Source organism: Microtus oregoni, unplaced genomic scaffold, assembly GCF_018167655.1.
Source record: "Microtus oregoni isolate MIOR12 unplaced genomic scaffold, Mior012 000011F_ref0000422, whole genome shotgun sequence".
Lineage (NCBI taxonomy): Eukaryota > Metazoa > Chordata > Mammalia > Rodentia > Cricetidae > Microtus > Microtus oregoni.
In genome coordinates, this window is record NW_024543070.1 from 54,789,266 (window position 1) to 55,291,377 (window position 502,112).

The 502,112-nt window shown below is 44.1% G+C and overlaps 5 protein-coding genes, 1 long non-coding RNA gene and 1 other non-coding gene across 13 annotated transcripts; 3 read left to right on the forward strand and 4 right to left on the reverse strand.

Moving 5' to 3' along the window:
- Positions 1 to 13,102: 13,102 nt before the first annotated feature.
- On the reverse strand, positions 13,103 to 62,268 carry LOC121453173 (spindlin-1). Of its 3 annotated transcripts, none has more exons than XM_041659701.1 (6): positions 62,116 to 62,268; positions 40,066 to 40,272; positions 35,145 to 35,193; positions 23,221 to 23,474; positions 18,877 to 19,110; positions 13,103 to 14,602 (listed from the first exon to the last, which is right to left on the reverse strand). In XM_041659701.1, the coding sequence occupies exons 2-6, from the start codon at positions 40,115 to 40,117 to the stop codon at positions 14,403 to 14,405; spliced, it is 789 nt and encodes a 262-aa protein (XP_041515635.1). In that variant the 5' UTR covers positions 40,118 to 40,272; positions 62,116 to 62,268; the 3' UTR covers positions 13,103 to 14,402. The 3 variants fall into 3 exon arrangements, with proteins under 3 accessions (XP_041515635.1, XP_041515636.1, XP_041515637.1); XM_041659702.1 differs by lacking the exon at positions 62,116 to 62,268 and adding an exon at positions 61,594 to 61,917; XM_041659703.1 differs by lacking the exon at positions 62,116 to 62,268 and adding an exon at positions 61,363 to 61,503.
- On the forward strand, positions 42,533 to 42,837 carry LOC121453174 (40S ribosomal protein S27-like). The gene has a single exon (XM_041659704.1). The coding sequence runs from the start codon at positions 42,538 to 42,540 to the stop codon at positions 42,790 to 42,792; it is 255 nt and encodes an 84-aa protein (XP_041515638.1). The 5' UTR covers positions 42,533 to 42,537; the 3' UTR covers positions 42,793 to 42,837.
- A 154,105-nt stretch (positions 62,269 to 216,373) lies between the features above and the next one.
- On the reverse strand, positions 216,374 to 248,647 carry LOC121453525. The gene is made up of 3 exons (XR_005975023.1): positions 248,562 to 248,647; positions 246,286 to 246,466; positions 216,374 to 217,255 (listed from the first exon to the last, which is right to left on the reverse strand). It is a non-coding gene; the product is annotated as an uncharacterized LOC121453525 (long non-coding RNA).
- Positions 248,648 to 248,995: 348 nt separating this feature from the next.
- On the forward strand, positions 248,996 to 290,936 carry LOC121453708 (lysine-specific histone demethylase 1B). Its single transcript, XM_041660643.1, has 21 exons — positions 248,996 to 249,107; positions 254,044 to 254,141; positions 255,174 to 255,301; positions 256,680 to 256,769; positions 257,812 to 257,923; positions 259,721 to 259,837; positions 264,517 to 264,555; positions 265,405 to 265,621; positions 267,260 to 267,444; positions 268,962 to 269,138; positions 269,455 to 269,529; positions 273,567 to 273,704; positions 274,577 to 274,748; positions 278,242 to 278,369; positions 280,538 to 280,669; positions 281,017 to 281,091; positions 283,573 to 283,689; positions 284,741 to 284,866; positions 285,758 to 285,874; positions 287,151 to 287,303; positions 289,116 to 290,936. The coding sequence occupies exons 2-21, from the start codon at positions 254,058 to 254,060 to the stop codon at positions 289,197 to 289,199; spliced, it is 2,466 nt and encodes an 821-aa protein (XP_041516577.1). The 5' UTR covers positions 248,996 to 249,107; positions 254,044 to 254,057; the 3' UTR covers positions 289,200 to 290,936.
- A 152-nt stretch (positions 290,937 to 291,088) lies between these two features.
- LOC121453617 (protein DEK) lies at positions 291,089 to 319,261 on the reverse strand. Of its 2 annotated transcripts, XM_041660500.1 has the most exons (11): positions 319,134 to 319,261; positions 318,588 to 318,750; positions 314,019 to 314,120; positions 313,674 to 313,783; positions 309,284 to 309,378; positions 308,434 to 308,554; positions 306,972 to 307,160; positions 296,246 to 296,384; positions 295,812 to 295,960; positions 292,903 to 292,971; positions 291,089 to 292,482 (listed from the first exon to the last, which is right to left on the reverse strand). In XM_041660500.1, the coding sequence occupies exons 2-11, from the start codon at positions 318,736 to 318,738 to the stop codon at positions 292,471 to 292,473; spliced, it is 1,137 nt and encodes a 378-aa protein (XP_041516434.1). In that variant the 5' UTR covers positions 318,739 to 318,750; positions 319,134 to 319,261; the 3' UTR covers positions 291,089 to 292,470. The 2 variants fall into 2 exon arrangements, with proteins under 2 accessions (XP_041516434.1, XP_041516432.1); XM_041660498.1 differs by lacking the exon at positions 319,134 to 319,261 and having other exon boundaries at positions 318,588 to 318,928.
- A 16,229-nt stretch (positions 319,262 to 335,490) lies between these two features.
- On the forward strand, positions 335,491 to 467,760 carry LOC121453111 (E3 ubiquitin-protein ligase RNF144B). Of its 4 annotated transcripts, none has more exons than XM_041659613.1 (8): positions 335,491 to 335,650; positions 421,627 to 421,817; positions 439,169 to 439,273; positions 448,961 to 449,021; positions 458,122 to 458,317; positions 459,929 to 460,073; positions 462,748 to 462,837; positions 464,194 to 467,760. In XM_041659613.1, the coding sequence occupies exons 2-8, from the start codon at positions 421,653 to 421,655 to the stop codon at positions 464,332 to 464,334; spliced, it is 903 nt and encodes a 300-aa protein (XP_041515547.1). In that variant the 5' UTR covers positions 335,491 to 335,650; positions 421,627 to 421,652; the 3' UTR covers positions 464,335 to 467,760. The 4 variants fall into 4 exon arrangements, with proteins under 4 accessions (XP_041515547.1, XP_041515548.1, XP_041515546.1 ...); XM_041659614.1 differs by lacking the exon at positions 335,491 to 335,650 and adding an exon at positions 399,020 to 399,084; XM_041659612.1 differs by lacking the exon at positions 335,491 to 335,650 and adding an exon at positions 408,086 to 408,326.
- LOC121453747 lies at positions 455,869 to 455,988 on the reverse strand. Its single transcript, XR_005975065.1, has one exon. It is a non-coding gene; the product is annotated as a small nucleolar RNA SNORA26 (small nucleolar RNA).
- Positions 467,761 to 502,112: the final 34,352 nt, after the last annotated feature.

Genomic DNA, 502,112 nt, shown 5'->3' on the forward strand with positions numbered 1-502,112 from the left:
TAAAATAAAAGCTTATGAACATATAGCTAGACATTACCCAGATGTGGAGCGGGTTCGTCAAGACCCCAGTATTCTTCCGTCCAGGGCATATAGTTAGACATCACCCAGATGTGGAGGGGTCGGCAGGACCCCAGGATTCTCCCATCCAGGGAATAGAGCTAGACAGCACCGACCCATTTGTTTCTGGTTCTAGTTGGAAAGGTTTTGTTTCCCATGGAAAGTTTTGCTTGTCTTCTTGGGAAGTTTTGTCTGTCTATTTTTCTCAAAAGTTGTATCTCCCTGTTTTGTTGGAAAGTTTTGTCTTTGTTTTCTGGTATGTTTGTAAGTTTTGTTGCAAGCATGGAGCTGAGACAGAAATACGTCAGATATTTTTGCTGCTTTTGAGTGGCAGCTGCCAGTGACCACGGGGCTGCATGTATGGTCGGAGCTCAGAATTTCTCTCTGAGCTCTCTGATCACTGGATTCAGATTAGCAGGAAGGAGTTTGGGTGTCTTTCTGGTGTAGATAATATTAAACTTGTTTCATACTATTCTATTTCATGTGAAGGCTGGATCTAGAGTTGATTTGTGGCTCTTCCTTCACTAAAGCCAAACATATTTATTAATTTTCTTTCTTAAGCCTTTGCCGTCCTTGATTCTGGGCCATTTCCAGGGAACCTGGGTATGGACCTGGCCAGTATTTGATTAAAGCCTGGTTTTACACATTGCAGTGGTCTTATTCTCAATCAGTGGGGTACACGGCGGTGAAGGAAACCAACAGATAGGATCCAAGAATATGCCATTTTGGTACTCTGTTTAATTTTGCATTGGAAGCACTTGGAAAACAGCAAACATAGGAGATTTCCTCTGCACTTCCCCGTAGCTGCCTGGAGGCGGGCTTGCCGAGGGACTGGACTGCCATTAACAGAGACTCATCAACCAGAGAAGATGGACTTTCACAGGCCCCAGACAAACTGGCAGAGCCTCCTCAATCTCCTGTGTATTCCTCCAAGGACCTGCTGGTCTCCAGCAAGTGAACTGCACCCGTCTTTCCCCCACGGGGGCAGCTCTCATCACACCCACGGGTAGTCACTTTCCTGATCCCACACCAACAGTTAATAACGTGGTTTTTCTCCCAGGCACCTGCCAAGTGTCAGCTGATTCAGGAGCCACCATGGAATGTCTGTCCAGCCTGAGTCTGGAAGCCTTCAGCTTCTCTCCCCCACCATCGGCCAAGTCATCTACATGAAGGATAGTACTCTACACTGCCTGGGTGCACACCCCGAGGAGTCCCCCGAGGAGCTTCAGTGGCCTGTGTTGAGACACGTAGGGGTCTTGCCTTTCTATGTAGAAACAAACTTCAAGCCACCAAGATGGCTCCGTGGCTTAAGCTGTTTGTGGTTAAGATCTAAGCCTGACCACCTGAGTTCAACCTCCTGATCTTAATAGAAGGAGCAATCTTACTCCCAAGTTGTCTTCTGGCCCCAGTATGCAAATCATGGCATGCACGCGTGCGCGCGCACACACACACAAATAACAATAAATAAAATAAAAATTAAAGTTCAGGACTTAAAGTTAGAGCCCCAAGCAAAGCTTCAAGTCTACTGATTAGGCAGAAGGACAAACACTTAAGCAAAGTCAAATGCAGGCATGAGGACAAGAACCAACAGCTGTAGACAGGGACTAGGAGCTGTCAGTTACACTGTTGAAAGGTTCTCTATCAACCAAGGCTGAGGGAGAATTTTAAAGTGTTGGTTTTATTTCCTTACAGTAAGATGCTGGGCTTTTGTTGTTGTTTTAGGTTTATTTCCATCTTATTTGTGTCTCTCTGTTGTACAGGTACCACGAGAAGTCAGAAGAGAGCACTGGCTGTCCCAGAGCCGGAGTTACACAGGCAGCTGTGAGCCATGCGGTGCGGGTGTTTGAAAAGGAACTCTAGTCCTCTGCCAGAGCGGGGAGGCCTCTTATCGGCTGAGCCATTTCTCTAAGCCCACAATTTTTTTTTCTTTAGGTGAAATTATAAGGTGATTCACGAACAGGGAGGTATCAAGGGGAAAATGTGGTTACTATAAACCTTGAACCAAAACAACTTTTAAAAATCAAATTTTGCTATTCAAGGTCCCAGAAAGAGACCCGAGCATGTTCACTGGATGGCTTAATCATCCTGCGATATTTTCAGGGAGTGTTCTTTGTGTGTGTAGTTTCTGTGTGGGTGAGTCTCCAGCGAGCTGTGTCAAAACTGGTGACTCAGCCAGACATAGGTGGTGAGGGTATGGAACTCTTCCCTTCCCACATTTGCCTGTTTCTAGTCTTTCTGTCTGAACTAATCTCCAGATTGCCTTCCAGGCCAGAGAATCAAAAATGAAGCAAGCCGAGGACATTGCTCAGTCGGCAGAGGGCTTGCTTGTCCTACATGCACAGGGCCCCGAGTTTCATCCCATTCTCTTTATAAGCCAGGTATGGTGGCATGTTCCTGTAATCCCAGCACTTGGGAGGTGGAGGCAGCAGGATCAGTTCAAAGTGAGTGAGGCCAGCCTGGGCTTTGTGAGACCTTACTGAGGAAAAAAGTGAAGAGGGGGGAGGTATTTTGAACACTGTATGAAAGAAAAGAGCCAGAGGGAAGAATGTGACTTAATATTCAGTGGCCAGAGGGGTCCAGGCAACAAACTTGAAAGGCTCCCTCTCATCTCAGCACTGAATAAAACAGAAATAGCCGAAGGTCTTTTACTGTTGGCACAGCCTGTCTGGTGTTGGTTACATGGGCTTAGCCAGGGATCTTTGATGCTGTTCCATGATGGTTCGCGGTCCTTCTGGAAATAGGAAGGACACAGACAACTGCAAGGGATTGAGAGGAGCTGTAAGCAATTTACATTTTGCATGCAGAGTCCTGACTTAAGCTAAAGTTCCTGAAGGAGAGGCTGGATGGCAGGGAGGGGACTAGACGAGGGCTGAAGTGGGAGCATCCTTCCTAAGGGACAGTATAGCTCGGCTCAGAGATCTCATGCACTGTGGAGAGCCAGGTACTCCAAGCAAAGGAGTTCTTTGGAATGGCAGGATTCTAAAGGAACAGACTCATCCCTCCCCCACTCCCAGGATATCTGCCTTGCCCTGGGCTGGTGTGAGCCCAGAAAGAGTTCGGTCAAGGGTGCCCAGAGAGCTGGACAATTTAGATAAAGTCCCATTTCTTAAGGTCACAGCTGACTAGACTACTCCAAGGCAGCCAGTCTTGAAGGGGACCTTCCTGAGACTGGCCCAGAGACACACTGCTGTGATCTGCTCCAATCCCATCTTCCCTCTCCGCTAACGTGGGAGTAGGAGTCAGGATAGGTCAGTTCACAAACTTCTGCCAGGCTTTGCCTACCCTGCAGGATGGCAGGGAACGGGTTTGACGCCGGCATGACTCTCACCTCACCCTGCCACTGAGCTCTCATTGTTTCTAAGCAATTTTATGGTCAAGACTGAAAAGTATACAAAGAGAAAATAGTTAATTTATTCTGATATTTCCAATTTCAAAACCTAAGGTATTTAAAATTCAGACCTAAAATTACAGGTTTATCAAAATTTTTTGGTCTTCTGAATGACTTCTGTATTTTGTTTTCTTCCCCACCAAAGGTTCTGACTACGCTTTTCTCCAGGTATGTTTCCAGGCAAATCTAATAAAACTAAGTAGGGCCAGGCGATGGTGGCGCATGCCTTTAATCCCAGCACTCGGGAGGCAGAGGTAGGCGGATCTCTGTGAGTTCGAGACCAGCCTGGTCTACAGAGCTAGTTCCAGGACAGGCTCCAAAGCCACAGAGAAACCCTGTCTCGAAAAACCAAAAAAAAAAAAAAAAAAAAAAACTAAGTAGGAACTGAGATTTGTGATTTTGTCATTAGGATCCATTTGGCTGATGATCAAAACAGTGTTTATGAGAAAGCTTGGTAGTCTATATCCTCAAAGTCATCTCTCTTGGCCTCTTATTGACTCCTGTCTCTATGGGTAGGCTTTGCTATTTAGCTTAACAGCTGCAAGTAAGTATATATGAGGATTTTTAAATTATGTTTTCTGCACTGAGTTTTGATGACTATTTTTTCTAAAGAGCATAAAATTGTTGATAATAATCTCCTATTAAAATACTTTAGCCATGATTGGACCCCCTTCTTAAATTGTTTCTGTATTCCTTTAGAATTATGGCTGAGAGAGGATGACTGCAGGTGCCAGGAGCGGCCAGGGTCCTATGAGACACCTGGTGACGGTGCTGGGAAACCAAACTCGATTCTTGTACAACACCACGAGCTGTTACCCACTAGCCATTTCTCCAGCCCCACCCTCTTTCCCCACTGCAGCAGCTGGGGATTGAACCCAGATCCCACAGGTGAGGAAGCCGCCTACCCTGAGGTCCTTGGTATGCCGAGCAGACTGTTCAGCCTCCACAGTCCTTGGGTGCCGTGTCTGCCTATGGCCTCTTGTTATCAACCTAGCCTGGCTTTCATTAAGACCTGTGCCAGTCCAAAGTGTCTTTCTGCTCTTTTGGGCTTAAGGTCTTGTGTTCCTATTGAAAGTTATAGACCATAAATCTTGATGAAAATATTTGCTAAAATCAAGGTATATTGCAGCTTTTGTGACTGATTTTTCTTTTAGCAGGGTATCAAAGAACACATTTTCAAAAGGCTGAACTTTAAAGGTTGGGTAGCTTTTATGACCAATTCCTGTAACAGACACAGAGGACTTGAGAAGCATTCTACCTCATGGTGGCTGACTCTTCTGGGTTGGCTGCTTTGAACTTGTGTCTTGAAATATGACCTTGGTTCCATCAGTTTGATGACAGGCCACAGCTTCCACAGGGATAAAAACTGTTGACCTGCTGTCAGGCTTGTATAGCAAGAGCCTCTCCTGTTCAGTCACCAGTCAGCTGGAGACCCCCTTCTAACTTTTCCAGGGCTCATCACAGATGCTCGTTCTCACCAAACGTGCTCCCCTTTCCAGCTCAGCCAGGCCTTCTGCTCCTTCACATATTTAACATAGATTAGCTGATTTTCTAAATAGTTTTCAAATGTTAAATATATCTCACTTGATTGTATACCTTAGCCTTTCTCCAAGCCATTGCTCATGGTTTTACCTCCACTATTCCTAGGGATATTGGCCTACAGTTTTCTTTTTTTTTTTTAAATAATGTTTTGTTTGGATTTGGTATAACTGGCTTCATAGAATCAAGAAATGTATTCAGTTCTCATTAATGAACCATCTGAGGTAAATTTGTAATTCTTTATTCTTCCTGTCAGTTCTAGACAGGCCAGACCAAAAGGATCTAGACAGAGTCGTCCTGTCAATAGACCTGAAGCCTTTTCTTTCCAGTCCTCTTCATCTTCCAGAAACTCATCAAGAAGGAGTTCTGCAAACACTGTTTCCCTGGGATGTCTAACCTGGGTATCTGACAGGACAAATGCATCAAGACCTGAGAGGACAACCCCCAACCATCAGGTCTGGAGCTGATCCTGACTCAGGTCAGGTCTAAGCCACCACACTTCTTTCTCCAGTGTAAAGAAAATATGAAAACAGCCTTGGTTCTCTGAAGTCCCTATAACGTCTTTTCCCCTCAGGATGTATTAGCCTTTTTGCAGTGAGTTTCAGATCAAGCTGGCATCTCTACAAGTGGGAGTGCTAAGAAGGACGAGGATAAGCAGGGTAGTGCATCAGAATCCCTGTACAAAGGAGAGGCCGAGGCAGGGTGGGATAGAGTGAGAACCTACATCCAAAAGCAGGTAGTGGTGTTCAGTCACCTTGAATATGGCACCCAGCCAAACACACACCCCGGCACTTCATTCTTCTGACCCACTTGGATACAGTAAAACCAGAGTGGTTTTAAAGGATAAGGAAACACGCGCCAGCAAGCTGGCTTGGTGGATGAAACTGCTTGCCACACACGCATGAAGACCTGAGTGAGGAACCCTAGAACCTATGAAAGCTGGGTGCCGCTGGGTGTGGTAGTGGGCGGCACATCTGTAATCCATGCTGGGGGAATGCAGATGGGTGGGTCCCAGAAGCTTGCTGCCAACCAGCCTAAGAAAACAGTAAATTCTACATTTAGTGAGATGATGTATCAAAAAACAAAGATGGACAGTAAAGTGGGTTAAGTGAGAATGTCCCCCATAGACTCTAACATATGAATACTTACTCTAGTCAGTGACACTGTGTGGGTAAGTTTAAGAGGTGTGGCCTTGCTGAATGAAGTATGTCAATTGGGGGGAAGGGGGCTTTGAGGTTTAAAACACACGCCCAATTCCAACTTACCCCTCTTTGCTTGTGGTTCAAGATATAAACCTTGTTAGTTCAGTTGCCATGCCTACCTGCTGCCGCCCCACCATGATGTGATGGACTCTTAAGTCTTGAACCCTAAGCCCAAATAAAGCCCCTCCTTCTACAGGCTGCCTTCACTTTATCACAGCAACAGGAACAGAGCACTGTCGGGAATGCCTGAGCATGCTGGTGTGGAGGGCTCTGCTACTCTGCATCAGGAAGTGGTTGACTGCTGCCAGCACAGCTCAACGGGCCATCTATCCAGCTTGAAAGGCAGCAGTGTTGAGAGCTATGTGGGCTCTGGAGGCCTGGCTCAAGAGGTTTCAGATGGGGGGGGGGGGGGGGGGGGAGACACGGACAACATTAGCAACAGGTTGAGACCACTCGTGATATTTTGGCAAAGAAAGTGGCTTCTTTGTGCCTTTGTCCTGAGAACATGCCCAAGGCTAAATTTAAAAATAACGGAGTAACCTTTTCAGTGGAGAAGAGCTCAAGATAGCCTCATATTGACCGTCACGTGGTTATTGGTAATCATTCTTATGCAAATCTATAATGAAAAATAGCAAACAGGACAGAAAAAGAAAATGTAAAATGAACAGACCAAGGAGAAAAAGATCACCAGAAATTTAATGCTGCACCGAGGCTTGTGCTGAAGGAAGTAAGGGATTAAGATGCCCAACATGTGACAGCAGCTGTGGCTCAGTGGGCAGAGTGCTTGTCATCACATCCCTGGTTTGAGTATCAACACCATAGAAACCTGGCATACTGGTGCACATTTGGGATCCCAGCACTAACGAGGTGAAGGCAAGAGGATCAAGGTTGTCCTTAGCAATATATATGTGTTCAAAGCCAGACTAGAATATATCAAGCATTGACTGTCTCAAAAGAACAAACAAAGTCCCCTCAAATGGTGCAAGAAACAATCTCAGAAGCCATTTCTGCTCACTGCCTCTGAGGGAAAATGGTCCTACACTTTGTCAGTTCACATTTATCTGTGGGACAAAAAGTAATCTTCAACATTCAAGTTGAAAATTCACAATGGAGACCTAGCAAGAATAGCCGTATTTATTTTGTTCCATTAAAGTTTTTTTAATTTCTAATAATTTATTTTAGTGCACTGGTGTAAGATGTCAGAGTTCCTGGAACTGGAGGTACAGACAGTTCTGAGTTTCTATGTCAGTCCTGAGAACTGAATCCAGGTCTTCTAGAAAAGCCCATTAAGATTTTAAGTGAATAAAACTATTTGCATATGCCTGACCTTTGGGAGAGAGCACTAGTAAGGGATGTAGCTCAGTTGGCAGGGCACCTGAATGTGATGGCAACACTCGTATTCTACCACAGGAGGTAGTTTGAGGTCGTCTGAGAATTGGAGGTGAGGGATAGGGATATACAAAGTGAAAAGGAGAGAATGAATAAACCAAAGCAGCAAACAAAACAGTTTTAGCATCTGAAGAGCACTGAAGTCACACAGGGAGACCATCAAGACGGCTCAGTGGGAAGGTCCTGGCTGACAAATCTGACACCTGACTTCAGTGTGAGGTCAGGACTAACTCCCACAAACTGTCCTCTGACATGCACATGGCTGCTGAAGACTTGGAGGACATTAACATCTGAAACTCTACCCTAAGCAAGTCTCAACAGTTCCAGCTGTGCTTTCTAAACCATGAAACTGTTAATCCTCCTGAGAGGCAATCTACTGTCTTCTCTTGCAAAAGGACCAAACATTTGCTGTTGCTGCTGCTGCTGCTACCTGCATACATGGTTCACATGACCAAGCCCCAGGGGAAGAATATGGCATTTTACAATTACACCTCAGAATTTTAAAATTAAAAAAAAAAATTAAGCACTTGAGGTATCCATTAAATTAGAAAGAGACTGCAACAAAGCGGCTAGTTTTCCAGTTGGGAAGAGGAGAAGAGCCACAACAAATGCATACCATTGATTTTCAGCCATCAACATCCAATCTAAGGTAAATGTTGACTCAGGGAATTTTCTTCTAGGAGCTTCTAGGAGCACAAACTTTCAAACCTCTGCGAGGATGAGCTATTTGGAATCTACCAGAGGGCTGACACAATGGATCAAGGGGGATGCCGTGCTCTTGTGCCACACCTGGAGGAAAGCGGCTCTCCTCTAGAGGTCAGAATGCCACTCTGAAAGGCTTCGGCCTCTAGCCAGGTGCCCCCACTGTCAGCTTCCACAACTACCTGTGGCACAAGAGTACCTCCCCTTCCCCCACTAAAAACAAAACTAAAGGACAGGTTCCTGGTAAAGAGCACACACCCAGAGTTAACACAGCACCAAGACAAACTGCAAGAACAAGCTGCAGGTGCTGTCCCTCTTCCCGGCTGTCCCAGTGAATGCCAAACCTTACAAAGTCCAAATTCAGGGCAAGAAATTTCAATGCTATTTTGCAGGTTTGAATCTGTATATAAAGACAATTCAGAAGGCTGCACCCCAATCCTGAGTCATCAGCAAAGTTGTCTATGTGAATTTCGAGGTTTAATAATAGCCCCCAACCCTTTCTCATCAGTTCCAATGCATAAACAGAACTCTAAAGTCATGTATACAATGGGCCACTCTTACTCTAATGGACTTTGGGTAGTTCATGCAGTACCTAAAACCTAGTTCTCTGAGGAAGTACAAAGTGAAAGGAGCTATGACATTTCAACACTCAGCTGAGCAAGCCTACTCAACTATTCTGACAGCCAACGGATGTCAGGACATGCAGGTAGAGGATTGTTCATGCTGGGCTGGCAGGGACAATGATATCTCACTCGACTAAGTAGAAAACACATCATTTTAAGGCAATCTTAGGTGTCGAGAAAATATCAGACCCACCTGCTACATGGTTTACTAAATCCAGTCTTCAAAGGCAGCTGTCAATCTGGAATGGCTGCTTCTCTGAAACACTGCAGGCTGGAAACTGGTGTAGGACATAGGACAAACCACTCAGCATAAAAATTAGTACGAGAAGGCAAAGCCTGGGCCTAAGAAATTCACTTCTAATTATATGATATAAAAACAACACTGGACTAGGTATGGCGGTACATGCCTGCAATCACAGAACTCAGGAGGTGGAAGCAGGGGGATTAGGAGTTTGGGACCAACCTGGGCTACATGAGAGAGTCAAAAAAAGGGGGGGGGGGAGCTGGAGAGATAATTTGGTCTGGAAAGTGTCTGGCGCAGGACTTCAATCTGGATTTCCAGAACACATGGCCGGCTAGCCTAGCTGAACTGGTGACTGCAAAGCTCTTCTGTTTCAAACAGAACATGAAATCAAGATACACCCACCTGATTCCTACCTCCAGGTGCACCCCCACTAACAAGTACACACAGAACACACACAAACCCAACTGAAGAACACACACAAACCCACCCGGAGAGCAAACGGATAAAAAGCAACTTTGGAACAAGTTCTTAATAATATAGAGAAACAAAGGCCTGGATTCTAGAGACCAAGACAACTTTAAATTAAGTTCAAAATACTTTTTTTGCCAGGGTGGTGGTGACTCATACCTTTAAGCTCCGCATCTAGGAAGACAGTCATGAATTTAAGGCCAGCCTGGGCTAAAGCGAATCTTTGCCTCAAAATACAGACATACACATATGCATCAATTCATGTGTCTACAAAAAGGAGCTTTAGAGGATATCATAATACTGATGACTGAAGTGGTTGGCATTGAGAGAGAGAGCTAGACAAAACAGGCTAAGTCTGCACGCCCCTAAAATCCTGACACAGCCCCCATGCCTGTCCTGCCTTCCTCTGCAAAGGAGGAAGGAAAGGACTACTGGTAACGAAATGACAAAACAAGCTATCAGCGAGGCCCTTTCTAAGGATCCATTCAAGTCTTAGTGTCAAATGATTTCACCACCAGGTTTTAGCTGCACCAAGAGAAGAAGGGAGAACAAGACTCCAAGTTTCCCACAGGGTCACAGTTTACTCAAACACAGACGTGATTTTCACTGCCCTTCGGTACCCAACCTGCAGACTAAACTGTTCCTTTTTCCAGAAAACATTTACTGAGTTGCACCTTCAGTACCCATCAGTGAGCCATGTGCCTTCAGCAAAGAAAGTTATGAAAGCCAGACTGAATCCCAAAGCCCATTCCTTTCTCTCACTGCAGTTCCCCCACCCAAGAGCCTGGCAGGCCTGACCCTCAGCCACGCAGTAAGCACTGTGGCTATGGCAGCATCAAGTCCTGAAGCCACCAAGTACCAACTATTCTAACAGCAGAGGAATGCATGGATTTCCCCAACCAAGCCTTAAACACGAGTTCCGTTTGTCAGAATTAGTAAGAGACATTTTTTTTTAAAAAAAAAAAAAACCTATTTAAGAACATTATTAATTCTCTACTTAGTATGAATTAAAATTACCAAGAGACAGACACAGGTAATAAAGGCATCTTGTACTACCAAGTCTCAATGACTGGTATTTAAATATAAATGAAAGCACTATAGTCAGTAATCAAAGGATGGGGAGGTTAGAAAATATTCAAGACACATTACTGAGTTCTATGTATAGTAAATTTTTAAGTTTAAAGTCACAATTAACTAACATTTCTCATTAATATCACTTAGGTGCACGGAATGCTGACAACTTCCTTCCACTGACTGGACTACTGTCACTGTTTAAGCAAACGTACATTTCCTTCTGTTGCTGTCAAGCCTGACATTGCCATGTGTGGAAACGCCATCTGACTTCAGAAAGAGATTCAACACAGCAGCACAAAGTTCAGTCAGAAGTTGCACATAAAGGGTTTATTTTGAATGTTTTAAGGAAGGATAGAGTTACATCATAATTATAAAAATTACTTACAGAATTAACAGTTGTACTGTGTATACTTCTAAATGCAGAGAACAGGGAACTGTCTACACGTTGTATAAAATAAAGTTAAAATTAAAAATGAATTCAAGCTCAAAAAAATGAGGTCATTTATCTAGTTTTAAACGTGAACACGAAGACCTCTGAACTCTACTCATTCATCCGAACTGCACCAATGAAGGAGAATACACAGAGTGCAGCATTCCCAAGGAACACAGAAATTTCAACCATGATTATTTTGAGTAATTTTTCCTGTGTCATCTTTGGAGGACTCTCATCTCTTGGACAATCAGCGTAAGTGTTTTCAGGCACTACAATCTGTGACAATCAGCGCAGTCTTCTTTCTAATGGGTCAACAGTGTTCAGAGATTCAGGCCCAATGCACTTCGGGGTTTGGCACATAAAACAAGAAAAGAAATGAAATCTGGCTTAGAAGCAACTGTGATTTTTAGAGCGTGCACAGTCCCTTCGAGTGCTGTGTGACATATACAACTGGAATCACCTTCTGTCAGCGCTACGACTGCTTCACCAGTGCGTCTTTACCCTACAACCACTAGAACAGCACAGTAAGCAAATATACAGGAAACCAAAAGCAAATCCAAAGAAAGAAAGAAAGAAAGAACCTAAGTCTCTTTAACATGCAATTTTACTTAGTTACACTGAACATTCTACTTAGAAGAGAGCATGCAAAAAAGGATGGTCTGCTTTAAGGTTCTTCTCTGAAGTTTACGTGGCAGCCTGACGTCACATACGCACGCACACACGATACGATACTAGAGCAGGTAAGTGAGGAAGGCCAATAAATTTTATACACAGATTCACGCCTTGTGTTGCCACAAGCCCCATAATTTTGGAAATTAATGTTGAACTCCTAAATGAGGAATCAACATTCAGATACCAGAACAATGCAAGCAATGCATGCAGATCTGAACTGTGAGCCTAAGGGAAGCCCGAGGTGGCAGGCTCAGGAGGAGAGTGGTGGAAGCCACCAAAAGAAAAGAGTGGGGGAGGATGGAAAAACAATAAAAATACAAACAAACAAACAAAAACCTTCCCCTTCCCTCAGCCTCACGTAAAGGCAATAAAAAGAATAGTGATCAAAGTTATCAACATCATCATGTTGTATTCCTCTGGACCAGGAGTTCACGGGTAACCAAACTAATGTGGGCTGCTTGCAGAAAACCACAATGCAATCATCAGATAACGGCAGACACATCTAAACAGATCCAGCCCTAGGGACATTTCGAAATGAACACTCCTTTCCAGTCACCACACTATGTTCTGCACTCACCCACTTGTGGCACAGATGTCAGTATACGCCCTAGGAGTCAGACTCAGCTCAGATTTACATGCACGACGACACCCGGTCACATACGCTAGAAGCACTGAAGACTAGGGTATATCACACTGCATTGAGAAGCTTGTCCCTGGGTCCCTTTGGGAAAACACTGAGCACAGGGTGATTGCAGCCAGGGACAGAACTGAGGTACTGTGTTAACATGGTGAGCAGTTGTGACCATCCAGAAGCATGAGGTTGTTAGCCTCTGTGAAGACTACATACATGGGTATCCAGTAACCATGCTCCTTGAATCATGGAATGATTTCTTACATCAGGAAGAGCCCCAACAAGGTAGCAGACCTACACTAGGCCAAAGCTCTGGTGTGTGCTTGACAGTATCCACATCTGTCCAGGCACAGAAAGGATTTTCAAACTCTACAAAGAGACTGGTTTTACAAATCATCTTTCTCCCAGCTGACAGGTCACTGGGGATCTTCCAAAACAAGCAAGACCAAGCAGATGTTAGGTGAGCCAATCAACCACATTTTCAGTTCCATCTCAGCTTCAAACAACCTTACAGAACAAATCACAAATGCACCCAGTGGCCAAGAGCTGCTATTCACCCACAAGCCAGCTAGCATGACAGCCTTCCACCATAACATATAATGCACATGCAAAGCCCAGGGCCACAGAGGGAATAAACCCGCATGAACAGCACACCTGGAGCAAGAACAGACACCGCCACAACAGGGTCAAGGCAAGAAGCCATATTTGTCCAACATTCACTGGAGAGGGAAGGGCCAGGAGGAAGAAGAGCAGGAAGGGAAGGGGAGAAGAAGAGGCCTTCTGACCACAATCATATATCAACAGTAACAGTAATAAAAACTAAAAAGCCCCAGAGAACTTAGCAGAAGGCAACAGTGCCATACTTTAAAACTCACATTTCTAATACCAATGTACTGTTTTTGCAGGAATTTACCACATATACAAACCACTGTTATATTGTTGCCTTCTAAATCCATGTACTAAAATCCTGATGACTGGAAGCATACAAATAGACCAATGTGCCGTCCACAAGCACATTGACATTGTTCCATGTGAACCAAGGACCTGGGCTTTATTTTAAAAGTACTTATGATTAAAGAGTAACAACAGCAACAACAACAACAACAACAACAATAATAATAAAGGAAACAAGAAACAAACGAAACATAGAAAACAAAGCTTCGAATTGAAGGCAGCCTTTTACCCAGATTTCTTAACAGTTTACTAAATTCTACTGTGGGTTGTTGACGGTTTATGGCTAATTTATACCTGGACTCATAGCTAAAAGCCTCCAGATTAAAATGGTACTCTGAATTCTGACCTTTGAAACAACCTAATGTCCCTGTGTGCTTTCCGTGCCCAAATTTAATTTTAAACAAAGCCATATTATAAATACGACTGACTTGGGTCAAGCACTCCTGTTGAACTGGAGAAAACATTATCACCCCCCCCCACACACACTCCACAAGGAAAGGAGTGCCAGCGGTGAGTGCCTGTGTGTGTGTATAATATATACATAGGCACACAGATGCAGATCTAGACAGGTAGCTATAGATACATAATCTCTCAAAAAAGGCAGTAACAAAAATAACAAACTATGCTTGCATTGTGGCAGCAGAATAAGACAGTGTGTCAAAGTGATGGGGAAAATGGTTACAACTTATCCAGATTTAAATGACTATAATACTAGCTTAACTTTTACCACCTTGCTTGTAACCCCCAACAGACAGCCTTCTTGTAAGGGGGAGGACCCCCCTCACACAGATGCCTTGAAGAGGGAGGACTCCCCTCACAGATGCTCTGAAGAGGGAGTACTCCCCTCATAGATGCCTTGTGTTCGAATCAGTCTGCACTATTCAGAACAACACCAGCTCTGCTGGTGGAGATTGTGGGTTCGCAGGGACATCTAAGCTTTCATTAAACTGGAAAGCAATCAAGTCTTTATGTCTACAAATTATACATTTAATAGTTCCACAAATTTGGCAAAGCTTGTGATGACATCTAGGACGTTTTCACCAAATCGTAGACGTAAATATGGAAGTCATCATCAAACTTGATGAAATAGACAGAGGGTTTGGCCTCTACTTGGTGGATGACCATGCCAGTCCTTTTCGAGCCATCTTCTTTGGCATATTCCACTTGCTTGCCTACCAGGCTGTCCACAACTTCTCCTGGCTCCCTTTCTGCTGGAGGCGAATCATCTGTATTTAAAAGAAAAAAAAAGTCAATATTTAGATATATCACTACTGCATTTAGCAACAAATATAAAGACTTAAGATATCCTGAGTTCATCACGATCTGGTCAACACTTTCTTAAAGGGTCACTCTCTAAATATTTCAGGCACATGGTCAACGTCCCAATTAGTCATCTATGAGAACGCACCAAAATGGCCAAGGCAGTCCAGAAATTAATAGCTGAGATGTACTTTAGCAAAACACCACTCACATGGTTTACTGTGAACCTCATCCAGACAGATATATGAATGATTTTAAAATTATAACCCAAACTCCTTGGGATCAAATTAAATTATAACTGCAATTTTCTAAAATTAACCTTAAATGGCTTTGAAATAGACTTTCCTGCAGGGCTTCCTGAGAACATGCTGCTCGCTTAAAATGTTGAGGCATCACTGGGGTTTACCTGTGAGTCTGAAAGCTCCTTCTCCTCAACTTCAATGCATTCTAACCATCTTCCACGCAGTTTCAGAATAATTTTAATAAAATCTCCACACTTTACAAGCAAGCACTAGGTGAACTCCACCCAGACCAGGAAAACAGAACAACAGATCTCTGAGGACGGCCCAGGTACCTGTACCATCCATCCACAAGAGCCTCAGGTTGCAGTTACCTCTGGGAAAACACAGAATGACAACAAGCCACCACTAACCAAAACAAAACAAAGTGCGGTGGGGACACAAAGCAGTCACTAGACATTTTAAAGCACTCCTTAGAGGTTCAGAGAAGAGCCACGCTTTTAGAGAAGCAGATGGGCTTCAGGCTGGCCAGATCTCAGGTGAGCAAACAGTCTCTGTGACCTCGGCATGACTGAGGTACAGAAGTCTACTAACACAGCTTCCTAGTGTGGTGTATGTAGCATGTCTACATTAACATCTCCCCTCCAACTACAGCAAGCCACTAACTCAATGACTATCTGAGACCCACCACAGTGATTCTGGTACAAATACACAATATAAACTAAACCCTGCACATGATCAGTTCTTTTAAAGCAGAGTGAAAAAAGTACCTTCTCCTCAAAACTTCCTTTCCTGCAGGCGGCACTGCTCTATATCACCTCACATTTCCACAGAAACTTCCAAGTTTACCAAGGGATTCCAAAAGCATGATGCCAGCTGATTTGACAGGAGCTCCGAGGGTCTACACTTCTACTGAAGCTTACTTAGCCAGCAAAGGGACCGGATTCAAACCGCAGGGACATGGCTGCTTCAGAGTTTACCAGAACATCAGTACTATTCTAACAGGAGATAACCTCCACACAACTGACAAGAAACGAAGAAGTTTGGGAAGGCACGAGAAGATTAAGAAGTGGCTGGAAAAGTTGTAGCATTATGTGTGGAGGCCTTGCACGTCTATTCTTAGCACAACAGCACTTGTTTTGATGGATCTTCCTCTACAGTTGGAGAATGCTTTTAAAGAACACTCTTCAGAACATAAATCCTAGAGTATACAAATAATTTTCTTTGTAAAAATGAACAAACTTTAATAAAAAATTAAGTAGTCATTCCAGACCAGATAAGCGTTATCAGTAAGTTCCTTAATGGACTTCTTCATAGAAAAACGTCTTTTAAAAAGAAATTGAAATGACCATCATAACACTAACAGTGTTTGCTAACCACAATGTCTCAGGCCACGCACGGGTCCACATGTCTGAGGAAACAGTCCTTTCAGAAAAGGTTCAGCCTGATGTAGATGGAGGTTTATGCCTACAATCCTAGCTCTCAGGAGGCTGGGATAGAGAATCTTGAGTTTGAGGTCTTGGTTAAATAGCAAGACACTGTTTCGAAACAAAACAAAAACTAATTAATAAATAAACAGGATTATCCAAAAATCACATTAAGAAAACAATTCCACTTATAGTAACTTAAAAAAATTTCTTAGTGGCAAAAGAAAGGAAATGTTTAGACTCTGAAAATTATAAAACTTGGTTGAAAACCATCACAAAGCTCAAAGTTTTAAAAAGCATCCTCACTTGCAGACTGAAAGACTTGCTACTATTTATGAACATGAGAGGGCAGTATATTCTGCAGACAGACAACACCGATGTCATCAGCACCCCAACAGAATTCTTTATGAAAATTAGCAAACTAATTTTAAAATTCATATGCAACTGCAAGATACCGAGAACAGCCAGGACAGTCCTAAGAAGCAGTAGAGAGGGGTCTCGTACTTCTGATGTCAATACTTACTACAAAGCAATGCAATGAAGACAGTATGGGATCTGCAAGGACAGACATAGAAACGGGAGAACAGAACTGGGGTCCAGACACATTCACGTATCCACAGCCAAATGATTTTCAACAAGGTGCCAAAACCATTCTATGGAGGAAAGAATAGTCTTTTCAACAAGCAGAGCTAAGTCCAAGGGAAGCTACATGAAAAAGAATGAATTGAACTCTTACATCCTCACTTCACGCTATACCACATTTTAATAATAATAAAAATCCAGTTACAAAATTTGCAATGTTTAAGACACCAAAAGCAAAATTAACAAAAGAAACAGATGAACTGGGCCTGAAAGTTAAAAACTTGGGTATCAAAGATCAATCAAAGAAGTGAAAAGAGAGATGAAATGGCAATGCACACCTGTAATCCTAGCACCCCAGGGGCTAATGTAGGAAGATGGGAGAGTTTGAGGCCTGTCTGGACTGTATGGCAAAGTGCAGGCCAGCCTAAGAGACATAGCATGACTCTGTTGCAACTCTGGGGGACATTGCCAAGTGAAAAGAGAGCCCACAGAAGAACATAATAAACCTGATTTCTAATAAAAGACTAGTATCTAGAATGCTGACTCTGAACAATCATATCACCAGAGATACACAAATGTACAGTAAGCACACAAAAATCCCTGTGATATCAGTAGTCACCAGGGAAACAAAGCAAACCACCCAGGAGACTACTTCATCCTCACTAGAGGAACTATTAGGATGAATTTTAAAGACAAGAGAGTGCTGGTGAGAACATGAGGAGAGCAGATCCTCACCCACTGTTGAAGGCAATGTGAAGGACACAATAAACAATGAAACCTGGAGTTGCCACTAAGACCCAGCAATTCCACTTCAAAATTCCACAGAGAATCTCAGATGCAAATGTTTATAAAACACCAATATCCATAGAAACCAAAACATAGTAACAACCCAAATATGAATCAACAGCTAAACAAATGAAATAGGGTATACTCCATATAATAATTTATACTTGAACACTATTTATAAAGGATGAAATCCTAAAGCATGGTCCAACACGAGGAAACCCTGGAATCATGTGAAACAAAAAAACTAAGTCACAAAAGGTCCCATAAAATCCATTCCCGTGGGGTCCACAACAAGAAAATGTATCCAGAAAGTCAACGTATTCACAGCTGCTTAGGCTGTGAGTAAAGATAGGGAGATGAGAAATAAAAAAGCTGGGCACAGTGGAAAACAGGGCGATCAGGAATTCAACTAAGCAGAAAAATCAAGATGTGCCTCTCAAAAGGTGGGGGGTGGTGACGGGCGGTTTCTGATGGGACAGTGTTCTGAAGCAAAACCTGCCTGGGCACAGGGATGCATTCCTGTTAGTCCCAGCATTCTGGAGCCTGAGGCAGGAGGACTGAGTTTAAGGCCAGTTTGAGTTATAAAGTAAATTCTGGGTCAACTTCTGCTACATGAGACTTTCTCAAAGAACAAAAACCAAGCTTCCAAAACCAGGTCACCCCACATTAGCTCCACCATTCTCACTTTGTCTGTGATCTAGCTGCTACAGAAAGTTCCCTCCCCGGTTCAGTTTTGTTTTGTTGTGTGCTAGGAATTCAACTCAGAGCCTCATTCATGCTTGGCAAGCCCCATCTGCAGCACTGAGTTAAGCCTCCAATTAAGTTTTCTGAAACTACTATTCTCTGAAGTCTAATATTCAGATTAAATTATCACTGTAGATGACCAGCTGCAAAATAAATCAGGAAGAAGTAGGAAAAGCCAGACTGACGGTGAGAAAACAGCTGCTATCTATAAACAATGGAATGGATTTACCTGATCCGCTACATGGTCACATACTTTCCACTAATAAAAAATCCCATTGTAGTATTTCTAAAAATTTAAATAACCTTTCCAAAAGACTTAACATTTTTATCATCTAAAACTCACAAGAAAAAGTTTGTACACACAAAAAACACACCTGCAAATCCATTACTCAAATACTTTAGCTAAAATATTAATTCCTTTCAAATCACCAAACCCAAAAGTTGCTGATGTGGCCAACTTACTAGAATCAGGCATGATGCGGAGATCGCCTTCTTTGTAATCATCTAGGAGCTGGTACATGTACAAGACAGGGTCTTTCTCATAGGTGATGTAAAACCATGTGTTCATGACAGGTGCCCGTGCCAAGACCATCCCCCTCCACTCATCTTTAGAGCCATCCTCTGTTTCAAACATGTGCTCCACTGCTTTGCCAATCATTGTGTCCGCTAAGTGTGCGTCGCTGATCCGAGATGTGGCTGGAATTAAAAGAGCAAAACACTTGAGCAAGTGTTTACTAACAGAGACAAGCTTTCCCCATGCAAATCATTAGTGAACATGAGCGTGGCCAAGAGATCTAAGCAGCTATCAAACAAAAAGGCAGGGCTGGCACACATGTGGACTAAACAGGAAGAAATCTGGCCTAAGGTGAACAACAATCTGTTTTGTTCTTATTTTTAGATTTAGTTCCTCAGTATTACACCTAAACCACAGGTCTTAAGTAGTTTTTGTTACTGCTTATTTTGCAGTTACCTAAAGCTATGAGTTAGTATCTGATTCACAGATAGAAAGAGCAGAGTTCCCACACAGCAAATGGTGCTGACCCTTTCTTAGTAACATTTGATGAAGTCCTCTGAACTCTCCATGAGTCCACCCACCTTCACATAAATAGCAAAAATTAATAACACTTTGTTATTGTCTTTAAAGAAACTGGGAGTTCGCTTATCACTTTATTTTCATGTTCTGTAGTTATTTACTCTTATGCCTACAATCTAATCTCCATAGTAACCAGAGTGAACACTGCACTATCTAGAGAAAACTGTCATTTATCATTTAAAATTTTCTCACTTTGTTGCCATCCTTCAGCCCCCAAGTCCATCCTCTCTTCGAAGCATACCCCATCTACCCAGACAAATTTTCTTCCTTCTTCAGGGGACAGGCTATTTCCACAAGGTCTCTAGAACTCAACAGGACAACCAGGGACAAATGGCACCACCAGCCTCATCATGTGTTGTTCTGTTCTTATTTAACAGTCCTCATTACCTAAAGCTGTCTTACTTTATGGATTTGCTGACATTGTAGGTATCTGGACACTGCGATGAAGCAGAGGCTTGCTCCCTGTTTCTAGCTCTTAGCAGTTTCAGACTGCCTGTGTGGTATTATGAGATAGCCCGTGTGTGTGTGTGTGTGTGTGTGTGTGTGTGTGTGTAAAAAATTGCCAGGCTTTCTGTTTGCATGCTGTTTTTAATACTAGACAGGTTATAAGGGGTCCTATTGACATTAAGGTCTCACCAGTCCTCACATTCTAGACAACTGTCTTTCAAAATAATCAGATCTCTCTAGTCACTTATCTAGTTTCTCTATTAAAATCAAAAGGAAAAGAAATTCAGATTTTCTAGCTAGGCAAATATACTGCTACTCAATTTAATTAGGACACACACACAACCTGTTCATGGTGTTACATATGTAAGAGTAATCAGAAACAGCACAAAATCACCCCCCCCCCCAGGACACTTAAAACATACAGGAGCACATACACATCAATGGCTTCTTCAAGCCAGCAATCAATAAAATCTATTAAAAATAAAAAAAAACGTATTTTTGCAAACCTTAATACCTAGTTAAAATGTCTTTTTTAAAAGTATTTTTTCTTTGTGTATAGATGAACACAAGTATGTTTTGGGGTATATGTAGAGGCGAAAGAAGGATGTTGGAGCCCTTAGAACTGTTGTGATAGGCACTTGCTGGATGTCTGTCCTCTTCAGTGGATATGGTCCTCTTAATTCTCAACAAGCATTCTTAAGTTACTAAGCCATCACTCTAGTTCCCTTAATGTGTATTTTTTTTAAAACAACTTCATTCAAACTATTGTTTCCAGTTATGTGAGATCCAGCCTCACAATGATGTGAGTTTCCCCCAGGTAATTCTAGATGCTCACCTAATACTACAAAGTATGCAAGCAGTAACTCCCTAGGTCAGCAGCAAGAGCCTGAACCAATTACCATTAAACTCTTCAAACTGTTTAAGCTGTTACACTACAACTCAACAACAACAACCACACAAAATTCTTCTGATTAAAAATATGAAACTTGAAGAAACATTTCTCCAAAGATGATATACAAATAGCAACAAGCATGCAGGGACAACACAGCCTTAACTGTTATCCTTACACCTACAGATGGTTACTATCAAAACAGAAATCACTAGGTGATGGGGGCAGAGTTGGAGAGTTGAAGCCGCTGTGCATTGCTGCTGGAGCTGTAAGCCTCAACAACACAGGGAACACTGTGGCAATTCCATTAAGAAAACATGAATTATAAAACCCTATAATCAGACAAAACCACTTCTGGGGGAAACCACCCAAAGGAATAGGAAAGTTTCAGAGAAGTCACAGATAGCCACATCCACAGCAGCTTCCAACATGGAAAGGGTCATGGATAAACAAAATGAGGTACACAGGTTTATACCAGAGTATGACTGCCAGTGTTCAAAGGGAAAGCATTCCTGCCATGTGCTACTTTGTGGAAGGATGGAGTAAGTCACAGAAAAAAAAAAAATATCCAGAGTGGTCAAATCCCTAAAGACAAGAATGGAGAGCACATGTACAAAATGATGCAGACAATAAATTCTGCAATTTTCTTTATCAAGCTTGGTTCGTGTGTGTGTGTGTGTGTTGTGTGTGTGTGTGTGTCTGTCTGTCTGTCTGTCTATGTGTGTATGCATGAGTTATGCAGACTTTTCCTGTAGAAGAAGGAACTCCACATTGCAACTGTGAATAACTGAGGGTAAGGAGAACAAATTCTTATCTTAATGTTGGGGAAATAATAGGGTTAGGGACCTTGAGGGTCCACAGACCTTGCCTTGGGAACCACTGACACCATCACATGCTCTTCAGTCTCTTTACCTGGCTTTTTCACCATCTCTAGTATCACTATAATTAAAATTCAATGTACACACTGAAGTGGGCTAGAAGACTGTTTCCTCCTACACAGAACACAAAAGGCAAGTAACTTTCTAGATTCTACTCTCATAGTAAACACAAAAGTTAAGAGTGCATGTCTAGTCAAGTATGGTTGTTTGCATCTATAATCCTAGCCCTCCAGAGTCTGAGGCAGTGGACTACTTACTAACTGTATTGGACACAGTATCTTGCTAATCTGAACCACCATTTGGACTCCTCTCTTCAAAGTGCTTTAATTTACAACTATAATCCATGTCCTCTGGCAAACGAGACAACCCAGATCTATAAAGAATACACACCACCCTTGATGACATACAGCCCGGGTGCTCACAAGATTTGCTCCTGTCCTATGAGTATTCACGAGAGAAGCTTTGCCCTAGAAAGCAGATAGACTGAAATCCTGGGTCAGAAGATGCCTACCACCACGCAACACCACCAAAGCATGCAGTTACAGTTTTCTAAGGAGCCAGTAAGGCATTTAACATCCACATTTCCGGGAGGAAGTCTGACCTCAGTTACACCAGGAGAAGTTGACAGCCAGGTGTGTGGCACATGCCCACCATCCCAGCTAGTCAGTCAGGAGGCCGAGACAAGAGGACCGACCATATGAGCTCATACATTAGAGACCATGGGGCTCAAGTGAGCTGCCCTATAAAGTGTTGTAGCCTTAGATCCTATCTCAAAAAAATGCTGAAAAAATAGGATGAAAATGTAAAACTCTGTGAAAATGTAACTTCACAGAGAATGAGAAGACTTTTCAGAACTGTGGGGCCTAATTTTCAAATGGCACAAAGACTTAAAGGCAACTTTCAAAGAATATACATCAGTATTTTAAGAAGCAGCAGCTAGCAGCAGCAAAACATTTTGAAACATATACTTTTAAGTAATACTAACTTGAGAATGTTCTACTTAAAATTGCCATCAATAATCATTACCTTTAACTTAAACTTTGTGCCTTAAGGAACATTTATAAGGTAACCCTGAGACCACAGGACAGAATAAGTTTTCCCCTTGCAAAGCTTACTGAAAAATGGACTCTCATCCTGGATGCTTCCAAGGACATTTAGTGTTTACAATAGACAACAAGCCAAAATAACCTACTATTTCCTGAGCTGTCAAGTCAAGGGGCCATGTCAGTGAGCCAATGAACATCACAGACAAAACGAGCAACTGGAAAACTGGAAATCTCTAGGTCAAAGATGCATCTTTATATCTGTCATAAGGCCCTTAACTGTGGTTTCAAATCATCTTCTCCGGGTCAGTTTCTGTGTGTGTAAGTGGTACATGTTTATCAGAGGTGTTTGAGGTCTGACAGAAGTAACAAACACTAATAATGAGAATCAAAAAGCATTCAATTGCCACTTTTTAAAATGATAAGGTTTTTAAAAGAATAACTTTAAAGACTTACCAACTCTATCAGGGAGGACTTCAAGTGCAGAAACTCTTTCATCTTTATTAAGTTCTAGTCCATAAACACAGTCAAATCCATCATACTTTATAAGATACAGGGAAGGATTCACGGGCACCTGGTCCAGGACAGTCCCCTTCCACTGGGTGATAGGGCCGTTGCCCTCTCTCCACCCATGCTGAATCCTGCAGCCTACGATGTTCCGCCGGGGCTGGGACACAGGTTTGCTTGGTCCCACACTGGTCCGATGTTTTCTGTATTCACACATATAATGTATTATTCTCACAAATATGCACATCTGGACTCAATACAGTAACTAGCTTGCATGTTCATCATTACACATAACCCTAAGGCACGGGCAAACTCCTTCTGGTGAGCCAGAATGACCACAAGTTTCAGGCCAGTCTGGACTGCAGAGCCAAATGTGCTGCAAAAACGAAGAGCTAAAGAGATGCCTCAGTTGGTAAGAGCATCGGCTAATCTTGCAGATGACCCAAGTTTGTTATCCAGCCATCTATATGGTGAATGTCCTCTCCTGGCCTTCTCAGGAATCAGGCACACATGGAGTGCACAAACATACCTGATGGAGGCACTCCCAAACACAAAATTAAAACAAAACAAAAAACCCCACCACTTAACATTTTATTCCTTTTTATGCCCTGGTAACCCTGAAATAAACTAATCAACACACAGTTGGACTACAGAATTCGCTCAGAAGCACAATTTCCTCACATACTAGAATAATTCACAAGCACCTTATAACAGTTTATGACAAATAATAATGTAATATTAGAAATACTGCAGCAACATCAAACCAGTGATTTAAATATTTACACAAAATGCTAATACTTTGGTTGTTTGTGTGTGTACACACATGTACATATAAAAACATGTGTATCCATGTAGAGGCTAGAAGTTGCTACCAAGTGTCTTCCTCTGCTGCTTTCCACATTATTTTCCAAAACAGTCTCTCACTGAATCTAGAATTTGCCATTTAGGCTAGACTGGCTTATCAATGAGTTCCCAGGATCCATCTATCTTAGCCCTGCCCCTAAACTACGGGGATTACAGACACATGCCCCATCCGAGGACCCAAGCTTAGCTCCTTATGCTTATTCAGAAAGCACTTTACACAGTCATCTTCCCAATGCCCATCCTGGCTCTTGATAGGGGGTGGGAGGGTTAATTACACTCTGAAATACAAATACAAAGGATAAGACTTGGCTTGGATATAACTTGGGCCAAACCAACTTGACAGATGTTGCTGTGTGCCAAGAGCTGAAGAGGATCACATGGCATTTCATAATTTCTTACAAATTTACTGTCATTACAATATATTATATATATACATATAATAAAAAGGCATTTACTGTTTACAAGCACTTAGCCCTGACAGAGGTCCCGGAAACAGTGGGTCTGTTGCAAACATAAAGAAGGACATCTGAGGCAATTAAGCACTGAGCCGAGAGGGAATGAGAGCTGAGGCAAAGTGGACCAGGAAAGGGATTGAGGCCATGTGTAGAACCTCTAAACCAGACACTCCCACACTCTCCTCACCATCTTCTGCCCTCAGAACCTTCTGAGAAAGCAGCACACCTTCCTCCAAGGGAGGGAGAGTCATGTCCCCAGGCCATATGAGTACAAAAGCCTAACTAAGCAGGGAGTGACTAGAGTCAGGTAAGAAAGTCCAGAGACAGGAACACAGTAGACACAGGTGGTTAAAGGGAATCCTGTTTTAAAGAGGACACCCAAGCAGAGCTAAGGAAGCATAGGAACTTCTAAGGTCACCTCCTCTACAGCCCAGGAATCCTGATGTACAATATACAAAAGTAGCTTAAAGAAGAAAGAAAAGAACATTCTTGATTGAGTTTTGATAGGTAGTAGAGGTTAGCCAGGAAAATATATCCATGTAGTAGATAAAGCTATTACCAGCACTAAGCAAATAACAGAAGCCAGGTAAGAGAAGCAGTCCAGATGATTGTGCCAACAGGTGCCTGTTTCTGGGGTTGTCTGAGAATGTTCTGGAAAGAGATCAGTATTTGAACTGCTGGGCTGAGGAAAAAGGATGTGTCCTCAGCAGTGCAAACAGGCTTCATTCAATCTGCTGAGGGGCTGCACACAACAACAAACAGGAGCACACCATCTTTTTATTTCTGCTAGTGGACCCAAGCAGGAACATAGTTTTCTTCTGCTCCTGGACTAGATCTTCCACCAGTGGCTCCTGGTTCTGATTCTGCATCAGAACTTTACCATCAGCTCCATAGTATCTCTAGCTCACGGACTGCAAGGGAAGGAACTTCCTTGCCTCAATATTACATGACTCAACTTTTCATAATCTTTATTTCTATCTCTTATTGGTTCTCTTGCTCCAGAGGATCCTGACAGAGGAATATGTATCACAGAATGGAAAAGTTGAGAATGAGACAATGTGAATACAGCTAGGCAAGGTAAGGTAACAGACAACCTGAAGGTTTTGGTGATGAGACAAACAGAGAAGAATCTGGAGAAATGACAATGTGGGGGCTAATACAGAAATGAGTAGAGAAAGGCAGCAGGAGGCAGAGACTGAGGAATAAACACATGGCAGTGGGGAAGGACTTCAACAGAAGTTGTCCACAGAGTACAATCAAATGCCAAGGACCAAAACTGCTCCAAGTTAAACATCTCAAAGACTATATCCCTGGGAAGTCAGAAAAAGAATGGCTCATGCTGAGACATGCCACATAAAACACATTCTTTGTACATCCAGGCAAAGACACCAAATCACATGTACAGTAAAACAATGAAATCTGGACAGCAGCATGTTATGCCAGAAGAATGAACTTGGGGCTCCTCTGGGAAAGAAACAAAGAACCAGAAGGGCAAGCTGACTTCCAAGCAGAAAGACCACAAGTAGAAAATTGTAAGCATGTCCAAAAGCAGGGAACACTCTTTTCATCTCTATGTGTCCCTTAAATGTAGCACTAAAGGCTGACACACAGCTCAACTCAGGACTGACAGGGAGTAACAGATACAGTCATTGTAGAACAATACAGAGGAAGAGAGGAAACAGTGATCCTTGAACAATGAAGGGGTGCTTAGGGAGGCACATGTCAACCACAGTTGACAACCCCCAAAGTTTCAGACAGTGTAGCACCATCCTTTAATTCTAGCACTCAGACTCTGAGACAGGAGAGTCAGGAGTTCTAGGATAGCCTAAACTATACAGTAAGACCCAGATGCCCCCCCCCCCAAAAAAAAAACCTTAGCCAGGAATGAAGACACCCTCTGTAATCCTAGCATCGAGGAGGCCGAGACAGAGGAAGCCAAGTCTGAGGCTAGTCTGGAGTACACAGGGAGCTCCAGGCTTATCCTACGAACTAGGCAAAGAAACTCCCACTAACTACCTTTCTAATAATTCCAACATTAACAGCATATATGCACACAAGCATGAGCACACCACAATACATTTGTGGGGGTCAGAGTTGGTTCTGTCCTTACACATTACATAGGCTTTGGGAATTAAACTCAGGCCACCAGGCTTGCTTAGCAAGCATTTGTTCCTTCTGAGCTACCTTACTAGTTCCCACATGATCACTTTTTATATTGCTAATTCAGGGAAGACGACTACACCCTCAAGAATGAGCAGCAATGGAGGGTATGATCCTGGCAGAACTCATAGGATTTGAGCTCCCCCAGCAGCAAGAGGAAGTGGCTGAGACGGCTACAGTAGCACAGCAGCTGGCTCTGATGGGATTACAGTGTGCTGTTGCATGTGCTTACATGTATCTGAAAATAGTAATCTTTAAAGTCCTTTTGTGGCCAGGTGGAGGTGGCACACGCCTTTAATCCCAGCACTCAGGAGGCAGAGGCAGGTGGATCTCTTTTGAGTCCGAGGCCAGCCTAGTCTATAAGAGTAGTTCCAGGCTACAAAGAAAGCCTGTCTCAAAAAATCCAAAGGGGGTGGGGGCTGTGAAATTTTAGTAGCGTGACTCACAGGTCAGTCTCATAGTATCTGAGAAGACAAAAAATATGCAACTGCCACCTATTCTGACACTGATTTAGCACAATTCCCGACCTCTCTCTCACAGAACCTAGATGATAAAAAGAGAAGAAAAGCTTCAATAAAGCTGTCAAAAGTTTTTTAACTACTAAACAACACTCAGACCCTCAGACCCAAGAGGACTACTAAATACGTGCAGTTTCTAGGGACAAATATCTGCCCTTCTAAGGGATTACACTTGTCTTAGAACACCAGAATCTTCTCATCGACACTTTTTACCTTTGTCTTCATGCAACCCACTCACAAGCCTTCATTCAATTTTTATAACCATGTCCCAGAGAACTCCCCTGTACAGGAACAGGCTCACAACAGAGGCTGTGGGAGGTACTTCGCCGAGGAAAGGATGTGAAGGATTCCACCAGCACACATACCACTTCCTAAACCCTAAGTAACAGACATTGTTATTTCCGCTTACAATTGCTTTGTCTATTCAGGATTTTTGGTACTTCCACATGAATCTTGAGGGTGTTTTTCCAGTTCTGCAAGGAATATCACTGAGATTTTAATGGGGATTGCACTGAATCCAGTTTTTTACAGGAGGAATTCTGTCAGTCCAAGTAAATCATTAAATAAAACAGGAAGTCAGTATCTAAAGGTAGGTAGGCCTTTTCCACCTTATTCTATTTCACTCCAAATGTTTATTCTAATGCAAACCATAGTTGGGCACCATTTTGTTTTATTTTTGATTTATGTGCACATGTGTGGGTGTATATAAGCCATGTTTGTGTGTAGAGACCAGAGGATGGCTGGCAGGAATTAGTTCTTTCCTTCCACCATGTGGATACTGGGGACAGAACTCAAATCATCAATCAGGTTTAGCAACAAGTGTCTCTTTTGGCTATGCCATCTCACCAGCCCTTTTCAATTTTTAGAGACAGAGGGTCACTCAATAGCCCAGGCTGGCCTTGAACTCACATTGATTCTCATGCTTTAGAGTCCTGAGTGCTAGGAGCACAGGTATACAGTACAATGCTGTGGACGTCTGAATCAAAATGGCCCCATAAGCTCATATATTTGATTGAATGTCTGGTTCCCAGTGGATTACTTAGGAAGGATTAGGAGGTGTGACCTGGTTGGAGGAGAGGTGTTACTGAGGTTGAGCTTTAACTTTCAAAAGCCCATGTCTCACTCTTTCTGTTTTAGGTATGTAGATAAGATGATGCAAGCTCTCAGCTACTTCTGGTGCACCTGCCTGCCACTGCTCTAGCATGCTTGCCTAACCTGCCACAACACTCCCCACTATGAGAACCAGGACTAACTTCTGAAACTTCAAGTAATTTCTCAAATAAATGCTTTTGTACAATAACTAAGACATATGCTCAGTTCAGGGTACCATTTTTTATCTGTTTACAGAGGGAATCCTTCTCCTGGATCAGTAAGGCACAACATACCAAAGCCTCACCATAAAGAACAGCAATACCTCAAGGAGTGTGACTAGGGCTTTACTGAAAGATAATGTTCAGCAGTACATCTTACTGACCAAGTAATTAAGGTCTATCCCTACACTGAAATAACTATACAACTATTAAAATTATAGGAAAAGAGACCCGGGATGGAGCTCATTGGTGGAGTGCTTACCAAACATACACAAGCCACAGGTTTAATCACCAACTTTATGAAAGAAATCTAAAATTATAAAAATTAAAAGATATTGTCCCCATTTGCTTGAAACATTTTTTTTTAATTTAAAGATGTTTTAAAAACACAAATGTAAGCCAGAGTCTGCTGCTAACTCCAGGGTCTTTCTAAGGAGGGTGGAGATGTATTCAGAGTCTGCTGCTAACTCCAGGGTCTTTCTAAGGAGGGTGGAGATGTATCCAGAGTCTGCTGCTAACTCCAGGGTCTTTCTAAGGAGGGTGGAGATGTATCCAGAGTCTGCTGCTAACTCCAGGGTCTTTCTAAGAAGGGGAGAGATGTATTCAGAGTCTGCTGCTAACTCCAGGGTCTTTCTAAGGAGGGTAGAGATGTATGCAGGTTGCTTGCAGGCCTTGTTTGAGGGTCACTACCCTGTTCAAGCAATTTTTTGCATCTCTGTGCTTTGTCTACTATATAATGAACTCCAGACAAAGAAGAAACAGAAGCGATCCAAGAGAATGTAACATCTTGTCCCAAGAACTAAGCACAATTTAGTAATCAGATTTGTTCAAAAGCAAAATGGATAAGAGGCTATCAATCTGAGAGGGCTCAGGGGTAATGGGATAGAGGATATGGATGGAGAGGGCTGGAAGAAGAAAAAAAAGGGGGGGGGAGTGATGTAACTATATTTTAATTATAACTACATTGCATAAAATCATCAAGTAATTAATAAAAATATTGTTTAAAAAAGAGAAAGACAGCTGGGGGAGGGGTACACATCTTTTAACCCCAGCACTTGGGAAGTGGAGGCAGATGGATCTCTGAGTTCAAGGTCAGTCTGATCTACAGAGTAAGTTCCAGGACAGCCAGGGCTGTTACACAACAAACAAAACCCAAAGAGTCAGAAAAAAAAAAAAGGAAAGACAAAAGAACTCAAAGTTGGAGTGTAGGGAAATGAGGGTAGAGAAGATGGATCTCTGGGAGGGGAGAATATGATCACAATACATTTATGAAATTCTCAAAGAATTAATAAAAACTAATAATTTAAAAATAAGCATTGAAATAGCAAATTAACACTGAGATCTGTTCTAGAATCTAGTGGCTAAGAGACGACCCGGTGGGTAAGGAGCCTCCTGAACTAGCAGGGGGGAAACAAGCCAGCACTCACATCCCTGGAGCAAGATGGCTAGACTAACTGAACTGGCAAGCTCTGGGTTCAATGAAGAACTCTGTCGCAATATATAACAGAAAACACTAGCACCTACATGCACACACATGCCCCTCCCCAAGCATGTTGCCTATACATACACAATGCTGAAGGACTGATGCAAGAATATTTGCTCTTATGATGAAAGAAAACTCATTTCTCTCAATATTGGAAACAAGTGACAAATGAACAGAAAGCTCAGTATGAAGCTCTCAAAGGAGAAACCTTTGGGGAGAGAGTATCTTTCAAGTGAGACAATGTAATACATAAAGGGGAAGGAAATAATGGAACAAGAAGGATTAAATGGGTCAGGGATGAGAGGGCAAGGTAGAGAAAGGAATGTGAAAAGGAATGATGAACATTAAAGGCCTTTAAAAAACCATTTATCTTACATGTCTGTGTATGTGCATGAACCCTCGGGGATCAAAGAAGGTAGTCAGACTCCCCAGGAACTGCAATTAGAAGCATTGGTCCTAATCCATGTGGCTGCTGGGAGCTAAACCCCATTTTCTAGCAAGAGCATTTAGTGCTCTTAATTGCTGAGCCATCTTTCCAGCTCCAAAACCAACTAAGAAAAATAACCCAGCAGGTGGAAGACTTATACAGTGGAAGCTTTATAAGACCAAAGACATTAGAGAGTAGAAAGATCTTCCGTGCTCACAAACTGACAAAAATCACACTGTGAAAACAAAAGCTGCTTACAGACTCTGTGCATTCCCCATCAAAATCCCAGTGAATTCCTTACAGAATTAGAAAAAGCAATCCCCAAACTGATATGGAAGCAAACAAAGGTCCCAAATACCAAAGCAGTACCACCTAAGCAAAATAGTAAAAGGTCCCCAGACCACACTCTTTCATATGTGGTCCCTAGATTTTAAGTTTTCCATCTCTGAGGGAGTACAGCTAATACTAGAAAGTAGACAGTGAGAGAGGCAAAAAAGAAATTTTAAGAGTAGATTGGGGACAAGAAAAAAATACGGCATAAAAGCTGAAGAAAGGGGTCTGAGGGAAACATGGTAGGGGAGGACAAGAATCAAACAAAATGAAGTACATATGAAAATCCCAAAATAAAATCCATTACTAACTCTAAAAAGAAAATAAAAAAGGAAGCCAATATTTAATATACCATGTGTATACAATAAGTTCTATTAGTCAGTCTGCCATATACTGAACTTGGCTGCATGGATGAATTACTGGTGATTCTTTCCAGTCTAGTTGGTACTGTTATGCCAAAGCAATTTTTTCTTTGGATTCTACAAAATTTAGAAGAAAATAGTTAAATAAAAATTGTGGTCTTTTTGACAGATACAATTAGAAACTTGTTTCTCTGGCGGCTGTTGTTTTATGTAATTTCTAGGTGTAAAATAACAGCACAATAGCAAGATGAAATAGAACAGTTATCTTCATGAAAGTGACTATCAGTTCATCTACACACTGAGGAACACCACTGTACATGGAGTTAACTCAAGGTGACAGAACGGTTACATGTTGTGACAGATTGAAGACCATTAACATTGTTGTCCTCCCAGATACCTTGGATACCTCATGGTTGCCTGTCTAACCTTAGTATTTATGACACAAATAACCCATTTTCAAGATGAGGAAGAAAGCAGAAAGCTCAATGAATACGGTGTGGTAGTTAACCCACTTCTAGACATAGCTCAATTATTGATTAGTTGTCATGCTTCAGACAGGTTTCTTAATCTCTTTGGGCATCAGTTTTCACATCTGTAATAAGAGCTCATGACTCCAGCTCGACAAGGGTACCATGAAAATGACATGAGACCACACCAGAGATCAACAAGGAGGGGTAGTGAGTGATGCTCTCCATTAATGACTGGTGCTTCCATCTTATTTACAATTTGCTCCTTGAGTATGTATATTCCTGTAGGTGATACATATGCCTGAGCATGTGCGTGCACATGTGTTAGAAGCTGACACCTGGTGTCTTCTCTGTTTTGAGACAAGATCTCTCACTGAACCTCCCCTCCCCAGCACTGGGCTTACAGATGTGCACTGCTGCAGCTGACTTTTTACAAGGGTGCTGAAGTTAAACTAGGGTCCTTCCTATGCTTGCTTGCAAGGCAAACTTTATAAGCAAATTAGTGGATTGGGTATGGTAGTGCACGCCTTTAACCCCAGCACTTGGGAGGCAGAAGCAGAAGGATCTTTGTAATTTAGGCCAGCCTGTTCTATATAAATTGCAGGTTAGCTAGCGATTCATACTAGAGGGACTTTGTATTGGGGAGGGGGGATTAAACAAATTAGTAAAACACATGACACCCCTTTTCAAAGACAGTTCCTTGAAATGGAGATCTATCCCCCATTCAAATGGAGGAGGGAGAGTTAACTTAATATATAAGAATAAAAACAAGCCACTGCAACTAAGTTCATTCAGATGCTTTCCCAACTGTATTTTCACTCAAGAAAACTTTAACAGCAGCCCAAACAACTTTATGGAACAAATTCCAGAAAGGTTTGCTTGATGTTAGCCTCTTAAACCCAGCAGGTATTCAGCACACAACTACTACACAGATGATTTCCACTAACATCAAAATGAAGAACACAGCTATAGCAATTGCCTAGCCTGTTAAGGCCCTGGATTAGATCCCCAACAGGGACAATGATCAAAAGACACACATGCCATTTCCTCTGTGGAGATAACTCCTGAATTTTCCTAGCATGGCCTGGGTGAATGTGTGTGTGTGTGTGTGTGTGTGTGTGTGTGTGTGTGTGTGTGCGCGCGTGTGCGTGCGTGCTGGCTGCAGCTCTCCTGATTTTACCTCAGCATCTAACTGTAAGGGTCGCCCTGAGTCTCCCCACACTGTGGAGAAGGAACAACAGGACAGGGACTGTTGAGGATGGAGGAGCGAGAGCTGAGGAACTCAGGTTCTGTTTTGTATTTGGTTTTTATTAAAAAAAAAAAAAAAACCTGTTGTAGGAAGAAGCCTATGTTGAAAAGCGAACCACTCACTGATCTGCTTCAACCCTTGATTTCAGATATGGGCAAGCTGTAGCCATAACACAAAGGAATCTGCAAAGCTCTGTGTCCCTGCTGACTCCATCCAAGATCACTCAAGACATTAATAGCCAGCACCCAACAAGGTAACTTTGGATTTGCAGTGAAAATTTCATTTCACCTTCTGGAGTACAACAATGCACTCAAGGCTTCAAAGCTTCGGATCTTAGCCTATGAAGGCAACAGATGACGTTCCCTACAATGTGGAACAACCAACATGAGTTTTTTTGTTGGTATGCCTATGGACCCTAAGCTGTGCGCTGGGGGAGGAGGGGGGATAATTTATTTTTTGACAATTTCATACATGTCTACCATGTATCTCAACCAATTACATTGATAGTTTTAAGCAGTTGGTATTTATTTCTTGTGCCTGAAGGGGTCAAACCCATGAGACAATAAGTGCTCAGCATTACTTAGGAAAGGCAACAAGAAATCCCTTCCATGAAATGCATCCAGAACACAACTATGGAACCAAACAAACGTAGTCCGACTTTCATTTGGGCTGCCAGCTCACAAATAACAGGTAGACTTATTATGAAAGTTTGGCCTTTAGTTTAGGTCTGTCTCACCAGCTCTTATAATGTAAATTAACCCATTTATATTAATCTATGTCCGGCCACATGGTGTTACCTCTCTTTCCAGCTTACACCTGGTGTTTTCTCTCCTACTGGCTGGCAACTCTGCCTTCTACCAGTGTTCTCTCAATCTCCAGAAGTTCTGCCTAACCTCTTTCCAACTATTGGCCATTTGGCTCTTTACTAAACCAATCACAGCAATGTATCTTCACACAGTATACAAATATCCCACAATAAACAAAAGTCTAAGGTAAGTCAGTGAAAGTTTAGCCAATGGTAATTACTTAAAATAAACACTGTACCTTAATATTCTTAACTTCTTTTAGGTTATTCTATTCTGAACGAACTACTTTGGTCTTACAATGGTGGTATTTTACTTGTCCCTCACCTACTCACTGTCTAATATTTGTGGTTTGTATTTCTGCCTTACTGTTATTCTCTATTTGAGGCAAGATACTGCTTACCATTTATACCACACTAATGTGTAGAGACACCAAATAAATGATCACATCACTGGGTACAGCAAAAGCAGGAAGATGATGAGACAAGGTAAGGTCAATTCTGTCCTCAGGGAATGGCACACTTACCTAACTTCCAAATTTTTGTTTTCTAGGTCATTTCCTAAGATGACCATTATATTTATATTATGCACTCATCTGAATGAGAGACAAGTCTGGTTCAATCATCAATCATTACTGAGGGAACTCTTGTTTTACGAGACCTCCCATGGCCAAGAGACCTCCTATTCTCTTCAGCTCCACTGAGGCAATGAGGACTCAAATATCCACTGTGAATCACTTGGGAGCAACTGCTGCAGGCTGCTTATGCAATGGGAGGAGGAGGAGGAGGGCCTTCCTCAGTAACTTACATCCCTTACACTCAAGTCAGTTAGAGTGGCACATCCGTGACACAGGCGTACAGTCACCACTTCATGGCGACTACAGAACTAGAACACACTTGTCTAAACACACGTCTACTGCTGGGCCTGAGGACATATGCTAGCACATATGTAACCACAGCAGTTTGGAGTCTGAGTCAAGAAAATTACAAGTTTTAGGCCAGCTCAGACTATACATTGAGAAGATCATTAAAAGAAAAAAAGAATAGTAAAAAGATGTTTAATTCTATTTTAAATGAATATGCTTTCTATAAATTACAAGTACAAAGAGGAACATGGTAGCTGGTTAGGTGGACCCTAGTATCATATATGTCTGCTCAGCTTCTTGGCTAACAGCTATCAAGACCTGTAGAGGTCTTAACATGTGCGTATCCGTGTGTATGTCGCCCCCTCTCCGTCCACCCATGCAGCTGGCTCGCATTAAGATAGAGGACAGCCATGACTCAAAGGCTTTTAACAGCTGAAGTGCATAGCTGACACACTTCATCCAAACCAAAGACAGGAAGTGGACAGGGGTGATCACACACAATTACAAGACTTTAAGAGGAGGTGAGCTAAGAGGTAGTCCTGGTGCTAGTGATCCAAACACAGATGTGAGCGTGGCTTACTTGTGAGATGTCCTCTTCTTCATCATGTTTACAGATACTCCAGCATGACCTGCAAGAGAGGCAAATGACAGTCAGCAAAAAGTGGATTAAAAACAAAAGCCTACTGCATAAATCCTAGAACAGGTCATTAACCCCCAACATATTAGAGCCACATGTTTATTTGACTTCTGAAAAGGAGATACTGAGTAGACACAATGACAGTCCCAATGGTTCTTTGCTTCCAGATCAGACATAAAAATAAAGCCAGTTACACATACAAAATTAATAAGTGACAAGCCTGACCACAGGGAGAGCTACTTAGAAGAGAACTCCAAACCTCAGTGAGCTGGGGGGTTAGCAAGGGTCCACACTCTGGCTAAACAGGAATCTGGATGTAAGCAAATCCTGAGAAATCACAAATCGATAAAGCTATTCAAATTCCATCTAGGCACTTCTTGGACTAATGAGGCAATCAGAAACAAAACAAAATAAAAAGACTGAAGAAATTCACAGCAGCCTACACAAACAGAATATCAAAAATCCATCCTCAACACTTGCTTGATAAACTTAATGCTTTTTAAAATGTAAAATAGCCAACTACTTCTCTTAAAAGTTATAAAACAAAAAAGGTCTAAGTATCTAACTCAAGACTGTCAGTTTGCTCTCCAACACACAGATACACACACAGTAACCCAGCTTGGTGCCACAAGCCAGCAAGGAGGTTATGACCAAAACAACATCTTTAGTTGTTTTTGTTTTACATTTTAAGGATATTAAAAGGTAAACACATCCAACTGATCCCTAGACTCAGGAAGTATCAAGAAAACAAGTGAAACCAGGATACAGTAAGTCACCCCCACTGAAGACCCACTGGGGTGACTAGCAGGCTATGTAGATCAGTAAGGTCAGTCCACAGTGACGCAAACCCCCCAAACTTACAAAAAGAAATAACTGAGAAATGAAACCAGCCCTAGAGATCCAGATACCTAGCACATGGGAAACTAGACCGCAATAAAGAGGAGCACGGGAAGCAATGGCAGATGGGGCTGTGATGAAGCACATGCGTGCAGGCTGATAGACAAGCACAAAGGCAGCTGTGCACAGTACCCCTAAACTAACTTCTGAAAACCACTGGTGATATTTTCACAAGTGCAAAACAAACAAAAAACACTTCTAAACAAACACATAGGTACAGGGAAATTAAAATTTGCTGTAAAAAAAAAAAAACCAACTTAAACCAGACAACAGTGATTCAATCTTCAACCCACCTATTGAGAGCCAAAGTATCTTTCTGTCCAGCAGCACCAAACAAGGACTGAGATAGATTTAAACTTCAGGACAAATAATGTCACCATGGATCACAAAAGACACTTCAAAAGTGGTATGGTTAATTAGTCAAAAAGCCACAATAACCTTAAATACACACAAGCCTAATTACAGAATACTAAAATCCATGAAAACAGGAAAAAAAAAATCACATCTACATAATGTACACTTAGTTATGTAAACTCTCTTCTCTTGCCAGTTGGTGTTAACAGGTGGGGAGAAAACCAGAAAGAACAAACACCTGAGCACCACAACAGACAGCTTGAAACCCATGTCAAAACGTATTTCCTCTGGATCCCAGAGCAACATTCACCCAGATACACTAGCCATATGCTGAGTCAGATGAGTCTAATAATATACGTAGGTATCCTGAAATCATACAGAATGTATTTGCTTACCAGGTCACAGTAAACTACATAGAAACAAAACAGTCCTGACAGTGGAACGCGTGTTTCGAGCAGAATAAACACACAGACTGAGCTTAGGGGCCACAAAGCGCAGCACTTTCACTCGTCGAATGCCTACGTAAGTGGGGCCAAATATGAAGAAGGTGTCAACACAAGGCAGAAGAATGTTTTCTGGGAGGCTTCTTCACTCTGTGCAAACTCCCTTCTCCCTTCCTTAAGTGGAGCCTCTACAGCTTTTCAACACTAAAGCAGACACTGCAGCTCGCAGAGACAAAGTGGCATGTTGGGACCTGGTGCCAGGAGGGCCACCTGGACTCACTGAGGCAAGAACAAGATAACAAGAAAAGGAAGTGTGTGAGAGCGACAAAGTCAGCCAGAGTCAGCCAGAAGTGGGAGCAAACATCCCTGGCATGTCCCTAGACACCTGTGACAAGGTGCAAAGGAAGGATTCCTCAAGGTATGCTAGAACTATATGTAATGTACCAAACATTCCCACCCCTCTCCCATCCCATAGTATCCCAAGCCTCATAACCCATCCCCACCGCTCATGACCCTACTCGCAGCATGCTGGCTTCTAGAAATGGGTACCTCAAATGCCACACAGCCAGGCCACTGTCTCTGACCCTTGAAGAAAAACTTCACTGAAGCAGGCTTTCTTGGACGGCCAGACCCCAAATGGTAACACGGAGACTTTTTAATCTATGTGCTACCCTGGGGCTCATGTACCTATCTAAGTACTTTCCATCCCGCTTTCTCCATGTCTGTCCCCTTTCCTCTCTGCCCACCAGCCCTGACCTAATCAATCAGGTATCTCAGGCAGGCAAGGAGGAACAGCAACACATCTTTACATAATAAACAAATATAGCATAAACAAAAGCAACACATAGTTGAACAATTATTCTGCAACACAAACAAATGTAGCAAATTTTTACTTATTAAACAAATACTCTATTCCAGAACAGTTCCCTGTACACCATGTATGATGTCAGTGTTGACTTTCTCACTGAGACCCTGCTTTTTCACTGGGTAAGAAAAGGTAACTAAGCATATGCCAAAATAACTGTCTAATCCTAGATATAAAGAAATGGTTGAAGCCACACAGTGAGACTGAGGCGTTGGAGAAGAGCAACATGGCTGCCTGGGATCATCTGAAAAATCAGAGGTGACTGGGAACAGTGCAGTCAAGGGACTGATGACGAGTGAGAGACCATGCAAGGAGTCCCTAAGCTCCTTAAAATTAAATTGCAACCAAGACAATCGGGTCATGCTCATAAAGAGTTTAAGTTGCTCCTCTGTCCTTATCACAAGCAAAACACTAAAAATCTCAACAGTACTTCTTAGACTGAGCAGAGTTACAAGACAGCAACTGTCCATAAATTAGAAAGAAGGAGAGAAACAGAAGATGGCACCTAGGCAGTAAGACCCCATCCCCCATCCGGGAAACCGTGCAGGAGGAACCTCACAACTGATGCTGCTGGAGTTACTAGAGCCCGGTCAGACAGTGGGACTGAGGCTTACTTGCTCTTAAAAAGGGCCTAGACTTTAGTTTACCTCTAAAGGCTGATAATCTGGACAAGCTGCCTTGTGCTCCGCTCCTAAGGCAGGGTGGCTGAGATCACACACGGCATTCATGCCCAAGAGGTTGAGCAAATCATATGACCAGGGAATGAACTAATGGAAAGAATGAGCAACATACAAAACCAGATAGGTAGGAGATGAGATGAAATCATTTTTTAATAAAAGAAGCCAGGCATGGATGCACATCTACAGTCCAGAAGTTGGCAGCAGGGGCAGGAAGACCACATGTCAAATCAAGATCAGCATAGTCTACATGGTAAGTTCAAGGCTACCCATGGTGACATCTGTAAAAGCTGGGCTTCTTTAAACTGAAAACACTCTGCAAGTTGGTCACAGGCCTGAGCAACAAGTTCTGGAACATAACCTCATTTAAACTTTATCATGCACTTCTTTCAATGGTCAAATGCCTAGAAGGTTACTACTCAAGAATTTTATTTATCAGCACAGCAGGTTGGTAAATGCCTTTGATCCTAACCCTAGGGGCCATGGACAGGAGGATCAGGATGTTGGCTGGCTCATTTACTAATTTGTAAAACATTCTGTAAGGTTATTTTGTTGTTGTTGTTTGGGGAAGAGAGGGTTTTAAAAATCAACATATTTAAGCTGGACAGTGGTGGCACATGCCTTGAATTCCAGCACTTGGAAAGCAGAGACAGGCAGACCCCCAAGTTCTCCAGGCCATCCTGATCTACAGAGCAAGTTCCAGAACTGCCATGGATACAGAGAGAAACCATGTCTCGAAAGTCCACCCCCCCCCCAAAAAGAAACCCTACACTTTTATTCTTGTTACTTTCTTTCAGCCATGTGCCAAGCAGCCCCCCCCCCCCCCCCCCCCCCCCCGCAAAACCAGAACAGATTCCTGTTTCAGGGCAAGGGTGCAGGCTTAGTTTTTGGTTTAGTTTTGTTTCTGAGACAAGATTTCATGTAGCCCAGGCTGGTCTGGAAATTGCTATGGAATGGAGAATGGCCTAGAATCCCTGGTCTTCCTGACTCCACTTCAGAGTGCTGGAATTACAGAACTCTTTCAGTTTAGATTCACACCAGTGCACTTGTTCCAAATAAACATTCGAAAAAGTGAGTTAAGATCCCCCTTTCATCCCAAAGCTACTCAATGTCCTAAATCTCACTAAATCCAACATCCTAACATTTCAGTTTCTTCGAGTAAAAATAAAACCTTGATTTTATTCTATTCTTAAACAGAATCTTGAAATTCACTTGTTAATTTTGCCAGTTACCTATAAATTGCTAGGTTATGCAGAAAACCGTATTTAGCATGGTGGTTCCCTTTTTAGGAAATCAAAGCTCTTCCTTCACATGCAGCAAGGTATAAAACACCAGGAATGGAGAAGAACACACTGCCAGGTACTATGTGAAATCGCTGTTCTATGTTCTAAAATGTACACCAGGCCGGGCGGTGGTGGTGCACGCCTTTAATCCCAGCACTCGGGAGGCAGAGGCAGGCGGATCTCTGGGAGTTCGAGGCCAGCCTGGTCTACAAAAGCTAGTTCCCGGACAGGCACCAAAGCTACAGAGAAACCCTGTCTCGAAAAACAAAAAAATAAAAAAATAAAAATAAAAAATAAAATAAAATGTACACCACACTGAAATACATACAGAGCTCCACTACTTACCTGCATCAGCTCTAGACCGCTGGCCAGGTGTCTTCCCGAATGGGGTCTTCATTCATCTGTATTTATGTGAGCAGCAGAGCTGCTGGACTAGGGTGAAAATCCAGTATTTTCAGATATGAAGCTTCCCACAGGTCAGTATTCTTGTTAACCCACCATCCAGGTGTCTCTTTTACAAGTTCAGCAAAAACATGTGGATTCCCAAGCACTCTGTAAAATAAGCATCAAGACAAGAAAACGCCAGTGAGCCTCTAAATATGACAGAAAATTAAAGCACAGTTCTCAGGTAAAGGGCACTAATCCTTGAAGCAATGATGTGGTTCCCAGCAAAGGCAACGAGTGTGAAGGGGAAACCTGGGCCGAGTGCAGACCCAGTGGGGAGAAGAGTCTACACAGAGATGAGAGCTCTTTCCTGTTATAGCCAAAAACACCTTGCTGCTAAGCACCAGGGCAATGAACACCAGGATGTACTAGAGCATAGCCTTTTTCCTGGGGGCAGGGGCAATAGAAATAGTGCAGGTACTCAGAAAGGGCAGATGCAGCTGGGAAAAGGGGGATATAATTTGGCTTCTCCCTTCCTGCTCCCAACCTCTCAGAAAAAGATTCCACAAACCCAAGAGAACTCCCGAAGAAACTTTCCCACCCACACAGATGCTAAATCACTTCACTAAAGTAGTACCATTTATATCAAATTTGGTTCCAGGAACACTACAGTCCAGGTAGTAAAATATTACCATAGACATCACAATCAGACACTTTTTTATGATGTTACTGGCTTAGATCACTGCCCCTGTGGCCAGTCTTTTATTTTAGAAGGCTTCTTGTACTGCTAAATAAACAATTCCAGAGATCTGTGCACCATCACCCCTCTCCCCACTGTTTTACCATCGTTCCCTATTCAGTCTCTAGCGGAGATTACAAGGAGGGTTCATCACAACCCAATGGTCGTCAGCCTTCCCTTGCCCGGCACCCTTTCTGCTGAGCTTACAGATAAAGCACTAAACGTCAAGGTAAAACATGTAAGTTTTTATGTCAAATTCTCTTGTAACCTGAGCAGCATTCAGCACTGCTAGTCAGCTTACCACATGCACTGCAAAGAACTTCCCACCACCCCAAGTGACAGCTGCCCAGAGCCCCTTGTTACTATAACACAGATGCAATGTCATGAGCCCTCCAAGCTCAGTCCTGTCATTGGGTCAACCAATTCCAACGTACCTCTGCATGAATTTTACCACTAGAGTATTGGTGGCATACAATAAACAAGATATAGTGGCTCCCAACTCTGAAAGCTAACCCCTGGGGCTGGAGAGATGGCTAGGCCCCTAAGAGATCTCGCTTGTGCCACATTTAGTTTCCAGCAACCACACAGAACCCACATTTCCAAGGGATCTGACACTTCTTCTGACCGTGGGCCTCAAGTGCACAGGACAGGAAGGCAAAACACTCACACAAAGCAATTTTTTTTTGCTTATTTGAGACAGTCTTATCTTAAGACAGCCCTGGCTAGATTCAAACTCAGAGACCCAGATGCCTCTGCCTCCCAAGGGCTGGGATTAAAGGCGGGTGCTACCACATCTGGCTAAAACTAAATCTTAAAATTAAAATAATAATTAAAAAAAGCTACCCAGACCCCACCCATCTTCTCTGTTTTTATTTACAAAACTTCAAAAACTATGAAAAAATGTAACATATACATATTAACACGCTCATTCCTGATATGAAATTTAAGGTTACTAATGTTCTGAAGTGTATGTGTGTCCTCACTAGGAGGTTATGTCTATCTTAGCAACATTTTCTGTTGCTATTTCAAGATGAATTTAACAGATCTTTAAGAGAGACTGAGGAGTTCAAGCATGGAGTCTTCTGCTTTCCCCTGCATGCAGCACAGGTGGGCAGAGGTCTGAGGACAGCCTGGGCGAGAAGCTTCCCCCGCCCTCTTTCAGTCTGTCTCTGTTGTTCTTCACCTACACCTGACCAGTGCTTCCAGGGTTTCTCCTTCCCCTTCTCTCCATAGGACAGCTGGGATTAGACACCCATGCTGTATCTGCCTTACATGGCCAGCACTCTTCACCACTGAGTCATTTCCCCCAGTTCTACAGGGGACTTTTGGAGCAAAATAATGTGCATAAAGTTCCTAGAAGAAAGTCACACCCACTGCTGACTAGACTGAACTTCATGGATTGTGGAATGAGCTGGAATGCTACAGATCCAATCTTAGCCTATCTTTACAAACCATTGACCATTCGCCTAAGTGTCTGTTCGAACATCCTTATGACTATCAGATAAACCTTTCTTGTAATGTATAGAATGTCTTCATATAGCACCTGAAACCTTTAACAGACTCCTCCACTTTGCTGCAGCCTGCCTACCTGATGTTTCCACTAAAATGTCTTGGTTTATAACTTCATTTTGTTCCTAAACTATAAAAATTCCATGAAACCGCCTTTCCGGCGGTGACAACCTCCCTACGAGAACATGCCTCTCGCAAAGGATCTCCTTCATCCCTCTCCAGAGGAGGAAAAGAGGAAACACAAGAAAAAGCGCCTGGTGCAGAGCCCCAATTCCTACTTTATGGATGTGAAGTGCCCAGGAGGCTATAAAATCACCACGGTCTTTAGCCGTGCGCAGACGGTAGTCCTGTGTGTCGGCTGCTCCCCTGTCCTCTGTCAGCCTACATGCGGGAAAGCAAGACTGACAGAAGGATGCTCCTTCAGGAGGAAGCAGCACTGAAAAGCACCGGATTCGAGATGAGTGGGAACCATCCCAATAAACACATTTTGGATTAAAAAAAAAAATTCCATGAAACCAATTCCATACTGACTTGGAACAGTGTTTGGAATAGCCTTAATCTCTATACGTAGGCCAGCTGTAGGAATTAACTCATATTCCCTTTGAAGTAAGAGTTGTGTTTAATGTTAATAACAAGGCAGCACGTCTACATTCTTGAGTTACAAACAGTGAATACAGTCTAATCTCATTTGAACTTGTTTAAAACAATCCAAAAACGCAGCTGGCTCCCCAAGATACTGAGTATAGCTGCTGGGCCCTGTTCTTATCTGAAGAGAGCCACCGGGGGCTTTGAAAAGCCAGTTAAAGAAGGGCATTCTGAAAAAGAACTGTTCTTTTGGCTGGAACTCATTTAATTCATTCACATTTTCTAAAGATACAGATCATCTTTAAGTTATTGTATTATGTGGTTAGTTTAGTAAATAAAAACTGAAGGAAGAAGTAAACAAATCTAGTCCTTTCTAGGACAGCAGACACTATATTGGTCCCCTCTCCTACCCCAGTGCTGTAAGAAACAGTCAACTAGTGGAACTTACTTATAAGCCACTGAAAAAGATGAGGAGGCTGGAGAGATGGCTCAGTGGTTAAAAGAACTGTTTGCTCTTCCTGGGTTAAATTCACAGTACCCATATCAAATACAGCTCACAGCCATCTGTAACTCCAGTTCCTGGTAACCTGACTTCCTCTTCTAGCATCTTCTAGCATGTGGTACAAAGACAAGCAAAACACCCATAAATATATTTAAACACACACACAGAGACACAAAAGAGGAATGGGGAACAATCCTGACACAAACAAGGGAAAGGTTACCTGCTAACTCTCCCAACACACACACAAACACACACAGTGGGGTAGGGGTGAGGGGGGGCAGAGAGAGGTTTTACAGTGGAAACAGGGTCTTCATTTCTGGGAAATAAAACAAATGATTATCCTTTAGTAATGATCCCAAAGTCCACTGTAAGATGATGAAGCGATTCACAAACCCTGTACTGACTGGTCACAATATGGCAAACACTACTGCATGAGCTTTCCGTGGACTCTGTCTTGCCTTTCATACAACATGCTGCACAGACCACACACCACTATGGCATTGTTCTGCAAACGGAGAGGCCGCTGGAGTACAATAACCTTGTCAAGGTCACACACTACTGCAGCACTGCTGAAATAAATGCTCTGCTGTAAAGAAATAAATAAGCAAGCACATAATCAGGCATGGTAGAACCTACCTGTGACCCCAGCACTGCAGGTGCTAAGGCAGGACACAGTGCCCTCAAGAGTCCGGACTGCAGAGTGATAACGTGGGTTCAGTGGGCACACCACACACCAAATGACATGTATTCTACCTTGAAGTTAAGAAATGAGTATTTTGCCAGGCGGTGGTGGCGCACACCTTTAATCTCAATCCCAGCACTCGGGAGGCAGAGGCAGGCAGATCTCTGTGAGTTCGAGGCCAGCCTAGTCTACAAGAGCTAGTTCTAGGACAGGCAGCAAAAACTAGAGAAACCCTGTCTTGAAAATTAAAAAAAAGAAATGAGTATTTCAAGACACCAAGCATGATGGCTTGTGCACCTATAATATGAGCACAAGAGGCCGAGGCAGGAAGATTTCAAGTAGTAGGCCAATTTGGGTCCAAATTAACAAGCAGTGACAGTCATGTGTGAAGAAGGGGCATAAAAAGGCTTCTGCCAACTGCTATCAAAAAGCTATTTTATTTATAAAAAGAAATCTGGTAATTGCTGACGCACAATCTTAACTCCAGGTCCCCTGGTGAAGAAGCATATAGAAGTACTAACAGGTCCCCTGGTGAAGAAGCATATATAAGTACTAACAGGCAGAAACATATGTCGACTCAAGTCTGAGCTGTTAACGAGCTGTGTTAAAACACGGCGTGGTGAAAGCCCTTTCACTTCATGAGATAACTGAAGCACTAACAGGTCCCCTGGTGAAGAAGCATATAGAAGTACTAACAGGTCTCCTGGTGAAGAAGCATATAGAAGTACTAACAGGTCTCCTGGTGAAGAAGCATATAGAAGTACTAACCAGGTCCCCTGGTGAAGAAGCATATAGAAGTACTAACAGGTCTCCTGGTGAAGAAGCATATAGAAGCACTAACAGGTCCCCTGGTGAAGAAACATATAGAAGTACTAAGAGGTCCCCTTGGGTGGCCTTGGGATGGGAGCTGGTTCCCAGAATGGCAACTACCAAGATGAGAGGTTAAAAACTTCCAACTTCTAACGTAAACCTCCAGAGAGGGGAAAAGGCTAAAGACTAAGTCAGTTACCAATGCCCAACAATGTACCAATCTTGCCCAGGGAATGAGGGTTCACTAAAATCCAATACTCAGTTCAGTTTCCATGTAGGTGAGAACATACAGGTATCTGAAGTAGGTATCCCAGGGCATTTGTAATAAACCAGAAACCTAGCAAATTCACGCCTTTCCTGTGGCCCAAGCTATTCTAGCAAATTCACAAACTTCGTAAGGTACAGCCTATGGGTTAGAAACAAAGACAACCTAGACAACACAACTTAGCATAGAGTGTGTGGTCTAGGGGATCTCATACTGCATCTCCATGTAAACAGTGTCATAACTGAGTAAAACTGTAAAACCAACCACCAATCCTTGTCCACAGAGAACTTGCAGCTATGAAAAAAAAAGCACACACACACTGGGTGACAGAAGCATTCTATGCTGAGTAACAGAGGGGAAAAAAACTTTTCTTTCTAGCATGGTGGGAGGAACATACATTATCAAAAACATTTACACGACAAAGGGCAACTGGTTAAAAAATCTAAATACAAGATCTACCAGGAAAAGAAGGAAGAGTTATTTTCTTAGGTTATGGCACTCATTTACAAAGAGTAACATATTTGTCTTAAAAATGCCATGATGTCTGCAATCTAAGATAACTCTCAAAATCTTTGGTAAGGTAGGTAAAGTTGCATAGCAGCAAATGTAATCTTGATGAAGAGTTCACAGCTTGGATCACAAAGAATAATCTCAACCCTTCCTGGGCAGGAAATCTCCCTTTGACAGACAGTTCCAAGCCAGTAAGGGATACATAGGCCCTACCTTAAAAACAAAATCAACACAGGCACTAGTAGGGAAGCACATGCTGTTGGTTCCACAATTGCAAAAGCCTGATGATAACGTGATGACCTGCTAATAGTGCTGGTGTTGGCTTTGGTCAGAAGGTGCTTTCTGCAGTGGACCAGTTACCACAGTGATCCCCGCGTGGTCAAAGTGCTGGTATTAAAAGAGTACCGAATGCTGAACCCTAAACAGGACATCTTTATCATTCTCTCTGCTACTATAAGAATGTAAACATTAGAAGGGAGGAGTATTATAGAACACTTCTGGGCACAACGTGAGTGTTTCACTCTTGAATTTTAGCAGCTGTCTGCCTCAGATCTGCACAAGACTGAGCCAACCAGTTATGTCCTAGAGGGGGAAAAGCCGTGAGGTGTGAGGCCTAAGAATTCTAAGAATCTACAGGCCATTAATGTTAGAGAGGAGAAAATATTCTTTAGTGATGATATAGCCATTGATAAGTTGCCCATGCTCCTGTAAATGACCCTTTACCTCCTTGAGGTAACCTAAGCCTAAATAAACTCGGTGAGTTGTATAAAAGACATGAAAAGTAGAAAGAAAACTAGTTGGGAAGAGGAAGGCAATGAGCAGAGTGGGAGACAGACAGGAGAGGGTGATAGGAATGAGTAAGATACCTCATAGACAGGTATACAAATGTCATAATAAAGCCCCATAGTGTACATTTAACATATGCTAATAAACTTAAAATACGGAAAATTCAGTAAAGGGGTCCAGCAAGATGGTTCAGTGTGTTAAAGTCCTTGCCTCTCAAGCCCGATGAAGAAGAAACTCAGTGGTAGAAGACTGAGGACCCAGCCAACTTTAGAACTGGCTTCAGCAACACAGGGGACTATGTTTTAAAGAATGTAACTTACTCTTAAGATTTTTTTTTTTTTTGAGACAGGGTCTCATGTAGGCCAGGATGCTTCTGAAATTCTGATTCTCTTGCCTCTCCCTCCAGTGCTGAGGTCACAGATGTACACCATACCTGGTCTTATAATGAGAAGGAAGGAAGCCAGGGCCACATGCATGCTATGTGTGCGCACTCTACTAAGTGAGCTACATCTCCATTCCATTACTCCTAATATAGTTATTTTTAAAAAACTGGAGCTAGCAAAATGGTTCAGTGAGTAGAGACATGGGCTGCACAAGCCTGGCAATCGGATTCTAGCCCCACAACCAACATAAGATGCAAAGATTGCCCTCTCACTTCCAAATGTGCACTGTGACATGTGCCCAAATGGAATCTGGAAGGAGCATGTACATGTATTTACCTGTTCACTTCAGTTTTGAAATTTCCCACCATAAAGACAAGCACACTGGAGATGGAGTTAAGAGGTCACCTAAGTCCAGGCGCCAGCTTGGATGAGAGACCATCACTTTGGAGAATACAAAAGTCAAGAGTAAAACGGGTCAATGGGTTTTAGATTCTGTAATTCTGAGAATGCAATTCAGAACCTTCTTAGGAACTAAATAACATTTACTAGAAAATCCAAGTAAAACTGTTTTGACAGATGCTGCCGAAGGCTAAATAACTGCACAACCACTTCAGTGTTAACGTGAACAGTCAAGGGAGAATACAGTACCTCAATGCCAGGTCACTCCCATGTGCAAAACCCTGGCTTTGATTCCCAGCACCACCAATAAACAAACAACTAAGTAAATAAATATACAAAAGGGAGAAAGTGGTTAAATTATTCCAAGTTGCGAGAAAAAAATGGCCATCAGTGGATTAGGGCTGCCAAGACGGCTCAAAGATTAAGAGCACTGACTGCTCTTCCAGAGGTCCTGAGTTCAATTCCCAGCAACCACATGGTGGCTCACAACCATCTATGAGATCTGATGCCCTCTACTGGTGGGTGGGCATACATGCAGGCAGAACACTGAATACCCAATCTTTAAAAAAAAAAAAACCATACATTTGTAAGTAGTTATCTAAGTTCTTCAAAGACTAAAATACTACTACCAATTTAAACAAATTCATCATTCAGTGTAAAACCAGAGACACAGGCACCAAATTTTAACAATGAAGCTCTTAAGCATGAACAAAAATCACAAGGGCCAGAAACTGAAACAGGAAAAACTGCTACACTTTTTTTTTTTTAAATCCCTTCTGAACTGAAGGGAGGTTGGCCACACCAGGAAGATGAACCAATGGACCAGAGGCTGGAGCTTTGAACTCTAGACAACAGCCAAGTATCTAGTGAAAGGAGGCACTAAGTATTAAACCAATCAAGATGACATGCGAACCATCAATAGTCTGGACACACAGGCTCATATGAGCTTGGTTGACTGACAGCTCTGCACGCTGTTATATATATATAATAGCTGTGCCAGGAGTCATCTGACCTGACTCCACAGGAGGATACCCTCAGCACCTTACCCTGAAGACCTCCTCTGGCTGGTCCTTTGTATCCTTTCTGACACAAAGCTATAATCACGAATTACTGTACTTTCTCTGTGGCTCCTTTGCGAATTATCGAACCACAATGACGCAAGGAGTACAGAGCAACGGTGAGGTTTATTTCAGGGCTTCCTCAACTTTTGCGGGAGAAATTTTCACGTGACCCTGGGTACAAGGGTATAAAGTACTCAAATCACATATGCTGATTAAGTCATAAAGAAATTTACTTTGGAGCAACTATTTAATATACTCTAATTTTATTAAAAATTAGAAGCCGGGCGGTGGTGGTGCACGCCTTTAATCCTAGCACTCGGGAGGCAGAGACAGGCGGATCTCTGTGAGTTCGAGGCCAGCCTGGTCTACAAGAGCTAGTTCCAGGACCGGAAACAAAACACCTACAGAGAAACCCTGTCTTGAAAATAAAAAAAAAAAAATTAGAACAAACTTTCATACTAATAAGAAGAATGTTTTACTCAGAATGGAATCTTAGCGGACATGTTTGAGACTGCGGGATGAGGAACATCACCATGTTTTCACCACAGACCAGGTTTCCTAACTCTATAATCACTGCTGAGAGCACAGCAACACAGAAGGGCACAGTACAAAGAATGGTGCCACTTCCCTTTGAAGTTCAGTCCTAACCCTAAACCAAAATCTGCTTAGTGATTTTTTATAAAATAAAACAATCCAAACAGCAATTTAAAAAATCAAATGCTAACAAAATATAAACCAAAACTATATATTGATTTGATGTTTATAAGCTAAGAAATGACAACAGGAAAATAGCACCTGTCTTCTGCAAGAGCAGAAAACCTTTGCGTGTACAGTGAAAACACCGTGATTCCTAACCTACAGTGTCTCTTACCTGTGTGGGGTGACTCAACCAAGAGCAAAGGTGCAATGTTTGGAGCCGAGGACACAATGAAGCTGCAACACCAACAGGTGAGCACTGTCCAATGCCCCGATTCATTCACTGCTTCACTCTGAATATTTCTGGCCTTAACACACTCGGAAACCTTTTACTGCTACTAGATTTTCCCACCCCCATGCTGTTATATGACCCTGCATGAATAGTCAAACTTCCGGAACAGATGGTCTTCAAAACTAATTAAGTATCTACTAGCTACTTTTCTCACATCTTGGGGGGGGGGGCAGCTAAGATGAATGAAAGATTCCATACCTTTTACTTCCTGCTTTAAGTAGGGCTCTGCCCCTGGTTATGGAAGCTGACACCAAGGTTTGTTACATTAAATTTCCAACAACCAGGAAACAGTTATAACTTCCCAGATCTGCCCTCTAGCAACAAACCCACTTCCCTCTAGCAAAGCCCTGCACCCTTAAAGATTCCATAGCTCCCTAACAGTGCCAGCTGTGGACACAGTTCAAATGCATGAGCCTCTGGAGACACTTTATAGTCACACAATCACAGATTCAGTAAAAACAAAGAAATATAAGCAAGGAAGTTTGATGCAGTGGCATATGCCTATTATCTGAGTAATGAGGGTGGAGATGGGAGCAGCTGTTCAAGGACAGCCTAGACTAATGTGAGACCTTACCTTCTCTCTCTTTGTCTCTCTGTCTCTCACCACATCATGAAAATCAGAGACAGAGCCCACAAAAGCACAGTAAAAGAGAAGGCTACAGAAAAACTCACCGGTTAAGGGTGCATACTTCACTCACAGAGAACTCTGATTCAGTTCCCTGCATATATGTTGGGTGACAACTAGTAACTCCTGCTTCAGAGGATCCGAGTCATGTTCTGGCCTCAGAGGGCAAATGCACACATGGACTCACAGAGATATACATAATTAAAAAGAAAAATCTGAAAATAAACAAGAGTTCCCGTTCACGGCTCAACTATCAACTGACAGTACACTCACAGAACAGCAGAAACTGGAGATGCAGTTCCAGTGTCTTCTGACACTGCAGATTAACAATCAACGCACAATTCTATACACATCAAAAAAGACTCTTCAAACAGAGTGTGATGTCGTATGCTTAAAACCCCAGCACTAGTGAGACTAAGGCAGGAGGAGGGAAAGTTTCAGGCTAGCCTGGGATACACGGCAAGACTTTCTCAAAAAACTCAGAAGGTCACATGAATGTAGCATGGAGAACAGACAGTTCCGCAACTTGCTTTTGTTCTACAAGTGTTAAGCTTCTCGCCCAATACACTGTGTTCCTTATCAACCTCAGGTACTTAATGTATTTTAGACATGGTCCCCTATATTCCAAGATGGCCTTGAACTCTAAATTCTTCTTACTTCCCCTCCTGAGTGCACCACCAGGCTCACTGTATTCAGTGTTGGGGAATCAAGCCCAGAGAACCCCACATGCTAGGCCAACACACTACCTTCTGAGCTACACTCCAATCCCAATCTCTCATTTTTGATAAAGGCAGGAACATAAAGGATATAATGACCTTTTATATTACATTAACTCCACCACTGAACAACTGTCCAAGATTCTTCCCTATCACAAACATGGCCACGATGAAGAACCTTACACATACTCATCTGTGCACATGCCTAGGAGTGTGCTACTGGGAAACAACATATATGCACATCAAACTCTGTGAAGCCATCCTCTAAAAAGATTCTACACCAAATTAAGATCCCACCAACCAAAAAGACTTTAATCTTTTGCTGAAAGATTAAAGAAAACTTTAATTGAAAAAAAAAAAACCACAGGACTGAACAGTAACACCTGAGTAAACAAATGAAATGACCTGTAGCTTTCAACCATATTAATTCAAAAATAAAGAAAATCTAATAGGCTTCTACCCTTATTTAACCAAGTGGATTTAGGTGTTTAAACAATGTTTAACTTTTTAAACTTGAGAACATTAGGAAAGAGAATACTGGAAATACTGAACAAGATTTCTGCTCAGAATCCCTTTCATTGAACACCAGTGGCATCTGCATGCAGATCACTGTTACATAAAAGAGGCCATCAGGATGGCTCAGGAAGCCTGAGTGAGTTGAATCCTTGGAACCCATGGTGAGAACTAACTCCCAAAAGTTGTCCTCTAATCTCACAGGTGCCCAATTCACAGACCTCTGCACTCTAAGAATAAATAAAATAAATGCTTAAAGTACCAATGATTATCAAAAGGGAATAAAGAACTTAAAAACTCAACCTAAGAACTAGTTTGAGAGACTGATATTCAAAGGGACACACCACCTTGAAGGCAGAGACAGTAGAATCAGGGGTTCAAGGTTATTCCTGTCAAAAGAAACTGATACTGAGGTTCACCAGTAGGGCAAGAATGGACAACTATACACTAAAGATACCAGAGTCTGAAAATCTCAGTTCATTTGGAGTTTGAGACTAATTTCTGCACATGCTGGTCAAAAATACTTTAGATTTAACTAATTTCATCACCACTACAATTAAGAATTTTTAAGAAGGGCTGGAGAGATGGCTCAGTGGTTAAGAGCATTGCCTGCTCTTCTAAAGGTCCTGAGTTCAATTCCTAGCAACCACATGGTGGCTCACAACCATCTGGAATGAGGTCTGGTGCCCTCTTCTGGCCTGCAGACATACACACAGACAGAATATTGTATACGTAATAAATATAAATAAATATAAAAAAAATCCTTGATTAACAAAAAAAAAAGAATTTTTAAAAAGAAAAGCCAGATAAATTCAAAGTCAATATTTACATACGGAGAAGAGAAAATGAGACTAAGGAAAATTAAGGTGCCTTCCAGGCCAGGCATGGCCATGCTGGAACACAAGAAAGCAGTTTGACCTCCTGGTTTCCAGCCTGTCTGGTACCTCTTGCCTCACACAATGGGCAATCTCCCTCAACAGGACAGAGCAAGGGCAAGATCCTTTCTACCATAAGCAACAGTGACCTGTTAGGACGGAAAGGCATTTAGGCAACTCCTGTTTAAGCACACGAAGAGAAGGTACTTTCGCTTAATAACTGCTTTCCTACTCTGCCCTGAAACTGAGCTCCAAGTCCCATTCCCCTCAGACAGAGGAACCCTTTCTGCACTAGTCCACCAAAATCTGACTTGGAATGCCTTGACAAAGCTATTCCTGCTAGAGACCTGGGCCTTCACCAGCCACCACTGAGTTTACTCTTGCACATTAGATGCTGTTTTTAACTATTTTTCAGTTCCCCTAGCCAGTAACATTCACTCCTGGAGAGCTGGTCACAGGACTCAGGAGACAACCTTCCCTCCCAACAACCAGGAAAGAGGAAAGAAAATAGTTGACCAGGGTGGGAATTCTTAGTGGTGGAGCTGCAGAAGTGACCCAAGCTCTTGTAAAGAAACCCAAATAAACTCAGGTTCACAGGGGGCTGGAGAGATGGCTCAGTGGTTAAGAGCATTGCCTGCTCTTCCAAAGGTCCTGAGTTCAATTCCCAGCAACCACATGGTGGCTCACAACCATCTGGAATGAGGTCTGGTGCCCTCTTCTGGCCTGCAGACATACACACAGACAGAATATTGTATACATAATAAATAAATAAATATTTAAAAAAAAAAAACTCAGGTTCACAAAATCCTTTCCTTTGGTCTGTTGGCGCCCTCTTAGCTGGGAGGAATGCATCTTTACATCTAGGAAAAGCTGTGCAATACCATCAACATTCCATTTGCACCATCACATCAGCTAGAACGTCTACCTCGGTTACAAAAAGTTCTGTTTTTGCAGGCCACATAGGAGCAAGGTCAGAGACAAAAGGAAATGGCATGAACACTGTCAGCAGCTCCCAACAGGCTCCTGCTCTCCCACTTCCCACACATCTATCTTCTTTTCCAAATGCGCCTGTGGGCTTCCAACTCCAACAGAGGACACAGAGACACCTGTCTCCCAGTGGCTTCTCTACTGTCTCCTACACTGCCAACTCAACTTGCTGTAACAAACCCCTGGGAGCATACCCCTCACCCACCTACCTATCCTAGTGATTCTGAAGTACTGCAGACCAGAAGCAGGCTCAGAGGCAGGCAGAGTGTTAGGCATATAGGAAGACAACATAGTCAAACTCCAATTTTGCAAAAAATAATAGAAGAAGCTGTAACTGTTTACTTAACCATCACCACACGGTGAATACCTGTACGGTAGACTCCAGCCTTTAAAGTCACAGCCTTGACTTCCTTTACTTTAACCCTAGCTACTGCACTCAAAGTCCAGTGAACTACTAGAAAAGTAATTATGGGGAAACTAAATCTCTGCTTTCATAGAGCACAACCGTTTTGAGAAATTTTATCAAGCAAACACTAATTTTGAAAAGAACCAGGAGCATTTACTTCAGAGAGGCCAAGAACTGCAGAAAACTGTTGGGAGCTGTAATGGGCAAATTAATAGCTCCACCTTAATTCATACACAACAAAGTGAGGCTTGAGCAGAACACCCAAGGGAAGATGAAGAATTTAAAGAAGGGCATTCCAAAATACCAAGATCCCTGAACTTCTCCTAAGTAAAGAAGATAGCAGGAAAGACACCCAGGCTCCCCGCAGCTTCAACCACCGGAGCAACTGAGGGCTGAAAACATACAGTATAAACTCTACACTACTAAACAGCAAGATAAAATCGTGCCCTATGCTGCTCAGAACAGTCATTACCCTCCTTCTCACTACCCATGCTGCACACTAACTACCCACACATGAATCACTCGGTAGGTACCGGGCCCTCAGATCTCTTATTGCACCACCCGAGAACTCATGTTCACATCTTAGAGTACAAATACAGTGATGTTTCCAGTTTGAATATGCTAAAGAAGTCACAAGTACTTCCTTTATCAAAAAGGTAGAAGTTCTAGGCTTAAAGGAGAAGAAAAAAAACAGAACAGTATGCCAAAACTGGCAGGTAAGAGTGAATCTTCTGGGGCTGGAGAGATGTGAGCCACCTAAAAGCCAGGACTGCTCTACAGAGGGCCCAAGTTTGGTTCCCAGCACCAACACAGGGTAGCTCACAACTGATTCTAACTTTACCTTCAAGAGATCTGATGCCCTCTCTCTGGCCTACATCAGGAACCACACACAATATACTGTCATATCACAAACACATTTCTATGGAAATGAAAATAAAAATAAATCTTTTTTTTTAAATCTTCAGTAGCCAGGCAATAGTGGTTCACACCTTTTATCCCAGCACTTGAGGCAGAGGCAGGTGGATCTCTGTGAGTTTGAGGTCAGTCTGGTCTACAGAGCGAGTTCCAGGACAGCCTGGACTACATACACACAGAAATTCTGTCTCAAAAAAACAAGCATAAGATCTTCAGTGCAATTTTAACAGATTCATGCTAATTTTGCTGCTGAATCTCAAACTGCAAACGTTTGTCACAGTGCAGGGACATGCGCAGTGAGCGCAGTGCAGAGTGAAGCACTAACCCTGTCGATGGAGAAACAAAAACAGCACTTCCAACCTGGCAACACCTCAACTGCTCCAGAAGACTCACCATGGGTCCCTGAATTGCTGACATCAAGCAACCATCTACCATACTGAAAAAAAGAAATAAGAATGCATGTATTTCTATTTTCAAAACTCCAACACCCAAGAAGCAACAAAAACATATTACTGGGGAAGGTGGGACTGATAAAGAGACAATGGAAATGACACTATGACTTCTGAAAATTTTTCTGATTCCTGAATTACATAAATGTTCACAGGGATATGTGACACAGACCCTACCTCCAAAAAGGCAAACAAAAAGACAGCAAGAAAATTAAAGCAAGCAGCAGCAGTGGCCCAGTCTGCAATCCCAGAACTGGAGGAGCTGAGCCAAAAGGGTTACAAGACCCTCTCTCAAAAGACTGACAGTTAAAAACATTACATTAACCATTAAAGCTAAGAAAGTTTAAGCATTTAATGCAAATAAACTATCAAGCTGGTAGCACAACTGAAATTTTCTTTTCAAGGCAGTATTGGTGTGTGTGTGGGGGGGTTGATTTCTCCTACTGTGAGACGTAGAGATGGAACTCAGGTCGTCAAGTTTGACTGAAGAAATAGTGCTTTTCAGTACTTCTTCTTACCAGCCAGCTAATATTTTTAAATGGTTTTAAGATTCAGAATATCAACAAATACATCCTATGCAGTTAGGTTTGTAAAGGCATAAAGAACTGTCAAACATAACCTACTGTTGCTCTACTTAATAATTTTTTTCAAATGTCTATTATCTGTGTTGTAGAATAATGCAATTGCACTGATGTTGCTAAGACTACACATTTCAATATTAGAGAAAAAAGGATGCATTCAGTGTGAAACCTTAAAAAACTAACCTTGAACTAAAGGATTTCACATAGCATCAAAATGTATACATGTCCCAAGTCAGCCCAATGGAAGTGGGACAGTAGCAGTAGCACTAAGGACATAACAGGCCTAAACTCCACTCCCAACCACAGGAGCTAAAACAACATTCACATTTTGAGTAAAAGTATCAGGAAGCAAAAGCCAAAACAGGTTTTTGTCATGGCATGTCAAAGAAAGGCCCAATATAGCCACGTTGGGATAAACTGTAGAAAAAGAGTAACTATACGATTAAAATACTGGATACATACATACATACATAACAAAAGAAAAAAAACTCCATCAGTCTACAATAACCTAGAGGTAAGCAAGTAACTACCCCATAACAGCTATTGCATAGCATCATAGTTTCTTCTGTTCCTGTGATAAAATACCCTGACAGAAGCAACTTGAGGGAGAAAGATTTGTTCTAGGTCAGAGTTCAAAGGTACAAATGCAAATTAAGGTAGCAGGAGCTTGAAGCTGCTGGTTACATGGCAACTACAATCAGGAAATAAAAAGATGAATTCATCGGCTCTCTGCTCCCTTTCTCCAGTCCAGAATCTCAGTCAGGGGTGGGTCTCTCCCACATCAATTAACTTAATTAAGATAATCTTGCACAAAACACAGGCAACTCAGAAGCCTGTCTCCCAGGTGACAGTAGCTCTGTCGTGGTGACAATTCACAGGAACCATCACAAACAGGAAAAAGAATATTCTCTATCACCTACGTTAGGACCCAACTCAAGCTACATGTAGTAATTTCAGCATACAATCTTAACATAAAAACATAAAGTCTGGATCTTGCAAGGATGTAACTACAGGCAAAATGCCAGGTGTGGCAGTGCAAACCTGGGATCAGCACTTGGGAAGTGGTGGTAGGAGGGAAAGAAGCTTGAGACCAACCTGGGCTACATGGGAGCCTGTCAAAAAGAGAAAAGAAAAAAAGGAAAGAAAAAAAAAAGACAATTACAATCTTAAAAAAAAAAATCTCAAAGAGTATTTTTTTAAATAGTTACTAGTCCAACACAAAACCTGATCTTCAGCACTTAGAAAAAATAACCTTTGGTTTTTCCACTTAATCTGCCAAAATGTGGCTAAGGCCTACATGGAATGACATGAGTATGATGAACCCTGACTTCAGTAGGCTTCACCACTTGCCTAAGAGGTCAACCCACTTCCCACACTGCTCTAGAACTCAAGTCTAGTACTGGTCCTACATTAAGATGGCTTCCTGACATAATGAACACCTGGCAATGCATAGAGGCTTGTTTCTTTAATTCCCACACTCACAAGGCAGAGGCAGGCAGATCTTTGAGTTAGCCAGCACTATAGTGAGACAGTATCTCAAATAATACCAACTACTGTCTACTACAAATATGTAACCACATTCATGTGAAATATGGTATTCAACATCTTTTTTGAAATTTATTCTCATACAAATCAGCCACAGGAAACCCAAGGTGATGATGCAGTTCAGTGTCCACAAAACTGTTGCAGGATATTTGATGGCACTGTGAACCGGAGACTATGTTAATAAAATTAAACTCTGGGGGCAAAGTCAGCAACTAGTTGACAGGAATCAGCCAGAGCGGATAGAAGGATGGAGGAACCAGGAATAGGAATATGGACAGAGAGAACACAGGAAGGAGGAGGGAGAAACTTTAGGGATTTGCTTAAATCTTTCTGGTTTGGAGGAGTGGAGAGAAGTTTCTCTTGCTGGGTCTCTGGCAAAAAGGAAGGCCAATTAACTGCTTCTCAGCCTCTCAGATCTAGTAGGTTTTCACTCCAACATGTGACTCCTGAGTATTGGTAAACAAATGATACAGACTTAATTAAAACCTACATTTGGTGTCTGGTGCTGAGCCAGTGCTAGCGGGACAGGAAATCTCACCAGGCCATGGTCTGAGCAGCCAGGTGCTGACTGCAGACAGTAGTTAAAATATAAGTAGATTAAGGTGCAGCCACTAAACTGACAGGAAAACAAGGAATAAACTGTTATGAACTTTAGCCTATTCCTGATAAGGTACTTATGCCTCCTAAGAGTAAAAGGTAACATCTAACTTTTAGCTGAATATTCAAAGCCTGAACAGATGGAAAAATTTCTCCCACTGCAAACTATTAACTCCTACCAATGTCAACTCTCTTTCTGTCCCCACCCACTATTTGGACTTCTTTTCTTTCCTATTTAAATACTCTTAGTCCTGTGTAGGAAATCTTTCTCTTCTCAGGTATTTTTGAACGTGTAAGTCCATCACACACACTAAGCATATACACCTTCCTAATAAACTATTAGATTGGGAGCTAGAGAGATTAAGAGCATAGGCTACTGTTCCAGAGAATCTGGGTTCAATTCCCAGCACCCACATGGCAACTCAGAACTGTCTGTAACTCTAATCTAGGGGATCTGACACTCTCACAGACATGTAGGTAAAACACCAATGTACATAAAATTAATTATTTTTTTAAAAATGTTATACTGCAGACACATTTCTTATCATGTACGTAAGTCCTAAAGGACTCGTGGAAAGAACCTAATACAATCTATCATTTTTTTAAAAAAGATTTACTTCTATCTTATATTCGTGGGTGTTTTGCCTGTATGTACATATATGTGCAAGCAGTGTCTATGGTGGCCAGAAGAGGGCAGTGGAGTCCCTGAAACTGGAACTACAAACCTCATTGAGCTGCCACATGGGTGCTAGGTACCAAACAGGAGTCCTTTGCAAGAGTAGCAGGTGCTTTTAACAGTGAGCCACCTCTCCAGGTCTGACTTAGGAAAATTTTAAGTTAGGCACCCAATAAGGACTTAACTTAAACTAGATTCAATATTACAAGAGTGTGAAACAAGCTGTTTACTTCCTCATAAAGACAAGGCACTAGTAACTGTGGCAGAGCAGAGAAGGAAGGGAAAAGGATCAACACTGACTTGTCCAGCTGTGTTTCTGGAACTACACTGGGACAGGCTTCCTCCCAGTCTGCAGCTCAGGAATAGAAGGCTTTAAAGTCTCCACTCCACATGTTTGACCAGTACTGCAGAGGTGAGTTCAACACAAGAGGGGGAAATCCTGACTTCCAGCCACACCACTCCAAAACATGCTTTTCATGACACCAGGCTTCCAAACTGAAAAAAAGCAGCTAGTTAAAACAGCATCTTGCAGCTTCTCATTTAGAAAGAGGAAAAGAATATACATTTAGCTGAAAATTTGTATTTAAATGTTCCTCAGCAAACTGAGATTCTACTAATGGGCATGCAGACATTTCCAACCTCTAAATACCCCACAATAGGTCTATGTTGCCTGAGACTTTAGTGTTCCTGTCTCTTCCATCCCTTAATGTTGGGATTAGAGGTGTGTGCCACACCTGACTCCCTTCATGTATTTCTAACATACTAGAAAAAAAATAGTGCAAATAATTAATACTGCAGTTAGCTCAGGTATAACTGTGTTAGCTACCCCAAGGGTCAGACTCTACAAACGAAAACTCTTCCCAGGAGACTGACTTATCAGCCGGTAAGGGTAAATTTTGGGATCACCCACAAAACAAGAGAGGCACACACACAACCATATCAATCCCAACACCACCATTCCCAAGTAATGGGAGGCACTACTGCCTAAGATACAGCATAAAGACAGTTAAAAACAAATAAAAAATAATTTTAACAAAGAGACAATGTAGCACGATTAATAAAAACCCAAAGACAGAAATTGGGGTTCAACCTGAAGGGCAGAAAAGCAAAACAGCTAGCCATTGGCTCTTACCTCTACCTCAGTCTGAAATGGTGATCCTGCCTCCAGGAACCTCCAGGAACTCTGCCTGAGTTGTCTCCTCCCATCTTATACTCCTCTCTAGTGCTGAGATTAAAGGCAAGCACCACTATCGCCCAGTTTCTATGGCAAACTAGTGTGGCTTCTGGGACTAAAGGTGTGTGTCACCACTGCCTGGTCTGTAAAGATGATCAGTGCAGGCTGTTTTACTCTCTGAACTTCAGGCAAGCTTTATTTATTAAAATACAAATGAAATGTCACTACACCATGGTCTTCAAGCTCAATCTTGCACTAGACTTCAACAGACCAGATTACAAATCAAAATGGAGTCACTCCTACTGAAGTTAGCCAAACTGAAACTAAGTTATATGTCCTTCAGAAAAATCAGAAAAAAAAAAAAAAACAAAACCAATTTCCCCTAGCAGGCCCCTGCACAATGAGGTACCCTCAGTTTTAAAGCTTGGTAAGCCCTGCCCTGAAGCGATCTGATGTAGTACTAGTAGGTTCTCTATTGACTTCTCCCGTTTTCCACTTAGCAGAGGAAGTAACTTTAAAAATCCACCAATCCCCTTGTCTTTTGTTTTCAGCCCTTCTGTGTCCCGTAAAAGTAAGTTCCAAGCCCACAACGGCAGTATTTTTCAGAGTTCCCCAAATGAAAATGAGAACTGTGACCCTAAGAAAGACAGAGAATGGCAGGCACCTTGAGCATACACTTCCCCAAGTGTGACTGGCATTCTGTACTGTGGTCTGCTTGGAGCCTGTAATTAAGGGCACTACTGAGTCAGTCCCTCTCGATCCCAGCACCGGTGGCAACGGGGAGGAGGCAGGAGGCAGGTCAACAACATGAAAGAAACGACTTCATTCCCTAAACAATCTGCACTACTCCCAGAGAGCTACAGGGTAGTCACTTTGTTCTCCCAGAGGCAGAACCAGGAGTCCACCACGCAGGTAGGAATTGCTCTACCACTGAGCTCTCCCCTCCAGCCTCCTTCCGACTTTTACCCAAAATGGCCTTGAAGTTCCCATCCCTGCCAACCAGTCCTTGGAGTTACTCGCCTGTTGTTGCTAGGTCTGGTGATGGCACAACCGAGTGTAAAGTCTAGATGTGGAGCACAGGACAACAACCTCACACTACCGTCTTGAGCTATCCCCCATCTCCTTTGAACACTAAAAGTGGAATCAGACAAGGTCTACAAATCAGTTAAAGTATTTTTTAACAATCTTAAGCAGGCCTCAGCGGTTAAGCGCACTCACTGGCTGCTCTTCCAAAGGACCCAGGTTTGATTCCCAGCACCCAGATGGCACTCAAACTGTTAACTTCAGTCCCAGGGGATCAGAGCCCTCTACTGGCCTCCCTGGGCACCAGGTATACATGCAGTATACATAAAACAAATATGCAGACAAAGCACCCATTCACATACATTTCAAAATCCCTAAGTATAAAAATATGGTCCCTCATGACAGCGCGGCTTGTACTCCCAGCCAAAACAGGATATTGAGTTTAAGTCTTCAGTCTAGAGTACAAGAGACTTCATACAAATTAATTTAGACTGAAATCCCTTTTGCTCGATCCATTTCATAGGCATTTTAGTAAGATTTTAAGCTAATTTCATTTTACTTATTGTAAAAAACACCACACATTTTTATAACTATATTAGGTAACGTTAACTGTTATCAAACCTGTTAATGAACATCCTATAAATCAGACATCGATTTTTTTTTCCCGGTGAATGCTGAAGGGGTGAAAAAGAAGGCTAAAGACGAGCCTTCTCGCCTCTATCCAAAATTTCACCACCTCAAAAGTATGCTCAGAATATGTAGGTAAAAACGACTAAGATCGGGTTTCATTTTCACAGCCTAACAAAAGCTACGCAGAAGGCAATTACTCTCCATCAATCCTCTCAGGCTGCAGTTTCTTCCAGAAAATTCCAAGCAAAGTTACTGAGGCATTCGCATTTCGGTACGGATCCCATCTTCCGCACTAGACACATTGAAATCCTTTACACTTAAACGTACCTTGTACGGCTTGTGGATGCACACGATGATAAATAAACCTTTAAGCCAGGAGTAAGACTTCAAGCAGAATAACCCTTACAAAACCCGAAACCCAATTCGCTGATTATAAAAACCAAATCAATATAAAAACAATTGCGTAAACAAACTTTGTGATGCGCAGGCAACGACGTGGTTGACTGAAGCCATTTCTCAACCCCACACCCCCTCCTCCCGGAAAGGCCCAGAACGCACCAGCCGTGCAGGAAGCCACCAGGGACCGCGACCCCCAGCGCTGCGCAGCACCCGCACCGCGTCGCGCTTCACCCCGGCGCGGACGGGAGGCAAACCCAAGGTCACACGGGCCCCAGCCCCAAGCCCCCTAGGCAGGGCGTCACCAGGGTGACCCGCCGCGGGGGTCCCGCCACGCCCCTCCCCCGCCCGGTTACGCAATGCCGCCGCCCCCGCCCCCCCGCACGGCGCGGAACAAAGCGCGCGGGAAGCGGTCGCCGGGCAGGGGCAGGGACCCCACCAGCGCCATGTTGGCGGGGGCGGCAGGGACCGGGCGGGGGCGACAAACAAAGGAACTCGCGCACGCCCCGGCCCTAGCCCGCCGCGCCCCGGCCCCGCCGAGCCCGGCCGGCAGGGGGCGCTGAGGGGCGCCGCCCGCGGACAATGCGCCCGGGGCCCGCGGGCTACGCTCACCTGGGTCCGCGCGCCGCGAGGCCCACCCGCTCTCCCCTCACAGCCCTGCGCCAGGCCCCACGCCCGTCTCACCTGCGGGCCGCAGAGGCTGCCCACGGGGCCGCCGAGGCTCGCTCGTGCTCCCCGCCAGCCCAGCCCGAGCCAGACGGCGCCTCCCCACCCCCGCTCCTCGCCGCGGACGCCGCCCGCCCCCCGGCCGCCACGGCGCACGCGCACTGCGCCCGCCGAACTGCGACGGCCGCGCCGCCCCGGCGCCCGGCGCCGCCGGAGGTACTGCGCAGGCGCGGGTAAGAGGCGGAGCTTTGCGGTGAGGGCGGGGCCTGGCGCTGCTCACCTGGAGGGTGGGGCGCGCACCCGTGGCCGCCAGGTGCGCGCCGGGAAACCGCAGGCCGCGCGCAGACCCGGTCTCCCTTAGGAGCGCAGCAGGATCAGTGAGGCGGACGGCGAGCCGCCGGTGTCCGGACGCCGGCATTTGCACTTGCACAGCCGAACGGGTTTCTGGAACTATCCTTGCTCTTTGTCCTGGGACGTTACATTCGCTGTCTCCCGGTCTGGCTAGCTGCGGAGATGCGGGGGGGGGGGGGGGGGGGGGGTGAGTCACGTGACCGTGCACAGCGCAGGTGCACCCTCGACCCTGCCGAGCAGCAGCCTTGGATTGCAGGACGCGAGCCCTTTAAAAAATATGGATGGGCTCGCCAAACTCCCTCGAAGACACCGCCTCACTGCACGCCGCACTGCGCCGAGGCCTGGAAGCTTGGCTCAGCTGCAAAGCCCAGGGCCTCCTTGCGAACACCTGCTGAGAGCACCTGCTCCAAACATCTGGCCTGGCCTCGCTGCAGCCACTGGCCTAGAAGTCACCCCGAGCTCCTCACGAGGCAGCAAGCCAAGACTTCGCCCGATCGCACGTGAATCCGTGCGACTTTGGTTCGAGTTAAGACGCCTTTTGAAGATCTGCTTGGCTGTGTGCAGAAAGGGAGAGAGAGGAAACATCCAGAATGGTTTGGTTTGGAGCGGGTGGGGACCTGGTGGTTCATCTGGATCTCACCCAGCCTGGCGTGCTCCTGTCTCCTAACCCCTAGCCGAGTCCGGAGCCAGGCGGTCACCGACCTGGTTCCTCGAGTGCTCCTGCACTGCCGCATTGTCATAAGCCAGAGTGTTGTCAGGTCGAATTACAAGACGTTATTGGAAAGCCCTTAGCGCACTACAAACCTGCAGCACGGTTGTTAGTTCGCAGTGCTCTTTTGGGCACCTTTTTTTTTCTTTAAGATTGATACGTGCCTGCTCAAATTAAAGTATTTGTCTCAGATGACACTCTTGTCAGAAGCAACCTTGTCAACCGACCAACGGGAGGGCTAATTTCAGTCGAGACACAGCCAGCCTCGTGAGCATTGAGAGATGATTACCTTTTGTTGTTGTGTTGAATGTTTGATAGTGAAGGCTGACAGGAGCAAGGAAGAGTGTGATGGGAAGGAGGCTCAAGTGGTTAGTCTGGAACACTTTGTTTCGTTGGTGAAGCTCCTGCGTTTCTGTTGTGTTAGGGTTCTCTAGAGGAACGTGTGTGTGTGTGTGTGTGTGTGTGTACACGTGTGTGTACATATATATGATTTATGAGAATAGCTTGCAGATTGTGGTCCAGCTAGTCCTGCAATCCAATAGTTGTTCAGTCCACAAGGCTGATGGTCGTCAGTATACACTGATAGCCCAAAGAAGTGGGATCTAATGTCAGTGAAGCAATGGACTTGCTAATGAGAGCAAGAACAAGCATACAAAGACAACACGCTTTCTTCTTCCGTGTCCTTTAAATAGACAGCTGGCAGGTGTGCCCCCAGATTAAAGGTTTATCTCCCTACCTCAAAAGATCCAGATTGTATCTTCTCGCCTCAAAGATCTCAATCAAATGATGTAAGCAAGAATCCCTCGTGGGTGTGCCCAGACATGTGGTGCTTTTAGTTTTAGATGTAGTCAAATTGACATCCAAGAATAGACATCACATCTGCCTAGCAGTATTGATTATTTGGGACCTGGTTATTGGGAAGAATAGAGTTTTTGCGTTGTTTTGCTTGAAACAGGGTCTCGCTGTCTAGCTGACCTAGGATGTGTTAGGTAAAGCCCAGGTAGGCCTTAACTTAAGGTCTTCCTGTGTAAGCCTCCCCAGTGCCTGACTGGATGACAGGGTTTAAGGATGATTGCCCTGTGCTCTGTAGGATGGCATCATCCCTGGCTTCTACCCATCTGAGGCCACTAGCAGACACTCCCCTCAATACTGGCCAACCAAACTTCTCCCCTGTTTTCCCAACCCCTGATTTAAATTTGCCTCTACTGATGATCTCCAGCAAACTGTCAAAAATATATAAGCCACACCCTAGAGCTGTGGGTGCCTAAATTGGATCTGGGGACAATGTTAGTTTGTTGTTTTTGTTGCTGTTGTTGTTGTTAGTTGATTGGTTGTTTTTGACGTTTGGTTGTTTGGGACAAGATCTCATATAGCCCAGGCTGGCCTGACCAAAGACCATCTTGAACTCCTTCCTCATCCACTTGCTTCCTCCTCCTAAGAGCTTGGATAACAAGCATATGCCACCACATCCAACTCAACTTGAACTTTCCTGGGTGGTGGTGGCACATGCCTTTAACAGCAGCACTCAGGAGGTGGAGGCAGCCTGAGTTTGATCTGGAACCCACATGCTGAAAAGAGAAAAACAGCTTCTGGGGGTTGTCACCTGACCGCCTCACCTGCACTCCGCCACTCACACCAACCCAAATAAAACAGAATCTAAAATGTTTTATTAAAAATCTAATGAACTCTAGCTTTGCTTCCTACTGACTCTTCTTAAAATTGTCTTCTACAATGAAGTCAAGGATCCTGCTTTATATTCCTGAGGGCCTCTTGAGGATTAGTGAACTCCTCGGGCTGCTGGCAGCCATTCTGGGCTGTTTTGCCTGCTGACAAGGATTCTCACAGTTAAATGGTGACCTACAGTAAAGTTCCTGCTAACTCCACGACTGGCACCAGCAGCTATAGGTGTACTGATCTGGTCAGGCCCCTCTCACTAGAGGATCTTGGTATAGCTGGTCTCACAAGGACAGAGACAATTCTGTTGGGCCTGCACAGATACTAGGGACAGAATTCTTAGAGCCCACAACCAGTACACTTTTGTTGAATTGGACTTGGCCTAAAACTACCTCTATACTAAGGATAAATAAAGCTTGGCCTAAAACAGCCTCCAAAATAGTGAACTGCACCCTTGCTGTGTGAATAAGGTCTAACCTAACATGAGCGCGCTCCTGTTTGCAATCGAATCTCAGCTGCATCCCAGCTGAGCCTCTGCTGGTTGCAGATTACTGAGTGCACCAAGCTCTATAAAGCAAATGTGGACTCTGAGTTACTAAGGTATTTTCTGTCTGTCATTGCCTTTTCTCTAGCCACAGGCATAACGTGGATATATGGTAGGGCCAGGCATACTAAAGCAAGTTTGGTTCAGAGTGGTGCTTGGTTTTAGAACTTCTGCCTTGCTCATTGACCACTTGCTTGATTGCTTGACTATAATGTCATAGTCTAAGGCTATGCTTCCAACTCATTATGTAACCAAGGAGGAACTTGAATTTCTATTGCAAATGCTTCTACCCTCAAGACTGTTGGGATTACAGATATACAATACCACAGCAAGTGTGTTCACTAGTGGGGATGGATCCCAGGACTGTCAGCTTAGCTGTTGACTTTTAGCAACTCAAGTTTTCTCTAACACTCATTACAAGGGCACCATGGGAGGTGGGAGTCTGTGAAAGTCATTAGATCTCAGATCAGAAGGCTGCAGTGTAAGAAAATGAGGTCAAACATAGTTGGGCATAGCCACCCCTAGCAGTATCTCTCCAGGTGCCTATCACTCTTGGTATCATAGGAAGCTGGAAGAGGTTAGGATGTGTACCCAAGGCTAAAGTTATGTTTCATGTTTCAGTTACTGCACTTAAGAGAAATATAAAACAGAAATGCCTCTAGCCTGGATGCGCCACTTGCCCAAGAAAGATAACATCCTGGAATGTGGGGGCTGTTTACATAAGGTAACAAAAAGTCACCTGTTTTTCCTTTTGTAAAGAGCTCGGTTGCCACAACTACACAGAATGTTCTTGATCATATGTGGTGGGAGGTATGTCAGGATGTATGTTTGCCCCTGATTGGACAAAGGCAGGAATTGCATAGCCTTGTGAGCTTTGCCTTTATAAGCCTAATGTAAGTTAGTGCCATTCTCTGGGAATCCCTGGTGTGGACCTGGCCAGTGTCCATCATCATGGCCAGTATTTAATAAAGCTTGCTTCAAATTCGGTTCAAAAAATTGTGGTAGTGGTTTTATTCTCACCCAGTGGGATTAATAGCCTCTGTCTCCCAGGTCTTTTCCTGTAAGCACCCTTGTTTCTGTCTTCTGCGATATCTCCAGTGTCCAGACCAAAGCTGTGCTGAGAGCAGGTGCTAACCCTGAATCCCCCCACCAGCAGTTGTCTTACTCTTCTGTTGCTATAATAAAACATCCCAGCAAAAGCAATTGAAGAAAGTGAGGGTTTGTTTTGTTCACAGTTTGAGGTGCAGTTCCACCGTGATGGGGAAGTCAGAGTGGAGGGAACTTGAAGCTGGTGGTCACAGTCAGGAATAGAGAGAGCAGTGACCCACAGAGGGCAAATCTTCCCAGACTCCAAAGCCTTTCAGTTGACAGTAACACTATCCAGCCCTGATCTTACACATCCTTGAGAACAGGATGCCTGTGAGCCCAAGTTCCTCTTCAAGTAGGCTGACTGAAACTAGTTTCAGCCTAAGATGGCTGCCAGGGTGACGTCATGAAAACTTCTAACTTCATTATAACCCCGTCTGCATGCAGACGACTTACCTCCAAAGCCCCAGTAGTCGACAATTGCCATGACAACAAGGAAGGAACTACAAGGAGAGAAAAAAAGAACAGGGTCTGAATGCTAGGAAAATGTCCCCCCATTTCCAGAAAGATAGCTGTTCCTCCCCTTACTAGCCTATCACCCCAAGGGTTGAGAACTTGATGTGTGAGACAGTCTCTCTGCTACTCAGTTGATCTTGGTCCACATTTCCAATCAAAGGGGACAAAACTGGGTAACAAAAGGGTTCACTGACGACTACTGAAGGCCAGCTAGAATCTGTAGATGGTTCCTCAGGTATATCCCACAGAGGCAGAGGCAAGTTAGAAAATAAGGAACCATAGGGAAGGACATGGGAAGGAAATGGAGCCTCTTTCCCCTGCCTGCTGAGAACATGGCGAATATTCCATAAATCTCTCCCATTTTGTAAAGCTTGTTTTAGGCCTGCCATACCCCTGGAATTTAATGGTCTCCCCAGTTTCCTTCTTATCCTTTCTGCTGCTTCTTTTAAAGCATTAAAGATTGGGAGACCAGACCCCAGTCTATAGGAAACAGATACAACCTTCACCTGCATTAGAATAAAAGCCAGGCTAGCTTTCTGCCCCAGTTTGCCTGCTAGCATGGTTTGGGCTATGGAGGGAGTTGGATCACAGGCTTGTTCCACCATACCTGGTGCATGCAGTGCAGAAGTGAACTCAGGGTTTTATGCATGCGGTTCACACCAGAACTATATCCCCAGCCCAAAACAGTCATTTTCTATCAAAGCTCAAATGTCTGGCTATTAGACATTGTGCAGACACAGATACAATTCCCAACCCCTCCAGGATTCCCTTTTGCGGTGGTTTGGATAGGAATGGCCCCATAGACTTGTGTTTGAATGCTTGGTCACTCAGGAGAGGCACTCTTAAGAGGTGTGGCCTTATTGGAGGAAGTGTGTCACTGGGAGTGGGCTCTGAGGTCTCAGAAGCTCAAGCCAGGCCTAGTGACTCAATTCTCTTCCTGCTGCCTACGGATCAAGATGCAGAATTTTCAGCTCCTTCTCCAGCACCACATCTGCCTGCATGCTACCAGGCTTCCTGCCATAACAATGAACTAAACCTCTAAACCAGCCCCAGTTAGATGTTTTCCTTTCTAAGAGTCGCCATTGTTTTGGTGTCCCTTTACAACAACAGAAACCCTAACTAAGATGTCCCAGCATCACTGCTAAATAAAGAAAGCCACAGCCCTTCCACATCCTGGCCAAACATATGTCAATGAACCACAAGAGATCTGGAGGCACCATCCCTGGTAGGGGACACTAAGTGTGCATGTTCAGGCATGTTTCTGCTGTGTTCAGGGACTATCACATGGTGGTGGGGATGTTTACTGAGTGGAGGAGAACTCTAAGTTGTACACAACAATAGCATGGTCCAGCCCTTCCCACAGCAAGCTGACTTCCTTACATGTCCCCTGATACACTGCCACCACCCGGGCTACGTCTACACAGCACACACACAGATGCTTTTAAGTGCTCTCCTTAGAGAAGCTTCCCCTGACAGCACGCGATTGGCTCACCCTCCCCACTTCTCTTACCTATATTGAATGGCACTGATCCCATCTGTTATGCCAGCGTTGGGTTTTTTGCTTTTCTATTTCCTGGGCCTTCACCCCATTATAAAGGTCAAAGGACAGGCATGAAATCTGGTTTTATTGCCAGTCCACTCCCTAGACAGCAGTTGGGAATTAACCCTTTTGTCATAGATGGCTGGGAATACCCAGTCACATGGGTGTGTTAGGCCATAGAGCCTAAGAAAATAGTGCACATTGGGTTAAGCTTTTCTTATTCACTCTTAAGGAGTTACATCAAATATCAAAAGTTCAGATGGTTAGTGAGACGGTTCAGTGGCTGAAGCACTTGCACCCAAGTGCAAGCTGGTGGGCATGGTCATTGTCACCACTGTTTGTGCTCACTGAGAAGTTCACCGTTCCAGAATTTTAAGCGGGTTGGACTGAAAGCATTCTCAAGGCCACTTGTCTAGGGATAGGCTGGCCAACCTGAGAAAGAAGAGCAAAACAGTCCAAAACTAAAAACATTATGTCCTTGAGAAGAGATAGAAAGTGAACCATCCAACAGAGGTTACTATTGTTTAACACAGGTTACAAACGCACTTGCAGGGAGGACGGGGCAGAAATTTGCCCCTGGAAAGCCCAACCACGGAGGGGAAAACTCAATTAGAAACTCAGGTGACTGCCTCAGCTTCCCCAGTCAGCTTCTACTGTGAGAGGGGAGCACAGGGTTTGAGATTATCTCTGTCTAGTGCTGGTTGTTCTTTTCCTTGGAAGCTTCCCTGCAGGGACACTGCTCTGCCTGGGGATTCTCAGTTGTGAACTCCAGCTGGCAGTCTCCATGAGGCTTCCTCTGTTGATGTCTGTGGGATGTTCTTAATGCCCAATGTGTCTGTCTACCTAGCTATCTCCCCAGCTCTTTTATTTACTCTCTTGCTTCCGCTTATTGTACACCTAATAAACTCATTCGAAAAAACAAAGTATGGCTGGTGTAGGTCATTCTCCACACCCTACAGAACACCCTTTGTGTTTCTGTTCACAGTGCCTGTTTTATGTGTGGGCATACGCTTCAGGCCCAAAGGAAACTCCTTTTCCCCAAATTCCAAAAGGCCGAAGGGACAAATGGCTAGCGGTGGTGCCTATTAGCACAGCAAAGCCCATGCTGGCCCCCAGACTCCCTCAGTATCACAAGTACTATTCCAGGGTTCGGCCCCTACCCTAAACTTGTCCAGATCAAGGGTTCCCCTTCCTCACAACTACTCAACCTCTTTTTACTGCTATTATAGGCACGTTCTCTTGGCTGACTTTGCCTCTCTCCTATCTGATCATATCAATTGAGATAAAGGGGACTGAGGAGCTGGCTCAGATGATAACACGTGTGTCCCACGTGTATGAGGACCCAAGTACAATCCCTAACATCCATGTAAACAAATCTGGGCATGGCACAGGCTTGTAGTTCTAGGGCTTGGAAGGTGGAGACAGGAGGGTCCTGGAGTTTCCTGGCCAGCCAGCCTGGCCTAATCAGCAAGCTCCAGGTCCCGGTGAGAAACTATGTCTCAAACAATGAGGTGGGTGGCTTTCCAGAAGAATGACACCCAAGGTTGACCTTTGACACCCCTGCCTTCCCAGGTGCATGCGCGCGCGCACACATACACACACACACACACACACACACACACACACACACACAAGAAATCCAAGATCAGGTTTGTCTGTCAACAATTTTCCTTTGAGCTCTGTAATATCTGCAGTTAGCCTGGATTTGAAAACTGCTAAAAAGTTAGGCAAGAGAGCCAAGACAGGCTCTGATATGCTAATGAATTAACCTAAGGTGGCTATGACATGCTTGTTAGTCAGCCAACCCAACGCTGTGAACCCTTACAGCACAAAGCTACTGCCCAATGAAAGGATACCAACATTAGGGGCTGGAGAGATGGCTCAGAGGTTAAGAGCATTGCCTGCTCTTCCAAAGGTCCTGAGTTCAATTCCCAGCAACCACATGGTGGCTCACAACCATCTGTAATGAGGTCCGGTGCCCTCTTCTGGCCTTCAGGCATAGACACAGACAGAATGTTGTATACATAATAAATAAATAAATATTTAAAAAAAAAAAAGGATACCAACATTAAAACTTTGGAAATGGTCTCTAGGATCACACTACCACACTCCCAAGACAAGGTTCCTCTAATCTCTGTGGTCATACCCATTGGCAAGAGGACTTGCGATTGGCCTCTTTATGTGGTCATGGCAGTGACCACTGACGTTCCAGCATCTTCACTGGCCTTACATATGCTGCCCTGTCAGCACTAGCAACTTTTGGATCACCATCAGTATGCCGTCTTCCCATCCTGCCACAGCTCACAGATGTCACAGCAGACATAGGCCAAGCCTGCAAGCTTCTGAAGGTTCTCACCAAAAACTTGTTAATCCCACCGGGCGAGACTAAGACCAGTACCACAAGTTTTGAGCCAAATTTGAAGCAAGCTTTATTAAATACTAGCCAGGTCCCCCGATACTGGTTAGCGCCATACCCAGGATTCCCAGAGTATGGCACCAACTTTCATTAGACAGAGCTTCTAAAGGCAAGACCCACAAGGCTATGTACTTCCCTCCATTGTCCAGTAAGGGTAAACATACATCCTGACGTACTTCCCGCCTGTGTGTGATCCAGCACATCCTGTGCAGTTCGGATGATCAACCTTGTTTACAGAAGGGGAAAGGTGACTTTATTTTACGTGAACAAAAGCCCCCAGTATTCCAGGAAGTTACCTGTCCTTCGGTTAGTGGGGCTTACAGGTTAGAGGCATTTTTGTTTTATAGATCTCTTAAGTGAAGCATGATTAATAAAAATTTAGAGACAGATACTGGGGTTCAACCTGAAAACCAGAGAAGCAAACCAGCCGGCCACTGGCTTTTACCTCAAAGTCAGTTCAGAAATGATGATCCTGGCCGGGCGGTGGTGGCGCACGCCTTTAATCCCAGCACTCGGGAGGCAGAGGCAGGAGGATCTCTGTGAGTTCGAGACCAGCCTGGTCTACAAGAGCTAGTTCCAGGACAGACTCCAAAGCCACAGAGAAACCCTGTCTCGAAAAACAAAAAAAAAAAAAAAAACAAACAAACAAAAAAAAAAAAGAAATGATGATCCTGCCTCCGGGAAACCTCAGAATGAGACTGGGATTGAGAGCTGTCTCCTCCTTTTTTATAACGCTCTCTAGCTCTGAGGTTAAGAGGTGCACTACTCCTGCCTGGTTTCTATGGCAAGTTAGTGTGGCTACTGGGATTAAAGGTGTGTGTCATTGCTGTCTTGTCTGTAAGGAGGGCCAGTGTGACTGGTTTTCTTTTCTGATCCTCAGATAAGCTTTATTTATTAAAATACAGATGAAATGTCACCAGAGGTAAGCACAGTAATTTAAACCTGATACATACTTTTAGCCCACCCCCTCCCCTTAAGTTGTATTCTGAGTCAAATCCTTGATTGTGTGGTAGGACCCTGTTTACAGTGGGATCTAATAATCATCAGCTCAGTGCGCCTAGACAGGATTTATCTATCCAGTTAAGGCATCAATGACGCAACGGCCAACAGTAATTAGCAGAAACAGAAGGGTCAAAGTCCCTGCCATGGCTGATGTTAGACTTACCCTCCAGGAGGAGCCTGAAAATGAGAATGGAGAACAGTCATTTATTTTATATCAGATCCTGTTTTAGCAATTTTATTTTTTTTTTAACTACAGCCAAATTATCACTAATGATTCCCAGGTGGTTTACATAGAAATGGCAATTTTTTCTTAAAACCACATAACCTTCTTGTTCTGCAAAGAGCAAGTCACGTTCTCTATCATATTATAGAACTACTTCAGCTAATGAATCTACCTGTTGATAGGCCTGGGTTCTATTCATTTTTAACAGGTACCTTTCTGATAATCAGCCTAGAGGCCAACATGAGTCCTGCTATGCCAATAGGCACTATAGGTAGGTATTTTCTCCCCTTTGCCAGGGAGTTTCCTTTGGACCTATAATTCAAGCTTTTAGTTGAGGATACGGGGCAATGTACTCTCTTCTGTAACTACTTCCTGCTGAAATTAGGACATCACTGTCAGGGCCCAGAAAGTCTGGAATGCTAGTCAAAAGTCAGGAGGGGATTCAGGCAGTGAGGCATTCATCAGCAGCATCTGGTTCACTGACCCAGATGAAGAGACAGGGAGCATTCGCATCAGCTGTACTGGTTCGCATCAGCTTTCAGCAAGTCCAGGGGTCACAGCGATCTGGAGCAGTTTGTAGTCTGCATCTGTCTCCTGGATGGTGTCTGTCATGTTCCAGGTAGAATCTGCTGGACCAGATATAGACTAGGGACAGAAGTTAAAGTTTAGGAACTTAAAGGAAATCTTACATTTGGCGCTTCCAGGCCCATACTCCTGGTAATTGGGGGAGGGAAGGAGTCCCAAGACCAGGAGAGAGAGATCCTACACTTAGGAATAGGAATATGGGGAAACTTAGGCTGTTCACCTGTGAAAGGTAGTACCAGGTTTTACAACTCCCCTGACTTCTTAAAACTTACATGAATTTTTTTAGTTTACAAAAAGAGATAGAAGTTTTAGGTATATTATCATTACCACTTTTTATAATCTGTACTGAAATCCACATTATAGAAAAGACAGCTAACTGTCTTTTAAACAGTTGGAGGAGACTCAAGTACGAACATTCTTTCCTCTGTCCAGAGGACTGGATATATAAACAGGACAGAGATTTTTTAGCCCAGTGAGAAGCACCTTTAAGTTTATACTTAGAAAACAACTAAAGGAAATTTGAACTTTTGAGCATTTGACTATCATATAGTCAGTGATCTACCAGGGTTAGATTAATAGCTTATCATAACTCCACTGATTAATGTTAAAACTGAACTTTTGAAGTCTTAGTATAGCAATATCATGGGGGCGGGATCTGAAACATTTTTTTATTACCTTAAATCACTTTCTTATACCTTTACAGCTTACATTTATATACCTTAAAAGGCTTTCATAGAACCTCAGAACTTATATAAACTTAAAACCTGTTTCATACAATATTTACTGTGAGACACGGGTGGTTGATTATTGAGAGCAATAATTGCAAAGCAAGTTTCTTTAAATAAAGTACTAAAAAAGTTAAAGTCGAAACCTATTTATTCTTTAATATGAAGCCTATTAGCAAGGCAAACTTGTCTGTCTTTCTCAGCAGGAGACCTAGTCCCTTTAGAAAAAGCAAGCCCTGATTTTTTTTTTTTTACTTTTTTTGCATTTTATTTATTTGGTTTTTTTTTCGAGACAGGGATTCTCTGTAGCTTTGGGGCCTGTCCTGGAACTAACTCTGTAGACCAGGCTGGCTTTGAATTCAGAGGTCCGCCTGCCTCTGCCTCCCAGGTACTGGGATTAAAGGCATGTACCACCACCGCCTGGCTTGCAAGCCCTCATTATTACATATGACATGAACTAACAAGGTAGCTCCAGTCTTGGGGAAGGAGCTAGGTGCCTTCCACTGCCAAACTGACAAAACTACAGTTAGCCATCAACACCATCAGAGATCTGAGAAGGATAGCTCATAGCAGGAAAAACCCAACCAACCAATTAAACAAATGAACAACAAAAACAAACAAAAACAAATGGTCTCTGTATCAATTGAAATGATAGAGACTTATCTACCTGGATGATTACCCGATGAGGATCAAGTATTAAGTATGCATGATTTTAAACAACCTACCTTCACTTGTTTTTTATTGTTGTTGATGTTGCTGCTGTTTACTTCAGCTGTAACCTGGAAAACGTACAGGAGGTTAAATAAAGCTTACTCCCGTAATTAATTTCATTTGTACTTCACATGACTATAAATATAATTCCAAGAACATCAAAGAATTTGATCCTACTGGGCGGTGGTGGTGCACACCTTTGATCCCAGCACTTGGGAGGCAAAGGCAGGTGGATCACTATGAGTTCAAGTCCAGCCTGGTTTGCAAAGTGAGTTTCCAGGAGAGGCCCCAAAGCTATAGAGAAACCCTGTCTTGGAAAGAATGTGGTCCTGTATGAATTGACTGATCATGAGCTTGCATGTCTTTATCATCTTTAGCAGTTTATAAGTTAGTATCTTTAAGAAAATTAACCATTTTTGAATTGAAGCTCTTTTAGTATCAAAATAAAACTGTAAATTGTGAACACGGTCTGTGGGGAAACAGGCAACTTCACTTTCCTTAACGTTTCATAGTGTGCCATTACAGAATATTCCAGTTTCTGGTCTTTAATGTTTGGTGCTTATAGTTGTGGACCTAACTCTCCAGCCTTTTGTTTATTTTTTAAGATTACGGATTAATAAAGACATCATAATATAAAACATTTTATAAACTTTAAAATGTTCCATAGCCTTGTAAATTTAAATATTTAAAGAAAATATACAGTTTATTAATTTAAATTTTTATAAAACCCTAAAATTCTTTTTAAAAATGTTTCAAGTCAGCCAGGCAGTGGTGGTGCATGCCTTTAATTCCAGCATTTGTAAGGCAGAGACAGGTGGATCTTTGTGAGTTCAAGGTCAGTCTGATCTACAGAGCAAGTTCCAGGACAAGCACCAAAGCTTCAGAGAAACCCTGTCTCAAAAAACAAAAAGACAAACAAACAAAAAAAACAAATTTTAGAGTCTCTCAACTGTGGGCTCCTACAGTATCAAAAAATGAATGAAGTACCTCATTTACTACAAGAGGGAAGAAACAGGGCACATCTATAGTCCGGACAAGGCAAAACAAAAATCCAGCAGTGCAAACAACTCAGTGCTCGACACCTGAGATTCACTCAGGATGCACTGCGTTGCCCCAGGGGGCTCAGGTCACCTCTCAGACCCCACCCTCAGCAGCACATACCACCTGACTTCCAGACCCCAACCTGCTCCATTTCACAATGGCTGTTGTTCCTGGTGGCCATCACGGGGCACCAGCATCCCCGAAATGGATGGGGTCCCTCTTCTGGGCTCTCTTTAGGAACGTCAGCCCTTCTGTACAGTGTCGAGCCTCAGCTGCTCTCCATGACCCTTCATGCCTTTGAAACCAATACTACCCAGGTGACTCTTGTAGCAGGTCTTTTTTTGAACTGCCAGCTCCAAAACAATGACACAGAGACTTCTTTTTTTTTTTTTTTTTTTGAGACAGGGTTTCTCTGTAGCTTTGGAGCCTGTCCTGGAACTCCCTTTGTAGACCAGGCTGGGTGACTTCTTATTAATTATGAAAGCTTGGTCTTAGCTTATGGTTGCTCCCAACTAGCTCTTAAAACTTGAATTCACCCATTTATATTAATCTACATTCTGCTATGTGGCTTGTTACTTCTCAGTTGCATACATCTGACTTCCTTCACATCTTGCTGGCAAATTTCCTGCTTCTCAAATTCTTCCCAAAGTGTAGGCATAGAGTGCTCATTCGTTTCCTGATTGCCCAGATTCAAATAATCACACAGATATTATATTAATTACAACATTTTTTGGCCAATAGCTTAGGTTTCTTATTAACTAACTCTTACATCTTAAATTAACCCATTTCTATTAATCTGTGTAAGAGCATGAGGCTGTGGCTTACTGGTAAGGACTCGGCGTCTGTCTCCTTCGGCATCTCTCTGACTGAGCTTACTCTATCTATATATCTCTGTCCAGATTTCCCACCTGGATTTCCTCTGTTAAGCCTTTAGCCAAAAAAGCTTTATTCACCAACCAATAAAAGCAATACATATACAGAAGGGCATCCAACATCATCTTTCCTTTTCTGTCTAAATAAAAAGGAAGGTCTATGTCACCACTAAACAATTAGTAGCAAGCAGTTCACAAACCCCATTTAAGTGCAGGACTTCCTAAAATGCCAGAGTATTGTGCTACCAGCACAAATCAGGAAGCCGGATCTTAAAGAAGCCATGCATTTTTTTTTACCACTAACACTGAGTCAGGAAAATTTCTCTTAAAGTAGCTGTGCCTCTGCTTGCCTCTAGCAAAAAGTCTACCTAAAAAAAAAAAAAAAAATGCAGCTACCAAGAAGCTGTGCTTAACTCTATTCTTTTGTGTCTAGCCTACTTCGTAAGGATGATGGGCATTGAAGAGGCTCCTTATGGAGTTAGTTAGCCTTTTGGGCAAGAAACTGCTCTTGCCTGGACTGCTTCACTGGACATGCAGGACCCACAGAGAGATGACTGCTGAACTTGCCTAAAGGTAACATGATCCTTCAGGGTTCCTGCTTCATGAAAGAGTCTGCAAGACATTCTGCAGAATACAGAAGAAAATGACTGGCTAACTGCCAATATAGGCGGAACTGTCTTTGAAATTTCCTATTTCATGGAAAAGTCTGCTGGATACTATGGGCCTGTAGGCTGAAGATGGATGCCCCAACGCTACAGAAAAACTTTGGGTGACTGTCCAGGCGCAAGATGTCTCTGTCAATTCTAGAATTTTGGAAGTTGCTTGCAATACACTTCTTGTTTACTTAGGTAATATTATATCCTTCTGGGGTCTTTGATGGAGTTGAAGAATAGTTATTATTCTATTTTTCCTCAGTTATGATAAAAGATAAAATAGATATAAATATTGTAACTGTAGTTTTTGCTTTATACCTATTTTGTTATATGTAATTTTACTATGTTAAAGTTAAAGCCTTCCTTTTTGTTTAAACAGGAAAGGGGAAATGGTGTAGGAGTTCTTTCTGTTTGTGTGTTGCTTTTGTTGGTTAATGAATAAAGAAACTGCTTTGGGCCGTTGGGAAAAAAAAAACAAAAACTCTATTCTTTTGTGTCTAGGATTCCTTCCCACACTCTCTCAGTTTGTATGTGGATGTAGTGGCCCCACACTGGGTGCCATTTCATAAGAGCGTAGACTGCTCATTTGTTTCCTGTTCGCCCAAGCCCAAATAATCACACAGAAATTATATTAATTACAGCATTTCTCGGCCCATAGCTTAGGCCTCTTATTAACTAACTCTTACATCTTAAATTAACCCATTTCCACTAATCTGTATATTGGCATGAGGCTGTGGCTTACTGGTAAGAATTCAGAGTCTGTCTCCTTTGTCAGCTGTGTGGCATCTCTCTGACTCTGCCTACTTGAGCTACATATCTCTGTTCAGATTTTCCACCTGGCTTTGCTCTGCTAAGCCATTGGTTAGCCCTCACAGATTCTCCAGTGGAAACGCCGAACAGCATTTTTCCTGCTCAATCAGCTGTCACTGGCTTGGTGAGATGTTTGCATAGCTTCTATGGTAGCACAGCATGGTAAGGAATGTTTGTATGAATAACCTGAACATATTTGAAGGACAAATCTTGTGTGGACATCCTAATTGCCCACGGCCCATGCTCTCTTTACTGACACTGGAAGTGGAGTTTCTCAGGTAGTATTTGCTTTAATAGGTGCCTGTACAATGCTAGCAAAATGTCAGTTCTCCGTCAGTGGCTAGGTGAGTTTTTTGTGGAGTGTGATGGTGCATATCTATAATTCCAGGACTTAAGATATGGAAACAGGAAGATCAAAAGGTCAGGGTCATCCTGGGCTACAGAGCTTACTAGAGAGCAGCAGGGGATATATCAGATCCTGTCTAACCCATCACCAAAGAGGTGAGGGTGAGGAATTGGGCTGGGGACCAGCTGGTGGCAAAGCCTGGTACGTGTACATGTAAAGCTTCCATCCTTCCCACACAACACCACCAACCACAAAATCTGTTGAGGTTAGTGCTACATCGCTGTAATCCTAGCCCTTGGGAGGCGGAAGTGGGAGGATCAGGAATTCATGGCACAGTGAGTTTGAGGTTAGTCTGGACTACATGAGTAGCTGTCCTAAAAAAAAAAAATCTACAATAAAAAGCCACATTCTTTTCACGCTTAAAAGTGAAAGTTGACCAACATGGTGGTGCTCAACTTTAACCCAGGACTCAGAAGTCAGAGGCAAAGGAATTTCTGTGAGCTTGAGGTCGACCTGGACTATGAAGGAAGTTCCTGGATAGCCGGAACTACATAGTGAGACCTTGTCTCAAACAAGCAAACAAAAAATAAAAGCGGAAGTCATTTGATCCTAAGGAATCCAATAAAAGCCATTAGAACTATTAAATGAGTTCAGCAAAGTTGAGCTGTGTAAGATCGATATACAACAATCAATTTCAGAACACCCCTTGCCCCCAAAAAGCAGGCTGTGAGCCTATAATCCTAGCACTCAAGAGGCAGAGGCAGAGGCAGTAGGATTAACCACAAACTTGAGGCCAACTTGGACTTCACAGTTAGTTCCCGTGTTTTTTTTTAAAAGACAAAACAGACACACACACACATACACACAGAAAAAAAAATCAATTCTACACAGTAGCAATGAGCAAGTTGAAAATTAAATTATAAGATAGCTCCATTCACTAATAAATTCCAAAGTAATAAAATTATGCAACAATAAATTAAACAGATGAAAGATAAGCATGACAACGCATGTCTGTAATCCCACACTTAAGGAATGAAGGCAGGAGACTTGCTTTTGTGTCGAAACACACCCACACCCACACACATCAACATCAAAGAAAGCACAAAATTCTTGAAAACTCTGAAACATTACAAGGAGTTAAAAACCTGAATAAGCTTGGAAATCATCCAGGTAGCTGGGGAAGTCAGGGTAGGACACTTGTCTATTGCCTGCAAACCTAAGATTCTGTTCACAAAACCACAAAAAAGAAAAGGAGAGAAAAAGTGCACATTCCTGAATCAGAAGAGAATCGCACAGGGGCTGAAAACAGACTCATAGATGATGATTGATTGTGGAGCAGGATGGGGAGAGGTAGAGACGCTTTTTGCATAGGATGGGACTCTTGGAGTCACGGTTTTGTGCTGTTACAACTAGTTTTTAATTCAGCTGTGACCTTGGCCAATAAGGAATCTGTAACAGAGAGATTTCTAAAGTTTCTTGCAGTAGTAGACTTGAACTGGGTATAACTGGACCTGGTGGTGCAGTCCTGGGATTCTTTTTTTTTTTTTTTTTTTTTTTGGTTTTTTGAGACAGGGTTTCTCTGTGGCTTTGGAGCCTGTCCTGGAACTAGCTCTGTAGACCAGGCTGGTCTCGAACTCACAGAGATCTGCCTGCCTCTGCCTCCCGAGTGCTGGGATTAATGGCGTGCGCCACCATCACCCGGCCAGTCCTGGGAGTCTACCTACATAGAAGGCTGAATCAGGAAGGTCAAGAGCTCAAGGCCAGCCTAAGCAACATAGTTATTTTTGTCTCAACATTTTAAAAAATAAAAAATTAAAAAAAAACCGTTTTAAAAAGTAAAAAGACTAGCTAGACCTCACTGGTAATTGGCACTCTTGAGGCCCTAGGTTCAATACCCGCACTGCCAAAGCCATTATACAGATATGTCAACAACCACTGCATAGTGTACTATAAGTGGGTGCGGTGTACAGTACAGAAATATCCTTTAATAGAAAACAAAGGATCAGAAGTTCAAAGTCATCCTCAGCTACATAATGAGTTTGGGGCCAGTTTGGGGCTACCTGAGACTCTGTCCTTTCTTCTTCTTCAAAAAAATTATTTGTTGGGTGTTGGTGATGCACTCCTTTAATCCCAGCACTTGGGAGGCAGAAGCAGGCAGATCTCTGTGAGTTCGAGGCCAGCTTTGTCTACAAGAGCTAGTTCCAGGACAGGCTCCAAAGCTACAGAGAAACCCTGTGTTGCAAAACCAAAAGGAAAAAAAAAAATATTGGGAAAAGGACCAAAGGGTATGGATCAGTGAGTAAAGTGCTTGCCAAATATGCAGGATGACTGAGTTTGGATCCCCAGTACCACAGACAAAGTGAGTGCATCCTTACCTATAGCCCTGGTGTTGGGACAGAGATGGGGGCTCCCTAAGGCTCACACACACTCCACATAAGCTACAGTACAGCATTTTTCTCCTGCAACACTGACCAATCCTCGCTTCCCCGAGGCGATGCTCCTCTGCACATGCCTATGAGAGTGCTTCCACAGATTAACTGAGATGGGAAAGCCCGACCCTGCATGTGAGTGGCACCATGGACTGGAGGCCCAGGAGGAGCAAGGGCACCAGCACTCACCTCTCTGCTTCCTGACTCTGGATAAAGGGTGACAGCTGCCTCAGCTCCTGCTGCCATGCCTTCCCCACTACCGTGAACTAGACCATGAACTGGGAGCCAAATAAACCCTTTCTAGAGTTGCTTTAATCTGGAATTTTGTCACAGCGAGGAGAAAAGGAACTAATAAGGCACCTCTAGTTTCTCGCACATTTTTCTGTAAGGCTAAGGAAAGAGAACCTTGTAAAGTAATTTTCAATGTAAAAACAGTCAGTGTTTCCAACAAAAGACTATTTGTTCTTCACTAAAAGAAAGCAAGCTATGGAGTGGTGAGACACCGAGGAGCCCCCTGCCCTACTGTGGAGGTTTGACTAGGAATAGCCTCCATAGGCTCTTATATTTGAATAGTTGGTCATTAGGGAGTGGAGATCCTTGACAGGGACTAGGAGGTACGGACTTGATGAAAGAAGTGTGTCATTGGTGATATGGAAAAATTAAAAATGCTGCAGGATCCCCAGCAGCAGTAGGCAGCAGAAATGCTATAGGTCCCCAAGCGCTGGTAGCGGGCCATGTGGCAGCAGGCAGCGGGCCCTGAGAGCAGCCAGTCCCAGGCAGAGATGGCTGCTGGTCTCCGAGCGGTAGCTGGTCCTAGGCAGGGAGACATGTGGCAGGCAAGCAAGAGACAGAAACATGGATAGACACAACATGCAGAGTGAGGTTGAATATTTATTCAGGGGGTTATGGAGGGGGAAGGGAGAAGGGAAGAAAAGCAGAGAGAGAGAAGAGGAGAGAGAGACAGAAAAGGGGGGAAGCAGAGAAGTGGGGAGAGAGGCAGAAGCTGCCTCTCCAAGAGGAAGATGGAAAAGAAAGCAAGCTCGGGCTGGAAGCTGAAAATCAGCCTGTCTCAGTGGATAGGGAGGGAGTGGGCGTGGCTTGTCTCTTAAAGAGATAGAGTAATCATTACAATTGGGCTTTGGGATTTAAAAAGCCCAAGCCAAGCTCAGTGTTCCTCTCTTGCTGCTTGCCTTTCCAGAGACAGAACTGTCAGCCCCTCCTCTAGCACCATGTCTATCTGCATGCAGCCATGCTTCCCACCATGATGATAATGGACTAAACCTCTGAACCTATAATCCAACTCCAATTAAATGGTTTCCTTTATAAGAGTTGTTGTGGTCATGGTGTCTCTTCACAGCAATAGAGACCCAAACTAAGACACCAGCTATGCTGTTTTGAAAACGACCTATTCCAAAATCCATGAAAAGCATAAACAGGGTCACTACTTGCTAAGCATAGACATCTCTGTTTAAATTTCTAGTGAAACTGTTTCTCTAAAGTTAGATATCCAGAGGGCTAGATCAAAAGTCAAAGAGTTGGAACTTACCTCTAGTCCTTCAAGGTTATTGTGTTTCAAAGGTCCCACCTAGATTTACAACAGAGATTTAGCTCTCTCGAGGTTGTTGTCAACAGGTGTGGCTAATAGCCAGACCTTGTGATCTAGGAATAGAGAAGGAGATTGTTCCTACCTCAAATAAAAGTCTATGGATCCAACTAAGTTCTAGTTTCCTTAAGGAGATAACAATGGATTCCATCCAGGGAGTGGTTACCCTGCAGAATGTTTTGGTCTAGGGTGTAAGTGTGACTTGTTTTGTTCTAGCAACAGAATGTTTAGCTATGGATGGGTGCAGCCTGCAACATTCAATTGGTCTCTTTATTTTTTTGTATCATGTTAATGCAGTTTTTATCTTACTCCTACCGTTTGTGACCAGGAGTATTTTAAGCCATTGGAAATTAAACATGGGTCAATTTCAGTACTCCCTGGAATTTCCTCCTGATACTATTCTGTGTTTCCCCATTTTATTATTTCCATTCCTGTCTTCTGATACTTTGCTATATTTCTAAATTGTCATGTCTCTACCCTGGCAAGCGGTATCTTTTTGGAGGCCGGTCCCCGACACATCCCTCCCTCCTCTATGCTAGAAGCTTGGCTGGCTTGATCTTGCACATGTCTTGTATATACTATCACAGCCACTGTGAATTTGTGATGTGCAATGGTCCTAGTAGGTCCAGAAAATCCTGTTTTGTAGAAGTCCTCCCTAACCTCTGGCCCTTACAATCATTTTGAAAAAATATCTTAAGAGTTATTTGAGAATGCTATTATGTGTGTTTAGGTTTGGGATTTTTCACTCTTGAAACAAAGTCTCTATGTAGTCCTAGCTGTCTTGGACCTCATTATAGAGATCAAACTCATAGAGATTCACCTGCCTCTGTCTCCTGAGTACTGGGATTAAAAGCGTCCTAGCATGTCAGATACATACAATTTATTTTCTTCATACTCACCCTCCTCTAGTTCATTTACTCCTCCCAGGCCCATCCCTATCTCCTTACTCTTCTCAATTTTATGTCCTCTGTTTAAATTACTATTTAATAACTCATCAACTCTAGTTTTTACTGTCCATATGCTTTGGGTGTGGGACTGTCCTCTGGGGCATGACTGACCTATCAGGACCTTAAAGAAAACCAACTCTAGCAGGGCAGTGGTGGCGCACGCCTTTAATTCCAGCACTTGGGAGGCAGAGGCAGGTGGATCTCTGTGAGTTTGAGGTCAGCCTGGTCTACAAGGGCTAGTTCCAGGACTCCAAAGCTACAGGGAAGCCTTATCTCAGAGGAAAATAAGAAAGGAAGGAAGGAAGGAAGGAAGGAAGGAAGGAAGGAAGGAAGGAAGCCAACTCTGCTTCCTCCAGAAGCCATAAATTGTTCAAAGCCCCTCAGTTAGAGGTGGGACCCATGAATTCCTTTGTGATCCCATGTGGGTCCTGTGCAGGCATTCACAGCACTCTGAGTTCATGGGTGCTGCAGTTGTTGCATGTCTAGAAGACACTGTCCTGCTGTTCCCTGGACCTCCCTAATCTCCGGTTCTTAGTCTTTCCACCTACTCTTCTGCAATGGTCCCTGAGCTTGGGCAGTGATGTCATGTAGATGTCCCACTTGTGACCGAGCACTCTACAGTCACTCGTTTTTGCACTTTAACCAGTTAACCACCATTCGCTACACAAAGCAACCTTTCTGATGAGGTCTAAGAGCTGCGCTAATCTGTGGTGTAGAGATATGAAGTTAAAGGGTAGTGGTACTATGTCTGTTAGGCATAGTACCACATATAACAAAAGTATATTCACCCCAGGGGACCATGAGCTCCCTAGCCATATGCTTTTTGCCTGATTTTCCACACATATAATGAAATACCTGAAGCTGGATAACTTATATAAAAGATAAATTTTCTTAGACCATAGTTCTGGAGGCTCAAGGACGTGACATAGACATTGGTTCAGCTCTATTGGGAATCTCAATGGTGGATGAAGTCACAGGAGTACATCAGAAAGGGAGAGAGCACATAGTGAGACAGAGGCCAGGGAGGGCCAGGGAGGGCCAGGGAGGGCCAGGGAGAGCCAGGGAGGCCAACAAGGTCAGGGAGGCCAACAAGGCCAGGGAGGCCAGGGAGGGCCAGGGAGGCCAACGAGGTCAGGGAGGTCAAGGAGGCCAGGGAGGGCCAGGAAGAGCCAGGGAGGGAGGCCAACAAGGTCAGGGAGGTCAAGAAGGCCAGGGAGAGCCAGGGAGGTCAGGGAGGGCCAGGGAGGGCCAGGGAGAACCAGGGAGGCCAACGAGGTCAGGGAGGTCAAGAAGGTCAGGGAGGCCAGGGAGGCCAGGAAGGGCCAGTGAGGCAGGGAGGCCAGGGAGAGCCAGGAAGGCCAGGGAGGGCCAGGAAGAGCCAGGGAGGGAGGCCAACAAGGTCAGGGAGGTCAAGAAGGCCAGGGAGAGCCAGGGAGGGCCAGTGAGGCAGGGAGGCCAGGGAGAGCCAGGAAGGCCAGGGAGGGCCAGGAAGAGCCAGGGAGGGAGGCCAACAAGGTCAGGGAGGTCAAGAAGGCCAGGGAGAGCCAGGGAGGGCCAGGGAGAGCCAGGTAGGCCAACAAGGTCAGGGAGGTCAAGGAGGTCAGGGAGGTCAGGGAGGCCAGGGAGGGCCAGTGAGGCAGGGAGGCCAGGGAGGGCCAGGGAGGGCCAATGAGGCAGGGAGGCCAGGGAGATCCAGGGAGGCAGGGAGGCCAGGGAGGCAGGGGGGGCCAGGGAGGGCCAGTGAGGCAGGGAGGCCAGGGAGGGCCAGGGAGGGCCGGTCTTGATCTTCTAAGCCTACAGCCTTTTCCAGGACTGAGCAGGTGCCTATCAGAGCCACACCAGTTCCTTCCATTGTCTGATTACTTTTAACAAGGACTCGTCTCTTAACAAGCTCAGGCTACCTGCATACTTCACACAAATCTTTGTTCAACACACACCAACGTCCTGATGAAATGGACCCATGGTGCAGGGATTGTGGGTACACATTCTCGAAAAGTTGGCCAATCACTGGAACCTGGGGGTTTTAGGCCAGCCTGGCCAATAGAGAGAGATCTTGTTTTGAAAATGAGAGAGAGGGCTGGAGAGATGCCTGATCTTCCAAAGATTCCGAGTTCAATTTCCAGCAACCACGTGGTGGCTCACAACCATCTGTAATGAGATCTGGTGCCCTCTTCTGGCCGGCAGGCATACATGCAGGCAGAGTACTGAGAATACTGTATACATAATAAATAAATAAATCTTTTTAAAAAAATGAGAGAGAGCCAAGAACATCGCTTTAGCAAGAATCCTTCCACTCCGACAGCTAGCTGATCAAGCCTCCAAGTCCCACCTTGGGCGAAGTGGTATTTCTAGGTCTAAGTTCTTGGCCTGACTTTGGCAAGATTCCTTTTGGACCAGTGTGTTATGTCAGTTTTGAAAAAACACCCAAAATAGCTAGATATGGTAGTATATGCCTGTGATCGCGATAGTCAGAAGCAGGGGGATTGTAAATTCAAGGCCAACCTGAGGTTTGTGCCAGATCCTGTATTAAAAACCAGAGTGGGACCCATGAGATGGCTTAGTTGATAAAGGGGCTTGCTGTGTGCGCAAGCCTGGTAAACTGAGTCCAGACTACAGAATCCACATTAAGGTAGAAAGGGAGAACCGAATCCACAACGTTGTCTTCACACACTAACAACAAGCTACAATTATTGTTGTCATTATTATTAAAATAAAAAGGGCCTAAAGAGGTGACTCAGTGGTTAGAAACACTAGCCGTTCTTCCAGAGGACTCAGGATTGACTCCCAACATCCATATGAAGACTAACAGCCATCTGTAACTCCAGTTCTGGGGCATTTGATGCCCTCCTCTGATCTCCACGAGCACCAGGCATATGTGTGTTACACGTACAAACGCGCAGGCTCTAAGTGCCGGCACAGTGAAACCACTGAGCTAGACCACTCTGGGCAGAAAGACAGGTTTGTTAGGGACCAAACTGCCAAGGCTATCTCTGGTGTGTGATGTTAGGAATAATCATAAGACGAGCCTCTCCGCCAACGCAAATAATTCCTATCAGACCAAATTAGACCTAATAAAAGATGCCCACATTTACTGCAGTGCTCCCGGTTGGCCGGGAGAGCATGGAGGGGCGGGGGAACACTAAAACCCAAAGACTACGGGTTCCTTTTTTGGGCAGCAACCTAAATAGCCTGTGGGAGTGGTTCTGACCCTCCCTGGGAGGGGTCAATTCTTGGCGGGCTTTTTGGAGGTGGAGTCCGGACCAAGGCAACTCCCGGGGGAGGGGGCTTCCAAAAATGGACGCTGGGTATTACAAGGAGGAGAAAATTTTGGGGAATCCACTTTGGAGCTAACGCAGGCAAAACACGAACATACATAAAATAAAAATAAATATAAAAACACATAAGCAAAAAAAAAATATTAAAAGTTGGTTTGGGCAGGCAAAGTGTCTCAGTGGGTCGAGGTATTTACTACACAATCCCGAGGACCTGGATTGCATCCCTGGGATCCACAGGTAGAAGGAGAGAAGCAATCTCTGTAAGTTGTCTTTTGATCTCCATGTTTTCTCTGTGGAATGTGACACACACACACACACGATAAATAAAATGCAATAAATATATTTTAAATTAAGTCCTTATTAAAAAATAATGAAAAATACATATGCAAGAGCTGACAGTGTAGAATCCTTGCCAGAGATTCAGAAAGACCCAGATTAGTCCATAAAACCACCACGAACAAGCAAACAACCGCCTCCAATAAAAGCAATGTAATCAACTTGCAGAGAGAAAGGCTTGTTTTGACTCATGGGGTCAGAGGTGCAGTTCGCGGTCTCTTGGCTCCTTGTCTTCGGACCGGTGGCATGGCAGCACACGGAGGAGGGCCCGGTGGAGGAGGCTGCTCTCCTCAGGGCAGCTGAGAGGAAGCAAAGGGAGGAAGAGTCACCGGTTCCCAAGTTCCTCTCAGGGCTCAGCTCCAACGACCTAGTTTTTTTTTTCTCTGACTAGGCCAGGTATCCTAAGGGGTCCCTCGCTCCCAGCAGCCCCACCGCCTAAAGAACAAACTTGTAACTCGCCGGTCTTCGGAGCACCCAAGTCGTAGCAGCGCAGCTGAGCAGAAGCCTCCCACACTTGAGGGCTCTTCTTAGGAATTTTCCATTCTCCTCCCCCTACCCTGAGCTTTGGCTATAAATCCCCAGAGCTCTCTGTTTCACTGGGAATTGAGCCCATTCTCTCTTCCTTATTGCAATACTCCTAAATAACGATTCCATATTTGGGACCGGGGAGATGGCTCATCAGTTAAAGCGCTTGCAGCAGTATAAGAACTGGAGTTCTGACCCCACCCCCACTCCATCCCAAAAATCCATGTAATTGCCAGGTGGGCTTGGCTGTCTGCCTGTCATTCCAGTCTTGGAAGGCAGAGAAGGGGATCCCCGGAGCAAGCTGGCAAGCCAGAACTCTGCGTTTGGTTGAGAGCGCCTACCTCGATTACCTCAATAAATAATGTGAAGGCTATAAGGATTCCAGACATTGCCCATGCTCACCCACATGCTTATACACATACACCCATGAAAACACACACACAAACTGTAAAAAAGAAAAGTAAATTTTCCTTATTCACATGAAATCCAAAAATACCTAAGAGGGCTGAGGCAGGATTCTTGAGTGTGAATCCAGTTTGGGTTGATAGAGAGACTCTGGCGTGCCCATGTGCACAGGCACACACGTGCACACACACATTCTCTCTCCCTCTCACAACCCACACAAACACAATTTTCTCTCCCCCTCTCTCTTTCATATGTGTGTGTGTACCATATATGTGTATATGTATACCTCTTACATACCGGAATAATGTTCCTTTCACATGGCTGAGAAGGAAGTGGGCAATGGCTGCTTGTGTTCCTGGTTCTGTCCCTTCCCTTGACTGACCACCAGGATTGTGGCTTTGGGGAGAAAGCTGCCTGTTTCTTTACTCAGTAACTGAGCATGGATCTCGGATTCTTATGTTTTTCTATGCCCTGTCCCAGGAGTGAGTGGGCAAAGAATGCATTTAGGAGGGCAGATGTGGTTATCCCCAAAGGGGTTGGTAGGAGAGCAGGAAGTTCAAATTGAAGTGTTTACTTCTTCATTCTGAGTCAGAGGTGAAGCCTGGGGTGCTGGAGAGAGAGGAGGTGGGGGAGACTCGAGGCTGGGGAAAGCGGTGTGTGTGTGCACGTGTGTGTGCATGTGTGTGTGTGCATGTGCACTGCACAGCAAGTCCCCGGGTTTATGCTGGGGAAAGCACTGTGTGTGCATGTGTGTGTGCACGTGTGTGTGCATGCGTGTGTGTGCATGTGCACTGCACAGCAAGTCCCCGGGTTTATGCTGGGGAAAGCACTGTGTGTGCATGTGTGTGTGCACATGTGTGTGCATGCGTGTGTGTGCATGTGCACTGCACAGCAAGTCCCCGGGTTTATGCTGCCAGCATGTGGACATGGAGAGATTTATTCCCTCTGACTCAGCTGCTCTCCATGTTTGAGATTTATTACATGGGGAAGAGTTTTCCAACTGCTCTCCCTTGGAAAAAAAATTCAACAACTCTTTTGCAAAGAAAAAGACAAGAAAGAAATAAAAAAAAATGGATTCATTACTGTACAGACACAAGTCAGGTATAGATATGTCAATGTTACCTTCATAATCCACCATCCAAATGGTGCTCAGTAATGCAGATCAGTCAATTAAGCGAAGCTGTGTGTATCAGATGCAAATATTGACACTGACTTAAGTGTCTATGAAGTCCGGGCACTCAGTGCTCACAGCTAAGGAAGATTGATCCTCTGTGCAAGCAAATTATACTGTGCACTGCTCATGAACATTCTTCTCTGGGTGGCTTCTCAGCCTGTCTTCAACTTGCACAATCTCCATTACCAGAGTATAAATGTCTGAACTGAAACTTAATGTATGCATGTGCAGATGGATGAACATATGTATGGATAGATGGATTTCATGTGATGCTAAGATGGAACCCAGGGGCTCGTGCATGCTAGGCCAGTGTTCTTTTACATTTTGGTGAGTGTCACTTCATCTTGACCCAGAGACTGGGAGAGAGATCCTAACTGTCAAGGAAAAGCAAGAAAAAGGGAAGTAGAGGCAGCTACAGAAGAGGCACAGCTTTCATTTTAAAACCACAGTCTTTGACGGGGAAAAGGCAAAGCTATAAATATCAGATTGGTTGAAAGAAAACAAAGTACAGTCAAGCATCCAGATGTTTCTCTCCTGGACAAAGACCCTCTTGCAGTTACTCAGAAAAGATTTCTAGGCAACTGGGTTTTCTAGCCAAGCATGGATGTAAACTCTTGAAACCTTGATAAATGTTTAGTTTTTATAGGTCCAAGTTGTTTAGGATATTGGGACTCAAACCCAGGACTTTCTGTATGCTAGACCCATCTTCTGCCACTGAGCTATACCCAACTTCTCTCCATCTCCCAAATCCTGGTCTCAGAAATGTGGAGGATAGCTAATAGAATAGAAGGCTCACACTTTTACAGCTGGTACAGTGTATGGCTATTAAATCTCTCTCTCTCTCTCTCTCTCTCTCTCTCTCGTGTGTGTGTGTGTGTGTGTGTGTGTGTGTGTGTGTGTGTATGTGGCCATGCATGTGGAACAGTATGTGTGCAGAGGTCAGAGAAGCATGAAGCAGCTGGTTACGCTGGGTCAGCATTCAGAAAGCAGAGAACAGAAGGAAACAGGCCTAGGCTAACAAATCTCAAAGCACAAATCACTAACCCACTTCCTCCAGTGAAACTCCCCCTTCGGAAGGTTCCACAATCTTCCCAAACCCTGGTGACTAAGTATTCAAACATATGAACCTGTGGGGGACATTTTAAATCCAAACCACAATAGAAGGGTCCAGAAGGGTTGGCTCTTAGACATCTGAAATCCTCCTTGGGCCTGTTTTTTTTTTTTTTGCTGGTCTTTAAAGAGCAATCATGTCTTGGAGATGTTGTTCTAGTTGGGTATAAATTTTAATCAACCCAAGACTGGAGAGACAGTTCATTGGTTAAGAGAGTTACTGCTCTGCGCTTCTAGCGAGGATCCCAGTTCTGTTCCCAGCAGCCATGGTGGGCATTTCACAGTGGCCTTTAACTCCAGCTCCAGGTATCTTACACCTCTTCTGGCCTCAGAGGGCACCTGAACTCACGTGTACACACACAGAAAGAAACACACACTTAAATGTAACCAGCTAACTAAATAAATAAACAAAGAACCTTGAGAATAGTTTGAGCATTTTCCAAGTGATTGACAACAGTGTTCTGCTAAGGTGTTTTTGAAGTGCTGCTGGGAAAATCCAAAGTGCAGGGGTGGGCTAACAGGCATGCATCTAGATACCGATACCAGCATGCTCAAAGGTGACAGAGACACCCAAAAGAAGTTAGGAAAAGCTGGGCAAGGTGTTACACACCTTTATTCCTAAATCTTGGGAGGCAAAGGCAAGCAGATCTCTATGGATTTGAGGCCTTCCTGGTTTACACAGAAAGTTGCAGGAAAGCCAGGACTACATAGTAAGACTCTGTCTGAAAAAAACAAAAGTTAGGATAACGTGTTTGGTAGAGGTTCTCAGCTCAGCACCATGGTTATGGCGTCTGCCTTACTATTGCTTCCTCAGGTCCCCCATAGCTGTGAAACCACCTGCAGAAGACACAGGGAGGAGCTGATTTTTTGGTTGGTTGGTTGGTTGGTTGGCTTTTGTTTTGTTTTGAGATAGGTTCTTATACGACCTTAGCTAGCTTCAGACTTGCAGTATAGTCAAATGATCTTGAACTTCTTGCTCCTGTCTCCACCTATAGAATTGCAGAATGCACCAAACCTTGTTTCTGCTACAAGCACCCTACTGAGTTACATCCCCACTGTACCGTTTTAAAGTATATATTTATCTGTCTTTTTGTAATGTTGGAGACTTTTGTACACTAAGCAAGCTCTCTATTACTGAGCTATAATTCCCAGGGCCATAACCTGTTTTGTTTCAAATTAATTTAATATAAAACACATGTAATATAAATGGAACCACTGTCACCATTGTTGACAGGTAGTTCAGTGACCTCTCCATTTGCAGTGTGAAGGAGGAGAAAGGCCTTTTCCTTCAGCTTTTGCTGTGGGACAATGGTCTTGTACCCTGTCACTTATATTGTATTGTTTTAATAAAATGCTGATTGGCCAGTAGCCAGATTGGAAGTATAGGCAGGGCAATCAAGCAGGAAGTATAGGCAGGGCAACCAGAACAGGAGATTTCTGGGAAGAAGAAAGGCTCAGTTTGCAGTCATCACAGAAGAAGCCAGACACAGAGGAAGCAAGATGGGAACACCTCACTGATAAAAGGTACCAAGCCATGTGGCTAACACAGACAAGAATTATGGGCTAATTTAAGATGTAAGAATTAGTTAATAAGAAGCCTGAGCTAAATAAGCCAACCTGTTTAGGATTAATGCAGACCTCTGTATGTTTCTTTGGAACTGAACAGCTGCAGGACCAGGTGGGACAGAAACTTCAGTCAACAAGGTTGACTCTTTGGTTTTTCACTTGGGGCCTTGCAAATTAACCTGACAAAATACTGATTAGCAGTAGAAAAACAAGGACATTAACACATGTAATGCGCATGCCCATTGGGAGTGTGCAAAAACTGTGATTAGAAATCAGGTCTATATGTTATCTTATCAAAGATAGATGCGCGAGAAGAAGGGGGACAGGGAGAATTTCTGCTGTCACCCGTGTTCTGGGAGGGCAGATACAAAGCAGAAATTGACAGCACAGAAGGGTTGTTTCCATGAGGTCCCACATCCTCTGCAGTTCTGTCTCCATGCTGAGGTCTCAGAAGAGAGGTTTCAGGCAAATAAAGATATTTGGCATATGCTGTCACCTGTGTCTTCTGGAGATGTCGTAGTCTTATCCCCCCCCCCAAATAAAATATTACCCTTATTAAATAGAAACTGCTCATTTACCCTGGCTTTATCTTATGATGAAAAATCTGATAAGCATTCAGAGAGTCTTAAACCCACCAGTTTCCCAAGTTCGCCTGTGTTCTCTTCTCCTCCCTGCCCCCATTTCTTGGTACACACTCTCCACGCCTCTCCATCTTTTGTGTGTGGTGATCTTTGGTTGCTTGTTAAAAGTTGGCTCAGGAGTTTATGGAATTGTTTTGTAAGAAGGTCATGCTCCATCTTTGCAGAGGGGGCTCAGGGAGCCACACACTAACTGGTGGGAGACATCACCAAAGGGTATGTGACAGGGCCCATAGGACTGAGTCCATTCTACCTTGAGGTCAGAGAGTTGGAACTTCAGTTCCTTCAAGGTTGTTGTCAACAGTTCAGACAACAGGTGTGGCTAATATCCAGACCTGGTATTTCCGGCATGAAAAGGTAGATCCGTTTCTACCCCAAACAAAAATCCAAGGATCCAACTAGGTTCCTACCCCCTTACTGAGATAACAATCAACTCCACCCAGGGAGCCCTTTGCCTACAAACTATTTTGGTCTAAGGTGAGAGGTTACTTGTCTTGTTTTGGCAACAGATTGTTTAACTAAGAATATAGCCCATAATCCTTCAACTGGTCCGTTTATTTCCTTGTATCATGGTAATGCAGTTTTTTATCTTACTCCTATCTTTTGGGGTGGGGGTGTTTAAGCAAAGGGAAGTTAACTGCCAGCGTTGTTTTCAGTATTCACTGGATCTCCCTCCTGATATTATCCTATGCTTGTTTTATTATTTTCACTTGTGTTTTCGTCCTCTTTACTTGTTTTTCTAATCCCCATGCACCTACCCTGGTAAGTGGTATCCTTGTTAAAGTTGGTCTCCGACAGGCGTGTTCCTAGGGGGTCACAAATTAAGTGGTATTTTCCTGACCAACACCACCTGAATTTGTAGCCCTAATTTTGCCTGTTACTAAATGTCTGTTTTTAAAAACTGTGTTGTGTGTGTGAGCACGTGTGTGTGACTGTGGGCACACATGTGTGAAGGTCAGAGGTCAATGTATTGGAGTTGGTTCTCTCCTTTTACTCTTGGGTTCCAGGGATGGAAATCAGGTCATCAGGCTTGGGGACAAGCATCTTGCCAGCCCATATTCAAAGGTTCCAGAGGACTGTCTGGCCAGGAATGATGGCAAACTCCTGTTATCCAGCATGCAGGAGGCTGAGGCAGGGGAACAGTGAGTCCAAAGCCCGTGCAAATTAAAGAGCAAGTCCCAGGTAACCCAAGTGCCATGCTAAAACCCCAATGCCAACTTCTTTCCTGCTCCTGAAGAGACAACATCCATCATGCGTCATATGTTTCTTACCGTGGTAGGAAGAGAAGCAACTGAGAGACTCAGCCAGAGCAGCTGACTCTCCTATCTAGTCCCAGTTCGTGTTTCCTGCACCCTGCATCCTGTCTCTCACTCTGAGATCACCTCACTAAAACTTGAGTCATGGACCCCATAGTGGCTTAGTCAACCGCAGACCCACGAAGGTGGTCCTGTGAGATTACTAAAATAGAGCTGGAAATTCCCACTATGCAGAAATCAGGATCCACCTGAGTCTGTGGAAGCACACAGTAGGTTCATAGAATAATGAATCAACCAATGATGTTCCTCAGCCATACCCCATCACCAAGTCGTACCCAGCTGTCAGTCACAGCATCTTTGTATCCAGTTGCAAATCCTTGCAGTTCCTCAGTTTCCCATTTTTGCTCATCCTTCCTCTGTGTCCTGACACCTCATTCTTGCTTCAATATCGTAGAGACAAAGAGGCGAGAACAAAAGGATCTAAAAGCAAAATTCCTTACTGCCTAGTGCCAACCCCTCACACTCAGAGCCTGACCCCGTGACTTGTAAAGCCTGACTCCTAATGGCCCCTAATGCCTCACCCCAAATGGCCGCAGTGAAGGAGGACAAGTGGCCATTAGAAAGATTTACTTCCTCGAGATATTGAGTGCCCCTCCTGAACTCTTCTCACCGTGCAGCCTCTCTCAAATGGTCCAGAGGTGGGGCTGGGCCACTTTGCTTAACCGCTGTGAAAGGACCCATCCCCCCATCCCTATTTTTCTCAAAAGTCATCCACTGTGTTTTTATCTGTGGTGTATATTCAATATTAAGTAAAGCTTTTATATCAATTCTGGTTTGGTAAGCACCTTTACCCCCATGCCTTGGGCTTGTTGCTCCTGTTGTGACTTAGAACCCTTAGTTTTGTGTTTGAAGCCTCAGGAAGACGAAAGACGAGGACACGGTATTTTCTTTCCTCAATTAGAATTCTTTCTTTTTAAACCTATGTGTGTGTGCGTGCATATGTGCGTGCATGTGTGTGTGTGTTTAAGACAGTATCGCCTTATTACTTGCTGCTGTGAATGAAATTGGTCTATTAGAGTCTTGGGATTCTCCTGTCTCTCCTCACCCAGGAGCCTGGGGCACAGATATGTACTACTGTGCCTGGCTTTGAGTTGGTTCCCATCCTTGAACTTGGGTCCTTATCCTTGTGTGGCAGGTGCTTTATCCACTGAGCCATTGCCCCAGCCCACAAGTCAGAACTCGACATATCCTTTTAAACCACCCCACAGTTTGCCATACTCTGAAGATGCCATAGCTTATTTAAAGGTTCAGTGTGTGTTCTCGAATGTATGTACATGCGTGTGCCTGTGTGTATGTGAATGTGTAGGCACATGCAAGTGTAGCCAGAGATTGACACGAGATGATGTCCTCAGTGGCTTTCTACCTGTTCTTTACGACAGGGTCTCTCAGTGAATCTCCGCTCCTTGGCTGGATAGCACACTCCAGGGACTCACCTGCCTCTGCCCAAGATTATAGCCACTCTGCCTGGCTTTTTACATAGGCACTGTGAATCTGAACTCAGGTCCCCACGCTTGTGCAGCAAACAGTTTGGCATCTGAGCCAGCTTACCAGTCCTTGGGCATCCTTTTTGATAAGTGGTATTCTTTTTTAAACATATAAGGTGGAAAGGCTGGTCCCACGAGGGGTGGCAGTCCCACGGGCGGGTGACCCCAGGCCTTGGTGGGTTCTCCAGGCCTCGGCGAGTCCCCTGAGGCCTTGCAGGTGGGAGATCGCAGTGGGTGACAGATACATCATGCAGAGAGAGTTTGAGTATAGAGTTTAGTCAGTGGGTTATGGAAAGGAAAGGGAAGAGGGAGGGAGGGAGGGAGGGAGGAGGAGGAGGAGGAGGAGGAGGAGGAGGAGAAGAGAGGGGGGGGGCACAAAAGTTACCTCTCCAGGAGAGAGACTGAAAAAGAGAGAGCACAGGCTGGAGGAGGCTGGATATCTGCTTCCCTTTGTGGAAGGGGAGGGGATGGGAGAGGGCGGGGCTTGTCTCTTAAAGGGACAGGGTACCCAGGTGACAGACCAGAGCAGCAGGTTATAACAATAAGTATTAAGGTTTCATTCACATGGATATGTGCTGGGGCTGTAATTCAGGGTCCTGCTAATGCTATGCATGCCATCAGCTGAAACAGGCCTTACAAGCTGCATTTGCTAAAAACCATCGACTCCTCACTTGAGTCCACGAGGTGCCTAACAGCAGATGAAAGCTTGCGTAGACAATTCATTGATGGTTCATTTCATGTCTGTTTTTTGATGGAGGACGCAGAGACAAACAATGTACCCTCAGCAATTAATACAATAACAACTTAACTCCTCTGGCCACGTGGCAGGATAGAGCAGAGCCGAGGTCAACCATGGGCTGCACCATCACCTGGCCAGGGCTGGATGCTTGTGTGGACCGCATGCTCTCTGTTTAAACCCAAGCTTCCTCTGGGCTTGTGGCTCCGAACTAGAGTGCTAACCTGGTACACAAGCCTGGGTATGATCCTCGGCACCACAAAAGTATTCAACCAAATCTGTCAGTGCCTCGAATATGATCTTGGGGTCCCTCTTTTCAGTGTGGCCACACTGGGTAATTTTCCTCTCAGCTTTCCCCTGTTATTGGTTTCTTTAATTGGTGTCCTAGAGACTAGTCGCTGATTGCTTCTCTCGTCCTGTGTCATGAACACTATTTCTATAGTCACCTGTGATACGCAAATGGATGTTTCTATGTGACACCTCTGCAGAATTAGAATTGCTTTCATCAAATATATTCATATAAAGCTAATACCTCCAAATAATTTTGCTAACGAATCTATATTCATTCCTATCAAAATTGTGTGAGCATATGGTCTTTTCCCCCATGCAAGACTGTGAACTGAAGTTCCTTGAAGAAAGCCACTGAGGTGGAGTCTAGAAGATTGACCAATAAGAAAGTAAGTGATTGTGCAGAGTTGGGACGTTACAGAGCCAGTCTGGGGCTATTTTAAATCTCCTTAACAGCTATTCGTTGTCTACTTCTGTGTCTGGTCTAGTACCTTTGTGACTGTCAGGTAAGATCTTTCCGACCGGAGGTGTCCTAACGGACAACCAGCCCTAAAGCTATGCTGTCCTAAAGGAACTTCCTGGGATAGCCTCTAAGGCCCCCAAGCCAGAGATTTCCCAGTTTGCTCTGGAACTTGCTGGCGTGTTATCTCCACCAATACACTTGGATCCTGTTACACACCGAACTTCACATAGCTTTGGGCTGTCACTGTAAAGTTCTCCCTAACCAGCTTCCTCATTGCAACACGTATTTGGGTCAGCTTGAATCTGTGCTCCCTGGCTGTGATCACTTGTAGCAACTCAGGAATAAACTCTGTCTTGTTCTCTTTGAGGTGAGACCTGTGCTTGGAAGGGATAAGTTAGATACATATGCCCATGCCGACACTGCATTTGCGATCATTTTCAGTGTTTAGCCCTTTTAATTAGTTGAAACAATGCTCACTGTTTTAATGCATATTTCACCCGTGGCGATTAAGGCGCGCCCACCCTTGGGCCTTTTGTAGCGTTCGTTATCTGAGCTGTTTCCTCACTTCCTAGGGTGTCAATTCCTACCGGGCTGTGTTTTTCCGTTGTTGCTAAGCTTTATTTTATTTTTAATTATGCGAGTGTAGTGCAATATGTGGATGTAGGTACGGGTCCCGGTGGAGGACCCAAGAGGGCATCAGATTCCCCAAGAGGGTTGTGAGCAGCCATGTGGGTGTTGAGAATCAAACCCTGGTCCTCTCAGTGTCTTAAAACCTGAGCTATCTCTCCAGCCCCTGTAATTTACTTTTAAATTAATATATTTTAGGGCTTTGATCAACACAATTTTTAAAAGATTTATTTTTATTTTTTACGTACATATGCGTTTGTGTGAGTGAGCGCCATGTTCGTGGGTGCCCAAGAGGCCGGAAGACAGTGTCAGTGGGATCCCTTGAGTATGGAATAATAGGCGGTTGTGAGCTGTCCAATATGGGTGTAGGAATTGAACTCAGGTTCTCTAGATGAGCAGCAGTCTGCGCTCTTAACCACTGAGCTATCTCTTCAGGTCCTCAATGAAAACTTTAAGGGCACTAGGTGTAGAGCTCAGTGGTGGCACGGGTCCTGGTTTTAATGCCCAGCCACCAAACAAAAACAAACAAACAAAATGCTGTAAGTTTTGTTTTGTTTCCAAATGGACAGACCGTTGTCTCAATACAGTTTTGGCTCTGATTCTGTTTTTTGTCTCCTTTTTAATATTTTTTTATTAGAATTCTATTGGTTCTGTTTTTTGTAGAGAACCCTGGAAAACAGATGCAAACACAGACAGTTGCCAGCTTCTGGTGGTTTAAGGTGCAATGCTTCAGCTTTAAGATGGTGGAAGTGGCGTGCTCTAAATAGAAACTGGACTTCTGATTTTAGGGTTTGTTTTCAGCACATAGGTCCTTGAGCCCATAGATCACTAGGGCAACCAGGAATGTTAAACACACAGGGGCCTCTTCTCAATGGAGGAGATAAAATACCCACTTTCCCGACCTGAAGACTGAAGGCTGAGAGTGAATTTTGTTACCGACCTGGTCACCTTTTGGCTGTCTGTGAGGGCAGACCTCGCCCGCCTTTTGATTATAGAGGCAGACCTCACCCAAATTCCCCAGAACGACTGTCCCAGACTCTTCCCTCTCTAAACCATTACCCCTCCTTAGGGGAGATGTCACGTGTGCTCTATGCCCCGCTGACCTCTATGCTATCGGTCAGAGACCACACTAGATTCTAGGCCTTTTAGCTACAGAGCCCATCCTCGTGGTCACTTGTACGGTGCAGAGAGTCTTGATGTAGTCAGGCCTCAAGCTTTATTGTGAACCTAGAATTGGACGGTTGGACTGATTGTTGCCTGGAAACCTTTCCTTCCCCAAATTGTACTGTTTAAAATATGGCAATAAGGAGCCACCTGGCACTAAACTCCTCGAAGTCTGATCCAGGCTGATGAAGTCGATCTGCCTGGGATTTCATTCTCCTCTCTTCAGAGGTTAGATTCCTGTGTGACATCTGCAGGGACCCCCTCAGGATTTTGATTTGTCTAGGTTTATGATAGACTTATGACGCTCTTCATGTGCTCTGAAGCAGCCGCGTGGTCACAGAGGTTAACAGTGACCAATATTCCACCCCTACTCCCTGTTGCTACGCTAGGATACGTGTTAGGCCAGGTAGACTCAATGCATTTCCAAAGAATGGTGTTTCCAACTCAGTAAAGATTTACTGGGACAAGATTTTTTCATAAAGAAAGACTAAGTTCTGGGGCTGGAGCGATGGCTCAGAGGTTAAGAGCACAGGCTGCTCTTCCAGAGGTCCCGAGTTCAATTTCCAGCATCCACATGGTGGCTCACAACCATCTGTACTGAGATCTGGCGCCCTCCTCTGGCGTGCAGGTATACATCGAGGCAGAATGTTGTATACATAATAAATAAATAAATCTTAAAAAATAAAAGACTAAGTTCTTGTGGGGAAACTAAAAGACAATAAGGTTGGTGCTCGGTGATGAGCCAGAGAGTGGGCTGGTGTTAGTCGTGTTTTTAGTTTTGAATGGGTTTATTAAATATATAGCAAGCCAAAGTAAAAGAATAGATAACAAATAAGTAAACAGATAGATGGATGATAGTGATAAATAGGTAGATGGATGGATGGATGAACAGGTGATGATAGATAGATAGATAGATAGATGAATAGACAGACGGATGGATGAATAGATGATAGGTGATAAATAGGTAGATAGATGAATAGACAGACAGATAGATGGATGAATAGATGAAGTTGGGCCGGGCGGTGGTGGCGCACGCCTTTAATCCCAGCACTCGGGAGGCAGAGGCAGGTGGATCTCTGTGAGTTCGAGACCAGCCTGGTCTACAAGAGCTAGTTCCAGGACAGGCTCCAAAACCACAGAGAAACCCTGTCTCGAAAAAACAAAACAAAAAAAAAATAGATGAAGTTGGGGAATGCGGACTACCAGACCCTGAATTTCCTGTAAACAACTTGTTTTCCTCAGCTGCTCTGAGCACGAGACCCTGATGGCAGAGGGCTGGGTTCTGATGAGTCTGCAGCTGAAAGATCCAAAGAGCTGGGGTGTGGCCAGAGTCCTATATAAGCTGCCCCTGAGCACAATAAAGGGGGCATTCTTGTATCAAGGATGACCCATGTCCCCATCTGTCTGTCTGTATGTGTGTGTATGATTTTAAGTCTCCAGCCTAATTCCCGTAGCGCTAGCGAGTAGAGCGTGAAATGGAACTGGTGTAGTTTTACAAGATGATAGATAGATAGACAGACAGATGGATGAATAGATGATTGATAGATAGATGGATAGACAGACAGACAGACAGACAGGTAGGTCTACAAAATATCATCAAATCAGATGTTCAAACATTGAGCAGAAATGGACTACGGGAGCCCCTTTCAGTCAACCATCTTGAGTTCTCTACTTAGAGTCCCTGGCAGAGCAGAGTGTCCCACTTAGGTGAGGTTTCCAAGTAAAGCAAATTACAGTAGAAAAAAATTCCAAGAAAACAAATTACGTCATCCATTTACGCTAGCAGATACTAACTGGGGAAGTTGAGGCAGTCAGACAGAGTGCACATTTGAGCTTTCTCCTGATGGCTGAGTCTCCCATGGCTGAGCTTCAGGTTCATCTCTCTCACTGTAGGTGCGTTCACACCGCAAGATCAACGAGAGCGACCTGTTGGGAACAGATCATTTCCCAGCTGTTCTCAAGGGTGCACTGTCACAGAACTAGGGGGACCAACTCATCTCCAGATAATCTTGAGGACACTTTGAGACAAACATGCTTAGTGTAAAGTGTCAGCAGGAGAAGGGGCCCCCTGCTTCCAGAGCCAGCTTCTCAGTGAACTCAGACAACACAGGACAATTTACAGCTAAGAAGATTCGCTGTGTACATCTCTCTAATGCTGTCTACAGCTGTCTGGGATGAGCTTGTCCTTCTTAGAGAAGGGAAAGAACAAGTTTATGTCCTACTTACAGTTGACAAGGAGGAGGCAGAGAGCCTCTCTTCTCTCTCTCTCTCTCTCTCTCTCTCTCTCTCTCTCCGTCTCTCTCTCTCTCTTCTCTCAGTTGTGTTCAGCTCAAAACATTCTTCACATCAAAGCAGCATATTCTAGGGCAACACTTTTATTTATTTATTTTTTGGTTTTTCAAGACAGGGTTTCTCTGGGTAACAGTCCTAGCTGTCCTGAAACTAGCTCTTGTAGACCAGGCTGGCCTCGAACTCACAGAGATCCTCCTGCCTCTGCCTCCTGAGTGCTGGGATTAAAGGTGTGCGCCACCACCGCCCGGCTAGGTCAGTATTTTTTGAGCTTCTCCTGCAGAATGGTCTGCATATATCCATCATGGATCATGCCCATCTTGTAGTCCAAGTCTACCCTCAGCAGTTCAATAATGGTGCCAGGTCACGGGACCTCCTGCAAGGCTTTCAGTTCAAACAGTACATAACTGTTTACCAACATAAAAATACTGCCACACAAAATAAATAGATAAACATAAGAAAAATAAAAAAAAAAGATGTGTCACTTAATACAGGAGAGAAGGTGTAGGATAGAAGATTCAAGAACAATACAGAAAACAAGAGAGGCTAAAGTAGGGGAGCCCAGTGTAGGAGGGTTCCTCTCAAGAAATGACAAAGAAGAAGGGAGAAAGGGGAGAGAAGGAGAAGGAAGGCAAAACCCTAAGCCTCCATCATGCGCGGGGACATTGGGATGGTGTGGACACTCAGATCTCAGTAGTGCAATGTTAAACTCACCCACATGACCATCCTGAGGCCACACCACTGTTTCAGACTATGTAATGACGCCACATGTTCTGGGGTATAAGTGTGAAATAGGAGGATGAAATAGGAGGATTCTAAGTTTGAGGCCTACCTGGGAAACAGTGAGACCATGTGTCAAAAATAAAACAAAATTTAGAACAGTGAAGTAAAGTGGACAGTGACGAAATTGACGAAACTGAGCAGTGCCATGGGACTGCAATCCCAGCTCTTCCGGAGGTCCTGAGTTCAATTCCCAGCAACCACATGGTGGCTCACAACCATCTGTAATAAGGTCTGGTGCCCTCTTCTGGCCTGCAGGCACACACTCAGGCAGAACATTGTATGCATAATAAATAAATAAATATTTTTTAAAAAATCAGGGTGGAGCCGGGCGGTGGTGGCGCATGCCTTTAATCCCAGCACTCGGGAGGCAGAGGCAGGCGGATCTCTGTGAGTTCGAGACCAGCCTGGTCTACAAGAGCTAGTTCCAGGACAGGCTCCAAAACCACAGAGAAACCCTGTCTCGAAAAACCAAAAAAAAAAAAAAAAAAAAATCAGGGTGGGACAGGGCAGAGGAAGGGATGGGGGAGGGAACTGAAGCAGCAAGCTGGTTGGTGTTTTACAGACACAGTCACCCAGTTCTTCCTAAATGCTAAGGCTTCCTAGAACCAATCAATAGCTGCTATTTACCGATGATGCTCCCCACCTTATCGGATGTAGAAATACTGCTGAGCTGGCAGGTTCTGCTCCCCTGAGAGCCAGAGCTGTCTCTGGAAGTTATTTAATTCAGGCTAAACATAAGCCATCAATCAGGGGAGGCTGGTTCAGAAACACTTTGAACCAAGAGAGTCCTTCCAGGTCTCAGTGGAATCTCTGAGATGGCCTCACATGGGTTCTTTCTTAGCCAGGGGTCCCTCACACATTCTCCTGAATGTTTGAAACACCACCCCCGAGAGATGCCTTAAAAAAGAGAGAAAGAAAAAAGAAAGAGAGTTGAGTATAAAAATATAGTCAGGTCAGGAACTGAAGAGGCAATTCAGAGGTTAAGAGCAAGTACTGTTTTGCAGAGGACCCGAGTTCAGTTCCCAACACCCAGTTTAGACACCTCACAAATCTACAAACTGATGACATGACTGCCCTCTGGTATGGCTAGGGGTAAGGTTTTTGATTATAGATATGAGAGCGAGAACAGCCGGAGGCATCAGAATGAGACGGCTCAGCCATTAAAGGTTCACAACCAGAAATATATAAGAGAACTCAGCACTGTCAGACAGGCAGGCTTTTCTAGTCATTGGAAGGGAAGAGCAGGCCTGTTTTCCTTCTGGAAAGCTGCGAATGGAAATGCTAATACCTGGTGATCTTTGCTCTCCTGTAAAGTCAGCCTTCATCGAATCCCCCAGAATCCTGAGCATTGTCTGTCAGTCAATCGACCCCATCTTATGCTTATTACAAATGCTTCCCCTTTAGGCCCAGACTCTTGAGCTCCGTTTCTTGGTCAATAGAATCAACCCAGCCTCACAAGGGCTTTGCTAAAGAAATATAAGGCGGGAAGGGATTGCAGGGGAGTTTTGATGTAGCCACACCTAAAGCTTTGTTGTGATAATTGTCACATGGCTACTCTTTCCCAAAGTTTTACTGTGTTTAAATGTGTGTGTGTGTATCTCTCTCTCTCTCTCTCTCTCTCTCTCTCTCTCTCTCTATATATATATATATATATATATATATATAGATATAGATATAGATATAGATATAGATATATGTATGTCTATATATATATGCCTCTTGATCAGCTTTTTGGCCCATTACCAGCAATGGCAGTTTGAAGGTAATTGGCTCCCATACTCTCATAGAGAGTGTCACTATTAGGAGATATGACTTTGTTGGAGTAGGTATGGCCTTGTTGGGGGGCAGGCTTTGAAGTTTCCTATGCTCAGGATAGCACACAGGGTCTTAGTCAACTTTCTGTTGCCTGCAGACACAGGACTTTCAGCTCCAGTACCACGTCTGCCTTCATGCTGCCATGCTCCCTGCCATGATGATAATGGACTGAACCTCTGAACTGTAAACAAGCCTCAATTAAATGTTTTCTTTATAATAGTTGCCATGGTCATGGTGTCTCTCCATAGCAATAAAAACCTTAATTAAGACACCAGCTAAAGATTTGCTGGGTCTAGTTTCATTCTTAACCTCAGCCAGATTTTTTTTAGCTACAGGCTATGATGTTTGCAGGGACCCCCCCCCCCCCCGCAGGAACCCAAGTCATTTAAGTTTCACGTGCCCCTCACATATGTACCTGAAGGTGTTTCTTCTTATGATTTTGTTCATGAAAAAAAAATTATGTGTGTTGAATCACAGGATCTGTGGTTTTGTGTCTGTACTGAAAACATGTCAGAGTTAGAACATTCTGGATATTTGGTTTGGGGGCTGGGAATGTTTCAGCTGTGGGGGAAGGAACAGGAGTGGACTCTGCTGGAGCTGCTGAGACCCCTCCTTGTCCTAGAGACACAAGGAAAGAAACTGGCTTGGCTGCTAGCCCCCAAACAAAGCTATTCCAGGGATCTAGGATCCCTGGCCTTTTTGATTTCTGTGCTTTATCTATATATAAAAGCTGATTAAAAGATGCAGTTCAAAGGCACTGGGTGCTGTGACTTCACATAGGTACTATGGGGGAGTATCTGGAATGCTGGGAAAGGGTTGGGATGTCATTCATTTAGTAGAGTACTTGCCTAGCTCTTACTCCCCAGTGCCAGGGGTTTGATGATTTGATCTACAGTCCCAGCATTTGGGAGGTAGAAGCAGGAAAATCAGAAGTTCAGGTCAACTACTTATGGAGATCAAGGCCAGCCTAGGCTACACCGAGACCCTATCTCCAAATAACTAACTAACTAACTAACTAACTAACTAACTAAATAAATAAATAAGACAGAATGCTGGGAGGGAAGAGGTGTGTCTGTCTCTGTCAGTCCCTGTGGAGATTTCTCCTGGACATCTACTCTGGGTGCTTGTCCTCCCACCAACCTCACTTCTCCTGTGAGATGGAGGCTGCAGAGAATGCCTTTTTCACCCCTGAGATCATCATCAGTGTGGAACAGCTCACCAGCAGCCTTCAGAAGGATGACCCCGAGCTTCAGGAAGGACCAGAAATGTCTAATGGAACCAGTTGCCCCTTTTTAAGTGTTTCTCTGCCCAACACCAGACCTCTCCATCTTCTCTGTCTCTGCTTAGAAAAGAGACTGTCAACAAGAAGTCATTGTTCATTTCTCTGACAGCTGTATCCTATGATGTGAATGTATTCCCCCAATTTCATGTGTGGGATGCCAAATGTTGGTGGTATTTGTTGAGACTGTGCCCTTGGGAGGTAACTAGAATTAGAATGGGCCCTTTGTGATTGCATTATGGCTTCAGAAGAAAAGGAAGGGACTTGGGGTGGTGATCCCTCCCTTTCTCCCCTTGGGATGCCCATCCCATATTAGGATACAGTGAGAATACCCTCTCTACATGCCAGTATCTCAGACTTCTCAGCCACTGGGAACATGAGCACACAAACCTTTCTTCTCTGTAAAACAATAGGTCCCAAACATTTGGGTATACCAACTGAAAACAGACAGTGACAGCGTGCTTCATGCTGTCCCGTGGCTCTGAATAATTTAATAGTTTTGAGTTCTTAAGCATCCATTGTGTTGATGGAAATGTCAGCTTTATTAGTGTGTGATGTCTTACTTCAATAAAGTCTCATCACTGTGTATCCCAGGGATGTTTTTTTCATGTGTGGGAATCTATTGTAGTTAGGCCTCCTCTTATTTGGGAAAGATAATGTATAACGAGGATAATTAAATTAGATTCTGAATGCTATGACTTTCACTGTGAATATTCTAGCAGGATTTTTTTTTTTGGTTTTAGCTTAATGCTAAAATCGCTTAGACATGGTAATGAAATTGGTCCCCAAAATGGGAAAGCGTGGAAACCATGGAAATGAAAGGTGTGACGGGAAACACAGGTATATTGCTTGGAGACCACCTGGCACACTTCAGCTGGCAACCTGCAGGACTAAATTTAGATTGCAGGAGCAAAGCCTAAATGTTACTGGCTGCTGTTTCTTCTCTGGATCTCTGGGATCGGACAATTTGAGTGTGAAATAACCAGAACTGCAGATGGGAGTCTGCAGGGAGAAGAAAAAGCCTGCTTACTATTTGACACTGGGCTTGTCCCAAGCCCAGAGCCTCCCTGCAGTCAGTCTCAGCATCCATAAATTGAGGCATGCTCAAGACTATGTTACATCCAAGAATTCCCAGAAACCAGAGAATCAGAATGTTTGACAAGCTACTGAAACGGGCAGAAGCTCCGTTAATATGTTTTGAGGGTGGTAGAGCCGGCATCCACCCTTGACCTCCAGTCCCCATCCTATGTGGTCCCAGGAGCAGTATAGATTCCAATAGAATTCCTATATCACAATATGCAAACAGCCCTAGGTGGAGGACGGAGACTGGGCTTTTCTAGATCCTCTGGGTTGTGTGTTCCAAAGCTTAATGTTCATGCTGACAACCCCAGACATGGCTGACTTGCCAAACTCAGAGGAAGTTCCCCCTTCTATAGTCCTTCTTTGAAGCTTGCGGTCCCTCTCCCATGAGTTCTGATGGTCAATGTGTCCTCAACTCACATGCTCTGGCGCCCAACCATAATGGTTTACCTATAGGTCAGTTGCATGGCAGCTCTTACCTTGTAGCTGGGAGTGTTCTGTGCAAATCTGGACACCCAGGAAAACAGATGTCCTCCCTCCCCCGTTTCATTGAGATAGTCTCATGTAGGCCAGTCTGGCATCGAGTTTTCTATGTAGCCCAGGGAGGCCTTGAGTTTCTGCTTCTACTGTCTCTTCCTCCCGTGTACTGATACTGCAGCTATGTACATACCCAGTGTAAGCAGGGCTGGAGGTGCATGCTAGGCAAGTGTGCTAACAATGGACCTGCATATCCAGACCCAGACAGGAGTGACCAGTGGGGGGATTTCTGTAGCTGTCCTTGGAAAGCACAGCCCACCCCTTACCTCATGAGTGGAAAGAGTTAACATAGGAAGGTGTGAAGGCCTGGGTTCTTGCCAGGCTCCCAAAAGGGTTCCGGTTACTCCCAGAGGTACAGGTAGAAGTCATGCTTGTTCCGGACAGCTATACTAAAAAACATTCTGAGCCGGGCGGTGGTGGCGCACACTTTCAATCCCATCCCTCAGGAAGCAGAGGCAGGCGGATCTCTGTGAGTTTGAGACCAGCCTGGTCTACAGAGCTAGTTCTAGGACAAGCTCCAAAGTTACAGAGGAACCCTGTCTCAAAAAAAAAAATCTAGTTGGGAGTGGTTATGATCTACACCTGTTATCCCAGGATCTGAGAGGCTGAGGCAGGAGGATCCTTGAAAATTTAAGGCTGGCCTAGGCTATATAGTGAGTTCTAATTCACTCAGAGCTAAGAGTAAAGCCTGATCTCAAAACCAAAAACTCCAACCTAAACAAAGGGCTGTTTTAAACCAAGTATGGTAGAACATGTCTACAATTCGGACACTTGGAGGCAAAAGGGTTAGCAAGTTTGGTACCAACCTGGGCTATAGAGGACCTGAGCCAAAATAAACAGGCAAACAAACCAAACCATCCTCCAGTGAAACTGTAAATTTCTTGTCTATACTATCATAAACACAATTGAATATCTTTTGACACCTACACAATGCCAGAGAGGTTTCCTAGGTGCCTAAGTCAACTGTACGGTTTACCTCAGTGGTACAGCTGCTCCAGGTCACACAGCTCCTTCAGCTAATCCTTAACAGCATCTCTGTAAGGGGGAGAAAGCAGGTGATCCAAACCTGTAATTTCAGTACTTAAGATGCCGAGGCAGGAGGAGTGTTTGGAGTTTGACACCAGCCTTGGCTACATACTGAGTTCCAGGACAGCCTGGTCTCTAACCATGTAAAACTCTGTCTTGAAGAAAAGAAGAAAGGAGAAAAGAGTGCAAGGGTAGAGGAAAAGGGAATAAGGGGAGAGAAGAAGGAATTGATGGGAGGGAGGGGTTTCACAAACCCTTAAAACCCAAACAGACCTGCCGTCCATTTCTGGGTGTAGACAAAAGGGAGTGAAGTCTATAAAGGAAAGACGACTGTGGCTTGGAGTTTACTGGGAGACTGTTCATAATATCTGACAAACGGAGTCAACCTTGGTGCCCATCAGTGGATGAACAGATTAAGAAAAGATGCTATACTTATACAATAAAATATTATTTGCCCGTAAAAAGAATGAAACTCAGGGACAGAGAGATGGCTCAGCTGTTAAGAGCACTGGCTGCTCTTGAAGAGGACCCCAGGGTTGATTCCCAATATCCATAAGGCAGCCCATAACTGTAAGCCTAGTTCCAGGGACTCTGACGCCTTCCTTGGGCCCGGATGGGTACCAGACACATACGTGGTATGCATATATAATACAGGCTACCCACTGATACACATAAAATAGGAATACATAAATCTTAGAAGAAGAAGAAGAATTAAACTGACATTACAGCGGAATATGTGGGACTGGAATGTTAAGTAAAACAAGCCAGTCACAAAGAGACAAATACCATACATTCCTTCTTATGCAGAAACTAAAAAGAAGCCTACCCAAGTGTGGGAGACTAGTTAGTAGAGGCTGGGAGGGGTAGGGGCGAAGGAAAAGCATATACCATCACAGCATGTTACCAGAGTTTTAGGGTGAAATCTCTCACTACTGAACTTCCTGTCCCAACACACTGGTTAAAGCAACTAGACATGAGAAAAGGCAGAGAAAGGAAATTGAATCAGTGAGACTGGACAAAAAGCAGATCAGGTGTTCCGTGGCCCCAGACCCATCTTCAAACTACTGCCACGAGCTTCAGTTTGGCCAACTCTTGCTTTCTCATGGAGCTGGGGCTCTGAGCCTGGGCCTTGTATATACCAGGCAAGTGCTCTGCCCCTGGGCTATGTCCTCAGCCCTGCTCCAGGTTAGCTAGAGGAGGGATGAAGCAGAGGCAAGAGGTATGCAGAATTCAGCAGGCTTGGGCAAGCTCTAGTCTGCTTGAACCTTGTAGCGCGAATTCCAATTGGTTTTAATAATAAAAATTCAGAGTCAGCTATTAGGGGGTGAAAGCTGAGAGATCAGAGAGGCAGAGGTTAGCCACTGGAGAGTTTTCACCTCTACCAATGCCCGACTGAAAGGGCTATCCTGTCCTCAGATTGCATCTGTCTCCATCAAACTGCAGACTGCCCTGAGCTGCTGTCTCCTCCCACCTTACAATTCTCTCTCTGCCCAGCCATATCCCTCCTGTCTCCACCTCCCTAGTACCGGGGTTAAATGTGTGATCCCAAGTGTTGGGATCACCCTTGTGTGAGCACTGTTTCTCTTTTAGACAGATTCAATCTTGTGTAGCCCAGGGTGGTCTTGAACTAACAGAGGTCTGCCTCTGTCTCCTGAGTCCTGGAATTAAAGGTGTGTGCCACCCCTCCCAGCCTCTACTGGCTTAGCTCTGTACTCTGATCTTCAGGCAAGCTTTCCTTCTTAGATCACAAACAAAATATCACTACAGATCCTTGTCTTGGTTCTGATTCTGGTGGGTCCAAGAAGTCCTTATAAACTGAGCGCTATGAGACAATTGTCCTGCTGGAGCAGTCTCATCAGAGAGTAATCTGTCTGCAAGACTCTGGGATCCAAGGGGACCATAGGCTTAAGACTATAGACTCTCAAGTGCCTTTTGGGGTGTGGAAAGGGGTGTTGCAAAAACCAATGTAACAAGCCTCCAGGCCTTAGCAGGTCCCTAGACATTAGCATAGCTGATGCCCCGATGGAGGTTCCATTCAGGCTGTAACACTCAGCACGTAGACAGCACCACCTGCCAAAATGAAAACAAAGACCTCATCCATCAATGTCCATGGTTCTGGGAAAGTCTCTACGTGTACTAACCTTGCTTTTTGGCATCTGCAGTTCTGCTTTTGTCTAACTGCTCTTGTTAACTGAAGTGTGTCAACCCAGGATGTGGTTTTGTGCTTAAAAGTTCACCCTGAGAAGGGCTTGGAGGTTATGCTGGGATCTTAAATACCCAGTGTAGTTGCCGGCTGGTTAATAAAGACTTTCTATTGGCTCAAACCTGTGCCCGAGTGGTCCTGTCTGATGGGTTTTCCCACAACATCAATATTGAGATATCTCAGCTGCTCTTCCCTTAATGTCTTGTGGCTTGAAAGACAATGCAACAGGTATCACACAAATGTACGTACACACAAATAGCACACATATGAATGCACACACACTATACACACACGCATGCACACACCTGACACAATACTACACACATACACACATGCACGCACATGCATGCGCACACTACACACATAACATACTCATTGCCCATACACACAAAACCAGGAGGAGAACTCCACGCTGCTTCCCAGGTCCCACTGGCAGGATGATGGAGCCCCGTGCTCTAAGCCTCACGGAAAGCAGCCCAGCATTCCCTAACTGGCTGTTTTTCTCTTGTTCTCTCTGTCTCTGTCATGGAAGGAGAGTCGTTTTGGAACTTTAAAGTGACCAGCCTCCTTTTTTGCCCTTGCCTAGTTACACAGCCGGTGGAAGCTTGGTTGTATTTTATGAGTTAGAATGTTGCTTAATTTTATAATCAAAAGCCAGTGACCATCTTTGAACTTGTCCATTTTGATCTTTGACATACGAAAATGTAAGTAAAACGTTCTTCATGGCAGCAAGTTATCCAAACCGAGGAGGTGGTTGTGAGAAGCACAAAGTTGCCGTCTGGTTGGAAGTGTCTGTGCTCCGTGGGACCTGCAACTGGTGTCTGTGATGATGTAGTCTCGTGAGCTGGACACTTAGCCTGTGGTCCTGGGCGTCAGAACACTAGCTACAATCAGAAAGTGCCTTTGCTGGTGGTAAGAGGCAGAGATAGTGGTCCCCAAAAGGAGATTGGAAGTATGCAGGGCGTAGGACCTCCACCATGGAGGGAGGCATGAGCCAGGGCAGGCTTGGGTGTTCACCATCTCTTCTCTGACCTGTGGGCTAGAAGCGTTTCACTAATGTGTAGCTTTCAGATTTCAGGAACACAGTGAGTAGCGGGTCTCATTAAATTAAATACTTGCACAGGGTCTGAGTCAAATGGAATATTTGTCTTCTGAGAAACACAAGGATTTCATATCAATTGAGATAAAGAAAAAAAGGGGCTGGTGTAGATTGCCTTGGCGGGTTACTTAGTCTAGGGGTTTGTAACCCGCCTGGCAGTTCAGTTATTCCAGGGTCCCGGAGAGACACTATCTGGAAGATATGAGCTGAGAGAGAGGAATGAGGCTATGCTAAGTTTGTCAGAGCCTCCGTTTATTAGAGATGGGATACAGCTTATATAGGGTAAGGAGTTGGGGGGTGGGCACAGGGGTTTGGGCGCTTGCCGCGTGGTTCACGTTGGTCACATGGTTCTCGTTGGTCACGTAGGCCAGGAAGTCACGAGTTGACACACCTAGTTCTCTAGATAGTTTGGAATGTGGGGCGGGTTCTGCTAACAGATAGCTCTCCATTAACAGCCAATTTGGGTGTGGGGTAGGCTCTGTGAATAGAATGATTCCTAACACAATTATGGGTGTGGGATTCTCTGCAGACTCCCCAGCGTGATGGTTTCTGCAATAATCCTAGGAGGAAATTGGCTCCTGACAGGCTGAGGAGCTGGCTCAGATGATAACACGTGTGTCCCACGTGTATGAGGACCCAAGTACAATCCCTAACATCCATGTAAACAAATCTGGGCCCAGCACAGGCTTGTAGTTCTAGGGCTTGGGAGGTGGAGACAGGAGGATCCTGGAGTTTCCTGGCCAGCCAGCCTGGCCTAATTGGCAAGTCCCAGATCCCAATGAGAAACTATGTCTCAAACATGACACCCAAGGTTGGCCTTTGACCCCTCCCTCCCACGAACAATCGAATGTAAGAAATCCTAGATCAGGCTTAGCTGTGAACAAGATGTTACTTAGCTCAGTAACATCTAGGGTAGCCTGAATTGGAGAATTGCTAAGAAGTCAGCAAAGGGAGCCCTCCTGAAGGGAGGCTTGGGTCCCCTTGGCTACCAGGAGGCCAGTCCAGCAGAGACAGAGCAAAGAGGAGCAGCAGGCAGAGTGAGCATCACAGCGTGTCCGGGCTGGTTGGAAGTCCAGGGCAGCAGCGGCCTCCACACTTCTGTGGCTGGAAGACATCCAGCAATTTTACTTTGCATTCCTGTGGTCTTTTCTGGTCTATCTTGTTGTAGTTTTATCCACTCCACAAAGCACGCTGGCTTTGAGCAACCGGAGAACTCATGCTTTGCGCTAGGCTCTTCAGCTAAGAGCTCTCTCTCTCTCTCTCTCTCTCTCTTTCTCTCTCTCTCTCTCGTTCTCTCTCTCTTTCCCCCCCTCCCCCACTCCGCCCCACTGTGTGTGAGTGTGTTCTCTGTTGTAGCCCTGGCTGTCTTTCCTGGAACTCTCTCTGTAGACCAGGCTGGCCTTGAACTCAGAGATCCCTCTGCCTCTGCCTCCCAAGTGCCGGTATGAAAGGCGAGCACCACCACCACCTGGACCGAGAGGCTTCTCCTTGAAGTAAGGTTTCAGAGCCAAACTGACTCTTGACTATTCCCGCTCTCCAGGTTTGTTGTCTACCACTCCATAAATTCTGGCAATAGCCCAGAAGTGTAACATCATGTGATCACAGAGTTTTGTACTGGAGTAGTGCATGTCCAACTTGGAAAGGAAAAATGAAAAGTTCTGTATTTCTGGCTGCTGTGTATTAGCGGTTTCACTTTACTGAAGTGAAGTCTGAGAATAAAGTGTTGCTTTCAAAAGGACAGGACCGAATGAGCTACTGTATGCACTCTGAAGCTCTTCTTAGGGGCACTTCCTTTATGAAACAAAAGGTTTGTTAGTCATACAAGTCCACAGGGAAATGGGCTATGCATTGGCAGGCAGTAGGGGCCAGCCAGCCAGTCTTGAATTTCCTCATCGCTTTTGGTTCCGCTTAGCTTGTGAACTGCAGCCAAGGCAAGAGTTCCTGCCACCGAAACATGGAGTGACATTCACCAGGACAGTGACAAGGCTTGAACAAGCTGCAGAGCTCTTTTCAAGCTAATGCTAACCGCCTGTTGTAAGCTGCAAAGGTTCTTTAGAGCTTGGAAGGTCCCCCAGCACAGTCTTCATTGCCAGCGACCATGTGGTGCATGAACTGCAAGCACTCTGGAGACGCCTGCACAGGAGGCTGCCCACGCAGGCGCTCCTGAGCACCCTGAGAGGTGGAAGGTGAGCCAGATGAGAAGTGAAGCGAGGGAAGCGGCATAGCTGGGGTAGAGGCACACACTAGACAAAGGCGAGTCTCTTGGTTTGGCTGAGGTGAGAATATTCACCTCTGTACTGTGTTGGCTGACAGGTGAGGCGCAGATCCCAGAAAGCACGGTGGTTTCAGTGGAATGGCTGAGTTGGGACCCTAACCAAGGGGTTAGAGAGAGTTACTAGAAAACTCTGGGGCAATAGAAGGCACTCTTGCAGGCCAATTTAGTCTAAGAATCATTTTGAGTTGAAGACAATTAGAATACAGATGCATAAGAGCTCTGCCCATGCTTGTGTGCCTAAACTCAGATGGCCACGGGCAGAGTTGGCCTTCTTTCTTTACCAGCAGGTGCAGAGGAAACTGTCAATCATCGAGACACTGCAGGGCTTTACCACCCTCGGGAGTCACCAAAGGGACCCACCCACCCCGCTAACTCACCTGGATTTCTGGTTACCCCTTCTGTCTACCTATAATTTGCAGTCCCTGAAGCTCAAGATGCCTTCCCTTTGTCATGTTATTCCTTGACAAATTTATGCTCTTTGTTGTAATGTTCAATAAACACTAATTCTAAGTATGCGCTTCCTCTGAACACTCCTGTGTGTGTGCCCAGTGCACCTGTTAATAAACTTGTGCTTGCCTTTCTCTAGTTAATCTGTCTTTCGCTAGTCTAATTTACAGTCACAGTCAGTGTATGTAGGAGGGTGAGGGGGAAAGTATTCATTCCCCTCCTACAACCCATGAAGACCTGAACGTAGACAGATGCTGAAAATAACACTGGTGTAGAGTCACAGACAGTTGTTAGAAGCCAAGAGAGTAATCAGGCTAGTCTGTCAGCAGGGCTCTGACCCCAGGCGAGGGAACTAGTGGGTCAGGGGAGGGGGTACCTTGGACAGGAGGGGTGGATTCTGTTTTTTTCTTGGAACATGAAGAAAATCTAGAACATAACACTTAACACTTCCTTCACTGGGGAGCTGAGGTTTAGCCTCAGTTCCAAACCCTTGCTGTCCACATTCCTAGTGGACTGGGGAGAATGTTTCATCCTGTGCTCCCAGCAAACACAGCCGAATTGTAATGATGTCATTCTTTATTGCAGAGTGGAGGTATGCAATGTACCTGTCAACTTTCCGGCAGGGTAACAAGAGACTGAACATAATCACTTTATGAAAAGAAAAAGTTTACACTTTTTCATCTAATGGTTTTGGAGATTTCCATCCATCCATGACCCAGCGCTGCTCTGAGCCTTTGGCAGGGCAGCGCACTACAGTAGAAGTGCCTAAAAACTGCACCCCAGCCGGGCAATGGTGGCTCACGCCTTTAATCCCAGCACTTGGGAGGCAGAAACAGGCGGATCTCTGTGAGTTCGAGACCAGCCTGGTCTACAGAGCGAGTTCCAGGACAGGCTCCAAAGCCACAGAGAAACCCTGTCTCGAAAAACCAAAAAAAAAAAAAAAAAAAAAAAAAAACCCCAAACCAAACCAAAACAAACAAACAAACAAACAAACAAAAACTGCACCCCATGGAGGGGAAGTAAAGGATAGGAAAGGTTGGCGGTCCCTGATTCTCTTTTGCGAGGACATCAACTATATCACCACTACCCTTGCTTAAAGTTGCCACCACCTCCTATTGTTACCACTCCAGAGACTAAGCCTTTCACACGCCGGTTTGCAGTCACCTTATCTATAATGGGAAAGCATTGGGTGATACAATTGCACATGCACGAACCTCTCTTCCCCTCTCTCTCCACATGCTAGCCATCTGCAAATTCGGAAATCACTGAGGTAGCAGAGAGCTATTTAAGAGGAAACGTATGACATGGCCGAGAACCTCATGGGTGAGGAGAAACCCATGCTAGCGGCTTTAGCTGTGTCACTATGAACTGCAGAGTCAAGAATGATCTCAGCAGGCAAACCGTGCTCATAAACACAAGGGAGCTAATTAGTGATTATGAGAGAAGATACTCTTACTAAACTGATATGTGGTGTGGCTGGAGAAATGGCTCAGCAGTTAAGAGCATTTGCTGCTCCTACAGATGATCAGAGTTCTGTTCCTAGCACCCAAAACAAGTGACTCACTGCCACCCTGGGGGACCTGATATTCTCTTCTGGCTTCCACAGGTACCCACACACATGTGCACACACACTCAGACCCACACACATAAATAAAAAAAAAATCTTAAAAAATTGATGCATGAAGCCTGGCTGTGGTGGTGCACGCCTTTAATCCCAGCACTCTAAAGGCAAAGGCAGGTGGATCTCTGTGAGTTCAAGGCCAGCCTGGTCCGCATAATGATTTCCAGGACAGTCAGGGCTGCACGGAGAAACCCTAACTCAGAAAAAGAAAAAGAAATAATTGATGCATGAATCAGAAAGCAGGAAGTTAGGTATCCCCCAGTCACACACAGTAACATCTGTAACCAATAAGAATAAAAATATAATGAAGGAGAAGCTGAAAGGATGAAAACTAGGCATGTGGAAACATTCCGAGCCCAGATGAAGCCGTGAGTACTCTGCATACGCCCACACTGGGAACCCTGCAGCATCCTTGCGAGATGAATGACTTTCAAATCGATTCAAGAAAAAGAAATGTTTGTATACTGTAATAAAAGGGAGAAAAGGAGAGAGTTCCCAAAACTTTCTTTTAAAAATGAGTGGTTTCATCCTTGGCTGCTTTTCCCCACAGTGATGTGGAAGTCTGAAAGACTGAAAATGCTTTAGTATGGAAAAACACTTTTCAAAACTCCCCAATTTAAAGGAGGACTACACCCAAGGTACAGTATTAAGTATGAAACTTAAAAAAAAAAGTTTAAACTTAAAAAACCTCCCTGTGAGCCAGCTGAGTTATGCCACCTAGCCAGTGACGGCGTGGGCTTCATTCTGAGTGCTCTGGCAAAATCAGGGAAGGAGTCAGCCGAGTCTCACTCACTTTGTCCACTTTCCCTTTTGAAAAGACTTTTTTTTGTTTGTTTGTTTGTTTGTTTGTTTTTTTTCGAGACAGGGTATCTCTGTGGCTTTGGACCCTGTCCTGGAACTAGCTCTGTAGACCAGGCTGGTCTCGAACTCACAGAGATCCTCCTGCCTCTGCCTCCCGAGTGCTGGGATTAAAGGCGTGTGCCACCATCGCCCGGCTCTTTTGAAAAGACTTTTAAAAACCTTTTGGAGTGTATGTGTGTATGTGTGTGTGCACTTATGTGTGCACGCGCTCACAAGTGCATTGCTAAGAAATACAAAAGAGGGCCTCAGATCCCCTGAATCTGGAGTTACAGCTGAGACACCCCACATGGGTGCTAGGAGTAGAACTCCGGTCCTCTGTAAGAGCAATAACTGCCCCCCTCCCCCAGGAGTCTCTCCAGCCCTGTCCTTTGTGGCTTTTCATTTGTTTTGCTTAAGGAAGCATGTGAGGGCTGAGATGGTCGGAAATGCTGGGAACAAAAACTAACAAACTTTTCTGTCTCCACGCTCCAGAGTTATGGAATCTGAACAAGACAAAGAGCTCACACAGGGGTGGGCTGCCTGTTTGAAAATCTAGCTCATTGGCTGGGCCAGTTTCGTGCCTGACGGACTCCCCAGGTTCATGGGGCTGGCGGCTTCATGCTCGGTTTATTTTAATTCTGTGGCTGGCCTGAAATTCTCAGTGATTTTTGAGCAAGGAGCCCATGTTTTCCTCTCCCATTGGGCCACACAAATTACATATGGTCTCAAAAAGGCAATGTACCTCTGAGAAACTGTTGAAGGAAAGATGCCCTCTGGGGCAGCTACTGGCTGATCCCTGTCTGTGACTTTCTGGAAAACAGAGAGTAGAAAGATAAGTGGTTGTCAAGAGGTGGAAGTACACGGTGTTGTGTGATTTTCCCTGAGGGAGTGAGCCAACACCTGTTCACCCAGGTATGGCAACAGGGAAACAATCTTACTCAAGTCTAGTTTATGAGCCAGAGAATTTATCAGGGTTCCTTAGAGGAGCATGAGAAACCCAAAAGCCGCTGTGCCTCTGGGAAGTTCATCCTAGCGCTGAGAAACTCAGCAAAGGTGTGTCCCTCCCTGGAGCGGCTGGGATAACTGGCCAGCAGCCTCACCTAGCCAAACAGTAGGCTCTCCGCAGCCAACAATTGGCTGCTGCTTTTTACAGCCATTGACTTTGGCAAGGGCCTTATGAATCTTGAAAGCTTCCCCTCAGTTTTCTGAGTCTCAGGAACCTCCTTCCTCCCTCTATGAGGGGGTGGCTGGGGTGGGGGAAGCTGGGGATTGACAAGGGTGGGGAAATGGGCACTGGTTATCTTTGGGGCGGTGAAACCATTGTTTAACAACAGGGTTATGCCCACAGAAATCCACCTGTTACAATGCAGCGTTCTCCTAACTGAAGCGTTCCCTCCAGGAGGGAGGGAGGTCCCAGAGGCTCAGAACTGAACAAAATGTTACACGTCTAGGAAGATGGAAGCCAGGAAGATTCTCAAGGCTCCTCCTAGCTTTATAGAAAGAGCGAAAAAATGACAGAGCCAGCGTCTCTGACTAGCCAAGCTGCAGAGAGATTTTTCAGACTGTCAAGTTGTCTGCAAGGAACTCCAAAGACACAGCTTTGTGAATCGTAGCCTGGGCTTTTTGTCAGTGCAGCTGCTTTTGAGTTATCTCTGTCCCAGAAAGCAACCATCACCTGTATGCCTGCTCCAGCCGTGGGAAAAAATGCATTGATCCAGCAAGCTGAACTTAGGGGCAATCGTTACTTTTGTCTGTTGTGGGTTCTCTTTCTGGGATGAGTAAGGTGTGTGTATCTGTGTGTGCATGCATGTGTGTGTGCGTGTGTGTGCATGTGTTTGTGTGTTTTGTCTCCCCAAAAAAAGCAAGTTCTAATGTAAGTTATTGACTTGTGTAGTAAGGTTCATCAGCTGTATCAAGTGCTCCACACTGGCGGAGACATCAGGAGTGAAGGAGGCTGTGGGTAACATTATAGTTTAAGGAGAGCTCTGTACTTTGTTTCACTTTGTTACCTAAACCTAAAACTGCTCAAAAAATACAATCTAAAACTTAAAAAAAGAAAATAAAAACTGTACTCTGTGATGTCCAGAACTCACACAAAAGCCGGATGCAGTGAAGTGAACCACTCCTATGGCCAGATGGGAGGTCAAGACAAGGTAAAAAATGAGAAGCTTGCAGGCCAGCTAGCCTGAAGTAGGCAGCGTGGCAAAAACAACCACAACAAACCACAGAGTCCCCGTCTAATCTCAACAGGGTGGAAGGAGAGAACCAAGGCCAAGCCGGTGGTCCTTTGACACTGCCCACATGCCAGGTGGTCCGTGTGTGCCTGCATTCACACACACACACGAATAATAAATCAAAATGCAAGCACGATGCACCGATGAGGACTAGGGATGGCACTGTCAAGTCTGGTAGACCAACATGTAAGTGCTCAAGCTTGACACTTGCCAGAGAAGACCTAGGGGGCAGAGGGCAGAGGACTGTCGCTGTGCTGACCACCCTCTCACTGGCTCTCCAGCTCTCAGCGATGATAAACTGTCTTCCTAGAAAGGCTGTTCTGCGTCATGCTGACAGAGAAGCACCAAGTCTGTGCCTGCACCATGCCTCTGTCCCTTCTCTCTCGTTCCTGAGTGCTGGGCCAGGCCTCACTGAGCTATGATGGCTCCATCAGGGACAATGAAGATTCAGCCTTCAGGAGGCTCATTGAGACAGAGACACATTTTAGCTTATGCTGGCCTGGAACTGGCCATGTAGTCCAAGATGGCCTTGAATATCTATCAACAGATTTTGTTACTGTTGCTTTTATACAAAATTACCAAAGAGAAGCATGATTTAAATGGTTCTTTTCTTTAGCATTTCCTTCTCATGGCTCTCATTACCAAGACTGGGCGTGCTTGGTATTCTCATTGACAAGCGAAATTTATGCTTTAAAACTGAGATTAAATTCAGAAACCACACCATGGGAACTCACCAATGTCTAAACATGAATGACTGATTTAAGACCTCTGATTAAAACCTGGCTTCCACAGCATTTTCTCATAGCTGAGTGGTTGCTCTCAGTTTCTAGAAGGCTGCATTTCCCCACCACTCAATCACAGCAATGACCTCATCCTTTCCCTTGCCAGAGAAGGGAAACCAGCTTAGGCTAAAGGAGCAGGGAGGCTGGCTCCCATTTCCTGACTTTCAGGGAATCCACTGCTAAGCCTGGATTCTGGGCGTCCCTGAAAGCTGGTGGAGCTCAATCTCAGCAGGAAATTTGGAATCGGCATGAAAAACGTCAAAGTTCCCCAATTCCCAACGGGAAGGCCCCTGCCAAGGCTGTAGAGCTACTTGGTAGTCCTTTGTAAGAAAGCAAGCAAGCCACAAACAGAGACAGAGCGACAGGAGGTGTTTTCAATCTGAGGGCTAAAAGCTGCCTGAGAAAGGGATTGTTCTGGTAATTTAGGAAGCATCCCGAGTGACTCAAGCTGTCTGACTGTGCTTGCTGAGGACCTGGGTCTTTACATGTCTTAATTGTGTTCTGTGCACACTAAAGAAAAATCTGGGCTTGATTTCTTTGTGTATTGTGATTCTGAACCCACTGGAGGGGCCATTATGCCATGGGTCCTTTGGGGCAGGGGGTAGGCACACCTGAACTGCGTGCTGATGGGGACCCTCTTAATCTCCATCCACACTTCCCACTCTGGGTTCCCAGCACCCTCCTGTCCCCCCAACCTCTCTTGGTGGGATGCTGTTTCCCAGACAGTGCAGACAATGTGCAGGAATCGTAAGAATCGCAGACTCGCCCACCTCCTACATCAGAAGACACTGAGATGATCAGGTTGGAGCCAGGGCGGTTCCTGGGGGATCCATAGACTCCACATGGGATTTGCTCAGTGAGGCTTGCTGGTGGAGCTGATCACCTGGGGGAGCTGCAGGCTTTCCCTGAGGACAGTCCTCACCCTCTCGTGTTTGTTTTCTCAGCTTTATAGCCCACACCGCTCCTCAACCTATTGTTTCCTTTAAATCGCAAACATTTCCATATTGAACGTTGCACCCGAGGGAGGGGATTTTCGATTGGCCGAGTAGGCAGACTCTCATTTAATATCCAAGCAGGCAGCTCTGATGTAATAAACACAGGAGAGTTTGGAGGTACAAGTTGGGGGATTGAGCCCAGAAGTCAGGCAGCTGGGCTTCTGTGTCAGTGATCGCCACCACTGCCTCCCGGGGTTATTTTCTTTGTGTCTCCTTTTCTTTTCCTGTGAAATAGAAACCTTTTTATAGGGTGTCCAGAAGCCAATTGGAGAGGACTCCTTTAGGTGATGAGCATGTTTGATCCTAACAGTCTCCTCCCTTCTCCCTCCCTCCCTCCCTCCCTCCCTCTCTCCCTCCCTCTCTCCCTCCCTCTCTCACTTTACAGAGCATGTGTTTCATTTTCTATCATCAACATGGATATATGAAAGGCCCAGGTTCCTTGGAACTCTGCCAGTATTTGGTATTATGGTTATTTTTAATTTTAACCATTCCAATATAAGTTTGTGGTGAAATTTGACTGTGGTTTGAATGGCAAATGCTTTGAACATCTTTCCACACACTTGCTTGCCGTCCTCATGTCCTCTTTGGTTAAATACCTGAACGTGACTTCATCTCCTAAGTCATCTTTTGAAACTGTTGGATTTAGTGCTCTGTGTATTCTGGATACAAGGCCTTGGTTGGATGGATGATTGCAGGCATTTCACATCTGTAAGCAACTGTTTATCTTTTCTTTTTTTAAGGTCTCACATATCTTATGATGGCCTTGAAATCAATATATAACCATATATCATTCATACACACACACACACACACACACACACACACACACACACTGCTGGTTGATGGCAAAAACTGCAACTCCCCACCAGCCCGAGGATGAGGTGGACTACAAGGAACAATTCACAGTGTGCTGTGTGGCAGCTTTTGAAGGCACAAATCTTAGATACATTGCCTGAGTTATTCAGGCCTTGTTTCTCATGCTTTTGTCCAACTATAAATTGACTTCCATGTTCAGAAATCATTGGTTAGGAATATTACATGCATTTTCAGCTTGGGATGTTTTCATCTTATAGTGTGCTTATGGGGGAATCAAACCCATCATATGTCAAGGAATAACTGTATTGAGGAAATCCACAGGGTGGGAACGTGATTCAGTCAGTAAATAGCCTTGCAAGCATGGGGACCTGAGTTCAATCCCTATGCTGGATGTGAGAGACTGGAGAGATGGTTCAGCAGTTGAGACCACTGAACTGCTCTTGCACAGGACACGAGTTCCAATCCCTGGATACCCTGGCTACTTACAGCTACCAGTAACTCCAGTTCTGATCTCTGAAGGTAGCAGGCACACATGTGGTTTATGACACACCTGTGCATCTCTGTAGGCAAACACTCGTGCCTATGAAACAAAAATAAACAAAACTTTAAAAATTTCTTGCTGTGGTATTATGTACTTCTAATCCTAGCACCTGAAGGCAGAGGGAACACAGGAGAATCCCTGGAGTCCACTGGCCAGTTCTTCTAGCTTAAATGGTGAGTTGCAGGCCAATAAGAGACCCTGTCTCAAAAGAGGTGGACAGTATTCCTGAGGAGTATCCCTGTTTTTCAGCCTCTGCGTGTGTGATACACACGTGGACTCTGCCCACCCAGAGGAACAGCCATCTTATTGAAAATCACTACTAGAACATATATTATGTTCATCATGTGACCATATATGCATCTTCTTGTTGCCTGATTACGTATGTAGTGTGCACGTGTGTATGTGTGTACACATTTTCTCATTGGTGTAGACACACAAATGTGGGGATGCGTGCACACAGGTACGTGCACATGGAAGCCCGATACCCAGTTTGCTCCGGGGAAAGCCTCCCTTTGCCTTCAGAGGCTGCAATTACAGAGGGACCACCACGCCAGCACTTAACTGCAGGGCCATCTCCCCGGCCCACATGTGTGTTTCTTTTTTTTTTTTTTAAGGTTTTTATTTATTATGTATTACAGTGTTCTGTCTGCATATATGCCTACTCGCCAGAGAGGGCACCAGATCTCATTACAGATGGTTGTGAGCCACCATGTGGTTGCCGGGAAATGAACTCAGGACCTCAGGAAAAGTAGTCAGTGCTCTTAACCTCTGAGCCATCTCTCCAGCCCCCCACATGTGTGTTTCTTGATTAGCTCAGTGAATAGCCCGTCATAGCCGTCTGAGGCTGGCTGTAATTATGATGTCACCGTGACTGTGCATAACACTTCAAAGAATGACATACAACTGTGATCTCTTCCACTGGCAAAGCCGCAGTGCGGCATTGATATGACTGTGACATGTCACTCACGTTTGCCATAGGAAGAAATGCTCAATTGTAATTAGAAACTGGTGAAAATAGAAACATGGTGTTTTTTTCTTCATTTGAGTTCTTAGAGACTCAGAATTTCATCCACTAAACCTTAACATAAGAAGCTCCAAGCCATGCGGTGACATGGGAAACACAGACTAACATTCAAGTAAAGGTCATACAGGCAGCAGCATGCATTCCTCCCCCCATGGAAGGTTTCCCTGGAACCCTCAGTCTCTTTCTGTGGCCACATTGGGGATCACCTCTCCTGACATTGGTCTGGGCATGCCTCCTTTTTCCTTTTTCAACTGTCTCTGACTATTTTTTTAAAATGGCTTGTTTTTACTTCTAAATGTGTATGTGTGTGTTTGTGTGCGCTCACACATAAGTGTAGGTGCCCATAGAGGCCGGGGGGGGGGGTCAGTCTCATCTCAGGAAGCCGGGGTTGGCAGGACTGTGAGTCACTAGACAGGTGCTGGGAACCAAACCCAGGTCCTTGCAAGAACAGTAAGTACTCCAAATATCAGGGCTCTGTCTCCATCCCCTCCAGCCTTGATCAAGCAAACAGACACCCGGTGATGGAGGAAGGTCATTGGTTAATTATAATAAAGAAACTGCTTGGCTGGCCCTCATAGGTTAAAACATAGGTGGGAGGAGTAAACAGAACAGAATGCTGGGAGAAAGAGGAAGTGAGCTCAGAGACGCCATGCTCCCCTCTCCCGGGCAGACGCAATAGCTCTGCTCTCTGAGGCAGATGCTATTGATGAAGCTCCAACCCAGGATGAACGTAGGTTAAGATCTTCCTTGGCAAGCCACCTTGTGGGCTACACAGATTATTAGAAATGGGCTAGTCCGGGTGCGAGAGTTAGCCAAGAAGAGGCTAGATATAATGGGCTAAGCAGTGTTTAAAAGAATCCAGTTTCCATGTTGCTATTTTGGGGCATAAGCTAGCAGGAGGCCAGGGTGCTGGGGACGCAGCCCCACCGCTCTTATTACTACAACCCGGGGCGGGGAAATAAGAAGGGGGTGGTTGCAAGGCGCTGATACATGCTGCCCAGCACGTCCAAGGGAGAAGGAGCCCCCAAGCCCCACCCAGCTATAACTCTGACCGATTGGAAACAGCTGGTTGGAACAGTATGAAAAGTACCAGGCCCCTTGGTTGGCTTCCCACGCAGATGCATACATAATCAAGAATTCAGAACTGTGGGAAACCCTCCCTGTTCAGGAAAGACACATGTGGCAGCTGAGTATACAACCAGCTAGAAAGGCTTGGGGAAGAGAGGGCTGTGACTGCCCAGCTGAGGAGTCAGTCCCTATTGCATCCCAGTTGCACTCAGGGGTACGCTGGTGGCACAAAAGCATCAGGTAGGAAACATTCTGGAACCCCCACTTCTCTCTAATAGGCTGGAGCTGAATAGCAGGGTTGGAAGGAGGACCCTGAAAGCAGCCTCCAAATGAGGGGGCTCAAATGAGCTTTCAGATGGTACCTTGATGGATGGCTGACATCCCGCCCTCTGCATTTCTAGCAATTCACACACACACACATGGATATGAAGTGAGATAATAGAGAACAGATTGAGAGTGGGCTAGGGAGGAGGGGGAGCATTGCAGAGGTCAGAGTTCACGCAGTGTTCTTTTTTTTTTTTTTTTGGAAAGAGAATACAGTGCTTACTTCTCAGTTCTGAGTTTCACAGGCCTGAACTATGTAAGCGGAGAAGTATTTATGGCTGCCCTCCAGCCAGGCAGATCCAGTCATGGGAGCCCACGGAGGAATGTTTCTGCATACCAGTTTACTGCCACCTCCAATTACCCTCAAATTCACCTTGGCTGGGGAGAGGGAGAGGGAGAGGGAAAAGGATGACAAAGAGGGAAGGGGGGCAGGGAAGGGTTTCCATATCCTGAAGGGTCTCCAGTGCAGTCTCTGGGTTGCCTCCCTGCTGTGTTCATGTCCCACCACTGAGGGTGCCTCAATTTTGTTCATAGCTGTTGGGGTGGGGTGAGGTGGGGACTACCGGGTTCCTGGGATAGGACATATCGAGTCTGATCTTTGGGCTCTGACTCTATCCTGATGGAAGAAACTTCACATATCTGTCTTCTAAGGCTCCCCACAAATGATTGTTGAAGACTAGGGGTGTAGCTCAACTGGGAGAGCCTAGTGTGCAGAACATCATGGCTTTGACCTCAGCACCACGTAAACCAGGTGTGACAGTGTATACCTATAATCCCAGCACTTGTGAGTTGGAAAAATGAGGATCGGAAAGTTCAAGGCTCATCCTTGCCTGCATAGTGTGGTGTAGGAGGTTCTTCTGTCGATGTGTTGCTTTCATTGGTTGAATAAAGAAACTGCCTTGGCCTTTTGATAGGGCAGAATTTAGATAGGTGGGGTAGACCAAACTGAATGCTGGGAAGAAGGGCAGTGTGGCAGATGCCATGAAGCTCCTGCCTGAGACGGACGCTGGTTAGAATCTTTCCCGGTAAGCCACGACCTTGTGGTGTTACACAGATTGGTAGAAATGGGTTAAATCAAGATGTGAGAGTTAGCCAATAAGAGGCTAGAGATAATGGGCCAGGCAGTAAGTTCATTAATACAATTTCTGTGTGATTATTTCGGGTGTAAGCTAGCAGGGCAGCCAGGACAACAAGGGGCCCGGCTCCCTACTACATAGTGAGTTATAAATAATCTGGACAACATGAGACTGTTGAATAATGCCCGCAAGTGCTTCTATAGTGCACATCAGAGTGTCTCATTAGGCCTGAAATCCCTTTACCAATTCACACAGTGCTTATCCTCTATTCCAGAATGTCTCCAAGCATCTTCAGGGCTCTGTGGGCTCTATAAATTGTGGGTATTATGACCTGCTGCTGATTTGTCCTGTGCCTTTAAGAGAAAAGCCTTGCCCACTCCCAGCTTCCACAGAGGCAAGCAGATCTTCCTTCTGCTTCCAGTCTGCATGCTCTCTCTCTCTCTGTCCATCTCTCTTTGGAAGAGGTGGCTGCTGCTTCTTCTTCTCACCCCACTTCCTCTCCCTCTTCTCTCTCTCAGTTTCTGTTTCTCTCTTTCCCTCTCACCCTTCCCTTCCCTTCCATAACCCACTGAATAAACTATACCCAAACTCTTTCTACATGGCCTGCCTATCCATCTCTCACCCACTGTGGCTCCTTGGGGGACTAGCTGCCCTGCTGACCCACTGAGGTCTCTCACTTGCCGCCTCCCACCCACCTGGGACCCACAGAGGCCTCTGGTGGTGGGACCAGCTGCTCCTCATGGCCCACTGCTGCCCCTTGGGGAACTGCACCGTTTTATCCAAACCATTACAGTGGGTAAAGGTGGTTATCTTTATGTGTTTCACTTCAAGGGATATGATCATACTTTTCCCTGAGGTTTTCCGGGGCTTTAACCGGAAATTCAGCTAAGGCGCATTGTCCAGAGGAAAGACTCCCATGAGCCGTCATATGTGTACAAGCCCACCCACTACGCCTGACCTTTGCTTTCTCTTGCATTCTGCAAACCAGGGAGGGTCTGGGAATTACCATAGGCTCTGTTTCTCCCGTGCACTCAACAGTCTGCACAGTTTTCTGATGTTGCTGGTTTCTTGCTGTGATAAAACACCCTACAAAAGTGTTTTCAGGAAGGGGAGGTTTCTTTTTGCTTATAGTCCAGGGTACAGTCCATCACTGTGGGAAGTCACAGTCACATTTGTGTGAGATGGTCGGTCACACTGTGTCTACAGTATAGAACCCGAGAGAGAGAGAGGTGAATTCTGGTTCTCAGTTTGCTTTCTCCTCTTTTCTTTCAGGAGCCCCCCATGGAACCGTACCATCCACAGTTAGCATGGGTCTTCCACTTCAGTCAACCCAGTCTAGAAAACCCCTCACAGACCTGTGCAGAGGTTTGTAGGATAGTAGTCTTTTGTTGGACAGTAACCTCAGGTCATGAGGACTTAAGTCAGGCAGTACTGGGCCATAGCCTCTAGCTATAAAGAATTGCTTAACCTCAGCCTGACCTGCTTCTCCTCCAGAAAACAATATGCCTGGGTGTCAAAACAACCCACCCTGTTCCCAGCCAAATCTCTCTCTCACACACATACACACACACACACACACACACACACACACACACACACACACAGAGTTATACCTTCCTGGTAGCTGTGCGTGTCTGTGTCCTGGCCCCTCTAAATGCACTCAACCCTCATCCCGTGAAAAAGTTGGGGTTCTTCACCATATCAGTAAAGCATGTTCAGTGTGTTGAGAGTGAGTCTGATTTCAGGTCTTGCACCTAAGGAGCTGATTGGATGAGGTCCAGCCTTGTCATGGAAGGTCAGCGGCTTTGCTTGAAATCTACTGTTATGGCTGGCGTGAAGAATTGCCCGACATGCATAAGCCCTATATTCAGTCACGAGTACCATACAGTAAACAAATCAGTACTGTCAGAGCAATGTCTAGACGCAGGATTCCGTCAAACTTTGATCTAATGAAGAAGTTGACAAACAGTTGATCATCACAGACTGTGACATCTCCAAGCCTCAATTTCCTAAACATTTAATGGTATTGATCATAAATCGGTCACAGATGCATAACGCAACAAGACCGCTCCAAGGTATGGCTAAGGGGAAGATATTCTACTGTAGACACGAGAGGGAGAGGGAGTGGGGAGGGAGAGAGAGAAAACAGCCAGAGGTTTCTCAAATAGTCCAGAGCTAAGAGAGGAAGTAGCAGATTGAACACTGCCAGCACAGTCAACCTGGCTGTGAGAGAAGGAGGAACAGAGCAGAGATAGAAGGGGTGGGTGATGAGTGAGAGACAAGACGAAAAGAGAGTGAGGACAAAAGAGGAAGACAAAGAGAGTGAGCATAGCAGAATAGCAGGGTTATAAGGAGAATGTGTAGCTGGGGGCAAGGAAGCCCATGAGCTGGAGAAGTTTAGGTGGGGAAAGAGGTGGGAAGAGCTGAAAAGAGCCAGCATGGGCTCTGCAATGTGGAACAGGTACTTGTGATGCTGAGGAAGCCTGGGGGCCAGCATGGGCTTCTGAGTGCTAATAGGCACCACAGCTAACCATTTGTCCCTTCTGCCCACCATAAGGGCTCCTTTTGATAGAGGGGAACCGGTTGCACACATTCCTGAGGAATGTTGGCTTTTGTCTAACCACTAGATTCTGGAGAGATGGAGTTTCCTTTGGATCCGACAACGACACATAGAAAAAAAATCCAACAACTAATTTTCAACATCCTCTGTATTCCAGAAGATGCTCTTGGTGGTTGGGATGCAATGGTGAGCATCTGCTATTACCACACAGGAAAATGTAGTCATGCTGAGGTCTCTCCCACAGACCGCCCCAGTCAGGCTGTTCAGTCTTGGGAGTGTGTCTTGCTACGCTTAGCCAGGGTCATGCAGTCATTCTGTCCCTCATCTTTGGTCTGTATGGTCTTTTGGGAATGGTGGTGAGTGTTGAACGAGAGACTTTTCCTGAATAGACGCAACACACAGGTACTCACCCCAGAAAGGGACCAATGCCAGACGAAATAATGGTCACACCGCAGTCCAGCTGGGTGAACCAATGAGTTTTGTATTTTAGGGGTTGGTGGTTGTTACTAAATGTAGGAGTATGGGTGAGGAGTTACTCACAGGAGCAGGGATGACTCGGAAACAGCTGCCTCACAGAAAAGCCCACAAGAACTTGGTGAGGACTCATGACAGCTGTGCTCCTGCAGCTCTCCACACAGCACGTAGTGACTGCACCCCAACTTCTCTGCAACGACATACAGGCAGTCAGACAGGCCTGAGACTCTCCTCTTCAAAGCTTGGTTCTCCTGAAGCTCAAACACCGCTCAGGGCCTCTTCCCAGGCAGTTACCTACTGCTTCGTGATTCTCCTACTCCCTCCCGAAGGAAAATTTCCGTTTGGTGTGGACTCCCAAACACGGCTCTCCCCTCAAAGGGAATAAGAGATAGCTCATTCTAGAGCTGGATATGAGTGATTAAACCCCAGGAACATCCATTCAGATTTCCCCAAATTCTGTGTTCCACTGTGGATGGAGTTACACAACCTTTTACAAGATTAATTACAAAACAAAGCAAATTACAAATCAATGTATTTACCAAATACATGGATGAAACTGCTATACCACAGGAGCTTATGGCCAGCGCTGCGGAGAGACTGCCTAGTTACTAAAGCTGTCAGGTATTGGTACGAGCCAGGAAGGAAACACAGAGGCTCTGATGTTAGAGGGTCAGCTGAAGCCAAGTGATGCTTGTTAGGGGCCTAGTTTAGGAGTAAGCATACAGCAGGTGCTAAATAAATGTTACCTGCCTCCCTGCCGTCTCCTCTCAAGAATAAAATACAACAAACAACTTTCTTTGCCTTGACAGAAATCACACCCCCACCTGTAGCTACAGGTCATTTGAGCAAGTCTTAGTCATGTATGTGTGTGGTGGGTGGGTATTGACTCTTCTCCAGAATAAAGTGAAGGAACTCCTCCGCTGCCTCCAGCATCTCAGCAAAGTTACTACTACTTTTCATGGGTGTGCTTAATACTTGACAAGAAGCAACTTTAAGAGAGAAGGGGTTTGTTGAGGCTTACAGTTCGAGAGGATACAGTCTGCTGTGCTGGAAACAGGGACAGCAGCAGGGATGTGTGTGGTGGTTGGCCCCACTTGAAGGTCTCAGCAATGGCAAATACTTGCAAACTCCCTGTGTTAGCTCCACACCCACTGATGGCTGGTCATACATCCCTAGCTCCCTACCCTACATCTTAACTTCTGTGTGTGGTAGTTAATCTTGACTGACAATTTGCTGGGATCTAGGATCAACTGAAAGGCTGTGGAGGCTGAGAAATGCAGGGCTACTGGGCACTCTAGTGGGGGCTTTTCTTGGTGCAACTGTTTGAAGTAGTGAAAGACCTCTGGAGCGGGGAGACTCTCACTCAAGTCTTGGGATAACACGACCCCCCAGGAACTCACAAGAGACCATCCTTGCTGCAATCACATGAGGTTTATTGACAGGACAGGAACCAGTGCACTGGGGCCAAAACTCATTTCCCAAGCAGGGGTAGAGAGTTTGACCCTGAATGGGGGGGGGATATTTAAGGGAAGAAACCACAACCCAGTAATCCAAAGGGGGTAGGGAGGGCGTCATTGGAAAATAATGAAAATACCAGTGATCATTGAAAAATTCCGAAAATACCAGTGATAATCACAAGGGGTTAACTCCCTGTTTCTCAAGATTATTCTCAAGATTATAATCTAGAGTCCCTGAACCAGCTAAACTAGATTTTTGGCTCTATTTTTCCTGCTAGAGGGGTCTGGATTTATCTGGGTCTTTCAGTAGGAGGATGAAAAGGTTTTTTGCATCCCAATAAACCTCTCTACAGATCAGAACAAATCAAACCGAATTAGAAAAACCTCAGGTTTAATGCTTACAAGCACTCCCGGGTGACCCTTCAGACCCTCAGAGAGGAGATAGGAAAGGAAGATCATATGTTTGTTCTCTGGGTTACTGTTTCAATACCCTGTGGGAGTGGCCTTGAGCATCTCTGTGGAGGGGTCATCTTTTGGCAGGCTTTCTCAGAGGTGGAGTCTGGACCGAGGCAACTCCAAGGGGAGGGGCTTGGGATGAAACTTTCCACCCAAACATTCCAGACTCTTTGGGCAAAAGGGTGCCAGAGGCTGGGGTGACATTTCCAACCAGAGGAACCACTGGATATGTGGGTGGTATCTTCTGGTAGCAGCTGAGATGAAAGGGGCTAGAAGGAAGCTTTGATTTTTTTGCCTGCTTGTCTTCACTTGCTCTGGCAATTCCACCTACCCTATTCTGCCTCTGCTGATTCCTTCAGCCTTTCAGACTTCCAAAGTGGGCTGAAGACCAGCAGCTCTCTAGGAACGCTCCAGGCCTTCAGTGCCAGGTTGGGACTCCTGAGGCATCCAGCCTTGCTGATTGTGTAACTACCAAGTTCTTAGCCTCTTTGGTGTGAGGCAGCCATTGCTGGACTGTATTGTGTATGTCAATCTAACAAATTCTCTCTCTTCCTCTAGAGAACCCTAACACGGTGCACACTGTACTCATGCCCTCGTTTGAGAATTCTGTGCCTACTGCCAGGGTTAGCACAGACTCATTAAACCACGTTAAGAAGTGAGGCGATTGAAAACTTGGAGGAGGAGACCAGCAAGCACTTTCGTCATTGACTTGCTGTGGGAAGTGGGAGTCGGCAAGACACTCCACCAGGAAATCCTCTTGAGAACTAGAGATCCAATAGGGCAGCTAATTCGGAATTTGAGCTATCCAGACTACTCAGATAATTAGCCACCGTCATCTGGAGAGCATCTACTTTGTCTAAGAGCAGCAAGAGTTTTCGAGGAGCTGTGGAGGGCCATTGATGTAAACGCTTTATAACTGTAATACAAGCAAAGGCAAGCGCTGTGTAGCGGGGGCCTGGCCCGGCCTAATTAATCACTCTTGTCTGGGAGGCCTGTCCTGGTACTGAGGGGAAACCTAAACAAGCCTGCAAGCTTCCCCAGCTCTCGGTTGGCTCGAAAATGAAGGTCAGACGTGGGCCAGGTGGCAGGAATCTCCTGCAAGCTTGGTTCTGGATTACTCCGCTATCAGCATTATGATGATAATGGTCGCCTAGACTACTTTTCAGAGCCAGGGAGGCTCTTTTTGCTTCAACACTGATTTGAAAACTGTTTTTCCTTAGGCCTGCAGATGTCTTGTGTGACTGAAGTGGGGGTGGGGAGGATGCTTGGTGCCTTTTCTTTGTATTTATGTCTGTCACGATTGCCGACTTAGCCTTGAGGTCGGAGCCTACTGAGCTCTGTGTGTAGATGTGGTGGCCATTGAAGGAATGTTTTCCCCCCCAAACTGGAATAGAGAGGGTTAACTTGACTTTGATTTGCTTAATCCTTTTCTTTCTCCCTTCAAGGCTCAAGTCTCCCTCCAGCACCTGTGACCCAAACCTCAGGCTAAGAGAGGAAGGAAAGAGGCAGAGCTTGAGTGCCTGGAAGGTCTCTGCTTGTTCCCAGAAAAGAGACATGAAAATTTCTCTCACTTTTTAGCCTGTCCTTCCTCATTCTCATCATGTATCCGAAACATCTCAGCCTACCTTGGGGTGGAGGGGCTGGCTTAGGACTCAGTCTCCTTCTTTTCCATTCTCTGACAACTCGAAAAGTTCTACTTTCTCTTCCATCCTGCACTTCCCTGCATCCATTTTCTGTAGGATAAGCTTTGAAACTCAGGGCTCCTTACCTGAGGAGTATTTCCTACAACTCCTACAGTTCTAACCATGTGTTAAAAACAACAAAACGAACAGAAAAAAACCACCACCTCCCAAAACAAAAAACAAAGAACAAACAAACTTGATTGGGGTTGGTCTTTCTCACTGTGTGTTCCCATGATCACCTCGGAGGGTTACAGAGCTTCCTTCCAGTCAGGAATCACTAGACACAGGCACCACGGCTGTCCTTAGTTCAGGGGTCTCTGCAGTCACCAGAGCCAGCAGAGTAAAAATCTGCAGGAGGCAGTTAGGTTCAACATGACTCAGTTGCCAGTGTTGGTTCAAACTTTGGGAGTCAGACTTCAGGTAGTTTATTAAGGCTATGTTGAAGCACAGCACAATTTAGTGAAAACTTTCCTGGTGATAATTAACTCAGTTCCGTGTGTTATTCTTATGGTCCCTGCCCTAGCCACGCCCACTCCTTTTTAACCTCTGACCTTGCCCACCATTGCTCTCTCTCCACGTTCTCTCTCCCGGTGTACATGGCTTTGCCTTCTCTCCTTTCTCCTTCTCTCTCTCTCTCTCTCTCTCTCTCTCTCTCTCTCTCTCCCTCTTTCTCTCCCTTTGTCTTTCCTGTAATAAATATGTTACCTTTTATGCCTATCTTTTGTGTCTATGTGTCTGTTACCCGCTGCCCTCCCGCTGGTGGGAAACTGTAGCTGCTTGCTCGGGTGCCGGACTCTGGAACCAGCGCTGGGCACCGCTGGGGACCTGCCGGAGTCCCGCCGGAGTTTGCTGCTGCTCTGTGAGCCCACCAGGCGGGGGGAACCCCCAATATTTTTTTAAGAATAACACCGAACCCCCAATATTTTTTTAAGAATAACACCGTGTACACAATAAAGCTCAAGATGTGATGTAGAGACTCTTTGTAAAGTACACGTGCCATCTTCCATGAGGATGAGTTTTATAGATTGACTACTCAGGACACCTTCCGTAAAAGTCATAGATTGGAAAACTCACAATAAGGTCAGGGGAAGATCTGGTGTGGTCTCAGCCATACAGATAGTGCAAAAGCTACCATGCTATTAACCATGTCTGCTCCCAGCCTTCTAGGTGGAGAACAGGTCATGCATTCCTTCCTGTGGAAGGACAACCCTGTGTGTTTAACATCCCCGGCTCCTCAGTGTTTATCTGTGTACACAGGAACCCCTGTCCCTCCTACACCTTTGCAAAACATTTGCTTCAAGAAACAACTCCAGATGCGGTACCATAATTCAAACCTCAGGCACCCCTCAAAGGTTCATGTGTCCCCAACTTGGTAGCAAAAAAGTGGAGCCGAGCTGGAGGTCTTCAGGTTATTAGGGTCAGCCCCTTGTAGTGGAATATGGGTCCTCATCTCTTTGGTTTTCCAGTGAAGGGTTTTATTTCTTGCTGTGGAAAAATTCTCTTGTACAATGTAAAGATTTGTCACTCAAATTGGTTTAATAAAAAGCTGACTGGCTAATAGCCAGGTAGGAAGTATTGGTGGGACAACCAAACTAAGGACACTGGGAAGAAGGAGGGTGGAGTAAGGGGAGTAGAGAGAGATGCAGAAAGAAGCAATGAATGTGTTGAAAGACAGTCCTGCCATGTGGCAGAGGGTACATAAGAATTATGGGTTAATTTAAAATGAAAGAGTTAGCGAGTAACAAGCCTGAGCTGTTGGCTGAGCATTTATAAGTAATATTAAGTCTCCGTATTGGTTATTTGGGAACGGGCAGGTAGGAGAGAAGAGTCTGCCTACAGTTTGTTCACATAGGCCTGCCATGGTGGGCCTGCCCAGGCCCCAGGGAGACAGATCAATCTGATCATGAATGAGAACCTCTGAAAGGATGAGGGTGAAAAGTCCTTTTCTCTCATAGTTAGATCATTTCAGACATTTGTCATGGTGATGGAAAGCCAAGGCTAAAAGCCTGGTCTCTAAACAGGGCATGTTAAATGGTTAAAGTTCAAAGTTCAGGGGGGTGAGATGAGTTCGTTATTGTTACACACAGAGGGACATAAACACTCAAACAAGAAAGCAAACAGAAAGCTTGGGTCCAGAAGGTGAGGGTCCAGGCCCTGGATGCTCCTTAGCCTGAGGTTCAAGGTCCTACACCATCTCTCCTCCAGTCCCATGTCCCACAGTCTGTGACACTCAGTTCATCAGCTCACCTCTCACCTATCACTGTCACCATGGGGACTCTGCGCATGCCTTGGTTCTGCAGGTCCTGTGCCGACGTGGTATCTGGAGGGCTTCTGCAGGGCTGCAGTATCAGGCCTGGAGTGACAGAAAAAGAACAGGATGCTGGCACCACTCCTGCCTGGGTAGCCAATTCTTACCTCTCTTGTTGGGAAGCAGGAATACATAGTGGCCCTGTGGGTGCTATAGGAACTGCGGAGCAGGGCCCGTCACCAGGAGACCCTGGCTGAATCCCATCCCATGGCCATGCCAGCTTGTCTATGTGAGAAGGCAGGACCAGACTCGGGGCCAGCTCCAGTGATGGAAAATGTATGGAGAAATTCTACCTCAGAAACGTTACTGACTTCATTCACCACCTCCAAGTGGAATCAGCTGGTGAGGCCTTCGGAGCCTTGTTTTCAGGAAGCCTTTAATTGGATTCAGTGAATTGAGCCCTTTCAATCAGGCTGATTGACTCTACAATGTATTATAGATGAAAAAGAAACAGTAATTGGGACAGGATGGTTGCAAAATCGGTTGACAGAAATGGGGCAGAGAGAGAATTTGGTGTCCTCTGAGGTGCCTGGTGCCACACCCAAGTCTCCTAGCTCAGAGGCCAAGGAGGCTTATTGAGCAAATGTTTTTGGCACAACAGTCTGGAAAGAACAGAATTGGCTACTGTGCTTTATCATCTGCACACGTTACAGAAGGCATGCTATAAATAGTGAACTGATAGAATGTGCAAAATAAAATCTGAAAATTCACATGAACTTAAAGATCAGAGAAACACTCCTCCCCATTGTAAGGTGAGTACGTGCTTGGCCACAAAGCTTCAGCTCTACCCAGAAAGATAGCATTTATTTATTTATTCAATATTTATTTTCATTTTTGTGTATGTGTCTGTCTGTGTGAGTGTATGCCACACATGTGCAGGTGCTCAGGGTGGCCAGAGAGGGGCGTCAGATTTCCTGGACTGGAGCTACACAGTGTGAGTGCAGGGATCTGGACTCCGGTCTCCTGGCAGGACAGGAAGTACTCTCAACTGCTGAGCCATCTCTCCAGCCTCATTTAGTTTATTTTATTATTTTTGTTGCTGCTTTGTTTTATTTACTTTTTTTTTGAGAAAGGTTCTCAAAAAGGTCAGGCTGGCTTTGAACTTGCTATGTAGCCAGAGATGACTCTGAACTCTTGGTTCTATTACCTCTACATGGAGTTACAGTGGGTGCCACCATGTCAAGTTCAAACTCAAAGTCAACCCAGAAACCCTAGATTGGAGCAGTGATTTCCTAAGATTTGTATATATAAGTACAATGACATATAAGTAAATGACATATAAGCAACCAATCATGACTAGTGTTAAACTGGAAAAATATTTTCTATGTATGTGAAAGACAATTACTACAATAATATATAAATACTTAAGCAGTCACAAAAACAAAAAGTAAAAGATGGCAAAATATGGCTGGGGGCATAGCTCAGTGGTAGAGGGCTTCCTCTGCCTGGGAAGCCCTAGGTCCAACCCCTATTACTGCTAAAACTAACTAACCAACCAAAATACAAAACTAAACAACAACAGAAAATTTAAGGTGGCAGAATATATGAATAGCTTTTAAACAGAGGTAAAATAAATAATCTCAGAGGATATGCTAATATTAGGATGCACAAGTTTACAGAAATCACAAATAGTGGTATCTTCCATTGGTAGTAGACATGTGTAGGAAGGTGTAGGGATAAGTCCCGCCCCTTAGGGGGCGTGTTCGCCTCGGGCTAATGTTTACCTATAAATCTGGTGAGCCTGCTCCCTCACTCCTGCTTTCCTGGTCTCCGCAGGAACGGTGGTTCTGTAAGTCTATTTCTCCATTAAAGCTATATATATTTTTTACAATCTGTCTGCGTTAGTTTACGCCGTTACATTTTGGCGTCCAACGTCGAGCTATTTTGCCCGAGCTATTTTGCCCCCGACACAAGCGCGTAGCCTGCTAGCTAACACAGCGTGTGCGACTTATCCCTACAGGAAGGGCTGTCCATTAATTAATGGTTTAACTGTGAATGGTTATAACTCTTTGAGAAGAACATCAATGCTTTAAAATTTAAAACACACACACTATAATATAGCTTTTCCACGTTGGAAAATTAAAGCCTTCCTTCCCCAAGTAGAGGTTTAGATGTTTTACAAAATAGGCGAAATGTACCTTATGTCAGCCAGGACTGGCTACCCCAGAATAACAAGTCAGTTCTTTAGTTATCTATTCCCAAACTGGCCCTCCACCCATTTTAAGTTCCCCTCCCTGTCCTGTCTCTAGACCAAGCCTTGGTGAATAGACGGATGGCCTTTCACTTTGCTTCCCAGCTTCTTCGCAGGCAGAATTGACTCCATAATACAAAAATACATTTATACCATCAGGAGGGGTATGATGGTAGGAGAGTCAGAGAGAACATGAACAAAGTACAATAATATACATCCACGAACCCATTAGTTTTTTTTTACTCTTTCTAAAAAAAAATTGATGAATTAATTTAAACATGCATTTATAAAATTTCCTACATGCTCAACTGCTCATAGCTTTTCCCATGATGCTTCTCTTCCACCACAAGGCAAATGAATTTTGACCCTAGAGTTCACTTACAAAGCTGGTGATTCTATGAACATCTTCCTGTGCTTATATATATGGCTTTTCCTGGAGAGATGTGAGCATGTCTATCCACCCTAGATTTAAAAGAAAGGGGTTCTTTCCAAGTTAAGGTTAGTGAACCATGAATTTATTCGGGTTATTTTCAGGAGCTTGGGTGACTCAAAGGCAGATGCATCTCTAGAGCTTGTTGCATGATTTAGGGAGCTCAGCTCATTGGAGTCCCCTGTCCCCAGGCAACCACTACTGTTTGTATATCCTTGGAGAGAGGTCTCTTGTGGCTTGTTAAGTTCCAGGAACTTCCTGAAACTTGCAAGTTTTGCCAACTTCCTGAGACTTTACATATTCCCTCCAGGAAGGAGTGCTTCAATTCAGAGGAAATTACTGTAACACTGAGTCTCTACAAAACATAGAACACCAGAAAAATCAAGCAGCATACAGTCTAGGAATATCATTCCTTCTGGAATTGCTGTGTGTGTTTAGCATGGACTACCATGCAGAGGAGTCAAGAAACAGGCTTTGCTTCAAGAGCCTGCCACCTTGACTAAGTGCACTGGATACAGTCAGTCCTGAAGTGGAGGCTGATATCTGGTAGGCTCCTTTTGCACTTGCAGCTTTTGGTTGCTAATTTTCCTGTCCGCCAAGCATAGAGCAGAAACATGGCAAGCATTCCCGAGCACAAGGCAGCTGTGATCGCCTTACAAAGGAAATCTGTATTCAGAGGAAGTGTGTGTGCTCGGCAAGCTGCATTCAGACACGATTTAGATTTAGTGCTATTGGCTATGAGTTCGGTGTTCATGAATCAAAAATATGGCTCATCCGACCAAGAAAGGAAATCATGCAATCTGCTCCAGTCTGGACTGCCTCAGAAAACTCTCGCTGGGGCTATTGTGGAGGATGAGAAAGTGGCTGTATCTGTGGTTATAGAGTGGACGACTCCCTCAAAGGTCCCCTTATCAAACACAGAAACCGTGCACAGCACTGCTGCAAAGCAAAAAGGCACAGAATTGACGGGCACGTGAGCCGAGGTCAGAGGGATGTCAGTCCTTTCTTGGGACACGCCGGCGGCTTACATATTTCAAAAAACAATGTGCTATAAAAACTGCTAAAGATCTTTAGACAAGGAGGCTGCGGTGGAATTGAATTTTATTTGTTTTGTTTTACACATACATCTGTGTGTATTTATTTGTGTGCGTGCGTGCCCATACAACATTGCACCCTTGCAGCAGCCGTCAGAAGAACTTTTGGGAGTCAGTTTTCTCTTTCCACCCTGTGCCCATGTGTGTCCTGGGGATCTTAGGCTCGGTGGCAAATGCCCTTAACCATTGAACCATTTCAATAGTCCTAGAATGTTTTCTGGGGGTGCGGGGGTGGAGTTGAGAGGACAGGAGTTCACTTTGTAACTCTGGTTGACCTGAAACTCACTACATAGACAGACTGGCCTCAGACTCACAGAGATCTGCCTGTGTCGGCTTCACAAGAGCTGGGATCGAGGGTACATGCCCTAAAAATTTTAAAAGCTTCTAAGTCACATGGAGGAAAGCTTGTTCTGGAAGAGCACTTTCAGCACGAGCGTGCCAGGCTAGCCTCTAACTCCAGAGCTAGAGAAGGAGGCCTGGAGGCAGGAGGATCCTGGAGCTTGCTAGCTGTAGCTACGTGGTGGTGAAATACAGAGATTTCAGTTCAGTGAGAAACCTTGTCTTAAGGGAACCAGAGCAATAGAGGAAGACGCTTTCCATTCAACCCCGGTCCCTGCACATGCGCTCACAGACACAAGCGCCTTCTCTGTGTGTTGGAGGAAAGACTGCCAGAAAAGTTTATAGTCCTTCCGTAGAGACACCTGGTTTTTTGAGGCAAGGCCTCACATTATAGCCCAAGCTGACATGGAATTTACCATGCAGACCAAGTGTGCACACAGTCCCAGCCATCCGTTTGCCTCAGTCACCAGGCCTGGCTGCAGACATAATGTTCTACTTTGATTTGTGAGTGGTTGCATATACTGCCATGGCATAATGTCCCAAGGCCACCTGCCCTGGGACAGCGAAGAAGGAATTCTTATTCTTAAAAAATATCCCTTGGGCGGGCTGGCGGAGCCCGCCATGAGAAAAAGCGGTGCAGGAGGGCCCGCGCTGCGCTGGCAGTGGCGGTGGCGGCAGTAACAGACATATAAACACAGGAAATAGCCATATAAGAATTTATTAACAAGGAGAGAAAGAAAGAGAGAGAGGAAGAGAGAGAGAAAGAGAGAGAGAGAGAAGAAAGAAAAGGAAGGGAGAGAGAGGCAGAGCCCCGTGTGTACACCGGGGAGGAAACAAGAAGAGAGGGAATGGTGGGCGAGGTCAGAGGTTAAAAGGAGTGGGCGTGGCCAGGGCAGGGACCAAAAGAATAACATTCCCACATCTTGCTTTTAATGAAAAGCAAATTAGACACTCCAGTTTGAAGGAATTGGGGCGGCGAATTCTCAAGACTGCTTCCGGCTGATTGTGGGCGTCATCTTTGGGGGGGGGGGCGGGAGAGAAGGCTGGGTGCTGGGAACATCCTGGCATAGCTGGTCTCTTTGCTTTTGACCGATGTCTGTGGCATGGAAATGTCTGGTATCTCTTACCCTGTTTAAGGTATTGGCAGAACAAAGAACAAAGTTAAATTAAGGGAAAAAAAATTTTAGGACCAGGGGATTGAGGGGGTATCTGACCTGTTTAAGATGGATTCTTTAATTCGGCTCCCTGGAACTCACGAGAACTCCTTGGGTTTGTGAAAACAGAAGTTTTAGACACATAATGACTGTAGCATAAGAGATAAATTTGGTTTGAAATTTGTTTGGTGAGGTCACCTTGCAAAACCTCTCAGCTGTCAAACTGTCAGAGATCTTTGAGAAGGATAAGATTTTACTTGAGTTACTGATTAAAAAATGACAGAGAACTTACTTGGTTGGCACCCAGAGCTACTCTTTTTGGATCCTCCATGGTCGCTGAAGGTTGCACTTGAACTTTGCTGTTTAGCGCAAAGCCTGACAGGCTCCAGAATCCTGTGGGCTAAGAAATCTGTAGGAAGACAGGCCTACCTTGACCTGAGCAGTTAGGCTGTCAATTCCAGTGATTCCGTCCATGTCTAGAGGTCTTTACTTTAGATGAAAGGCAGGTTTGTCCAATGGTCAGCGCTCTGCAGTCGAAGCGAAATGCAGAAGGACGTTGTTCTGCGCGTGTCTGTCTTCTGTCTTCTTTGGAGGGAGCAGAGAGCTGCTGCTAGGAGCCAACCTGTCTCTTTTTTATTGTTTTGAAAAGTTTTTAATAATTAAATACTTAAATATCACATTCCCCAGATCTCTGAGCAGTTGAGGGCTGTTTATCAGGTATAACTATAGTATAGAATTTGTTTGGAAAGTTGGGTCTGAGCTTGACCACACTGGCTCTCAACAGGTAAGATTTATGTTTGTAAAAAGGCAGATAGAGGGAAAAAACTGCTTGTAATATAAGGTTAGTGGCAGAACTGACAATGGTAGAGAACAGCTTAAGAGTCTTAAAGGTACATAGCAGTTTAAAATATATGTATTATTATGTATAGAAAGTGTGAACAGGAATTGAGCAAGTGGACAACTCTGATGGGCCCTATCAGAGACATGCCATTGCTCAAAACACATGTAACAGAGTTAACAGGAGGATTTTAGTGAAAACCGGGTGAGAAGGCACGGTAAAACAGGGAGTAAAACCGGAAGAGTGTGGTCACGTGGTCTGGCCCTCAGCCAAGATGGCGGAAAAAGTCACCTGACCCATCTGGCCTTCAGCCAAGATGGCGACCGCCACGTGTAGTCTGCTCTGTTAGAGAGCCCGCCATGCCACAATAAAAGCCGCACAGGGAAGGGGCAAAAGGCTGGAACCGAAAAACGGCTGTGTAGGTGTAAGGCATTAAAGCATGAGGCCGGAGTGATAGGTCTGGATGGCTTGACTCCCATGGTGAAGGCCGTGCAAATACCCGCAAAAACCATGGCACCTCAAGCCTACAACGAGAACGGCTCCCCGTTAAGGCTAGATGCAGATGGAACGAACCTCCGGGCCCTATGAAAAGGTGTCCGATTCCATGGTGGGAGGCTATAACCTAGCTGAATCGACTCGTAGGCAAGAGAGATCCAGCCTAGGTCAGGCCGCACCGTAGCAGCGTGTTGCACCGTAGTAGCAGTTACACCGAAAAGAAGGAAGAAAAAGAATGAAAAAAGAAAAAGAGAAAGACTGGAGGCCCCGGGCCTCCAGGAACGGGTGGGCTGAGGGGCTGCCTAAGGCCAGCCGTCTCAGGCACAGGCTTAGCACAGGAGACAAGCCAGATTGAATGCCAGCGAAGGGAACAACCGAGGCCCTGAAAGCCCGCGGTTGGAGGTCCCCCCACATCCCTAAAAACCGTGAAGGGTTGCCGGGAGCTCAACGGCCAATCCCTTGGGTTAAAAGAGATGATTAAGCTGGCCGAGATGGGGACACTCACGATTAGTTGATTTGTTGTTTGGAGGAGCTACATCCAGGCAGATGGAACACGTGGTCGTACTCAGGTCCTGATTCTGCCCCGGGAGGGAGCTGAGTCCCGGATGGCGCCGAAAGCCGGAACTTCGGCCCCAGGTGGAAGTCCAGGGCGGGCGGCACCAATCTTATTCTTAAAAAATATCTCTTGGGCGGGCTGGTGGAGTCCGCCATGAGAAAAAGCGGCGCGGGAGGGCCGCGCTGCGCTGGCGGTGGCGGTGGCGGCAGTAACAGACATATAAACACAGGAAATAGCCATATAAGAATTTATTAACAAGGAGAGAAAGAAAGAGAGAGAGGAAGAGAGAGAGAGAGAGAGAGAGAGAGAAGAAAGAAAAGGAAGGGAGAGAGAGGCAGAGCCCCGTGTGTACACCGGGGAGGAAACAGGAAGAGAGGGAATGGTGGGCGAGGTCAGAGGTTAAAAGGAGTGGGCGTGGCCAGGGCAGGGACCAAAAGAATAACAGGAATAAACTTCAGGAGACAGCGTGTGAGACACGTGTGAGATATGTTCTCAGTGGGTGCTGCTTAGCTGCTTCTAGCTAGCATGGGAGGAGATTTTGCGGTATTCGATGTAACCCTTCACCTCCGTTTTGGAGCCAGCTGGTTCTTCCTCAATTCTTTCACGTTTTTTTTTTTTCTCTTTCCTCGTATCAGCTGGCGGCGTCCCAGTTTCTGGAGACAATGGGATGGAAAATTGGTGCGGTTTGTTCTGTTTTATTTAAACTTTTCACTTCTCAGTGTGCCCCACCTCCTCCATTCTCATAGTTAATTCAACCTTGCCTAGGAAGAGGAAAGCAATTTACCAATTTGACCATTGGAATGTTGCAGACACTCTCCCCCACCCCATCTCATGTTGCTCAAGCTGTCTTGAAGTTCACCATGTGGCTGAAAATGACTTTGAATTTACTCATTCTCTACTCTCTACTTTCCAAGGGCTGGGATTACAGATGTGTTCAACTCTGTCCAGTGTTCTGTTGCACTGGGAATCAAACCCTGGACTTCATGTATTCTAGCGAAGAACTCTACTTGCTGAGGCTGGCTTTGAATTCCTGGTCTTCCTGCCTCTGCCTCCTGCTTCCATGGTTTTTCAGCTTCTATTGTTGCTGTTGAGAAAGTGTAGGAGCCAGCCATGATAAGCTAAATACAAACAGACCACCCAAAGGAAGTTCTTTACTTTCAATCATTATCACCTGCCAGAGTAGGACTCAGCCATGGATAAGTTCAAAGTACTGAGTCTCAGTAGTTTACCCCGAAGCAATACCTGGTTCAGGAAGAACCACAAACTGAGATTACCCAGGCACTACCCAGAAACAGATCATCCAAAGGAAATACCTAGCATTCCAACCATTGTAGATAGGATCACCTGCCAGCACACTCACCAGGACACCCCTAGACAAATGTCAGCCAATCAGAGGTCCTAAACCTCAGAAACCCCTCACCCCCACCTTTATTATTATAAAAACCCAATTCTAACTGAGCTCGGGGCTCTCCGTTTATTCCAATACACTGGACATGAGGAGAGACCGAGTTTGCAAACTTGATTAAAATAAAGACTCTTTGCTTTTACATACAGAACTGGGTCTACTTTTTGGCTTTGGGGGGACTTCGCGGATTGGGGCATAACAAAAGGTAATTGTGGATCCTGCTCTTTATATTTGACCTACTTTTTTCCCCCTTAGGAACTTGTAATTGTTATCTTTTCTCCCTAGAATCCTGAAATTATGTGATGAACTCTGATGGCAGAATACTCTCATTTAATATGACCCATATTTGGTACATTGCTTCTATCTGGAAGCTCAAATTCTCAGGTTATCAGTTTTTTATTAGATAATTTTAATTAATTTTTAAAGTTGATTTAAGCTAGCATGCAGAATGATGGCATTCTTGTGCATCTCTGTCATGATTAATTCATCCCTCTCTCCCATTGTCCCCTCCCTGACCCTTGCTCGTAGTGATATTTTGTTTGTGCTCTAACAAAGCTTGCCTGAAGATCAGAGGGCAGAGCTAGCCACTAGTTAACCAGACTGTGGTGGCGCACATAGCTTTAAACCCAGCACTTCCGAGGTGGAAGCAGGAAGACCAGGAGTTCAAGGCCACACTGAGATTTAACAGAGCTCACATTTTTGACTCCAGCACTTGGGAATCTCACATCTTAGTCCCAGCACTAGGTGTTATTCTTTCGGTCCCTGCCCTGGCCACGCCCACTCCTTTTAACCCCTGACCTTGCCTGCCATCGCTCTCTCTCCCTGTGTTCTCTCCCAGTGTACACACAGGGCTCTGCCTCTCTCCTCCTCTCTCTCCCTTCTTCTCTTTCTCCTCTCTCTCTCTCTCTCTCTTTCTCTCTCTCCTTCTCTCTCTCTCTCTTCCTCTCTCTCTTTCCCTTTCTTTCTTTCTCTCCTTGTTAATAAATTCTTATATGGCTATTTCCTGTGTTTATATGTCTGTTACTGCCGCCACCGCCAGCGCAGCCAGCCCGCCCAAGGGATATTTTTTACGAATAAGACTAGGGAGGTGGAGATAGGAAGTAATATGGCTGGACAGAGAGAGGAATGTAAGGCGGGAGGAGACAGGAGCTCAGTTCTATTCAGTGTGAGGATCTATAGAGACAGGATCTTGCCTATTCAGTTTGAGGATTTGGTAGAGGTAAGAGGTCTCTCTAGAGGCTGTCTCCTTCCTTTACTTCTCTGATCTTTCAGCATTTACCCGACATCTGACTCCGGGTTTTGATTATTAAGACCAATTAGAATTCCAGCTACACTTGCTGGTTCCCTTCTGTGGTACAGCAGGTTCCTCTGAATAGAAGCCTTCCTTCCAGGAGGGAGGAGTGAGACTCAGAAGTCTTGGAGGTAAACAAGTATCGCATGTCTGAAAAAGCAGAAAGGTGCAAGACTCTCAAGCCCCCTCCCCAGCTTTATAGCAACAGTAAGCAGCTGTTGGATGTAGGGGGGGTGGGGAGGGAAGGGACTGACCAGCGAGCTGCAGAAAAGAGATTCTCAAACATGTGGAGATTGCCTGCAAGTTGTGCAGAGATCTGGGAACACTATGTTTGTAAGTTGTCACCCATGCCCAAGTGGGCTTTCCAGTGACCTGACTGCTTTTGAGTCATCCCTGCTCCTGTAAGACTCTTAATCTGTCTACCTATCAGTAACTGCAATAAAAAGTAATTCGCAATCCAAAATCCTCTGATGTGATCATTGTTTAGTTCTGGCTGGGATTCCTTTCTGGGAACAAGCAGACATGGGTGTACATCCTTGGGAAGAGTCTCTCACACAGCACCTCCCTACTGCCAAAGAGTCTCTCCAGCTCTCATGTATGTGTTCTGTTACCTTCCGGCCCTCCCTTAAGATAAGTTCCTCCCTTCTCCAGTTTCATGACTTACACACATGTGTGCGTGCACACACACACAACATACATGCACACAGATTCACACACAACATACATGTATGAGATACACACATGCAACACACATGCACACAGACACACAATGCAACATACATGCACACAGATACACACACTAGCACACACAAGATACTTTTAGATTAAGGTTCAGCATCTGAGAAGGAACATGATATTTGCCTTCCTACATCTGCCCTGAAAATCCTGCCTAGCCATTGGCCAATCAGCTTTTTATTAACCCAGTCACAGTGACATATATTCACACAGTGTAAAGGAATATTCCATGTGTTTATGTGTATCTATATGTGTATAATCTATTTATGGAGTGTAAATACATATATATTTATAAACAAATTCATATATATTCATAAATAAATTAAGAAATATAGAAAATACTATTTTCCAGCTATTTTTTTAAAAATATTTATTTATTATGTATACAATATTCTGTCTGTGTGTGTACGTCTGCAGGCCAGAAGAGGGCACTAGACCCCACTACAGATGGTTGTGAGTCACCATGTGGTTGCTGGGAATTGAACTCAGGACCTTTAGAAGAGCAGGCAATGCTCTTAACCTCTGAGCCATCTCCCCAGCCCCCAGCTATTCTTTTCTGTATTAACAAATTTGAATGGCATTCATATTTCCCCACTCAGGTCAGAGCCACTTCTTCCCTGTTGCACCATGCTCCACCCTGTGGATATAGTATCATTTACTTCATGCACATGTTAACTTGTGACTTCTCCAATTTCCTGCTATTACACCGGTACCATTACCATTCTGAACATTTACAAGGGAATGAATAGAGCTAAAATCATAAATTTGCTTTATCTAGAATTACTGAAGTGTTGGGAATGATTGTATTTTTGAGAAAACATATGGAGAGAGGGGACTTAGAAACACAGATGCTCCCCCGGCTGCGGCACTCTGGGAAAGCAATCCAGCATTTGTCAAAATTAACCCCCGTTACAGCAGAGCTGTGCACATGCTTGGTGGGTGCTTTACCGCTGAGCCGCTTCGCCAGGAGAATTAATTCTTCATTTGCCCACTTACCTTGGAACCGCATCAATTCCCTGATGTTGCGCAGGGAACCAAGGACTTACCATCTTGGTTGAGAGTTCATTTAGAGGCGGTTGCATCTTCACACTTGTACTGATTTTTTCAATGGGGAACGTTGCATGGCATAATTTTCTATCCCCTCAACTTTCCTTTTTTAATGTTCAGTAAGTGTATCTCTCGAGTTTCTTAGGGTACGTAGAGGTGTTGTATGTATTTTGCCATTATTACCCATACTGTCACTACCCTGAAATTCCTAATGGCTGATGGCGATATGCAGGAACTTTTTATTCGTCCTCTACCTAACCACCACTGCACAGAAATAAAATATGATTGCAGTTCCTACTTATTGTTCAGTCATTCATTTAATCCCAGCACTCTGGTGTAGTAATAGGAGCAGCGGGGCTGCGTCCCCAGCACCCCGGCTGCCTGGCTAGCTTATGCCCGAAATAACAACACACAAACTGTATTCATTTAATCACTGCTTGGCCCATTTCTATCTAGCCTCTTCTAGGCTAATTCTCACATATTAATTTAGCCCATTTCTAATCATCTGTGTAGCGCCCCTAGGTGCGCTTATCGGGAAGATTCTAGCCTATGTCCATCCTGGGTCGGAGCTTCATCGTGTATGTCTGCCTGGGAGCTGGAAGCATGGCGTCTCTCTGAGGCGTCTGCTCCCGAGAGGAGAGCTGTTGAGTCTGAGCTCACTTCCTCTTCCTCCCAGCGTTCTGTTCTGTTTACTCCTCCCACCTATCTTCTAACCAATGAGGGCCAAGCAGTTTCTTTTTATTTAACCAATGACCTTCCTCCATCACTCTGGGGGACAGAGGCAGGTGGATCTCTGTGAGTTCGAGGCCAGCCTGGTCTACAAGAGCTAGTTCCAGGACAGGCTCCAAAGCTACAGAGAAACCCTGTCTTGAAAGATCAAACCAGACCAAACCAAACAGCAATTATTTTACTCTATTTATTACTATTTTGTTGTTGTTGTATTTTCAGTGCTGGTGACTGAACCCAGGACCATACGCATGTTCAGCACGTGTTTCTACTGTTCTTCTACCCTCCCATCTCTGCTTCTTTTTCTGTTTGTTTGTTTTAGAATGGAGGTTTGTAGGGGTCAAATACTTAAAATTCTTGTATATCTGAAAATGTCTCTTGTGCTTGGGTAAATGTCAGTCAGGGATATAAATGTAGTTTTATATCCTTTACTTTGAGAGCTAATGTGTTGTTCTATGGGATTCCTAGATTTTCTCTCTGAATGCTGTGAAGACTTACTTTACCCATTCTTTCTGGAGAGTTTAGAAATCTCATCAAGAGGTGCCTAAAATTCCAAGCCTTCAGCCCGGAGACCTGCATAGTTTCTTTTTTTAAACGTTTATTTTAAACAGCAGATTATGATTTCAAAGTACATTCTTTTTTTAAATTAATTTATTTATTCTGTGGCTTTTACATCATGTGTCTTGATCCCATTCATTTTCTCTTCCTTTCACATCCCCCTCTGTCAATGCACCTCCCCCCAAATAAAACAAAATTTAAGAGGAAAAAAATAAAAGAGGAAAAAATGAAAAATCTCATCATGGAAGTTGCAGCGTGACACATTGAGTCACGCTGTAAGCGCCTTTATCCATGCATCTTTACTCGTGAGTGTTTACTGTAAAGAGTCATTGGGATGGTTGAAGGCTCTGGTTTCTGCTATACTATAGATGGTGGGCCCTCCCAAGGATTCCTTCTGGATGTCCGTCCTGCTGTTGCCCTGTCATGGAGATCCTGCAGCTTTGGGTCTGCAGGTCAGGTCCCTTCATGTGCTCCAGCACATCCTAGATGGGGCGAATGACGGGGTGGGCAAAGCCATACTGCTGGCTCTGGGCCTGGGCACCTGAAGGGTTGATCTGCCAGATGAGGGCAGCTCTCCTATGACTTACAACTTTGGGGCTGGCTCACCCACACCTGCACTAACAAGGTTGGCTCTCCTGCTCTGATGACCACAGGGTCAGTTCTCCCAGCTGCTGCAGACATGGATGCAGGGACGGCAACTCTCCCTGGCTCATACCACCACCAGACAGACGGGTAATGGAAACAGTTCTCCCATGCTCACAACTGCGGGGCTGGCTCACCCATGTCTGTGCGAACAGGATTGGTTCTATTGGACTGCCTTGACGGGGTCCAGGGCCTGCTCTCCCCAAGTGTTGCTGCTGATAGGGGTGAGGGATAGCCCTCCTGCTCTTAGGCCTGCAGGGCCAGCTCTCCTACTTGCCCCAGGCAAGATCTGCATAATTTCTAACTCATTACTGTGTGCGCGCCTTTCTCACAGTTCTTACCATTTCTCCTCTACAGAGAGGGAGTTCTTTGAGCATTTTGTTTTTGTCTTTGGGTATTGTATAGTCCATGAGAGATTTGGTAAGAAAGGAGGCTGGTAAGATGGCTCATTGGGTAAAAGTGCTTGCCATACAAACATGATGACCTGAGTCTGATTTTTGTAATCCAGGTGGGAAAAAAAACTGGATGGAATGTAATCCCAGTACTCCTACAGTGAGGTGAATGTTGGGGGAAGGGGAGGAGGGAGGCATAAGTCTGTGGGTCAGCTAGAGCAACAACAGAAGCAAGAGAGGCTCTGCCTCAACAGGGAGGATGGAGGGAACCAAGTCCCAAAAGTAGTCTTTTGACCTCCAAGAGTGTGTTGTGACTTACACACACACACACAAACAAAAAAACACACACACACAGAGGGGGAGGGGGGCTATGATAATAGTAACAAAATAAAAATTTCAAACAAATTCAAAGGGGCTAAGGATGGCAGTGGAGGCAGGAGCCTGAGAAATTCTTAACAAGCAAAGCCTTTATATGTTATTTTAACCCAGTTCCCTCACTGTAACTGACCATGAGCAAAAATTTCAGTATCTTCTGATATTTTACACATCGGTTTGAAGACCCTGTGTTCTATCAGCACCTTTTAGAGCAGGGAAACATTTACTACAGGTTCCCGAACACTTTTAAAGAATAAGGAGAGACAATGACTCTGGTCGTGCCTACAGCCTCATGCCTGGGAAACTGAGGCAGGGGCATCACTTGGGTGAAAGAGTTTGAAACATTTTTTAAAAAGCCTTGTCTTTGAGGCAGGATCAGACCCTGAACCTGGAGCTTGCCAACAGCATAGGATGGCTGTCAAGCCCCAAGGATCCTCTTATCTCTGCCTTCCCCGGAACTGGGATTACATATTCAGCTTTAAGAACACAGAAAAACAATAAAACAACCAAACTAGGCAACAAAACCCCCCAAGCCTTGTCTCTGGGGCTTAAATTCAAGTACAACCACTTTATTGACTGAGTTATTCCCCAGCCCCTGTACTTTCCACTCTCAATTTCCCATTTCCCTAAAAAGAAGGTGAATGGCTCCTAAGGAACAGTCCCCAGGGTTGCTCCTGGACTCACCGTGTGTGTAAATGCATTCAAGGATATCCACCTGCCAACACGTGTGGAGGAGGGGAGGGAGGGGGCAAAGGAAGGAGGGAGAGAAGGGAAGGGAAGGGAAGGGAAGGGAAGGGAAGGGAAGGAGGGAAGGCGGGAAGATGGGAGGGAAGGAGGGAGGAAGGAAGGAGGGAGGGAGGAGGGAGGGAGGGAGGGAGGGAGAGAGGGAAAGAAGGAAGGAAGGAAGGAAGGAAGGAAGGAAGGAAGGAAGGAGCCTAATATCTTGGGCAGGATGAAGACTTCAGGAGTTTGAAGCAAAATAGAGGGTGGCCCCAAGAAAGGTATATTCTGACTGTGGAAGCAAGCAGGCAAGGCAGAGCTAACAGTACACAATTATGCTCTGTGCACGGGAAGGAAGCGTCTTCATCCTTCATCTTTTCAGGCTGAAAGGAACTCATGTTTGAACCAGGGGTGGTGAACGGCTTCCCTAACTTGGTATTCAGATCGTTATTTTAATTTCAGAGTAAAATACTTTCTTCTTTAACAATGAGAGTCTGAATTTTAAACATTTATTTTTATTATAACCAGACGGGAGTTATAGATTCTTCTGATCTATGCCACAGACTTTACATTGGATGTCTGGATAATCTCTTAGGTAGACTGCATAAATCACCTGGTTTTTCCTGAAGGAGAGAAATGAAATAAATTAAACCCAGTTGCATATTGTTATGTTAGACTTTTTTTTAACCCTAAGTTCCAAAATTTATAGTTTTTTTTTAAAAATAGCAAAACTAACATCTTGAGAAGCTGAAGGTTCAATATTGGAAAGCTAGGGAATATTAAAAACAAAATAACAAAACCAGTATGTGGCTTTGGCAAATGATTCTGTGTTGATTTATTCCTCTGGGAAGTGAGTTATATTTGAAATATGAACTGTGTGTGGCCTTTTTGACACAAGCCGATATGGTACCCTTTACATGGCTGCTGTGCTGGCAAATTCACCCTCACTGTACTGACCTGAGCATATGGGTCTAGTTTAAATACCATCAAAAAATTTTTTTTCATCAAAAGTTCACGTTTGGCATGGTGCCACTAGCCTGCAATTCCAGCATTCAGGAGGTGGGAGAATCATAGCTCAAGAGAGCACGTTGGGCTAAACACCGAGACTCCATTTTTTCTTTTTTTAAAAAGCCATTACATAAGAGTAGCAGTGGACACATTTTAAAATAACTCTAATCAGTTTTAATTGGAATGAGAATCTGAAGACTATAACATGATCTCCTCTTCCCCCCGTTTCTCATATCGAAGACACCATAGCAACTCTCTAAGCAGATCGAGACGGGACGAGATTCTCCACATCGTTTGCCTGGCTTTCTGAGAAAAATGCCAGGTTTGTGACAGTTCCCCCCCCCCCCCCCAGTGGTTGCCAGTGTTCGGATGGAGTTCTGATGGCAGGGAAGTAAACCATTACCCCAGACTCAGCAGCCGCCGCACTGTCTCTAAAATAGCAGTTTTAAGAGAATCGTTACCAGAAGCCTTCTTCGGAAAGCACCAAACGGCAGACACCAGGCTAAGAGGCCCACACACCTAGACCCTGTTCCTGAGGACCTCATAGGCTCTGGACCCCCTCTGAGCTGGCAGTTTCATACTTTTTGTTGTTATTTTGTTTCATTTTCTGGTGACTTCATGGTGGGAGCCAGGCACGGTGGCATGCATTTATAACCCCAGGGCTGGGCAGGTGGGGTCCTTGGGCTTTACTGGACAGCCACTCTAGCCTTCACAGACCTATAAGAGACTCTGACAACGCCTGAGGAGTGACCCCTGAGGTTTTACTCTGGACTATAACACCCCCCCCCACACACACAAGCAGCCCTCTTTCACACCTACACATGCGTAGATGCACACCCACAATATCCTTACTAATTAATGTTTTCTTCTATTCTGTTTGTTTTCCCATTTTTCTCCTGGTAAATAGGAACACGTTCCTCATTTCAGGGATAAAGGATTTTCTATCCTGAAGATTGTTAGTCACATGTATCTTCTTTTCTTTTCTTTTCTTTTTTTCTTTCTTTTCTTTTCTTTTTTTTTTTTTTTTTTTTTTTTTTTTTTTTTTTTTTTGGTTTTTCAAGACAGAGTTTCTCTGTGGTTTTGGAGCCTGTCCTGGAACTAGCTCTTGTAGACCAGGCTGGTCTCGAACTCACAGAGATCTGCCTGCCTCTGCCTCCCAAGTGCTGGGATTAAAGGCGTGTCTGATAGGTGACTGCATTGCAAAGGGTAAATGAAGCACGATTAATAAAAACTGAGAGACAGAAATTGGGGTTCAACCTGGAGGTTAGCAAAACATGGGGCCTGGAGAGATGGCTCAGCAGTTAAGCACACTGATTGCTCTTCAGAGGTCTTGAGTTCAATTCCCAACAACCACATGGTGGCTCACAACCACCTATAATGAGATCTGGTGCCCTCTTCTGGCCTACAGGCAGGATACAGAATAAATAAATAAATCTTTTAAGAAAGAAAAAAGAAAAAAAAGAAAAGCAGCCAATCACTGGCTCTTACTTCTACCTCATGTTGAAATGGCGACCCTGCCTCCAGGAATCTCAGAATGAGACTGAGAGATGACTCCTCCAGTTTTATAATCCTCTCTGGTTCTGGGGTTAAGGGTGTGCACAACTACCACCTGGTTTCTATGGCGAACTAGGGTTGCTACTGGGATTAAAGGTGTGTGCCATTGTTGCCTTCTCTGTAAGGCTGACCAGTGTGGCTGTTTTACTGTTCTGATTCTCAGGCAAGCTTTATTTATTAAAATACAAATGCAATGCCACTACAAGTAAGGCCTTTTTCCCCTGGATTTCTTCGGCTTTCCATATGCAGTTAAGAGTGAAATATGAGCACAGATCTGGAATCTTCAGATGATTAAGAAAAGAAAAAAGAAAAACCTGGAAAAGTACAAAGAAAGCTACTATGGCAGAAGGTTTCTAAAATATAAACACATACATGTCAAAAGAGTTCAATGGAGTTACCTCATAATAGGGCAATAAAACCCTTACTACACACAAAGGCTAGCAATTAAAAAGCCCAGTGCTAGGAATGGGCTACCTCTCTTGGAGTTGTTGAACAACAAGGTCTCACAGACCCTCAGATTATACAGGCTTCTGCTGATGCTCTTGGTCACCACCCAGAACTTATTAGATCCTAATAATGGAAACAGCACATACCCGAGTCACAACATAGAAGAATCAAGCTGGCCCTGGCCTGGAAGCATCATCCCTTTTGGTTAGCTTTCACGATGCTGGAAGGTGCTATGCACACTGCTGAGGAGAGGAATCATCAGTCTTATCGAGAAGTAAACTCTGACAGTTATAATAACCACTGGTCTGGGAAGATTTGTCTGTTGACGCCATAGTGGCATCAATGGCATGGGAGTAACCAACCACTTTCTGATTGAATATAAATCCTGCTCCAAAGATGAAAACCATATCTGGCTCTGTTGGAATCGTAGGTCATGAGAACCTACTAGCATTGCTCTGCTCAAGGGACACAGGGTGTCAGATGTCCTGGGGCTGGAGTCCTGGCAATTGTGAGCCAGGTTCTCTGGAAGAGTAGCCCGTGCTCTTAACTGCTGAACCTTCTTTCCAGCCCCATGAAACTTACATATTCTGTTCAAGTATTTTTATTTTTGCTGAGATTATTACTTTTAACTTACTGTTTGAGAATTTTACACATGAATATAATGTGTTTGATCAAATCCAGCCCCTACTCTCTCCCCTCCAACTTCTGTCTCACAATACCTCCTTCCTCCCAACTCCATGGACTCTCTGTTGAGACAGGGCCTTACCAGGTATTCTATGCTTGCATCAAGCTCGTTTTTCTTCTGCCTCAGCCTCTAGAGTGTTAGAGTTATAGGTGCGTACCAAACAACTGCTTGGAGATTAGTTTTTATTGAGAAAAATTAGGAGTTTTATTACTTTAATTTCTGCTGATGAGAAAAAGCTTAAAGGAAGAAAGACAAGTTGATTAATATTTCAAAGTTCATAAAATGAAACTATTATTTTTTTAAAAGTCAGTACCGATGTGTACAGGGATCACAGAGAACAGCGGGCTTGTGTGTAAGGTCCTAAAACTTCTGGGTTTATGAACATCTTCGAATCAGTCAACGCTGGTTGGCTCTTTCTCTGGGTGAGAGGATGCTTCTGCACGGGGTAACTAGTAGTGCCTCGCCCAGACTCTTGTCCCTTGCCCAGACTCTTAGTCCCTCGCCCAGACTCTTGTTCCTACACATCCCCCTTTCAAACGATCTAACCCAAAAGTACAAAACCTGGGAATCCAGACAGCAGCGGTGTAAGCCATGACTCCTGTCACCGCTGTGGAGTCGCCATGCCAGAAAGTTCGCAAGGAGCCTAAACAAGCTTCGAAATCTAAACACAAGCTTACAGGAAGTGCCGGGAGCAAAAGAATGCACCTCAAGGAGGCAATTCATCAAGATCTAGACTGTGGATAATTGAGCCCCGCCAAATGTGGGGCATGAAACCCAGGGACAAGGACGGCCTTACACTGAGGGGCTCACTGAACTCACCGGTCAGCTTGCCTGGAGCCTGTCTGAACAAACCAACGACACAAAGCTATTTTTGAGAAAATTAGGGAAATTGTAAACTAAAGCGGGTGTCAAATGTTATCAAGGTGGTTTCTTTGGGGGAAGTAATGCTAATACACCAGGCTTAAGAGCTTTAAAAAGGACTTCTCTTTTAGAATGGCATGTGACCCCTTTAAGAGTGAAAGTCTAGAATTTGTTTTAAAATGCTCCACGGAAACACTGGGTGGTAGACAAGGTGAGATAAAACTACTGTCTGACCAGTCGCTGCTGCTGCTCCCCGAGTACCACCAGCGCGTAGAGGTGCTCCGGACCCTGGGCTATGTGGATGAGGCGGGCACAGTGAAGCTGGCAGGCCGAGTGGCCTGCGCCATGAGCAGCCACGAGCTGCTCCTCACAGAGCTCAAGTTTGACAATGCGCTGAGCGCCCTGCGACCAGAGGAGATTGCAGCTCTGCTCTCCTGCCTGGTCTGCCAGAGCCCCAGTGACCCTGGGGATCAGCTCCCAAGCACCCTCAAACAGAGGGTGGAGCGTGTCAAAGCTGTGGCTAAGCGGATTGGTGAGGTTCAGGTGGCCTGTGGCCTGAACCAGACAGTGGAAGAATTTGTGGGAGAGCTGAATTTTGGGCTGGTTGAAGTTGTGTATGAGTGGGCTCGGGGTATGCCCTTCTCCGAGTTGGCCGGGCTCTCAGGGACCCCAGAAGGCTTAGTGGTCCACTGCATCCAGCGCCTGGCTGAGATGTGTTGCTCGCGCCCGTTTGGTAGGGGAGCCCGTGCTGGGCGCCAGATGGAGACGGCAGCCACTTTGCTGCGGCGGGACATTGTCTTCGCAGCCAGCCTCTACACCCAGTAAAGGGCGTGTTGGGCAAAAGCGAGTAATAAAACAGCAAAGGAGAAAAAAAAAACCAAGGTGGAAAATGCTGGCCGTTCTCGAGACCTCAAGACAAATAGACAGAGGTGTATTGTATGCGTCGTTCACTTCTGTTGTATATTTGAAAACCTCCAAGCAAGAAAACTGAGAGTTTGAAGAAACAACGCACGTTGACTATGGTAGTCTCTGGGGATGGTGGGGAAGAAAGGGGAAGAATGAAGAGAAGTGAAGAGAGGGGAGAGAGAAGGGAGGAAGAGGGAAAAAGGAAGATGAAGAGGAGGGGCGTGGCACACTCACATAAAAAACTAGGCACAATGACCTCTATCTGTAACTTCAGTGAGGAGGGGAGCAGAGATGGGTGAATCCCTGGACCTTGCAGGTCAGTCAAGCTAAGTTGGTTAAAAAATTAAGATGAAGAATGACAGAAGGTACCTATCACCCACCTCTGGCCTCCACACGCACATATGCACAGGCACCTGCACACACATGAACACACACACACACACACACTCTCCCCTGCCCAAAAAAAAAAAAAAAACACCACAAAGAAAAAGAAAAGAGAAAAATGTGCCCAGGCAGGGGTGCTGCCGCAAGCAGGAGAAGGTCCCTGTTGAGGGCTGACGGCCTCCATGTGTGCGTGTTTATTGTGGAAGTCTTAACACTTCCAGATGTGTGACGTGACTAGCAACAGCAGTCTGTGGGATGCACTACCTTTCCTCTTCTGCCCCTCCATGTGACCTCATCAGTAACTGGACTGGGCTCGCTGTGCTGCCTTTGTTGGAGTTCTGACACATGTATCTCGCTGAAGGAGTAACCCGATCTTAAAGAGGTCCTTGCCTTTTATTTGTCCCTTGCTGATGAGCATTCCCTTCTGTATCTGTGGGAAATGTAGGCAAAGACTTCTAGTAAATTCCAGGGCCCTCAGTGGGATTATTAACCTGCTGCAAAAGCAAGAAGGCTGCAGAGCAACGGCCTGATTCCTGACGCGTCTTCTTTGATTTACTACTTTTATGTGCCTTAGGCGCCACCCCAAACCTTGGGAGCCAGGATGTGGTCCATCATGGGACTGTTCCCATGAAATCCTTTTATGCTCCAGACCCAATTTGTCTACCCAGGGAGTGGAAGACTGAAGAAGATGAAGTTTATCTTTCTACTCTTTTGGGGGTGGGTGGACTCCTTGACCTCCTGAAGATATAGCATACTGGGGAGAGATGGAAGATGTGGAGGCTGGATTTAGCTAGACTATGTAGCTGGTGAAACCCAGGGATCCTCCTGTCCCCGCTCCCCAAGCACTGGGGTGTATAGCACCATGCTCAGCTTTTTAAAAAGGTAGGTTCTGGGGATCTGAACTCAGGTCCTCATGCTTGTACGGCAAGCACTTCCCCAACTGAGTCACCTCCCTAGCCCATCTTAGCTTTCTAATTTACATTTGAGAGTCATTTGTTGGAGAACATTATTTTCAGGTGTCTGACTTTTGTTTACACTTCATTTGTTTAATTCTGTGGCGCTGTGTTTCTGTGCCTGTCTAAAACACCTGATGGTCCTAGTAAAGCGATCAATGGCCAATAGCAAGACAGGAACAAGGATAGGCGGAGCTAGCAGGCAGAGTATAAATAGGACAACTTGGAGAGGAGGAGAACAAAGAGCAAGAGAACAAGGAGAGGAGGACACCTGGGCCAGCCACCCAGCCAGTCACAGAGTAAGAAGGAAAGTAAGATACAGAGGTTAGGAAGATAAAAGCCCAGAGGCAAAAGGTAGTCAAGTTAATTTAAGAAAAGTGGGCAAGAAACAAGCCAAGCTAAGGCCAGGCATTCATAACTAAGAATAAGCCTCCATGTGTGATTTATCTGAGAGCTGGGTGGTGGGCCCCTCAAAAATCCAAAAGAGTAAAATATCCTACAATAGGCATTTGGTGCCCACTCTTTTTTTATTGCTGATTTCAGCTTTAAAATGACTCCTGGCCTAAAACTGAACAGATGTGTAATATTTATGAGTCCAGGAAGGCTGTGGTGTGCTTGGTGCGTGTGTGCGTGCGTGTGTGTGTGTGTGTGTGTGAGAGAGAGAGAGCATGTGCATATGTGTATATTTGTGTGTGCCTGTGTGCGTATTGCTCAAAGACATTGTCTGTCGTAGCACCCGGGTTTAGAGAATGCTAAACACACAGCCTGTGTATGTTTTGGATTTTATTGTTGAAACGGGGTCCTACTATGTAGCACTGACTGTCCTGGAGCTCTGTGTAGACCAGGCTGGTCTCTCACTTGCAGATCCTCATGCCTCTTATCCATACCCAGCTTGCTTGCATTTTATTATAATGAAATAAAACATACAATTATCTAAGTTATAATAAAGCCAATGTCGAATAAGAGAACTATAAAAAAAACCCACAGATATAACAAAGATATGGATCAAATTTAACAAACTGGAGCAGATGACAAAGATGTAGCATCTAAGACTTGGTGCCTAATTCTGTGTCCCCCAGGAGAAATGGTTTGTTTAGTCCAAACAAGTCAGTACTGGAGATTTTAGAGAACAGGGCCTTGCACCCACCAAGGCCGTGCCTTCTGATCCTACCACAGTCAGGCCTCGGGAAATGTACTCATGCCCCTAGTACCATAGCTACACCTCCTATACCACAGTTAAGCCTCAGGAAATGTACTCATGCCCCTAGTACCATAGCTACACCTCCTATACCACAGTCAGGCCTCGGGAAATGTACTCATGCCCCTAGTACCATAGCTACACCTCCTATACCACAGTCAGGCCTCGGGAAATGTACTCATGACCCTAGTACCATAGCTACACCTCCTATACCACAGTCAGGCCTCAGGAAATGTACTCATGCCCCTAGTACCATAGCTACACCTCCTATACCACAGTCAGACCTCGGGAAATGTACTCATGCTCCTAGTACCATAGCCACACCTCCTATACCATAGTCAAGCCTCGGGAAATGTACTCATGCCCCTAGTACCATAGCTACACCTCCTATACCACAGTTAAGCCTCAGGAAATGTACTCATGCTCCTAGTACCATAGCCTCACCTCCTATACCACAGTCAGGCTTCCTATTACTAAGTTTTGAGCAACAGGATTGCCCACTGCACCAAGACTAGACTTCCAATATCATAACCACGCCTCCTGAGCCCTAGCCACGCCTCCTGCATTATAGCCCCACCTCCTGTTCTAGCCTCTGCAGGCTCTAAGAACATCTCTGCCCTATCCTTTCCCCTCCTCCTTTAGGTCTTGAAGTCACAGATCTTCCTCTGGAACTAGCCTTTAGGTACCCAGCCAACTCTTTTCTCTCCCTTACCCCCACTCATGTCTGTTTAAATTCTCCTAGGCTCTACTAGGACCAGTTCTACCCTCCCATTTCCCACCCCACTGGAGCATCTCAAAGAAGGCTGTTGCAGAATAACCATTTTGTACACTGTGAAGATGAGTCATTCTGATTGGTTTAATAAAAAGATGAATGGCCAATAGCTAGGCAGGATTCCTAGGCACAGAGGACACTGGGAAGAAGAAGGGTGGAGACACCAGGAGACATGGAAGAAGACCATGGAAAGGCAGAATTAGAGAAAATGATCCCACAAAATTACCTTCTGATCATGTGTATGTGTTGCGGCACATATATGTGCACATGCATGCACCCACACAAAATTCCCTTCTGGTCATGTGTATGTGCTGCGGCACACATATGTGATCATGTGTATTGCTGCGGCACACATATGTGATCATATGTATGTGCTGTGGCACACATATGTGCACATGCATGCACCCACACATACACAAATAATAAGTAAAAATAAAGAAGAAAAATGATTTTAACTTGTCTTAGTCAGTGCCCTAGTTCTGTGAAGAGACACCATGATCATGACAACTCCTAAAAGAAAGCATTTAACTGGGCTGGCTTACACTTTCACAAGTGTAGCTCATTTTCCTTATGGCAGCACACTGGCAGACATGGTAGCTGAGATCTCTGTGCTTGGATCTGAAAGCAACAGGAGGAAAAGGATACTGGGACTGGTTTGTGGTTTTGAAAGCCCAAAGTCCATCCCCAGTGACACACTTCCTCCAACCGAGCCACACCTCTTAATCCCTCTCAAGTAGTGCCGTTCCTTGATGATCAGGAATTCAGATATACGAGTCTATTAGGACCATTCCTATTTAAACCACCACTTAACTGGTACTCATATAAAACATAAAAATTATACATATTAATAGATTAACATATATTGTCTCCATAAATGCACACACTGAGTGGTATCCAAATTATTTGCCTTTTGATATTACTATTTGTTATTTGTACATAGTTATAATGTTCAAAATTTTGTCTTCTAGGGTATGAGTATATGTGCATGTGTCTTTGCTGTGCTGGGGACCAAAACCAGAGGCTTATGTGTGATTAGCATCCACTGTACCACTGAACTGCATCCCCCAACATCTTCATCTAGCTTTCTTCCTTGCTCTCTCTCTCTTTCTTTTCCTTTCAAGGTTTATTTACTATGTATACAATGTTCTGTCTGCAGGACAGACCAGAAGAGGGCACCAGATCTCATTACAGATGATTGTGAGCCACCATGTGGGTGCTGGGAATTGAACTCATGGCCTCAGGAAGAGCAGCCAGTACTCTTAACCACTGAGCCACCTCTCCATCCCTCCTAACTTTCTGAAACATAGCTAAAAACAGTATTTTAGAACCATGGCTCCACACATGATGATGGCCAGATGTCATCAGTTTCTCAGCTTTTCTTCCATCTACCTCTACGGCTCTGTGGCTTTACTGATAATCCTTGCTTGGCTTTATTTGCATCATCTATATTTGGCTATAAAATTTCAAAGTAAAGTTCATGTGATTAATGAAAATTGAAAGATCCAGGGTTCATGATATCCTTCTGCTATCACTTCTCTGTTAGACTCTCCATGAGGGTCTGTTGGGCTGACTGCATTGCTGAGCATCGGACCCAGGGCTATGCTTGTGCAAGTCAAGTGTTCTGCTGCTGGCCCGTTTGATCGTATTTGAAACAGGTCTTCCTAAGTTGCCCAGGTTGAATAGAACTCTCCGTTCCCTTGTGTCAGCCTACCAAGTGATGGGATCATAGGTGTGTACTACCACATTCCACATAGGTTGGTTACATGTGATTGGCTCCAGATAGATAAACGGCCAACATGATCACTCCAAGGTATGGTTGACGGGAAGGTTAGTGTAGCTACGAGGGAGAGAACAACCAGAGTCTCTGGAAGAGTCCAGAACAGAGAGAGAAAGTAGTAGATTGAACATGGCCAACAGATTAGACTTGGCCATGAGTGGGCCAGGAGGAGAGTGAGCAATGAAGAGAAAGAGATGACTGAAAGAGGGAGAGGGAGAGGGAGAGGGAGAGGGAGAGGGAGAGGGAGAGAGAGAGAGAGAGAGAGAGAGAGAGAGAGAGAGAGAACAGTCAAAATAAGAAAATAAGGACACTAAAAAGTTAGGGATAGGAAAGTCCATGAGCAGACGTTTAAGGTAAGGGATGGGTAAGGAAAGTCAGGATGCCAGCATGGGCTCTGAAATGTGCAGCTGCTTCTTGTGCCGCCGAGGGAGCCTGGAAGCCAGCATGAGCTTTGGGGTGTTAACGGGCATCACAGATACCGTTTGTCCCTTCTGCGAGTGATCAGGGAACTAGCTTCTTTGGTAGAGGGGGACCGGCATCACAAATTCCTGAAGAATGCAGGCTGTGGTCTAACCACCAGAATTTGGACCTGACAGCTAATACTGAATTTTTTTTTCTTTTGATACAGGACCTCATGGAGTCAGACTGGCTTTGAACTCTCTATGTAGCTGAGAAAGCCTTAGAGTTCCCATCCTCCTCCCTCTAACTCCCAGGTGCTGAGTCGACAGATGTGCCCCGCCACACCTGGGATATGTGGTGATGGAAATCAGACCCATGGTCTTGTGTATGCCAGGAGTCACTCTGCCAACAGGTCAAGATCCCCAGGCCTGGACTGGATATAGGGTAAAATGTCTGTGCCCACGTTTGGGTTTGACAACCCACCAAATCCTCCAATCCCTGAATTTGAAAACCCACCAATCCCTGAGCTAGAAAGCCCACTAATCCCTGAGCCCCAAACCCACCAATCCCCGAGTTTGAAATATCACTGATCCCCATGCTGGAAATCTCCTCCTCCCAAGAAACCCTATGAAAGTCTGCCTCCTGCTCAGTTCCCCGCTGTTTCTGACGAAGTAGAGACAGCCACCCTCGTGTCTCTCCCAATAAATTTCTTGTGTGAGGTTTGTTGTGTGGTGTGACTGTTGTGTAGTGTGCTTGCTTGTGGTATTCCTTGGCTCCCGACTGCTAGGATGCCTTTCCCCTCAGAGCTGCAACACTTAACACTGGCTATTCACAAACGGCTCATGGGGAAGCACATTGGTGTGGCACTCCTGAGAAAGCCAAGGCCCAAACCAGTGCTATGACAGCCTCCAAATAGCCCTGCCAGGGACCAGGTCTCAGGTTTGGTTTATTGGAACTGAACAAGCAGTTCTTGGAAAGACCACAACTCAGGGTCAACCAATTAGTAAGCGCCTGCAGCCTTTTGCAAGCTTGAAGTAGTTAAAGATAGCTTCTCCTGGAAAGACCCTAACCACTAAGCCACCAACCAATCCTGGAGCAACCTATAAACTTTGTATTTAAACCCACCAATCAGCTGCCAGACTAACATCCCCTCCCTGGAATTCCCCTAATCTTGCTTAAAAGGAGCCCGCGAGCTTCTCTTGGGGTGCTTTGTCACTTTGTCAGATAGTTTGACCCCCGCATGCAAGAATTAAGAACCCTTGTTGAGTGCATACATGTCTGGTGGTCTCTTATTGGACTTCTTGCAAACCATAACACTCCCTCTTGGGAGTTTGTCACGTTTGTCAACCATCCACTTAGAAAACCATTGTTGACTATGGAACTCATGGAGTTTGCTTTCTCTCTTAAGTTATTTACTCTGGTCAACTCGGTATTGAACTCTCAAATGTTAGTTACATGACTGCTCCTATCAGTGAAAACAGGTCCTCCACTCATGACATGGTTAACACATAGTGAGAATTCATTTCTTTCCTGGTCATGGTGGCACATGCAAGACTTGGTACAAGACTTGGGTAGGAGAACCCCAAGTGTGAGGCCAGCCTGAGCCTCAAAGGATACAACAACAACAAGAGCAGCAGCAACAACAACAAAATGGATGTGTAGTTATCACCAGACCCTGTGGAGGACTGTTTCACGATTATGCCAACTTGGTGAGCCAATGAGTTTGTTGGAATTACTTATAGGGGTCTGGGTGTGGGAGGAGTTACTTGAAGGGGCAGGGAGGACTCAAAGGCATTACTGAAAAGCTCACCCTGACATGGTGAGACACTGAGGAAAGATGCAACTGTGGATGGAGTTTTCTGTGAGATTTGCAAGCGGCTCAACATTTAGGAGAAACTTCTCTCTGTAACTCAGTGGAAGTTGTTTATTATTTCCACGACATCCAGGAGGGGCCCTGGTGAAGCTTGTCGCCTCAGCTGCCAAGTCACGTGATGTTTGTTTACTTTCTGAGTCTCCTGAGCCACACCTCTCCTTGGTGGAGGGAGATGCTTCAATTCAAAGGAAATTGCTGTAAGATGAGAGCCTTCCGTTCTAAGGTCTGGTTTTCTTGGGTTCCAAATGGTGGGGGTTGAGAGTCTATCTTTACGCCACATCCCCAAATTTCACAGGTGACACCATGGAGTCATTGGTCACCTGTGCACCGTGGAGAAGGACGCCTTGAAAACAGGAAATGGAGTATGCATTGGAGTACTGCCGGGCCTTGGCAGTTTTCTCTTTGGGAGTCACAGGCTCATTTTTGAGGAGCTACCCAAACGATCTCTTCTTTTCTTTTTAGCGTCTGATTACTTCAGAGAGGCTGGCTCAGTGATGACTTCTCTGTATCATTTTCCCCTGTAATGTGGAAGACTTCCAATCTGCTCACTGGATTCTTTCATTTGAGGCAACAAGGACAAGAATCAAATCAAATTGTCGTTTTCAATATTTCCATGCTACAGTGGTTTTCTTCTTCCAGCACACGCTTTCAAATAAATGCCTGTCTGTCACGGATAACCTTGTACGGTTTGTTGATACCCTCAAGGTCACATTCCTGAGCAATTAAAAAGTGTGACTGTACACTAGTTACAGCTCTGTTGTTTTAAGTTACAGCACTGTGGTGGTTTGAATAGGTGTGGCTCCCTAGACTCACGACTTTGAATGCTCTGCACCAGTAGGAGGTGTGGCCTTGTTGGGGTGGGTGTGGCTTTGTTGGAGTAAGTTAATAATTGTGGAGGTGGGCTTTCAGGTCTCATATGCTTAAGATACGCTCCAGTGTGGCACACAGTCTCCTGCTGTCGACAGACCAAGATGTAGGACTCCTAGTTCCTCCTCAAGCCCCCCGCCTGCCTGCCTGCCATCATGTCCTGCCATGATATGGACTAAAGCTCTGAACTGTATGCCAGCTCCAATCAAATGTTTTCCTTTATAAGGGTTGCCATGGTGTCCCTCATAGCAATTGAAACCCTAATTAAGACAAGCACCCAACCTATGAAGCTGTCATGAAACTCATTTAGTGAGTGTGACCTACCACACGCTTAGTGGCTTTTTATTAACTATAGACATTTTCTGTGTCACGTGTTCTCTGGCCCGGACTTTGAGGCCAGCTTAGCTAGCTCCTTTACTCAGGGCTACTGTGAAGATGCCAGCTGAACTCTGTACTTGTCTGGATGCCCAACAGGGCAAGACCCCTCTTCCAAATTCACTCAAATTGGCAACAGTTTATCTCCTCAGGTCTACATAGCTGAGGCTCCTGTTCCTTCCCAGGGCCTTTCCCAGGTCTTTAATCAGAAACCAGCCTTGTTCCAGACATTGCCCTGAGTGTTCGAGTCCTGCTACAGGGTTTTAGGACGAAAAGTGCCTCATGGTGATTGTTTTCTCACTGGGACACTCCTGTGTGCTAAGAGAGAATGGCACGTGACAACTGTTGCCATATTCTGTTGGCTAGAACACAAGTCACAGATCCTTCTTTCAACCAAGAAGACAGGATGACGCATGGTATCAACACTTGGAGGTGCAGGTTGGCGATGATCACCTTAGGTCTGCTCCTACAACTGCCTTTCTAAATGGAATAGGACAGAAATGCGTGGAAGGTGTAAGGAAGTGTTACCTAAGAGTAGGGCCAGCCAGCCCCTTCTGTAGGTGTCACAGCGTGGGTTCAGCCAACCACGAATTAACAATATTTGAAATAGAAAGTTCCATCGGTACTGAGCATGTGTGACCTTTCCCCGTGTCTTTATTAACAGAAGAACATAACAACAACTTACATCGGGTTTATGTGGTCTTGGGTACGAGCAGCGATTTAACATATGAAGGAGTTTGGAAAATCTGTAGTTCAGTGGTGGAACATGCATCTGGCATGTGCAGAGACTTGGGTTCCATCTCTGGCAATACACACACACATACACACATACTACCTGGTTAATTTTTTTTTTTGTCAATTTAACACAAGCTACAGTTGTTTGGGGAGAAGGAATCTTAATTGAGCAAATGACCTCACTAGATTGGCCTGTGGGCAAGCCTACGTGGCATTTTCTTGATTGAGTAATGTACTTGGACCCAGCTCACTGGGGATAAAGTTACTCCTGAGCACCTGTCCCTGGATGGCACTGGATGCAGGATGAACACAACACGGAGACCAAGTCAGTAAGAAGTGTTCCTCCACGGCCTCTGCTTCAGGTTCCTACCTTTGGGATGGAGTTAATGCCTTCCCAGTGTGAAGTTATGCCATCGATTAGAGATTAATAAAGGAAAAACTCTTTAATGACTGGGTCTGGCTAATGCACCAGAGAGAACAAGCCTTGAACAACATCCCATAGCTTATAGAGTTTCACAGCCCCAAGTTACATTTTGAGCAATTAAATATGATTCACAGAGACAGAAATTCCAAGGTTTTGATGTTTGGGAGAGAGATTTACAGTGTAAAAATATTATCACAGTCAGTCTGGCACAGACCAGCGCTGCTTTTTCCAGGCAGCTGTTAGCCAAGGTCATCCTGTCTGCCTGGCAGAATTATGCAGATAAGAGAACCAGCGTACACCTTCATCCAGTTCTACTTCATGCAACTTAATGTTTCTTAAGCAGGGCTTGCAGGTTCTTTCTTTCTTTTTTTTAAATATTTATTTATTATGTATACAATATTCTGTCTGTGTGTCTGCTTGCAGGCCAGAAGAGGGTGCCAGATCTCATTACAGATAGTTGTGAGAGACCACCCTGCCTCCATCTCCCCATCAATGGGATTTCAAGAGTATAACATGATGTTTAGCTCCGCCCCCCCCCCCCCCCTTTTTTACGTGGGTTCTGGGGATTGAACACAGACAGGCACTCTACCAGCTGGACTACCTCTTCAGCTTCCCTTCTCCTTCGTATGCTTAAATAAATCTCAGGTATTTCAGTACAGCGCTAGAAAGCTGATACAGATACTAAGGGGTAAGCACACAGGCCTTTGAGGATTATGTGGGGATACACATGTGTGTGTACAAGATAAAGAAGCATAATTCTCACTGACGCCCGTGACAAAATGACTGACAGCTGCTGCTCTCCAAGATGCTCTGTGGATACTGAAGGTAAGATAGCAGCTAGTGCGTAAGCCCTGGACTGACTTGGCTTGTTCACTGTGCTCCCATGGCAACCAGAAAGAGCCATTCTCCAGCCTGCTCAGCTTCACTTCTGCTGGCAGTGGTGGTAGCCATCGCCATTCCGGGACTCTCAGAAGACTTCCGGGACTATGATTGTTTCTTCTAAGGCAGAGATGCCCAAGCTTCTGACATTGTAGTATGACAATGCCATCCACAACTCTGTTGGGTTGCCTCCATAGTTAGCCTTGAGGACATGAATCCCACAGGCCCCATGTCAGACAGGCTTCTGTGCTCTTCTTATCAAACGCTTCTGTGTAACTCAGTGAGACTTGCTGTGTGTACGCAGTCCAGAGAACATGGTCTTTGTGTGACCTCTTCCTGCATTGCATGAAGGATCGGATCATGTTAGAGTCTGGTCTGGTAAGTGTCTGCCATCCTCCTGCCCTCATGGCCCTGCTTCTATCTCTACAACCCCATTTCCATCAGGGGACTTCCATTATTCGATTTATTTAGTTTTATATATGTGTATCAGCATGAGTATGCATTGTGTATGTGAGTGTGTTGTGAATTGTGTAATATGTGCATGGCATCGTATGAGACATGAGTGTGGGCACATGTGTGTGTGGTGTATAATGTTTGTGTTGTGTCATGTGTGTGTATGTGTGCATGGCATATGATGTGCGGTGTTGTACGATATGTGAGTGTGTGTTGTATGATATGTGTGCTGTATGTTGTGTTAATAAAAGGGGAACTTGGTTTGGTGGAGTACACCTGTGAGTCCAGTACTTGTGAGGCTGAGGCAGGATTGTGAGTTTGCGTTCAATCTGGGCTACACGGTGAGATCTCATCTGAACTAAGTAAATGAATAATATAAGAGTAGGTTTGCTTTCTGCCTTGGCTCTGTGAGCGATTAGGGTTGGGGGCCGTAAGTGATAACCAAGGTCTTCATGTTCAGAGACAGGACTCTTGTGGGTATTTTTTTTTTTTTGCTATCACTAATTCGTTGTTATCTCTGCAAATATTTTTTGAAGTACAATAAATAAGTCACTGCACAGGTGAGAGACAACCGTGCAGGTGACAGGGGACCATACGGTGGTTACAAGACAGAGTCGAACGTTCCAAAGGACAAAACACTCACATTCGTCTGCAGTGATTAACGAGGGTGTGATGACCAGCTGCCATGACTCACAGTCCCATGGACGATCGCCCCGCGGTAAGCATCACCGTCCTGCAATCTGAACAGGAAGCGTGTCGTTTCTGCGGCTTTCCGAAGCCTCACTAATAATGAGGTCACATCGCTGGTTCAGTTTGGCTGCACGGGAGCGAAGCTTGGAGGTCCTTCTGCTTGACTCTAGGTTCTTCCTATGTTTTTCTCTCTCTTATCTGACTCAGAGCCAAGAAGGTTCTCTGTATGTTTTGTATGTCTAGGAACCGATACATACGTGTGTGTATCTGCTGGGGGCAGGGTGCGCGAGCTGTGAGTGTAGAGGCCAGAGGCTGACATTGGCTGGCTGGCTTCCTCTGTCTCTCTCCATCTTATTTTCTAAGACAGCATCTCTCTCTGAACCTGGAGCTCACTGATTCAGCTAAGACACCTGGCCAGTGAGTTCTAGGGATTTGCCTGTCTCCACCCCACTGGTGCCGGGGTGATAGGCATGGACCACCACACTTGGACATCTGAACTCAGGCCCCCGTACTTGTGCAGCGAACACCGAGTCGTCTCCCTGGCCACTCCCCTCGTAGTAGGAGTCATTATTTTCTTCTAACTTCTCCCGTCCCTCAGAACACGGGATGGTAGACCGGGGAGACATGAAGGAGGTTCTCACATTCCTGTGATGGGCACCCCTTCCGGGCTACTTGGATAGAACTCGTTCATCTTCCTAAAAGAGGTTTCCAATCCCAAGTGTCCACCCTGAGAGGTTTAATCTCCCTAATGATGTACTGCTCTCACCAGAGAGAGACTTTTAAGGTAATAACAGATTCTCAGACCAAAAAAAGAGCGGGGGAGGGGAGTTAAGCAATTACCTAATGCCTCAGCTGCCACGCGGGGCTTCATCAATAGGGGTCACCGGGCAGGGAGAAGCAGCCATCTTAACCTCACCCAGACGACCACCCAGTTCTTCAGCTTAGCCTTGCGGATTTAAAGAGATTTTCTCAGCACCAGCTTCCTGATTATTAAACCAAGCCACAGCTGATGCAGTGCCGGCCATGGCTCTCAGCAAAGGGCTGGAGCTCCAGGGGATCCTGGCGTCTGGCAGAGAACAGCACTAGCAAGCATCCTTTCTGCTGGCCAGTGCCGTCCATGCTTCTTCTGATGGGTGGTGGGGAAGCCCTTGCCAGAAGCTTCCACCCTTATCCTTGGGGAGTGGGAATCGAAGGCCGAGCTCTTTTCTTAGGGAGCAGGCTGGGATAGGGCCAGCTCAAGGGGATTAAGGCTGATAGAACACCAAGACAAAGGCATGGCACAGTTTCTTATCCTTGAAATGCCCTGTGGAAGAGGAGAGAAGTGTGTGTGTGTTGTGTGTGCGCATGTGTGTGTGTGTGTGTGTATGGGGGGGTCAGGTTGTGTGCTCGGATTCATTGTCCTTTGTCTTTTTGATTAAGAAAGGGCTGGCTTGAGCTAGAGTGAGCTACCCCCAGGAGCTGGCAGTCATGTGGGAAATGTAGAAAGTGGGGGGTGGGAGGGAGAGAAAAGGAAAGACAGAGAGAGGGAGAGAAAGAATAGAGAGTGGAGGAGAGGTTGTTCAGTTGGGGAAGTGTTTGACTCACTCTGGGTTTGGGTCCCTAGCACCCACATTAAAAAAACTGAGTTTGGTGGCATATGTCTGTAATTATAGCTCTGGGGAGGAAGGAACTGGAGACAGCAGACCCTGGATTCTTTGACCAGCCACTGAATTGATGGTCTCTAGGTTTAGCAAAAGGATTATCAAACAAACAAACAAAAAAGGTTAAAAAAATAAGCTGGAGAGCAATTGAGAATGAGACATCAGCCATCAATGTCTGGCCTCCATATGCGTACCTGTATACACCCACAAACATGTACGTACACAACCCAAACACATGTACATCAACAACTCAAACACGTGCCCATGTACATACACAACCCATACCCCCCCTCGCCCCACAATGCAAGCACGCGAAAATGGCAAGAAGAGACAGTGGAAAGCCTTTAGAAATTTTATCGTTTAGCACATTTAAGATTGTCCTCTAACATGTGAGTCTGGCGTGGTTTCATGTGTGTTGCCAGAAGGCCCATCAGTGTCTCTGTAGGTTTCTCTTTTTAAATCCCTCCAGGGCTGATGTGGCCCACAGACACTTGCTTACCCAAGGAGGGACCAGGAGAGGAACTTGAAGCTGAGGAATCCATTGATTAAAGAGCCCCTTCTGTATCCCCTAGGGATTCATGCCATCCCCGTAGGTGGCTCCTTCCAAGCCAGGTCTCATGCCCACATAGCCATCAAGATGGCACTAGTGTGAGCTGCCTATGAGGGCAAGGGGAAAAGGCAGGGGCAGCTGAGCTAAAAGTCAAAGACAAGAAGCCTGGAGAACAGGGTAGCTGATGTGAGATTCCATCCGCGGGGAGGCATAAACATTGCGTGTCCTTCCTCAGAAAGTCTCACCGAGAAACCAAAGCAGGATCCTACCATAGTTCCCCACCGTCTGGGGAGCCAGTGAGTTTATTAGGCTTATTCTTAGAACATGGGTAAGGGGTTATTGGAAAGAACACTGGCAACGTCAAGAAGCTGTACTGAGAGGGAAGTCTTCATGTAACATGGATGATGGTTTCTGTGTGTAAGGGGTCACAGCAGTAAAGAAACTGCTGGCATGAGCACTCCATGATCCAGGGAGGAGTTTTTAGTGTGAAGAAGAGAAAGAGAACAGCCAGAGGCACCTGGGTGAGTCTGCCATGACTACCTCTCTAGGACAGAAAAAGGGGCACGGAGAAAAGGTGGGGAGAGAAGCAGACTGACAATTGCCAGGGCTAAGGGAGCAGAGAAGATAGCAGAAAGGATGGGAAGGTCCTGCCAGTTCCAAGGGGCTACGCTGCAGTGAGAGAAGGGCAGGTTAGCTGGAACAGCCTGGGAACCAGTGTGGGGCTCTGACCTGTTGGAGGCCTATTTGAGTCAAAAGAGAAGTAGATGCCCCTTGTGGAGGTGGGGAGCTGCAGCAGTGGATAAGATATGACGGCTTTTCTGGCAAGCAGACCCGCTTTACAAGGTCTCTGCGGAGTACTGAGGGTTTACTGGATCCAAGTCCAGCCTGAGCTGAACTCAAATTGTCATTTTGGAGTGTTGGAACCTGACAGTATCCTCATAGTGTATAGATGGAGACCCTCTTCAAATAAATCTGCTGGTGGCCACTGACTTCAGGGAATGGGCTATCAGGAAGCAAAGACCTGCTGGGTAAAGCTGATAGGAAAGGCCCGAGAGCCTTCGCCCAGAATGTCTCTTGCTACCGCTGTGTCTTTGCAAGTTTGTTTACTGCCATTTTTCTCTGGTATCTGGCATGGTGTGAATGGGCATAGGGAGAGCCCCAGTGCCCTTAATGCAGTGTGATTATTTCTGAGAAATATCCCATCCTACTGCGCATTTTTACCTGTGGGTTATTATGAAGATGATTTCCTAAGTGGTTTTGTTTAGCTGACGAGATGATTTATACAATAATAGTGTTAGAATAGGATTTTGACAACTGAGGGTCTTTAATAAATATAGTCAGGGATTATGGTAAAGGTTAGCTTAGTAGGAAATTTAATATAGGTAAAGATAGAAGAAAATATTGTCCCCACTCATGATAAAACCAGGGCTTCAGAGGATAGAAAACAAGAACAAGGAAATGTCACACAGCTAGCGTCTCTTGAGGAATCGTATAGACTGTGGTTTAGGTTAATGACTGAGGAAAGCAATGGAGTCCCAGAAGCCCAGCCTGCTAAGATTCTTTCAATCTTAATATTGAGAGATGTGCTCACAGGTTTTGGTGTGTATCATAGTTAAAATAAAACCTTAAAAATAACTTAAGACTACATTGGGGTGTTTTTGTTTAATAGCGTTGAGGTGACAAACCCAAAGATACAATATGAAGTTTAGAAAGGCACATAGTTGAGTCAGGGACTCGTCTAGGTCAGGGAACAAGAACAAAGTAGTTCAATTATTATTAGCTGTCTTGCCTTTCTTTCTAGATTTCTGGTCGGTGATCAAAGATGATGATTAATTCCTTGTACCCAATTCTGCCCTTAGTTTTCTGATATAAAAAACTGTTGATGAGTCGGTATTCACCCTGAGGATTTAAAGTAGAGATGACATTGTTTTTCACGTGTCAAAGTTTAGATTTGTGATTCTTTTAAGATTTCTTATAAGATTTCCTTTTGAGATAAATAATAAAATAATTGCTCCTTTCTTGGCAAAATGCAAAATGTAAAATTGCAAAATGCAGCCTGCCAGTTAAAGAACTGGCTGAGAAAAATACTTTGCTTGCTTACACTTTGTTAATCTATAACACGTTGTTTGGGTATAAACGTATATGGGTTCTTGAGACCACTTGTTTTTCACCCGTAGTACATAAAATGTTTGCTCATGTAAGGGATATGAAAAACATGCTGTCTTTTTAAGCTTGTATTCATTGTAATCATTCACTTGAAAAATGGAATGTAACAACATTGTAATTTTTATATTGCTTGAAAGATTTTGCTAGGGTATATAAGCTGTAAGAGGAAAAACAGTTAGTTAGAAGGAAAACGTCAAGAATGAGAAAAGGAAAACACCAGAAAGACGTAGAAGGAAAGTTAGAAAGAAGACATCGAGATAGATAGAAGGAAACAAACAAACAAAAACGAGTAGACAGAAAGAACAATAAAATGAAGAACTAAACTTTGGCCTCGGAAGAGACCTCGAGTATTTGCCTGTTGCCGGTGGTCGTGTCAGAGGAGCAGCAGCTGACAACTGAAATTCAGGTGTCAGCCCCCAGGAAGCAAATCACTGATTGGTGAATCTTAGTTAGGCAAGACCCCAAGACCACAGACTCCAGAATGTCTTGTGCTTCTGCTGTGCCTTTACATGTTTGCCGCTGCCATCTTCCTCTGGTATCCGGCACAGTGTGAATGGGTGTGGGGAGATCCCCACTGTCTGTAATGTAGTGTGTTTATCTCATGGAAATCCCATTCGACTGGGCACTTTTACCTGTGGACTGTTATGAGGATTATTTTTTCCTAAGCTGTACTGTCTAACTGATAATAAGTATGTTAGTTTGAATAGAGTTTTGATGATAAAAAATAAAACAAGGAAGCATCACACAGTTAGAACACGTGAGTTTCTACTGAGGAGCTGTAGAGACCGTGGTTCAGATTCGTAATTAAAGAAAGCAACTGAGTCCCAGGAGCGTCATCAGCTTAAATTCTTCTCATCTTAATGTTGGGAGATGTGTTCACAGGTTTTGGAGTGCATTGTAGCTGAAACAAAACTTTGAAAATAATTTAAAGTTAGACCAAGATGTTTTTGTCAAATAGCTTTGAAGTGAAAAACCCAGAGTCAATTTGAAGTTTTAGAAAGGCTCACAGTTGAACGAGGAACTCGTTAAGGTCAGGGAACAAGAACAAAGCAGCCCAGTTATTATTAGCGGACATGCCTTTCTTGCTAGGGTTGGTTGATGACCAAAGGTGGCGATTAATTTCTTGTACCCATTTTTTGTCCTCAATCTCCTGGTATAAAACCCATTGATGAGTGGGTAGGCACCCTAAAGATTTAAAGTAGAGCTGACTGATTGATTTTCATGTATAAAAGTTTAGCTTTGTGATTCCTTTAAGAGTGCTTATAAGATTAACTTTTAAGATAAATAATAAAGTGATTACTTCTTCCTTTGTAACCACAACATGCAGCCTGCCAGTAAAAAATGACTGAGGAAAAAAAATACTTCCTGCTTGCTCATACTCTGTTAATCTGTAACAAGTTGCTTAGATGTAAATGTAAGTGGGTTCTTGGGATGACTTTGTTTTAATGTAAGGGTGATGAAAAACATGTTTTTTTAAACTTGTATTCATTGTAATTAATCACTTGGAAAATAGAATGCAACCATATTGTAATTTTTGTATTACCTGAAAGATTTTGCTGGGTATATAAGATGTAAGAGAGAGAAAAAAGATAGAGTTAGATAGAAGGAGAAGGAAAACATCAAGAATGAGAGAAGAAAATCACCAGGAAAATAAAGAATAAAGAAAATGCAAACGAATAATAGAGAAAGGGTCTAAAGGAAACCACCATCAAACCACCATCAACAGTGTGTGTGTGTGTGTGTGTGTGTGTGTGTGTGTGTGTGTGTCTTTTCCCTTAACCCCCTCAGATAAAAATGTCAGTACCTGCTGACTCCGGGGATTTTTTTTGAGCCCTGTGCTGCTGGAGGCTGCTCCTCAAGACAGCAATATAAACGCCACCATCACCCCTGTCTCTGTCTCTATACTCTGGTACCACCTTAGCCCTTCCTGAGATTGAGTCCACGTGTGGTATCATTAGGTAGATTGCATACACATGTCTCAGAGGAGTGGCTAGAACACCAGCAAGGGTCTGCGGACTCTTTCCACCCTTCTGTTTGGGAACACTCACAGTCAGGGAGCCGCATTTGCTCAGAAGACCACATTCTACAGGAGTGTTCACTAGGGGAGTGTGGGCTAGGGGAGGCAACACGGCAGCACTTGCTCCAGCTCTCGCCTATAAGCAACACCTTTACAGACAAAGCTTAGCAGCTGTGGCCCATAAAACCTGGAGGAACATGCTAGAAGATCCATCAGGTCAAGTAGAAAGTAAACCCAGTCTGCGGTATTGGAGACATTGGCAGAATGATGTTTCAGAGACTGGCAGGATTATGAGAAGATGGATTGAGAGGTGCTTCTGGATGTGAACCAGTAAGCTGGGGCGCCGGTGGGGTGCGCATGGAGAACCTGGAGAGAGCTCTAAACCGACCTCTGAGGAGTAGAGGAGCCTCACAGTAGGAAACCTGAAGACTGAGGAATGGAAGCCAGGCCACTCAGAGCGTAGAAGCAGGGACAGAATCTGGGTCCATGGTAGGGCACAGGATGGAGCCCATAGGTGAAGGAAAAACCCTAGAGAACCCCAGTGTACCTCATAAGAAAATGGTGTTGGGAGCCGTTGAGTCTAGAGAGCGTAGACTGTGCCGTTTTACGCCAGGTCACAGCGGGGGAGGGGGCTGCCATTTGGCGCGTAGGTCACAGCCTTGCAAACCCGCTGCGGAGAGCTGCAGCCTGGAGGGAGGGGAAGTGGAGCCTGGGGTGGTGGGAGTTCTCTGAGCACACACGGAGGACAGGGGGACAAATGGGATACGTAACAGAAAAGCTTCCTGGAGGAGAGGGCAGTTCCTAACTGGAAGTGACGTCATAAGCTGAAAAGGAGCTAAGTTATAAAGCCAATTCCCCAGGGGTGGGAGGGAAGAAGGAAGGGTAGGTACCCGGAGAGACAGTTCATTGTTCTTGCAGAGGACCTGGTTGGATTACTGAAATGGAGGCTCACAATTGTCCATGACTCCTGTTCCACTCATACACATAATATATAAAATAAAATAAGTAAACCTAAAAGAAGAGAAATGAATGGAGAATTTTATTTTATTCTCTGAACCCAAGTTGAGTTTTCCTTTTTTCACTTCCCTGTGTGTAGCTCTTACATCCACGGACCCCAGTATCCACCCCAGAGACAGAAGCAGCTGAGGAACAGAGTCAAGAAAAGCTTCTCCTGCTTAGTATCTGCTTAGTTGGATATCCCGTATCTCCAACCCCTCTGACATGAGCTAGCAGTGGGGACCAACCATGAGTCCTGATCCCACCAAACAGTAAGGCTAGAGCAGGCGGGGCAAAAGCTTTATTGTCCTGATGAGGCCAAGAGTCAGCTGGCTGTGGGCAGCAGTCACAGAATTACTCTCAGGACAGTTATGCTTTTCATAATTCTCTCCCAGGTACAACCTACCTAACGGGATTATTCAGCGTCCTACATCTGGGCCAGGCGTGGAGTCTAGACTCTTGGGGGGGGGGGGGCGATAAGTACAAGTACCAGGAAAAATAGAAACTTGGTCCCAACAGTTAAGAGTTAGGTATTAATCATTACCAGTCTGGAAATGTATAAAAAAGAACCACTGTTCACATAAAAGTGATATGTAGACCTATTAGAAACTATTAGACTTATACCTGGACAATACTATTTTAGGTTGGTATCTCACCCTCTACTAAGTGCAAAGATATAAAGGCACCGTACTATTAAAGGCTACGGGGTTTGAATGCCTTTCATGTTTGTAACCACTTGTCTGCTGCCAGCCTGGGCACAATATGAATAGCACGTGCCTGACTAGATAAAATCATTTGGCTTGCAATGTAAAAATCATGCATAGCTGTGAGGTAAAGGTTAATTAATGGCAATAAAGGAGTGGGGAAGAGGAAAAGAAACTAAAATGAGTAAATGTTAATGATTTTTGGATAAGGACGAAAGAGAAATGAATTGAAACTGCTCTTGCTTAAACACATTAGCACTTGTATAAACAAAGAGAGCTCGAGCTACTCAGGGCCACTTGCCTGAATGACAATGGGAAGTCAGGGTCTTCTCTCTATCAACTCTGCAAGTCCATCCTGCTTTCCAGAGCCAACAGCTAACCTCTTGGGAGGAAGAGACAGGAGGACCAGAAGTTCAAAGCCATTCCCTGCTTCACATAGAGTCCAAGGAAGGCCTGAGCTGCATCCCATTTCAGAAGCAAAGCAGGGTCGATGAGATGCCTCAGAGGGTGAAGGCACTTGCTGCCAAGACTGGGGCCCCAGTTTGATTCCCGGGACACACGTGACGGAAACAGGAGCAGCTTCCACTTGTTCTCTGACTCCCAGCCACACATGGCATTAGCCATGGCACACACATGCACACAATTACACACACACATGAAAAGAAAGTGAAAACAAAAGCAGGTTTTCAGATCCTGCACAGCTTACCATTTTCATGTTGACTCATCCTCCCAAGGTAGGATAAATGGTGGAAAATTAAGGGGACTCGGAAGGGAAAGAAACCACCCACTCGTACAACTACTTTGTGCTTCTCTTGCTGACTCAGAGTCAAGACCTTCCAATTCATCTGACCGGTCGTACAGGCTTGGTTGGTTGCACACACCTTTAATTCCAGCCCTTGGGAAGCAGAGGCAGGTGGATCTCTGTGATTTTGAGACCAGTCTGGTCTACATAGCAGGTTCCCGGACGGTCAGGACTACAAGACCTTGTCTCACAAACAAACAAACAAACAAACAAGCAAACAACAACAACAAAACCCACCTAAATTGCCTACACAGGTAAGATGTGTTTCGCTAAAGACATATCAAGCAAGGCTGTTAAAAGTAAGTCAGCTGTTTCCGCCTAGGACTGGAACATTTTCACCCTGCAACTCTTCATATCATTATTCCTCTCTCATCCCTAAATCTAGACAACACACCCCAAAAGCTGTCTTCCAGTTCCATGTTTTCCTTTTATTGAAAATAGTTTTTTTTTTTCTCGTATGATATAGCCTCCCCTCCTCTACTCTTCCCAGTTTCTGCCCGCCTCCCCTCCTGTCTGGATCCAGCCCCTTTCCGTCTCTCATTAGAAAACAAACAGGCTTCTAAGGGAGAACAATAAGATAAAACAAATTATAATAAGCTAGAACAAAGACCAAGCACACACCAGAATAGGTTAAAACAATCAGAAGGAAAAAAGCCCAAGAAAAGGCACAAGAAGCAGGTATAGAAACAGAGACCCTCTGTTCACACACTCAGGAACTTCATGAAAACACTGAGCTAGAAGCCATAATATATCCACAAAGGTGTGGATGGATTGACTTTTCATTCTTCTTGTCCCTACTTATCCTTCTAGATTATGGTGCTTTTTAAACATTAACTCACGTTTGTAAATAAAATTAATGTGTGGTATTTTACACGAGAATTTCAAAGTGTGCTAAAATTAGACGTGGCTGTTTTGTACATGAGAGATGCTGTGAAATGATATAGAGTTTAACACATTGAAAATATTAAGATCACTTACTGGTGCTTGAAATAAAATGCTTTCCCATCACAAAAAGAAGAAAATGAAAACTAGTTTTTCTCACAAGCACGACTGTCTAAAGAACAAATTAAATACCTGTTTTTCTTTTAAAAAAAATCTCCATTTCCTGCCTCAAGCTATTTATTTCTAGCAAGTGCTGTGCAATCAAGTTCTTCTCTTATGTATTCTAGTTTAAATTGGACCTAGTCCATAAACATGGTTTGGCAGTTAAAAGAGCTGCCTGCTCTTGCGGAGGACCTGGGTTCAGTTTTCAGCACCCCCATGGTGACTCACGACTGTTTGTACCCCTAGTTCTGGAGGACCTGATGATTCTTTGGAACCCCGAGGGCTCCTGCTTACACTAATCTGAGTACATATATGCAGGTACACACACATAAAATGAAATTCATACACACAGAAGGATGAAGGACGGGAAGAAGGCATCCTTTCCTCAATAGCCCCTGCACACCTCTGGCTCCTGCTTGCTTTCCAGACACCTCCAGCCTCTCGTGCTCGACTGTGCAACAGGATTTGGTTTCCTGGGCTCTAGCGGCAGCAGTTAAAGTTGCTCAGTTTCTTATATATTCACTCACCCTTTCCCTTCTGAAGGACGCTCCTAGTAAAACCCTTCCTAGCTTCTTAGGCTCCCATCATTTTAAGGGTTCTTGTGATATTTCTCAGTCGGTGTAGGCAGAGTGGCGTCCATGTGTCCCAAGCTTGGGATGGGAACATGAAACGAGGGGCAGCTTTGCTTTCCTGGTCACCAGCATCGTCTCTTTATCACCAAAATATCCTCCCGTTTAAGGTGAAGGTCGGAGCAGGGAATGCGGTGTCTCACAGCGAGCTCCTCTCTGAATTGAAGTGTCTGCAGTGGGCACATCTGGCGATGAGGTCGTCTTATAATGAGCGCCTCTTCCACATCACCAGGTGTGTCCACTGTGGACGCTGCCATACGATGCTCATCCTTTCTCTACAGTGCCATCTGCTGCCACCTTCTCACATTGCAGTCTTCCCTGAGAGACCTTGCCCGAAGAGACGAAGGGAAAGCTGAGCCCTCTGTGGAAATACACTAAAGGACGGGATCGGAAATCTTTTGCATCCAGTCTTACCTAATAGGATGCACACTGAGCGGCATGAGGGGGGCATCGGGGAAAATTGAGCAGAACAAAACTTAAATGCCAGGCACAGTGGTGCATACCTATGGTCTCAGTTACTCAAAATTGTGAGGCAGGAGGATCACTTGAAACTAGGAGTTCAAAACCAGTTTCTTAGACTACTCAAAAATGGTGGCTCCTGCCTGTAATCCCTACACCCAGGAGACTAAAGCAGGAGGAGAGTAAATTTAGAGCCAGAGGGGATACCCAAGCAAGTTATAGGCTATCTTGGACTAAATAGTGAGACCCTGTCTCAAAAACAAAACAAAACAAAAACCTCTATATAGATGGATAGATCATTGATAATTGACAGAAGATATAGACTAGATTAAGTAATTAATTAGATTAAGTAAGTAGATTATCAGTGATAGAAAGTAAATGATGGAACATGAATAGTAACTAAAATATAGACGATAGATAGATAGATAGATAGATAGATAGATAGATAGATAGATGGATGGGTGGATGGATAGATAGGTGGATAGATAGATAGACAGATAGATAGATAGATAGATAGATAGATGGATAGATAGATGGATGGATGGATAGAAGATTAGCAGATGTTAGATAAGGACTAGTGAAGTCCAGTTGTACACTGTGTGGTCATAAACCTTTCTGTTACTCATATCTGAACTTACTGTAGGCATGTAGATGTCTAAGAAGAAGATATTCCAGACCTATGTTCAGGAAATGCTGAAATCCAGAAGATTGGTCAGGCTGTAAGAATGTCACATGTAAAATGGGGAAGTGGAGGCACACATCCCATCTCTGGAGTCCTTGGAAGGGCAGAGTCAGGACACTGAGTGTGACACAGTGGTGAGAACTGAGGTGGAGGTGGTGCCTAGGAAATGACACTTTATGGTGGTCCCAGGGAGAACCCCAGCTTTACCCTAAATGATAGAGCAGATCACCGCGCAGGTTTGAACAGAGGAATGCCGGAACCACACTTAGACTTTGAAAGGAGGTGTGATGGGCCGGGAAAAGAGGAATGAGGTGAGATAACCAGAGAGCTTGCAGCAGAAGCAGAAGGAAGAGATTCCAGACTCTGCTGTCTGTAAAGAGAGAGAAGAAAGTATCAGAGAATAGATCACATACTGACTGAGAGGAGAGACTTAAAAAATGGCTCAAGGAGCCAGGCCTGGAAGGAGGAAGGTGGAGGAGGAGGGTCAGGATTTCAAGGTCATCCTCAGCTACAGATAAAGTTTGTGGTCAACCTGTGCTCTGTGAAACCCTGCCTCAAAAACCCAAAAGGCAAGAAGCAAAACAAAACAGCGGTGTGTGGTTATGTCTGGCTAGGTATGGTGGCATATGGCTGTAAACCCCGCACTCTGGAGTTAGAACAGGAACACCTTGAGTCTGAGGCCAGAATAAACCACAGATCCCTTGACAAAAAATGCTGAAAGGAAAAAAGGAAAGAAGAAAAGAGAAGACTCCAGGATCCTAGAAGATGGTCAGCTCACACCAGGAAGAGCGTCTGTAATGGCAAGCTTCCTCAAGTAACACCCTTAAAAGGGTAGGCAGGAGCTCATGGTTGCAGTTTGGGCTGGAACAACTAGCACACGATTGGTGGTCTGGGAGAGGGGGAGACAGTTTTCTGCGATTGTTACAGTCCCTGGGAAGTAGCCCATACTCCAGCGGAATATACGGGCAGTACAAATTGGTCTCAATAGGCACAAAAAGGGCAAAATGCTGGACGGGTAGGAGGAGGAGATATTTGGGAAGAATCGGGGGGCAAGAGTGGATATGATCAAAATGCATTATTCAAACGTCTCAAAAATAAATTCTTAAAAAGTGAATAAGACCATCAAACATAAGCCTCTTGGACTGTAGGAATGGTCTAGTTAGGGCAAGAGATTGCTCATTGAAGGTTCTAAATGAAGAAAATACAACTCTAAACTGAGATGTGGGAACACATCTAAACTGAGTATATCTCCAAGAGGATCCCAAGCTTAACGGAAGCCACCAAGGAGAGCATCATCGCAAGTCTCATCCACCAAGGTGCAGATGTAACGGCGTAAACGAATGCAGACAGATTGTAATATATATATATATATATATATATATATATATATATCTTTAATAGACTTACAGAACCACTGTTCCCACAGAGACCAGAAAAGCAGAAGCAGCGGCTGGGAGCACACTCGCCAAATTTATAGGCAAACATTAGCCCGAGGCGAACATGCCCCCTTAGGGCTGGGACTTATCCCTACATCTCCCCTTTTTGTTTAAATAAGACAGAACTAAACCAAATACAACTATATACAAAAATAACAAATAAAAAATATAACAAACAATATTGAGAGCAAATGTTTTGCTAAACATTCTATCTCAAGGAGTTTAAATAATGTAGAGAGTAACTACAATTATATAATCTTCAACTCTGTCAAAGATCTGAGAAGGGAATAAATATTACTTAACAAATGAGATATATCCAAAATGTGCAACAATTGACAGAGACAACTGACTACCTGGGCAATCACCCAAAGTCTCATTTGCAATGTTGAGTCAACCAACTTTGGCTAAGGCCTAACATAACTGACATACCATTATTAAAGGCAAGGAACTTTTCAAAACTATCTTACCCTGTCTTGGCAGGATATGACCATCCTGTTTTATCCATTGATGCACGCTCTGTATCTCTGTCAGTGGTTGAGGTATGGGCATTTCTTTGCCCAAAGGCCAGTTCTGCCAAAATAGAAAGGCTCCAGGCGGAGTGTCTTTGGTGCTCAACATTCTCTTGGGAATAGAGCGGTGTTGCCAGGAGCAATTGTGTCTCACTATCACAAAACTCTGAGTTAGATTAAAGGCCATTTTCTACAGCTCTTTGAAGAGGTTGAAGATTATCTATCTGTACTAGGTATAATCTCTATATATCTAGAGAACCTGATTAATCTAGTTATAAATGACAAACTGAGATGACTATTTATCTATATAATTATCAATATCTATCTAACTTAAAGACTAAGACAATAAACAACTGTGTAACAAATGAGGATAATGACCTCCAAATATAAACACTGTACAAATATACATTGCAATATGGTAAATATAGATCAATACACAAACATTATATAAGTATCTTAATCAGAGGTAGAAATGTACACTGCAATATGGTAAATATATACAATATATATCAATACAATATATGTCAATACATAAAAAATGTTTTAAACAGAGATAGAAACATGCATAGATACAATAGTCAATATAATTTAACTTTCTATCAATATACAAGAATCGATACCAATATATTTGTCTAAAAGCAGTAACTCACAATTATAAATCTATTATCCCATCATTCCCTCTTTTTTATTCCAAAATGATCCCTGAGCTTATAAAATTCCTCCCCCAACCTCCCAACCCCTAAATGATGTCTCTAAACCCAGGGGTAAACTTTACTGGGAGAGGGGACGTCATCCTCTAGAATTACTTCCAGCTGTCATGGGGGCGACGTTCTTTCTGGGGGATCCTGTGAAAGTAAAATGATGGTTAAATTTCAAGATCAATGTCTTTTAAAATTGCAAATAGTCTCTGAGTATTTTGTGGAGGTCTGGCCAGAATGTTGTACAAGATGTGCACCATTTCAGCTAACCAAGTTGGGATCGTCTTGTGCAGCTGGTATCCAAAACAGGTCTTGTAGTAGCACTATCAGTAAGTATCATGACGTCATATCAACCAGGTAGAGTTGTTATTGTGGGGCCCCATCTTCTTTCTGGAAACTTCAAATGTCACTTCAGGAAAAGCTCATTGTTCATTGTGAAAAACTTAAACATTAATCATATAGACATATATATATATATTCAATGAAAGGCATGATAGATATATTCAATGAAAAGTATGATAGATATGAAGAAAAGCAAAGATGTTTTCTAAACTCATATTTCTTTCTGTCCCATATCATGGCTCTTGACATGAGACAGAAACTCCAGAAACTCTGGGTTTTTCTCTTACTAACAGGCTTGGAATTGGAGAGGGACTGAGCCAGAGTCCAACTTCAAAACCAGCTCTACATATTTATAAAGAAATGTTTAATAAGACATATATATATAAAATTAATACTTACAAAATGTGTCCATCCATCAGTAATTAAATATTCAGGGTCCCTTAATTTCTTTGAAGATGAGTATTTTCCTGTGGAGATAAGAAAAGAACCCTGCCTCCAACCTATCTGTATTTCTTACCATGAGTATGCTCGCCATCCTTGTGAAAGAATTGTTATTTATCTTTTCCAAGTGGCTTCTCTTCTTCAAACTGAACCTTTATTAATTTTGATGGTATCCACAATTTTTCCTCACCTGTGGAGATAAGAGCAAAACCCCTTCCCCAACGCAGCACATCTCCTGGCTTCCATTGTGAGGTCAGCACATCCTTGAAATAAACTGGTTGATTTAGTTCAGTAGACTTTTCCATTATCCAATGTCTTTCTGCAGCTGTTGTTCCCTTCTCATTAGCGTTGAGAAAATTCAAGGTTAACAAAGCATTATGTAACCTATTTCTGGGGGTGTTTTCCACCCCTTTCTGTTTGTTCAACATATCCTTTATAGTTCGATTTGATCTTTCTATGACTGCTTGACCTGTAGGATTGTATGGTATACCTGTAACATGCTTGATATTGTAATAATCAAAAAACCGTTTCATTTTCCTAGAGACATAAGCAGGACCATTATCCGTCTTTATTTGTGTAGGTATACCCATGACAGCCATGACTTCTAATAAATGAGTGATTACTGAATCAGCTTTTTCTGAACTTAAAGCAGTTGCCCACTGAAAGCCTGAATAAGTGTCAATGGTGTGATGAACATATTTTAATTTGCCAAATTCTGCAAAGTGGAACACATCCATCTGCCAGATTTCATTCCTTTGGGTGCCCTTTGGATTAGCCCCTGCAGGCAGTGGCGTTTGGTTATAGAAAGAGCAAGTAGGGCATTTCTTTACAATCTCCTTAGCTTGTTGCCATGTAATTGAAAACTCTTTCTTCAAACCTTTGCTATTAACATGATGTTTTTTATGAAATTCAGAGGCTTGTAGCACACTACCAATCAATAATTGATCAATTTCTGCATTACCTTGTGCTAGAGGACCTGGCAGACCCGTACAGGATCGGATGTGTGTTATGTACATAGGGCAAAGCCTGTTCCTGATCAAATCTTGAACCTGGAGAAACAATGAGGTAAGTTCCGTATCATCAGGTATAAATTCAGCAGTTTCAATATGTAAAATAACTCTTTCTGCATATTGTGAATCAGTGACTATATTAATAGGTTCTTTAAAATCCCTTAGCACCATAAGAATGGCATATAATTCCACCTTCTGGACAGAATTATAAGGACTTTGTTCCACCTTACCCAAGTCTTCTGATTTGTAACCTTCCTTCCCTGATTTATTGGCATCAGTATAGAATGTACGGGCTCCAGTTATTGGAGCATCACGGACGATTTGAGGAAGAATCCAAGAAGTTCTCTTTATGAAGTTAAGCCTCTTGCTTTTTGGATAGTTGTTATTAATGTCTCCCAAAAAATTAGCACAAGCTCTTTGCCATGGTTCATTATCTTCCCATAAATTCTTTAGTTCATCAGCAGTGAAAGGCACTATAATTTCTGCTGGGTCTATGCCTGCTAGTTGACGAAGTCTCAGCTTGCCTTTTATAATTAACTCAGAGACTTTTTCCACATAAGTTTTCAGTTTCTTACTTGGTTTATGTGGTAAAAAGATCCATTCCAAAATAATATCATCTCTCTGCATTAAAATTCCTGTAGGAGAAATTTTTGATGGCAGTATGATAAGAATACAATCGAGCTCTGGATTCACCCTATCCACATGTGCCTTTGTAATTTTTCCTCAATCATTGTCAGCTTCAGCTGTTAATTCTCTGGGACTGTTAAATCTTTATCACCATCCAAGGTTTTGTTCAAATGAATTATTAGATCAGGTGTTATTCCAATAGCTGGTCGTAGACTGGAAATGTCTCCTAACAGTCTTTGAAAGTCATTAAGAGTCCATAGGCGATCTCTGCTAATTTGTGCTTTTTGTGTCTTAATTTTTTGCAAACCTATTTTATAACCTAAATAATTAACAGAATCTCCCTTCTGAATCTTTTCAGGAGCGATTTGCAATCCCCATTTAGGTAAAAGTATCTTTATTTCTTCAAACAGTCTGTTCAAGGTATCCATGTTTGAATCGGATAACAAAATGTCGTCCATGTAATGGTATACTATAGATTTGGGAAATTTCTTGCATATTATTTGCAATGGTTGGTTCACAAAATATTGGCACAGGGAGGGGCTATTTAACATACCCTGGGGGAGGACGGTCCAGTGGTACCTCCTCGAAGGTTGAGAATTGTTATAAGTAGGCACTGTGAAGGCAAATTTTTCTCTATCTTCTTTTTGCAAAGGTATAGTGAAAAAAACAATCCTTTAAATCAATAACTATGAGAGACCATCCTTTTGGTAATAAAGAGGGCAAAGGAATTCCAGATTGCAGAGGGCCCTTAGGTTGAATAACCTTGTTGATGGCCCTGAGATCTGTCACCATTCTCCATTTACCTGATTTTTTCTTAACCACAAATACAGGAGAATTCCAAGGGCTGGTAGATTCTTCTATATGTCCAGCATCTAATTGTTCTTGTACCAGCTGTTCTAAAGCCTGTAACTTTTCCTCAGCTAAAGGCCATTGCTTTATCCATATTGGTTTCTCAGTCAACCATTTTAGAGGCAAGGCTGTTGGTATCTCTGAAGGGACATCAATTGCTTGTTCTTGTACATACAGCCCGATTGGCCGGTTTTCTCCATTTGTAATATCTTTTAATAATATTCTCAGAAATATAGGCTCTAGAAGTAGCAGGAATGTTAATTTCGGTATTCCATTGTTGTAATAGGTCACAATCCCATAAATTCATTGCGATATTGGCTACATATGGCCTTAATTTTCCTATTTGTCCCTCTAGCCCTATACATTCAACCCATCTCGTGCTCTGCCTTACTCGAGATAGGGTTCCAATTCCTAGGAGCTGAACATTTACATTCTGAAGAGGCCAACACGGATGCCAAGATTCTGGGGTAATGATACTTACATCAGCACCTGTGTCCAGCAGGCCAGTAATAAAAATGCCATTTACACACACTCTCAGTTTAGGTCTTTGATCATTTATAGAAGTTTGTCAAAACACACATAACTTATCTTTCTGATCATTATTGCTTGTAACAGTAGGCATGGGGCTTCCTAATTGTCCTGATGAGGCACGTTCTCTGCAGAAACTGGAAATGACTGAACCATGTTTGCCATGGGGGCCTGTGAGGCTCCCCCCTCTCATGTTTCCCGTCTGTATCAGGTTGCCTTGTCTGTCTCTTGTAGACCTGCATTCATTAGTCCAATGTCTGCCTTTTCCACATCTTCTACATAAACCTGAAGGCTGAGTCCTCCTATTTCTGTTATTTCTAGAAGATGCATTATTTTTATTATTATTATTATTATTATTATTATTATTATTATTATTATTATTTCTGAAAATCCGTTGTCTACAATTGCTTTTCATATGACCCATTTTGCCACAATTAAAACATTTGGTATTCTGGTGTCTTCTTTTACCATTGGAAATTGCTTCTTCTACCCATGCTTCAGTGCCATAATCAAATGTATCAACATTGAGTGTATGCAAGACCCATTCTTCCAAGGGCACTGATCTGAGCTTTAAAGGCCCCAAAATCCTTTTGCATTCCACATTTGCATTTTCATAAGCCAAAGACTCAATCATTATACATCTTGCTTCTGGGTCAGCTATCCCTATTTGTACAGCCTTAGTTAGTCTTTGTAAAAAGTCACTAAAGGGTTCTCTCTGACCCTGTTTAACTCTGACAAATGATTCCATTCTCTGTCCTGGGTCTTGTACCCTGTCCCAAGCCCTTAAGGCTGCTGTAGTACACATGGAGAGTGTGTTTTCATCCAAATTAGCTTGTTCCTGAGGGTCGGAAAAGAGCCCTTCACCTAGAATTTTATCTAGGGAAATGTCAATTCCCTTCGCTTTTTCCTGCTGTTCTAAGAGTCTAGCCTCTTGCCTGAATAAGCATTTCCATTTCAATTGCGGTCCACTCTCGAGTACCTCAGAGCTCAGCTGGAGCCAGTCCGAGGGGGTTGCTCTGCTTGTCGTGGCACAAGATCTTAGCATCTCTTTAGCAAAAGAGGCTTGCATCCCAAAAGTCATGACAGCCTGTTTTATTTCCTTGAGATCATTCATACGGACAGGCTCTCATGTATCCTCCTTGATGACCCTAGGGTTTCTGGAACCAATCACCTCTCTGTTGTTATTACTGGAAAGGTAGGTAGAGCTGTAGGTAGAGCTTTGTGGAAATTGTCCCAGAGAGATTTACCCACAGATGTAGTTAAAATTTGCCTTTCTACCCTTTGCTCTTCTTCAACAGAATTTAGAAATTCCTCAGTCTTTTCAATTCTATTCACCATTGCCTTCTGCAATGTCTGAATCTCCTGTCCAGAATTATGTTCCAAAGCCTTCATTGAGGATTCTAAAGTATGAAGTTTGTCCATTAGAGATAACATCTCATCTTTGGGCATAATTTTTATGGCATAAACCGTGACTTCTTGTATTGACAATCTTTCTGCCAATCTGTCATAAGCTTTAGACACAATGTGATTGTCACATTCAGCAGTTTTGATTCTCTCAGTTAATGTTTCATTTCCTACAGAAAGGAACTGAATCTTATGATCCAAATCAGCTGTTCCCTCTTCCATAGTAATGAATTTCCCCTTAATATCAGCCACTAATGTTTCAGTTCCTACAGAAAGGGACTGAAGCTTATGATCCAAATCAGCTGTTCCCTCTTCCATAGTAATGAATTTCTCCTTAATATCAGCCACTAATGTTTCAGTTCCTACAGAAAGGGACTGAAGCTTATGATCCAAATCAGCTGTTCCCTCTTCCGTAGTAATGAATTTCTCCTTAACATCAGCCTGGAGAACTTCAAACTGATTCTTGAGAAGATTGTTGTCATTCTCAATTGTTTTTAAGCATTCAGTCTCTGCCTTAAGAATCTTGGATTCGTCTCGTAAAGACTTTATCATATTTCTATTATCAAACCGTTTAGTGACAATGAAAACTACAAATCCCAGAAGGATCCATAGATGTGGGGTGATAGACACCTCTTGTAAAATCTCCCACATGGTACAATTAAAAAAAACTCTTAAATTCTTGAATACTAACGTGTTCAGACATTTTATTTTATAAAAGAAAAATTTTTTACCTGCAATGATTGGTTCCTGCCAGTGGTGGTCCCTGTGTTTTTGGAGCCTGTCCTAGAACTAGCTCTTGTAGATCAGGCTGGCCTCGAACTCAAAGAAATCCACCTGCCTCTGCTTCCCAAGTGCTGGGATTAAAGGCATGAGCCACCACAGCCAGGCCAAGTCACTTTGTATCAGACCAAATCTGCTACTGTGGTGGCTTTTGTTGCAAAACCGCAGGTATTTGAGTTTCTGCTAATTCAGGCAGTGGGGTTCCGCTGCAAACTTAGCCAAGGCAGGCAGGGAGGGGTTAATTGCTCTGGCGAGCAGACAGGGCAGAATGGGCCTGTGTGGCCGAGTGTGTCTCGGACTCGGCACTGGGGCCCGAGTCACGAACTAAAAAACAGCACCCAGGAGCGTGCTGTGTTAGTTAGTGGGCTACGCTCTTGAGTCGGGGGCAAAATAGCCCGATGTTGGATGCCAAATTGTAACGGCTTAAACGAATGCAGACAGATTGTAAATATATATATATATATATATATATATATATATATATATATATAGCTTTAATAGACTTACAGAACCACCGTTCCTGCGGAGACCAGGAAAGCAGAAGCAGCGGCTGGGAGCACGCTAGCCAAATTTATAGGCAAACATTAGCCCAAGGCGAACACGCCCCTTTAGGGGCGGGACTTATCCCTACATGCAGAGAAACCTAGAGTGTGATGGCAGGGGCCAGTTTATACCAAGCGTTGGCCACAGACCTAGGCAAGCACTGTTCATATGTATGAGATGTTCAGATTGCATAATGCAAGAATAAGGGTGGCTTGTAGGTTTGCACCAAGATTTCAGAGAGTCCATGAACGGATATTGTATGGCTGGGTAGGATTCCCTGGGAAGAGGAGTCTCATGAGCAGTCACTGCACAAAGCTGTGAAGGGAAAATCGATATTGTAATCTTCTCCCTGGGAGTGTTTTTGCCATTGTTTGCATAGGAGCACTGAATGGATACCACATATTTTGGTATGTTTCCTTTATTTTACGCTAAAATTAAATACCTGAAGAAATCAAAGAGAAAATATTAGAGATGTGTTATGAAGGAGCAGAGGGGCTGAAACATGATTTGCTTCGGACAGAACTTGACAGAATGGAGGGCAGAGTTAAAACAAAATAGAGAAGACCAGAGGTTGAACTGGGCCAGACAATGGACACGGACAGGGGCCTTCTGTGGATTTTCAAATTTTATCCATATAGAAATCTTCCACTAGACAGCAATCCGCATGCTGAATTAGACATTCTTTATAGCAAAACAGCAACTGGTATATCATATGAGCCGCATATTGAGATGTCAGCACAGTGGGGACTTGGATTAGCAGAAGGTGGTCCTAGTTAAACAGGCCACGTAATCATTTGAGTGGAGGTCAACTAAAACTGAAAAAATTAAGATAGTCTCATAGTATTTATTGTGTTTCATTCTATTAAAGGTGAGTGAGCAGAGTGGCACTTGGGAGGCAGAGGCAGGCAAATTTCTGTGAGTTCAGTGCAGTCTGGGCTATAAGAGCTAATTCCAGGACAGGCTCCAAAGCTACAGAGAAATGCCATTTTGATAGAAGAAGAAGAAGAAGAAGAAGAAGAAGAAGAAGAAGAAGAAGAAGAAGAAGAAGAAGAAGAAAGAGGAGGAGGAGGAGGAGGAAAATAAGAAGAAAAGAAGGAGAAGAAGAAGAAGGAGACGATGAGGAGGAAGTAGGAGGAGGAGGAGGAGGAGGAGAAGGAGGAGGAGGAGGAAGAGATAATAGCATCACCTAGGATGAACATTCTGGAACTTTAGCCCAAGTAGAAAACCCTACTTGGGGTCCATGGGTCCATGCTCTCTGAGGTGAGGGTCTCAGGAGTCTGGGTTTGATCCAAGTGATGGCATGGGCAGGATGGATGCGGGTCACCAGGGAGGAAATTGAGTGAACCTGAGGAGATGCTTGTGGCTCTCCTGGGGCACTTTCTGAATTACTGGGCAGGCCTGTGTGACTCAGCCCTCAGTAGCCAACTGTAGTCACACACTGCAAGCTCTATTCTGGCCCCTGCTCTAGTCAGAAAGGCAGGCAGACTATGGACAGTGTCACTGCCCTGTCACGCAGGCTGAGGTAAGAGGTGCTGGGGGTCTCCCCATCCTCAGCCTGCATCAAGGTGAGGAGGGGCTCCTGGGATAGGTATTCTCTATGCCTGGTCCTGGAAATGCAGGTCGAGATTGTCCCCTTTGAAGTGGGGGCTGAAACAATTTGTGACAGGTGACATGTGACATGTGAAGGGTCTTGACTCCCTGGGGTCTCTGCACACCAACCTGCACCGTGACGCAAATGTCAAGGTGGAGAAAACTAAGGAAAAGATGATGAGCCACAGACCTGGGTGCGGTCTTCACAGGGTTGGCTCACCCTGAAAATTCTCTAGACTGTTGCCTCTGTCATGATGGAATGATAACTGGACAGGGATGGGTCTGGATGAGGACACCTCACAGTGACCATGACTCCCCCACAGGCCCCATTCTTTCCAGAGACTGCACTGTGGCAGACGGAATGCTGACCTTCCCCTCCCCATCCCTGCAAGACAGAAACCACTGCACTAAAAGGAACTAGCATAAACTAGGAAGTGGCTCCTGTCTCTCAGGAGCCATCAACAATGAGTATGAGCATCAGTAGGAAGAAGGTTTGCTTTGCCAGAAAAAAATAAGATAAAATGACATTTATTACCAGGAAATCACAGGGGAAACAATGGCTGGGCAGATGGGGCATCTTATGGAGTATTTCATGATGCGCAAAGGCCACGGTGGCCTGAGGCACCTGCTCCTAGACCTACGCGGGTAAGGTCTGTTTGGGGTGACTGCTCCTTGTCTCCAGTTCCCCTGTATGTGACTGGATGGTTGTGGAACTGGTGAGGGGTCCACAACACCTGATGGCAGTTTGTCTCCAACATCCCTGTGCATAGACACATGGTTGTGTCCTTGGGGCTGGTGTGTGGACAGCAGTGTATTCCACTCTTCGTTCTGATTTGATCTGAGTCATAGGTTCTCGGGGCACCAACACCTAACTGCTGCTTGTCTCCAGTTTCCCCGTGCCTACATGGATGGTTGTTTCCCTTGGGAGAGGGGGGTTGCTCACAGCCCATTCCTCTCTTCACGCTGTTCTGATGTGGAACACAGGTTTCCTGGGTAGCAATACCTGACTGATGTTTGTCCCCGATCACCTTGTTCCTGAATGTGTGGCTCTGAGCCATGGGGCTGGTATGGGGACCAGAGCTTATTTTCTCTGGTCTGCTTATTTTCTTTGGTTCATAGATGCCCTCAGGAAAATGAAAAAAAGAGTCTCTCAGCTGGGGTATCAGTGGTTCCGCTTTACACCATTGTGCCTCTGATGGGTGCCCTACCTTAAGGCCCAGCCAGTTCACCAGGAGCTGTACGACAATGTTCATGAGAGATTGCACTTCAGTTGCCATGCTGTAGATGAGCTTTTCTTTTGTGTCTGACTCCTCCTGGGTCATCATAGATGATGGCGGGGAGCTTTCTTTCTTCAAAGAATCCTCCTGCCCCTGGTCTTTTGTGCTGAGGCTTATGTATTGCATAATATTTCTTATGATCTTTATCAGATAACTTTCTTGAGGGGTCTGTTTTATTCCTGGCATATCAAGAGAAGGCTCAGTCTTGGTCGTGGCTGTATCCTTGAACCAGGTGGAGCTCGGAGTAGAGGGGGTCCCTCTCCCTGGCTGTTCTTCCTGGCTTAAGGCTCTGGATCTCATAAATTCCTTCCTCTCTTCGTTGGGATGAAACACCTTGTGATTCTTTGCTTGAATTTTATCCTTGGGAACTCTGAAGTCCTGGGTCCTCTGGCTGTGATCCCTCCTTATGAAGACATCACTCAGGCTCTGGGAAGTCTTGGGTTTTTTGGTTCTATTCTGGAAGCTGGGAAACAGGTGCTCTGAAGGCAGGCTAACTGAACTGGAGCTGTCTGGACGATGGCCCACAGACCAGGACTGTGGTTGCTTGCTTGATCTGAAGTCAGTCTCACTATATACTGGTGTTTTTAGAGCTGAGTCTCCTGAGTGCCTTGGAGTGGGTGTTTGGAAATGGCCTGGACTTCTATTGGCCTCTGGAGACTCAAAGTCCCTGAGATGGATATTGGTGACTTGACCACAGGGAATCTCTGTGGATCCCAGACTCACTTTCCATGCAGGAGGGGTCCCTTCTTTCTCCTTCGACCTATTGATTTGTTTGACCACTGAAGGTGGGATCCTTTCTTGAGGGTCCAGCATTGTCCCACTCCAGCAGGGATGTCCTGAGACCATGTTCTCAAACTTCATCCATGCTGCAGGTTTGTAAATTCTTGGGCTGGTCCTTGGTTGCATGCTGCTTCTTCCAATCCCTCGGACAGTCCTGCTCTGCTGGGTTCTTGTCTGGAAGCAGAAAGCCCTGGTCTTAGTGCTTAGGTAGCTCTTCCCTATATCTAGATGGGCCTTGGACGGCCCATGGCTGGCAGCTGGTGGAGGGGCTCTCTGTATCACCTGAACCTGTGAAGGTGAGTGTGCAAGCAGAGGACTCCGCAGCCTGGCAGTTGACACAGTTTCTACCCTTGTCCCTCCTGGATCTTGGTGATGGAATTTTTCTAAGACCATGGCAGCCTTGGAATAGTATTCAGCCTTAGAAACAGAGGTGGGTGAGGAGGGATACACAGGCTGGGGAAGGGATGAGGCTGGAATCCCCAGTGGGGTGAGATCCCCTGACTCAAGAATCTGTAGATATGGTCTCCTTCTTCGTTTCATAGGAAGCTGCGTGATGTTTGATTCCAGCTTCATCTGAGTCTTTGGGTCGAGGAAGGAAAGGTCCTGGACGGTGTTCACATAGGACTGCTGATCTGTCCTCAGTGCAGGCTTTCTGGGTTCCAGGCCTTTCCCAGGGCTCCTGCTTGATGTGCAAGGAAAGTCATTGGCACTTAAACCGGGGCCCTTCTTGATGGGGTTGTGCATGTCACATGCTTCTGACTTCTTTAAGGGTATCGCCGAGGACACAGACCCCATCATCTGGCTCAGCTTGCAGCTTTTGGAGTCGAGGATGGAGGGCTGGATGGGCTGAGGGAGTTCAGGCTTGTTCTTGGGCTGGCAAGGACTGTTGGCTGGGAAATGTCCCCACAGCTGTGTCAGTTCCGGGGATGAGAGGACCGTGAAGGGGGAGCCTCGTATTTCTCTCACCTCAGTCACCTTGTCTTCACTCTGTGTCCCCTTATGGTGCTGGAGGAACTGACAATGCTCAGGAAGGATGGAGGCTGACCTGACAGGTTCAGCGGGCAGGGTGCCCCTGGCCAAGTTGTGAATGGGCCAGCTAATGCCTGCTTGCTGTTTTGGGGCACTAGAGTCTAAAGTGTCTTTCCACTCCAGAGACTGGTTTTCAATTGGTAGGGATACTGGTATCTTTGTCTCACTGGTAGAATAATCTTTTACACAGACCCTACTTCTACTTCGATTTAGTGTAGAGCTTGGGAGGCTTCCCAGTGTCTGGGCTTCTTTCACACCTGTCAAGCTTGGTGTCACGGGTTGGTGGGGCAAGGGCTGGGCCTGAGGAATCTGTGGAGGTTCTTGAGTCATGGGAAGAGCTGGGAAAGGACCACATGCATCACCGAACCTCGCGGTTTTAGGTCCTGCAGAGGAAGATCTCTTGGAGACCCAGGCAGAAGCCACCACTGACTCAGAGAGCACGGAGGGCATGCCCCAGAAAACCTGACTACATTTTCTCTGTATAAGATCCTCCAAGACCTTGAGGTAGGACAGCAGCTGAGAGAGGGGAAGCTGATCCAGTTTCTCATTAGAGTTCCAAATGGGGAGTGATGTGGAGTCCAATAAAGGTTGCTTGATGGGGCTGCAGAAGTTAGGAGGCAAAACCATCAGTCCCAAGCAGATGGTCAAGCTTCCCATCAGTCTGTATAAATATGACACCTGCATCCCATAGTTGCTCCACAGCCTCCACCTCCCATATCCTTTATTATCTCATCCAACAGGATAAGCTATAGAGCCCAACTCCACCCTATACCGTATCTCCAGTACAAAGATCCCCAGACCCTGAGCTCGCATCCTGGTTGGTATAAATCATTTCGCAAGAGGTAGATTTCTTATGTTTCCACAGGTCGTGATGCGTTCTGGGTCTCTTCCACATTCTTTCTGCCATCTCTGCCACCTGGAAGTGGTTATACAGGATGAAGGAGAGGACTGAGATCTCACAGGAGAGTGCGGCACCCCTCTTAGAGACCTCCCATGCTAGGACTCTACTGCCCCACCTCCAGAGTCCAAGCACAGAGAGCACTGAGAATGAGCAAGTGGCATGGAGGGACCACATCTCTTCATTTACACTTTCCTTGTTCCTCCTCCCCCTGCCATTCCCCATATGACACTGTGAGGACCCAGGATCAGTCATCTGAGGGCTGGGCCTGAGGGAATTGCAGCTACCTGCTCTCAGGCGGACCTGAGAGTCCCCCCTACAGGGACACAGCATCACAGCTGCCTTGAACCACACCCCTCACCCCAGCCCATGGGCAGCACCCACTCCAGGCCAAGCTTTTTTCTTTCACAGGACCTGGGGAGTTTCCCTGATTCTGATTTCCTTCCCAGAAGCCTCCTCTTCTCAGTGCTCTGCATCCTGTATCTCAAAAGCGTGGCTCTCATCATGGTCTCATCAGTGAGGACAGGGCAGAAGGAATTGCCTCTCCAGAGGGAAACAGAAGCCTACCTTTTGCAGAGACATTTTTCTTCCTTGTCCTGCTCTGCCCCCTCCTCACCACCTGACAGTATTCTTCCTCTCTCTGGTGGACAAGCTGCCTGCCTCCTGTGCTGGTGGAGAACACAAAATCCACATTTCCCGGAGAGCTTTCTCTCATCCAACCTTGACTCAGTTGTTCTAAGCATAAACAGATTTCCCCTTGGCGTTGTTGGAAAACACAAGAAGGGGCTGTCTATGCCACTCTTACATGGATGTCCTCAGTCAGTGTTCCTCAGATAGGATCCTACCCAAGGGTTAGCTCTGCTGCTGCCTTTAGGCTGTTGGGTAAGGTCTGCTTCCTCAGACTTGAGGTGACTTAAACCCTGGTCTGAGGCCCTTGGTCTCACCACCCCCTTCACATCAGCTCAACACACACAAAACATGGGCTTGAACAGAGGACAGATGACTTCTTTCTCGGAGCCTGTGCTATCCCTAAGGTCCCCTCCATCTCAGAAATGCAGTCTGCCCACGGAGCCAGTCTTCCTTAGTGGCCTCTCAGTCACACCAATCAGCTGGTCTGAGAGCTTCAGGCACACACCTCAAGCCTCCCCCACACACACCCCGTGCCCTACTTTCCAGCCCCTGCAGATGAGGCGCTGCTGTTTCTGGAGAGTTCCTCTCAGCTGTCTCTCTGCTTGACTAGGAAAAGGGGAAGTAACGGTAGTGAGCAACAGACTGAACACACTCCATTGTGTTTCAACCAAGGCTTTCCTCACCTTTGGGGGGTTCTTTCTGCTCCCAGGTGGTGGTGATGCTGAGTACTTCTTCAGGAAGGGGATCAGGAGCAAGAAGAGCCCCGCTCCACACATAACACCAAAGATCATGTCCTTGGCCATGACAATGGAGCTGAGGCTCATCCAGTAGTCACTAATGCTGCTCAGCTGAAAGAGAGAATTCTCCATCTTCTGAATTGCACAGTAGCTCTCAAGCCACTGAGTCCTGGGAGTCCAACAGGAGGCTTGTCAGGCCATCTCATCACACAGCTGTGGCCTCCTCATCACAAAGGGCTCCTGGCAGGAGTGAGGGAGCCACAGCCCCTCCCCAGCCTCAAGCCCAGCAGACCCTCCTGCCTCCTGGTTTCCCTGCTCCCTCCTTCCAAGTCCTCCTGCTGGAACAGTCTGAGACAGACCTTCCTCCATGTTTGGTTCTTTGCCCCTGAGCCCTAGAATTTCTCTGTCTTCTGGAAGATGCCTGCTTGAATCCATCAGGTTCACAGTTTTTGAGAGATTGGGCTTCTCTGTGGAACTTGAGTTGTGTCTTATGGATTATTGCTCTCAGGGTGTCTTCTCTGCATATCCATGTCTGTTCATTATGAGGTCATTCCTTGCCTCAAGTCAGACATGGAACTTCCTTTTGTCTCACACTTATTTAGTGTAGCGGCGTAAACGAATGCAGACAGATTGTAAAAATATATATAGTTTTAATGTAGAAATAGACTTACAGAACCACCGTTCCCGCGGAGACCAGGAAAGCAGAAGAGACAGCTCGGAGCATGCTCGCCAAATTTATAGGCAGACATTAGCCCGAGGCGAACACGCCCCCTAAGGGGCGGGACTTATCCCTACAATTTAGCATTGCCAATTTGCAATAAAACTGAAAAGAATATAATTTTAATTTACTAATAGAATTAAAATTACTAATACACTAATAGAATGTCACTGCTAACAGAAATTCAGTGCTCTATCATAAGAATGCATGTGGCTAATTCATTAAGGTCTTTTTTGCACCTAGTTGTCTTGCAATTGGGAGTATTGCTACAGTCAGCATGTATGTGTGGGCATCTCTTTGGCAGGATGAGGACAGCATCCTCGGAGTCTATGCTCAGGAATGACAGACCTGGGCCTATGGCAGTTCTGTTTTTAGGAACCTCTATGCTGGTTTCCATCATGCTGCTCCATTTGCGTACCCAATAGCAGTTGCTGAGGGTCCATTCCCCACACCCTTGACAGAACTTCTCACTTGTTGTCTGACCTCAGACATTGTGGTTTAGATGAGATGGAATCTCAAAGTGGCCTTAACTTGAACTTACTTGAAGGACAAGGATGTTGAAGACTTTGTAAAATATTTATTGACCTTTGTGTGTTAACTTTAGAGAATTGTTCAGTTCGTTAGTCCATTTATTGACCTATTTTTGTTTTTTAATATTTGAAATTCTTTGTACATTCTAGATGTTAATGCCCCATAGGAAGCATGACCAGTAATGATCTTGCCATGCTCTGGGCTGTCTGTTTCTTCTAGTAATAGCATCTTTTGCTGCACAGAAACTTTTTAATTTCATGTTATCTCATTTGTCTATTTATAGGGTTTCTCCCTGTGCCATTGGTATGCTAGTCAGACATGTCTTATCTGTGCCTGTGTGTGAAGTGTTTACCTTGCTCTCCCTCCAACAGCTTCAGCACTACAGGGTTTAAATTAAGATTTTCTGTATATTTTGAACTGATTTTTTTGAACAGGGTGAGATATGCAGATTTATTTAAAATCTTCTTTAGGTGGATGCCCTGTTGTGCCAGCACCATTTATTGCATTTATTATTATTTATTTATTCCAATAAATAACCACTTATTCCAAGTCTCCTTTTCCATTGTGTGTGTATACCCCACTGTATACCTGGCTCCTTTTCCATTGTGTGTATACCCCACTGTATACCTGGCTAAAAGACAATGAAGAATAAAGGTCATGGAGTCATTTTTTCCTCATCTTCTCCTTAGAACATGCTGGCATTTGCACAAAAAGTCTTGTCTGTCTCCAGGGCAACACAGATCCCACCTCTGGAGAAGGTGGAACTTTCTGTCAGCTTCTCCTTGGCTCTTCTTCTTGTGTGCACTTGACCACATCCTGCAGACTCTTTGCCCTGACAACCTGCAGTGGTGGTGGAGAGGGACTTTCCAGTTCCTTTATTGGGGCACCTAGCATATCAGTTCCTGAGGTTCTAGAAGAAGGGATGAAATGCTAGTCAGCGTCAGTCAGCGTGGGACAAGCTGTGGAGGATGATGATCTCTTCCCGGGGTCAAATGAATACCAGTACTGCTCTGTTCTCTCCTCAATAAGATCTTGGGGTTTGCAGCAGGGACATTGTGGGAGAAAGCTGTGGTGGGGGCTGACAATTGAACATATCCCCATCAGTCGGCCCTGTTTGCATTTTCACAGTGCAGGTCACCCCGTGCATCTCTTGTCCTCACAGATGCTCCAGAAAGCCTGCCTGAGCAGATTAAGAAAGCCTCAGTAGAGCCTTGAGAAGTGAGCACACCTCTGTGCCTGGCCATTGGGCTGGACCTCTTGAGGAGGGCTGTGATCACGGCCCACTGTTCCAGGTCACTGCTAACTTGGAGACTGTTTGGATACTGCCATCTGGTGGGGGGGGGGGGGGCAGCCTCCAGACGGCACAGCTCTTTGAACGGAATCCAATGGTGTCAGCATAAGCTAAACTTTTCTGAGGGGGATTTTAGGAAAGGAAGCACTCAGACATTCTCTGGATGACTTCCTTCTTTATTCTTCCTCTTTTCTCATGCTCTTTCTATGTTCTTTCTCTGTTTTTTTTTTCTTTCTGCTGTATACTTTTTTTCTATAGCTTTATATCCCAACAAAGTTTTTCAGACAATATAAGAATTACAATGCCGTTACATTCTCTTTTTCAAGTGAATGATTATAATGAATACAGGTAAAAACCTGTTTTCCATCTTCCTAACATGATTAAACATTTTACATTATAGGTGAAAAACAAATTATCCCCAAAATCCACATACCCAAGCAACCTGTGGGCAAGCAGGCTGTTCTTGTCAGGTCTTCTACTGGCAGGCTGCACTTTGCAGTTACAAAGAAAGGACCACTTACTTTAGTACTTATATTGAAAGATAATCTTATAAGGAGTCTTAATGGAACCACAAACTTAAACTTTTATATATGAAAAAGAATCAGTCAGCTCTTGTTATGGAAGGCCACTAGTTAGTTCCCAGCTGCTCAGCCTCCCGAAATAATCACACAGAAACAAGAGTACTGAGTTCAGGAAGGCTAGAGACTCCGCACACTGTGACACGAGCTAGCTGATCCATCCCTGGTGGACAAGATCACCTGAGCCCTCCCTGGGTTGCCCACTACCTGGGACCTGAGGCATTCTGCACACTACAGCAGTGCTCTCTGTTCCCATCAGCTCCAGGATGAGGTATTTTCATAGAGAAATAAATGAGCCCAACAGCATCCACAACAAGAGGTCCAATAATCCGTTGGTGAGGCCTTCGTGTTATGAATCCACCTGCCACCAATACAGAGCAGAGTCGGCTATAGCAGATAGAGGCAGAATCTGCACAACTCAATGTAGGACCGCCAGTGATGTATCCAGGCATGAGCGATGCCCCTCCTATGTGCAGACAGAAGCTGCACTCGGCCAGACTCTGTTGTCATGGTGGGTGGAGCTTCAGCTACCTTTCAGCTCAGGCTCATTTCCTCATGACTCCTGAGTCTTAGCTCCACCTACTGGAGCAGTGGCGAGTATCCTTGACTTGGGAGTAGACTGAACCTCACTAGTACCTATGAAAAGAAAATTTTTGAGAACTATTCAGGATGGGGGGGGCAGGATAAGTGAGGTTCTCTTCAATTCTACTGACACTTTTTTGCTTTCCAAATCAGGAGGCAGTAGAAAAACTTTCAGCAAACGGGGCCTCACTCCTGGGAACTGGTGAGGCAGAGCCTACGGGGTCTACCCAAAGTTCTCAGAATGTCTGCGTGGTGAACTGGAGGTGTCTGGGAGAAACTGGGGCTCACTAGACAAAGGCTGAATTTATTAAACACACAGGGCTATTTATCCACATTACAAGTGAGCAAAAGGAAAAGACATGGAGACTGTCCTGTAAATATAGAAAATCAAAATCCAGGAACACCAATTGTAAGCTGTTTGTTCAGGGAAAAGGGAAGGAGTGGGTTCCCAGTCCTTTTTGTGTCTGTCAGGGACAGAACAAAAAATATAAAGGAAAATGAAGCTGTGAAAGCCAGGCCCTGCCCTTCCTCTCCCGAGGAGGTGGTTTCGTCTCCCCTGTTTCTGAATGAAGAGCACTATGTGTTTGAGGATGCAAGCTGCAGAACCCTGACAGGGAGGCAATCAAAACTGGGGATACCGTCCAGGTTCTACATTTGGAATAAAGCTGTGCCCATGGATGATGTTTAGAGAAAGGGATGTGGGGAGGAGTAGAGCCATGCTGTCAGGATTTAGAGGGGACCTCTAGGTCCTTCTGTGGATAGACTGTTTCAGTTCCCTTATATCTATTCCTCTTTCAAATGATACATTTTTTTTCCTTGCCCATTCAGTGGCTTTGGAAGCCATGGAGTTATCTGGAGGAAGCACCCTATAAATGACGGGGTCCTCTGAACCTTTGCGATCACTGTCACTGGTCTATATCCTGGGACACTGTTGCTGGGGCTCCATAGCCGGTGCTTTTCTGAGCTCCTCTGAAGAAGTCTATCCAATCAGTATGTGGGCCCATCCTCTGTCCAGCCTCGGATTCCAGCCTGCAGAGATGGCCAGCGGTAGAAGAGATACAAAACCTGCATTTAACTGTGCAAACAGAGGAACCTGAAGACATCTGCATAATTCTTACCAGGATCTGTGATGCAACCCAAGATCTGGGCCTTATCTTGAAGGGAAAGTCATGGACTACGGTGCATGAGACAGGAAGGGTGGTCTGAGGTCAGGGCAGTCGTGGGCCAAAGGACAATAGGTGCCAATCTACTCTGCCCACCAGCCTCTTGATCCCAGCTGCCCCTGGCTGGGGACTGCACCTCTGTGTCCCCTGCAGCCACCACAAGAGCTTATCACCGGGCCACAGTTGAGTCAACAAGCCTGGAGAGACCAACTCCATCCCAGACTTCTGAGAGCAAGTAGAGCTTCAAACAGGGAATACTATTTCCTAAGAGCAGAGCTGTCTACTCTGCTGTTCTTGCCCGTTTAATTCCAGAGGGATGAGTCACTAATTGATGGGAAAGCTAGACCGAGGAATTCCGGGACTCCTAGTCTGGCGACCTTCATGCATACACATGGCTCTACCACTAAATTTGGGGCAGAGAGGGGACATGATCAGAACATGACCTGGGGTCACACAGCAAGTCATTCTGGGCTTCCAGCCCCGCCTTCCTAAGACCAGCAGGAGACCAGGTTATCCTACAGGGCTGCTTCACACAGGGGAGGGACTTGTCCAAAATGTGGCTGCAGCCTGGGCCTCCCTCAGCTTCCAGCCAGGCTTTGAGTTCCAGGACCCATCCACAAGGACACAAGGATGCATCAAAACCCAAGAGCAGTCACAGCGACTCCCATCAGCACCGTTTTCCTAACTTAAGTGCATGTGTGTGCCTGCTTGTCTATATGGGCCTGCACACCTGCAGTGTCTGCAGAAGCTTCAGATCCCTGCTTCTAGAGTTACAGGCAGCAGTGGGCCACCTGATGTGAGTACCAGGAAGCAAACCCAGGTTCTCAGCAAGTGCTTCTGATGTCCCAGCCCCACTACATTCATCTTTGCAGACTCTGATAGAGCCTACCCAGGTTCTCCTTAGACATGCCCTCCAGACCTTCACATTCCCCACACAGATGTTGCAGGAGGTCCTCCCACTCCTCCAGCCTATCACCGCTGAGGTACCAGCCCATTGGGGCGTGGTTTCTCTCCCTTTAAAAAAGCAGCCACTTCCCTCTCCTCGCTCTCTTCACTTCCTGCTCCGCCAGTGACTAGACTCCTTTCCTGGTTGCGTAGAGGGCTGTTGCCTGGGACAGTGATCTGTAAGTTTTTTCCCCTTTAAATAAATACCACCCTAATAATCACAACCCCAAATTGGTGTGGCATTGTTTGTGACTTACGCCTTCATTTTGGCACCCAACATTTGGTTTTAGAACCTCTCCTTTCCCCACTCGCAGCCGCGAGTTCGACTTGGTGGCCGCAAGTTCGGCTTGGCGGCCGCGGGTTTGGCGGGTGCTAGTTCGGCTTGGCGGGAGCCCTCCCTTCCTCAGCCGCAGGCGGCCTTGGCCTCCCCACGTGGATTTAAACTCCACAGGCCCGCGTAGTCTCTGCCCGCGTGGTTTGCTCTTTTCTGAGTCATTTTTAAATCTCCCTTGCAAGCACAGCTCTTAAGTGGCGCGAATCAGAGCACGCTGTTGCTGAAAGCTGCAACCCCTCAGGGTGACTCTGTCACGTGGAGGCATAAGCGGCTTCCAGATTGCTCTTCTCTACCCCTGGATTCTGGGTTTCTGGTTCCTTCTCTGGAATTGATTTAATTACATTTACTTTGTTGAGAAACTTGCATTTTCCAGTTTTTAACATCTACTAAGGCACTGAAACAGGACCATGTTTTCACCGCGACTCTGTAACAGCTCCACCTGCTGGATAATAGGTAATATGGCAGTTTTTGTTTCTAACGCAAATTTTACTGCTTTGTTTTCACTAATACAATGGATTAGTAAATTTATATTTACGAATACAATGAATTACATCATACAAGGTTTATATGATTATGGGGATACCTTAATTTGCTTGTTACTAGGTTTCAGTTTTCTTTTCCATATTCTATCATTAAGGAAGAATATGGCACTCCTAAGAACGATTGAATCTTTACGAACTAATAATGAACAACTAATGCACAGGATTAAAATTATTGAAAATCAGAGGTTATCTGAACAAGTGGATATTATGACAGACAAAATTGACTCCATATCCAAGGGTATTAGAAAGTTACCTGAAAGGGTTCAGGCTGTTGAATTTGACCTTCAGACTTTATCACAAAGTTTTGATAAGGTAACAGACAGAATGTACCTCCAAGATGGGAATCTACATGATATACAAGGAAAGTTTAAGGAGGACATGTTATCTTTGAAGGAAAAAATTAAAACTCTGGAATCACAGGTGCAGAATGGGGACCAAAAAATTGATGCCTCAGTGAAATCACTGGAAATATATACAGGTCAGGAGATTCAGGATTTAAGAGAGACAATGATAAAAAGATTTGAAAAGATTGGAGAAATTATTGCAGCTGGTGAACAGAGTAAGGAGGCACAAGGACAGGATACAATGCCTCCACCAGCTATTAGAACTGGCTTACCCAGGGTTCTAGCGACATACCCTATACTTAATTCTGAAAAAGCATCAACTTCTAAAGGCTCAAAGGGAGTCAGAGAAGCTAGATGGACGCCAATAGCAATGAATGATCTGAAAGAAATTAAGCAAGCTGTTGTTAATTTTGGCTTGCACAATGCATATGTAAAGGAAATGATAAGGACTTGGGCTTCTAATGCTAGAGCTACTCCCCATGATTTCCATCAGTTAGTGTCTGCAGTTTTAGATAATGGACCTTCCTTGATGTTTGGAATTTATTTCAGAGAAGAATCCAAACATATGGAACAGCAAGGAAGAGCAAAAGGTATTGAGGTTTCCCAAGATCAAATTCTTGGTGCAGGAGAATATGCTGATCCACAGGTCCAAGCTCTTTATGACGATGAAGTACTGTGTCTATGTCACCAAGCAGCTTTAAATGCTTGGAATAGGATACAAGATCCAGAAAAAAGGGTTGAATCATATACCAGAATTAGGCAGGGACAGAGAGAACCCTTTATTGACTTTTTGCAAAGATTAATTAAGGCTCTGGACATAGGGGTAACAGACCCAGAAGCTAGACGAATACTTCTTGAATCTCTAGCTTTTGAGAATGCAAACATAGAATGCAAAAAGGTAATTGGGCCTTTAAAGTCTAGATCAGCACCTATGGATGAATGGATTCAGCATACGATGAATGTTGAGACGTTTAGCTATAATGATGAATCTTGGATAGGAGAAGTGATTTCCAAAGCAATGAGGAGACATCAAACTGCCAGGTGTTTTAATTGTGGTAAATTAGGACATTTGCAAAGGGATTGCAGGCAAAGAATTTATAGGAATAATATCTCTTCTGGGAAGGACAAAAATAGGAGACCTCGGCCTTCAGGTATATGTAGGAGATGTGGTAAAGGCCGACATTGGTCCAACGAATGTAGGTCAACAACAGACAGACGGGGCAATCCAATATCATCGGGAAACTCCTTGGGGGGCCTCTCGCAGGCCCCCAAGCCAACAGTGGCCCAGTCATTCCCAGTCACAGTGGAGAACGTGCCTCACCAAGAAAATTAAAAGCTCCAATTTCTGCTGTAAAAAGTAATACTGGTCTAAATGATGAATTACGTGTGGAGGATGAGTCAAAAAACCCAGTAGGACAGAGTAAACGTATATTTTGGCAGACTTCTATTAATGATCAAAGACCAAAGCTAAGAGTCTGTATAAATGGCACTTTTATTGAAGGCTTATTAGACACAGGTGCGGATGTAAGTATCATTACCCCAGAATCTTAGCATCCGAATTGGCCTCTTCAAGAGGTAGATGTTCAGTTCCTAGGAATTGGAACCCTATCTCATGTAAAACAAAGCACAAGATGGGTTGAATGCATAGGGCCCGAAGGGCAAATAGGAAGACTAAGGCCATATATAGCAAATATTGCCATAAATTTATGGGGCCGTGACCTGCTACAGCAATGGAATACCCAGATTAGCATTCCTGTATTTCCAGGAACTCATAATTCTGGGAAGGATATGATGAGGTATTATGGGAAAAGGTCACCAGCCATTCAGGCTGTACAAGAACATACAGCAAATACCAAACCTTTAGAGGTACCAACAGCCCTACCTTTAAAATGGCTAACTGAGAAGCCAATATGGATCAAACAGTGGCCTCTAGCTGAAGATAAACTACAGGCATTGGAACAGCTGGTGCAAGAGCAACTAGATGCTCACCATATTGAAGAATCAACCAGCCCTTGGAATTCTCCTGTATTTGTTGTAAAAAAGAAATCTGGTAAATGGAGAATGGTGACAGATCTAAGAGCTGTCAACAAAGTAATTCAACCTATGGGCCCACTACAATCTGGAATTCCTTTGCCTTCTCTGTTACCAAAAGGATGGCCTCTTATAGTTATTGATTTGAAAGATTGTTTTTTCACTATACCGTTACAAGAAAAGGATAGAGAAAAATTTGCCTTCACAGTGCCTACTTATAATAATTCTCAGCCTAATAGGAGATATCAATGGACTGTCCTCCCACAGGGTATGCTCAATAGTCCTACACTGTGTCAATATTTTGTAAGTAAGCCATTGGAAATAATTCGTAAACAATTCCCCAAGTCCATCATTTATCATTACATGGATGACATCTTGTTATCTGATTCAAATAAAGATACTTTAGAAAGGATGTTTGAAGAAGTAAAGAAAGTCTTGCCTAGGTGGGGATTACAAATTGCCCCTGAAAAGATTCAAAGAGGAAATTCTATTAATTACCTAGGTTACAGAATAGGATTAGAGAAAATTAAAACGCAAAAGGCACAAATTAGGAGAGACCACTTAAAGACTCTTAATGGCTTCCAAAGATTGTTAGGAGACATTTCCAGTCTACGACCAGCTGTTGGGATAACACCTGATCTAATAGTTCATTTAAACAAAACCTTAGATGGTGATAAAGATTTGAATAGTCCAAGAAAACTGACAGCTGAAGCAGAAAAGGAACTGACAATGATTGAGGAAAAATTACAGGAGGCACATATGGATAGGGTGAACCCAAATCTTAGCTGCATCCTAGTCATATTGCCTTCCAGGATTTTTCCTACAGAAATTCTAATGCAGAGGGAAGATATTATTTTAGAGTGGATATTTATACCTAATAAACCAAGTAAAAAATTAAAAACTTATGTGGAAAAAATCTCTGAATTAATTATAAAAGGTAAGCTGAGACTTCGTCAACTAGCAGGTATAGACCCAGCAGAAATTATAGTGCCTTTTACTACTGAAGAAATAAAAAAGTTATGGGAAGGGGGCTGGAGAGATGGCTCAGCGGTTAAGAACATTGCCTGCTCTTCCAAAGGTCCTGAGTTCAATTCCCAGCAACCACATGGTGGCTCACAACCATCTGTAATGAGGTCTGGTGCCCTCTTCTGGCCTGTAGGAATACACGCAGACAGAATATTGTATACATAATAAAAAAATAAATATTTTTAAAAAAAGTTATGGGAAGACAATGAACCATGGCAAAGAGCTTGTGCTAATTTTTTGGGAGAAATTAATAGCAACTATCCCAAAAGTGGTAGACTTAACCTCATAAAAAGAACTTGGATTCTTCCTAGAATTGTATGTGATGCTCCAATAACTGGAGCCCGTACATTCTATACTGATGCAAATAAATCAGGGAAAGCAGGTTACAAGTCAGATGAATTGAGTAAGGTGGAACAAAGCCCTTATAATTCTGTCCAGAAGGCAGAATTATATGCCATTCTCATGGTGCTAAAGGATTTTAAAGAACCTCTTAATATAGTTACAGATTCACAATATGCAGAAAGAGTTATCTTGCATATTGAAACCGCTGAATTTATACCAGATGACACAGAGTTGACTTCATTGTTTATCCAGGTACAAGACATAATCAGGAACAGGCTTTGTCCGATGTACATAACACACATCCGGTCCCATACAGGTCTACCTGGTCCTCTAGCCCAAGGCAATGCTGAGATTGATCAATTATTGATTGGAAGTGTGTTGCAGGCCTCAGAATTTCATAAGAAGCATCATGTCAATAGTAAAGGCCTAAAGAAAGAATTTTCCATTACTTGGCAACAAGCTAAGGACATTATAAAAAGATGTCCTACTTGTTCTTTCTATAATCAAACACCGTTGCCTGCAGGGAGTAACCCAAAGGGTACTAAGAGAAATGAAATCTGGCAGATGGATGTATTCCACTTTATGGAATTTGGTAAATTAAAATATGTACACCACACCATAGACACGTATTCAGGTTTTCAATGGGCTACTGCCCTGAGCTCAGAAAAGGCTGATTCAGTAATCACACATTTATTGGAAGTTATGGCCATCATGGGTATACCTGCGCAAATAAAGACAGATAATGGTCCAGCATATGTATCTAAGAAAATGAAACGCTTTTTTGATTATTATAATATAAAACACATTACAGGTATACCAAATAATCCTACAGGTCAGGCAGTTATAGAAAGATCAAATCGTACTATAAAGGATATGCTGAACAAACAGAAAGGGACTGAAAATACCCCCAGAAATAGATTACATAATGCTTTATTAACCTTGAATTTTCTTAACGCTAATGAGAAAGGAACGACAGCAGCAGAAAGACATTGGATAATGGAAAAGTCTGCTGAACTAAATCAACCGATTTATTTCAAAGATGTGCTGACCTCTCAGTGGAAGCCAGGAGATGTGCTACGTTGGGGAAGGGGTTTTGCTCTTGTTTCCACAGGAGAAGAAAAATTGTGGATACCATCAAAATTAATAAAGTTTCGATTTGAAGAGGAGAAACCTCTTGGAAAGGAGAAATGACAACTCATCCACAACGATGATATTCATACAGGTGGTAAGAAAAACATATAGAATGGGGGCAGGGTTCTGTTCTTATCTCCACAGGAAAACACTCATCTTTGAGAAATTCAAGGAACCCTGGATGTTTGGATACTGACAGATGGAAAAATACCTGCCCAATAGGAAATATCAAGAAAACTGAATGGGTTGTGTAAGTAATATTAAACCATATTTCTAAATTTATAAAGCTGGTTTTGAAGTTGGACTCTGGCTCAGTCCCTCTCCAATTCCAAGCCTGTTAGTAAGAGAAAAACCCAGAGTTTCTGGAGTTTCTGTCTCATGTCAAGAGCCATGATATGGGACAGAAAGAAATATGAGTTTAGAAAACATCTTTGCTTTTCTTCATATCTATCATACTTTTCATTGAATATATCTATCATGTCTTTCATTGAATATATATATGTCTATATGATTAATGTTTAAGTTTTTCATAATGAACAATGAGTTTTTCCTGAAGTGACATTTGAAGTTTCCAGGAAGAAGATGGGGCCCCATAACAACAACTCCACCTGGTTGATATGATGTCATGATACTGATAGCGCTACTACAAGACCTGCTTTGGGTACCAGCTGCACAAGACAGTTCCAACTTGGTTAGCTGAAATGGTGCACATCTTATACAACATTTTGGCCAGACCTGCACGAAAATACTCAGAGACTATATGCAATTTTAAAAGACATTATCTTGAAATTTAAGCATCATTTTACTTTCACAGGATCCCCCAGAAAGAACGTCGCCCCATGACAGCTGGAAGTAATTCTAGAGGATGACGTCCCCTCTCCCAGTAAAGTTTGCCCTTGGGTTTAGGGACATCATTTAGGGGTTGATTATAATTAGTATATGATTGAGGGTTGGGGGAGGAATTTTATAAGCTCAGGGATCATTTTGAAAAAAAAAAAGAGGGATGATGGGATAATAGATTTGTAATTGTGAGTTACTGTCTTTAGACAAATATATTGGTATAGATTCTTGTATATTGATACAAAGTTAAATTATATTGACTATTGTACGCATGCATGTTTCTACCTCTGTTTAAAACATTTTTTATGTATTGACATATATTGTATTGATATATATATATATTGTATATATTTACCATATTGCACTGTACATTTCTACCTCTGATTAAGATACTTATATAATATTTGTGTATAGATATATATTTACGTACTGCAATGTATATTTGTACATTGTTTATATTTGGAGGTCATTGTCCTCATTTGTTTCACAGTCGTTTATTGTCTTAGTCTTTGTGTTAGATAGATATTGAGAATTATATAGACTAATAGTCATCTAAGTTTGTCATTTATAATAGACTAATCAGGTTCTTTAGATATATAGAGATTATACTCAGTATAGATAGATAATCTTCAACTTCTTCAAAGAGCTGTAGAAAATGGCCTTTAATCTAACTCAGAGTTTTGTGGTAGTGAGACACAATTGCTCCTGGCAACACCACTCTATTCCCGAGAGAATGTTGAGCACCAAAGACACTCCACCTGGAGCCTTCTTTTTGGCAGAACTGGCCTTGGGGCAAAGAAATGCCCATACCTCAACGACTGACAAAGATACAGAGCGTGCATCAATGGATAAAACAGGGCTGTCATATCCTACCAAGACAGGGTAAGATAGTTTTGAAAAGTTGCTTGCCTTTGAAAATGGTATGTCAGTTATGTTAGGCCTTAGCCAAAGTTGGTTGCTTCAACGCTGCTAACGTGATTTTGGGTGATTGCCCAGGTAGCCAGTTGTCTCTGTGATTTGTTGCATGTTTTGGAAGTTGTTTTACTGAACTTCCTAATTACCCAGGTAACATTATTTCCCTTCTCAGATCTTTGATGGGGTTGAAGACTATATAAATGTAGTTACTTTCTCTCATGACTTGGCCAAGTTATTTATTATACAAGACCTAAGCTAGTTAGAATAGGATATTTGTACTTATTGTATATAATTTCATAGTAGGTTTAGAACTCTCTTATTTAAACAAAAGGGGGAGGTGTTGCAGGACGTCCTCCCACTCCTCCAGCCTATCACCGCTGAGGTACCAGCCCATTGGGGCGTGGTTTCTCTCCCTTTAAAAAAGCAGCCACTTCCCTCTCCTCGCTCTCTTCACTTCCTGCTCTGCCAGCGACTAGACTCCTTTCCTGGTTGCGTAGAGGGCTGTTGCCTGGGACAGTGATCTGTAAGTTTTTTCCCCTTTAAATAAATACCACCCTAATAATCATAACCCCAAATTGGTGTGGCATTGTTTGTGACTTACGCCTTCACACAGAGACCTCTGAAGTCACTCCTAGACCCTCCCCATGGACATTTAGTAACACCCACACAGAGAATCCCAAAGTTCCCCCTCAGCCCCCCTCTTTCACACACCTCTGGAGTTCCCTGCAATCTTCACAGACCTATGCACAGAGTCCCCAGTGCCTCCATGGGGCTCTTCATACACTCCCTCACAGACACCCTCACCTTGTCCTCTAAACTGGCCATAGAGCTCCACAGAAGTGCTGAGAATTGTACACTGCTCACATTGAGAACCCAGAGAGACTTCTGACCAACACAGAAACACCATGCAATAACACCTACAGCACATGGCAACAGTGCATGAGTTTCATGCAATAACACCTGCAGCACGCAGCAACAGTGCACGAGTTCCATGCAGTAATACCTGCAGCACACTCTAATAGTGCGTAAACTTCATGCAATAACACCTGCAGCATACAGCAATAGTGCATGACTTTCATGCAATAACACCTGCAGCACACAACAATGGTACATGAGCTTCATGCAATTGCAATGACACTCACAGCACACACCAATAGTGTATGAGCTTGATGCAATAACACCTGCAGCACACAGCAATAGTGCATGATCTTCATGCAAGAACACGTGCAAAACACAGCAATAGTGCATGAGCTTTAGAGTCCAGAGGTCTCATAGAAACCCTTCAGGACATGCGCATGTCTGCTGTGGAACGGCCCATCACATACTCAGGGCAGAGAGGAGGAAAAGACTCAGAGGGAGGAAAATTCTTCAATTTTTTTTTTTAAGAATTCGGACACCACAAGAAGGTGCATAAGCCATGACTTTCTATGATGTAAACTTGGAATTCACTAAGAAAATGTTTTTAACATAGCTTGGGCAGAGGCATTAAGGAGGAGAGAGGGCAGGTGTGTAGACGGTACACACTGGGGCTCCTCAAGGGAGAGAACTTGTCCCTTTAGACAACCAGCCCCTTGAATCCATGAGTATCTGCAGTTCTGTTGATCCCCGAATTCAGCAGCTGACAGAGACCCACCCAGTAGTGAACAGTTTCTTGTCTGCCGTGTCCCTCAGCAAGAGAGCTAATGGCTGGAGACAAACCTGACCTCCAACCTTCAGAAAGTCAGGTTCTTTTCAAGTGAGATGGGGACTGGGGAGGGAAGAAGTGTGCCATGAATTCTGTGGGCAGAGGCCAGAAAGGTGGGGGAGGTGGCAGGAGCAGGCACAGCCCTGGAGAGCAGTCACAATGAATACTTGTGTTGTGTCACTCACCCCGCCCTCTAGAGCCTCCTCACCACAGACCCACACAGGTCACAGGACTTCAACCTTCGCAGTCAGCTGAGCTCTCTGGGCTTGGCTGGCTTGATTGGTTAGGTTCTGTGCATGTGACCAATTAGGTCGTGAATCAGGACTCATAGTTGGAAGTTTGGGTTAGATAGCAGAGACAGTTGGCGTCCATCTTGTATTTAAAGCAGAGCTTTGGGTACAAAGACGCCAGTGGCGAAGACAGTGTGCAGAGTCACACATTTGGGAAAGGCGCTTCCTGTTCTCCTCATCCAACACCCAGGTACAGTCTTGCCTGTTGGCATTTTGTAATGAGCATGGAAACAGATCCCTCTGAATAAGTAAGAAAAAAAAAAAGGAATCTGTAGTGTTGGTAAAGTAGGAAAGCTATAGTATAAGGATAAGTATAATATAGAAAATGTAGGACAAGTATAATTTAGAAAATAGAAAATAAGTAAGAAAACTGTGTGAAGAAGCAATTTTTTTTGTGTGTGTGGTTTTTCGAGACAGGCTTTCTCTGTGGTTTTGGAGCCTGTCCTGCAACTAGCTCTGTAGACCAGGCTGGTCTCGAACTCACAGAGATCCGCCTGCCTCTGCCTCCCGAGTACTGGGAATAAAGGTGAGCGCCACCACCGCCCAGCGAGAAGAAAAGGTTTTTAACATAGCTTGGGCAGAGGCATTAAGGAGGAGAGAGGGCAGGTGTGTAGAAGGTATACACTGGGGCTCCTCAAGGGAGAGAACTTGTCCCTTTAGACAACCAGCTCCTTGAATCCATGAGTGTCTGCAGTTCTGTTGATCCCCGAATTCAGCAGCTGACAGAGACCCACCCAGTAGTGAACAGTTTCTTGTCTGCCATGTCCCTCAGGAAGAGAGCTAATGGCTGGAGACAAACCTGACCTCCAACCTTCAGAAAGTCAGGTTCTTTTCAAGTGAGATGGGGACTGGGGAGGGAAGAAGTGTGCCATGAATTCTGTGGGCAGAGGCCAGAAAGGTGGGGGAGGTGGCAGGAGCAGGCACAGCCCTGGAGAGCAGTCACAATGAATACTTGTGTTGTGTCACTCACCCCGCCCTCTAGAGCCTCCTCACCACAGACCCACACAGGTCACAGGACTTCAACCTTCGCAGTCAGCTGAGCTCTCTGGGCTTGGCTGGCTTGATTGGTTAGGTTCTGTGCATGTGACCAATTAGGTCGTGAATCAGGACTCATAGTTGGAAGTTTGGGTTAGATAGCAGAGACAGTTGGCGTCCATCTTGTATTTAAAGCAGAGCTTTGGGTACAAAGACGCCAGTGGCGAAGACAGTGTGCAGAGTCACACATTTGGGAAAGGCGCTTCCTGTTCTCCTCATCCAACACCCAGGTACAGTCTTGCCTGTTGGCATTTTGTAATGAGCATGGAAACAGATCCCTCTGAATAAGTAAGAAAAAAAAAAGGAATCTGTAGTGTTGGTAAAGTAGGAAAGCTATAGTATAAGGATAAGTATAATATAGAAAATGTAGGACAAGTATAATTTAGAAAATAGAAAATAAGTAAGAAAACTGTGTGAAGAAGCAAATTATTAAGAGAACATTTTGTCCACTTGGAGGCTGCCACATCCATCTGGCCCTGCCAAAGGGGAAAGCTGCAGCCAGTAACCTTGGTAATGACCGTAATCTTGCCACATGAGAAGGACCCCCACCCTTCTGTGTTTAGTCGATACTGATAGCCTAGGACATCTGTCTATTAGAAGGATCGCCCGAGAGGCAGTTTTAAATGGGCATAAAAAGAGAGGGCAGAAGCAAGGCAGTTATCTCCCTTTCACGATGGCCCTGGCATGTTGCCGAGCCTCATGGTGGGATCCTCCAAACACCTGCGCCCGAGAGCAGAGCCTTGCCTCCTGAAAGTAGAGCTAGCTCCCCGAGAGCAGAGCCTCGTAACAGCACCATGGCAGAGCAGATGGAACACTCTGCCTCCTGGCAGCAGACCGGACAGCAGACAGAACGTTTTACCTCCCCAGGAGCAGACTCGAGAGCAGACCATCGCCAGACCACACAGACTACGTGGTCAAGAGTTGAGCTTCCTGCGGTCGGACATCCAGCCTGAAGAAGCCCAAAAGTCCCTTTCAAGACTGAAGAAATCTTACAGAGGATATCAGGTCATAAAATGCCATTTAAAGGGCTGGAGAGATGGCTCAGTAGTTAAGGGCACTGACTGCTCTTCCAGAGGTCCAGAGTTCAATTCCCAGCAACCACATGGTGGCTCAAAACCACCTATAATGAGATCTGGTGCCCTCTTCTGACCTATAGACAGGATACTGTATAAATAAATAAATCTTTAAAAAAATGCCATTTAAAGATTAGGAAATGGTAATTGATAATTTATAAAGGTTAAGAAATGCTTTATAGCCGGGCGGTGGTGGCGCACGCCTTTAATCCCAGCACTCGGGAGGCAGAGGCAGGTGGATCTCTGTGAGTTTGAGACCAGCCTGGTCTACAAGAGATAGTTCCAGGACAGACTCCAAAGCCACAGAGAAACCCTGTTCAAAAAAAACAAAAAAAAAAAAAAAGAAAGAAATGCTTTATAGATAATTGATAAGTCAAATGGAGGTTAGGAATTGGTTTTATGCATTAGGATTAGTAGGGCTAATAATTGTGATAAGGAATAGTTTATGTGTTGTCTATTACATGAGTGGTAAGAGTGTGAACCCCTTTAATGCATTGGCTATAGAAGCTACTAGTAAAGAATCATAAACAATTCTCTTGCTTGGTCTGCTTACTCATCGCTCTCTGGGGAGAAGGGCTCTGAGTCCTCATAGCACTCCACGCAAAAGAACCTTGAGCTGAGAAAAGTCACAGTGACTAAAGTGACTATACCCAACAGCTTGTGACACATTTGCCATTACACTGTTGGTGTGGATCCTTCCCTCTGATTGTTTGGTGGTTTGTCAAAGCCTCATTGGTTGGGTTTTATGTTACTGGCTACTGCTCCTACTGGCTACCCTAGGCCACTGCCTTCTTCCATATCTCTCTCTCTCTCTCTCTCTCTCTCTCTCTCTCTCCACCCCTTCTCCTCCTCTCCCCACCTCTGATTATGACACTGGCTAGTCATATGATACACAATCACCTCCAGCTTCCGAAAAACGTCGACATTTTATTCTTCTTTATGGTGAACATGTGATTTTTCTGTGGATTCTGTTTATATGCAGTATCCCTTATCAGTCTGAGTATGTGGAACCATCCCTGAATTGATGAGTCCTGGAGGAACTCATTCCATTGTGACCTGTATTGCCTGTCTCATGTGTTGCTGAAATTGGTGTGAATACTGAGTATTCACACTTAAGATTTTCAAGCAGAGCCTCATGGAGGAAATAGACTTATAATTTTTCCTATTTATGGCATCTTTATTAGGTTTTGGTATCAGGGTGGTCTGGTTTTGTAGAAGCAGTTTGGAAGCATTCTGTCCCATTCTATGGACTAGTCCAGGGATCATTTCTTCAATTTGTCTTATAGGCTTATGGCATTGGACTTTTCTTCTGTTGAGGGATTTTTTTCATTACCTTTTCAACTTTGTTATTGATCAACTAATATGTTTTACAAATTACTTCTTCAATTTTGATAGGCCATGTGTGCCTAGAAATGTGCCCACTTATTCCAGATTCTCCAGTTCACTAAAGTATGTTTTCAAAACATTTCCTTGTAGTCCTGGATTTCAATGGTACCTGAAGTGATATTGTCTCCTTTTTTCTCTAATTATATTAATTTGTGTCTCCTCTTTCTTGGTTAGTTTTGGGTTTTCAGTTTTGTATGTCTTTTCAAATATCTTTGTTCCTTTTTTCTTTTTTTCTGGTAACATTTTGTTAACTTCAGTTCTGTTCTTTTTATGCATTGCTGGCCACTGCTTAGGGACTGGTTTGCTCTGTTTTCTCTGACCTGGAGTGCATCATTAGGAGGCTTAGTATAGTTCTGATTATTGTTTGATAGTTATAGGATGAATTTTAGTCATTCGCATCCCAGTCCCCTTTCTCATTCTCATGCCTCTCCCTGTCCTGCCTGAGCTCTTCTTCTCAAGAAGCCCCCCTCCAACTTATATACCTTCTTTTTAATGTGTGGTTCCATAAGTTTCATTAGAATGTATTGTTCTGTTATGGTTGAGAGAGTATTTGTTAGAGCAAGGGCAAAGGCAGCCCCCCCCCACCACACACATTTGCTTGTTTTTTTTATTGTTCTCTCATACAAAGCATTCCAACCACACACTCCCCTCCTTCCACTCCTCCCATTTCCTCCCAACTCCCTCTCTCCTTCCATATCCATTCCTTCTCCCTTTCCCTTCAGAAAAGAGCAGACCTCTCAGGGATATCCCCTGATGACATAACAATAAAGATGACAATAAGACATAAAGATGCAGTATGATTAGGAAACATAAACCCTCATAACAAGGCTGGATTAGGCCATCCAGTAGCAGGAAAAGGGTCCCAAGAGCAGGGAAATGAGTCAAAGACACCTCTGCTCCCACTGTTAGGAGTCCTACAAGAAAAACCAAGCTAAACAACTACAGCACATTTATGGAATATCTAGAATAGTGGCATGAAAGCTCTATAGTTGCTGCTTCATTTTCTGTGAGCTTCTACGAGCACTGCTTAGTTGACTTTGTGGGCTATGTTCTCCTGGTATCCTCAACCCTTCTGGCTCCTACAATCCTTCTTTCCCCTCTTCCTTGGGGTTCCCTGAGCTCCACCTAATGTTTGGCTGTGGGTCTCTGCCTCTGCCTCTGCTTCTATCAACCATGGGAGGAAGTACCTCTGATGATGAATGGGCTAAACACCAGTCTATGAGTATAGCAGAATATCATTAGGAATCATTTCATTGACCTTTTTTGCCATTCATATGTTGTTCTATCCTAGATATCTGGGAGATCCAGCTTTCTGGTAATTCAGGCAGTGTTAGGGCCTGAGTTCCTTCTCTTGGTGTGGGTCTTAAATTAGACCAGCCATTGGTTGACCGCTCCCACAAGCTCTGAGCCACCATTACCCCAGCACATCTTACAGGCAGGATAGTCTATAGGTTGAAGGGTTTGTGGCTGGGTTTATGTCCCAGTCCCACTCCTGGGAACCTTACCAGGTTACAAAGACGGACAGTTCAAGCTCTGTATTCTTCATTACTAGGAGTCCTCACTAGTGTCACCCTCATAGGTTCCAGGTAGTTTCTCTGGACTAGTTTTCCACATTGCCCACCAAATGCCCCCAATTCCAATCATCTCTCCCAGTACTGTCTCTCCCCAACTCGATTCTTCCTGTTCTCATCCTCACCTGCCCCAAGTTCACTCATAAAAATCTTTTTATTTCCCATTCCTAGAGAGATCCATGTACCCCCTCACTAGAGCCCCCTCTTGTTACTTAGCCTCTCTGGGTCTGTGGATTATAGTGTGGTTATCTTTTACTAAGAAGCTAATACCCACTTATAGGTGAATATATATTATGTTTGAGCTACTGAATCTGGGTTGCCTTGCTCAGGATGATTTTTTTCTAGTTCCATCATGATGTCATTTTTAACAGCTGAGTAATACTCCATTGTATAAGTGTACCACATTTTCTTTATTCATTCTTTGGTTGAGGGATGTCTAGGTTGTTTCAATTTCTGATTATTATAAATAAAGCTGCAATGAACATAGTTGAGCAAGAGTCCTTGTGGTAGGATTCTGAACAGCTGCTGTATTGATTTCCATAGTGACAATGAAGTTTGCACTTTCAGAAGCAATGGAGGAGTGTTCCCCTGAGCAAGGGCATCTTAACAGTGGCTACATCACTGAAGAAAATGATTCCTTTCCAACCAATGGTTCCTTCCAGTAGTCCCTCAGATGCCATGAGGTCTCATAGACCCCTCTCCTACCAATGATAAAGAGTTGATGAGGAGCCCAGGCTTGTGTGGATGACTGCATGAAGTGAGGTGAGTTCACGAGTGTTAAAGTCATGCCATATCCAGAGCCATGTCTTTGCCTCTCTTTGTCCGCATTCCCGGAGTCTTGGAGGGGGTGATAGAACTATCTCAGTTAGGGCTGAGCACTTCACATCTATCTCTTAATCTCGTCACTTTGGCTGCAGCAGTAGGAAGCTTCACTGATGGTTGGTTGCAGCATCAATCTATGAATATATGAATATCAACTGTGTATTTAGAAGGTCATCTGACAGCGTGAAATCAGCAGCAGGTTCCCCCTGGACATATGACCTTTCCTACTAAGGGTTCTTGACCAGTTTTCAGAATCAGACATGCGTTCCCTCCAATCCGAAAGTGGTTGTTAACCCCATACCAGTTAAGCCACAGTTTCCCTAGAGAGCATGTCTTGCTTGGGAAGTCATTATTGTAGCTCCTGGGTTCACAGCTGGGTCAGACTGTTGGTGACTCTTCTCCCCCAGCAGTCTGCAGAGCATCTTCTGGCACTGTGAAGGCAGCAACTTTGGCACCGTGAAGAGTAGCCCATAGGGAGAAAACTTGCAGCTCATCTTCAACTTGATTTCTGTACGTTCTGAGACCAAGTGAGTGGTGTCCAGGAATAGGATCTTACCACCAAGTCTGGTGAACAGTTAAGAACAGTGGCAATGGTCTGTTGTTTTGAGGGTCTTTGGAGTTTCCTTGGCTGACAGTATCTGACACAGGGATATTTACTTAACCAATGGCTATTAGAAGGAGCTATATTCATTCATTGAGGACACTGTCATGCAAATTTACTTTTTACATTGTAGTTTTTAATAAGCATATATGATCATATTTTCACATGTATTTTTAATATATCCTTGGTTTTGGCTACTGCTCCCATGCCTAGTAGTCCCTTCTTCCCCCTTCATGACTGATATGTTCTGCTATCCCCTTCCCCTTAAGGTCTCTTTCATGCCTCCATCCATCTAATGGTCCCTTTCTATCTTTCTGGCCATCATTAGCATTCAATGTTAAACAAGTAACTTTAAAAATGTATCACTGAAATTGGCTTGTAGGAGACTTCTCATGGCATTTGTCTCTTCCCATATAATATTTTATGGAGCCATTCATTCACTTGGAAATTTCATTATTTTTTATTTCTTTGCCAATAAATACAATTTCATTGTGGATATGACCCTTTTCATTTTTCATCCATCCACTGGACACTTAGGCTTGTTCCATCTCCCCCCCCCTGCTGTAAGCAGAGCAGCAGTGAACATGGAAGCACAGGTAAATCTATGTAGGGATGAAGTCCTTTGGGGAGATGCCCAAAAGTGGGATACTTGAGTTGTATAGCAGTGCTATACTTAGATTTTGAGGACTCTACAAACTGATTTCTATGGTGGCTGCATCCATTCGTACTCCCATACACCCGTGCATACTCTAATACCCTCGTTAATACTCCCATACACTCGTACATACTCCCACAACCCATTCATATTCCCACACACCTGTTCATACTCCCACAACCCATTCATACTCCCACACACCTGTTCATACTCCCACACACCCGTTCATACTCCCACACACCTGTTCATACTCCCACACACCTGTTCATACTCCCACAATCTGTTCATACTCCCACAATCTGTTCATACTCCCACACACCTGTTCATACTCCCACAACCCATTCATACTCCCACACACCTGTTCGTACTCCCACAACCCATTCATACTCCCACACACCTGTTCATACTCCCACACACCCGTTCATACTCCCACACATCTGTTCATACTCCCACACACCTGTTCATACTCCCACAATCTGTTCATACTCCCACAATCTGTTCATAATCCCACACACCTGTTCATACTCCCACAAGCCATTCATACTCCCACACACCTGTTCGTACTCCCACAACCCATTCATACTCCCACACACCTGTTCGTACTCCCACACCCCCATTTGTGCTCACACACCCCCGTTCGTACTCCCACACACCCGTTCACTCTCTAATACACTCCTTCATGCTCCCATATACTCGTTCATACTCCCACACCCCCATTTGTACTCCCACACCCTTGTTCACACTCCCACACCCCCGTTTGTACTCCCACACCTCGTTCACACTCCCACACCCCCGTTTGTCTCCCACACTCTTGTTCACACTCCCACACCCCCATTTGTCTCCCACACTCTTGTTCACACTCCCGCACACCCGTTAGCACTCCCACACCTGTTTGTACTCCCATTCTCCCATTCTCCCATTCGTACTTCCACTCATAGTGAATAAAAGATTCCTCTTCCCTATATTCTTGCTGGCTGCTGGCATTTCTACTGATTTGTTTTTCTGATTATACTCATTCTGATTGCAGTGCAATGAAATTTCCAAGCTCTTTTAAAATCACATTTCCATGGTGGCTAAGGATGATAAACACTTAAAATGTTTATTAACCACTGTTTTGAGCACTTGTTGCTAAGTTCCTTAGGCTATTTTGATCAGATTGTTTATATCTCTGATTGTTTAATGAGGGAACTTACGGATATGAACTTCCCCTTAAAAAATGTCCTTCATAGGCTGACATATTTGAACACTTCGTCCCTAGTTGGTGGCACTGTTTGAGGTTATTGAACCTTTAGAAGTTCAGCCTTGCTCGAGTATTTATAGCCTCCCCTGATTTGCTCTTCTGTGTGTCTAGCTTATGACCTCTTAGATTTTTGCTTCCATCTTCGACCACACCTTGCCTGCTATTATGGATGCTCCATCTGGAAGCCAAAATCAACTCTGCTGTATGTACTTTACAGCCATAGTAATTTAATTTAACAATAAAATTTAACAGAACTGCTTTTGTTTTTTTATATCCAGTATTGTGAGCTGGTACTGAGATAGACAATGGATGGAAGCAGGACTGACGGGGTGATGATGCGGCAGGACCCACAGGACAGATGCTTTGAAGAGGATGTCCTTAAAAATAAATATAAGATCCTCAAGACCCTCGGCACAGGAAACTTTGCTCAGGTGAAACTGGCTCTCCACCTCCTCACAGAGGTACCAGTTGCTCTGAAGATGCTGGAAAAGGATAAAACAAATTCCCCTATTATCAAAAATGAGGTAGAAATTATGAAATTTCTCGATCACCCTAATATAATCAAATTATTTCATGTTTTGGAAACCACTCAACACATCTACTTGGTTTTGGAATATGCCTCTGGGGGTGATCTGGCTAGTCATATACTAGAAGTGGACCATATACCAGAAGTGGAGGTCCGGCACATATTCACACAACTGGCATGTGCAGTTAAATACTGCCATGAGAACGAAATAGCACACAGGGATATCAAGCCGGAAAACATTCTGATGGATCCAATGAAGAATATTAAGCTGTGTGATTTTGGATTAGCCATCAATGTGAGTGCTGAGCCAGATTCAACAGTGTTCTGTGGCACCCTTCCCTACTGTGCCCCAGAGCTCTTCAGTGGCCAAGGCTATGATCCCAGGGCACTTGACATCTGGAGCATGGGAGTGGTTCTGTATATTATGTTAACAAAACATTACCCATTTAAAGGGACAACTTATAATCAAATGAAAATCAAAATGCAGAAGCCACATTTCTACATTCCACCAAAGCTCCCAGTACACATTGCCAGTCTCATCACCAAATTGTTCACTACAGATCCTGGGCAGAGGCCCAAGATACAGGACATCATACAGTATCAGTGGCTCAAGGGCAGTGAAGAATTTTCAAAATCCACCCTGTCCCTAGAACCACTCCCGAACAAGCCCAACCCCAGGATTATAGCAACCATGTGGGGCATGGGCTATAGCCTCAAGGACATTGGTGACTCTTTATGTGAGAACAACTTTAATAGTCTAATTGAAACATATTTAATATTAAAATACCAGTCACCCTGCATGGACAACTCGGGAGAAAATTTTACACTGCCCAATATTGCCATGGCACCTGAAGATCCTACCACCTGCCATTCCTTCCTAAAGAGCATAGGGAGTGAGCCTGACAATTCCACCTCTTCATCCCAAGATAATAAAATTTTAAAAAAGAAAGAGACCAAAAATCACAGCATGCCTTCCATCCACTGCTGTCAGCAAAAAGGCCAACCTCACTCCACAGGTGTGCAGTGTGGTCATTTGCAGCATGACCATGAACAGATAAACAGCCTGCAAAAGAGAGGCAGTGTTTCCAGGGGCCTGTCCTGTGGTTCTTTGCAGCATGACCAAGAACACCTTCTGAGGATCAGGGCTTCCAAGAGCGTGTCCTGTGGTCCTTTCCAGCATGGCCATGAGCATCTTCTGAGGATCAGGGCTTCCAAGAGCATGTCCTGTCATCCTTTCCAGCATGGCTATGAGCATCTTCTGAGCAGCAGGGCTTCCAAGAACGTGTCCTGTGGTCCTTTCCAGCATGGCCATGAGCATCTTCTGAGCATCAGGGCTTCCAAGAGCGTGTCCTGTGGTCCTTTCCAGCATGGCTATGAGCATCTTCTGAGCATCAGGGCTTCCAAGAGAGTGTCCTGTGGTCCTGTGCTGCATGTCCATGAATACCACCTGTGCAGCAGCCTGCAGAAGACAGACATTGTTTCCAAGAACATATCCTGTGGTCCTGTGCAGCACAACCAAGACGAACAGCTTCTGAGCATCACCTTACAGAAGAGAAGCAGGGTTTTCAAGAGCTTGTCCTGTGGTCCTGCGCAGCCCAACCATGATGAGCAGCTCCTGAGGAGCAGCCTGCAGAAGAGAGGCAGGGCTTCCAAGAGTGCATTCTGTGGCCCTGTGCAGCACGACCTTGAGCAGCACCTGGATATACTTTCTGAAGACCACATCACCCAGGTGGAGGCCCAGGATGAAAATCCCCATAAGAGCAGCTCATTCCTCCAACATACACCATCTTCGAGGAGCGCCAAAGAGGGATTTGAGGATGTGACCACCACAGACGCTCATCAGGACAAGAGCTTGACCCCCCAGGAAATATCAGAACCAAACCACACCAGTGCCCAACCCCAGAGAGTGACCATAGCCTCTCCTCGCCTATGGGGTGGATGGAAGCAGGTGAAGAGGAGACTAGTGAAGGGATTACGAAGATTATGCTGCTGTTTGCTAGCTGAGGAGAGAAGCTGTGCTTTCCAGAGGAGAGTGGCTCCACAGGAAGGAGGGCACAATGGAGTCACATAAAACAAGGTGGAAGGGGACCAGGGGAGTCCCAGAAAATCAGCTAAGGTGGACCAAGATGCACTTCTCTATTTTAATTTATGCATTTTCTAACATCCTTTGGTAACTGACACATGGTAATTGCACCTTCTTCTGGGATATGCACCTTAACATATGTACCATACCCTGTGCTGCCAGCAATTGAGGATCCAACCTCACATCACTCTCCTTATATGGAACCTGAGAATGTTGACTGTAAACAGAAGTTTCTGTCCTGCCTTTTCCTGCAGCCATTCAGTCCCAAAGAAACATACAGAGGCTTATATTAATTATAATCTGTTTGGCCTATTAGCTCAGGCTTATTTTCAACTAGCTCTTACAACTTAAATTAACTAATTATTCTTATCTATGTTTAGCTGTGTGACTTGGTCCCTTATCTCAGTGAAGTATTTTCATCTTGTTTCCTCAGTGTCTGGGTGGTGGCTGCAGACTGAGCCTTTCCTTTCCCAAGAATTCTCTAATCTCATCGCCCCACCTATACTTCCTGCCTGGCTACTGGCCAATCAGCTTTTTATTAAATCAGTATGAGTGACAAATCTTGTCAGGGTACAAGAGCATTTTCCCACAGAAGTTGACTAGAGGGAGACAACAGAGGATGGTGACCAGAGGCTGGGGGAAAGGGCAACTGTGGGGCTGTTGGCTAAAGGGAGCAAAGATGAAGGGAGGAGTCAGGTGGGGGCCTATGCACAGTGGGACCGGCACAGTCAACAGTAAGTTCTGTGGGTTTCAGCCAAAAGACAGTGCCTTTCACGTGTCTCTGCTTTTAAGCGATGAGCCTCCATGGATGCCGAACCACAGGGTGAGTGGGTATCTGCCTGGTGTGGACTGAGACAGTTGCAGCAGGAGGCAGGCAGGACATCTCGGTGGCAGTGTGTCCACATGTCCTGCACAGAAGCCTTTGTCCAATACAAGAGCAGGTAAGTGAACTACCACAGGCTTCTCCCCAGGAAATCCCAGGTAGGAGCATTTCGCAGTGTCCTGCTTGTAGTGGGAATTGACTGCCTGGGTGAGAAGCACCTGTATCCTTACTTGGAGCAAGCATCAAAGATACCTGATGGGATGCATCCTCTTGCCCTGCTCACCTTTTTCTCATGTGTGAGAGGAGATGGCTGAGAACGTTGGAGGAATGATCTTCTCATCAGACAGACGGTTACTACCTCCCTACCCCAGCTGAGCCCAGGTAGGTTAGCCTGATTGAGTCCACACCCCAAGCAGTCTTTTGTGACAAACAGTTGACACTTGTCAGGGTGGACAGCCCTACAAGAACAGTTTCGGGGACCTGCTGACACTGGTCGTGAGCTCTTCCCTTGTCCCTTTGGGGTCTCAGAGTTCCTCCTTGTCAATTGGCTTGACAACTGTTTTACTCAGTCTTGCCAAGGTAGCGTCACCTTAGTGGGATGCTGGTCTCAAACTGTCACACAGTAGAAGATGCTGCATCTATTGGTGCTGTAGGATTTGGATTCCAGTGTGGCCAGGTTAGTGGATGGCATGTGTGGTTAGGAGGCAGATGGATGCCTGTGTTAGAATGCCTCTGGTATTCTTCTTGGGGTGGGTGAGTCCTGTAGCTCGTGCAGAGCAAAGCCTGGGAAAACCTGATCTTGACAGTGTCTCCAGAGTGGCTGTATGTCCTTACTCCCCAATCTCCCCTGCTGGTGTTGGTTTTGCTTCCTGTTCCATGGGCCTCATCCCTTCCAGGCTAGAGGACCCAGTCTCATGTCATTCTGGGCCAGTGAGTAACAAGGAGGAAGCAGCCCCTTTTGCATGGACTTAAATCAGAGTCAAGCCTGTCTTGGTTCTGAAAGGACAGCGCCGGTGAGCTGGAGAAGCATGTGTGTCACTTTGGACGACTGAGATTGTGCTCTGCTTTGTAGAGGTGAGTGGGCCTAGCCAGGCCTAGGGCATGGCAACACCAGATGCTATTGTTAGTAGCTGTGGAACTCATTTGAACCCCGTGTCCACATTTAGGGTCAGGCCTAGACAGAAACATTGATCATCATCAGGCTAGGGGTTTTAGCCAACACTGTCAGCTTATGTGTCTTGCTGTATGAGTTGTGTGCATGTTCTCCTGGGTAGAGAGTGGCTCCTTGCATTGAAGAGTGGCCACCCACACAGTGTTGAACGCAGGGGCCAAATGTATGGGACTCTCACTGCTGAAGATGTCACTGAGTCCTTTGGAAAAGATAAGTTGCAGGGGTCTGATCTAACCTCAATACTGACCTGACTACAAAGAGAAGTGTGAGGTTGCTGAGGCCAGCCTGCCTCAAGCCCAAGAACAACTGGCACTGGCTTGCCTTACAAAGGAGGACAGGGAGAGGGCATAGGTGTGACTTTGGAAGGGTCTTGAGGGCAGCCCACCTTCACCCTGGCCTTCTATGCTGCAGCAGTTCGAAAGAAAATAACCACCAAAGGGACTGGCACTATTGTGAGGTGTGGCCTTGTTGGAGTGGGAGTGGCCTTGTTGGAGGAAGGGTGTGACTGTGGGGCGGGCTTTGAGGTCTCATAGATGCTCAAGCCACACCTAATGTCTCAGATCATTTCGTGTTGCTTTCTAATCAAGACACAGTCATCACTATGTCTGCCTGCACACTGCCATGACCCGCCATGATGATAATGGACTGAATCTCTGAAAATGTAAGACACCACAGTCAAGCTTTTCCTTTATAAGAGTTGTCATGGTCACGGTGTGTCTTCACAGCAGTAGAAACCCTAAGACATGTGCCTTGACCATCATGGAGAAAAGCTTGTGTTGAAAATGGACAGCATCTTTTCACACTTGTACACACGGCAGCCATTCTGTATCACTGCCATGAGGACCAGCCTCCGCGAGCCTGAGCAGTCAGGGGACCTTTGACTTCTCTGAGGGAGTAAAACTTAACTTGGGGCCTGCAATGAAAGGAAACACACACACACACACATACACCTCCAACATGGCAGGATCTCCCCTAGGGTGCTGATGAACGGCAAGCCTTCAGCAGGTCAGAGAAGCTGAAGAGGAGATGCAGAACAGGTGAAGCAGTGGACACACAGACACAGGAGGACGTTTCTGAGGTCAAAGGTTAGTTCCTCATTTTATTACTCTTTCTGTCACTGGTCTACTCTATTTTTGTTGTTTCTTTCCCTCCTGTCTATCTTGATGTCTTCCTTCTAACTTTCCTTCTGCATCTTTTCTTATGTTTTCCTTTCCTCCTTTTTGATGTTTTCCTTCTAACCAACTTTATTTTTTTCTCCCTTATAGGTTATATACCCCAGAAAACTGTTTCAAGCAATGTAAAAATTACAATATGGTTATATTCTTTTTCAAGAATGATTAAAATTTAAATTACAAGTTTGAAAAACACCATGTTTTCCATATCCTTTACATGATTAAATGTTTTATGCACTACAAGTGAAAAACAAGACATCCCAAGAACCCATGTACATTCATACCCAAGCAACTCATAATCAATTAACAGTCTAAGAAATCAAGGTATAGCCGGGCGGTGGTGGCGCACGCCTTTAATCCCAGCACTCAGGAGGCAGAGGCAGGCGGATCTCTGGGAGTTCGAGGCCAGCCTGGTCTACAAGAGCTAGTTTGGGACAGGCACCAAAGCTACAGAGAAACCCTGTATAAAAAAAAAAAAAAGAAAAGAAAAAGAAAACAAGGTATTTTTCTCAGCGAGGTTTTTTTTTTTGCTGGCAGGCACCACTTTGCAGTTAAAAAGAAAGAACCAATCATTTTATTATTTATCTCAAAAGATTATCTTATAAAGAATCTTAAAGTAATCACAAACCTAAACTTTCATACATGAAAAACAGTCGTCTCTAAGTTCTCAGGGTACATACCCACTCATCAACAGTTTTTTTATTGTTTGTTTGTTCTTTTAATCAGAAATATAAGGGCAGAAATGGGACAAAGAATTAATTATCGCCATTGGTCACTAACCAATCCTGGCAAGAAAGGCATGTCAGCTAATTATAATTGGGCTGCTTTGTTCCTGTTCGCCAACCTTAATGAGTCCCTGACTCAACCTTGAGCGTTTCTAAACTTTAGATTGTTTCCTTTGGTTTTTCACATCAAAACTATTAACGAAACATGTTAATATTTTGCCTTAAGTCATTTTCAAAACTTTGTTTCAGTTACGATGTACTCTGAAACCAGTGAACACAATTCCCAATATTAAGACTGAAAGAATTTAAGCTACTGGGACACAAGTTCTTTTTAATCGTTAAGTTACAGCCTATACAACTCCTCAACAGAAACTCGTGTTCTAGCTGTGTGATACTTGATTTTTTATCCTCTGGAGCCTCTGCTTTGTCAGAAGAACAGGCAACATTTTATCTACCTGTATTTACCAATATTAATTTTTCCACTAAACTAACCTTTCATAATCCCTTACTATGTTTAAAAGCATCAAATTCCTATTTAAACTAACACTATTATTATATGAGATCATTGCTTCAGTTAAACAGCTTAGGAGGAAATCACCTTCACAATAATCCACAGGTAAAAATGCCCAGTAGAATAGGATATTTCCAAGACTACATGGAGGGCAGCGGGGATCTTCCCATGCCCATTCATGCCATGCCGGATACCAGAGAAAGATGACAGCGGCACACATGCCAAGGCACAGCAGTAGCAAGAGACATGCTGGGGCCGAGGTTGTCGGGCCTTTCCTATTGGAGATTTATCCAGCAGAGCTTTATCCACCAGAGCATTGCTTCCTGGCGGGCCCATGCTCTGAGGTCAATGGCTCCCTGCTGCTCTTCTGATGTGGCCTCTGGCAATTCTGTCCCTGGCAGGACAGTTCATCTGAATGGGTTCAGGGTCCTGAGTAGGAGGCAAGCCTCACACTACCTGGCCCTGAGCTTGCTCGTGGGGCCAGAATGAGTCCACATCATTGGATAACTACTGAGCTAGGCCCTTGGGCCAACCACACCCCAGTAAAGTCAGGGCCTGGGCAAGGAGACGGCGGCAGCTATGTCCTGTTAGCCCCTAGACAGATGCTCCAGAGAGTCAAGAGCTTGAGCACTAATTAGGTGGTCTTTTCTGAAAAAGCCTTTATCTAAAAACCATAGAGGGAGCTGGATAGCTCTGTGGGGGTGGGGATGATCATGTTCATGGTGTTGCTTTTAGTCTTCAACATGAGAGGAGATAGTCAGGTGATGAGCAGGTCCACAAACCCAACACCACCTTCAGTACTTGCTGCTAGAGGGGACGTGTGCAGTCACCAGAAGCTACTGTGCACCAGGATCTTTACATACACCATTCCAAAGTAGCCCTGATGTCCACCTCACAGGGGAGGAAGCTGTCTCTCAGAGATGCTCAGTAACTTGCTCGTTGGGACACAGGATGTTTGGTGGGGATGCTCTTTACGTTATGAGCCAGGCCATTTGGTCCCAGCAACAATGTCTGCTGTGGCAACATCCAGGTCCCTCGGAGTTATCAGAGTGCACGCCAGTGCTTTGCTTTCAGAGCTGTTAGCTCAGCAGCTGTGCTGGGTGTGACCTGGGAGCTTATTTGACCACGTGTTTACCCTGACTCAGGTGGAGAAGCATCAGGCAGAGAGCAGCAAGGTAGAGGGCCCAGGTGCAATCTTGTTGATGGGGAACTGGTTCTGGCCAGCTGAGGTCCAGCCAGGCCAGCTCATTCCTGCAGACAGAAGTCCCTGAGCTTTCCCTGCTGGTGTCCATTGAAAAGGTCACATAGGAAGGAGGCAGGCACTGTATTTGCCTTTAGTCCCTGAATCCCACACACTTGGCATTCTCTGCCATGTACACAGCCCTTGCTATGGGGAATCCAGACAGTAAGTGCGGTTGTAACACGTAGCCTGTGGCTCCTTAAGCTAATGCTGTCACTAGGAGCTGTGATGTCAGTGATGTGGGTAGGGCCTCCTAGGGAGAGTAGCACTGGCTCTGGGAGCCAGTTCATTTTTGCCACCCAGTCTTAGAACATGATGCCCTGTGGAGAGTGACAAAATGATTTACCTTTCTGGGGCCCACCTAAGGTTCAGAGCATCCTTCTTGTTTCCCGAGCCATATCTGAGGTTTAGCAGGAGGCTCTCCTTGGGAAGGAGGAAGGTCTCAGTGGGAAACTTAGTGTGAGAAGACAATTCCCGTGAGCTGTGCTTGCCTGTCACAGTCAGGTCGCTCATGCTTCTGGCTGCTGAGCCGGATCTCCTGAGGAGGACAGTGACCATGGACCCCTGTCCCATGTCATCTAGGTGAACCATCTCTCTTTGGTACCACAGAGATACAGTTTACCACAGACCCCAATACTGCAGCCCTAAAGTAGAAATCCAACATAGTTGACATACATTGGCGTTGAGAACACTGAGGCACGACTGGAAGGAATCTAAAGGGATAGACTCTCGGAGCCCTGCTCTTCAGCAGCACAGTTAAGGTGACAGATCATGATAGACCAGAAGAATGACAAACTGACGCCCAGCACATCAAATGTAGCTACAAGCAACTAGGCTTAAACCTGCAAGAGTTGGCAGAAGTTGGAAGGCCCCTGAAGATCCCATACTTTGGTCCCAGTACTCGCAAAAGCCTCAGTCAGTTATGCAGAAAGTCCTCAGGGGAAAGAATGGAGGCTAGACAGATGGAGCTGACCACAGAGTCAGCAAAAGACCCCCTAAATCAAGTCAACTAATTTTGTGAGAGGCCACCATGGAAATCACGGCAGAGAAAATGGTCTGCCCACAAATGACTGCAGAACAAGTATTAGAAAAGCAAACAATACAAAATCCATGATTAGTTTAATAAAGAGCTGAATGGCCAATAGACAGGTAGCAGAGCATAGGAGGGACTTCCAAGGAGAGAAAGGAACTCTGGGAAAGAATCTGACACACAGGAGATTCCTCAGCCAGATGCAGAGGAGTTTGATCTATGGTACTGAGGAGAGGAGAGATAATGAACCACGTGGCAGACCATAGGATGATAGAAATGAGTTAATTAGGAGCTAGTTTGCAACAAGCCTAAGCTAAAGCCAAGCTTTAACAATTGTTAAGAGTCTCCATGTCACTATTCAGGAGCTGGTGGTCCAAAGAAAGAGTTGTCATACTTGATGCCCATCGTGGAGCCCATTTATCCAGGCATAGTGCACGAAAAAGCTGAGAGAAGCTCCAGACAAGGAGCTGGATGTGTCTCCCTAGCAACAGCAGTTCCTCAGACAGGCTCTGTGCTATACAGAAGCACGGCTCCTTTAAGAGGCCTTGCTGTGCAGCCAAGCATTTGAGTGGGTCCTGTGAGCAGCTGGTGTTCTCCCTACTACCTGAGTGAAACTAGGTGGAAATGCCTGCCCAGCATGGGCCCAGCAACTTCCCAGAGCAGTGGAGGTAGTCACCCCAGGCCAGTGTCACAGGCATAAGGCTCAACTCTCACAGAAGGGCAAGCAATTGCTGCAGACCAGAACCAGTAGGGTATCCTGCTAGAAAGACACAAGGGGGAGGTGGAGCCAGCTGCCAGTGCCATGTGCCAAGTGGAGCCACAGAAGGAGCCTGCAGATGCGTGGATGGCAAAAGAACCACTTCCCGGGACCATGGCGCACATGCCCCATTCTCCCAGGCAAGCTTGTGACTGCTTGGTGTATGCAACCACCCATTCCTGTTGGGTAGGTTGTGGTAAGTGGCCTGGTCCTTTAAGGCTTGCCTCACATGGTCAGAAAATGGCTTCAGGCATGCAGAAGGCCAGGTTCAAAGCAAGAAAACCTCTGAAGAGGTGCACTAAGAATGCATGAAAATGTGCTTAGGGGTTGAAGAAAAAAATGGGTATAGACAGTCATAGAAAAAATATTTGAAAATAATAAAGATAAATTCTTTTTTTAAAAAAAGATTTCTTTCTTTCTTTCTTTATTATATATACAACATTCCTTCCATGTATGTTTACATGCCAGAAGAGGGCACCAGATCTCGTTATAGATGGCTGTGAGCCACCACGTAGTTGCTGGGAATTGAATTCAGGACCTCTGGAAGAGCAGTCAGTGCTCTTAACCTCTGAGACACCTCTCCAGCCCTAAAGATAAATTCTTAAAGAGAAAATAAAGCAATATAAAAAGAATAAGCCATGTAAGGAAGGGAAATGTCATAACAGGGCATTTGAACCCTAATAGTGCTACATTAGATGTTTTAAAATCAGAAACAGAACATGAAAAGATATGGGACTTAACTGAAATTGGCACAATACTGATTATGATTACTATCATTCTGGTATTTCATATATTATTCTAATAGCCACAGTGGCTTTCTGTGCCCTCTCAAAGGAAAAAAAAAGTTTTAGAAATACAGGAAAAAGAAAAATGTAAAATGTGGATTGATAAAAGACATGCCTTAGAAGAAAAATTAGACTTATAAATAACAATGAGAAAGATACTAAAACACAGGCAGGAGGATGAAGAGAAGAGCGACCACATCACCATATAATGAAATATAACAAGGTCAGCCAAAAGTTGTTAGAAAACCAGTGTTAGCTTATTTGGTTACCATATGACAAGGGTTACAGGCACTACAACAGCCATTCCAAGAGCGGCTGGAGGCTCAACATATAAAAGAGTTCACCAGCCCTTGGAATTCTCCTATATTTGTCATTAAAAAGAAATCTAGAAAATGGAGGATGTTAGCAGATGTAAGAGCAATCAATAAAGTCATTCAGCTAATAGGTTCCTTACAACCAGAATCCCACTAACTTCTTTATTACATAAGCCATAGCCTATATAGTAATTGATTTGAAAGATTGCTTTTTCACGATCCCTTTGCATGAGCAAGATAGAGAGAAATTTGATTTCACAATGCCTACTTATAATAATTCTCAACCTGTTCAAAGGTACCAGCATGGGGTCATGCCACAGAAAATGTTAAACGGTCCTACGTTATGTCAATATTTCGTACAAAATCATTACAAATAACTCATAGTTTCCTCAATCTATAATTTATCTTTATATAGATAACTTACTGGCTGATTCAGATACCTTAGGAAAAAATATTTGATGAAGTAATGAGAATTTTACCTTGTTGGGGATTATAATTTGTTCCTGAAAAAAAATACAAAGAGGAGATTCTTTCAATTACCTAGGACATAAGATAGACTTACTGAAAATCCAATCACAGAAGGTACAAATCAGGAGAGATCAATTACAAACTCCTAATGATTTCAAAAATTGATGGGAGATATTAATTGGTATTAGGTAAACAACCCAAGAGCTAAGCAATTTATTTCAGGTCTTACAAGGTGATAAGGACTTTAAATAGTCCAAAAAAATTATCAGCCGAGGCTTATAGAGAATTGACTCTGGTAGAAAAGAGGTTCCGGGATCCACACGTGGACTGCTTGAATCCAAAGCTTGATTCTGTCTTAGTTATTTTGCCTTCTACTCACTCTCCCACAGGAAATCTTATGCACAGAGAGGATAGTGCCTTAGAATGGATATTTTTTTACCATACAAACAGAGTAAAAAATTAAAGGGCTATGTAGAAAAGGTTTCTGAATTGATTCGGAAAGCAAAAACGAGACTTCATCAACTAGCAGGAATAGAACCAGCAGAAATTGTGGTACCTTTTACTAATGTTGAAATGTCCTCATTATGGGAAGAAAATAAACATTGGCAAAAAGCTCTCAATAATTTCTTTAGAGAGATTCACAGCAAAAATTCCGCAAAGTAAGAGACTTCAGGTGCCTTTGGCTGATGAGCTGCAGCAGCTCCACTCCCTTCATAGACTTCCTAAACAGGGGAGTGTGTGACGCAGGCTGCCACCCTTGCTCTAGTAAACTATTCAGCTTTGGGGGTGCTTACACTCTCATACATGTTCTTGCATCTTATATCTACTGAAACTAAGTGCATGCTCAAACAGGCTCTCTGTAGAAGCATGTTCCTGTCCTGGGTATGCCCATGCTGAGGGAGGCACAGGGCAGGGATGGCAGAGACAGGAGACATGGGAGCCCATCCTGTTAACCACTTATTGCGTACATAGTGTATTCTATTTTTCCTGTTTGCTCTCATTAGTTTCTGGATGCTTGATCTTCTAGGATGTCCCACCTGAGATCTTCTGTTTCAGGAGCAGAAGGACGTAAACTATTGCTGGGTGGAGAGCAGAGGAAATTGGAGCCCTCTCCATAACACTTGTGTTCTGTCTCACAGCCTCCAAGCTCCTACCTAGATCCTGGGTGTTTGGGGCTCTTGGAGGCAGGTCAGGATCTCCTCTCACTTGCTGCTGTCCTGCACTTTGATGTCAGTTGAAAGCCCACCTCCTCTGAAGGGACCGGCACTGTCCATGACAGAAACAGTCTGTAAGTGATAAAATGCCTGGCTGAAGAAAACTGTAAGTCCCCTCAGACTAGACTGTCTTTCTGTCATTATTCAACCGTTACTGGTCAGCCACAGTCATATCTCAGACAGGACTGTTTGTTGAGACAAGCCGTTTCTCAAGATATCCCATTTTGCCTGAACAAAACAGTTCTCAGTAAAGAAGGTCATGAGGAGTCTTCCTTAAGACTGTCTTAGCCTGCATGTACCCGCCACAGTCCTATCAACTTTTATTCCTATGTCTCCCACCCCACTCATGAGTCCTGACCAGCTCCCTCCTTTGTACAGACCTCCCATTCCTACAGGAGAGAGTCTGCCCTTGCTGTGTGCTCGAAGCCTCATCTCTTGAGGTCAGATCCTGACTCCTTCCAGACTTTTGCTTCTATATCCTACATTCTAAATCTAACATCTGGTGCCAAAACCTGGGAGAACTTCTGGGGCCACTGCCCATGGGTGGCTCATGGTCTTTCTTCTTAATTTGCCTTCGTGCCCTTGTCTACTCTTGAGATCTATTTCTTCAGGAGCACAGACATACCTGGTGATCTTAATATAAAGGCCAAACAGTTACCAACCTACTTGAGAGCTGTGATCTTTGTGACCTCTGCCTCTGTGAACAGGTCAAGTTCCCCAGACACGGTCTCTGTTTCTTTGGGCTTTACTGGAGCTCTGTGTAAACCCAGGTCATTTGTTTGGGTGATGGCTAGACTGTTTTTCTTCCTTCCTCTCATTTTCTCTATCCTGCTTTTCTCACTCTTCCTCGCTATCGTAATTGTCTGACCTCTAGTTCAGAGGTCATTTTCCATTTGACTAGATCACACATCCAACACAGCTAACAAGCTGGACAAGGTAACTCATGAGACCTAAACAGAGGTGCTCTGTTAGGACTGCAGGAGTCCGCTCATCTCGTCTTGAGACTCACTTAGTTGACAGTTCTGGGAACTTTGCACAGGCTCCACAATCTCCTGACTTCTGGAAGGCACAATTCAGGGAATAGCCTCTCCTACTTTCCATGGCTGATTAATCCCTAAACTCAAGGGATGCCTCGACTGTGGAATTTGACACCCATTTTTTTACCTTGGTCTCAAACCCACTGTGGGTTCCAAATTATCTGTACACTCTGTTCACCTTTGTGGGCTAACTGAAAGAATTCCAGTTAGGAGAACTGAGACTCAGGATGACTCTTTTGCCTCTCGATATTTTTTGAGATTTGACCTCAATAAATACTGTATAACAATCATTGACAGAATGTTGACCTTTTGATTTTAATATCTTAACTGATTTAACTTCATAAAACAGGAGGAAAATGGTCTAAGTTTCCCCTATGTAGCTCCATCTACACCTTCTGCTATTCTTACCTCCATGTCTTTTTTGTATCTTCATTCCTGTTCTTAGAAACCCAACTCACTAAACACTCTCTCTGATGTTGTCTGGCTAATACAGCCCCGCTACCAAAGCAGTGGTCACCATTCCTGAGAAACCACTCTTCTGCCCCTCCAAGAAGCAGAGCTGCTGTGAGTGACTGAGGAGCTGCAACAGCAGACTCTGCGGCATTGCCATGCCTGTTACTTCTGCCTGCTCTCTGGGCATGCGCCTGAGATTAAACATTCTCTCCTCCTCAGACCACTTTGTTCCACACAGGACTATTTTTGTTTCTGCACAATCTAACAATATGATTACTAAACATCTCTAAATTGAGTTTCTCTTTTACAATAAAAAGCACAAAAATACAATTGCAACAAACAATGTTTAAAATCTTTGTTTTTAGAAATATATCTTACATATGATTAAATAGATACAATCTTTCTATTTACATATGATTATGTTTTTTTATTACATCTTGTACTGTTTACTAAATTGACTTAGTAAATTCATTTCTAAAGCTATCATGTACCATGGTATTAAGAAATAAAAATGTTATAATGATGAAAAGATGAAAATTATTTAAATATACAAAGATTTGTGTATGAAGATAAAGCTTTTGGAAGCTATGAAGGTCTGAGTAAGTAATTTAAGGTGCATAAAAGATAAGACTTAAGGATACTATATATGGTATTAAAATATCCTGACAACTATAAACAACAATCACAAAAACTGGCTAAAATCTAAGTCTTATCAAAGTTTATCTAAAGGTATCTGACAAGTAAAATATCAAATAGTAGCTTAAAGCATAGGTGTAACTGGTCTTCTGGATGTTAGGAACCATCCTTGAAAGCTACTCTCATATGGTCAGAGGGACTAAAAGGGAAAATACTTCCCCCTTACCCACAAGATTACTGAGATCCCAGGGGGCTGTGGTCATCTCTAGAAATGTTCTGTAACTGTAAAAATCACCTGTTCTCTTGTTCAGGGAGGCCACAGAGACCCCTAATGAATTTAACAGAGTCCAGTCTACAAAGAGGGTCAGCAGAGAGGGATGACCACTTCCGTGCTTCCAGGGAAGCCACAGCCAGGGTGGGAAAAGCCTCCGCTTATCCTCACACAGATGGACAACTGGTGAAGAACAGTTCAAGGAGCCAGAGGTTCCTCAAAAGCCACAGGAGCCCTTGAGGACTAGATCTTCATTTGGCCTTAATGGTACAAAACTTAAAATTAATTTTGGCTATCTAGATAGTCTTGAGCACCCAGTGGGAAAATATAGCCAAAACTAAAATTATGTTTCTCTACCAATTCAAGGGACCACAGTTCTGGGACATTGTACTTGGCCATATAAAATGTTATGTGGACAACTATTCCCCACTAATGATTCTCTTACACTTACACACACTAGAGCTCAGATACACGACGAGACCTTGGCTTCCATCAGCAACTACAGTAGCCACCCATAGCTAAAACAAAAGCAAAAACAAACCAACAAAAACAGGTCTATCTTCTTAAAGAAGGCCAACTCTAAAAGCTGTTCTCACCAACTAGAGAGCACCAGCTCTTTCCGGAAGCATCCTTCTCACAGCTGCAGTAGGTCCTTCTGCACCTTCACTCCCCTGCTCCCTATTAAAGAAGACTGCCAAGTCCTCTACCATCAAACCCATAGGTTCGGAAAATTAATCCGAATGTCCAAGCAGGATCCTGGGAACGTTCCTAGGCAATCCCATAAAAATGTCTTAATAAGATTCTACTTCTCTTGTAATCTCTGGTTACATGCAAACCATGTAGTTAGTTCCATGTGTTCAGGCATTCTAGGTCCTTTACACTTTAATGTAAATTTTAGGGTTAGTGTGCCAAATTTCCCTCCCCCAAGAATCTGCTGGGATTCTGAGCGAGGGCTGCACTGAATTCACAGATGCCTCTGGAGGATGGCTGTCCTCACCCAGCACCCACTGACCACAGCTTCCCTTCCTCTCCTCAGTGCTTCACTTCCAAATAGTTAACCCTTTTGTGAATGAAACTGTAGAATCAGATTAGTTTCCTTCTCACATTTGTTGGTTTATGGAAATACAGTTTAGGTAGAAATATTATTTCCTATAAACATAAAATTGTTTATTAGTTCTAGTATGTTCTGTTTTGTTTGACAGATTCACTGTTGTTTTCTACATAGGGAATCATGTCTTCTGGAACTGTCGGTTCTGGGTGCATTCCAGTCTGTGCCCTTCACTTCTAGAAGCTGCTTCAAAGACGACCAAATGCTGACCTTGCCTTGTGCCCAGCTCAGTGCAGACAGAAGCCACCATGCTCAAAGCTGAAAGAAAATCAGGAAGCAGTCCCTGTCCCAAGAAGCAGCCGCTGGCACACAGACGGTGAGCTCACACAAGAAGGAAAGCCTTTCTTCTATCAGAATGAATTTTTACTGAAGAATCTTTCCTCTGCCAACATGGCTGAGTAATACTGGGCTGGTCGGACATGCCACTTTATTGAATGACTGCCTGACGGACATGGGAAAGGTAGCCCAGAATCTGTCCCCTGTGGACTAGAGGAGAGTCTCCTGGGGACATAGACTCTCTGGGCAGCGAGGTTTGATTGCTGTCCCTGTCTGTGACCCACCTGTTCTTCATTGGATGGTGTGGCCTCTGGGGCTGGTATGATGGCCACAGCCCAGGCACTACTCTGCTTTCTCCTAGGTCATAGTGCCCCCTGCTGGTGATGAGAGTAGCTGCTCTCAGAGGGCTGGGGTTCCTCATCTTGTCATCTTCAATATGCTGGGACTCTGTGTAAGCGCCCATCCTTTGCAGCAGCTTGTCTCTAATGACGTCACGAGCATCCTACTACCCCATGTATAGGAAGAGATCCTTTGGACTTAGGCCTGGACTTAGGCAAAGGCTCAGCTTGCAGGCTTGGCAGGCCCTCACTCCTGCAAGCCTTTTTCTTGCTTGTCCTGCTCTGGGCCTCCCTGGGCCACCTCTCTCCATGGCTGTGGAAGTATCCTGCTGGGACTCCTTCTGAAACCTTTTCTTTAGTGACCTGCTCTTGGCTGTACCTACAGTTCATTCAGGGCACAGGAGCTCACCAAAGTCTCCATGTTTCTCCTAGATGCACTCTGAGAGGTGCTCAGAGAGATGCAGGGAGCAGGTTGGCTGGGGTGGGCAGCATGGCACAGCAGGAGGAGACTATTGCGTTAAGTGTGTATCTTTGCCAATAATGTGATTTTAGGCCCAGATACCTACATTCTAGAGAGGGGAAGGGCTTGTACTGGTCTCCATGGAACCTGACCTCATCGGATTCACTGATAATTCCGGCAGTGACACTATGTTGTCGTGCACTCAGGAGACATCTGCTGCGTCACCAGTGACTCCACGGTGGTTGGTCACTAGTGATCGGAACGCTATTTCGGTCTGCATGGTGGTCACACTACTTCAGTGTCTTCTGAGACCACACACCCACTCACAGCTGTGTGTCCCCATCATCTTTGCAGGACATGGGCTTGGCTGCACCTGCCTCTTTGGGTTCCCAGGACAGCCTTGCTCTGCCAGGTCCCCGTCCAGGAGAGAGCAAGCATAGTCCTGACACAGCAGGCAGTTTCCCTACGCGGTGGTGTGGCCCATGACAGCCAGCAAATGGGTTCCTCTGAGTCCCCGAATCCCTGCAGGTGACCAGGAAAAGAGGATTCTGCAACGCAGCAGCTGGTTTGATCTTATCGACTCTCCTGGACATTTCAATGAAGTTTTATCCATGAACGCGGCAACCTTAGCTTTTACGGAACAAAGTGCATGCTCATCTCTGATGTGACAAATCTTGTATCACACTGTCACCCAGTATAGTGCCTTGACTGATTCTGTCTCTGTTTTGATGATGCTAAGTCATTAGTTTAGTTCCTGGGGCTCCAAGAGAGGAACAGTTGGTTGTGTCCTTGTTTCATGATTACTTATGCCTTAGCAACACTTGCCTCACTGTTGCTGTTGAAGGGTCTGTTTCCAAATCTCACAAATCACCTCCTGACTGCTATCTACCTGATACAATCCCTCATGAGCTCAAGGAACACCGTAGAAGAGGAGGTGTGTGAGATAGTAAGAGCCTATAATAAAGGGTGGAATATGTAGATTCAGGTTATGACTGCAGCCATATTGATTCCAAAATGTCATTGTGTATAAAGAATAATCTTAGCCAGTTTTCTGTATATTGTCTTGCAAAATACAAATAGATCCTTTAGAGGGGTCTGTGGAACTTGATGATGGGACCCTTGCTCCAGGAGCAATCTGACTCTGGTGTTAAGATAAACTAAATCCCAGTGATCGAGAGCCTTTGACCCGAACTCATATATGTTTCTTCTGACCCAAACAGTGAGCAACCAGCTGCCTCTTAGGCCCACACTTCTGTAAATCTTTCAGTAAACTGCATCTTGTACAACCCTAGATCTGTCTGCTTTTTATTCTTCCATCAATCCTCAGCAAACACAAGTACATACCACACTCACAAACCTGTCAGCTGGAGAAACAGTACAATGGGGCACTCCCTGTGATGGAGTCCTAAGGGCGGTTTCAGAAGGCAGGTGTTGGAAAATGTGCTGTTTGAATCGCTGTGAAGTGATGGGATGAGGAAAACTGAACGGGAAGTTTCTGACACCAAGTGTGGAGAAGAAAGGCTGGGCCTGGGGGTAAACTGAGGCAGCAGGGCACTGTCTGAACAGCACACATGTGACTTTAGTCTGCTCATATGCAGCTTCACTCATGGGGGTGGAGTTTGGCTTTTATCTCATGTCTTCTGCAGATGAAGCCACAGGTGACCAAAGGTGATATCACGTGATGTTCCAACCATTCTCACATCTGTTAACTGAGAATGGACGGTACATTTCAAAACAGAAACAAGACGGACGGTGTCTACTATCGACACAAGAGTGCACACTCCCAACATGGGCAGAGTTTATAGTTTATAAAGTTTATAGTTCTAAAGTGAAGCGCACTGATAACCTGTCTCTCATACTGCCCAGGAATGTACTCTAGCACACAGCGACTGGTTCTTCATTCTTCATACATGGTTTTGAAGTTAGAAAACATAAGCAAAGGAGTTATCTAAATTGGCTGCATGTATTTTTATTTCCCAGCCAGCACATGCGCCATCGCCTGAAATACAAATAAGACAAAAGTGAAACCCTAAAATAATGCTCCTATTTCATTTTAATGCTTTTTGGCCCCTGTTCCTAGTTATTTTATCTGCTCATATCCAATGCCTGTATACACATAGGTCAGTTACCCGAGTGAAAAGATAACTTCCATACAATGACAGTAGCTCCGTTCTGTATTTGTATTTCAACTTTTAATATTATTTTGCAGTTTGGGGGAAAGAAGCCTGAACCAGTGGATGCCAGGAAAGGACTATCCCAATGAATTACATCCCCAAACCTTAAATTTTTTGTTACAAATGGAGACTCCCAAAACATTCAATAAACACCCAGCTAGCTAGCTATACAGTTTCATTACTGTTGCCTAAACTCTCGGCTCCAGCCACAGAATTACCATTTCTGTTTACAGGGTTGTTTTTTCATATGTACCTTGCAAAGTCACTCTCTTCTGGTTTGGCAAGAGCCCATTAAAGCATTTCTCTAATAAGAAATATAATCCTTCAGCCATTTAAAGTTTTTACTTAATTTTTTATTTCTGCTTATGTGTATGTCTTTGTATGTATGCTCTGTGTATGCGTGTGTGTGTATGAGAGAAAGAGAGAGCAGGAGAGAGAGAGAGAGATAGAGAGAACAGGAGAGGGAGAGAGAGGGAAAGGGAGAAAGACCACAGAAGCCAGAAGAGGGTGTTCCTGGTAGTTGTGAGCCACCTGATGTGGGTACTGGGAATTGAACCTGCGTCCTCTCAAGAGCAGCAAGTGCTCTTAACCACAGAGCTACCTACCTAGCCCTGTAACAGCGATTTAATACATGCTTTTAGCTACAAGTTGAGACAGTGTGGGCTGCACAAATTTTACTTTTTTTAGAGGAGGTGACAGCAAAAGGTCTGGAATTCAAGACCAGCCTTGGCTACACACACACACACACACACACACACACACACACACACACACATATTTTCAAGGGCCACTAGGCTAGCTGAGACCCTGTTTCAAAAGCCAATCAAGCAAACAAACATGCAACGATTAACAACAAAATACCATCCTCAAATACAAGAGTGTCTTTAGGAGACTCTGTCATAGTTATAAAATTAGAGATACAACTAATTGTTGTATCTTGTTGTCTGTTTCCAAACAACAAGAGTGCAAACTGAGTCAGGCATGACCTTGTCTTCCTGTATTTTGCTTCAAAGGCCCCCAGAAAATAGTTTGTGGGGTCCTGAGGATTTAGCACACTTGGTAGAGCACTAGCCTAGCATGCACAAGGTTCAGTCCCTGGGTTCAGTCCCTGACATTGCTTAAAACAAGGGTGGTGGTATACACTTGTGATCTTGGCAATTACGGAGTGAATTAATTTGGAACCAGCAGGGGAACTCTAGCCTCCTTTTTCATATCTCCGGGATCTGTGTATGTGGTCTAATGTCTATAAGTAGCTTAGAGATTTCAATAACTATGGATGTTTGGAATGGAAGGCAACAGAAAAACACAAAGTGTAGCAAACCTTTTAGCAGGACAGTATTTGTAGTCCAGAGTTCAGCTCAGCTCTTCCGCCCATGAGCAAATAGGAGATTTTGTTAGTGTGAGTCACCACTATAAACCCAGTGGTGAGGAGAGTAGTTCTTGTGAGCAGTCCTCTGCAGAAAGACCTCACGCCAATCAACAAGTCGCCATTACTACAGGGCTACCCTGAGTCACAACCCTAGAAATTACTTTTACACACAACACTGCTGTCATGATAATGCACAACCACAAACACAGCCTCCAAGATGTGTATTTGCTTAAATCTTAAATGTTGAGAACTCCTATCGATCACTAGGCAGGAGGGAAGAAAAGATCAGTGGAAAAGGTTAGTAAATACAAAATAGACTTACCTTTAAAATGCTCAGTCCCCACCCCCATGTCAATACCAGTGATCTACCCACAAAACATATGCATTTGGATTTTATTCTCCAATAAAGAGTAAAATTTTTGCAGGCCGCACTGTCTCAACTTGTAGCTAAAAGCATGTATTAAATGGCTGTTATGGCTCTGTGGTTAAGAGCACTGCTGCTCTTGAGAGGACGCAGGTTCAATTCCCAGTACCCACATCAGGTGGCTCAGACTACCAGGAACACCCTCTTCTGGCTTCTGTGGTCTCTCCCTCTCCCTCCCACCCCCTCTTTCTCTCTAACACACACACACATATACAGAGCATACATACTAAGACATACACATAAATATAAATAAAAAATTAACAAGTAAAACTTTAAATGGCTGTTATAACCTGATATTCAAATGTGGCCATGAAATTAAGGATTACTAGAGCCATGTAATTATGGGTATGTCCTGCCACAGATGACTCTGAGAATGTTTTTTTAAAATTTTTAATTTATTTATTTATTAAGGATTTCTGCCTCCTCCCCGCCACCGCCTCCCATTTCCCTCCCCCTCCCCCGGTCAAGTCCCCCTCCCTCATCAGCCCGAAGAGCAATCAGGGTTCCCTGACCTGTGGGAAGCCCAAGGACTGCCCACCTCCCTCCAGGTCTAGTAAGGTGAGCATCCAAACTACCTAGGCTCCCCCAAAGCCAGTATGTGCAGTAGGATCAAAAACCCACTGCCATTGTTCTTGAGTTCTCAGTAGTCCTCATTGTCTGCTATGTTCAGCTAGTCCTGTTTTATCCCATGCTTTTTCAGACCCAGGCCAGCTGGCCTTGGTGAGTTCCCGATAAAACATCCCCATTGTCTCAGTGTGTGTGGTTGTACCCCTTGCGGTCCTGAGTTCCTTGCTCATGCTCCCTCTCCTTCTGCTCCTGATTTGGACCTTGAGACTTCTGTCCGGTGCTCCAATGTGGGTCTCTGTCTCTGTCTCCTTTCATCGCCTGATGAAGGTTAATATTCAGGAGGATGCCTATATGTTTTTCTTTGGATTCACCTTCTTATTTAGCTTCTCTAGGAACGTGAATTATAAGCTCAATGTCCTTTATTTATGGCTAGAAACCAAATATGAGTGAGTACATCCCATGTTCCTCTTTTTGGGTCTGGCTTACCTCACTCAGGATAGTGTTTTCTATTTCCATCCATTTGTATGCAAAATTCAAGAAGTCCTTCTTTTTTACTGCTGAGTAATACTCTAATACGTATATATTCCATACTTTCTTCTTCTTCCATTGAAGGGTATCTAGGTTGTTTCCAGGTTCTGGCTATTACAAACAATGCTGCTATGAACATAGTTGAGCATATACTTTTGTTGTATGATAGGGCCTCTCTTGGGTATATTCCCAAGAGTGGTATTGCTGGGTCCAGGGGTAGGTTGATCCTGAATTTCCTGAGAAACCGCCACACTGCTTTCCAGAGTGGTTGCACAAGTTTGCATTCCCACCAGCAATGGATGAGTGTACCCCTTTCTCCACAACCTCTCCAGCAAAGGCTATCATTGGTGTTTTTTATTTTAGCCATTCTGACAGGTGTAAGATGGTATCTTAAAGTTGTCTTGATTTGCATTTCCCTGATCGCTAAGGAAGTTGAGCATGACCTTAAGTGACTTTTGGCCATTTGAACTTCTTCTGTTGAGAATTCTCTGTTCAGATCAGTGCCCCATTTTATAACTGGGTTGATTAGCCTTTTAAGGTCTAGTTTCTTGAGTTCTTTATATATTTTGGAGATCAGACCTTTGTCAGTTGCGGGGTTGGTGAAGATCTTCTCCCAGTCAATGGGTTGCCTTTGTGTCTTAGCGACAGTGTCCTTTGCTTTACAGAAGCTTCTCAGTCTCAGGAGGTCCCATTTATTCAATGAGGCCCTTAATGTCTGTGCTGCTGGGGTTATACGTAGGAAGTGGTCTCCTGTACCCATGTGCTGTAGAGTACTTCCCACTTTCTCTTCTATCAGGTTCAGTGTGTTCGGACTGATATTGAGGTCTTTAATCCATTTGGACTTGAGTTTTGTGCATGGTGATAGATATGGATCTATTTTCATTCTTCTACATATTGACATCCAGTTTTGCCAGCACAATTTGTTGAAGATGCTTTCTTTCTTCCATTGTACACTTTTAGCTCCTTTAACGAAAATCAGGTGTTCATAGGTTTGTGGGTTAAAGTCAGGGTCTTCTATTCGATTCCATTGGTCGACTTCTCTGTTTTTATGCCAATACCAAGCTGTTTTCAATACTGTAGCTCTGTAATAGAGTTTGAAGTCAGGGATGGTAATGCCTCCAGACAATCCTTTATTGTATAAGATTGTTTTGGCTATCCTGGGTTTTTTGTTTTTCCATATAAAGTTGATTATTGTCTTCTCCAGATATGTGAAGAATTTTGATGGGATTTTGATGGGGATTGCATTGAATCTATAGGTTGCTTTTGGTAGAATTTCCATTTTTACTATGTTGATCCTCCCAATCCAAGAGCAAGGGAGGTCCTTCCATTTGCTGGTGTCCTCTTCAATTTCTTTCTTCAAAGAATTAAAGTTCTTGTTAAATAGATCTTTCACTTCCTTGGTCAGAGTTACCCCAAGATATTTTATGCTATTTGTGGCTATCGTGAAAGGTGATGCTTCTCTGATTTCCCTCTCTGCTTCCTTATCCTTAGTGTATAGGAAGGCAACTGATTTTTTGGAGTTGATCTTGTATCCTGCCACATTACTAAAGGTGTTTATCAGCTGTAGGAGTTCTTTGGTAGAGTTTTTGGGGTCGCTTATGTATACTATCATATCATCTGCAAATAACGAAAGCTTAACTTCTTCCTTTCCAATATGAATCCCCTTGATCTCCTTATGTTGTCTTATTGCTATTGCTAGAACTTCAAGCACTATATTGAAGAGGTATGGAGAGAGTGGACATCCTTGTCGTGTTCCTGATTTTAGTGGGATGGCTTTGAGTTTTTCTCCGTTTAATTTAATGTTAGCTGTCGGCTTGCTGTAAATAGCTTTTATTATATTTAGGTATGACCCTTGTATCCCTAATCTCTCCAAGACCTTTATCATAAAGGGGTGTTGAATTTTATCAAATGCTTTTTCAGCATCTAATGAAATGATCATATGGTTTTTTCTTTCAGTTTATTTATATGGTGGATTACATTGATAGATTTGCATATGTTGAACCAGCCCTGCATCTCTGGGATGAAGCCTACTTGATCATAATGGATAATTTTTCTAATGTGTTCTTGGATTCGGTTTGCCAGTATTTTATTGAGAAATTTTTGCATCGATATTCATGAGTGAGATAGGCCTGTAATTCTTTTTCTTGGTTGGGTCTTTGTGTGGTTTTGGTATCAGGGTAACTGTAGCTTCATAAGAGGAATTTGGCAATGACTCTTCTGTTTCTATATTGTGAAATACATTAAGGAGTATAGGTATTAGTTCTTCTTGGAAGTTCTGGTAGAATTCTGCATTGAAACCATCTGGTCCTGGGCTTTTTTTCGAAGGGAGATTTTTGATAACCATTTCTAATTCTTCGCGAGTAACAGGTCTATTTAGATCATTCACCTGGTCTTAGTTTAGCTTTGGTATATGGTACTTATTTTAAAAATGTCCATTTCTTTTGTTTTCCGGTTTTGTGGCATACAGGCTTTTGTAGTAAGATCTAATGATTCTCTGAATTTCCTCTGTGTCTGTGGTTATGTCCCCCTTTTCATTTCCGATCTTATTTATTTGCATGTTCTCTCTCTGTCATTTAATTAGTTTGGATAGGGGTTTGTCGATCTTGTTGATTTTCTCCAAGAACCAACTTTTTGTTTCATTGATTCTTTGGACTGTTTTCTGTGTTTCTATTTTGTTGATTTCCGCCCTCAGTTTTATTATTTCCAGTCTTCTACTTCTCCTGGGCTTGTCTGCTTCTTTTTTTTCTATAGCTTTCAGGTGTGTTGTTAAGTCCCCAATGTATGCATTCTCCGTTTTCTTTAAGTGGGCACTTAGTGCTATAAACTTTCCTCTTAGCACTGCTTTCATCGGTGTCCCATAGGTTTGAGTATGTTATCTCTTTATTTTCATTAAATTCAAGGAAGACTTTAATTTCTTTCTTAATTTCTTCCTTGACCCAGGTGTGGTTCAGTAGTTGACTGTTCAGTTTCCATGAGTTTGTCGGCTTTTTGTGGGTAGCATTGTTGCTGCCTTCTAACTTTAATCCGTGGTGATCAGATAAGACACAGGTGGACACTGATATTTTTTGTATCTGTGGAGGTTTCCTTTGTTTCCGAGTATGTGGTCAATTTTTGAGAAGGTTCCATGAGCTGCAGAGAAGAAGGTATATTCTTTCCTATTTGGGTGGAATGTTCTATAGATGTCTGTTAAGTCCATTTGCTTCATTACCTCCAATAATTCTCTTAATTCTCTATTAGGTTTCTGTCTGATTGACCTGTCCCTTGGAGAGAGAGGTGTGTTGAAGTCTCCTACTACTAGTGTGTGTGGTTTGATGTCTGCCTTGAGTTTTAGTAATATTTCTTTTACATAAGTGGGTGCTTTTATATTAGGGGCGTAGATATTCAGGACTGAGACGTCATCCTGATGAATTGTTCCTGTTATGAGTATAAAGTGACCATCTCGATCTCTTCTGATTTATTTTAGTTTGAAGTCAGTTTTGTTAGAAATTAGTATGGCCACACCTGCTTTTTTCTTAGGACCATTTGCTTGAAAGACCTTTTCCCAACCCTTTACTCTGAGTAGATGCCTGTCTTTGTGGTTAAGATGTGTTTCTTCAAACAGCAGAATGTTGGATCCTGTTTTCGTATCCAATCTCTTAGCCTGTGCCTTTTTATAGGTGAATTGAGCCCATTAATATTAAGTGATATTAATGATCAGTGGTTGTTTACTCTGGTTATTCTTATTGTTTTTGGTAGTAGAGTTTGTGTGTCTCCCTTCTTTGAGATGTGCTGGTGAAAGGTCGTTTGATGCCTGAGTTATTGTAGGCAGTGTTGGCAATGTTGGATTCCTTGGGTTGCGATTTTCCTGCTATTACTTTCTGTAGGGCTGGATTTGTGGCTACGTATTGTTTAAATTTGTTCTTATCCTGGAATGTCTTGTTTTCTCCATTGATAGTGAACGATAGCTTGGCTGGGTATAGTAGTTTGGGTTTACATCCATAGTCTCTTAGCTTTGCAGTAAATCTATCCAGGACCTTCTGGTTTTCATGGTTTCCATAGAGAAGTCAGGTGTAAGTCTGATCGGTTTACCTTCATAAGTTACTTGGCCTTTTTCCTTTGCAGCTCTTAATATTCTTTCTTTAACATGTATATTTTGTGTTTTGATTATTATATGACGAGGAGATGTTTTTCTTTGATCCAGTCTGTTTGGTGTTCTGTATGCTTCTTGAATATTTAAATGAACATCTTTCTTTATGTTGGGAAAGTTTTCTTCCATAATTTTGTTAAAAATATTTTCTGGGCCTTTGAGCTGTGACTCTTCTCCTTCTTCTATTCCTATTATTCTTAGGTTTGGTCTTTTTATTGTGTCCCATATTTCCTGAAAGTTTTGTGTTGAGAATTTGTTGGCTTTGCTGTTTTCTTTGACCTGTGCGTTTATTTTCTCTATGGTGTCCTCAGAATCTGAGATTCTTTCTTCTATCTATTGTATTCTATTGATTATGCTTGTTTCTGTAGACTCTGCTCGTTGACCTAGATTTTCCATATTCAGCTGGTCCTCAGTTTGTATTTTCTTCCTTGCCTTCATTTCAGTTTTCAATTCTTGAACTGTTTCCATTACCTGTTTGATTGTTTTTTTCTTGGTTTCCCAGGGTATCATGTACGCATTTACTCATTTCTTCAAACTTTTTATTATACTTCTCATCCATTTCTTTAAGGGCGTTTTTTACATGTTGTTTAAGGGACTCTATTGCTTTCATAAAGTCAATTTTTTCCACTTCTTCTGTGTTAGGGTGTTCAAATACTTCTGTTGTAAGATCATTGGATTCTGGTGTTTTCATGCTGTTTTTCAGATTATTGGGTAAATTCTTGCCTTGGTGCCTGCCCATCTCCTCCTATTGATCCTATCTAATGGGTCTTTTAAAACCAGATCAGGTTTCCCTGCTGGCCAAGGGCTCCACTTACAAAATGCCCTTGCTCTGTTTCCTGGTTCCTGCCACAGGCCAAGAACCTTCTCACCCCTCCGAAGGGTCTTCAGGACAGGACCAGGCTCCCCGTTTGCCAGTGACCTCGCCAACAAAAGGCCTACCTCTTTGATTTAATTGTAGTGGGGCGATTTGCTCTCGTTATTGTGCGCCCATCCCCGCCGCTTGCATCTGCTGCCACACCGGTCCCCCAAAGCCTATTCCTGATTGCCGAGCCTCTCTGCCGTGTCTGGACGCCGCGCCTCTCCGCCGCGTCTCTGGTTTTTTAAATTTTTTAAACAATCTTTTCTAATTTTACATACCAATCCCAGTTCCCACTCCCTACCCTTCTTCTGCTCCCCCCACCTCACTTTTTTTTTTAACATACACATATCTTGTTAAATATTCACCCCAAGTATTACTCCACAAAAACTAGTTAATGGTTAGCATTTCATCTCAACTGCTTTTCCACAGAGAGGGAAAAACACTCTCAGTCCACTCTGGCCTTTAAGGAATGTATCCAAATGCTTCTTTAATAGTCTGGGGAGTAAAACAAAGTTACAACAGTGCTTGCTTTAACTAGCCCAATGCACAGGAGAAGGGAATAGAATTAATGACACTAAGAACTTCCCAAGCTCCCAACAATGGAACAAGAAAATAATGTAAATTATTACAACCCCCAGTTTAAACTTAAACAGGGCAGCTAAGGAACTTGCTTCATTACATAGCTACTTAGTGTTAAATATGACTAACATCCTGAGTTTTCATGACTGTAAAATAACTTCTGCTTCCATGAGTGATACATCTGGAAAAGTCTGTCCTAATTACCACATTTACACTTTGATTTCTGTTGTGACCTAAGTGGTGTTAAGTGTTCTATAGACCTATCTACATTTCAATCCTTTCAATATGGAATAGCTTCTCAATGAGCTTAACTCTTTTTAAACTTTAATTAAATTAATTTATGATGATGATGGTGGTGGTGGTGGTGGTGGTGGTGGTGGTGGTGTGTGTGTGTGTGTGTACACATCTGTCGTGGCACATGTCTGGGGGTCAGAAGACAACTTCCAAGAGTCAGTTAGTTCATCCTGTGGGGCTTAGGGATGAAAGGCAGACTGTTGGGGTTGGTGGCAGTGCCTTCCTGAGCAGAGCCAGGTTACTGGTGAAGCTTAAATCTTACTTCAGCATTTTGCTGCATGCATACGTACCATGACCAAAGTATGGGTGGTTTTAAAAAAGAAAATGCATTTCATAAATCTAAAATGTCATCGTCTGTAAGTCATATCATTATACAATGAAAGAAAACACACACTGCTAATTTAAAGTATGGCTGGCTATGGATACTTTCTGATATCTGATAGGCTGCATAATATGAGATGATTACAATAAAAATAAATCCAAAATTGTATTTGAATATTACTTTTAAAGTCAGCCACTATAACATGAGGGCCGGGCTTGTTGGGGTTTCTGTCCTGCCTGGTCCCCCAGCCATTTAGTCCCAGAGAAAATCACAGAGATCTCCATAAGTTATAAAACTGATTGGCCCAATAGCTTAGTCTTTGTATTAGCTCTTGTAGCTTATATTAACCCATTATTTTTTATCTATGTTAGCCACATGGCTCAGTACCTTTTTCAGCTGGGCAGGTCACACCTGCTTCTTCAGTGATCTGGGCAGGACTTGGGGAAGAGCTTCCTTCTTCCCAGAATTCTCCTGTTCTCATCACCCTGCCTCTACTTCCTGTCTGGTTGACCTGCCTATACTTCCTGCCTGGTCAATCAGAGTTTATTTAAAACATGATTGACAGAATATTGACAATACTCCCACATCAAGCTGCTTTTTGCTTTTTTTTCCCCCTTTCTTTTCTTTCAGAGGTAAAGTTTCATAGAGCTAAGCACTGGCCTCAAACTCACTTATGCAGCTTCAACTTCTGATCCTTCTTGCTCCCATTTCTCAATTGTTATTATAGGCATATGCCATCTTGCCCAGTTTTGTTCAGTGCTGTGGATCACACCAAGTGTCCTGCATGGCTCTCTGCCAACTGAGGCACACACTACCTCCCCACCCCACCTTACTCCAGTCAATTTCTCTGTCAGAGACCAAACACGTCTTACCAATGCCCTTGTTCCTGATGAAATCCGTTGTTACAGGTCACCCACCTATCCTGCCATTCTTCCAGGGTTAGTACGCGGTTCTTCTGCACTTCAGCATTGGGGAGCTCTTTCACACGGAGTGAGGTGGCATCAGCCATAGTTTGAAGACAATTTTTGTCTCAGAGGATGGTATCTCCAGTGCCTAAATGGAAAAATATCTGCAATGACATCAGGACCTGTGATTCTGTTGATGAACTATCAAAACCCCCTGACAATAGCTTCTTAAAAATAGATGGCTCAGTGGTTAAGAGCACTGACTGCTCTTCCAGAGGTCCTGAGTTCAAGTCTCAGCAACCATATGGTGGCTCACAATCATCTGTAATGAGATCTGATGCCCTCTTCTGGCCTTCAGGCACACATGCAGACTGAACACTGTATACATAATATATAAATAAATCTAAAAAAATGTCAACATCAAAGCCAGGAATGGTATCACATGTCCTCAGTCCTTGGGAGACAAGAGGGTTGTTGCCAGTTCCAGGCCAGCCAAGGCTTCATAGCAGGGCCCTTTCTCAAAAACGAACAAGACAGGCATGGTGGCATATGCCTCTAAGCCCAGCACTAGGGAGGCAGAGGCAAGAGGCTCTCTGTGAGTTCCAGGCCAGTCAGGGCTACAGTGAGACCTTGAATCAAAAGAAACAAACACCAAAACGAACCAAACAACAAAATCCAAGTTTCAACATCCAGTAAGTTATACCAAAAATTACATTTCAGTGAGTCTAGGACTAAGAACACTTCACTGTTCTATGTTAGGAAAGTTGACTTCAGAGAATAACCTGCACCCCACCCTACAAACCTACAGATGTAACAAGGAGTGGAAACCTGGCTGTAAGAAGTTGACGAAAGAAGTTTGTGATTTTAGCCTTTTTAAAACCAGAAATTCAGCCGACCATTGCCCTAGTTCCACTCCCACTCCCATTTCTGGAACTAGTACTGTTAAGACAGGAAAGTTCGGGATTCTGTACTGCCTAGATCATCCATTGGCTGGCCCCATGGCCAGATCAGAGTTCAACCTGTTGAACCCGTGGAGTGCTTACCCAGCAGTCCTCTGCTTCCTTCATGAATGGCTGATGCATTTAAAAGTCCCGACATTTGGTGGGGCTTCAGGAGGGTGAAGAATTTAGATACGTGGGTTCAATATATTACTGCTACATCATTGAAAGATTGTATTGTCAAATAACGTTCTCATAGCTTTTGGAAGGGTACTGCAAATTGAACCTATGGGTTCGTGTGTTCCAGGCAAGCAGTATGCCTCTGAGCTATAGCCCTGCTCCCATGTGCACTAGAACATGATTTAGAGTCCGTACTTAGGATTAAAGGACACCATTCTTAACTCTGGGAAGAAAGATGCACCTCACAGCAAGTGTTTATTAACTAAAGGCTTTTTTCCAGGTCCTGATGTCAGGGGGCAAAGCCTAGAATTCTGAAAGATCAGTAGCAACTACGGGATTATTGTGGATATAGAAAAGCAAGAGAATTACTCTCCTCCTATCTGGATTTCCTATCATCAGAAACTGTGGCTCCAAAAGTTGCCCTCAGAAAGAAGTGCTCTTCTGAACTTAGAATCATCTTTACCCTGCCCAGCTCTATCCCTCTCACCGAAGCCGTCATAAATGCAATCACTTAGCTGTAGTAACAGGGCCTCAATGTGGTTTTCACTGTTCATTTCTGGAGAAATAAAATTCTGAACAAAATAATAGTACAAAGTACGACGATAAGAAAAGAAAAACCCACAATAGTTTCCTCTCATAAATGTTCACTTCCAGTATGCTCATTGGTCCAAGCCCTAAAAAAACACTTGTTTCTGCTTTAGGATTAAATTTTTTAACAGAGGGTCTTTCTGGAATTCACCACGTAGTAGGGACTGACTCTAACTCACTGAGTTCCTTCTGCCTCAGCACTCTCGAGCTGGGTTACAGGCCTGCACCATAACGCCTGACGTCTGCTTTAGCTTTATTCCTAAATTTCGTTAAAAAGTAACTTCATTAAAGTACACACATCTAGAGTACGAAGATGGAATGGGAAGTATTTTACATTTGGACACGTGTAAAACACGTGAAACACGCCATTAAGCACGGCCTCTGCATTCTGACCTCTTCCCAGGTTTTGCGGCGGTTCCCGAAGCCCCTTTTCCGGATGCGGGTAGCTGGTCATCCGTGCTTTTCACATACTCCCTTTGAAGAAAGCTGTAACCGTCTTAGCAAAAGCACTGCCTTTCTCACCGGCGGGGAACTTACCTTGGCTGCGCACTGCTGCCTTCCTCTGACCCTAGGGAGTCCCTGAGTCTGAAACCACTCGACTGGTGCCATGACGCGTAGGCCCCGCCCCATACAGACAGGCCCCGCCCCGGAGAAAACGCCCGGGCTCCTGTCCTATAGGTCCTACCCGGGCGTGAAAACCCCGCCCAGAACGAACTGACGCCTACGCTCGCCAGGCCACGCCCAAGACTCTCAGGCCCCTCCTACGTCATATTGACCCCCCCCTCTCTGGCACAAGGACTCCGCCCCCCAACCAAGGCCTCGCCCCCGCGCTGGCAAAAGGGCTCCGCCCAGAGCCCGTAGGTCCCGCCCTTCGCAGGTGCGGAGTTTGCGCAGCGGCGGAAATGGCCGAGGCGGGGCGAGCGCCCGGACCCTCCCACTCCCTGGGCCTACGAGCTCCTCCCACTCCGGGTCACGCCGCGATAGGGGCGGAAGCGGCGGCGGCGGAGGTGCTGCAGCTGCTGGTGCGGATCCTGCCGTCCTGTGCAGCCCGGGGCAGCGCTGCCTCCTGGCCAGCGCTCTGAGGTAGGGACTAGCGGCTCCGCGGACGCGCCCTGGGGAGAGCGTCCGGTTTCGGGTGACGGAGCCGCACAAAGCGGCCGGCTGTGGGGCGAGCCCAGGCGGGAGGCGCGCGCGTCCCCCGGGGCTCCCCGGCGTCCTGCGTCTGGAAGGATTGGCGCGGGGGACCCTGTGCGAGCCGGGGCTTCCCGCTCTGGGCTGCGGGTTTTCCCATTCGCCGCTGTCTCCAAAGCCTGCCCGGAGCCTCTTGCGGCTCGGCCGGCCAGAGGTGAGTTGGGGTGGCGGCTTCACCTGGCACGCTGGCGCCGTCTCCAGCCCCAAACCGGGCGAAGGGGACCACAGGCTGGGTTTCCACCCGGGGCTCTAGGAACCCCGCAACCCGGAGGAGGGCCCTCACGCTGGGAACCCACCCAGGGCCGTCGGACCCTTCAGCATGGAGGCGGGACCCCATTCTTTGCTCCCACCCGGGTTGTAGGAACCCCTTAGCCTGGAACAGGGACCACACGCTGGGCTCCCACTCGGGGCTGTGGGAACCCCCCAGCCGCGAAGAGAGTCCAGGCTGCGCTCCCAGTCGCGGCCGTGGGGGAACTCTGTAGCCGGGACTGGTAGCTGTGCTCCCAGCCTGGGCCCAGGGAACCCCGCAGCCAGGAGGAGGAACTCCAGACTGCCCTCCTACCCAAGGCGTCGGGGGTTCCCCACAGCAGGAGGAGGGGTCTCAGGCTTTTCTTCCCACGCTGGGCTCTCATCGGGGGTCTATGGGGAGCCCCGCGGCCAGGAGGAGAGACCCCACGCCAGGCTCCTCACCTGGGGCAGTGAGGCGCCGTCGGGTTTGCAGATGTAGCGGGTAACCCCAGCGCAGCTGCCCTGATTACTCCCGGGATGCCTCCCCTGGGGATTGCACACCGCCAGGTTTGGTCTCTGGTGGCTGTTAGTCTGCGCAGCTGGCACGTGAGAGCAGGGAAGAAGCATGCCCAGCTGCAGAAAGTTGGGGTTGAGTGATCTGGAAGTCAACCACAGAGGCCCAAGTCCTTGAGCTCGCCAGAGACCACGTCTGTTGTTTGGAGAGTCCCCCAGTAAACACAGGCACAGGCACAACTCTGGCTTTGGCTAGTTCCTCTCCCCACCCCCGCCCCCAACTCACAGCAGTCCTCCTGCCTTGATCTCTCTGCTGGAATACAGAGCCACCACATCTGCTTTGAATGTTTACAAAATACATTGTGGTGAAAGCCTTTGAGGTTTTCTTCTGAGGGTACATGAGACAATTCCCATTAATAATTGTCTTCCATACAGGGAACCGTCAAGAAAAGACAAGGGGCAATAGGGAATTCAGAATTGAATTGTTGGGTTGGTATTCAATATTAAATTATAGCACTGGGTTTGTCTTTCTGAAACTCAGATTGGCATGGGAATATGAGGTGCCCAGTTTGTCTTATTTTAAGTGACCCAAGGGGATTTCAATTTGCTAGCGAAGTTTCTGGTAGTTTGCTCTTTTCTTACAACTAGCACTGCCTCTACTGTGAATTTTTGTTCTATTTTGGATTCTTTTTGATTCATGTTTTTATAAATTTTATAGTTGGTGTTGTTCTTAATTCCTGGCTGGCTTTCTTGTCTGCGGGTTAGAGGGTAAAGACTTTACGCGAGGAAGAAGACACAGACACGGCGGGGGTCCCACGTGGGTGCACTTTTAATGGGGGAGGGGTAACAGGCAGGTAAAAGGTGTGTGGACACGATGGGAAAGGCGGGAAGAGAGAAGGGGGTACTCGTGGCGGCCTTTGCTTTTTAACGGGGAATGCAAAGGCTTCTGGGAAATGTGTCCTGCGCTTGCATGCACTGGCATTTGTAGTCCAGCGGAACGCTGGGAGCTGTAGTTTTGCAAAGGAACAACAGTTGTTGTTTAAATAGTTTAAGTAGTTTGAATAAGCTACATTCAGAACGCCTGGGAGTTATTTTAAACATAATTCTAAATATTGCTCAATTCACTTGTATCTTAATCTTTTAATCAAAAGAAAATCAAAACTCTGCATTTAAAATTAGGAAGAAATAGGCTTATAAAATATTGACCATGGGGGCTGGAGAGATGGCTCAGTGGTTAAGAGCATTGCCTGCTCTTCCAAAGGTCCTGAGTTCAATTCCCAGCAACCACATGGTGGCTCACAACCATCTGTAATGAGGTCTGGTGCCCTCTTCTGGCCTTCAGGCACACATGCAGACAGAATATTATAATAAATAAATAAATAAGTATTTAAAAAAAATATTGACCATGAAGCAAATTTTATACTGTGTCATCACTTAAAATAAGGCAAGCTGGGCGCTTCATATTCCCATGAGTTTCAGAAATACGGACCCAGTGATTTAATTTAACATTGAGTACCCAGCCCAGTAATGGAGTTGTGAATTCCCTGTTGCCTCGTGTCTTTTCTTGACTGTTGATATCTTTACTGAAGAATCAGGTGGGAGGGAGCAGCTGTGTGTGGTGCTTCTCTCCTCTAATCCCATCATTCTGGAGACAGAAAGGAGATTGCCAAGAGTTAGAGTAGCCAGGGCTACATATAAAACCCTGAGCTAACAAGAAAACCAGGTGGGAAAGCAGTCAGCATACTTGTTTGTTTTAATGACCCTTTATTTCGAAGAGTAGATTTTCAAACAGAAGTTTGCCAACTTCAGCTCAAATCATTTCCCCTTCATTTTAATGAGGACCCAGGGACTGAGCAACAGTGGAAACGCTGATGAATTACATTAGTGCGTTAGAGAGTGAAAGCTGTTTGCTGATTGGATTCTTACAGGTGAAGATGCACTGCCTCGAAAACTTTCAGATCTGATAGCTCCTACAGTGTTCTCATTTCTGCAGATAGTTCTTGTGTAAAAATGTGAAATGTCTGGAAACCATGCTTGGTTTTAGGAGCCATGCGTTTCTGGCTTATGTTCAGTGTTGCATAAATCCAGGCTAATTTCTCGTGTTCCTGAACCGCACATTGAGCATCAAGTGCTCTTGCTACAGTTCTTATGTGTACTAACTAGGCTTCGTGAACACAGAATATTTACGTATTCTATTTGTGGCCCATCTTGTGAATGCAGAATACATGTTTTACATGTAAAGAAATTTATGTATTTTTATGTATGTGAAAATACTTAGGTGAATGGTTAAATTGGACACCCTTTTTGAAAGTATACATGAGGCATGAGACGTAGTTCAGTGGTAGAATGCTTGCCTACAGCACAACATAAAATAAGTTAATTTTAAAAAGTGCGACTGGAATCTGGAAAGTTCATTGTTGTTGTTGTTTTCGGATAGGTTCTCTGTGTAGCTCTGACTGTCCTAGAATTTTCTCTGTGGACCAGGCTGGCCTTGAACTAGGAAACTCACCTGCTTCGTCTCCTGAGTGCTGGAATTAAAGGCATGCACCACCACCGCCAGACTCAGAAAGTCTTTATTTAACAAGAATTGAAGGTAGATTGTATTTCTACTATTAGCACTGTACCAGCGTAGTGGAATCCGTAGCACTGATTTTATTTTATGTGTTGGGGACTTAGTTCAGGGCCTCATGCACACCAGGCTTGTCTTTTATCACTGAACTAAACTCCTAGCACCCTCTAGTCCCCATTGGGGGCCAGTGAGACACAGAGATGGAACAGCAGGTGAAGGGCTTTTGCTGCCAAACCTAATAACCCGAGTTTGATCCCTGGAACACACATGGGAGAAGGAGAGAATTGGTTCCTCCCAGAGGTTGACCTCTGACCTCCACATTTGTGCTATGGTATGTGCTCCCCCCCCCGTACATAAACATAAAGGAAAAAATGCCTCTTAAAAAAAGTCATCTTCTGCATCTTAGAAAATGTAGTCTTACTGTGTTGTAGCTAGCATTCTGCTGGCTTGCAGAAAGTCATGAAAAGTTGAACCACCCACAGTATTGATGTTGTGATTCTTAGTGTGGATGTGAGAGTTTGCATGTGTTGTTAATGATTTATGAGAACTGGACTTGCGGACATGAATGCAACTTACAAGTGGAAACTGAGTATACAAGGTCTTCAGACTTTTCTCCAAGATTAACAGGCGTGGTGTCAGTTCCTGCCCTCTGTGGTGCCGCTCTGCTGCCCCCACGTTACCCACACAGATGTCCTCCTTACTCTTCCTTCCTCCATTTGGTGTGTGAGCGATGGCATGGCAGGAAAGGCCGAATAACTATAGATTAATAGGTCATTGTTTACTCTAAGCGTTTTCTTATCTTATTGAATATTTTCTAATAGCTCATACTCTTTCATGGGTTCAATGCCTAATTCATAGATGTTTGGTTTTGAGACAGTGGCTCACGTCCAGACTGGCCTTGAACTCACTGTGCAGCTGAAACTGGCTGTGAATTCCCAGTTCTGCCACCATCTCCTCCTCCACTGGAACTGCAGGCATGAGTGGCCACACCCAGCTAGATGTTTGCTCTCAATGCTTGTTTAGCCATGCTGTTAACAGACTAGTATGGAAATTAAGATTTGTCTAGTAGAAGATAATAGTGCTTTTATCTAATCCAGATTCTCGTATTCTATGTAGGAGTATTCCTGTACAGTGCCTGGTATTTCTTAACTTGTACTCAGGAGAAATAAGTAAGTTTTATACTAAGACATTTAGATCGAGGAAACCCTAACAGGACAGTTAGGTGGAGGGGCCATAGCAAAAACTGACAAGGTAACCCATGCAATCCTGGCTGGCCTGGATTTGTTGTGTATCAGAGGTTGACCTGAAACTTCTGGTCCTCCTGCTTCTGCCTCCCAATTTCAAGGCTGACAGGTGCACATCAGCAGGCTTGGCTTGTTCTCCTTTTATACACGACAGCACAGACATCAGGAGGTTAAACAACTTGGAAGTGGGGGTTTTATCCTCAGCCTGCTCGTGACAATGGCTTGAAATATCAGCACATGCTAATAATTTAATGGTTTATTCCTCCCCCTCCAGATTTTCCAAAAACAATGGCAACACCTCGAGGGAGGTCAAAGAGGAGAGGTGCTTTCGAGGTTTCCGATAGCCTGCCTTTGAGGAGCTCCGGGAGGCAGGTACTCTAGCTATGCCCTGGAGGATGGCTGATGGGGAGTGGAGAGTTGGAGCTGCACTGACACAGCCCTAGTCCTTGCCTGGGTGTCTGTGGAGGAGCCCATGGTGCAGTGTGTGGAGTGTGCAGCAGGGAGTGGAGGATGAGGAGACTGTGGATCACGGGGGGGGGGGGGGGGGGGGGGTGATGGGAGAATCACAGCTGGGGGTGGCTGCTTCCAGAATGGGACACTGAGGCCAGATCATGCCTGGCTTGGATGCCATTCAAGGGGATTTGGTCCTGAGCTTGTTGTTCCTTGAGTGATGGTGGATTTGCTTGTAGTGAAGTATTTAATAAAAGTCGAGTGCTCTAATTCTTTGTTTGTCTAGCTTTTAAATCTTCCATACTGAAATATTTAACTGTTTTAAGAGAGGGAAAATAATTCTTAGTTTATAAATAACTTTGTAAAAGGATTTATTTTTGTCGTATGTGTATGCACATTTTGCCTGCGTGCATGTATATATACATATGTGTGCATCTGCAGAAGTCAAGAGAGGGTATTCTGTCTTCTGGTAGGGGAGCTACAAACAGTTATAAGCTGCCATGTGGGTGCTGGGAACCAAACTTGGGTTTTCTTTCTATAAGAGCGGTAAGTGCTCTTAACTGCTGAGCCATCTCTTCAGTCCCCAAGAATGACTTGTTTATCTTGACTGTCAGGTTTTCCCTTAAGAAAAGCTCATGTGGATGCTAGTTCTGGACCTACCTATCATGAAGGTGCTGTTTCTAGATTCTCTAGTAATAAGTTATTTATACAAGCCGTTGTACTGGCCAACCCTGTCCTATTGCCAGGATGCTGTTGACCTTCACATTTAGGATTTCCGGAGCTGTGGATGTAGCTCAGTTGGTAGTGTCTGCCTGCCATGTATGTTTTGGTCCCTAATGCTGCAAACATAATGACATTTAGAATTTCCAACTCAGTGACCTCAGCAACAAACCTTCTGCTGTGGTCACCCTTTCTCTACCTGTGAAATCTTGACCTCGGCTGATTCTCCTGTAGGCAAAGAAGAAAGCAGCAGAGACCACAGATGAGGACGAAGATGGTTCGTCGGAAAAGAAGTACAGGAAATGTGAAAAGGCTGGCTGTACGGCAATGTATCCTGTGTGCTTTGCAAGTGCTTCTGAAAGGTCTGTGTGAAGGGCTCCCTTGGCCTGTGCGTCTGCCTGTGAGCGTGTTGTTTTGTATGGCACGCTTCATGCTACTCTCCATAAAAACAAATGCAGGAACTGTAACCTGCCAATTCTGACTGCTTAGACAGTCACCACACACCGCAGCTTCCTTGACACTCTGCTTGTATCTAGCCTAGTGAGAGAAATCACATCCAGATCAGCTGTGCCAGACAGTGTCCTCAAATGCACCTAGCCATCGCTGTGTCAGCCCTTGGGCTTGAGGGTCAGGGCATAGGACATCACAGATCCAGGCTTCCAGTAGGAACCCACGTGTGTTTGCTTTTTGTTATTTTTGTGTGTGTGTGTGTACTTCATGTAGCATGCCTACTTCTTCCATATCCTTATACAGGTCTCAAAAGCGGCAGAGCTGGGAAAAGGTAGCTCAGTTGTAGTACATGTACGTGCCTAGCATGTACCAGGAACTGGGTTCCATCCCAGTGCTCTGGAAAGTGGACATGCCAGCACATGCCTGGTAATCCTAACACTGGGGAAATGGGGGCAGGAGAACCAATAGTTAATTCAAAGTCTTCCTCAACCACACAGCAAACTCTGTGCCTGCCCAGGGTGCAGGAGACCGTGCCTCAAAACAAAAACAAAACCCTAAAACCTATGGTGCCAGCTGTATGTAGACTCACTATTTTTGTTTGTTGTGGCATAGTTAGAACTTCTTTTTAACTCCATAGGAAAATCTTCAGTAATGGCTTAAGATTGAATAAAATCTGAACAAATGAAACCCCGTTTGGCTCTGCACACAGAGTTGGCCATGTCAATGACCACATGACTTCTCACTCTTGTGCTGTGTCATCAGCGGCCTGGCCGGTCGTTTTGGACAGCTTGTCTGCTGTCGAGGGTGCAGCCAGTTGGATGGTATTATAGCCTTATCGCACACATGCAGCCTCAGAAAATCCCAGTCATGCTCCCAGTCTGGGTTGGACTTCAGTGCCTCAGGCAGCCATGAAGGTTACATCTGGCTGACCTGAGTCCTCCCTGTGTTGTCACTGTACCTGAGGGTAGTAAGCATGCCTGCAATCCGACATCCAAAGTGCTTAAACTCTAAAACTTTTGACTGTCAGTAACCTTTATAATGGGTCCCCTCCCCCTCACGTGTGTGGTGCAGATATTCTAAAACCCATAGAACAACTGAAATTTAAAACAGTTTTGATCCCAAGCATTTCAGAGCAGGGACTCTCAGCCAGTATGACCTTTCAACCTATTCCAGCTTCCCTTGTTAGTCCCTGGCTGATAGAAGTGGAGATACTGCAAAATGGGCTGGTTAAATGAACATGAGTGAGAATTAGTCTTCATTACCAATGCTGCCTGATTCTGCTCTTTTCAGATGTGCCAAAAACGGCTACACCTCCCGATGGTATCACCTTTCCTGTGGGGAACACTTCTGTAATGAATGCTTTGACCACTACTACAGAAGGTTTGTTCACTGACGTCTCTGTGGTCGAGGGGATGTGGCAGGGTCCGGGGACGATGGTCACAAAGCTAAAACTTGCTGGGCTTACTGAGTTACTGAGTCATCCAATGCCTATGATGACCTGAAGTGTGACCAGAAAGTCAGTGCTGTAAGCACTGCATACAGTGACTGAACCTGGGTATCCAGAAACAGGAATGAATGCCTGGGAAAATACATACATACAGAGTGAAGTCATGTTATTTATAGGAAAATGAATGTAACTGGAGATACTCATATTGATTGAATTAAGGCAGATTCTTAAAGATAATTATCAGATATTAAACGCATTTTCTCATTTCTGGTCCCTAGATTTTATATAGGTAACAAAACCACATAGGTACGTTTGAGATAAACATAGAAGCAAAACTGTTTAGGGACTGATGAAGGAAAAGGAAAAACGGATTGTAATCAACATACAGTGTATGTATGAAACTTAAGATAGAAAATGGGTGGCATGTGTGCAGGCTTATGTGTCTGCCATGATGTGTTCAGTGTGTATAAGGTCTCGAGAGCTCCAGCGCTCCGCTGTTCTCTCACAGTGCACGGGGATAGGGTACAGAACTGGGAGGAGCTGGCAGAGCACTGGGCAGCCATCCTAAGCAGGCCTTGAGCTTGTGTCTCCACTGATTGCCTGGGATTACAGGCTCGTGCCACTCAGCCTTGCTTTGGCTTTTACTAGTGGATTTCTGTATTCACTCTTTTTCTTCTGATTTTAGTTGAGTATTTTATTACGTTATTCCATCCCCTGATAAAATTTTACAGTTGCTGTAGGATTTACCCTGAACTTGAGAACGTTTTCCCCCATCTAGAACTCTGCCCTTACTTGTTACAGATGTACACTGCCCACAGCATGCTCCTCCTGCTAGCCTACTTTGGGCGTGCCGTTGTTAACATCCCTCTGTGTGCCTAAGAATAGTGAAGTCTTTGATGTAAATGTGATCAGAGTTGAGTGTGAAAACTACAACTTAACCTGTAGGTTGACTTTTTTCCTCTGCATGGTTTCCAGCCACAAAGATGGCTATGACAAATACATGGCGTGGAAAAGAGTGTGGACCAGCAATGGCAAGACAGAGCCCAGCCCCAAGGCCTTCATGGCAGACCAGCAGCTGCCCTACTGGGTAAGGAGGGACGCTGCTGTCGCAGCACACCAAGGAGCAATGATGCTGCCTTGTGGGAAGTCTTCTCGTGGTCATTTCTAGGCTTGTTAAAGCAGAGTCTTTAAACTTGTGCAGAAATCTTTGCAACTCAGAATAGTCTAAGGAAGAAAGTAATGTCACACACTGCCTCGTGTTTATCCACCCATCTTTTGATGGACACTTGGGTGGTTTCATCTTTCAGCTAGTATGAACAGGGTTACACATAATTGGATTCCTTTTGACAGTTCTTCAGACATGTATATGTAGGGGATGGGCCATAGGTCATTCATGGTTGGTTAGTTTTTGGTGCTTGCTACTGCACTACTAATGTACACTCCTGGTCCCCCTCCTACTTTTTATTTTGAGCCAGGGCTTGCTAAGTTGCCCTCGAGGCCTGGCTCTTGCCGTGCTCCTGAGAAGCTGAGCATTAGCTCCCTGTGTCTCTGTTGTGCTCTGCCGTGCATGGGGTCAGATCTTGTCATACCACATCCCCAGTTCTTTTTGGTTTTTTCTTTTTGTTGTTGGAGACAGGGACAGGTGTCTCACTATGTAGCCTTGGCTGGCCTGAAGCTCATTATATAGAGGAAGACTTTTCTCAAACTCAGAGAACGCCTGCCTCTGCCTCCCGAGTGCTGGGATTAAAGGCGTGCGCCACCACATCTCAATATTTTTGCCTTTTTTGAGATGGATGTCATGTAGAGTAGACTATTCTCACACTTGCTAAGTAGTTAATGGTGACTTTGAACTCATGATCTTCCTGCCTTCATCCTTATCAGCTCTTGTGTTTTATAATGCTGGCTGTCTGGATGGTGACGAGGTGACTCATTGTGGTTTTGCTTCTTATAGTTCCTCAATGCTGGTGCTGTTTGGCCATTTGCAAATGTGCAACTCTGCTCATTCTCAAGTTAGGCTTTTTCTTCTTGTAAGAATTACTTACATATTCTGGATACAAACCCTCATCAATTCTGTGATTGGCAGGTATTTTTTCATTGAGTGGTTTTTCCTTTGCATGAATCATTTAATTTAGTCTGATAAATTTCAGTTTATATTTTCTTCATGTCTTTGGTCCCTGCTGGGAACTCATTGCCAAATCTGAGGACATATAAAGACCCATCTCTGTGCTTTCATAGAATTTCACTGTTTTAGATTTCACATCTAGGTCATTAATCCATTTTAATTTCCTGGTATGTGGGAAGCCAGATACAACTTCATTCATTCACACTCGGATATGCAGAATTTTCTATTTTGGAAAAGGAGCTTACAGAGATGCCACTAAAAGCCGTGTGCTCGCTCTTAGACACATACCGTGGCTGTTTGTCAGACTGAGAAGTTAGCATGGGTACAGTGTGAAGAACTGCATTGCCTGACTTGATTTGAATTTTAATTGATTTCTCGTCCTTTCAGTGACCTAGAACCTGATCCAGGACATCACAATTTGCGTTTCATGGCATACTTTTTGAGTAATAGTATCTGAGCTTAACACATTATCTCCTTGGGCTTGAGCTGGAAAATCTTCCTGATAAGTTTTCAAAACTTATATCATTATTCTGTTGCCTGAGCTAGCATTGAATCAGAAATTACCCTGATCACATCATCGGAAAGAAATGCGAGATAAGGGGTCTGGAGGTATAACTCAGTGCTAGAACAGTTTCCCACCATACAGTTCCTAGGGTCAAAACATGGGCCAGATCATGTGGGGACGGCAGTAGAGTGAGTGGGGCATCATGTGGTAGTTCAAGAGCAGGCGCTTTATTGATCTCGCCTTAACTTCCCCTGTAGGTTCAGTGCACAAAACCAGAGTGTGGAAAGTGGAGGCAGCTTACCAAGGAAATCCAGCTCACTCCACACATGGCAAGAACTTACCGCTGTGGCATAAAGCTAAATACTATCCCCAAGGTATGATTTTTATGGTGACCTTTTATGTGCCAATCTATTTGTAATTGTAGCCTGTCTTTTTCATTTTGTGTGTTAATCCTTGTGTTGGTCTGTATGTAAACAGAAGTTCAACAACAATAAGTTAATTTGACTTTTCTTTTACTATAAGGAATTTGGTAATGGGCTGTTAAGGGTTGGTTTAGTTATCCAAGAACACTGTCTCATGTCTGGTCCATCTTTATCTTCTATTCTCAAGTGACAAGGTGGTTGCTGTATCACCATCCACTGTGTCGGAGTTCAAAGCAGAAGAGAGGGAAAGTGCAAAGGATATGCATGGTGTGCTAGCTGGGATTTGTCCCTCTCTGTTGGGTAACAGCTCACCTATTAGAGTTTTCCTCGTGTCGTTGGCTAGACTGCATGAGGACAAAGGAAGAAAAAGCTTCACTCTGTGTGTTATAATGCCAGACAATGCAGAGCTTTGTCAGTAAGGAGGACAGGATGAGTGGATGTGATTGGCAGTTAGGAATTGGCCGTAGTTGATAGAATGTGCCTTTGCTGAAACTTGGCAGCTTGTATTTTAAAATGTGTTAGGCATATTGATCCTCCCAAATGTCTCATACTTTAAGTATTAAAGAGTATTAGCTATCAAATCCCAGAATCAAAATAGTATTTTGTTCTTTTGGTTTTTCTAACTGGAGGGTCCTGGCAGATTGTGAAGTGTGAGGTTTCAGTGCTTTCAGGGGTCTGTGGTATAATCACACAGCTGTTGCCAGCAAAGGGACCTGCGCTTTAAATGCCTTCATTCTAAACAGTAAGTGCAAGGTTTTGTGAGGTTTAGGATCAAAGCTTTGGTTTTTGTTTTTGTTTTTGTTTTTTAACTTAGGATTCAAATTACAAATATTATTGGGTTCAGGATGTAGCTCAGTGACACAGCATTTGCTTAGCCTTAGAGTGGCCCTGGGTTTGATCTGCAAAGGGAAAAGCACCCCCTCCCTCCCGTGTGTAAAATCAAAGTGGCCATACTTACTGTATAAAAACAATGATGAGGCCTATGGGTAGAGACCAGTGATGAGTGCTTGCCTCGCAGTCTTTTGCAAGGTGAAGTGACAAAGATACAAATATTCACAGGTCAGATTGTATGTTTCCACATAGTATATTGCATGTAAATGTTACAAGGCTATGACCTTAGGATTTACGAAGAGCAGATTGTGTTTATGAATATATGCACATCCAGATAAACTCCTTCTGAGCCATCTTGTTTATGTTTTCAGAAGTAAACTCTTGGATGAACAATATGGCTCGGTGGTTAGAGTGCTTGCCCAGCATACATAGGGCCCTGAGAATAAACTTTAGCAGAGGCTGGGGTGGGTAGTCCTAATGATTCATTCATCTCTCCAACTTTAAACATACATTTGGTAGAGGCTCATTTTTAAGGCTTTAAATAAGCATATCCAAACTGCTTTTTTAAGACTTTGGAGGGGAAAAAATAGGCTCAGTGGGGTGTGGTGGCTACTGCCTATGATCCCAGCCCTTGGGAGATAGAGGCAGGAGGACCAGGTCTTCCCTACATCACAAGTTGGAGGCCAACCTGGGCTATGAAAATCACTAGTCTGTGTCTTGAGAGGGGAAAGGAAAGAAAAAGTCTGAGACAGAGTGACGGTCTAAAAACCACCCACATTGAGAGGTAGTACTTTTGGGTTTTGAGGTATGGGGAATTGAACCTGTAGCTTTGCACATGCTCTACTGTGGAGCTCAACCCCAACCCCTAAGCATATTGGAGCTATTTTTAATATATGGGAATGTGCATCTCATTTTCATTTCTGAGAGATAATTTTCTACTATAGTTTTATTCACGGAACATGGGGTCTTGTTGAGTTTTAGGAAATGCCTACAGTGCACAGCCAGAATGCTAGTCTAAGAGGCAGTATTTCCTTCATCCTGGAAACTCTCATGTCTAGAGTCAGCTGTCTAATTCTTTCCCATAGATTTATTTTTCTATTTCAAACTTCACAAAACTGGAATCATTCAGTGTATGCCCTTTCAGTGTTTGGTGTCTTTCATTATATAAAATACTTTTAAAACAAAACAAAAGGGACTGGAGGAATGGTTCAGCAGTTAAGAGCACTGACTGTTCTTCCAGAGGACCTGGGTTCAATTCCCAGCACCCACATGGCAACTCACACCTATCTGTAACTCCAGTTTCAGGGGACCCAACACCCAGGGCAAAACACCAATGCACATAAATAATAAAAACAACAAAAATGAAACAAGCTGATCGTTGACATCACATGGATAGTGATCAATAGGGCATTTTGTTTTGACTGTATTGCTTACAGTACTGGACACTGAACCAAGGGCCTCATAAGTGCTAGGCAAGCACTAAACCACCAAACTGTATAATTAGCCCTGCTTTTGCCTTTCTTGGAGGTAGGGTCTCCCTAAGTTGCCCAGACTAACCTTGAGTTCACTCTACATTCCAACCAGACCATCAGTATGCTGTCCTCCTGCCTTGGTGTTGTGCAAGCCCAGCCTGTTCAGTGTTCTGCTTAGACTTCTCGGTAGTGTTGCATCGTCTAGGTGCATGCCAGTTTGTTTCCACACTGGCATGTGGAAGGACATCTGTGTTGTAAATGTTGCCGTGTGAGTGAAAGTAGTAGTGATTCTGTGCGAGTGTCTTGTGCTCCATTTGTGTGGGCGAGTCGGTAGTAGACTCTTCACGTGGCAGAATTAGGTTTGATTCTGAAGGAGTTACTAGCTGGCGGCTGTGCTCGGACAAACGGTGGTGTCTCTGGTGTTTCTCTGCTGTGCTTGTGCTCATTCAGTTGTTGGGTATTGAGTAGTCTTCCTGACTGATCTACATAATCTAGATACACATACATTTTGAGTATTTTCCAAGTCTATATTCACCTTTCCATTTTCTTACACAAGGCAGAATAATGGCAGTATTGAAAAAGCTTTTGAGCTGCAGGGTCCTGATGCCTCACCCTCTGAGTCCTGGGATTCCGGGGTGCCCTTATCACCTGCCAAGAGTTTTCAACTGTTTGTTACTGTTCCAAGCAGCCTTTCACTGTGTAGCCCAGGTTGATGAATTCTAATTGACAACTTAAGTATATTTACACGTATGTCCTGGAATGTGTCCACTTTAGAATGGTTCATTTGGGTTAGTGTGCATTACCGTTTATGAGAACACTTATAATTGACTTAGGGATTTTGAAGACCATGGTTGATTCTTAGTTTCACCTTCCAGGTAGGCCTCTGGATGGTAGAAGAAGAAAACAAGTACTAGGGCCTCGGAAAGAAAGTGGGCAAGTCCCCCTCAGATTGACTTGGCTGCACTAGTGGGAACAGAGTCTAGGGAGGCACCTAAGGTGTGTTTCAGTCAGTGAGAACAGTTTGTATGTGGCATACCACGTTTTTCTTCCTCTGCTCTTCTCACTCAATATGGAGCTGTTTGATTCTACAGCTCTGGTGTAGTCTGAGTACTGTCAGAATGCAGTGCATCTACTGCACAGCGTCTGCTTCCTGTTCAAGAAGAGTGACGTTTGTTTCCAAATCTTGTCTGTCTCTGCTGTGTTTTCTGGTGTGTTGTTGTCCCAGCTTGCTCAAGTCTCTATTAATGTAAGAGTTTCTTTGGAATGTGTCCTGGAGATTAGAGCTGCTAGGCAATGTGCTCTCCAGACCTTCAGGTAGGCAATGTTTTTATGTTGAAACAGAAGTTGCACAAATCAAAATGCCCAGCGCAGTAAATTTTCACAAGTACCTGCTTATCTGGCTCCCAATACAGAAATGGAATACGTGGCAGGTGCCCGGCGACCCTGCCAGTAAGTGTCCAACCTTGCTCCCCCAGAGTAAATTGCCTGCTCACTTCTCTGGATTACACTGTTGTGGAATTGGCTTTGCTTGGTTTTGCACCTCACATAAATGGAATCATGCAGTGTGCTGTTTCAGAACCGCTGGTGCAGCCCATCCGTGGGGCATGTAGGCCGTTTGTCCTTCCACTGCTGTGACAGGACAGTGTACTTCAGCTTACCTCTTCTGCTGCCGACGGACTTTGGTTTGTATTTAGCTTTCTTCTGTCACAAAGAAAATTTACTTGAATTTCAGAAATATATGCATTGAATTTTGTTTTATCTGCCTTTTCAATCCTTTGAGTTTTGCTATGTAGCCTCAAGCTGGGTTTGGAGTCTGTGAATCATCCAGGCTAGCTTTGTACTGCAGGTTTGAACTGTCATTCTTCTGCCTCTTCCTCCGAAGTGCTGAGATTACAGTGGTGAGCCTGGCTTGAACATTTCCTTTTTGGTAGAGTGCTAGGACGGAACCCAGGGCTTCTGGCCTGCTAGACAAACACACTCTAGGAGCCGTATCCCCAGCCTTTGATCTTTCCTGTAGTACATTGCTTGGTCTCTAGGAAATACACCAAGGGGGAATTGCTGGGTATGTCTGTCTGATACACAGCTTTAGTTCTGTGAGATAATGCCAGGCCTCTGTGTATTCCTGATGTGTGTTTCTTGTCAGAGCCCTCTCTGCCACAGGTACAGTCCTTTGTTTTCATGGGGGAACATCCTGACAAAAGTACACATCTTCCCACACTCTCATTCTAGTGACATGCCAAACATTTTTCTTTGTGATGTTGAAAGAAAATGAACACGTAGGACTATATGTTACGGAAACACTCAATCAGAGTTGGTTTTCTTTTGCAGACTGACACCCCTGATCATTGTTCTCTGCCTGAGGATCTAGTGAGTAGTTTTCTTCATGTTCTGGATCTTTAATAAGTTCACTAAGTAAGTGACTCACACTGTGTGGATGTACATCAAAGCCTTTTGACTCTAACCTGACTGCATTGAGAAAATGCCACAATAGTTAGAAGAATTTGAAGTTATATTGCTTTACACTCAAGGGAAGATGTTTCTGCCTTGCTGCAGGGATCCGCCTTCATAATCTTGTTTGTTGAGGACGCCATAGAGTCCTTCCAAGACAAAGAGCAGGATGGCCATGGTTTGGCTGTCTTGGCCTGGACTTGGCAATGGGGAGGACTCTGGTGCTTTCTGACCGCAGGGTAGCCACTCTGTCCTGACCCTGCTCACATACAGAATTGGGTCTAGCCCTGGCACAAGCCAGATGTTTCTGGCAAATTTTTCTCGTTAGTTGGCAAACTCCACTTGTCATGTAACCAGATCTGGTTTAAAATGATTTCAAATATTCTAAATTTCTAAACTCTCAAGTCCTGATCTTCCATGATTTGGGACTTGGTTTGTTTGAGCTTGTTCTCGGTGTCTCAAGTTCTTGGCCCACAACAGATTTTTCAGACAAACGGAGAAGGGTCATATGTTAGATCCACTGTGAATCCATTCTCTTCTTTGAAGGAGTTGTTCTGTTTTAGTGTTAGTGGGGGTTTAGTTCAGGGGGCTTTCTATATGGGGGAAGAATTTTACCTAAGAAAGACTGTCTCAGGGTGTCTTGATCTTTGTATGAAACTCTGAGACTTTTGTTGAGTCTGGATGTGGGTGGAACAGGAGGACTGTGGATAACGAGTATCTACCATCAGCATGTGCATTTCCCCTTTCTCTCTCCCTGGTACATCACAGAGAGTACTGGAAGTTTCCAACCACTGGTGGTACTCCATGCTTATCCAGCCTCCTTTGCTAAAAGACAGCGTGGCTGCACCACTGCTCTCTGCCTACTACCCTGACTGTGTTGGCATGAGCCCCTCCTGCACCAGCACAAACCGTGCCGTGGCCACCACCACCAGCAGTGCCAGCCCAGGGAAGATGGAGCCCTCCAAGGCAACCTCCTCTCCACTTGGTGAGAGATGTTCTGGTTTCCCCTTCCTCACATCCCTTTCCCCTCCTTGGAAACTTAAGGGTAAGCAGACTGCAGAAGACTCTTGAATGTGACATGATACAAAGCACCCACTGTTGCACGTGCTTGGCTGTGCATCACAGATTCAGCCAACCTGGGGGAAAGGTTCTGTCTGTATTCATTATTACAGCTTCCATATTATAGATTTTTATCGTGTGTGTGTGTGTGTGTGTGAGAGAGAGAGAGAGAGAGAGAGAGAGATTGATTATGACCGTGGAGGTTAGAAGAGAGGGTTTCTGATCATTAACAGCTATTTCCATAGCATTTACATTGTATTAGGTCTTAAAAGTCATCTAGAGATGGGCCTATGCAAATACTGTACCATCTAAATAAGGGACTTGACCATGTGTGCCTTTGTTAGACTTGTGTGGGTAGGGGTTCCTAGAACTAATTCCCTGAGGATGCTGAAGGAGGAGGCACTGGATCTATTGTACCATTGTATACAGTGTATACCTTACTTTGTAAAACCTAAAACTCCTGTTATTATTTATAGAATTTGATGAGTGTCTATTGCAAAGTTGAATAGCTGTGCCATTTACTGATTTTCACAAACTCTGCCTTATCAGAAGGAAGTTTTAGGCTGTGTGAGCACTGATTTTTAGTATTTTTTTTCCTCCTCCGTCTTTCTGTCTCTATTGACACCAGTAGAGATCCACTCTAAAAGATTCAGAATTTCGTGTCAGGCAGAATGTCAGTGGCTTCAAAGGAATTCTAACAACCCCACATCTGTACATGAACAACACATATTTTTGAATATGAAGCTAGATTTTTTTTTTCCTATTCAAGGCCCAATACTGGACGGCCCCTAACAGTGGAAATGTGGGGAGCTCCACACTGAGACTGCTGTGGTAGCTCCCAGTGTTTTGAGGGTGCACTGCGTTGGGCATTCAAGTACTAAAGAGTGCACATTTGTGAAGACAATTTGGCAGTGTGTAGCAAAGACCTTACAATGGACTGTGAACTAGCAAGCATTTCCAAGATGTCATCCTAAAGTCAATCCGTTCAGAACTGCATGTGCAAAGAAAGGTGCTTTGGTTGCTGGTTAGAATTGAGTGTGAGAGGTGTGATCTAAATACCGAGGAGAGGGGATGGTTGACTGAGACACAGAGCCACTGTAGTTAGATTTAATGACATGGGAAACTATTTAGAAGTAGATTTGACAACAACACCTTCGTTTGCCCAGCTTTATAAAATCTAGCATCTAGTATGTAATGATAGGACACTTTGGATCCTGGAACATAGCCTAGCATGGGACATAATCAGGGCTTAGGGATTCCACTTTGTAGTCAGTAAGTGCCAAAGAGTGAACTTTTTGTTTCTTTTTAATTCTAAAAATTACATTTATGTGTGTGCCACAGCACATATGGGTGGTCAGGGGACAGCTACAGGAATGGTGACTCTCTCATTCCCATTCCCTGTGGAGCTGGAACCAAGGTCATCAGGCGTGGTGGCAGAAATCTTTACTCCCTGAGCCATATTACCAGCCCCTTTGTGTGTGTGTACATGTGATGTACTTGTGATGTACTTCTCTAAGGTGTGAAAGTTACATCTTACAGAAGCTGCTGTTTTGTCCCCTGTCAGTTCTAGGCATGAACCGCTACTTCCAGCCATTCTACCAGCCCAATGAGTGTGGCAAAGCTCTGTGTGTGAGGCCCGATGTGATGGAGCTGGATGAGCTCTATGAGTTTCCAGAGTATTCTCGAGACCCCACCATGTACCTAGCTTTGAGAAACCTCATCCTCGCTCTGTGGTACACAAACTGCAAAGTAAGTGAGGACATGCCAGACAGTGGCATGGGGTAGAGGACGGCAATGAAGGAAAGGAGTGCTTGGTGTGGGGGTAGAACCTGGAGGCCAAGGGTTTTCCAGAGTGACAGTGTTGCCTTTTGGGGCACATGACTCAAGGGTACAGGAAGGCTGTTCTATATACACAGTAGTATATTTGCTATTTTCCCTGGCCTCTGCTCTGGAGACTCTAGTACCACTTCTATGTTGAGACAACTGAATACATGTTAACATCTTCTTATCTGAAATACTTGGGACCAGTAGTGTCTTCAGCTTTTAGAATTTCAAAAAAATGTAGAATATTTGAATAGACTTCTCCAGGTGTGCATCCCAATCCCAAAAGCTTTCCAGTGCTATGAAATCTGAAACGTAAGTGTTCTGTTGGCAGTCAGGATTTGGAACATTTCAGATCTCATGTTTTCTAATTAGAGATCTCATCTGTCTGAGTCTAGGCATTTTCAGGTAGAGAGAGGGTCAGCCCTGTTAAGAACACCTTTGGACCATATGGAGTCAGAATGCTACAGGGCATGAGAAGGTGCAGGCTTGGTTCAAAGAGCCATATGGGGTGTTGCCGGGAAGGCAGAAAGCAATCAAAAAGGGGGTTATAAGCCCTTGAGTAAGCGTTTTTGTTCAGCTCTATCCCTAGCCAAGCGAGACCAGTGATTTTAACTCTGTAGGACTGCATAAATATTTGGGGCGTCAAGATAGCATCCACTTGAAAGACTGAAGGAGACCTGGAAGCAGGGGAGTAGGAGTGCTAGTAGGAGAGCAGTCTAGCCAGCCATGGTGATCTATCCACACCTTCCTCCCAGTGCTCAGGAGGCAGAGGCCATGGTGATCCATCCACACCTTCCTCCCAGTGCTCAGGAGGCAGAGGCCATGGTGATCCATCCACACCTTCCTCCCAGTGCTCAGGAGGCAGAGGCCATGGTGGTCCACACTTTCCTCCCAGTGCTCAGGAGGCAGAGGCCATGGTGATCCATCCACACCTTCCTCCCAGTGCTCAGGAGGCAGAGGCCATGGTGGTCTACACCTCCTCCCAGTGCTCAGGAGGCAGAGGCCATGGTGATCCATCCACACCTTCCTCCCAGTGCTCAGGAGGCAGAGGCCATGGTGGTCCACACTTTCCTCCCAGTGCTCAGGAGGCAGAGGCCATGGTGGTCTACACCTTCCTCCCAGTGCTCAGGAGGCAGAGGCCATGGTGGTCTACACCTCCTCCCAGTGCTCAGGAGGCAGAGGCCATGGTCGTCCACACTTTCCTCCCAGTGCTCAGGAGGCAGAGGCCATGGTGGTCTACACCTCCTCCTCCCAGTGCTCAGGAGGCAGAGGGTAGCAGAGCTTTTTGAGCTCCAGGACAGCTAGAGCTGCAAAGTGAGAACCTCTCTCAACAACAAAATGTAAAAATAAACTTTTAGCCCTAGTTTTTGTATTTTATATTCTGTTTGTTTTTAAATTGGATGACTTTCTTTCTGTTGGTTTTGCTTTCCCTGTAAACACAGGAAGCTCTCACTCCTCAGAAGTGCATTCCCCACATCATCGTCCGAGGCCTTGTGCGCATTCGATGCGTCCAGGAAGTAGAGAGGATTCTTTACTTCATGACAAGAAAAGGCCTCATCAACACAGGAGTTCTTACCGTGGGAGCCGGCCAGCATCTTCTTCCTAAACATTACCACAATGTAAGCAACTGGCTGCAGCAACTCAGCTTTGGTCGTGGTAAGCTATAATATAACAGAAACCAAAAGGAAGCCTTGTGAAGACCTTTTCCCAGGAGGAGACTAGAAGCACAGTTTCTCCAGGGCATAGGGAAAAAGAGGTTACTTAAGACAGGTGCTGTCCTGTACTCTAGGAAAACAGAGCTTAGTAACACCAGAGAAATACAGACTAACCCTGCCTGGCAGCTGGAACCTGCCAGAGCAACTGTAACAACCTTTGTTACCACTGTTCTAACTAGAGTTTCTTTGTGTTTTGTTTTTTGTTTTTCTTTTTTTGAAGAAATCGGTTCTGGTTGTTGGGGCTGGTCCAGCAGGCTTAGCAGCTGCTAGGCAACTACATAACTTTGGTATGAAGGTGAGACACTGGGGAACTGGGGGTGGGGACAGGTGGTTCGCTGCTCCTTTGCTCCAAATTTTGTAAGACTTACAGGCCAGTTCGTAAATCTCGTGAAAAATTGTAGTAATTGGAGCTGCGGGCTGTGTTCCGCCACCCAGCTCCCACCACCGGCTAGCTTTATCCGAAATAACAACACACAAATTGTATTCTTTTAAACACTGCTTGGCCCATTAACTCTAGCCCTTACAGGCTAATTCTCATATCCCGATCAACCCATCTCTAATAATCTGTGTAGCATCAGTCTTACCGGGAAAGATTCTAGCCTACGTCCATCCTGGGTCTGAGCTTCATGCCTCTGCCTCAGAGAGCAGAGCTATTGCGTCTGCCCGGGAGAGGGGAGCATGGTGTCTCTGAGCTCACTTCCTCTTCTTCCCAACATTCTGTTCTGTTTACTCCACCCACCTATGTTCTAACCTATCAGGGCAAGCAGTTTCTTTATTTAATTAACCAATGACCTTCCTCCATCAAAAAATGATATACACACTTTGTTTGTTTGTTTGTTTATGAGAGAAGCTCACCTAGAACTGGGGTCAGGTGTCTGCCTCTTGATTGATAGCGTAAAGAACACATCTTTTACAGCAGGTCCTAGAAAAGCTTTGGATTGGACTGAGTCGGTCAGAGCAGGTAGAACTTGGAGAGTACTAGACTATAGGAAGGAACTCAGACATTCTAGCCTGAGTCCACAGAAGATCTTGGCAGGTTATTGTTAACCAGTGGCGATGATAGGATAGTTTGGGACAACAGATGGAAGCACAGAAATTCACTGTCTGTTGGGGAAGTTTTCAGTTAGCTTCCCTGCCCCCCAGTACTGAGGATGAAACCCAGGGCTTGTGTTATGCCAGGCAAGCACTCTGCTCTAGCCCTCGGATTTCTTTATGCAGACCAGTCACCCTTGGGATCTTATTCAGGAAAACATAAGCCCTGGCTTTCGAAAGCAGAATGGAATGAATGATCACATGGCTGAGCTAGAATTCTGACTCCTTAGCACCTTGGGAGGGCAGAACAATATGCCAGTTGCTGGCAAATGCCTTACTCCAGCTCACAGCTAGCCAGGATAGAGGCTGCTAGGGGGTGGGGTGGTATGGTTCAGCTGGGCCCAGAAGTGCACGTCTTCATCCCAGCACCAAGGAGACAGGCAGGCAGATCTGACTTGGAGGCTATCCTCGTTCTAGGCCAGTCAGCACTACATAGTGAGACTCTCTAAGAATCTGGTATCAAATCAGGAACCTTCCCCTAGCTTTCTCTGATTTTCTAAATTGAGTGTTGAAATATGAGTGGAGGGGCTGCGTCCCCGGCACCCGGCCGCCCACATGGCTAGCTTATGCCCCGAAATAATTACATGGAAACTGTATTCTTTTAAACACTGTTTGGCCCATTAGTTCCAGCCTCTTCTCGGCTAACTCTCGCACCTCGACTAACCCATTTCTCATAATCTGTGTAGCCCACGAGGTGGCTTACCAGTGAAGATCTTAACCTGCGTCTGTCTGGAGTGGGAGAACCATGGCGACTCCTTGACTCAGCTTCTTTCTCCCAGCATTCTGTTCTGCTTACTCCGCCTACCTAATTTTATGTCCTATTAAAGGGCCAAGGCAGTCTCTTTATTTAACCAATAAAATTAACACAAAACAGAAGACTCTCACATCAATTGAGTACATTCTTCTTAAAACTTTTCAAAGACTTTGATTTTCATTGAAGGCAAAGTTAAATATAATTTTTTTGTTGTTGTTGTTTTGAGATAGGGTTTCTTTGTATAGCCTTAACTATCCTGGAACTCTTAGTAGAACAAGCTGGCCTTGAACTCGCAGAGATCCACCTGCCTCTGCTTGGGATTAAAGGTGTACGCCACCATTGCCAGGCAAGTTAAGTATAATTTAAGATTCAGACCTTTCACTTTTCCCTATCTGGCCCAGAGAGTGTAAATTTTTGGCAAGGTGTTCAAAAGTCACGTTTCAGATTGTCAAAAGTATTTAATAACTGTGCCTAAAAGATTTTTCTCCTGGGTAGATAGAGGACTCAAATTGTGGACTGCGTCATACTAGCAAAACAGGAAAGTCAGTTGGGTTAAGAGGAAGTGTTTGTGGTAGGAAACCCCTTCTGTGAGCTATAGAAAGTGTGTGTGTGTGTGTTATTTCAGTAGTAGATATCAGGCTCAGTGTCTTTTGTTTGTTTTTTACTTAGGAAGCCTAGATTATATTATAGGTAATATCCAAAGTCTGGGAGACTGCCTTTAATGTTCAGCCCTTGTATACTAAAAAGAGAGAGAAACGAAAAGAAATTAGAGAAAGAGGATAGGAAGGTAGAACCACAGCTGTAGCCCTCCTAGTTATGTTGGCGGGGGAGGTCCCAGAGGACTCATTACTCTCTCAAGTGATTGTGATAGCCTAGGAGACCATCCGTCCCCTTAAGGTTAGACAGCAGAGTGTTCTGGGTAACCTGGGCAGCAGTTAACTGGAGAGGGCAATTCAGAGTAGCGCTTCCAGAGGTATGACTGATACTGCAGCAAGGAGCACTCAAGTTGCAACCTACTGCAACCCCCAGGGCAAGGGCACTTGGAATCCTGGGGTCATGCAGAAACCTTGCCTGCTGCCAGAGAGCAGTTTTGCATCTCACTGGCATTAGACACTTGGAGATGGGTGTGGACTCTCTGGATTCAGCCAACTGTGTTACGGTCATACTTCCATAGTTGAAAATGTCCTAGCAACACTGAAGAACAGGTATTTGGTGGAAAATTCAGCTCTTGAACATAGTTTTTTTGTTTTGTTTTGTTTTGTTTTGTTTTGTTTTGGTACAGGGTTTCTCTATGGTTTTGGAGCCTGTCCTGGAACTAGCTCTTGTAGACCAGGCTGGTCACGAACTCACAGAGATCCGCCTGCCTCTGCCCCCTGAGTGCTGGGATTAAAGGCGTGCGCCACCACCACCCGGCTTGAACATAGTTTTTGTTTGCTTTGTTTGAGACCAGGAATTCCCAAGTAATACAAAATGGCCTTACGCTTGAGCATTCTGTCTCAACCCCCTAAATGCTGGGTTTACATTCATAACTTAGACTAGATTTTAATGTGATTTCTAGGGTCTTGGGAGATGGCTTTGTAGACAAATTGTGTGCTGTAAAAGCATGAAGCCTTGAGTTCAGATTCCCTGCTTTCACAGAAATGCTAGAGGTGGCAGAGTGTGTCTATTATCCCAACAGTCTGGGAGAGAAGAGACAAGTGGATCTAGGAGATTGCTACCCAGCCAGCCTAGGTAAAGTGGAGCTCCAGGTTCAGCGAGAGGTAGCCTGTCTCAGAATATACAGTCAAGTACACCTGTATACACATGCACACACATAAATATGCCCACTGCCACACAAGTTAAAGTTGGAAAAACAAACTGACGCGGGGCTGGAGAGTTGAGTCAGTGGTTAAGAGCACTGCTGCTCTTCCAGAGCACCTGGCTTTGATTCCTAGCGCTGATGTCCTGGCTCCCAACAGGCTGTAACTCCAGTTACAAGGGGATCTGATGCCCTCTTCTGACCTCTAAAGGCACTGCATGACATGTGGTACAGACGTGTGTATTTCCACAAAACACATAACATTAAGTAAAAAAATAACTTGTAGAATGCTGTTTAAAATTCAGTGATGGATTTACTCATTCATCAGATCTTTCTCTTGTTTTATGATGTATTTGAGATAGGGTCTCACTCTGTAGCCAGTGCTGGCCTAGAGCTCACTATGTAGCCCAGAGTGGCCTTGAATTCATGGCAGTCGTCCTGCCTCGAACCCCAGAGTGCTCTCAGTCACTGAATCTTACCTGATGTGAGAGGAGTGGTGTAAGACCACCCACCCACTCCTTGCTGAAGCTAGGCTGGCCTAAATGTGTACCTGGTTCTCGTCATACTTGCTGTAGTTGTTTCTGTGGAACTGAATCTCTGAGCATGGGGTTGTTTAACACTGTCACTCTGTTTTTGTAATTCTGCATCTGGTATGACTGTTCTGTTTCGATCCCAATTGTCTTTCTAGGTGACTGTACTGGAAGCCAAAGGTCGAATTGGAGGCCGAGTCTGGGATGACAAGTCTTTTAAAGGTGTCGTGGTGGGAAGAGGACCCCAGATTGTCAATGGCTGTATTAACAACCCAGTAGCACTGATGTGTGAGCAAGTGAGTGTCCTGAAGACTTGTGGGCTCTGCTTGCATAGAGCGTTAGTATGGACTGGGGGTAACGGCCCCGTGGTAAAGCACCTGCCTAGTTCCATCCTCAGTGCTGGGGTGCACTAAGTACATTAATATGTTTCCAGAGTAGACAGCATACACAATTTCCTTCATACCCTCTGCAAAGTATGTAATAATGGTTACATGGATGCCTTTCCCGTTAGGCATTTAAAAGACTTTCCCCAAGATCTTTATTTTTTATTTCTGGATCATTTTCAAGCCACTTAGTTGGTTCATAATCAAGCCCAGGGTTGCTAGGTGTATCAGGTGAAAATTTAGGATTCTTAGGTAGGTTTGTCTTTCAAACAAGTAAATTTTTTAGTGTAAGTATGCCCCAAATATTCATGAGCTAGTTTACATGCAACATTTGGGCACAGTTAATACTTACAAAGTAGAGTATTTCTCTGCAGGTGTCTTCTAGCACCCTGTCTGTTATCTTGCCGACCTGCTAGGTCTAAGGTGATTGTTTTCCCCTGAAGGTTTCTGCTTCTCTGAGTGTATGTGATCATTTGCATGAAGATCTGAAGCAGCGATAGAGTGCTTAGTAAGGACAGGCAGCCCACAGCACCTGAAACATGAGCTGAGAATTTAGAGTGCATTGCCTGGAAACTGCTGTTGTTACCCTCATGTCCCATAGAGTGGGGTGTTCCTGACTTCATTCTATTTCTGCTTCCTCACTTGGCTGTCCCCCAGCGAGCACACAGCTGCTGTTTTGAGTTCTTAGACTCTTTTCATGAGAGCGCTGCCTAACGTCAGTTTAGAACTTGTAGGTATTTTTTTCCAGGAAAGACTTTCACCCTGTTCTTCTTGTTATTTTGAAGCTTGGCATCAGCATGCATAAGTTGGGAGAAAGATGTGACTTAATTCAGGAAGGTGGACGGATAACTGACCCCACTATTGACAAGCGCATGGATTTTCATTTTAATGCTCTCTTGGATGTTGTCTCTGAGTGGAGGAAGGATAAGACTCTGCTCCAAGATGTCCCTTTAGGAGGTATGGGGAGAACGGTGGTGTGATGGTTCCCTCGTAGTATCTGCAGGAGGGCCAGTCTTGACATACATTACTCTCACTGAATGCTGCAGATTTTCTCAGAGATGGGCAGAACTTCCCTGGGGAAGTTCACGTGTGTGCACGCATACACACAGAAACACATCTTACTTTGAGTGGCGTATTGTTTAACAAAATTATCTAAACATTTATTTCAGTCTCCCAGAGAAACTTACTTTAAACCTGTGATAAGCCCTCCATGTATGTGGTTACGGTTGTTAGCCCATATATGCCTTCTGAAGGTCTCTGAATATCAGTATTTCTTTCCTTTCTTTGACTTCAGCTATAATAGATTGTTTTTTTAAATATGTTTTGCTTAATGCATATTTTAAAGTAAGCGTATAAAATCAGAACTTTGACTGTGGTACTTAAATGGGCAATAATAATCACAGCTCTTAAACCCTTGACTTTTTTTTTTAAAGATTTATTTTATTTATTATGTATACAACATTCTGCCTCAATGTATTCTTGCACGCCAGAGGAGGGTGCCAGATCTCAGTACAGATGGTTGTGAGCCACCATGTGGTTGCTGGGAATTGAACTCAGGACCTCTGGAAGAGCAGCCAGTGCTCTTAACCTCTGAGCCATCTCTCCAGCCCCAACCCTTGACTTCTTATGGCGACCCATTTCCATGAAGGTACCAGCTGGGGCATTGTGTACTGCCCCTTACATTTCTGTTTATGTAACTCGCAATTTTGTGATCTGCATTTTTCATTTGTAGTTCTTGGAAGCATGATTTTTTTTGAAGTGTGATTGTTTTAACTCTTTAATATGTTAATCTCTTTAACCGTGTATTTTGACAAGCGTGTTCTCAGTTCTTCAACTGATATTGTACTTTATTGCAGTAGCTAGGTGTTTTGGTTTCCTCTCTGTTACTGGGATATACTCTGACAGAAAGCAGCGTAGGAAAGAAAGGGGTCGTTTAGCTTAAGTTATAGTCCATCACAGTGGGCAAGTCCTATCACATCCGCCACCCAGAGCAGGAAAAGACCGCATGCGTGCATTCTGCTCAGCGTGGTTTCTGTGCTTTAACAACAGCCCAGTCCCAAAGCCCAGGAGTGGCGCTGCCCACTTTGAGGTTTTGTTTTCCCACATCCGTTAAGGCAGCTGAGACAGTCCCTCACAGACAGCCTGATATGTGTAATCCCCCACTGAATTTCTTTCATTCCCAAGAGATGCTACTTTGTATCAAGTTGACAATTTAAATTAATGGGCACACAGGGCATGTCTCTCCCTCCCCCTCTGCCGCCTTTGAGAGACCTGACTCACAGTCAGATCATTGTTGGAAAAGAGTGTTGGCAGACGAACCCTGACAGAATTCTCAGGAATGCCCTCTAGGCAGCCGGACCATTGAATAAGATGTGTAGTGTCCAGACCAATTGACCAGTTGTTAATCTCTTGAAACTAAAATTACTAGGCCCACTTGAAGTCTCCAAATTTTACATTTTTCTTTTCTTTTTGCGTCCTCCTGCCTCAGCCTCCAGAGTACTGGGATTTCAGGTGGTCTCATCGTCACGCCCGCTCTCTTCTCAATGGCCGATTCTCTTCACATCTCTTTCTTAGTTACTCGCCTTGTTACAGCTTTTCTCCTGACCTTGTTTTAAAACATTAAAGGAGGCCTAAGAATAATTTATAAATAATTGCTTAAGCTTAGTATTCTATTTAACAAGTTTTGATAATGCATGCATATATCTGTATGAAGTTATGGTTATATTCTGCCTATCAGTTGTCTGCAGTCTCGGTATAGCAGGAGAGAGAGAGAGAGGGAGGCTTTGGGGCTACAGGTCATTTCACAAGGAATATGTACTAAAATTATAAGATACTACTTATGTGACAATTAGGTTATTAGGTTGAAGCCCCTTTTAGTCTGCTTGTGCTTGATTTTATGCTGGGCTGTGAGAATGGTGTCTCTCTTTTTCACTAAGTGACAGGAATGTAGAGACTATCAGCAGGCAGGAATGGGGCTGCTGCAAAGGGCTCTGAAAGTGACAGAGCTCAAGACACCAGGGCAGAAATCTGGGTATCTCGATATGACAAATTAGTTAAGAATTACAACATTTTAGTGAGAATTTGGAATTGAGGCTGAGTTGGGATCTAGAGTTACACACACTGGCGCGCGCTCTCTCTCTCTCTCTCTCACTCTCACTCTCACTCTCTCACTCTCTCTCTCTCTCACTCACTCTCTCTCTCACTCTCACACACACATATACACCGGCTACATACTGTTAATACATAACGTACCTTGTCTCAGAAAGCTGAGGGCTCAGGCTAGTGCTTAGTAAGAAACCGTTTGTCTACCCTGCCCAAGGTGCTGAGTCCATTTTCCAGCTCTGAAAACAACAACAGATGCTCACTGGTGGTTCTAGTCAGGTAGGTGCACAGCACTTCATAGAAACCTGGAGTCTGTGACGTATGTGGATGATTGTCGTCACTAAACAGTTACCAAAGTGGACTAAGATGCTTGGAATTAGACCAGAGCCCTCAGATGCCAAGTGTGCAACCCCCCATTATCGTTTAGTTACGCCAATCAGAACAATTTCACAGGAATATCTATAGTTAAAATTCCATTTGAATGAGATAGATAAATCCTGTACACACCTGTAATACGGCACTGGGGAGGCTGAGGCAGACTGTAAGGCATGGAAGACCCAGGCACTGGAGGCTGTACTTAAACTCAACAGCAGGAGAAGTAAGTCTAGCAGGGCTAGAATTTACCCTGAATGGATTTGAGAGCTGTGTGGCCAAGCCTCAAAGTGAGTAGGTCATAGTTGCTACTTGGGTGAAGCCAGCAGGCCCACCCTGCTCAGTCAGCTTTTGGAACTTAACTGTGTGTTCATTAGTGGTGTTGAGAAAGATTGCTGATGCAGCAAAAGGCCACAGGAGAGACTGCACTTGAGCCGTCTTCCATATTTCCGTTGGTTGAGGGGAGATGATATAGGAGCTTCAAGGCCACAGCAGTCAGAGCAGAAAAGGCATTGGTGATCCTGTCTGCATGTGCAAGGAGATTTTTTCCACCTCTGGAGCAGAGGAGACAGCTTCTCAACTAAGCAGGCGCTTAACGTGTTTTAATGGCCAACTTTCGTTTCCATCAAGATTAAGCATTTGCAGCTGGATGGTGGTGGTGTATGCCTTTAATCCCAGCACTCAGAGGCAGGCAGGCAGGCAGGCGGATCTCTGTGAGTTCGAGGCCAGCCTGGTCGACAAGAGCTAGTTCTAGGATAGGCTCCAAAGCAACAGAGAAACCCTGTCTTGGAAAAAAAAAAAAGTGTTTGCTTGCTGAGGAGTTGGCCCCATTAAGAATATATTGCATTCTATTTATTCCTGAGTTTACTTGGGTAAGACTGGAAGTTTTGGGCTCTTTTGGGGAAAGCAGGATCAGGAATTGGACAGGAAATTGCTCAGCAGCTGATTATTTTGTTCTGATCCGTTCTCACCACAGAGAAGATAGAGGAGATCTACCAAGCTTTTGTGAAGGAATCTGGCATCCAGTTCAGTGAGCTGGAAGGACAGGTGCTGCAGTTCCACCTGAGCAACCTGGAGTACGCCTGTGGCAGCAGCCTGCACCAGGTAAGCCCGTGGGTCCTCAGATACTCTGGTGTGCAGCTGGGGAGAGGGCTCATTCAGTAAAGTGCTGCTGTATAAGTGTGTGGATCTGAGTTCGGATCCCCAGGATCCCTGAGAAAACCAGATGTGTGTGCTTATGATCTCAGTGTTGAGGAGGCAGAGAGGAGGCTTGCTGGTCAGTGAGCTTTGCATCTCCCTGTCCCGTATGTGTCTGTACAGTTGCTTGAGTGCCGCTGCATGTATACACTGGTTAGAGGCCAGCCCTCCAGAGCTGGTTCTGCGCCTTCACTGTAAAAACTCTGACTAAATTCTGCTCCTAGGCTTATGCAGCAAGCACTTTGAACCAGAGAGCCATCTTCCTGGCCGTTTGTGTAACCCAGGCTGGGTTTGAACTGGCCATATAGCGCCAGCTCTTCTTTTCACCACCTCCCATGTTGCTGGGGATACAGGCACATACCGCCACTTGGCTGGTAGTTTATCTGATTGTAAAGTTAAATATTGCTTGGTAGCACCAACTGGACCCGAACTCAGGTTTCTCATCCCTCAGCCTCCCAGGTGATAGTGTTATAGACATCTACCACCATATTGCCTGTGAAGAAGTTCAGTCTGTACACTCCAAGAAGGGAGGGATGCTGCGCTGGACCTGAAAAGGACCAAGAGCCTTTCCTTTGCTGCTCTTAACCCTGTGCAGGGGCCCTGAGAGTCATTTTAGTGGGGACATACTGTTTACAAACACTGCTCCAAGAAACTAAAGTTGTAGCATTGCACTTCTGTCCTGTTGGTCTGCAGAAGTGAATTTCAAGCTGGCCTAACTCAGCCAGCTGCGATCAACAGTCCACTCCCCTGCTAGGAAGCAGTCTTGAGAACACCGCCGTCTCCATGCTACTCTGCATTACAGTTTGGATTGAACCATTTCCCCCAAATGTGCTGGGTCTTTGCCTTTATGGAACTCCTACCCGTGTTGAGGATAGAAATTTGGCAGATATTCCTGTGGAGTTGGAAAAAATGCGTGCAGTTTGACCTCCATGGATTTGCCTTCACCAGAGTTGCTGATGAACGGACTTTGCCTCCTCTAGCACGTGGCCCTGGCAGGCCTTGCCCTTCTCCTGTTCCCTCTGCCTTGTAAAAACTGTTAGCTTACATTCCTAATGCTAGCTACCGAGGTTTATACCCACTTCCACCTCCTAAGGCTGACTCCCAGCGTCCAGCTATTGAAGAATTGAAGTCCAGCAATCTGAAGGCCCGTTGGGCTCACCTAATTCATATGCCCAATTAAAATGAAATATCTCTTCCTAACACGAGGTCTCCCTCTTTACTTTTTTAAACTGCCATTTGTCTATGTGCTATGTCTGTCGCTCTCTATTCAGAGGCAGTCCTTTGTCCCTCTGGAACACACCCCTGCCCCCTTTCTCTTGTTCCTTCCCCATATCTCCCCTGTACCTGTCTCCTTTACCACAGCATCCCAGCCCATTCTAATGCAGGCCTCCCTTCTCTTCTCTTAAAACTTACACCTATGAGGTCATTTGCAGCTGCTTTTCTGCCAGAGTCAGAGCAGCCACTTTAACTTTTCTTGCCTGCTAAATAAAGGTTCTCTGTGAGCAGGTGTGTTTGGGTGTGCTTTGTGCCTAATCTGGGGTCTGGGAGGGAGCCCCCGCTGTGCAGGAGCCCCCTTCATCTGATGCTTCAAGTAAACATTTTTTTCTTTAATCAATAAGTGGTACCTATTCTGAAATAATTAAACCTTCTCCCATTTGTCACGTGTGTGGGTGAGTACGTGCATGTGTAGACCAGAAGACAATCTCAGGTACTGTTCCTCAGGTGCTGTCCACTTGTATTTATTTTGAGACAAAGTCTTACTCTGTAGACTAACTGACCTGGAAGTTAGGGCAATACCTCAGTTTTCTAGGTGCTAGAACTAGAGGCATGAGCTGCCATGTCTGTTTAGATCATTTGTTCTAATGTAAGCTTTTCTGTTTGTCACATAGTTTGCCTTCCCCAGGCACTGGTGTACCCTGGGGCTGGTTGGTTGTCCTCATTTCCTCTGTGATTGGTACTCTTCTCCTGCCTGGGGTGGTTTTCTCCACCTGGAACTTTTTTTTTCCCCCTGATGTCCTCAGGAGCAGCTTGTAGGTTTACAGTATGGCTTCCTAACATACTGTATTGTTTCCTAGGTGTCTGCTCGCTCCTGGGACCACAATGAATTCTTTGCCCAGTTTGCTGGTGACCATACTCTTCTAACTCCTGGATACTCTGCTATCATTGAAAAACTGGCTGAAGGACTCGACATTCGCCTCAAATCTCCAGTGAGTTTGGATGGGTGGGAGACTGGGGAGGATGTGAAGTTTTGGGAGGATGTAGTTTTTAAGAATACAGGGTTTCGTAGCTCATGACCTCGCTAGCCCTAATTCAACACTAAGTTCTTCACCTCATATCTTCATAGTTTCAGAAATGATCTGCCTTACTTTGTGCTATAATAAAGCATTTTCTATTATCTTGCCATGTTTATAAACTTTAACTGAGTTCAGCTGTAACCACTCAAGAATGCTGCATGCCCAGTACACCCTCCTCTGCATAGCCTGAGCTGTAACATACACACACTGTGGGAAAGGTCCTGACCCTCACAATGTTGCTAAATGTTTGTCTTGAACAGGTGCAAAGTATAGATTATACTGGAGATGAAGTGCAAGTTACCACGACAGATGGTATAGGGTATTCTGCACAAAAGGTAGGTGCTGGGGTCCCACTAGGATAGAGCACCGTACTACCAAGGGCCATCTTTGCCATCAAGCAGTTTGTCCTTGGAGTCTGCCTAGAGACTTGTTGGTTTCTAATGAAGCAGGTCTACTCACAAGTCGTGAGTAGCTTACAAATCTGAAATATTCAAATACTGTCTAAACACATGGAAATGGAGTTCTGTGTTCCTTAAAGTGGGTTCTGTAGTCCACTGGGCCGAATAATTTAATAAGAAAATTCCCAGGGCTGGCGATTGAGTTCCAGTGTGAGGACCTGCATGTTGTCCCCAGTTCTTCCTCCTGAAAATGCCTTGATCATATGAGTTTGGGAAGTTATATAGCACAGCACCCTTAGGATTGAAAGGGATGCTGGAACCCTTTTCAAATTCAAGTTCTTGTCTTGAAACTGTATTTTCCTGGAGCTTAAGTACTTCAGTGTAGTTTGGACTCTTGATAGCGAGCTTCAATAGGTGGATAGTGCAAGATGCTGAGTCTAGTTGCTGACATCCCGATGTGAAGCGTGGTACTGGAAAATGAAGGCAGCTACCCTGAAAGCTTGGTTATTTCTGGAGTTGAAATGATGATGAAGAGATCTCACGGATGGACCCTGTCACCTGCTGGCAGACTAGCTTTGCTTTCTCTCTGTCATCTGACAGCTTTCATGGTCCTGAATATTCATACAGAATCAAAGGAGTGCATCTCACACAGGGAGGATGGGGCCTAGAGATACAATGGGTTGGAAGTGTCATCAGCTGGCTGGGAGACCATGCAGTGCTTCTCAGGGCCCTGTAAGGATTCTCGTTTTTCAAGCCTCTGATTCTCTGTGTAGCTTGCTGGGAGCCACTGGGCAGTCGTGTCCACTGTAAGCTCCTACTATGTAACTTCCTCCAAAGGCTAGCATTTTAAGTATGGGCTTTTTAAATTACAACTCAGCTCAATTCAAGGGAGGGAATTCTGTGTGTCTGCATTTTAGTGTCAAGGATAACATGCTACTTGGTATTTCCCTGCCTGGTCACCCTCTCCCTCTGCTGATGTTGGCTAGACATGCACTCCTGAGCCTATGTTTTTAGGACTTCCAGACGAGTCAACATAGGTGCAAACCACACTTTAAAATGTTTAAAGCAGATATTCTTATTATACGGCTAATACTCATCACCGTTTGTATTGGGAGTCTTCCTGCTGTGCAGCCCAGCTGGAGAGACTGTGACTGTCTAGGTTGCTTTCACAGATAATGAAGCTCACTGTCCTACCAGCGGGAGTTTATATCACTAGCGGCTTGCTCGAGCGTTTCTACTTTGGAAAGTTTTGTTAGTAAGACTTGGAGAACTTATTTTTAGCAGTTGTGTCAGCTGCTGTTTGGCACTGACTGTTTTGTTGGTCGTGTGGATGCTAGTGCACATGAATAGAACTCAGAACAACTCTGGACTTACTCTGATCCCAGAACCAGCGGTTAAACCAAGTACGTGGAGGGTTTGAGGCTGTTGAGATTCCAGTGCATTCTTGTTTCATCTAGTCCTGCAGGTATTGAAAGGCAGCTGTAGTTCCTTCCCTTCCTCTTATGCAGACTCCCTTGCCTCTAAGGTTCTCCTTGTGACATCCAACCAGTCGCATACACATCTGGGAGGTGCAGCCTGTCTGGCTTTGCTTCACTGTTACTGCCTCTGCTGCCAGCACAGTGGTTAAAGTGCTTGGTTCTGCTGTAGCAGGGGTAGCAGAGGTCCCATGAAGCCAAAAGACGGCGCAGAGGACACCTGTTTTGCTGGTGCAGGTCTTTCTCTATGTAGGGTGATTCTGGTGCTGGTAGTAGTGATGACTTCTTGGTTGATTCTGGAACCAGAACTTTCTGAATGGTAAGTTGAGACAGCAGTTATTCTTGATGGTTTGTTTTTATTATGTGGCTTCGAGGATCCCATTTTTTCCCCAATAGGTCCTTGGTATGTAGCCTTGGTTGGCCTTAACCTTGTAAGTGCTAGGATTGTTGTGCTACCATACCCAGCTGAGAGTTCAATTTGACCTTTAAAATTACTTGAAATCTTTTGTTTTATTTTTGTTATCCAGTTGGCCTTCAATTTGTTATATAGTCCAGATATAACAACAAGATGGCTTTGATCATCTTGGTCTTTATCTCCAGAGTGCTGGGATTACAAGTGTTTACCATCATGCTTGGGCCACTTCCATAAATAGTGCTGCTTTTCAGAGATGAAGTCTGCTACCCTCCCGACCCAGCTTACCATTAGCCATCAAGAAGGTTCTTGTGTACACTCCTGTGTGACTGCCACTTCTGCTCAGCTAGGCACTCTTGTGTAATGAACAACCTATGTGAACTCACATACCACCCCATTCTTAGAACATAAAGTGGGATACTGGCAGTTTTACAGCTGGAAGTAGAGCAGAGAGGAATGTTCAGGTGTTGGTTGGTATGAGCACGGAGAAGTGTGGGTGGTTTCAGATGCTATGTTAATTGTTTCCCACAGGTACTGGTCACGGTGCCACTAGCCATTCTACAGAGAGGTGCCATCCAGTTTAATCCTCCATTGTCAGAGAAGAAGATGAAGGCGATCAATAGCTTGGGTGCAGGCATCATTGAAAAGGTGACCTAAATTACCTTAGCCTCAGAACTCCAAGACCAGTGCCGGCTGATGGTTTTGTTTGGATAATAACCTTTTGTACAGTTAGGCAAACAAAAGGGAGTAAGAGTAAACAGAATGTACTATATACATGTATGTCAAACAACTAATTTTAATCAGTTAAAAAATGGGGGCAGGAAAGATTTTTAAAAAAGTTTAGCCTTATTTAAAAATTTCTGATATAATTTGGATAAAAAAGGCCAGCTGAATTCCATTTTGACTTTTAGTTCTCTTGAACCCCTAGATGAGGTTTCATGTAGTCTAGACTGCCTTCAAACTGTGTAGCTAGGGGTAGATTTGAAGCCTTGATTTCCTGCCTCCACCTATCAAGTGCTGAGATTATCCCCCTGCCTACCAAGCCCAGCTGAGAAATGAGTCTAGTCATCTGAGTTTGACTTTGCTATAAGCAGCTCTTAATTTGTTTTGTTTCTCATGTCCATGTTGTGGGCTCCCTTAGTAGTAAAGGCCATGCTGCAGATACTAGAAGGCCTTTTGAGTGGTGTGTAGCTTATGGAGCTCAGGATTAAATAGGTGGGCAGTTTTGAATCTAGTGCAATTGTCTGTGAGTAGACTTCTAGGTTGTGTCTGTACCATACCACCTGTCTACCATGGGATGGTTTGCGAGTCGGGCAAGGGGCTGGAGATTGAAACACACACACACACACACACACACACACACACACTCACACAGACATGGGTCATCCTTGAAACAAGAATGCCCTTTTTACTGTATTACAGGGCAGCTTATATAGGGCTCTCCTTGACTGATGGCCACACCCTAGCTCTAGGGACTTTTTAGCTGCAAGCCCACCAGAAACCACTCCCTTGCCATCAGGAACTAACTCATGATGGTCTTGTGCTCAGAGCAGCTGCAAACATAGGAAAACAAGTTGTTTACTCCGGCAGGCAAAAGGTCACAGAAAATTCAGGGTCTGAGGGTCTGCAGTCCCCAACACATGTCAAGATGGCCAATGATTGACACAGGGTGGACTTATTCTCCCTGCTTGCTTTCCAGATTGCCTTGCAGTTTCCATATAGATTTTGGGACAGTAAAGTTCAAGGGGCTGACTTTTTTGGTCATGTTCCTCCCAGTGCCAGCCAACGAGGGCTCTTTGCTGTATACTATGACATGGACCCCCAGGTAAAATGTTGTGGTGTGGTTTGAGTTCCTTCTTGAATGTTAGGGTTTATGCATTATGTGCCATGAGCAGGAATGAGTGATGGTTGTGTAGATCTGTGGTATGTGTTTATATTCTAGAGAGGATGCACTGATTGGGACATTTTCTTTGGGAAAGGAGTCCCAATCCTTGCCCTGTAAGAGATGGCTCAGTGGTTAAGAGCATTGCCTGCTCTTCCAAAGGTCCTGAGTTCAATTCCCAGCAACCACATGGTGGCTCACAACCATCTGGAATGAGGTCTGGTGCCCTCTTCTGGCCTTTAGGAATACACACAGACAGAACATTGTATACATAATAAATAAATATTAAAAAAAAAAGTATCAGTTCTGCTCTGTGGGGCTTGAGTCAATGATCATGAAAGCTTATTTCAGGTTGAAAGTGAATTCCTCACGAAAGGTCGGTGACACCACAGTAAGTCAGTGGACCAACGCTGAGCTAGGTTAGGTAGGGGAGGTCCGTGTGAGGGCTGTATGAGAACAGATGAGTAGAAAGCTTGTGGCAACTGTGCTGTAAAAAAGGAGCCTCGCCACTGTTTCCTGCTTCCCCCCATTTTGGGGAAATGCTTTAAAGGGTTTCAGGTAGAAGCCTATAATCCCTTATTTAGTTATTCCTGCAGATTTCTTTCTCAGTCTTTCTGCTGCTTCTCCAACAAAATTTCATAAACAGCCAAGGGAACCTTGAATTTGACCTTTGTATTATTTCATGAGTGTTTATGCTCGTGGGGCGGTGAGTAGTGTGCATGAGAATGGATGGGGACTGAAGAGAAAGGGCAATGGGACACAGTGATATTGTATGTGGAACTGAGCCTTTACAGCAAGTGCCCTGTGCTTTTCCCTGTGTGCCTGCAAAAGCAGCAGAGTGTACTGATGTCCGTGATCACAGGGGAGGCAGTAGCATCCCTCAGGACCATGGATGACAAGCAGGTGTTGCAGCAGTGCATGGGCATCCTTCGGGAGCTGTTTAAGGAGCAGGTGAGAAAAACCCTCCTTGATAGGATAAACGTGCTTATTGTGGAAGGGATGTGAGCAGGTGGAACTGGAAGCCAGTCAGTGTCACTGAATACCAAGGGATCAAAACAGGCCAGATTGGTTTTCCTTGCAGTTACCATCTCCACCTGAGTACCCAGCTGAGTATCAAGGCTGCCATAGCAAAATGTCAGAGCATGGTGCCGAGACTTATTCTTTTATAGTTGTACAAGCTCAGGCCCAGGATGAAGATTCTTTTATAGTTCTACAAGCTCAGGCCCAGGATGAAGATGTCTAACTGGGTTGGTCTCTGTAGACTCTTCATGGCTTACAGATGTTTTCCTTGGTATCCTCAAATACTTTTCTTTCTGTACTGAATTAGGCCTTCTCTAACGTGTCTTCTGTAATCCAGTTACCCAGTAAAGATTCACACTTCCAGTTCCATTCAGATGGCCTTAGTAATTAAACTTGGATCTGTCAGGGCTATACAGCTGCAGTCTTTTTTCTCATCACATCATTTATACTTACCTGCCTTTCCTAAGACTGTAAAAGGCCATTTTTTTATAGTTCCCATGTAACAGCTTTGACTATCATTCTTTTTTTAAAAAAATAACTATATTTAAATGTGCATACTATTACCCATATGTGTAGGTCAGAGGACAGCTTCCTTCCACTATGTAAGTTCTTGGAGATCACTTAGGTCCTCATGCTTTGGCAGAACTGCCCTTATCCACTGGGCATTTTCTAAAATTTCCTAGTGCACCAATAAGCAACTCTCTCCAAGGAGCTCCAGGTACCTTCCCCATTGCCTCCACAGAAGTGGAGTGACTCAGAATTTAAATTGAGGGGAACTCAGCTGTCACCAGCTCTTAGTAAAAGAAAAGATCTAACTAGTCATACAATCCTGCCAGTCATTCTCAGCTTGGGTTTTTAGCTATTTGGAATTTAGTTATTTCACCTGTATTTTTAGTTATTTGGAACTGTAGTTTATAGGGAAGTGTTTTGCATGTTAAACTTGTCCAAGGCCAGTGGACAAAATCTAGTTTACAGCCACTGTAGCAGCTCGTTGTACAGAGTGTCTTTGGCAGGTGAAGCATAGACGTGAAGGGATCAAGTGTGGCTGGAGAAGAGAGTGTGTACAGGAAGGGAGGAGACACTGCTGCTTAGGCTGCCACAGTAAACTGAGGCCTAGAAGGGAAAAGTTTATTTCTAACTGGGTTGTAGTGTATCCAAGTTCCTTTTTAATCATTTTGTTAAAATAATTTTTTCTTTGCACATCAAGGAGGTCCCAGATCCCACCAAGTATTTTGTCACACGATGGAGCACAGAGCCATGGATCCAGATGGCATATAGTTTTGTCAAGACATTTGGAAGTGGTGAGGCCTATGACATCATTGCTGAAGAAATACAAGGATCTGTCTTTTTTGCTGGTGAGGTACATATCTTGACATCAGTATTTTCAGTTAAAGTGGCTCAATCTTAAAACTCAAGTCAAGCATGTTGAAAGTCTCCATTCTGAAAGTCTGTCTTCTATTTCTGCCAGCAGCCATTTTTAACTGTCTAGTTTTCCTGTGAACACATCATTCTTTAGATGTATCTTTCTGTCTTAAAGTACTTATATTGACATTGTATGATTTAATATTAGACTGACTTACTTCGCTATGTTAAAATAGGACTTACATAGTCTCCATGCATCATTCTTTTAATGCAGCTATTTTACTTAGTTGGTATCCGTGCTCTTTTGAGAGCAGGTCTCACACTGTAGTCCAGGCTGGATTGCAGCAATCCTCCTGCCCCATACTCTGGAGATTGCAGATGTGAGCCAACGCACTTGGTATGTGAACTGTCGTGTGCATTGTAATGTTTATTGCTGAGCCAAGGTGTTCATGGGTTCCATTATTAAACAGTTTCCTGCTGTTTTGATAGCTATTTTGGTGCCTGTCTCCCCTAGCCTTTAGTCATCTCCAATTCACAGTATACTCCCTCCTAGCTCGCTTATTATCTGAAACCCTAGAGTCTTTGCACTATTCACTGACATGAGATTATAGTACAGTACTATAGTATAGTACATTCTCCCATTTTCTTTATCCTTAGATCTCCTGTCCTTCAAACTCTTGAACTACCAACCTTTCTTATTTCTTTATTCAACTTTGGGAGAGATCTTTGGTAATCTTTTCACCTTGGAATGAGTATTTTCTTGCCAGAATTTTTGTTGCCACCCCATTCTGACACCATCACTGGTTATTTAGGCTTTTGAAAAATGTTTCCTGTTTCTCTTGCTGGTTGTAAAGCACATTTGAGACACCTTCCCAGCTCCAGCAGTGGCATCACTGCCTGGGAACCTTTCCTTTTGGTAGTAACTTTGCTTTTTATTTAACATGATGCCTGTTTTTATGAGAAGAGGGGCATGTTTGTGGGGAAATGTGTGCCATCGCCCTGGAGCTGTCCACCTTGGTGTATTGTTACTGTTGTTTTGGAGACAGGGTTTCATAGGCTGGAGTTACCAAGTGGATTATGCTTGCTGGGCAGAAAACATACCCTAGAGATCCACCTTCCTAGAATTGAGTACAAGAACATGCCACTACATCAAGTTTCATAAACATGTAGATCCTTGTGTTTGAATTACTTTATCAACCAGAGGAGGCACAGCAGCATCTGTCACCTTTGGAAACCAGGTGTTGTTTGCGCTATGCTTCAAGCCCCAAAGATTCTTATTGGATTGGTTTGCCTTTTGTTAGTTCCTGCCCTCTGTCCCATCATAAAGGAAGCTCTATTACAAGTCTACCACCAGTCAGACTTTTCATATTGTAATGTGGGATTACAAATCGGGCTTTATCTTAAGACATCTTAAGCCAGCTGTGGAAATTGTATATAATGGCCATACAAGGCAGCATTTGCCATCTGCTTCTAGAGGTGTAAGTTTTTTAGAGGCTAAGATAGGATTTATTTAGACTTTTTTGCTTCCCCTGGGTAGTTATTCCCATTCTCTGAACGCCCATTGCTGAGGCTTATGTGATCTGGACTTTCCAGCCCAGTACTTACTTTTACTGTCCTAGATAGTATTTCCATGAATGCCACAGTACTTGGCATGCTGGACAAGTCTGTTAAAGCCAAGGTTCAAGGCTCTGTCATGAACACATAAATCATTTTTAGGTAGACCAAAAAAAACTACAAAGTCTTATGACCTGTTGTTGATGTCATCAATTCTTTATGCACAGTCTGAAACAGTTTCTTTTCCCCCCAACAGGCAACCAACAGACATTTCCCACAAACTGTTACAGGGGCATATTTGAGTGGCGTTCGAGAAGCAAGCAAGATTGCAGCCTTTTAAATAGAACATGTATGGATGGACCTACCTTTCTTCTGTGTCCCAAATAGAAAAGTTTGAAACACAAGTTAAAAGAGAGGAGACTGTATAGTAAGATTGAAATGTTTCTGTGGTGATAAGAAAATGCAAACCCATTTCACTCTTCTGAAATCACTGACTTTCAAAATCCTTCTAGGCACTTAGAGTGAATTTTATCTTTCCATAGGCCCAGTTAGTGCTAAGTCCTGTGGTTTTCAGAAGGCAGCACAGTATAGCCTAAAATTGAGAACTTATGGATCCCTTTAGACTGGACCATTCCCATTGGCAGATTTCTTTTCCTATATTATGAGTCACATCATCCAGCAGGAGTCACTAGGAAACTTAGAAAGCCATGTGTTCTGTGACAATTTTTCAGTCCCTTTACCAATGAGCCTTAATATTTCTACACAGCTCCAATCTTTGGGCTTTTCTTAAAATTTTCAATTCTTTTTTGATACAATTTGAAGGTATGACATTAAGCTAGGCTATTTTATACTACATATTTCTTTTCATTGGGTATTCAAAACTTAAGATTCAGGTATATTTTGATATTTTAGGTCTGTGCACTCATCAGCAACACAAGAGAGTATGTTACATTCTCAATGGGTACAGAATGTTTTCACACTATAAAACAAACCATTTTTGGGTGTGCAGTATACTTAAAATTTGGCAAAAATCTTGTCAGAATAATTTAAAAGCCCCTCTTATTTTTAAAGTACTTTATAGTTCTAATATTTTATATAGTTTACTAAGTTTCCCATAGGCAGGTCCACTGGAAAACTGCAGAAAAAATTATCTTGGTACATAGCACATACTTTATAAGCCATATGTTAAAGTCGAATATGGCAAAACTTTTCCATTTAAAGTTTGTTTAATAAACATAGGTTTCAGGGTCTTTTAGATGCCTATTCTGCCAAGAGACATCAGTTGACAAACTAAAAATATGCTTTTGTTTTAAAAAGTCATTGAACAGTTCTTTGAATTATTGATCTGCTTTTAAAAGGGGGCTACAAAGGACTTTAAAGCCACTTTTTGAAATTAGGTATTTCTGAAATTCAAAATTAGCTTGTTAACAGTGAAGTGAGCTCTAGACAGTCTAGATATAAACCCTCCCTGTCAAGGCATGATACAAGCCAATGACTACATATTTAAAAGTTAATCATTCACTGTACTTAGAGGTTATTTGTTAAGACTCATTGGTACTGATAAGGGAAGTATTCTGCTTTAAAGTGTAAGTAATTAAAAATGTTTAGTGTGTGTGAAGTGATAAATGCAAAATGTTAAAATTTCAGTCTAAGTTATTTAGTTTCTAGGCACTTGAGCTTGTATTATGCCATTTCATATAAATGTGTATTTAAATTTTAGTTTTAAGTGACATACTTAATTTCCTATGTTGTTCTACAGGAACTTTGGTACTTTTGAGTTGCTATGTTTTTCAACCTCTTTAAGATTTTTGTTAGAGAGCCGGGCGGTGGTGTTGCACACCTTTACTCACAGCACTCGAGAGACAGAGACAGGGGAATCTCTGAGTTCAAAGGCAGCCTCTGGTCTACACAGTGAGTTCCAGGACAGCCAGGGCTATACAGAGAAACCCTGTCATAAAAAATAATAAAAAAAAGTTACAGAGCAGAAGTATACTTACAGTGATTTAACTACACATCATGAATGATTGGTTATGTAAAACTGCTTAAGAACTTTTGCAAATACCCTTAATAAAAGGTTTTAGCATCACTGTCAACTTTGTTTCCAGTCTTTTCAAACAATCACTTCAAAAATGGTCCTTTATTACAGAAGAAATCTAAGTCATAGGATTAGGGGATAAATCCTCCCACACCCCAGAAAATGACAAAAAGCAAATAAATTGAAAGCCTAAATACAAGACATTTAAAACATCGATTTATTCTTTATTGCCAAGATTTATAACAAATTATTTAAAAGTAAAGGCCAATTTTTAGTCCCCATTTAGTTACTTGTTCCATTTCACTCTATGCATACTAAAGTCAAATGTGTGAAAATACCTGTTAATGCTCAACATTAATATCTGATTTATGATGCAGAAATTAAACACTCAGTTGGTACATCAATTGTCACTCTTGTCAAAGCAGCTTATTTATATAATTCACAAATAGGTAATTAGGACAGTCAAAAGACAAAATTTAAATTCAGGGGCAGACCATATTTACTTGATTGACCAAACTTTAAAAATCAAACAGCCTTCATTTCTATAATACATCAAAGAAATTTACTGTATGGTTTTTGAGAAATACTTTCAAAGATACCTACATTGCCAGCATTACTATCTGATACTTTAATAAGAGTTACCGTACACTGTTTGTATACCAAATCTTCTGGCATTACATCTGATACTTTAATCATAATTATTGTAATGGTCAAAGAAGTTTAGTTACCAGTTACTACTATCAATTCACTTATATATAAACCAAGTGTGCTCACCCTTTCCCACTTTTTTGAAACTCTGATGTGTTGATTTTGGTTTATCCTCAATATAAAATTTCTATGACACTTAACACACCACAAATTGATGACACTTTCAGAGCAAAGCAGAACTGGACAGTCCCCTCCAATGCTGCCACCACTGAACTCACTACTGTCATGCTGCCTGCTGAACACTGATGTTCTTTAGTTACAAGTGTAAAGATACCTACCTACATGAGTTTAAAAATTGATCTGCACAAAAGAAATTAAAAAAATTATATACAACAAATTGGTTTTTAAAAATACAAAAATAACATCTGTCACTTCTGTCATGCTGACAACTTGACATATATGCATGCAGAAAGAGTTCCAACTCGGTATCTGAACAGCTGTGCTCTAATATGATGAACAAACTGCCACTACATTCACACTGACAGAAGGTGTATTCAAAATATTTCATATACTAAATACTGCAATAGTCTCTGCACGTATAAATGCTGGTTATAATAGTTTTTGCTTTGATTAAAAGTGTCTTAAGCTAATATTAAGTGCACTAAAATCCACAACAGTTTAGAAATCTATGACCTTACAATAAAGAAATCCAAAATGTACAACTCTAAAAGCAAGAAACAATTATTGCCATGCAAGACTTAAACTGAAAACTGCAAGGAAATGCAATTTAAAACAGCAAGCTCAAATATATTTAACACTCAAGGGGTCAGCAGCGAGTTCTACCAACAATAGACTTAAAGAAAATACATTCTCTTTGCTGGTATAAATCTTATTTCCAAATCTGAGAGCAAGCCATCTGTCCTCTGGTTTAAGAGATTAGCTGCAACAAAAAAAGGAAATCACTTTACCACACCCAACACAAAATCAATTATGCATATATCATAAAATCTTACTCATAAGATTAATGTAACCTTGGAAAATCAGGTGGGCTAAATATGAAGCAGTGGTTACTGCTGACCTTGTCATGCCTTGGAGTGAGCTGTCGTGTCGTGAAGCTAGTGAGTACCACCTCAGAAACAAAGCTACTATGTGCACTATGAACCTATCTTAATCTAGGCTAAGGCTTTATCAAAAAACTGCTCAAACTTACTAAATGTATTTCTTCATCTATGCTTATCAACAACTCTGCTGTCTCAGATGTGAATTTTTCATTGTCATTAATAATCAAGAAATGCAATAATTTGATACTTTTGGTTTCTATGCCAAATGATCAAAGAAGGAAAAATGAGGAAATATTTACCTCTTTTACAGTTGTTTTAATGAAATCTTTCCTCTCAGTTAAATCGTAAGCAGGATAGTTTTCATATACCTAAAAACATTAAACGCAAATTTAAAAGTCCATAATACTGTTTTTTGGATTAATAAACAAGTAGATTGTAAGTGTTCTCTGGTTCACAATAGACTTGTACCTGCAAACAGTAATAAAGTCAAGTGACATTCCCAGTGCTTTTATAACTTCATAGTAGTGAATGAAAACCACAGGGATTGGAAGGCTATCTGTGGAGTATCTTTTTAGAGGTCCTAGTCTGCATAGCACCCAATATTCTGTTTAGGATTCTACAGTTTGAACTTCAACCTCTACTCTCTATATATGCAATTCTCTTAATTAAATCATGAAAATTCAAATGGTCTCTTAAGTGCTTTACTCCTAGAATTTAGACTAATCTGTCCCCAACTTTCTTAGTCTCAAATCTACTGCTTAATTTCTAGTGTGAACTCACAAGCCTACATACAAGTACCCTGAAGCTGAACTCCTGCCCTCATTTAGGGCCTATAAAACTTTTGCTATAAATAGACAAGCAACAAAATGCTTGGAGCCTTGTTAGGCAGAGTTTGTTACAACTATACAACTGTTCAGATGTATGAAACAGATGTAGTGGGTATACAACAAATAGTAAGTGTAGCTTCATTGTACAAAATGTGGTAATATTGGATGACTTAGCCCATGGCCTATAGTTGGCCTGACTTTGCAAACAGCTATCCCTTTTTTGGCAATAAAACTACAACCCTTAATATATTTAGTAAGTTGTACTAATTTCCTTATTGATGGTCATTTACACAACTTGTGATTTTTCAGTATTTATAGACAAAGGTGAATGAATTTTTTTTAATGAGAGGCCTTGAAATGGAATTGCTGGGTTAAAGAGTATGTGCCCTCTAAATTTCAAAAAGCTGTTACAACTCAAAATACAAATAGTACGTGATTTTCTGCATTTACTACTAATGAAAACTGTCAATCTCTATAGTGCAAATACTATTATTTCCTTGTAATTTCTGTACCTGATGAAAGGCCCCTTCAGTGTCTACAAGTCTCTCCTAAAGTGTAGAACCAGTGTCCATTACCATGTTTCAAAAATTTGATCTCAAAGAATCTAAAATGAAGCACCTTTTAAACTATCCTGTCTGTTCTAGTCTCAAAATGTGATTACTGTTCCATGTGATTGATAGTACCTACAACGGAGCAGCCTTTGAATAGGCTCTTATTTCTGACAGGTTAAGGCAGTAGTGTGACTTGTGTCCCATGCATGTTAGTAGTGAGTACTCTATCATGGAGCCACCAAGCACCCCCAGTCACATACCAGTCTTTTGTCAAATCACCTTTTTTGATGTTTGTTGGGTAAATTTAAATGTAAATATTGAGTCTGGAGTAAAACATTCTTTTAATCCCAGCATTAAACTATGAGCTAGAGGCCACCCTAGTTTACAGAGACCCTATCTCAAAACAAACAAAAGTAACTATTATGACAATCTCAATATTCTATCCAGATTCTCAAATACCTTAGTTTCAAGAAAGTTAGTCCCAAGGCATTTACAGACTTTCAAACCTAGTTCTCTCCTTACTTCAGTAAAGACTTCCTTGTCATCCTAGTTTTGAGACAAATTACTATTTCTTACAGTCATTAGATTATGTGGTACTGGCATACTTATAGTTAAATATATCAAAGAGATAACATTGAAAATAAAATTAACATGCAAATGAGTATGCCATTGTTCTTCGACAATAAAGCAGTGGCTTTTAACCTGGGAGTTGACAGGAGTTACCTAAGACCATCAGAAACATATATTTACATTATGATTCATAATAGCAAAATTTTAAGTTATGAAGTAGCGACAAAAATAATTTTATGGCTGGGGGGCACCACAACAGGATGAAGTAAAAAAAGGGTCAAATCATGAAGAAGGTTGAAAAACACTGCTATAAAGGGTTTACTATTTTATTATTATTCTGTTTGCTTATTACTCTACTATTCTGGGACTCAGTGAATAATTCTAGATGCTCTTGCATACTCTTTAAGCCCTGGCCCCCATCTCATCCCAGGTAGGAATATATGCTCTGTGGTGCTGCACTCCTCCCGAAAGTGTTCAGTTTGCACACTGCCCGCATATTTAAAGACAAGTAATAACTTCTCTGCTTTATCTCTTCACACCTAGTCTTACCTTGGCATGTAGTAAAGGCTCAACCGAATGTCTAATAATTTAAAAATAAAGGGACTGGAGAAATGGCTCAGTGGTTAAGAGCACTTCCAGAGGACCTGAGTTCAGTTCCCAGCAACCACATGGTGGCTCACAACCATCTGTAATGAGACCTTGCGCCCCCTTCTGGCCTGCAGGCACACATGGAAGGAATGCTGCACACATAATAAATAAATAATAAATTCAATAAAAGTACAGGTCATTTAACGTTTGGTGTATTTCATATGCAACTTCATTTATTCATAAGAAACTAGATTTTTCAACCTCCAACTCTATCTATAATATGGACAATGACTCATTCAAGAATAACATTTCCTGAAAAGTATTAAAAGAATTCCAGGGAAGTTTAAGTTAGTGACAGTCATTTGTACACTAAGAAGTAAGGTGACTTCTGAGATGCTCTTTAAATCAATGTAAGCCAATAATGCACCACTAAGTTTTCACACCAGGAAAAGTCTGTATTGAAGCACATCATTTTAATTTATTGACTATTCATAAAAATGTTTAGAGATGTTTGATTGTTTTATGATTACTATAGTACCCGGTACCCTCAAGAGGGCCTGAAATAGTAGTTCAATACTCTCTGAATGGATACATAAAAAACATGCACTAATAGTTTCAAATTAAGTGACTTCCAAGTCAAAGGAGAATAACTAGAATATGTGTGCCAATTACCTCTTTGCAAATCTGCTTCATTGTGACTTCTTCCAAGTTAGCATCAGCCAATAATTTCTTCACTGTTTCCTTTAATTCTTCATCTGTAGGTGGTTTTTTCAATTTTTTAATTAATGGTTCATCATCAGAACTATCTTCAGATTCAGATTCTAAAAGGTAAGATACCAAGTGTGAGTAACTTTTTTGCATTTGAAGGTGTAAGACAAGGAAGTTTAAGAGAACATAAGCCCTCCCAATTATAAATCATTTAGTTTTAATTTTAAAATAAAAAATCTCTACCTTAAAATTACAAAGCTTGCACTGAAATTTTTTTTTTAGATTTGAAAACTGGCATGCTATGTCTCAACAATGTTCTTTGCAGCTGTCTTACACACACACTAAACATGTACATGCATATGGTGTACCCAGAGTTGCTGTCATCATTTCTAACGTACCTTTTTTGGAACTGTTTTGATTCTTCTTGGTAGTGCTGCTATCTGCCTTCTTAACATTAGCACTTTTTACAGACTTGTTACTTTTAGCAGCAGCTTTTTGTTTTGCTTTTTCTTTTTTAGCTGTCTTTTTTGGTGGTTGCTAGAAGGGAAAGAAAAGCATACATAGATGAGTCACTACTATTTCGCCCTCTCCTTTCTCACTGTAAATACTAGCTATGGCTGCTTAAACGTAAATTGTTAACTGTTGAGAATAACTGTATCCTAACACTATTGATTTCAATGTAAGTAAGTCATCTACATTATTCCACTTAATTGGGGCTGAAATAGAACTCAAAATCTTCTACTCTCTTCCCCAAATAGAATCCAAGCTACAAGGAGACAAGCTTTGTATCCCTTGTGTTCACTAATAAACCCTTAACTTCTAAAATTAGTTCCTGGCATACAGCAGTTGTTCAGTAAAAATTTGTGAATATGAAGAAACAGATTCAATGAAGTCATCTTGTTCCTAATCACATCAATATAAGCTATGTCTTGAACATAGACCCGATTCCAGAACACGTGCTCTTAAACACCAATCCACAAATTCAACAAAAGCTAAATGCTGAACATTTGGACAAATTACAGTGCACAAATTCTAGCTTATAAGCACTTTGTTCCAACTAAAGTCTCTGAAACTTATTCAACATAACTAAAGAACCTCAGATAAACCGGGGGGGGGGGGGAGGGGGGGGGCGCACGCCTTTAATCCCAGCACTTGGGAGGCAGAGGCAGGCAGATTTCTGAGTTCGAGACCAGCCTGGTCTACAAGAGCTAGTTCTAGGACAGGCTCCAAAACCAGAGAAACCCTGTCTCGGGGGGGGGGGGGGGGGCGGGGGGGGAAGGAACCTCAGATAAATTCTCATCTTTATACATCATAACCACCACAAATAGCTAGATGGAGAATGTTCTACACTCCTGGTTTTCAAGTTATACCATATCAGCTTTTTGTAGTCTGTGAGATACGGCTGCAATATATACTGAAACTGGTCTTGAAGGATCTTTCTGTTACTAGAGCCTTATATTACTGGTATGTTATACCTCACTTAACCCCTTCAAAGACAAATACTGTGCTCAATCTGTTCTTCAGATGAAATTGTTTCAAAAATCTAGGTGGACTTAGACTATTATATGTAAGTGGAATTAATTCAGTTTTTACTGTGTCTTTTTCTGTTACATTACCATTGCACACATCTACATGAACCTAGACATACCCTGTAATACTCACTCAGTAATATTCTTTTTTTTTTTGGTTTTTCGAGACAGGGTTTCTCTTGGCTGGGCACTAACTAGCAGGCTATTTTGGCTGCTACTAACAGTATATAAGTGGTATTAGGAAGCTGATAAAATATGGGAGTGTTACCAAGCAGCATCAATAGAATTAGTTTTCTCAGGACTAACTTAAATGAATATTTTTTAATTAATACCCCCTACTTCAAATAAACTCCAGTAGGCACTTAAAGTAAATAATAAAGGTTCAGCTGTTATTACAATACTCTTATTACACAGAATCAAATATTCATTTTCACTCTTCAGTCAAAGGCTAATAAAACCTGGACTTGAGTTTAAGAAACTAAGTTATACTACCCAAAGAGTTGTGAGAAGTGAGCAATAAAACAACATACTACTTCACTGCTACTCAATCTCATTACATTAGGTAATTTGAATTAGGTAATTAAAATATTTCCAGGGCCATCTAAGGTTACAATTAAACTTTTAGTAGACATACACAATTTGATTAATTTTAAACCTATTAACTGGTACAAATTAGTGGTTTGACAAAGTATAAACATCTGTGGTGATAAAAGGGTAGGGGAGGAAATGAAGCCATTGTTAAATAAAATGTTGCTTCTGAACAAATATATACATCTTTCTATATTTAACACCATGACTTTTAAAAAAGACAGCTAGCCTATTGTTTACCAAAATTTCTAAGAGTGCAATCAGACCACACAAGTACTATAGAACAAGGTTAATTATAGTTCAGAGTAACAGGGTCTTGAGGTAAGTTGCTTTCAAATTCCAGCCTCAATTCATCACCAGGCCCTACTTTCCCCAATTAGCAAATAAAGGAACTAATCTAAGTCTTTATGAGGGTTAATGTACAACTTGTGAAAATACTGCCATCATTAAAGTATCATCTACAAAGTGCTCATTTTGTGATTGAGAAATTCCTCCAATATGCAAAACAATTTCCCCATAAATGTGATATTGTAAAATGTCTTTTTAAAAACAAGGTAGCTACTACAGAATGACAATTATAAAAATGACACCTCACTAACCATGATACATCATACTTAATCACACTGGTAGATACAACTCGACTCACAAACATTAATTTCCATAAATTTATACCGGATTTCACTCATTTTCATTAATCAGTTGTAAATTTTTCGTGACACACTTAAGGCAGAAACTGACTTAGACTTGATGACTTAGGAAATAGTGAAGACTGAACAGTAAACCAACAAGCTCAGACTTACATGGGACCCAACATCCTGTGCACAGAAAATAGCTGAACTCACATCTTGTCTTTAGCTCTACAAATATTAAGAATCACTTTCACCTACCCTGAAGATGAAGTTATTAGGTACAGATCATCCAAACAACATCTTAGTTTTGGGAAATGGACACAGTTTCAGCAGTTAAGGCAAATAAAGATCACTGGTATTTAGAGGTATAAATGATGGGCGCTAAGAAGACAAGTTAACCACACCCATTTAAATTTTACACTTCCAATCTTTATCAAAATCTTAAGAATCTAAAGTCAGCTAAAGGATCAACCCTCAATATCTCACAATGTTACCAATTTGATTACTTCATAATCCCACAATACTTGGGCTATAAATCATTAATCTTAACCTTGTGAAAGATACAGTACAGAAGTGAGTAAGAACATGCGCTTACAATCAAGCTTTGCTTTAAATTGACTTCACTATTAATTCTGCATTCTCAGGCAGATTACTTACCCTTTCCAGTACTCTTTTCCTGGTGAGTAAAAATGCATATAAGAACGGCCCCAAAAGCTGGGTGGTGATGGGGCATACGTGTAATCTCAGCACTCAGGCAGAGGCAGGTGGATCTTTGTGAGTTTGGGGCCAGCCTGGTCTACAAGAGCTAGTTCCATGACAGGCTCCAAACCTACAGAGAAACCCTGTCTTGGAAAAACAAAAGACAAAAAAAACAAGCAAATATGTCCTATATTATTAGTTCTTGGAAGAGTAAGAACCTGTTGGAGAATATTATTTTCAGGTGTGCTACTTTTGTTTACCCTGCATTTGTTTAACTCTGAAGCTGTGTTACTCTGCCTGTCTAAAACTACTGATGGTCCTAATAAAGAGCTGAATGGCCAATAGTGACGTAGGAGCAAGTATAGGTGAGGCTGGCAGGCAGAGTATAAATAGAGGGAGAAACAAGGAGAGAATGAATAGCAAAAGAACAAGAAAAGAAGGACATCAGGCCAGCCAAAGAATTAAGAAAGATAAAAAGCCCAAAGGCAAAAGGTAGTCAGGATAATTTAAGATAAGGAAAGTTGACAAGAAATAAGCCAAGCTAATACCAGGCATTCATAACTAAGAATAAGCTTCTATGTGTGATTTATTTGGGAGCTGGGGGGTAGGCTCCCCAAAAAGTCAAGAGTAAAACACCCCACAAAAATCAGCCAGCTATGTGTTCCTTTAAGCTAGGGATGAAACAATAAATTTAAGTTGTATACCGCAGCCTATTTGCTATATGCTGAATACAGATCTTTTTCTATTAGAAAACAGTACTAATAATGGATGTTTTGCATTTGACTAAACCCTTTTTCCTAATCCTATATGGCCAACCCTCCCATTCACTAATATATGAGGATATCTACAGCTAAAGACTGTTATTAATGTCTTGATCTCTACTACAGAGCTCAAAACCAGTGCTCAGTAACTACTAAGCAATTATTAAAGTGGGAAGTGATACTTGAGGACTAGATACACTTTAAAAACTGCCCCAAGTTCCTTTGTTAGTCATCTTGCAAAAGCCATACATGGATTTGTAACAAAACTATCTCCTGGTGTAATTTACATGTATAGACTGTATCTGAGAAAGAGGAAAGGGAAAAAAAGACCACTGTATCAAACCATCAAGAGTACTCTAGCCACCCTTGAAACTAGGGAGGCTGAAGCAATAGAATTACAAGGCCAACAAGAAATAAAACACTTAAGAAAAAATAAAATGAATCATAATAATGCTTAAACTATATAAATAAAAGTGCATATCTTATTCCTGCAAAGACAAACGAGAATAAGAATTAATTAAATTTAAAATGTGAAAGATTCTTTTTTGTTGTTTGTTCGGAGACAGGGTTTCTCTGTGTAGTGTCTGTCCTGGAACTCCTTCAGTAGACCAGGCTGACCTCAAACTCACAATGACATGCCTGCCTCTGCTTCCTGGGTGCTAGGATTAAAGGCCTGCACCACCACACCAAGCTGTGAAAGATTTTTAATAGACACCTTTGTTATTTAATCAAACAGATGGTAAGACTGGTCTTTTACAAAATGAATGTGGAAAATAAATTAAGTTTCAATGGATAAAAATACAGAAAAAGCTAGTTCCCAAACTGTAACTTTCTCCTAAAGATGTGTGTGTGTGTGTGTCTGTCTGTCTGTCTGACTACTGGGTACCCAAGGAGGCCAGAAGACAAGATCTGATCCCTTAGAGCTGGAGTTACAGCCGTCTGACATATGTGTTGGGGTCTAAACTTGAGTTCTCTGGAATGCTCTTTAATGGCTGAACCGTCTCTCCAACCCAAAGGATTAACATAAATCTTCAAAAATTTGAAGAGGATTTTCCATGTATAATCAAGAAATGGCATAAGCATTTTTTTGCCAAAAATCTTGTGAGAACAAAGCTTACCTATCTGTTATAGGCAGCAGGGCTCTTGGAGGAGGGTCACCAAAAAAGATGCCTGTCACAGAGCCAGAATTCTGTCCTCACAGCAGAAAGGTTGTACTGGGAGAATAGATGAACAAAATAAAAAATTAGCTTAAAATACATGATTCTTCTAAGTTGGTTGAGAAAACCCAGAATGACAAGAAAAAAGAAATATGTAATTCTAGTTTGAGTTCACAAAATGATGAAGTGTAAATGGATTTTTGTTTCGTTTTTTGTTTTTGTTTGTCGAGACAGGGTTTCTCTGTGGCTTTGGAGCCTGTCCTGGAACTAGCTCTGTAGACCAGGCTGGTCTCGAACTCACAGAGATCCGCCTGCCTCTGCCTCCCAAGTGCTGGGATGAAAGGCGTGCGCTACCATCGCCCCAGCGTAAATGGATTTTTATCAAGGTGATCTTTCAACTGTAATTTCCAATAAAAAATAAGATTATTTAGTTCTATAATTTCCTTCATTCATATTATGAAATATTAAGAAATAGCAAAACATGTATGTCCACATCCCACCACTATCAAGAAATTTTTTCTTTCTTCTTTTTTTTTTTTTTTTTTTTTTTTGGTTTTTCGAGGCAGGGTTTCTCTGTGGTTTTGGAGCCTGGAACTAGCTCTTGTAGACCAGGCTGGTCTCGAACTCACAGAGATCCGCCTGCCTCTGCGCCTCCCGAGTGCTGGGATTAAAGGCGTGCCCAGCTGAAATTTTTTCAACTAAAAAGGCAATTTAACAAAAAATTCCAATTGCAGGTTTCTCTGAATTGTAGAATATCTAAGTGAACAACCCCACTTTTGATTCTTTTTCCTATGAAGTCAGGAAACATAACATGGCTTCCAAAAAAAAGTAAATCCACATCAGATTTGCAGTGCAGCAGCCACTAGAAGTAAAGTACTAACACCTGGATGTCTTCATTGTCCCTCACAGCTAAACGGAGAACATTGTGGTCAATGTCACACAGGTCAAATAGAGCCTATGGTTGAAGTTATCCCTTCAAAGGGATAAAGAGAAACACTGTTAAGACAGCCTGTTAACAGCTTGCTCTTCTTTGTTTGTAACATGGATGACTATCTGGACATAAACCATTACCCTGCGATCGTATGATTAACTCTGATGAGGACGCAGAGAGAAATCAAGATGGAACTGACCTGGAAACTCCCTCCCTCTCTGTAAGCTAATGTTTACTGCCAGAAGATAAAGATATGGGGGAAAAAAATAAAAGATACGAATATGAAGGCTACTGGGAGAAAACACATTCATTATTACTCTGCTACAGAACACATATGTGCTACAATACCAGTTCATCAGGCAAGATACTAATGTAATAGTGGCAAAATAAAATTATTTTCCAGATGAACCAATCTGATGTGACCTATAACACAGGAAGAAATATATACATACACCTGGATACTGTAAAAATCTGGTCAAGAGCCTATGGCTGAGGATAGGGACCCACAGAAGGAACATATTACTAATGTTCACCTACATGACTATGTAGTCAGATCGCATTCTAGGTATTTTGTTTATATCCAGATTAGGGTAGCTCTCATACTAGGGCAGAAAAGCACCTTTTTACAGAGGATAACAGTTAATACAATGAAACCTATCTGGTCAAAGCACAGAAAAAATGATGAATACCCATCCTTAAATGGGACATCTATATCAACTCCTACCCAAGGCCCAGGGAGCATGACAGAAGAGGGAACAGAATGAATTCAAGAGCTGAAGGATGGGGATGATTGTCATGCCATCCAGACAAGACACTACCATAGCAACCACAAACATACAGCAGCTACATACAAGATTGGCCCAACTTTTCATCATGGATAGGGCCTTCCTTAGGAGCTGATGACTATTAATGGTCACTGGAGGAGTCATTTTTTAATCTAACCATTGGGAAGAGGATTCAGAAGGAAAGAGGGATACCAGAGGGTAATGAGGGGTGTTAAAAAGTATAATACAAGTTTATTTTTAAAAAAAAGAAATAGCCCGGTGGTGGTGGTGCACACCTTTAATCCAAGCAATCAGGGAAGCAGAGGCAGGTGGATTTCTGGCATTCAGCCTGCTCTACAAAGTTCCAAGCTAACCAGAGCTACACAGAGAAACCTTGTCTCCAAATCCCAATCAAAAAACAGAGAAAACAAAGTGTCACAAAATACTATTCCTTTTACCAGGGTTTACCTTTCTAAGTCAATTAGAACTTTCAGAAACTAAACCGGCCATGAAGTATGTATGTAGTTCTAAATTTAAAGGTCTTTTAGAGCAATATAAAATTAATCTTACTAGAGGGAAATTTACTAAGAAAAAAAAAAAGGTATCTCTCTATAGACTTTATCGGAATTGTATCTTATAAAGCCTGACAGGGTAAACTCATGCAGGAAAAAAAATTACATTTTTGGGGGCTAGCGAGATAGCTAAGTGGTTAAAAGCACTGACTGCTCCTCCAGAGGACCTGTGTTCAATTCCCAGCACCCACATGGCAGCTTGCAGCTGTCTGTAACTCCAGTTCCAGAGAATCTGACATTATACCAATGTGCATGAAATAAAGTTAAATAAAGTTTTAAAAAAATTACATTTTTATATGGTGAGATATGTCTGCAAATCACTGTCTTCTTTCCCCCTATGGATTTCCACCATTAGACCTAGGTTTCCTAGTTTATATCACAGGAGAAGGAAAAAACGAATTTACATTGGACAGCTCATTTGTACCTCTTCCTAAACTTTATCTTGGCAACAAGACTGGATGTAGAAATGGTACTCAGAATAAAATGTCTTCTTTGGGGAAAAAGAGACCTTTGAGACAGGTTGTCTCTCTGTAGTTCTGGCTGTCCTGGAACTCATTCTGTAGACCTGGCCTCTGGCAATTGGCCGCCATGCCTGACTAAAGATTCTAACAGTATCAATGAATACAAAATATATGTAGCCAGGCACTTTTGAAGCCATTTAATATGGCCCTATGAGGTTGCTTCCAATTTTACTAATGGGAGATTGAGTACAGAAATTAAGTAATTTGTACAAAGTCATATAGTGAAAAACCAAAGATTTGAACCCAGTTCCCAAACCTATTTTGTTTTATGAAGACAAAACAAACAACAAAATTTATATACTCGAGTAACTTTAATAATTTAACTTCTCATGATTTGTCCTTAAAGTGTTAGAAACCATTAAGGACATATGGTAAATGAGCAAAATATTGGACAAGGAAAATAATTAGTTTAAAATCATGGAGGTTGGCAGGCGGATCTCTGTGAATTCGAGACCAGCCTGGTCTACAAGAGCTAGTTCCAGGACAGGCTCCAAAACCACAGAGAAACCCTGTCTCGAAAAACCAAAAAAAAAAAAATTAAAAAAAAAAAATCATGGAGGTTAGTGAGGTAGTTCATGCCACATAAGCATAAAGACTTGAATTCAACTTCTATCACCCACATAAAAAGCCAGGCAGAGGGATGCAATGGCTGTAATTTTAATGCTAGGGAATAGGAGAATCCTATGGCTTCCTTGACAGCCAGTCCAACCTAACCTAATCCAGGTCCCAGTGAAAGACCTTTTCTCAAAACAGGTTGATAGAGGCAGGGTATGGTGATAGATGCCTTTAATTTCACCACTAGAAGGACAAAGGCAGGCTATCTCTATAAATTCAAGGCCAGTGTGATCTATATAATAAGATCTAGGCTAGTCAGTTCTATATACTGAGATCCTATCTCAAAAAATGGAGGGCTTGGGAGCAATGGCTCAACAGCTGGCATCCACATACACAAATCTGTCACAATAATATATGTACATATAAACAATGTTTTCCTCTCAGCTATCAAACCATAAAAATCAGAGTTCAGAGTATTCATCTTCCCTCCACACCAAAATACAGTAGAGGCTGGAAGGATAGCAGAGGAGGTTAAGAGCCTTTGTTCCTTTAGGAGACCCAGTTTAATTCCCAGCAACCATGCCAGATGTCTTATAGTCACCTCCAACTCCAGCTTCAGGGGACCTGATGCCCTCTTCTGGCCTCAGAAGGTATTGTACTCATACACACAGACATGCATATGCACATAACTAAAAAACTGTTAAATGTATGAAGTACATGTAAGATTTTTAAAAAAAATTCTTACATTATGAAAATAGCTCATACTCAGATTCAGAGGCACCTTTAATAATCTAACATTAGGAGCGGGAGAGATGGCTGAGCTCTTCTTCCAAGGGAGCTGGATTTAATTCCCAGCACCCATATGGCAGCTCACAACCATGTATAACTCCAATTCCTGGGGACCTAATGCCCTCTTCTGGCCTCTGTAGGCAACAGACATTAAAACAAGAAAGAAATTTAAATATCTCAGGTCAAATATATATACTAATAACATATTCAAATAAAACAAATATATTACATATCTTCTCAAAAAAGATTTTATTTTTAATTATAAGTATGCATGTGTATTTGTGTGAGAATGTATAGATGAGTTTAGGTTTCTGCAGAAACCAGAAGAGGGCATTATAACCTCTAGAGTTGGAGTTACAGGCAGTTCAACCTGGGTACCAGGAACTGTTTTTCTGCACAGGTAGTATAAGCTCTTAAACAACTTAGCCACGTTCCAGCCTCATAATTTACCTTATTCATCTAATTCTGTGGTGTTCAGTAGATAAAAAGCACCCTTCCTGACTACATAAAGTACATTTGTTAGTGTTCAAAGATATTTCTGGCTAGTACAACTGTGTGGGCTTCCCTCAAGGAAATATCTAGACTACAATATCAATCCAGGATTAATCAAACCTATAGAATAAATTTATAGAATAAGTTCTAACCCCTAAAGAAAATGAAAAAATAAAACATGGCATACTAAACATCAGTAAAAACAAACAGGAACTCACCTGCTGTACCTACTTTCCCTGACCTTAACTGAGGACAGATACAGCAAAAGCTAAACACTTTTCCTCCTACCTCATATGCACTATGGAAGAATTTCACAAATATGTGCAAACAGAAAATGTCCCATTTCTAGGTGACAAAAACTTCAAATGCTGTCACACTCATTAAATAATTCCCAAAAGGTTGAAGGAAAATTACAACCTTTAACACCTTACTTTTTGCATCAAATTACATCAATTCAGGTCAACTAAAAAATATTGATAAAAGCCTCCTAAGAATGTGCTCCCATGGGCTGGAGAGATGGCTCAGTAGTTAAGAGCAAAGGCTGTTCTTCCAGAGGTTCCATATTCAATTCCTAGCCCCCACATGGGGGGGGGGGGGCTCACAGTCACACATAACTCCAGTTTCAAAGGATTCTGATGTGCCCTTCTGGCTGCTGCAGACAGCAGGAATGCATGTAGTGCAAAGACATGCTTGTGGACAAAAGACCCATACATAAAATACTAAAAGAGAAAGAATACACCCCTCTGTGTTTGTTTAGCTTTGCTGCTTCCTTTCCCATTTCTCTCTGAATAGTTCAAGGCACACTTCAAATCTAGGTCACAAACTCAGCTGTTCTGAAACTTTAATATTTGATATGGGGGTTATATAAGCCTGCTCAATTATTTACATAGCTTTCATGAAAAGGAACCAACATTGCTGGTGGGTGGTGGCATACACCTTTAATCCCATCACTGGGCAGAAACAGGTGGATCTCTGCGTTGAGGCAAACCTAGTCTAACAGAGTGAGTTCACAGTGAAACCCTGTCTTAAAAAACAGACAGAACACAAAGAAATGACATCAAACTATTTGCTTGTTTATGTAGCAAGAATATTTATCTGATAGAAAATAGAGAAAACAATAGTTAAAAAATATCTTACCTCCTCTTCACTTTCTTTCTCGTCATCTTCTGAAGACTCTTCCTTATTTTTCTTCTCATCTTCGTCACTACTGGATTCATCTGACAGAATTTCAGGACATTTGGTTTGCTTTGACTTCCTTGTTGTTCCAGAACTGTTCCGTTCCTTTTTACTACCTTTGCTTGAAGATTTTTTGGATTTTGGCAATGGCTTTATATAGAGAAAAAGAAAAAACTTTTTAACAGTATCATCAATAAGGGTATTTCTAAGTCAATCAACTCGTTTTGATAATTATTCAACTCAAATTCTGTCAGAAAGCATTTAAAGGATTAGCAGAGAAATCATCTTTAAATGTGTCAGGCTACCTAAAAGTGCATTACCACTATTCTCAATTGTCTTGTAAACATCTGGCATAACCATCTGCAAAGGGTATCTATCGTTGGTTCTGAAACAGGACTACAATTATGCACCGTAATGAGTTCAGGTAGTGTCTACATTTGATCAAGACAATAACTGAAACTAGACTTAATGTATTTCATTTTTTTAAGCACTAAAGATACCATTACTAGGAGTTTCTTGCTTTAATTAATCAAAGGAGTAGAAACAACTATCAGAGAAAATAAAGCTTAATTAGCAATCATATATCCTCAATTTATACTACCTCTTTCAGTAATGCCAAGTTCTCAGCAACATCTTTCAGTGTGGAATAAATGTTGAGTAAGTTAATTATGAAAGTAATAACAGGCATGAAATAGGTTAATATGTTATATATGCCTTCAGTTAAACCGTATCCATTTCTAATCACATGAGAAAAACTATTTGATCAGTCAATGAATTTATTTTTCAATGCTTTCTTAGGAGTATTTGCTAAATTCTAAAACACTGTGTATCAGTCCCACATAACCATTTCCTCAATGTATTTCCCTTATTCCAATGCCTTCCAGACAGAAAACCCTGGAGCCCTGGTTTATATCTTTGTGACATGTAGGTACTTTTACCTTTTTATCTGTTTGAAGCAGGGTTTCTCTGGGCAGCCTTAGGACACTGGAACTTGCTCTGTAGACCAAGCTGACCACTAACTAGAGACCCCGCTGCTAGGATTAAAGTGGGATCAAAGATGTGCATAGTCACTTTTCTTTCTAGATTTTTCAAGACCGGGGTTCACTGTGTAACAAGCCCTTGCTGTACTGGACCTCCTGGAGTTCCGCCTGCCTCTGCCTCCTAAGCACTGGGATTAAAGCTGTGTGCTGCCACCACCAGACTACTTTTCCTAATCTTGTACTACTCACACCTGATTTGAAGGAAAATATGCTATTTTATATTATGAAAATATTGCAGTTCTGTTCATGAAAGGCATATATTTTAAATGCAGATGACAACACTGACTATCAATACAATTCTGTGGCTAAATTACCATTCCAGTAAGAGAAAGGAAAGGCTGTTAATAACCATTTTACTGAGATGGTAAAAAACAGATCCTTACTTTGCCAGAAGGCTTTGGATGCATTAAGAAATTCAAGATCCTCTTCACGAGTTTGCTGTTCACGCCTGATCTCTCTAAATCAAGAACCTCACAGATGCTCTTTAGCATGGCGTTTCTAAACCTGAAACAGAAAGCAGGGGAAAAGAAGGTGACTACACACGAGTTCATAAGTAATCTTCATAATATAAAGAAGAAAGAGCCAGAAAAATTGGTCTGCTTTGTTTCCGTAACAGTTATAAGTATTTCCCTGTAGGTTACTCTTATTAATTACCTGACCACAGGGCACAACCATTAGAAAATGACTATTTACCAACAATTGAAGTAAACTCACTGAAAAATTACCTAAATTTCCAATACTACAAAATTCATGGACTTAAAAATTGTTTAAATTAGTAATTCAGCATTACAGTGTCTCAATGAAGACCTAATTTTTATTTAAATTTTTTATCTACAGGCATTTAGTAACCAAAACTTCTAAGGTTTGTCATTTTGCTAGCATTATGGAAAATGACAATTCCTCATCAAAGCAATTATGTTCAAGGCAAGTTTAAAACACTAAGAAGAAATAGTAACAGCAGGGGACAGAAATACATTTCATTACATTTCCTTCAGACTATATGAGCTTTGAACTCTCAGATTACCTGTATCTTCTAGAAAATGAAATTTTAAGGGTTTTCAATAATTTTAAGTCATTATTTTCCGGAACATAACAGATAACCCAAGGTGATGCTATGATAGACTTGTCAAGTACTAACTTAAAGTTAGCAATCTACTAAAAATGAGCAGGCATTCATTTTTAAATGGAATATAGCATTATCAACCAATAACAATATTTATAAAAATAACTTACTTTTTCAGCATTTCTTCCTTCTTTTTATACTGGGTACTGCCTTTTTCAAATGGAAAGCCACTAAACTGACCCACATTCTTCTTTAATGAGGACACCTGAAAGTATTTTTGATATTGTTAATGCTACTATCCAGTAATGCACAAATAAAAAAAAAACCTCAAAGATAGTGTCTATTTTCAGAGCCATCACCCAAGTTAATTTACTGAACAAAACTGAAAAGTATGTGGTACTGACATATTAACATTACAAAAATTCTACAAACTGAATTAATTCTTTGAAAAGTTTGAATCTGAATGTATTTTCACCTAGCAAGTTACCAGAATTGTTTCTTACGTAGGTGTAGAAAGTTACTAGTCAATGAGTATTTTTAAAATACCTAAATATAATAAAAGCTATTTACAGCAAGCCATCAGCTAACATTAAATTAAACGGAGAAAAACTCAAAGCCATCCCACTAAAATCAGGAACACGACAAGGATGTCCACTCTCTCCATACCTCTTCAATATAGTGCTTGAAGTTCTAGCAATAGCAATAAGACAACATAAAGGGATCAAGGGGATTCCTATCGGAAAAGAAGAAGTTAAGCTCTCGTTATTTGCAGATGATATGATAGTATACATAAGCGACCCCAAAAACTCTACCAAAGAACTCCTACAGCTGATAAACACCTTTAGTAATGTGGCAGGATACAAGATCAACTCCAAAAAATCAGTGGCCTTCCTATACACTAAGGATAAAGAAACAGAGAGGGATATTAGAGAAGCATCACCTTTCACGATAGCCACAAATAGCATAAAATATCTTGGGGTAACTCTGACCAAGGATGTGAAAGATCTATTTGACAAGAACTTTAAGTCTTTGAAGAAAGAAATTGAAGAGGACACCAGAAAATGGAAAGATCTTCCTTGCTCCTGGATTGGGAGGATCAACATAGTAAAAATGGCAATTCTACCAAAAGCAATCTATAGATTCAATGCAATCCCCATCAAAATCCCATCAAAATTCTTCACATATCTGGAGAAGACAATAATCAACTTTATATGGAAAAACAAAAAACCCAGGATAGCCAAAACAATCTTATACAACAAAGGAGCATCTGGAGGCATTACCATCCCTGACTTCAAACTCTACTACAGAGCTACAGTATTGAAAACAGCTTGGTATTGGCATAAAAACAGAGAAGTCGACCAATGGAATCGAATAGAAGACCCTGACATTAACCCACAAACCTATGAACACCTGATTTTCGATAAAGGAGCTAAAAGTATACAATGGAAAAAAGAGAGCATCTTCAACAAATTGTGCTGGCAAAACTGGATGTCAACCTGTAGAAGAATGAAAATAGATCCATATCTATCACCATGCACAAAACTCAAGTCCAAATGGATTAAAGACCTCAATATCAGTCTGAACACACTGAACCTGATAGAAGAGAAAGTGGGAAGTACTCTACAACACATGGGCACAGGAGACCACTTCTTACAGAACCCCAGCAGCACAGATATTAAGGACCTCATTGAATAAATGGGACCTCCTGAGACTGAGAAGCTTCTGTAAAGCAAAGGACACTGTCGCTAAGACACAAAGGCAACCCACTAACTGGGAGAAGATCTTCACCAACCCCACAACTGACAAAGGTCTGATCTCCAAAATACATAAAGAACTCAAGAAACTAGACCGTAAAAGGCTAACAAACCCAATTATAAAATGGGGCATTGAGTTGAACAGAGAATTCTCAACAGAAGAAGTTCAAATGGCCAAACGACACTTAAGGTCATGCTCAACTTCCTTAGCGATCAGGGAAATGCAAATCAAGACAACTTTAAGATACCATCTTACACCTGTCAGAATGGCGAAAATCAAAAACACCAATGATAGCCTTTGTTGGAGAGGTTGTGGAGAAAGGGGTACACTCATCCATTGCTGGTGGGAATGCAAACTTGTGCAACCACTATGGAAAGCAGTATGGCGGTTTCTCAGGAAATTCGGGATCAACTTACCCCTGGACTCCGCAATACCACTCTTGGGAATATACCCAAGAGAGGCCTTATACAACAAAAGTATATGCTCTACTATGTTCATAGCAGCATTGTTTGTCATAGCCAGAACCTGGAAACAACCTAGATGCCCTTCAATGGAAGAATGGATGAAGAAAGTATGGAATATATACATATTAGAGTATTACTCAGCAGTAAGAAACAAGGACTTCTTGAATTTTGCATACAAATGGATGGAAATAGAAAACACTATCCTGAGTGAGGTAAGCCAGACCCAAAAAGAGGAACATGGGATGTACTCACTCATATTTGGTTTCTAGCCATAAACCAAGGACATTGAGCCTATAATTAGTGATCCTAGAGAAGCTAAATAAGGAGAACCCAAAGAAAAACATATAGGCATCCTCCTGAATATTAACCTTCATCAGGCGATGAAAGGAGACAGAGACAGAGACCCACATTGGAGCACAGGACTGAATTCTCAAGGTCCAAATCAGAAGCAGAAGGAGAGAGAGCACGAGCAAGGAACTCAGGACCGTGAGGGGTGCACCCACACACTGAGACAATGGGTATGTTCTACTGGGAACTCACCAAGACCAGCTGGCCTGGGTCTGGAAAAGCCTGGGATAAAACCGGACTCTCTGTACATAACGGACAATGAGGACTACTGAGAACTCAAGAACAATGGCAATGGGTTTCTGATCCTACTGCACGTACTGGCTTTGTGGGAGCCTAGGCAGTTTGGATGCTCAACTTACTAGACCTGGGTGGAGGTGGGGGGTTCCTTGGACTTCCCACAGGACAGGGAACCCTGACTGCTTTTCGGGCTGAGGGGGGGGGGGCTTAATTGGGGGGAGGGGGAGGGAAATGGGAGGCGGTGGCTGGGAAGAGACAGAAATCTTTAATAAATAAATAAATTTAAAAAAAAATAAATAAATAAAAAGGCAAATAATTGTAAGTACTCCAAAAAGTTAATTCCATTTACTAGTTATGAGACATGTGTAAATTAGATTGTGCAAACTGAGGTTAGCACATGTTAAAATAAACTAGACCGTGCTTCACACAGCCTTAATAACATCTAACTTGTTTTACACAACCTAAAGCAAAGTTTCTTATTTCAAATACAGTCAGTGACATAAGCTGTATCGCCGGGCAGTGGTGGCGCACACCTTTAATCCCAGCACTCGGGATGCAGAGGCAGGCGGATCTCTGTGAGTTCGAGACCAGCCTGGTCTACAAGAGCTAGTTCCAGGACAGGAGCCAAAAGTTACGGAGAAATCCTGTCTCGAAAAATCCAAAAAAAAAAAAAGAAAAGAAAAGAAATGGTTCAGTGGTTAAGACAACTGGCTGTTCTTCCAGAGGACCCAGGTTCCATTCCCAGCACCTATATGGTGGCTGGCTCACAACCATCTGTAACTTCAGCCCAGGGAATCCAAACACCCCCTCAGGTAGCAAGCACGCAACAGACAGACACTAGGTAAAACACCTATACAAATAAAACAATCCCCTTCTTTTCAAGTAGTTATATATAGAGCAATTAACATATCATTTGGCAAACAACTGTCACCCACTTTTATGAGTATTACAATTACAAGGGAGTATTTATTGTGAGTAGTCAGAACATTGAAAACCAATTTATTTTATTTTATTTTTTGGTTTGTCGAGACAGGGTTTCTCCGTGGCTTTGGAGCCTGTCCTGGAACTAGCTCTTGTAGACCAGGCTGGTCTCGAACTCACAGAGAGCCACCTGCCTCTGCTTCCCGAGTGCTGGGATTAAAGGCGTGCACAACCATCGCCCGGGTCAATTTATTCTAATACCGTTTTTTTTTTTTAAATCACTAAAATCACAACAGATTGTATTATATAATTTAGATTTTCAGTTTGGAGCATTTTTGTTTTGGTGGTTATGGTGTTAGAAACCCAACTTAGGGCCCTGGGCATAGCAGATAAGCAATCTACCTCTGAACTACTCATCTATCCCAGGTTGGGATGAAAAACATGAGAAAGCCCTAGGTACTGTCTTGTTAATAACCAGCTACTTGCTAGGTGGTGATGCACACCATTAATCCCAACACTGGAGAGACAGGCAGGCAGATCTGAGTTCTCGAGGTCAGCCTGGTCTACAATAAGAGCTAGTTCCAGGACAGGCTCTAAAGCTACAGAGAAACCCTGTCTGGAAACCCCACCTACCCAAAACAAACAAAAACAAAAAAATAAATAAAAATAAAAGGAAAAGATAACAAGCTACTCATACTACAAAAAGTCTGTGTCTGAATTTACTTACTGGTATCGGATCACTAGTCTTACAGGATTAAAACTATGGCTCTGTAGTGAAGCATCTTAATATACTAAGTATCAAAAAACATAGGAAAGATGTTTTCAAACGTCTTACTGTGCCTGGTCTGTTGTAAAGCAGTTTGTGTAGATTTCTAAGTTCATCTGTTTTTTTCTTACTCAGAAAGAAATGTATCCTTTCAATTTCACAAAGTTTCTGACCCTTCCCTGGAAAAAAAAAATCATAATTAAGTACCCAGACCTTATTAATATTTGGTTACCTTAATGAAAATTATAACCACAGCACAGTTTGTATTACTTTATGTTAATAGGGAAAATTAAAATTATCCCAAAATAGATCACTATTTCCTAAACACTAAGTATGCTATTACCAAGTATTTGCTAATCACTTTCCTGCCTAACTGGGCATTTTCACTGTAAAAGAAATATAGAATAAACTTACCTTGTGCAATTGTAAATGGCTCTCTTTGTAAGGAAGACACTTGCATTGTCAATCTTTCTACTTTCTTCTTTTCTCTCTTGCCTTCCACAATGAGACTCTTTTCTAGGAATTAAATGAATAACTTTTAAATTCTTAAATAACAAAAAGCTAAAATAATGTGTCAGCTTTATACACAGGTGGGGAAAAGAGCGCCCAAAACCAATACCACACTTTCCCCTACGCATGTTTTAAGAAGCAAATGACATGAAACACTGTGGAAGATTTTATTTACTCAAGTTTGTCAACCACCCAGTCTAAAATAACAAAAATTCTTATCCAATTACATTAAAATCTAGTCACTTGACTCTTGAAAAAAATTAGTTTCTCACCTTTTTGACACACAAGAGAAATGTATTTAACATGGACTAAGCAAGATTAGTATTTCAATCTCATTATTTCATTGTTTGTGGGCCTTTGAACTCTTCTACAAACATATAATAAAATATCTTAAACTAAGCAGCCATACTACTGTGTTATAAACACTAGCGCATATTTCCCTCTCTGACTATACTTTGGCACCTGTTTTAAGATAGCTGGCTGGATGTTATATATATATATATATATATATTTTTTTTTTTTTTTGGTTTTTTGAGATAGGGTTTCTCTGTGGTTTTGGAGCCAGTCCCGGAACTAGCTCTTGTAGACCAGGCTGGTCTCGAACTCACAGAGATCCGCCTGCCTCTGCCTCCCAAGTGCTGGGATTAAAGGCGTGCGCCACCACCGCCCGGCTGGATATTATTTTGTAGTATGATAATTATGTTCCTGACAGCCATAAGTCACTCTAACAAAGTTAACTACTGTTTAGTCGAGACTTCTGAGAAAAACCCAGGAAATATGTAATATATAAAGCTTAAAATATGGTCATATTTATCAAAAACTACTTATTGTTTGAAACCTAGTCAAATAAACTATATTTTGTGGTCGGTCCTCTTTGCATTCAAGTGAATGCCTATTATGTCCAAAAATGTACCTAATAATCAAAATGGTGTTATTAAGCATTTTTTTTAATTTCCACTAGGAAAATAAAAACTGTACTTAATGTGAAAGACAATAAAAGATCTTTAAGAGAGATACAAATAAGGGATAAGGGTACAGATCGATTATAGAATGTCTAAAACTGGTGACTCAAATCCAATACCCCAGAGGCCTAAGCCCAGACAGAATGAATATGGTGGAAGATTCCCTCAAGTTGTCTTTTGACCTTCACATGCACCACTCCTGCCACACAAAACAAGGGAAAGCTACAAAATGTTTTGTGAGGGACTGGAGAAGCGGCTCAGTGGTTAGGGAGCACTCACTGCTCTATCAGAGGACCAGGGTTTGATACTCACCACATGGAAGCTCACACCATCTCTAACTCCATTTTCCGGGGTGATCAGATACCTTCTGACCTCTGAGGGAACCAGGCCACATACTGGGCATACATACATACATGCAAGCAAAACACCCATACACAGAAATAAAAATATTTTTAAAAAACGTTTTGTCCAACGTTCCTCAAGACCCACTAATACCACTTGTAGGTATATACCCAAAGGATGCTCAATAGTGCCACAAGGACATGTGCTCAACTATGTTCATAGCAGCATTGTTTGTCATAGCCAGAACCTGGCAACAACCTAAATGCCCCTTGGTCGAAGAATGGATTAAAAAAAAAAAAAAAGTGGTACATTTACACAATGGGGTACTACACAGCAGAAAAAAATAACAACAGCTTCAATTTTGCAGGAAGATGGATGAAACTAAAAAACATTATTTTGAGTGAGGTAACCCAGGCAATTATCACATGTACTCACTCATTGGTGGTTTTTAAACATAAAGCAAAGAAAGCCAGACTACAAACCACAATCCCAGAGAACTTAGACAACAATACGGACACTAAGAAAGACTTACATAGATCTAATCTACATGGGAGTATAAAGTAAAAAAAGACAAGATCTCCTGAGTAAATTGGGAGCATGGGGACCTTGGGGGAGAGTTGAAGGGGGGAGGGAAGACGCAGGGAGGAGAGCAGAGAAAAATGTAGAGCTCAATAAATATGGGGAAAAAATAAATAAATTTTAAACACAAAATAGACCTTGATATGTTGATTTTTTTCTAATTTCTTTAAAAGTGAGATAGATGAGATAATTTTTTGTTTTTGTCTTTCGAGACAGGGTTTCTCTAAAGCTTTGGTGCCTGTCCCAGAACTAGCTCTTGTAGACCAGGCTGGCCTCGAGCTCCCAAAGATCCGCCTGCCTCTGCCACCACCGCCTGGCCCTAGATGAGATAAATTATTGAATTAAACTGTCTCATTCATGATGATACTGAATGAAGTCCATAAAAAATTGGATTCGGCATTAATAAAGCTTAATAAAGAATAAATAACCCCCCCCCCAAAAAAAAACCGTTTTGTGAATTGAAGAGGAATTATTTTACGGTCAGGGAGGAAAAAGGATCAAAACATTAGTGTAGGTTTTACAAGACAGTTCAGATTTGGGGCTATGTAAGGAGCTGCAAAGAATGAATGCAGAAAGCTAGCATTAACAGCTCCTCTTATCACTCAATTTCCTCTTCTTGGTAACTTTATTCACTTGCTTTGGATCAGGATCTACAAACTAACAATTACTTAGTCCAACCCTGGAGTACAGTTTTCAAATTAATGTAGGCTGGCTATAACCTGAACAACTCCTCTATGTCCTACAGGAACCCAAACAACACATCCAAGACCTTATAATCCTCTCCAAGCAAGCTGTATTTGTTTTTCTGGAGAATAACACCATCACCCAAACCCTATAGACAAAAGCTAAGAGTCACTGCTCCAGTTCAGTCTGTCTCATCTTCCACAAATCACTTCCAAGTTTTGCTAACAATGCCTTACTTCCTAGACTTCAGTAACTTCATCATCATGTATCTTTCTATCATTATACTGAAGGTATATTCTGGGCTAAGAAGAATTAAAAACTGACAATTCCAGCATCTAAAACAGCTGAAGAGGGGCTGGAGAGATGGCTCAGTGGTTAAGAGCATTGCCTGCTCTTCCAAAGGTCCTGAGTTCAATTCCCAGCAACCACACGGTGGCTCAAAACCATCTGTAAAGAGGTCTGGCGCCCTCTTCTGGCCTTCAGGCATATACACAGACAGAATATTGTATACATAATAAGTAAATATTTAAAAAATAAATAAAACAGCTGAAGAGAAAAAATGAGTAACAATGAATTAGTTTTGAAAATATTAAGGACTAAACCTACAAAGAAAGTTTTTAAAAATAATTGACTTATATTCAACCAACTCCAGGATTCTGTAAATTATTTTTAGCCTCTAAAACATGTTTTGGCCTTTTATAGTATGTTTACATAACTTCTCAATTTCTTTCTGCCCAAGGAAACTCACTACCTCTAATACTTCAACTTTGCCTCCCTAGGAAGACAAAAACTAGTAAAATATCAGAGGTCCACGTGCTAAGAAAGTCTTAACAATACTGACAAGACAGCCAACTTTCAATTATTTGATTGCAAGTAATCTTCAAGGTAATTTAAACAATTCGTATTAAAATTTATAATTAAAGCAAGTGCTGTACTTAAATGACACACTCCCATAAGGTCTTAGGGCACATTCCACTTCAAATAAAAAGTATCCCTTGTTCCCCTAGCCCATATTATATTTACAAAAAGAAATGACAGGTTGGGACGAGCGCTTGAACCCTGAGACCTGCTCTGGCCATTTGCAGTCAAAACTGGACCCGACTAGCACCGGAATATGTGAAGAGCTGTATCTGGGGTTTTCCAATATGAGAATGTCTCGGGAAAAGTCTTGTACCTGTGGAGGGACAGCATAAGCATCCAGAACAACTGACAAGCCTCTGCGCGTCTCTAAGCGGGCTTCCCCACACAGAGGTGGTCAGCACCACCAATCTTTGAACAGTATTAGCTCCAAAACCGAGACCGCTGTGGGTTCACAGTCTAACTTTCAGTTCAGTTTTTTTTTTTTTCGTTTTGAAACTACTTTCTCCAACAGCAGCAGCTTTCACGGGTGATTCCTAGGCAAAGAAAAACGCGCCCACAAGAACCCTTCCTCAAAAATCAGCAGCCACAGAGGGCTGGAAGCAGGGAACCATTACCAGGATGAGCTAGCATACCTGTGGTGTTAGGTTACAGCGCGGACCTTAGGGGAACTTCAAAAGGCAAATACAGCAGAATGAAATTAGCGCAATGAAAACACTCGCGTACCCACCCACATAGCAGTGGCGTGGAAGACAGATCTCAGACTTACAAACTTCCTGCCGGGGGACCAAGTGTTCAGATGGCACGGCGCGAAAACTCAGCTACACTCGCCATCGCAACCCTGGCAAACGCTCAAAGGGGGAAAAAAAAAATCCCAATTCTCTGCCACTGACGGTTGGCAAATATACACACCATGCGCCTGAACCAACCACTCCGACCTGCTGCCTCCCAGCGCCAAAAACCCAGAGCACCGCTTCCCAAGGGAGGGAAAGGAAAAAAACTTTTGATGTGAAAATTCCACCCGTGAGGGATGCGCGTCCCTGCCCACCTTTCTCTTCCTCCTCGTCGTCCTCTTCCTCCTCCTCCTCCTCCTCCTCTTCACTCTCGTCCCTGGGGCCCGGCATTTCGGGCTCCTTCTCGGACGCGGGCTGCGCTGGGCCGTCGTCTGCCTCCGCAGCGGGGGCCGCCGCCGCCGACATGCTGCTGGGGACCTGCGGGCGGAGAGGAAGCCGCACGCTCCGGTTCGCTCGCTCGCTCGCTCTCACCGGCAGGACCGCGGCGAGCGCTCGGCGGCAGCTGCTTCCAGAGGCGCCCACTCCGGAGGCTCAGCCACTCCGCCTGCCTCCCCGGGGATGCCCGAGGCGGGAAATCGCACCGCCCTCCCGCCGCCGGCGCGCGCGCTCCCGCCCGGCCTGCGCCGCGCCGCCCCGGGCCGGGCCAGGCCAGTCCGGCCAAGGCGAGCCTCGCCGTGCGCGCCGCGCGTCCCCTCCCCCGCGTCGGGCCGCCGGGCGGATGGCCGCGTCGTCCCCCTCCCCCCACCTCCTCGCCGCCGCGGGGGCAAAGCCGCCACGCCGCTCCCCGCTGCCGCCCTCACCGCGGGTGCGCACGAGGAGGCCGCCGCCGAGTGAGAAGGCGCGCGGGCCGAGGTTCTCGCGCCGCCGCAAGCTCCCTCAGCTCCTCAGAATCAACAAGATTTTCAAAATGGCGGTTCGGGAAGCAGAGCGGGAATGCTCCGGCCAATCAGCGCGCGGAGCTGGGAGTTGGCGCGCGCGGGCGGGCGGGGCGGGACGGCGGGGCGGGGCGGCGTCTCCCGGGGGGGGGGGGGGGGAGGCCGGGGCGGGGCCGCGAGGGGCTTCGGGCGGCTGGAGGACCCGACCGCGTCGCGGGTTCGATGGGCGTTCGGCTTAGCGGGTGCGAGCGGGGGCTTCCGCACTGCTCGGACGGGCGCTAGGGGGCCTGCGAGCTGCCCGTCGCCCCCGGGTCCTCCCGGAGAAGATGACCGTCCTGGGCCGCCGAGGGACGGGTGGCGGCTGGAGATGACAAAGTTGACGGGATCCGCAAAAGTCTCCTTTTACAGACGTGGAGGGGCTTGCACCGGGAGCCATCTCGTTTGCCTCTTAGAGGTCGTTCTGGAGGAAGGCTTCCAAATGTGACCTACTTGTGAGGATTCGCCTGGCCTGTACGCGGCCCCGTGTCATGGACCCTCTAGGTTAAGTGCTCACACCACCAACGACGTAAACAGGTTTCGTACACGTGCCTGTAAGGGACAGTCACTCTTCCCCTTCTCTCCCCTTAGGCTTCTCCTTTCTGTAATGCAAACAGGGTATCGGTCCAGTTCATCACACCCTCTTGTCCAGAATTCTAGGGAAACCCCGCCCGCCTTTTAGATTCCTCGCTTCAAAAACTCAGCAAGTCACGTGCTCTACTACGTGTGCAGCTTCATTTTCTCTCTACCCGAGAACACTAGCTGCCCAAACTGATTTTTTTTTTAATCCACCAGACTTGATGAAAATATGATTAGTTACATTTGTGGCAATGGAGTCCAAGTTGCAGGACAAAATTCAGACTTTTTTTTCCTCTTGTGTCGCATTTTAGTGAAGCAAAGTCCTGTTATTTCTGCTTTCAATCAGACCTTAGGTCGGTCACCATGCTGCTGATTCCGCTCACATCCCACGCACTCTCCTCTGAGACAGTTTGGACAGCAGCACAGCCTTCCAAATACTAACATTCCAAATACTAGTCACACTCCAGCCAAAGCGATTCTGTTTAATTTGACACTCTTCCTTAAAACCTCTGATGACCCCATCATACTTGGAATAACCTCCAAACTTCTCGCAATGTGTAAGATGCTACATAGCCCAGCTGCTGACCTCTGTCTGCCAGCTCTCTGACATAGTTGGCCATTTAGTCACGCAAGACTCATTCATACACACCATCTGGGCTTTCCACTGTAAAACTTTCCGGTTAATCCTCAGTTAGCTTGCTCCTTCCCATCACTTATTTCTGCTCAAGTAATTTTCATCCCTCAGACCATCACTGTTTTGACACCATTCTCATTCGTTCATTTATAAGTATTAAACCCTCTGTCCACGTAGAGGCTGGAGAAGGGCTGCCATCTTGAAGTAGACTGTAGTTGAGACAGTGAGCAAACACGCGCATATATTGTGTGGTGGTGATGTAACAATTAAGGAGAAATGGAGTACATGCAGGGCAGGTGAACTCTTCTTTTAAACTGTCAATGATTAAGGGATGTTTGGTTAATAAAATGACATTTGGAAAAAGAACTCCGAATGAAAGCAGAGAGATGGGGTTTGCTCTAAAGAATTGTCTAAATTACTGGATGTGGGAAATGAGAATAAAAACTCAATGATTACTGAGTGTGGTTCAGACAACTGAAACAACAGAGGATCTATTGGCATGAGGGAAGACTTCAGGAAATGAGATGGGCAAACTTTGTAATTTTTTTTAGGAAGGAATTTGTGGGAGGTCTGGATTTACTTTATTTGAGATATGTTAGGATTGAGATTTATGGTCATCAAAATGGAAAATGCCAATAAACAGTTGGATATGAGTATCTAGCATTCAAAGGAAGAAGCCATAGCTCAGGATAGTAAATTTAGCAGTTGTCAACATGTAGTTGATGTCACAAACAAGATTAATAAAAGTAGCGATGAGAAATTAATAGAAGTAGCAAGGAGAGATAGTTTCAAGACAACCTCTGAATGCTCCAGGGTTTATGGGTTCAATAGAGGATGGCAAGCTGGCTAAGCAGCTGAGCAACAGTAGCCAGTGGTAGAGGAGAATCGAAAGCTGGGTCCCAGAAGCCAAGTGACTTCTTCACAAGCTGTCTTCCAAGGAAAGAGTGACCTTGTGAACATGTGAACAGAGGTGAAATGTGAACAGAGAATTGACTTAAATAAAACAACATCCTCAATGACCCTGCAGAGCTGTCTCCCTTAGGTAGTGGGTATAAAGGTATCGGGAGTGGAAATAAAGAGCCAAGTGAACAAAAAGGAATTGAGACACTTCGAAGGAATTTGATTTTGCAGTGGGTCCAGGAGAGCAGGAATTCAAAGGGACTTTTTTTAAGAGGAAAATGTGACTGTGTTGTGCTGGGACTGAATTGATAGACATTAAAATTGATGATGCAGTGGAGAGAGGGCCAGCAGCTGCAACCACTAACGTACGTTTGTCAGGTTGGGTTCTGTATGGGCAGAGGCAGAATTGGAGCACTAAATATTTTTTTAAGTCGTCAAGACCTGTGAGAGGAATGAAGAAAGCAAGATGGGGCAGAGGAAGAATGGAGCTGAGCCCGCAAATCGTCAGCCACCCCTGGAGTTGAGCACTGCTCTCCAGTACAAGGTTCCTGAATGCTGGCCCCCAAAATTGCTCAGTCCTTGCATACAGGCTACTCCAGGAAGGGCATGAGTTCAGGAATGACAACAACTTTATAGATCCTGAAGGAGGTGAGAGCTGGGAAAGGATCTGAGTGGCCCCAGTCCAACTCTGCCGCAGAAGATAAGAGGACTTCGGATCTAGCACACAAGTAGAAGAGTTGTAATATTCCTTATGCTTTCTTCTCTGAAATGCTGGGGACTAGGTCTTTGATAAACAATAGAGGCTTATTTAGTTTATGGTTTTGAAGGCTGAGAAGTCCAAAAGCATGGTGCCAGCAAACTAATAAAGGTCTCACTGCTGGGTTAGTACAGCCCAGTACATCCTATGGGGGCGGAGAGAGCGAGCACAGGTGTGCTAGATCAGATCTCTCTTAAAGCTTTTTCCAACCCTAATATGTTTACAACACATTCACACCATAGCAACCGAATAACGAGGAACTCAGAAGCTATGCATGCTTTCAAATTTAGGGTGGCAGATACAATGAGAGTTTTAGAAGTTCTTTTTTTTTGGTTTTTTTCGAGACAGGGTTTCTCTGTGGCTTTGGAGCCTGTCCTGGAACTAGCTCTGTAGACCAGGTTGGTCTCAAACTCACAGAGATCCGCCTGCCTCTGCCTCCCGAGTGCTGGGATTAAAGGCGTGCACCACCATCGCCCGGCGAGTTTTAGAAGTTCTGATTCCTAAACGTTTCTTGATAAATTTAAGTGTAGTAACTGATATAGTCACTGAGTTGCCGAGAAGGCTTCTGGACATTTGAGGAGCTTGGAAATTCAACTAGTTGTGTAGGCTAATGGAAGATGATAGGATTAAGCAGGTAGCTTTGCCAGGCAGCTACAAGGAGCCATTGAGATTCGTGGCTCAATTGCTGAAATCAATGACTTCAGCTTTATTGTTCCTCCTGTGTCTGGATACCTAGCAGTAGTTATAAAGGTGGTAGGAAGGAATGGAGAGAGAAAGGGACAGAAAACACTTAAGTAGATTGGAATTTTTCTACAGAAGGATAAAGGTAGGTGGACTCGGTAGGAAGAGAAGTAAGGACCAGAGGATAAACTCAGAAGGGGGCAGGATTAGTGAGATCTCTCTTTTTCTTCAGTGGTATTGTTTCTCAGCACCTGCAGATTTAGTTTCACTGTCTTTTTCTTTAAAATGTTGCTCCCAGTTGAGCAGGGACGGCGTACACCTTTAATCCCGGTACTTAGGAGGCAGAGGCAGTCTATTTAACCTTCAAGACCTGCCATCCCAGCGTGACTCCTTTATGTTTAAAATAGTAAGGGAAGAGCAAGAGAAGTTACACCTGCTGCTCCTTTGTAAGCCTGGTTGGAGGTCAGTCACAAGATTATACCCAGCTCCAGGTGTACTTCGTCTGCCTTAGGGACAATAATTGCCATAATTTTTTTTAATAATTGCCATAATTACCATTGAGATGAACAGAACATGTAGTTGAATATGTCTGTTATCTTTATTTGGGCAGTTGTTAAAATGTTCTTAAGTTTTCATTTTGCCTTTGATAAGTCTTAACATCCATTACATATCCATATCGATGCTTCTCAGGCATTTATCAGACTTGCACGCACACATCTGTCTACATTGCAAGCTTTGTAGGCAGAGATCATGCCCATGCTTTTATCCTCCCTGTGTTGGCGTGGGGACCTGATAGTTTGAGGATACTTAATTACTACGTTATACCCCATTTTAGTTCTTAGACAATGGCTCAAGTCTGTTGTCTGGATGCTATTTAAAGATGGCTCAACAAAATTGACTCACTGGGTTAGCATGCTTTGAACAAACTGATGACCAGTTCTTTTTAAAACCCGGTCAGAAATGTAAATATAGTGACACATTTGTTTCTTCTAAAAACAAGATATCCTACTCTATTTTTATAGAAAGAGTTAGTCAAAATTCACGTCCTCGTAATTGAAGGTGAGGGTTTAGACTGTGGATGCGGCAGTCTCCTGCTGGTTGATGATACCTGGCTGTTCTAGCTTGCCAGTGGCCCGTGAGGATGACTCAAGGTAAGCAGTTAATTAGAGAAGAGAAATGGTAGTGAGACCAAGACCTCTTGGGGGGCAGTGAATGGGTGCTGCTAAGCTTTTGTTCCTAGTAATCAAGTGTATCATTTAAAACACATGCCATTAATATATCTTGATTTGTTTTTAAACTGGGTTTCAAACTTTTGAACTTGAAATCCTCCAGCCCCTGCCTCCCAAATGCTGGCATTACAGGAATGTGCCACCACGCTGAGTTTTGTTTATTAATATATTGGCTGTTTTCCCACGGGTGACTGTTGATACTATCTTTCTAGAATCAATCACCAGAAGGTACGCCTCAGGCCTGTGGGCTATTATGTAGATTAAGTTAGCCTCTGGGCATGCCTATGAGGCTTCTAGGTTAGGGTGACTGAGGTGGGAAGACCCACCATTAACTGCGCGCAGCACCATTCCACGGACTGCGGTCTGAGACTGACTAATGGAGAAAGTGGCTAGAAATTCATTGTTCTCTGCTTCTTAGTTGTGTATCTAATGTAACCAGGTGCCTCCTATCGCTGTGGCCCAGATTTCCCTACCCTGGTGAACTGTACCTTGGACTATGAACCACAATAAAGCGTGTTTTCTTAAGTTGCTTTCCTGAGGTGTTTTGTTACAGCCCCGAGACACATGATTAATACAGACAGTTGGTACTGAGAAGTGTGGCTTAGCCGTGATGAACCTGACCATGCATTTCATAGTCATTTAGAACTGGTTGCAAGAAGAATGTCAAAGGGTTGGAACTTGGGACTAGAAAAGCCTTCAAATGCTGTAAGCACAGCTTAGTGGACCATTCTGATGGGACTGCAGAAAGCTGAGAGAAATGAAGACTGCCGAGGCCTGGCTTAGGAGGTCTCAGAAAGAAACGGATTCTTATGAGAAACTGGGCTAGAAGACACCCCAGCTATATTATGGCAAAACTATGACTGCATTCTGCCTAGGTCTTGAAAACTTGAGGGAAACTGAATTTAAAAGTAATAGATAATGTGTTTGGCAGAGAAAATGTCATGACAGTACAGCATTCAATCTGTGACATGGGTTTTAACTACTCTCAACAGGTCTACAAGAGCAACAGGCAAACATCTTAAAAAATGTGTAGTTTGTCAAGAAAGGGGGCTAAATAAGTTTAAAGTTGCAGCCAAGACCTGTACTAGAAATGGGATGTGATTATCATTGTTTTTATTTAAAGATTTATATATTTATTATGTATACAGTGTTCTGTGTGCACTTACACCTGCAGGCTAGAAGGAGGCACCAGATCTCATTATGGATGGTTGTGAGCCACCATGTGGGTGCTGGGAATTGAACTCAGGACCTCTGGAAGAGCAGCCAGTGCTCCTAACCTCTGAGCCATCTCTCCAGCCCCATGACTATAATTGTTAAAGAAAAACCAGCAGCTTCACAATGGGCCAACAGGAAAGGACCCCTGAGGGCTAGACTCCACCCATCAAAAGTTTCAGCTTGAATGCAGGTGTACATTGGTCTAGGAAAGCTACTGTCTGGTGATGTGTTTACCTTAGGTAAGCACACAGTGAGTTTTGTTAATTGTGGTTCATTCAGTGAGAGCCTGGCAGCAAAACTTGTCAATGTTGTCCACATGGCCCTGGTTTTGCAGGCAAGAAAGATACAAGATTGAAAGTTTGTGGAGTCTTGCACCATGATTTCAGAGAGCTACGGAGACCAGGCAATATGTGGCATGGTTGGAGTCTTCCAAGAAGGCCATGACAGACAGGATACTACTTGAAGATGAATCCTAAGCTGCAGTGTGTTGGAGACACTAGAACTTTGGGATATCCATTGAGGAAATTTGCAGGTATTGGCCCAAGAGACTCAAGGAAGAAACCTGATCAGTCGTCCTCATCAATTGAGATCATGAAACCCAATATGGACAAGTTCAACAGAACCACCATTTATGGGCTGCCCATACTTGCTTCAGCATTGCCAAGGCATAAATTTCATCCATTTTTTTATTCTGGCCCAAGAGAAAGGCTATGACTGCTGCAGGCGGCTGAGCAGGAAGGGCTATCCAAGCTCTGCAGAGCCCAGATTCTATCATAAACCCAGGCCATGGAATTTCAGGATTTGATGCTTGCCCTCTGGTCTTGCTTTGGTTCATTCTTTCGTTGCTCTTCTTCTTTTCCTCCCTTTTTGGGATGAGAATGTTTACTATGTACTGTTCCATATTGAAAGTATGTAACTTTAAAAATAGACATTCACAGTTAAAAGAGTGCTGTGTATCTCTATTGCTTCTGGAACTTAAGACTTTCTTTCTTTCCTTTTTCTTATTGGCTTTTTTTTGTTTGTTTGTTTTGGTTTGGTTTCTTGAGATGGGGTTTCTCTGTGTAGCTTTTGGAGCCTGTCCTGGACCTAGCACTTGTAGACCAGGCTGGTCTTGAACTCACAGAGATCCACCTGCCTCTGCCTCCCAAGTGCTGGGATTAAAGGCGTGTGCCACCACCACCTGGCTGAAATTTAAGACTAAGACGTTCAAACTGTAATGGATTAAGTAAAATGCTGCAGGTCCCCGAGTGGCAGCAGTGGGCCATGTGGCAGCAGGCAGGTCCCCATGAGGAGAGACAGACAGATGGGCATGCCATGAGACCCGACGCAGGTCTCTGAAGGTGGCTGGTCCCAGGTGTTAAGTGGAGTGTGGCCTCCAGCCCCTGGCATGCATCCCAGCCTCCCTGACCTGGGAGTTGCTTTGGTCTGGACTCCAAATCCCAGCATGCCAGGTCCAGACCCCTCTCTAGGGGGTCAGTACCACTCCCACAGGGTATTTAAGTGGGCTCCCAGAGGAAAAACACATGGTTCCCGGTTTGCGTATGCTCCCTGCTGTCCTGTCTCCCAGCCATGCGCTAGGCCACGCAAGAGCACTGTGCTTAATAAAACGATGGGCATTTTTTATTTGATTTGATTGGACCCAATTGGATTTCTTGCGCTGGCGGAGCCAGCTTTGTAAATTTTTTCTTAACATCAGGCAGGGAGCCACGTGGTGACAAGAGACAGAGACATGGATAGGCCTGCCATGCAGAGTGAAGTTGGATATTTATTTAGTGGGTTATGGAGGGGAAAGGAGAGCAGGTGAGAAGAGGAGAAGAGAAGAGAAGAGAAGAGAAGAGAAGAGAAGAGAGAGAAACAGAAGGGGAGGAAGGAGAGAAGTGGGGAGAGACAGAAGCTACCTCTTCGAGAGTGAGACGGAAAAGGGAAAAGACTCAGGCTACAAGCAAGAAGGAAGATCTGCCTGCCTCAGTGGATGGGGGAGGGAGTGGACAGGGCTTGTCTCTTAAAGGGACAGGACAGATCATTACACAATACTGGAATTGTTAAAGACTGGAGATTTTTGAAGTTGGATGAAATGCATTTTGCATTATGAGATGGCTATGAGTCTGAGGGGGACACGGGGTAGGAGGTTATGCTTGGGTGTCAGGATGACAAGGGGTATACTGATTGTCAACTTGTCAGACTCTTGGGTCACCTCTCGCATGCCTGTGAGGAATTATCTGGATTATTAGTTAGCCTCTAAGCAGTTTTTTACATTAGGCTAATTGAAGTGGTGGAAAGACACCTTAACCTAAGTGGCACCATTCCATGGGCTGAGGTCCCAGACTAAAAAAAGGGAGAAAGTTGAGTCAAACACCAGCATTCATCATTCTTGGCTGTGGAGACATTGTGACGAGCTTCCTTAAACCGCTGGCACCAAGACTTTCCACATGGCGGCAGCCTGTCCTCTGTGATGCGCGATAACTTTGGATTTGAGCCATGATTAAAGCCTTCCTTTTTGTACTTTCTTTTGTCAGGGTTTTGTTCATTTGTTTTGTTTTTTAATCACTGTGTCAGAACCAGCAGTTAGTAAAATAAAACTGAAGGAATAGAGAAACACAGAGCTTTAATGCATTTTGTTTGTTTGGCATAAAAACCAGATCAACTTTTGGGCTGGAGAGATGGTTCGTTGGTTAAGAGCACTGGCTGCTCTAGCAGAGGACCAAGGTTCAATTCCCAGCAGCAACATGGTGGCTCACAGCAACCACCTGTAACTCCAGTTCCAGGGGATCCGATGCTCTCTTCTGACCCCCGCAAGAACCAGGCATACATGTGGTAAACAGATAAACAGGCAGAAAAAACATTCATACATAAAATAAATAAAAATATAAAAAAAAGATCATCTTTATAGGAGAGGGCTTTTCTATCTGTGGATTGACAGCCAGTGCTATGAATGTCATTACTGAAGGCCAAGTGATAACATCAAAGTAAGAAAAATGCTTCCCAATATAAGCTAATTAGATATTACCACAGGCTATCTACCAGTATGTGTGACGCTTAGACAGGCCTATAGATATTATTTTGAATCTCTACTTCTAAAAATGAAGCATTTCTAGTTTTAATTTATTCTTTAGAACTAAAGATTTCAGTGAGTACCTGTCCCAAAGACATTTTAACAAATAAACTAATATCTTCAAATGTTGAAAAGAAAAATAAACAATTAGGTGTTAGTACCTCCCAATATGATTTTGAAAAATAAGTTTATCCTGTCTCTCTCCCATCTGCTTGTCTGCTTGTCAGTGTTTTCTCACTGTAGTACATAGTTGACATTGTCAGCTTGTAAAGAGGAAAAGGCTTGTTTGGGCTCAGGGCTGTACGGGTACCAAGTCCATGGTTAGCTGGCTTCCCTGCTGTTTTAAGGCCTGTAGTCGAGCAACATATCACATTGGGAACAAGTGTTCAAAACTGCTTGCCACGTGGCCATCAGGGAAAGGACAGAAGGAAGAGGGGAGGAGTTTTGGCTTTCAGAACTGGGGAGAGGTGCTATTGCTATCTAGTGAGATTAGAACAAGAACACTGTTAAACATGCATTGCCAGAACATCCCCAGACAGCAGATATACCTGTTATAAAAATGCCGAGTGCTGAAAATGGAATCCTACTGCTTCCCCAAGATTGCTCCTTCCAATGATAACAAGCTCCAAACCCATTCAAGAGCCCTCACTTTTAGTTCTGGAATATAACTTGGTTTCCCCTTCCCTTTCCTTCTTCTTCTTCTTCTTTTTTTTTTTTAAGATTTATTTATTTGTTATGTATACAACATTCCTTCCATGTATGCTTGCATGCCAGAAGAGGGCACCAGATCTCATTATAGATGGCTGTGAGCCACCATGTGGTTGCTGGGAATCGAACTCAGGACCTCTGGAAGAGCAGTCAGTGCTCTTAACCTTTAAGCCATCTCTCCAGTCCCCTTCCCTTCTTTTTAAGTAGGAAAAGAGCTACTGTGTGTTACTTTTTTTTTCTTTGAGGCAATCTTACTCTATAGCCTGGGCTGGCCTTAGCGCTTGACTCTACTTGCTCAGCTCCCCCGGGGCTGGAATTAAAGGTGTGACTACCAAGGCTGGCACATTTCTGAGTTTCTGTGCAGCTTTGACACTGTTTATCACCTCTCTATATAATTTGTTTTTCTTCTACATAATATTGGTTTCTATTGGCTCTTTTCCTTGGCTAGCTATTCTTAGCTTGGTGACCACTCAGTGTTGTTATTTAGGTATCCAACTTCTTTTTTTTTTTTTTTTTTTTTTTTTTTTTTGGTTTTTCGAGACAGGGTTTCTCTGTGGCTTTGGAGCCTGTCCTGGAACTAGCTCTGTAGACCAGGCTGGTCTCGAACTCACAGAGATCCGCCTGCCTCTGCCTCCCAAGTGCTGGGATTAAAGGCGGTATCCAACTTCTTAACTTGGTGACCACTCAGTGTTATTCAGGCATCCAACATAGGCACTTAGTTCTTTCCCAATATGTGATACTCTTGGCTTATTTTATCGTGCCTGTAATAACGATGGACTCTAGAGTTTTAAAGTCTAAATCACTAGCAACTGGCCAAGTTAGGGTTTACTATCACTGTGGAAAGACACCATGGCCATGACAACTCCCATAAAGGAAAATGTTTAATCAAGGTGCGGCTTACAGTTTCAGAAATTCAGTCCGTTATCATTGTGGCACAGTAGTGTGCAGGTAGACCTGGTGCTGGAGAGATAACGGAGGGTCCGACATCTTGCAGGAAGTTGACTGACAGTCATACTGAGGGAATCTTGAGCAAAAGAGACCTCAGAGCCCACCTCCACAGTAACACACTTCCTCCAACAAGGCCACAACTCCTAATAGTGCCACTCCCTTTGAGGACCATTTTCTCTCAAACCACCATAGCAACTTACTCTGTTCTGGTATCATACTAACATACAACATATTTTCAATTGCCTCTTGGCTGCCTTCACTCTGGATCTCATCAGAATTTGAAGTTCAACATTAGGGGGCAGAAACCCTGTTCTCTAGCAAATCTCTCCTTTTTTTTACTGGCTCATTTAGTCTCGCTGTTGTCTCCCATGCTGCTCACACTTGACCTTTCTCTGTTTTCAACTCCTTGGGTCATTTGGATTCCACATCTCGAAATAACTCTTCCATCCAATCTATTTTCTTTCTGGCTGTATCATAGATTTCAAACTGTTCACTGGGCTCTCTCCCTGAAGCTTTATCCTTTCTCTGAATTACCAAAAAGTGAGCCCACCAAATAAGTAATCATCTTGTCAGTCTCTCAGACTAGCTTTATTTCTAAGACCCAAGCATTATTTCTCCTAGTGACGCATCCTTCAAGACTCTGTAGCCAGAACTCCTTCCCTTCCTGCCTACACTGTGCTCATCTAGCATCTCCATATTTTTATTATTCCTTATGAACTTACATTTAATCATTTGCATCCTTATCTTTATTGTAAGCGTCTAATGAGTTGTCTTTCTAGAGTACCCTTCGTGGAAAAATTGCCTCATGCCCTCAACCTCCTCAGATACTTCTCTGTGGGGGTCAGCTTTCTGACTGACAAACACCAGCGACCAATGAGGCTTTAGAGACAGGGTTTCTCTGTGTAACAGCTCTGGCTGTCCTGGAACTCTTTGTAGACCAGACTGGCCTTGAAATCATAGAGATCTGCTTGCTTCTGCTTCCCCAGTGTTGGGGTTAAAGGTCGTGTCACTATGCCCAGCAATAAATGAGTTTTTAAAAGGCTTATGTTTAGCGTGGTGGTGCAGGCCTTTAATCCCAGGGAGGCAGAGTCAGGTGGATCTCTGTGAGTTCAAGGCCAGCCTGGTCTACAGAGCTAGTTCCAGAACAGGTCCAAAGCTACAGAGAAACCCTGTCTCGAAAAATGAGGGGAAAAAAGGCTTATTTTTCTCACAGTTTTGTAAGGTTTTATACATTTTTTTTTTAGACCTGAGGTGAAGCAGGACATCAGAGCAGGGATATGGAGAAAAAGAAGCACTCGCCTCATGGTACTCAGGAAGAAGAGAGGCTGCGGTCTATATAGCTCCTTCAAGGGCATGCACCCAGTGACTCAACTTTCTTCCACTAGGTCCCATTTCCTATAGTACCACCAGTTTCCAACAGTGCCAAAGAAAGGTGGCCAAACACATACCACGTGGGCCTTTGGGGGAACATTTTCCAAACAGCACCTTCTGTCTTTATTCCAGACCCACGTCTACTCTCCAGTATGGGTAGAAGAAGAAGTTTGTAGACAGCTTTATATTGACTCTGACTTTGGTTAGGTTCCTTCGTTTCTTTGAAAAATCAAAATAGAGACACATGCTGAGTCTACTTATCATAGCATCTGTAACACAAATTTGGGGGTGTAGGGCATGTTTTCTATCATTAAGTAGAGAAATCCTAGACTGCAGGAAGGAAAAATGAAAGATCGTCAAGATAAGGCAATGATCGTTAATTTCATGAGGCGCTCAGAGACAAAGTAAAATAAACATTGCTTCTAGGTATGTTGGTGCAAGTGCTTCAAACAGACACTGATATTTTAATTGGAAAGCAGATAGTCCTCTTCAGTGGATACATAGATACCAATCCACTAAGGGCCTGGACAGAATAAAAAGGTGAAGTAAGGTTGTGGTCACACTGTAAACTGAAACACCAATCTTCCATCCTTAGGAGTTCTGATTCCTAGATGTTTTGCCATCCTTTCTGGTTCTCAGGTCTTTGAAGTGTATCAAGTTTTCTTGGGTTTTCAACTTGGGAGATAGTGAACTGTGAGACTCCTCAGCATCCAGTATCATATGAGTCCATCTTTTTCAGTGAGCGTACCATACCTTTCTCACTATCCTTCCATACATGTACCATACACATGTGCATGTGTGTGTATGTACGTGCATAAACAGTTGTCTCTACACATGCGTGGATTCTATACCTACAGGTTTTATCTTCAGGGATTCAACCAACCATGAACTAAAAATGTAGTTAGGGCTGGGGAGGTAGCTCAGCAGGTTAAGGCACTTGCTCCCATGAACTTATGACCTGAGTTTGATTCCCAGACCCCACATGGTGAAATAAAAGAATTAATTTCCACAACTTGTCTTCAGATCTCCACACTCATGCTGTGACATGTTCACATACATACACATACACACACACACATACAAAATTTTAAAAAATGTGCTTAAGCTATGATGGTGGCATTTGTATCCAACATGTCTTATTATTCTCTAAATAACTGAGTGTAGCTGCAGTTTACCTTAAGTCAGATGGGATAGGTCACTTAGAGGTGATTTAAAGGTGGGGTTGAAACCAGACATGGTGGTACATATGTGCCACCTTGTCATTTGGGATTTGGAGGCAGGAGGATCAGCAGTTCCTACATAGCTAGACCCTGTCCCCCAAACAAACAAACAACAGCAAAAAAAAAAAAGTATAGGATTGGAGGCGAATCAGTTATATGCAAATACTGTAACCATTTTATGAAAAGAACTGAAGCCACATACTTAATTCTAGGGATCCTAAACACCCCCAAGATACTGAGATACTCATATTCCATATATAGTAAGATATTCCATTTATATACATATATAGTCCGTGTCTTAGTTAATGTTTCTATTGCTGTGAAGAAACACCATGACCACAGATACTCTTATAAAGGAAAACATTTTGTTGAGTGGTTTACAGTTTCAGAGGTTCAGTCCATTATCATCACAGTGAGACACGGCAGCATGCAGGCAGACGTGGTGCTGGAGAAGGAGCTTGATCCACAGACAACAGGAAGTGTACTGTTTTCCTTACTGGTGTAGCTTGAGCAAAGGAGACCTCAAAACCCACCCCCACGGTAACACATTTCTTCTAACAAGGCCACATTTACTTCAGCAAGGCCACACCTCCTAAAAGTGCCACTCCCTTTGGGGACCATTTTCCTTAAAATCACTACAGTTCATATACATACATACATATGTATATCTAGACATATAACTGCAAAGTTACTCTATGTGTCAAATTTCCCTGTAATTTATTCCACTGTTCAGTTACAAATCAACCTTTTAGAAGATGATTTTTCTTTTTTTTAAAAATATTTATTAATCTTTTTGATTTTCTTTTTTTTAATATTTATTTATTATGTATACAATGTTCTGTCTGTATGCCTGCAGGCCAGAAGAGGGCGCCAGATCTCATTACAGATGGTTGTGAGCCACCGTGTGGTTGCTGGGAATTGAACTCAGGACCTTTGGAAGAGTAGGCAATGCTCTTAACCACTGAGCCATCTCTCCAGCCCCAGAAGATGATTACATTTTATTTACTGTGTATGTGCACATGTATGCTAGGATAGGGCAGTCATGGAAAACTTGCAGGAGCATTCTTTTCCTAATGTGGGGCTGGGGAATCATAATCAGGCTTAACAAACTTGAGTGTAAGCACATTGACCTGTCGAGCTATTTTCTGGTCCTCACTAACATCCCTTCCTATCCCCGAATTAGTGAGATAATCACTACATAAATAAGGCAGGTTTAAAAGCCTGTGTTCTCTCTTATTTCTTTTTACCTTTGTCTTTTCACGATTCGTTACCACCCTGAACCTTCTCCCTTTCTCCAGGAAAGGCTTATCCCTTTGAGGATGTTTCATGGGACTGAAATTGGATTTGTCGATGTTTGCTGCTTTAAATGTCCTTTGTAGCACTCTTCGGGATTCTTTCTGTACTCCACCACTGCTCTGCTCTGCCTCAGCCAGTAGTTTTTCTCAAATAAAAATCTGATACCACACCTCTGTGCTAATATGCCCGCATCTCCTCATCTGTGAAATAAAGTGCAGTCTTTAAAAGCATGGTTGGCCCAGAGATGCTGCCCGACCTGCTCTCTGCCGCTCGCTTCTAGCCTTGAGTCCACTCTTCTCAACCATCTGCAGTCTTACCCCCAGGAGATGAACTGTAAGTTCTTTGAATTGCCAAGCGGTTTTTTCCTTTTGACTTTCTCTCCCTGTTACTTTCCCTTCTGGAAGACTTTATCCATCTACTGTTGCAGCCAGATTGCGCTGACCCTTCTGTCTCATCCATACTGCCCCCTGTGGGCATCCCCCGTCATAGCATCTGCGTCGAAGAGCAGATCGACTCGTCCTACGGTCACCTTCATGTCTTGTCCGCAAAGATACTTCCCAAGCTCTTCAGTCTCCAGAACTAATTGCAGTGACATGTTTGATGATTTCATCTCCCACTAATCCACCTCCTGCTCAATACAGAAATCTGACAGTTCTAGCAACTGCCTCCTTTTAAAGCCCTAAGATTAGAAAGCTATTTGATAAATTTAGAAATGATAAGGGATTAATGTGCAGTCTCTTCAGTGGATATCTGTATTTTCCAGGGCGTTGTTATAAACTGGTTACCAAGTTAATTCTGGTCAGCCCTTGAGTTATGACATGACCGTAAATAACTTATTCCATAAATATGCATTATACTCATAGGTGAATAAATGACTAGGCTACCACTTGACAGCTCGCCTTCCACAATCCCGTTGGGATTACATCACTTTCGGCTCCCTCACGTTAGTGAGAGGTGATGTTTCCTGGACTGTTCCCCATTCTTTCTCCTCTGCAGTATTATTAAGTAGGCTGTACACATTTGCGAGTTCGTCCTCCATTAGAACGCTCTTCCTTGAACATAGCCCTCTGCTTCTCCCTGGAATTGGAGCCTCAGAACTGGGTCTTTCCTGGGGCAGAGGAAGATGGGACAGACTCAGTAGCCAAAACCAGAGAATAATTAAGGGCTCCATCCTGCGCTCTGGCCCTTACAGGTGGCACACATCTATAGTACTGACTAAGGACACTTGCCCTGACTTGTGCAGCTGAATATATCCCTCCCGAGATCAGCACCCTAGGTTTAAAGAGAGGGGGGGATATCTACATTTTAAAACCAACGATAGGTTTATTTTAGAAAAGGTGTAGATAGATGCCTGGCAGAAGAGTCTCAGAACGGTGCTCACGAGAATACCAGGCGTTGGGAAGTGGGGTGAAGACACTCAGTGGAGGCGGGAGGTGGAGGTGAATAGTTCTTTGAACCTCGTCGCGCATATGAAAGATTTTAAACAGATTTTCTAAGTTGCCCAGCGTCCGGTTTTCCTGGCGCACTCGCGCTGCCTGCTAGATAAGGAGTGCGCCTCCCGGGGAGGTGTGCGCGCGCGCTGGAGGCGGGGAGCCGGAGGAGAGGGGCCTGACTCCCGGAATAAACAGCGAGGGAGCGGCTCGGCGGACGCCGGTGGCCAGGGGAGCGAGGTGCAAGGGCCGCAGGCCACAGAAGCGAGCCCCAGGATGGTAGCTAGAAGATTCGAAAGCCTTTGATGCCAGAAGCCGCTGGCTGGAGACACTGACAACCGAGCCCTGCCCCTCCGGGAGTCTCAGGCTGCGACTTGGACCTTAAGGTAAGGAGTGGCTCGGTGAAGCCCAGGAGCTGCGACACCCGCCGTGCCGGGTGCATTCCTACCTTCCCGGAGCTGCCACCTCTTCACCTTTTTCCTTTGCCCTTCTCCGGGTCTTCGGCGCCAAGCTGAAGCCCTATCCTGGGTGACGGGCAAGAGCTCCCCTGCGCCTTCTGGGTTTCTGCTCTGCGGCCCGTGGGACCTTTACCTCCTCTCCACCATCCACCCCTCACTTTCACTTCTTTCCCAAGACCGCTCCAGGAATCCGGCGCGCAGACGCTGGGTGCTGAGGGCGAGTGGGTGGCTTAAGATCTTCCACCCTCGCCAGGTGTGCGACACACAGTTGCACTAATTGCCCCTGAGGTCTGGAAATAAGTTGGCGTCTGAAATGCTGCAATTCCCCATCTTCCAGAACTTACGCTCACCTTGCATCATTGTCCTGACTTTGGAAAGAATATCAGCTCTTAAATGAGGTCATTGCAATATACCACCTTAACTTTGTGTCCCCACTGAACAGCAAGTTGGGGTTCTGCAGCCTCTACCCTACCCCCTTTCCCAGTTTAAAAGGTGGAGAAGTTTACAGCCTTTTCAAGGCTACAGCAACCGCTACGTGTTTATTCGACCTTGAAGCAGTATCTCTTATCCTGGAGCTTCAAACAAACAAACAAACAAACAAACTGAACCCTCAGGCCCCGTTCTAAAATCTTGAGATTCAGACCTGGAGGGAGAGGGGAAGAAGTAGAGGGAGAGAGGAAGAGGAAGGCTGTGTATGTGTATGTGCTTTATGTCTAAAAATTCTGCCAGGAGTGCGCTCCTCCTCAGCAGTTTTCCTCTTGAACGTTTAAGATCCACGTGGGAGAAAGCCTCCGTCTCCGGAGCTGATGGTTTGTTTTGTTGCGGTGCCTTGCTTCTTGCTTCTTACACAGCAGTTTGGGGAAGGGAGGGTTAGTGTTATTTTGAAACTCAGCTATAGGAATAGGGGAAAATGCAACGCTTCTAAGAGGCCAGATTAAAAGGTCACGTTTTAAAGTTTTTCCTCATGAATATTCCGTGACTGGAAAGGGTGGAGGCTTATCCTGCTGGTAATTGGACGTCTTCCTCTTGACTGCCCCTTGATTTTTGTCAATGATGGAATGCAGGCCTTTGGCTGGTTCACTTGTTGCTTGCTTAAAGGCAAAAGATTCAGACAGACCAATCTCCAGGCAACAAAAGAAGAAAGGATCATGTAAATTAACCCAAATTCTGCTAATGCTCCCAATTGTGTGAGCCCAGGTCTTCTCTGACTGTCCTGTAAGCCTCTCGTTGTGTATCTACTAGTTTTATGCATCTTTATGTGTTCCTGGACCGGTTTAAGTACCCGTGAAGCCATCAGAGGCTGTCAGGGAAGACAGATTATTTGTGTCTCCTGAAAAGGGGCTAGGTTAACATATATTAACTACTCATACATCTATTTTTTTTTATGGAATGAGATGTGTTGAAATAGGGGTGATACATGGTACCTCCTTTCAAGAATATTAAGGACAAGCTAGACACGGGGAAGCCAGAAAGGCATTTGAACATTTGAGAAAAGACGCTGACTAGTTATTGAGCCAATGTGATTGTCTTCCTGGCAAAAATTTTTCTTCTTTCTAAAATTAACCTTCCCTAAGGAAAACTAGTGCAGATGCACACGCTTCAGCCCAACCAGTCCTGAGAATGCTGTACGTGTTAAAACTGACCTCACTTTATTCCCGTAGACCCTTGTTTGAGGTCTGATCACAGCCCGTGAAGAAACGCCCTGTTGCTAGCTGGCCTTGGCAAAGTGCTCCTTTGATGGCATGGTTATAGACAGAACACAGTATCATGCTACAAATTCTATTGGCGAGGCAAAAGTTATTTCCCAAAGGTTTTGTGTATGGTGTGCGCTTTAGATCTGAGACTTCTATAATTATATACGTAACACATGTTTTTCATACGAACCAAAAACCACAATATTTTTCTCTGTGGTGAGACATTTAAGCTTTAGGTTTTGATCACTTTTCATGGAAATTTTAATATGACAGAAGTAGGGCTTCAAGACAATAATCCAAGATCTATATGGAACTAGAAGTCCTTTAAAAAAAAAATCAAGAAAAAGCTGCTGGAAGTTCCCGGCCTGCTGTGAGCCTAGAGAGGAACGGTGGTGGAATCCCATTCTGGAAGCCTCAGCCTGTGGATGATTAGACCCTACCACTCTTCTGCAGACCTTTAATTTAGTCTGTAACTTGATGCTTCAGTGACCCCCACAAATTCTCTTTCTGCCGCACTAGCTCACAGAGGAATGGCTGGCACTTTGGATTGAATTTTTCTTCCCTCCCATCAACTAGAACACATTTGTATAGGTTGCAAAACACAGTTGCAGTGTTAGCTCAGTATCCTAAGAAATACCTTTGGCCATGGAGAGCCCAGCCCTCCGCAGGCTGGCTGCATCGCTTGCCTTGTTTCGTGGGGCCATGTGAATTTCTCAATGATGCCAGGGTGTAGAAAGAATAGAGCCACAGGGTATTAAAGTTGGAAGGGCACCTCCGAATTCATCTCAGTTTTAATCATTCTTTTCTACAGATGAATACCCAAGTGCTCATTGCCGTAATCCAATCTTTGAGAATAGGCATTAAGTTTTACATCTTTCCAGTTCTCAAAGTAATGAGGATTTCTGAATACCTGAGATGAATTTACATATGCATTCGATCGGGTGGCAATGGCTGCCAAGTAGGTTGCAAATCTCGGCTAGATTTCCAATGAAACTCAACGCAGCATTAAAGATAATGTAGATCATTTACAAAGGCAGCAAGCGACTTGAAACTAACACCCTAGGACTTTCATTATATTGGGTGGGGACTGCTTGGATTGGCTGGCATAAGACAAACGGTACCTCAAGGCGGATGAATATAGATGGATGAAAGAGCAAGGCAGGATGTAGGAAGAGGAGGCTTGGTGAATCCAAGCATCACTCAAGAGTGGATAGATAGCCTTCAGCCTCTTCAGGTCCCTTGAAATATGGTATTTTGTTTTTGCTTTTTTGAGACAAGGATTCTCTGTAGCTTTGGAGCCTGCCCTGGAACTAGCTCTTGTAGACCAGCCTGGTCTTGAACGCACGGAGAGCCGCCTGCCCGCCTGCCCGAGTGCTGGGATTAAAGGCGTGCGCCACCACAGCCTGGTCTCTTGTAGCTCCCTTCTATCTTACATCAATGTTGGACAGTTGAGTTCCACGCATTCAATGCATGTAAGCTGAGTTATAAAAACATATGGAGACTTCCTAATGACTTTTCAGAAGTACGCTCTAGCTCAGATGGCCCCGAATGTGTGCAACAGTCGTCTAGAGATCATTCAGCACCCTGTACTCGTTAGGAAGTGCTGTGCTTCCTTGATGGAATGCTGACTTCTCCGAATCACAGCTCTATATAAAGTAAAGACGATAATGATTCCTGTTAGGACAGGGTTTTCTGTCTGATATAAAACTAATCCTTGTTTCTTGCCTTTGGATCTCTATTTCCTTGGAACTTGTCCTTTAGAAGTCCATTCCTTAATATTTCTCTCCTTCAAAATCTTTATCTTCAAGATTTTGTTCACATGAAATGAATTTATATATGTATTCAATAGGATAGTAAATGGACCTAAAGTGTTGATGTTTAGTATTTTCTTACTAGTTATAAAAATGCTTTATTCTGATATGTGGCATTAAAAGGACTGAATTCAACCTTGAGAGGTCACAGAAAACTTAGATAAATATTTTTTCCTTGTTTATTTGTTTGTTTGTTTGTTTTGAGACAGGGTCTCTCTGTGTAGCTTTGGAGCCTGTCCTGGTATTCACTCTTGTAGACCAGGCTGGCCTAGAACTCACAGAAATCTGCCTATCTCTGTTGGGATTAAAGGTGTATACCATCACCACCTGGCTTAGATAAATATTCTTGGCATAGCACAATTATTTACTATTTATTGAGGTACTTTATATGCATTAAGAGGCTGAGTGACGGTGGCGCACGCCTTTAATCCCAGCACTCGGGAGGCAGAGGCAGGCGGGTCTCTGTGAGTTCGAGACCAGCCTGGTCTACAGAGCTAGTTCCAGGACAGGCTCCAAAGCCACAGAGAAACCCTGTCTCGAAAAACCAAAAAAAAAAAAAAAAAAAAAAAAAAAGAAAGAAATATCTTCAGGTGCTGGAGAAATAGCAGTTAAGAGCGCTAGTTGCTCCTCCAGAGGACCCAAGTTTGATTCCCAGCACCCACACGGCAGCTCACAATCATCTAAAACTCCAGTTCCAGGGGATCTGATGCCCTCTTCTGGTCTCTGTGAGCACTAGGCATGCATGTGGTATATTCAGGCAGAATACTTATTCACAGAGTGTGTGTGAGCTGTCATCCAGAGAAGTCAGCACCCTCATCAAGGACACACACCTCTCGCAATGTGTCACACTGCTTCCCTAAGAGTACAAGATTCTTCATGATGGTGCGGTGCACATTTGGGGCTTCTGAGATATTTCCTAATTATGAAAAGACTTTATAAGGTCTTCATATGTTTGTACATTTCATCTTAGATGCAGTCAAGGCATGAAACTTAACCACCTGGCATTGATTTAATACTTAGACACAACCACAACATTTAATGTGTTTCCAAGAATAAAGTGGACCCAAGTAATCAAGATGTGCACAAAATTTTTTTCTTTATAATTTTAGAAATTTGAGGATTTGCTAGACACCTATTGATGACTAATTGACATACTCTTCACTGCTCCCTAAACACAAATCTCTATGGTAGTGGTTCTCAACCTTCCTAATGCTGCTAATCTTTAATACAGTTCCTCATATCATGATGGCCACCAACCATAAAATTATTTTCATTGCTACTTCACAACTCTAGCAAATCGTAATAAAAATCTATCTTCTGATGTTCTTCGGCGACCCCTGTAAAAAGGTCGTTTGATTCCGAAAGGGTCATGAGTGGTTGAGAACCACTGCTCTAGTGTTTAATGTCTCCTTCAGGGCTCAGAAGCTTTCTTGTTTTTTAATGTTGCTCTGCAAGAGCAGTTACAGATTAGAACACAATGCAATGGTTCGTCTTCATTGTTACTGTGACTGGATTTGGAAGCACCCGGGAGATATACCTCCAGGTGTGTCTGTGCATGTGTGCAGATGTCTGTGTTGTAAATGTGGGTGGCAGTATCATCCCACACACTAGAGTCCTGGATTAAAGAAAAAGAGAAGAAAGGAGAAATTGACTGGGCAACAGCATTCATCCTCCTGCCTCTTAACTACAGAAGCCATGTGACAGTGTGACAATGTGACAGTGTGGCAATGTTTAATACAGTTGGACTATTATCAGGAAGAGAGGAAAGAGGAGGAAGGAGAAAAAGAGAAAGGGAGGGAAGTGCGGAAGAAGGAAGGAGGGAGGGAAAGAGATTGGATGGATGGATGATGTATGTATGTATGGGTGGGTGGATGGATGATGGATGGTGAATGGATGGTGGATGGATGGTGGATGGATGATGGATGGATGATGGATGGATGGATGGATGGTGGATGGATGATGGATGGATGATGGATGGATGATGGATGGATGGTGGATGGATGATGGATAGATGATGGATGGATGATGGGTGGATGGTGGATGGATGATGGGTGGATGGATGGTGGATGGATGATGGATGGATGGTGGATGGATGATGGGTGGATGGATGGTGGATGGATGATGGATGGATGGTGGATGGATGATGGATGGATGGTGGATGGATGATGGATGGATGATGGATGGATGGTGGATGGATGATGGATGGTGGATGGATGATGGATGGATGATGGATGGATGATGGATGGATGATGGATGGATGGTGGATGGATGATGGATGGTGGATGGATGATGGATGGTGGATGGATGATGGATGGTGAATGGATGATGGATGATGGATGATGGATGGATGATGGATGGTGGATGGATGATGGATGGTGGATGGATGATGGATGGATGATGGATGGATGATGGATGGATGGTGGATGGATGATGGATGGATGATGGATGGATGATGGGTGGATGATGGATGGATGGTGGATGGATGATGGATGGTGGATGGATGGTGGATGGATGGTGGATGGATGGTGGATGGATGATGGATGGATGGTGGATGGATGATGGATGGATGGTGGATGGATGATGGATGGATGATGGATGGATGGTGGATGGATGATGGATGGATGGTGGATGGATGGTGGATGGATGATGGATAGATGGTGGATGGATGATGGATGGATGGATGGTGGATGGATGATGGATGGATGGTGGATGGATGATGGATGGATGGTGGATGGATGATGGATGGATGATGGATGGGTGATGGGTGGATGATGAATGGATGGGTGGATGGATGGATGTAAAGATGAACAAAGTAGAAAACAGTGAGTGTAAGATCCACTTTGGGATATAATCTCAAATCTGTTTCAAAGAAAAGTTAAGGTTGCCAACTAAGGGGGTCCAAACATCACCACCTAACATTTGTCTGTTTCACAAAGAAGGGAAATTTGATATTAGCAAGTTGTGCAAACTACTAAACAGGAATCTCAGATGGCGTTTTACTTCTCCTTCAGAGAACCGTCTCCTTTCCCCTATGTTCCCATCTTCTCTTCTGTCATTCTGCCTCATGGCTTGTCTTCCCTCTCCCACATTTCCACCTGTGATCCTCTGCTGATGGAAAGTTTCTCCCTGGGTTTAGGAATACTCCACTTTCCTACCTTAAAAAGGCATGGGTTATAATTAGTGGTGAATGAGAGCGAAAGCAGAGGGTATGGGAGGAGGGGCTGGTTGGAGAGATGTAGAAATAAAGTTAATGGGACTGGATATGACAGGTGACAGAGAAGAGGAACCCAAGATAACTCTTCATAACTGTGTTGTCGTATAACATGGGGATCCTGGCTGGGAGGATGAGAACTGGACTTCTGTGCGGTGGGGGATTCTGACTCTATGAATTCTGCTCTTCTGTGATTCCAACTGAACTCCTAAGAAAAGTGCGTAGTTGGAATGCATGTTCTGAAGACAGGTAAGTCTGGGAAGTGGGAAAGTGTTCAACTTAAGGCAGATGCAATCATCTGTCCTGTTGCAGAAGCACAGGCTTTATTAAAATTAATAAAAAGGGAGGAATTGTGGAAGCTCATAATTTCCCATATTGATCAAAGGTCAGAGAGTTGGAAGCCTACTTCCTACAAGGTTATTGTGTTTCTACCTCAAACAAAGGTCCCACCTACAAGTTGACCAGAGAGTTCTGCTCTCTCAAGGTTATTGTCAACAGGTGCGACTAATTGCCAGACCTTGTACTCCAGGAATAGAGAAGTAGATCTCTCTGTTCCTACCTCAAAAAAAAAAAAAAAATCTAAGGATCCAACTAAGTTCCAGCTCCCTTTATGGAGATAGCTTTAGATTCCACCCAGGGAGTGGTTTGTCCACATAATGTTTTGGTCTAGTGTGTGAGTGTGACTTGATTTATTCTAGCCACAGAATGTTTATCTATGGACGCAGCCCATGACCTTCAATTGGTATGTTCATTTTTTTTGTATTGTGCTAATGCAGTCTTTTGTCTTACTCCTACCTTTTGGGGTCAGAGGTATTTTAAGCACAGGGAAATTAAACATGGGTGAATTTCAGTACTCACTGGAATTTACTCTCGATACTATTCTATGTTTCTCCATTTTTATTTTTTTTTTTTTGATTTTTGGAGACAGGGTTTCTCCGTAGCCCATTTTGTTATTTTTTGTTTGCGTCTTTGTATTCTTTACTGTATTTCTAAATTCCCATGCCTATACTCTGGAGAAAAGTAGTTTTGTCAAGGCTGGTCTCTGACAGATGAGCAATGTGGAGAGAGAAGCCTTTCTATGCCCACCTTCTCTGATGCAGGAAGTAGTGTGGTGTAATGACATTTCAATTGTATTTTAATATATAAAACTTGCCTGAGGATCAGAAAAGTAAAACAGCCACACTGGCCAGCCTTGTAGATCAAGCAGCAATAACACCTTTAATCCCAGTAGACACACTTGATGTGGGATTCCCCTCTGTATGTATTGGTTAATAAAGAAGCTGCTTTGGGCCTATTGCAGTGCAGAATAGGTAGGAATTTCAAGCAGATAGAGGAGGAGAGATTAGGCAGAGTTGAGAAGCCACATAGCTGCTGAAGGAGAAAGATGCCCATAAGAGCCTGCTGGAACTTTGCTGGTAGGCCATGACCTTGTGGTGATGTACAGATTAATAGAGACAGGTTAATTTAAGATATAAGAGCTAGCTAGAAATATGCTAATAGGTCAAGCAGTGTTTTAATTAATACAGTTTCTGTATGGTTATTTCAGGTCTGGGAGACTGGGAAATGAATGAGCAGTCTCTGCCTACACTCACTAACTTGCCATAGAAACCAGGTGGTAGTGATATATGCCTTTAATCCCAGAACTAGAGAGGATTATAAAACAGAAGGAGACAGCTCTCAGACACAGTTTAATTTTGAGATTCTTGGAGGCAGGATCACCATTTTGAACTGAGGTTGAGGTAAGAGCCAGCGGCTGGCTGGTTTGCTTTTTGGATCTTCATGTTAAACTCCAATTTCTCTCTCTGAATTTTTATTAATTGTGCTTCAGTGTACAGTAGGCTGTGACTGAAGGAGGGCAGACGTTATCTTTTACATCAAGTTGGAAGAGCTGCCTTAGATTGGGCACATTGGCAACAGAACTGTGATTGACATTTTGATTTGGACTGACTTGAAGAGTCTCTGGTGACTAGAAAAGTCATGACAACTGTCCTGAATCTAATCCAAAGACAAGAAAAGAACAAACCATACATAATTGGAGCTTTTGAGAGAAACAGAGCCAATGGGATACTCATGGTCATATGTGTCGGGAGATTTATTGTGGGAAATGATTCGCACGGTTATTGGTGCTGAGAAGGCCCCTGATCTATGACAGCAACTGGAGGACCAGGAAGCCAATAGTGTAATACAGGTCCAGTCTAAAGGCCCAGTCCCCAGGTCCTCCAGTGTCTGAGTTAGGGGAAGATGGGTGTTTGAGCAGAAGGAGGGGGATTTGCTGTTGTTGGTCTTTTTCTTTAGTTGAAGCCTGCAGCATGTGGATGGTGCTTCGTTCTGGATGCTTTTTATTCGCTGTACAAATTCTCATGCTAACATCTAGAAACCCTTCATAGACACATCCAGCATGTTTTATCAGCAACCTGGTATCCCTTCATCCAGTCAGATTGACACATAAAATTAACCATCTTTAAGCAGCAGCAGCAGGAGCAGAGAAAACTGATAATTTTTTGATTGTACTACAAGAGTACTGCTTGTTTATTATAATAATCAGAAATGGCTTTTCAGTGATGTATAACTGAGAAGAGAATAGAAAGAAAGGCAGAAGTGACTGTTATATGAACTAAACTTAGCCATAGAAATGCCACTAAGATCACTGTTTTTGTTTCTTTAAAATAGTGCTAGGAGCATTTTAATTAATCAGTTTAAATATGCATTAGGTAATTTTAAAATGAGCGTTGCAATCTGTTCCACAGCTGGGGAAATGATCTGACATATTGCCTCTGTGTCATAAGCACGTAAGACACTTCCCTTCTTCTGCTTCCAGAGAATCACAGAAGCAACGCAAGGCTGAGATAAATGGTTTGCCATTTCTGTTCTTGCCACTGATCCATTTTAGGGGGAAAATAAGCGTGTGTTCCTGTAAAACAATAGGGATGGTGCTCATAGCCAACAAACTCGAGAGCAAACACTAATGGATATCTCTTTTCGGCATCTGGGGATTTTGAAATGTCTTTAAATGCTTAGCTTCCAGATTCCCTTTGCAGAATTTGCAATACTATCCAATCCAAGTCCTTTAATAGTAAGTGAGCAACAAGGGGACCATCCAAACAGCAATCCCAATGTGTTCCTACAACTTGAAAAATGTATGTGTGTTGCACACAAAAGTATTTACAACGACAGAGAACCAATACAACGATTTACTCCATGGAAGGAGAATTTTTGGACGCAGTAGGAGATTAGAGTCATTTAAGGATGAAAGAGAGGCTTTAGCTTGACATGGAGGCCTGAATCAGTGTTTTCTGGTTCTAGAGAAAGCTCTTGCTGTGTCCTTAGACTCCTGAGACCAGCGCCATTTGCTATAGTACCCTTTTAAGTGCTTTGTGCAGCCCCTTTAGTGAAGGTAAGAAGAGTGTTGGAAGGGGGTGGATAGAAAGTACTTAAGACTTTAGGCACCAAACACCTGTGACAAATGTGCCTTTCTTTCTTATATACATATGTATGTGACATGGGTGTGTATTTGTGTGTTGTAAGCACATGTGTGTAGGTGTGCACATGTACAGGTGTATGTGGAAGTTGACATCCAGAGTCTTCCTCTATTGCTGCCCGCCTTCTGCCCTGAAGCATCTCTGAGTGGACCCTGAGCTTGCAGCCCCAGCTAGTCAAAGCAGCCAGCTTATTCTGGGGATCCCCTGTCTTCCCCTCCTAAATGCTGGAATTACATATCCTGCAAGCAAGTACCTTTCCCTGTTGATCTTGGCCTTGTCTTCTGGGTTTTTTGTTTTTGCTTTTATTTTTTTCTTGAGACACAGGGTCTTACTGTGCAGCTCTGACTGCCTTGGCACTTGCTATGTAGACCAGGCTGGCCTTGATTTCACAGAGAGTGGTTTCCTTCTGCCTCCTAAGTGCTGAGATTAATGGCACGAGCCACTGTGTTGGCTAATTTTATGTCAGCTTGACACATGCTAGAGTCATCAGAGAGGAGGAAACCTCGGATGAGAAAATGACGCCATAAGATAACAGCTGTAGAGCATTTTTTAGTGATTGATGTAGGAAGGCCCCGCCCATTGTGGATGGTGCTATCCCTGGGCTCCTGGTCCTAAGTTATATAGAAAGCCATGATGAACAAGCCGTGCAGTAAACAGCACCCTTCATGGGTTCTGCATCAGCTCCTGCCTTCAGGTTCCTGCTCTACATGAGTTCCTGCCTTTATTGCTTTTGATGATGGAACTGTGAGTGAATGAAACCGTTTCACACACATGGTCATGATGTCTCATCACAATAGTAACCCTAACTAAGACAGCCACCGTGCTCAGCTTTGGTTTTGCTTTTCGAGACAGGTTTTCTTTTTTTTTCTTTCTTTTCTTGTTTTTGGTTTTGGTTTGTTGAGACAGGGTTTCTCTGTAGCTTTGGAGCGTGTCCTGGAACTAGCTCTTGTAGACCAGGCTGGCCTTGAACTCGCAGAGATCCACCTGCCTCTGCCTCCTGAGTGCTGGGATTAAAGGTGTGTGCTACTACCGCCTGGCTGTTTTGTTTTCTGAGACAGAATCTTACTACATAACCCAGGCTATCCCCAGACTTGGGCTCTTGCTGTTCCCTGACCTGCCACCAGCACTGAGATTCTAGGCTCACACCACTGAGTTCTAAAAGCATTGTCAGTGCCATAGCAACTATTTTCAGTGGTGTTGATTCTCCTTCTTGTCTTACCCAGTAATTCTCTTTTTCCCGGGGAGCTCTTGTATCTTGTGCTAGAGAGGCTGTGTGCATTCTTATGGTACAGTCTCACATTTTATTATATTTGTCAAGACTTATATGGTTTCCTAGTTTTCAGCCTTATAATTGAGAGTCCATTTGAAGTCTTTCTTGTACTCTGAACAGCCTTAAATCTCTAATTTCTAACCAGTCGTTCTAGTTGGGGGTAAGTTGGCTGTTTTATGTGGCTTCTTTTAACAGAGAAAGCTTTTTTAGTCCTTGTCCCCTCCTATGTATTTTATATGTAGGGCTTAATTCTAGGTTCATGTGGCAGATAAATCCTACACCCATGTCAACATCCTAGCACTGTGTGTCTACTGGGCTTCAGTTCCTAATCAGCATTGTAGGTTTTGAAATTCTTCTTTCTTTCTGGGGGAAGTCCCCTGCCTAGCTTTCTATCCTGCTTTTCATGAAAAGCTTTTACTTGTATTCTATCCAGGGCTTAATTAGTTATATTCATAGAGGTAGGTTTGAGATGGGCCTGAGTAGGCATCTCACAGCGCAATATGATTCACTTCCTCCAAGTCTTTGAATAAGGTCATGACGCTTTGCTTTTATTTGGACTATCTTGACTCTCTAGATTAACTTTGGAGGGTGTATTGGTTGCTTTCCCCCTTGGTTTGCCCAAATGCCTGACAAGAAGCCACTTAAAGGAGGAAAAAAAAAATTTTGACGTCTCAGGGGACAGCTCTGCCCTTGGCAGTGGAAGGCTACCTGTTCACATCAAGCTGGATCCGAAAGCAGAGATTCACGCCTGTGTCCCGCTTACTTTCCTCTTCGTGAGGTGATATATCACCCACATACAGGGAAGCCTTAGCCTCTCACTTCCCATCCTGTCTGGAAACACCCTCACAGTTAAGCTGACAACTGGAATTCGTTGTCACAGAGCAAGCTTGCATATTTAAGTTACGGAGTCCTACTGACTGTGAATATCATATATCTTACCATAAATACATTTTTAAAAATAGCCTACTGAAATTATGCAGCTAAAAGATATTGCTTACATCTAAATTTAGTTCCAAGTTTTATTACACCTTATTCTAGCACGTTCTTGGCTTGCTAATTACCATGAGTGAATGATCTAGTCATTATAGTTTTAGCTTTGTTCAATGGATTTTTATTTAACTCATTTGTCTACTATAAAACAATAACCTTATTGGGTAATTAAGTTTTTTTCTCCATTTATTTATTTATTAAAGATTTCTGTCTCTTCCCCGCCACCTCCTCCCATTTCCCTCCCCCTCCCCCAATCAAGTTCCCCTCCCTTGTCAGCCCATAGAGCTATCAGGGTTCCCTGCCCAGTGGGAAGTCCAAGGACCACCCACCTCCATCCAGGTCTAGTAAGGTGAGCATCCAAACAGCCTAGGCTCCCACAAAGCCAGTACGTGCAGTAAGATCAAAAACCCACTGCCATTGTTCTTGAGTTCTCAGTAGTCCTCATTGTCCGCTATGTTCAGCGAGTCCAGTTTTATCCCAGGTTTTTTCAGACCCAGGCCAGCTGGCCTTGGTGAGTTCCCGATAGAACATCCACATTGTCTCAGTGTGTGGGTGCACCCCTCGCAGTCCTGAGTTCCTTGCTCGTACTCTCTCTCCTTCGGCTCCTGATTTGGACCTTGAGATTTCTGTGCGGTGCTCCAAATTGAGTCTCTGTCTCTGTCTCCTTTCATCGCCTGATGAAGGTTAATATTCAGGAGGATGCCTATATGTTTTTCTTTGGGTTCTCCTATTTAGCTTCTCTAGGATCACTAATTATAGGTTCAATGTCCTTTGTTTATGGCTAGAAACCAAATATGAGTGAGTACATCCCATGTTCCTCTTTTTGGGTCTGGCTTACCTCACTCAGGATAGTGTTTTCTATTTCCATCCATTTGTATGCAAAATTCAAGAAGTCCTTGTTTTTTTACTGCTGAGTAGTATGGGTAATTAAGTTTAATATTTTCATTTATTAGTATCAATAATAGTTCAGAAATTTAAACTATGTCTTTACCAAAATTACCACCTAAAGTGCACATGCAATAAAATTACTGAAACAAGTAGATATGGGAAAGACTAATAAATCAACGAGCTAGAAGATCAGTGGTTCTCAACTTGTGGGTCAAGACCCCTTTGGGGGTTTCATGCCCAATATCCTGCATATCAGATATTTATCTTATGACTCATAACAGTAGCAAAATTCCAGTTATGGAAGTAGCAACAAAATAATTTTATGGTTTGGGATCACCACAACATGAGGAACTGAACTAAAGGGTTGCAACATTAGGGAGGCTGAGGACCACTGAACTAGACTGCTCTTTGTGTTTCTGCATGCTCGAGTCACATTGTCTAAAAATATTGGTTGAGGGAAAGACATTGTGGAACCCTGAGCAGTTCTGGTCTGTTGCCAGCTGGCTTTAGGCAGCAGATCCTATGTGAGCTGGGCGGCCTTGATTGAGTAAGGGTAAGAGACAGCTCACTCACAGAGAGATGTTGGGAACTGGCCAGGCCCCATTTTCTTTCCTATACAGGACTATTTGTGAAATACACACTGAGGCTTTCCTAGCAGCTGGATACCAAGATGGAGACCACATGTGGCTCTTTCTTACTACAAGACCACCATGTAGCCAATACATTATTATTGTTTTCAGGACATTATTTATTCAATGCTACAGATCTCCTTCCTCGTTGGGTCCATTAATTACTATGGGTACTTAGAGATTAAAGTGATTTTAGAAGCCTCAGAAACCCTCTGTGGAATATTTTCAAAATACTTCTGAAGTCTTCTGGTTTCGTAGACATGCCATACGATTGGTTATGCGCGTTTGGCAAAGTCTACTGGGTAATCTGACATGCTCTTCTGGTTGGGATTCCTTTTCTAGTCCAACCCTTTAATTGTATGGATGAGACAGTTTTCCTGGAAGGAAGAAAAATGCTTCTAATTTAAGGTTACCTTGGTTAACATAGGTAGTTAGAAAACTTAAACCTTAATGATCCCATTTCTCCCGTTCTTTTGAAGCTCCTATTTCACCACTATCAGGCTGTAATTTAGTTTCTGACTTAATGACTTGGGGTTTTATGTAGACCTTTATTTGCAAAACAAATCCCTGCTTTTCTATAATGTGGATGAATGGACAATGCCCTACACTGTGCTTTGGGTTTAGATCATGGGAGAGGCCTTTTCAGTTCTAATGGTTCAAGTTAGCTGCAAACAGCAATAGTCAGGAAAGTCTCTGAGCCCAGTGCTGGGAAAAAGATGTAGACAAGCAGAAAAATAATTTACAAAGACACACCACATTATGTGCACGTTTTCTGAAATAATGAACAGTATGTGTAATTTATGGCTTGGCATCATCTTCCGCCCTGAATGGGTTTAATGACTTTTAAAGTTAGAGCTTTGCAACACAGTTGGTAAACCTCAGGGATATGCAAATATAAAGGCTTACTTTTTTACATGGCCTTTTAAAGTGGGCTCTGCAGACAAAGAAAAGCAAGAGTGTCCTTTCCTTACTTTATTATTTTTTTAAAAAAATATTTATTTATTGTATATGCAATGTTTTGCCTGCATGCCAGAAGAAGGTACCGGATCTTCTTTGTAGGTTGTTATGAGCCACGATGTGGTTGCTGGGAATTGAACTCAGGACCTCTTAACCACTGAGCCATCTCTCCAGTCCCTCCTTTCTTTACTTTAAGTGGAAGAAGAGACAGGCATCACTTATGGAGGCGAAAGGAACTTAGGTACCTGGTATGCATTCCACTGTCTACCTCAGTTGACCCTCAACTAATCAGGACTCTTTTTTATTCATCAGGCCTCAAATTTAGGTTTTCTGACAGCACAATTGGTGGAATTTAAATATAAAGTATTTTGGGCCCATGTGATTTGCTACGAGATTTTCCTTTTGTCAAAAGGTAAAGGGAAAGAAAGCTTTTAAATTTTTATTTATTTTCTTATATTTTACTTTTTAGAACTGGGGACCAAACTCAGAGACTCCTCCATGCTAGGGCAGCACTCTAATCACTGAGCTACATGCATAGCTAGGGAATCATGGTTTTTTTTTTTTGTTTTGTTTTGTTTTTTTTGAGACAGGGTTTCTCTGTGGCTTTGGAGCCTGTCCTGGAACTAGTTCTGTAGTCTAGGCTGGTCTCGAACTTACAGAGATCCGCCTGCCTCTGCCTCCTGAGTGCTGGGATTAAAGGCGTGCACCACCATCGCCCGGCTGGGAATCATGTTTCGAACATTTTCTATTCTCAAAGAGGAAAAGTTACTATTTCCCATGTTATATAAAACACACAAAAAAAATCCAGGCATGGTGGTACACACCTTTAATCCCAGCAATTGGGAGACAAGGGCAAATGAATCTCTGTGAGTTTGAGGTCAGCCTGGTCTACAAAGCAAGTTCCAGGACAGCTAGGACTGTTACACAGAGAAACCCTGCCTGGAAATGCTCCCCCTACCAAATTAATAATAATAATAATAATAATAATAATAAATAAAACACACAAAAAATGCTTCCTATTAAGTCTGAATGATTGGGAGTATTTGAGTTTCCTATCTCAATTAATTAGTAAGAATGACCTTATTTGGGGTTAGATGCTATACACTCACTTTTGTAAGGAAAAGGGATAATTCTCTGCCATTACCTTGCAGAACTTGTTATCTGATGCCACAATAGATGGGACCAATATGAAAAGAGAGAAATGAATAAGAAGTTTGTCCATTTAAATGTAGTGTGTTAGTTACTTTTCTCATAGCTATGAGTAAATTCCTGACAAGAAGCAGGTATGGAAGGTTTATTGTGGCTCAGGGTTTGAGAGGACACAGTCCATTATGGAGGAGAGGGGCATGGTGGCAGGAGTGTGTGCTAAAGCTGGTTACATTGTATCCACAGTCAAGAAGCAGAGAACAGCCATAGGGCCAGGCTATAAAACATCAAGTCACCTGTGGTGACTGCCTCCAGTGAGACTCTACCTTCTAAAGGTTCTACAACCTTCCAAAAACAGTGTCACCATCTGGTCACCAGGTATTCAAACACATTAACCTATGGGGATATCACATTCAAACCCCAACACTTAGTAATGAATAGACAGATCCAGAATGAGGGGAAATCTTTCTCTTTAATTAGTGAAGTACTTCCATCTGTTGGAAATGCTTGAGTATGTTTCTTCTGCTGCATGGAAGCACTTCACTAATTAAAGTAAAAGTCTTGGATCAAATCTTGGGCAAGCTGTACACTATAGTACCTTGAACAAAGGGAGAGTTTCTGCTTTGGTGACTCTTAAACATAATTAAAATAAATCAAAGCAAAAACTCTACAGCCAAGAGTCACTCCTTTCGTAAAGTGTTTTCAAATTAACACTTCTCTATTTGAATATTGCAAATATTATTGTTGTTCTATATTTTAAGAGGGAAAAAAAATCTCAATTTTAGTATTGTGAATGTAACCAATGTAGAATCCTCTTGTACTCAGTCCTAACTTGAGAAGCTAGGGCTATGGTGTGGTGGTTTGAATAGAAATGGCCCCATAGACTCATATATTTGAATGCTTGGTCATGAGGGAGTAGTGCTGCTCCAGAGAAATCAGTGGGTGTGGCTTTGTTGGAGTAGGTGTGGCTTTTTTGGATGTGTGACACTGGGGTGGGCTTTGGAGTTTCAAAAGGCTCAAGCCAGGCCCAGTGTCTGTCTTGTCTTGCTGTCTGTGGATCCAGAAGTAGAACTCTCAACTCCTTCTCTGCCTATGCAATGCCATGCTTCCTGCCATGCTGATTCTGGACTAAACCTCTGAAACTGTAAGCAAGTCCTTTATAAGACTTGCTGTGGTCATGCTGTCTCTTTACAGCAATAGAACACTGACTAAGACAGAAATTGGTAACAGGGACTTGAGTATTGCTGTGACAGGCCTGACCACGCTTCTTGTTGGCAGAATGTGGGTGGATTTGGGACTTTGGATTAAGAATGTTCTAAGTGGGGCTTAATGGGCCATACTAGTAGAAGTAGGGAAGACAGTGCTGCTGAGAGCATTGTAGATTATGTTGGTCTGACTCAAGAAGTTTCAGAGGAGAACATTAATTAAGTGGCCTAGAGATCATTCTTGTGATATTTTGGTGAAGAATGTGGCTGCTTTATGCCTCTGTCCAGAAAATTTGCCTGAAGCTAAATTGAAGAGTTTATGGATTAATAGTTTTGGCAGAGAAAAATCTCAAAACAGCCTGGTATTGACACAGTCATATGGTTATTAGTGGATACTCTTTATAAGATTTATAATGAAAAGGAGTAAGCTGAGCAAGGAAAAATACAAAATGTACAGTTTGAGGAGGACAGAAACACCACTCAGTATAACAGAGTCAAGTCCAATGCTCAAGACTTAGGCATAGTCTTTTTTGTTTGTTTGTTTGTTTTTTTTTTTTTTTTTTTTCGAGACAGGGTTTCTCTGTGGCTTTAGAGCCTGTCCTGGAACTAGCTCTGTAGACCAGGCTGGTCTCGAACTCACAGAGATCCGCCTGCCTCTGCCTCCCGAGTGCTGGGATTAAAGGCGTACGCCACCACCGCCCGGCTTGGCATAGTCTTAACTAGCTCTTATATCTTAAATTAACCAATTTTTATTAATCTTATTTATCACCATGAGGCTGTGGCCTGCTGGTAAGATTCCAGCATCTTTCTCCTTTGACAGCTACATGGAGTCTCCCTGACTCTGCCTTCATTTTCCCAGCATTCAGTTTAGTTTTCCAGCCTATCTCTATTTTGCCCTGCCATAGACCAAAGCAGCTTCTTTATTAGCCAATGGTATTCACAGCCTACAGAAGGGAATCCTGCATCATCTCCCCTTTTCTGTCTAAATAAAAAGGAAGGTTTTAACTTCAGTATAGTAAAATTACACACAACAAAACAGGTATCAAGAAAGAATTACAGTTACAATATTTCTCTGTGAGTCTAAAGTTTCATATCTAATTTATCTTTTATCATAACTAAGGAAAATTATAACTATCTGTCTTCGACTCCATCAAAGACTCCAGAAGGACATAATATTACCTAAGTCAACATGAAGTGCATTGTAAACAACTTCCAAAACTCTAGAATTGACAGAGACATTTCACTGCCTGGACAGTCACCCAAAGTTCTCTAACATTGGGGCATCCATCTTTAACCTACAGGCCCATAGTATCTGGTAGACTTTTCCATGGAGCAGGAAATTTGAAAGACTGATTTGTTTATATTGGGAGTTTGCCAGTCACTTTCTTCTGTGTCTTGCAGAATGTCTGGCACACTCTTTTATGAAACAAAAAAAGCAGGAATGCTGAAGGACTGTCTCACCATCTTTAGGCAAGTTCAGCAATCACTTTTCTTTGGGTCCTGCATGTCCATTTTATGGAGCATACCACCAAGCAGTCCAGGCAAGAACAGTTTCTTGCTCAAATGGCTATACTTACCACATTAAAGGCAAATTCCATAATGAATTTCTTCAAAGCTCACCAGCCTTCCAGCAAACAGAATTTATCTGAAAATATGTAGCTACTAAGAAGCTGTATTTGGCTCCCATTTTTGTGGGTCTAGAAGCCCACTCTTAGGTCTTATGTGGATCCATGCCCAATGGTGGGCACCATTTGTAAACAGACTGCACGTTGGTTTCCTGGCTGCCAAGACCCAAATAATCACACAGAAACTATATTAATTACAACACTGTTTGGCCAATGGCTTAGTCATAGTCTTAGCTAGCTCTTATATCTTAAATTAACCCATTTCTATTAATTTATATATCACCACGAGGCTGTGGCCTACCGGTACAGTTCTGGCATTTTTCCCTTTCAGCAGCTACATGGCATCTTCCTGACTCTGTCTTCTTTTTCCTGGCATTTAGTTTAGTTTTCCTATCTAGCTTTATTCTGCCCTGCTGTAGGACAAACTAACTTCTTTATTAACTACTGGTTATAAAACATATTCACTGTATACAGATGGGAATCCCACACCACAGAAGGAATCTCAGACGTTGAACTGGGGGTATAACTCAAGCACCGTGCCTTGAGCTTGATTTTCAGCACCGCATGTATAATCTGGGCATGGTGGCATGTGCCTATGAGTCTAGCACTCAGGATGATGAGGGTTCAAGGTCATCTTCAAGTACATAGTTCATCCAGGCCAGCTTACAAATCCTGAGTATTTATCTAAAAATTAAAAAAAATCAGAAGTTATCTGGACTCTTTCCATTATTTTATAAATGTGAAAACTATTTATAAATGAGACTTATGGGAGCTGCTGTGGTCATCCATTGAGCAAAGCCTTTATTAGATTTCCCACAAAGGTTTACTTTATTTTTATTTGTGTGTATGTAAATGCAGGTGCCCTAGGAGGCCAGGAGAAGGCATCAGCTCCCCTGGAGCTCGAGTTATATATAGGTGGTTGTGAGTTGAATGACATGGGTGCTGAGAACCAAATTAAGGTCTTCTGCAAGAGCAGCAAATGCTCTAAACTCTGATCCATCTCTCCAGGCCCCAAAGGTGTTCTTAATTTTGTGTGTGTGTTCTTGGGGATCACATGCCAGGTGAGTGTTCCACAGCAAGGAGACTCCAAGCTGGTACTTGCGTCTTGCAACAGTTTCTTTACCCTTGTTCATATTAGGATTAAATTTTGGTACTTTATTATCTGTTGTGAATTCAGTCAGGAAAGGTATAGTTAGTTATTGTTTATTTTATTTTCTGTTTCTGGCTTTTTTTTCTCTGTTATTGCATTTGCTGATCTGTGACCAGCTGAACCAATTATTTGCAAGTAAAATTCGATGTCACTTCTGTGTAGTGTTTCCTTTTTTAACAACAACAGCAACAACAAAAGTCTGTGTGGTGGTATTTTGTTTAAGAAATTTACCTGAAGATCAGGGCGCAGAACTAAGCCACTAGTTCACCATAGAGGCCAGGCAGCCATGCAGTGATGGAACATTCCCTTAATTCCAGCATTGAGGAGACAGAGGCAGGCTGAACTCTGTTAGTTCAAGGCCACCCTGGGCCACACAAAATTGATATAGTCTAAAAGAGAAATGGCTCACACAAAGATAATCCCAGCACATATACCTTTAATCCTAGCACTAAAGGAGGTAGAGACAGGAGTGTTATGACTAGGTGGAGAGAGGAATATAAGGCAGGAGGAGAAAGGAGCTCAGGGAAGTCTGAGGATTCGTAGAGTCTGAGATGCAATCTAAAGATTCACAGGAACAGGAGATCACTCCTTTAGTCTGAGAATTGGTAGAGGTAAAAACTCTAGTGTCTAGCTGCTCGACTTTCTCTGATCCTTAGCCTTTCACCCTCTGATAGCTAACTCTGAGTTTTTATTATTAAGACCAATTAGAATTCAAGCTATAGGTCAGGGCTGTAGAGATGGCTCAGCAGTTAAGATTAAGCACTTGCTGCTTTTGCAGAGGATCTTGGATTTGATTCCCAACACTCATATGAAGGATCACAACCAAATTCAGTAACTACAGTTCTAGGGGATCTTCTGGCCTCTGTAGGCAGTACATACATTATGTATATATACACATACACACATCTACATAAAATAAATCTTAAAAATAGTTTAAAAGATGCCTGTGTGTGTATGGTGTACATTACCTTTCTTCCCCTCCTCCATCTCCTTTCCCCCTTTTCCTCTCTTTTAGTGCTATTGGATCTCACTATGTTGTCCACACTGGCCATGAGCTCTAGTGATCTTATCTCAGTCGGCCCTCGAGTAACTGGAACTATATGCATATGATGACATACAAGGCTTACCACCACCACCACCTTCATCATTTTGAGGGAGGTTCTTTCTCTCTTTTTAAAAATTTTTTATTTAATTTTATTTTATGTGCGTCAGCATCCCCCCTGGAGTTGGAGTTACAGACAGTTGAGAGCTGCCATGTGGGTGCTGGGCATTAAACCCAGGTCCTCTGGAAGAGCAGTCTGGTGCGGGAGAATTGTCTGTATTCTGTCAATCATGTTATAAATAAATGCTGATTGGCCAGGTAGGAAATATAGGTGGGAAAACCAGACAGGAAGTAGAAATGATGTAATGAGAACAGGAAAATTCTGGGAAGGAGGAAACTGATTCCTCCCACTCCTGCCCAGACCACCGAAGCATCAGGATGTGATCTGCCTCACTGAAAAAGGTACTGAGCCACATGGCTAACATAGATCAGAAAAATGGGTTAATCAAGATGTGTGAGTTACCCAGTGAGAGGCTAGAGCTAATGGGCCAATCAGCTTATAATTTATGGAGACCTATGTGTGATTTTCTTTGGGGCTAAACAGTTGCGGGATACTGGGTGGGACAGAAAACCCCAACAAACGAACAGGCCACTTCATGTTACAGCAGTCAGTGCTCTTAACAACTAGACTATCTCTCCAGCCCTGAGGTAGGGTCTTCTCACAGCCCAATCTGGTCACACATTGGACAGAGGATGATCTGGACCCCTTTGCAGGTGCTGTGACCACAGGTATGTGCAACCAGGACCGTCATACGATGTTTGACATAGGTACGTTTCAGAATGGCCGAATCCAGTGTGTTAGCCTGCTCTGAGTGGAGCGTTTGCTCTGTGGTGTGAATGTGAGACTGAATCTCTCTCTCTAGGGGTTGCTTGTAGTCACTGGCTGCAAACTTTCCAAAGTGTGTTTTCTTAAAAGACAGAAGCTGCTTTTAATTTAGGTTTTACTGTAGAAGGGTAAATGAATCTAGGCAACATATTGTAGGGCAAAATGTAATTTTATATGCATATAATACATCCATATGGATAATTATGGTTGTCACTATTAGGTTTTCAGGAGGAATTAAATTTCTATATTATTATCATGACTCACTACTAAAAAAAATCACCTCTGATAGCAAGCTAGCACAGAATGATTTGTAGATAAATTGTTCAGAAATTGTCTTGACTGCTGTCATTTTAAAATTATAACCTTAGCTGGGCGGTGGTGGCGCACGCCTTTAATCCCATCACTTGGGAGGCGGAGGCAGGTGGATCTCTGTGAGTTCAAGGCCCGCCTGCTCTACAAGAGCTAGTTCCAGGACAGACTCCAAAAGCTACAGAGAAACCCTGTCTAGAAAAAAGCAAAAAAACAAAAAAACAAACCACCAAACAAAACAAAATCATAACCTGGAATCATGGAAAAAAAACAGACAGTCATGGAATCCGCTCCTAATTTTTTTTTTTTTTTTTTTTTTGGTTTTTCGAGACAGGGTTTCTCTGTGGTTTTGGAGCCTGTTCTGGAACTAGCTCTTATAGACCAGGCTGGTCTCGAACTCACAGAGATCCGCCTGCCTCTGCCTCCCGAGTGCTGGGATTAAAGGCGTGCGCCACCACCGCCTGGCCCGCTCGTGCGACTGTGTGACCTTCAGTGTGTGTGGGTCTCAGAGCATTCATCTATAAATAGGAGCTGAAATGACTCTTCCTGAATGTTTCTCTCGCTCTGCAGATCTCATTCTAGGAAACCAGAGTAGCATGCTACTGCTGCTGGCTATTTGGAGAAATCGTTTTCTTCTCTCTCTCTCTCTCCCCTCTCTTTCTGTCTCTCTGGTACTGGGGTTTGAATCTAGGGCCTTATACATGCTCCATCCTTTGGTGTGATTTTTGGTTGTTTTGTTTTTGAGAGAGGATCTCACTCTGTAGTTGAGGCTGGCCTTGAATTCAGAGATCCACCTGCCTGTGCCTCCCTAGTGCTGGGATTAAAGGCGTGTGCCTGGATTACAGGCGAGTGCTATAATGCCCAGTCTCTGAGACAGGGATTTTTAAACAAACTTTTAACATATATTAGCTAGTACGTACACATGTGTTTTTTGTGGTGGTTAATTCTAATTGCCAACGTGATGGGTTAAAAATGCGTGGGTCATTAATTAGGCATACCTTTGGGTGTGTCTGTGAGGGTCATGCCAGAGAAGATTGAAGAAAGAAACCTGCTCAGAATATGATGTACTGCCCCCACAGGCTGCGGTCCTGTACTGAATATAACAGAGGAAGCCAGATGAGTTTTCTTTCTATTTATGAACTTTTTTCTGTTTTAGCACTGAGACAAATAGTTTCCAAGGGATGCCTAAGGACTGTACCTCTCTTTTTTATTTACTATCTCCATTTTTTTTTTAAAACCACCTTCCCATGAGATTTGTTATCATTGTCTAAATGTGCCTTACTTACCCTGATTTCCAAGACCTTGGGGAAAACACAACACACCCTGCATTCTTCCCTATTGATGGAAGCGCGTGGCTTCACTGATGGTTTTTTTGCACCAGCAAATGCTTTAGGATGCGTCATCTGCAGTCAGCTTGGAAGGAAGGGTCAGGTGGCAAAGCCGTCAGACTCCAATGTGCCCTAATAGTGCAAATGGCGTCACCGGTTTCTCTCTTTGACTTTTTGACTTCTGTCTTGTTAGAGTCAAAAATAGCGTGTTCAGGGACCTTGAAGCTGTGCCACAGCACTCGTGATGGCTTTCATTTCCACAATTTTACCACTCCGGGTTTTCATCCTGACCCTTGATGGAAGGGAAGATGCAGAGATCCGATGGACCAGACAGGAGGGCAAAGCTTCACTCTGCAGCCCTCTCTCTGACAGGAGCTTGCCCGAGGCCTCCCAAGCCACTTCCTGTCAAGGACTGAAAAGTCAGCACGGTCCCCCAGAACTAGAAGCAGTGGAGGATGTAAGGTCAAAGTCTTGCTTGGTTAGTCCCAAAGAGAAACTTGCATTCCTGGGACAATTGCCTTCTGATAATTCATTCATTTTGGAGCTAGGTACACTTGCCCTGCTCTGTCTTTGTTGGGACTGGGGGTGGGGGCCTTCAGTATTTTGTTAGCTGGGTTTTCCTACCTCATCTCTCTCAGAGACTCCAGAAACTGGCTTTATCCGACATTCTGGCTCCGGGAACTTCGGGCTGTCAGTGTGGTTTTCTTTTTGATGGAGCTGCTTCTTTGGAAGACTCTCTAAAGGCAAACAGCTAACTCAGACATGTGTTTGTCTGCTTGACTTTATGACAGGTGACTGATGGTGACCAAATAGCTCAGAACAATTTCTGTCTTAACCTTTAAGGGCTCAGAGAACCCTCTTGGGAATGAAGACTTAAACCCAGGTAGTCTGGAGAACAGCGCACTTTCTGTTTGACACACGCCCTCTGGGTTGTGAGACTCCCACGATAGCATAGTGGGGCCCCAAGTGCTGTCTGCTGACCAGCATGTATCTGCTGCTGTAGTTGCCACGCAGCTCAGGCCGGTCATTGGTCATTGTCTTTGCAGGGCAGGAAAAGATGTCCTGCTCAGTGAAGGTGGGAGGAGCACTTCCTGGTGAGCTCTTTCTCTGGGGTCCATTGTGGAGGCCTTTCTGCTTTAGCGTCTGGTTGATTTTCTAGTCAACTCCTCAGAGTGAGGTTGTGGGCTGGGAGACGGTGTGTGCACTGGGAACGTTCTGGGAAGGGCAAGCTTGAGAGGTGGCTCTCTAGACGCTTGCGTCTGCCTAGCTCTGGTGTCTAGGCACAAAAGGAAGTCCTGTAAATGTAAACCCGCATCTCTAGTCCTTCCGTCATAGTGTGGACTCTAGGAAGACAGATGTAAGGGGGCGTGGCTAAGTGGAGAACTGGATCCAAGCTGCTTCCCTTGCTTGAATAAAGAACAGTTGGAAGCTCGGTGTTTTAAAGTGCATGACTTTAATCCCAGCACTTGGAAGGCAGAGGCAGGAAGATCTCTATGAGTTTGAGGACAGTGTGGATTATAGAGGGAGTTCCAGACATCCAAGGCTACATAGAGACACCTTGTCTCAAAAAACAAACAAATTATATATGTGTGTGTTTGTGTGTATGTGTAAACATTTTTACATTCTAAGAAGCCTGAAAACAGAAATCTACTCAGTTATACTGAGTTGTTGTACTTTGTTTTATTTCAAAGGGAAGTAAAAGTAAATGTAGGTTTTTGTTTTTTTAAAAAAAGATTTACTTATTTAATATACACTGGTGTTTTGCCTGTATACATCTGCATGAGGTCAGATCCCTTAGAACTGGAGTTACAGACAGTTTTGAGCTGCCATGTGGGTGCCGTGTACTCTCGAAGAACAGCCGGAGCTCTTAACTGCTGAGCCATCTCTCCAGCCCAGACATAAGTTTTAAGGAAGCAGAGATGTGAGTAGTGTTACTCATTTTACATCGCTGAGATAGTTTCAATTTTTCACTTTCATCTGAAACTTAACGGTAATGATAGTTTCAGTGCACTTATCCCAAGGAATAAATATTACCTACTATGAGCATAAACAGTATTCAGTCACAAGAATCCTTACTGAGTATAAAGCCCCACAGACTCCGTGTTCAGTGTCTTGAGAATCTGGGAGCAGTGACCTTAGCGCCGTCACAGGGCTTCTGACTGCCCATCCTTCCTGACTGTAGTGCTCGGCCAGTCCAGTGTAGGGCTGTGCTGGCGAAGGTGATTCTATGTCTCCAGGTTTCAGTGACTCTGTGGAATGCACCAGCCCCAGGGAGCAGGCAATGCACTGAGAGCCCTCTGTCTGCTTGTGAACCACAACCCAGGGGTGGGGTCTCCCTAGAGAGTCATGAGAAGCATGTGGGGTGAGGGATTTTACTGAGTCCTCTGTGCCACCAGGCTTGCAGCATTCAACAGGGCCCAGCCAGCATCTACATGTCACTACTTGGGTGGCTTAATTGCTGAGTGTGAAAACAGCCAGCTGCAGTCACAGAGGGGGGGTCTCCCCCAAATGTATGATCTGGCAGTATGAGTGATGTGTACACTTTTCATGACCATCCTCAGTAGAACCCATGCTATCCGACAGTCTTTGCTATGTGGCTTTTGAAATAAGTACTATTGTTCTCTTGATTATTGTTGTAATCGTCTTCTACAACAGATACTATTGAGAAAGTTCAAATAGCGGTTGTCTTTCAGCCAGCACCCTTAGAGCCTGATGCTCAGCGCCCGGCACAGCACCCGGCCCCGAGTTCTACCTGACAATCCTTAGCATTTAAAGGAGGTGCAGATGTTTTCCGTTCACACACGGGGGTGTCCACAACACACTTAAGTGGCTGTCTAACACACCCTGAGAGGTTGTAGACAATAGGTTTGACATTTGGGAGGGGAGAAAAAAGAGCACATCAAAGTAAAAGTCAATTTAAGAGCAAGGGAACAGCTATTCTTCCCTAAGTGTGCTATTAATTCTTCTCTGCCAAGCTTGGAGGGCAGGGGCAAGCCACTTCTTCCAGCTGCTGCTAAGTGTCACTCATGTGGAGCCCCTGATCCCTTTCCATTTTCAGAACAAAAATAGGACTAATTATAGCATGCCCAAATATATGTACTCAGAGGCAGCATTCTCTTCCGCATCCTGGGCAGTGGGGAAAGAAGATGGAATTTTGTCACATAGGAGCATTTTCCATATTGGATGTGAAACCGAAACCTCGAATGTGATTTTAAAACACACTTAAAACAATCCAATTTGTATATGGTTCAAATATCTTAATAATAACGGAAGGTTGCGTTTATTTGTGTGTGAGTCCACGTACCGGTGCCTACCATAGTGTGCCTGTGGAGGAGGATAACTTTTGGGGGTCACTTCTCAGGCTATTAGGTTTGGTGGTAGGTGGCATTGCCAACCAAGTCATCTAGCTAGCTGCGACAGTTTATTTTATTCATTTATTTGACTCCATCTAAAACCATCTGGAAAGAAAGCCTCTGATTAGGTTGGCCTGTGGGCAGGGGTGGGGTTATCTTGCTTGTTTAATTGAGGTGTCTAGTGGAGGTGGAGGAAGAGACCTGGTTGGTCATCCTCATCAACTTAGACCATGAAGCCCAATATGGACAAGTTCAACAGAACCACCATATACAGGCTACCCATGCTTTAAAAAAAGGTGGAAAGACTCTCCAGCTATGGGTAGAACCCCTCCATGACTGGGATCCAGGACTGTAATAATGGGGACAGGGAACTGTGCACAAGTGCTGCTCTTTGATTCGGATCATGACGCAACGTGAAGAGCCACTTTAGGGTTCTTCTGCCCACCATGATGGACGATAACTGTAATTATCACCCTTTCCTCTAAGTTGCTTTTGTCAAAGTATTTGGTTTAATTTTAGGTGCATTTGTATTTTGTCTGCATGGGTGGTGGACACCATTTGTATGCCTGGTGCCCTCAGAAGTCAGAGGAGGGTGATGGAGCCCCTGAAATTGGAGTTCCCAAATGCAAATGGAGCAAATAAATGCAAAATTTGCTTTTAAACTTATTTGGTATACATGTTGTGTGTGTGTGCGCGCGTGTGTATGTGTGTGTGTGAAAGAGAGGAGAGAGAGAGAGCACTCGTGTGTGTATGTGTGTAAGAGAGGCAGAGGGAGGGAGAGAGAGCACTTGTGTGTGTGTGTGTGTGTGAGAGAGAGAGAGAGAGAGAGAGAGAGAGAGAGAGAGAGAGAGAGAAAGTACTTGTGGGTATATGTGTGTAAGAGAGATGGAGGGAGGGAGAGCACTTGTGTGTGTGCGTGAGTGCGTGCGTGCATGCGTGTGTGTGTGTGTGTGTGTGTGTGGAGAGAGAGAGAGAGAGAGAGAGAGAGAGAACAGTCACATGCACACATGTGGAGGTATGAAGTTAATCGCAGCCATTGATTCTTTCTTTCCATCTTGTGGATTACAAGGATAAGATATATCGCTAGTTCAAACACGCACCACACACTCACCCTAATAGAGCCCAGGGCCTGGTGCAAGTAGACAGATCCTCTCGATAAGTTGCCCAGCCTGACCTTGTACTTGCTCTGCAGTCCAGTTTTGAAATTAAACTACAGTCCCTTGTCATTGACTCTCATGCTTTTGAAGGAATCGGATTCTTGCTCGTCTCTCTAATTCCCTTACCCTCTGTTGCACCCCACTGAAAAGTTTCCGCACCCCGATAAGTCTCTCCGCCGACGCAATAATCCAAATCAGACCAAATCAAGCCATGTTAGAAAAAGCCCAGGTTTAATGGATACCAACGCTCCCAGGAGGCCTTCCAGCCTCCCAGACAGTAGACTGGGAAGGAAGAACAACAACAACAACAAAAAAAAATCACGTGTTTTTTTTTCCTCTGAGGGGGAAGTTTAAATACCCTTGTGGGAGTGGTCTTGAGCATCTCTGGGGAGGGGTGTTCGTTTGGTGGGCTTTCTCAGGGGTGGAGTCTGGACTGGACAATTCCCAGGGGACGGGGCTTGGAATGGAACTGCCACCCAAACATTCCAGACTCTTTGGGTATATGTATGCCAGGGACTGGGGTGAAGCCTTAACCCAAACACTCACCACTGGTCACACTGGGGAACTCGACATCACTAAGTGTATATGTGAAGGGCAGATGCTGCCTCTCCCTCTTTTTCAGAGGGTTGTGTTTAATTCTGTGTGAGTTTATCTTTAACTACTTTTCCAGACAGGCTTTTTTTCTGAGCACTTTACCTAGAGTTCTGTTGTCTTAACTACCTCCATAGTCATTAGTTAGTATACTCACATATTGTCACTGATCAAAAAGAAAGAAAGAACGAATAAATGAGAAGATAGTCCTCCTTCCCCTCTTCTCATACTTTTGCTCTACGCCTTCCTTAGTTTATTTATTTATTCAAAGTAATATTTCTTACATAACTTCTGATTATTAAGCAGCATGTCTAAGCCAACAAAGCAATACTTCAGAGTATGAGGAAGAAAATAAAGACCACAGGAGCTCTACAACCCAGAGAAAGTTAGAACTAACAAGCTATTTTGCTGACACAATCACAAAAATCATATATAACAATGGGGTACTATATGGTTGTTTAATAGAGTATGTATTATTTTTAAATCAGGCTAAATATGGACTTGGTCATTTATCATTTCTTTTTTTAACGATTTATTTAATTTTTATCTATGTGTTTGTGTCTGTATATGTGTATGCGCACATGCGTGGAGGTGCCTGGGGAGGCCAGGAAAGGGCATTGTATCCCCTGGAACTGGAGTCATGAGTAGTCAAGAGTTGCCTGATGTGGGTGCTGGGAGCTGAACCCAGGTCCTCTATAAGAGCAGGAAGTGTTCTTACCCTCTGAGCCATCTCCCCATCCTCCACCGATGGTTTCTTCACAGCTCTTTGAGGCATGGCGAATACAACTGTTATGTATGGTCACTCAGGCGCAATACCATCCCAGAGCATCTTTTTCTCTCCCTTAGCAGCCGCTATCACTTGTTCCTTGCTCAAGTTTTTCAGTGTAGGAAAACTATGAAACCACACAAAGTTTATACTAAAGACAAGTGCGGCTTACGCCTAGATTATCACATACCAGTCCTTCTGGCTGACGTCTTTCCATTTTGCCACACACTGGTATCTTGAGTTTTTTTTTTTCCCTTTCTTTATCCTCTTCGTTCCACTTCTACAGCATCTTTTTTTTTTTAAAGATTTATTTATTTATTTATTAAGCATACAATGTACTGCTGGCAAGGAAGGCACCAGGTCTCATTACAGATGGTTGTGAGCCACCATGTGGTTGCTGGGAATTGAACTCGGGACCTCTGGAAGAGCAGCCAGTGCTCCTAACCTCTGAGCCATCTCTCCAGCCCAAATGGCTATTCTTTTAAGACAGGGTGAGACTGGACTGTTTTATTATTCATGGAACTCACTGAAGAGTTTTGAAAGCTGACTCTCATTTTAAAAAGCAGTTGAGAGCAGTATTTGTCTTTTCCAAACGTAAAAAGTGGCTGCTCCCTCCAAAGGCCTTTGATGAGTGGAGTCTGCATCTCTGAGAGGCTTCACCTACTGGCGTTGACTAGTCTTCCCTGATTTTGTGCTAAGCTGACCCTCCCCGGCACAGTCCGCATTTATCTCTGGTAGAAGTAAGTAACTGTCATTCTTGTCTTTGATTGCCAGCGTTGCAGAGGGGGCATCTGGGGAAGCTAACAGCTGCACTTGCTGTTTCTAAGGCTTATGAAGATCCACCCAGGATGTGCCCCTGGGGATGCTTTTCATTTTTGTCAGGGGAAGGGGCAGGGAGGGCTTTAGGGTTGGTAAGTAAAGACTAGGTGAGAAATTCTTCTCCAGATTGTTAACAGATCGTGATACCTAGAGGGAAGCGTGCCTTCCAGCCGCTCCTTGACCGCTCATCTGCCTGACTTTGGGGTGCAGAATGCAGCTGCAGACAGGGCTGTGGATGGTCAAGCAATAGCAGCATGCTTCTAAAACAGTCAGGCAAGTGTGGGTGCATGCATATGTGTTTGCATTTCATGCGTATAGATGTGTGCGTGTGTACGTGTGTGTATGTACGTGTGTGTACGTGTGTGTATGTACGTGTGTATATACTTTTTTTGTTGTTGTTTTTCTGAGACAGGGTTTCTTTGTGTTGCGCTGGCTGTCCTGGAACTCACTCTGTAGACCAGGTTGGCCTTGAACTCACCGCCCCCGGAGTGCTGGAATTAAAGGCTTGCGCCACCACCGCCCAGCTTCTTGATAGTTTTTTTTACAATCCTATATAGGTGTATATTTATGACTATTGCACTCTTGTAGAGCCTGAAAATTACTACCAGCCAAGAACAACAACAAAAATCCAGTGGAAACCCTTGCATTTTCTCTGTTTAGAAAGGCAAACATTTGGGCTGTGAGTGAATTCTTCACTGCCTTGAATAGCTGATGTGCACAGCTGACCCCTGTTTCTAGCTGTTTCTGTGCCCTTTGAGCTGATGAATAAACAACCACGCTGTTTGATAATCACTCTAGACTCAGAAGTCCTTGTTAGAGTTTAATTGGGCCAATTTCATGGATTTCTTCAAAATCAATTCCAGCCCAAAACTTAAATTGTATTCAAGTCTTTACATCGTACTTTTGACGTAATAATAAGTTGTCTTCTGGGAATCTAATCCCAACACCCCCAAGGCAGAGGCATTCAGATCTCTGTGAGTTCAAGGACAACCTGGTTTACAAAGTGAGTTCCAGGACAACCAGGGCTATATAGAAAGACCCTGTCTCAAACAACTAAACAAAAGATAAAATAAATAAGTAATAATCAATAAAATAAAAGCTGTTTTTCTTGGCTGACCCAGCTTCCAAGCCTCTCATGGCTGACCTTTGACCGCAGTTCATTTTGTTGGCTAACAGGTTCGTGGCTCTGGCCTCCCACAGGCTCCTACGGTTACACAAACACATAATTAAATAAGATAATCTTAAAACAAATAAAATAAATAAAACATGATTAAACACATTAATTTAATAAGATAGCATCTTTATTTTAGACACCTGTTCTACGATTTTTTTTTCATGTTTCCCAAACAGTTATTTTTCATTGCATGAGCAAATACTTTATAGGTTTGAACTGAGCCAGGCATGGTGGCATGTGTTTATAATTCTAGCACACTGGAAGCTGATCCCGGATGAAAGAGAGATTGAGTCCAGCATGGCTGTTTAGTAAGATCCCATCACAAACAAACAAACAACCCACAGAAAACAAAGCAACCTCCTCCAAAGTTGAACTACTGCACTAAAGCTGATTTACCACACCCTCAGGTGTTTCATCTTAAATGAACTTGACTTCCAAAAACATCACCATGATTTGTGAATGAGAAGAGAAGCCTCAACTCATTGTTGGAATTAATTGATCTCCAGATGAAGCTTTGATAATGTATCGAGCACACTGGGAACAGCAAACTGTTTATACATGTCTTCTGATTTTACTGCAAGCATATTAGCATTTGCTCCATTTTTTTTATTTTTATTTTTTATGTAAGCACAATACCTTGAAACAAGAGATTGGAAAAGTCGTAGCCGAAGGCCCACCAAGTGGGTCTGAGCGTTGTGTAAGCACACGCTTGCAGCTGCACGCTAGCAGCTGCAGACTTCAAGAACGGGATTCTCAAAATAGGGACTCATTTGTTTATGTGAATGATCATGCTCCTTCAGCATATCTGTGGTTCTGAGCTCTCATGTGGCTATTGATGGCCCTTTATCTGCCCGCCTGCCTATGGCTACGGGTCTGGGGTGGGTTGCAAATACTGACACATTGTGTCTTTTCACGTTCGGCATCAACGTTGTTGTGAGTCAGAAGTTCTGATCTTAGTGTTTGAACTAGGATGTACTTCACGTTTGAACTCATTGCTACTGAGAAGATTTATTGCAGAATACATATCGTCTCCAAATGATCCCAGAACTGAAAGATTTGGGGTTTGAGGTTACTGTGGACACTGAGAAGGATTTTATTTGTGGAAGGCGGGGGGGGGGGGTGGGTTAAGAAATTTATTAGAACTGTTAACCCTATAGACGAGCGGAAAGACGTCAGTATGGAAGGGGCTAAGCAAAGGGATCCCGTTGGTTTCAGAGGAAGGGGGAGGTTTTATTCTATGCCATGTGACCCAACCACGCCTTTAGCACATGAGCCTTTTGGTAACCTTCTCATTCAAATCTAACAGGTATGTAGATTGGTGTCCATATTCTCCAAGAAAGCATTCTCAATCTCTTCCCATGGATATATCGGAACTTTCTGTGACTTCCCAAGGACCCTGCCAGCCTCCAGTGCTGCCTCGGAGGTTCTGTGTACCGTGTCAGGTTAAGCATAGACCACGCCATGCATTAGCTGCTAAATGTCAGTGATGGGGGTAGCAGGCACGAGGCACACTCTCCCTGCCACCGGCGTTGTCTCTGGACTTGGTACAGGCCTTGGAATCCCATGTATGACTGTTCACCTCCTTCCATCCTTCCCTCCCTTCCTTCCTGGTGAGCGAGTGGCTTGATGTCCTTAAAATATTACTTCCACTGTGTGTGAACGGTTAGGGAAAGTAGAACCGGTTATTATTATCACTTTTCAGATTTATTTCCGTGCTAAAGGGACATCTCTGCTCACTGCTCCTGTGTCCCACGCAATGCTACACAGATCCAAGATGGAATCAAAATATAAAGGAGAAGGCTAGTAAATGAACCCAGGCTTACTTTCTGCAACTCTTAGTAGTGATTTTCCATTAAAGTAACACACACACACACACACACACACACACACACACACACACACACACGAGGATTCTCCAGGCCCCCCCAAAACCCTAGTCAAGGATGACATCCTTGTGAGCTTTTTTTACACAGGAACACTAGAGGGCGATGTAGACTATAGTTAAGAATCTTTCTTGGCTTTTACATACTGCAGCGAGCGCTTACTGTGCCAGGTGACTGTTGCCCTTCTACGTTGTTTACAGAAGTTTCTTAAGTCCAAATTGAGTAGCTTTGATATGTCTAGCACACAACAAATTCAAAGCAAACGTCGTGGTGTCCTCTTCCTCTCACACTGAGTGGAAGCTGTAATCCTACTGCCTCTTCACTTTGTGTATGTTTAATCTTCAGGAGTGCCTGAGGTTAGACAAGGCTGTGGTCTGTCTTCATTAGCTGGTGTGTTTGTTGTTTGTTGCATGGCGGAGGTTTAATACAATTTGAACTGGCGATTAACACATTGATACTGCCCCAAGCCCAGGTGGGACCGTGTTTTGCTCATTGTAAGGTGATAAACATATAAGTTGTTACGGGAGCTAATTCATCTTTAGGAAATTGTGTGGCGCTGGCCGTGTGGAGCCTCTGGGACTTGGGCAAAACTTATCACCTTCCTGGGTCTGTTTCTTAGCAAAGTGGTTAGAGAATATTGAATTTTCTTTAGGCCAGAGATTCTGTACTGTTGATTTTTCCTTTTTCTTAGTCCTCAGTAGGTGCCACATATAGAAAAGATCTCCAAGAAGTCTGGGAAGCTGGGTCTGTTGTTATTTTACACTAGAAGTAGATACCTTTTGGCCAACAGCTTGGAAAATATTCATATAGACACTGCTGCCCAACCTCAGATTTTTTTCAAAAGAGAGGCCCTAATTAGTCCAGATCTGAAATTAAGTCTCACCAGGCTATCCTGACAGTACCAGAACATCCGAGGCAAACATTTCCATAATAGATTTTAGACCCCGTCTGCTCTCGTATAATTGAGGCCAGACTTCCGTGGTCTGGTGTTTGGTAGACTATTGTTGCTATGCAGTTCGTAATCCCTGAAGAATGCGTTGGTGCGCTTGACTGGGTCAACCTCTGAAGTAAACGTTTTTTGTTGAGTGTGTGGCCTTTACATGAGAAAAAGAAATTGCCAGCAAAAATTCATGGGTCAATGGAGTTTTATAACTCCTGCCTTAAATACTGTAATTTCTATTGTATATAGAACCTAGATTTAAGACTATATTGTAGTATGTATGGAGTGAAGCGGGTGTATTTAGATTTGTGTGTCGATCACAAAACTATAAAGGGGGATTGTGTGAACTGAGCCTTGAGAGAAGCCGGGAAGGGTAGAGTAGTGGGGGAATGTGGCTGACCCAGCAGTGAGCCTGATGGGTCAGGATGATTGAAAACTGGTCCCGGAGCACGTAGAGAACAGAGAGGAATCCCAAATGAAGAGCCAGTCCCTCTGTTCCTCAGCCCTGTCCTGAGGACCTCGTCTGTGCCAGGTGCTGTAGCGGTGGGTGGAACGTGAAAGTTTCTTTAAGAACTCGTGGGTGAAACAGTTGAGTGGAACCAGTCTAAAGTCATAAATCCTGGCCACGGGAGCCCCAGGGTTCAGACTATGAACACTAGTCAAGTAGAATTTGGGGACTCAAAGCAGCAGGAGTTCAATGAGAACTGAGGCAGGACAGGCTGGGCAGGAGGTCCAAAGGATGCCACAGCCTCTCTTTCTAGGCCCCTTACCTCATTTGCAATAGGTAGGGGTGTTATCGCAGCAATAGATTAAAAATTAAAAACAAAACCAACTAAGCTTCCTTGTAGCCTTCTCCTTATAAAATTTTACCTATGGTTATATGTGTGTGTGTGTGTGTGTGTTGTATGAATGTGGGTGTGTGGGTGTCCCACCAAGTGTGTAGAAGTCAGAGGGCAATTATGTGGCATTCTGTCCATTCTTGTTTATGTCAGCTCCAGGGACTGGACTCAGGTTGCCGGGTTTACGTAAATCATGAGCATCTTTACCCCCTGAGCCATCTCAGCGATTGAGCCATTCCTCGACGTTCCTTGGGACAAAGGTTCCACATTTGATTACTACTTCCTCTGCAGGTCAGCAAGGTGATGGGGCAACAGGAAGACAGCCCTCCAACCCAAACCTAGAACCCTCCCCCATCCCATAGTGCTCAGAAATGCAGAATGGAGATAGGTATAATTTAGCAGTGGGAGCACAAGGGGTGGGGGTCCAGAGAGATTATTTGCACCTGAGTGTGGATTAGAACGTTCAGCTCTTCCAGCCCCACAGCAGCAGAGTTAAGGAAGTAGGAATCGTGGAGCTGGAGTGGAGAGTAAAGAACAGATGAGCTGGAGACACAGTTCAGTGGTAGAATGCTACCCCACCCTGGGTGAAGCCTAGGTTCCAGGGTTGGTACTGACAGGAAGGAGGTAAACAAGGCATTGGAGGAGGGGCGGGGACAGGAGGATGCTGGAGCCCAGACAGGGCTGGCACAGATGTCACTCGAGCCCCAGGACCTAAGAAAGGGCAAGGTCCAAATCAGGAGCAGAAGGAGACGGAGCACGAGCAAGGAACTCAGGACCACGAGGGGTGCACCCACACACTAAGACAATGGGGATGTTCTATTGGGATCTCACCAAGGCCAGCTGGCCTAGGTCTGAAAAAACATGGGATAAATCCGGACTAGCTGAACATAGCGGACAATGAGGAATACTGAGAATTCAAGAACAATTGCAGTGGGTTTTTGATCCTACTGCACGTACTGGCTTTGTGGGAGCCTAGGCAGTTTGGATGCTCACCTTACGAGACCTGGATAGAGGTGGGCAGTCCTTGGGCTTCCCACAGGTCAGGGAACCCTGATTGCTCTTCGAGCAGATGAGGGAGGGGGAATTGATCGGGGGAGGGGGAGGGAAATGGGAAGCGGTTGTGGGGACGAGGCAGAAATCCTTAATAAATAAATAAATTTAAAAAAAAAAAAAAAAAAAAAAAAAAAGAAAAGAAAGGGAAGGCAAAGGAGTGAGCACCAGGTGGGACCACCCAGAAGCTGTCCCTAGCCCACCTGGGGTTTGGAAGGGAATGGTGCCAGCTAGGTTTCACACAGCTTCTCTTTCGCAGACCTAGAAGAAGTTTCCAAGAACTGAGCACAGAGAGACACACCGACTTCGTGCAGTTTATGCTCCGCTGGGCTGGGAATGGCTGTGGCTGGGGCTCTAAATGTCTGCGGGCTGGATTTCCAGTTATTTAACTTTCGCGGCCAAAGGGCCTCGGGCATCTGGATGCAGCGCTTCTCTAGCTCGTTAGCAGTGGGCTGGTGGGGGAGAAAGCAAGCACTGAGGAGATTCTGTGGAGTCAGGAGAAGGGAAGCAGGTTTCTCGGTCCAGGCTGTCGACCTGATTCTGGGTTACATTTTCAGTGCAGCTGACCTAATTCTGCACTGCTTTCATCAAATGACTTGATGGGTTTTTAAATCCCAGTCTGATGAGTGGATTACCTTCACTGCTTACATTTTTCCCCCCCGTATCTCAACTTCCAGTCCTCCCCCACGTTGTGCGCACACTTGAAAATTCACTCTTCCAGCAGGGTGTGGTTGTCGGCTTCCTAGGTGAGTGGCGGTATCACTGTTGGTTTTAGAAGCATCCTGGTCTAGTGTATCATTGATGGGTCACTGTGCTTTCTCAAGGCTTTAAGGAGTAGCGCTGTTGCTGTCGCCACTTAATGTTTAGTGTGCTGCTAAAATCTATACCTTCATCGATTTCCTGGGGTAGTTAAGTATGCGTCTCCAGCCCAAAAGCAAAATTGCCTTGGCTGTTTAGCCCTCACTGTTACAAGGAATTGTGGGTGTGATTTTGACTGTGTGTGTGTGTGTGTTTGGAACTCATTAAATGTAAATAAACACACTTAGGATTGTCATTATTGATATTAGACAGGGATTCATTATGTATCTCTGGCAGTCCTGGAAGTTATAATGTAGCTCAGGCTGGCCTCAAACTCCCGGAGATCCACCACCACACTTGGTTGGTTTGGAAACTATTAAAGAAATGGCCTTTGTTCCCGGTACTGTTTCTTTTACAAAAGAAGATATAAGGAATATTATAATTTTAAGAAATGTGCAAATATAAAATTTTTTACTTCCTTTTCCTTTCTTAAATAGAAAAAGACTTCAGTGGATAATGGAGAAAGTAATTTATGTTTTGGTCTCAGCCCTTAACAGGAGTCAGTTTCTCTGAGCTCATCATTGTGGCGGTACCTTCCACCGATCCCTTTTTAAACTCAGGTGAAAACAAAGGTTCTTCTCCTGGTGTGTCCAAAACAATAATTTAGTCTGTTCGGAACTTTTAATAAATGACTGCGTAGCCACCTTCTCTTTCCCCCTACAAACACAATTTGACAGAGCTCTCTTTAAAAGCAAGAAAATTGTGCCATGCTCAGAGATTGTTGCCAGGCACTTAGACTCATTAAAAACTGCTGCACAGTTTCCCCGCGATGAAGGAAAATGGGCTTATTCGCAGCTTGGCTAAACTACAGAAGAATATAGTCTAGTTTCTTCCTTCGTGTGCCTGTGGCCACCTTATAACTCACAGCCGCCTGCAGCAAAGGACAGAGCATGTGCTGTGTGACCGTGAGGCAGGCTCATTGGTCTTTTCCCCGGGGAGAAGCGGATCTGAACACCAGATAGATTTAAGACAGTTTTTATTTATTTGCTTATTAAATTTAAGTGCTGACAGAGAAAAATAGTCTCTGAGAGAGCCATCTTTTGTAATTTTTTAAAATTATTTATTTATTTATTTTTTAGACAGGGTCTCACATTGTCTAGGCTGGCCTTGAATTTGCTAAGCAGCCAATCTTATGACCTTGGCTTCTAATCCTCCTACCCCTGCTGCCTAAATGCTGGGGTTATAGACCTGAGCTGCTTGTCACGCTCAGCTTTTCTTGCTTGGTTTGTTTGATGACATTATTTATTTGTGTGTGCTTATCTGGCCATCATGGCCCAGGTGTGCAGGCTAGAGGAAACTTGTAGGAGTCAGTTTTCCTTCTGTGATGTGGGTCCTGGGGATTGGATTTAGGTCAGCAGGCTTGACAGCAAATGCCTCTGCCTGCTGAGCCATCTCAAGGGCCACGATTCTTGTTTGAAATACAGGATCTCCTCATGTATCCCTGACTGGCCTAGAACTCGCTGGCCTCCAATCTGTGGTGATCCCTATCCTATTGCTTCTGGTGAGGGCTACCTCACTCCTTTTCTGGATGGAGAGGGCAAGCCTTTTGGATATTTTCCTTGGCGGTCAGTTCAAGATCTGTACCTCAACAGATTTTGCAAATGGGTGGTAACCTGATAGTGGGAGGGAGGGGCGTGAGTGTGGAGTCGGGGCTCTGGGGTCAAAGCAGCTCTAGGAGCCTTCCAGATGGCAGTCAGTGGCTTAGGGCTGGTACTGATGGTGGGGGGAAATTAGGTGACCACTGTACGATATTCCTTTTTGTGAGAAGTGGGTGAGAAACCAGGCAGGAGAAGCCAGGGCTGAGCTGGCCGTCCTTGACCTCAGCGGTTCGTTGTGTCTTTGTTTTCATGCAGTTCTTTTCCGCTCCCCCGTTTCCTTCCCATTTTTGTTTCATACAAACGTATTTTGTTAATGTGCTAATACTTGGATGCCCTCTGAGCTTTGGAAAGGCATTTTGTTTGGGTTCGGTCCATCGAGTGCATTTAACTCCGCTGCGTGTCCATCAGAAGTTCCTGGAGCAGAATGAAGTATGCACACGTGTTAAATTCTCTTCCATTCCTTTGTCTCCCAGCTGTAGAGTTAACTTCCTTTGTCTACATGAGAAATCGAGAGCCTGGGAAGCTGGGACTCCCCAGACCACACGCAGCTCTACTGGAGATTCAAGTCCTGCAAACCAAACACTCCTCTCTCCCCCTCCACACACACTTTCCTGAATGTCTCCAACCATTGCCTTAGGATTTGGCAAAAGCTTGTTGGTGTGGGTGTTCTGGTCTAAGCAGCTGTGAGAAGGAAATTTAGCACAACCGAGACGGAATGTAGTTATGCCAATACACAAAGTTTTGTTAAACAGACAAACAAGAGCCAGGTAAGGCAATGCACCGCTGTAATCCTAGCACTTGGAAGGTGGACACAGCAGAATCAAGAGTTCAAGGCCAGCCTGAGCTACAGAGTATGCATGAGGCTAGCCTGGGTTACCTGAAACCCCATTTCAAAAGAAAAACATACAACTAAATAAAAATTTTAAAAAATGGAAAAGTAAGACAAAGAAGACAAATAATAGACCAAGGAAAGTCTGGTCTACATAGATGATTTATGAAAAAGAGACCTGGGGTAGTGATTAATTAAGATAGAACTCTTCCCCGGGCAGTGTGGCACATGCCTTTAATCCCAGCACTTGGGAGGCAGAGGCAGGTTGATCTCCGTGAGTTTAGGGCCAGTTTGGTTTACAAAGCAAGTTCCAGGGAGGCCAGAGCTATTACACAAAAAAGCCTTGTCTTGGCTCCTGTCACTGCAGACAGACAAGGTGGCGTCACTTGCTAGCAAATCTCAGTTTCCCATAGGCTTCCATTGGAACTACTGTTCTCTGGGACATGAATGGCCCTGTGGTTCTTCTTCTGTGCAATGCTAGGGAAGGGGAAGTCAAACATTAGTTGAGGAGTCATACTTGGTATCCTGGGTTCCCCTGCGAGAGACTGAGACTTGTCATTAGCCTGTCGATAAGAGGCTCTCTTTATTTTTAGTCTCTATTAATGAGTAGATTTGATTTTCGAAAAAACCAATTAATTTTGTTTTCTGTGAAATGAGTGTTGGCCTGCCTGTATGTTTGGGTACCATGTGTGTGCCTGATGCCCTTGGAGGCCAGCAGAGGGGGTTGGATGGCCTGGGGCCAGGCTTGTAGTTTGCTGTGAGCCAGCTGACTGCCGGGGATGCTGGAAATGGGACTCTGATCATCTGCAAGAGCAGCAAGTTGCACTGTTGCATCTTTCCAGCCATTGGTAGATTTTCTTTGGTGACTGTCAGTATCTTTTTTGAGAAATCAGACTACATTTTCCCGTCAGTAGTGAGTCAAGTAACAGTGATACTATAGCAGGGAAAATAGATTTATGGTCTGCTTTTTTGGTGTTATTTTTTGAAACAGTATCTCCTATAGTTCAGGCTGACCTCAGGTTGGCTGTATTGCCAAGGATGGCCTTAAAGTCCTCCTGCCTGTACCTCCTACCTGCTGGGATTACAGACATGCACCACCAAGCCCAGTTCTAGGAACTGATTTTTATAGTCACATTTTTTTTTATATAGTCGCTGCAGCTGTTCATTCGATTATATTTGAAGAGGAGGTTTCTTTGGTTGCTAATGTGGAGAGGGACATTATTTCAGATGCACATGCTTCTGTCTGCTGTGGTTCTTTGCTTTCCTTCCAGCGAGTCTGTGTTTATTTTATTCTGGAATTTCCTCAACACCCTTTATTAGCCATGGCCCACCAAAGGTGGGAAGGTAGAGGTGACTGCCCCGAGTAGACACAATTAGGGGTGCAGTGAGTATATAATTTTGCAGCAATAATAAACCCAGCTGAGACCAATCTGCAGCTTTTTCTCAGCGTGCCCTCCTTACTCTACACAAACCTCATCTGTGAAACACTCTTTCCTGAAGAGAGCGCATTGGCTTCAACTCTAAATGAGTGCAGTGGTTACTGTTGAGTTTTAATGTATACATTTAATCTACAAAATTCAATGTATTCCTCAGTATTTTGTATTATTCTTTAACAAGTGTTATTTCTCTGCAGAAATTAAATTAGAGTACTCAAGTCTTCTTCCCTCTCTTCCTTTTTCCGTCCCTCTCTCCCTCCCTCCCTTCCTCTCTTAATCAAGTTTATTTTATTTTGTGGTCTGGAAATTGAGCCTAGTGCTTCATGTATCCTCGGGAAGCTCTACCACAGGTCTGTGGCCCCAGCTTAAGGGTTAGTCTTAAATGTAAGACAAGCAACAGTTCTTTACAATTACAGAGCTAACTTCCTCCTCCTTCCTCAGTGTCCCGAATGCTGGGTTATAAGTTTGGGCCATGGTACTGCAGGGTACATAGCTTCTTCCATCCTTTTTCTTCAGCCTGAAAACCTTAACTTCCTGTCTACATCTTGATTATGGCTAGGCTTTCCCAGGGACTTCCTACCATCCTGTGGCCAGACACAGTGCCTCCTGCTTTTGCCCAGACCTTGTTTTAATGGAAGCCAGAAAATTCCTACTTAAGTAGTTGGTTCATGATTTCTCTCTGTCTCCTGTTCTCTATATTATATATAAATGTGTAGATGAAAGTTTCTGTCCTGGCAGCAGCTCACAAGTAAACACACTGAGGCTTATGCTAATTATAAATGCTTGGTCAATAACTCAGGCTTGTTACAAGCTAACTCTTACATTTAAATTAACCCATATTTCTTATCTATGTTCTGCCATGTAGCTTGGTACCTTTTCTCACTAGGACAACTTTGGTTATCCCACCTATAATTCCTACCTAGCTACCTCATTTATTAACCAATGAGAGTAATATATTCACAGTGTACAGAAGGATTATTATACACACACACACACATACATACACACACATGTATGTGCGTGGACCCCAAATACTCTCTATATTCATATATAATTATACATATTCTATTATAATATATAGTAACTACATAATGCAATATATTATATATCAGGCTGCACATACTATTTTTTTTCTTTTTTCTTTGAAAAAAAAGTTTTATTTATTATGTAGTATATAGTGTTCTGCCTGCATGTATGCCTGCAGGCCAGAAGAGGGCACCAGATCTCATTACAGATGGTTGTGAGCCACCATGTGGTTGCTGGGAATTGAACTCAGGACCTTTGGAAGGTCAGCCAGTGCTCTTAACCGCTGAGTCATCTCTCCATCCCCTATTTTTTTTCTTAAAGGAAACGAACATTTATTAACTCACATAATTGGAGGGGTTAGGAAGTCTGAGAGTGCCCTGCGGGTAAGGTTCTGGCACAGGTTTGTCAGGCTATGTGGTGAGGAAGCACACCGGGGCAGCAGCTCTGGGATGTTTCAGGATGCAGTCTCCTCGCACTGGCCTGGGCTAGGAAGACTACCTTGCAGAACAATTTTTAATTTGCCAGTTTCTGGCCAGTTGTTCTCGGGATGTTCCTAGCAGCAGTAGCAGCTAGCTTCCCCCAAAGTGTGTGACCCGGGCATCTTTATTTAAGAAGTAAGTCCTAATCGGTGGTGGCGCACGCTTTTAATCCCAGCACTTGGGAGGCAGAGGCAGGCGGATCTTTGTGAGTTCGAGACCAGCCTGGGCTACAAGAGCTAGTTCCAAAACAGGCTCCAAAACCACAGAGAAACCCTGTCTCGAAAAACTTAAAAAAAAAAAAAAAAAAAAAAAAAGAAGTAAGTCCTAAAAGGTGAGAGTTGTTTAAGTTCACTTTGGGGTAGCTGGGGTCTCTGACCCTGTGGCACTGTGCCCATGTGAGTTTAAGCTACAGAAGTAAAGGATATAGGCACGCTGATGGGACAGGCAGAGACCATGTGTATAATGATTCCGTGACTGTGATCACTTGGAATGCTCAGTTTGTGTTTAAAATGTGAAACAGCGAACCCCGGAAGATGTCTCTCTGTCAAGTGCATCTTCTGTGTCACACTGGATGGTTTACTGAATTTGGGTGAAATCTTTCAGATGAAAAATGTCCTTAGAAAATTTTTATGTTAGGATAAGGAATAATGGACATGCAATATTACCTTAGTATGAGTTAGCAGTGACCCACACTGTAAACTTACCTATTGCACATTATTAAAATTCACTTAATTATTGTAATATTGGTATTAGAAATTAGCTAGTTCACATAAATTATCCATAGAGAGACATATGTGTGTTTTCTTCTATTTTAAAAATAGGTTATTGGGGGCTGGAGAGATGGCTCAGTGGTTAAGAGTATTGCCTGCTCTTCCAAAGGTCCTGAGTTCAATTCCCAGCAACCACATGGTGGCTCAAAACCATCTGTAAAGAGGTCTGGTGCCCTCTTTTGGCCTTCAGGCATATACACAGACAGAATATTATATACATAATAAATAAGTAAATAAATATTAAAAAAATAGGTTATTAATAGTCTATAACTTTCCCATGACAGTAGAATTTTTTGCATAATCATTTCTGCTGAGTTCAGTAAGATAAAAATGTCCCGGTGTATGCTTTTCTAGCCACCGCTATTATTTGTATCTTTCAGATTTCCAGCTAAAATTAATTTTGCTATATAAAGAAGCTTAAAAATTGATTTTTTCCTCTCCGGGTCAGCTTTGCTGGGTACTTTCTCCAACAGTGTCTCTTCTGCACAAATCCCCCATCTGCCCCAGCGTCCCTTCCACAGCTCTCGTTAGTAAGCTCAGTCTGGCTTTGTACAAACAAATCCCTGGAAAAAAACTGCATGTAACCCTGGTCTTTGGAAATCAGACTTAGAACATACATCCTTTTGAACTTGTACATGTATTCACTTTCTTTTTAAAACATCTATTGCAGTTTGATATTTACTTGCTTTGTGTGGGGGCACGGAGGTGGGCACAGGCTACAGTGCTCACGTGGAGGTCGGAGGACAACTTGTGGCAGTCATCCTTCTCCTTCCCCCGTGTAGGTCCTGGGATCGGATTCAGGAGCAGGAGGATCGTGAGGTTAGATCTCAGTCATCGTGATAGAGAGCAGCTGTGGCCTTTCCCTTTCTGAACACCCCCTTCTCCTCCTGAGGAAAAAAAGAGTTAGTAATGGAGCAAAAACCCAAGATAAATACAGGGAATGAGTGCCCTGACTCGCTCTTAAAGACCAAGCCTGAATGCGTCAGTGCCCCTCAGACTAATCCTAGGAAAAATATCAACTTCTTGACACCCTTCCGGCCCCACAGGCTTGAGTACGTGCCCTGCATTCACCTGCAGATCCCCCTCACGTATTTTCTTTTAATAGAATCGCTTAGGGATAGCTTCTTTTCCGTTCAACCTCCTGACACCCGTGGTGGACAGGGTAAGTCACCCTTTGGTTAGTACTGTCATACTGTCATAGGTCAGCTAGGTACCCGTCAACCACCCTCAACTGTTTCCTTTCTTGGGCACGCTGAATACTCTGTTCCTTTGGTCTCTTCCCACAGAGTCCTTGCCTGATGGGTGAGCGTTAATCTTATGTGCTTGGTTGAACAGTGTCAGTGTCTTACGTTAAGCAAAGGCATTTAAAGTGGGCAGGTAGTGGTGTGAGCTTCAGGTGAGTAGGGGAAAGGTGAGAGATGTTTCTGGAGAAAGAATTCTGACATTGGCATTAGCAAGACCTCACCTCCTGTAATTGTGAGTCTGGCAACGGACTGATTTTTTTCTGGCTCAGTTTTCTCACCTCAAAAATGGAGACAACAATTCTAGTGGCCAGGGTTGTCTGGGACTAAGTGATGTAATCGGTAATGGAACGCCCACCGTGCTTTGTAGGCTGTGTTAATGGGCGGGGATGCTAGCCCTATTTATAACCACTTAATCGCCTCTGAGCACACAGCCTCCCAGTCCTCTGAGTTACTGCCTGTACAGTTGATACAATGCACTGGCCTTCCTTGGAGTTAACAGGAAGACTCCCGACAGCTGGGAATAGTAACACTTGCAATGTAAATCTAAATGGTGGTTTCATATATACTTCACACAGGTTGTTACATTGTTCTGAAACCATTTTCCTTTGCTTTGTTGGTGTCTTCTCCTTGAGTATGTGGGATGCTGGTCACAGTGCAATTGGGACGCTAAAGGACAATGTGTGTGATTGGAGGCAGGAGCTTTTTCTGAAAGTTTACGTCTTAAACACTATATATCCGAAAATGATGAGCCTCCAGGTTTTCATCTTGGAGGGAAATGAAAGCTATTTTTTTTTTCCTGGACCCCAGAAAGCCCAGTTGAAATGTTACAAAACCTTGAAAACCTGTGCAAGGATCCTGAGGAGGTGATCTGGGCTCTTTAACTTATTAATCCAATGTAATTATTCCTTTGGGTTAAGGAGGAAATTAATATTTTTTTCCTTAACTTCCTTGCTGAACAAAACTGCCTCTGGTATCTGTTTTAAATGAATGGCTGAGAGCTGGGAAGAGCTTTAATTGTCAGCTTGCAGAAAGGTGGACAGGCATGCAGACCTCTCCTGCCCTCACGGGCTCCAATTATAGCAGAAACCAGGAGTGCTGAATGACTGTGGAACATCTGTCAGTCATTCCGTATCCTTCAAAGGAAGTTTGTCTGGGCTCTGCCAGATTGCATACTTTTAATATTTGAAGAGAAAATTCATTTAAAGCTTTCTGAATGGAGGCCAAGAGAGTAGCAAGCAACAAGCACCTTCCCCATTATTAATCAGCAAGGCATTGCTTCTGCACTGCAGTTAAAGAGATGTCCGTGTTGAGTTTCACTATGTGTTAGGGTGTCCTTGTCATTGTTCTATTGCTATGAAGAGACACCACGACCAAGGCAACTCTTGTAAGAGAAAACATTTAATTGGGGCGGTTCACTTAAAATTTCAGAGGTGTAGTCCATTATCATCATGGCAGCGAGCAGGGTGGCGTGCTGGCTGAAGCAGTAGCTGAGAGTTGACCCTGATCTGCAGGCTGAAAGAGGGACTCTGGCCTTGGCGTGGACTTTTGAAACCCCAAAGCCTATTCCCAACATCACACTTCCTCCAACAAGGCCACACCCCTCAAGCTTCTAGTCCCTTCGATCAGTGCAGCTCCCCGGTAACTAAGTATTCAAATATCTGAGCCTTTGGGAGCCATTCTACTGAAACCGCCGCCGAGGGCTAGGCTTAGGGTTTGGCTCTTGTGTTATTGTACTCTGATCAAATAGCGTAGCGTACACCATGTTAAAACCTTTGCCTCCGTCTGTGGGGCTTTAAATTGACTCCCTGGCAGCCATGCTGCCAATGCCCTGTTCTCTAAAGGTATTGTTACAGATTTGCTCAATAAAATTGAAAGAGACAAAGCTTGGGTAGCTCAGCATTGAGGTGTTTGAGCTCAGTTCTTCCATAAGATTTTACTGCCTCCCCTCTGCTTTAAACTTCCTTAACTTTACAAGGTATTTTAGGGGGAACTTCAGGAAACCACCTTACTCCTCCCAGGGGTTTGCATTAAGTCCACAGGAATGTCCCTCTCCGATACTTTAAAAGTACCTTCTTCATGCTGAATCTCACTTAATTCTCAGCTAAACCAACCAAACTTGTGCGTCAGGTTTATGGGCTAAGCACTGCTATAATCATCTTTTTATAGAGCGGAGGCTGAGGTGTAGGAAGCACAGGTAACTTGTTGGGCACATTAGCCTGGAAACCTGGGGCCTTAATGCTATCTCTGTGATGTGTTTACCTCAGTTCAGATCAACAGGAACACTTGTTAGCATGTGTTCCCTTTGGTAGTCAAAGGTTTTAGGGAAGAGTCCCCAAGAATGACGTTTGTGGCAATAGAAAGATATTGACTGTAGCATTTTGGGGACACAGAATTTCTTTTTCTTCAACTACAATGCGTGTCATCCTTTTCTTTGGACAGTGTTGGTTTTTGTGAAATAAGTACAATGCATTTTAAAAGGAAGATTGTTAAATATGGTCAGTCCCAGAGATCACAAGAGTTTCATCCATTTGGCAATTAAATGAGGGTTCACTCCTCTGGGCACTGCAGGCATAGCAGTGAAGGGGAGTGGTGGAGACTCCGCCCTCATGAAGCTGACCTCCTGAGGGCCTGAGCCTGGGGAAACACAAACCAGCAACATATATAGCGTGTCAGCCACTGGTGATACATGATGTTGAGAAAAAAAGACATTGTGGTTTTAAGGATTATGAGGGAGAAAATGGCATTGTGGCGTTTATATTAAAAGGCAATAAGTGAAGGATGGCTTGGGTAGACTGCGAGACGGAGGCTCCTTGGAGAGAGGCAGCATGTGCCAAACCCCTGAGGTCGGGACTGTGCTGGCATAAGAGCCAAAGACAGGACTTCTGCAGCAGCTAAAGGCACTGATTTGGCAGTAGTGCCTGAGTGCCTACATGGGCTTTCGTGTGATTCCAAGATCATATAGTGTTGAGCAGTGCAAGTGGTATTCCTACCCTGTCTGCATAAGGGCGGCCGTGCTCATTTTTGTCAACACTTAGAGGAATTTTGGTTTCCACAGACCCTTGATGGTTTATTATTTTTTGGAGCTGGCCATTTTTATAAAGCTCTGAGGATGTTTAGATTCAAAGTGTTGATGAAGTGCCCTAGGCACTCAGCTCCTCTCTTGGGAGGCAGCACCACCACCCCTCTCTTCTGTTCCTGCAGACAATCCAGATGTCCAGATGCACACTCAGCATAGCGGCGGGAGGTACAGAAGATGTGTGTGTTGTGTCCATCCTGGGCTTGCTCTTTCCCTTGCGTGTGGACCTTAGCAGGCAGCCGTGCATCTCAATGCCCCCACTTCTTCATCACCAGGAGCAAGTCATCACTGAATTGCTACAAGGATTAAATAAGATTCTTTACATGAAATAGTATGAAATTTGAATTATCTATCCAATTTTTAGTATATAATAAATCTTGCTATCATGTTAGCTATCATGAATTGCTTATAGGAAACTTTCATGCTAACCCCACTATACAGATAATGAAAATGAGTCTTCGAAAGGTCAAGAGGTAGCTGGTAGGCCTTTACCTGCACACGCATGCATGCATGTATAAACATGTGTGCTTATACACAAGAAACATGCATACACACAGATGCAACACATACACATACAGAACAAAGAATTAAACAAGGAAAAGAAAGGCCAGCAGTTCCCCAGGAAGCAGTGGCCAGCAGGTGACAGCACAGCCCTACCTGGGTGCCCCCATTACCACCCTCCTGAGCTTCTCAGATGAGGGGTAATGAGATAGCCCTCTCCTGTGCTGTTCTTTTAAATGAAGTAAAGTATATACATGCTCAGGAACATAATGCAAAGAGGCGTGTGATTATTGCAGAGGCTTATCATATTCCTTCTGTGTTTAATGGCTTTCGTTAAAGATGTTTCGCGAAGGCATACAAGGCTCATTTTCACTTCAGCAAGTCCTTCCTTTGCGCAGCTGTGTCTTGAGGGTTATGTTCCATGGAGACTGTTTTCACAGTGGTGAGAAATACTAGACAGAGCCCCCATCTCTCCAATGGTCACAGTGGCAAGAGATGTGGAAAAATTGATATTCAAGTATTAACATACCATGCAGTATTTGCTTTCATGGAGGTTTCTCTAAAAAGCAGAAAGGATAATTTCCTTAAACTAAGTTAATTTTTTAAAAAAAGAATTCCCCAAATTTCTTGTTCACGGATATACGTCAAGCAGTTCTTGGGAACGATAGGCTCGTTCTGCAACTGTTGAGCCCGAGAATGTGCTAAGCGTTTGGTGCTGTTGCTTGTTTTGAAGGGTCTGCAGTAGGCAGATCCTGTACCACTTGCCAGCTGAGATGCTCCTATGGGGCACACACAAGGTATTATGACTTTACAGTCCGTGAAGAAATAACAATGGGCATGGGTTGTACCATCCCATTGTACCCAAGGTGGGAAATAGCAGCACAGTCTGCCTGGAAGCAATAAGTTATAAGTGCTTCAGCTATTATTTCGTGGATGAAGGAAGAAACAAGCAAACCTTGAACCATTAATTCTGATCTGTCTGGTGCACGTGATCTACCCAGCTACATGCCTTAGGGAAATAAAACACACAGTATTAGGTTTGGAAAATAGTATACTTTTCAATCAGCCAACTTCAGTCAGCTCATGAGTTTTCTTTTTTAAATAATAACTGCACATTTTCAAATAGATCATGGTAGGAATGCAATAAAAAGGGATTGAAATATAGAACACTGTAATATCTTTGCTCAGGCATTGCCATCACTGAAACCCCCCCACGTGTTTCCATTTATGCACGGGGCTTCCTTTTAGCCACGGCCATCATTGCCTGCTTCCTCTCGCTGGCAATCCTGCCACTCACACTTGCCTAACTCACCTGCCCCTGTTAGGGAAAGTGTGTCTCATAGAATGTAGAGCATCTCCATCCCACTCAGTTAAGGGTGGGACATTTCCTGCTTAGTTTTGTCCACCTCCCGGTTGATGCCTGTGGGCCCAGAGCTGTCCACAGCCCACAGGAAGAACCCGAACAGCTCATTCTGAGATGAGAGCCGTGCTCTTTCGACGCTCTCGCTGCTGAAGCAGGCTTCTCGTCAGCTTGTGGTGTCAGGGTGTGTGTGCCCCCAGAGCTAGTACTGTTGAAATCTTATTTTCATTACTTTTCTCAGTGTGGAGATGAAACGCCTGACATGTGGCAGTTTAAGGGTGGGGGACAGGGAGAATTCACTTTGGCTCCTTGTTTGAGAGTGTGGGAAAGACACGGGTGACTGGAATGGCTTATAGCAATGGCATTGGCAGAATGGGACAGCTTGTTCAGTGGACCAAGAAAACAAGACAGAGTAGGAAACAGACCATCCCAAGTCCACTGATTACTTTCAATGACCCATTCTTATTCCTCCAGCAATGTCCCTCCCCCTTAAGGTTTTATAACCTCCCAAAACAGTGCCATCCCTCGAGAAACAAGTTTTCATCCACTTCATAACAACCCTAACCCCAAGGTTAGGAATTAGGCATTAGGAAATGGGGATTTCAGGAGGTGTTTTGGTCCTGGGGACAGAAGTGGTCAGAGCGTCCCCCCGGCCCTTTGGCTGTGTGAGACTACCTTGAGAGAACGGTGACCTATTAACTAGGAGGTGGCACTTTATATATACCATGGGCCTTGGTCTTGACTCCCAGCCTCCAGAACTGTGAGAAATAAACTCATGAGCTCCCCAGTTTAGGACAGCGTGTCACAGCATCCCAGTGAGCTGAGACACGCCCCTTTCTCATCCTCTCTTTGTGCAGCTTCTTCTCGGTTCTTTCAGATCCTTTCTGTTTACCTAACGAACCTAGAGGTCTAGACTTCCTAAGGCCTCACTGCCCCTTGATTGCCTGATACATTTACTTTTCTTGTTACCGTGCTAAGAGCAACTTTACGGCGGCTCACAGTTCAAGTCTGTCAAGCAGGGAGATCAAGGCAGGAGGGATACGAGGCCGCTGGTTACATCACAGCCACAGTCAAGAAGCAGGGAGTGGTGGGCATTTGTACTCAGCTCACTTTCTCCCACTTCTCCGCTCCAGGATCCCAGCTCAGGGAATGGCTCCACCCACAGTAGGTCCATCTTCCCACTTCAATGAACCCGAATCAAGACAACCCCTCAAATCCATGCCCAGCAGCCAAGTGAGTCTTAATCTCATCAAGTTGGCAGTTGAGAGTAACCGTCATATCTGACAAATAGTGTTCAACCTTAGGAGTGTTGGAAGACAGGCAGGTATCTTTAAGGCAGATCTGCGGTGTAGCTTCTCTTAGTTTGAGGGGCTTTTGATGGCCTTCATCAGATGGAGCTTGGGATAATGTAGTTTTCAGCTACCGCTTATCAGTGTTTTCCCTGAAGACATAGGCAGTAGCTCCGGGCTCTTGGCCAGATATTTTTTTTTATATTTATTTATTTATTATGTATACAATATTCTGTCTGTGTGTATGTCTGCAGGCCAGAAGAGGGCACCAGACCCCATTACAGATGGTTGTGAGCCACCATGTGGTTGCTGGGAATTGAACTCAGGACCTTTGGAAGAGCAGGCAATGCTCTTAACCACTGAGCCATCTCTCCAGCCCCCTTGGCCAGATATTTAAAGTACTTTGGCATTAGAGACTTGAGTTTGTGATCTCCTTCTTCATCCTGTACCATTCACTGCCCCGGAAGTAAAGATCAGGCAGGCGCGGAGCAAAGCGATGGTCGTTCTGTTTCCCTACATGAGTTGGAGGATGTGAGATTTCCTCCAAAGGCAACTCCAGGTTTTGTCATCCCTGAAAGTGGACAGACCTCATCTATGTGCCCTGACTTGTTGAGATTTGCCCTGAGAAGTGGGTATATCTGGACGAAATACTTATCACATTCTCAGAACTTGGGCAGCTCCACTCTTTGTGAGTCAGAGATCTCCTTCACCTGGCCTTGCTGAAATGGAGGTGTTCTTCAGGAGACACGTGTCTCCCTCAATCTGGCTAACAGACCGTTGAAGCATTAGACCCAAAAGAAATGAGAATTTCCCAGGAGTCTCATACTGGGAGAAAGAAGGGAAAGATGACGCCAGAGCAGGAACGTTGTTTCCTGGGAAGAGATTTCACACAGTTCTGATAAGTTCTCAGACCATCTTAGGGGATGAGACTGAAGCCCAGAACAGAATGGGTTGGTGGTGGGCAGGACCACACTAGACCAGGACTGTCCAGATGTGCACATCCTTGGCCCTCTATTTAAACTTCAGTCTTACATTAGGACTCCCAACAATAGACTTGGGGGTCCTGCTGGATCTCTTTGTCTCTGTTCCCCAGGAGACCACATTTCCATGATTAATTTGGCTCTTTTAATTGGCTTATGGGATTGGGTAACTGAACACAGCCTATGACTTCCAGGTTCATTGACACCTATGACTTCCCTTCCAAGACTCTTCCCTTAGCCACCCCAGCCCTTGCTCAGTCTCTTCTCACCCTGACGTGTCCTCATAACCAGCTTTCTTCAGTTTCTAGTCTTCCAAATCCACTTGGAAGACTATGCTGGTTTGTTCCCTGCCTCCCGCTCCCTCCTTTAAACAGTGACATCCAGCGATGTGGTTCTTTCTGCCATTGTGTAAGATGATATTGTGTGTCCACAATAGGGATATGTATGACTCCGATTAGGTGAAAAAAATAAAAGTTGGAGCCAAGCACTTGATAGAACAAATGTTAGCTTTCTTAATCTTTTCTGTGCTTGCTTTTCAGACAGGAAGTAACACATGACAAACTCTTTAACTCCTGCTCCCTCAAAGGGTTATGGTGCTAGGGTAAGATAAAGACTCTATCCTTCCCTGGTGGGGTTAAATTCATTCTTCAGGTGACTTTGTTGTCACCTTTGTGCCTCAGTTTCCCTGTCTACAGAGCTAGTGTCTCATGTGATTCCTATTTAGCGCACCGTGGACCTTAAATTATTCTACTAATTGCTTATGAAATACTTGTCTGACGTAATGCTGCATGGCTAACAGCAGTATTTAAATACAAGGGAACTATTTTGTTGCACTAACTGTAAGCGTGGGGCTGTGGAAGCTCGACCGTAAAAAAGCATTGGTTTGTATTGATGCACAACCTTAGGTAACACATTCCCTTGAACCATGGATTCTCCAAAACAGGATGGGGAGTGTTGGGTTGGAGTAAGGTAAAAGCAATGCCAGTCTTTCTTCTGAGGATCAGTTTCTGAGTCAGCAAGGTAAGACTTGTACATTTCTCAAACACCAGCTAAGGGTCACTCAGCATTTGACGGACACAGAGTCTAGGGCCTTGCCCCGGACCTAAATCTGAATATCCTGGGATATTAGACTCTTGATGCCTAACAACCCGGAAAAGTAATAGCACCTGGAGACATGTAAAGCTCCAGCAAGGATTTCTGCTTGAGTCTCACCCACTGATGTTCTAATCTGATTGGTACGAGGGGCCGGGGGCATTTATAAGGATTCTTTCCACCCAACTTTTTCCTCCTCTCAGCTAGTTCTAATGTGAGCTAGGATTGAAAAACAACTAAAGTTGACCATTGGACGTCCAGTACTTCCAGTACCGTCGGAGCAACAGCATCGGATCCCTGGCTAGAATATACACTCTCAGGCCTCACCCCGTCTGGCTCAGCCTGTTGGGTTTGCCCGGCTGCCTGGCACCCTGTTTTGTTGTATGATAGCCGCTGACTTCTGCTGGTGTGAGTCAGCATCCGTAAGACCCATTCGGTCTTAAGATGCTAAGAAAACCATTGTTGAGCCTGGGAGGTGCAGAGCTAGCTCTGGACATAGGCGAATCTATCAAGAGAACTTCCTTGTCTGGGCCTCTAGAATTTCATACCCGTGGAGCTACCACGTGTCCCTGCGAATTACTCCGGTGGGGCTTATTTCAGTTTTGGCACACCAGTGAACTCTCCGGCGGCGAGAGCCTGCCCTCCAGCCACCTTTGGGGCCTTTGCCAATGGTGAAGAAAGATTTCTTGAAATTCTATGAATAACCAGGAATGGTGGTTGCATGCCTGTAATCCCAGAACTTGGACATGCTTAGTTTCAGAGTGAGATGTGGAACAGCCCGGGCTGTATGGGACTATTGTAAAATGTGCACGCGCATGTGCTCACACACACACACACACACACACACAGCACTTCTGCGGAGCACGTCTGTCTATAGAGTATTAGCATTTTTTCATTTTATAAATATTTAGAAAAAAATTAGGGTCACAGGAAAACTGAGGAAGGCACAAAAGCATCCTACATGTTTCCTTCCACACACCAGCAACCTCCCCATTATCAACATCCCCCATTAGGTGTGGTATATTTATCACCTTTTAAATTAACTAACATCCACACTTAATTCAGACTTCCTGAGCGCTTACCCAATATCCGTTTCCTGTTCCGGGACCCCATCCAGGACACCACGGTAGTTTTAGTCATCTCTTCGTAGCTGCTCTTGGCTAGGCTTCTCGGCCTTCCCTTGTTTTTGATGACCTTGGCAGTTTTGAGATGTATTTTTAGGTTGTTCTTCAGCTGGGATTGGGGATTTGTCTGGTGTTTTTCTCAAGCTCAGATCAGGCTCACCAGTTCTTAGGGGGAAAGACTCCCAAAGCAGGCTCTTAGCCCTCATATCTTGGTCTCGGATTATGGAGATGACTTACCGTGTGGACGTTAGCTGAGTCAGTGGTGGTTGGGTTTTTCCACTTGGAAAGCGACTTTTCACTTCTTCCCTTCTGGTACTCGTAGAAGGAAGTCATTGTGTGCGTGTAAGGAATGTGTGTCTACACTCCACTTCCTTAAGAGTTGAGTCTCAATATGTATTAACTGTCTGAAAATTTTCCATATGAATGCTGGGTCAATTTTCTACTCACATCTCTTCAGTTACTTATTTATATCAGTTTGCCATATGAATATTGACTGCATGCTTTAGGCTATAATTTAATACTGCTTAATTTTGTTGGTGAAGTTATCATTTTCTTCATGTTTTTGGTGTCAGGGAGATGTAGAAGGACTTTTGCTTTTGAATGGTTCCAGATCTGCCTGCTGGCAAAGGAGAGGTTAATTGCTAGGATTCAAGGGCCATTCGCCCCCAGTCCTAATTGATGTGTCCTGTGTGAAATGCTCACTCCAGAGGTCAGTTTTCTGGGGTCGCCAGAGCAAGCACAGACTGATGGGATGAACCGACAGGGTTATTTCTCACAGTGACGCCATCTTCAGGAATTGGCTCAAAGTACCAGTTTCTCTCGGCTCTAGATGGCAGCCTGTTCTCTGTGTCGTCCTCTGTGTGTGTCTGTATCTTAATGTCCATTTCTTACAAAGACATGCGTGAGACCGGATGAAAACACACTTCCCCATCTCCAGCTAGACAGGAAAGGAAATGGCATAGGTCCAAACTAGTCCCCCTGAATGTGGGTGACAACTGTAGGGCTGGGGCAGACTGCAGGGTCACTGGCAGTGGCACCAGGATTTATCCCTAGTGCTGGTACTGGCTTTTTGGGAACCTAGAATCTTTGGATGGATGCCTTACTCAGCCTAGATGGCCTTGATTCTTCCCCAAAGCAATGTGCCTTACCCTCTCTGAGGAGTGGATGGGGGTAGAAGGGGCTAGATGGGGAATGGGAGGAGGGGAAGGAGCGGGAACTGGGATTGGTATGTAAAATGAAAAAAAGATCGTTTGTTTTCTTTTTTAAATAAATAAGTGAAAGAATAAGAAGAAGGAGAAGAAAAGAAAACACACTTCCATCCTCTCGCTTCAACCTATTATCTTTTTTGAAATACGGCCAAGTTCTGCAGTGCTGCGGAGCTGGGGCTAGAACGGGAATTTCAGAGGGACATCATTCAGTTCAGGCTATTTCTTAAAGGCCTCTTGAGGACATAATCATTTTTGTCAAGCATTAACGAGGAGTGACATGGGCTATGTTTTGTGACTTGCCTTGTAAATACTCATGCTGCCGTGAGGCAAGAGTGTACCTCCCCTACCGCGGCCGAGGGTGGAGATTTGGAAATCAGCTGCTTCGCAGTGGGAATGCTGTGACCGAGGACCCTCTGCTGTGGCTGTAATGATACCATGTTTCCTAAATGTGTTCAGAAAAACCAAGAGAACTTGAAGGCGAGCTGTGTATGCGAGGTGTGGGACATTAACTAGGACACACGTGACAAGGTGCTTTCTGTGTGAGATGCTTCGGCTGTTATTGAAAAGCTTTGCCTTTAACTGCTTGATGGTCCCCAGAATCTGTAAGAATGATCTCAGTACTAAATACGGGGAAGAAAACTCAGTGATTTATTTGCTTCTTTATTTTTTGTAAAGCTGGGGACGAAAGCCAGAGCATCAAATGTGCTGGACAAACACTCTACAAGTGAGTTTATCCCCAACTCAAATTGGGTGATTATTTCAAGGGTAACTGCTTCTTTACCTACCTGCCAGACAGTGTGTCAGAGAAGGATCTTTGTCTCTATTCTTAGCTTCAAAAGGCCTCCTGACTCTGAGCCATTTCCAGTCCAAGAATAAGAGGTTATGGCTGCCTCCTCTGAGGTTCGAACTCAGGACCTCCAGATTGTGAGACTGACCGGCACACTGGCCACTGCACTGAGAAGGTGGGCGCCTGGTTTTCACTGTCATCTTTAGTGACTGCTCGCTGTGAGGAAGGGCTTTTCCGATACTCTTGTGTCACATGGTCACAGAGACCATGTCTCGTTCATGTAGCACGGCTATCATTTGTCTTTAACAGCCAAGCTACGTGAAGGGGACAAGGCCGGCTCGCTAGGCTCTTTTTTTTTTTTTTAAATAAATATTTATTTATTTATTATGTATACAATATTCTGTCTGTGTGTATGTCTGCAGGCCAGAAGAGGGCACCAGACCTCATTACAGATGGTTGTGAGCCACCATGTGGTTGCTGGGAATTGAACTCAGAACCTTTGGAAGAGCAGGCAATGCTCTTAACCACTGAGCCATCTCTCTAGCCCCACTCGCTAGGTTCTTATTTCTACAAAGTCAGTTAAGTGCTGAGGAGTCTCCGCGATAAATCAACCCAGTTTAATTTCTCAAGCATCCATTACACCAATTTGGCAGCGATTTCCCTCTTTCCTGGCCAGAGGCAGAAACACAGAATGATCATATGCCATTCTTTCTCTGCCTCATTCTGAACAAGACTCTCCACTATGTCTCCAGCTGTTTGTCTCTTGAAGTTCATTGGGAAGAACTGAGTCACAATCCCCCCCCCCCCCGCACTGCGAGTATAGACTCACTCTGATAGACTCAGCCCAGTACAAACTACCTGTTTTCTCCTTTCCTTGCTAGAGAAAGGCAAACTGCACTGAACTCCATCACTATGAATGCCTGTGACAGGCTTGTGTTGGCCAATGGGTGGGAGGGGAGCGGGCTCTATCTGCCTTGCCACCTCACATTGAGCTTAATTCAGAAGGCATTTTGCTCTAGACTTTTCTGTGGTTGTAATGGAGCACTCTGATTGAAAGCATTGTGGAGGAGGAAGGGGTTCATTTCCGTTTTCTTCTCTGTGGTCACAGTCCATCACTGAGGGAAATCAAGGCAGGAACTGATGGCAGGAATCCTCAGGTGGGAACAATGGAGGAAGCTTGTTCATTGTGTCACTCTCTGGCTGATGCTTAGTTAGCTTTCCCATACATCCCAGGGCTACTTGCGTAGGGATGGTGCCACCCACGGTGGGCATTCCTGCATCAACAGGACCACAGGCCAATCTGATCAAAGCAACCCCTTAACTGAGGCTTTCCTCTCATGTCTGTAGCCTGTTGAGTTGATAATTAATGCTAATTATAAGACACTCTTACTCCAATTAAGAGGGCCTAGCTGATAGGAAAGGAACGTGGGATGGGGTGGAGTTCAAGTATTCTGTAATATTGAAGCCATGGGGTAGGGAGAAGAGTTGGCTGGAGCTCAGGTAGGTGTCTGAACTGGGAATCTGTCTTAGTTACGTTTCTATTGCTAAGAAGAGATGTCATGGCCGAGGCAACTTATAAAAGAAAACTTTAGGGCTGGAGAGATGGCTCAGTGGTTAAGAGCATTGCCTGCTCTTCCAAAGGTCCTGAGTTCAATCCCCAGCAACCACATGGTGGCTCACAACCATCTGTAAAGAGGTCTGGCACCCTCTTCTGGCCTTCAGGCATACAGACAGAATATTGTATACATAATAAATAAATAAATATTTAAAAAAAAAGAAAAGAAAACTTTAATTTGGGGGGGCTCACATTTCCAGAGGGTTAGAGTTCATGACCATCATGGTGGAAAGCATAGTAGCAGGCATGCTGGCATGGAGGTAGAGCCGGAGTCGGGAGCTTACGTCTGATCTATAAGCTAGAGGCAGAGAGCGAGCGAACTAGGAAAGGCATGGGCTTTTGAAGCCTCAAAGACCACCTTCAGTGACACACCTCCTCCTACAAGACCACACCTCTGACAGTAGGGCCATACTTTCCAATCTTTCCCAAGCAGTTGTACCAACTGCTTCAAATATAGGAACCTCTGGGGGCCGTTCTCTTTCAAAGCCCCATTGACCCTAAAGGGTCCCTCAGGAGTCACGATCTGAAGAACTTCTGTACCACAAGCTGGGTCTTCAGAATAGGAGCCAGGGCTGTCTCAGAGTGGGATTGTTGTAAGTTAATTTAAAGTCACCGTTCCTGATCCAGCAGGCAATGTCCTCAAGGAATATGACATCAATCGAAAAGTGGTTCAGCTGGTCCAAGGAGAGAGTCAAACCACACTGGTCTGGATACAGGGCCAGCTGGTAGCCGAAGCCCTGGGATGTCTCCACAAGGTCCCAGCTGATGCTGCCCTGAAACAGGCTGCAGGGAAATTCAGTGAAGACCTCATGGGCATTATTAAGTGTGGGCTGCAGCTGCTCCAGCCCGCCATGCCCTCTGCCTTGCCACCTCTGCTCTCGGAGATCAAACAATAGGGTGCTGTTGGAGGTGAGGCAGGATGCTTTGGGAAAACTCTGTCTTGAGGTCTGCTGCCAGACTCTGAATCCAGACACCGTGGTTCTGCATACCCAAGGATGAGCATCCTGAGGTGTTGGTGACTGTTCTCAGGGGCAAGGTTTCAGACCTGGACTTCCATAAACTGGCATCTATGAATTCTTTCTAGATGATGCATCTTCAGCCTGGGCCCAGGACGTGCATGGCTCTGAAAGCTTCATTCTTTTCTTTTTAAAAAGACAAACCCTCTCATTGGCTTGGAACTTGCTGAGTAGGCTAGGCTAGGGCCGAGTGTTCGCCTCTCCAGCACTGAGATTAAGAGTGTGCACCCCTGCGCCTGAACTTTTTAGATGAAGTCAATATTGACTTTTACTGTCACCGGTCCCTTGAGCCCTTTTGCTCTTTGCCTTGTTTGACTTTCATTATCACTCAATTCTGGAGTCCCCTATCTGCTTCTCAGAGCTTCCTTTCCCCTTCTTTCTCATGCATTCCATTCCCTTGGTCCCTTGGCTTTTTTTCTACTGCTCTGGTCATTACTGTTTTTCTGCTAGCTCTGTTTATTAGTGTTCCTAAGAGCTCCAGCTCTGTGCTTTCTTACCCCAAACTTACACCATTCTGTAGGTTAGACCCCTCATACCCATGGCTTCTGTCTAATAGCCATGCTAGCAGGACACTCTCTAAATGAGTGTTTTCACGGACCGGTTGTCACGGAACCTAATAGACATTTTCACTTGCCCATTTCCCTGATGTGGGAGTGTCATATATCAATCTGTTGTTTTCATTGGTTAATTAATAAAGAAACTGCTTGGCCTGATAGGTCTTGATCTTGATTTATATTCATTATTCATTTAAAAGTGATGAATGTCTCTGAGGTGTTCCTGTACTTCAATCTGCTGCACCAGTACTTGAAACATACACATAGAAGAGCACGTGCATGTATTCTGGCTGATGGGAAGAAAAGTCTCATGAAAAGCTGACTTAGTTGTGGGCATGTGTGTGTGTGTGCACACGCACACTTCCATGCTTGCATATGTGGTAGTCTCTATTTTGGAAAGGTCAATTTACTTTCCCTTATTTATTTACTTTTCTAGGGAGGGACTTAGGTTGAAGTTTGGATTGCCATGGAGCTCACTATGTAGCTTGTGGTGGCCTTTAGTTCATGGTCTGGTTTTGGCTTCCTGAGTGTTGGGATACAGGCATGAGATGCCATGGAAGATCTTAGAGTAGAAGAAAGGCAAAGAAGACTAGAAAGCATGCATTGTGTGTCTCTTTATTGCCGATATATTTAATTCTTTAGAACTGACCGTTAGCCCTGGTAATGTTGTTGTGGATTAGTTACTTTTGGTGGGAGAGGGTATTCTGAAGTAGATCAAAACCTTTTTATTGGGCTAGGGGTTTAGTTCAGCATTTTCTAGGCCCTTGATTCTGTCTCCAACACTGCAAGCCAACCAACAGCCAAATGCAAAAGCCCCTTTAATGTTTGTATGCCATCTAAAAGGTTTTATTTCTTGAGTGAGGGACCAGTAGAGATTATAGATTATGTTCACAAAATACACGCATATCTACTTGTCATTTATTGAATGTTTTCCATAAGAACACAATTGTAGAAATGATAGACTCATTTTCTGCCCTCCTTTTTAGTTCACTGTGGGAAATCTGCAAGCAGTCAGTAATTAAAACATAGTAGATGAAGTAGTTGTATAATTTGAATTTGGTTTGTCGCCTCCAAAACCTACGCTGAAGACTGATTACTGCTTGGCTCTGTTGGGAGGTGGACCTTTAAGAAGTGCTTGAGGACTAATACCTTCCTGCAGCATGAGTCCTCTCCAAATTTTAATTTAGTGTTATCTACGTTTATATAATTATTGGGGTGTGGTGTATACCGTTGCCTGGGTATGGAAGTTAGAGGACACCTTGCAGGAGCTTGGGTTCCAGGGATCCACTGTAGTTGGTCAGACTTGATGCCAAGTGCCTTTCCCACTGAGCCGTCTTATTGGCCCTGGGCTTTCACACTCGGGAGCCTGGGTTAGTCACTGCAAGCGTGGGGAGTTTGAAACAAGCCCACCCCTCACATTTTCTGCACACCTGCTTGCTCTTTTGTCTTGTGACATGAATTGAGGCAGTGTGAGGCCCTCACCACAGACAAGTGTTTGGTTTTGGACTTCCAGCATCTAGACCTTGAGTCCAAGCAAACCTCTGTTCTCTACAGACTACCCAATCCTGGGAATTCTGTTTGGGCAACAGAAACCAGACTAAGCTGACACAATAGCAGACCCAGCGTTCCTTGTAGACAAGTGGAGACATGTTGGGTTGTGTTCTTCAGCACAGAGCATGGGCTGGGTTGCAGGTTATCTGTTGCCCGTACCTCAGGGCAGATCCTCAGACAGAACTGGAAGGAATGCCATGAACTTCATCAGACCAGTTGAGTGTCTAGGACTCACGGATGAGATACAGTAGGAAGATGTGTGTCAGAAAGTGTGCAAAGTCCCATATTTACGTGTTTAGAACTTCTGAAGTGAGTTCATTGTTCTCTTATGTCCTGTGCTGTGTAAATTGAAGGAGGAGCAAAAAAAAAATGATAAAGAAGTGATACTGAGCCTACAGTAAAACTGAGATTTCTCTAGTTACTCCCCCCCCCCCCCATGAATATAGAAGTAATCTGCGGCCAATGGTACTTTAAAAATATGTTAAGGTCAAACAATACTTAACATATGCTAGGGAAACTCAATAAAGAGTTTTAGTTTTGTGAAGAACAACGATAGTGGCAGGGGCATTATAAGAATAATTGATCACTTCCTTGTTGTGTTTAAAGCCCATTTGACAAGATGGACCCCACGCCTGGTACTGTAAACTGGACTTTTACTCATGGCTACCTGGGGCATAGCGCCTAGTACTGTTACTCTGCTAAACAGACATAATAAACTACTCTCAAGTTCATATCTTTATACTCACAGATTAGTGTGTGTCTCCATCCCATCAGAGAAGCTCCCTTTTTGCAGTGGTTGGTAATTCCTTTAGAGGCCAACAACCAGTTAATGGACAGAGAATAGGAGACAGTGGCATGTGTACCTCAAAATGAGACATCTGTACCACACCCCTTCCCGCCAAGGGTGAGGCATCACTGAGGCATCATCATGGAAGAAGAGGCAGAAAGATGAACTGGCCAGCTGGAGTGGGATGTCTGTAGTAAACAATGTTTTCTGGATGTGATAGCAGAGCCACACACACAAACTCGCAATAGCTGGGATTGCATGCACAAGATCAAACATCTAAAATTCCAACATGGACTGGGGAGAGGCTCATGAAATCCCACTCCTATCTGAGAAGTTATTGGCTTTGATGGCTAACTGGGGAGGGAGAGTCAGTGTTCTTCAGGGATGTGGGCCTATTCAGGAGGTTGCCTATTCTCCAATAGATGTTCTCAAACTTGTGTACATACAGACAGCGCTGAATTGACTCAGTAGGTATTAAATTTTTTAAAAAGCATGTGGAATTGAGAAGGAAAAATAGGGAGGATGATGGGGAAGATTTAGAGAGGGAATGGGAAGTGGATTAGATACACACACACACACATACACACACACACGAATATTAAATAAAATACTTAATAAAGAAGATCATTCACCATAAAAAGAACTTAAAAGAAACATGTTTCTGGATTCCTAAGTTTCAATTTTCATCTTGTCAAGATGTCTATAGCAACACGCTGGAATTCCAGCACTGAACCAGGCAGCAAGCAGCCTTGCCCGAACAGGAAACAAAGAGGAGCTGGATACATGAGCTTAGTGTATCTACCATGGAATAACTTGTCCACCTGGCATCACATTGGCTTAGTGCCCAGCTGCTCAACCTGTGAACAGAGAGCCCCTCACATGGGAAACTTGTTAATGCTGAAGCTATAGGGAAGCCCCTATAGCTTCCTGGTACCTAGTTGATGTCTGCCATCTTGCCCACCATGGGCAGCCCTGGATCTTCTGATATGAGGGTGATGCAGTGAGTCGGGCAGTGACCCACTGAACTTCAGGGGTCACGTAAGACGGGAATTTGAAAAGTCAGTCAGGAATGAGAAGTCTAGCATAGAGAGAGGGGGAGCGACAGGCTCCCAGAGAATATATAAAGGACTAGGTGGGAGTCACATTAAACTTACCTGCCAATGACTAAATGGCGTTTTCGATGGAAGCAGGAGAAATGTGGGCTTGAAGTACTCTAGACAGAAGCACTTTCTCATGAATTCTTGCTGGCTACAGGCTCGAGTCCTTTGGGAGAAGTATTCTACCAATACGGAGGAAACACCTTGAATCTGCCGGCATTCTTGCTGTGCACCTCCACCACTGTGACCCCTCTGACCCCTGCTCTCAGTTCTAGAAATTCTGACTCAAGCTTGCAATGTGCCAGGGACCCTGTACATGCCTTCTTAATAGCCACTCCTATACACGCCATTTGACAGACATGGAACAAGGCCCAAACAGCCTAGGATAATGGACTAGACAGCCCATCTTCAGGGAGACTAGCTTGGATCTACCAGAATCAGGAGTCTGTGTTCTTTTCACGGCCTAATTCTGATTTATTTTATGGTTATATGGTTTACACCAGGTGTTTCCATTTTCAAATAACTGAAATAAATTTAATCTGACTTTAACAAAAAAAAGGACAATTTATTACAAGGACAGAGTTTCTTGGGGAACTGAAAGGAATGCAGATGGCTTCCAGAAGGAACTGGAACCAAGAACCAGAAAGCGGTAATGGCTCTCACAGGCTCACCTCCTCCCTTGCACATCTGCTTCGCTGCTCTTTGCCTCTCAGCTGAGTCTGTGGACCAGCAGAGGATGGAAATATAGCTGCTGCACCGTTTCCACCATGCGCAGAGATTAACTGTCCCTAAATACAAATGCCTCAGACAGGCACCCAGGCTGGGGCCAGTGAGCTTTAGCAGAGAGGCCAAAAGATGACATCATTCAAGCGTGGCTTCCGTGAGATTTGAAGGTACTACATGGGTAATATACTAATGGATAATCTATTACTTGTTTTGGGGGTGGAGGGGATAGGGTAGTGCTGGAGGTCACACCGAGGCTTAGCACATGCTAGGTTGGGTATGCTTTATTTATTTACTTTTTCATTCATTTCGAGAAGGCTGGGGTAGATTTTAACTTGCAAGCTTCATGCTTCTGCGTCCTGGGTATGGAAATCACAGGGGTGTGCTATACCTTTGGGGCACTTTCCACTTGTGGCAAAGAAAGCCTGTCTCTTCCCCTTTTGTTTGTATGACTTGACTGCCTCCCTTTCTGGGTATTCTGGGACATGAGAAGAAATCTAAGACTGTCTCTCTACATTTGCCCCTGTGACTGTAGTTCTTTGAAAACAGGATTGACCAAACATACTGTAACAACGAGATTCCTCTTTTGGTATATATTGTTCTTCCAAGTCATTCCTTATCACCCAACTGTCTGCAGACACTTGCAGAAGTGTATGTCATGCGTGCACACACACACACACACACACACACACACACACACGCACGCACACACCCTTATTCAGAAGACACCACCCTCCATGGGAGTTTGTCTGACTTTTCTCTTGGGCTGTAGTAGCAATTCTCCAGGCTCTTTTTGTCCACAGGAAATGAATACTCCCCACCCCCCAACCCCAACCTACTGCTCTGTTTCTTTCTAGCATTGAGCATCCTTTCCCAGCAAGACCTGCTTCCCCACAAATGAATGAATACCATTGCTTGCATTGGGCGCAGTTTACTCAGGGCTCTTAGGAGTAGATGTGGGCATCCATTCTCCTCTCAGACAAAGCGGCCCCTAAGGAAAGACATCAGATCTCAACAGTCAGTATGCTTCCTATTTTCTCCTGCAGCTGTCAAGAAAAGGAAACTCAAAGGGTAGGGGTGGTGACTTGTTTTTCATAGTGGCCTTAACTTGTTTCTTTGCAGGTCACTTGACATCACACAAATATTGCTGTCCCTGCGGTTTACGTTTCTCGCCAAACGATAAAGGATCATTTGGCCTAAAAAACATAGATGAAATTATAATTGTGACCTTGGAATTTTCTTTGCCCTTAAAATTAGATTCTGAGCTCTTGCCAATAGCCCTGAACACAGCAGCTTTCTGCATATCCGTTCCCCTAAGTGGCCCTGTCTGGTGCTCCCTGGAATGTTTCTGTATTCTAGAGTAGGTAGGGAGCCACCTCAGTGATGTGCAAGTGGACGATGGGTTTGAATTCCTCGTCTTGTAAGATGCCCTTCTTTTTTTTTTTAAATTTATTTATTATATATACAATATTATATCTACATGTATGCCTTCAGGTCAGAAGAGGGCACCAGACCTCATTACAGATGGTTGTCAGCCACCATGTGGTTGCTGGGAATTGAACTCAGGACCTTTGGAAGAGCAGGCAATGCCCTTAACCGCTGAGCCATCTCTCCAGCCCCCGAAAGATGCCCTTCTTTGAACCATTTTTCTCCTCCATTTACTAGTATTAAAAAGGAGGAATTTCCTAGTAGTCTTTGTTTATCTGGCTCCTTGAACTCACCTGCCTGGGATGAGATTAGGACCTTATGTAGGTCAAGCCAGATAAACAGGTGTGACCCGACCTCTTACTCCGTGGCTGTACTACGTATCTGTGGGCCTTTTCAAGGCTTTTGCTTATTGCAGCTTTAGCTGATGATCTCATCCCCCTTTCTAGCTTGGAACCAGGCAACTTTACGTTCCCAGCAAACAGATGGACAAGAGGTTGAAATAGGATCTTGTACTGAAATAGTCTTTGAGTCACACTCTCTTCGCTCATGTGGGAGACTTGCCTCTTTCTTCTCGCAGAGGGCCAGCACTGAGAATTCAATTAGTCCAGCATTGGAGTTGCTGGCCTCCACTGGAGGTTTTATATCGCTCTTCCTTGTCAAGGTTGGAATTCTGCTAATATGGCAACATTGCCTAATTTGCTTTGGCAGAACACCTGGCCTTTTGCCCCAAGTCAATGTTTTTGTTTTTTGTTTTTGGTTTTTTTTTTGTTTTGTTTTTTATGAAATGAAAAGTTTTATCAGCCTTCTATTTTTGTCAACCTCCCTGCTCCTAAAAGGTGCTGACAGGAGAAAAGGGGAGCTTGATTTTACCCGTAATTTTATTTTGGGAAGTGGGGGTGCTATAGTGGAACTTAGGTGCCTTGGGCCCTGGTTTCTAATGGCTGCCTGTACCAGTCGCTTTTCGTTGTGACTTCAGGATGCATTTACAGTACTCCTTTATCAAATGATGAAGGTGCAGTGGGTGGGTTGCCTGGAGTCCTAAAATGAGGTGCATTTCAGCGGTTACTTCCTTTAAAAATAGCTGGGGTCCGCTTTACCCGAGGCTTCGGGGCTTCATGCTGAGGCCTTCTTGATATGCAAGGCACAGGTATTTCTCTTGTACCACAGGTGGGCAATGGGTTTGCCTGAAGCCAAGCTGAGGGGGGTTGAAGGATCTGAAAGGGAACATTTAAGGCAGGTTTCTGTCAGGCACAAGAGAGGCTCTTGGGTGCCCGTGATTTGTTTTGATTAAATTCCAAGACGATACAATCATCCGACTATTAAAATAATTAGCTGCCTTGTTTTTATCTAGAGGTGCGATGGTTCTGGATTGGCAAGTTAGAATGCATTCGTGATGGGATGAAACATGAACAATTATTGCTGTGATCATCCCTCCCTTCCTCCCTTCTTCCCTCTCTCCCTCCCTCCCTTCCCTCCTTAAGACAGGGTCTCACACTGTAGCCCAGGCTGATATGAAACTCCCTATGTAGTAGCCTAGTCTTGTTTCATACTTATGGCAATCCTCCTGGCTCTGCTTCCAGCACAGTGGTATCACATTGGGTTCAGCTGGTTTATTTATTATTTTTAGTTTTTTTTTTCTGGTACTGAGGATGGAAACTAGAGTCTCACAAGCTAGACAAGTGCTCTAATTAACAACTTTAGCTCTAGACTTATTCTTGAGAAGGGCAGGACCAGGGGTCGGATCACATGACCATGAGACATTTAAGAGAGCGGTTCAACAGTAGACTTTGTTATTGACTTGGCCCAAGGTAAAACGGTAGCTAACATACAAAGTGGGGATTTTGGAGGCTATAGCCCCACATCAGAATCCATCCCAGGAGGAATCAGTGCTAAGTACACGCATCCAAACCTAACTACTCTAAATGAGGAAATATTCCTCCAAAGAAGAATAATTGGCTTTTTAGAGAGCCACAGAAAAGGGAACTCTTGACTCTGTAGAGCATTTTAATATACTCAAAACTGCACTAAAGGAAAATTCTGTTACAGTGAATGTTTTTATTCATGAAATAAAGGCCAGATGGTACACCTGCTCCCTCAGAGAAAATCCTTTCAAAATAATGCCTGCACACACATATGGACAGGAAAGCGAGCTGATAAGTTAGAGTTAATGGAACAGAAGAAAAATATATAAGGCGTAGAAATGACAAAATCATGCAAAAAGACAGAGTAGAAATATCAGAGATTAGGAACGATAGACGCAACCGCATCTGCAGGTCTCAGGGAAGGTAGAATAAGAATTAGATCTGTAGATAGCTGGTACCAAACTCAATAAAAACTAATTTGAAAATATGGAAGAAATGGTTCTTTTCTAAGTGAGGTATAAATGGCTCCAACTAGCTGAAGCAGAGAATTCCAATGGGTCAGTTACTACAGAAGTCCCCACACTGCTTCTTTCTGGGAGCCATTTGATTTTTGATATTATTTTTATTATTATTTTATTTGTTTTGTTTTCTCTGTGTAGCTCTGGCTATTCTGGAACCCACTCTGTTGACCAGGCTGGCCTTGAACTCAGAGATCTGCCTGCTCCTGCTTCCCAACTGTTGGGATTAAAGGCATGTGCCACCACTGGGCTCACCTGATATTCACTTTCTTTCTTTATTTACTTATTTATATTTATTTATCTATCTTAGAAAGAAGCTTAGCAACGCGTTGGTACAGGGTGGGAAGGCAGTCTTTCACTGCGCACATCCAACAGTGCGTTAGGATCTGGTGCTCCCAAGTGCTTTCCACTCATACTTAAATTTGAGACATAACGAGTGTGACCCCGATTTCCCCCAGTTCTTTCCAAATATAGGTGAGCTAATGCCATCCTCTCTGTCTCTCTTTGTTCTGTTCCATCTTTCTTTATGTGTTGGTTGGCATATATTAGTTATTTTTTTTAAATCTGCCTTTAAAACCAGCATGTAAGGTACTCGGTGGGAAAATAAAAAATGCTGCTCCCTTGGTGGCTAAGTACAACTCATTCATTCCATCGCGTGGTGGCAGGAAGCTGCCAGGCTGCCTGCCAGGGAGATCACGTGAAAAAATAAGTCTCCATGGTCTTGGCACAGTGGTTTTGCTGTTTCTGTGTGCTCTAACTCTGTGATTTATATGAGTTTACCACTTTAGAAATCATTTTTGAAAGGATCCCTTCTGCAGAAAATGGGCTAAAATGGTGCACGTCACATGAAAATGTCACGATCAAATTTCATTTTTTTCCCACAAAGTGGTAATGGATGTGTAATTTTCAAACCCAAGCAGCATCAATATAAACCTCTGAAGTCTGTAACTCTCTTAAGAATCCTTTGCCCTAGCATGTCTTTAATCCTAGCACTTGGGAGGCAGAGGCAGGAGAACAGATTACCAGGCTCCAGGACAGCCAGGGCTACACAGAGAAACCCGGTCTTGAAAAACAAACAAACAAAAAAGCAAACTAAAAAAAGAATCCTTTGCCCCCAGCAGGACAGTGTGAACCTGTACGCTGCAGGAATGCGTCTATTTCCTCCTGTGGTTGTTTCATGCTTTGACTTCCACTGAATTCTCTGAATCTATTTTGCCCATTTTGAATGTGATACTTTCTTTACACATGTATGAACAATGAGATGATCGCTGTTGCTATAGATGGCTCCAGCAGAGCTGTTAGGAAAGCCTTTCTTAATGTTGTTGTGAATTGTATTCAGTTTGACTTAAACGTTTACAACACATTGACAGATACATTTTATTTTTGTGGAGCCCAACCTGGACTTGAGTGTGATGTTCTTGCCTCAGCCATTTGAGTGCTGGGTTTATGGATGCCTACCACCATATCTATCAGACTTAATTGAAATAAAAATAATAATCTTGAATGTATCTGGGGGAGGGTGTGGATGTAGAGGTCAGAGGAAGACTGTGGGAGTCAGTGTTCTCTCTTTCAGCCTCGTGGGTTCCAGGGATCAAACACAGGCTTGGCAACAGGTACCTTTACTGCTGAGCCTCTCAACAGGCATTCAGGCTTATTGCAGCTTGCAATGGCTTTATAACATTATCTATTATATAATATGAAATATATTATTATTGTTTTATACATACAGAAACTGATAATAATAGTCAATTTATTGGTCTCAGGTTCAGGGAAAATTTTTCTGTTTTTCCTTTTTAGTTTATTTTTTTTCCTTTTAAAAGAGAGGTGTTATTATGTAACCCAAGCTAGCTTCAAACATGCGGCAATCCTCCTGCCTCAGCCTCCTAAGTGCAGGCATCACAGTTATCTGCTTGGAAAGCTTTAAATTTGCCTTGAATTCAATTGGATATTGCTTTTCTATGGCTGTGAATACGTTCTGACTTAATATATTTTAGTTATCATTTATCAAGATTTTGCTATGGCTTTTCTTTGAGAAGATATGAAATTCAGACTAAGAAAGGATGCTTTATTAAGATGTTGGTCAGTAGGATTCGACTGGCGAGCGACTTATAAACCATGTTCTCACTCAGAAAGATAGACATACTTTCCGATTATAATGTTTATATTTGCTTCTGAGACATCAGTGGGCTATTTATTGTTCTAGTCTGAATGAGGCAATTCTTTCTCAGGCAAGCAAGGTATCTCTGGGTTCTTTTTTCTACCCCCTTTGTTCCTTCCCCTTTTTCTTTTCCCCCTCTTGATGTATATCGTTGACTCTGTTTCTATTTTGTATCAGCCAGTACCATAGCGTCCAGCAGACCACTGCACTGTCCCAGACAGAGGCTGACATTCTGTTCCCCTTCCCAGGCTCTGGAGAGTTTCTGTTTCGTGGTGGTGGGGCACTGTGCTAGCGGTTTTACAGACCTCACATTGCTTTCACGGCCACCTCTAAACTGTACTCCATACTCCCAGGTGATGCTTTGTTTGATGTGCGTGAATGCTCTGCTCGCATGCATATCCGAGTATGGCATGAATGCAGTGCCCTTGGCAGCCAGAAGAGGGGCTCTGATCCCCTTGGTACTGGAGTTGTAGACAGTTGGAGTTGCCGTGTGGGTGCTGGGCATTGAGACTGGTCCTCTGAAAGGGCAACCAGTGCTCTTAACCACTGAACCATCTTTTCAGCCTCTCATCCTTCTGTTTGATAGATATAAAAACTGGATTATTTTAGATAGCTTGTGGGAGGTCACATGGCTATTAAAAGTCAGTGGGAGAGTGTGTGTGTCAGAAAGCCTGCATTTCCCTTATAGTGTGCTGACTTTTGTGGGTAACCTTACTTCTTTGTAATTTCAACTGTAGTCACTGCCTAAAAGAACACAGTTCCTAACTGGCTTTCTTTCTATTCAGTCAACCCTCTTTGGAAGGCCCACTCAATGGTCCCTGTGCTTGGCCTAGAGGCTTCTGAGATTCTGCAGAATTGAATTTGCAACTTCATCTCCTCCCTTCCCTCTCCTCCTCTTAATCACCCCCAGCTACACCAGCAGCCCTCTCTGCGAGCTCTCATCCCCTACATCCAACTAGAGTCTAAATTCCACAGATTCTCTTTCTGAAGTCTCTCTCCATTTGCGCCTCAGTCCTTCTTTCATCCTAAGCGCTCTGGCCCCGTCTACATTATGAAAAGCACCTCTAATCTCTGTGAGTTCGAGACCAGCCTGGTCTACAAGAGCTAGTTCCAGGACAGGCTCCAAAACTACAGAGAAACCCTGTCTCGAAAAACGAAAAAAAAAAAAAAGAAAAGCGCCTCTAAGATCTCTCATCTAAATCTAATTTAACCCCACTAGCCTGGCTCAGTCTTCCCCACAGCTCCCTCTAAGCCAGTTCAAGACCCAGTTTGGAACCATGACTTGAGAGAAATATTCCTTGAGTCTCTCCAGCATGCCCTTCCTTCTGTGAGATGATGCTTCTCTGTGTTTCCATGGTCTTCAAGTATGTCATATGGCCGCGATGCGGTCGCGATGTCCTGTAATGCGGTGTGTGTGTCTCACTGAGTGGAGAGGTCTTTGGGGACAGGGTTGCTGTCTCACTTACCTTTATCTTCCTAGCCGCAGGCAGCTTCTCTGAGAGATCCATAGACAAAGGAAGGGACAGATATTAATCCACATACTCTTTAGGCAGATCTGAAAGAGTCTTTTGCTTATTACTGTAACAGAGTGTTCAGTGTTAAATTTTTACTGCAATTTTTATAAATTTGCATGGTTGAAAATAATCCATGGAGATGTGAATCAGTTCTTTAAAAAAAAAAATCAGCTTTGTGTCCAAAGGCAGGACAGTTATTGCCTAATCTGCATTTCCATCCATGTTGGCAGAGGGTGTCTTCCCTTCTGTTGATAAGAGCCGGCACCTTAATTGCATGGTGATGTCAAAAGTGGACTCTGTGTTGGACTTTGGCTTGAGGCTCAGAAGACTGGCATCAACACTCAGGAATGAACTGGCCTGGCAGGAGGGGCTCTGCTTCTCTTTTCTGCCTCTTGTCCTTCAGGAATGGCCACTTTCTGGGGGTTATTTGGGACCCTACGCTAGCACTCAATCTGAAGGCAGTTATTCTTCCTTGTAGTTTTCACTAATGTTTCTTTTTCACTAGCATGGATCTGATCTTATTACTGCTGTGGTCTCACCTGAGCCAGTCACTGAAGTCTCCCTAGACATAGTCTTTAAGTTTGTTCGGCTTACTAGGACTTTGCAAGCTCAAATGTTGTTCTTCGGTTGTATGATTTTAGGTCCCTATTGGGTATTCATTCACCTACCTATTGTGTATTCTGATCTCCAGTCCACCCTGCCCGCCCCTAGCATCTCCCTCTTCCTTTCTCTTTCTTCTCTCTTTTTTTCTCTCTCTCTTTCTCCCTCTCTCTCTCTCTCTCTCACACACACACACACACACACACACACACAATCTTCTGCACTTGGCTGTCACGGGTCTGAGAGGTAGACTTCTGTGGCTAAGATAACACACACACACCACACACACACACACACACACACACATCTACCTGTCCCAGAAAGCATCTGTGAGCCCATCCTGACCTCAGCTGCTAAAGTCGAGTAAGATTTCACACAAACTGCTGTGCTAGAGGAGGGGTCTTTTAAAACTGCAATGTTCAACAGGTTCGGCCCGTTCTTGTGACCTATGGGAGCTGGCAGGGAGAGAAAGGAGGCAAGGCATCCATTAAAAACACTGTGCTAATTAAGTGTCCACAGTCATGGGGCACTACTCCTGTCTCTGGATTAGCTGTTAGATTGTCATTAGCCGAGAATACAAGTAGTTACGTTACTGGCTTGTGTTTCCACATCATTTGCTGTTGACAAAGCACTTGAAGTGAAATCACTGTAAGTAAACTGAGACCTCTCCTGACTTGATTTGCCCATGTCAGGCGCACATGGACAGCCGAGGTCCACACTGCGTTTGGAGATGTACAGGGGAAGGGTTTGCGGGGAGGTGAGAAGGCAAACAGGGTTGTTAAAAGTAGAAGAGGAAAGGTGGCCTGTGACGATCTATACAGAGAGACAGCAAGTGCTGAAGGCCAGGGTGCAGCTTGCCGGTGGGCAGGAGGGAGCGCCGTGGGGGCTGTTGCCCGCTCCCAGTTCGGGATTCCCGCCACAGCACCAGGTCCCAACCCGAGAGCCATTGCCTGCCTGGGATCGGACAGGGTTAAGGCCATCACCTGCAGTCGAAGTGCGACCCAGATGGGAAGTAGGAAGTGCGGCGCCGAGCTTCCTGTATAAATAAACGCTCTGGCTGCTGCGCCCCAAGCTGCTGGCTGGTTCTGCAAGGTTCCTGCCTGTCAAGACAAGGAGGCGGAGAGGGACTCCTCCTCTTCCCGAGCTGTAGGTCTGGGCGTGGAGTCCTGTGGCAATCCTGCAAAAGTGTAAAGCTGTCAGCCAGGCGGAGCACGCAGGGAGAGGGGAGAGAATGAGAGAGCCCCTCCTTCTCGGTGTGCCAGCTGCCCCGGCTGGCCCAGGCTGGATCTGCTAGAGAGAATCCAGCAGCCCGAAGACCTCAGCCCCAGCCAGGTATGTCTAGAAGGGGTGCCTGCGAGCAGGATGCAGGCGGTGCAAGCCAGGGAGGCTGCTACCTTAAGAGGGACGGGACCGAGGTTACTAGGCGGTTTTTGCTAGATTCTTAAGCCATGCAGAACTGCATGCATTCCGAGCGTCTCAAACACCTGTTAACTTAAAAAAAAAAGTGCCTTTGAAAAGGTCAAAACAAATTAGTTTCATTTCTAATAAAATGGTCTTTACAGAATATACCATAAATTGCATATTGGACCAGTCTTCTCGTGTGTTTTGAGTAGAGACTGACAGTTGGCATTGCCTTGGCTGTCTGCCTTCTGTTATTTGGAAATGCACGGGAGTATGTTGACACACAGAGCTATGAATAATGTCACGTTAACGGCGGAGTCTGGGCTATACATTAGAGTGATTATTTTTGTCAGATAATTGCTGATAAAAGAGAGAGGCTCTGTGGTGTTTTTAAGTTGGTGTTAAAATGAAATCGAGCCTGTTTTCACAGAGGAAAGGTGTCTTGGCCAGCCCCTTCCAGAGCCCCTTTTCTGATTAGTTTCAGGGGTTCGCTGTCAACCCTCACAATGCACCTCCCCATTACACTCCAGTTTCTCAGAGTACGGTTCTCTCTATGTTTCCAACGGGGTCGGTCACTTTCTTCTTGCTTTCTGCGCCAGGTACCTTACAGAATGTGAGCTGGAAGTCTTAACATGACTCTCAGGGTCCTGCTTAGGCGTTTCTGACTGTTGATTTGAACATGGGGAGGTGTGAACTGAAGAATAATGTCCTCAGCATTTCCGAAGCAGTGGATGAGGGGTGTCTCTGCCCAGAAGCAAAATAAATGAACTTTGAGATGACTCAGGTTTTAGGGTGTGGGTGACAGGCAGGAGGAGCCCAGCCAGTCTTCACTGGGTTGCTGGCAGTTAAAATATCGGCTGCAGCTTTCTCCGAGTGAACCTTTTGGTCTCTGCTTCCATTCACGTCTGATTCCTTGCTGGCTCCCTCCTCCTCACCCGGTCTTTGTAAACCTCACTCTTTTCCCATGGGCATCAGACCCTTAAGTATTTCTCAAACTACCTTGAAGAGAAAGAGAGGGAGAGAAAAGGGAAGAAGTCCAAAGCAGGTCCACAAAGACACTTGCAGATAGCTGTACTGAGAAGTCCAAGGCTTTTAGTTCATCTGCCTCCTGTCCTTGGGTACCTTGGGTTAGCATTTTCTGGTTTGGAAGGGGCAATGAGTTGGAAGTGGTGGAGGGAGGGGGAAGAGAAGAGAGAGAGGAGAATAAGAGAGAGGGGAGAAAGGAAAGGGAGAGGGAGAGGGTACTCTGTTTCCAAAGTACCTTCTAAGAGCCTGTCTGGATGAGTGAAAAATAACAAGATTAACATGCATGGTGGATGTGAAAAAGATGTCAAGTCACAGAATTGGCTTTTTATTTAAAATAAACAGTAAGAAAATTTGACCTAAAATCTCCCAGGCCAGTCACCCGAGATAACTCAGGCCTGCACTATCATGCTGGAAGGCAGGCTTGAGTGTGGTCAAACACCAACCATTTACCCAGGGTTTGACAAATATTTACAGTCATTGATGCCAAATATCTTTGTGCTGAGCCCCGAAGAGAAGAATATTCTCAGCATTCAAAAGCCCCATTCTCATGAATGGGTCTCAGTTCACTGGCAGTTTTAAAGCCATCATCCAGATTTATAAACTAGGTCAGTGTAAGACATGTCTTCTTAAAATAATCAGTTTCGGGATCTCAGATTATAAAACTTTTTTTTTTCTTGTGGCCAAATTGTACAAGCACAGGGGAAAGTATGCTCTCTCTAGAAAGAAACGAGTTTATTTTATCTGCCCAGCAAGATGATTTAGCTTCCTGGAAAACAGCTTTCTTTTTCAACAGTGTGAATGCTTTTAATCAGAAAAAAAATGTATTTGAAATTTCTTTCTGGAAAAAATTATTTCAATATTTGAGAAGCCTAGGGACATTTAGACGCTCTGGGAATTGTTTTTCTAAAGTTCCTGACAGTCCAGCTGCCTGTGTCTCCCCTGGCTTTGACATGGCATCGTGCCCCCTTAGGTGAGATCCTCAGTGTTTAGCATCTCCAGTTTGAGACAGCAGTCGGGAATCATGCCACCCTCAGAGGCTGGTGCAAGAGCAAAGACCAAACTGTTCTGGGGAACTGACTCTTGTCTGTGCAGCCGGTTATTCTGGGTGTCGAGGGGACCAGGCTGTCACACAAGTCACGTCTGGCACTTTAAGGCGTGGTTATCTGAAGCTGTTGCTCTTCAGTCTAGAGAAGTTTCTTCTAGAGATTTCTGCCTTAATGTGTAGGAAGATGCTCCTTAGTTATGCTAAATGACCAGTATCTTTGCTTTGGATTCATTAGAAGTGAATGTGGGTGAGAAGCAGGCCTTTAATATATAGCCATAAAATTTGTTTGCTGTTGAGTGACTCTTTCCAAGGTTCTCTGGGAGACGCTGGGGACTTAAAAGATGTGTAAGGTGGGGTGGCCTTTGTCCTGAAGGAATCGTTGTTACCTTGGAAGTGAGTTTGGGAGTGAGTTTAATTTATGTTGTTTCGCTAGAGTGTGGAAGCCATTTTGATGTTTTTCACTTGGGTCACATGCTCTTTGTTGTTTGTTTTTTGATACTGTTTTCCTGGTGTCATTGAGTGTTGTGTAAGGAGAGAGCTATGATTGTGCCTGCATTTGTTTATCTCACTTGGCCTGACTTTTGCTGTGCAGAGGTTGAAACCCAAGGCCTCATACTTGATAGTTCGGTTCTCTACCCCTGAGCTACACCCACAGCCTTGAGCATTTATTTAAAACTTTTTTTTTAAATGATGCATTACATTGATTGGTGGACTGTGTGTGTGGAGGTCAAAGGACAGCTTTCAGGACCTTTCACCTCGTGGCTTCTGGGGATCGAACTCCCATAGCCAGAATTCCCAGTAAGTGTCTTTACAGCCAAGTTCTCTCACTGGCCTATTTTATAAACGTTTTAATTTATTTTCACCTTTTGGTGAATGTTGGTTTTGGACTACAATTTTTTTTCCAACTGAATTTAGCATTTGCTATTAACTAGTCATGGAGTAGTTCTAAAGCTAATGTATCACACTGCACTAGTTACTAAACACAGAAAACTTGGGGAAGCGGGGATGGGAAAGATGGCTGAATGGCTAAGAAGATGTAGGACCCAGGCTTGGTCCCTGGTACCCACATGGCAGCTCACACGTGGTCTGCAACTCCAGTTTGCGGATCTGACGCCATCTTTTGGCTTCTGTGGGCATCAGTCATGCATGTGGCATACACACCTACATAATAAAATAAATAAGTCTGAAAAACAAAGCAAACACAGCAGAAAACTACACTTCAGAGAGTAAAAGGAACCAGCGCTCCTCCAGCATGGGATGGACAGCTTCTTGTGTGTAATTGGATTTTTTCTTCCTTTCTTCTTATTAAAATACCTAATCTATTTGATGGACATAGGCCTATGTGAGTTGGGGTGCACCATGTATGTGCAGGTGCCCCTAGAGGGCAGGGGGTATCAGATACCCTGGAGCTGGAGTTACAGACAGCTGTGAGTCACCTACTGTGGATTCTGGGAACTGATCCAGGGTCCTTTGCAAGAGCAGTAAGGACTTGTAACTGCTGAGCCATCTCTCTGGCCACTGGTTCCCTTAAGTGGAAACCAGTCAAATCAAGCATGTTCGGAGCAGGAGGTCCCATGGCCGGTCACATTGATTAGGAACATGCTTTGGAAGGTTGATGTCCCTGAAGTCATGAGTTTGAATTGGCCCCTCAGTCAACTTGTTCCTTGGGAAACCAGGAAGATAATTCACGCCTCTCTTCCAGGGACTTGTGGCTGTGACCACAAACCCACAAGATTTTTTATATGTAATTATGTGACGTCATCTGCTGAGACCCTCCCCAACTAGCCCCCTTCTATACGTAGGGTCTGGGTTTTGTCACCTTAACTTCCCAACGCCTAACAGGTATGTCATTTGGTTCTTTATGGCATTATGGGTCCTGGTTACAAGATTATTTGGGAAAGGCATGCAAAAATACATGCCCTGTGCCTTCTTCTGTGGATGAGGTAAGCAAATACACTTCCAAGCTGGTCTCCTGAGAATTTGTTTCTAATTAAAATGTCTGTGGAAGCTCACAACTTTTACAGGAGGAGATAATATTTACATATGCTTTTATTCATTTGGAGAGAAGTATTTTGGTTTAGGTGTTCATACTTTGGTGGCTGTTGTTTCCTGGTAATGTTCTGGTCCTAGAAGTCCTCCTGAGTCTTGTCCAAAAGGGCTTTCTGCACACTAGTCTCGATCCATTGAATACATTATTATCCAACCCGCCTGTCAGAGGCATTTCTTCCTGCTTTAGGGCTTTGTTGTTATGCCAAGCGACAGGAAGAAAATTATCGAGTGGGGTGGGACGAATAATTGTGGGAGGTGAGAGAAGTAATGATTAAAGAAAGGGGTGGGGAGGACATGGTGGCAGCGAGGAGGGAGCTGCCCTGGCGAATGCAGAATCCTGGTGCAGAGAACAGCGAGCTGCGGGACTCTTCTCCACTCCTACCTTCTTTGATAAGTTTGCATTGTTAGGAAAGCTGGAATGGGTTTCTACTTCTTGGGCATCACCCTGCAGTATAAAGAGGACATGGAGCAAAGAGAAGAAAAAGGAACTAAGTTTTTTAGAAAAGGGAACAGCATTCTGTAAAGGATAAAACTAGACATCCCAGACACACTATTCTCAGGGAGCTTTCAGAGTTAGCATCTCATGATAAATTCTTTTTGGTCATGTTCATATATCTCTTCCAGTATTTATTTTGTAGAGAGAACATTTTTAAAGTTAGATTTCATTAAAATAGTTTCCTGGACTTTATTCATAAGTGAATTTTAAACAGCAAGCATATTCTTGCATATTCTTTTTTTTTTTTTAAATAGTCCTTGCTGAGATTTAAGACACCCTTCCTGGGACTGGGGATGTAGCTCAGTGGGTGGAGCGCTAGCCTAGTTGCATGAATCCCTGGTTCAGTCCTCAGCACCACATGAAACCAGGCATGGTGGTGTTTGCATATAATCCTTGCACTCAGGAGGTAAATGAAGTAGAAAGATAAAGTTCAAGACCATCCTGGGCTCTGTGTGACCCTGCTCCCTCCCCAAAGATGCTCCCTTTCCTCCTTCTTTGCCTTTTTTTCTTCCTTTCCACCCACACAAAAATATGACAGCCATAGATAGCTAATAACATTTCTATCCATGGCCTACTTACTGTGCATGTCATGGTGGTCCCATTGATTATAATGAAGCGAGCTTATTCCTCTTGCCCAGTAAGTTCCTTATGTATTGTGACAATTCTTGTGTAAACAAAGACGCTGGAATACAATTATATACAATGTGCCATAGTTGATGATACTATGCAACAATGTTATCGATCTGTATTGTATTTTGTTTTCTTCTTATTTGAGTCTATTACCACACCCTCTGTGAGGCATCAGGCCGCATTTCACAGGTAGTAGCATCTCTCATCTTGCATTCACCATATCTCTTATTACAGCAAGAGGCCCGGCTGAGTGACTGACCCACATCCTCTAGGTTTGTGACGTGTTCTGTGGTGCTCACACAGTGACCATATCTCTCTGGTTGTTAAGCAATGCATGACTGCGCTCACACAGAGGTGCGATTCCCAGAAGTTTGTGGTCTGCAAGCCACAGAGTGGTGATCTTATTTCTAGCCTCGAAACTGTTGAGACAAAGGTCTTCAGACCAAGGAGCTGTGGACTTAGGTGTCTCGTCTTTGTCTCTCAATTTCTCTGGATGAAGCCATGAGATTGGGGAGAGGAGAGAAGCCCCCTGTTCATGGCACAGCGACAAACCACACTTCTCAACACTTCTGCCTCGAGGCTGAGGGGATGGGTATTAGTCCCACCACACCTAAGAACTAAATATTTCTTGGACTTGCTGATTCCAGTGAAGATTCTCCAATCCCTGTCATCAATGACGACAAAGTCCATTATGAAGGACACTTTGTTTGCACTCCCTGGCCTTGAGCACTGTTCCCTTAGAGGCAGTTGCAAAGATATGAACTAGGCTCCAGAAGTTGTGTTTCTCCAAGTGCTAATGGGTCTGCTTGTGGTCCATCTGTTCTTGTTGTCACAGGGCATGCAGGAGGACTGTTACTGATGAGACTGATAGGCACGGGTCCGTCTTGTCCCTGAATGATCAGAACACTGGTCAGAGAGCCAAGTAGGAAAGAGAAGCATGCTGGCTACTGTGGAGGGCTGCCAGTGGAGGGCTGCCAGGAGCCCTTCCTCCCTGAGCTCCTTCACTGCCTTTGCTGTTACTCTAGCCCCACCCCCGGGAAATGCACCTGCCTACCATTCACCCCTGGATTTAGAGGACAGCTTCAGCAAATGGCTAATGGCAACAGTTTGCTAGCCTTAGCCAGTACCATTGATCCCACCAACAGGCCCTATTAAAAACATGAGCCAGCAACCAAATAAACCACCTCACTGGGCAGCAGCGCAAAGGTCAACAGAGTACAGTTAACCTCAGTATCCTCAGTGTCCAGATCTGTGGATTTGACCATGAATCAAAAGTGGAGCTTTTGACTCAGAAAGTGGGGCAGAGGCAGGAGGATCTCTGTGAGTTCAAGGCTAGCCTGGTCTACGGAGCGAGTTCCAGGACAGCTAGGGCTACACAGAGAAACCCTGTCTACCTACCTACACACACACACACACACACACACACACACACACACACACACACACAGCAGTCATTGCTCTTGCAGAGCACCAGAGTTCGGTTCCCAGCATCTAAATTAGGAAGACCCCCTATAACTCTAGCTCCAAGGGATCCGATGGGCACCTCCACACACATGATACCCATACACCCATATGCACTCCTAAGAATGAGAAGATGAAACAGCTTTGAAAAGGTGTTCAGAATGGGCCTGCAAAATGGCTCAGCTGATAAAGACTAGTACTACTGCCAAGCCTGGCCGCATGAGTGTGATCCCTGGGGCCTACATGGTGGAAAATGCTACCACCTGTGAGTTGCCCTCTAGCTTCACGTGCGCACTGCGGCATGCCTGTCCTCTCCTTCCCTTGAGAAATAAATCTAAAAAAAAAAAAAGGCAACTCAGAAAATAGTTGCACGTGTACTGAGCTTATACAGATTTTTTTCTTGTCAATATTTCCTAAACGGTACAATATAATGAATGGTTATCCATATGCCCTTCCTATTGTATTAGATACTACGTAAGGCATTCAGGAGTATATACCCTGGTCAAGTGCACTATCACGCTGTTTTATATAAGGGACAGGAGCACCTATGAGTTTTGGCATCTGAGGAGAGGGTGTTCTGAACCAAGTGAGTACCAAAGGACAGCCACACGAATTTTCACTCTTGTGCTTAGCCAGTATTGGAAGAGACTTCTTAATAAGGCAGAGGCAACTTGGGGTTGTCGCTGTTCTCCATTCTACTGGCTCTACCAGGGTAGAGACAGCCCGAGTCTCTTTCCTTTACACAGATGGCACTTGAACTGCACTGCCTCGTGGTCTGCCCTTCCTAAGGCCTTCCTTCGGGAGCTCCCTTGTGGAGCTGCGTCTCCAGCCCCCTGTGAAAGGCGTGTAGTCTTTCAAGGTCATGTCAACACCGTGAGAGCAGTCCTCCTCTTCTGCTTGGTCTTTGTCCTCAGGTCACTGTAGCAGAGCTAGGAATTGAGATACACTGGACCTTTACTGAAATTCTGGTTCGTCAGCAATACCCAGCTGGTTCGCTTTGCTCAGTCTCTTTAACTGTGCTCTGTCCATTTTCTCTAAATGTTTTGCAAGGTGCTAAGACAATATGGAGAAATTCCCAAATGACTATATTAGTACCTTAGTCAAATGCTTTTCCTTACAATTAGATTATCTTGCATACAGACACACACACAGAGACACACACATAGAGATACACACACACACACACACGCACGATAACTACTTTGATTCTGGGTAGTCAAACAGGCACATGCTCCGCCAGTTAAAAATACTCTGAATGTTGGCTCTCACCACCCTCGGGTTTTGGGAGCAGAAGCAGATTGCTTTTTCAGGCCTCCAGCAGAATATGGAAATTCCTTATGCATCCCGTGCTTCTAGCCCAGCTTCTCAAGTATTCCTTTCTTTGGCAAGCCTAATGAAAACACGCGAGGGAAGCGACTTTCCTGCCCTTCCCTATCAGACAGCACTTGCTTCTCATAACAAACGTTTTATGGTGCAAGAGTCAGTTGGAGCAGATAGAGGATTCTCTGTTCCAGGGAATTCTGTACAAAACAGAGTGGCCACAGCAGCCTTCCTTCCTCTCAGGATCAGGACGCTGAGCTAGGTATATGTAAACAAGTGGAACCTGCTATAAGCCTTTGAAAGTTGAAACCTGAAGGCAGCTGCCAGAATTCTCTTCTTTTCAACATGCCCTAGTACTCTCTGCCAAAATTCTTTCTCAAGAGTTCTGGACACCCAATGAGAGGCACAGTTACGTTTGGGATAACTGTAAAAGTAATTATAATTGTTACCTTGCAAGTGGTAGGGTGGGTAAATCAAGTCGCTTTCTTATCTGAGATTAAGTGTGTGAGGTATGAGACAAAACAAGCCACACAAGCCAGGAGGAGGCCCATCCCAGGGAGCTGGCGGCTCTCTCTGGAGGGAAGGCTTAAACCCTGAAAGGGACGGGGTGAATTGCCAATGGGCCTACACAGGACTGGTAGATGAGGGGGGGATGGGGGGAACTGGGAGGGTTTCTATAGCTAAACACTATGACCAAAAGCAGCGGGAGAGGAGAGGGTTTATTTCTCTTTACCTCTCTCAGATCACACCATCACTGAGGGATGGGACTGATGCAGAGGCCCTGGAGGGGTGCTGCTTGCTGACTTTCTCGCCATAGCTTGTTCAGTCTGCTTTCTTATAGAACCCAGAACCAGGGGTGGCACTGCCCACAGTGGGCTGGGTACTCCCACACCAATCATTAATCAAGAAAATGCCCCACAAGATTGCCCATAGGCCAGTCTGGTGAGGACACTTTCTAAATTGAGGTTCCTTCTCCTCAGATGAATCTAGCATGTGTCAAGCTGACAGAGTGAGCTAGGACAGACGGTGTCCTCAGTTCTCTTGTGGGTCTTCCCTCCAAGCTTCCTGTGACTTGCTAGGTAGTTAGGGTGGGGAGGCTGAGGTTCTGCCAGTGGTTTCATGTGATAAAGGAGGGTGAATCTCTAGATGCAAGAAACACTAGCAAACTTTGTAGGCATTCGTAGTCTCTCTAGGGTGGGGATCCCACCAGAGGATTCATGTTAAGGTCCTATTTACTGTTTTAAAAATTCAATTTCCAACAAATTAATGATGGGAGTATATCTCATTTGAGATCGGTCTGTCTGTCTGCCTTCCTGCCTATCTATCTATCTATCTATCTATCTATCTATCTATCTATCTATCTCATGCTCTGTGTCATTCAATTTTAAAAACATTCATTGTTGGTTTTACCCAAAGACAAAAGCTAAAGGCAGGTTATCAGTCTGTCTCTGGAGTAATCTTAGGCTTCTGTGATAGAGCCTGGGAGGCTGGGAGAGATCAAGGAAGGACTGGCCCTGGATCTCCCTCCAGGGACAAGCTCTAACTTCTCTATTCTCTCTTCTGCAGTGGTAGGTTGTCATTTTGTTTTTATTAAATTCTATTGCTTGCCGGGCAGTGGTGGCGCATGCCTTTAATCCCAGCACTCAGGAGGCAGAGGCAGGCGGATCCTTGTGAGTTCGAGGCCAGCCTGGTCTAGTAGAGCTAGTTCCAGGACAGGAACCAAAAAGCTACGGAGAAACCCTGTCTCAAAAATCAAAAAAAAAAAAAAAAAATTCTATTGCTGCTTGAAAATGTTTAAAATCTGTCACTTTAGGGAATTGGTGTTAATTGTACAAAGGAAAATAATCCCCTCTTCCTGAAGAATTGCTTTGGATTAATTCAGGCCTCCAAGGAATACAATGTGTCGCTTCCTCTCTTTGTCCCACCCAGTCACAAGTGTGCCTTTTGGAATACTTAGTATTCTTTAAAAAAATGTGTCTCTGAAATATGAAAGAGTTCTATATTTTAAATATTTTATATATAAATATCTTTTACTTTTGGATCCTTTTATAACTTTGGTTTCATTGCCTGTAGGCATGTAACTCACAACCTAAGGCGTAAAGTCATGGCTAGGACTAGGCATGATTAGATTTCAGTAGATCTTGTTTAATACACTTGATAGTTCGGCCTTGACGACATGAATATGAGCTAACAATATGAATATGTTCTGCTTTAACAACATGAATATTCATAACAATAGAAATATAGTGGTGTATACCTTTAATCCCAGCACTTGGGAGGCAGAGGCAGGTGGATCTCTGTGAATTTGAGGCCAGCCTGGTCTACATAGAGTTCCAAGACAGTCAAGGCTATATAGAGAGACTGTGTCTTAAACAAAAACAAACCACAAGTATATCTTAGATACCGAGGAATATGTTAACAATTTGTCCCTAGAGCCAATGAGATGGCTCGGCGGTTAGAAGCACTTCCAGTGCAGGTCTTACAACATGGGTTAGTTCCTAGAACTCACAGCTCAATCCCTGAAACTTGCTTTGGAAGGAGAGAACCAACTCCCTCAAGTTGCCCTCTAACCTCCAGAAGTGCGCCATGGCATACACATGTCCACATTCACATACACATACTTCACACATGCACACTGATCGTAAAAATAATCATTTTTAAATTCCCCCCAACATCAGGCAAGGGCACAAGAAAGTGAGCAATGGCCAGATGTGAAGAACAGCGTTGATTCTTCACCATAGCATCCTCTTGCTGGCATCTTAAATTCTTATCTATTCCATTTGTTTTGACATGTGATCTCACTATATAGCCCAGGCTGACTTTGAACTAAAGATGCTACTGTCTCTGTCTGAGTTCTGGGATCACAGATGTGTGCCACCATGACTGGCTCCAGTTGACTCTGAAGGGTAGTTGATAGTTGAGATCTGGGGTGGTTCTGAGTTGCGGCAGTTCCTGTTGCTTTACTCAGCATGTGTTTACTGGTTGCATTCAGGTGAGAAGAAGACGCATCTGGGGGAAAATTGGTGGGACTCTGAGAGTGGTGCACCGGAAAGTCTTAGTCCGATGACCAAGTGATTATCTAGCCATAGACTGGAAAGAGGTGACATCATTCTTTTTTTTTTTCTTTCCTACATGATGCTAAGGGGAAGTCTCACATCTCAATGTCCCAAACTTGTTTATGCATTAATTGATTTTAATTTGCTCTTGGATGATAGAAATTGTTAGTGGAATGAGAACACCGAGTCTTGAACTTTATTGGGCCTTTGACCAGGAGCAGCATGCCTTCTATATTGCAAACTAATCATTGGTTAGTTTCCTCTTTATTTTGAAAGTCATTGCTACTCAGTTTATTAGGTTTAGCAACTGTTGACTCTTTCTGGTTGGTGAGCAAAGATCTTATTGGCTTCTCACTTTCCTATCACCTCCAATTTTTTCATTATTCTTGTTTTAGTGTTCTTGTATTTTTATATAATTCATGAAGCTCATCTTGATGGTTCCATCAATGAAGAACCATATATATAGTGATGGTCCCATAAAATGTTAATATAGTTGAAAATTCCCATCCCACAGTGATATCTATAGCTCTTATAATATTGTAACTTAATGCATTCCCCATATTTGTGTGACACTGGTATAAACCTATAGCATTAGCAATCATAAACAGCATATACAATTACTCATAGTGAAAAATGATTGATTAATGATAACAAGAAACTATGTTAATAGCTTATGTATTTATCCCACTATATCTTTTATTAGTATTTTAGTATGTGCTTCTGGCATGTAAATCTTTTGTTTTTGTTTCTACAAGACAGTCTGGGTTAGTAGCAGCCTCACATTTGCTATATTCATTGTGTTTCTCAATTGGATTGTTCTTCTTCTGTTTGGTACACACTGTTCATTCATCTGTTGATGTGTGCTTGGCTTGATTTCCCTTCTGGCAGTCATGACTAATACCTCTGTGAATAGTATTAATAATGCAGAGAGGTAGAAATATCTCTTTAAGATCTCGATTGCAGATCTTTTGGGAACACCTACCCCAAAATGGAATTGCTGGATCACATGATAATTTCTTCCTAGTGTTTTTGATGATGGAACCCAGGGCCTTATACATCCTAGACAAGTGCTGTGCCACGGAACTACAGCTCAACCTATTTGATAATTCTTGAACTTTTTTTTTTTTGAGAGATATCCGATTTGTAAGTATTTTGGGAGCCAGTTGAATTGACTGTAGTGTTTGTAGTGATGCACCATATTAGTTACTTCTGTTACTATGATAGAATACCATGGCCAGAAGCAGCTTAGGGAAGAGAGATTTTATTTTGGCTAATGGTTCTGGAGGGTTAGAGTTCATAATGGCCAGAATGGCATGGCTGCAGGTTGCCAGAGCAGGAAGCTTGCAGCTCACAATTCCTTGACACCCCAGGAAAGAGAGAACTAGAAATGGGGTGGGGCTATCAACTCTCAATGCCTACACTTTCTCCCACAAGGCCCCACCTCCTAAAGGTTTCATAACTTCCTTAAACAGGGCCACCAACTGGGGACCAGGCGTTGAGATACATGAGTCTATGGGGGACATTTCTCACTCAAATCACCGCATGTGCCTCCCAAGTGACGTGTTTGCTTATAGTACTAATATTCTATCTTCTACCCCAGCTTATTAATGATGCACAGTGTGATATTTTAAGATAGTATTGTATTCACACACACACAAGGGGTAAATCAAGATCATTAATGTGATCCTCACCTCTCATGCTTATTTCTGTTATCCTGGTGAGACTCATTTAAAATCTGCTCTCAGGAATTGCCAAGTGCAAAATGCCAGTGTTATAATTAGCTGGAGTCACTGTGTTGCCCTATTGTTCTCCAAAACTTACTCATCCTGTCCACATGGAACTGTGCACTCAACCAGCATCCCCGCATCCCTTCTCCTCCTGTCTAGTTATCACTCAACTCCCACAGCTAGCTTACATGATATGAATCAAGACAGAGAAGTGAGGTCAGCTTAAATATCAGGGCTTGGGGAAGTCCTTGCCAAGGTCAGGAGTACTCCGTCCCACGGTTCTCAGAAATGCATCAACTATACTTTTAGAAATCACCGAGGATGAGGAATGAGGATTTGCTCAACCCGACCCACAAAAACATGTGTTTAACATTAGCTGTACGGGTGGCGATAACACTTCTTACTTTGGGCTTTTCTGTAGGGATAGAGAAGACTGAAGACAGGCTGATGGACTCCATCGACGGCCTCCAGTGTCTAACCATGACTGCTGAAAACCCTACTTCCGGAGACCTGACTCCTGTCCCCATTGTCACTTGCAAGCTCTGCTTGTGCGAACAGCCTCTGGACAAAGTGACCATGCTCCAAGAATGCCAATGCATCTTCTGTACATCTGTAAGTTTTCCTTAATGTTCTCGCCATAGAAAAGTCCACGAAAAATTATGGGAAAAATTATGAAAGCTACAGGATACATTTCTGTGGCATATGTGCCTTATGATTCCTAACAGTGGCAAAGTTATAGTCATGAAGTAGTAATGAAAATAACTTCATGGTTGGGGGTCACCACAACATGAGAAACTATTAAAGGCTCACAGCGTTAGGAAGACTGAGAATGGCTGCTGTAACCCTTCGGAAAGGGTCACAAAACTAGCACCAAGCAGAGTAAACAGGAGAGTTATGGAAGACAGGGAGACAGGTCTTGGAAGGAAAGCAGAGTCCAGTAGAGGGGGGATGGGTCTAGGGAAGACACTGGGTTTTAGGGGGTTAGGAGTCACACTGGTCTCACCATCTCAGGGTGACCATTTTCCTTTGGTCTTGCTTGGATTCTGAACCCATCTGTTGGAATTAATGGCGTCTGTCTTGCATGCTTTGGTCTCTTCCCACTCCTTGGAAACCGTGAATCGGAAGCAACATTTAGTGCAAACCAGGATGGAAGTTTTCCTCTGAGGATGCCTGGTGTTTAAGAGCAGAGATTCAGTTTTTGCTGTGAGAGTTCATAGTGCAGAATTCAAGCTTGTGTGTGAATGCTGGGGAAAGAATATGGAGCCAAAGGCTGCATTTCATCTTTACAAGAAGCTAATGTTGACACGTTGTTGTTTCAATAGATTCTAGCTTCTAATTAAAACCAGCGCCACTGTTTCTCGTTTCTTCAGCGATTTGGGAGTTGGCATTTGAACAATTACATTACTCTGTCAACTAGATTCATACTTCCTTATTGTTACAGAGGGCTCAGGAGCAGAAAGTCAAATGGCTTGATATTTTTGGTACTCTCCAGTTTCTGGACGTTGTTTTGTGCCTGTCAACATTAACCTTCACTGCTCTCTCATTGCCTGTGGTCTTTTAAAACAGTAAGCTGAGCACGTGGGAAGGCATCAGTGTCTGTGAATCTGCAGTTAGAGTCAGACTTGCCTGGAGTACTACTTGAACCTTTTTTTTTAAACAGATTTATTCCTCGTTTTATCCAAAATGTGATTTAAAAAAAAGTTTGTCGAGAGGCTGGCGAGATGACTCAGTGGTTAAAAGCCCTTGCTGCTTTTTGCAAAGGACTCGAGTTCAGTTCCCAGCCTTTGCCACGTTTTAAAGTTTATGTGTATGCGTGTTTTTCCTTCATGTATATCTGTGTAGCACATGTGCATGCAGTGCTCATGGCTGTCAGAAGAGGGTATCAAATTCCCTGGAACTGGAGTGACAGACAGTTATGAGTTGCCATGTGGGTGCTGGGACTTGAACCAGGGTCCTCAGGAAGAGCAGCCAGTGCTCTTAACCACGGAGTCCTCTCTCTAGCCTTTGACACATTTTAACTTATTCATTTGCCTACAACAGGTGCTTTGTAGACTCCTTAGACTCTCCAATGTAGGTAATTCTGGCTCTAAATGACTTCAGAGACTGGAGTGCAGCGCACATCGCTGCCACTAAACCACCCCTTGGTGGTCTACTTGTGGAGATGGTTTCCTCGGTTGAACTCCATGCTTGGCTTTAATGTGGAGAAGAAAGTGTAGCAGAAAGCAAGGGAAGTTGAGGAAACAGATGTGGGCACAGTCCTCACTCATCTGGATGAAGGCTTTAGGTACACTGTGGAGTTATGGTGTCAGAGGGGTAGATATATTGGGATTATAGTGAGAGAAACGGTGTAATTATTTCTGGTGCCTTGAAGGCTAAATATCTCAGGAAGGCTGTATGTAAATCAATAATAGGCAGAACGCAGAGATTTTATCTCCTTTTTTCTTTTCCTTTTCATTTGTCAGTGCAAATAATGGAAACATGAAAATTCAAGCTTCCCTTCTGTCTTGTTTGGGATTTCTGTTGCTGTGAAGAGACACTATGACCACAGCAACTCTTATAAAGGGAAGGATTTAACTGAGGTTTTCTCACAGTTCAGAGGTTTAGTCCATTATCACGGTGTGGAGCACACAGGCAGACAGGGCTGGAGAAGGAACTGAGAGTTCTACATCCAGATCAGCAGGCAGCAGGAACAGTGACCCTGGGCTTGGCTCGAGCTTCTGAAACCTCAGAGCCCACCCTTGAGGACTCACTTCCTCCAACAAGGCCACCCCGACTCCCACAAGTCTACACTTCCTAATAGTGCCACTCCCTATGAGTCTTTGGGGGTCATTATCGTTCAAACCACCACACCTTCTCTGGATCTCTTCTTTCCTTTTTTGAGGCAGGGCCTTGCTGTGTAGCCTTGGGTAGCATAACAAACACTTGGTGTAAATCCCAGGTTGCTCTTGAACAGTCTTCCCGCCTCAGCCTCCCAAGGACTAAGTGCAGCCTCAGCTGTCATACCTGACCCACTGCTAGCTCCCGCAGCTTGTTCTTTCAGGTCATTCTGGACCATTGAAGTCAAGGGAAAAAAATGACAAGAGTAGGTTTTCAAAGTGGTGAAAATCGTGGGTTTGCCCTCTCGCGGGCAGGCATCGCCTTGCTTCGCCTCTGGTTTGCCTTGGACACGGCTTCTGCCTGCCATGAATGGAAGATAATGAGAGCACAGTGGCTGCTTGTTTTTATAACCTAGATAATTTCACCTGGAAAGAGTTGGTATGTTGGGCATGGCCTATTTACCTTCCAGATTAAAGACAGGATGTGTTGTACGAAAAGAAAATAGAGTCCAACCATATTCCTGCCCTTTTCCATTACCCGTCCTTGGCTCCGTGTAGCTAGAATTCTTTTACTATTCATTTCTTGCAGCCAAATGGTTTTTCCAATGTTTAAAAAGTGAGAAGAAGCAAGACTTTTTAAAAATCAAGCACTTCTTTCCTTCAGGGCCTGTTGGGTGACCTTTAAGAAAAGCCCCCATATGCTCTGGGAGACATTTATAGTTCAGGAAGAACTGCCTATGTGTGTGTTCATATGTGCACACACAGTTAGTAACTGAAGTGAAGCCGAGAACCTGCAGTTCTTTTTTTTCTCGGGTTCTAAATGGTACCTTTATCAGGAAAGTGAAGACATTTTCCAACCCCACCTCCCTTGAGATACACACAGCAGAGCTGTGGTGAAGAGCCCAGATGCAGGAGGAGTCAGACGCAGTCAGGCTTTGCTCTCCAGTGGTCTAAGATTTGAGGCACGGGTAAGCCATTTATCTTCGGCTTCAGAGGAGTTGACAATGCCCGTCTTGGGGTAGAAGTTCATCGGTTGAGAACCCCAGTAAAAAGACTTGCTCACTTCCAACTCTGGACTGAGCTAGCATCACTTTATCACTATTGCTCCTTCCCCACAGTCCACTCTGCGTGGAGCCTCTCCATCTTTTAAAACTGTCCCCGAGCAAGGGATGCTGGTAAAGATGTGAGTTTGATGTCTTCCTCTTCCTCATTAGCCATTTACCAGAAAGTGGAGAAATGTGTACTGTGACTTATGACTATTTTTAAACCCAAATCCCAAAAGTAGATCAGGAGTCACCAACAAAGTAAAACAAAACAAAGAACCAACCCTTTTTTTTTTAAGGGAATGGCAGTAAAATAAAATATAGTAAGATATTTTAATGAGGAAAAATAAAAACAAATCTTAACCTCATGTTTCTATCTAAAGACACTCAAGATTAGTTTTTTCCCCTGTCCATCCCTCCTAACTGCAACTTTATGAATAAAGGCCATCTTAAAGATTTAAGAAAAAAAGTTTAGACTTTTTTTTTTAAATGATTAAGGAATCAGGTCAACAAAAAATCAAATACTTTTCTCATACCAAACAAGCTAATAGGTCACTGCAGTGTTACAGTGTATACAGAATATAGGCAATATACAGAGATTTGCAAAGCAGGCACTTGGTTTGGAAAAGGTAAAAAAAAAAATGTTATTCGCATTGAGTACAACGATTCTAAAAATGACTGTAAGGTTGAGACGACAACTCTAAAGGTGGACCCATGCCCACACCTTTGGCAGATAGATCTACACGATTCAGATGGAATTTTCCCAAGCTGCCATGGTTTGTTAGTCTGCAGGGTTTTGTTTGTTTGTTGTTTTGGTTTTTGATGGTGAAAGGGCACAGTCGTTTGAAGTCACTTTTACCTAGACCTTGCGGGAGCTGCAGAAATCAAGGAGGCATCTTATTTCAGGACGGTGTCCCCGAGCCCTTTTCTGTCTTGTCTTCCAGTCACATTCCCTGCAGCTTTTCCCTGAGGCGTTGGAGTTGTCCTCCTATCCTGGTTCCCATAGCTTTGATTGATGTTGGATGGACAGATGCTTTCTGTCACTCTATTTTTCTGTAGCCTCTGAGTCTAGGATATATGAGGTGACAAGGCTTTGTTTATGCTGTTTCCTGGCTTGCCTTCTGAGCAGTCAGCCATCAGTCAAAAGACTTTAACTTTGTCTTGTAAAATGACCTCAGTGCACTCTCTGTTTGTATCTCTTTTATTGGTTGTGTGGTGGCTTTTGTATCCACCAGTTAAATCACTGGCCTAAAATGTCAGTTTTGGTGCTGTTTTCCTACTGACAACTGGGCTCCTGCCAAGTCAGGTGGCACCCGAGGGATGAGAATGAATAGGAGCAGCATGAGAAATAGGTTAGAGATGACTCAAGAAGGCGCTGGCTTCCTGGACCCATGATCTCATCCAGGCCCTGTGCTCACTACTCACTAATTCAAGGCAAGTAGTAAATAATGTGTCAAGAGAAGAAGAGAAGCCTCTTACTGGCCTAGGTTTGGAAGATAGCTTTGGTTGCCGGGTCCCTCACCCCAAGGAAGAAGCCCTTTTCCTGGAAGCCTGTGTGGTTTTCACATGGCTTCTGGAAATCCAAACTCAGGTCCTCACACTTGAGCAGCAAGCTCTTTGTCCACTGAAGCATCTCCCCTGGCCATCAGATCCCATCTCTAGTCAACCCAGTTGAAGACGGAGTCTTGAAATTCTTCTTCATCTCAGAGAGCGCCCATAAAATCTGTAATCTGGAACTGCGTTTTCTCTTCTTTTCAAATGAGCAACTCGCAATCTTAACATAACCTTCTCTCCTCCTGTTGTCTAGATTAATAACGCCTAATAATTCAGGCGTTCTTTATTGCTTTATTAGTGTAGTCACACAATTTTCCAACACTCGGGACAGACTAGCCTTCTCGGTAATTACCAAGTCGTACTTCTTCCCTCCCACCTCAGTTCTTTTGAAACAGGTACCAAATCTACACTATCTTGGCTTGGTCGGGAGCTGAACAAGTACTTCAGGTCTTTCTCTGCCTGAGAAAACCGGGGTCAGGAAGTCGTGCAGTGATGTGGATCAGAGCTTCAGTTCCTTTTCACAGGAAGTCACAGAGAGGTAGTAGGTGGTGAAAATGAATGGCTACTCTGTAGATTGTTCTTTTATTTCCAAAGCGTACTTTTTAAGCTTGTTTTCATGCAATATATTTTGATCACATTCTTTACTCTCCTCCAAGTCCTCCCAGATTCTTCCCACTCAACTTTCAAGTTCCCCAAAGCCTGGTGTTGCTTCTGTTTTAACTCTTCATGTCCCGTATCAGAGTGTGATAGCAGTCCAGGCATGAACGCCACAGTCAGAGGTGTGTACAGAACTTCTCACCAAGCCACAAAGGTTGACTTATTGCTCCCTTTGAAATCGTGTCCCTTTCCAATTCTCCTAAGCCTATTCTCATCTTAGCCCAGATTCTACCCAGATGCTGCCGTTGCCATGGTGCAGTGGTAAATAGAGTGCAAAAGGCAGGCATCAGAGGTCACCAGTGCTGCTTTGGGGGACAGACCCTCAAAAAGAGGCAGACTGTAGGCACGTGTGGAGGCCCAGCCAAACCACAAGGAAGAGGACAGAGCAGTGGCAGAGACTGAGAGATAATGTAGGAGATTACCTGATGATGGTGTTGGTGGGATCCTGTGGGTCCCAAGAAGGAGGTTCAGCCTTGTATGAGGGCGCCACATGAGGGAAGAGTAGGCTACAAAGAAAGTAAAGTGAAAGATCATTCTGGAATGTCTGATTGGCAGTGGGCCTGTGCCTGGGCATGAGCCTAGAGAGACAGGCAGACACTAAACAGTGGTCATGAAGACAGTCCCAAAGGAAAGACAGAGCTGCTGGGGCTTTCTGTGAGGAGGGTGGCGAGGATGGGTTTGGGATGGGGTGGTAAATGAGCAGAAAGTAAGCCTGCTGGAGGAGGGCAAGGAGGGCAGCAGGCTGGGAGGAGGCTCGCGGAGCAACAGGCCTCTCAGCTTCTGTGGTATCACAGCCCCAACTTTGTGGCCTGGAGTATATAGTGTGTCCCCAGCTTCTCCTCTCTGTTACCCATTGGGACAGTGATGTCAGAGTTCTTTAAGTGTTAGCTCTTCTTACCAAGTCACCAACATAGAAACACTTGTGCTCCTGCTTGCGTTACGTCCCTTGTGCCGCCCACCAGGTTCCTTTATTCACGGCTGGGAGTGCCTATGCCGATCACGTGCTTCTTCACCTTAATAGGAGTCAGCTGACCCCTCGGCGATTTTCTACCAGAGCTCTCTGGCTTCCTTCCTTTCTTATTCCTCCAGCTTGACTCCTAGTGATGCTGTGTACCACCTGGCGCCTGGTTGAGGAACTCCATTCCTTCCTCAACCCACCACGTCCTTATTGTGACTCCAGTCTGGCATTAAAAATATCCCATTGTCAAGAACATGGCGCTGATATATGACGGTGGCTCCCACACTGAAGTAATGGTAGTTTGGATCTCTGTATCCATGTTCTGAGGCCTACTCAGCCATTTCCAGCAAATCCTCTGCCTAGCTGCCAATTTCTGACAGTATTTGAGACAGGCAGGTCCTTTGTTTTTGTCACCAGACTCCAGGTAATTCTGACTACTTCTGCAGATTTTGTGGTGATTTAGGGACAGAACAGGCAGATATTGGCTCCCCTGCTGGGATCTTTTTGTGCAGCCAGGAAGACAGCGGGCGTAGGACAGCCCTGAGAGCAGAGCCTGCAGGAGAGACTGCCCGGATGGATGCTCGCCTTCCCTCACTGCCAACTCAGAGTGGCTTCAGGGCCAGAGACTCCAGCTCAATATAGAGCTTTTAGTACCTGTGTGAGACAGGGGAGCTACCTAGAAATACCACAGGACCGCAGTAACCCATTTTCCTCACTGTCTCTTTACATCAGAGCGGCTAACTTTTAAATCTAATTGTGATATGCTGACATTAAAATGAAGTGACACAGAAACTTAAAAAATTGTTGAGTATACGAATAATTCCTCTGTATTCCTTTGAGGATTTTCTCTAGCATATAAACCGACATACACAGATATGGGTATGTTATCTGCACATACCAGTTAGCTTGAGTTTTATGCGTATAATTTAGGATACCATGGGCATGTCCATATACGAATATAGAGACCTACCTACAACAAAGTGTTGCATACCGTCCTATGGTGTGGCTGTGTCACACTGAAGAAAAAAAAGGATTCAGAGTTGGTGAGAAGGCTTGGCAGATAAATATACTTTCCTCACAAGCCAGATGACCTGAATTTGACCTCCTGACCCCACATAAAGGTGGAAAGAGATGGCTGACCCCTGCAAGCTGTCGTCTGACCTTCAAGTGTGTGCCGTGGCATGAATCATATTTATATAATAAATGAATCATTTGTTAACTAGGCCCCTCTTGTAATAATAGAATTTAGCATTGTAAGTTTCTACTATTGCAGATGGAGATTCTTGAACTTATAAATATAGAAAGTTCTAGAAGGAGATTTGAAAGCTATGAACCTTTTGAGTCAAGGCCAGATGACCTTCCCAATATAGTGATATCCCATGTTGTGACTCTCTGGGTTTTTTTCAACCTTTCCACCCTCTCCAGTCCATATGTAAGAAGAGCACATCTGTCTCGTCAACACGGCCTCCGCAAGAGGAAGTCAGTTGCAAGAAAAGAAACTTAGCTCTTGAGTCTACCCTTAAAAACACCTCCAGTGTCCCTGTGCCGGTGTAGTCTTGTCTGACTTCATACAGTATTATCATGCTTTTAAAATTGGGCTATAATCTAAAACAATGCTGCGAAGGGTGTATGTAAGAAAGAAAGCACAATGTGGTTATAGCGCTTCTGCAGCAGCAGAAGGTGCTTTGTTGTCATGCGTTGTCAGACGCAGTGCTAAGATGTGACCAAAAGAGAAAGGATGTTAGGTAAATTGAAGCCGAAAACGAAAGTGGGTGAACTAGAAAGCTACAAATCGAGATTTTTTTTTTTGGCATTTCATCCACATGTATACCCCCATAGTGGGTTCCAGATAGGCCACCATTCCCTTTCGAATCAGGTAAGACAAAATCAGCACCCGTTTCCATGGGAAGAAATAGCTGTGTGTTAACCGAAGGCACTAAGTCACTTCCAGAGTCCAGGTCAGGTCTTTTGGGTTTGACCTTCTGGAAAGCCTGTGGCTTACTTACCACGTGAATTTACGGTGTTGGCTCGGTCTCTCTGACCTTCAGATTATTCATCTGTAAAGTGGAATCAGGGAAAGACAAAGAGCAAAGATGTTCGGTATCTGCTGTGTGTCTGTGCTGGGCAAGGTTGCTATTTTTGTTTTGTTTATTTTTTCATTTCCACCCAGCACTCTCCTAAGGAAACCAATGCAGTTAGGTAACTTGCTTTAGATCCATAGTCTTTTTTTTTTTTTGTACCTTTTAAAAATTTTATTATATGAATGCTTTGTCTTGCATGTATGTCTGTTTGCCAATTATGCCTGGTCCCTGCGGAGGCCAGAGAAAGAGTTATAGGCAGCTGAGAGGTATTGTGTGGGTGCTGGGAATTTGAACCCAGGTCATCTGCAAGAGCCGCCAATGCTGTTAACCTCTGAGATTTCTCTCCAACCCCCTAGATTCATAGTCTTGATTCCTGGATTGTAATGTCGTTTGGATGAAACAAGAAGTAGTTCTGTAAAAGCACACAATAATATGGGTTTATCCATAACCAGCTTTCTAGAGTTACATTGTAGTTCTTGATTTCGAAGACTGGCCCATATAATGCAAACCAGACAGCCTGTTCTTCTGTATAGGCCAACTTGGTGGAAAACAGAAGCAGAGAGTAACTCACTCTAGAGAACAGAGAGTGAACATGTAATCTCAGCACAATGATGGCCGTGGGATTGAACTGTCCACAGTGTGACTTCAGGCAAGCTCCTTGAGTACAGCAAGTCTGTGGGCGAAGCGGTCTGGTTTGCTTGTCTGAAGAGCTCCCGGCCACTGGGCACGGTAGCTGCTGATGTTGAGAACACTCAGAGCAGAAGGCCTTAGACCTCCCCGCTCCCTCCACACGTGGAGTTTAGGAGCAGAGCATTGCTTGCTGGTGCGCCCAGGAATAGTTGTTTCCAGGTAACTCCTGTTTGCTATGTGCGGCCTATAGATGCTTGCAGAGATCAGAGGCCGTTACCACAGCTGGAAAAAGTACTTTGTGACTGCAGGGCCTGCTTTTCCTGGCTGCTATGTTAGTGGCAGGCTGTTTTATAGGGTCCTTGTCTAATCTTTAGTAGTCTTGTGTTCTATTATACTGGTAGTATTATTTCATTATTATGTTTCTATTTATTTATTTTGTGGGGAGTGGCCCATGGCAGAAGTCAGAGGACAACTTGGTGAGTCAGCTCCTTCCTTCCATCGTGTGGGCCATCAGTCTCAGTGGCACGTGGCATACTTACTGGGCTAGCTTGGTGGCACTTGGTAATCATCAGAGAGAAAAGCAAAACAGTTTTCTTAAAGTTTTTCCTAACTTATTTTTTCTGTGCGCATGTTTGTGACATGTATACGGATGCTTGCCGAGACAAGAAGAGGCTATCTCATCTGCAGGCGCTGGAGTGCAGGCAGCTTTGAACCATCCAGTGTGGGTGCTGGGGCCTGAACGTGGGTCCTCTGGAGAGCGGCCAGTGCTCTTCACCGTTTAGCCGTTTAGCCGTCTCTCCAGCCCCCAAGAGCTGGTTTCAAGTTACAGAGAGTCTAGTATTTTCTCATCCTTTTGTTCTAACAACCATGAAATCAGGAAATACAGTAGGAAGACATAGAAAGAACAGAGTCCCACTTAGATGTTGGTTTAAACCTCAAAATCTGTAATTATTAGTCATGAGAACTGAGGCTGAATTACTCATGTGGTTCACGTGAAATGGGCTAAGATCAGTTTCCGGAGTTTCTGTGAAAGAGTGGTCAGGTTTCTCCGAATGTCTAGTATGCTTGTCAAACGTATGCTGGAGAAGGGCTGCCTAGGCTGCAGCTGGTTCGGGTGCTTTCTGCCTGCGGTTGGCCTGTGGTTCCGTCAGCACACGTGGCAGAGGTGCTCGGCAGAGGAAGCCATTCTCACCTCCTGGTCAGGGGAACAACAAACAAAAGCGGAAGGGAACAGGGCCCCAGAGCCCCCTCGGGAGTCACTCAACCCTGAATGCTGCTGGGTGGAGCCACGAGACTTAGTTGAGTCTCCAAGATTGGTCCTTGCTTTACTGTGACGCTGGCCATTCAATTCGATGTGAGTTCTGAAGGGGCCACGCTCCTTCAGACCACGGCAGCCTCCTGCCTCATTGAACAGCTCCTTCCATTTACTCACTGGTCTTTGTTTGCTGCGTGATCCGAACTCCCATGCTAAATTCTCCAGTAGAAGGTCGTGCTCACTGTGTTTTCATATATGAGGTTGGATGGTTGCATCACCAAAACCCTACCTCATGATCGGAGGTTTTCTGACCCTTTATCAGTTTGAGTTTCGTTCCCCTTCTGACAACTGAGACTGGATTCACATCTGAGAGGCTGAGCGGTGCTGTGTGCAAGTTCAAGTCAGAACTCTCACGGGAGGGGGGAGGGGATGGAGACTGATTAGCTCAGTGGCCACGTAAATCGGGGCATGCTTATCTCATAGCCAGGTCTCAGCTGAGGGCTGAGGTTCGGAGGGTGATGGTTCTTTGGAGGAATGAAAGGTTGTAAACTTGGCAGGCCTTTTTATTTTATTTCTTCTTGAGTCATGGTGGCTTTTCTGAGGGTACTGTGTCATAGGGAGCGACTGGGCCAGATGGGTCTCTTGGACAACAGTCAGATTTGGTAAGAAAGGAAGCCCAGATAGGGTAAAATGAAAAAGTCTTCGAGGTCCCTGAGAGAGTTCTTGAGTTCCTCCTGTTGGAAGCAGATGTCTCTGCCACGAGCCCTTGTTCACTCCTCTCGGGGAATGTTCATCCAGTTTCCAGATCTCTCTGCTCTGCTGTGAGGACTGAACCAGATCACAGCTTTTTCATCAAATTTCTCCTCACAGTTATTCCTGTCACCAAATGCCTTAATTTAGGTGTTTGATCACTTGAGATAAAGATAGAAGTTGCTGATTGCTCTCTGTTGGTGGGACTGGAGGCACTTTTGATTGGCGCCCAGATTTAATCTCCTGTATTGAATGACTGTTCTCAGATTTACAGGACGGACCTTTGTGCCTTTTCCAGAAAGAGCAGCAGAACCCTTCTAAAGCATTTAAAGTTTCTCTAAATGAAAGCTATTTAAAGGTTGTTATGCATTTTCCCCATTAGGTTTCCTTCACTCCTTTGCCTGGAACTAGATGCATCCTATTTTGTTGTGGACGTTGATGGAGAGGACTCAATCTCTCTGCCTCTCTCTGAGATTCATTGCAGTCACCTTATGAAGCGATGCAGCAGCAATGAAAGACATAACTGTGTCTCCCAGAGTAACACTGGGGTCGGGGGATGGGGTGGAACGCCTTCTCAGACATGGCTGCCCATCGCAATCTCTCCAGGTTTAAAATCTCAGGAACCAGTTTAACGAGGTGGCGGAAGACAAGACCAGTGTACAAAAGTCAACAGTATTTCTCTGTTTTATCAAGGGATCACACAATGGGGTTGTGAAGAACAATTTCATTTATAATCAGCTTAAAAGGATTAAAAGACTGAGAAATAGATTTAATGAAAATATCTAAAAGTGCATACTCTGAAAAAATACACATTATTGGTAAGAGAGGCTAAATAAATGGAAAGACACTTGATTGGAGCACTCGTTACTGGTCATGTGGCCACGTGTTACAAATGAAAAATCTAAAACAGTCCAAATCATCTTGAAAAAAGCCAGAGAACTCACCTCTTGATTACAGAACTCAGTACAGAGCTACAATAATCAAAGCAGGGCCAGCTGGGCACAGTGGCGCACACCTTTAATTCCAGCGCTCGGAAGGCAGAGGAAGACGGATTTCTGTGAGTTTGAGGCCAGCCTGGTCTACAAAGCAAGTTCCAGGACAGCCAGGGCTGCTTACACAGAGAAACCCTGTCTTGAAAAACAATAGAAACAAACAAAAAAAGCAGGGCGATGCTCTCATGGGAAGAGAATTCAGAGGTCAGTGGATATGTAAGTGTTTGAGTGACGTGTATTGTAATGACATTCTGGTTTTCTAGGACTCTTCAGAAAACAAGATAAAGTTCTAGCAGGGCAGGTAGATGAGGAAGTAAGTACACCATGTAAAGAGACCCAGAGAGTAGGAAACTGCTTTTAGCTGGCAAGGAAGGCCTTTCTGACAAACTATAGATGGATGCTCTGGGCGAAACAAGTAGTATAATAAAGAACACACAAAACCAGAAATCTATCAATCATCTACCTATCCACTCTCTACCTACCATCCATCTATTATCTATCACCTATCTCTATCTATCTATCTATCTATCTATCTATCTATCATCTATCTATCTATCTATCTATCATCATCATCATCTACCTATCATTTATAATCCATTAATCATGTATCAGTGCTCTATCATCTCTCAATTATCTATGTATCATCTATCAATTATCTGTCCTCCATCTTGCTAACTGTCGTCTACCTATCTATAACTGTATTGTGTATGCCCATAGTTTGTTACTAGATGGGTGCATTGCAAGCTTTTCATCGTGTCTGTATGGCAGATGGGAACACTTTATGAAGAACTCCATGTCCTTTGACATAGTGTGAACAAAACCTTGAAAAAAAACCCTTCCTTGAAAAGTTCCGTGGACGTCAGTCATGGGCTGAGTGGGGAGGAACAATCCGAATCACCTGGATCACCATGTGTTCGGTGTTGAATGCTTGGCTACATCTCATGGGAATCCTTGTAGGCTGGGAGAGAGTCTGGTAATTTATGACCCTTACGGTCTCAAAGCATTTGTCTACGCTCCATCAAGCCATTTAAGTGAAAGGTAGCTAGCTACACAAAAGGACCAATTCTTCCCTTCATTCGTCATCTGGGCTTTTGAAATGTTTTCGAAACATCCCCTTAGACTTTGTCAGCCATCCAGAAAACGGTGAGATCTGTACCCCGCTCAGGTTTAAAGGCGTGCAATTGCTAAGCATAACAAACAGTGGTAGTTTTGTGCATCTCTGTGTTTAAGCTAGGGACCAGATTTTTTTTTTTCTCCAGAATCGTAATTGTTTACCCATGTTTGGCTTGTTTGGTTCTTGTAAAATGGTTTTGCTTTTGTGCTTCTTTAGCTGGCTGGGGTGATGGAGAGAGGGTCTGAGATGGCAGTTTTCAGTGAGAGCTAATGGAGAACGTGAACACGAGGCACTTGAAACACGTAGTAAGGAGCCGTGGCTGGGACTAGCCGTTCTTCCTCTGCTTTTGGGTGAAGTGCATGCTCACACTGGATGGGTGCACACCCACACTGATGGCTGTGTTGTGGGTCTGAGCTCCCGGCTGCTTAACAGCCGACGCTAAGGCACCTGCATCTCAAACTCGTGTCTCGTAGAATAAAAGAAAGGTGTGCACACTCAATGCCCATGGGTCGTACACAGTTCCAACTTAGCTCCTAAAATCACAGACACCATGCCAGGCGGTGGTGGCTCACGCCTTTAATCCCAGCACTCGGGAGGCAGAGGTAGGCGGATCTCTGTGAGTTTGAGGCCAGCCTGGTCTATAAGAGCTAGTTCCAGGACAGGAACCAAAAGCTACGGAGAAACCCTGTCTTGAAAAAAATCCAAAAAAAAAATAAAAAAAAAGTCACAGACACCATATTTTTTGTAGACATGGGAGTACTTGTGTGGAAAGCATCTTAATTCATTAGTGGGTGTATTATGGTTTACAAAACACTTACGGACCTTGCACTAGCAAATGGAACATCTGCTAATAAGCCAATGGGGAACCTTGATATTTCAACTGTACTAATTTGCAATATAAGTTTGAATAATTATTCTTGCCCATAAAGACTCATGTGATATCTCTCTAGTCACTGTATAGCATTAAGCCTTTTCTGTACCCTTCAAAGAGTCTTGAGGAGAAGCTTGTCTGTGGGCTGATAGAATGTTCTGGCTCACACAGCTTTTCTGTCTGGGCAGCTTCTCTGCCCCGGGTGGTTTAACTGGTTTTTTTTTGCAGAGAGCCTGGAAAGGAGATGTCAGAACTCCAAAGGGTGGAGCGGTCTAAGATTAAACAATTCAGAAACTTACAAAGACCTCATTTTAGGTGTGTGTGTATGTATGCACGAAACCCTATAACTAAACAGACATTATCTTTCCTAATTTAAAAATGATGAGGACAGGCATCCGGGTCCTAGGTAGCGTCATTTGCCTCTGTCAGTGGGTGTACACCTCAGCTGCTATGCTCTGAAGTTCGTTACAGTAATACTTTGTTTTGCTCATGTACTTTCCCCTTGAGTCTGGACAACATATATGTTTAGAACCTGATTACCTCAGTTTCTGTGAGTGGCAGCTGGCAGGAGAGGGTGAAGGCAGTAATACTGGAACCATATGTGGCTAGAGACAGGGAAGTCTCTAGAATCAGCATGGTAGGCAGCAGGCAGGGTCCTTGGGATAACACCCTTTATGTGAGCCAGTGGCCAGCTTGGGCAGTTCCTCTAGAGTTTTGCCTGTAGGGGATTATCCCTATATTGTCTTGATGCCGCTTTCTCCCACAGGCCACAGCTCCTGGGACCAAACCGTGTTTGCCACCGCACATCTCAGAGCTAGGAGCTGTTGTCACCCATTTTTCGAACAAGAAAGTAAAAGTTAATATTTAGTATCTACAATGAGGCCACGCATAGGCTAGGAGTGATTGGAGTGGATGTTTGCTCCCCGATACCTATTCTCTGTTGTATACATGTTCTCATGCCTTCTAACTGCCATCTGAACATCGTTTTCATGATTTTGTAAAGTTTATTTGATTAGGCCATGATGCATATTTAAGCTGGTTTCTGGGTCTTGCTGTGGTGGGAGAAATTGACTTGATGCAGAAAGGGACTGCTAAGTCCCCAAAGGGGCAAATCTGTCTGGCATTGTTACCCACGCTTCTTGATTCGTCAGTCACTTCAATTAGAAAAATACACGCTTTTAAATGAAATATAATAGCGATGCTTGGGTTTCATCTTCATATGAAGAAAATTCATTTTAAGAGGTCAGGAAAAGTCACAGATTTCACAATTCCGTGCTAAACGTCTGACCACAGACTTTCGTTTATTGGTTTAGCAATAGTGCATGGCACTGCTTTTCTGTTTGTTTTGTTTTTGTGAATCAGGGTTTCTCTGTACAGCAGAGGCCTGACTGTCCCAGAATTCACTTTATAGACCAGGCTGGCCTTGAACTCGTAGAGATCCGCCTGCCTCTGTCTCCTGAGCACTGGGACTGAAGATGTGCGCCACCATTCCCAGTGGGCACTGCTTTTAATGTAAAGGATTGATAAATAAGTGTATAAATTTTTAAAAATCTAAACTCAGTTATAAATGATCATTTTTAAGTCATTGCTTCATTACTAGATTGTGTTTGAGTATACCCCTCAAACATTTGAACTTGGGTTTTTTTTTTTTTAATGGTCATGAAAATAGACGAAGGCTCACAATTCTAATTATAAGATTTAATTAGCAGAAATTGAATAGTCAGGTTTTGGATTTATAATTTTGGAATTATAGTAGTGCATTGGTGTCTGCTAGGAAGTGGCTCCAATATTCCTCCTAAGATACTCAAACCTGCGAGCATGCAAGCATGCAAATGTCTTAGATATAAAATGACTTGCATACCATTGGTGTATAATCTACACATAGCTTATAATGTGACTTAAATCACCTCTGGGTTATAAGAGTCATTGTTAAGAAAATAATGACAAGGAAGAAGTCTGTGTGTGGCCCCTGCAGACCTAACTACACGATGCACGCCCCAACCTAACACTTGGTTCTGAACATTTTCAAGCTGGATTTGGTCAACACCTGCCTTTTTTTGCCCTATGCGCATGTGGAGTTGAGTTAGGATGAGGAAGTCATTGGAGGTCTACATGGTATGGCCAGTCCCTCTCCCACGCTCCTTGCGCCCACTGCCCAAGGTTCGGGTGTAACAATCAAGAAGTATCAAGTTTGTGGGTGGCGTTCTTATTCATAACCATTCCTTTTGGGAGAAGCTCCCCTTCCCCAGGTTGCCCAGTGTTTCTTTTATTTTCCTGTCCAAAGCTCCTCAAGGAAGACCTGGTGGTCACCCAGTTTGAAAGGCCGAGGCAGGCAGATTGAAAGTTCTAGGTCAGCCTGGGCTGCATAGTGAAACCCTACGTCAAAAACAAAACAAAACGCAGCAACAATACAAAGCACATCAAAATCCTTCTCAGCATGGCATCCACCAAGGCTTCTGTCTTTGGAATGGCCTAATCTCCCAAATTGTCTTTGAGATCCCCAGCCAGAAGGAAGCCACCTGACTTGTTCCTACACAACTCAGTTCTTACTAGGATTTTGATTCTGTTTGGGTAGCTTAGTTCCAGGACCCAAGAGCAAGGTCATTCTACTTTCAGGCAAACTTACAAGAGAGGTCCACTAGATTAAAAACAGAACTGGGGGTGCTAGAGAGATGGGGATGGTGGTTAAGAGTGCTTGTGCTTGCAGAGGACTGGGGTCAGGTGTGAGCACCCACACAGTGGTCCATAACCATTCATACCTCCAGCTCCAGAGGATCTGGTGCCCCCTTCTGACCTCTGTGACACGCATGGTGCAATGCAGGAAAAACACTTAGACATAGAAAATAAACAGATACATCCGAGAATGAGAAAGCATGCAAGCCAATGAGAATTGGGAAATCAAATCCAGTTTGAAAAGAAGATGGGGGGGGGGGGTGTCTGCTGTGAGCGCAAAGCGGTTCTTCCGTCCCTGTCTGTGGTGGACAGACTGAGCGAGCACACGGGAATCTGACCCAAGGAAACTCTTAAAATGAAGTCATCTGTAATTAACTGCCTGGCTCTGCATTCTTTCCAAAGTCATGGCTCTTTAGTACCCACACTTGTGATAACTTACGTTTCCTGAGTACAGGAATCCCAGGACAACCAATTTAGGAAGAGGCTGTGCATGCCCTCTTATGTAACCTTTGCACTACTGTAGTGGATGTGATGTTTAAAATATCTGCTTTTTTTTTCTCTTCTTATAGTGTCTGAAACAGTATATGATGCTGTCAATCCGAGAAGGATGCGGGTCTCCCATCACTTGTCCTGACATGGTGTGCCTAAACCACGGGACCTTGCAGGAAACTGAGGTATGAATGCCTGCCGTGGCCTTCCCGTCTTCCCTGCTGACTTATTTCTTAGGATCTTGACTCTTAAGTATTGCCTACTAGGGAGCTAGTGACAAAATACAGAGGTTAACACTTTCAAGGAGTGTTTTATTGCCCCACGGTGCTGGAATCTTTATACAAGCTGAGAGGAGTGTGCCGTTTATCTCAGTTCTGTTTATGTATGCCATCTCACGTGCTGTAGCCCCTCTTCAAACGGGCAGAGAGGCTAGAAACCAAACTCAGCAGGAGTGAGGCTTAGGAGGATGCCGAACGGATGGTCTCATGAGCCCCAAAACGTCGAAGGCAGATAGACCGCAAGTGAGGGAGTTATGCGGTACGTCATGATGACAGGTCTACACTAGTTTGTTTGTGGCCTTCTGCAGAGGTAGCTGGAGGTTGAAACATTTCCAAGAGCAGGGAGAGAGGCCTTTCCCTAGCATCAGATAGGCCGTTCCCTGGAGCAAGTGTTCCTATCTCTCCAGATTGCACTTCATCCCATCCTTTTGTTTGGTTGACAGCCCCTCCCCAATTGACTGGCCTGAAATTTGCCTCTGGACCTTCAGGCTCTGTTCACCTGAATATAATGAACTCTTGTCTAAGAGAATGTGTAACCCTCCAAAAGTACCGCCCCCCAGAAACTCATGAAATAGACTGTCCATTAGATAAGCACAGAGAACCCGCTTAGCACCAGGCATTCTTCCTGTTCCTTCTTTGATCTGTGTACTAACTAATCCTTCCCTCAAACCTCGTGAAGTCGGGTGTTTTCTTTAGATGTAGAAACTGAAGTCCAGAGACGGTCAGTGACTTGCCTCAAGAAACCTGTCTAGAAAAAGCTAGAATTCTCATCCAGTTCCCGTGACCTCCGTAGCATTAGGGGGAAGAAAGCAGGCAGAACAAATGTGCAGCAAAGGACTTGAACATTAGGGGCTCATGGTGTGTGGGTAGACACAAATATGTATAGAGTTAGATATCTGTGTGTACATGTACATATACGTCTTTCTGAATACACTTATTTTAAAACATATCCTTTGCTTTATTAGAAAAGCAGGGAGACATGCTACAGCTGCTCCTACCCTGACTTAGTCTGTCCCGTGTGCAGTTTATGAACACTGGTATAAGGGATTAATTTTTTTTTTAGAAGTGCCTTTAAAGGATGCATAAAGGAATACCTAATGGTGTAGAGTTGACTCATTTTAAGAAAATAATGAAGCCAAAGTTTTGTAAAAAGGATTGAAAGCTTACATCCTGCCCGCAAAGATCACTGCTTGCTTTTGCCTTGAGTAATGGGACGGGGAGACTGAAGGAGAGAAACTAGCTGCCCGCCATACTGCTCACTATGAAGGAGCGAGGCCCGAATATCCCAGAGTATTGGTCTTGGCGCTGGCCTTTCCAGCTTGTTTCTCTGATGTGTTACCTAGTCCAGGGATTAAACAGAGAGCACAAGGTGCAAGTACCACCCTGCGTGTAGGGACCAAGTGGAGGCCAAGGCAGCCCCACACCATCCTGGAGGAGCATCTGACCTGGCAGAGGGGCCATAAACGTAGAATGAGCCAGAGAATCGTAACAGTGAAATGCTGGTGGGGACTCATTCCTTTACTCCCAGCACTCAGGAGGCAGAGACAGATGGATCTCTGTGAGTTCGAGGCCAGCCTGGTCTACAGAGTTCCAAAGCTACAGATTAATCCAGACTCGAACAAAACAAAACAAAAACAGTGAAATACATGAGACATGGAGTAGTCTGTAAATTGGGTGAAATCGTATTTAATTCCTATATGGAAAATCTATTAAACATAAAGGAACAGTTTGGTGAGGTTTCAAGACAAAGCTTATGAAATTAATCTAGACCCAGTCTGGCAACTGCCATTCAGGTGTGGATATTTAGTTGTAGTTTTATTAAAACTCTATAAAGAAACTTAGCTCTTCTGATGTGCCGCTTGATAATTGCTTTGAATTGTTCATAGCCATTCATGGCTAATGGCTACCAGATTGACAGCTCAGAGCAGAGAATCTCTGTCACTGCGGAGAGCCTAGTGGCCCAGTTATCCTGGACTTCACACGGAAGCACTACCCTATTTATGCAACATCTTGGAAGTTGATTGCCAGGCCAGTGTGTTTGAACACATGGGGAGTTTAGCCCAGGCCTCTCCCAGAGGTCTTCTGGTTGTCCTTGCATACCCATTTCCTGGTAGCATTCTGCCCATTCTTTCCCAATGCTACACAGTCTCTCCTTCCTAGCTGCTATTAGCTGTATTATGTTTCTCTGCCCAACGCAATTTTACTTTAAGGCTATATTAAAACCAAACAATCCCATAATACTTCTCAAAATTCATAAAAATTTCAAAGTATATTTGGGGAAACAGAACAAGACTATGCCATACTAAGCTAATTTAACATTTGCCACATCTTTTTCTCATTAGATGGACAGAAAGACTCTCTAGGGCATCCGTGGACCATTTCTGTTCTCACTGGCTTTACAGAGAGTCCAACTCATGAGGCGCATTCAGATACAGTAGTCAAGTTCTTTTTTTTTTTTTTAAGATTTATTTATTTATTTATTTATTTATTTATTACATATACAATGTTCTGTCTGTCTGCTTGCTGGCCAGAAGAGGGCACCAGATCTCATTACAGATGGTTGTGAGCCACTATGTGGTTGCTGGGAATTGAACTCAGGACCTCTGGAAGAGCAGTCAGTGCTCTTAACCTCTGAGCCATCTCTCCAGCCCCAGTACTTAACCAACCTGCTACGACTTGCAGTCACCGTGGTAAAACCGTGTAATGGCGGTGGGGCTTGTTCTCATTCAGAAGTTTGAATTGAACTGAGATTATATTGGAGATCTGATTAGCTTTATCTGTTTATTCGGGACTCTTCCTTTCAAAGTAGTGCTGCACACAGATGAACTGGGGGGCTGTGCCACCCCCCCTTCCTAACCTACGGACTTCATTATGTATAATCCTTATGCTACTCTACGCCTGTAGTCTCTGCTGTTGTTACTGTATCACAGTGGGGCCCATTCGTGTGACACTTAACTGAATTCCACCATGACGATTTTCCTCCTTACACTTGAGAAACAGATTTAATCGTGCAGGTAACACATAAATATCCTTGCTGGAAATGGTTCTGGGTACAGCCGGCTAAGCTCTTCGTGTGTGTGCTTTCCTCCCTGGGTCCAGCTTGCTCACTTGGCTGGGCTCCCTGTCTGTCTTCCTGAATCCTCTAAATTGGCTCAGCTGTGGCTCTGCCTCTTCATGTTTATCTGTCAAGAATAACCTCATTAGTAAAGCATTCGAATGCCGGTTCAAGCCCTGTTTGCTTATGCGGGAGACAGGAGAATGTGGCGGTGTCCCCCTCAGTGCCCCAGAAGCTGGTGATCGACAGTGACTCGTGGCTTAGAGGTGACCTTTCTGGGAGCCAGGGGAAAGTCAAGTTTTCCTCCATTGCATCATCTGGTACTTTCGCCTAGTGCACCACAGGGTTTTCCCATGTACTGGAACCCAGGAACCTGTCCAACCTGGAATTATGAACACAGGACACACAGATTGCTATTTCTGTCCGCTTTACTTTAAATAAAGCCCTGTATTGAAAGGTGATGTTTAATCTCAGCAGTTCCCTGCAGTGTTGGAGAAGTGGCCTGCCCCTGCCGGGAGAGCCTGTGCCATGTGACATTAACGTGACAGGCACATAAAGCCATTTGAACAGTGCCTATCACTGCATGGCCAGCGGAACTGGACTTTTCCTGACTGGCAGCTGGTAGGGGAGGCAGGAATGCACCACCTCTCACCAGCCTCTCACACACCAGGCCTCTTTTCAAGTCCTGGGGCCAGCCTGCCTTTTACTCCCAGGATGCACCAGAGGAAGGGTGGGTACAGTTGTCCTTGCCAGGAAGAGGAGCTCAGAATTTCTGTAGGAAAGGATTTAGAGTGTAGTGCTCAGAGGCCCAGGGGAAGAGAAGGAGAAGAAGGGCTAAGGAAATCTGAGGTTTACATGTGCAAAATACAGTTTTTCCTCCGATGTGTTTATTTAAGGTGGCTTTGGGGGAGGCAGCTGGAGCTATAGGAACCAGATATTCTTCACAGCTGCCCTTGGCATCTCTCTGTTAACAACATTCCGTCCCATTCCCGTGGTGGGCAGTGGGGGCAGAAAGATGAAGATGCCCTAGCTAGTGAGCCTCTTTCCCTGCTTGTGACGTCAGGGTACAGATGGAAAGGGACTGACTGTGTCTCTAATGACCATCCATTGTGATGGGTGCCAGCTGGAGAAAAGCTAAATTTTGGAGGTGAGAGAGGACAAAGGGATCTGCCAAACCAGAGTGAAGAGATATTTTTGAGGTTTCCAGCTGAAATTTATTTTTTGAACGTGTTTAGATTTTCATTTTGAGATGTATTTAAAGCCTCATGTAAGTGGGAAATAAAATATCTGAGATTCTTTGAAGCTGTGCTGGAAAGCTAAGCAGCTGTTTAGTTGAATCTGCCTCCACTGTTACACACACGGGTGTGTTCTTTTAACTCCTAGATTTGCAATGGGAGGAAAGAACCTGTGACGTGATCTGGATCCTCGTTCCAGGATGCCCCCACTCAGCCCCGCCCCCTCCGGCTGTGATGCCCTCTGGCTCTTTCCATTCAGGATCTAGGTGTTGTACTTAGACTATGGGTGGATGCACTCCTTTCTGCTCTGCTGGACGGGGCTGCCTGTGTGTTGGGATGAGACAGAAGATATTGCTAAGTTTCTGCATTAACTTCATACAAGTGGTTTTTCCTGCTTCCATTTTTGCAAGTCATGGCACCTCGGAAATGCCCAGACCTTGCTTGGCGGGTCATAACAATCTCTTCATGGCCAATTGCACTCATCCGTCGCAGTTCACCATTCAACCTGTTTCTTTACTTTTTTTCCTTTAAGCAGCTGATTTAAAGGGTCAAACCTGAATAAAACCTTGACTTCTCTTTCCTATTGGTTTGGTTTTATAAACCAATAGGCTGTACGTCCTAAAGCCTGTCCTTAATTTAGAATGAGAACACTTCATTTTAGTGTTCTCTTTCGAAAGAGTGTTTGCAGCAAGATCCACATTTCTTCCGGGGCCACCTATCACTTTCGGCATCAATATTTGTGATGGGCAGGCTCCACTCTCCCCTCTTCGTCTCTCTCCTCCCTTTCTTTTTTCTTTTTCGTGGGTTAGTGTTAATATGGGTGGCGGCTTGCTTCCATATGATGGTTCCAGCAAACAGTGGTTCAAACTCAAAGCTGTGCCTCACTTTTCAAAGCTTCTTCTCAGTCAGCTGAGATACCCAGTCAGCTGTTGTGTGTAGCTGTCCTGGCTCCCGTGTGTAGCTGTCCCAGCTCCCGTGTGTGTAGCTGTCCCGGCTCCCGTGTGTGTAGCTGTCCCGGCTCTCGTGTGTGTAGCTGTCCCGGCTCCCGTGTGTGTAGCTGTCCCAGCTCCCATGTGTGTAGCTATCCGGGCTCCCATGTGCAGGTGAACACTGACTTCCTGGTTCTGCTGTGCTGCGGATAGAATAGAGAAGACTTAGCACAATTGCACCTGGGTAGCTAGTAAGCATCCCTGGGTTCATTCCTACCAGATAACAAGAGATCAGAGCAAAGCTCTTTGTTTTTAATGTCTGATATCTTTTCTCACATTCTTTTCAGGTTATTTCTTTTTCTTTAATTTTTCAAAAGAATGTCTGGGAAGACGAAGAAGAAAAGTATATTTTATGCTTGGGTCGGAGTGAATTAACACAAATTTTAAAGGAGATGCGGAAAAGCAATAACTAAACTGAGGAGTTTTAGTGGTTGATCCAGGCCGTGGCCTCTTAGAAAATTCTTTTAAGATTTATTTTATATATGTGTGTTGTGTCTGCATGTATGTATGTGTACCTCGTGCCTGCCTGGTATCCATGGGAGTTAGAAGAGGGTGTTGGATACCCTGGAACTGGAGTCATCGATGGTTGTGAGCTGACACGAGCATGCTGGGAACCACAACTAGGTCCTCTGCAAGAACAGTTAACCGCTGCACCCCCTTTCCGGCTAATATCGCTAATACTGTGGTCCCCACGTGCCTCCTGACGGTCCCCAAGTCACATATGATCACGAGAAGGCATCAGGGCAACCACAGTTGAAGAGCAGCATGCAGACAGCTGGCCTGTATGTTTCAAACATGTGGAGAGCAGGAGAGGAAAAGATAAACTAAAAAGGGCCACAGAAGGCCCAGGAGACGCTGCAGCTAGATACAGGGCTGTAGCTTGGAGTGCGTACCAGACTGGAAAAGGACATTAGTGGGAGAATGTGTGAAATTTTAATAAGTCCTGGCAATCATTTAGTTGTATCATACCAATTTGAATTGTATTCTTTTAATAATTAACGGCAGTTTTTTTTTTTTTTTTTTTTTTTTTTGGATTTTTCGAGACAGGGTTTCTCCGTAGCTTTTGGTTCCTGTCCTGGAACTAGCTCTTGTAGACCAGGCTGGCCTTGAACTCACAGTGATCCGCCTGCCTGTGTCTCCCGAGTGCTGGGATTAAAGGCGTGTGCCACCACTGCCTGGCTTAACTGCAGTTTTTACCTAAGGTTCTCTTTAGGAGAAGTTGAGAGGGTAACACTTGGGAAGTCTTTTTATTCAACCTTTATGACATGTTGTGAGTCTGAAATTTATTTGGGAATGAAAAGTTTCAAAAGAGCATTACAGTGTGATTTTGGACCATTTTGAATATCTCTGCCGGTTTTTTAAAAATAAGAGGATAAAGGTAGATGTAAAATAGCTCTGTAGAATCTCATTGATCTTCTCCTGGCATTGCCAGTTTGGCTGCCTGGCAGTTTTTGGGCTCTCGTGAGCATCTGCAAACACCTGCTGCAGCCCTTTCACCTGCAGCCTTACAGACCCTTCCAGAACTCATCGTAACAGTTACTTAAATTTTATAATTGTACAAATGGAAGCCTTAAACAGCTCTAACTTAGCTCTAAAATGACAGTGAAACCAAGAATTAATACTTTGGATACTGTGTGTGTGTGGGTGTGTGTGTGTATGTGTGTGTGCGCGCATCCATGCATATGTGTATGTGTGTTTTAAACCAGGTCCAGCTCTCTCTCATCTAAAACTTACACTGTGAGAGGACATGAGTTTTAAATGACAAAATATAAGAGGTGGCAAAATCAGGGAGAAGCTTCATTTTGACTCTTTTTTTTTTCTTGGCTTTTCGAGACAGGGTTTCTCTGTAGCTTTGGAGCGTGTCCGGGAACTAGCTCTTGTAGACCAGGCTGGCCTCAAACTCACAGAGATCCTCCTGTCTCTTCCTCCCGAGTGCTGGGATTAAAGGCATGTGCCACCACCACCACCTGGCTTCATTTTGACTCTTAAGTGTGTGTGTTGTTCTGAGTGATTTCATTCTGTGAGCACATCTTGAACGTAGCCCAGATGTCTTGCCCAGATGTCCTGTGGTAGGCTGTCAGCAAGCGTACTGAGAAGGTGTGCTCCCGAAGCGCAGAGCTGGTAGGGAGATGAGTGTGCTCTGGGCCTTATCTGTATTCTGCCAGGATCAGACTGAGCACTGGTGACTCTTGGTGACTACAAACTTCAGGGCACAAGTTAACTTACTTTGCTAAAGCCGAATTCTAAATAAATATTTGACTTTATGAAATAGTAAGTGGGAAAATCAAACTAGGTCAACACATAAAATGTTAGAGATTTATGCCGTTTCTCTTGGCCTTAAAGTATTGGTCTGATGGAATCTGCCTTTCTAATTTAAAATAAACACCCAGCCCTATTGTTAGTAGCTTTTACCGTGCCACTCTCTGTCTTTTTTCTCATTAACATAGAATCTGTCTCTAAAAACACTTTCTCTCCTATTTTCTTGTCTCCCATAAATATTATGTGGATTAACTATTATATGACTTATTCATCACTGGAAAAATAATATTATTTGGAGCTTCTTTGATGGATTCAAAGAAGGTCTGTATCAATCTGATGCAAATCATTTTAGTTGAGGGTGATGACTTTTGCATAGAATCAGTGATCTCGGCAGCATTTGAGAAGAGGAAGGTAAAAATAGGATTATGGAATACAAACCCAGATGAGGCCTACCCCAAGTCAGCTTGAGTCCAAGGTGGAAGTAGCCTTAGATCATTTGCCCTCCACTTATGGCGACCAGTAACAAAGTCAAGCAATGAGCTCCATCTTCTAATGCCTGATGCCTGGACTTTCTTTCTTCAACTCTGAATTTATTCATGATGCCTTTGACTTTTAGGGGAGTTTTTTTGGGTGGTACTATAGCAAATTAACAAATCTAACTTTCCATATTACTAAAGTCCAATTATACTTTTAACAGAACTATAGCAAAATGCATATATCATGAAATTGGACCTATTTTTTTCTCACAAGGTTTGTTAAGGGACTTTTCTTTAAGGTACCAGGTGAAAACTCATCCCCCCCAAATTTGGTAAAAGAAAGTTTGAAGGGAAATGTTTTTCAGAATGGACCAATTTTATTGTACTGAGTTAGGTATGCTGAAGACTGAACTTGTTTATTTTGTGATCTTTAATTCATTTCTGTTAATTTGGTCTGATTGTGAAATAAACAGACCGAGACTACTTTTGAGGTACATAATTTTATTATAAATGTACTTTTAAAATATATTGTATTATTAAATACAATTATATTTGCATCATCATCTTATTGTAGTTTTCTCGAAGCAGGCCCTTTGTTTTGTCAATTGTAAAAATGTTTTAAGTGTATTTTGTAACAAAATCATAGCTATAGTTCATATATGCATGATGTATATATAATAATTCATACATATAGTAGCTTCATAGTTTAATGCTAGAGTTATCAAGCTAAGAGTAGGGGCCCATGATTAACTTGTTAAATTCCTGGGAGGCTGATCTCAAATCCTTCTGTTTCTCATTTGTAATTTGGCAACATCAACATGGTTATACATTGCCATCAATATAGCTAATATTTTTAGGATTCCAGTTTATATGAGCAGTTAGCTTTTCCTGACTTTGGAATATAATTTTAAGATGTTTAATGTGTTTAACAGTGTCGCTGTCAGTATGAATCATCGTTGTTTACTAGGAAGTCCTTGGTTCATTCTACTGTCCAAAGTAGAAATGGGAGTCTAGTCACAAGCAATGTCATAAGACATTGCCTTGTTGCCATTGCACAATATGTCAGTGTGGTATAAGCGAAGGGAATTTTGCCAGTAGAAAAGCTTGTATCATTCAGAGCATATCATTTCTATGTACAAAGTTTGCGTATTTACTGAGGTGCTGTCTACTTAACCTTAGTGTTTAAAGATCCAAAGATACATCTATGGTCTTTGGAAAGTCTCTTTTCCAGTAAATGTAAAGAAGGAAAGAGCTTCTTTCATATCTGTCCACAAACAACGAGAAAGCCCCAGATAACAAACCTTGGTTAGTAGCTGCCAACCAAGGCAAGGAATGGAGGCATCCAGGGAGTTTTATTCCTCACGGCTTGAGCGGTGGCGCCTAACCTTGGCAAGAGGATGGGGATGGTTTGTGAATTGCTGCTTGTGTTACTTCCTGATGAACAAGTAGGGAAAATGGTTTCCAGGCAGCTGGGAGAGGGGGTATAGAGGCAAAGTCAGAGAAATGTATCAGAAAGGGCTGGGGATGTAGGACCCTCCACTGACTGAAATCTCATCTCTCTCCAACGTCTCTGATTTCAGATTGCCTGTTTGGTGCCCGTGGCCGAGTATCAACTTTACCAGAGGTTAAAGTTTGAACGAGGTACATATTCTTCTGCTTATCCTAGTGGGGGATGTGGTTTTTACCCAGATCTTCTTTATAGGAGCTTGCCTGCAAGATTAAAGCACCTGTGGGCTGTCAACAGAACCACAACAGGCTACAAAAGGTGTAAAGCAGTAATCGCCACATGCAATTTCAACTCTCACAGCCAGGAGAAAAAAAAAAGCCAACAAAAATTCAGACTAGCAGGAAATGGAATTTTCGTTGTGTTGGTTATTTTGTGTTTTTGATTTGGGCTGTGTCCAGAAAGGTATTGCAAAAGTAAAATGGTTTCATAATAACAACACGAAGGAAAATTTCTCTTAAAATAGTCTTCTCACTGTTTTTCTCACTCTTGAAGATCATCTTAGGACAATAACCAGTTGAAACATTGTTATTGGTCCTCATGAGAAAGTGGCCTTTGTCCATCCTTTTGGTACTACTTTTGCAGTCATGGCGATACCTAAGAATGTGGGTGTGTGTTATTCTAATAGCATTTACAAAGTGCTAGGCTGATGTGTTCTAACTTTGGCCTTGGAGCAATTTTCACAGCCTTTTTCCTTACATTTGTCTGTAGGGTGTGTGTTTTTATAACCGTTGGTTCGAACAGATCTTTTGAAGGAGCTCAATCCCTCCTACCACCCTTAAGCCAGTCTTGAACTGGATGGTCCCTCTTTTTAGTATTTGAGAAGTCGGAGGAAGATGTTTCCTGCATAGGCTTCAGTATTGTCTCACTAAGTCGATCACCAACCCTCATACAGTATGAGCAAAGTTTCTGAGGGTCAGCGGCTTGGTCTGGAACTGTCAGTATGCCGTTCTCTTTCTTCAGCTGAAGTCTCGCTTGACCCTGTGGTCTATGAGCTCTGGGCTGCTTTGTTCTTCCATCACGGGAGGATCACCCAGTTAAACCCAAGGCTGATATTTCGAGCCGATTGTTTTTTCTTGTGGCCTACACAATAACATTCCCTCTCTCTTGAATCATCCTCACTACCTAGCCCTCAGCAGCAGGCTGACGTCTTATTGCTTACATATGGGGAATAATAACCTTAGACAAGTGCTAATGGCTCCCAAAGTTAAAACTTTCTGTGGTTCTCATGGATGAACATAAGGTTTTGGTTGATGTTAAACATGGTGGCCGAGACCTCGAGTGTAACAAGGTTGATATTAATACCCATACACCATGTCCTATGACTGTTGCCTATGTCTTGTTGTTCAAAATATCAACAGTTGTTGATAATAAGAACTAACCACCTTTACATTCCACACTCTTCCTCCTGTGTCTCCTTTCCCTAATCGAGAGCATCATAACAGTCTTTAGGGAACTTCTTCATATTACCGTGGGTGTAATGATTGACACATTGTTAATGGAAACAGAGCAGTTTTTAGTTAGCAGGCCAAATAAGTCTTTGCATCCAAGTGGGGTTATTAACCTTGTGAGTGAGGTGCACATGGGGGAAAGAAAACCTCAACAGACATCTTCATGCTCTTTCCCAAAATGGTGTCTTGCTTTGTGGGACTTTTGAGTCAGTGTTCAATGTTTTTTATGATTGGCTTACACCTTCATGGCATGTGGTACTGTGGTCTGTCTACTTTAAAAAATTTAGGCAGGCTTTGCAAACAGAGTATTTTTTGAGGGGCGGTTGTTTTCAAGACAGGGTTTCTCTGTGTAGCTTTGGAGCCTATCCTAGAGCTAGCTCTTGTAGACCAGGCTGGTCTCGAACTCAGAGAGATCCACCTGCCTCTGCCTCCCAAGTTCTGGGATTAAAGGCGTGTACTACCATTGTCTGGTACATGTCTCTGCTTTCATCCATGATAAGTCAATCAAATAGTTTCATTTTTACATGCAATTTATTTTTCTGTACTTACAAAGTCTAGGTAGGTGTCCTACTATAGGACAAACTCAGGAAATTGAGGTTTTCCTATAAAAAAAAAAACCCTTGAATTATATAATGTTTTACAGTTCCGGGCACTTCTTCTAGCCCGAGTCCATCTTTTTGGACAATGATTACCTGCTGTATCCTTCCCAACATTCTGGACAGGCAGACTTCCCTCCTGCCTTGCCTGTTACATCACCACAACATCACCCCTTCATCTTAAACTGCATCCTTTACTAAAGGGTTCCACCCTTAGTTCCCTGGGTTCTATGGTGCCATTTAGGAACGTGGCACTCTGTGCAAATTCATACAACACACTCTAACCATCTCTTATAATACATGGTCCCCTTATTCCAGGTATGAATCCTGCTTTCTCTAACCATGTCCCAGGGGATCATGGCTCACTGTGGTAGGGTGTCCAACATGGTCATATTAAAGAGACAAGCAGCAATTACATATATCTAATATTGTGATTTCTTTTGGCTAGCCAGCTGTAACTTAGGGGCTCATCTGAAACTCACCAAACTTGAGTTATGCAAACTTTGTGGGTCTTATAGTAGTGTTAGAATAAATGACTTTCGATGTTATTCCAAATTTGAAAATCTTTGAGTCCTTCCAACTCTCTTGAGAGCAGTCAGTTTGATGGTGGCTACTCTTTCTATGTGGACCGTTATTGACTATAGCAGATGCTAATTCTGATTACTTTAGTTTAATGGCATTTTAACTACCTGCAGAAGACTCCTCTTCTTTAGGATATCACAGACAAATTAACTTCAGCATAATTAAAAATGCATCGGGTCATTGAAATTAATATGGCTTGATTTATTCCAACTGATTATTAAATTAAATTGGGTGCGTGGTGTTTCCCACAATAATAATAATTCCTGTGCTGTCTCTTTTAGAGTAGACTCTGTGGCAGAGGATGACAGGAAAACCACTCTTGTTGGTTGAGCAAGTGATAGCAGAATAAAAGCAAATTGTATACGCCACCTGTGAAGTGCCACTGGTTGTCATGGAGGAGAAACAAGGGTTGAAGATTCAGTTTTGTTTTGTTTTGTTTTTTTCTCTTCCCCTTTCACTTCCTCCCCCAGCGCTGAGCTTGATTGGGTTTGGGTTTTGAGAACTGAAAATAGTCGTCCGGGTCAGATACATACGGTTCTTAGATCTCGTGGCAGTTTTCACTTCCCAGGCTGTTTCGATTTCCTAATAATTGTCCGAATACAGAAGCAGAGAAGTTTGAAGTAGCATTTCTTGCTTTGGACAACTGTAGGGACAAGCAGTCTTCAGATAAATAGCCATGGGTCTTTACTTCAGTCACCAGCTCTCTTATGAGGAAGTAAATTGAAGTTCAGAGTCTGTAAATTTGCCTCTCCGATGAAGTATGTCGTAATTAAACCCTTTTAAATCTGAGGTCTTGCTCTCCAGGGTGTTTCAAGGTCACCATTGGGCTGGGCTGCTTTTGTCTAAATTGTTATATTCTAGGTTTATAAACTTAAAAGATTATTTGTTTACAATTCCATAATTTATATAACAGAATTTGATAATGTCCCCATTGTCCTCTCTTAACCACTCATTTCTCCACTGGGCCCCCTTTCCCCACCAACCTCCCTCCTATTTGCATGTCTTTTCAATTCATGTATTTATTGTGTTGTATATGTATGATATGAGGGGAAAAACATACATGCCTTGGAAGTCAGAGGTAAACGCCTTCTCCCGTCCGTGGGTTCCAGGGATTAGATTCAGGACATCAGGCACTGCATAGCAAGTTTGCCCAATGAACCATCTTTCCTGTGGTCTTAAGTTTGAAGAGAGAGGGCTGATGTAGGAGAAGGCCACAATTGTACGCATGAAATCCTCGGGAATATGAGCAGTAGTGCTCACTGCAGGATGCTGGGTAGCTGAATCTATGCACGCAGAGCCTGCAGCTATGGAGGGCTGACTCTAAAATCTATTTCTTATCCCGGGTTGCCAGAGGCAGGCTCAGACAGGATACACGCAGGCTTGCTGACTGACATGCATGGCCGTTTCTTCTACATGCTCTTTTCTTACAGGGGAAAGGAGAAGAAAGGCACACAGCTGAACTTGAGCAGGGAGATAGGGACCTCAGATGGGAAGAAGCCAAGGGAGGGAGTTCATGTCATGTGAAGTGTCCTTGCAAATATTGTACGTGAGTCTTACAAAATAGACTTCCAGTTTCACATGGGTGCAAATCACTTACATGATGGCGGAGCTGCCTTGTGGAGGTTACTGTACTTTTCCAGTTATCAGTAACCCAGAATAAGAAATACATCTTACAACCAGCCACAGATTTAACTAACTTTGGATCAAAAATATTTTTTTAAAAATTGCTTCTGCACTAAATATGTATACCCATTTTTCATTATTCCCAAAGTAATATAACAATTATCCATATAGCATTTACATAGCAGTCAGTGTTTTAAGGAAGCTGAGGATGATTGAAAGCATGCAAATACCATGCCATTTTATGTAAAGAACTTGAGCCTCTTATGGTTTGGGTACCTGTGCCTGGAGGAATGCTTGTATTCATGCACACGCATGCACGCTTACAACTCATTAAATGGCTATCTCAGTCCCTTACATGAAAAACATCACAGTAAAAAGTACACATCAAAGAATTCAGTGTTACTCAAAATCCAGAAGAGGGGAGGTGTGACTGAAGAATCTGACTTTGGCTGTGGAGAGCGTGCTGTGTGCAGTCAGTGTGCTTACTGTGCTATGGAGAGTGATGTTAATCATGACCATCTCATGGTAAAGGAAGAGAAGTGTCGGGTTAAACAGTTGCTTTCCTAAGTGGTGGGACCCTGTGTTCTTGTGCCTCTGGATCCCCCCAGCCAACTTCAGTCGCCTTCCATTCTGACTGGCTTCTGTTTTTGTAGAGTGTGGCTGCTGATTCCTCGGGTGGGTAAACCTTCTCATACGCATCATTTAGGTAAACTTTAGAAGTGGATCAAAACCACTTGCCGTTTTGCGGCTTGTTCATGATTCCAACCAGAAGGGCTCAAATGTGATTATTAAAAATGTACAGTTAAAAATAACGATGAAGGCAGGACTAATAATGTGGACAATATCATATGGTTCTTACAAGTGTAGCAGTCTCAAAAGTTCCCTCTAGTAATTCTAACCAAACTAGTAATTATCCCGTTAAAAGAGCAGAAAATGGGCTCTCATGCTGCGGGGCCTTTCCCTGAACTAAAACTGGAGACTGGGGAGAAAAACCTCGTGCTTAACTGGCCTTTGTGGTTTCCCAACCCAGAGACACCAAACCGCTTTTTCTTGTCCTTCCAAAATGTCTTCCATGTGCACCTGTAGAAGTCCTGGGCATGGCTGTTGGGTTGCTAGAGACAAAACTCTGTCTAGTCCCATTTCTGTGTTCCGGAGCCACTTCCTATCTTGGATGCTCCGCTCTTCCTTAACCCCTACTTTACTTTAACACAGAAGTAAAAGTGGGAGGACTTTCAGGAGTCTGACTAGATTTCTCTTTTTCTACCAGATTACTCTTTAATGTGACCTTCAATGGTTTAGAAAGATGATGACCCCACCACTTCTTTAGCAAGCAGAGTGAATGGCCGGGGCGGTGCTTACAAGCCTCTTAGGTCCTGTTCAAGTGTCTGGGTGAGAAAAGTGTCCCTTGAAGCAGTCCTCTTATGCACAAATGGTGCAGTCTTGTTCCTCAGGTGCCCTGCTATGTGGATGGACATTCCTCTAGGCTTAGTCATGTCACCTAGTTAGGGGTGCTGAGGGGTAGGTGGGGACTCACAGGAGTGACTGAATTTGCAGGCGTCTCATCTCTGCCCTTTTCTTCTGACCACCTGTGTGTAGTGGAGGAAAGGCCTTGGATTACTGAGGTCGACCAGAGTGCACAGAGTGTACCCCTCTGACTGAGAGCAGGAGAGGGCTTGAAGCCCTTCAGGGGGTTCCAGAAGCATCTCCTTTCGGTGTACTTCCATCCTAAATGGAAGAAACAGTCTGGACTGCAGGGCAGGGGACCCAGTGCTTCCCTGAGGTTGAGGAGCCGAGGAAGATGTACCAAGCACCACCTGAGAGGTGTGTGCACGTATGGATTTTATTACAGGTGAACGTGTCTGTCTGTATCAAGGATGATCAGGAAGTAGAAACCATTGGCCACAAGATGCGCTGAAGAGCCCCGTCACTGTTGCGCTTCGGGCTTCTCTTCCTTTTATGCTATGCAAATTCTGCTCCTCACCTTCCTGCTCAATGCTCCACGACTTTGTGCTGAATGACGCAGGTTTTGTGCGCCGCTGTGTTTATCTCAGCCTATCTTCCGTTCTGTGCCCCTCTAGCTGGTCATGCTTGCCAGCTTCAAGGTGCAATGGTTGATTTCAAGCTGCCAGTGTGGTACCACTCACCCTGGATCTGCCTCCGGAGAGATGCCGTTGGCTTGCGAGCTACCAGAGCCCATGAGGCTGTGTTTCCTTTAAGTACAGAAGCTTAGTCCTAACATCTGGATAGAGACATCCCCCCCTGTGTCTCCACACGCAGGTTGGCTGCACCTTCCTATCTAAGGGACTTCTTTTTCAAAACCCTGTATTTCTATAGTGCCCTTGCCCTTTCTGGCTTAATCTCCTCATGTTTCATCTCAGCGTGTGCTATCTGCTTGGTCTGTGATTAAAAGAAACCAGTTTTGCCTTCTGATGTTAGACTTGATTAAACAGGAAATTGTATTAGGGATGTGTGGAAATATAGTCTGGATATATAGAAAGAAAGCATAAAGGGCTCTCTGGAAGTAGCTGCTAAGTTCCCTATGCTCCCTCCTGCTCCAGGTGTTTATTAACAATTTCATTTTTGTTGTCTTGTGAGATGTACTCCCAATTGTTTGCATTGCTAGCCTTTTGCTCTTAGATGTGATATTGTTTTAAATATCTCTTTCCTTACATACAGTGATCTTCATGCTGTGAGATTTCTGAGCACAGGAGTCTTTATTTTTCTTTTTGTTCATCTGTGACTCCAAATAGTATCCAAAGAGGAAGTGTGCATTTTCCTCTGGGTTTCATGGAGAGTTCCTTTACTCTTCTGTGTTAGCCTTTTAAAGTACCGCGGCAACCTTAAAGGGGCAAGAAATCTTTATTTTTGTATTTCATATGCCCCAGTCCCTAACAAGTACTTGAAATCAGTCGTTTGTTGAACTAAGTGTGAGTTCAACATGCCTAACTTTAGGTCTTTTAATGATGAGGGATGATGACTCAAAGTCAAATGAAGGAGAAGGTTGAGCCTCAGTTATGGCATAAATAAGAAGAATTTGGGCAGACAGGTGTTTCTGTAAGCTGCAAGGGGATTGTGAGAGTTAGCTGGGAGAACTGGCTAGAGATCCATCTCCGGATATCTGCCTTTGGTCATAGTTAAGCTCTTTAAGGCATCCTTAAGACGACTGGGGTATAGCTTAGTGCTGGCTGCTGCTCAGTGTATGTCTCATCCCCATGACTAACCAACAAGTAAGTCATTCAACCCAGACATGCCCAAACAGGACTTCTAGTGGAGGAAGTACAAACATGACCACAGGTAGCATCTCAGCCACTAATGGACTTCTCTATGACGGTGGCCCATGAAGGTTGTACCACCTAGTATTGTCTTGCCATTTTACTGGTCTGAGTTCACCATGGTATTAATACAGCAGACTCACCTAAGGCTGCATCTCCTATGCATCCCTGGAGAGAGCCATAATGCCTCCATCCTTGCCCCACTCCCATGCTTTTGTACCTGGTCCTCTTGTTCTGTCATGATGGTGGAAAAGCCAGATCTCTGTTTTCTGTGGCTCAGATACTTTCCTGGTGTTTGTGTTGGACCAGGGGCAGCAGTGGCCCTGGGTTCCAAGCTACTTTGTAGCAATTTATCAGAATCTGTAACTGATCTCTCATTTATCATTTCTGCTTTCATTGTACCACTTTGGATGCCTGGAACAGTAAGTTGACAGGAACATGTCATGACTTCTCCAATTGTTACCGCTGATTGAAGTAATTATAATGGGGCAGAGTTAACCTCAGAGGTTCAAGAGAGAATTATGATTAATAATAAATTTGTAAAGTACATCCATTCAGAGAAAGAAAGGCTACTGCTCCCTCCAAGTAGCCTCATATGTCTCGTCATAAGACATATTACATGAAGAGAAATGGATTCTGTTAATGAGCGAGAAATGGGAAAACAAAAGAGAATTATAAATACTTAAATAGATGCAGGCTATCCACTCACCACTCTTACCCTTTCTCCTGTGTGTCTCATGGATCTAACCACTGTCATATAACTGACTATCATTTTATAGTCTGAGAAAGTCCTGTTTGTTTTAAGAGCCTGTGGGAACTTCATAAATAGTCCCTAATTTGTCCACTGGTAAGACAGCAAGCTGCTTAAATCTGACTTCCGAGCTAAGCCACACTGGATACTGTTTGATCCTAAACTATTTGAATCCTGTGTTCCAATTCCCTCCTGTATGAGCTGTATCTCAGAGCCCCAAACACTGTTCTTTTATGTAGAATACCTTTGTTCTCTTGCTCTGATGCTCTGCACATCATCTTTTCCTTCAAGGTTGGTACCTAGTTCATTATAGGAAAGTGTTGATAGAGGCCACTAGTTCATTTCCTGATGGCCCTGACTAGAAATAATCACACAGAAACTATATTATATTTAAATCACACTTGGTCAATCACTTAAACATATTGCTAGCTAACTCTTATATCTTAAATTAGCCCATTTCTATTGGTGCGTCTGTCTCCTGTGGGTGGCTCCATGGCTTCTCTCTGACTCCGCCTACTCTCTCTCTAGATATATCTCTTCCAGCCTGGTATATTCTGTTAAGTCGTTGGCCAAAAGCAGCTTCTTTATTAACCAATAAAAGCAACACATATACAGAAGGACTTCTCACACCAAAAGAGACTTGAGGTTTTGTGCATTTTAAGTGCTTAAAGGCGAGCTGTAGTTTTTGGTTAAAGGCCATAGTGTACCTATTACTATTAATAAAGGAAATGGTGACTTGCTCTGTTAATTCCTACCTTGAGGATGTGGCAGCGATGACTCTGCGCTCTGGATGGTGGGTGGTGGACTTGGATCCATTATAAAGATTGTCAGTCATGGACATGGCCACTCCCTTGCTGATACTATGCTATATATCCTGCTCATTTAAAAAGATAAGTGAAGGGGAGAAAGTTTAATGCTTGGACCAGAGCTAGCCCATCACAATTTCCTCCTTTATGTTTCAGAGGTTCACATGGACCCCCTCCGAACATGGTGTCCTGTTACAGACTGCCAGACAGTGTGCCACATTGCAGCAGGAGACCCAGGGAAGCCTGTGATGGTGGAGTGTCCTTCTTGCCACCTGAAATTCTGCTCATGTTGCAAGGATGCTTGGCACGGGGAGTCCTCCTGTAGAGATCAGCCTATTGTGCCGGAGCATGGGTAAGGGATGAAGTATCTTCAGGATAATTCCTGGTGTTCTTTTCAAACTCCACATCAATGGCTTTGGGAAAGAATTTGAGCCCAATGGCTTTTAGACACTCACTGAAGAAATATCCTGAGAAGAATTAGTAAGGCGGTAACAGACACTACCCGGAACAGTATGTCTAAAAGGGATTCTAGCTCGTTAGCCTAAGGGGACCTTCCAGGCATGTTAAATTTGTTTGAGTTCACTCCCTTTGGGTAGAGAGGTTCCTCACTCTGTAGGTTTCAGCAGAAAGTTGGGGCTTTGTACAAAACCATGTTTATCCATCACTGGTGTAGCCCATTCTTCCTGTTTACAAATGAGAGAGATATGATCTTACCTGATTAAATGGCCATCTCATGGGGTACGCTGATCATACAGAGCACATAGACAGATAGACTGTCTTCCTAAGTGCTTAGAAAATACAGGAAGAGAATTTGTTCCTAATGCTTTATGCTATAAAGGTGGTGTCAGGACTCAGATTTTATGTTGAGAAGCAATTCAAGCAGCGGGTGCCTTTTTGTATGGCGGGTTTTTTATGGCAGCAGCCGGGCGCAAGTGAGAGACCTTTGTGTTGGATCCCATGCTCTGCTCGAGGCTATGGCTGTTCTGCACGAGCAAGAACAAAACACCAGTGTTCCCAGCCAGTTGGCTTAGTCACCCAGTGCCCTCAGACTGTGCAGAACCGGTCTTCAGGAAGAGTCACGCTGCCTGGCTGTGGTGCTGTGCTTGGATAGCAGATCAAGCAGAGAAGAAAGAGAACTCTGATACATGCACTGCTGTGTGCCATCCCTAACAGATTTAAAGCAGTGCCTTCCATAGTAGTTAGCTCTCCGAGTAAGCTTGAAGGGCTCAGAGGAGGGGTGAGTGACTTGAGTTCTGACACTGTTCGTGGCATCCAGGTGGCCTCATATAAGACACTCAGTCTCTTATGAGTCTGTATCCCCATTAAGAAAAGGGGACATTAAATTTTTTGTTACATTTATTTACCGTGTGTGTGTGTGTGTGTGTGTGTGTGTGTGTGTACATGTGTGGACCTGTGCCATCATGTGTGAAGGTCAGAGGACAACTTGTGAGAGTTTCCCTTTTACCATGTGGGTACCAGGGATTGAACTCAGGTCATCAGGCTTAGCAGCAAGTGCCTTTCCCCGTAGAACTGTCTCACCAGCCCAAAGGAGAATATTAAAATAGAGATACTGTGTCCACCATAGGTTTGACAACACTTTGTAAACTGTGATGTCTCTGGGTGCTGGGTGTTGGTTTTGATACACAGTCAATGGAGTGTAATGCCACACTCTGACCCTCATAGCTCAACCTGAACCACTGAAGTCCTGTGTCCCTTTCTGCTGTGGTCACACACTGGCCTCTTTGTCAACTTGGAGGAGGTCTTTTCAATAATGGTTGGCATAAATTCTTTCTTATTGAGCTATCTGAACAACTAATAATACATGTCTCCCATTTCCCCCCCTCACCCCTTTCTTTGGAAGTGAATTAAACACAGCAAGCAGAATGTATTAACCATCCTTCTAACAGTCTGAAAATCGGGTGGGTGACCACTGACTGAACACGTCTCATCTGTTTTGTTTTAGGGCGCTCTTTGGGACAGAGGCAGATGCCCCTATTAAGCAATGCCCAGTTTGCCGTATTTACATCGAACGCAATGAGGGCTGCGCTCAGATGATGTGCAAGAACTGCAAGCACACATTTTGCTGGTACTGTCTGCAGAACCTGGATGTAAGTTCTCCTCGGAAGAGGCTGAGCATTTCCCTTTGCTGGACCTGGATGCAGGAACTGATGCAGAGGCCATGGAGAGGGGCTGCTTACTGACTTGCTCCTCATGGCTTGTTCAGCCTGCTTGCTTATATACCCCAGGACCACCAGCCCAGGGATGGCACCACGCACAATGGATTGATCCTTCCCCTATCAATCACTGATTAAGGAAGTGCCCCACAGGCTTGCCTATAGCTGGATCTTATGAAGGCTTTTTTCTCAACTGGGACTCCCTCCTCTGATGAGTAGCTTGCATCAAGCGACATAAAACAGCACACACATATGCAGGTGTCTTTTCCTCAGTCCTTGGTTTTGCTCTGCAGTTGGGTTTTATTCAGCTAGTGGTTTGTTTATTCAGTGTTGTGGTGTCCCTAAGCAGCACCAGAAATGAAGGTGTCATTAATGGAATGCCTACTGGCACTTCAGTTGACAATTAGGTAAGCTGTTTGGGACATTGTGAGGAAACATCTCTGTGATCTTCTTTTCTCTTTTTTTTTCCTTTCTTTCTTTCTTTCTTTTCCTTCCTTCCTTTCTTCTTCTTTCTTTTCTTTTTTCTTTTTTTGGTTGTTCAAGACAAGATTTTTCTCTGTAGCCCTGTCCTGGCTGTCCTGGAACTCACTCTGTAGACCAGGCTGATCTCGAACTCCCTGAGATCCACCTGTCTCTGCCTCCGGAGTGCTGGGATTAATGGCATGTGCCACCAGCACCCCAGTGAGCTTTGTCTTTTTTAAGGAAGTGCATTAGATTGCAGCCTTGAGGGTGGATGCGGTAGATGAAAGACTTTAAACAGCTCACAAGTGCCTTCCACTGTGAGTAACTTCACTTCTGCGTAGTCCTGTAGATAACAAGTGTGTGTGGTATTTAACATGGTTTTCACACGAAAAACAGATCCTAGGGGGTCTCTCCTCGGTGTCCCCAGTCCATAAACTGGGTTTCTATCCACAAGGAGCTGAGTAGGAATGTAAGGGACTCAGTGTGTGCAGCAGACCTCCATCCTTTGGCCAGAGTGTGTGCGAGGGATGGCGTTGTGGAGAACACTGTGTTCAGACACTTGTGCTGTGTGGCCCCCGAGATGACATGGGACGGATGTTAGATGTCTGCACACATGGGCGTCAGATGTTAAAGCATGCTTTTCTGCTGCCGTGTCTCAGGATCTTGCTTTCTCTGTTTTAGATGAGGGCCTTGGCTTGTGGTAGACATGCTTTTCTGCAGGGCAGTATGTTATGCCGCACAGTGTTGGTGTGTTTGTGGGTAGGTTGAAAACCTGGGACAAAGGAGGATTTTCTAAAGCCCAAGTCTGAGACAGCCACCAAACAGAGACTGTGCATGCTGGGCACCAAGTTTTCTTTTGCCTTCATCTTCATGTGGTCCATGTCAGAGGCTGAGGCAGAGCTGCACAAATCTGTTCCCTTCAGTTCTCTTTCCTCTTTCTTGTGACCTCAACGTCTACTCCTATACCATTTCAGTCTGTCTGTGTGTGCTATTTAGAGATGAGCCAGCTCCTCAAGCTGACTGTGTCTTCTCTCTGTTCAGAAGCCAAACTTCCAGAGTGCCCAATCGTGTCTTGCAGCTGACATCCACCTTTCTCCAGTCAGCCCAAGACACGCAAGTGGCCATGTGGTCATGTGGCCATATCATGACTGCATTCTTTCCAAGGTTTTACATTTCTCACTGGTAAAATCCAACATCCTTGGCTTTCCCAGGGTCTCTGCTGGATTTGACATCTTGGCAAGTTGCCACCTCTTTTATTTCTTTCTTTTTTTTTTTTTTTCGAGACAGGGTTTCTCTGTGGTTTTGGAGCCTGTCCTGAAACTAGCTCTTGTAGACCAGGCTGGTCTCGAACTCACAGAGTTCCGCCTGCCTCTGCCTCCCAAGTGCTGGGATTAAAGGCATGCGCCACCACTGCCCGGATCCTCTTCTATTTCTTTTGGCCTTGCCTCTCTGACTGTACCTCAGTTTCCTTTCTAGACTCCTTACCTATTTGTGGGTGTTTTCTCTAAACAAACTTGCTTCTCAGTCTGCTTCTCTTCTAGATAATCTCATTGAGTTCTGTTATCTGGGGCCCCTATTTTATGTATATTAGCATCCATGTCTCTCCTTCAACGACCAGGGTATAAGTAACGGGCTGCCTTTGGATGTATTGCCTGGATGTCAAGTTCAGTATGTCCAAACTATAGTCCATCTTTACCCCCCAAATCCATCTCAGAGTTCTCTCTCTGGGCAAAGCCATGTTTTCTTTCTCCTCATTCAGGATCCTGTTTCCCTGCTTCATCATGTAGCTCATTACTTTCTCAGGCTCTTGTGGCCGGCTTCCCTTCCCCGTCATCTGTCAGATGGTGGCATTTCTCACAGCAGGCACACTGCTGGTTTATGGCTCTCGTGCTCCATGGCACACCTCTGCTAGAGCTCGCTGTCAGTCACCTGTCGGAGATGGTCGATCAGGGCCATCCCTTTTTCTGTTGCTTCAGCTAGGAGTTCATTATGATTTGTCTCCTTGGTGAGTTACAGAACTGCAAGCCTTGCTGAAAAGGGTGGGCTCGGCATTCCTAGAGGAAGTCATTCATAGCACTTCATATCTACCTCTCAGCTTCATGTTGTGTGATTACTGAAACTCCTCTTTTTCTTTTTTTCTTTTCAGAATGACATATTCCTTAGGCATTATGACAAAGGACCATGCAGGAATAAGCTCGGCCACTCGAGAGCATCGGTAATGTGGAACCGAACACAGGTACCCTCCTCCTTAAGGAAACATGAGATGCATTGGAATTAATGTGGCTTCCTTGCTTTCTCATGCCCTCCTGGGAGGTTCTGGTACAAGGAAAGAGAGCGAGAACGACGGAGCAGCTGCCTGCAGTTAATTCAAGGGCATGATTATTGAGGGACAGAGGCACCAGAGAGCCGAGCGTTAGAGCGACCAGCCGCGTGAACACCCGTGTTCTCTGCTCTTGCAAAAACGTGGGAGGAGTTTCCTACACACACTTAGAACATATCAGCCATCAGAAGAGAGTTCTCCAATACTGTGGGCCCCTGCCAGGCCTCAGATCCCTCTGTACATGCCATTGTGTGTTTATGTGGCACTTCAAAGGGAACTGGGCTTTGTTTTTTAATAGTGTTTTGTATTTATCAAAGGCTATGGTCCCTTTGAGGAAACCAATGCTTATATCCTAACGATCATTATTAATGTGTGGGGAAGCCCCGATAGAGAACAAACCAACACCCACAGTACAGGGTTTGGAGTTAACGGCTAAGCCGAGTTAGCCTTGTTTGTTCTCAACCTCAGTTTAGTCCTTTGTAGCTTTGTAGTTTGTGTCCAGTTTAGAACGTCGCCGAACATGTCTGAGACAGTGTCCTAGTCATTCACCTAACAGGTGATCGTAGACTGCTTCTTCCTGTTTCTGGATGCTGGAAATCTGAGGTTCAGGTATCAACACGGGCAGGTTCTGCTGAGGGTCCTTGTATTAGATTTTTGTCTCAGGACTTAAAGGAGCAAGAGTTCAGTTTGGCTCACGGTTGGAGGGGACATAGTCCATCATGGTGGGGAGGACACGGCAGAGTTCATGGCAGTAAGAAGCTTGAGGCTGGGACTCCATCTCTCCCCATGATGTGCGCAGGAATCAGGGAGAGGAGGGCACTAGCACGCGTCAGGCTCTCTTCTTTTTTTCCTTTTTGTTATTCAGTCCAGTGCCCAGCCCATGGGATGATGTCACATATCTTCCCTCCTCGGTTAATCTTGTCCATAAGTGTGTCTCTTAGATGATTTTAAGTCTAGACATGTTGGCAATGAGGAGATACTTCCACAGCATGCCTTCTGGCTCATAGATGATAGTTTCCTTGCTGGGTTCTCCCATGGGAGAAAGCTGAGAATGAAGGTGAGCTCTTGAGCTCCCTAGTATCACCCAGGCTCTGTCTCAGCTAGGGGCTCCCCTCTCGGAATGCCGTCACACCAAGTATTAGAATTCCAATATGGGCATTTGGAAGGGGGATACAAGCATTCACACCACAAAGGCCATTCATTACACCTGGGGGCAGGTACACATTTAAGATGATGTAACTGCTGAAATAGGGTTTTCTCTTCCATTTCCAGGTAGTGGGCATCCTTGTGGGCTTAGGCGTCATTGCCTTGGTGACCTCACCCCTGCTACTCCTGGCCTCTCCATGCATTATCTGCTGTGTCTGCAAGTCCTGTCGAGGCAAGAAGAAAAAGCACGATCCATCCACAACCTAAAGCTACCTGCACAGACATCAGGGTTATGTGAGACAGTGCAGCGATAAAGCCCACTTAGCGACCTTGCCTCCTTCTCCTTGCCAAACTTTGGAAGTGCCTCTGTGTCCAGACTCTGAACTTGCCTGCTAACATTTGGTATTGGAAAAGGCCAAGTCCCGGGTGCAAGTGTTCCTGTGTAGTAAGAAGCAGCCCCGCAGTCCAGACTGTGTCTGTGGAGCAGGCTGGGAGCATGCTGTTGCCTGGGAGACTCGAACACATCACCGTCTTGTCTAAAGGATCCCACCAAGCTGCTCATCCTCCATCCAGACCTAAGGAGCCTGGGTGAATATCCAGTGTAGTAATGGCATTGCTATGTTTGGCGGCATTGCAAGCTGAGCAAAAGTCTGTGTTGATTCCACTGCCGTGAGACACATGGCAGACGCCCAGAGTCAGAGGGGAAGGTTGAGACTGCACGGTGAAGAAGTTCTGAGCAGTAGGGCCAGCCGCTTATCTCAGGAGTCGACGCACTGCCTGGCATGCCCGTGCCGGCTACTGCGAGCCCTTCTCCAGTGTTCCCACAGTGACTTGGCAGAAACATAATAGCTCTCTCTGTGTGTGATCTCATCTTCAGGCAGGAGAAACTGCTGTTCAGAGGGAGTTGTCCCTTCCCGGGAAAAGGTTGTAACCTGTAAAACAACATGGCCTAATTTAGTGTCTGTTATTCAGATACTCTTCTTCTAAAGGAACCAGTTCGCCGCTCACAGTCCGCAGCTGTGGTCTATAAAAGTATTTTATATGGGATGTGGGGGGGAAAGTTTCAAAGCCTTTGTCGGAGACAGCAGGGTCCTTTCTTGGGCTCTGTGGTCATATTCCCACTAGATTAGGAGTTGGACCAGAAAGTGCCCATCAGTAGTACACTCTACACCCCATCCATCCACCCACATAGAATCCACGTGACTCCCCCTAGGCATGCATGGGAGTATCCAACAGATGACACAAAGCAAGATTAGCTCAAAGACCTTGTTCCTTCTATGACTAATGTATTTAGCTGTCAGAATAAAGGTAATATTTCTTTTGCTTAGTACACATGTGAATTTTTGTTGTTAGGTTCATAACTTACCCGGGAGGGTAGACTCAGAAACAAATCTTTGAAAACAACGCCTCGTGCGACCTTGTGCTGTCTGTAAAGTGATGATCAGGTCATTCCCATACCCTCAGACCCAGTGAGAACAGCTCTTTGCTGGGCCTAATTTAGCATCGCTCTCCTGGGAGCTGTTTAGACAGTCCGAGTACTTTCCGTGTCCTCGAGAAACTGATAAAATGACCACACGAAACCAAATGGAAGTTGTTCACGTGTCTTCAGTCGTTTGGGTTTGTGTCACCTCACCGTGACTCATGCTGCCCATTATACCATTCGTCGGCAAATAGGTTTTTAAAAGACAAACATATACTCTCCAGTGGCAGGATTTTATAGCTGCCCTGAGCAATGCAGCCCGGTGCTTCCTAAGAACGCTGTGTGTTCTGTGTTGACGGAGATTTCTGAGAGCAAGCAGACTAGTCAGGGCCTAGGCTGTTTCCCACACTAACTTGGTGACTAGATTGTTAAATTGCTGCTATCTTGGATCTATTATCAAAGACTGATGCCTTGCCTCTGCCGTGGAATGTATCCTAAGGGGGATGTGTATGTTCAGGGATCTTTAGTTCATGAACATATATTAATATCTGATGTATGTACAGGACGTTCATTGGCTGTGTACTTTTTTATTCTCCCGTTTGTATAAAACATAGATCTCTGGAAAACTTAGGAGTGGCAACAAGCCCAAATCATTTGGATCATTTATTAGAAATTTCTCTGTATAAACTTGTTTGGTTCTCCATTGAATGTCTAAGCACTTCAGAAAGCAGAAAAACTTCTCTTCTGAAAGGGTATTTCATATTAGTGCAAATATAAATGCACATCTATCTGAGTGGTTAACTTGCACAGACAGAGACAGCTGCCTCCCTTGAGGTGAGGGGCTTTTGTTACAGCTCAGGGGATTACAGGAACTCAGCTGAAATTGTATTTTTGTAGCAAGAATATCAGCAGTGACAACACTAGCCACCATTAGCTAATTCTCTGAGCTTGCTTGGTTCTAACTGGGGCAGATTTCACGTAACCTGAAATGCTGTTATCTCAGAAATAAGAGCTGGCAGGTTTGGAGTAGCGGTGGAAAAGAATGTCTGTGCTAATTCCCTGGCAAAATTGAAGGAAACTGCCTTCCAGAATGTTTTATGAAAGCCTTAGTTTTGACTTTATTTTAGTTTCATTTTTTCGGCTGGGAGGGGGATTGTTTGTCAAACTGGATTTTTTTTTCTTCCGTGTTGTGAAGTGCCTGAATAATGGTGTCTTCTTCCTTATGGGGCGAGACGTGTGAGAAAGAGTGTGTCCGAATCCACTCGAGAATTTGGTAACTAGACCTCCGAGTGTATATATCTCTGGCATATCCCAGGGCACAACGCCAGCCTAACTCAACTTTGTTTACAGAGACACGAGGTGGCAACTGTCATGGGGGCAGCTGGTGTTTTCACTTTGAGTTGTTGGCCTCTGGGGAGTTTACTTCCTCTGCCACTCAGCTTCCTCCTTCTGATTTAGAAGATTCTTAAAAGAAGTGTTTGACTGTCCAAAAATTGTCTATTTCATTTGAAACAGATTTAGAAGCCCACCAGGTCTGCACCTTCCAGAAATCTCACTGGATCCAACTGTCCATGATCCAGACCTTGCCACTTCTGGGGTTTCCCTTGTTAGAATCTGTTAGAGAAGATAGGAGCCTGGGAGCAAGTGTTAGACTCTTAGCCATGCTATTTGTTCGTGCCATGGGTATTTGCTCTGGATTTGAAATCTGTACTTTGAAAGTGGCCTTTGGAAAGCAAATAATTCCGTGTGAGTTTTCTCGTAGTCAGCATCAGCGAACAATTCTCTTCATTCAAGTGGAAACTCCTCATTGATTTTTGGATGTGCAAAACTCTTTCTCGGAAGCCCAGTACTCTCTTCAGAATTAGTCAGTAACCAAGTGTGTGCTGCTTTCTCCTTCGGTGCCCCGCGCTCCTAAAGAACATGTCTCCCTGTCCACGGATAGACGCCTTTATGTATGTGGAACTGTGTACACACGTGCGGCTGTGCGAAGCAGTTCGGAAATGCCTGAGAAGAATGACATTGTGTGAAGCTGTCTCAATTGATATCTACAGGCTATCGCATCTCATGTTGGTTCATGGGCCAGGAAAGTTTCGTCATGTGCTTACTTAAATTGCCGTTGTATTGTATATATTTTTTTCAATTCTTTGGGAAGAAAATGAACTGTTTTGGTCTCTTTAGCCTCAATAAACATGAGTGGGAAACCAAGCGTGTGAGCCTTTGTTCTGCCCAACTTTCAGTCCTGGTCTCTAGGAACTGACTAGATCACTATGGAATCCCAGACTCAGAATTTACAAAAAAACCATCCAGAATTTCTGTCTAGGTGATGCTTGGTGTTGTGTTTCTTGAAGAAACAGGGGCAGGGCGACGCCATCACTCCATGCGGACTTCATGTTGCGTGGGCAGGTTCACATCAGCGGCACACAGGGGTCGTCTCCAACCAGCGAAGACATCAGCAAGATCCCATCTTTAGCCATACTAAACAGCCACACCACAAAACCATGGCTTTGTGTCAACGTGGAGTTCAGTCAAAACGAGGTTAGACTAAACGCCAAGATCAGTTCTGACCTTCCTAAAGCCTCTTAGGAGGATGGCTTTCCTAGCTATGAATTTAAAGAAAGGGATTACATGAGAGTGTTAGCTTATGGTCATGGTCATTTCCATTTGATTAGTATTCAGGGCATGATTCTCTTAAGGTTGAGTCCGGAAGTTGGTTAACAACTTGGCCTTGTGTCTCTACAGGGCTGAAGACTCACTTTCTTGAACTGATGTTGCCTGTTTGCTAGGTGTTATATTCCCCTTACAGTAATACCCGAATATTTGCAATAAACTGATTATTTAAATTTCATTTTGTAAAGAATTCAGTGTGTGGGGGAAAAAGCAGTAAGACCATGTAAAAACATTTGGGGTTATAGTTGTTTAATTTTCTTAATCATCTCCTAGAATGCCAACCTTATTGAATTTCCAAAGCTTGCTATTTTCTAAGTTTCAGTTTGCATTCCCAAGGAAATATTGAAAGAACCATTTTATAAACCACGAGTTTAATCAGTGCCCTCAGCAGCAAACTCGCCGCAGTGTAAACTGTGATTCTAGTGAGTCTGGAGAAGAATTATGATGAGGGTTTCCTGCAATTCAATCATTTCCACTTAAAAGGTAATGAATTTATTTTAGCTTTAAACCCTAAAGATCACGCCCAACACTAGTCACGCCCAACTCTAGATTAGATTAGATTAGATAGATTAAAAATGTGTTTCTTACAATCTATAACTTTAAAGATTTACAATCTTTTATATTTTTTTTACATGACTTATTTAAAGAACTTGAGGAATCATCCCACGAGATGATCCATACCCATTTCTTAGAGAAAGCAATGGGCTGGAGTTCTTGTTAACCCAAGGGTCGGATATTGAATGACAACCAGAAAAATAGTACAGACCCTCCTGAAAGGATTATAGTACTTTTTCCATGCCTGATTTTTTTTGTGTGTGTATACATACGCACACACACATACATACACAAATATATATATATATATATATGCTCACACACTATCAATGGAGGTATGATTTTATATATGTATTTATATATATGTACACACACATATGAAGGTATAGTCAAAGTTTCTGTTATGTGACAACATTCTCAGAGTAGTGCCCATGAAATCAAGCCCATCCCCCATCCCATCACCCCTGAGCCTCACCTGGAGAAGATCAGGAGATGGAGGGTGATTTGTTAGAGAAATAACAAAGTCACGTGCATCTGACTAGCAAATGACAGAATGCAGCACCCGCCAAGACCACATACACTCTCCTGCAAACACATTTCCATAGTTCCTTTTCCATATTTATATGCCAGACTCAGACAGATGGTTAACGCAGACCCAAATCCTCTCCTGGAAGCATTACCAATTTGTGTTTCAATGAATATGCGTGGCTGGTTATCAGACAAACCAGCTAACAGTTTCAGATACTAGAAACGTTCTAATGAACCCACAGAACGGTTTTCTGATGTGTGTGAAATTGTCCTTGGTATTCCATTTTCTGCCCTGGTGCCTTTCGATTTTAACAGTGCTGTACTGGTTCTTATTCTTTGCTTTTATTACCCAGGCTATTACCAGTTTTACTGCAATAGGATCTTGCAATAAATTGTTTACCAATTTACCTTGTTTATCAATTCTTAACATCTACCCAGCAAGTCATTAGCATACACAGTCATGAATTGGAAGGAGCAAGAACTATTCCTCATCCCTTCTGAGTACAGCAACTTGTCACTCCTGAGCCAGCGCGACATCACTGTGGGCAATCTCTTTTCACATCCATCCTGAATGGAAATTGGACTTACTTAAATTCAACACATCCTACTATAAAGAAATTTCTTACCCTAAAAGCTATGAATTAAAAGGGCATTTTATAGAACCTGCTACCAAACGCCATAAGAATGCCTTCATGTAAGCGCACTCTCTCTCTCTCTCTCTCTCTGTGCCCGGTAACCAGCTGATAGCTTGGGCATAATGGTGGCTGTCTTGGCACGCATGGCACACAGATGACTGTTGTCAAACAAACATGCCAGATACTCTCCAGTGGCCACCCTCTGCTTGCCTGGTGATCTCTCTCGCTAAGCTCTGGAAGGCAGCTTTGGGATGAGCTTGTTGTATTGCTGATTATTCTCTCAGTGGTCATGGCCACAGGCCTGTCATGGTGAAATTCTTCAGCCCCCTTGCAGAGGGGACACTTCTCTTGTTCAACTTTCCTATTATTGATCTTAGGGGCAGTCTGATTAGTTCCAGCTATTTCCTTTTACCCAAAGAAACAAGGACAATACTTTCCCAAGAGCCATGAAACCACTCTGTGCCCCTTTTTGTTTGTTTAATAATTAAAAAAATTAAAGTCATACCAGGCCCTTGATGAAGAAACTAAGTCCATCTTCCTTCTCTGTATTGGCCTGGCATGATTCAAGGGTACACGCCTCCTTTGGTGATGGGAGTGAATGGTGGCTGACATTAATACTACCACACACATTTGAATAAACATTAGGTTTCCTTGAGGTGAGTTATAAAACCCATCATTGATTAGCATGGACTTAAGTCAATTTGTTTAAGAGCAAACAAATTTTTAAAGTTCACCCAGAGCCCTAGCTAGCTTCAGATTGGTTCGTTCTGAGTTCCAGCTTGGCGCTAGGACTTTGGCATACCAGGGACGTGTGAACAAGTACTGGGAGAGGGCTGGGCAATATGATGTCATAGTATATTTGTCTTCCCTGCCCTCTGCCAACGCAAGAGATGTCGGATTGGGACTGATAAATCTACTTGAAACGAGAAGGTTTCAGTTTCTGGCTCCACTCTGGACTGCTGGTGTGGTCTGGGGACAACTATTCATTGTACATGTCATTTGGTCAGGTTGGGAAGACTGGGTGGAATCCTCAGTGTCAAGGTGCTTCTAAGTGGTGTTTGTCAGGGAGGCAAAAGGAGTGAGAAGCCACAATGGCCTCTGCACATGTCACTGTATGGTGAGGGTGTGTGCTGAGCTGGTGTTGTGTAACAGTTCCCTCTGAGATTGAAACATTCCATCCTGCAAGGGGAGCTCCTTTAGCAGAAGTCATATATCCCAATGTCATAACCTCCCATGCTTGAGGCCACCTCAATTAAATGTTTTCTTTTATAAGAGATGCCCTGGTCGTGATGTCTCTTCACAGCAATAGAGCAGTAACTAAGACACATCCCCAGCCCTACACGGTGCCTTCAAAACATTTTCTTTTACTCTTTATATTATTTATTATTTCAGAAAGTAGTTATTAACTTGCCCAACTTTACAGAATGGAGATGGGACTTTAGGGGAAGTGGCATAGCACAAGGGTATTTAGCAAGTAAGTGGAAAAGCCAAAACCTCAGTTCACATTCCACAGAAAAGATGTTTTTTGTTTTGTTTTGTTTTTGTTTGAGACAGGGTTTCTCTGTGTAGTCTCTACTGTTTTGGAACTCATAAAGATCTGCCTGACTCCCGAGGGCTGAGATTAAAGGTGTGTACCACCAATCCGCATTATTTAAAGCTTTAAGATTTATTTTAATTTTTACTCCTTACATTGTTTGAAAGCATAATAAGCTGTCCTTGCTGAGGATGGCTCTCGTTTTGGGGAGCTTAAATCTCCATTTAAGCTTCTAAATATCAGAGTAATTTTGAGACTGCTTACACTAAACTTCATGGCCAGCGTTTACAGCTGATGCCACAAACATCCAATAGCAAAGGGTGCCAAAGACCTGGAAGAAAAGCTTCAGAGTTAATTTCTGCAATCTGTGATGATGGAAACAGAAAGAGCTGTCAATTGCATCAATAAAGATGAAGGAGGAGATAGTTGCGCTTTCCACCCATTTCTCATTTGGGATCCACAGGAGTAATTCTTAGACATTGCTATGCAAATGTTCACCACTGGTACAAAAGTTTAAACTCGGGGGCTGGAGAGATGGCTCAGTGGTTAAGAGCACTGACTGCTCTTCCAGAGGGCATGGGCTCAGTTCCCAGCCCCCACACAGCATCTCACGACTGTCTGTAACTTCAGTTCCAGGGCCTCTGACACCTTCACACCAATGCACATAAAATAAAGTTGTTTTTTTTTTTAATAATTCAAACTTATCTCTAGAAGGAACAGATGACCTGGAAGTGTTCAAAATAACTTTTGAGAGCTAGACATGTATTTGATAAGTCCCGTTTAATTTTAAAATTGTACTGGTTTGTTTGCTTAGATCTCCTTCTCCCTCTCTTCTTTCCCTTGCTGCTGTAGTTTCTCACTATTGTATGGATGCTTGTATGGGGTGTGTGTGTGGGGGGGGTGTGGGTGTGTGGTCGCCTGCACCATAACCTGCGTGTGGAGGTGAGGGGACAGCTGTGCAGATCCATTCTCTTTCCCAAAGTGATATGGGTTCTAGGACTCGAATTCAGTTCCTTAGGCTTATGCAGCAAACAGCCTCTGAGCCAGCAGTTCTTGATGTGTGGATTGTGACTCCTCTGGGGTCGAATGACCCTTTCGCAGGGGTTGAACATCCTGCATATCAGATATTTATATTATAGCTCATAATAGTATTAAAATTATAGTTATGAAGTAGCAATGAACTAATTTATGGTTAGGGGGTCACTGCAACAAGAGGAACTGTATTAAAGGGTCGCAGAATTGGAAGGTTGAGAACCACTGCATCTGAGCCATCTTACTAGCCTCTGTTATTTCTTTGAGGTCATTTGAAACAAGAGTTTTACCATGCAGCCCCACCTGGCCTAGGATTCACTTTGAAAACCAGGTTATCCTCCAATGTGTGTAAGCATCACATCCTCCTGCCTCTGCCTCACAAGTGATGGGATTACAAATGTGTATCACTAAACCTGGCTTGAATTTTATCATTTTAAAAATTCACTTGTAAATGCAAATCTACTCCACATTATTTTGACTTTATTTTTAAGGTAATGTCTAGAGTTCCTAAAGTAAAATTAACTTCTTAAAGATGCATTGTCATCTTTATCTTTTATTTCCAGCATTCCCAGTGTACCCCTGGGGTGTATAGGCACCTCAAGAGAAGCTAAGCTCACTGAAGGCAAGTCTATTAGGTCGCCACTCAAGTTACTCAGCCTGAGTTGAGTGCACTCTCTCTAGTAAAAGAAACAAGTTACTTAGTACTCTCAAGTGACTTAGGTTGGTAGAGCAGAAACAATACACTGATCTAAAGAGAGCTGGAATAACCAGGCAGGCTCACATCATGTGAATGCAAAGGTAGGTGCCGTGGACGAGGATGGGGACCTAGCTGAAGTGTTCCCATTACAGCTGGGCAGATGTGCTGCTGGATCAACCTGAAAGATCATTAGCACTGTGCACAGCAGCCGTACTACAGAGAGTGGCCATGAGGAAACACGGTGGCTCGGGACGAGATGCCATTGAGTGCAGAGACACTGAAACAAAACAATTATAGGGCAGAGAAGAATGAGAAGAGAGAGACGTTTGGATGTCGGAGCACTGATGATTTGTATCGGCTGAGGGTTTAAGGTTGAAGGGGGATAGTGTGAAAGCCACATTTTAGCAGGTTATTCCTACAACAGTGTGTCAGAATCGCCAAAAGTGTGCGCCTACATTGTAAGGAAGGAAGCTGGGAATAGCATAGGTTAGGGTATTGGGGAGTATTGTTTTAAGGTGTGTTGCTTTTGTTTAATGCTGCATTTGTTTAACTCTGTGAAGCTGTGATTCTTTGCCTGCCTAAAACACCTCGTGGTCTAATAAAGCTCTGCATGGCCAATAGTGAGGCAGGAGCAAGGATAGGCAGGGTTAGCAGGCAGAATCTGGGAGAAGTAGCCAGAGAAGAAGGAGAACATCAGGTGCCAGCTACCCAGTCTCACAGCAATCCAACGAGTAAGATTTGCAGAAGAGAATGGGAAAAGCCCAGAGACAAAAGGTAGGTGGGATGATTTAAAGTTAAGGAAAAGCTGGCAAGAGCCAAGCCAAGCCAAGATCGGGCATTTATAAGTAAGAGTAAGCTCCTGTGTGATTTATTTGGGAACTGAGTAGCGGGCTCCCCAAAAGAGCATATACATCCAACATTAGGGTACTACTGCATTTCCCAGGCAACTGTCAATGAAGACTTGGCCCAGAGTAGTAGATAGACTGGGGAAAACTGTGTAAGACAAAGAAAAAACATTTTAACATTTGGGTGACTATGTCATCAACAGAACCAGTGCTTTAAAACTTTTTCATTAAAACCAGGCAGTGGTGGCACATGGCTTTAATCCCAGCATTCGGGAAGCAGAGGCAGGTGGACCTCTGAGTTCAAGACTAGCCTGGTCTACAGAGTGAGTTCCAGGACAGCCAAACCTACACAGAGAAACCCTGTCTAAGAAAAAAAAAAGTCTCTCATTGTATTTTTCTCTTCTCTTCTCTTTTCCCTCCCCCTCTCGTGTGTGTGTGTGTGTGTGTGTGTGTGTGTGTGTGTGTGGTAGGAATATACAGGAGCACACCATGTGTGGGTACACTTGTCTGATTTTGCCTTTCCCCCTTATCTCTAGTGACATATCCCACTCACCGTCTTGGCTAGACTTGCTGTCCAGTGAATCCCAGAGTCCTGTCTGTCCTCGTCCCCTCCCCTAGTCAGCGCTGGGGTTACAGTTGCGTTCCGTCAACCCCAGCTTTTATGTGATGCTGGGATCTGAGCTCTGTTCTCGCTGCTTCCACAGCAAGCCCCTTACCCTCTGAGCTGCCTCCCCAGCCCCATTATACTGCTTTCTGCCTTGGTCCCTTTACGGTTTCCATTCCTAAAGCTTCCATGCGATTGCTATCCATCTTCTCCAGAGCCAGTTTAGAGCAGGCTTTGTAGTTGAGCCTTATGGGACTCAACCTGAAACCATCCCTGGAACAAAGCAGAAAATAAATAAAATTACCCACACTGTTCCTGACAGAGGAACAGCCCCGCTACATGCAAGCAAGCGGAGTGGGAGCTGGGTCCCTACTTGGTTTGATAGTTTTAGTTCAGTCTTCGGAAAGTAGAGGAGAGACTCTCCTATTTACGAATTAATTTGTCTTAAGAAATGGTTTCCAGCACGCCTTTAATCCCAGCACTTGGGAGGCAGAGGCAGGCGGATCTCTGTGAGTTCGAGACCAGCCTGGTCTACAAGAGCTAGTTCCAGGACAGGCTCCAAAACCACAGAGAAACCCTGTCTCGAAAAACCAAAAAAAAAAAAAAAAAAAGAAATGGTTTCCACCCATCCACCTTCTCTTGGGGGAGAAAGCCCTGCGTGCTGAGATACAGAACCAGCGTAACAAACGCCGGAAATGGGGCTGTATTCTGGAAACGCTTTGAGGAAGTTAATTGGCTGTGTTGTTTTCATTTACTTGGAAAGGAATTTCTTTTGAAAATGTGTTTCCCCGCGGCTGCCTGTCTGTCTGCTCGTGAGACAAACGGCTGCAGCATTCTTCCATCTTCACAGGGAACTAAAGCATGTAATGAAGCCACGTAACCTTAACGATCCAGTTGCCCAGATTAGCCCTTAAGAACCTTCTTCAGCCCCTCTGCCCATGGAGCCCATTTGTGTGCATGACAGCAGCTGTCGGCACCCCGCTTAGCAGGATCAGGAAGGAGCGAGCAGGACACTGCAGTACTGGGTCCACATGTGCTTCGTGTTTATCAATTGTCACTTTAGGAGGTGGGGGCAAGAAAGGAAAAGCTGCTAGCTAGGACCAGGAATTTACAGGACTCTCAGTATGACCCTGCAGGAAGGAAAGCTACAAGGCCGGCCTTGGGGGGTGGGGGGGGAAGAAAAGCTTCAAGGACTGTGCAGGCAACGTTGGGTCCAAAGGAAACTCCATGCTCCCCACACCTGGTGCCATTTCCTTGTCACTGTAGAGGAACAAAGGCCATCTGTGGTGCCTAACGCATACCCCCCCCCCCCCCCACGTCACAAGTCCCTGTTACAGAGTCCAGGGGGCATCTTGGCTCTCTCAGCTCTTCTCACCCTGCCCTACCCCAGGCTTCTCAGGCTCATGGACTTCCCTCCCCTGGCTTCTCATTCCTTTGTAACCCTACCATGTCGGCTATGCGCTCTCTCTTTTGTCTTTCCCGCTTGGCCCCCTCTCTCTTGCCTGTCTCTCTTGGTCTCTTTTGCCCACACTCTGTTCCCCCCACTCCTACCCCACATCCTTCTCCCAATCAAGTCCAGTCTACTGGCCAGGCTAGGTCTGTCTATTGCCTTCTCTCCCTGCTCTGGAGTCTTCCAGATGCCTCCACTGTACTCTCCCTCCGACCTACAGTAAAAACTGTTCCCCTTAACCACACCTGGTAGAGGTCATGCCCTCCCTTTGATACAGGCTGTTCTCCTGAGCTGTTCTGTAGATGTTGTTATCAGCAACTGTTTCTTCATTGTTCTGCCAATAGTCTGGTGAATCTAAGGTGAAGTTTTAAAGAATTGAGTCATGTATTTTGTTCTGGAAAAAAAAAAAATCTGTGAATTTCAGCCTGTTTTATCTGGTTTCCTGGAAGTCATTTCCTAATAGCCAGATACTTGTCTACCTCTGTATTTCAATGCTTGTCTTTTCAAACAATGAGCTCTTAGATTTAAAAACATTTTACTTTATGTATTTTATTTATTATTTTTCAGATAAGGACTGTACATAGCCCCGGTAGTCTCAAAGCTGTGGTTCTGCTTCAGCCTGTGATTAGAAATATACGTTACTCCACTCATTCATTTAATTTTAATCTTTAAACACACACACACACACACATACACACACACACACACACACACCGCTCTGAAGGGGGATTGGGAAGGAGAGGTAGAGGTCATAGGTCAACCTTGCCTTCCTCTTTGCTGGCTTCTCGTTTGATTCTGGGTACAGCAGGCTAACTAGTTGACAAGCATCTGGGGTGTCTCCTCTCTCCTCCTCATATTGTACCCCAAGAGCACTGGGATTACAGACAGGCATGACTGGTCAGGCCTCACATGAGTTCTGGGGAGCCAAATGCAGGTCCTCACTCCTGCATGGTGACCGGGATAGTTTTATAGCAACTCACAACAAGCTAAAATCATCTGAGAGGAGGGAATCTCATTTGAGAAATGCTTCCATAAGATCCGGCTGTAGGCAAGCCTGTAGGGCATTCTCTTAATTTATGATTGATGGGGGAGGCCCAGCCTGTCGTGGGCAGGGACACAGAGCTGACAGTCCTGGCTTCTATGAGAAATAAAGGAGGCTGTCGAGGTTGTGAGGACCAAGACAGTAAGTAAGCACTCGTCTATGGACTGCATCAACTCCTGCCTGCAGGTTCCTGCCAGGTTTGAGTTCCTGCCTTGGCTTCCCTCAACGGACTGTGTGATTCGGGGTACATAAGCCAAATAACCCTTTCCTCCCCAAGTTGTGACTCCCAGACAGCCTGTTTTTCTCCATTTGGGTTTTGACTTATCCAGGAGGTGCCTCTGTACATCTCAATAACAAGCTTGGGAAATTAGGCTATTTTTATTTATTTGTTTTTTTAAAGACGGGGTCTCATAGGGCCCAGGCTGGCCTCAGATTCTCTACTCAGCCAAGGATGACCTTGAACTTCTGATCCTCCTGCCTCTACTTGCTGAGCGCTGAGTTTACAGACTTGTACCATCACACCTGGCTTATGATGTCTAGGAGCCGGAACCCAGGGTTTGTGAATGGTAGACAAGTATTCCACCAACTGAACCACATCCCAGCCCCTTGGCATCTTCAGTAGCTGGTAAATTTTTCCGTTTGAAGGAATCTTCTGTTAAGTCCTGGAGATTCTCTATTATTTCTTTGCCTGCATTTCTTTTCCTAAATTTTCACTAAACACTGCTTAAGTCATTTGTTACAAGACAAGGTCTCACCCTGTAACCCACGCTGACGCATGACACACGCTGCCTCTCCTGCTTCTGCTTCCCTAGAGCTTGTGCTTCTGGGCATGGCCACTCCGCCTGGTGTCTCCCATATTTTTCATGTCTTCCTCAGTTCTCCTCTGCTGTCACCTTTCAGCCTTCTGTGTGACTGTTTTGTGATCGTGTTCTGAGCCTTGAGAAGCGTTTTGCTGTTTTCTGATTCTCCTTTCTGTGTTCATCTTTATAAGGCTAATGGCCAGACTTTTACTTTTAAAGTGATCTTCGTGGTTTGATTTTGTTCTATTCCAGCTTCTCTCAAACATCTGTTCAGGGCAAAGCAGTGGAAGATTGAGGGCTGTGTGCAGTAGACTAAGTCTTGATAACTGATATGTTTCTGATGGACCCTACATGGATGGATCCTTACGATGCAACCCTGTGAGCCACAATTAGGGAAGATTTTCTACAAGGTGACAACATTCATGCTCATTGTCCCTGTTTTCCTTAGACATCCAACTGACTTCCATTTAAAGGCCATCGGTTTATTTTTTTATTTTAAATTAATTTGTATGTATGTGTATATGTTTGTGTGTATGTGCAATTGGGTGCAGGTACCCAAAAAGTCCAGAAGAGGGTGTTGAATTCCTTGAACTAGAATTAAAGGTGATTTGTTGTGAGCCACCAGCATAGGTACCGGGAACTGAACTGAAGTCCTTTTGGAGAACAGCAAGTGTTCTTAGGAGCTGAGCCATCTCTCCAGCCCAAGAATATTGGCTTATGTCTGTCTAGAGCAGTGGTCCCCGACCTTCCTAATGCCGGCATTCTTTAATACAGTTCCTCATGCTGTGGTGACCCCCAGCCACACAACTGTTTGGTTTGTTTGCAAGTGCATAACTGAAATTTTACTACTGTTATGAATCTTAATTTAAACACCAGATATACAGGATATATGGCCCCTAAAGGGGTCACGACCCACAGGTTGAGAACCATTGGTCTAGGGCTAAGTAAATGCTTGTTTCCAGCTTCTGCTGGTGGAAATGGGATGGGGGAAGAGAGACAGGTGATTGTGCTTGGTTGTCCCTTCTGTGGAACTTCATCAAATCCCCAATTTCAGATCCAGCTCTTGTTCTCTGTTGTTCAGGCTTCAGAGTCTGTCAAGTTGATCCTCTTTCTCACAGCAACCCCTCCGATGGTATTTCTACACCTTTATTTCCTTTGCCCTCCCAAAGTCAAAGGTTCTCCTATGGACGTCCCAGTGACATTTTTCTCTCAAGTGCTTTGCCGTGACGTCCATCTCTTCGGTTACACTCAGTCTATTGGATTTCTGTTTCTCAATATTTGCTCAGAAAACTTTCAATATTTCCATTTCAATGTTTCACCCGAGGAGTAAAATTCAGAAACAGGGCTGGGCTTTTCAGTGCTGTGTCTCTGCTTTAATAGATTAGTAAGCATTCGTAGTTTTCTAGTTACAAAATGGATGGCTCAGGGTGCCCTGGCTGGCTTGTCAACTCTCAGTGGGTCCTTCTCGTTAGCTCCGGTCCCTTTGTTCTCAATAAGTGTTTTGTCTTCTTTTTTTCTTTTCTTTTTTCCCCACCCCAGTTTTTTTGTTTGTTTGTTTGGTTGGTTTTTGAGACAGGGTTTCTCTGTGTAGCCCTGGTTGGAACTAGCTCTGTAGACCAGGCTGGTCTCAAACTCACAGAGATCTGTCTGTTTCTGTGTCCTTGAAAAGTTTCTATACCCTGAATAGCCTCTCCACCAATGCAATAATCTAAATCAGACCAAATCAAACCGAATTAGAAAAAAGCCAGGTTTAATGGATGCAATACTCCTGGATGATTTCTCAGTCCCCCAGACAGGAGGCTGGAAAGGAAGACCAGAAAACCAAATGAAAGTTTTCTGGGAGTCAGTTTAAATACCCTGTGGGCGTGGTCTTGAGCATCTCTAGAGGATGGGTCATCATTTGGTGGACTTTCTGAGAGGCAGCGGGGTTTGGAGAGAGGTGGGGAAGGTACTTGGAATGGAGTGTCCACCCTAACATTCCAGACTCTTTGGATATATGGATGCCAGGGGCTGTGGTGAAGCTTCCACCAGAACACTCCGGAGTATTGGGATTAATGGCATGCACCCCCACCACCTGGCTCCTCCTCCTCCTCCTCCTCCTCTTCTTCTTCTTCTTTATATATTAAATCTATCAGAGGTCTTGGAGGTAAACTTGCCGGAGTCTATTGGCTCCTTCCAGCAGGCAGGTCCTTGAGGCAGAGCCAAAACTGTGTGAGGTGAGGGAGTGGAGGGTTACACACGCAGATTGAGCTATCTTGCCAACTGAACCTTAGTAATCTTACCAATTCAACAAGATTCTTCCTTAGTGGGAGCTGTAGTTATTTCTTTTTTTTCTTTTTAACCCTGCAGACTGGTTGTAATTCTTTAGATATAGGTTATAGACTGGAGTACGTTCTCAGTGAGATGCCTGGCATGATAACGACTTTAGACAAAGGTCCCATAATTGTGATAGCTTATAATTCCTGTTGGATCGCAGGCCTTGTGGTTCTACAAGCTTTCTGACTCTTGATTTTAGCAACTTTAGCGGGTACCATGGATCACATGGAGTCACTGAGTGTTGACAGCTACCTTATGACGATCACAGTTAGTCAAAGATGACAGTCCAGGGGTTTAGAACATAGATCAACAAGAGAGTGCTTACTTAATTAACATATATGACAGCCTGGATGTGGTCACTGCTACCACAGACAAAGCGTATTTGAAGACTATAGTCCCAGCAGGAGAGAGGTGGAGGCAGGAGGACCAGAAGGTTAACATTCCCCTCAGCTAAACAGCAAATTTAGTGCCAGCCTGATGCCTTTGACAGCCGCTTAAAAAATAAAAATAAAAAGGCAAAATTCAGAATCTGTGATTGGCAATTTGACCAAAAAGGGACATTCAAGGAATATAAGGGCCAGGCAGTGGTGGCGCACGCCTTTAATCCTAGCACTCGGGAGGCAGAGGCAGGCGGATCTCTGTGAGTTCGAGGCCAGCCAGGTCTACAAGAGCTAGTTCCAGGACAGGAACAGGAGAAACCCTGTCTCAAAAAAAAAAAAAGGAATATAAAGGACAAGACCTTGATGCTTTGGGGGTAATGGGAAGATAGCAGCAGTAACATATACACTGCAAGGCCTGTGCCAACTGAGAAGCGTGATGCTAGGTGATCAGTGATGGACACGCATTCTGAGAATGGTCCTCAGCTCAGACTGGCAGAACTGGAGCAGTCGTGAACCAAGACCTCCTCTGGGGTTTCTTCCGGTGCTTGTATGATTGTGGCCACTCAGAGAACAGGACATCCAGGCTTTCCTTGATGATGTGCCTAAGCTCCACGTGGATTGGTATCCCAATGGCTAGACCCCTCAAACAGTATCTATAGGCTAGTCCCCCAAATGCTATCTAAATGCTAGGTCCCCAAACACTACAGGGATGAAGCTTTTATACACTTTTGGCTTCTTTGTCTCCCATATTTGATAACGTAGGATTTGATTGGGTATTTTGAATGACTAGGCAGTAATATTAAGATGGGGAGGGGAAAAAGAATGGGGCTGCAGAAAAAAATGTGACAGAGAGTCAGGTACATTCGAGGATGCTCACAGCCTGTGGCTTTGTTCTTGTTATTTCTCCCTCTTGGCTCTCAGGTCGCCTACTGTAGTAGACTCCACTGGTGATGTGTCTAGCAAGAGGTTTGTGTTCCAGCCCTGAGTGTGGAAATGCCAACTGTACCTGAAAATACAGTCTGAGTAGCAAATGAATTGTACCCTTTTCCTTAAAAATAGCAACAGGGATGCTCCGTTCTGATTCCAGCGTCACCAATCGCATTTTCCCACAGCAGCAATCATAGAATAGTAAGAGGTGACATTTAGATATTGTTTATGGTACTTCGGTGTCAGCTTTTAGAGCAATTTTTGCATTCACTCATAAGGTGTAAGTATAACCCAACGCCTGCTCTATGCACTACGGTACAATTCGTGAGTCGGGCAAGGGGCTGGAGATTGAAACACACACACACACACGAGAGAGAGAGAGAGAGAGAGAGAGAGAGAGAGAGAGAGAGAGAGAGAGAGACAGACACGGGTCATCCTCAAAACAAGACTGCCAACTTTATTGTGTTCCAGGGCAGCTTATATAGGGTCTCCTTGACCAATCGCCATCCCTAGCTCTCAGCTGCAAGCCCACCAGAAACCACTCCCCTGCCATCAGGAACTCCTGAGGGTCTCATGCTAAACACAGGAAAACAAGTTGTTTGCTCAGAGCAGCTGCAAGCATAGGAAAACAAGCTGCTCTCTCCGGCAGGCAGGGGGTCACAGGAAATTCAGGGTCTGGGGTTCACAGTCCCCAACATGTAAGTATCATTATCTTTTTTTCTGATGAGTTTTGATGAAGGCATGGTAAACAGCTGACTTTTGAACCTTGGTGTGGCTCTGTAAGTCCCTTGTTAACATGTTGCTTCTCATATTTGACATAGCATAAGAGATGCTCAATAAATGCTCAAGAGAAGGAATGATGCCCAAGTCTGGACGCTTTCACTGGTCTCCTCAATAAATTTTTTTTTCATATTAGGATTCCTTAAGAGTTTGGCCTGTACATTCCTAGTTCTGTACAGAAAGCATTCTAAGGAATTTTTGAGAGTGGAAACATACAAAGTGCAAGTAGCAATTTTTGGTGAGGGGAGCATGGGGGGAGGATGGGTGGTGGTAGTGGCGGTGGGGATGTCCTGCAGCATGGGTCACTGGCTCTGCCTGGCTGGAATTATATAGTAGTGATGACAGACCTATATAGAAAACCACCTTTTAGTGACTAGTTTTATCCCTTCATTTAACAGATTTAATAAGGGAATCTTTATCCTAGGAAACACATGCACACAGTCCATACATACACAGGCCTATAGGAAAGCTTTTTCCTTTGCGAAAGCTATTAACTAAAACTGCATGCAGAAGAGTATTATGTGTATTTTTCTGGAAAGACATAATTTTTAAGAAGCTAGTCTCAAGATTAAGTGTTTAATGAAATTACTTCTCATTTACTTTTGTATGAGGTTGGGATCAGAACGAACCATCGCTTTTGCTGCTTTTGAGTAGAAGGATGTATTTTATTTACTCCTAAGACTGTGTTTTCAGGTACAGTTGACACTTCCAAATCTTACTGAAAAGCTGAGTCCTCTCACTTCATGGAAGACTAAGAGAGTAGTTACTAATTTCTTATTTACTCAGAGACAGGATGAACATAAATGGTCCAGACTGTAGCGACTCTGAATGTTTCCAATTTTTCCTTCAGGTTTAGGATTCAAAGTAGTTAAATCAAGCTTTGTTTTTAGAGGTTTTTCCCTAAATAACCTCATGGGTGTATGCCCGCGTCTAAGACAGTACCCAGGGCTACATGCCTAGTTTTGGCAGTCCAGGACCCACGGCTGCCAGCGAAGCTTACTTTGGCTTTGATCTGGGCCATGTATGACACTATATTTTCTGGATGTTCTAAAGCTGCCTTGCCAATTAGATGCAAATGTATCAGACACACCCAGAGCAGGTCTGGTGGCCAACTTTCCACAAACAGTTACTACTACTGTCTGTAGCTGCCTGTCCATCATGAAGCAGAAGACTTTAGTAACCTTTAATCTTGGGCTTGGGCATTGAGCTAGTGGAGAGGACATTGCCTTCTACAGAAATTCGGTCTCTTGCAGAAAAATTGGTTTTCCTCCAGGGAAAGTCCCCCCACCCCTGGTTATTCAATACCCAGTGGTCAGCCCTGAGATCACAGACATCCAGAAAACATTATGTGGACTGAACAGGTGCTATCTATTTATGCACATACATGCATGCATGCATGCACACATAGAACAATAATTTTAAAAAAAGAGATCATGAATTTGAGAGAGAGCAAGAAGGATGCATTGGAGGGGTCAGAAATAGGAAAAGAAAGGGGGAAATTATGTAATTATAATTTCAAAGAACAAAAATTTCTGTAAATTCTCTACCAACTCTGGAAAACAGAGACTTAGATGTAGGGCACTGCTGAGGATAGTCCAGTTTCTGGAAGAAAAAGGCATGTTTCCCTACTGAGCATGCTCTAAAGGCACAAATTCAAGCCAGCGTCTGTTGTGTTCAGCAGTCGGGACCGTTACCATTGCATAACACAATAATTAACTCCGCCAGTATCATAAAGGAGATTTGTGGGGACTACCAGCACACTGTGGCATTGGAATAAATCGTATTTTATTCGGACTAGGAGCTTACCTGCAAGGTAGCATCGATGAATAAAGAAAACTTATGATAGGGAATCTAATGTCTATATTTCAACTTGTGCATGAATTGCCTCAGAATGGAATTGTTGTTGGTTTTAATGTACCCAGGGGATATTACTTCTTGAAATAAGGGTTGTACTCTAAGAAGCACGTTGCACCCCAGAACAGGATTGAAGACAAGAGCATTCATCCCTTTGTCCCGCGTGGGCTTTCATTGGCACCAGCTGGGTGAGTTATGTACATCTCTCAGCGTAGTCCCTAACAGCGCTTAAGGGGCCTGAATCTCAACTGTGGTATCAGTTAATCCTAGAAACTTGAAATGCATTTGCATCTGTGTTATATTTTTTTTCTTCATCCCCATGCTTGTCTTCTGGGAGTGTTATGCCATGTGGGGACAATATCCACCTAGACGGGTTAAGTGCCCTTCTGAACCACCCCTTCAGGGAAGAGGGAGGATGTTTATTATAACCAGAACTTCTAGCTGTGTAGAGCTGCCTGCAGCAGAAGTTGGTGAAGTTTTTCTGTGAAGTGTCAAATAATAAATATTTTAGTCTCTTAGGGCCGTATGGTCTCGGTGAAAAGTAATCAACGCGGCTGTTACCATAGTGTGAAAGTACATGTAGATGGTATGCAAATGAGTGGGCATGGCTGTGTTCCAATAAAACTTTATTTATATAAACAGGAGGGGGCCAGATTGCTGGTACATGTAGTTTGGCAAACCTTAGCCTGGATGTCTCAGCGTTTTCTATGTATATGCTATCAATAGCTGAACATAGAGTAAGTGCTTGTTAATTTTTAAATGACTAAATGCATATATAAAGAAGCAGAAAGATTCTTTCCCAACTATTATCAATTGTGTCATAAATGAATAAAGGATCTGATAGGTGTAAACTCTCAGTTTGTACATAGAAGAATAAAACAATGTCTCAGTTATTTTTCTATTACTGTGATAAGACACCATGACTATAGAAACACAGAGCAAGCAAGTGAATGTGTGTTTTGACAGGGATATGGCCTGTCGAGGACTCGAGGCCAAGTGATCCATGGGACAACTTGGCAAAGTCATTACCCATATGGGCCAGACTAAAGGGGGCAGGTGACAAAGCTCTCCTTGGGGACCCGAGCATGGATATTTATGAACATTGGCTAGTGTGTGCAAATACTAATTGCCGAGGCTTTCTTCTGCTGGATTTTACAATCTGACTCTGCTTGCTGACAGAGGCTTCCTACCAATATCAACTACCCCCTTCTCCTGTGCTATACATAATAAACATGATGAGGTTCCAGACTGCAGCATAGCATTAGAGGAATCCACCCGATCCCAGCTTTACTGTCTGTGAATCTGTCCATCTGTCCTTTTTTTCATTCCCTTGCTGCTGCTGCTGCCCCTCCTCGTGATTCTGAGACTCAAGCCACACACAGGATCCAGCACATGGCAAAGGAACTTGTAAATGAAATTGTTTAATTTCAGGCTTACAGATTCAGAGGATTAGAATCCATGACTACCATGGCAGGGACCAAGGCAGTAGGCAGACAAACATGGCACTGAGGCATTGGTGGGGGAGGGGAGGAGAGAAATAGGCTCCAATAAAGCCACACCTCCTAATCCTTCTGAAACAGTTCTACCAACTGGGGACCAAACATTCAAATCTATGAGCCTATGGGGGCCATTCTCATTCAAACCACCACACATAAGAAATAAGAATCCCAGGAGGCTGAAGGGAAATTTTCACATAGAAGTCAAGCTTCCTAACTTCTTTGTGTGCTATTTTCTGAGCTCCTTAAGTCCATACAAATGTATACTACTTAATCATTTGTCCTAAGGGAAGCTGTATCTTTCAAAGAGAATTTTTTTGTTGTTTTGTTGAGATAGGTTTTCTCTGTGTAACAGTCTTGGGTTGTCCTGGAACTCATTTTGCAGACCAGGTTGGCCTCAAACTCACAGAGATCCACCTGTCTCTGCCTCCCAAATGCTGGGATTGAGGCATGCACCACCACCACCTGGCTCAAAGAGAATAATCTTAATCTCTGCTGTGTTGATAAGGTTTGCTGTTGTATCAGAAAACCCAGTTTAGTTCTGGAGAGCTGACTCTGTGGTTAAAAGTAGTTGCTGCTCTTCCAGAGGACTGGAGTTCACCATTCTCAGCATCTATGTAAGGTGACTCACAACTGCCTGTGACATTAGCTCCAGGGGATCCAACACTTTTTCCTGACCTCTGCAGGAAACACACACACATAATTAAAAATAAAAGAAAACATCAATTCAAACAGGGTTGAAATCCAGGCTGCTAGAAGCTCTGCATCTGAAATAGACCTTGGGCAGGTTTGACTCAGTCACCTGAAGTTACTCTGTCCCCACTTCCTCTATGCTGGCACACTGTTTAGTTACCTTCATTATCAGACTCCACCCTGTGCAACTAACTCACGATAAAGTATTCTTGCTTTTGAGTGGTAGGGTAGGGAACACGAGAATGATGGGCATCTCCTAGTGGAGATGGAGGATCAAGGTGAAATCAGAGCAGTCAATCAAGTATTTCAACCTCTTAACTAGGGGCACATTACAGAGAAAGGAACATGCTGGGGATCAGCCTCGACAAAAATACCTCTTACCAGGGTAGGAGCATTGGGATTTAGAAATATTAATAAAGAATATGAAGACACGAAAATAGTAAGACAGAAAAACATAGAATAGTATCAGGAAGATTCCAATGAATACTGAAATCACCTGCATTTAATTTTTAATTGTTTAAAATACCCCTGACCCAAAAAGGTAGGAGTAAGACAAAAATTACATTAACATGATACAAAGAAATGAACAGAACAGTTGAAGGTCAGGGGCTACTTCCATAGTTAAACATTCTGTTGCTAGAACAAAACAAGTCACTCTCACACCTAGACCAAAACATTCTGCCCTGGGTGGAATCCAATGTTATCTCCTTAAAGGAACGGGAACCTTAGTTGGATCCTTAGACTTTTATTTGAAGTAGGAACATATCTATTTCTCTATTCCTGAAATACAAGGGCTGGCTATTAGCCACACCTGTTGACTTAACCTTGAGAAGGCAGAACTCTCTTATCTAAATCTAGGTGGGGCTTTTGTTTGAGGTAGAAACACGATAACCTTGAAGGAATAGAGGTAAGTTCCAACTCTGACCTTTGATCAACTTGGAAATAGGCTCACATTTTTGGGTCTCCACAGGAACATCTTTGCAGACAAGCAATGAGTCTGGTTCGGAAAACATGGGTATCACAGACATGAGAAAGAAAAGGAGCGCCTCACCCAAGAGACTGGCGGAAGCTTCTTGCTCACACGATCCTTAAGACTTCTAACACAAAGTCGTTGCGATGGCTCAGTGGGTAGACACTTGACTTGCAAGCTTGGTAACCCGAGTTTAAGTCCTGGGATTCCCATAAAATCTCTCTCTCTCTCTCTCTCTCTCTCTCTCTCTCTCTCTCTCTCTTTCATAAGCCCCAACTCTGATTCATACTATCTTTCCTTTGAAATTCTTTCCTGTGTTGTTGAAGTGATGGATCCAGTATTACTGAGTTGATGTCCTTGAAAGTTTAAGGAAACTCTTCAGGCTGCTTTGGGAGACAGCACAGAGGTGAGTCGGTTCCCGCTGACACAAGCACATGGCAACTTTTTTGTTTGGTTTTGTTTTGTGTTTCAGTTCAAGTTGGCATTGCGGTAAAGAGGGAGTCAAGGTGGACAGACAGGTCCTGAAGTCACCCAAGGAGTCTGATTTTTATTTCTTGGCTGAATTGAGCAACACTGCAGAAGTTTGAACACTGTGGGGATGAGATTTAAAACTGAGAAGAAAATTACGTCCGTAGGTTTGTGGAGGGAGATGCAGGGCAGGACGCAGTGAGCCTTATACAGACAGATGGAGGGTGAAGAGGAAAAGAGCAAGAGGCGCTCAGCTAGGATGAGTCACCGGCAGAGGAAAGCCTGCTGCTTGAGTGACTCAAGGGCTTCACTAGGGAGCACATGCTGGGTTCACAAACCTTGACCCCTGTATTTGCTTTCCAGGGAACGTACATGGAGTCTAGGCTACCTAGTGCACACTTTCCAACTATGTGGATAAGGAGAGCCCACGTAGAGGTGATAGACCCCAGACCCTCTCTTGGTTGCTCTAGTCAGGGTGGATCTATGTAAATATCTTTAACCCATTTACTCTGGTGGTCTGACTGTGTGTGAGAAGAGCCCTGGGGGGAGGGGAGGGGACTTAGCTCCTGCCTTGGATCTCCTGGGCTGCTCAGCACCTCCAGATTCACTGGGTAGAACCCACATGCGGAGACACCGGCCCCTTTGGGCAGTCTTCTTTGGCTCTTCTCACTAAGGTCAAGAATCCTGAAGCATCAAAGCCACAGTGAGCTGGAAAGAGAATAAAGAACGCCTCCCTTCTGTGGGTGGAGTCAGAAAGGGTTGTCCCCATGTGCAAATGTTTCACACATTCTGCTGTGAGGATACTGAGCACCTCAGGTCCCTCTGTGTCTCAGAGCTCTCAAAGGACCTTCTTCAAATCCAGGGGTGGGGGCATGAGGAGCTTTGCCGTTGTTCTGACCATGGGAACAAGCAGAGCCAGGGGTATTGTCCCAGCCACTGCAAAAGGGGCTCCAACATTGCTTAGAATCACACACGAAGCTGGTGAGACCTGCCAAGGGCCACAGGACTGATGGGTTTGTAGGACACTGTCCCCCTCTGCAGGGTCTCAGCTCAGTGCACTTTCCAGGCCTGAAGGGAGAGAATTGTGACTGGGAATTGAGTCCAACATAGGATTTAATGAAGATTGGTTATTCTGTGTATATGAAATTATAATTTTAGTTGTACACATTTACACAGTTCCATATGGCGGCACATATATACAGTATGTAATACTCAACTAATGTAGTTAATCTTTCCATATCAAACACCGCAAGTTTTTTCATTAAGATAATTTGTTCATTAATTAGTATACATACTTTTAGGGGCACAGTGTGATATTTCAACATGCATATGCAATATGTATCAATAAAATCAGGAAAATTGACACTTGCATGTCCTTAAAATTTTTATTTGGAAGCTACTTTCTCCGGTTATTTATAAACTATTTAACGGATTATTGTGCAATCTACAATCTCATACCCAGTGTTGTGTGAAACATTGAAAATTATTCTTGTGTATTTGTGTGTACATCTGTGAGTGTGCACATGTGTGCGTGTGTACACACACGTGTGTGTTAGTCAAATGTCAGCCTCAAGTACTGTTCCTTGGAAGCCATGTGCACGCTCTCTCTCTCCCTCTCTCTGTGTGTAGGAACGTGTGGAATATGGACACACGAACAGGAGCACACGCCAGCCTGCACACAGAGGCCGGAGGAGAACAGCCAGTCTCTGGCTCTATCACTCTTGGCCTTATTCCCTTGAGTCAGGATCTCTCACAGAACCTGGAGCTAGGCTGGTGACTGTCATGCCCTTGTGATCTCTCGGTCTCTACCCTGTATAATATTAGGGTCGTAGGCACATCTGTGACTCTGGGTTTTTAAGTGAATTCAGAGGATTTGAATGCGAGTCCCCATGCTTGAATAAGGAAGCACTTTACCTACCCAGCTGTTTCCCAGATCTCCACCTTGTTTTAATTTTTTAATTAAAAAAAGATTTATTTATTTATTTATTTATTTTGGTGTTTTGAGACAGGGTTTTTTCTGTGTAGCCCTGACTGTTATCATCCATGATACAGCGTGACCTGAGGCCAGTCCCACCATTGGCGGTGGCAGATCCCCTGGCAGGTGGCCTGAAGCTGGGAGACAGGCAGATACATTATGCAGACAGAGCTTGGGTACAGAGTTTATTCGTGGGTTGTGGAGGGGGAAGAAAAGAAGAGAAAGTGGGGGAAGGGAGAAGGGGAAGGGAGAGAGGATAGAGGCAGAAGCTGCCTCTCAAGAAGAAGGATGGAGAGAGAGAGAGAGTGGGCTGGTGAGGAGGTGGGAGATCCACTTGCCTCAGCAGCAGAAGATTGAGAGTGGATGGGGCTTGTCTCTTAAAGGAGCAGGGTACCTGGGTGTCAGGCCAGGCCAGCAGACTGCAACATTCCTATCTTTTTCATAAAAAGGCAAGGAGTTAGGCATGACAGGCTGAGGGTATTGGGATGGCAGATTTTTTTTTTTTTTTTTTCATTTTTCAAGACAGGGTTTCTCTGTGGCTTTGGAGCCTGTCCTGGAACTAGCTCTGTATACCAGGCTGGTCTCGAACTCACAGAGATCCGCCTGTCTCTGCCTCCCGAGTGCTGGGATTAAAGGCGTGCGCCACCATCGCCTGGCAGGGATGGCAGATTTTTAAGACTGCTTCCTGCTTATTTGTGGGTATCAAAGTCTTCTTTGGGGGTGGACTTGAGAAAGCTGGGTGTTGGTCACATCCTGGGGTAGGTGGTCACTTTACTCCTGTTCAGGATTTGTAGTATGGAACTGTTCAGTGTCTCTTGGACCTGGCAAGGTGTTGACAGAGCAGAGGACAAAGTTAAGTTTAGGAAGAAAAAAAATTTCAGGACCAGGGAATTGAGAGGGGTGTATCTGATCTGATCTGTTTATGGTGACTCCTTCAATTTGGCTCCCTGGAACTCACAGAATTTTTTGAGTTTGTGAAAACGTAAGTTTTAGACACATACATTATATAAGTAGCAGCTGCATATTTATGTCAGAATGGCTGTGACAGATGTTTTTGCACAATGAAGAGTATCTATAGAGAACCACCAAAGAGAGTCATGGTAGTACTCTGCCAGAGTTGGATTAATAGCTAATCGGCATTTTATTGTTAATGTTAAGGCTATGAAAGGCAGCATGAGAGAAAAAAATTGATAACTTGCGTTTGTCCTCACACTTTTATAACTTGCAGGTACACACCTTAATAATGTGCAGGTGTATATCTTAAAACACCTTTTATTTAGAACATGTTAAGAAGTTATCCTGAAATTTGTTTGGTAAGGTTGTCCTTTTAAACTGACAAAACCTCTCTGCTGTCAAACTGCATCAGAGTCCTTTGAGAAGGATAAAATTTTACTTGAGTTATTGATTTAAAAAATGACAGAGAACTTCCTCCATTGGCTACCTAGAGCCACTCCTCAGTGTCCTCCACGGACATAGAGGGCAGGGGCATCAGGACTGTGCTTGCCTTCTGCTGTTTAGGGCAGGTCAGTAGAGGTCAGATTCCCTGCAACTGGAGCTGTAGACGGCTGTGAGCTGCTGGGTGTGCTGGGAGCAGAATCTGTGTCCTTGGCAAGAGCAGCTAGTGGATGTAACTGCTGAGCCATCTTTCCAGCCCTCACCCTGTTTTTTGATTACAGGGTTCTTTACTGGGACCCTGGGCTGAGTAGGTCAGGCTGTGATGCTCCAGGGAGCCTTGGACCTCTTCCTCTGTAGCACGCGTGAGCGACAAATGCGTACCAACACACTTGCTTTTTTTCCTTTTTCCCTTCCTCCCTCCCTCCCTCCCTCCCTCCCTCCCTCCCTCCCTCCCTTCCCCTTCTTCTTCTTCTTCTTCTTCTTCTTCTTCTTCTTCTTCTTCTTCTTCTTCTTCTTCTTCTCCTCGTTCTCCTCCTTCTCCTTCTTCTTGTTTGTTTCTTTTTAAATCATGAATTCCGAGGATTGAACTCTTATAGACTGAGCTAACTCCCTTAGCCAGGGGGAATTCCTTTCTAATAGTCTGTGTGGAATGTTACCTATGGGCCAGGCATCCTGGCATGGATGACAGCCACGTGAAGGGCATTTCCTAACAGGACACAGCTCGAATTCTACAGGGGAAGATGAATGGCTTCTAAAGTAATTAATTCTTATAGAAATCGGTTACCCAAGGAGCAGCAAAGTTAAAGATAAAACACGGAGTCTAATAAAAATATCTGCCTGGAGAGGTGGGAGGGGCCAGGAAAGACCTGATCTGGTCAGAGAGCGGCAGGTGGTGATGGGGGCACAGCAAAGGTCTGGATAGTCTTAGAAAAAATGGCCCCACACAAGGTCTTCCAGGTTACTCACTGAGGACTGGCTTGCTCCTCTGGGGTTTCTAAGTGAACAGGCATCTTTCCTAGTGTAGCACCTGGCCAGTATGAAGCAGGAAGCAGGCTCTTCCTCCCTGGGAGGTGGAAGAGAGGATGAGAGGATCATTTCCACGGGAATGCACTGAACACCAAGGCCTGACCTTTGCCTCTTAAGTAGCAGAAAGAGCAGAAGATGTTTACCGGGCTCCTTCCTCAGTATTCATGAGGCACCCTGGAAATCCCCCGGTTGCAGGAATGTGCCATCAGCCGGGGCAGGCACAGGAGTTGTTTTTGTTGGTTCAATTAAGAAATAAATGGTCCTCAGGGATGTTATCTGGGTGGTGAAAGAATTCACTCTTTAGGCCAGAGTAGAAAGAAAACAGTTTAGTTAACCGGGCGGTGGTGGCGCACGCCTTTAATCCCAGCACTTGGGAGGCAGAGGCAGGTGGATCTCTGTGAGTTCGAGGCCAGCCTGGTCTACAAGAGCTAGTTCCAGGACAAGAACCAAAAGCTACAGAGAAACCCTGTCTCAAAAAATCAAAAAAAAAAAAAAAAAAAAAGAAAGAAAGAAAGAAAAGAAAAAGAAAACAGTTTAGTTAGCACACACACACAGAGCAGGGCCATGGAAGTGTGAGAGATGGTTTTGTTTTTATATCAAATGCATTTAGCCTGGCAAGCACTCATTTCCAGAACCTTCCCCTTCCCCTTTGCACTGATTAGTCAACTGTGTCAGATAAGTGCTCCCACCTGTGGGATGAGACAGTTACCCCCGACATCTGGGATAAAAGAAAGTCTTGGCCTCGCATCCTGGCTTGCCGGGCTTGGGTCTTGGGCACCCTTTTTGCAAAAATAACTGCCCTACAGAAGTACTTTCTCTTTGTTCATGTTCCATTGTGTGACACCAACATTATTCTTTACTCTGTGAAGTAACAGGAGAACCACTTGCCTATGGTGATAAGCCACAAGGATGAGGCACAGCGGGAACAATTTTTGGTAGTGCAATTTCTGCCATGTAAGCAAGGGCTGTCCTGATTGGCTGATGTTCGGTTCAGACGGGCAAGTCACTGTGCTTGCTACTTCCCATCATGCAAATGAAAGCAGATGTATGATACTGGGTTGTGACTGATTCTGCTGGGCTATGCCATTCTGCAGTGTGGGTGGAGAAAGGTGGTAGATTTTCTGTTTTGGGGATGATTTAGGGACTTGACTTGAATGGGTATCTGTCCTTTTTATGATATTTTAAGTTATGGTCTTCCCTCCACTTTGATGTTTTTCAGAGACCTTGAAAGCCCTGAAAACATTCACCTATCCAATTACCTTTCTTAGTGTGCAAGCCATGGGGAAGAATGCTTTGGTAGGCCTCTGTTTCTTGTGGTTTTGGAGATCAGCATTTCTGAATGGTGACTTTGATTTACTCATCTGTCTTGGCTAGAGTATCACTTTGCAAACTCCGGTTCAACAAAACCCACCTAAGCAAAATGAAGAAATGCAGAGGTGAGATCCTGTGAGTTGCATTGAAGGTGATGTTCTTGGGTAGAGTGTGTGCCTAGGGTAGAAAGGTAGATTTTTTTTTGCGGGGTGGGGGGTAATATCATCCCTCAGGCATCGTACTAGGAATGGTGTTGGTGATGTCTTAGTATTTTAGGCACAGGTTTGGATCCCAGGCCACCTGCAGAAAAACCTCGTTTCATTTCTCCTTTCCTGCGTCTTCATCCTGGTGGCATTGGGAGCCTTGTTGTGTTATAACAAATATTCATTCATTGCAATGAATCACTGGTCTGGTTCAAGGCTTCTGGTTTCTGGTACACCATTGTGGTGGTTTGAAAGAAAATGGCCCCCAAAAGGAGTGGCACTATTAGAGGGTGTGGCTTTGTTGGAGTTGGTGTGGCCTTGTTGGAGGAAGTGTGTCACTGTGGGGAGGTTTTTGAGAACTCTTTCCTCAAGCTTCTCTCTGTGTGACAGTCAACTTTCTATTCTCTGCAAGATGTAGGGCCTAGATGGGGTAGATGTTAGGGTGGGCCAGCCCAAGGCCAGGCTGTGGGCCTGGGTGGTAGCTGAGCTGGTTGTGATGTTAAGTTGGGAGCGTCACCCCAGCCCCTGGCATCCATCCTGGTGCCCTGGCCTGGGAGTTGGATTGGTCTGGACTCCAAATCCCAGCATGCCAGGTCCTGACCCCTCCCACAGGGTATTTAAGTGGGTGCCCAGAGGAGGAACATGTGGTCCCGGGGTTTTCCGTCTCCCCTGCCATGCTCTCGGCCACTTGAGAGTGCTGTATTTATTAAAACATGGGTATTTTGATTTGGTTTGATTTGACCTGATTGGATTTCTTTGTGCCTGCAGAGCGGCTGTCTTAGGATTTTTCCTAACACTGGGTCAGTGTGGACACTGGAGCTTCCCACCTCATTTGAGGGGGCAGAGTCCGCTCCCCTATGCCCATGCCCTCAGGGTCAGTTCACACTTGCCTGTGATAAGGGTTGGGACCATCTCTCCCCAGTGCGGGGGGGGGGGGGGGCAACTCTTCTGTAAGGGTCGGGTCAGCAATTGGTGGGGAACCTCCTTCAGCCAATGGCCTTTGAGACGCTGGGCCAGGTTGGGTGTGGCTTTAGGTACCAAAAATCCCACAGGACGGCCCCTCTTGCTCTCTGCTTGCCACACCTGGATGTTGCATCTTGTCCCTGTTCCTCGTTGTGATCTGTGAGTTCTCTTTTAATAAAGAACCCATTATTTTACCATATTAAGAGCTAGCGTGGGTTCCCTTTATTCACATTTTCCCCTCTGACATGTACCTCTTCAAGCAATCTTGCTGCGGGGTCCAGTGGAAGGCAGGGTCAGCTTTCCCTGACCAGTGAGTGGTGGGGTCTGCTTAGCTGATTTCATCATGCATGGTACTTATGGGCCCCTGAGGTGACATGGTGACATGGGTCACAGACATCAACACAGATCCCAGCTGCTGCTGGACCAAGTTTTTTTGTTTTTGTTTTTTTTTTCCTGCTGGCTTCTTTCATATGTTCACCTTAATGGAGCTTTCTCCACTAGTCTCCATTTCCCTGCCACACTAGCAGTCTTAGAGATGTCCTTAAGGACGTGGGCAGGATTCCTGCACCACGGCGACGGCGACGGAACCCAGACTGTGAGAGGTTAGCCCCTCCCTGAGGCTGATCTCCACCCTGTGGTAGCCATGATTCCCAGGCCAGAATCCCTCCTGTACAGCCGCGCGAGCAGCGCAAATGCTGCTGTTTTTATCAAAGCACCGATTCTAGCAAGGGAGAAAGGGCCAACAGCTGCTAAGGCCAAACTTTAAAAACTTTATTCCTATAGTAACAGGTACGTTTTACAGGAAGACCTAGCACAGTGCTACACATAAAGTCCTGGCGTCATGAAGCAGTACTTGCATTGCCGAAGAGATAAGCGCTATGATTTTCTTTTGTTAGTTTAGTTTTTATGAAACTGGGCAGACCTTGCAGGTTGGGGTAGGATGTGCAGTGCTAGCACTCTTAGTAACAAGGTGGAAATGTTCTTAGAGCTTTGGACAAATGATTTCTGTCAAATTCTTACCCCATGCTCCCACTCTGGCAAAAGACACTATGTTACCTGTTTGGCTGGGGTGGCTTCACCCCAGCTCCTAGCATAAGCCCCCTCCCCTGGGAGTTGCCTTAATCCAAACTCCACCTCCGAGAAAACCCACCAAATGGTGACCCCTCCCCAGCAAGGGTCAAGAAAGTCTGCCAAACGATAATCCCTCCCTAAGGAAGGTCGGGACCACTCCCACAGGCTATTTAAGCTGCCCCCCAGAGAATGAACACGTGGTCTCCAAGTTTTGCGTGGTCTCCTTTTCCCTCTCTTCCCCTCACTGTGCTTTCCCTGGGGCCACCTGAGAGTAAGGTAATCTATTAAACATGGGTGTCTTTTAATTTGGCTTGATTGGAATTATTTGTGTCAGGGGAGAGGTTTGGCTTAACATTGCCCTTTTGTTTGTTTTTTTTCATAAAAACTGCCTGGTTCTTGCTAGCCAGCGTCTATGGCATTTTGTAAAGCTCCTCCATTTTTGATTGAACTGTGACAATTCCCCAAACTACAGTCATTTGGATCCTAGAAAGAAAAAAGTAACATGTTTCTCTAGGTTCCCATCTTTCCCTTACCTGTGAACCCCATGTCATGTCATGGCCAGTTAGGAAAGATTGGTCACCTGACATTCTTTAACTGAGTACTTGTTGGTTACCCTAGCAACAGAGGACTTGAGAGAGAGAGAGAGAGAGAGAGAGAAACTTTTCAAATTCCTTTCCATCCCCCTCCCTGCTGTTAAAACAATAGAAGGAACACCTCCCCCAACTCTGTCTCATAGGTCTAGTCTCTCCTCAGTGCCCAGCTTCCCATATGGTTGTCTGCCTGCCTAGGCATTGACATTTCCCCTCATAAATCTCTTGTAGAAAGAACAGTTAGTCTCAGTGTCTCCCTTGAGTCCCACACTGAAGATTTTCAGTTCTATTATTCCTCAATGAAGGGCAAAACTGGATGAGTCTCCTAGAGCCTCAAGCTCTGATGCAGTATAAGGTTACACCCACAGTATATTCTGCTTCTGGAACCTTCCCACCCACAGAAGCCTTCAGCCTAGCTCTGGCCCATGGAGAGAAGGGATGAATATGAAGAAGTGGATCATGTCTGTTTTGTGAGGTTGGGTGTAGAGATTTTCCCCTAGAACTCTGCCCACGACACAAGTGATCACCAGCAAGTCAACGCTCTTGCGTGTCCACAAAGCTTGGTGATCTTTATTGGCCAACAAATCAAATGTTTATGGATTCCCTACTGTATAAAATACGATGCTAGGCATGTGTGCAGTTTGAAAACAAATGGGGCATGCTTAAAACAGATCCCTGGGGAGAATAGGGGTGAAATAGCAGGTGAAAATCTATGCCAATGTGTGGATTAGTGCCACCAGGGGTGGGTGGGATCAAATGGCTGCAAAAGTCAGAGAGACTTAGACCCTTCTCCAACAAAACTTCTGAGCTTTCGGAGATGAGAGAAAATCTCTTTGACCATCACAGAGCTGCAGCCTCTAGCCCTTGCTTCAAGAGTTCCAGCCCCAGTCAGAAATGTTTCATGGTTTATATAGGAATAGGCACTGTCATAACCCTGTCTATGTGACCCCTGGTCTTCTTAAGGTCACCCCAAAGAGACTTTTTCTGAAGCTGAGTAAGTTCTACAGAGGCTGATATTTGCGCTTTCTGGTTAAGACAATTTTGTCTTCAGCAAACAGACCTGTCAGCCATGCCCTTTTCCAGAAAAGAGGGAGGGGCAAACAAATTTACAAAAGCAGAAACCAGTACAGTTTTGGCTCTGTTGTCTCAGGGCAGAGGTGGAGTTTCTTATTCCTGTGTAACCTAATATCTCCCAAATAAATTTGTAGTCACATTTGATTTTAAGGTTTACTTTTCCTTTCTCCTTCACCATGATGTCATCTGTGAGGGACTGCCCATGTAGAACATTTGAAGAACGGTGGAGATCTGCTTATCTTGAAAATCCAATTTAATAACAAGTCTTGGGATTTAGTTAACTTCTTTGTGGTGCTCTCAAGTAGCTACTTCCTCCTAATGAACTGAAGCCTTCTTCCTTGAAGAAAGGAGGGAAGGTCTTAAGATTCATGAAGCAAATGAAACCTAGAAGGCTCAGAAAGTAAATCAAATATACAGGGTTCAGGAAGCTGCTGTATGAGACTCACAGATCCCTTCCCACGTGAGCAATGCAGGTGCGGTGAGAGGGGAAGCCCTGGTGCAGCTACTGGAAGTTGGTCAGAGAGCCCCAAGGATGTAGCTCTTGTACGCACTCACCCCAGTGACACAGTTGTCCATGCTGCTTTAAGTGACCTCAATAAACTCACTGGTTTATCCAGCTAGGATGGGATCATTTCTTTGGTCTATTGTCAGTGCCTTCTCTGGGGCAAATAGTTGTTAGTTCATGTTTCCCCAGGAGCACAACAGGGGCTGATTAAATCTGGAGCTCACAATGTTCTCTACATTAAAGCATCCACCCAAGAGGCTCTAGCATCCACTTAAGAGGCTCTAGCACCCACCTAAGAGGCTCTAGCACCCACCTAAGGGATGCTAGCATCCACCCAAGAGGCTCTAGCATCCACTTAAGAGGCTCTAGCACCCACCTAAGAGCCTCATACAGATCTTCACTGATGGACTGTGATCTCTGCTGGCGTCATGATTTTCTCAGTCTGCCTTCATGAAATGGCTAAAACAATGGAAGCTATTACTTCTGCCTCTGGAGTCTGGGAAATCCAAATTCAAGGGGTCCACAATGGAGGCTTCATTTCAGGCCTCTTCTCTAGACATATAGATAAGTGCTCTCTCACTGTGGGCTCACATGACCTGCCTAAGAGAGCTCGGACTCTTCTAGTAGAGGAACACCAGTTGCGTTTTCGTGATCTCACACAAACATGCCCAAAGGACCCCACTTCTAACACGATCACACTAGGGGCTCAGGATGTGAACTCTGAGATATGAATAGGGGTGAGGGGTGGGATGGGACACAAAGACTGGTCCTGTAACATTTGGAAGGCTTTAATTCTGTCATGAAAGGGCAAGGCCACCTCAGCATCCGTTCCCTCAGCTTTTCTGTGGGGAGATGATATCCAGGCTCTCTAGTTCATTGTTTGGTCTTTCAGCTCTTCTAAGGCCATGCTGACTTCAACATCTTCATCTTGCTTAAAAGAAAAGCTCTGAATTTAAAATTGGGGTGCACTCATTATGAGTTCATGCTTAAAACCTCTTGGACACGTTTGAAGAGCGCATAGGAGGCTATGCAAACCACATGACTGATCCATTGGCTACTGTAACTAGTCTAACATGGGATGTGGAGAGATCATGTCTCAATTCCCATCCAACCTACCGCTTTGTTGATGTTCCCCCGCCCCATTGTCTTCTATCTATTTATGTGTTATAATTTGAATTTTAAGCATTCCCCAGTGGATCCTATGGTAACAGTTCGATCCTTTGCTTGGCACTATTGGGAGCTGATAGATTTAGGATGAAGCAGAATGGCCTGCAGGGAAACACTCTTTACTTGGTGGCAGGGAAGTGAATGAGAGAAAAGAGATCACATCTCATAAAATACCTCCCACTATGCCCTACCTCTTAAGATCCCCAAATCCAGAGTGAGCAGAGCCTACTGATCCCAGACCGAAACCTTCAGATTCATGAGCAGGAACAAACACTGTCTCTGTAATTATCCGGGTATTTGCTATGCGGATGGGAAGCTGACTAATAGATCATGTCATCTCCTATTTCATCCTTGTCTCTGTCATTTTTTCCCCTTGCTCAGGAAGACACACAGCAGCAGCAGCGGTGAGTGGTTTCTTTATTTTTCCACCTCTGTACCAGGAAAAACAAGATTTGGAACGGACATCTAAGATAAGCAGGGCTGGGCCGTGGTTAAAGCTTTGTAGATAATGTTTCAAGGGAACAATGTAGGAGTTTAAACAGGGTGAGTACCTTCTGAGTCAGCTTTAGAGCTGTGCTTCCTTGGGGTGCTTGCTCTCAAGACGCTACCTGGGCTGCAAAGAAAGAATCCCACAGCTTCCGCAATAGCTGGTGGCCACTGGCCTTCCGAGGCCCTTCCTCCATGTAAAACAGCTACTGGGAAAACTACAGCAAGGATAAGCTCTTTTGGCAACACTGAGTTTCTTACAGTGGTTTGTTTTCCAGGACAGTCTTTCATAAGCACCTGCCTGGGTGGAAGCAACCTAAGTCATATCAATATGGCTGTCTATGAGAATATCCGCATGGCCAAATGGAATTACAGGAAGGATGTCAGTAATTGTCTAGTTCAACCTTCGTGATCCCATACCTGTATAAGGAAGGCAAGGCCCACTGTCTTTTGGCAGTGGCCTGAAATCCCGGGTGTAGTTCAGGGCTTCTTACATGGTCCAGTGAGGGCTGTTGACTGTCCCCACTCGAAAGTGGAAAGTCTTTAAAACGTGTACCGTACTTTATTTTATTTTTGAAGATTACCCAGTATTTTATCAAGTGCCGGGAACTGGATAAGCTCATGGTTCCACAGGTAGGGTTGGCTTTGGCTTCCCATCTTTAACAGATACAGTAGCAGACCTGGAGATAACAAACAAAGCCTAGATAACAGGATAGGATCAAAACCTCTTAAGTCAACAAAACTCGGGTTGTGTTATGTTCAGGATCTGAGCTGTGTTCCAAAACTTCCGGACACAGAAAAGAAGCTCTGACTTGTCTAGGCACTGCTCACCGACTACCGCCTTTAGCCTTGTGATCATACTGTGGGAGACGGGTGTACTTTGAGGGAGGCAAAGAGCAGTCCAAGTGGAGGAACCAGCATGGACAAGCGTGGTAAGCCACAAAAGAGGACGGAGAGCAACTTTATACCTGCTACACAGACGGGGGGCTAAGTCATCTGGCATGAAAACCAAGGTTTCGAGATGGCTGTGGTGACTTAGACTCTGGAAGCTAAAGTAGGAGGCTTATTCTAAGTTTGAAGGCAGCACAGACTCTATAGTGAGTTCAGTCTAGCCTGAGCCCCAGAATAAGACAGTGTCAAAAATCCAGACACAAAGACAAACACAACATGGTCGATCTCTAGATTTCTTCATGCCCTAGAGCTTCCTTTCTTTCCTCTGTTCAGGGTTTTTCAGCTGTTTAAGGTCCACGGTTCGATCCGAGGTAAGTTAGAATGGGTCTTAGTCAGCATGTGGGCCCCTTGTGTTGTGCCTCTCAAAGCATCCAGCAGCGAGTACTGAGGAACGGAGACAACCATTCCATCTCCCTTCCTGTGTCCTTCAAACACGTCATCAGGGCTGACAGCACCCGCAACTTCCCTGTGTCCCTGCAGGCATTTCCATGGCGAGATCGCTCTGTTCTTTAGGTCCTACAAGGCACTCAGTGTTAGAAGTCTGGGCTGCCGGGAGACTCTCCATCGTCTTGTTTTGGTTTGTTCTCACTGGGAATTCCTGAGGGGAAAGGGAAAGTGTCCCTTGGGACATCTGCCGGAGGTTGCAACCTAGTCAGGCTTGGTCAGCTAACCAGGGAGCCTGAAGGATGAATTCTTGGAATCTGGACTGAGCACAGCTGACCTTCACTTGTGCTGTTGGGGGTGGAAAGTGAGTTGGAGTGCAGAGTCTCAGGCAGCATCTTGTGTCTCTGAACAGGGCTTCCTTCCCCGTGCTCTCTGATGGCAGGGGGGAAACACCGTCCTAATGGCAATTAACAAACATCCTGCCACAGCTTACCCAAGCCTTTTGAATGCAGGATGGCATTTGGCTCCCACACGTTCCCCTGGGGGTGGGTGGCGGTGGGGAGCTAAATGAAATTCTCCTCATTAGCAGCCCTAGAGAAAATGAGTTGCTTAAGGTCAAAGACTTGAGAAGTTGTGGAAGTTGCCTTGAAGCGTACCATAGAGCATATTGCCTGGAGTTGAATCAGATGGTTGACCAGTGATTATGTCGTTCGGTTATCATCTTTCATTTTCCAGTCACTCTGTATTTCTGAGGCCTGTCTATGAAATACACCCCCCCCCCCCCCCCCCCCCCCCCCCCCCCCCCCCCCCCCCCCCGGAGACAGACTGCAAGCGGTCCTGTGCGGTGATTCTTATAGGATGGTTTTTTGGTGCCACCCCTCCTGGTTGATTGGAGTCCTGGCGGCCATCAGGCGGCCTAGTGAGTTTCTGAGGGAAAGTGTTGAGATTTTCACAAACAGCAGTCTGTGGGGGAGCTGTGGTGATTGGGAGGAGTCTCTAAAAATGTTTCACTTCACAGATTATCCTCTCCCACAAATTCCTCAACCTTGGAAATAAAATGGTGGCATAGGCTCACAGTATGGTGTGTTATCGATGCTCTATGAATGGGCTGCATGTTACAAGGGCTACAGTTAATTCTGAAGGAGGGCTGTCCCCTTTAGTTCATACTGTGATAGTTGAGACCCTATCTTACACCCCAAAGCAACCAAGCAGATAAAATGAATTCATTGCCAGGAGAAAAAATTCTTTAGG

What these genes read in the sequence shown, in the direction of transcription:
- LOC121453708 (XM_041660643.1), top strand. Translation starts at nt 254,058, where the DNA reads ATGGCAACACCTCGAGGGAGGTCAAAGAGGAGAGGTGCTTTCGAGGTT. An exon ending in TACATAACTTTGGTATGAAG is followed by an intron (nt 269,530 to 273,566) that starts GTGAGACACTGG and finishes TTGTCTTTCTAG; the next exon opens with GTGACTGTACTGGAAGCCAA. An exon ending in GTGCAGGCATCATTGAAAAG is followed by an intron (nt 283,690 to 284,740) that starts GTGACCTAAATT and finishes CTTGCTTTCCAG; the next exon opens with ATTGCCTTGCAGTTTCCATA.
- LOC121453617 (XM_041660500.1), bottom strand. Translation starts at nt 318,738, where the DNA reads ATGTCGGCGGCGGCGGCCCCCGCTGCGGAGGCAGACGACGGCCCAGCG. An exon ending in ATCCAAAGCCTTCTGGCAAA is followed by an intron (nt 307,161 to 308,433) that starts GTAAGGATCTGT and finishes CTCTATATAAAG; the next exon opens with CCATTGCCAAAATCCAAAAA. An exon ending in AGAAAGAAAGTGAAGAGGAG is followed by an intron (nt 296,385 to 306,971) that starts GTAAGATATTTT and finishes TTTCCCTTCTAG; the next exon opens with CAACCACCAAAAAAGACAGC.
- LOC121453173 (XM_041659701.1), bottom strand. Translation starts at nt 40,117, where the DNA reads ATGAAGACCCCATTCGGGAAGACACCTGGCCAGCGGTCTAGAGCTGAT. An exon ending in AAGAAGAGGACATCTCACAA is followed by an intron (nt 23,475 to 35,144) that starts GTAAGCCACGCT and finishes GTGTGAATACAG; the next exon opens with AAAACATCGGACCAGTGTGG. An exon ending in AGTCCTCCCTGATAGAGTTG is followed by an intron (nt 19,111 to 23,220) that starts GTAAGTCTTTAA and finishes TTTTAATTCCAG; the next exon opens with CCACATCTCGGATCAGCGAC.
- LOC121453174 (XM_041659704.1), top strand. Translation starts at nt 42,538, where the DNA reads ATGCCTCTCGCAAAGGATCTCCTTCATCCCTCTCCAGAGGAGGAAAAG.
- LOC121453111 (XM_041659613.1), top strand. Translation starts at nt 421,653, where the DNA reads ATGGACTCCATCGACGGCCTCCAGTGTCTAACCATGACTGCTGAAAAC. An exon ending in CCTATTGTGCCGGAGCATGG is followed by an intron (nt 458,318 to 459,928) that starts GTAAGGGATGAA and finishes GTTTTGTTTTAG; the next exon opens with GGCGCTCTTTGGGACAGAGG. An exon ending in TAATGTGGAACCGAACACAG is followed by an intron (nt 462,838 to 464,193) that starts GTACCCTCCTCC and finishes TTCCATTTCCAG; the next exon opens with GTAGTGGGCATCCTTGTGGG.